This window comes from Notolabrus celidotus, chromosome 6 (genome assembly GCF_009762535.1).
Source record: "Notolabrus celidotus isolate fNotCel1 chromosome 6, fNotCel1.pri, whole genome shotgun sequence".
NCBI lineage: Eukaryota > Metazoa > Chordata > Actinopteri > Labriformes > Labridae > Notolabrus > Notolabrus celidotus.
The window spans coordinates 29,921,566-30,355,650 of NC_048277.1; the positions used below are offsets into that span (position 1 = coordinate 29,921,566).

General features: G+C 39.6%; 17 protein-coding genes and 2 long non-coding RNA genes across 28 annotated transcripts; 8 read left to right on the forward strand and 11 right to left on the reverse strand.

Moving 5' to 3' along the window:
* Positions 1 to 14,237: 14,237 nt before the first annotated feature.
* psma4 (proteasome 20S subunit alpha 4) lies at positions 14,238 to 22,755 on the forward strand. 2 transcript variants are annotated; one of them, XM_034686584.1, is made up of 10 exons: positions 14,321 to 14,424; positions 14,685 to 14,690; positions 14,763 to 14,786; positions 16,865 to 16,907; positions 17,082 to 17,244; positions 17,402 to 17,479; positions 17,584 to 17,672; positions 19,798 to 19,928; positions 20,516 to 20,639; positions 22,463 to 22,755. In XM_034686584.1, the coding sequence occupies exons 3-10, from the start codon at positions 14,784 to 14,786 to the stop codon at positions 22,615 to 22,617; spliced, it is 786 nt and encodes a 261-aa protein (XP_034542475.1). In that variant the 5' UTR covers positions 14,321 to 14,424; positions 14,685 to 14,690; positions 14,763 to 14,783; the 3' UTR covers positions 22,618 to 22,755. The 2 variants fall into 2 exon arrangements, with proteins under 2 accessions (XP_034542474.1, XP_034542475.1); XM_034686583.1 differs by lacking the exons at positions 14,321 to 14,424; positions 14,685 to 14,690 and adding an exon at positions 14,238 to 14,308.
* Positions 22,756 to 28,237: 5,482 nt separating this feature from the next.
* On the reverse strand, positions 28,238 to 45,482 carry oaz2a (ornithine decarboxylase antizyme 2a). Its single transcript, XM_034685680.1, is given in 6 exon segments — positions 28,238 to 30,855; positions 31,913 to 31,998; positions 32,521 to 32,693; positions 35,392 to 35,472; positions 35,474 to 35,540; positions 45,267 to 45,482. Coding segments are annotated over 6 exon segments (648 nt in total). The 5' UTR covers positions 45,377 to 45,482; the 3' UTR covers positions 28,238 to 30,724.
* Positions 45,483 to 50,378: 4,896 nt separating this feature from the next.
* Positions 50,379 to 51,309, forward strand: LOC117814898. Its single transcript, XR_004631664.1, has 3 exons — positions 50,379 to 50,460; positions 50,615 to 50,653; positions 50,772 to 51,309. It is a non-coding gene; the product is annotated as an uncharacterized LOC117814898 (long non-coding RNA).
* A 19,461-nt stretch (positions 51,310 to 70,770) lies between these two features.
* Positions 70,771 to 77,839, reverse strand: ppib (peptidylprolyl isomerase B (cyclophilin B)). The gene is made up of 5 exons (XM_034686215.1): positions 77,604 to 77,839; positions 75,955 to 76,068; positions 75,460 to 75,553; positions 73,140 to 73,324; positions 70,771 to 71,153 (listed from the first exon to the last, which is right to left on the reverse strand). The coding sequence occupies exons 1-5, from the start codon at positions 77,736 to 77,738 to the stop codon at positions 71,031 to 71,033; spliced, it is 651 nt and encodes a 216-aa protein (XP_034542106.1). The 5' UTR covers positions 77,739 to 77,839; the 3' UTR covers positions 70,771 to 71,030.
* A 4,009-nt stretch (positions 77,840 to 81,848) lies between these two features.
* Positions 81,849 to 94,210, reverse strand: adpgk (ADP-dependent glucokinase). Of its 2 annotated transcripts, none has more exons than XM_034686581.1 (8): positions 93,971 to 94,210; positions 88,952 to 89,204; positions 86,914 to 87,139; positions 86,766 to 86,828; positions 86,497 to 86,617; positions 86,196 to 86,392; positions 84,302 to 84,400; positions 81,849 to 84,179 (listed from the first exon to the last, which is right to left on the reverse strand). In XM_034686581.1, the coding sequence occupies exons 2-8, from the start codon at positions 89,185 to 89,187 to the stop codon at positions 83,613 to 83,615; spliced, it is 1,509 nt and encodes a 502-aa protein (XP_034542472.1). In that variant the 5' UTR covers positions 89,188 to 89,204; positions 93,971 to 94,210; the 3' UTR covers positions 81,849 to 83,612. The 2 variants fall into 2 exon arrangements, with proteins under 2 accessions (XP_034542472.1, XP_034542473.1); XM_034686582.1 differs by having other exon boundaries at positions 83,021 to 84,176.
* A 3,757-nt stretch (positions 94,211 to 97,967) lies between these two features.
* On the reverse strand, positions 97,968 to 106,411 carry snx22 (sorting nexin 22). The gene is made up of 7 exons (XM_034686476.1): positions 106,113 to 106,411; positions 103,128 to 103,211; positions 102,171 to 102,275; positions 101,465 to 101,559; positions 100,956 to 100,988; positions 99,504 to 99,571; positions 97,968 to 99,344 (listed from the first exon to the last, which is right to left on the reverse strand). The coding sequence occupies exons 1-7, from the start codon at positions 106,173 to 106,175 to the stop codon at positions 99,223 to 99,225; spliced, it is 570 nt and encodes a 189-aa protein (XP_034542367.1). The 5' UTR covers positions 106,176 to 106,411; the 3' UTR covers positions 97,968 to 99,222.
* A 5,980-nt stretch (positions 106,412 to 112,391) lies between these two features.
* dnai4 (dynein axonemal intermediate chain 4) lies at positions 112,392 to 121,751 on the reverse strand. The gene is made up of 17 exons (XM_034684843.1): positions 121,579 to 121,751; positions 121,302 to 121,476; positions 119,505 to 119,665; positions 119,237 to 119,340; positions 117,828 to 117,984; positions 116,809 to 116,948; positions 116,455 to 116,613; positions 116,111 to 116,293; positions 115,526 to 115,680; positions 115,107 to 115,193; positions 114,799 to 114,953; positions 114,536 to 114,696; positions 114,006 to 114,103; positions 113,795 to 113,893; positions 112,966 to 113,192; positions 112,706 to 112,859; positions 112,392 to 112,608 (listed from the first exon to the last, which is right to left on the reverse strand). Exons 1-17 carry the CDS (start codon positions 121,626 to 121,628, stop codon positions 112,510 to 112,512), a joined length of 2,364 nt encoding a protein of 787 aa, XP_034540734.1. The 5' UTR covers positions 121,629 to 121,751; the 3' UTR covers positions 112,392 to 112,509.
* A 2,547-nt stretch (positions 121,752 to 124,298) lies between these two features.
* LOC117813785 (AP-3 complex subunit beta-2) lies at positions 124,299 to 178,409 on the forward strand. Its single transcript, XM_034684821.1, has 27 exons — positions 124,299 to 124,536; positions 142,819 to 142,894; positions 143,475 to 143,549; positions 143,887 to 143,982; positions 145,537 to 145,697; positions 146,111 to 146,177; positions 146,564 to 146,746; positions 148,481 to 148,675; positions 152,517 to 152,614; positions 154,636 to 154,690; positions 154,788 to 154,859; positions 155,469 to 155,531; positions 155,618 to 155,750; positions 156,054 to 156,163; positions 156,319 to 156,495; positions 156,916 to 157,102; positions 157,352 to 157,470; positions 164,053 to 164,167; positions 165,727 to 165,904; positions 166,150 to 166,309; positions 166,475 to 166,562; positions 166,790 to 166,899; positions 168,461 to 168,689; positions 169,159 to 169,243; positions 169,391 to 169,488; positions 173,944 to 174,082; positions 176,070 to 178,409. Exons 1-27 carry the CDS (start codon positions 124,424 to 124,426, stop codon positions 176,254 to 176,256), a joined length of 3,369 nt encoding a protein of 1,122 aa, XP_034540712.1. The 5' UTR covers positions 124,299 to 124,423; the 3' UTR covers positions 176,257 to 178,409.
* Positions 178,410 to 181,821: 3,412 nt separating this feature from the next.
* sv2 (synaptic vesicle glycoprotein 2) lies at positions 181,822 to 195,022 on the reverse strand. Its single transcript, XM_034686228.1, has 13 exons — positions 194,157 to 195,022; positions 191,217 to 191,306; positions 190,939 to 191,100; positions 190,650 to 190,812; positions 190,183 to 190,304; positions 189,339 to 189,499; positions 189,177 to 189,257; positions 188,536 to 188,622; positions 186,441 to 186,529; positions 185,926 to 186,053; positions 184,044 to 184,139; positions 183,674 to 183,833; positions 181,822 to 182,811 (listed from the first exon to the last, which is right to left on the reverse strand). Exons 1-13 carry the CDS (start codon positions 194,245 to 194,247, stop codon positions 182,628 to 182,630), a joined length of 1,614 nt encoding a protein of 537 aa, XP_034542119.1. The 5' UTR covers positions 194,248 to 195,022; the 3' UTR covers positions 181,822 to 182,627.
* Positions 194,155 to 217,878, forward strand: snx1a (sorting nexin 1a). Its single transcript, XM_034686227.1, has 15 exons — positions 194,155 to 194,816; positions 202,527 to 203,532; positions 205,666 to 205,802; positions 206,175 to 206,247; positions 207,626 to 207,669; positions 207,832 to 207,973; positions 208,059 to 208,137; positions 208,251 to 208,326; positions 208,604 to 208,717; positions 211,760 to 211,853; positions 212,564 to 212,769; positions 213,015 to 213,158; positions 213,480 to 213,560; positions 213,663 to 213,734; positions 215,148 to 217,878. Exons 1-15 carry the CDS (start codon positions 194,688 to 194,690, stop codon positions 215,196 to 215,198), a joined length of 2,448 nt encoding a protein of 815 aa, XP_034542118.1. The 5' UTR covers positions 194,155 to 194,687; the 3' UTR covers positions 215,199 to 217,878.
* A 2,536-nt stretch (positions 217,879 to 220,414) lies between these two features.
* Positions 220,415 to 235,981, reverse strand: ireb2 (iron-responsive element binding protein 2). The gene is made up of 22 exons (XM_034686173.1): positions 235,868 to 235,981; positions 231,556 to 231,642; positions 231,237 to 231,402; positions 230,946 to 231,083; positions 230,585 to 230,821; positions 230,203 to 230,272; positions 229,475 to 229,658; positions 229,183 to 229,322; positions 227,997 to 228,168; positions 227,807 to 227,907; positions 227,433 to 227,549; positions 227,081 to 227,240; positions 226,798 to 226,933; positions 225,870 to 225,954; positions 225,625 to 225,781; positions 225,322 to 225,446; positions 225,115 to 225,219; positions 224,878 to 225,020; positions 223,165 to 223,312; positions 222,933 to 223,055; positions 222,658 to 222,843; positions 220,415 to 221,283 (listed from the first exon to the last, which is right to left on the reverse strand). Exons 1-22 carry the CDS (start codon positions 235,890 to 235,892, stop codon positions 221,173 to 221,175), a joined length of 2,916 nt encoding a protein of 971 aa, XP_034542064.1. The 5' UTR covers positions 235,893 to 235,981; the 3' UTR covers positions 220,415 to 221,172.
* Positions 235,982 to 237,521: 1,540 nt separating this feature from the next.
* On the forward strand, positions 237,522 to 245,262 carry slc25a44a (solute carrier family 25 member 44a). 4 transcript variants are annotated; one of them, XM_034686174.1, is made up of 5 exons: positions 237,522 to 237,580; positions 237,719 to 237,860; positions 240,662 to 241,369; positions 241,526 to 241,653; positions 243,431 to 245,262. In XM_034686174.1, exons 3-5 carry the CDS (start codon positions 240,736 to 240,738, stop codon positions 243,620 to 243,622), a joined length of 954 nt encoding a protein of 317 aa, XP_034542065.1. In that variant the 5' UTR covers positions 237,522 to 237,580; positions 237,719 to 237,860; positions 240,662 to 240,735; the 3' UTR covers positions 243,623 to 245,262. The 4 variants fall into 4 exon arrangements, with proteins under 4 accessions (XP_034542065.1, XP_034542066.1, XP_034542068.1 ...); XM_034686175.1 differs by having other exon boundaries at positions 237,564 to 237,860; XM_034686177.1 differs by lacking the exons at positions 237,522 to 237,580; positions 237,719 to 237,860 and adding an exon at positions 237,904 to 238,014.
* A 387-nt stretch (positions 245,263 to 245,649) lies between these two features.
* Positions 245,650 to 252,668, reverse strand: wdr61 (WD repeat domain 61). The gene is made up of 11 exons (XM_034686179.1): positions 252,534 to 252,668; positions 252,146 to 252,203; positions 251,999 to 252,026; positions 251,029 to 251,134; positions 250,481 to 250,653; positions 248,617 to 248,765; positions 248,070 to 248,163; positions 247,716 to 247,809; positions 247,492 to 247,584; positions 247,088 to 247,166; positions 245,650 to 245,907 (listed from the first exon to the last, which is right to left on the reverse strand). Exons 2-11 carry the CDS (start codon positions 252,155 to 252,157, stop codon positions 245,818 to 245,820), a joined length of 918 nt encoding a protein of 305 aa, XP_034542070.1. The 5' UTR covers positions 252,158 to 252,203; positions 252,534 to 252,668; the 3' UTR covers positions 245,650 to 245,817.
* A 3,317-nt stretch (positions 252,669 to 255,985) lies between these two features.
* On the forward strand, positions 255,986 to 284,073 carry crabp1a (cellular retinoic acid binding protein 1a). 3 transcript variants are annotated; one of them, XM_034685848.1, is made up of 5 exons: positions 255,987 to 256,299; positions 261,140 to 261,318; positions 278,353 to 278,466; positions 283,402 to 283,480; positions 283,691 to 284,073. In XM_034685848.1, the coding sequence occupies exons 1-4, from the start codon at positions 256,230 to 256,232 to the stop codon at positions 283,477 to 283,479; spliced, it is 441 nt and encodes a 146-aa protein (XP_034541739.1). In that variant the 5' UTR covers positions 255,987 to 256,229; the 3' UTR covers position 283,480; positions 283,691 to 284,073. The 3 variants fall into 3 exon arrangements, with proteins under 3 accessions (XP_034541740.1, XP_034541739.1, XP_034541742.1); XM_034685851.1 differs by lacking the exon at positions 255,987 to 256,299 and adding an exon at positions 260,857 to 260,930; XM_034685849.1 differs by lacking the exon at positions 283,402 to 283,480 and having other exon boundaries at positions 255,986 to 256,299.
* Positions 284,074 to 296,606: 12,533 nt separating this feature from the next.
* Positions 296,607 to 320,008, reverse strand: sin3aa (SIN3 transcription regulator family member Aa). 3 transcript variants are annotated; one of them, XM_034684840.1, is made up of 21 exons: positions 319,958 to 320,008; positions 312,533 to 312,749; positions 312,140 to 312,322; positions 311,857 to 311,963; positions 310,555 to 310,849; positions 310,170 to 310,457; positions 309,826 to 309,978; positions 309,565 to 309,720; positions 309,363 to 309,452; positions 308,352 to 308,470; positions 308,040 to 308,250; positions 307,751 to 307,867; positions 307,370 to 307,608; positions 305,834 to 306,017; positions 305,165 to 305,741; positions 304,910 to 305,079; positions 303,365 to 303,538; positions 302,440 to 302,532; positions 300,938 to 301,032; positions 300,516 to 300,708; positions 296,607 to 298,558 (listed from the first exon to the last, which is right to left on the reverse strand). In XM_034684840.1, exons 2-21 carry the CDS (start codon positions 312,716 to 312,718, stop codon positions 298,328 to 298,330), a joined length of 3,861 nt encoding a protein of 1,286 aa, XP_034540731.1. In that variant the 5' UTR covers positions 312,719 to 312,749; positions 319,958 to 320,008; the 3' UTR covers positions 296,607 to 298,327. The 3 variants fall into 3 exon arrangements, with proteins under 3 accessions (XP_034540731.1, XP_034540732.1, XP_034540730.1); XM_034684841.1 differs by lacking the exon at positions 319,958 to 320,008 and adding an exon at positions 316,298 to 316,537 and having other exon boundaries at positions 310,170 to 310,418; XM_034684839.1 differs by lacking the exon at positions 319,958 to 320,008 and adding an exon at positions 316,298 to 316,537.
* Positions 318,803 to 328,879, forward strand: LOC117813806. Its single transcript, XR_004631454.1, has 4 exons — positions 318,803 to 318,949; positions 327,638 to 327,698; positions 328,422 to 328,497; positions 328,718 to 328,879. It is a non-coding gene; the product is annotated as an uncharacterized LOC117813806 (long non-coding RNA).
* Positions 325,955 to 357,293, reverse strand: ptpn9a (protein tyrosine phosphatase non-receptor type 9a). The gene is made up of 13 exons (XM_034684842.1): positions 356,656 to 357,293; positions 345,075 to 345,218; positions 338,427 to 338,516; positions 335,708 to 335,832; positions 334,344 to 334,449; positions 333,449 to 333,559; positions 332,621 to 332,937; positions 330,279 to 330,366; positions 329,870 to 329,939; positions 328,439 to 328,517; positions 328,158 to 328,308; positions 327,527 to 327,734; positions 325,955 to 327,378 (listed from the first exon to the last, which is right to left on the reverse strand). Exons 1-13 carry the CDS (start codon positions 356,686 to 356,688, stop codon positions 327,188 to 327,190), a joined length of 1,713 nt encoding a protein of 570 aa, XP_034540733.1. The 5' UTR covers positions 356,689 to 357,293; the 3' UTR covers positions 325,955 to 327,187.
* A 9,833-nt stretch (positions 357,294 to 367,126) lies between these two features.
* On the reverse strand, positions 367,127 to 377,288 carry snupn (snurportin 1). Its single transcript, XM_034686026.1, has 9 exons — positions 377,009 to 377,288; positions 375,049 to 375,213; positions 374,665 to 374,854; positions 374,352 to 374,456; positions 370,870 to 370,966; positions 369,077 to 369,174; positions 368,834 to 368,911; positions 368,229 to 368,309; positions 367,127 to 368,085 (listed from the first exon to the last, which is right to left on the reverse strand). Exons 2-9 carry the CDS (start codon positions 375,204 to 375,206, stop codon positions 367,765 to 367,767), a joined length of 1,128 nt encoding a protein of 375 aa, XP_034541917.1. The 5' UTR covers positions 375,207 to 375,213; positions 377,009 to 377,288; the 3' UTR covers positions 367,127 to 367,764.
* Positions 377,289 to 379,397: 2,109 nt separating this feature from the next.
* snx33 (sorting nexin 33) lies at positions 379,398 to 407,383 on the forward strand. Its single transcript, XM_034686384.1, has 2 exons — positions 379,398 to 381,764; positions 404,168 to 407,383. Exons 1-2 carry the CDS (start codon positions 380,324 to 380,326, stop codon positions 404,419 to 404,421), a joined length of 1,695 nt encoding a protein of 564 aa, XP_034542275.1. The 5' UTR covers positions 379,398 to 380,323; the 3' UTR covers positions 404,422 to 407,383.
* The last annotated feature ends 26,702 nt before the right edge of the window (positions 407,384 to 434,085 follow it).

Sequence of the window (434,085 nt, forward strand, 5' to 3'; positions counted from 1 at the left end):
TAACTTAAACAAAAAAACAATACAAGTATTTAGCCCTGATGGCTCAGGTGTGTAAAAGGTGTTTGGGTGTCTAAGATTACACAACCCCCAAACTGTCCTACAGCTTCCTTGCTCTCCAATCAACAAGTCACAAATTACATTAATCACCTGACGTGCAAATAGTCTTTCTGTAAGCGAGAAACTCCACCTGAGATGACACACTGTTTGTTACCTGTCTCAGTTCCCAGCAGTTATCCTTTGATATCCCACTATTTTGTAATTTACAGCTCATTTTGCACGGCATCACAGTTTCCATACTATATCGAACAATGAATGATGCCAGGCAGACACTGACTCAGAAAACAAAATTTACCAAGCAACTAAAAAACGGTTGATGCAGTGTTTACTTGAAATTTTCTTAGTCATATGGAAAATATTGCAACACACACATGGACCCGCTGACACTTGACTGGAATTTTTTGTTAATTTCGTGATAATTCAAAAGTATCACTTCTGCTTCAAAGCTAGCTAGAAGGCTGGAGCTCAGTTTTTAGCGACCATGTTTTCATTTAAGCTAGCTAGTAATGCTGTCCTGTTTTAACCATAGACTGTATATAAATAATGGACGTAGTAACCGTGACGTCATCCACCTGGGACCCAGATGGGATAAGATGGAAGGACCATTTCCACTACTCTTTGGTATAGTCCTGACTATAACATGAATGATCAACTGATTGGTCAATCATTGTTTCTTTTTTTTTTACCAATGGGATATCAACTTCAACTGGCTTGCTCTGAGATGTGACGACAGCGGTGGAGCTAGACTTTTTTTGACTTGGGTAGCCAAACAGGGGCACTTACTTTTGTAGGGGTGGCCAGGCAGGATAAACTCTAGAGCTTACCTCAAACTTATCTTATCTCCACGAATAACCTCTACTTTAACTTATTTTATTAATTAATCCAAAAATGTTATATTCTTTTTGTCATTAAAGTTTTTATTAACTTTTCAATGTTTTACAAATAAAACAATAATGAAAAGAAAGAACAAAATGAAGCAGAAATACAAAGTACTGGGATACATTGCACAGGCCAGACAGACAATCACAAACATAGGATAAAGGATACATATACAGACAGGACATCCGTTCAAAGAGATAACTAGAAACGGAATAATACAGTGTTACAGCAATAGTTATACAGGAGATCCTGATACTATTGGGATCTGCACAGTGTCTTGGTCAGTTTTTATGTGAGCCCAAAAGCAGTCCCAGGAGGTGGTCCCACCTTCTGTATTACCTTTTAATCTGTTCAGCATGGATTCGTAAGATGCCGTCTCTATCATTGCATCTACCCAGTCTTTCAGTCTTGGGCTTGTGTCAGATTTCCAAAGTCTTAAAATAATTCTGGATGCAGTGATCAAACCAACCATAATGATAGAAAAAGCACTCTTTGAAACGTTCTGTATTTGAGCTCTATCACCTAGAAGACAAAAATGTTATATTCTTAAATAGAATGTTTAACTCTGAAAGGTATGAATGTCAACATTAAAATCGACTTAACTTAATTCTGTAAGGATTGCAAAGGAGCTACTTGCAGCCTGTGGAAACACAACCCAAGTAGTTGGTTTCAACATAAGCGCCACCTCTGACAAGCAAATCATAGTTTAGGATTTCAAGGTGACAACTGGAGTAGCCAATAAGATTTCCTGGCAACCCCCTGTCTTCACTCCTGCATGTGTGACAAGCAAATTAATTCACGGCCACCATACTTGAATCACACATCCACCACAAAACATTCAGATGGGTACTGTTTCACTCATTGTAATTAAAGAGAAATGGGGCAGATTACAGGCGACAGCAACAGCCCAGAAGAACCACCTGAAGTGTTTTATAAAAATGATATCCACTTGGACTCTGTTCATTAGTTGTCAAGCCATCATAGCAAGTCACAGTCCCTCTTCGTTATGCTAATATAACTACCATAAAGAGATGATACAGCTGCAATACAGTATGAATGATACGATGGTACATGCTCCAGCAGGTCCTCATAAACAATACTTATGTTCAAAGTGGAAAACATTCTTCTTAAAGTTGTGGAAACTTCCAGAATCTCTTACCTCACCTGGGATGACACAGTGTTTGTACCTGTTAAAGTTCCCAGGAAATGATTGCATTGATATCCCGCCATGACAGGAAGTGTTTCTTTGTTTCAGTTTCGGTATTAATTGTCTGGTGATGACGATGTGTGACTAAAGATATAACCTGGAACAGAAAGGCAACCAGCTTTGGGAAAAGGCAGATTTTCTTGTGCAATCCACCATTATAACTGACTTTAAATCTTTGTATGTTATGTGTAAGTAAAAGGACAAAGTGATATGTTTTCTATCATATTTCATTTTATCCTTAATCATATATTATTTTTGTAATAATAATGGTATAAAGATTCACTGATCTGAATGAGTTATCGATTTTAACGTTTAAGATCAGAGTGCACTGGTCCAGAACACCCAGATCAGTAAAAATGTCATACAAACTGATCAATGGCCCAGTTTCTAAGTTGTGATCCGGTTGACTCAGGTTTTGCTGTGTTTTACCTGCAAACTGTCTTTTCAATCTCACAAGACTGGGACATGAACCTTCTACCTTTCACGAGAGTAACGTTAGCTTGTCAGGTATTAGCTCACAGGGTGACTAAGGACATCATTTTCAGTTTCCATTTCAGAAATCAAGTCATGTGGACTTAATGGTAAGGATAGAAAAGGTCCACCTTTCAGTATGCTTTGTAGAAAATCAATAATGTACATCGGCAGTAAGACTAATTTCACCTGACGTGTTTCTCAAATAAAGAAAAGAACTTTGAAATGAAGAGAAAGCAGTAATAACAAATATGCCTAAATGTCATGTGTTGGAGCCATGAAGGGACTTCAAGTGTTTATATTATGTTATTTTGAGGTTTAGGGTAGGATATTGTTTGCATACTTTTTGTGGTGTTATTTATGGTGTTTGTTTACAATATAGTTTATTGTGGGATTAGTTAATTAGGTTATTTACGGGTCATGTGTTAGGGCCGGGGATACCGAGTTAATTTAGGCCACCTGTGTCCCATTGTTTGGCAGGTAGAGAGAGGGGGTGAGCTGGGTCTCCGTACTTTTTGTTGACCGCTTGCTTTACGCTTGCTTTACGCTTGCTTTACGCTTGTTTTTCGCTTAATGAATGCTTATTTATCACTTACTTTTCCTATTTTTGTTTGTGCATTTTATTATGAGTTTATCATCCTTTTTTGATAATAAAAGGTTAAACTTATTTTTGTGCATTAGTGTTTTTTGCTTTAGCGCGTCTGGCAATAACTCGGCCCAGCGTCAGCCTCTCAGCGGCTTTTGGCTCCTAGTAGTCGCCACATCATGTGTGATTTATATGTGACAATCAGAGAAATTATTAAAGGAGAGAAAAACAGTGTCTTATGTAGTTTTCATCATTATAATTTAACAAAAGTCTTGTCCGTCTATCTAACGTGGCACAACAAGCTTTGTTATACAATGCTGTTTCCATCGACTTTCAGTGTTTAATTGGGTTAATTTTTTTTTATTGGAGATTAAATAAATACTTTGTTGTAAGTGCCAAAAGAGCTTTACAAAGTTCATGAAGGTAAGTGTGCAAGGATGCCAATGTTTCTGTGTGACCTATAACAAACTTTCATATTTCTCACCCATACCTGTCAAAGTGAGACACCTGGGCGTCACCTGAGTGTGTGACAAAGACTTCAGTTTATGTTCAGTTATTATTTAAGATTGTACAGTATGACCAATCTTTTGTCTCTTGGAAAAGTAAAAAAACACAAGGAAATGTAATTTTGAACGACACATTTGTCTGTAATTCTTTATGCAGTTACATGTTGATAAATTGTACTCGGGATTCAATTATTGATTTACATTGAAAGGAAAATCTTACCGTGACTGAATCAAATCGTACCAAAATGAATCTAATCAAAACGTTTATTTTAATGAAACATCCTGGAATCAAATCTCAGCCTTCATGATCGAATTAGATCAGATCATCTTGTTGGGGAAGGATTTACAATATATCTATAATTCTTCACCCAGTCACATGTAGTAAAGAATTACTTGGGATTCAATTATCGATTTACATTGAACCAAACTGAATCAAATGGCACCAACTATAATCATATCAAATCAAATCAAATCAAATCAAATCAAATCAAATCAAATCAAATCAAGTCAAGTCAAATCCAAAAAAATAAAATCAAAATGTTCTTTATTTCAATGAATCATCCTTGAATCAAGTCGTAGCCTGCAATGATTAATTAGATCAGATCATCTTGTTAGGGAGAGATTAACATCCCTAGTCAAAGGAAATGACCATAAAGGCAACAGTGTGTGGTGACAGGAGACATGTAGAAGATGACATCATCACAGACGTTGTTGCTGAACAAACGTCCTGCCTACATCTCTCTACAGGAGTCTGTCCTCCAAAACTTGTGCATCTGTTTTTAGTGTGAGCGTGTGACATCCATGTGCTGCTGTTGCAAGAGTCCACTCAGTGGTGGTACAATATTAAATATATAGGCTAACTCCAGCTCTAGGTTCGCTCCAGCTTTAGATAGCTAACAAAAACATGGTGCTCTGTAAGAAGGGTGTTTAGCTAGCATGTTAAGTTATAGAAAGAAGCCAAAGTTAATGTGATATAAACCAATGATAGTTTTTTTTTTTTTAGTAAAAACAACAACATTACTTTTGTCAATGGATCCATGCCATCCTCAATATAGTGACTGATGGCTGGTCCTCCCATCCTCCTATATTTCACTGCGGTGCTGGGCATCTTTTGTCCCAGCGGTGAGTTTTATAGGGGCCAATAAACATCCCTTTGTAGTAGGCCTCCAGCTTAGGCAGCCAAATACTGATTACAAAACATAACCCACTTTAGTAATACCAAACAATTAGATGCCAGTGCAGATTGCATAGTTCACATCAATCACTCAGCAGTAAGCCTGTATTGGGCCTGGATTTGCTTAAAGAGATTACTCCTGAGAAGTTAGAGAATAGATGTTTTGTGTTCACCTCCTATTTTTAAAAAACTACAGACTGCAGCTGGAACGATGTGAGCTCTGTGTCAGAGCCTTTAAAAGAAAAATACGATGAAGGAGCTATAAACTCTTCAGACTGATCCAGCAAGGTCTGCGAGCCAGCTCCACAGAGGACACTCCAGCCAACGAAACAAATCAAAACACAGTACGCTCCTCATCTCTGAATAAACAGTACAGTGTTATGGTTGTTTATTGAGGTGTTGCAGCTGCAGCTCTCTGCTTCCCTGCGCCAGTCCTCAGAGAACAATGTGAGGATGTGATTATTTTTGAAAATCTCAAGGTAAGCTGCCAGGCTGCTGAACTTCTGGGCTGTTTAACTGAGAGGAAAAACTCTGACCAGAAACAAAGAGGTTTGTTCTACCCCGCTGCTTTGGCTGATTCTTATCATGTGATTTCTCAAATATATCAAGTTTACAATTTGTAGAATTAATCAGCTGTACTTTCACCTTTAACAAACTCACCTTGAGAGTTTATTCTGTGGCTGGAACTTATCAACTGATCTATAACAGGAGATTCAGGAGTGTTTATGAATTTATGGATGTTCATATTTCCTTTGAGGATAAATCTATCCAGGACACATAGGAAACCAAGCAGACTTAATTGGTTTAATAACAGACACAGCTGGATTATTTTTTTTTTTAAGTGGGGTTGTATGAGGTACTTGTCAATAGTGGGTGTATTATAGCCACAGAGGATGTCGGTCAGCTTCGCCCCTTTGTTGAGAAACCGGCTTGTAGGTGAGGTCAGCTCAGCATGTAGTGTACGCTCTATTTGGACATTTTTCAGCGCTTAACTTTGCAGACAGAAAGCCCATTTGTTCTTGCTCTATTCTGGGATGCAACACACTGTATGAGTTCCTCTGCCTGCAAAACCTCCCCTAATATCTAAGTTTTAGCTGGAACTCAAAAAGACAATCAGTTTGAGTTAGATCAAACATCATTCTGAATGAGACAGCAGCTAAACCTTCCACATATGTGAGACCAAGAAACATCAGCCTGATTGAAACACGACTACACACACACACCAGCACCACCACCTGCCAACAGAGGTCAGAGGTCAGCTACAGCTTAGCATCTCAGCAGATAAACTCCAAAAAGCTGATTTCTTTTACACTTGAACGGAGTCATGACTCTCAGTTTTGTGGAACTGTTTCCTGAAAGCATGCTGTATTTCCAAGCGGAGACACGTTGTAGTACCACACAGTTGAATCAAGGGGGCCCTCTAGTGGTGAAAATGATGAGATACAAAAATACACAACCTGTTAAATAGTTGAGTGCTTTGTTAGACCTAGAAATCAATAGAACCTAGAGAGGAGTGGTGACTGGTGACAAAGACACAGAGCTTCTTGCTAAATAACAACATCTTGGGGATTGTGAAACTTAAAGCAGTCTACATGGACTGGGGCCAAATCACTGCACCTCTCTGGTTCATGTGTATTTTGAAAATCAAAGACTGTGTTTTGATCTTCTGGTTAATAATTTGCTTTACCATATTTGAAGACATTTTGATGTTATTGAATAAACAATATTCAGACAATCATCTTTTATTCTTAATGTTGTACTAATTTTCAGGTATGCCAAGTTGATTTGGAGGCAACATGTGTAAATAAAGGATGCTGTCACTATTTCACTATACATAATCAATGCACTGATTAAGGAATGATGCTGTTGTCTTTATTCTTGTTTTAACCCTCCTGTTATGTTCGTTTCTAGGACAGCAATAATGTTCGAGGGTCAACTTGACCAGGGGCACGTTTAATTATCCAGAAATGTCAGAACTCAAAAAAATCCGAATAAACATTTTTTAATCTCATTATAAACTCCATTTCTAACCATTTCAATCAATATTTAGAGCAATGGTGTTCTTTAATCCTCACAGATCATGGTTCAACGAGGATAACTCACTCGTTTTTTATGAAAATTCATGTTAAAGTTTTTTTTAATGTACATTTGAAAGACGTAAATATAAATACAATAGTTTTGCATGACATAGGTTTTTGTTTGTTTCATTTTATTTATTTATTTTTTATTTTTTATGAAGTGATGTTAGGGTTAGGGTTAGGATTAGAGTTAGGGTTAGGGTAAGGATTAGGGTTATGATTAGGGTTAAGGTTGGGTTAGGGTTAGAGTTTGGGTTAGGGTTATGACCAGGGTTAGGGTTATGATTAGGGTTAGGACTTGGGTTAGGGTTAGGGTTAGGGTTAGGGTTAGGAAAGGTTAAGGTTAGGGTTAGGGTTAGGGTTATGGTTAGGAAAGGTTAGGGTTAAGGTTAGGTTGATGATTAGGGTTAGGGTTAGGGCTAGGGTTACGATTAGGGTTAGGGTTAGGGTTAGGATTAGGGTTATGATTAGGGTTAAGGTTGGGTTAGGGTTAGAGTTTGGGTTAGGGTTATGACCAGGGTTAGGGTTATGATTAGGGTTAGGACTTGGGTTAGGGTTAGGGTTAGGAAAGGTTAAGGTTAGGGTTAGGGTTAGGGTTAGGGTTAGGGTTATGGTTAGGAAAGGTTAGGGTTAAGGTTAGGTTGATGATTAGGGTTAGGGTTAGGGCTAGGGTTACGATTAGGGTTAGGGTTAGGATTAGGGTTAGGGTTATGATTAGGGTTAGGGTTAGGGATAGGATTAGGGTCAGGGTCAGGGTTAGTATTAGGGTTAGGGTTAGGGTTAGGGTTATGATTAGGGTTAGGGTTAGGGCTAGGGTTAGGATTAGGGTTAGGGTTAGGATTAGGGTTAGGGTTAGGGTTATGATTAGGGTTATGATTAGGGTTATGGTTAGGGTTAGGGTTAGGGTTAGGGTTAGGGTTATGATTAGGGTTAGGGTTAGGATTAGGGTTAGGGTTAGGGTTAGGGTTATGGTTAGGAAAGGTTAGGGTTAGGGTTAGGGTTAGGATTAGGGTTAGGGTTAGGATTAGGGTTAGGGTTAGGGTTAAGGTTAGGGTTAGGGTTAGGGTTAGGGTTAGGGTTAGGATTAGGGTTAGGGTTAGGGTTATGATTAGGGTAAGGGTTAGGGTTAGGATTAGGGTTAGGGTTAGGGTTAAGATTAGGGTTAGGGTTAGTATTAGGGTAAGGGTTAGGGTTAGGGTTAGGGTTATGATTAGGGTTAGGGTTAGGGCTAGGGTTAGGATTAGGGTTAGGATTAGGGTTATGGTTAGGGTTAGGATTAGGGTTAGGGTTAGGATTAGGGTTATGGTTAGGATTAGGGTTAGGGTTAGGGTTAGGAGAGGTTAGGGTTAGGGTTATGGTTAGGGTTATGGTTAGGGTTATGGTTAGGGTTATGGTTAGGGTTATGGTTAGGAAGGGTTAGGGTTAGGGTTAGGGTTAGGATTAGGGTTAGGGTTAGGGTTAGGATTAGGGTTAGGGTTAGGGTTATGATTAGGGTTAGGGTTAGGGTTAGGGTTAGGGTTAGTGTTAGGATTAGGGTTAGGGTTATGATGAGTGTTAGGGTTAGGGTTAGGGTTAGGGTTAGGGTAAGGGTTAGGGTTAGGGTTAGGGTTATGATTAGGGTTAGGGTTAGGGTTAGGGTTATGATTAGGGTTAGGGTTAGGGTTAGGGTTAGGATTAGGGTTAGGGTTATGATTAGGGTTAGGGTTAGGGATAGGATTAGGGTCAGGGTCAGGGTTAGTATTAGGGTTAGGGTTAGGGTTATGATTAGGGTTAGGGTTAGGATTAGGGTTAGGGTTAGGATTAGGGTTAGGGTTAGGGTTATGATTAGGGTTATGATTAGGGTTATGGTTAGGGTTAGGATTAGGGTTAGGGTTAGGGTTATGATTAGGGTTAGGGTTAGGATTAGGGTTAGGGTTAGGGTTAGGGTTATGGTTAGGAAAGGTTAGGGTTAGGGTTAGGGTTAGGGTTAGGATTAGGGTTAGGGTTAGGATTAGGGTTAGGGTTAGGGTTAAGGTTAGGGTTAGGGTTAGGGTTAGGGTTAGGGTTAGGATTAGGGTTAGGGTTAGGGTTAGGGTTAGGATTAGGGTTAGGGTTAGGGTTATGATTAGGGTAAGGGTTAGGGTTAGGATTAGGGTTAGGGTTAGGGTTAAGATTAGGGTTAGGGTTAGTATTAGGGTAAGGGTTAGGGTTAGGGTTAGGGTTATGATTAGGGTTAGGGTTAGGGCTAGGGTTAGGATTAGGGTTAGGATTAGGGTTATGGTTAGGGTTAGGATTAGGGTTAGGGTTAGGATTAGGGTTATGGTTAGGATTAGGGTTAGGGTTAGGGTTAGGAGAGGTTAGGGTTATGGTTAGGGTTATGGTTAGGGTTATGGTTAGGGTTATGGTTAGGGTTATGGTTAGGAAGGGTTAGGGTTAGGGTTAGGATTAGGGTTAGGGTTAGGGTTAGGATTAGGGTTAGGGTTAGGGTTATGATTAGGGTTAGGGTTAGGGTTAGGGTTAGTGTTAGGATAAGGGTTAGGGTTAGGGTTAGGGTTAGGGTTAGGGTTAGGGGGTTAGGGTTAGGGTTAGGGTTAGGGTTAGGGTTAGGATTAGGGTTAGGGTTAGGGTTAGGAGAGGTTAGGGTTAGGGTTATGGTTAGGAAAGGTTAGGGTTAGGGTTAGGGCTAGGGTTAGGATTAGGGTTAGGGTTAGGATTAGAATTAGGGTTAAGGTTAGGGTTATGATTAGGGTTATGATTAGGGTTATGGTTAGGGTTAGGATTAGGGTTAGGGTTAGGGTTAAGATTAGGGTTAAGGTTAGGGTTAGGGTTAGGGTTAGGATTAGGGTTAGGGTTATGATTAGGGTTAGGGTTAGGATTAGGGTTAGTGTTAGGGTTAGGATTAGGGTTAGGGTTAGGGTTAGGGTTAGGGTTAGGCTTAGGTTTAGGGTTAGGATTAGGGTTAGTGTTTTGGTTCTGGTTAGGATTAGGGTTAGGGTTACGGTTAGGGTCAGGGTAATGATTAAGGTTAGGGTTAGGGCTAGAACCAGAACTTAACTTCACCGAACAGAAACAGAACCAAACTCATGCAAACAGAACCAGAACCAAACTCAAGCAAACCGAATCAGAACTGAACCAGAATCTAACCAGAATCGAACCAAACCCGAACCAGAACCGATCTAGAATCCAACCAGAACCAAACCAGAACTGAACCAGAACCGAACCAGAACCAGAACCAGAACCGAACTAGAATCCAACCAGAACCGAACCAGATCCGAACCGAACCAGAATCCAACCAGAACCAGAACAGAACCAGAACCAAACCAGAACCGAACCAGAACCGAACCAGAACCGAACCAGAACCGAACAAGAACCGAACTACAATTGTACCGAACCGAACTGAACCAGAACCGAACCAGAACCGAACTACAATTGAACCGAACCGAACCAGAACCGAACCAGAACCGAACCAGAACCGAACCAGAACCGAACCAGCTCCGAACCGAACCAGAACAGAACCAAAACCGAACCAGAACCGAACCAGAACCAAACCAGAACCGAACTCAAGCCAACAGAACCAGAACCAAATCGGAACCACACCAGCTCTGAACTGAACCGAAACTGAACCAGAACCAGAACCGTACTCAACTGGGTTTGGGTTTCGGTTCTGGTTAGGGTTAGGGTTAGGGTTTGGGTTAGGGTTAGGCTAGGGTTAAGGGTTAGGGTTACGGTTAGGATTAGGGTTAGGGTTAGGATTAGGGTTAGGGTTAGGGTTTTGGTTCTGGTTAGGATTAGGGTTAGGGTTAGGGTTAGGTTTAGGGTTAGGATTAGGGTTAGTGTTTTGGTTCTGGTTAGGATTAGGGTTAGGGTTAAGGTTAGGACTTGGGTTAGGGTTAGGGTAAGGGTTAGGGTTATTGTTAGGGTTAGGATTAGGGTTAGGGTTAGGGTTAGGATTAGGGTTAGGGTTAGGGTTAGGGTAAGGGTTAGGGTTAGGGTTAGGAGAGTTTAGGGTTAGGGTTAGGATGAGGGTTAGATTTAGGATTAGGGTTAGGGTTTGGGTCAGGGTTAGGGTTAGGGTTAGGTTTAGGGTTAGGATTAGGGTTAGTGTTTTGGTTCTGGTTAGGATTAGGGTAAGGGTTAGGGTTAGGGTTAGGTTTAGGGTTAGGATTGGGGTTAGTGTTTTGGTTCTGGTTAGGATTAGGGTTAGGGTTAGGGTTAGGGTAAGGGTTAGGGTTAGGGTTAGGGTTAGGATTAGGGTTAGGGTTAGGGTTAGGGTTAGGATTAGGGTTAGGGTTAGGGTTAGGCTTAGGGTTAGGGTTAGGATTATGGTTTGGGTTAGGATTAGGGTCAGGGTCAGGGTTAGTATTAGGGTTAGGGTTAGGGTTATGATTAGGGTTAGGGTTAGGATTAGGGTTAGGGTTAGGATTAGGGTTAGGGTTAGGATTAGGGTTTGGGTTAGGATTAGGGTTAGGGTTAGGGTTAGGATTAGGGTTAGGGTTAGGATTAGGGTTAGGGTTAGGATTAGGGTTAGGGTTAGGGTTAGGGTTAGGATTAGGGTTAGGAGTTGGGGTTAGGGTTAGGATTAGGGTTAGGGTTAGGGTAAGGGTTAGGGTTAGGGTTAGGATTAGGGTTAGGATTAGGGTTAGGGTTAGGATTAGGGTTAGGGTTATGGTTAGGGTTAGGATTAGGGTTAGGGTTAGGATTAGGGTTAGGGTTATGGTTAGGGTTAGGATTAGGGTTAGGGTTAGGGTTAGGGTTAAGGTCATGATTAGGATTAGGGTTAGGGTTAGGGTTAGGATTAGGGTTAGGATTAGGGTTAGGGTTAGGGTTAGGATTAGGGTTAGGGTTATGATTAGGGTTATGGTTAGGGTTAGGATTAGGGTTAGGGTTAAGGTCATGATTAGGGTTAGGGTTAGGGTTAGGATTAGGATTAGGGTTAGGGTTAGGATTAGGGTTAGGGTTAAGGTCATGATTAGGGTTAGGGTTAGGATTAGGGTTAGGGTTAAGGTCATGATTAGGGTTAGGGTTAGGGTTAGGATTAGGATTAGGGTTAGGGTTAGGGTTAGGATTAGGGTTAGGGTTAAGGTCATGATTAGGGTTAGGGTTAGGGTTAGGATTAGGATTAGGGTTAGGGTTAGGATTAGGGTTAGGGTTAGGATTAGGGTTAGGGTTAGGGTTAGGGTTAGGATTAGGGTTAGGGTTAGGATTAGGGTTAGGGTTTGGGTTAGGGTTAGGGATAGGGTTAGGTTTAGGGTTAGGATTAGGGTTAGGGTTTTGGTTCTGGTTAGGATTAGGGTTAGGGTTAGGGTTAGGGTTAGGATAAGGGTTAGGGTTAGGGTTAGGATTAGGGTTAGGGTTAGGGTTAGGGTTAGGGTCAGGGTTAGGATTAGGGTTAGGGTTAGGGTTAGGATTAGGGTTAGGGTTAGGGGTTGGGTTAGGGTTAGGTTTAGGGTTATGATTAGGGTTAGGGTTTTGGTTCTGGTTAGGATTAGGGTTCTGGTTAGGGTTAGGGTTAGGATTAGGGTTAGGGTAATGATTAAGGTTAGGGTTAGGGTTAGGGGTTGGGTTAGGGTTAGGGTTAGGTTTAGGGTTATGATTAGGGTTAGGGTTCTGGTTCTGGTTAGCATTAGGGTTCTGGTTAGGGTTAGGTTTAGGATTAGGTCTAGGGTAATGATTAAGGTTAGGGTTAGGGCTAGAACCAGAACTAAACTTCAACAAACAGAAACAGAACCAAACTCATGCAAACAGAACCAGAACCGAACCAGATCCGAACCGAACCAGATCCGAACTGAACCAGAACAGAACTAGAACCGAACCAGAACCGAACCAGAACCGAACCAGAACCGAACCAGAACCGAACCAGAACCGAACCAGAATCGAACTCAAGCCATCAGAACTAGAACCAAACCGGAACCACACCAGCTCTGAACTGAACCGGAACTGAACCAGAACCAGAACCGTACTCAACTGGGTTTGGGTTAGGGTTATTATTAGGGTTAGGGTAAGGGTTAGGGTTAGGTTTAGGGTTATGATTAGTTTTAGGGTTAGGGTTAGGGTTAGGTTTAGGGCTAGGATTAGGTGCTAGGGTCAGGGTTGTGACTAGGGTTAGGGTTAGGGTTAGGATTAGGGTTAGGGTTATGATTAGGGTTAGGATTAGGGTTAGGGTTATGATTAGGGTTAGGATTAGGGTTAGGGTTATGATTATGGTTATGTTTAGGGTTAGGATTAGGGTTAGGGTTGTGATTAGGGCTAGTGTCAGGGTAATGTTTAAGGTTAGGGTTAGGGCTAGAACCAGAACTAAACTTCAACAAACAGAACCAGAACCAAACTCATGCAAACAGAAACAGAACCAAACTCAAGCAAACCGAGCCAGAGCTGAACCAGAACTGAACCAGAACTGAACCAGAACCAGAACCGAACCCGAACCAGAACCGAACCAGAACCAAACCAAACCTGAACCGAACTAGAATCCAACCAGAACCGAACCAGGACCGAACCAGAACCGAACCAGAATTGAACCGAACCGAACCGAACTGAACCAGAACCTAACCAGAACTGAACCGGAACCGAACCAGATCAAAACCGAACCAGAACCGAACTCCAGCCATCGGAACCAGAACCAAACCGAACCAGATCCGAACCCAACCGGAACCAGAACCGAACTCAAGCAAACAGAACCAGAACTAGAACCAAACTCAAGCAAACAGAACCAGAACCAAGTCTAAGCGCTTAGGGACTCATGTTATGTGTAAACAGACAAACAGATGCCGTCAGTCTGCATTTTGTTATAGTACACAGTAGTATGTCTAGTATATAGGGATGCACTGATGTTTTGTCAGTTTGTTCTCAGCCGGTCCTCGCCCTTCTCAGTCTCTTTTGTCAGGGTTGAATGTATCCCTCTGACAACACCCTTGGCCCCATCCTGGCCCCCCAGTAAAATTGGTCTAGAACCGCCATTGCTTCTTCTTCTTATTATTATTATTATCATTGTTATTATTATCATGGTCACAGACTTCATCTGGCTATTACTGAGGGCAATGAATTAACTGATTTGAAAATAATTAAAAACAGATGCTGGGCCTGGTGCTCAGTAAAAGTACGGTTTACAGTAAAAAAAAAAAAAAAACTCTTACATTAATATGCTTATTGACCACAAGACAATGAATGTCTGATTTAAATGGAGACATTTTCTGTACAGAAAAAATATCCACAAATTTATCCTAAATCATAGACTGTATAAAATAAATATAAATACATATAAATAAATAAATAAATATAAATAAATATAATCCTAAATCTGACGGCGCGTTTAAATGACACGTATCGCGTTTGTGTGACGTCATCAAAGCGCGCCCCCCCAGCAAGCTCCTAGCGGTAAGTATTTGTTTCTTCACAATAAAGAAGAAGAAGCTGTTTTAAACATCTTTAATGGCTTCATTATTGGCTCGTGTGTGAAAAATATAAGAGGAGGAGTCGTTGGTCGATGTAACGTGAGAAATCACCGAGCAAGGCTGGGCTTTAAATTCTGTCGATTCATCTTCAGTCGTGCATCATGTTAATGTTACTGTTAGCCGAGGACTGTGAGGCAGGGGACACCCAAACAATGAGAGCTGACACAGTGCTTTTAATAACAGCTTAGTCACTGTTAGTGATGCTAAAAGGCAATTTGCTTTGTTAGTTATTAGATTCACAGGCTTCTGTTTCTCTTTCACTTTCACAACCTGCCACTGGTGACAAAGCAAATCTGTAGTTGCAGGTGAGCTCCTGTTAATCCCCTTCTACGTGATACCTATCAGCTAAACCTTATGTTTATCTCTCACATCCACAGGGTCTGACTGCAGTCTCCAAAATGGTGAGTATTCTCTATAACGTAATGTTTGTTTGCATTGTTGTTGTGCAGCAGGTGTTCTGGCTGATCGTGCTACCTATCTAGATGTACCACAAGCCATAATCCTGGGGGTTTGTTATTACCTTGCATTGTAAACTCTCAGATCAAAGCAGCTTGCTTGGTCTGTTGATACTGGTTGAAACCTGAAACACACTTCTCCTGAAATCTTTAATAATTATTTGTAATGCAACATCTGCAGTATGAGTAAGTAGTGTTTTAAAATGAAGAGAGAGAGTTATTTGATGGGGAAATGAATCTATGGAGTAATGTGACTCAGGACATCTTATTAATGGTTTTATAATATAGTACCAAAACATGATTGCCTTATTTTTTATAGTACAGCTACCCCTGTGTGTAATCAAAAACATAAACAAATATCTCATTCTACCATTAGTTTTAATTTTATTCAACTGGAACTATAAGCACATAAAGTAGTCTTTGATATGTTGCAAGTGCAAATCAGAAGCAGAATCTTTCAACGAGGCAGATCATCGATTAAATATATGATATAGTGGAAGTTGAGTTCATACTTTCACATAGTCTGAGTGACAGCAAGATCGAAATCTGCCTTGTGACATGCCACTCCACACTGCCCCGAACTGTCGCTGTGTTTGCCGTGCCTGGTTGCCTTGTAGACTAATCTTTTCTTGTGATTAGTCTACAAATAGTCTTTACACATGATCGTGGTTGATGACATTTTTTAAAACAGTTAAAAATGGTCTTTTGAAGTGTTGAAAGGAGGGCAGAAATCCATCCATCCATTATCTTGACCGCTTATCCCGTTAGGGGTCACGGGGGGCTGGAGCCTATCCCAGCTGGCTTCGGGCGGAAGGCAGGGTACACCCTGGACAGGTCGCCAACCTATCACAGGGCTAACACAGAGAGCCTACGGGCAATTTAGAGTGATCAATCAACCTGAGCATGTTTTTGGATTGTGGGAGGAAGCCGGAGAACCCGGAGAGGAAGAAATCATAACTTCTAAAATAATTTCCCAGCAGTAATGAAATCTCATCTTCTCAAACAAACACTTCAAATGTTTCATTTGTTTTGAAGAAAAAAATTATAAATCCTGTGCATCAGGGCTTTATGACGTTAAACTAAACACTTCAAAGATCGCAGGTTCAAGACCAGTGCAGGAATAGGTTGTGTTTTGTATTTGCATGTAAAGCACTGTAACAGATCATTGAAACAGAACAAATATTAGGCTACACATGATTCTACTTGTAGAATGCAGTAAATATATCATGATCTGAACCAAAAAATACGACCATATCTCTCCGGTTTTAGCTTGGCTCCCTGTATGTTTTAGAACTGATTTTAAGATTTTACTTTTAAAGCTCTTCATGGACTTACTCCGAGCTATATAGCAGACCTTTTAGTACCCTATGAGCCGACGCGTGCATTGAGATCCTCAGGCAGAGGTTTATTGTGCATTCCAAATACAAAAATGAAAACGAAAGAGGACAAGGCGTTCGCTGTGAGGGGTCAGAGATTTTGGAACCATCTGCCCGAGGAGATCAGGTCTGCTGAGTCAGTGAGCTCTTTTAAATCTCTTCTGAAAACGTACTTTTATCGTAGAGCCTTTCCTGATTTTATCTGAATTTTATTTCATTTTTTTTTTAACCGTCTTAGCAAATATATTTCAGAAGAATCTTATTCCTTTAGAGTTCTTTCAGGGGAATTTTGTCTTTTAAAAAGTTTTATTTCTTTATCTTGACTTGTGTGTTTTTATGAACCGCCTGTTTTATTTTGCTGCCCATGTGAAGCACTTTGGAACTTGGTTTTTGAAAAGTGCTCTACAAATAAATTATTACTGTTATTATTATGAATCCGGCATTTGATCTCGGCGCTACTGCATAGTCTTGTGATTTGATCTGTGTACCACATATTTCAATGTAAGGTGTAGAAGAGTTATGAAGGAAAAACTGCCATGGCCCCTTATTTAAACCATGTCTCAGTTAGTTGTGGCTTTGTTGTCTGTGTTTAATAGTTATTAATTATTAGTGATAATTAAATTCCTTCTGTTTTCTTTTTCCTTTCAGTCTCGTCGATATGATTCACGAACAACCATCTTCTCACCGGAGGGTAAGAGTTCTGAATAATGTCATAGATCAGGTTATCAATCATTGTTTTTGAAAATTGTCTTTGTCTCAATAATTTATATAATTTCAAGCATGTACAGGCATCATTCTTCTTTCTAATGTCTTTCCTTGAAGTGTTCAAGCCTCACACTGACAGCACTGTCTGCGTCACTTGCAGGGCGTCTGTATCAGGTGGAGTACGCCATGGAAGCCATCGGGCATGCCGGCACCTGTCTGGGAATTTTAGCCAACGATGGAGTGCTGCTGGCCGCTGAGAGGAGGAACATCCACAAGCTGCTGGATGAAGTCTTCTTCTCAGAGAAAATCTACAAACTGAATGAGTGAGTTATATCGCAGTGTTTAAATGTTAAATAAGTGTGAACTTCCTCTAACAGCCTACCTTGGCCTGTGATTGGACTAAACAGTTATATTCAATCACTGGATGTACAAAAAGAATCTGTTTTTGCACCTCTCTTAAATCCTCCTGTCTCCTCACAGGGATATGGCATGCAGTGTGGCAGGAATCACATCAGATGCCAACGTACTGACGAACGAGCTGAGGCTCATAGCACAGAGGTGAGCTCCGTGCAGAATCACTGTCATCTTCTTCGTTCTTCAGATATGGTTTTAAGTGAGACAGAACACAAACGTGACTGTGATAACAATCGTTTATGTTTCAGGTACCTGCTGCAGTATCAGGAGCCAATGCCATGTGAGCAGCTGGTCACCGCTCTGTGTGACATCAAACAGGCCTACACCCAGTTTGGAGGTACAGAGCAGCATCACACATTTCTGTCCTACTTATAGAGGAGGGTTTAATGTGAGGTTAAAACCCCAGTGAGACAACTTTTTGAGACTAAGTTGTGCCTCTTTAACTTTCAGCTGGGGTATCTGACCCAGCTTTTAACTTTTTATTTGATCAACAACTCATAAACCATTGTCTAAAACTTACACATATACACAAACTGGTGTTTGGCAAGTTACCTTAAACAATCCAGGGGGGTACTATCTGTGTTTGAGGTTAGACTGAGACAAACATTTCAAATATTTAAACTTTTATTTGAAGGCTGTAAGCACCTTGTGCTGCTAGTTCCCATATTCATCACCCTCCAGCTGTCATTCTTTAAAACTCCTTGCGATAAGGGTGGCGAGTTTCAAAGTAGCATAATCTATGGATCTATAATGAGGAATAGATCCATAAAGAAAAATCGTACGAATTTCCATTTAACATCTTGCGCCTTGACAGCTTTTTGAACAGGTATTGTTTTGCTGTTCTTGTTGTTACAAAGACACATGGTGATTTTGGCTTGTTTATAGAATCGTCTACACTCTTAGTGCTCATGTACGTGCTCATATGGATCTCTAAAGCTGATAATGATTCAAATTAAAATCCCAGGTTGATGGCACATTAATAAACGCTGAGAATGTTCTTTAAGTCACTTTAAATCTATAATGGTCTCTTAAAAAACAAAGAAACCAATGTCAATAGTAGGGCTGGGCGATAAATCAATAAATCGGATTTGTACTTAACGATGATTTTAAAAATGTAAATCAAGATTTTCTCCAACATTCATCTTGGGTTCCCTTAGTTCACAGCCTCCTCTATATTTCCTACTAATACACACACACACAACGACAACATGGCTGCCAGCATTGATGAAAAGTTTTTCCCAAAAGAGGCACAGTGCCACAGTCTCGCCAATTCCTTGGAATTGGGCTGTTTCTGAAATCGCCTACTATACTAGCAGTACGTACTGATATGTCCAAAATTCAGTATGTAGTAAGAAGTATGTGAACAAGAGCAAAATCTGCAGTATGCCAAAACTCCCCGGATGTCTACTGATTCGGGAAAATATCTCAGTATGCATCGGACCAGTCTGCCTCGCGTACTGTTTCCCATAATGCACAGCGCTCGTTCTGCTTTTTCTTTTGCCTTATTTTTTGACAGGGGGAAATCCGTTTTTGGGTGCTGTGAAAGTTATCAAATTACATATAAACCACTTCCTATCTTTTTAAATCATAAATGGATGCTAAATAAGCATTTTATTTATCGGCTTCGCGGTTGTTTACTTCCACTTTCCGAAACCGGAACTCCAGCGACGTCTGGCTCAGCATGCTGCATGACAGATCGGACAGAACAGTCATACTATATACTAAATTCAAACGCAGTATGTAGTAGGCAATACCTACTGCCTACTACATTAGTAAGTAGTATGTAGCAGGCCGTTTCGGAAACAGCCAAAGTTTGGTTCACTTTATACCGCCACACTCAAACCTCTCCCTCCTGAAACAATGACAGGTAGGAACTAATGTTCACAATAAGAAAAGGGGATTTAAATAGCAACTTATATATCACACATAAAAGCACAAATAACACTTATAGTGCTGTGAATAAACGTGAAATAATAATGATAATAAAGTTAATTTTGTAAGCTCAAAATAATACAGTGGAATTTTCTGCTGTGTTAAACCACATCCACCACAGTGCACTGTACATCTTAATACACAAAGTAAATAAGTCTTATAAATTCAAGTAATACAAATAACCTAAAATGTACTTCGTGCAGTAATTAAGGTTTCCTTATGGTGCCCATTTGAGTCTTTTCGTCATCATTTATAGGATTTTTTTTAAGAAGGTGAAAAAGATCTGAATAAAATCACAAATCCAGTTTGGTGTGAAAAAATCTGAGATTTTGTTTTGGCCATATCGCCCAGCCTGAGTCAACAGAACCTGACTGATGTCATCTGAAAGTTTTGTCAAATGAAGATGAGAGTTTGAAAACTTCTCCTCACAAGTTTCAAAAGAAGTTAAGTTCAAATATCACAGTGAGAAACAGACACTTCATCTGTTCCAGTGTGTTAAAGTCGCTCTATGTTTCTTTCTTATCTCACAGGAAAGCGTCCCTTTGGAGTCTCTCTGCTCTACATGGGCTGGGATAAACACTACGGCTTCCAGCTCTACCAGAGTGACCCCAGTGGAAACTACGGAGGCTGGAAGGCCACCTGCATCGGAAACAACAGCGCTGTGAGTCTCTAAGTTCTGAGTATTTGCATTTGAACTTGGTGGAGATGTGTCCACACTGAAGCAGGCTGAGTTATTAACCTGCTGTTCCACACACTGACACCAGAGGGCGCAACTGCATTTGAAACGACAGCTGCTAAAAAAAGAAGTGTAGGCTGACAGTAAACAGACATGCTGTGGCCTACATAGTGCTGACTCTTGGGGCATCTAATTGTGTAAGTCCTGATTCATGATGGCTTGGCTAATCTGAGTGGGTCTCAGGGGGCCGCACACAAAGCATTGTGGGTAACAGAGCGTCCTCAGAATACTGTGGGAGCACTTTTGTCCAAGATGGCTTACAAAACCCTGAGTGCATGTGGTTTCACTTTGGGGGTCTCCAGTGGGGTAACACACACCTGATCCTGACAGTGACAGTGTTGTGCTCAGTACAGTGAGGCAGTCAGGAGCAGATATCAGATGTATTGGCGTGTAAATGCAGCCCTCACAATACGGAGCAGATGGGATTCTGCAGCGCTTACAAAAAACAAAGTGTTGTGGGAGTTTTTCAGGATTGGTTGTAACATCGTCTTTCTTTCTTTGCTCCCTCACAGGCCGCTGTCTCTATGCTGAAACAGGACTACAAGGAAGGAGAGATGGCTCTTTCTGCAGCCCTCGCTCTGGCCGTCAAAGTTCTCAACAAAACAATGGATGTGAGCAAGCTGTCTGCAGAGAAAGGTGTGGATTTTAAGCCGAGTGCAAATACCAGCAATTTTAAAGAATATCATCTAATGTTCTACGGTCCAAAGGTTGAGTTAGATTCAATAAAGGCAACACAAACATTTCATAGGGCCGTCCCTTTGAGAGGAAGGTTTTCTCTTCAGTAGAGACCTGAACAAAACCTTTATACTCAGGTAACTTCTCTAGCAGGATACAGAGAACAGAGAAGAGTACACATGGACCAGCAACCAACATCAAGCAGCAAAAAGAGCTCATTATAAATATTAATAATCTTGCTTTGTGTGATTTTAATCTGCCTCAATGATACAAACATGACTGCCTAACTGAAACGTTGGCTGCAGGTTCCTGTGGCTCTGCAGAGCATTTACACAGATCGTGTAAGCTAGCAGCTGATGAATACATAAGGGCGTATAGCTACTTAAAGGGATAGTTCAGTGTTTTTTTTTTAGTGAGGTTGAATGAGGTACTTGCCAGTAGTAAGTATATCACCCACAGGGGATGCTCGGCCCTTTTGTTCAGAAACCGGTCGTTAAAGCGACACAGAAGCTCGGCTGTGAACCACTTGAGACGAGGTCAACACTACCTCATAATTTAATAATAATAATAATAATAATACATTTTATTGAAAGGCGCCTTTCTCTGCACTCAAGGACACCGCACAAATATATATATGTACATACACAAATTAACATTAAAGGAAACAAAATCAAAATCAAAATGAAATAATATAAACTGACAAAGTGGTAAGAAAATGGAAACAATAAAAAGTGACAGTGCAATTGGCATCAGATGGAGTTGGCGGTTTTAAACAGATGTGTGTTTAGTTGTGATTTGAAATGGTGAATTTAGCTCAGTTTAAGACACTCCAACTCAAACATTAATGTCGGTGTAATCACACACTCTATTTGTAAAATTTTCAGCACCTTATTCTGCCATCCGTCACTTTCTTTTAGTGCTATTTGAAGACGTGACACATTCCTCTGCCTGTACTGCACTGATCAGCTGCTCAGGACCAGCAACCTCTGTGTGTTTTACACTTTCTATTGACAAGGGCCTCATACAACCCCACTTAGAGAAACCAAACTGTCTCTTTAAGTGCCAGGGATTTACTTCAGGAGATGGTGGAGACCAAAAACAGAGCAAGATAGATAAGATATTGCTTTTATATTCATTTTGTGGACATGACAATTAAAACAGATATTCCTCTATAGCTGCTTGACATGTTTATAAGCAGGTGTTAGCTTAAACGTTCACCATAACACATCTTCAATGCAATGATATGTGGATGATATGCTTAAAGCCTGCTGTGCTGCCCCCAGGGTGCAAAAAAAATCAAGTCTTCTTCAAAGGCTGTTTAGATATTAATGGTCATAACCATTCAACTGGATTTTGCAAAACATAGGAGACCCAAATTTGGGTTTTTGTAATCAGTTAGTCTGTATTAGCTTTTTACAACCTGTGTCGCCAAGTCTTATGACAGGATTCATTATGCAAAATGCTCAAAACCACAGAGAACATCCTGTTCCTCAATGACACCAGGGCATAAATTTACAAACAATATCAGCACAACCAGAAATTAATAACACCTTCTGTTTTAGGTGGGGTTTTATTTGTTTACCTTGGAATTCAAGGTGTGCATGATTCATCATGAGTGAGTGTAGACTCAGAGAGCTTTTATACCTGGTCAACCTGTTTTGTACCAATCAGGTTACAGCGTGTTCAAAAACAGACACTGCTGCTCCCTACACTTATGATGAACTGCAGCAGCGAGTGACAGAGCAGCCGGTTCCTCACTGTCTGTGTCTGTCTGTGTGTTTCAGTGGAGATCGCCACGCTGACCCGCGAGAAAGGAAAGACCTGCATTAAGGTGCTGAAGCTGAAGGAGGTGGAGGAGCTGATCAAGAAGCACGAAGCCGAGGAGGCTAAAGCCGAGAAAGACAAGAAAGAGAAGGAGCAGAAAGAGAAGGACAAGTAGAGATGCTGACATACGCTTGTTTGAGTTTTGAGTGTGAGAGTGAATGTAAGTTTGTGAATGAGATGGTAAATCCTGAGTTTTCAGCTGTGTTTGTATTTGATTTGTTTCTACTAATAAATCCAGATGATGAATGATTAAGTTTTGTATCTGTTTTAAACATTTTAAAGTATCTAAAGTGATCCATCTTTCTCAGGTATTAAACAGCCATGAAACTTAACCACTGAGAAAGAATCAGTCTTCTCTATGATGATCTTGTTTTCTTTTTTAGCTCATATAGAGGCCTCAGTTATAGTTTCAGCCGTTTCATACATTAAAAACTCCTCACGGGAGCTGTAAGTATTCAGTGTTGAAACATTTGAGCTATGAAAAGCTAAAACAATCCATTATGGTCATTATCAAAACTTTGAATAAAGGCATAAAAGCCTCAAAATTAAAGAGAGGACGTTGGGTAAAGTCAAACTGGAAGTACACAATGGAAGATGACATACTGTGAAGGACCACAGGCTGGGATTAAACCGAAGTCTGAACATGTTGTATGCGATCTTTAGCCAAACTGGTGTCCTAAAACTTGTAGCGGTTTTAAAACGTTTCAATCAGAAATGATCTCAAAGCGGTTGAATTAATCTGGATGGTATCACTGAGTAACTGATAGAAAATCTGAATCAAAGTCCACTCTACTGCTCTTTTCTGTGTCAGGGTTTCACAGTTGTCACTGACCTCGTCCATTACATATGTGTGGATATAACAGCTGAAATCAATATTAAAAGGATTACAGCCTAATGTGTGCTCAATCTGTTCCAGCACTGAGCAGATGGTCTTAATGTATTCTGCATGAGTTGTGTATTGAATGCTTTACACTGTTATAAAACAGCAGTCCAAGTGGTGTCATGGAAATTCTCAGTATGAAAGAATGTTAATTTGAGAGGTTCATCACAAAATTCTGTCGATCAATAATTTTCAAAGAGATCTCAGAGCTTTTTGGGCCGACCATATAACACAGTGATTAAAAACAGGAAGAGTATAAATCCAACACGGTCTGTATGCTGGGTGTTTTCACTTAAATCTGAATAACAAATTATTTTAAGTTGATTTCCAGTTGATTTGTTAAACACAGTAAAGAGGGAAGTACAGTTTGTTAATGTCAGTCACTGGGGGGATAACACAGAGTACCGAGGAAATGCTACATTCAAATTCATGCTAGTTTTCCGTGACTACAAACCCTAGCTTTAAGGGAGTTTTTGGTGGAAGGGGTTTGACATCAGCTCTAGCTCTACCAGCACAGTGTGTCAGTATTTTGGCTTCAGGTATCACAATAGGAGAGGATGGAGGCGATGTCAGTGGTAGTGGCAAGGCAAGGCAAGTTTATTTATAAAGCACCATTCATACAAAGCAATTCAAAGTGCTTTACAGAGTTAAAAACAAAAACCAGAACAGTAACAATCAACAAAAACACACAGCAAACACTTCAAACATTTACATTTTATATGCGGCCAGTTATGATTGATCGACTGTCTCTCTCTCTCTGTACTTATGTAACTTACGTACAAAGTAAATAGCGTTGGGTCTTATTATTTATTTACATTAGGAGAGATTATTATAAATAATCAGCCCCCCTTTCACTGCTCTGAAGTCCATAACTTTCAGAGTCTTACTGTCCCGCCGGACACAGAATCCCAACTGATCTTGTCTTAACTAAATTAACTTAAATGAACCCTTTAATTATTCAATTCATCTCAGAACTTCTTCCCAAGGATTAAGACTCACACATTGAATCTTTTCTGTGTCGAGTCGCAGCCCGAAGCTGGCTCAGACCTCTTGACACCGTTGCAGGGTGCCTGTATGCCCAACATCTAATTGTAGATCCAATATCAGGTTAATTCCATAACGCCATACCTTGTCAGAAAATATCCAATTTAAAATATTACATTAACCAAACATAAGAATGAAAACATAACAGATTTTAAAATCTAAGATCAAGAAAAAAAGAAAGAAAGTAAACTTAGTTATGAACTTTATTAAAACTCAGTTTGTTGAAAGAAATTAAAAGTTTGTAGTTACAGAAATAAAAACTAAGGTTTAAAAATGCATCCATTATTGAGCAGTGTAAGCAGCTAAAAAGAGGAAAGTTTTTAGTCTGGACTTAAAAGTGGTCAGAGTCGGGGCTTGTCTAATACTATCTGGGAGGTTTTTCCAGGTCTGTGCTGCATAATAACAAAATGCTGCTTCTCCATGCTTTGTTCTGACTCTTGGGACGGTCAGTAGTCCAGCCCCAGACGTTCGTAGGTTCCTCGTGGGTTCATATGACACAAACATGTCAGTGGTAGTGACCAAAAACAGAGCTAAAAGGAGAGTGAAAATTGGACTAACTCTCATTAAATGGCCAACACTGCTACATTTATTCCAATTTAATTCCAAAGTGTCTTTGACTCATTTTTGTCGCCCCAAATGGTGAAAACAAACCGTTCTTTCAGGTTTTAATAAAACACACAATCTCAGGATCAAAATGAACTCTGGAGCTTTTCATGATATATCAAGAGCTTTATCAGAAGCCATTTCATGGTGAATATTCTGAATTCCCTCTGATCAAAAGCTTAGACACAGCGTTACGTAGATGTTGTGGTTACTTCATCAAATGCAGAGTTTTAAAAGTTAAGATGAATTGCAGCACTCGACTTTCATGGTGTCATGCAGGATATGCCTCAAAGTACCCAGAAATGTGAATATTTGGATATGTGCAATGAAGCAGCAATAAAATGAAGTTGATGTTATATGATGCAAAGTTTAACAGCAGCTGACACATGGACTTCAGTTGGTGAGATTTGACAAACGCTGTCTAAAAGGTCAAGAATTATATTTATTCATGTAAAATCTTTTATGTAACTTCTTATCACATCAAAATATCCAAATGCTTTGAAGAAAGAACTCTGAATCTAATTAGTAAACAAGCTGGACAACAAGTCTTTCAAAGGGCTTAATTCAATAAGGAATATGAATATCTCCATCTAAAGATAACGATCATGTGACGTGATAAAGAGCTCCAGGACAGCTACGTAATGGATCTCGTGGATTACTTAGTCAGCTGTAGTTTTGTCAGGACATGATGAGATAATAGCAGAATCAGAGAAAAGTAGGTTTCCATTGGAGCGCTGATCCTCGGCTTCAGCAGTGTAAGTCTCTTTAGAGCGGATTAGCCATTGACTGTCTGGTTTTAACTCTGCTCACCGGATGCAGCTAACTGAGATGGCAGGACAGCTTCTGAGAAATGTCCTGCTGTGGGTGCAGATAATGTCGTAATCAGCCTCAATCTGAGGTGAGTTTATGCAACCTCTACGTGAGATTAAGGCCAGGAGGGGACAATCTGCCTCTTGACTCTTGCTCCAGCAGATTAGTGGCACAGCTTGAATGGCTGACTTCAGATGTCAACTGTTGTGTCATGACTTCTTCTTCTGGTAATGATGGCGGTTGGAGGCAGGAGCACTCTCATGAGTCCCCTGAGCAGGAAAGTGCTCTTCAAGGACTCTGGATGAAACACAGAAAGTAAAAGATGACACTTTTGAAAGAAAAACTCATGCTTCATAAATAAACTGATATAATTTAAGTCTAAAATAGGTTGTGTAATTTCTATTTTTACCATTGGGAAGAACCCTCTAATTAGCTTAATACTGTGGTACTGATGCCTGACGGTGCATGATCCCTTGGCGGCCTCACCTGAGCAGGTATTCAGGAAAGAATGTTCTTTGGTTCCAGCTTAACCTGATGAAAGTTTAAAGGCACAGTGTGGAACTTTCAACTTTGACATAATCTCACTCTTATACTGATGCCTCTTCATGACCTCCTTGTGCAATAAGATTATCAGTCACAAGATTGGTTATTCCTACTGATTTTTAGTGCCCATGTTGGGGTTGGAATTTTGCAAAACAGCTGAGTCAGTATTTTGCACTCACTTTCTATGTTCAGAGCTCTGCTGGTAAAGTTTGGCAGTGAGAAGTAAATTAGCAAGCAGTTGGATTTTTGTCCTCATGGCTGACACTGGAGCAGGATTAGTAGAAAGACTTCAGTTTTCTGATGAAGTTTTGTTTCAGACGGGGAATCTCTACAGCCAGGGCTTTGCTAGCTAAAACAGCAAAATGGCTTTGAATGTTTATGTTGCTTTGTGAATACTTCACTGCTCTTCCAGGTTCAGATATTTATTGGGTCAGGAGCACACGTCATAACTTCAGGGTTGTGACAGGTAACGTTAAACTAGTACAGGTCATCTTTTGTAAGCTTACTAGCAGTAGATTACTTCTGTGCCAGTCCTGTTGATGAACTGCTCACTGCTGAAACAGCTTAATTTACATCTTCCATGGCATAGATTGTAAATGAGCCATACACCTATTAAAATGAAAGTAAGATGAGACTTGAAACCCTAAAAGTAGCAAGGAGATATGGGGTACTGCTTTGTCAATAGGGGGTGCCAAAATTAACACAACTGGAATGGTCGCCACAGGAGAATCATAAAAAACAAAATGACACAACCAAACCAAAAAAAACAGAAGTAGCAAAAACACAAATCACAAAAAAGAAAAAAAAAAAGAAAAGCAGAACACTGGAACCACAGCTTTGCAGACAACTCAACAAAACCCGGGCACAGATTCCTTTTCACAAACAAGTACCTGAAGGACAGGTTTGTCATCCACAGAGGTCTGTTTTTCTGTAATATGAGCGGGCATGTTGGTGATACAAATTTCACACTGTTGTTATGTTCAGTATGGAAGTGCAGAACAAAAGGCAGAGAAGAAAGAAGAAGTCTGCCATCAATAGTCACTGATATCCTGAACATGGGGTTTAAATAAAGAAAGCTTTACATGATTACTTTAGGGAATGAACTTCAGATGTTTCTGATTCAGTGAGAAACAGGGAGTTAAAGCAGAGCCACTTTAGTGTCCTCTAAAGTGTTGTGTAATAGTTGTTTTTCTGTCATTCATAGAGTTCTCTTGAATCTTTTGTTCTTCATAATGTTTTATCACCGGTGAGGTCTTCTGTTTCAGCACCTCAGGGCCAGCTCTGCACCATGACATTTCTTTTTCTCCTTCAGGACACAACAAAGGTTCAAAAACAGGTTGCAGTTGTATTAGAGAGAGCAGATATAGCACAGCTGAGTCCATCCTGGCCTGACACTGTAAATAGATCTCTAGATCAACTGACTCTGGAGGTTTCAGTTCCTGGCGTGCGGCCGAGGTGAGTTGTAATGTGCTGTGAGCTGAGCTGGTTACAGATTAACGCCTGAGTCAGCGTTCAGCTGGAACGCAACCTCCTACAATGAAAAAATGATCACTTTCATTTCCTCATATCATCATCGCTGCTTCACTTCAACAGTTTCGATTCTTCTATAAATATTTTAGCTGTCATGGCACTTATTGATCAATTAGTAATTTCAAGGCCAACGCTTTGGTTTCTCAGTTTGCAGACCTCAGCTCTGTCTTCTGTGTTATCTCTTTTAGTTGTTTACTGTCATAAAACTTCTACAAAACTCCTTTAACTAAGCCTCAAGCAAAGACAACATGTTACAGGGACACGTGTATCCCCTGGACCCAGATCCACCAGGAAGGGAAGAAATGAAACAAACAGAAGACACCAGTTTAGATAACAAGTTTTATTGTTTCCCCCCCAGACAAAAAATTCCAAGTATACAAGAGTGGATTGTCATTGAATGTTCACTAAAACTATCGTCACTGAGAACAAAAAATAGAACCCTAAACTATCACAGTAAACATTAGAGAAATATACATACATAAAAATATACCTCTGAGAAAAAAAATTCATATATTGACATTTCCTAACAGCTTATAGTCAGGGCTCGATCAGTAGCAATGAAGACTCGTATGTTCTGAACACATGCAGAAAAAAGAAGAATAAAAAGAAGAAAGGCCCCACCCCATCCCAACACCAACATGGAACAGTCGACTATCATGTGTTTTCTCTGAGGTGTTACAGGTAGTACGGCTGGCATGGGGAATGTAGGTTTATATTGCTTTACATACCAAACTAGGGCTTAAATCAGCTGAATTCCAAAGCATGTTTGAAGATTTTACAGACAATGGGCTCTTTGGCGTTTTGTTCAAAAGTACTAAAAACCTAAAATAAAACCTGCACAGGACTCCTCCTGCTGTTTGCATATATGGTAATAACCTGAAGTGCTGCTGCTGCTGCTGTTGCCCCCCTCTGATGAGCTCATTCTCTCACATTAGGGTCTGATCTGCATGGGATGAAATATGGGAGACATTCTTCAATAAGACTCAAGAGTAAAAAACAAACATCGTTGACATTGCACTCTCCTCTTTAGGCACAAAAAGCCCCGTTTTTAATCAAGCTTTCAGCTGACTTGGGGAAATAAAACTGATGACTGCACAGGGCTGAATGAAGCCCTCACAGAGCCCAGTTTGTGCCTCTCGTGTATAAGCATTATTCCAGTCACAGGGTGGTTCAGTGATCTTTGGAAAATCCCAGAAGGTTGTAAAACAGAAGTTAACATTGTTATAAAAACATTTCCAGAACCGTGGGGATGAACAAAACTATCGTTGTAAATACAGAGACGTTTGTCCTCTGAAGACGCGCTTCTTGCTCCTGATTAAAATTCAGATAGCAGCAGTACAGAACATCCAAAAAATAACACGACTCAAAAGTAATAAAACGCTCTATCAAAGGGTTAGATTTCCCTGCAGAGATCTGAATTGTATTATTTCAGATTTTCACACAAAATGATGTTTGGAAGTTCATGCGGTCGTGTCCTGCTACCTGAATTTTGACACAAATTCAAACCGCTCTGTGTTTAACAGCGCTCTTATTATGCAAGTGACTGAATGGAGTCCCACAGGATGCTGGAAATCCCCTCAGGTCAGTGTTTCATGCTGTTTCACAACCTTCACAGATTTCCAACCTTCATCAGATGTTTCTTTTCACTAAATGAAAATGGATGCTGAGCTTGACTTGAATGAGATGCATGAAAGGTTCAAACTGGGGCTTAAGCTTCACTGGATTTGAGCATCATTTTGACATTTTAATACAAAGAAACAATGAGTGGAGTTCCTCTGTAAACCTGGTCACCTCACACTAACTGTTTTGCAGCTTATGACTCTTGAAAAATATAAACTCTAAGCACTCATTTCTGGGTGTCATGGGTGAACTGGGTAAATCTTCCTCTTCAGTCGGTCAATAAACACACAGCTGATTATCGCCCAGAAGAGGAAGAGGAGATGTTTGCCTCGGCGAGCTGGCAGCTTCCTCATTTCAACATTCAATATACGATCTGCTGCTCAGCTGTGACGCGAGCGCAGAGACTAACAGGAGATTTCTACATTTGTGGTGAGACAGTTTTGGGTAGATTGGAGCAAAAAAAATGTAACACAAACCCCAAAGTGTGTGACATGTGCTGGAATGATGCCTTTAACATATATCAGGAGGAACTGTAAAGAAATGTTTACATGTGCTTTGAGGATAAATGTAACACATCAGGCGTTCACCATCATTTATATCATGAAGCATAACTTTTTTTTTTTTACTAAATCTAAGCCTTAAGTTCCTCTTTTTACCCCAACCAGCACCGCTTGCATGTTTTACAGCACACAAAGACAAACCAAAGTCTCTTTTCTTATAAAAGGTTGAAGCTGTCGGAGGAGAGATATGCTGAATTTCTATGTAAATCACCACATCTTCCTAGTTGTGTGTCTTGTTGATCATAGCACAAAAATAATAAAGTTGAGCGGGGAATCACCAAGCAGGAAAAGAGAAACAAAACGATGTGTGTGGTGACTCAGTTCGAGCTACGCCTCTCCATCTCCAGTCTGCTGTGATCCTCTGGGAAGGGAACCATAGGGAGGTGGGGGGGTGTCTGCATCATATGGAAATCCTACCGCTTTAAAACCTCCTTAGATCACAAAGTCTATTTTCACAAAAAAAAAAAGGAGACACCTCCCGGTCAGTGATGAAGGACTTCTGAGAGGAGACTTGGAGTTCGGGCGGGAGTGAGAGTCGAGGCAGAGGGTGTGTGTTTCTGTTGGGGGGGGAAACGGGGAGGTAGAAGGAGAGTCAGGGTGGATGAGGGAGGTGTCAGGAGACTGGGTGGCAGTCACTCCTCGTCTGAGCTGCTGTTGTCCAGAGAGTAAACCATGAAGGCTAGATCGGGCCGGGTGGGTACCATGGGGTTGCCTGGCTTCACCATCTCAAAGCCCATGTAGTGGAACGTCTTGATGATGGACACTGGGGAGGAAAGGAGAACGTCAGAGGGTCTACTGGAGGAACCTTAATGAGTCTCAGATAAAGACTGGAGGCAGAGAGAAACAGCTGGCTTTACTTTCTCTGATGTTCAACAGTAGGACCGTTGATACTTATTCTCACTTGATAATAAATTCATCTGAATGTTTTTCCAATGCTTATCTTTCAGTTTGGATTATTTTAGGGCTTCTCCTGCCTTCAATGAGAGGACGTCACAGTGGAGGAGGGTGGAGAATGACATGCAGCAAATGGCCAAACATAGAGCCTCTCACTTTGAGGACGGTGGGGAGCATGATTTAAGTGCAGAGTTAAATCAGCTCCCTGTCTTTTTCCAATACTTGGATCTGATTTTGTTTCCTGAATTAATTTTATTAAAGCACTAGCTTAAAGTTTTAGTCGCAGATAAGTAAAGTTTCACGGAAGAACTTCTTTATTAACTAGCACAGCTTTTCAGACTTAATGGTGTTGGTAGTCTGGTGAACTCACGGGGAAATTGCAGGCATTGAATATCATCTCTAATCTGCCAATCAAAACTCAGTAGGAGCATGAAAACAATCTCTACAAGTGTATGGATTGAATTCCCAATGTTGAGCTGAGAGAAAACTTTTAAAAATCTCAACACCTAAAAATCACACCAGGCATTGTGGTTGGATGTTGTGCACTAAGCTTCCTGGAAATGTTCAAATATTACTTTGAATATTTGTGTTTGTGCAGGACTGAGACGGATCAACATGTCAGGTAGCAAGGCTTGTTGTGTTGTGTTGGGAGGTTTGTTTTTCTACTTTTGAGAAAGTTGTTAACTGCCTCTAGTCTTTATGCTGATACACATGCAAATGCCTGTTCTGTCAATAGGAACCCAACAACAAAGTTTGACCCCTGGACTGCACTGCATCCACAAAAACACTCTCCATGAGGAGAAAATCCTTACTATTGACTGGGTACACAGATAAAGGTGTTCTTATTTTCAGATGAATAGAAAAATGTAGTGAGAGAAAAAGCTGCCTCTAAAATGTATTTTTGCTGCTTTAAAAGAAGAACTTACATCGATCCTCTCTGCTTTTATGGAACCACAGGAACACGTAGTTAACTTTGAGCTTCTCCTCTGCAAACTCCAGCAGAGCTGTTAGCCTGAGGAGGATAAGAGAGACAGAGAGAGGGAGCGAGGGAGAGAGAGAGAGGGAATTGGAGAGAGTCAGCCAGTGAACACAGAGCGGGGTGATGACGCACAAACTTTTTATTTTTTTTTTCTCTTTACATAAGAGCTGCAACTTTACATAATAATGCAGTGGCAGCTGCAGCAGTGGCTGCTCATTCGACAGTGTGGGCTCTGTGCCTGCGGCGGGCAAGGTTACTGTAGCCTGGCATCGATTACAAACACAACGGCGGGAAATGGCAACAGAAACTTTTTAGCAGCCGTTTGCAGTTTGCACGCACAGGGAGCCTTAAAACACAATGAAAACTGCCTCTGGTGTCAGATTCACACCATAATGATATGCACACCTCACGTTAAAAGGATTACTATCAATATTACAGAGCCAGTCTCTGATTATAATGGGAATAGATGATCTTTGAACGAACAATAAACACAGTAATCGAACATTACTGTGTGTGCAGCACAACGCCTCATGATCTTAGAACAAAGGTTCTCACCCTTCTTTGCTTCCCTCCGCGAGCGAACCAGCAGGGATCTCCAGATATAAGCTGTCTCCTGATAGAACGGTGTCCCAGAAGGCCGAGCGGCGCTCACTTAGCTGGTAGTGGAAGCGTAGAAGAGAGGGGTTCCCACTCCCTGGAGCGCCCTGTGTCACGGTTAACTTTTCATCCTGGATTACAACAGATGAGACAAAAAGAGACAAAGGATGAACAGATGGACCAAAAAAGGTGAAGATGAAGTCAGTTATATATTTGTTATTATTGATCATGCATAAAGGTTTAGGACGATTTCAGATGTCAATGTCGTGAGCTGTTCTTTTATTTTGAAATTCAGTGACTTTTTGCAAGATATACTTTGTGCAGTTTGAATAATCTGATAAAAAACAAAAACTTCTGCATGTTAGGTTCAGAGGTTTTTAATATTATTTTCAATGGTCAGATGTTAACCTGAATTTACTGGACACATTTTTAGTCTTGCTTTTAACTGAGTTTCATTCTTTTATTCTTCATTCCTCAACAGTTTTATTTCACCTTACTTTATTTATTTATTTATCTATTATCTAGTTCAAATTTTAGCCACCTTTTATTCGATTTATTTAGGTATTTATTATGTAAGTATATCATCTTATTTTCTTTTAATGGTTTAATATTTTAGCGTTTTTTTTATCTTAGAAATGTATTTTATTTTGGTGAGTTTAATTTCCTGTGTTAACTTCTAATATCTTATTTTACCGCCAGTGTTTCCTCATTTATATATCATGAAACCGTTTCCTCAGTTCGTTCAACAACTTCTTTTTTAGCGCTTTATAAATAAAGTCTGATTGATTGATTGATTGATTGATTGATTGATTGATTGATTGAAACTTAAGCTAGAGCAGGCTTTTGCTGCAATAGTCAAAATTTATAAATTAAAAGAATACGTTTACTCTCTTTGCAAATGTATCATCATTTTCAAACAGTATTTTTAACCTTCTCTGTCATCAGATAAGAATACATCACAGGTGAAATAGACTTCTTTGACATCTAACTTTGGAGTTTCATCAAGGTCAAATTTGTCAGGTGTTTTCTATTCTTCTCATAACACACTGCTCCACTGGGCACTCTAAACTTCCTAAATCAGATAAAGAAGAAAATTGTTTGTAGAAGTGCGACGGGTCAAAGAGGAAGTGGTCACGGTCGTCTGAGTATCTTGAGGAAGCAGCAGCAGCAGCAGCACTGAGGATCGTGTTAGCAGCAGAGGAGTCCTGTAGTGTAAATAATATCTGCTCTGACCTCTAGTTTTATTAACTTACTGTGATATTAGCATATGATTTTTTTTCTGAGTGCATGTGACAGCTTAGCACGAGTTCAGTGTCAACAGCAGTGATGTCCACAATATAGATGTGTAGCCTCTTTGTTTACTGCTTCATTTTGCTCCCTGCAGCAGTTCATGCATTTACAGCTTTGCAATTATTGTTGTGATACGGTGGCTGCTGCTGAATGTCTGCGTTTACTGGATCTGAAAAGAAATGTATCTTAATGCTGGAGCGGTTTGAAATAATATCAAGTTATACTGCGTTACGATGTGCTTTTACGAGTTTAGAGGCAGAGTGTGAATGTTGGCAAGAGTTTCAGACTGAATCTGATAAAGCAGTACAGTTACTGAGGTTTGTCTTGCTTGTTGAGGACAGATGAGGACACTAATATGACAGTTGTGACTGATCTGTCTGATCCTAAATCTCTAAATCTCCCCAGGGACAGTCAGTCACATGTCTGGGGTACAAGTTGACACGCGTGCACACACAGGACTTAGTGTCCAGACATTTACCAACCAAATATGTTAAGGTTAAGGAACTGAAACTATTAAGTGTTCTTTAAGTGACACCTGACTAAAATAACTCAATACTTTATATTCGATTAAGAGAGTTCTCCAAATGAATGAATGAATGCATTGAATCAGCTGCAGGTGCACACACTGAGCACATGGCACAGATTAAAAGGGTTTTAAGCTTCAAAAATGAGGGTACGACTCAGTGTGGAGGAGAAGCACTTAACACAATTATTACCTCAAGTGCTCCCAGTGAACCAGAGCAACACGTGCAGGCTTTTGTTTCGCCATTACTAATCTGTTAAACCATTAAACTATAACAAAACCAATTTAATCTCAGAAAAAAAATCTTTTGAAATACTGACCTGGGAGAAACCCTCTTATCATCTCTCTCAAAAACATTTTTAAGTCTCAGTTTAAAAGGGAAACATGTCACTTAAATGGGCTCAGGTGATGTTTGGAAGATATTTGAATATTAGATCCCCAACCAAAGCATCCACTGATCCTTGTGAGGTGCATCACTATCCTACTGATTGTACGTAAGCAGCACTTTTGTATTACACAGGACTTCCACCAGATCCGTGTCCGGTCCGTCTCCGATCCTCTGCGGTCCTGCTCCATGCTCTCTCATCCATCAACACCCATTGGTTGTGTTTTCGGAACGCAGCAGGGATCAGGACTGCTAGACAGCTGGAGTCATGTGACTGAGGTTTTCCCGCGGTAATTACTGAATCAAGGATTCTCCCCCTCCTCTCCTCATCCATGTTGTCCTTATGGTCCTCTGAAAACCTCTGACCTGATGACTCCAGGCCTGGCTCTGCTCAAAATGACGGTTTGTTGTCATAGTTAAAAGCGAAATACGCAGCGGATCCAGTGGGAGTTAACACATTGACTACAATAGAAACCAATCAGATCCGGTGTTGTAACGGATTGGAGACGGACCTGACACAGATCTGGTGGATTATGGCCGTTGTAGGTCCAGATGTTCTCACCATGACACTTCTTTACAAATGTTGGACCAGAGTTAATTTGTGTTTCAGTGAGAAGTTGTGGACACTCACCTTATGTAGTAGCACGCCGAGAGAGTGATCCCTGACCGTCCCTCGCCCACCCGGGATCTTCAGTAGTGGGTGAGGGGCATCAGGAGCACCACAGAGGCCCTGGAGACTGAGGGATGGAGCAGGTCAGCCGAGACCCAGCTAACCACGAACTGGAAGGAGAAAGACAGAGAGGTCACTTTCAAGTGTCTCTTTCCAATAATGTTCTCATTACAGCAAATCAAAACACCACTCATGCAACATCAAAGAAACAGACAACTTATCCTATCAGATTCACTGAATCCAGTTTTTCCCCCCTGCTGTGCATCAAGTAAAAAGGCTTTGTGGGTTTCTGAGCGGTGACTGTACATTTCCTGAAATGCTGCCATGCTTGTTAAGCTGAACTGTTTCAACACTGTTGGTGTTGGCTGCTTGGAAAGCTGTTTAGGAGTCGACCTATTGTTTCAAGAGTCACTTAATCAACCGAGCCAGGCTCGCTTTGATTCCCGAGCAACTCGAATAAAACAGTAAACTCAGGAAATGACTCCAGATGTAAGCCAAGAACCTCTGTTGCAGTATATTCAAAACCTTTATTATGCTTAAAGATCATGAAACCTGCTATGTTGCAAGTTTTTTGAACAAAGAGACTTCAAATGTATTTTGCTGTATTGTGCATGCATTTTAGAAATGACTTTCAGAACACAGAAAGCATTTACGCAAGAATGTCAAGTTGCTGGAGTTCAAAAATGCACAGTATAGCCTCAGGGTGGTGACAGCTCGAAGGAAGAAGAGAGACTGAAAAGGGGGTCGATCACTTAGCGTATTGCTTCACTACTGCAGTCCTTTTCAAACTTCATGTAGCTTCACGAAAAAACAGACGACATGGACCTGTCCTTCCACCCACCGTTATGGGGAATGCAAGATCTATATACGATAAGGAGGACGAGCTAACCCAGCACCAGAGGGAATACTGGCAGAGTAGCATCATGCTAACAGAGCTAACACCAGACACGAATGCCACATAGGAAGGATGACACCTGCTGTGGGCGGACAGGATACAGGAGAGCAAGACTGAACACACTGGTGAAGAAGGCCAGCTCAGTCCTGGACCCTGTGGAGGTGGTGGCTGACAGGAGGATTATGGCCAATCTGTCGTCTTTGATGAACATTTCTTTTCTATATTCTTGTTGAAATTATTTTACTTTACACCTTTTTGTTTTCTGCTATAACTCCATGAATTTTCCCGTTGTGGGACGAATAAAGGAGTATCTTATCTTATGTTTTGAGGCCACTAGTCTGCGGGAGCCATATTGTTGCTGTCGAGCGATTGTGACGTAAAGAGGCGGGCTTTGAGCCTCCTAGCCAACAGCTACGGTGTTCCTGCCTGTCAATCAAGTCAGCTGTGCCTCTCATTGGAGGACTCGTAATCTCAATATCTTCGAAATTACTGCGTTATGAAAAAATTCACCCCCCGTACAGTGTGTGCCAATCGAGAAATGAGCAACACTCATCTTTTGTACCAGGCTGTAAACATTTTTATTTCTGCTGTAAAAATTGTCTTTTTTGAATTAGTGTGTATGTGGTTTCCGGTATTTCTGGAGCCAGCCTCAAGCAGATCCTCTATGAACTGCAGTTTTTAGCGCTTCCACATTGGGCTCATATTTTTAGACCGGAGGATGCCGCTTGGAAAGAACCTGTGCAACAAGTGCCGACCCTGCAGTGAAAATGAAACTTTATCTTTTTGTATGATTAATACGTTTCTAATTACAAGACAAAGCAAAACCTGTGCCGACTTGATCCAGCTAGTGAGGTTTTGTTGGCTAATTAAAGGCCTCTTCATATTCATCCATCCCTCAGTCCAAACAAATTCAAGTGATGATGCGTAAACAGAAGCTGTCGAGCGTGTGATTCGGACACGCTCTGAAAACGACTGAATTAATCAAAGTCTCAGTTCATGGACTCTGCTGCTCAGGCTGTTTGTTTATAATGAGAGTCCCACAACAGCATTCAGAGAGCTCCTGGACGGGTTGTGCGTGAGATGGAAGGCATGCGTCTTTAACAAGCACATGATCTGTAAACACCTCTGCAAATAGCTTGTGGAGGCTTTCGGGAACACACATCTTCAGCGTTTTGAGTTACAGTCGTGCATCTTGAAGCAGACATGATGGCAGCCGGCCGACGAGCCCAGACGGGCCTTGACATGAGGGCTCAGGATTGTCATTATGTCAGATTTTGGCCTTTTAGATGAGTAACTATCCTCAAGTTCAGTCCCTAGAAGACTCATACACTTTCACTAAACCCGACACCTCATAACATCTCCCGATCTGAAACTGAACCAGCAAGACAGATGGGTTTGTTTGTGAGTTAATCAACCGCAGGTATGCAAGAGTCATGTTCCTCAGTTACCCTGCAGAGCCAACAGGTAACCTGGACTACCTGAGCTGCATAGCTACGAGCCAAGAGGGTGAGCAATGGAAAACAAAGCTCATTATGCACGTTCATGTTTCAGCAGCAACTGCACACACTCTTTCCCTCATCTCATGGAGCAGAGGGACGCTTCTCTTCACCTTAAAGAAAGAAAAGAAACGATTGTGCTTTCTCTTCATAACATGTTTACTGTAAACAGCAGCTGTCTGTTTGAGCTTTCCCTCCAGAGTGCCGTCTTTCTTCTAGTCAATAAAGTGACCTGGAGCGTCTTCTACTGCTTTACCTATGCAGTAGAAGAAGAAGTATCCAGATCCTTTACTTTAGATAAAGTCATGAATCTGTGATGATTAAGCTACAGGGTCACATGTAGGAGAAGTTGCTGCTTTCATTTTTGGGTTATTGTTTTTTTTTTTTTTGGCAATTGCTCAGCATTGAATTTGATGGAATTTTTAGCATTATGTAATACTTACAGTGAAACCATTGGCTGACTAATCAAGCGAATTAACCGGTGATGATAGAAACGAAAGGAATGAAAAGAAAGCCAACACCTACGATAATAATGTGCTTATTGACATGTTAGACCATGCATCTTTACGCTTAATTACGCAGCTAGGTCGCTCCAGTTTGATAAATACCATGCATCTCCATTTTCTTTTTGCAGGGTTCAGTTTTCACTTGATTTTATTAAGTTTTGGGAAGTGAATCTATCACATGTGTAAGGTTTTATAAACTCTTTGAATGGTGTTTTAGATTGTATGTACATCAGTGCTTGGGTAGATGTATGTATGTAGCTCCACTCAATAACTGTAAACACCTGAGAAATATGCAAAATAATCTAAACAGATACACAAGAGATCTCAGTCACGGTGCAGAAAAAATCAACATGGGGATTGAGCCCGTTGGGACAGTGTTTAGGGGGGGTGATAGAGATAGTCCTTCAGAGAGAGGCCCATTGGAGCCATCATATACAGACAGAGTCTCCTGGAGGTTTAAACAAGGAGTTTTCTTTCTCCTATTTTCTGTAATATTTGTAATTTAGTATTCTGGCAATTTTTCTGATCACACAGTGGAGAGGTTGTCAATGTGTTTCTTGTATTTCTTGTATAATTTAAGTATTTTTATTTTTATTGTTTTTTTGTTTCTGTTGTATTTTTTGTGTATTTCTATTTTAATTGTTTTATTTTTGTTTATTTTTATTTTAATTGTTTTATTTTTGTTTTTTTATTTTAATTGTTGTTTTTTATGTGTATTTTGATTTTAATTGTTGTTTTTCTTCGTATTTTGATTTTAATTGTTTTATTTGTATGTGTATTTTGATTTTAATTGTTTTATTTTTATGTGTATTTCTATTTTAATTGTTGTTTTTTGTGTATTTTTATTTTAGTTGTTGTTTTTTGTGTATTTTTATTTGTTTTTTATTTATTTAAAATAATTATATTTCTATTTTTTCTGTGATTCTTGTATTTTTACGTTACTTGGGTTCATTTTATAACTTTTGGCAACAGGCGTCTTTCTGTGTCACCTGGCAACATTTGTGATAAATCGGACACACCCGCCCCCACCCGGCGAGACGCTGAAGAAAGCTTTGCGGTGGCGAGACGCTGAAGAACGCCTCGGGCTGAAACGCGTTCGTTTTGTTTCGTTTTGCTGCAATCAGATTATTGACATTTAAAGTTTGTCAACTGAATTGGGAGTGCTGACATTTTTCAACCAGAACAAATCAACACCCAAAACTTAAAACATGTTTTAACCACAAGCTTCTTAAACCAGTCAAGTTTGGGAGTAGGTGGGTGTTGGCAGTGCACCATCAAAACAGTCAGGAGGGCCAAGAATTCCTCTTGATTTATATCCGATAAACATTGATAGAGACTGTATCAGGGACAACAGGTAGGACGCAGATGGAGGAAGAGATAAACAAGCTTGCCAAGATGTCAAGACCTGCCTCTCTTTTTCCATCTTCCCTTTCAGAGACGGACATTAGAGCCTGTCCTTGACCGAATGCCAGCTTGTTTTGAAAGGTAACACTTTGGTCCTCTGACATTTCAGCCACACTCCATGCAGCCCTCCCTGCCTCCCCCCTCATCCCATGATACCACCTTAGCTGGAGAGCTGCAGCCTTTAGACCCCCCCCATAGGTCATGAGGGCGCACTAAAAACAGAATATAGGTGAGGTTTTTAAAAAGGTTGTCCTGATGGGTGAGAGAGAGTACGTGCAGCAGCATGAAGGCCAAGCACACGGACAAGTCTGGGCTATATTTATTTGCTGCTGAGGGTTTAATCATCTGTGTGTTGCAATGAGGTTCAAAGATGCCAAGTGCGTCATTGTCCCATCCTGCAAGGACGGGTGAGCACCAGACATGTTTTTTTTTAATTCCTGAGGATGAACGCTTCTACTTCCAGTGTGCCTTTCCTTGGCTGGGAGTTGTTATGAGAACTGCTTCAGGTGAATTGTTTCATTGGGATGATCGGCTGGAGTTGGCCCTCGCTGTTAGAGCAGAGTTTGGTTCACAGCCAAGAAACACACGACTCATCCAAAACAGGAAGTGCTGCGGTAGGCTCTCCAAGAAGACTGAAACATAAACCCACTTCCAACACTATAATTACCAGCTTAGCAATGGAAAAGAGACTCCATTTGAGCCAAGGTTGTAAACAGAAATAAGCTTATTAGATGCTCTGAAGAACAGTTTCGAAACCATTAAAGTTGTAGATGTAAACATCACGGTGCTGTATGCAGGAAATAAACAGGAGAGTCCTCAGACCTCCTCTGACCTCTGGAGGTTTGGCAGAGCAGGGGGTCGGAAAAGATGCCGAGACAGAAACAGGAAAGGCACACGTGCTCTGAAACCACCACGTGGTTGGACGTACCCCTGTTCAATCCGATCGTGACCCCTGGGGCCAAACTGTGAATATGCTTGACTTGTCAGACAAGCAAAAGACAACAAAAATGATCAAACTGGTCCAAACAAGAAGTACAGTGCAGGATGTGCAAACTGTAAGTGTTTCTCTGAAACTTGGTCTGCAGGATCAATATTGACTCAGTAAAGTTCAGGAAAATACAACCTGGACTGGTCCCTCAAAGAGGCACAAAACACCACAGGATTTCAATCCTCTACCAAAAGACTGGTGAATAAATAAAATGTGGGACATAATCTATAATATATTTGTGATCCTTTTAAATCAGTTAGTGTATCTTTTTAACTTTCACGAGAATCAAATGTCACAGATTTACTTTAAAACAATCCCTTACAGTTAACAGAGCACTGTAACATTTATTTGCAGTGGAGTAGAACTACTTCAGTTTTACAGGTACCATCAGCCCAGGTCATAAATCGAAGTTTTAATTAGTGTAAAACAAAAATGTGTCATCATATTTGCACCACATTAAAAGTTTAAGGATCACCAAGTTTCTTACAAATCATTTGATTTGTTACAATCAATGATTTGAATGTGCAAACCAATTTTTAGACAATCTAGCGTATGGTTGTGAAGACGAGGGATGCTCAAATGTGACGACTTGGCGAGTGGTTTGGACAGAAATTTAGATTCTGACTAATCTACTTGTCTAAAAGGTATAAAAACTGAAATGCAGGAACACAGAGTCTAAAGGTAAACAAGATCAGATCCAGATCAAAATACTGACAAACCGGGTCATCTGTGTTCGTTTTCATCTGGGTTGTAGAGCATTATCATTGTGACAGCACTGCACTACAGCTTAAACACCTCATATAAAGTAGCACCACTTTTGGGGCCCCGTTGGCCTAGCGGTCTAAGTGCGCCCCATATACAGAGGCCATAGCCCTTGTCTCAGAGGTCGTAGGTTCGATTCCAGCCTTGACCATTTAATGCATGTCCTCCCCCACTCTCTACTCCCCACATTTCCGGTCTCTCTTCAGCTGTCCTATCCATTAAAAGGCAAAAAATGCCCCAAAATATAACTAAAATAAATAAATAAATTAGCACCACTTTTATAATTATTTTCATTCATAATATTCATACAACACATGAGACAATACCAAAACAGACAAAACAAACCTTGCAATTTGTCAGCACTAATTTGTCATTTATTCAAAATGTGTCTGATTCAAACGACAGGCAGACTGTGGTTTGTCAAATATATCCCCCATAGTGGTTTAATCTGCTCTGGTTTTGTCAGGACAGGCACAGTTTTTGGTAAGCCTGTGGTAACAGTAAATAACAGTATGACATCAAAGTGAGGGAAAAGTCCAAACAGCAAAGCCGCACCATAATTCACCGTCGTCTAAACGCTGTATCTGAGCCTACATGTCTGTCGCCTGTTTTGAAAACATCAGCTTTGTCAGGAAATGAGGTCAAAACATTCATCAGACAGCACAGAGGGTGTGTCTGGCACTGAGCTATCTGCGGTGGCGTTTTAGTATCGGGCGGTGCACTGCATTTGATTGTCTGCCACGCTGTGCTCCGGACGGACGGATGGCACCTACAAGTATTCTTAAGAAGTTGGAGAGAGACTGAAAAGAGAAACACATGTTCGTGTTTGTTTCAGAGTCAACTGAGGAGGAAGCATCAGGTCTGGTTAGCTGAGATAAACAGTCCCATCTCACAGGAAACACAGAGCCGGCACACTGACAGTACAATGAAAGGTCAAGATGTGCTACTGTAGATTACTTTACATACACATTTTCACTCTTTATGTTTTTCTGAAACACTTTGTTGTTTAACCAATAAGATAATCCAACATCATTCAATTCTTCCTAATCCCTATTTTGATAACAGACCAATCCAAGTGCAGTAAAATGTACAAAAAATGAACTGTTAGACGCATTTCAGTGCAGATCTATGAAACCTGAAAATCTGACTTGGGGCTTCATTCAAAGATATGTCGACCTATTACTCATGTTATGAAATGTTAGGTGCATAAAGTTTCAGAAACAGGTTTAAAAAAGTCTAAAAATAGGCTTACAATGATGCAAGGTGGCATGAACTGGCACGATTCAATAAAAGGAAGTGATAGTTGCCAGTTTTCTGTCAACTGACCAATCAACCGGTCCCTTTAACAACTGGGTGTGGAACTTTTAGTCACACTAATGTTTCTGTGCCAAATTATGCTTTAGAAATTAGGATTGCTATAACTTTGACCTTGTATTGACCAAATGTTAACCAATATTTATTTTCAAATCTTCAAATAATGAAAGTTTTCAGCCTTTCCCAATGAATGTAAAATAGGGAGTACTGTCCTTTTGTTCCACAAGGTCCTTCGTTCTTTTCTAACTACCTGGCTCTCCTGGCTCCTCCCTCCTTCCCCAGCCGCCCTGTTCCCTGACCTTGCAGTCACCACTAAATTATGAACGACTAATCTGCTGGTAGCTGATAGCTACAGCTGGGTCTTTATCTGATCGGCCTAACGTTGTGAATGCATGTCCGGTGAATCCAGGGCTTCATCTGATATGTCAAATATTCTGATGCTATGTGTGTGTGTGTGTGTGCATGGTGCAATGTTTTGTCCGTGTCATTGGGCTTCATGCAGCCTTTTACGACGTGCTTACTGTGCATGTTCATGGTGCAGTGATGATTTGAATGCAGATCATTTTGCAGCACCAGGTTAGTGTTCATCTTAGGTCATCTGTGCATGCATGCAGCTTCTACAGGAGTCACTTACAATAGCTGAGGTGACAACTCCTCATGTCAGGGGAAACAGTGAAACTGAGTTCCACTGTGCTCCCATCAAGAATCTTAGAAGAGTTGAGTCTGACAGTCAGTCAAAGGGAGACTTATTCCCTTACGCTCAGGTCAGATAATCCAGCTGTTACTGACAGAATGCATACTCCTCACACACACATACACACACACACTCCCACAGATTTCATTGATGTTTGAGAAGTGCACCAGGACGGAAAAGGAGGGGAGGGGAGGATAGGTGGTTATGTAAGCAGCCTGATGTAGGCCAGTTGATGCCTTCAGCTGACAGAACTATAACTCTCAGAGAGCTAATATAATCTCTGCTCTGGCACACCGCATCAATGGAGCTCTCCCCCTCTGTGTGTCGGATGATGAACCCACAGGAGGACGAAAACAAAGCGTATGTCTCTATTTCAGATAGAAAGGCAGAAGAAGAACACCCCCCCCCCACACACACACACACACACACACACACACATTACAATGAACCTCTGCAACGGCTTATAACATGGCTCCATATCACCTCGCAAAAGACATATTACTACCACAGAGAGACACCAAATGTCCTCATGGGACTTTCTTATGATCAGTATGCAAAAATCAGAAGAGGCAGCAGTCATGATTTGACTAATATTGCACGGCAAAAAAGGCTTAATACTGAGAGGAGGAGGGTGGCAATATATCGCTACCTGGTTTGGTACAACATGTACAGACAAAATAACAGAATACCAAGACTATGCCAAACTGTAAGCAGGGCAGGAACCAATTATAAAATCTGTTATTTATGCTTTAGTATTCTACAAAGTTAAGATTCACTTTCACAATTTTAAACACCACTTACTTGCAAAAAAAAATCAGCTAACAGTCATAAATCATAATAATGCATTACTAGTACACCTATAACTTTTGATTGCAAGCTAGTACCAGAAATTCTTTGCAATTTTTTCATAATATAAATGACTTAAACCACTCTAGTAATGCTACTACTACTCCATGAATCACTGTGAGTTATAAGGAATCATCAGCAAGCATGTCTTCATTGAAAACTGCACAGTAATTACTCAAAGGCATCATTACACTAAAGTATTCACCTTCTATTTTGAAAATCTTACAAACATAAAAATCCAATGTCCCGAAAGGATTAAGATTCTAGCTCACTTTGTCAATTTTTAATTCCTTTTTTCTTTTTTTTGTAATTGTTGTCATTTCACAGGTGTTTATTTCCCCCTTGGTAGAATAATGCTGACAGCATAATAATCATGAGAATGAAAAGTGAAAGACATTGTTTGTTCAGGCACATTTCTCTCAGGCCATTTAAAAACAGCTTCAAGGTTCCCGGAAGAAGCAGTGACAGTTAAAGGGGGGAAAAGTTTCCAGTTTAAAGTGAGATATTTTGAGACCTTCACAGCCAACACCAGAAGTTCACTCCAGCTTCTGCACACCCAGAACATGTTAAAGCATGGTTTTACTCTTTGCTGCACCACTTTTGTCAACTTCTGCCTGAACTTATCCGCAGCATCTGACTCTGTAAACATTACAAACACAATCAGTGAACTACCTCACATTTTAACATCAGTATGCAAACATGAAACCTGCAGGTCTTGTTCAAGGCATGTCTACTCATGCTTGATGTTTCTGATTCATTTACGACATTTTGATGTTATTTTATGCAAATTTGTGGGTTAAAAAAAAACCGTGAACTACTCTGCACTCCTATCAAACTGAACCAGACTGCACTCATTGGTTCATCTGCCATCAAGAAATAACCATAAAAATCTGTTCTCAATGTTCCCACAACAAAAAGAGCATCCTCCTACCTTTCCTCTGTGTTCAGCATGATAGCTTCGAGGAAACACGGGTCTTTAGGTCCTTTTTGACAACTAAAGCAGTTACTATTCAACAAAAACTCCACAGACGAGTTCACCATTCGTAACTCAACGTAAACCCTAGATGCAGCAGAAGTCTTTAGAGAGACTTTCTGTAGGGGAGATGTGCGCGGTTCAACTGTGTCGCTCGTCAGTGGCGAGTCTGTGCTGCTTAGCAGCAGGACGGGGGTTTATATAGACACCGCAAGGCACCATGGGTAAACTTACACCCGGAAGTGACTGTTTTTAGGTAAACAAACCGACTTACAAACGATTAAACCTCACATTTAGAGAAACAATCACTCCAACATTTGTATAAATATCACATATGTCACTTTACATTGAATAAGAAACATCAATGTTTCTTAAAATAACTTAACTGTATTTTTGTACAAAACTTACTGACTCTTAAAACATTCATAGCACTGGCGCCCCCTGTTTACCCTCTGTTTACATCTCTTAACCCTCCTATAATAATAATAATAATAATAATAATAATAATAATAATAATAATAATAATGTATTTTATTTATAGGCGCCTTTCTTGACACTCAAGGTCACCTTACAACATTAAAACAAACATGGTTTAAATAACAAACAGTAAATAAAATACAATTTAAAAAATTTTAAGTGAATGGAAAGCGGTGTTGTGGTCAGATGGAGTAAGCCAGTCTAAACAGATGAGTTTTGAGTTTGGATTTAAAATGTGGGAGTGAGTCAGTATTACGGAGGTCAGGTGGGAGAGAGTTCCAGAGCTGGGGAGCAGAGCGGCTGAAGGCTCTGCTCCCCGTGGTAACAAGGCAAGCAGGGGGGATAGTGAGGTGGATGGAGGAGGAGGATCTGGTTGATATGGGAGGTGAAGGAAAGGGTGCTGTTGAGGATGACACCTTTGGGGTGTCAATGTTTAACATCTCTAAATTATCATCATTTTTTTGGCTTCATATTTCATGACTTTTTCTAATTTAATGGGGACAACTGGGAAAACGTAAAATTAAAATGTTGATATGTTCCAATTTCCTGTAAAAAATAAATAAAATGTATGCATCGGTGTACCTTTTTTTTTAACCATGTTTTTATTAAGATTTTCAGAAAGTTTCACAGAGTATAAAGAATAAAGTCAGACAGAAAAAAAACCATACAAACAAACAAAAAAACAAAAAAACAAAACAGGGCTTACATTATGCTATATGGCATCAATAGCACAATATTTCTTAAGACAAATCTTTAAAGAGAGGTAAGCAGTGAGCAGTAAAATCAGACACTGTCAGGGAACTCTGTCCAATCAGGCAAGATAATCAGAAAAAGGCTGCCAGATGTTGAAACATTTGGTAAGATTGCCCATCATGCCATACCTGATTTTCTTCATGTGCAGTACACAGGTGAGGTCAGATAGCCAGGCCTTGAACTGGGGCACAGTGTCAGAGATCTAATATCACTCTCTTAGCTATTACCATACCATACATGATAGTGCTCTGCACAGAGAAACTTTGATTATATAAAAATGGAGAATACCCAAATGCATCGGTGTTCCTTGGGGTCAATTTGACCCCATGCTGTTTTAGCTGTATATAACATAAGAAATATCAACATCTTACACACATTTGTTTTGGTTGTTTTGGATGATATTGAGGTCACTATAACCAAGGACACTTCTGCATGTGACTGCAGGAGCTGGGATCGAACCGCCAACCTTTAGATTGAGATATAATATTTCCAGCCACCATGTCTCTAAAGACATTCAATGATGTGTCCTGTGTCATACATTTTGATAACATAGAAACAAGGAAACAACCTTCACCTTTTTACAGTCTGGGTTATATAACATGATAATATACATCTATGTTTTGGATGTTGTAATATTTTCTCTCATAAATGAAAATTAGATTTTGTTCCTTTTAGTGAAAGGCTGAGACTTAATAATTTTACAACCAATGAATATTTTCACTCTATCAATTATGCATTTTACAATAAAGAACTTAAACTTGACATTCTTATCTTTATGCATTTTCCTTTTGGGATTTTTCATGCCTTTACTGAGAGGACAAGACAGACATAGTTGGGAATAGGGAAGAGAGAGTGGGGACTGATATGTGGCAAAGGGCCAAGGGTGGTAGTCAATCCTAGCACACACATAATATCACCTCAGTCAAACTTAAGGACTCCTCAAGTCTGTATCTCTGCTTTTGTAACAGCAGATTAAAAAGCATAACATATGAAATAAAAACTGTCATACAAAAGTACAGTATGAACTGTAGAAATTACATTTAACACAATTTATTTCAATAAAATGGCACGGTACATTGTACGTTTTAGTAAAAACAGCAACGTGCAGTTCTCTATTCAACCAGTGCAGTTATAGCAGTCTAGTACAATAAACACACATGTGATATGCAAAGTACTAGAAAAGCAGGTGTGCTTCGTCAGTAATGATAGGATATGGACAGAACCAGTAAATACCATGTAAGACACAAAGTATTTGGCAGGTACAGTAAATAATAAAAAAGCTTGTCATTTTCTTGGAAAAATGTGAGTTTCTACTTATGTATAAACATTTTAAACATCAACAAATATTCCCTTTCTTTACAGATTAATGTAAAAGTAAGGATTGTCTCAATGTTTTTCCAGCAAAGTTAACCTTAAATAGCATAACATACATCTATGTAGTTCTTTCACTGCTGGAATTTACCCACTGTTGTACCTTGTTTTTAGTCTCTCAAGGGTTAGCTTTAAAGAGGGGTGGTATCACTGAGGTGATATGCAAATATATCCCCCTTGTACAGTCAGTCACAGATTTTGCCATCAGGTTAAATACACTATAAACAATACGTAACGATTCTCATTACAAATGTAAAAACTAACCACAGAGTTGTACTGCAGTTCTTGACTCTTAAAATGGATCATTTTCAGCTTATGGTAAATTCTTTAATCCTTGAGGCCATTTAAAGACTTCTGCTGAAGTTTGATTGCCATCCATCAAAGTTATGTTTCATGCTCACATCAAGACCTCAGACTCAAGTAATTCCTTGTTGAATGATGTCCCAGGTTGTTCCTTACATAAGTATTGTAGAAGAAACTTTAACATATTAAAAGTTATTTCAATTTTAGAGAGGAGGAGCGAGTGGGGAATGACGTAGCAAACAGCCCAGATTGGGAATGGACCCATGGCTGCTGGGATGAAGATTATAGCCTCTTTGAAGTGGCCACATGATTTAACCATTGAGCTAAACTAGCACAGTAGATTTGGGATAATTTGACAATTTTGTTACCCCCATTTTCTACAATTGTGGGGCAATGAATGTAATACTTTCATCACAGTTACTGTTTTTGAGGATATAGATTTTGGGTACATCAAAACTTTCCCAGGGTCCTGCATAAAAGTTGACCTCTGATCAACATGAACTATGAAAACAGATTTCAAGGAACGAACGTAATATGTCTTCTTGGATCACAGAGTCCTGTTCCTCATCCAAAACTGTCTGTCCGCCCCTGGCAGTGGTCAGCTTTTAGCCCTGACTCTCAGCATGAGTCTGAACATAGACACAGTTATGTAAGGAGGAATGGAAAAGAGCCCCTATGCCAAACAGATTATCCGATTAGTAACAAGATAGCAGCCCTGCTACTTGATCCTGGCACATCACAGTACAAATGTTGGCGGTCCAGTTAGCCTGGGTGAACAGGGGACATGGGGGTCAGTGCCACCTGCGAACCAGCACGGAACAGCAACCTCATGATGTAACGGTGAGTGAAGCCCAGACAGACAGTCAGCCTAAAATACAGCAGCAGTGTCAGGAGTGAGCAAGAGAAAATGAAACATTTTAATCTGACTGTTATAACATCAGATTGATTAGATCTTTGGTAAGATGCCCTCATCTCCTGATCTGCTCACGTTAAGTAATGATCATGGTTATATCCAGGATTAAGGATGGATGAGAACCTCACAGAACAAACAAATTACACATAAGCGGATATATAGATTGGATTTGTGCGATGAGATAGGTCATACAGTGAGCACAGATATTCAGTCAAGATCTCATAAAGAGTTTTTATATTCAATCACGGTTATTTGCCCATTTAAGGCATTTAGCCCAAAACTGCTCTCCCAGTGCCACAAAGCATTCTTTGGGAGAAGACTGTGGTTGTGCTGGGAAAGCTCAGGTGTGAATGTATGAATGTCTTGTGACTCTAAACAGTTCTTTGTCAGGTGAGAGATGTTCTGGCCAGATCTAGCACAGCAACCACCCGATCAACACAGATCAGAGAAGAATATACTGTAAGAGCAAATAATTCCCTGTCAGTCAGGTATGTGGAGTAACGTTCCTGGATTGCTCGCTCTGTACTGCCAGATGTGGGCAGATTGTAACCTTACTCTAATAACAAGACTGTAAAACATTTTTTAACCTGTCCCCAAACAGGAATGTGACTAATGCTGGTGAAAAAGTAAACATTAGCTGGCTCCAAATTTACCCAGAAACCTCTGTTTTTGGCTTTATTAGCCTTTGGTAGCCTACATTACCTAACTTGCTAAAGTGGAAGAATTACCTAGATACAGAGCAAAGCAAAATATGTCATGACTCGGTCGTATCTTGACCGCCCGTGATGTGTAGATGCAGAAGGAATCCTCGTGACACTGGCTTGCTTGCATAGTGATATGTTTATTACAAGAATCAAAACCAGTATTGAACAAGCACCGCAGAATGCTTGGGAGAACAGCTCTACAAATCTGCTGACTCCCAGAATGCTGTTGACCAATACCCTTTATAGGTCTGAGAGCCAGTGTCATAGCCTACTACAGAGCCCAAACTTATCTTAACATTTAGTCTTTTATTGTATTGTTCTTCAGCCCTGCTAACCTAAGGGTCGCAAAACGTATCCCTGCAAGTCACAGAACAGGAAGGGTCTCTGTCTAAATGTCCTTGAGAGTCTGAGACAACACAGATTTCTCCTTGACTTGTTTCATGTCAGTTACTTATTTTATATCAGATACTTCAACTCCTTCCTCATTCCTTGTCTTTCAGTTGTTTTTCCTCCCTAGTGTGTGTTATTGTGCCCCCACGTTCTGTGTGTGTCTGTCAGGGCGTGGCTCTCCATTACACTCCTGACAATCAACCTGCACACCTGAGATCCATCCACTAATCAAGCTCCTGCAGTATGTATACCCAAGTTTCAGTTCCTCACATGGATCACAACTCTTCTGTGATTTTTCTGCTAGATAATCTGTTCCTTCCCAGCTTCAAACTCAACATCCAACTTCACTTTAAAAATAAATCTATTGAGCCATACCCTTTGTCTATTTTTTTCAGGTCCCAGAATTGAGAACCCTGACCAAACACTGTCTTTGAGTGAGTATTGTAAGCTAATAAACCTGCACTCCTTGGGATGATCTGCTGTGTTAATTGGCAAGCATGCTGTTTGTATAATATTGTAGGAGCACATGCCTGACCCTAACTACTACAATAGTGTCAGTCTTGCTTTTTCAGACTGGTGCTGCAACACACGTGGATGCACGTGGATGCTGGCTCCAGAGGGACAGGATCCTGACTGAAGTTCCCACAACAGCCACAGGTGTCCTTAAAAAGAATGTTTTGAAAACTCCATGGTATGAAATCTAATTCAAAGCCTTTACTGACACTGGATGACAGGATATAACGTGATTAAGAGTGCTGTCCTTGTTGGTACATCTTTGATGTAAAACTTTATCACCCTCCACTGAGTGAGATTTTTAAAAGCAGAGCAGAGCTTAAGCCACGTGCCAGACTAAGCCTCCTTAGAGGCTGAATAAATGTCTTTTAGTGCACCTACAGCAGATTAAAAAGGTTTTAGTATTTTAATAATAACTTAAAATACACATACACTGACTTTTGAGTTGCCTGCATGAGATAGTAGTTCTACCCAGATCGATTCTGTTTTGCATCCCTAGTAAATGTTTATATTGATCTGTACTTTATTCTGTAATCCAAAAAATGTAACAAACAGATTTTAAACCAAGATAATTAGTTTACAGGTAAATAATGTACATGCTGCATATGTTGTATAAATTGCCTTTTAAATACAGTCTGGCATCTCTGTTATGATAGGCACAAGTTCTTAAAGAAACATGAATCAGTAACAGTTTTTAAACAAGCTCATTAACATTTCACACTCGACCGAGAGACGTAGACCGACTGGCCTACTTCTGCTTCAGGAGACAGGCTATCAGAAAGTTTTTCGAATCAGTCACACTGAGCCTGCAAACAAATACCGAGGACTGGGTCAAATTCTTGGCCTCATTATTTAGAATGCAGAGAAATGTGCTGATGTTGTTCCCCTACTGCCCTATTTTTGTGCTGCTTTCAGTCTCAAACACTGACAGAGAGCCGCTGTGTCCACAGGGCAAGCTTAAACACAATGTGGTCTTAGTGGGAAGGGAAAAATAAAGAGGATTAAAAACACAGCAGTCTAATATATCATGCATTTTTGCATTAAAGTGACAGGTGCTTTGTATGATTAAAGTCCAGGTGCTTTACTTGAAATCCAACTTTTTAAAGACAAAGACTAAGAGTACAAACAATGAAGATAAATATTTGAATGATTCTGATTAGTATGTTAGGACTTAACAACACACAGCTTCAACAATTCATAAATGCTGGGTCTTTTGATTGTATTTACACTCATTTTACAATTCATTCATCTTAAATGCAAGAGGTTTATAATGTAGTTTTTTCCAGATGAACTCTCCAAACATCCATCCATCTGCACATAGTGACTTGTTGAGCATGGCTTAATTTGTCCTTTGTCCAGTATAACATTTCATGGTAATCCACATAAGTAGATGTTCAAATATTTCAGTCTGAACCCAAGTGGTGGACAGGAGGATTAATCAGCAAACAGGAATAAAAATTAACTGTAGGAACGGTATAATAATAACAAAATTGATTTTAGACTGATTGGTACACATTTTATCCCTCTGCTTATACCATCTTTTTCAATAATGGACCAAACTGGCTGCAAATGTGTCAGAAAGCAGACACACAATAACATTATATTGAAATGTTTAAAAACTTCAAACCAAAGAGCCAGTCTGTCTGATGCATACTGTGATCTGAGCACCATCTAAAGCTCAGGTAAACGCTGAGCAACTTGCTTTTCTGGTACAAACTGTTCCTCGGATGATCTCAGTGAACTCTTAGCAGCGTCACTGAGTCGCACACGAGATGTCGGCTGAAAAGCAAAACATTTCTCGAGTTTCAATCTGTCGCCTCAATGCAGTTTGTGACCGACACCCCCTGACCTGGTATTTTGTTTAGTCCACTGAGCTCCTCACACTGCAGACAAAGGCAGATCATGTGAACAGCATGGGACACTCTATCTCTGCTTTGAGGATGAAATATTCAGCACGAGCCCAGCGGGAGATACTTTCAAAAAAAGACTGTTGCTTGAGGAGCGTGCTATCGTTGTGGCCAGATGTTTGGGTTTGATAAGGACTGGGCCTGATGGGACTTATTATCAGGACTGTGGATCACAAATTAGATCACATAATCTATATGTGCATGTCTTTACCTATGTCTTTTTCCTAAGAAGTGTATGATTATCATTTGAATATGTAAAGTTCTGAGGACTACATTCAACATTCGGCATTTTCACTGCTCACAGGACCACTCAAGTCTTGGTTTGTTGCTTGTTTGCAGTTATTTGTCCTCATGCCTAAAGTCATTTAACCCTCCTGTTATGTTTGTTTCTCTGCAACAACACGAATGTGGATCAATTTGACTCGGGGCATATTCAGTTATCCAAAAGTGTCAGAGCCCCCCAAAAAAACAATACACAGTTTTTAAAATCTAATTTGTAACTCTATTGCTAAACACTTAAATCAAGATTTAGTCCATTGGTGTTCTTTAATTCTCACAGATCATAGTTCAATGATGATAACGCACAAATTTTTCATTAAAATTCATGGGGTTTTTTTGTACATTGGAAAGCCCTAAATATAAATACAATAGTTTTACATGATATAGATTTTTGTTTATTTTATTTTTTAATTTTTTACTTTTTTTTTTTTTATTAAGTGATGTTGATAAATTAACATGACACCTCTTCTGTCACATGCTGCCCAGATTTTTATGCTGCACTTAGCTGGTTTGGAAGGCATATATTGCCCAAAATAGACTTTAAAAAGGGTCAATTTGACCCGCAGCATTACAGGAGGGTTAAAGTCTATTTGAATGAATTTTCAGGCTAGAATACCAGAAATAAACTATCCTTGTCCCCTTGATATCAAAGTGTGGAGAGAAAGTACGAACATTTAGACTAGAGCATATGTCTGGGTTCTATGTTTCCTATCTTGATATACTCTAAATGTGACATGCACTGCAAAAACTTCAATATGAGTGAGTGTATTTGTCTCGTCACTGCTCAAAATATTTTTCTTAATGTAAAAAGTCCATCATGAAAACTTTGCTTGCAGCCATTTTTCTCATTACAACATCAAGCCCTTGATTTTAGATTGTTAGATCGTTAGGCCAATGCAGCTTTTTCTTAAAGCTCCTGTGAGGAACTGTCAGTGTGTTTTGATTTTGGCGCCCCCTCTGGACACAGCAGTACCTCTTATCTCTTTGCTGATTTTTAATCCATCTGACTGACACCTACCTTCGCCAGCAGTTTTAGACATCACAAATATAATTTTGAAAAGCTATGCTGATGATCTCTTTGCTTCTGGAGGTCTGAATGAGGCATCAGTTTCAATTTCAGCTTGTTTCATAAACAGCTAAAACCTCTTCACAGTAGCTTTAATTGTGATGAGATATATAATGAGACACTGATTAATATAAATTTGTAAGAAATACATTCAGTGAGATTTTTTTTTGCAGTGTATTAGGGACTCTTTTTACTGAATTTATGATCTCAGCAATGTTTTGTAGCTACTTCAAGTGTTTAGTGTATTTATTTCTGGGTCATTCGTTGTTTTGACCCACCTACAACTTACAAGATAAGTAAGTTCATGTAGTACATGATCCCACAGTGTAGTCCACAGGTGATTGTTACAGGCCAGTTTAGAAAAACAACTCAACGCTGAAAAATAACAAGATCATGTTTCCTTTCATAAAATGTGTAAAAAACAACATATGTGTTACATAGGAGGGAAAACATCAGAACTGGGACGCTAACTGAATAAACTGTCTTCAGGTTTCCAGCTTGTAGCTAAACAAGGGAGTCTCCATTACAGAGCACCAAGAAATGAAATGAAGAACGTATTCTAGCACACTTTTGTGTGAATGCTTTTATGTATGTGTTTGTTTGTGTTTGGACACAGGAGAAAGCAAGACAAGCATTGGAAAAAGTCTTGATCTTATTACAGTTCCCATTGTTCCTCTCCGGAAGGTTAAAGTTGATTTACTCTAAAAGGTGATCCCTGCAAAAAGACACACTAAACTTTGTGTGTTAATTTCCTCCATTTTTACATTTAATTAATGTCTGCTGGCATAGATAAAAGTATAAATAATACAATAAGTCCTTTAGTTCTGGTTTATGCTTATACAAATTGAGCATATGTTTGAATCAGCCTATCCTTCTTTGCCAAATCTTCAGTGGAAGTTATGATGATGATGATGAGAGTGGTTGTTGAGGGCGAGGTCCTTATCAACAATAGAGCTAAGCATGTGGGCGTCGACAGGACAGAGGAGGAGAAGCTGTTCACTTTGTTCTTCACATGATTTGAATGTTTACATGTACTTTGAAAGTCACAGCGAGTGCTTCACAGATCACAGTGTGTTATCTTCAAGGCTGGTTTTAAGGGTGTGGATGAATCCCTGTGGTTTTTATACTCCAACCGTTGCCTAAAATAGAAACAGAAACTTTTTATGTGTACTATGTTCTGACAGATAAAGAATCATTATCTTACCTGCCACTTTCCCTCAGTTCATTTGTGTTATGTTCAGACACCAGGCAAAATTTCCTGTGTTTTCTTTGCTTGCTCATATATGACTTTTTTCCATGACAGTGAGAAAAGAGCACATCTAATATTTTCAACTCTGGTTTGGAGTTTTAATTTAAATGTGGCGTGAGGGCATGCCCCTCCCTCAACCCCCCCTTTAATCTGAGCAGGTGCCGTGGAAGTATAACGTACAACTAACAGGTAGTTATGCAAATTAACGTCCCCGCAGGGAGAGCAGGACCCCGATGCAAAGTAGAAGAGGGAGATTATTTGATATCAAGTCAAGTCAAGCTTTATTTATAAAGCACATTTAAAACAACCTCAGTTGACCAAAGTGCTGTACAGTTATTAAAATACAATATAATCATACACAAATATAACAATAAATAAAAACAATAAAAGAATAGTAAGAGATCAACTTAGGAAATAAAAAGAGTAAAAAAGTAAGAAGCCAAGGATTCTTGTTTAGCTGGGACTAAACGCCAAGGAGAAAAGATGGGTTTTCAGCAGTGTTTTAAAGTGCTCAACAGACTGTGCAGCTCTAACCTGGAAAGGTAGGCTGTTCCACAGCTTTGGGGCCGCCACTGAGAAGGCTCCGTCCCCAAGAGTAGAGAGTCTAGACCGAGGTACTGCCAGGAGCAGCTGGTTTGATGACCTAAGTGCTCTGGAAGTACTGTGAGGCTGTACAAGGTCTGATAAATAAGACGATGCCAGACCATTTAAACACTTAAAAACAATTAATAGGACCTTGAACTGGATCCTAAAGTTCACAGGCAACCAGTGCAAAGATGCAAGGACAGGACTGGCTACGGCATATATGATGCTGTTGTCCCTTGTGTTGTCCTTGTTATTCAGTATCAATAACCGTCATGGTGGGTTTAACCAATCAGAATCAAGTATTTAATACAGCTAGATAACTAGTATGAAAGCCAGGTAATCATTTCCTGTAAACTACAGTTGGGCATCTGCCTCATCAGAAAGTGTCTTAAAGGTACAGTGTGTAGAAATGTGAATATTTAGCGATATTTAGCGGTCAGAGTTTAGATAAAACACTCCCTTGCTCACTCCTGCCATCAGTGAAGCGACGGTGGCCTTTGAGGAAAAGAAGCTGCTGTGATGCATGATAAATATCATCCTCCATTTGTCAAGTTTTTACCATCAAAAACACCTATCGATACTAAGTGTTTTGCGCACAATAACAAGAACCACTCTGCATTTCATGTGGCCACTCACTAAACACGAAAAGGCGTATGGCCATTGCTAGTTTGTCCGTTCTGTGCTGCTGTAGAAACATGGCGGTGCAATATGGCAGCCTCCTTGGAAGGGAACCCACAAGAAAAGTCTCATTCCAGGTTAACAAAAACAAAATAATTTATATATTCACAGGTGATAACACACTAATTCAAACACACCAAGAATAGTACACTCAATTAATGCCAATTATGTTCTGCTAAATTCTACACACTGTACCTTTAACTTGAAACTAACACATTGGACTCTGTTGCAGCCACCTCTACAAAGCCCAACCATTTTTTGTGACATTTCAAAGAAGCATGTTGTCTTAACTTGCTTCTATTTGAGTCCTCGCAGACTTAAGCATGGGTGTTTTATAAGTTGCGACAATTAATACTACTTAATAGTTAAGCAGATATGATGAGTGAGGACAGACATAATAAAAAATGGAACAAAAACTAAGCTTTTGCATCTGTTCTTGAGTAATATTAATCAAGCAGGGAATGTCACATCCTTAAATACTCCCTCTCACTTGCGTCGAAGTTGCACTCGCGTGATGGATCTTTGGGCTCGCTGAGTCAGGTCTGAGTGTCGGGCCGTTCACTGCAGCCATACTCAGCACCTTTATAAGCTGATTGTCTCTCAGTCGGTCAGCGTGACCTGCAGCTGACTTCTTCACCAGCAAATAATCTCAGCACATGAACGGATAAAAGACGACTGCAGCCGTTATCACATACAGGTTATTCAGTCCATCTACTGTAACTCATGTTGTGTATTTCATCACATTAATATGTTCTTGTTCATGAAGGTTCGATAGTTATATAGTATAGTTATAGTTACTACAAAATCACTTGGGTATTTCACCAAGGAGGTAGTAGAGTCTTTTCTACATTCATGATAATGAACTCTAATTGGTTTAAGGTATCATTCTGAGTCTGCTAAGTAAAGAGGAATTTAAGAAAAAGAGAGTATTCCTGCTCAATTATAATGAAGCAAATAATGCTGTAATTTAAGTAACTCACGCAGACTGTATGTAAAGTCTACTGCCAGAGGGGTCTCATGGAAACATTGTCGTAAAGAAGTCTGGGATCATGGGAGTTGTTCTCACCAACAACCACCACTGGGATAATACTAAGACAAATAAAATCAACACAATAAACTCAATCTTCAATCAAAAAATCATCTCAATGGGGCGCTAGTGGCCTAGTGGTCTAATCGCCCTACATACAAAGGCTACAGTACTCGTCGCAGGGGTCGCCGGTTTGATTCCCGGCCGGTCGACCATTTCCTGAATGTCTTCCCCAACTCTTTACTCCCCACATTTCCTGTCTCTCTTAACCTGTACTATCAAATAAAGGTAAAAAGGCCAAAAAAATCTAACTTTAATTAATAAAAAATCATCTCAAATCAGAATGTATTGCCAGCTTGTTTGTATTTCTAGTTGGTAGCTGAGCAGTAAGCATGATAATGTACAGTGAGCAGGGTTTTATCTCACCCTGTCAGGATCATAGACTATTTGAATAATGGACGTAGTATCCGTGATGTCACCCATCTGTTTCTGAAGCGCTGTTTTGAGGCCAAACGTCGGCGGGAGCCATATTGGAAATGTTGAACCAAACATAACTGCTGTCGAGCGAGCTTGAGGTAAAGAAGCGGGCATTGAGCCTCCTAGCTTACAGCTACAATGTTCCCGCCTGTCAATCAAGTCAGCTGTGCCTCTCGTAATGGAAAACTTGTAATCTTAAAATCTTCGAAATTGCTGCGTTATGAAAAAATTCATCCCCCGTACAGTGTGTGCCAATCAAGAAATGAGCTAACCAGACTACACTAGTTTTTTGTACCAGGCTGTAAACATGTTTATTTCTGCTGTAAAGATCGGCTTTTTTGAATGGGTGTGTATGTGGTTACTGGTTCTTCCGGAGCCAGCCTCAAGTGGACACTTGATGAACTGCAGTTTTTAACACTTCGGCATTGGCTTCAATTCTCACGGCCAGAGGTTGCCGCTTGGTCAGGATCTTATTTTGCACAACCACCAGCTCACTACACATCATCCCTTTCTTCATAAGGAACCCAAGTTAGAAACCCCTTGCTTCAAGACCGCTAATGGTAGTATACAACAAAAATAGCATCTGTATTATCCATGGCAGACATCACTTTCACTGCCACTAGCTTTTTGCACTCTTCACAACCCCGTGTTGTAAAACAGTAGCGTTGCTTGGACTCTACGGTAATGGTCATTTTCCTGCATGGACAGGCGGCCTGCAGGTTCTGTGTAACTGGATATTCCTTCAGTGGGCTTCATATCAGACTCCATATGCCTCAAGTTACAACAGAGACACTCACTCTAAAAGAAGCCAATCGTGGCCCTCAGCTCTTGGCTTAATTATGTAAGTCCTGCTGTCCTATTTCCACCCTCCGTCCTGTATGTTCATCCCCTGGGTGGAAGACTTTTAGGGTAAAGAAAGCAAGTCATAGCTGCTTTTTTTGGTATGTGTGTCCATAAATATTAGATTCAAATACACTCACGTACGTTAACTCTTTCATGCATACACTATTTACTCCGTTTCTCCAAACGCGTATAAAAAAAACTTGAAGCTCTGGCCCCGGGTCCACAGCATGAAGAACTACAGTAAGATGAATATTTCAAAGCTCTTACACAACCCCTCAATTAGCCAGTCAGCATAACCCAGAGCCTCTGCTGTTACCCAGCTACATGAGACGGGTAGGAATGCAGCAGCACTTTTACTGTCTCGACCAGAGCACTTAACAGACTCCCTATGACGCTGCTTTATAGTTTTATCGTGTCCCTGAAAATATGCGTCCAGGCCAGGAGGAGGGAGGGGGTGACTTTAATTAGCCGAGTACCCAGCACCGACCGTACAGAGCATGAAGGCCAGCTGGTCTGTGCAGAGCAGGCAGACAGCTAATATCCCCCGAGACTTTACTTATTAACCACACTGTCAATTTAATCCAGAGGACGAGATGACGAGATAATGAAGAGAAGGTGAAGCTAACATTGAATATGACTTCTAAAAGCTGAAACTGAAAAATGTAGTTTGGTTTAAGTTTTACAGAGTGGGGTTTGTGGCTGAACAACATATGGTTCGAAAAGCACAAATGCAACCTGACAGACCAAATGTTTGGATTGATTAAAAGAAAAAAATCAAGCATATGTTTTATACAGTGAGGGTTATTTGTTCAGAAACCAAAGAGGGAATAAAACTTTGACCCGACAACTGCTCGAAAAAAAAAATTTGAGAACCATAAAACAACTGATCTTGTGGGAATTTGAATATCTGCATCAATTTTGGGGCATGTTCCTTGTCAAGGTATTTCACTGAAAACCTTAAAGGTGACATATTATGCTCTTTTTCATCAAAATATATTGGTCTAAGAGGTCCCCAAAACATGTCTTTGAAGTTTATTGCTCAAAAAAACACTTTGAAATCAGAATTTGTCATGTCTGAAAAACCCTATTTTTCAGCCCTGCTCAGAACAGGCTGTTTTCTGTGTCTGTGCCTTCAAATGAGAATGAGCTCTCTGACCACGCCCCCTCAGGAAGTGGATGTCCCCTCGGCTCTCCAGCACGTTGATCTAATGTTTACATGCTGGCTGAATATACACGGCTGCTCACAGACCCGCGTTACTTCAACCCTCTGAATCTGATCCAGAATCTGATCCTGACGGAGAGGCACCTGCAGCAGGACCTTTCTGAACGATTGGTCACAGATTTTGTGTTTCTTGTTGTTTTATTTGTCAGTATGTCGACGTGTGTCTTGGTACACAGCTACGAACATGTAGCTATATGGCTATGCTAACCAGCGCTAGCACTTATCCATGATAAATAAAAATCATCCACTAGATCTTCAAATCTGCAGACGTGAGGAGTAAAACCTTTGTGTTTATTAAGACAGCCTACAACTAGCATGCCTCCCTCCTAAGCTCCTTGTTAGCACACATGTGTGCAGGTCATGAAAAATGTAGCAGGAGTTGAGTTGTATTTTATACAGTCTATGGGCTGAACAAGCTCCGAGCTCTGACTTCCGTTACAGACCGGATGGCGTTATGACATATGATAAACACCCCAAACTGAAACGGCTCATTTCGGCACACATTTACAGAAAGGTGGAGAAATCAGAACAGGGGCAGAATGGATTTTTTTCATTTTCGGGGGGTTTGTAGACATGCCAGGGACACATATTTCAGGTAGAGAACCATTAAAAAGTCGATTTTGCATGATATGTCACCTTTTAAATGTCGATCTTACGATGACAGTAAAGGAAACAAAGTTTCCAAAAGTCAGCAGGATTCCTCTGAAGATTGTGAACATCTGAAAAAAGTTCATGAATTAGAAATAAACCTGCTGTTGTTGTTCTTCCCAATCTTGTTTGTCCTTTTTAAAACTCAAAATTATCTGGCCAATGAACTCCGAGGTTGGACTTGTTTTGTGGGATAAAATTAAATAGGAAGCACTGTGCTGCTCTCCAGCCTCTGAACTTGAACTAACCTCCTTCCCTGGAAGAAGTTCTCACTAGTGATGGAAAAATATCCCATGTTTAACGTTCATACTTGAGTTTCTTTATGTATCAGGCACTTTAAAGCACGCACAGCTCCCATTTATGGGTGATGAGCTTCATGGGAGATACAGGCAGATGATGGTCTTTCACGTAATTCCCCTTTAAGACAATAGAAACCCAGAACAGCAGGGCTAAATTAGCGCACACTCTCTGTGGCCTTGTTGCACCGACTTCCTGTTCAGAGCCGTGAGCAAGCATTAACTCGGCAGGAAGGGCAAGGGATCGTGGGAACCGGAGTGTCAACGCGGCCTAGGCCACGTCCAGAAGAAAGCTCCTTCCAGAGAACAGCATGACAAACTCTGCAAACATCATAGGAAAGGAAAAGAAACCAGGGAGGAAACTGGAGAACAATGAAGACGTGGATGCGACACTACTGCTCGGCTGGGAACCAAAACCTCTGTTGTACAGGAGTCAGAGTCACACTCTCTGAAATTCATTGACAAAAAAATCAGGCCCAGTTCCCACGGGGACCTTTCCCACGCTGCTACTCATATTGTATATTTATTCTACTCTTGTCGAACTGCTTCCCTTTCTTGCTAGTACACTGCATGTTTGTGTTTCCTTATCTTTGTGGACGTGTTGTTATTTTGAACTTGATCCTGGCTTTATGCAGGCCTTCTAGCTGTTCTAGCTGCTGACATTTTATGTTGAGATTAGGGTTTCTTATTGGGCGATTGTTCTTGCAGTGGCAGATATCACAGAAAAAAAAGGTTTCAGTAAGGAACAAAACTATATCTGAACCACTGGTTACAATACCTGACCTCTTTGTAAACGCAGTCAGAAAACACAAACAGCCTTGAGCTAACATACTAGTCAAAATATGTCACTTACATTGTCTTCCATACAGATCTTTCTGACCTACTTACCTGTACAAACAGAGGTTGTTTTTTTGTTAAGTGCAAAGTTAAAGACAAAGAAGGGTAATATATGCCCTTCTTGAATTTTTGCAGAGTTTTGTTCTGAATTATCATCACAAAATTATTATTTTTTTCATTTTGACAAATTGAGAAAGAACTTCTAAGAGATTGTGACTTAAAGCTCCTGTGTGGAGTTTTTTTGGACTGGTTATGAAACAGACTGACATTAACAGTGATGGCTCTTTATGACCTACAAGCTGGGCTATTAGCAAATAGACAGACAACTTCTGTATTGTAACACCTGTAACCACTGCAAATGGAAGCTGTGAGGCAATCATGAAACAGTCATTATTAGTGATACATTTCTCTGTATCATCTGTATAGAACAAAAATAAAAAATACACAAGAGGTATCAGTTTGTCCACAGGGGGCGCCAAAGTCAACACAAACAGAAAGTTCCTCACAGGATTTTTAACAGACACTTATGTGACTGTAGATCAAGAGATGAGCATTTTTCCATTAAACAATTGTTTATAGACGGCTATGGCAACTGTTGAAAAAAGCTGAAAGCTGGTTCATAAGTGAATTTTCTTGTTTAAAGTTTAGTTTGTGGGCTTTTATGCCTTTATGCAGCAAGGATAGGACAGTGGATAGTACAGGAAACTGTCACAATGGAAGAAATGGAGGGAGAATGTGCAGAAAAAAATTAAGATTTAAATAATAACAGAACAAAAGGGACAAACAAAACGTACTAAAATGTCCAAGAACTAAATCCAGAATGAAACACTAAGGAAAAAACACAGAGAACACAAGGAAGACTTACAATGATCCAATACAGGGCAGAGTGATTAACATAGGTGTGGAACACAGGACACAGGTGAAACTATTGAGGTTAATCAAAAAGGGAGGGAAACGCACGCACCTGCAAGGGCAGGAAGTAAACCGTAACTGGAAACATAGGGATCAAGAACTACGAACAGAAACAGGGAGGGAGTGAGGTGTGACATGCAGCAAAGGGGCTGCAGGTTGGAATTTAACCGGGACCGCCTGCCTGAGGACTACAGCCTCTGTACCTCGGGTGTGCGACTGAACCACTAGGCCAAACCAGCGCCCCCCAAAAAAGGACCTTTTGTTTTTCTAAGACTATTTGGAGCCACGATTTGACGCCTATGTTTTGACCAAATTTCCCGGGCAATCTGCTTCTGTCACAAGATCATCACACATTCAAACTCATATTGCTGCATCTTGTATATAAACAGCTTAAATGAATGTATTATAGTGCACCAGTCACCAATGAAACATCTAAAAAAGGGCAAAGGGATTTGATCACACAGGGAACCATTGCTCACCACCGTCAACTACTGAAGTCTTGCAAACACTAGCATCCTTCAGATATCAGAATCATGAAGTCTTTCCACCTTCATGGTCAGAGTCGTGCAGCATAAGTACCAGCCCATGCACAGTCTTCTACTCCTTCATGAATTTTTAAGACTGCTTCCTTTATGTTGTCTCTAAGCCTATTTTTTAACCTCCCACAGTCCATAAACCACCACGATTTTATTGTTGTTGTGTGAAAAGATATAAAGTGTTGAAATTACATCCTTGTGTTGACAGGATTTTAATGTCTGCTGGAAAATTGCTTTGAAGAAATACCATCAGGATAGTCATTTCCGGCCTCATTTCAACTGCAATTGACATACTTTGGCAAAGTTTCTGCAGCTTTTGTGGTGACTCTCAATGGTATTTGGATGGACAGCTCCTTTGTTTTTCTCAAAATGACTGGAACTTGACTTCTGTAAAACAGTGCCGAAGACATTGTTCGAAATGGAGGTCTACATAATTATCACCACACATCTGACAAAGACTGTTGTTCAGGCGCTGTTGATAAATGGCTCTGATAATTTGCTGAAGGACTGAAAAGACTCCCAGGAGTACAGTGGGCTCCATCAGGAATATGAAACCACCAAGGCTCAAAGGCTTGTACTTCTGCCAAACAGAGCCACTGAGAAAGAGGAGCATTGGCTTTTAAAGGGATGATTTCATACAAAAGTCACTGAAGGCGCTGAAAGAGTTTCTGCAACAATTTACTGTTCAGGTCTTTGCTCTTGAGAGAGGCTAAAAGAGAACCAGGGCAAACGTGACGGATGCTTGGGGAGAAGACTCAAATTTCAGCATAACAACAGTTCAAAAGACAAAGTAAGAAAGCATTGGAGTGCCAGTGAGTCTCTGAGTGTCCTTAAGAGCCCAGGGAAAAGTTTGTACTCAAACTCTGTGACCTAAAACCTAAAAAAGTTGCACGCAAATATTCAAATCTGCAAACACATTTAAGCGTCCTATCAAATTAAATACACCTAAATTCTGACAAACGGCACCCTGACTCGACTTGTATTGTCAATATGAAAAGGGACAATTTTGTTTTGATCCATACATGAGCTGAGGGATGGCATAACATTGTTGATGGGTGTGGTCAAAAGGGTTTGACACCTTGTGCACACATTTACTGTACTCCTGTGACCTGTTGTTGACATGAAAATAAAGATTCAAGCAATTTTAAGTGGTCTGACTACTTTATAAAAGTACATATGTGATGACTTTCCAAGAACCCATCATCACATTGGGTAATCAGACATCATCAAGATATGCTTTATCAGCTACTTCATAACTTTCAGTGTGAGGACAAACAACAATCTGCCCCACTGCTCCCTGGCAGGACGGCAGGATGTGGGCGTTTGATCCTCCGGTGTGACAGAAAAACCTCCACGCTTGGTGTTGTGATTCTCTCCAGTGTTCTTCTAATCTCATTGACAAAGCCTCTTGCAGGAAGCTATGCCAGATATGTCCGGCTCGTAACGGCTTTACCAGCGAGGCCAGTAAGTGAAGAATAACAGTGTTTCACCGGACAATCCCCAATTGCCACAAACAAGGCCAAACCGAACAACAGAGGGTTTAACCAAGACCACGGTTGTGCCGACTCCAGGGAATTCTTTCCATATTTTGCTCCTGGTGAGTCACTGGATGCCTGAGTGAATCTGGGCAAAACAAGGACTGCAGGGCACACATCCCACTTTCTGTAGCACATCAAAAAGTTTGTCTTGGCTGCACTGTGGGTCCACAAACCTGAGCCACATGTTGCTCCAATAGCTTACAGAAAACATCCATTACAAAGAATTATACTCACGAACTTAGGGTTTTGAACCTTTGAAGTAGCAATATTTATTTCCAGAACGTTGAACTCCTTTCAGACTTAAAAATCATCAAAACAAAACTGTTATATAATTTAATTTCACATTGGGTAAAGCTTTCTTAATTATACTCTGATTACAGCACTGACACACTCCTCTGTAATTATACAACTTCTTCAAACTAAATCAAGATGAAAGTAAAGACTTTCCCATGTGGTGGAGAGTCTCTCAGTCAGGGCGTGTACCTGCAGTACTGCTGGACCATAGCAGGGAAACATTTTACAGTTTACCAGAAATCTGATTTTATGGGGGGTTAATTTGACCATTTAGCTTATTTCAAAATTCCAAAGCTTTCTTTTGGAGGGAGATATGAAAGAATATTTGATTTGATTTGATTTGATTTGATTTGATTGGATTTGATTTGATGACTTTTTTTGAACATTTAAAGTAAAAATACAAAAAAAAAAGCATACAAGTAGAAAAGAAGAAAGAGTTATACAAACATACAAGAAAAAAAAGAAACAGTTAAACAAAAGAAACAAAATCAATATTAGCAAGCAGTGAAACAATTTACATGTTCGAAAAGGAGTAGGAAGAAGTTCAAACTTATCTAATCCTACCCCTTTATTCACTATTTTCTGCCATTAAATGAGTGCAATCCCACAAGTCAAATCTTCATATATTATCTTCATATTTCCACCGACAAACAAAAGTAAACCCCTCATGATTCTCAACACTAGTCTTTCTCCTTGTACCTCAGGAAAATCATTTCTTTGTACTTCTTCTTGAACTGAATTATGTTCTGACATTGCTGTAGTTCCATATTGAGAACTTCTCCTTGTGGTCCGAACACTCATCATCTTTAATATTAACTTCCCTCTTAAGCTATATGACAATAGGAATAAGCTTTCAAATGAGTTGTAATTAATTAAATATTATTTACTTAAAGAAATAACTGGGTTATTATACAGAATGAACAGAATAGTTCATTATGGACTCAATAGCTCTAACAATAGGATTTAAGGCTACAACGCCAGCTCAGTTTGAGTCACTGCTTTCAGGTTATTTACATCTCCAGCAAAGAATTTGAAGTAACAACAGATGATGACTAAACTTTTCCAATTTTAGCAGAAAAAAATGTGAAAAATGTCAGATTGTTTTCTCGAGAGCATTTGAGGTCAGTTATGTTTAGGAATAACTCATCCAGCCCCGTTCCCATGGCCTCAACATGCTTTCACACACTGATTCCTAGAATGGAAACACAGGAAAAAATAAGATCATTTTAGGATTGTATCAGTTATTGTCAAGGGAACGTTAACCCAAAGGCGCAGAAGTCAGTTGTGTTTATTGGAAATGTTGTGACATTTACGATGTGAGAACTGTTTAAAATCTCAGAATTTATGTTGCCTCTCATCATTAAAAATGGGAGAGCTGACATTATTAGAATTTATTCCCAAATGTGGGTGCTTTTCCTCCAGCAATACCCGCATAGACTTTCATGTATTTTGCACAATAATAAACTCAAACACAAACCGGTCAAACCATCAAGCTGGAAATCATTTGTTGTCTTTGGTATGAAAGCACAACATGGCAAGGAGTCATGTGAGTGATCCGCAGTCTGATTCTAAATGAACAACAGGACATACTGTACAGACATGGCAGCACGCTCGACCTGTGGTTATCTGCTCAGTGTTTGTTTTAACACGCAGAGGCTCAAAATGGGTGTGGCTTCATCATGTGAGCATCAGGAAGATTAGACAATCACAGGAAGGTGTGTCCAGTGTTTGTCTTCTGTATTTGACAACGTTAACCGCAGTGTGCAGAGGAGGCATGGTAGAGGAGGACGAGTGCAGACAGGAGTGGTGGGAAATGTACATGTTGTGATGCTTGAGATCAGTGTTACTCCTGCACTGATGTGTATGTTGTTGTGCAGAATAGATATAATTATGACAGTGACATGCAACCTTTGGTATGGTAAAGTACTGGGTGGTTAAACACAAAGAAATGCAATATACTCTATAACACAGGGCTGTTTATTGGAGATAGTATATATCTTGATACAGGGGTTAGATTCAACATATTGTGATGTTAATACTGTTAACATGGTCCTGTATTGGGATTTCTAAACTGTAATTTAAGGACACTGTCAGAGTATTAGGAATAAAAAACTGCATCCTGACAATTTGAGATGCAAAATTTTTTTGAGTTTGCTTTCTATCAGTGGGATCCTTAAAAGTCCTTGAATCATTCAACTATGTAGCACTTCTTTTTCTGCAATCTCAGCCAACAATAAAGACTTTCCCATATCTGTAAAAATTAAATATAACTTGTTTGCAACTCTTGATTAAAACTGCATACAGTGTTTGAGAATGCAGTGTCAATATACAACACAACATACTCACATGCATGAGTATTTTATCATATGAGCTAACCTGTGAGCTAAACTATTCTAGTTTAAAACCAATTGTAGGGGGTTGTACCTCACACTCTATGACATTATGGTATTTTATGGGGGCAGCAGTAGCTCAGTCCATAGGGACTTGGCTTGGGAACCGAAGGGTCGCCGGTTTGAGTCCCAGTATGGATGAAGCTTGGCAAGTGGACTGGTGGCTGGAGAGGTGCTGGTTCATTTGCCTGGGCACTGCTGAGGTGCCCTTGAGCGAGGCACTGAACCCCCATCTGCTCGGGGTGGGCTGGTTGACGGCAGTATCCTCACTCCGACATCTCTCCCTAAGCATGTTCACTGCATTTGTGTGCATTTGTATGTATATACCAAAAAAAAAACGTATGTGTAGCATGTCCAAAATAGCATGAGTGGAAAAAATTGAATTGGGGATCAATAAAGTACCTTTCTATTTGGGGCGGCTTTGGCTCAGTGGTAGAATCGGTTGTCTCTCAATGGGAAGGTTAGGTCCTGCTGTACAGATATTGAAGTGTCCTTAGGCAAGACTCTTAATCCCAGACTGCCCCTGGTGGCTGTGCCAGTAGTGTGTGAATGGGATTAGTTGGTACTGTTGGGCACCTTACATAGCAGCCTCTGCTGTCAGTGTATGAATGTGGTGACATATAATGGTGAATGTGACATGTAATGTAAATGCAATTTGAATGGTCAGAAGACTAGAGATAGTGCTTTATGAATGCAGTCCATTAACCATGTTATTCTCTTCATGTCATTCCATTAGCATGTGTAGCGTTAGAGCTCTTAACACAGACTAAACTTTTTCCAACACATTACATTTTTTCAGTTTTAACCTGGATCAACATTGATTGAACTCAAGAAGTAGAAGCTTTTCCTAATTCAAAGGAAAAAAATGTATATTCTGCAACTTTCAGGTCAAAATCACTTCATCTGGAAGAAAGATAAATATGAAACAGTGAAAATGAAATGTTCACTGTTTTTTTCCCCTTTCCTTTTTATATTTACTTACCTAGGTTTGTCATTCGTGCCATGCTGATCCTGGGCTGAGAGACAATTTAATCTCTGTTTGATTGGGGGTTTTTTGCTCGTTATTTACCTATCCCTCATCTTACATCAGCATTGGACATGATCCCTCTCTCCTGTACTTATTTTGTTGTGTAACCTTAATTTTGTTTTTCCTTTATTGTGAATAATAGTAATACAAAAAAATGATGAAAAATATATAAGAGTGTAATGTTGAGAGTAACTCAAAGTCTTGACTTGGCTTAAATGGAAACAAAATACCTGCCTGAAATGTGCGCCGACTCATGTAGTATAAATGAATACTGAAAGTATTGCAAATACAGATGATTCCTCTGTAAGGACCCTTTTCCACAAATATGATGTGGAAAGCCAGATGAGTAATTTTATGCCCTCATCAATCATGATCAGGAAGAGAACCACAGAAATGCACAAATACTCATTTTATTGCAGTAAAATCTCATGTGAAACCACAAACATGGAGAGCCTCGGTTCTGCTGTGAGGCTGATCTGTGTGGTGTGAGGGCGCCCTCTGCAGGCCACACTCAAAGTCTATGCTGTTCAGTCTAGAGGTGTGTGTGTGTGTTTATCAGTGTCCTCTGCACAAGAAGGATTAAACGTAAAACTGAGTCATGCATGAGATTGGAAATTTAAATGTTCGTGTGTGTATTTTTTACTGTAGTGTTAGTAGACGTACTCGGGGCATAAACTTCTCCTATATATATATATTTTTTTATAATTAATTTTTTGTTGAAATTTTGCATTAAACACTTCCATGGTATATACATCCTCTCTACTTCTTCACATAAGCTTTGAAATCATAATTTCAAAATCCCATATATACCGACAGAATTAAAATAACATAACAGACACTAAAAGCAAATTATGTACAACAAGGGAGTAGTCTTTCCTTTACTTAAAATATACAATAAAACTAATAAGCAGTGAAAATAAAATCTGGTCTAGGGGGGGTTACAAAATTAACCCATTGCCTCCAGTTAGCAGTGAATTGCTCTGACCTGTGATTAACAAGTGCTGTAGTCTTTTCCATATTGTAAATGTCCATTGTAATGTCCATCCATCCATTTAGAGTTGGGCTCTCCTGTGTCAACCATTTCCTGGTTAACGCCTTTTTAGCCGCAACCAGTAGAATGTTCATTAGATATTTGTCCTTTTTTGACCAATCTTGAGGGAAAATCCCAAAATACAACATCTTGACCTCAAGAGACAGCACATCTTCAAAAATATCCTGTAGAGCATTGTGTACATCTCTCCAATAGTTATTGATAATAGGGAAGTCCCACATAACGTGGTAGTGGTTTGCATTTTGGCTACCGCAGTTCCGCTAACATGTGGGGGGATTTCCATCATAGTGGGATTTCTGTGAGGGTGTTATAAAATATCTTATCAGGTTTTTCCAGCAGTATTCCCTCCATATTTGCAAACTACTACATTTCCAATGGTATTCCCACATTTTTTTCCATTTTTCCTCAGATATATTTATCCCCCCCGGGGCATAAACTTCTCAAAGTACTACCCTTCCTGAAATACCCTTACTGACTTCTTAAAAAGTGATGCAGTGAACAAATGTGTATCCTTCAAGTACAGAAACCTACAGCTGTGCTATGCTGCTCTTCCTGCCAGAAAAGTGTTAGGAACTTTTCACCTTAAATGCATTATTCTGTCTTTTTTGTTGTTTATCCTTTGAAGTTTTCATACCATATTATAAACAAAACAGCCATAACATTATCGCTGATCAGTGAAGGGAATGTTATTATCTTGTTACAATGGCTTCTCTCAGAAGGTTGAACGCAGGTACCAAACTATTTTGAGAACCTCAGCTTGCTTAATTTGCTTCAACCTTGATGGTAGAAATCCGTGAAATATGAAACTAGTTTTTGGTAAAAGTATAGTTTTTTTTTTTTTTACATTAGGCCAATAAAGCTCACTATGACAATAGATTTCCACTGTTGGTATAACTGTATGGTAGAATAACAGAATTTAGCGCCCCTAGTGGTCACAGGCAGAGCTACCATTGTCTGGTTTGCAGTTTTTAACAGAGAAAGCATCCATATTTTCTGTCTTACTAAATCAAAGTTAACACTTTTAACATTTACACTGTGACAAATTACACCCAAACAAAGCCCACATAATGCTGTACAGGCTCATTTTTTGTGTTGCCTGTGATACATGTAAATAAAGAGATTCAGTCAAATGTTTAACAAAATTTGAAATCTTTATTTTGGATTTCATTTTTTACAAAAAAAAAAAAAAAAAATCAACAACGACCAGTAAGTGCACCATGGAATGCTCGTTGGTAAATGGACCCAGAGTGTCGTAGTGATTGCTCGATGTTAATGCTCTCCTGGTGCTTTAAGACGACAGCCACCAACACTGAATGACCCGCAGCCTGTTCTTCCAGGACCACGTGGGGCTGCTCGCGATAAAAATCAAGGTGACCCGCACGATTAACCCGCACCCTCAGTAAAGCCCCCAGTCCCGTTTCCTCTCTGCAGCTCTCTTACTCCTTGGCCACTGCGAAAGGCTTTTCCACCTCGATTTTGCCGCAATCGTGGATGATGACGTCTTTCAGAGGTTTATCGCGGCCGTCTGTCTTTGTGCTCTCAACTTTCTTCACCACATCCTGAAAAGACACAAGCGAGAAGAGAGGGAGAACAGTTTAGCAAAGACAACATCACATTTAAAAAGTTGTAATTTTACAAAAAAGCTTTGACCAAATGATAAATAAAAACGCTACACAAATTTAGACCTCACACAACCATAGTCGTTATTTTAGGTACGGTCCAATTAGCTTCTTGAAAAGTGAGATATTGGAATTGGTGATGAGACACAGCTTGGAGCTGAACTTGGACACATGTCTGCTTACAGACATCAATCAGAGCTTCATGGTTGTAGGAGGACTGCCATTGGGTACATGTATTGCGTTATAGTGGATTGCCTTGTTGCTCTTCATGCAGTTTGTGTTCCTGAATACAGCTAAAGCCAGCTGAGAGGATACTACACGATGCAACTTGTACCATCCGCCTAAAACCAGGGATAACAAACTCATCTCTGAGGCCTGCAGATTCAGCATTTTCAAGCATATGAATCCATAACAGAGATTATGTTGTGCTGGTTTGGTATGGACATATTTGTATCTACTCTCCACTTTTCAGTATACAGCTAATTTTAAGTGTTACCATTAAGATCGCATTCATTTTATTTCAGGGTTTATTTCTGAGTCCTTCTGCACGATCTGCTCCTGACATCAAAGTGATATCTGTGAATTTTGTGTGTGCATTCAGAGAAGTGGAACAATTTGAATAGTTTTCAATTCTCAAAAGGCTGCTTTTGATCTTGAACTTGTGCAGCTTGTTTGTGCACTGGACGACATGGTTTACTTTCATGTTGACGCTTCCATCTGTCATTTTGCTCTTTGCTTTATATTCAAGCTTGAGCAGACAGATTTCAGCCTGTCTCATGATTTATTTTCCTTTTTAACTCTGTCCACTGAGCCCCGAGAGGAACAAACAGGAAACAAGTCTATTTTAGTCTGCTTTCTATTTTGGGCATTTCAAAAGACACTGCAGGTATCTTGAGACCAAATACACTTAAGAGTGTTTGTATGACAAATAATAGCACCTCTCTTTCCATTAAAGGTGACATATTATGCTCTTTTTCATCAAAATATATTGGTCTAAGAGGTCCCCAAAACATGTCTTTAAAGTTTATTGCTCAAAAAAACACTTTGAAATCAGATTTTGGCATGCCTGTAAACCCTTCTTTTTCAGCCCTGCTCAGAACAGGCTGTTTTCTGTGTCTGTGCCTTTAAATGAGAATGAGCTCTCTGACCACGCCCCCTCAGGAAGTGGATGTCCCCTCGGCTCTCCAGCACGTTGATCTAATGTTTACATGCTGGCTGAATATACACGGCTGCTCACAGACCCGCGTTACTTCAACCCTCTGAATTTGATCCAGAATCTGATCCTGACAGAGAGGCGCCTGCAGCAGGACCTTTCTGAACCATTGGTCACAGATTTAGTGTCTCTTGTTGTTTTATTTGTCGGTATGTCGACGTGTGTCTTGGTACACAGCTACAAACATGTAGCTATGTGGCTATGCTAACTACCACTAGCACTTTTCCATGAAAAAAAAAAAATCATCCAGTAGATCTTCAAATCTGCAGACGTGGGGAGTAAAACCGACCTTTGTGTTTATTAAGACAGCCTACAACTAGCATGCCTCCCTCCTCAGCTCCTTGTTAGTACACATGTGTGCAGGTAATGAAAAACAGAGGAGGGGTTGAGTTGTATTTTATACAGTCTATGGGCTGAACAAGCTCCGAGCTCTGATTTCTGTTACAGACCGGATGTCGTTGTGACTTAACAAAAACACTGAAAACTGAAACAGCTCGTTTCAGCACACATTTACAGAAAGGTGGAGAAATCAGAACAGGGGCAGAATGGATTTTTTTCATTTTCGGGGGGTTTGTAGACATGCCAGGGACACATATTTCAGGTAGAGAAACATTAAAAAGTTGATTTTGCATGATATGTCACCTTTAAGATGTTCATTACAGCTGCTTCTAACCTCCTCAGATCTCAATGAGACTCTAACTCCTGATACTCACATTTCCCTCCAAAATTTTTCCAAAGACGACGTGTTTGCCATCCAGCCACTGAGTGGTAGCAGTAGTGATAAAGAACTGAGAGCCGTTGGTGTCTTTGCCAGCGTTGGCCATGCTGAGCCAGCCGGGTCCGTAGTGCTTCAGCTTGAAGTTCTCATCGGGGAAGCGGTCTCCATAGATGCTCTTGCCTTGATAGGAAAGAAGGAAGAGATACTTTAGTCCACTTATCCGTACAATCCACAAGACGTCCCTTAACCTTTGCAGATCACTTAGATGACTTGATATCTGCTGAAAGTTATCCTGATGACACTTTGTTCATGAAATCTTAGCAGTACTGAGAGCGACTTTGTAAGAACATAAGCCTAACAACATCGTACTCAAGATGAGTCACAAAATGGCAACGTGACCGCTGTGAAATAGTTCTTTGCACTACGTTCAACAAAGCAGCAGCCTCTGGGGGGAAAAAATGAAGCCCAGACTGAAGTGCAAAAAACTGCAGTTCCTCCAGAGTCCACTTGAAGCAGCCAAAGAGATGCCTGTATTAAAATGCACATTACCCTCCATCAGTCACGCAGTGGTAGAGAGAAACATTCAAGGCTTTTCCTATTTTCCTATTCCTAAATTAAAGGGCAGTGACAACCTAATTTATAATATTTGGCAACCCTTCATAGATCATCTTCCCACTGATCTGGTGGGCTTACTGCAGAAAGGGTGCCCACATTTTATCTTCAAAAATACATCATAGTCTTGTTTTTTTCCTTTGACATGTAATTCAGATAGATACGATTGTATCTGATATGATATACGTTATTATGACCCATGTTTGTTATTATACTTTTTATATGTATATTTTTTTTAAGTAATTTGACTACATCTGTGCTGTCTTGTTCTGTGTTATGTGTAAAAATGAATAAAATATATATAAAAAAACAAAAAAAGCACATTACTACAGCAGAATTAACCTTGTTTAATGGAACAAAATGCTAATTTGGTCACTAGATTTTTTTTCTTTATACATAACAATTGTACAGAGGTGGTTTTTTTTTTCAAGGATAAGAGTTATGCAATATCCATAATGAGAGGCAAAGCTGATTTGACAGGCAGGGAGGTGCAATGAAGCCGTTTGCCAAAGTAGCTTGTGTCTGCAAACCTGATTGCTGACCGCGTTTCTGGGACTGCAAACTTTAAGGCTCTTGTTGTTTGCGACAGCGACACCTGGTCCAATGTCTTGCCAAAGACAGCATTTTTAGCGTCTAACCATGACCATAACCATAACTGTCACAACATCAGAGTCCAAGAGATGCAGCATCAGGCTCTGCAGAAACACACTATTTCTTGATTTGAAAGGCTGAGGATGGCTTTGTGCTGTAGCGTGTCTATTGCTGTTACTGGTCTGTAGTATTGCTCGGATTAAATAGTTGAAAAAGGAGATTTTGTGTGCTGACTTTTTTTGTTTATCAATGCTGTGCAGTAATGCACCTTTGAAGTGTTAAAATAGGGTGCCTTCATCATTTCCAATACAGCCTATGCCACTGATGGACTTCATGACTCACTGAGACTATGTCCTCATTTGACATGGTCTGTGGATTCTAGATAGAATCTTTTTAAATTAAAAATGGTGCCTATCTCTGTGCTTGGGTATTTTCTATTTAGACGTTAACAAATAAATAGAAAATAAGTGTTAAAAAGTTGAACTGTTCACTGATCACTTTTTCTGATCAAGTTTTTTCAAGATTCTTTATTTATTTCTTTTCTTTTCTCAATATGTGATGATTTAAATCTGTAAGCCTGGATACAAGTTTAATAACTTTAAGCTTATTTACATTCCTTCACTGATTTATCGTCACCCTGAACGGGTACATGGGTATGTATGTGTGCAGATATACGTTTCTAAATGTTTTCTTGTAAGTGAGGGTGTATAAATGTATATAGATGTATATGACAATGATCCTATTTGTTTACCAATCCTAGCAAACTACCTTTATTCACAATGGCATTGCCAAGCTTTGAATTTTCTTTTACAAAATATTTATTTCTCTCACCACTTATTATCACCTCATTTTATAAGAATGTTTAGACAACTGTCTTATTCCTGTTTTATGTACCTCTTTACTTTCTGAAAAAATGCTTTGTTACTTTGACTAGCTGCAAAACCTGTTTCAAATTGTACTGAATAAATACTTAAATCAAAAAAAAAAAAAAAAAGTTGAACTGCTAACGTTCAGCACAGCTCAGATTCAGACAGTAGGGGGCAAGTTTGTTCTTGCAGAGACAAGATCTGACTGAAATTCCAGTCTGCAGGTGTTGATCGGTGGCATCTTACCCCCGGTGCCGTCTCCTCTGGTGAAGTCTCCACCCTGGATCATGAAGTCCTTGATGACTCTGTGGAACTTGCTGCCTTTGTAGCCGAATCCTTTCTGTTTGTTTACATCAAAACAAAAACAAAAGCGTTATAAAATCTCAAATATGGCATCAGCTTCTTATATTATTTTATAACATATTTATTAATTGTTAAAAAAAGGGAAAAGGGTGACTTTTAATTTGTGTGAGATGTCTGAAAGTTTGCTTTCATGATGGATAAAACCGTTACAGATTGATCATAGCACTTTGTGTAAACAGTATGTTTACAGAAAGTGCTATGATTAATCTGTAATGGTTTGAGTGTGATCCCTTCATTTTGGTACACATTATATTTGTTTTTATGTATTTTACAGTGTTTTTATTTCTGCCATTATTACTCAGTGGGCCCCCTTTCAACAAACATCCTTGTTTATTTAAAATATGCAAAATAAATACGATAGAATCATGATGTCCTCACCTCTCCTGTTGCAAGGGCCACGAAGTTGTCGACTGTTTTGGGGACAGTCTTTCCAAACACTCCGATGACGATTCTTCCTACATCTTCATCTCCAATCCTGATGTCAAAGAACACCTGCAAAAGAAATCAAGTTATTTTACCCCACAGGGTCTCAGTACCTTCAATAAACTCCTCCCCCATAGTCAGGCAAAAAAACTGTGTTTTGACAATGACAAATTACATTGTCCTGTGTGTTTAAGGCTGGGCTTACTTCAAAGGGCCCATATACATTTTATTGACTGGCAATGATCATCCAGCCTTCCTTTGTTGGAGAGTTTAAAAGCAGCCATCTCAACAAGACATCAAGTCATTTAAAGATGTTTAATCTCCGTCATCAGTTCATCTGGGAAAGAGCCTGGCTACAATGTTGGCATTCAAACTTTAGACTCATCCTCTCTTTGGCAAAAATGATACAATTACAGGTCTAAAATGAAGACTCATATATTTTAAGTCTTGGACAATTTGTTTTACTTCACAGATATGCAGATAGTCTTTACTTGATCATGGCTTGCAGAACTTGAAACTTCTATCAGATATGGAATGTTTACATTGTTGTGCATTTAGATGGAGATATAGACAGCTAAGGGAGGTTATTTAGCCTCCAGGACAGGGTCAGCCCGTGGCATAGGCAGTATAGGCAAATGCTAGGGGCGCCGGCCGTCCATAGGGGGCGCTGCTTGCACCCTAAATGAGTGAGGAATAAAATTTATAGATAAAAGGAAAAAGAAAATTGTTTTTTCTAATACAATTTGGGGTTAAATTGAGGAGTGATAACAGTAAACATTTTAAAGCTTGTGATTCACTTTTGTTTTAAAAAAAAAAAAAAGGTTTCCAAAGCAGTTTTTGAAGTCTATAAGTTTCCATGATTTACTTGTTTTTGTTTTGTTGTTTTCTTCACACTTTGGAAGCTGTTAGCTTAATTACATAGAAAATGTAGGCTAGGCTTAAATAAGCATTATGCTTCTGCCTTTAAGTGTGAGTTGGTTACAATACAAGGAGTACTAGTTGAAATCTTCCCTAGGGCATCATGTCGGTTACGGTTAGGGTCGGCTCTGCTTCAGGACCACAAAAGTAATATCAAAGAAAACTAATACTTTGGTTTGTCACACAGTCACAGAGCTCATGGGATCAGCTGAGTGTGGACGTGGACAAAGCCTCTGCAGGACCATGCAGAACAGCATCAAAACAGCAGGGAGACAAATAACTTGACCCTGTAGTTTAAAGTCGAGTGTAAATGGATTTAGGTGTAATTGATGGATGGTGTGTTAATCAATGCATTTAGACAATTGAGATCAGCTTAGGCCGAGAAACTAGCTGTGGTAGCTAGCCTCATTGAGATTAGTGAAGCCCGTTATATTCTGTCTGGTTGTCTTGGTACAGCATCTGTTGCAAACCCAGTCTAAAGCACATTTTAATACGATTACAGCCAAACCATTTAACAAAGCAGCTAGACAACGTTTCTCCCAGCTAACCAAATGCTCTAAAGTCTGACCCGTTAGAAGCTAACTTGCGTGTGACGTGGCTTTACTGCAGCTATGTTAGCAATAAGGAAGAGCTTTGATTTTTATCATGATGCAGAGCAAGCTAGTAGCCACCAAGCTCCAGCCTACCTTCGCAGTCACTTTCGGGCCTTTCTTCTTCTCGTCAGCAGAGGAGCCATTAGGGAAAGCGAGGAAAATCAACGATCCCACAATGACTGTAACAGCTACAAGGAACTTCATCCTTCTCTCGCACAGTCTCACCATATACGAGAAAATAGAGCAGCCCGGGGACGGCCTGATTGTCGTGTTAGCTTTATATATGAAGGGGGAAGGAGAAGTGCAGTATCCGGGGAGGGGACTACAGCTGGAAGGCCGCTCCGGGGCTCCGAGCTGCGCCTGCGCTGCTTCCACGACACTGGGAGGGCGGGGGTTCAGCACGCAGAAGCAGAGACGCACAACCCTCTGATTGGTCCACGTTGAGCCAATCAGAGGCAGACGCGTAAAATCGGTTTGTCAGAGAGCCAACAATTCAATGCAAAAAATTGAGGACATACAGTTTGTTCCCATTTCTGCATGTCATGTTACCTCTTAATCCAACACAGAAGACCGACAGATTGAGGTTATCACAGCTTTTAAATGCGTATTTGTTTTTATTTATTTCCTTTCAACTTTTTGTTTACTATTCCATTTTTTTTGTATGAAACCCCAATTCCAAAAAGTTGGGACACTGTGTTAAATGATGAAAAAAACAGATTTTGATAGTTTGCAAATTATTTAACACTATATTTAATGGAAAAAAGTACAAACACAACATATGAATGATGAAACTAAAAATTGTTATTGCTTTAAAGGGGGTCGGGCCTTTGCTGTTTGGGCCCCTAAGCGTTGGATCTCCTTGCCAGATGATCTTAGGTTAGCTGAGTCTGTATCCTCTTTTAAATCTTCACTAAAACATTCCTTTTCGTAAGGCTTTCTCAGAACTGGTTTGCCATTAATACTTACACTACTGTTCAAAAGTTTGGGGTCACCCAGACAAATTTTGTGTTTTCCATTAAAACTCACACTTTTATTTATCAAATGAGTTGCAAAATGAATAGAAAATATAGTCAAGACATTGACATGGTTAGAAAAATGATTTTTATTTGAAATAATAGTTTTGTCCTTCAAACTTTGCTTTCATCAAAGAATGCTCCCTTTGCAGCAATTACAGCATTGCAGACCTTTGGCATTCTAGCTGTTAATTTGTTGAGGGAATCTGAAGAAATTTCACCCCACGCTTTCTGAAGCAACTCCCACAAGTTGGATTGGCTTGATGGGCACTTCTTGCGTACCATACGGTCAAGCTGCTCCCACAACAGCTCAATGGGGTTGAGATCTGGTGACTACGCTGTCCACTCCATTACAGACAGGATACCAGCTGCCTGCTTCTTCCCTAAATAGTTCTTGCATAATTTGGAAGTGTGCTTTGGGTCATTGTCCTGTTGTAGGGGGAAATTGTCTGCAATCAAGCGCTGTCCACAGGGTATGGCATGGCGTTGCAAAATTGAGTGATAGCCTTCCTTATTCAAAATCCCTTTTATCTTTTACAAATCTCCCACTTTACCTGCACCAAAGCAGCCCCAGACCATCACATTATCTCCACCATGCTTGACAGATGGCATCAGGCACTCTTCCAGCATCTTTTCACTTGTTCTGCATCTCACTAATGTTCTTCTGTGTGATCCAAACACCTGAAACTTCGATTCGTCTGTCCATAACACTTTTTTCCAATCTTCCTCTGTCCAATGTCTGTGTTCTTTTACCAATATTAATCTTTTCCTTTTATTGGCCAGTCTCAGATATGGCTTTTTCTTTGTCACTCTGCCTAAAAGGCCAGCATCCCGGAGTCGCCTCTTCACTGTAGACGTTGACACTGGCGTTTTGCGGGTACCATTTAATGAAGCTGCCAGTTCAGGACCTGTGAGGCGTCTGTTTCTCAAACTAGAGACTCTACTGTACTTGTCTTCTTGCTCAGTTGTGCACCGGGGCCTCCCACTTCTCTTTCTACTCTGGTTAGAGCCTGTTTGTGCTGTTCTCTGAAGGGAGTAGTACACAACGTTGTAGGAAATCTTCAGTTTCTTTGCAATTTCTCGCATGGAATATCCTTAATTTATAAGAACAAGAATGGACTGTCGAGTTTCATATGAAAAGTCCCTTTTTCTGGCCATTTTGAGAGTATAATCAAACCCACAAATGTGATGCTCCAGATACTCAACTAGCTCAAAGAAAGGCCAGTTTTACAGATTCTCTAACAAGCAAAACCATTTTCAGCTGTGCTAACATGATTGCACAAGGGTTTTCAAGGTGTTTCTAATCATCCATTAGCTTTCTAACGCGATTAGCAAACACAATGTACCATTAGAATACTGGAGGGATGGTTGCTGGAAATGAGCCTCTATACACCTATGTAGATATTCCATTAAAAACCAGACGTTTACAGCTAGAATAGTCATTTACCACATTAACAATGTATAGAGTGTATTTCTGATTAATTTAATGTTATCCTTATTAAAAAAAACAGTGCTTTTCTTTAAAAAATAAGGACATTTCTAAGTGACCCCAAACTTTTGAACGGTAGTGTATATTTTTTTATTTTCTGGTCATTTTAACTTTCTCATATTACTGTATCATTACCACCTACAGATATATAGATCATGCAGGGATACATGTCCATACACAAGTCTGTATAAAATTATCTTAGGTAGGTGTTGACTTTGAGTTGTACAGTTCAGAATGTAAGAGGAAAGCATACAGTATTTTGTTTGATCCAGACTGTAGTGTTTGACAGATCAAAGATGGTTTCACTTCCCCTTACAGCCAATCACCTGAGGTTTAGTATAAAGAGGTTCTGAATAAATCCACCATCAAACTTTTAAATCCTTGTTTTATCGACAGATATGAATGAAAAAGAATCAAAAGCAGCACCATGTCTCCTGTGTGTAGTTTTAGTGAAGTCAGTCTGTCAGCTTGTTTTAGCCTTGTTTTTTAATGTGTGTCTGTATGGCACCTTGTAACTCTGGCTTTGAAAGGTGCATTACAAATAAAATGTATTATTTATTATTATTGAAAATATTTGCTCACTTTGTGTTATTTTAGGTATGTTTTTTGTTTCCTGAAAATGCTGTGTTTTAGTAGTTATAAGTCATGTTATTTTCAAATTAAAACTACATGTATTTGGCACCAGCAATACAATAACTGCATTGCACAAAAAAGGACTACAATTTATACTGCCCATCTTTTGTCCCACTCCTTATTTAAAGCAGGGCAAGAAATCCTGTGGTATTTTGTTTCCATGTAAATTGTGTTTACAAAAGTAGAGACAAAATACTCAATATCAAGTTCAGGTCCCAAGATGACGTCTATACATTTCTTGAGTTATTTAACACAGTTTTAAATCTAAAAGTGTCTCTGTGATAATAACATAAGAGTTGCTTTTACATAACTGCAAAGAGGGAACACGTATTTTTTCTATGTGAATTTCTCTAAAAAGATGTACAAGTCACTAACAGGACTGTTCTTATTTTTCTTTTTTTCCCAACTTTAACAGATTTTTAATTTTGCTTACTCATTTATTAATTTTACTGTATTGGTTCTATTTTATTTTTAAGTATTTTTTATGATTATGTCTTTTATCATCTTGCCCATTTCTGTTGTTTTCTGTCTCTCGTTTTTTAGTGCAGGGGTTCTCAAACTTTTTGGAGCCAAGGACTCCTTAAAGGTGAGAAAATTGTCCAAGGACCTTCTCATAATTGTAACACAGATTAAGCACATGCTTACTTCCATTTGCACTCTTAGTTGCCCTTGGAACTATTTGTATTGTAAAATGGATCAATGTAAATACTTCAGACCTGTACCATAGTGATAAACAGGTAACACTTCCATTTGAATCAAGTAAATACCACTTGTATACTTTAAAACAGAGGATCATTTCATTCCTTATGGAATCAACATGACAGAATTTATACTTTTCAAGTAATTGATCTTAAAAGCTTTCAGAAAATCAACAGTAGCAAGACTCGCATATCCCTTCGAACCACTAAATGGTATCATAACAATGGTGTTTATGCTGTTTTGTAATGACACAGCAGAATTTTATAATTTATAAGAAATGTATTCAAATTATTTCATGGACCCCCACGCTATGGTTTGCGGACCCCCAGGGGTCCCAGGACCCCACTTTGAGAACCACTGCTTTAGTGAGGCACTTTGGGCTGCATGCTTGTATGTATGAAAGATGCTTTCTAAATAAAGTTGAGCTGAGTTTAGTAGTTTGGGAGTAATTTAAACAAAGAAGTCCTTGAAACATTGAGGAATGTGAAAAATAATCAAGCCAAGTCCATCTCTCCGTACATTTTTAATGACAAACTAAAAGTAAATGAAACTTATTGACAGTTACAAATGTTAAAAACATGAGACACAAACTATGAAGAAGTAAAGTCGAGTAGATTGTACTTGCTTAAAGTAACAGGAAGGAGGGGGTCGGAGTTAAGGTTACATTCACCTTTGCAGGCTCACCTGCCACTTCCTACTAGTGCAAAGAATTACTTCAGCTAAACACAACGCCATACATCTTTTTGTTGTATGTTTGTTTGCATTAAGACTCATTATTATTGCATGCCTTGGGTGGCCATGTGAGGTATACAAATACACTGTTCTGACAGTCACATACTGTACATCTAACATGATTCAGGCATTCCCAAGTAAGGTCAGAAAAACAACAAAACCAACAAACAACCCATGAAAAAGCATAATTCAACAACCTGCTGGGAAATAAATCGAGATGTTTGATTAGCAGTTTGTTACATCGGCCAGGTTTTAAGTTTCTGAAGTCAATCATGATACACAATTTTAAACAAACATTTTATAAGCATGGGATGCAAAACATTTAGTTGCACCAGCAAATCAATGGAAAACAAAGAAAATCAGTAACCCTGATAACATATGATCTAAACCTTTATTTTGAAATTTCATTTTCGATTGAAATGCCAACAGAAATTTTAGGTTTATTAGCATCTCATTGCTAATGGAGCTTTGCTGCATAAAGGAGGATCCCCTTCAAAAACAGGGTTTGCATTTATAAGTATAATTTGTCATTATTTGAGCATGAATTTATAAGGTAGAGCAAACAACACGACTATATCTACTGCTCTATAACTGATGTTTGAGCTATACAGACGTAAACATCTTCAACATGGGAGTGTTTTGGCTAAAAAACAGAAAACAAACTTTTGCACGCTCTTCTACTTTTTATCCTCACAGGACAAATGAAGACAAAAGTCAAGTATCTCTAGATAGAACCATTATTACACATCAAGGAGTCAGACACCTATAAGAGAATGAGCTTCAAGTGATCTAGTGACTATTTGACATGAATGCACCAGAAACAAAGAACATCAATAATACCACTTAGCTTCTATGATAGAGTAAGACGTCATCAGTTTGCAGACAACACAGTGGTTATATGTGTATGTGTGTGTGTGTGTGTGTGTGTGTGTGTATGTGTGTGTGTGTGTGTGTGTGTGTGTGTGTGTGTGTGTGTGTGTGTGTGTGTGTGTGTGTGTGTGTGTGTGTGTGTGTGTGTGTGTGTGTGTGTGTGTGTTGATCTAATGTGATGCTTTGTTTTAAGTTTGTTCAGCTCTAAAGTGAGGATAAAATATTTAAGTCTAACTATTATTTACTCAAGGCACAGCATACTGAAGGTATGCGAGTGAAAGTAATTAAGGGGAGCCGACAAAACTCTTTGGAGTTTGTGAAGGCGACTTTGAGCTGCGCCCAGTGCATAGAGTCAGTGCCTCTCAGTCCGGTCAGATCTGTGTGAGCAGCTCTGCCTCGGTGTCCGTGTCTGCTGGAGGATCAGGAGGGAGGACAGAGGAGAGCTGAGCCGGCTGGAGGACTCATCTGGCAGGATTTTAAAACTAACACCATTGACCACACTTTTAGACTCGGAGGAGCTTTGGGAAGGAAGACACTTAAACGGTTTCAAGACACAGGTCTGAACAAAATCCAGCGGCCACAGCAGCAGGTGACACTTCACTAGGTTTTTTCAGCACTTCCCAGCATCCTTTTCCAGACAAACGGAGAGTCAAATTCAAGCAAAGCTTACAACGGCTGCTCATCGGGCATACGCTCAGAGTAAACCAGTCCTTCTGCTGAGATGGCATCTCCGAGACCGACTGTCCGCAGAGGCTGTTTGCAGACCAGCACCGGCGTCATGTGGAAGGTGACGTTACCTCGGCGCCACACAGTCACCGGCTGTGCTGGGTTTATTGTCAGCTTCTCGCGTGGCTCAGTGTGCGAGCTGTGAAACTCCAGCGGCGCTTTCAGCTCCACTTTGCTAACATCCACAGACTGGAGGCCGCACGCCTGACTGCTCGCCACTCGAGCTCCGGCTGTCACTGCCGCCACCTGGTTCCCCCAGTACCCGTCCACTGTGGCCATGATATGGTAGGCCAGCGTGTGGAAATGAATACGAGTGAGGTCAGCTTCTGACAGAGGGTCGCTGCGGCCATGCTGCTCCAGGATCCAGAGGAGGATGTCGCTGACCCGGCCCACTTCTGGGATGCCTTTCCAGGCGGCCATGTCTGCGTGAGGCCCCTCACCTGCCTGAGAGAGGAAAAGCAGCTCCTGCTCGTTCAGGCCGATGGAGCTGACAATGGGCATAAACTGCTAACAGGAAACAGAGGAAGAAAACCTTAATTAAACACACTGAAATCCTCAGGGACATCAGGGTTTTTAGCACACACATCTTTTCTCTGGGAGGACTTGACTAAACGCGGTTCGACATGTACCTCCTGCATGATGCTGTTCATGTAGTCTTTGTCAGTCATGCTTGCCAGCTCCAGGTGGATGGGGATTTCCTTACGGATGTCAGATATGGCAGACACAGCCTGCAGAGACACAGAGAGTGGTTAAGTATATACAGGATATTCTTTAGTATAGTTTGACAGCAATGTTACCATAAACATATAAAGGCAAGGCAGCTTTATTTGTATAGCACATTTCATACACAGGGGCAACTCAATGTGCTTCACATTAAAACATTAAAAGCATTGGAAACATTCAGACAAGCATAAAAGAACACAATTAAAATGACAAATATAATAAAACATAGAAAAGAAAAGGAAAATTAGAAATATATTAAAAATTAAGTATTTTTTTTTAAATTAAAGTGAGTTAAAATAAGCTAAGATAGGAGATAGTGGCAAATAAAAAAAGTCTTAATCTTGGATTTAAAAAAGGTGAGAGTTGGAGCAGACCTACAGCTTTCAGGGAGTGTGTTCCAGTTATGTGGTGCATAATGACTAAATGCTGCTTCACCATGTTTTGTTCTGACTCTTGGGACTGAAAGCAGACCAGTACCTGATGACCTCAGAGGTCGAGGTGGTTCATAGAGTAGTAGCAGATCAGCAATGTATTTTGGGCCTCAACCATTCAGTGCTTTATAAACCATCAGCAGGATTTTAAAGTCTATTTTCTGTCAGACAGGAAGCCAGTGTAGAGATCTCAGAACTGGAGTGATGTGGTCTACTTTTTTGGTCCTTGTTAGGACTCGAGTAGAAGCATTCTGTATGAACTGCAGCCGTCTGGTGAATTTTTTAGGGAGTCCTGTAAAGACACCGTTACAGCAGTCTAGTTTGCTAAAGATAAATGCATGGACGAGTTTTTCTGCATCCTGCTGAGACATAAGTCCTTTAATCCTTGATATATTCTTAAGGTGATAGTAGGCTGACTTTGTAATTGTCTTAATGTGGCTGCTGAAATTAACTACACCAAGGTTTCTGGCTTGGTTTGTACATTTCATCGTTGCAGATTGAAGCAGAGCAGTAACCTTTAACCTTTCTTCCTTGGCTCCAAAAACAATCACTATCAGGACCCCACACTACTGTGGAAAATGATAAGATGCTCTGTGATGAATGTTATTTTGTGTCATTTCTGTAAAGCTTGACTCTTCAAATGTGACCATGAAGAATTGTTAGCTTGTGAGCATTAGCGGTAGGTTCCCTTTCAAAGGACCACACCAAAGTGTTTGTATGTTAAAGTATAAAGCACATGGAGTCAAAAAAAATACAAAGCATTTCCAAATTCAAACATACTTTTTTAACTGATGTAAAAACTGCATTCTAATGAATTTAACCTAGCTTTCTAACCAATCACCTGGCTTAGTTAAATACTGGATTTTGATTGGTCAAAACCCCAAAACAATGTTATTCATTCTGAATAGAACGAGTGACACCAGGGACAATCAGACACACTAAGTATCAAACAAAATCCACGGAAAGGAGTCCGACAAAATTACATAGTTTCTAATTTTACTTCTTCCTGTTGACAATATGGCAAAAATGTAAGTTTCTGAAAGAGTCGGTTAACAACATGAAGGATATTCTTTATATTACTCTGAATATATTTGGAGGGCACAATACTTTAGAGTCGTGGTTAAAGGCTGACAAGAGCAGAGAAAAGAAGAAGAGAGACAGCGAGAAACGAGCAAAGGATGGTAAAGAAGAAGCCGAGTGAAAGAGACATCGCCCAAATTAAAGAAAACAGACACAAAAGAAAGTACACCACAAATGGAGAGCAGAGAGAAGTAATATAATCAGAGTATACATATCTTTTCAGATTACTACTAATGGTTGGGGAAGCTTTTAAACAGCAAGTTGAGAAACTATACAGGGAGCAGCTCACCTCCTTCAGTCTGTCCTCCCACAGCTCTCTGCCCTGACCCTCCATCATGTGGAGCCCCGAAAGGACGACCAGATCGGGCTGAAACTCCTCCAAACTCGCCACAAACGTCTCCAGTGAGCTCATCCCCCCGTTAGAGATGTCGTGAGAGAAGATGAAGCGGTTGGCTTGAGGCGCCTGAGTTGATCCCCACTTCTCACCTGGAGATATGAAAGGAGAATAAGCACGACTGTATATGTTACATCCTGATAGACTGGAGGAATGAAGGGAAAAATGTGCAGCTCCAGCTTGCTCTCCTCTTTACCTGCTTTATACTCCAGGATGAGGTGATATTCATCTGTCTCCTGGAGAGACTCTGGAGGAACGACGATCTGCTCATCCAGCATCTCGTGAAGTTTAGGTCCAACAGGCCCGCATAGCAAAACCTGCAGTATAAAGGTGTTTAGTACAGGTGAATAGTTGTATATTAATTTAGAGGTAGCTTGAATTATCTTTATTCTAATGGCTTAGAGAGCTCATAAATTCAGGGTGATTGAAAGAGAGCCCAGCAAACAAACAAACATGTGACTGTACCATCAGATCTGGGTATGTGGCAAGCTTCTGACCAATGAGAGCAGCGTTCCCTCCCACATACAGCTGAAAGAAGACAGAAGTTAAGTTTACACAGGAGGGGGAACATTTAGGAATGTGAACTTCTGTCAGTGGAGTGAGGTGGTCTTACCTTTGCTCCAGGGTACTCTGCTGCTGCCCGAGCGATCCTCTGAAACACCTCCTTGTCGCTGAAGAAGCGTTCGGCTGCTGCTCCTCGCCCCATGTAGTGGATGAACGCTTCCCTCAAGTCCTCTTTGGAGTGCAACACTTCATGATCCAGGCCGGCTCCGGGGTCCACAGCCAGAGCCTGCAGCAGACCCACTCCTGAGACCACGACGTCCACACAGGCATTCACCCTGAACACAAGAGGAGAGGAGGAGAGCTGTGAGGAAATACTGAGCGCAGGATATTCAATTTAAAACATAGAATTTTTTCTGTTTTATTGTTAAAATCCTCTTTATATATGATCAGTGATTTGCCAGCCAACGGCTCATTCAACCTAAACTCTGCTTTAGAATTAAAGGACGGTGACAATCTTTTTTTTTGTTCTGCTTTCTAGAGCTCTGCAAAAAATTACACACATGAGCCGCTGTTGTAAGACCTGGAATAGAGTCAACCTGATGTTAATGAGTGTCAGTCAGTTCTATGAAGTTACAAATTAGTTGAGATGTTAACATTTGTGCTTGCTTATAAAACAGTGGAACAAAAAAAAAGTGTAACTTCCAAAGTTCTTATCTTTTGGTATTTCTAGCTTACTAGCTTTTAGTTTGATATCTCTTCATTTCCATTGAATACAAACTTTTACATGAAATGAAACCTTTTTGAAATATTTGATGCACTGAAAGAGGTCTTCCAAAATGACATTCCACAAGACCCTTTGGTGGCAAGTGATGCCAGTTGGCCTGAATGGGAGGGCCAAAAAGTACTTGTTTAATATCTTATTTACAGCAGCCTTGAAGTGCATCACCATACGCTGGTTGAAACCAGACCCTCCCACTTACATTTATCAAATGGAACAAATTACATACCAATTAAGACACCAAAGAGAAACTTTCAGAACAAGATGGAGACCTGTACTGGCTCTACTAATTCAATAGAGAGTGATGTTTAAATTAGGCGCAGACCAAGATCATGCATTATTTTTTCCTGGGTTTGACTTTGCACCTGTACTTTAAAACGTGATATATATAGAATTTATTTCTTTATAATTACAATATTTAATTATGATGCTCATTTCTCCTTTACTTTTATGAACATGTATTTTTATACTTGTTTGTCTATGTGTATTATTGCTTGTATGTATATTCTCTGGAGTGGACATTTTGGTTTATTTTATTTGTGTTATCTATTTCTGCTGTCTTAATGTCTGAATGTATCTAAACAGCTGGAAAAAAAGAAAGACATATTTTTCACATTGTACTGTTGTTGATGAGAAAAATAAATAAAAACTAAGTTCAAAAAAATAAAATGAAACCTTTTTTTTCTCTTCCTGTAGAAGATCAGAGCACAGGGGTATTTTTCAGACCAGATGTGAGTTTTGCAACAAGATAAACATGTGAAACTGCACCTCACCATTAGCTTTCAGGATTTAACAGCTGGCAGAGCTATCACTGAATCAGGTCAGGGGTATTTTCAGAAGAGCTGATGATCTGAGGTCATTTTATTGATACACATCTCCCTCCTCTTTCCCCTATCAACATATTCTACTTTGCCATATTTCTAAAAGTGATACACAGAGATGATTTTTCACTTTGACCTCAAATATAACCTCTCTCCTGCAACCTTTTCTCCTTCAAGTCTCCCCTCTGTTTGATCAGTCTGTCCATCCCTCTGGTAGGCCGTCCCTCAGGCCCACCCTATCACCTCCCTCCACCTTTCAATGACACTGATCCCATGTGCTGGCTATACTAAAGCAGCCTGCACGCTACGTGATAGGTATAGACAGTAATCTAACTCACTTGGGGACTAACGTCTTGGAGGCAGCCATCTGAGCTCATGATCACACATTCCTCCTCACTAGCAGAGCTGAAAACAGCCTCTCAACATGCCACAGTGTGCAGCACAGCGACCAAAGCAGGTACATAAATATGCCTCCAGCTGCAGTTTGATGACTAAAGAAAGACCTGCATCGATTTCTTAAAGCACCACAGTTTGCCTCTCTGACTCACCCGACGGCCACTTTGCTCCACTGCCGGCTGGGCAGAGTGATCAGAGTCTCCCAGGCGGTGGAGATCACCTCCTCCAGGCTGCGCTGGTTGTTCTGGCTGTTCTGGCTCTGTGATGACTGCTGGAAGTTTGGCAGGCTAAGGTATTGCAGAATCTGCTCCGGCACCTCCGGACTGCCATGGTAAAGATAGCCAACAGTTATCGCCAGCAGGGCTGCTACAGAAGCCTTCCTCCACATGATGCTCCCACACAGTCCTGCAACAACAGAAACCAGTCAGTTTTTTATCTCTGTCATATCAGCTCAAAAAGGATGCAATGGTTTATGGAGGTTATTTGACAGTGCAGAACAATAAGGAGCTTTAATTTGTGTGTTTGGAAAAGATCCACCAACTCATGTCATTAGTCTTTAATTACAGCTCACTTTAATAAATAACTTAGTAGGAAATGTGTACAACAATGACATAATGATATTATAGGATTAGCCTGAATATTTCAACCATACAATTAAAATACAGGTGTTAAAAATAGATCCAAAGACAATGGATTGCTTAATTTTCAAGATAAAGTTATTTCAGTTGTTCAGAGGCAGAATTTGTGGGATTTTCCTGAAGAAAAATGTGTACTTATATTTAAAGAATCCCTTTAAATCAGCCCTTCTGACAAGCTGGAAGAATGTGGTGTCGTCTGCGTATGAATTGAGCCATATGGGACTCATCTCCATACCTTTATATCTGATTTTCTTATTATTATGCTGTGTTTGGGTCATGTCTGAGGGACAACCTTTGGTTCAGTAGAGCTGCACAATAAATTACATTTTGCACTATCCTTATGAGAGCACTTGCAATAAACACATTCCCAAACTCTGAATTTATCCCTTTGAAAGGGAAGAAATACTCAATTTAAACAGGCAATGCTTTCTTACTCAGTGTGCTATGTGGATATAATGTCTGTACTCTCAGAGTATTTTTTCAAGTTATATTCTTGGGCATCTTGGGTAGAGAGACAGGAGATGGGGGAGTAGAGAGTGGGGGAAGGACATGTAGCAAATGGTTGCGACCTGGAGTCGAACAGGCAACCTCTGCAACGAGGACTATAGCCTCTGTATGTGGGCCGCTTAGACCGCTAAGCCGCCAGCAGTCCAGCACCCCCTTTAAGAGTATTTTCATGCAGTCAGATGAGGTTCAATCTAGCTATCAGCTGCCCTCAGATTAAAGCTCCTGTCAGGAAATTTTGGGTTGTGTCAATTATGGCGCCCCTAGTGGTTAAAAGGAGTCTTTGCCTATCTTGTCCTTCACAAGCTTAAGTAGTATCTAGTCACAAAAAATCTCATCCTGCTGACTTCTGACGGTCAAATGTGTTAACTGTGAATGTTGCTGATGGTCTTGTTTGCTTTGTATATCATAAAGAGGCATCAATATGAAGTTAGGTCTGTTTTATAACTGGCAAAAAAAAAACTTCGCACAGGAGCTTTAATCGGTGCAAGTTTTTACTCTACTACTTAAGCTTTTTAGAAGAATCTCAGAGTTACATGCAAACACAGATAAAACATGAAGAACACCAGTTACAGGGAGAAGTGTGAGTTAAAGCTAAGAGTGTATTATTTTATATGTTATCACACTATTGAACGATACAACAGCACATCTAGTACATTTCTCATATCCTGCAGATATAGTATCTAGCGAGTGAAAGAGTTCAGGATGTAAGGATGGGACTGTAAGATCTTAGCAACATGGTGTCAGTGAGTAAGCACCCAGGAGGATTCTTCAGATGCCCTTGAGACAGGAGGGGGGGGGGGCAACTTCTGTTCAGTGTTCACACAGTGCCACCAATAAATCCATCCCTCTCCGCCTTCAAACCTTTGACTCAGGAAAATATTTGATGGTACCTGTTTCTTAATATGTGAGCCTTTAGTCTTACAGTTATCAACTGTAAAAAAGACATTTGATCACAAGGAAAAGAGATATTGAGTTTCCTGATGGTTTATAAACTGGAGAATTGACAGATAATGGGAATAATCATGACCTGCAGTCCTTCTGTGATTGGAGAATATGTTTTTAGCAGGCGTGGCGACACAAACAGAGTCAGATGCATCTGTTTCTCTTTCCAAAAAATCCCACCAAATGACAAAAAAACTCATGATCACTTCATCTTATAAGACAAGAGGGAGAGAAAGAGGAAGTGATCGTGTGTTTTTTGTGCAACTTTTAACGAACAATTAACAAACAGCCTTCCTGAAGACCTGAGGGCGTGACAGAGAGTCAATATTTACAGTTTACAAAGAAAGCTGGAGACCTACCCGTCTGGTCTGGAATTAAACTGTCTGTTAGTTTTAATTTGTGTTGTGTAACTTTATTTATTTACTGACATTTTAATCTGTTTTATCATGTCGTCTACCTCTAATCTATTTTTCTGGATCATCCTTAAGTGTTTTATCAATATCTTATTTATTCCCTCCAATTTATTTGTGTCTTATTTTGCTTTCTTGACATTTTAACACTTTTACCCACACACCTGTGTTTCCTTTTTATAAATGAGTGACAGCATGTCCTCGGTCTATTAGTCCCTGATATTATTGAGTCTTTTATTTATGATACATTACCCTGTGAGGTGCAGGGTGCTCATTTTGGTTTTATTGATTTCCTGTTTTTTTTCAAGCACTTTGTGTTACATTAGTGTTGAATGAAAAGTGCAAATACAGTCTGAATAATTTATGGACTGATAACTCAATTTACACTAATGTCAGACCAAGAAGAACTGTAGTTTGTGAGAGTTGGAAAGCTGAAATCATCAACCTCTCTACGTGTTTCTTTTAAAGTTGAAATGCAAATAGTCTGATATGCAGTGGTGGACAGTAACAAAGTAAATGTACTTGAGTACATTTTTTGAGTATCTGTACTTAACTCGAGTATTATTTTTTGAGGAAACTTATTACTTTTACTCCACTACATTCAGAAGACAATTATTGTACTTTTGACTCCACTACATTTCTATCAATGCTCTAGTTTCTCACTACATTTGCTTTGAAGTCAGCTCATGAATTTCCTTCTCTTTTCTGAGTATGACCACTGAGACAGTAAAATGTGTTTGTGTAGTTCTGTTTGTCTCAGTGGTTTAGTCATACCTGTATATCGTGCGTCTCCACAGTTGAACGTGGAGCAAGCACAGAGAAAATTTCACTCAGATCAGGCAGTTCATTTAGAGGTGGTAATGATGGCTATAATTATCCCCCTGAGAACCCTTGGCCATATCTTCAGCCTGTGTTAGAGGTTTTTAAAATGAAGAATGATACGTGTCGTTTGAAATGTTCTCCCTGTTATCCACTCTGCCCAAACATACAAAAATGTACAGTCCAACCTGAGAAAGTATGTGAGCTACGTAATGTTTGTTTCATTCCAGATGAACATTTCAAACTAAGTTGTCTGTGCTTGGAGTAACTTAGTTGCTGTTTTCATTCCATGGTATAGTTTCTAGAGATTTCAAGTATTGTTTTCTAGATAAACATAATGTAATCGCATGTACTCCTATGTATTCTTGACTGCACTGATGTACAAGGTTTGAAATATTCTAAAAAGTACTTTGAATACTTAAGTATTTCTAAAAGGAAGTACTCAAGTACTTTAACTCAAGTAATAATCTGACAGAGCAACTTTTACTTGTATTGGAGTAATATTTGACCTGAAGTATCTCAACTCAACTCAACTTTATTTATATAGCACCTTTCATACATAAAAACATGCAGCCCAAAGTGCTTCACAGAATAACAGAGAGACAGAAAACAGCAATGGTAAAATTATAAAGCCAGGATTATAAATAAAATACTTAAAAATAAATTAAAATCAATACAGTCAAATTAATAAAATAAGTAAGAGGGGAAAGAAAGGTTAAAAATGAGGTACCATTAACAAGATCAGGTGAATACAAGAAATAAATAGATAAAATAATTATTTAATAAGATAAATAAATGTTAAAGCAATGATTCAATGCTCAATGAATGCAATGATATCTATACTTTGACTTCAGTAATGAAGCTGTGTACTTTGCCCACGACTGCTGATATGACTAATTTAAATGCATGCACCTGTACAAGGCAGCATATGCACTTCATTAAGGTGAAGTTGTGATGAAATTAGAAGAAGAATACTTTGCAGAGTCATCCATAGTGAATGAAAGAGGTGGGAAAACAGCATGAGTGTGTACTCATTAATCTTTATATGTAGTATTAACCTTAAGTACTAAGTAAGGCATGGTTATACATAAAATACTTAAAAGATAAAATAAAATCAATACAGTCAAATAAATAAAATAAGAAAGAGGGGAAAGAAAAGTAAAAAATAAGGTAGCGTTAACAAGATCAGGTGAATACAAGAAATAAATAGATAAATAAATAATTCAATGCTCAATGAATTCAATGATATCTATACTTTGACTTCAATAATGAAGCTGTGTACTTTGCCTTGCACTGCTGCTATGACTAATTTAAATGCATGCACCTGTACAAGGCAGCATATGCACTTCATTAAGGTGAAGTTGTGATGACATTAGAAGACTAATACTCTGCCATAGTTAATGGTGGAAAAACAGCATGAGTGAACTCTCCTTCATTGTAGTACTTCAGGTTAATAGTACATAATGATTTATGATCACACCACTGACAGATAATCTCATTAAACCTGTTTTTATTGCACAATAATTCCTGTATCCATTAAGGGTGACCCTGCCCTTTAAACTGCAGCTGTGTAAGGCACTTTATGATTCAGGATCCAGGGTTTAAGTTACTGCTAACGTGGACACGAACACTTTGTGAGCTAACATGCTAACACCAGCGCACACACAGGGTGTTTCTTTGGCTTCAGTGTATTAAAGCTAATCTGACAGAAGCAAGAAGCTTCCACCTCGGATTAACAGGCAATCTCATTTAGAGTCTGCCAGTCAGAGACACACTGAGTGCAGGCTCAGTTTCTGGTTAAAAATCGAAGCAGTAAAAAAAAAAGAGCTTGAAACAGTTTGTTAGCGACACGTACCTTTTTAATGTGAAGACTTCAAGTTTAGTAAAACCAGGAAGAAGATCCTGTTTCCTGCTAAATCACTTTCAGTGCATGAAGCTCGTTCAATGCCACCGGTGCAGGGAGAGGTAACTGAAGAAGTCCGAGTCAGTACGAGTCATTGAAGGAGCAATGATTGGGAGAAACAGCAGCAGCAGCCAGATACCGCCTGCGTGCACACAGCAGAGAGCAGCAGCAGCTTCCGGTTACCGCTCTGCGCATGCGTCGTAACAGGGAACATTCATGGTACAGAGTGTGAGGAACAGATCAGGGAGGTCAATAGGTTTAGTTTAAATCCAGAAATGTTTTAATGTTATGTGTTCAGATCAGGGGCTGAGCAAGACTTTTGTGATTGGAATGGTTGGGGCCCAGACTTTTGTAGAGGTGGCATGAAGACACAAAAGAGAAGCACTTTTATTTACCCTTTCTGTCTTGTCAACTCATATCTACTTTAACTACTAAAGGTGCAAGTAAACTCTGCATGGTGGCATGTTAGAATAACTGTAAGCACTGCTGCCCCAAAGTGACAGGATGAAGGGTTCAAATCCAAGCCATAGAATAGAATAGAATAGAATAGAGTAGAATAGAATGTACTTTATTAATCCCCAAAGGGGGAAATTCAGGTTTCTGGCAGATAAAATGATAGAAATCACATAAAACAAGTAATTCAGGTGTCTGTCAGCTCATCTCCCAGTAGCTAGATAGTTATGAAGTCTAATGGCTGCAGGGATGAAGGATTTTTCTGTATCTCTCAGTCCTGCAGCACAGAGAGATGAGCCGTCCACTGCCGCTGATTCTCTGGTCCACAAAGAAGTTGTAAAGTGGATGATCTGTGTAATTCAGAACAGCCTCTAGTTTCTTCTGTGTGCATCTCTCCACCACAGCCCCCAGTGAGTCCAACCTGGTTCCAATCACAGTGTCAGCTCTTTTAACTAGTTTGTCTAGTCGCCTCGCATCCTTGTGTTTTATACTGCTTACCCAGAAGACTGCAGCATAGAATAACACACTTGCCACCACATACTGATAAAACATCTGCAGCATCTTACTGCAGATGTCTAAGGATCTGAGCCTCCTTAATGGCTTCATGGTTTCCTGTTTGAAGTGAAAGTGTTTTGGCTTTCTCCAACTTCAGTGTTGATGTAGATTTTGAACCACCAGTTTGGCATGCATACTAAATACACCTACACAAGTTAGTACTGCAAGGTGGCATGATAATGTGGTGGGTAGTTCTTCAAATTTTAAGCGGAAGGGTTCAAGTTTCAATCCAAGCCAGGGCTTTCATGAATGAAGCTGGAGGTTTTTTTTTTACTTTCTCCCAATAGAGTTTGATGATTTTTTTAACACCAAGACTGAATTTGAAAGAAAATAAACCCTTAGGTTGAAATTTTCCCCAATGCACAGGGAGCTATGATTTTGTACTACCAGACTGAAATAGAAAATTAAGAACTGCAGTGAGGAGGCACAGCAAGTGGGGATGCTAGTGTGGTGGTTCACACTGCTGTCTAACAGTATACATGTCCAGGGTTCAAACCCAGGCTGGGGAACTTTCTGTGTGGAAAAGAAGAGTGATCTGGCTTTCTCCAACTGGAATCTTATCCAAAATTGTTATCTACCAGAATGTACTACAAAGTCAACTGACTTAAACAAATGACAGCTGCTTTTCAAACTACCAGGATAAACTACAAAATACATAAAACTGTACATGGCAGCACGGACAGGCTGCATTGTGGTATGGTTGTTAGGTCTGCCACCTTTAAATGATATGATGTTGGATTAAAATTCCAGACAGGGGCTTTCATTGTGAAATGACATTGACATCATGCTTTCCCCATGCTGTAATCTGAGCTGTGCTTTTTGATTTACCATAAACAAAAATGGTGACTGCACTGCCAGGTAGCCCCGTGTGCAGGATGGGACTGCTGCCTTCAATCAAAGGTTCTTGGTTCAAATCCGAAACACAAACTTTCAATGTGAGACGGGATAGAAAACTGTCCCCACATTGTGGATTAAACTGTGCTTTAAAACCTCTGTTTGGCTTCTATACGAGGGTGCTATAAGGGGGGAAAAATTAGGGTGATTCTGAGGGCCAATGAAGTCATGGGGCCCAACATTATTGGCAGTATCCTTACTTCCACATGAGTTTTTCCTGAACTAAAAACCTTTTTCTAATACATAAATGCAGGATTAAAGTCATTTTCTCTGTCCTTGTCACATGAGTGCATAAAAATGTTTAACATTAGTAAGCAAAAGTTTACTTGTTAATATCTTGTAATCAGAATATCTTATTTTAAGAAGCTAAATTATACTGAATGCAATCACATTTTTTTTACATTACATGCAATTCAAGCCTTATATTTTGCTCGTAATATCTTCAAGTAAGGTTCTTTTCTAAAATTGTCACATGAATGCGGCTCATATTCAGTCTACTGAGAAACTGTTGTCTGTGTTATTTTATGCCTGTCTGAATGTCTCCAATGCTTTTAATGTTTTAATGTAAAGCACATTGAGTTGCCCTCGTGTATGAAATGCGCTATACAAATAAAGCTGCCTTGCCTTGCCTTGCCTAGGAATAAGAAAAATACACATGCTGAAATTTGCTGTAGAGACTATTTCAAAACTTGGAAAAACCGGAAAGACTGCACCTAACCAAATCTGCAAGTATCTTTTTTCATAAGTGCTTTAAAGTTGGTCATGTACTGTATGTTCAAAAACTTAAGTGCTGGCTTGGTTTTAAAGCTAGATGGACAATTCACAAACTACAAAGAAATACAATATGCATCCATACCTGAATCCGTTGACAGAGAATATGAATGTAACATATGAGGTCTGATGTTTCACTTGTAATTAAGAGCAGCTATATTTTAGACTTCATGACCATATTAGACATTAAGTTTGTATCTTGAACACTGAAGAGAGACAGGAATTGTGGGGATGAGAAATTGGGGAAGAGATGCAGCAAAGTGTCATGGCCTGAACCAGGGACCACTGCAACGAGGACTGTAGCCTCTGTGTATGGAGTAAGGCCAAATTATGCCCCCTCATTAGAAACATTAATGTCAAGTGATCTTTGTTTGACCTCGACTAAAGTCCTTTGCCCCTCAGACCATTCATTCTAAAATAAGTGGATGCATCGCTGCATTATCTTCTTTGCCAAGTCACTGAAAACGTACTCCTTTATCTCAAATTTCTGTTCAGTCAGCACGTCTACAAAGGTCTTAAGTAAGCCAAACAGGTTACCAGCTAGAGCAGCAGTTCAGTAAATTCCAAACAAAAACCTCATTAAAGACCCTGACCCCCTTTTCTTCTTCTTTCCTTCAGGCAAAATGTGTGATGGTTCTGCCTGAGCTGCTTGTTTCTGCTTGTTTAACTATTTCGCCTGAGGCTGAGTGAGGTGTGGCAGCTGTAAGCATAAAACAGCTTACCCAACTCCAACACATGAACACTGGATGTTGCAGTAAAACCTAAAACAGTATTTCTGTGCTGGTCTCTCCTTTTCTGCTTTTAAGAGGCTGTGCTCTTTTGAGGTAATCATTAAGAGGATTTAGAAACTTTTACACCAAGACGTGAAAGAAGTCGGCTTGTTGTTTGGTGGATGTCAATCAAATTGATAAACTATACCTACACAGTTCTGTTAAAGCAAAAGAGGTGTGTTTCTGGAATATACGATTGTCAATCAGTTTTCTTCCTATTTCAGGAATATTTTAAGTTTAATAATTTAATCCAGATTTAAACCATTACAAGATCAATGAAACATATTTAACATATTACCTCCTTATTTTACTGGGGGGTCCTCTAAAAAAGGTCCTCTAAAAATAATTAAATAAATAAAGTTTTGTCAGTATCAGTAGGGAGTAAAAAAAATGAAGACTGTATGAAAACAACTGAAGAACTAGAACAGTATTTAGTTCAGAACAGAAAAATGTAGATCAACTTGTTTGACAGCTAAAGACTACATAGAGAAACCAAACAGGATCAGTCATGTTGAAATCTTTATTATAATTTTTCATATGGAGTTAAGATATAAACAAGATTATACAAAAATGACATATAAACCATCTACTGAACCATCTCTTTACATACAAAATGATACAAAATACCTCCACCTAAACACCACTGTTTGGACTGAAGGGTAAAAGGCTGTGTGTCCTAAAACATGGTATGAAATTGAAGGTCACTTTACGCACATGTTTTTGGAACACTTTTCTCAAGTGTGTATCCATAAGTAAAAATGTAAACACTAGGGATGTACTGAAGTGAGTAACTTCCAGGTCGTTTGAGGGAAAATTTTAACTTCTGCCAACCAACTAGTCTTATGGAAACACTCAGAAACAGTCGGATTTCAGCTTAATTTATCCAACACGGCTAATCACAGGATCAGAGTCTGCAGGTAAACAATGTGGCTACAGTCAGCAGAGCTAGCACCACCAGCCTTTGGTCCTCCTTACAGGTTAATGCCCACATGCCTGCGCTGTTTAAACACTGCTCCAGTCAAGTGTTTATATAGCAGTATAACCAGACACAGCTTATATACAACTTTTCTAGATCAAAATACTGCCAAACCACACCACGCTACGGGATGCTGCCAGTCATCTGTGTTTGTTTACATCCCTGTAGTAGAGCAGTGGTCACTAATAGGAGCCACAGCCCCTGCTAGTGGCGCGTTGCTGCACTGCAGCTTGGACACAACATATGAGAAGCATTTCAGCCTTACATTAAAAATATTCTATATAATGCTGGTGTTGACTAGCGAGGGTGTTGTTTTGTCAACTAAATGCCCACATTCCTCACTGACATCATTAAAAAAATCTACCCTCTCTTCCCCTTAAATTCAAGTCTTTCTACACACCCACACCTTTCTATTAAAACTCTTCTATTTTAAAACTTCAGTGACAGTAAAATGAATAAAAGACATTCTCTAAACATCTATTTAATGCTACATAATCCCCATCTTCATGTGTACAAAAGCAGTCACATACGCCGAGTGGGGATAAAGATAGTCACAGGGCTTGAATGAGGTTGAACATTGCACCAGAAGTATGAGAACTATAAAGCTGGTTTGAGATTAAAATCCCACTGGGACTTCTGGTTTTGGACAAAAGAATCCTCAAAGTGACCTGGTTTGGGCTATTTCTCTTCAACAGCTTGTAACTGTAAGCTGATGGCTTTTTCTTTCATCTTTCATGCCCTTGTTACAGGATATCTTAAAACTTTGTCTCTTTCAAACTATCATATCAGGCTTCTTCTAAAGAAATAGAGGAGTCAGGCTCGGTGACGGTGGGGGCAGTGAAGGTGACCCGGATGTCCCGGGGGTAAAAACCCTGAAGGACCCCGTCCACAACAATATCAGGGAGCTCTGTAAGACAGGGATTGTGGTGTTTAATACTTTTAATGCTTTTACTCTGAAAGACAACATTACAGAGCCAAACACACACACACTGCACTAAAGAGAAGTACAGAGTCAGAGTCAGAAATGCACTTTACTGAGCAGAAGTACAAATCTGTTCTCCCTCACCTGATCTGCGGTCAGAAATATACGGATCCTGGAAAAATCCAAACACTCGCTGATGTTGTAACTGATAACTGAGGAGACAAAAGTGAAACGACACTGATTAATCTATCCGTGTAAAATAATTCCTCTGTTAGTATAGCTGTACTGATGCACCATGCTGAGTTTGAAATGAAGCATCATGAACATGGTCACACACTGATCATGGCATAAATGACATGCTACTTCATGGAAGTCATTAATACCTGCAACACTGACACTAACTTCCTCTATAGGCGTTCACCTTCAGGACTCCTTGCATCAGTTCGGGGGGGAAAGGTCTAAAATGGTATTATTGACTTTTGGTTCAACACAAGGGACAAAAACAGAGGTCTCCTCAGTGAAAGAGAGACTTTTTGTGTTCTAAAAAGGTACAGTATGTAGAGTACTGTAGGTCAGATTCTAGACTGAAAAGCTCCCCCCATCTGTTGCTTCATCTATGGAATTTGTTTTAAAGGTAGATGTTCTTCCTGCATTGCCCTCAGCCTGCCGCACCTCCACCAGTGCCTGTTCTGGTAAGCTGCAGGGTCATCAGCTGGGGACCACCGCTCATAGATGTTCCACCCCTTAGCCCAGAACATCTCCTGGTGGCGGGATAGTGAACACCTCTCCCTGACACTCCCTGGAGCTAACACTCTTCAGGAGCTGCTTGCTCCCCATATTTTGTTCCTTCTTCTCAGCCATAGCCAGAAGCTTGCCTTCCTTTTCGGCCTCCTCTGAGAGCTCCCTGGTTGCCTTGTGCAGCCTAGCTCCCCGACTAACCACATCTTTGAGTAGCCGTGTTGTTGAAGCTCCAACAAAGCCTCTAGCCCCCACCTCCACTGGGTAGAGCTTTAGACTCCATCCTCCTTCCCTGCAGTCTGCCACCAAATCTGCATATTTTGCCCTCTTTCTCTCGTGGGCAGATGTGAAGAGGTCAAGAAGCTCCTGTGATGCATGAGAAGCATGATCCTAACATACTTAAACACACTTATAAATATTATATTCAATTTCTACCAAGTCTGTTCTGCTAACTGCTGCTAAACACTACACACTGCGCATTTTAATGCACGTCATACAGTAGAAGGAATTCAAATTTTGAAGACAGAAAAATGTACCAAAAAGCTGAACTATCTCGAGACATGACATTTCTCTACTTCTTGCACCACTGGTCATAGCTTCCTATTGTAGGTTTTGAAGTGGGGCTTATTTGACACCAGCAGGACTGCAGTGAAATAGAACATACTCAAAGACCTTAAGGTGTCACCTTGTAGTTTTTATAATGTATTTCCCATCGCTCAAGTATTGATGTTGCAGAGACCAGGAGCAAGTGGAGACGTATCACCTGTGCACATTAACTAATCTCCTCTAACAGACAGAGTACACACATATATTGTATTGTTAATGCAGCAAAACCGGACATACGAGTAAAGCTCTTACCAGTCATCATGACTGTCCAGTTCATCCAGTGATCTGAAATGAATGAAGACATAACTATTACAGATATACAGAGGGCACAACCAAAATACAAGTCCACATACATGTTTAAAGCTTTGAAGACAGATTATAAGAGCTACTCTGTGCTACTAAGAGTCACTTACTACTGTTTTAAAAGTTACAATACGCTTTTATAAAAAGATACAGAAAATCCAAGTGACCTAGAAAAAGTATGCTGCTCTTATAACATGTTTATGTATTGGTTATGAAAAGTTTGTGCTACTCTAACTACTTCCTCTAAATATTGAAACCCCAAACAGTCACAGATGTACCGATTCATCGGTGCACTCTCCTTCATTTATCATTGGCCATACTTTTGGGGTCAGACGCAATGCTGCATCACAGTGAGAAATGTGTTCAAAGTTTTATTATGTTGCTGCATTGCCCCCAATCCAATAATAGAGTCTCTAAATATAGCAACATGCCCAACATCTCGGGGGTGAAGGACTCACTCCATGCTGCTGATCTTGTTCCCCGTGTGAAAGTGTTTAACGTGCAGGAAGTCCAGCAGCACCTGAGGCACGTCATCATCCTGATAGATGATATCCTGACCAAAAAGAGATCGCATTTAAAACCGGAACTTTTAAACTTTTAAATAAGCACTTTTGAGTCTGATGACAAAGCTTGTGTTTTTTGGTTTATGAGTGAGTAAAATAGAACAAAACAGAAAGCCTTCAATGTAATTTCTCACATTACAACAAAACTTGCTTTGCTTCTGTAGAACAACAGAAAAACATTCACTACATACCCACACGCATTTAGCCACACACAAACATATTATTCACAATGTCTATCAAGAGAGGAGATAAAAAAGAGAATAAAGATACATATTTAAGTCACTGTGGTTGTAGAAGTAGAAGTGGAGAGCCTTTTAGTGATTTTAAAAAGTCTTTCTTCTTTTTACCTTTATTACATTGTAGTTTAGCCATTTCTATCACTTCTTAACTTCTAGAAGAAATAGTTGGGATAAAATAAGTTCAGCTACTTGCTTGGTGTGGACAAAAATCCTTATTCGCTTTTCACTGCCCTCTAAAATGTTTAGAGTCCTGTCTTGCACATGGGAACTTCAGCAGGACAGACATTTTCTGCTTATGCTACCCAGTTGAAAGATGAGGGCTGAAGTTCCCCTTTCACTGAGCAGACACCTGGATGTGTTACCTGGACGTAGTATTCCAGCTCCTGCATCCTCTGCTCTGGAGGTTTGGTCCTCAGATGGGGGTTCCTTTTGCTCGGGAAGTCGGGGACCTGGATGATTTTCCTGAGCTGCAGGAACCACAGAGTGAACACAACATGAAGACTTAAATCAGCGGTAATTCAAAAGAAAGCACCTGAATCAATAAGTGGTTGACATTTGAAGGATTTAAAGTGTTTGACCAAGTGTGGATGCTGTTGGTGTCAAACTTTTACAATTATTGTTGGCGATAATGTATCAAAAAGTTACAACTAAAAAGGCAGAGAAGAAGAAGAAGAAGAAGAAGAAGAAGAAGAAGAAGAAGAAGAAGAAGAAGAAGAAGAAGAAGAAGAAGAAGAAGAAGAAGAAGAAGAAGAAGAAGAAGAAGAAGAAGAAGAAGAAGAAGAAGAAGAAGAAGAGTGTAATCCAGCAACACAACATTGTGTCTTTGTAAAGCAGATCTCTATACAACACTGCCTCCTTTTCTGCACGGCAACAAGCACATTAAAAGTGCAAACACTATATTGGCGATGCATTTTCTTCATTGCCTACTTTATTGCTGAATCAAATTCTAATCTATAAAAATGTAACATAAATGTGAAAGCTGTCTGCTTAAGTAAAATTTAGTTATTATATCAGTACTCCTTTCTTGCATCCCAAACTGTGTGAGGACAATAATGCTGAATTTTCAACCCGATCTTGTGCCTGAAGGATACACACACACGTTGAGATATTTAGGCTGCATTATAAAGCCACGGTTATGTTCAAATTGTAACATTTTATCCTCCATCTATAAGTATTCCAGTAAAACCACAACAATCTCCAAATGTAGTACATCTTAGTGGTTAGAATTTGTGCCACAGTTTCTTTCTATAGATCAGTGTACGTTGCTTCCAGTGTTCAGTCGATCAGTAGCTCTCTATGACTTTATTCAATTGACTTACTTTTCGGTGCAGAGCCTGGAACTCGCTGCCTCTTCTGAGCACAAAGTGTTTCCTCTCATTGAACAAGACTTCAACTCTGAAAAGCTGCAGACAAATCACAGAAGGACACTTGTTATAGAGTGGATTTTTAACCAGAAGTTTCAATTTCAAAGACACTTTATTTGTTCCCTTTATAGTGCACATATGTACTGTCATTTTCATTTACTTCCTGTTTTAATCAAATAGCTCATAATAATATCTGTATTTAGGGGCTGAACAGATTTAGGTGCTATCACACATTTGTTCTCCACCAGGTGGAGACACAGAGCTTCACAATCAGACTCAACAGGAGTGAAAATGATAAAGCATGGTCTCCTAACAAGTATCTGCTGTGGTTCAGTGTTACCCCACTGGAACCACAGCACCTTTAACAGACATTAAATACAGCTTTAAAAACTGTATTTATGCTATTGAATGACTGTTTATCATGTATGTGAGTTTAGATGTTGTCTGATTTCTCATGCTGTTATCCCACATGAATATAAAGTGTTCAACTTTACTATAATCAATGAGATGACCCTTATAATGTCTGTTATTTTACACCATAATGTGAATTTAATCTCTGATTTAACAAGTATTACACTCATTTCTGTTAACATTGCCAAACTACACAGGGGTTATCTTTCACTACTAGTAAAAACTAAAGTTAATCCGTGAGCAAATTAAACTCATCTATTAAAAGTAGAGTACTTATTCTTCACTTAAAGCTCCTGTGAGGAACTTTTAGTTTGTGTTGACTTTGGCGCCCCCTGTGGACAAAGTGGTACCTCTTTTTTGCTGATTTTATCCTGTACAAAATGTCTAGGCAGTGTTTTCTGTCAAAAAATCTCATCCTGCCACCCTGTTAATGGTAGAATGTATCACTCACTGAGAATCATTGCAGTGGAAAATACAAACAAAGGTTGTTTTTGAAGCGTGTAGTTGTTGTGTTTTATGTCACCTACCCCCGAGCAGTGGTTTGAGGCATAACACCAAACTATACAGAAACAGTAAATCTTCATGCTGATGGTTTCATTTGCTTTTGTAGCTCATTAAGATACATCAGTGTTGATTTCAGTCTGTTTCATAACCAGAAAAAAAATCTCCACACAGGAGCTTTAAATGTTACCCTGGACTACACTGCTCCCCGTTAAAAGCCAACAGAGGTCTCCTCAGCCCCTCCTCTTCACCAGCTGGAGTAAATTCCTCAAGCAAGTGCCAGTTTTACCATTTTGAAATGTAGGTGTGAAAACAATATATTACAAATTCACAAGTGGGTGGCTGTTCTCTGGAATTTGTCATTTAGTTTATGTTCACACGAGGAAACTTTAGAAGCACTAACAGAGCTGATTTAGACACAAAATGTGTTTATTTGACGTTTTTCTGTGACTTCATAAACCTTTTCACCAAGTCTTTGGTCCTCAAATCAGGGTTAGATTGAGAGAACAAGATAATGTGTAATGTCTGTAAAAGCCTTGAAGACAAAGGTCAGAGGAAAATAAACTTCTGAGGAATCATTAACATTATTGGTAATAACTAATAGAGCACAGTTTAAGTACTTCAGTACAATCTTTCAGTCTTGTGAGACTTTTGCTGGAGTACCCAGATGGATATTATCTAACATAATCAGTTTATACCCACCAGTATTTCATGCTTGTCAGCTGTGTTTGAACTTTAGGTCCTCTTCAAATTAAGACTATGAGATTTTTAGTTAATCTATACCAAAGTGCTCATGCCAAGCTACCTGTACTTCACTGGGCTTCTATTTAACAACCCTACATTTATTTCTACGGCTAAACATGTTAGTAACATTCTACTTTTTTATTCACCCACATTTATTCGCCACAAGTCACTCATAACTTTTCAGAATAGGGTTTTATAGACACCAATAATTAATTAAATAAGATGCATTTTTTTAAAAATTAAACCACCAAGCATATAATATAGTTAAAACTGGCTACCGGTAAGGCAATATCAACTGTTAAACATGCTTCTGCACGCATTCACCAGAAGTAACCATCCAATAAATCATATTCAGCCATACAAATCACAGGGCACTCTCACTACTGACCCTTTAAGGAGTTGTTTTGCTAATAACATCACTCTGTGTTTAAATACTACAGACTTTGAATGCAGGACCTTCATTTCTAGTTGCTGGGTTGTTTGACTGAAGTAAAGTGGTTCTTCTTCACCAAAGACTGAGACTCTGAGCACTTACTTGAGCAAATGCCTGGAGGTGTGTGAGCATACTGACGTCATGCAGAGAAAACACAATGACAACAAAGCACACATCACTTTTTGGTGGTGTAAAGAATTGATCTTGAATTACCTGTATTTTAGAATAACTATATTAGGTGTTTACTCCATAAAGGCTGAAGTTAGGTCTTAGGTTTTACGCACAAACCGTATGATACCAGTTTGAAATCCACTGATTTTATAGAGATTTGAGAGTACTGCTTACATGTCAATGTAACCATGTTAGACTATAATCATGTGATAATATAACAGCTACATGATTATTCATGAAATGATATGCTTTTGAAATGTAACATGCAGTTTGGTGACAATGCTTCTGGACTTCTATGTGGCCAAGTCGTGAACACGCAGGACTTTGATTACAGATATTTTATCTTGATATGTGACTATTTCTTGCACAGGTAGTATTTTTGCAAGAAATATTATATTTGAATTAGTATTAATATAGTTATTATGTATTATAGTTATTGAGTATTTTCTGCTCCTCCGGATATAAACCTGAGCTGAATCACTTTCACTCCTCCTGCAGGTTACCTGGCTCACCTGGCGTCGCAGTTTACTTCACAAACTACACTTTAAACACGTCGTATATGAACACCACGAATAAATACCATTTGTTTTTGTAAGAATGAATAGTTAAAGTGTTTTAACTTTAATGCACCGTGCCCTGAATAAGGCGTACAGGTAACGAAGATTAAGCCGCGTCCTCACCTTTTTGGACTTTCCCGACTCGTCCACTTCCCTCTCCATGGAGGGGATCGACACTTCAATCATCTGTAAAATCTTCCTCCAACACCACCGGACTCTGTCGACTGTCTGAGATCAACTCTGACTCCAAACTGTGAGGTAACTTCACTCGGTTTCTTCTCCCCGTCCAGGAACTGATCCAAAGCAAACGTGTCTGTTGTCGCCCTCCGCTCGGTTTCCTCCTGTGCTCCACCTACACACTAATTAGTGGACAAACCCGAGCGCCAGACAGGCTCATCCTAAGATATTAAAGGTGCAGTCCAACATTTGATGAGAAAATACCTCCAGTTTAGTGCACATGACCAACACATACAGACACAGAGAGAAAAAGAGAACAATAGCAGGAGTTGGTTTACTGGTATTAAGGGTGAATAGTTTCGTTGTGTGGGCAGAGAGCACGGTGTATGACGGTGTCCAAAAGTTTCATATCAGCATATTGCTGGTTGGAATTCATTTACAATGACACTTCGCCTTTTTTTAAATATAACTTGTAAAAAATATGCTTTCAAACTTTTTACCAAATCACTTTTAATTTTACCCACAAAAGCCGCATTTCCACTGCAAGAACTTTCCCCACAGACTTGGAACTTTTGAAGATATTACCTTTTCCCTTCAGGGATCAAAGTTTCAATAATTTCCCTGGTACTGTGCTTTATTCCAATTCCCAAAAATACTTCCAGTCAAAAGTATCAAGTGCTTTTTAAAAAGTAGGTAATTTTACACCAGAGCTAAACCCTTAAAGGTGACATATCATGCAATTACCTGGCATGTCTACAAACCCCCCAAAAATGAAAAAAAAAATCAATTCGGCCCCTGTTCTGATTTCTCCACCTTCCTGTAAATGTGTGCTGAAACAAGCCGTTTCAGTTTTCAGTGTTTATCATATGTCATAACGCCATCTGGTCTGTAACGGAAGTCAGAGCTCTGAGCTTGTTCAGTCCATAGACTGTATAAAATACAACTCAACTCCTCTGTTTTTCATTACCTGCACACATGTGTGCTAACAAGGAGCTAAAGAGGGAGGCATGCTAGTTGTAAGTAGTGATGGTGAGATGAAGCTTCTTGAAGCATTGAGGCGTTCCATCCAATTGGTTCACTCATGGGCCGAAATTTCATGGTGCTCCATTTGCTCTACTACGCCATCAAGTGGACAATAAATGTAAAATAAGCGCAGTGATTATAATGACACCATCCCTTTGGCGTGTGAAGCTTTGAATTGAATAAGTGAATTATGTTTGTGATGCCAACACATAAATAATGAACTTCTTAATATGGTATCTGTCTTTATGATACAATGGCCGGGTCAAAAGGGAAAGTGGAAACAAATTGGGGATATGGTTGTGACTGTGCGCTGCCCCTTTTATTTCGAATCGCGCACCAAACCCGCAAACCGGTTCCTGAATCAGTCACGTGGTACAGGCGGCTCGCGAGGCTTCGAACGTCACCACATACATCATCAACACAAGCCTCGATACGCACTTCACAGAAATCTTCCTGGATTACTCGGCACACGCTCCGAAGCCTCGACACAGGAGGACACATCACTAGTTGTAGAATGTCTTAATAAACACAAAGGTCGGTTTTACTCTCCAGGACTAAAGATTTGAAGATCTAGTGGATGATTTTTATTTTTCATGGAAAAGTGTTAGCACTAGTTAGCATAGCCACATAGCTACATGTTCGTAGCTGTGTACCAAGACACACGTCTACATACTGACAAATAAAACAACAAGAAACACTAAATCTGTGACCAATCATTCAGAAAGGTCCCGCTACATGCGCCTCTCCGTCAGGATCAGATTCTGGATCAGATTCCGAGGGTTGAAGTAACGCGGGTCTGTGAGCAGCCATGTCTATGCAGCCAACATGTAAACATTAGATCAACGTGCTGGACAGCCGAGGGGACATCCACTTCCTGAGGGGGCGTGGTCAGAGAGCTCATTCTCATTTAAAGGCACAGACACAGAAAACAGCCTGTTCTGACCAGGGCTGAAAAAGAGGGGTTTACAGGCATGCCAAAATCTGATTTCAAAGTGTTTTTTTGAGCAATAAACTTCAAAGACATGTTTAGGGGAAAAATAGCATAATATGTCACCTTTAATACAGACTTTGTGAGCTGCATGGTGAATGCAAACAGCAAAATATTCAGCACACATCTTCTGGACTTTTTCCTTCCCGAATTAGTACAATTAGCACAAATTTGATAAGTAAAAATGTTAACGCAGGGTGCAAGAGTCAGGAAGATATACAACGATTGCAGGGATATATGATGACATTCATGTTGAGTGGAGCTTCTCTGTTTTATACTTAAACTTTACTGCTTGTTCAGTTGTATAGTGTTTGTATTATGTTAACGTCCTTATAAATAATGTTGTGATATCACAGAAACAGGCCCTCTCATCCTCCTTCTGCATGCGCTACTTCGGGTTCATATGTGTACCTGAAAATATCATAGCCTGAATGTCCTGAAACTTGTCAGGAGTTCAACCGAGAAAGGGGCTGATGAAACAAGGCCAAATGTGATTTTATAACCATACAGTGTCACTATAATGATTAACTCTTTTTAAAACACCAGCCAGCATAAAGCAGCACGATAAACTTCATTTTCCACTTCTGATCTTGAAAACATTGTAGGAGTTTGTGAGCAGCGTTTTAAGGAGAAACACCTGATTATCCAGTCAGGCCAACAAACAATTTTTTCTTTGAGACAGCTCCGGCAAGAAATCACAGCTTCATAGTCAATAAGACAAAGTGACGTGGCACACAAACATCTGAGAGACCTTAATGTTTCTCTTCCAATCCAAGACTAGTTTAAATATAAAACTGCACAAACATATTTCACAAACTGAGAGATGAGGTGAATTGTAAACGCATTTCTTTAATTAAAAAAGTTATCCATTTTTTAGCTTTTATAAACACATACACACTTGATAACTTACACTTAAAGTATCAGAGGTCTGATAAGTTGAATTTCCTGAATAGTGGTGAGTAAACTGAAGGCTTAAAAGTGTTTCAGACTAACAGACTCCAGAAAGTAACTTTGTCACGTGTCTCTTTCAAATCAAGCTTCACTTCCCATATGCTAGAGAAAAGTAAAAGAACTTCATCTATTGGATATAAAAAAGGATCTAAACCCAGACCACACCACACAGAACTGTACTCACATCCTTCATTAGCTATGCAGTCTTAAGATTCAGATCAAACTGTATAATGAGAACAGAAGTATAAGAAACATTTGATTCACAAAATAACTCTCCGTCGTATTTCCTCTCACTCTGTTTAAATACTGCATGCAGATCATTTTCCATGTGCAGAATCACATGCTGTGTGGCCTGTGACCCGCCGTCATGGGATTTATATCTTCCTATCCCTGTTGTTGCTCACTGAGTTTTAATTTAAGCAGACAGAAGAGCTTACTGAAGCAACTCTGTGTGAGGAAATGTGACCTTACAGAGTCATAGATCACAGAGGGGTAAAAATATAACAGCATTTAAACGTCGGTGTGTTGTGTCATCACTGTGTTTTACTACAAATCATGTGAATCATTGTACAGATGGTGAAAGCTCATTGTGCCTAAAGTCACACAGTCATCAGATACAAGAAATTCACCCACTCTAACAAAAGGGAAGTATGTCTAGGTTTTGTTGCTCCTCCCAGGAGCTTTAAGTGTATTCCTTTTAAAATGTTGGTTACTGGTGTCCTTTGATTTGAAGGAATAGTTCTGCATTTTTTGTGATGTGTATTTCTTTGTTTGTGCTTTGGAGTTGGATGAAGAGGTCAACACAGCTCTTGTATCTGTCATTAAAAGCTAGTGTGCTTAACTTGGCATAAACACAGCTAGAAATCTAGGTTAAAGGACAGCTGGCAAGAAACTGCTCTCCAGGACAAGGAAGAGTTGGGTCCATAAGCCCACTTAAAACTTTTTTCCCCCACTTAACAAACATGTAATATATTGAGCAGTGTGCTGAAAATGTGTTTAGGGGCTTTTTTGTATGGGTTATAGGCAGACTAGATGTTTGTCCCTTCTGGGCTTTTAACTAAGCTAAGCTGACTAGCTCATGTTTGTGGTAGTTTCATTATATTTTAATCTAAAAAAACAATTTTTCATTTTTTTTTGCTGCAGAAGAAAAAAATTCACTTCATTATGGTTTTTTTTGCTTCGGAAGAAAATATTCACTTTCATGTTTTTATCGCTTCGAAAGAAAAATGTTTCACTTTTCATGTTTTTTGCCTTGCAGAAATGTTCATTTTTTCCTTTTTTTCTTTTACTTCCGAAGAAATTTTTCACTTTTCACTTTGTTTTTTCACTTCAGAATTTTTTTTTTAACTTTTTCATGTTCTTTTTTATCTCGGGACAAAAAATTTCACTTTATCATGTATTTTAGCTTTGGAAGAAATAGATTAGTTTTCATGTTTTTTCGCTATAAAAGAAAAAAAACACTTTTTCATGTATTTTGCGGTGGAACAATATTTCACTTTTGCATGTTTTTTTTTGCATTGGAAGGAAAAATGTCACTTTTTCATGTTTTTTTGCAAACCCGAAGAAAAAAATTTCTCTTTTCAAGTTTTCATGTTGTACGATTACGTTAAAGCTTCTGTGAGGAACTTATGGTTTGTGTTGATTTTGTGGACCCTTGTGAAAAGCTGTACCTCTTATCTTTTTGCTGATCTTGTCCTGTTCATGTGTTAGAAGTGTTTACTGAAGAAAAATCGTACTTACTCTGCAGTCTCGTGCGAGTCATGCGCATCACTCATTGTGAATATTTGCTGTGGAAAATGTAAACAATGGCTGATTTTGCAGCATGATGCTGTTCAGTTCTCCTGACAACCACCACTCTAAGTCATGGTTAAAAGCATTAAAATGAACTATACTGAAATGATCAGGTTTGTAGCTGACGTTCTAGTTTTTAATTGTATTGCTATAAAACCAGCTGGATTGTATAATCTTGTTTTTTCATTTTGCTTTTACTCTATTGCTTTTATGAACAGTTTTGTAGCATTTTGAGATTATCTTAAATTCAAATAAGATATATGATTATTATAATTGTGAGTTTGCTTTTGAAGGACATCGAGATACAACATAATTTATTTCAGCCTATTTTTATATCTGAATCTCCACACTCAGATTTGTGAGTGTGCAAAATGTGAGATGTCTCTGGGACACTGTTCTGTTGACTAATCATTTTAAAACTCCCTCTTCCACACCTTTAGAATAAAGTTCTCATCTTTGCATCAGAAGTGTCAATCAGTTAATCTGAAATCTCAAACCAGAGAGCCACAGTAGACGAGGAGGACTGTTTTGCTCGACTAGCTCACATTTATTTTGGCGTCTGAATTCTGCTGTCAGAAGCTCTTTTGAGAGGAATGTGAGTTCATCTCCACAGCTTTACACTCTGGAGTTTGTCATTTATACATACCAGCCAGCCCAGAGAGCGTGATGCAATTTGTCAGAGCCAGAGTGAGAATGAAAGAGAGCACTGTCATCCAGAATAACTGAGTTAGCTGATGCATTCTTGAGTCCTGCACACGGCTCAACTGTGATACTGTTATAACAAACTGCCAGTCAGGAGTTCATTCACTACACCCTCTTTATTTACTGTTGATGCTTTCTTGTTGCTTTGGATCAGTCCTGTAAAAACAGTCATGGGTGAGTTTGAGAGAGGGAGACAGGGATTTAATATTCCCTAAGATTTCATGACTGTGTGATAAATTGTATCACTCCATTATATTTTTTTAATGTTGCATTTCATCATAATGATCTGAAGCTAAATGACATCATAGTTTAAGTGCCTATCAACCTGCATGTGTGTCATTTCTGGTTTGGTCTCATACAATAGTGTTTAGCTATTTTTAGCAACAACTTAAAAAGGAAATGAAAGCATGTTCTGACTGTTCAGTGTGTTTGAATACCAAAGTGAAAATCTCTTTCTGAAGAACCCTCTGGACTTTAAACTTAGAGCATTACTTCCTCAAAGACTTGTACAAAAACTGTACTCATTTATCAATCTTTATCATATCTCTAAGTGGAATTATTAGTGTCTTTGTACAACATTTTAATCAAACACTCAAATAAATATACTGTAATTGTTTCATATTCTTTTATTTGTATCATTGTCTTATTTTATAGTATTTAAAACAGCATTATTGTAGTTTTGTTGTTTTTACCTCAAGCATTTTTCTGTTTTATCCATCCCTTTTAATTTGTTCAATAAATAAAAACAAACATATAAACCACAAGTCATAAAAAGCATATTAAATGTAATATTTAAACCAAAATTTGATTGATTTAAAGAATTTTCCTTTTCTATTTCATAACGTGTTATTGACTGAAAAGTTACATCCTCATCCAAGAGAATAAACTTTAGTGTTGTGATTCTTCCACAGATTCACAGACTTCTGTTTTTAAAGAATTGAGCTGCCCAGAAACAACAGAGCGAACAATGCTGTCCAAACTGTTTCCCTGAAAGACAGAAAAAGAGGACATTTCAATTAGTACTCATACGTGAATAGCAAAAACTAATGTATGTAAAATATCACACAGGCCTCTTCAGGTTTACCTGTTTGCCCTCTCCTACGCTGAGGTTCTTGATCTGGTAGACGGTCACTTGTCCATCACTGTCCCCCACCAAGAGACAGTCCGTCCCTCTGGTGAACTGTAGAGATGTGAACCTCACACCAGGTGGAGCGGGGTGTACTATAGTTGGGTTCAGGCTGAAAGAGGATGAAAGGGTTAATTCTGTCTTTTGTGTCATTGTAGAAAAAATTATCAAATAGGACAGAGCTGGGGACATGCAGAGTCTCAGTCGGTTTGACTCACATGTTCGAGTTCAGGTCCCAGATCTCCAGCTGTCCAGCTTTAATGGCTGCAAATACAGTGGACAACCAGGGGGACCACCGAACGGTAAGCACGGCCACCTCGTTGGAGGTGAAGCTCAGCACGGGCGTGAAGAGGTCCTGCCTCCACAGCTGGATGCTCCAGTCTGAGGAGCAGCTCAGGAACACATCAGGGCTGAATGGAGACCACGCGAGGTGGTTCACAGGGCACTGACAGAGAGCATGATGGGATAAGGATTTAATGTACTGCCATGATATGGATATTTTTCAATTATAACTATATATTAAGAACAGGGTTTTAAAAATGTATGAATGCTCTTCAGTTCTCTAATTTTGTGACTTCACAGTACCAGCCACATTCATCCACCCAGGGACTTCATCTGTGTAGACAATGAAACAGACTGAAAAGGTTCAGTTCAGCCCACAAGACTCTAGCTTCCTGCTTGAGACAGTTATATTTTCGGTCGAGGCAGATGGCTGTCTAACGTCTGGTTCTGCTCGAGGTTTCTGCCTGTTATAAGGAAGTTTTTCCTTGCCGCTGTATCAAGCTAAATACTGTGAGGTGCAATGCTCATTGTGGATTAAGGTGCTGTCTTGGTGTTGGGCCTTTGTTAATAATTTGTCATAGAGTGGTCTAGACCTGCTATGTTTGTAAAAGCGTCTTTAGTTATCGTTTGTTGTGATTTGGCGCTTTACAAATAAAGATGAATTAATATTGAAATCTCTTATCATCGATGAGGTATTGGAGTGTACTGGCATTTACCATGTGTGCACATTTTCATTGAGTCAAGGTTTAATACAGAAGGACTTACGATGTGTTTTTTATAAGTGCCCAGAAAATCCTGACTCTTAGAGATGGAGCACTTGTGGATTTTTCCCTCGTGCGTACCGACCAGATAAATAGATGAGTCCTGCAGGACAAAAAAAAAAAAGACGTGTGTATTTTAAAGTGAGAGAAACACCCAAAGTACAAAAATCAGGACAGGTGAAAAAGGGTAAAGCTGACTCCTGAGGCTAACTCACTGTTGGATGGAAGTCGATACACAGAAGTGGAATCATTACAGGCAAAACAGATTGCTCTGTCTTCTTCTGGTTTTGAGTCCTCCGTATCTTCATAAGGTCTACATACAAAAAGACACAAGTATAACAATGACTACTGTATGAGGTAACTGCTACAGAGTCAACCTGTTCAACAGGTACATTGTAAAGGACAAAGTTGTGTTTATAATCTGCTTAGAAGACTTATGCAGTGTTGTTTTGTCTCGCCAATTGCTTTCATATTTAGAAATGATTTCAAGTGAATTAAAGAATATTACAAAACTATTGGGCAGAATTTGTAACTGGTATAGTGACTAATACACTTAATGCTGTGTCATTAGTTATCATTGTCCCTCTTCACCTCTAAATGTATGATCGTTGATTGATTGATGATTGATTGATTGATTGATGTCTTTATTTTGAGCATTAGCGACAGAAAATATGAGAATATACCAAAACAACTATATCCAATGCAGCATGAATTCTTCTCATTTCTTCTGAAGCTTGTGTCATACCTATGCCTTGAAAAGCATTGCTGAAGAGAAGCCACTTGGTGACTCTGCCATCAGTTGACACAGAGACGATCATTTCCATACTGTCCTCCCTTGACAGACTCATCTCTTCTATGATGCACCTAACATGCCACACTGGATGCATGTGCCTTTCGGATGAGTCGCTGAAACACAAACACGCACAGAAAAAGGAAAATCTAAGTTTTAATATCAGAAGGGTACATTTTAATTTTACACTGACACACACAAGCACACAAAGTCCTCACCTAGTGCTGGCAATACACGCACTGTTGTTCAGATTCTTGACGTTGTAGATGCTCACGGTGCCGTCGAACATCCCCACAGCAAGCTGGCCGGTGTTTTCGGCTGAGAATTCCAGGGACGTCACACTGCTATGACAGTGGATGACGCGCTCCGGCCACTACACGGGAAAACATTTTATAATCACTGACAGACCCAAAAGAACAAGGAACATCCACCTACAGTTTGGTTGTGGTTTAATCAGTAAACTAACGTGGGGCACTGAAAGATGTTGGCTGAGAGGAAAACTTCAGCAAAAGGAGGAACTACATACTGAAGGGTTTTTAAGGGACCAGCAGCAGATTAAACCTGGTTTCTGGCAAAGGCAGTTAAGGTCACCGTAGCCCACAGCCAGGAGATCCTTTAAGGGAGTAGAGAGCACAAACAGAGTCTAGTGTTACACATTTTACCAGTACACTACAAAATTCAGATGTTTTATCAAAGCCTTCAATTATGATAGACTTAAAAAAAATATGCCCATTTTATCTCTTCTGGTTACCCTGCTACTTTACTAATCTTACAGTGAAATTCTTTCAGATATATATATTTACAGCCTGTTGGACAGTGTGTTTTAAAATGTACAATACTTGTAAATAATAAACCCTTAAAAACAACAGAAAATGACAAAGATGCAGGAGTGAAGCTGCAACAGAAGCTGTTTTGTGTTGTCTGGTGTGTTTTTTAGTGTTGTACCGGGTTCTCCTTGTTCAAGGCCATGCATGTGACGTTGCGTCCTCTGGTCAGCTCACAACTGAAAGACCAAAGTGGTTCCAGAGTTGGAGATGAAGAGCTCTCCTCACACTCCTCGCTTTGCTCCTCAGCCCCAGGCTCCACTGTGCTGTCAGGGTCTTCAATTTTTTTTTTTTCCACAGATATATTTGTTGGCATTTTGTTAAATGTGAACAACACAAAACCAAGACAGTACACAGACAGAGTGATACACAATAATAACAACAACAATAATAGTACAGATTATATTGAAATTTAAATTATATAGAGTAGTGTATACAAATTAATATATGTATAAATAAAGAATTAAATAGATAAATACAAAAATGAAATAAGAATAATTTAAATAAATAGATAAGTACAAATTTTAAAAAACTAAAAAAAACAAATATTATTGGTCAGTCTGCCGCCCTCAAGTCAGGATCTTTTAAACCAAAATCACTGCTTTATATTTATCATGTATTCAAAAACACTAACATGTTGCGACAGACTGAATGTTTTGTTGTGATAAAAAGAAAACTTGGAAAAGCAGTAATAACTTGTGTTTACCTTCCAGTATGGGCAGCTTTCTATAAGCAGCCAGCTTTGGTTGGAAGAGGTTTGTCACGATGCTCCTCTCCATCACTAACAAACTGTACTGGAACGACTCGGACATAATCAGCTGTGTGTTGGGCTCAGTGCTTAAAGTGCTCCTGCATGATTCCTTCTCAACCAGTGAGCTAACCGTACTGCCTGAAGAAATGAAGTAAAACAAAAACAACCCTGCATTAATTCACAATGAATAAACGTGTCGAATAATTTAGGACATGCAGTGTACAAAAAGCTCCAAAAACGGGCACATTTTGTTTATCCCCTGTCCCAAGCACTCAGTGGGACAGTCTCACAGATATTACCTGTAGCGACCGTGCTGCAGCTGCTGCTTTTTTCATCTTTCCTCTCCTGACCATTGCTGGTGTTCACCACACTTTCTGGGAAGTCAGCCGCTTCATCCTCAGTGGTGTCCTCTTTGTCACAGAACGAGTCATAGATGTCCCAAACAGTAGCCATTGTGCCTGTGGACATGATGGTATTTTCAACTCACCCTCCACTTAAAAGAACCGAACTGAAACCAGTGACTTACTGCTAGGTCTAAATGTGTTAATTTGTTTATGAGGTTTCATGGAGAAAACTGTAAAACAGAGGCAATGGCCTGCCATTCCATTAACTTCAGTCTACTAAGGATGTAAAAATGACTATCTACACCTTACCTTCATCTAAAGTAACAATCTCGTCACTCTGGATCTGTTTGTTTTTTAGTGCTCCATTGAATGTTTGTGTTGATCGGACCACAAACTTATCGTTGCCCAGTCTGTTCTTGCATAGCTCTGCATACTGAATGTTTGCTTTTCTGTAAGAACAACAGCAGAATAGCATTTTTAGACAGAGCATAAACCCTGAAAACTGTCCCCTTAGTCAGCTGGTGAGGAAGCTAATCAGCCAGACTCCAGTCAGCACTGATCCAAAACACAACCAAATTAAACTCATCGTGAAGCAATCCAAAGATCTGTATCTAGAACACTGGAGAAACCAAACAAAGACCCAAAGTAGAATGAATTGTTATTTGACCCTAAACCGTGATTATACATTATCTGAATATCTGTACAGTGTCAGAGATGAAAAACAAAGATGTATCCTGACCAAATACAGGCTGAGTGACCACCAGCTAGCTGTAGAGACAGGGAGACACAGGCAGACATGGCTGCCCAGAGAGGAGCGTCTATGTGCTCACTGCTCTACAGGGGACATAGAGACAGTGATGCACTTCCTCCTCCATTGTAGCAAGTTCTCTTTACTAAGAGGTTCCCACTACAGGGAAATTACTAAAATGGTAACAAACCTCCCAACATTAACCCCAGAAGAGAAACTGTCAGTTCTCCTGGATGAAGGGTCAGCAGCTCCTCTGGCTGCTGAATATGTGTCTGCCTGTCACAGCCTGAGGGACGCACCATCCCATAATATCTGATTTTAGGTGAAGGTTTTATGAGCATACCGCATCACAAGAGGACATTGAGATATGCTGTACATTAATGCGTATAAAATATGTAATTAATATAATATGTAATGAATATATATGTAATGTATGTATGAATCTTATGTGCTTTGGCAACAACATGTCTTTGTTCATGCTGATAAAGCAAATTGAATTGCATAAACTTCAGTCTTACTGCAACAATGCTCAATCGTTTTCTGCATGTAACAAAAACAACAAGCAGCAGATTTCACTCACTCAATAGCTTCCGCCTCCTCAGCGTCCTCTGACACAGAGGTGTTGGGTATGTCCAGCAGGGAAATGGTATCTGTCTCATGGAGCAGAATATCTACTACCTCATCCAACATCTCCTCTGTCAGCTGCGGTTCCACATTGTATCTTTTTCTTGGCACCTCTAGCAGGAACAAAGCAAAAAATATATTAAAATGGATACAAACTCAATATGCACAAAGAATATCCACTGCAAAAAATAATTTTGTCTTTAGAAACAGTTCAATCTTCTCCTGCATATGGCAAAAAAAATTTTTAAAGCAGTAAGTCGAATCCGTTCCCAGTGGGGGTTGGACTCCGCCAGGGCTGCCCTTTGTCACCGGTTCTGTTCATGAGTTTTGTGGACAGAATTTCTAGGCGCATCCAAGTGGCGGAGGGTCTCCGGTTCGGTTGCCTCTCGGATTCCATCTCTGCTCTTTGCATATGATGTCGTCCTATTGGTTTCATTGAGCAGTGACCTCCAGCTCGCACTAGGACGGTTTGCAGCTGAGTGTGAAGCAGCGGGGATGAGGATCAGCACCTCTAAGTCTGAGGCCATGGTGCTCAGTCGGAAAAGGGTGGCTTGCCCTCTCCGGGTCGGAGGGGAGTCTTTGCCCCAGGCGGAGGAGTTTAAGTATCTCAGGGTCTTGTTCACGAGTGAGGGGAAGAGGGAGGGCGAGATTGACAGACGGATCAGGGTGGCGTCTGCAGTGATGCGGACACTGTACCGGTCTGTTGTGGTGAACAGGGAGCTGAGCCAGAAGGCAAGGCTCTCAATTTACCGGTCAATCTACGTTCCAACCCTCACCTATGGTCACGAGCTGTGGGTAGTGACCGAAAGAACGAGATCGCGAATACAAGCGGCCGAAATGAGCTTTCTCCGCAGGGTGGCTGGGCTCAGCCTTAGAGATAGGGTTAGGAGCTCAGACATCCGGGAGAGGCTCAAAGTAGAGCCGCTGCTCCTCCGCATCGAGAGGAGCCAGATGAGGTGGTTCGGGCATCTGGTCGGGATGCCTCCCGGGCGTCTCCCTGGGAGGTGTTTCAGGCATGTCTGACTGGGAGGAGGCCACGGGGAAGACCCAGGACACACTGGCGAGACTGTTTCTCAGCTGGCCTGGGAGCGCCTCAGTATCCTCCCAGAAGAGCTGGTGGAGGTGGCCGGGGAGAGGAGTGTCTGGGCTTCCCTGCTGAGGCCGCTGCCCCTGCGACCCGGACCCGGATAAGCGGAAGAAGATGGATGGATGGATGGATTTTAAAGCAATTTTTAAAGTAAATAAATCATCCTACATATACAATGCTATTTTGAAACTAGGTAGGGGTAATGGTATAATAATCTTAAGGCATCATAAGGAATCATTGCTATGAGAGAGATATTGACAATATAAAAGTAGAGTCACCGTATGGAGCTGGAGGTAGCATTGGTACGTCTAGAACACTGTCCTCGCTCTCCTTAGTCATTGATGCTCTCATGCTGGATGGAGTGCTGCTATCCATAAAGGAACTGGGGGGGGGGAATTATTAGTCAGAGTAAATTTCAGCCCCCTCATGGAATTAAAAGGACTTTCTTTTTTGGGAATAAATACACAAGACTAGTAAGTATTGATTTTTACATATCTAACAGTAGTGTCAGATCAGATGGTGTGTATGAAAGTAACCATCAGGTACCTCGCAGTGGGCAGATTGAAGGTTGAAGTGGACTTTAAGCGCTCAGATCTTAAACTGGAAAAGATTTCCTCGCAGAAGAATTTTCCTTGTTTGAATTTGTCTCCTGACTCTTCTTGATTCAGGGGCAGAGGAGTGACATCATTACCATCATCATCCAAGACCTGCAAAGACGAGAACCACAGAATGAATCCCAACAGCATGTAGTTTATAACTTCACCCTAAGTAAGTATGTTTTTAACTGATGTAAATATACGTTTTCTCCATGTACAACTGGGTTACTGGTAAAATGGAGAAAGACATGCTTGTTTATTTTATTTTTGAAAACCTCAATGGGTACATTTTACTCACACAGAGCAAATGAACTGCACCACCAAACTTATACACGGCTTAACATCTACAAACAAAAACATCATCTTGTCATGTTTTGGTCTGTTCTTTGTTTTCTCTTGGTGGTTTTTGGTTATTCTTGTCTCTGTTCTGGTGTGTTTAGTTTCTAGGGTGCTTTGTTTCATGTGTTGATTTCCCTTTTGTTATATGTTTGCCTTTTTTGTATACTCATGTGTATTCCGTGTCTGTGTATCTGTCTTTGATTCCCTGAGGTCTTGAGTTGGTTTTCAGTGTTTTATTTTGTAGAATATTCTTCTGTTGTAAGTTTAGTTTTACTACCTGATTGTCTTCACTTGTGACTTGTTGTCCTCACCTGTGTGCCCTTACTCTTTACCCAGTGTGTCTATTTAGTTTCTGTGTTTCCTCCTCCGTCCTTCTGTCTTGGTTCATTGTGTTTGTCTGTGTCAAGTGATGGTGTTTCTAGTGTTCCTGTGTTTCCAGAGTTGTAGTTGTTTTATGTACGTTTTTGTTTCATCTCTTGGTTTTTGGTTATTAAATCAGTTTTATTTTGAATCTGCACATGGGTCCTCCTCCTCGTTTCTTTGTGACACATCTCACCTTAGGTCACTTTTTCAACGTTTCTAGTTGTTTCTAGTAGTATTATATTATTAAATGACTTGGTTTAAATGATGACACTTTTCTAGAAGTATTATTCATTTAAACAAAATGAAATCAACAAATACCCTAATGGATTATCAGTAACAATAGTTACACCACAGTTTAGGAAATAGTTTAAATTTGCCCCTTTAAGACAAGATCAGCTGTGATTCTGTGTCCGGCAGGACAGATATGAAATATTTCTGGAGGACAGCAAACATTATATCTTTGTGAACTTGCTGCCCTGACTACATTTCTGACGGTACAGACATGAAAAACACATCATAGTGTTCATTAGAGTCTTGGGATGCTCACGGTTTGAGAGAAGGGGGGTGATTTTTTTGGAATAAACCCTCCTAATTTAAATAAATAGTAAGGCCCAACCCAGGCCCAACACTATTTACTATGTACATAAGTACAGAGTGAGAAAGAGAGAGAGAGAGAGAGAGAGAGAGAGAGAGAGAGAGAGAGAGAGAGAGAGAGAGAGAGTAGATCAAACATAACTGGCTGCATATAAAATTCAAATGTTTGAAGTGTTTGCTGTATGTTTTTGTTGATTGTTACTGTTCTGTTTTTTGTTTTTAACTCTGTAAAGCACTTTGAATGGCTCTTGTTTAAATGGTGCTTTATAAATAAACTTGCCTTGCCTTTATGCTCATAATAATGATGCTAACACAAATAAATAAATGCACCAAAACCTATAACTCCAAATATACTGTTCTTTTCTGAAAATTGGTAATTCTGCAAAGTGACTTTGTTTGTTTGTTTGTTTTTTACTACATTTTGATGCTAACACTTGTATACTTCTGTCACCTGAACAGCTTTGGGAACTTCACTCTTGTCATCCAGGACGCTCAGTTTGCTGCCTCTGTGCCCGGCCAGGATGGAACCTTTTCGGGTCGGTGAACCTGTGAAGCTCCATTTGTTTCTTGAACTTAAACCGACCTTATGAATCCCTGACACCGAGTTGGTCATTCGTGGTGAAGACCTGTGAGAAAGCGAAAACAACACACCGATACAACATGAGCTAGGTATCTGAAATGCCCCCCCTCTACATAAAAAGCACTTCTTGTAAAACAGTGAGACTTACGAGTTTAGCTGCAAACTGGCTTTCTTCTTGTTCTCTACCTGCGTGTACATATTTGTCTTCTGTATGGCTTTTCTGTCGTAGAGGAAACTTTGTCTTTTGATAGCTATCTTTAACTCCGAGGAACCTGACCGGCTAAAAACTACATTTGTTTACCGTTTCCATGGCAACGTGAAACCCTTAGTTAGACTAGTATAGCCTCGATCAGTTCCGGGAGATATTTAAAAGTTTAATAAAGCATCAAACAGATTAATTGTTCATTTATTTTATTTTTATGCATATAGTTGAAATGAATTAGACTTATTTAGGGCTCTTGCAACTCATGGAATTTCCAGAAACTTCTTAAATTATCTTGGACTCGGTGCTGCAGCAGAACCGTCCCAACTAGGATCCTAAATTATAAGGACTATGAGGTCTGATGCAGAATAGGACACAGTCATGATCTTTAAGGGTTGCTTTTTTTTACCTTTAACAAATGGCTTATACAGGAAAAGTAGGAAACTTTCAATTTTCTTTTATTTCCAAGTCTGTTAAAAATCAGTTTTTTTTAAGACAAATGTACTTCTATGTGTTCTAAGTTTGTATTTAATTTATCTCAGTGCTGTTACTTAAAAGCCCTGTTGAAAATGCTACAACATGTTATGACTGAAAGGTTGGAAGTCTACATAAAACATGGTTAAAACCTGTTACTGCGTGAGCGTCTTGCTTATAGCCTATGTCTCCATTAGATGGCAGTAATGAGCAAGACGTCAGGACTACTTGTTTCTACATAGGCTATTCTTAATACTGCAGCAATTACTGCTTTGCGTCAGATATAATCTCTTACTCTTTTTCAAGTCATTCTAATTACACTGTAACTAATCAAACATAATATAACAAAGGTTTATTCAGATGTTATATCTGTTAAACTTGCAGTACCACTGTGTGTTTAAATACTGTTTCAAAAGTAGGAGTTCTGTACACTTAATGTTACCTACTTATATTAAATATTACCTGTTTATCTGCATAAATAAAAAGCAGTATCCGCATCAAATATTTAGTAGCCGACTTAATATGCATAATGGCAAATTTTAAAGTAATACTTCTCAATACTGTATTTCAGAGTCATGTTTCTATAAGTAGCATAAATAAGATAAGATAAGATAAGATACTCCTTTATTCGTCCCACAATGGGGAAATTCATGGAGTTACAGCAGCAAACAAAAAGGTGTACAGTACAAGAATTTCAACAAGAATATAAATAGAAAAGAAATGTCCATCAGAGATGACAAATTTGCCATAATTATCCTGTTAGCCACCACCTCCACAGGGTCCAGAATACAAAGAAAATAAAAATACAATTCAAGAACAACAAAACAAATACAGTTTATATATTTACTATTAATAGACACAAAAGAGACAAAAAGTATATGTATAGGATATTTACACAATTATGTTGACACCACTAGTTACAGCTGTTAAATATAGGACTAATTCAAATTGTTGAACATAAAAACAGTTTTTATACTGTTGTATGAGACATTTTACCTATGTTGTTTTTGTTTTTTGTTTTTTTACTCGCACAATCACCACAAGGGGCACTTCAGGTAAACGGGCAGGTAAATGCTACAAAAGGGGCACAGGTGCAGCAGCGATCTTGATAACGGGAAGAGCACACGGTTTTCGTCTTAGACTGCACTGTTATCCTCATCACGTATTTCACCGTCAAAGTACGTTGTCTGTACCTGTTTTTCATTTGAATCAATAAATGGCAAGAAGTAATGCAACAATAACCTCGGACTGGACATTGGACTGTATTAGAAGCACGTCAAAAACACGTCACCCCCACACCCAGACAGTGACTAAAATCAGGTCAGAACAGTCACTACAACTGTTGTTCAGTCAGACAACTCCCGTTTAAATTGTTTATTGTAGCAGCAATACATATTCAAGTTTGGCGCCCAGGCTCCGGCCTCATCACTTCCTGCAGAGAAGTTTACATGTAGACAGTGAGGACTGATGAGCAAAACATACTGAACACCCCCCGGAGCCTGCAGGTGGATGCTGGGGTGGCGGTTGGGATGAAAGAAAATTCAGCAATAGGCATACAGGCAGCAGAAGCGTTGACAGGCAGAGGGAGAGATGGAAGATTTTCCCTGTTTTAATAGACCGCCAATTGGAGAGGCAGAGGGCAGGATTGGATGATGGTTATGAGAGTAGGACATGGGATGTGTATATCATTGCAGCTCGAGTTGTCTGCCTGAACTAGCTCGTAGGCGTTGCTCCATTTTTGTAAATCTAATAAAAGGAAGAAAATGCCCCCTATTAGTGTGACATTATGTTGAATATAATCTTTGCTTAGCTGTGTAAATGGCCAATTTGTTCTGTGAAATTAAGCTAATGACATTAAATGACATTGCATTTTGAAATTTGCTGTCAGGTTACAGCAAACTGGTACCCTAGTAGCCTACCAGTACCCTACAATCATTGCCCAGTAACAATCACTATATCAATATAAAGTTACAATAATTTGAAAATTGAGGTGAAGTAAAAGTATCTAAAAATGATTCATAGCTTAAATGCTTGAGTTATAGTCCTTCATTGTGAAAGAAATCTGGTGAATAATCTCTCAAGAAAGTTTGAGTTTCAATCACTTCCGGGTCCAGGGACTACAAAATCACGTGATCAGCGCATCATCCCTCCCCCCGTCATCCCCCTCCGCACTGAGCATCTCACAGATAACGGTGGTGTGTTCATGCGCCTTTAAGAGCCGTATATCCTGCTGCCCTCTGCACTAAATCTCCATCTCTGCTTTGCGAGGGGGAGAGAGGGGAGAAAAAACACAATAACAGACAGAAAAACCACCGCAATGTCAGCCAGCTCTGCTTTCAACGACGAGAAGGGGGGCTCGTCGAGCGTCGGGGAGCCTGAATATGGACACGACCCGGCGAGCGGAGGGATTTTCTCCTCCGACTACAAAAGGTATGGAGCTACCTGATTTTATACACCATTCAGTGCAGGGAGACACCGGGCGAGCTAATGGCGGGGGAGGTGCTGCAGGTTATTCGTGATTTCCCGTCTGTTCGCGCACAAATGACCCACAGAAACCCACTCAAACTCAACTTAGTTTGCTGACAGGCCCGTAAATTGAAGCTGCTTTTCGGATTGTGGTCCTGAATCCCTCACCGTGATTTGGTCGCTGTGTTAAATCACAGCTGAGTGTATGGGGTTGTACGTTGAATATACATGTATTCACTGGTTTGTGTTTAAAGCAGAGAGGTTCTTGGTGTCTACATCGACAGTGTTTATGCTCTGATTGTGTGATGGGATGTTTTAAAGGCCTGTTGTCACAGAAGGAGGATGCCAGGCCTCTGCTTCAGCTTTTCAGCACCACCCCTGCTGGACAGCGCGCACAGCGGCAGCAGCAGCTCATTGTGAGCGCGCCAGAGTCTCATCTATTCAGGCTCTATTACAAGGTGAAATATGGTAGAGTGTGGGGGTCATGAGTGAAAATATAATGTAAGACCTTATTAAATGCTTATTTAAGAAGAAAAAACGAGACAAAAATTGATTAATGTGGTCTTTATTTAGTTTTTCCATGTCATGTTATGGATATCAGTTGAGTCCTAACATGTCTCTATATATATACAGTACAGTGGCTTAAAAATAAGTTTAAAAATAGTAGAAAATAATAGACATTAGACTAATAATTGTTGTTTTGTCTTAAAATGTAAGGACATTTTAAATAAAATGCTCAAAAAAGTTTCAACAACTACAAACTATGTCAGCCTTTAGCAAGGCAGCACTGGATTCTGATTATGGCATTTTGAAGTTAAGTAAAAGATTGGCTTGCAGTGCTTTCTGTCATTTTCACAACACATGTTCCCCTCCTGTTATGTTTGTTTCTCAGGAACAGCAATGATGTTCCTGGGTCAACTTGACCAGGGGCATATCTAATCATCCAAAAGTGTCATAACTAAAAAATCCCAATACAATTTAAAAAAATCTCATTAGAGATAGAGATATACCTTTCTTTTGTCACAGCAGCTTACAACACAGGACAGGGAAATACAACAATGTACTAACATAGTTAAAAAAATATAATAACAATAGAAATAGCAATGACAAGGGTAAAATAAAATAAAATAAAAATTAAATTATAAACTGCATTACGGAACCATTTAAATCAATATTTAGTGCAGTGGTGTTCTTTAATTCTCACTGATCATGGTTCAATGAGAATAACTCATGTGTTTTTCATGTGTGTGTCCGCGATTGGGGTGAAATATGTCACACAGTCTAAAAGAAAAAAATAGTATTTCACACTTCTGACCCCTTTTAGCCTCCACTTTGACTGCAGGGTCAAATTGACCCACGAACAGTACCTTTGTAATATAAACATACAGGGGGGGTCGCAAATATGTTTTAAAATGAACCATTTTTATTTTATATGTTGATTATGCTGCTAATTATGCCAAGCAGAAGAAGTTTCATACCAAAATAATACTTTCAACAATTTTTTTTGTTATTGTTGAACCCGGAACATAACAGGAGGGTTAATATATATCCTCTTTTACAAGCATAACATTTTGAAGTTAAACTATTTTGCTATTCCTGTACTGCAATTTCTTGTCACTTATTGGCAGCCATTACACTATTATCCCCATTCATTACATCAGCATGGCTTATTTTTTATTCTTTCTCTATTCTTTCATAAGACTGTAGATTTTATTTATTTATTTAGGTAACAAATGCACTCTGATTGGTGGCACTGGTGGCCTAGCGGTCTAAGCTCCCCACATATAGAGGCTACAGTCCTCGTTGGAGAAGTCACCGGTTCCATTTGCATGTCTTCCCCCACTCTCTGCTTCCCACGTTTACTGTCTCTCTTCAGGTATCTTATCAAATTAAGGCAAAAATGCCCCAAAATAGAACTTTAAATGCACTCTGATTTGAGTTACAAATGGTAAGAGTGTGGTAAAATTGTTAGTTATTTAAGGTGCTCAACACATAACATTTCTTCTAAGACTATTATTGGAGCTATTTGTTTATTTTTTGCATTTAGTTGTTTATTTATTTTAGAATTATTAAGTAGTATTAGTTGTTAGATTTATCCAAACCTTTCTTTTTATAGGTAATTTAAGTTAGATTTGGGGGATATATTTTTTGCTAGTCATTTCTTTAATATATTTAGATTTTTTCTATATTTAGTTTTTATTTAGTTTGTTTTTGTTTGTTTGGTAATTAGGAACTGTCTGCACCTAAGGTTATTTGAGTAGGTAGGTGGCAGAAGGCCAGCATGCACCTGGGTTCTTCTATGTTTTTTTTTTGGTAATTTTTATTATGAGTCACAGTCTTGCTTTACTAAATGATGGTTGGTTTAAAGCATTTTTAGTGGTTTATCTGAATTTGATTGCAGTGTCAGTGTTGTACCTTCACCTGCTTTCCTCTCACATCTTTTGTGTTACATCTGTTGTCAAGACAGATCTCAATCTGGGGACATCTGTGATAGATTATTAAGATTTTTTTTGCCGGCTTTAATACAAGTGTACTTGGTAATGAAAGTTTGCAGAATAAAAAGTAGAAATTTGTTTATATATATATATAAATATATATATATATATTTATATTTATATGTCTGTTTGACCACAGTTGACCAGCAGAGGGAGCTCAGTCTTTATATAGACAGTAGATGGTATTTGTGACGGCACAGTGACCTCACCTTTCATTACAGGGGAGGAGATTTCTGCCTTGAAGGTGTTTGCCAATAGTTTGTCAAAGTTGTGAATCCCTCATGTCCCTCTCCTGCCCTTATTGATTGATTCAGGTGTCAGCTGGGTGTGTTCTTCCTCATAGTAGATCAATGTTTGCAGGAGTCGATGTCTACTCAGTGAGTTATAGATCAACCGGTTTGTCCGTCAACATGACAATGAAAGAGCTGACTCGACCTTCGCTGTCGTCTCCTTGGAGACACGGCAGATGTGAGTTGTTGCTTCAGTCTTCAAACCATGTCAATCTATCTGTTATTACTCCGAGGAAGCAGGGAAAAAAAGCACTTTTCCTCTCTGTAAGATGGTGTTTACCGACCTTCAGCACCATTTGTGAGTTCAGGAGGTTTGTTCATTGTCAGGACATGTACTAGTTTAATACTCACACTCCATGGAGTGTTGTGCTGAAGAGCAGAACATTTTGTTCTCAAAGCATTTCTTTTGTTGAGATTAAGCCAGTTTGCATCAACACGTGTCTGTCTTGGTGAATCTTAAGTGGAGAACTGTGGGCTTTTCAAAAACAGGGTTCAGGTGCAAGTTGTTTTGGGAAAATGTGACACTTTAATTTTTGCAAACATGTGCCAAACATATTTGTCTTGTTTGATATCTTTGCCTCCAAAGTTCAATAAAATTAGAAAAATGCATTTTTTTTTATAGAATCATTCATCATTTTATTTGCAAAATGCACTACTTCACTGTCATACTAAGAATTTCCTCAGCATAAAGAGTGAAAGTAGCAGATATGAACCAGCCTTTTTCAAAGGTGAAGAAGCAGCCCTTCAACATCCTGGTCAGCTATGAACATGTTTTATCTGTTTTGTCTAAAGTCTGAGAAAACAGACAAACCCTAGCTTTAAGCGTCCTACTCATAAACTGTATGGTCGTAGTATCCGGGACGTCACCCATCTGTTTCTGAAGCGCTGATTTGAAGCCAATCGTTGATGGGAGCCATATTGGATATACTGAAGTCAACCTAACGTCTGTTGAGCTAGTGTGAAGTAAAGAGGCGGTCTTGGTCCCTCCTTGCCAACATCTACAAAGTTCCCGCCTGTCAGTCAAGTCAGCTGTGCCTCTCATATGAAAAAGTCTTCATCTTAATATCTTCGAAATTGCCGTTTTATGAAAAAATGAACCCCCCGTACAGTGTGTGCTGACTGAGACTACACTTGTTTTTTGCACCAGGCTGTAAACATGTTTATTTCTACTGCAAAGATCGGCTTTTCTGAATTGGTGTTTGTGGTTTTCGGTACTTCCAGAGCCAGCCTAAAGTGGACACTGGAGGAACTGCAGTTTTTAACATTTCCTCATTGGCTTCAATTCTTGTGGCCGGAGGTTGCCGCTTGGTCTGACACCTACTCCCCTCAAAGGTTTGCAGGCAGTTAAAACTACAATATCAAAATGTAAAGTCATGCTGCTGATAGTTCCATTTGCACGTATAGGTCGAAGAGAGACATCAGTTTTGATTTCAGTATGTTTCAAGACCAGTCAAAAACTCATCACAGGAGCTTTAATGAAATTCCGGAGCCACACTCAAGCACACACTTGAGGAACTGCAGTTTTTAACACTTCTGCATTGGCTTCAATTCTCACGCCTGGAGGTTGCCGCTTGGTCCTACTCTTTTCAGTCCTTATGCTAAGATAGGCAAAGCTAAATTAATTTCCCTAGAGTTTCTGCAGCAGGTAAAAACACAATTTGTTGAGTTCACACTTTCAGTTTTGTAAGGAATAAGACATATCTGTAGATTTACTCAGCTTTACTGGCTGTATTTAGAGAACGCTTCTTCAGATGCTGTAACAGTCCATATAATGAGCTTACTTTTACCATCTTCTGGATGTTGTGTTTCATTTAGCATATTGACACAAGAGTCATATCAATTTGCCTATCTAGACGAATCAAATATGTTATTTCCAAATATGAAACTTCTACCTCCCTGAAAACACTCATTAGCATTTTGGAAAGCGCTGAAGCTACCACATTAAATCTAAAAGGCTTATTTCCATATTGGTCCCAGCAGGAAAGGGGATGAATTTGAATTTCAGCATAAGGACTCAGATTCACTCTTTCAGCAGTTTATTAATTCATGAAAGTCTTCATATATTTCTCTGGAGATCATTCTATTAAGCTTTCTTCATTTACAGAATTTGATGCCACAGCGCTGCACCTAAAAATCAGAGAGAAAGGATGTGACAAGAAAAAAAGAGGAGAGTGTAGAAGTTAGGCAGCAGTTGTTTTTGGTTGTCAGAATGAGAGATGCAGAGGATCGGATCTTCTTGAAATGTTTTTAAAAATGGCTGCATGTCTTTTCTTTTCTGTGGTGTAAGGTATGAACTAGATTTACCTTCATATCAAGAACTAAAGACTTAACTAAGCTCTGACTGTCTGTTCATTGATCATTTCTGTTTTTATTATCAGACTCTGCTTTAGTTTATAACAGGAGTGTCATTGTTAATGTACGTCACAGTAAATGCTGCAGCTGGAGGGTGTGAATCTTGTCAACACCACAGGTTAAAAAACGTATAAGTCTCTGGCAAATCTCAACACCTAACTGATCTGTTACAGATCACAGGAAGAGCATATGTGAATTGCGCTTCAAGGCGGTTATTTTGGTTCCAGCCGAAGAGAAAAGAGTGGGAGAGAGAGAGTGAGAGAGAAAGAGAGTTGTCCTGATCACGACTCTGCCAAGAAAGCTGAGTCACGAAAGACCAGAGAAGAAAAAACAGGACCTCACATAGTATTAAAAATGAAGAAGACTGGGGCTATTTTCACCTAATGAGCAGAAGGTGTTAGTGATATTTAAAAGCATCTGTCGGGTAAGGGAAAAAGGTTTGTTGGCAGTTAGACAGAAGATAAAGAAAGAGTGTGAAAGAGTGAGAGTAAAGGTGAATGAGGTAAACGAGACTTCTGGCTGCTGATGTGAAGAGGCGGAGCGAAAGATGACAAGCATGAAGCAGGGGGGAGTGATTACGTGGCCTGAAATGGGAGAGGCTGTGTCATTGTTGGAGAGCTTGGGTACATGGACGTGTTGCACAGGGAGGCAGAGAGAGGCTGGTGCAGCAGCAGCAGCAGCAGCAGCAGCAGGGACCACATGAGCAGCGGGAGGAGTCGCGAGAAGAGAGGAGGCTTCACGGTGAATAAAACTCCACGCCCCTCTCTGTCGAGCATCCATTTACTGAGCAGCTGATGTCTGCTGCCTCACTGGATGCGTACAGACTCAGCAGTATCAGGAGAAAACCTACAGTGCACCGGGGCTCTTGTGGATTTGGATTACAGCACAGAGTATATCGTTCTTGTCTCCGTGGAGAAGTCTTTTAGCAGGCGCTGGAGCATTTCTGGAGAGGTTTTATTGCATCACTTCAGCAAGAAACGTGTCCACGTTGGATATATTTAACCTCAAAGGAAGGGAGTATTTATAACTGAGGCATCTCTCTGCTGCATGAAATCTAACCGAAGAGGATCAGGAGAATTGATCCAACTAATTAACACGAAGGGTTAGCTCGAGGAAACTGCTGTGTTGGCACTAAATCTACCTGGGATTCTACAGGTTTTCCCCCAAAGTTGCAAACATGACCACCATGCAGAAGCTCCTGCAGCTGCCGGTGAACGCAGTGAACATTGTGAAGACGGTGCAGAGTCAGGTCCAAGGCCAGGAGGAAGACAAGAGCCCTGTGCTGACCCCTGACAGCGGGCAGTCCTGGTACAGCGCCCTGCAGCCCGACGAGCTGCGACACCTCAGATCTGGGGGTACAGGTGGCGGAGGAGGAGGAGGTGGGGACCACGAGGAACGAGCACCACTGGAGGAAGGTGGTGGAGGTGGCACAGGTGGTAGTGGCTTCCAAAATCAACCTTTGCGGTAGGATAATCCAGGAGGATGCATACCTGTTCACTTCTTTGGGCATTAAGGTGATACTTTTCCAGGGCTTAGTGCAACCCATGCAAGCAGACAGCACACTTTAATTATTTAGAGAATAAGGTAAGGGATGCGATTGGTTCCCAGCCTTAGGGTCAGAAACACTGAAGAGGTCAAAAGACAGATTTTGACTTTCATGAGGCTTTTAAATGTACCACCAACTACATTTATTTACCTTTCTGATTCTTAGATTTTGTGACATACTTTATGAAAATACTGGATTTATTCCGCCGCCTAGTCTAAGTTGAACTATTTGCAACATATGGGCACAGACAGCACATGACGAGGCTTGGCTCAAATGCTTTATTCTTGGGGTGCACCCAAAGTAGATTGGAGACCTCCTTTGTGCAACTTTTTAGTGAACTAATACATGTAGTGGCTATTCTATAGAGAATATAGACTTCAGTATTAATGACTGATCCATCTACAGACTGTTTCTAATAAAGTGTGTGTCATAAAATACTGACAGTGCCCATCAGAGTTTCACAGAGTCTTTACCAACCAATGGTGCAAACACCTTAAAATATTCAGTTAAGTGTAGTGTATTTAGGGTTGCAAAATTCTGGGAATTTTCAAAGTTGGAAACTTTCCATGGGAATAAATGGGAATAAACCAGGAATTTACTTAATTGAAGGTTGGCTCTTATTAGGGAACTTACATGTAGTTGGGGAAAATATATTTTAGCATAATCCTGACGAAAACAACCAGATTCCATTGAAAGTACAGTTGAATATCTATGCTATTCCTCAATCACACGCACATAGCACACTGCTTACTGAGGGGCTATTGAGACCATCTGTTCCTGAGCGCTGTTTTGAAGCCAATCGACAGCGGCAGCCATGTTGGAAATGCAGAACTCAACCAGGCAGAGTGTGACGTAAAGGGGCGGAGTTTGAGCCTCCGAGCCAACAGCTATGTGTTCCCGACCGGGAGTCAAGTCAGTCATGTCCTTCTTTGGGCAAAAACTCGTAGTCTTAATATCTTCTGAACCATCGCATTAGAAAAAAATTCAACCCAAGTACAGTGTGTGCCGATAGAGAGATTAGCTACGTAGGGCCAAGCCACTTTTTGAACCAGTATAGAAACATGTTTATTAATGCTGCAAAGATCGTCTTTTTTGAATTGGGGTCTATGTCGTTTCCGGTGTTTCTGCAGCCAGCCTCAAGTGGATTCTTGATGAATTGCAGTTTATAACACTTCCGCATGGGCTTCATAGTCTGAGACCGGAGGTTGCCGCTTGATTCCCCCACCACATGCACAGATGATTTATATTTTGGATGGATGTCTGCATAACAAAACAATTATTTATGCTTGGATATGATACTTTTCTGTTAAATTACCCTCCATTCCCAGTTAATTCCCATACATTCCCATTTATTCCCATTGAAAGTTTCCAAGTTGGAATATTTCCAAAATTCCCCAGCTTAACTTCCCATGGAAATTTACCAGAAACTTTGCGGAAATGTTCCACCCTTTGCAACCCTAAGTGTAATACAACAACGTCAGGAAAAGGAAATCTAATTTCCAACCAACCATTTTACCACTGACATGTCCTATTGGTTCAACTCACATGCAAGGATTACATTGGTTTTGAAACATTCGCTACACTGCCTTAGCTGGTGTTGGGAGTAGACATCCAATCACATTTAAGGATCACTTGTCAAAAGAGATGAAAACCAATGGCATTAGACTTCATCTGTGCCTTGAAAGGTGGTAGCCAAGTGTAAAAGTGAATTCACTTTACCTTCACTAGATTATATGTAATAGTTCCAAACGTTTCCTCAATGTGGCTGTGGATATATCCCATGCATACTCAATACATAAATACAATAAATCAGACCTATGATATCATTCAAAGTCCATGAGAGCTGCTGTGCTTTTTGGTTAATTAGACTGCAAACCAACTAAATATGAACATCAAAAGTGCTCTTCACAATCTGATTCGCTTTGAGAGAGTTATAATTACACTTTAGGACTTTTATTGAGTCATACTTATAAAGTAGAATATTTTTCTGTTGACTGGATGAGGACTTTTCTGAAGTGCACTTGTGGTTGGTTTATGTAAGCGTATTTTTCATCTGTCACCAAGAAAACAAGAAACTTTTAAAGTCTCTTCTAAAAGAGTCAGCTTATGTAAAACAGCCTCACCAGCTTCTTATGAATGCAAGCTTTTTTCTGATTCATGCAAATACATTTCCATATCTACTCTCTCTAATGTTTTTGCACTTATGCGTAGCTCTCTCTTCTTGGTGGACAGAAACGACATCTTTTATCGTTGAGCGCTGGCCTACTTCCGCAGAGACTTTCCAGCTGGAGAGTGGTGCAGATCTTTTGGCTGGGTTTTGTGCCAGGTAACCTGACCACTGGTGTACTCTGTTGTACCACAGCGGGTTAAATAATTCAGAGGTGTTTGTAAATTCAGCTGTTGTCCATCAGGGAGGACGGGACAAATCCAGGGAAATAAGAGAACCAGTGTGGGAGTAGAATTACTGCCAGCCCTTTGGGCAGGAGCAGAGACGTATGAACCCAATCAGAGGGTCGTTTTTCATGAAGTTTCTCCAGACAAGGCTTTCTTTCTAAGATTACTCACTGAGGTGGCATTTATGGTTTGTTGGAATAAATCATAGTTGAGGAGAAAGAATTGTGAAGTAACTGGAGTGGTCCACCTTTGATCCTTAAACTGCACTGAAGTATTTTGTTCTGTGGAAAATAAGTTTGGAGTGTGAAATTTTCTTCAGTCCAACTTTTTCTCCTGTTGGATGATATAACTCTGCTTTCAAGCAACCATATCTGCCCTGACTTGTACAGACATTGTTCTATTTACACAGACTCTCAGGAAGGCCGGTAGTCCATTCTTTTATAATATGCAGATTGCAAATGCAGTCACTTGACATGTCGGGAAATATCTCCAAAATTATGTCAAAAATGATTCACCCTACCCGAAGCAGCATCATCATCTCTATTTATCATTTTACAATATTGTTTGGATGGCTGTGACTTCCTGTAGTATGTTGAGTAACACCACATCATCCTCTTGACCACCAATTGTTAAATACCACCATCTCAGTTAGGTCAATATTAGTGGCTTGCTTGTCAGTCATATCCTGCTAACAAATGTAGAAAAGGACCTCAAAAAAATAATGAATAAAAAAATTTTTTAGATGGATGAAGCTCCAGCCGTGTGCTATTCTAAACTGGTAATATCTCACATATCTTATATACATTTTTTGAGTTATATTTTGGGGGCTTTTACACCTTTATTTTAGAGAGGTCAGAACAGTGGATAGAGCAGGAAAACAGGAGAGAGTGGGGGAATGACATGTGGGAAATGGGCAGCAGGCTGGAACCCAACCCGTGCTCCCTGCTATATTGGTGCGTCACTTCACCATTAGGCTGAATCCACACCCTATCCTCTATCTCTATTCATTTTTGAAAGGCAGACAGCACCTCAATGTCAGATAATTGGAGTTAAATAATATTATGAAAAAGGCAGCTTGTAATCTAAGAGAGTTAAAATAGTTTCTTCAAAACTTTGTTAATAAGAGGGACATTTCACTGATGTCAAAATAAAATGTACATTCAAAATAGAAGTATTATCAACCGTCGGTAGTCCAAGTTTTGATGGGTTTGTCTTTACAGGAGTTCTATGTCTTAACCTACAACATTTTTCAAGTCAAATAATAGGACTGGTGTTTTTTTTTTATTCTATTGACCAACAAACAAACCAGTGTCATGACACTAGACTGTTTAAATAATGGATGTAGTATCCGTGACGTCGCCCATCTGTTTCTGAAGCACTGTGCTGAAGCAGATGATCGGAGGGAACCATATTGGAAATGCTGAACTCAACCTAACTTCAGTCGAGGTAAAGAGGTGGGCTTTGAGCCTCCTAGCCAACAGTTACAGTGTTCCTGCCAATCAATCAAGTCAGCTGTGCCTCTCATAATGGAAAATTTGTAATCTTAATATCTTTGCGTGTGTGCCGATCGAGAAATGAGCTATCCAGACTGCACTCGTATTTTGTACCAGGCTGTAAACATGTTCATTTCTGCTGTAAAGATCGGCTTTTTTAAATGGGTGTGTATGTGGTTTCCGGTACTTCCGGAGCCAGCCTCAAGCAGATCCTTGATGAACTGCAGTTTTGAGCACTTCTGCATTGGACTCATATTTTGAGACCAGAGGTTGCCGCTTTAATTCTGCTGACCAACAAACAAACAAATGTCATGACCTGGCTCAAACGCCATGACAAAATGGAAACACACGGCTGTTTTAAACGGTGAAAGGTTTATTTACAAAAGAGAGTATCAGTAATTCAAGAATGATTTACAAAGATCATGAAGTGTATGCCACTACATCAATGGATTGGTGTGTCGTTTGTTGGGTGAGTGAACTAATGTATGGAGCATGGTGGATGATGAAAATAAATTACAACCATAGCAGAAGCCAACTCAACAAAACATGTTGTTGCGTGATCTCAAATGAGAATAATAGGAGGGCTGTTTGGTGGTGTTCGTACCACATGTTGAACTCATCTGGTGGTCACAAACTGGAGAGAAGTTATTACCTGTTGACAGGTCCAATGTTTGGCCGCTGCTTCCGTCAAATGTAATCCATGTTTTCAGGTCCAGTTTTAATTAGATCTTCATAAACCTGTTTGTCTGCAAACAAGCCTCACAAATCCCTGTCACTTAAATGATTAGTGATGTGGATGAAGGTGGTTAACAGACACATGCAGTAAAACTAATTAAGCCTGTGGTTGATATGTGTCTCTGCTCAGCCGTACATTTAGAAAGAGTCGTCGTGTTTTTCTAATTGACCTGTCTATCATAAATTCCTTCTTCCATGAGTGTCTGTTACATCCAGAGCAGAGGTTTGAGTTGCTTTCAGCTGGAAGCAGTGAGAGTGAGACGTAGTAAAAACAAGGTCAGAGCAACATCATTTAACAGCACTATGGTTCAATGAGTTTGCTCCTTAATGGAAAGTCTGCCTCTGTTTCATCACATTACACCCCGTATGATTCCTGAATATTGGGGCGGATTTGTGAGTCTTGAAAGAAGATTTGACAACAAAGGTGAAGCCTGAGGTTTAGAGAGATTTACTGTATGGTTTTATAGCCACAGGACCAGGATGGCTCCCTGGCAGTGTCAGTCTCCAGACTGTGCTTACTCAACAACTGTGGATGGACTGTTATGAAATAAATACTGACATTTATGAGGCCCAGATGATAAAACTAAATGCATCCTCCCCTGACTTCTCCTGTAAAACTGACATTTTTCATGTAAAGTGAAATATCTCAAAAATGAGTTGATGGATTTCTGTAATATTTGGTACACCCATTCATGTTCCCTTGAGGATGAACCACAGCACGTTTTGGTAATTTCTGGCTAAGTATAGGCTCTGTGTTTGGTGCTAATAAGCTAATGTCAGCATGTCAAGATCAAGCGGCAACCTCCGGTCTCAAAATATGAAGCCCATGCGGAAGTGTTATAAACTGCAATTCATCGAGAATCCACTTGAGGCTGGCTGCAGAAACACCAGAAACCACATAGACATCAATTCAAAAAAGCTGATCTTTGCAGCATTAATAAACATGCCCCATGCATTTACAGCCTGGTTCAAAAAACGTCTTGGTTCTACGTAGCTAATTTCTCTATTGGCACACACTGTACGTGGGTTGAATTTTTTTCTAACGCGACAGTTCAGAAGATATTAAGATTACGAGTTTTTGCCCAAATAAGGACATGACTGACTAGACTACTGGACGTGAACACATAGCTGTTGGCTAGGAGGGTCAAACTCCGCCCCTTTACATCACAGTATGCCTGGTTGAGTTCCACATTTACATTATGGCTCCCGCCGACAATTGGCTTCAGGAACAGATGGGTGACGTCACGGATATTACGTCCATTATTAATACCGTAAAACCACAATGTTGGGCACAGATTTAGCCTAATGGTTAAGTTGCACACCCGTATAACAGGCGGCCTGGGTTTGATTCCAGATTGCAACCCTCTTCCTGCATGTCATTCTCCTGCTCTCTCTCCCAGTTTCTTGCTCTATCTGTCTATCCTCTCAAAAATAAAGGTGTGAAAGCCCCCAAAATATAACTTAAAAAATAAAAATACTACATTAGCATCATTATTGTTAGCATGATGATGTTAAAGTCACTGTGCTGTTCTCATAGCACTCCATGGCTGCAGTCAGAAAGTAATTTTATCCAAGGAATTAAACAAACGAGAGGCATCAATATGATAGCCATGATGGAGCTGGTCTTTCCCCCCAGACTCTTGATTCCAGATCTTGGATTGATACAGATGGGCAGTAAAATGTTAACACTCTATCTCAAGGCGATACATTAACAACACAAAATATAACTCTGTTAGAATTTAAATTAAGACATGAACTTTAGTGCAGTGGTTTTTCTTCCTTTAAAAAATGTTGTATCTTTTTTATTGACCTCGTGACTTTTTCCATCAAGTTCCAGATAAATGTTAAAAAACAGAAACAAGCCTGTTTTTTTTTTTACTGCAGCCCACTGATTCTTTAACTTTGCATTACATTACCTACATATTTGTCCAAGTATTAACAGGCATAAGATAGATAACCAAATGTAAGATACTGTATGTATTTGTTAGCACCAGTTGCTCTATTGGGTGTTTTCGGTTTGACCTCTGCTTTAATATTTAGTGTTTATATACTTTGTTTGGAGAAACACTTCAGGCTTGACATCAAATGCAGGGGATGGATGAGTTTTCTGGCTGTAATAAGGAGACTAGTTGATAGGAATGTTCAAATTTTCTGGAGTCTTGTCCACAGGCCGCAACCCATCATCCGATTTCACAGGGAGAAATGAACCAGTGGGGCCCTCATTTTCTGCTGGAAATCAGCATTAGTGTAACACATCCTCATGTCTGGGCTTTCATCGCTTTGGGCGAGTTATCTTTACATTTTTCACAGATTTATATTTTAAATTTGTTTTGGGACACAGCCTCAAATATGCATCTAAGAAACCAGAGTAAGTTCAGCGCTGGCTTCCAAAAATAATCCGTCACAAATGGCATTTTATAGATACTGTCAGGTTTTAATGTGACACCCTTTGATGAATTAATGTTTGAAGTGTGTGACGGAGTGAACTGTATTACTCATGCAATGAAATTATTAACACTTTGATGCTTGATGATGGAGACGGAAGAGGACAACTTTCTGTGCACACAGGAAAACTTGCATGCACACACACACACATTACTTGAGACATGATAAATCAGCTGTGTTCTGCAGCAGCCACCTCCTGACAGATTGAGTGCTTCCATTCATTCATGTCACAACAACAAAACAGAGGAAATATAAAGTACGACCCGTCAGTCTTCCAGGCAGAGAAATAAAGTAAACATCAAAACAAAGTTGGATCGTCCACTTTAGAAAGTAATCTCTGAGGCTTTTCTTTTATTGTGAGGACTATTTGTGGTATTACTGCATGTATGACCGGGCTATTAGCGGCAAAACAAAGTAAATAAGTAGACTGCAATCATTATGAGAAGTTTAGCTTCAATTTACTGTAAAGATCACCAGTCAGAGCTTAAAAAGAAAGAAAAAGAAAGATATAGAAATCTAAGATCAAGAAAGATAGTAAAATTAGTTAAAATAAATGAATAAATGTCATTAAAACTCAGTTTGTTAAAAGAAATTAAAAGTTTGTAGTTACAGAAAAAAAAACTAAGTTTGAAAAAAAAAAAAAAAGATATTTAAGCTGTTTTGAATTTTCAAAGATTTTAAACATCTGCATTTGGATTCAAATCAACTTTAGAATACATGTTTAAGCTTGTGAAAATGGCTGATGATGCTAATAATCAAAATTTGTCAGAGAATATCGGGACTCCAGACAAGGAAGATTTTAAGAGGGGTAGACATGATATGAGTATTTAAATATGGCCCAAAAAAAAAAGGAAATTCAACTTTTTTAAGATCTGAAAAACATTTTATACAACACATTTGTTGAACAAAAAAAAAGCAGGTTTGTGTCAGGCTAACACTGTTAAAATTATTCTTGTATTAAGCTGAGTAAACCACATGACTCCAAGACTCCAATGTTTCTTACTGGATCGTGTATTTTTGTGCTGTTGCATCCCCTTTAACTAGATAATAATAATAATGATAAAGTTTATTTATGTAGCACTTATCAAAACAGACATTACAAAGTGTTTTACATCATAAAAACCCACAATAATAAACAAAGCATGATGGGATACAATTAAAGCAAGACAATTTAAGAGGAACAGCTGAATAAAAGAGTAAAAGAGATTAAAACATTTAAAATCTGTAAAACAAATATAAACAACGAGGGAATAAAAGAAAAACCAGCAGACACTCAGGAGACCACACCACCTTTCAGACAGAGCTACCTTTAATATGATATATTTCTAAACAACAGAGCAGCCAGTGTCCAGACTGTATAATACCCACACCATCTAACACCTGCTGTACAGCATGAACCAGGAGTCTTCAGTGGCAGGCGTAGATCTGTGTGTGTCTGCAGCTCAGCTCCACAGACCTTCAGTCCCCTGTGAAGAAAAAACTAACTGTCAGAAGCAACAAAGGCTCTGCAGGAAGGCAGGAAATCACTTAACTTCATTTTATTGCATCCTTTGTTGCCTTGGAAACTAGGCAGGGGAAAATGAGCTGCTCTGCGGTTATTTAATCACCCCGCCCACCGCTGATCAAACCCCTCCCCTTAAGTCACACACCTCAGAGGGACACGTTTAATCCGTTCCAGTCAGCAGAATCTGTGTTGGGGGGTTTGGTAGTTTTGAGTTTTTGGTAGATCGTCACACACACTCTACGGGGAGTGAACTTTTTCATAACGTGGCAATTTTGAAGATATTAAGATGACAAGTTTTCCATTATGGGAGGCACAGCTGACTTGATTGACAGGCGGGGACACTGTAGCTGTTGGTGAGGAGGCTCAAAGCCCACCTCTTTACCTCACACTAGCTCAACAGAATTTTGGTTGAGTTCAACATTTCCAATATGGCTGCCACCAACAATTGACCTCAAAACAGCACTTCAGAAACAGATGGGTGAAGTCACGGATACAACATCCACTTTTTTTATACAGTCTATGGGCACAATACCTGCATGTGTCCTGTCTTTAGCTCATAGTAATTTAGAGGCTGTCTGTTGATGGAAACATACTAAAAAAGTCGTGCCGCATAAAAAAAAACAGCGTTGTTCTAATGTCAGAATCTTCAAGTACTTTGGTTTATTCAAAAGTTTATAACGTGATTTTAAAAGTTCGTATTATCCGAATGTGAAAGAGTTATTGTTGTACTTGACATTTGCAAAGCTCCCTGAGTGTTTGTCAGAAAATGTCATTGATTGGCATTTTTCCACCTCCAGCGAGGCTCCTGTCTTTGTCCTGTCAGCTGAAGCAGGGATCCTGTCTGCACTGATCTGCTCCCTCTGACTAACCATCACTGTCTGCAGGTTCCCTCTGGCAACTTGTGGTGTAGTGACTGTCCGTGTTGTTTATGTGTGTTTGGATTGCAGCAGGGTGGAGATGTCAGCTTAGATATTGACACACACACAACCACACACACACACACACACACACACACACACACACACACACACACACACACACATACTGATCCAGCCTAGATCCTGCTTCTCATGGGTGAAGTAGATGGTGTGTTCATGGTGTGTCTGAGAGAAACAATGAGCTGATGTAGTTTCAGAGTGACGTGTTACCTGGGCTAAAGTTGCTGTTTTGTTGATAAAAAAACAGTCACTGTTATCCTCATAAAATGACATTTCCACCAATACATACAGCAGTTTGTAGGTCGCCATTGTTCCTGTACATAAACACTACTATTTCTGATACCTAACTTTGATAAAAACAACACTCTGGTCGACAAACAAACAATATCTCAACTGTGGATTACCACAAAATTGACTAACGGTGTCCAAGATAATGGAAGGAAAAAAACAAGATAACTTAAATGATACCAGGATTTGTCATTTAGTGTTAACTGCAAGAACATTTGAATTATTGAATTATTCCGTAACAGAACCCTACATAACCAAGATAAATTATTTTTTGTTTAATGCTAATTAGAAAAAAAAATTGCATGCTACCTTACTAAATGAAGATTTTGAAAATAGAAAATATATATTTTTTTAATAATGAGGAAATGATTCAAGAAATAATTTATTGCTGCTTAAAGCTCCTGTGAGGAACTTTCAATTTGTGTTGATTTTGGCGCCCCCCTGTAGACAAAGACATACATTGTTTCTGTTTGCCGATCTTGCCCTGAATATTCCAAGGCCGTGTTTTCTGACAATAATCCCACCCGGCTTCCTTTTAACACAGAAATGTATCACAGGTTGTGATTATTTGCCGTTGAAAAAGTAAAAAGGTTGTTTCTTTAGCATGCTGTCACTCATCTGGTCTGACATAGACTGTAGAAATAATGGATGTAGTATCTGTGACGTCACGCAACTGTTTTTGAAGCGCTGTTTTGAGGGCAATCGGCATGCGGCCATATTGGAAATGTTGAACTCAACATAACTGCCGTTGAGCGATTGTGAGGTAAAGAGGCGGACTTTGAGCCTCCTAGCCAACAGCTACAGTGTCCCCGCCTGTCAGTCAAGTCAGCTGTGCCTCTCATAATGGAAAACTAGTAATCTTAATATCTTCGAAATTGCCACATTAAAATTCACCCACCCTACAGTTTGTGCCAACAGAGCAATGAGCTATCCAGACTACACTAGTTTTTTTAACCAAGCTGTAAACATGTTTATTTCTGCTGTAAAGATTGACTTTTTTTGAATGGGTGTGTATGTGGTTTACTGTACTTCTGGAGAGAGCCTCAAGTGGACACTTGAGGAACTAGAGTTTTAACATTTACGCATTGATCTGACACCTACTCCCCTCACAGGGTTGCAGGCCTTTAAAACTACAATATAACATTTTAAATCATGCTGCTGAAAGTCCCATTTGCTCCTATAGGTCAAAGAGAGGCATCAGTTTTGATTTAAATGTTTCAAGCCCAGTCAAAAACTCTTCACATGAGCTCTAATGATCAGATCAATCTCTTTATCATCTAGTTTTCTGCATTAGAATCTTTATTACCTTTACGTTTGGTTATGAACTTACCTAAATCATATGAAAATGAGTTTGTGCGACCTAAAGGTCGAGTTCCAGATACAGTAGCTCACATCTTCTGTCAAACACATCTGATTTAGTGATGTTTTTAACTCCAGTCCAGCTGAAAATGTCTTTAATTTGTCTTGGATGTCACCATGTTTTAGGGATTATGTCACTTTACCCTTATCACACTATGAGCTGCAGTTTCAAAGGTTCCCATATTTTGCAGGCTGGAGTTCCCACTTCAAAGAGAATAATTTCTGGGTCACACTTGCAGACTTTCATACATTGGGAGGGTTGAATGGAAATTGTAAAACCAGCCTGTGTTTCTTGTTTGAAGTCTCAGCAATCGGAGTTGTTTTGCTGTTTACAGCACAGCAGCTAAGAAAGAGGCTGAAAATAACCTGCGTGCCGTGAGCTAATTTTGTGCGTTTTCCTCCCTCAGACACGACGACTTGAAGGAGATGCTGGACAGCAACAAAGACTCGCTGAAGCTGGAGGCAATGAAGCGGATCGTAGCTGTGAGTATGAATAATGTTTACTTTGGGATTTCACCGATCAGCAGGTGCAGCTGCTGGGCAAGAGAAGGACAAAGGCACGGCAGAGCTTTGTAAATAATGCCATATGTATAACACAACACGACACAACACGCAACCCACATGACTGTGAGAATCCAAAACATCTTCTTTATGCAGAGTTTTGGTCCAAAGTGCCCCCATGAAAGATCCTCTACAAACTGAAACTGTACTGTAGTTAGGATCCTGGAAGTGAAACACACAAGCTGCACAGTCAGCTGTTAAATATTCATCATCTGTGTGAGATTCCTCCCTCTGAAGCTCCACACCCAACTTCACATTCATCTTCCCTGCAGGACAGAAGAGATAAAAGGGAGAGAAGGAGAAATACAAGATAAAGAAAAGTTTCACCTTCTGTTGCAAATGATTCAAACTCCTGAAAAATGTCACCTTGTTGAATTGTCTGCTTTATATCTGGTGTGTGTGTGTGTGTGTGTGTGTGTGTGTGTGTGTGTGTGTGTGTGTGTGTGTGTGTGTGTGTGTGTGTGTGTGTGTGTGTGTGTGTGTGTGTGTGTGTTTTCTGCAGATGATCGCCCGGGGTAAAAATGCATCAGATCTCTTCCCTGCTGTGGTGAAGAATGTGGCGTGCAAAAACATTGAGGTTTGTGCTGAACTCCTGTTTCATGTATAATTCTCTCCTTTCCCTCAGCTAGTGCAGCTTAATGCCGTTAAAAAGTGTCTCTTTGCATTGAAGCTTTCATGTTTTATTTCTCCTTTTGCATCCTTGTAATTTATGCGTTACCTTATCACGTTTGAAAAAGCCTCATGGGGTTCGGCTTTATCGCACCTGAACAAAAATTGCAATTTTCCTCTCCTCCTTTGAATCGCTGTGCTTCATCTCTTCCTTTCAGATTGATCTCGGTGAACATAATTGAACTAATCTACATAATATGGGTTGAATTCGTTTTTTTTATCCTTGTCTGTTTTCTACCCTACAGGTGAAGAAGCTTGTCTACGTTTACTTAGTGCGATATGCTGAGGAGCAGCAGGATCTCGCTCTGCTCTCCATTTCAACATTTCAACGAGGGTTGAAGGTCAGTAGTTTGGAAGTCGATTGAGTCAAATCTTTTACACCAAAAGTTGGAGTTTAATGTAGAAAAGATATACTGGAGACATTTGGCAGCTTAGCTCTTTAAATGTCAATATTCTGGAGTTATCTGGTCCACCACTTTAGTACAGGTTGTTAGATTTCCACATTAATGGATCGACTATCATTCAGTTTGTTCATATGTGGTCACCAAACAGAGAGTGCTATGTTATTCTTATAATAGTTTTATTTAATCTTAATTTACTTTATTTATTAACTTATTTATTTATTGATAATTTTTTTTTGTTAATGTATTATCTTTTTCATTTTTTTGTCACTTTATTTTATATTATTTGATTCTATTCTATTCTATTTTATTTATTTATTTATTTATTTTAAGTATACCGTCTAATTTTTTTTAATGGTTTAGTATTTCAGTGTTTTATTATCTTTAGAAATTTATTTTATTTTGGTGAGTTTAATTTCCTGTGTTGAGTTTTAACATCTTATGTTTCCTCCAGTGTTTCCTCAATAATATAACACGAGAGCATTTCCTCAGTTCGTTCAGCAACCTATTTTTATTTTCCATTTATTTATTTTATATTTTTATTGTTATTACTAATATTGTTGCATATATTGTGTTCTTAACCTTAGGATTGTGTGTGTTTGTGGGGGTGGTGGTGGTTGGAGTCAGGGCTGGGGTTGGGACTAGGGTGGGGGAGTCTTTTTATTTTTATATATATCTTTCTTTTTTTATTTTTGTTCTATTCTATGTTGTTTTTATGTACAGCACTTTGTGTTACAATGTCATTGTATGAAAAGCGCCTTATAAATAAAGTCTGATTGGTTGATAAACAAGAAGTGCACATAGTCACCTTGAAGTCTCTTACTGGTTTGTGGACTGCTGCTTTGAGGCCTGGAGTTCCACACTCTGACACAAACCATCGTGTTTATATCTTTTTTTACTTTTATGAAACTTGCTGTAGAGACCACAAACTCATCTGTACAATGTTTACCAAGGTGATGGATCAAGTGAGGAGTAAGGCTATTTTCTGATGCAATATATAACCTCTTTTAATAAGAAGGTCTGGCCACCTGCTGACCATCAGAAAGAAGACAGCTTTCCCTTATTAGCTTCACTTATTAGACTAGCTCCATCCTCGTCATGCTGTCTTCGTTCCCAGACGTGTTTGTCACAGGTTTTATTTTATGTTTATATTCATAGATTGGTGTGAAAGTTCCAAAAGATGTGTCAATGTTCCCCCAAAGTACCAATTGTGATAACTTGAATCCTTAACCTGTGATTTAATACCATCATCAGGCAAAACATGTAATTAAAGACATTAGCCTGGACTGCAGATTGTTTTAAGCACCAATTAGTGCGTTCAGTTTTCTAATGACCACGCCCATTCCCCCTGCAAAGCATCAGCATGTTCACTGTAATTGTATTAGCATGCTGACATCAGCTTTTAGCCTGACACTACTCTATAAACTCTTGATGTTTTTATCCACATTTTGGAATAATCCTCCAAAGAATGTTCTTTTTCTGCATTTTTCACAGGATCCAAACCAGTTGATCAGAGCCAGTGCTCTGCGAGTCCTCTCCAGCATCCGAGTCACGATCATCGTCCCGATTATGATGTTGGCCATCAAAGAGGCCGCCTCCGACATGTCTCCATACGTCAGGAAGACAGCTGCTCACGCCATTCCTAAACTCTACAGGTAACGCACCAAGGCTCTCTCAGCTCTAAAAGCCATAGATTACAAGTCCATGTTTTGGGTGTCTAACATCTGATGATAACTTCAACGCTCTCTGGAAAGATTATTAGTACTTATTAGAAATGGCTGCTTGTTATTGATGTGATTTCTTCAGCTGAGCCTTTTAGATTAATGTTAAAAGGTCAATCATGATAAATTCATTGACATGATCCCATATTTGAGAACCACAGAGCATCAAGCTTTATTATGACTCAGTGTTCCTGTAAAATATAAGCTGTTGGCAGCAGACGGAACATCTGACAAAAGTAATTCTCTCTTCTGGCTGTGGATAAACAAATTGATACTTAAATCTTTCTTTCTCTCTACAACCCTTCTTGTTTTGTGCATTTGAATGATCTCTTCTCCTCTCCTCTCAGCTTGGATCCAGAACAGAAGGACCAGCTGATTGAAGTCATAGAGAAACTCCTTGCAGACAAAACCACAGTGGGTATTTGCACAACTGATCACAAGATTTCTTTCTTTTCAACAAATGAAAAAACTAGTTTGAGAATCACAGACTGCACAAAATACACAGAGCCTGACTCAGACCTATTCAATGCCTCAGCTGTTTCAAGGCTTATCAGCTGTTTAACCAGTCATCGCCTTCACTTTGCAACTTTTACATTAAATGATCTGATTTCAAAATGAAACTTACCATGATACCAAAAATTAAATCACCACTCGGCTTCCTGTTCATCTCCAGCTGTAATTTCAGCCCGTATGATAAGTGTGTCTTTTGCACAGTAATCCTCAGAGATGACATGTACCCCTGACACCATGTATTTAAGAGAGTTATTACAACCTGTTGTGTGTTTGAATCTCTTCTGCAGCTGGTGGCAGGAAGCGTTGTCATGGCTTTTGAGGAGGTTTGTCCGGAGCGCATCGACCTGATCCACAAGAACTACAGGAAGTTGTGTAACCTGCTGATCGACGTGGAGGAGTGGGGTCAGGTCGTCATCATTAACATGCTTACTCGCTACGCCAGGACTCAGTTTCTTAACCCGAACATGAATGTGAGTAAGAAGCAGTCAGTGTCTTTAACTGTGCATACAAGTGAAACCTCTGCATCAGGATATGATTGATTATTTTATATGTAGTTTTTTATCACACCTGTTATTTCTGCACTGGGGACGAGATTAACAGCGCACTGCAGAAACAGCCTTTAAATAACATTATATAACTAGTCATTTAAAGTTAAGACAATTACGATTTTTAAATTTTTTTCAAACCATAGACTGTATAAATAATGGACTTAGTATCCGTGACGTCACCCATCTGTTCTGAAGTGCTGTTTTGAAGCCAATCTAAAGCGGGAGCCATATTGGAAATGCTGAACACAACCTAACTTCTGTCGAGCTAGTGTGAGGTAAAGAGGCGGGCTTTGAGCCTCCTAGCCAAGAGCTACAGTGTTCCCGCCTGACAGTCAAGTCAGTCATGTCCTTATTTGGATAAAACTCATAATCCTAATATCTTCTGAGCTGTCACGCTATAAAAAAATTCACCCCCCTCACAGTGTGTGCTGATAGAGAAATTAGCTCTACAGACCGAAGCCGTTTTTTGCACCAGGCTGTAAACACGTTTTTTTTCTGCTGCAAAGATCGTTACGCTCCCGCATGGGCTTCATATTTGAGACCAGAGGTTGCCACTTGTAGAAAACACTACTTACAAGGGGAGGGGGGGGGGCAAAATCAACACAAACCTTAAGTTCCTAACAGCAGCTTCAAAGAATAATTTAACTAAGTAAAAATGTAATTAAAAACAGACTTCATCTCTTGGTGAATTGCTGTTATTGAACAAAGTCTGCAGAGTCCGGGATCAGTACTGTGTCTGAAGCACTTTAAGTTATTTACAGCAGCCATACAGAAAAAAACAGAATACCTGGACTGACCAATCTTGGTCAAGTATTCAAAAAGGCTGTTAGTTAAAAAAATACTTGTAGTCACAGTACATTTAAGAAAACATTGAACTGCATCAAATCCTCACATGTATGAAGCTAGATTAAGACAATTATCTTTATAAGCTTAATTAATTACTTGTTAAAAATAATGGTTTTGTAACTCAACCAATCAATGAATGAATTATTCCTCTACAATAGCCAGCTGTTACTAAACCTACCCTCTAACACAAATCTATTCTTCATAAGTTTGGCCCACTGTGTTTTACTCAACGTGTTGTGACTTTTTACTGACAGCACACACTGTGTAGTCTATCAATCAATGTAATCCCATAAAGAACACATATTGCAGTGCTAAATTACTCATTCTGTGTAGCTGGACCTGGATTTTGTGAGATTACAAACAACAATAGTGTACAGGTGAATCTCTTGCAGTTGTCCGGCTTGTATTTAGTTGGATTAATTACCGTATATTTGTCTAGTCCTGCCATTGTGACATTGCACAGATACAGAATACAGCTGCCTTGTCATTATTTCCCTCTTTCACAGGTTTCAGGTTTTCACCACCTGTTGATTATTTTCTCACTGGAAACCAAAATGAACATTTTCTCATGCGGTGTTAAAATTTTAATTGTTGAAATGTCCGGTGCATGTGGTGATGAATTGGTACAACTGTTTTGCTCATCAGGAGGTCTTATGATAATGCTCCTCTTACACGGTGTTGCTGTTTTATATAATGTATTCAAGAGCTAATTACCATCTGCTGTCTTTTATAATGAGCCACAAACAATGTCGATACAAAAGAAAGTTTGTCCCCCAGTCCCACACTGTTTCTTCCTCCGTCTTTCTGCAGGAGTCTCTGCTGGAAGAGGGCAGCGGGGACAAGACTTTCTATGGTTCAGATGAAGACGAGGATGACGATGAGGAGGACAAAGAAAAGAAGGAAGAGGCTCAAGCCTTGGCTAAGAGGAAGCCGTACGTGATGGATCCTGACCACCGACTGCTGCTGAGGAACACCAAGCCACTCCTGCAGAGCCGCAATGCAGCTGTGAGTACACTGCTCTTAAAACACAGCACGGCCTTGAGACTGTTGCCATGGTAGAGAATACACTAGTTTTTACTCAGCATTGTTGAGCATCAGGTTAGTTTTATGAGTAGTTAAAGTCTTCAGTGATAACCTGATTACAGTTAAAAAGGGTTTGTTCTGCTGGAGTTTCATTGGGCAGGACTCTTAAGCAGATCTGGTCTCTTGCTCTAAAACAGGGACAAGTGAGAATCTTCTGAAGATGATGAAGCAGAAGATCTCTCTTTGATTCCTTGCTAGTGTTTGTGTACTTGTTTGTTTACTTGCAGTTCAATGATACTAAAGATCAGCTTCATCCAAAATCAAATACTTCAACATACACTACCAGTCAAAAGTTTGGACACACCTTCTCATTTAATGTTTTTTATTTATTTTAATATTTTCGACATTGTAGTTTAATACTAAAGACATCAAAACTATGAAATTATCTGGTTTTGCCATAATCTGGATTACAACAGTAGTCAAATAGGGCTATCCATTGTGTACTAAGCCTACCTCTGAACAACACAACTGATGGTCTCAAACACATTAAGAAGGCAAGTCATTCTACAAATGAACTCTTGACAAGGCTCATGTTAATTAGAAACCATTCCAGGAGACCACTTCATGAAGCAGACTGAGAGAATACCAAGAGTGTGCAAAGCTGTAATGAAGGAAAAAAGGGGGCTACTTTAAAGAATCTAAAATATAAAACATATTCTGCTTTGTTTAACACTTTTTTGTTCATGAAATAATTCCATATATGTTCTTTCATAGTTTTGATGTCTTTGGTATTAATCTACAGTGTTCCTCAAGTGTCCACTTGAGGCTGGCTCCGGAAGTACTGAAAACCGCATACACACAAATTTAAAAAAGCAGATTTTTACAGTAGAAATAAACATGTTTACAGCCTGGTACAAAAAACAAGTGTAGTCTGGATACCTGGCACCTATGTACGGTATGAGGGGGGGTCAACAGCAGGGGGGTCAACAGCAGGGGGGTCAACAGCAGTTAGGCAGGTAGGTAGACGATAGGCTTCAAAACAGCGCTTCAGAAACAGATCAGTGACGTCACGGATACTACATCCATTATTTATACAGTCTATGGTCACTACTTGAAAATGTGTCTACGTAGTCACAGAAGTTCAAAGAGTAGCCCAATTGAGAAATATAAACCTAAATTTTTTATGTTATGCCAAAGTTGTCCTGCTGGTTACTACTGCATTGCATTCATAGGGATGTTATGCTGTCATTGAGTCCTCTGTAAATAGTGGGCACTTTGTAAACCACTGGTACGACGCTAGTTTTTGGACTTAAGAAAAATTCTAGTGACTGTTTTACTTTTATTTGCACCAAAGATCCCCTTCAGTTATTCCCACAGTAACAAATTGTCTTCCTGTCTTTAATGAACAAACATCCAAGATCGTGCAGTAGACAACACAATAGATACTATGTAATGCCTGGTGGTCCAATCACAGCTGGATAAAGGAGAAGGTATCACTACAGTACATTGGGCTGTACGCTCAATCACTGTTGTGCTACCGTCAAAAAATGGGATTTGACCAAACTAGCGACAGGATACTAATTTAAATAAATAAATGATAGTATCATACCACATTACAGCTGCTTAGCCACCTTTTGAAAGCCATTTTGTTCCATGAAAGATGAAATCCCATAGTCATGCATTATTTCGCCTTTGTACTGCTGCAGTCAAGCTGCTTGCTTCAAGGTGTTTCAGTGGAAAAGCTCTGATATCCCCTCTGCTGCCAACTGCCTAACACCAAACAGATAAAATTAGCAATTAGATGAGCAACTAGCTGCTGAACATAGTGGGGCAGCTATCAGTAGAAGGGCCAGAGATTTCCCAGAAGCAAAGAGATGCCAAAAGCAGAGATACAAGAAGAAGAATAAATATTGGACTGACTGAAACAGGATTCCTGGTACAACAACATATTTATATGGTAATACCTTCTGTGTTTACAGCTTGATGTGCAAGCAAAGACAAAGTCTGTAAATTCAGCTGTATGGCAATTTCTTAAAAAAACAGAGACAATTCTGAATAAGTTGCTGACGGATTATCTCTCAGTTCTTTCATGCATACTCAGCACATAGACAGATCCAACACAACCATTATCTTTACTCACTGAAAAAAGCGTGAGGCAGTGATGCATTTATGGTGGAGTGTTGCCTTAAAATTTAAGGTTTGAACTCAATTCATATATAATAAAGACATAAAATAATGATGTAGGGAAGCCCCACACGAGCTCATGGTTTAAAATGCATATTAGATAGAAAGCTAATATCCTATTAGGAGGTAACTATACCAGTGTGTACAGAGCTGAGATCCGCTGTGTAGAATATACATCTGATGCTAGATGAAAACAAAATGAGTCACCAAGCCTGCAAATGCATTTATACATATGATTTATTAAAACAGTGTGGGAAGTTTTCACTCTTGCAGTCACAAACATTTCATTTGCACTACATGATCTAGATGGCGAGAGTATTCTCATTGCATCTTTATAAGCTTTGTGTAGTCTCTGTGAATATTTCATTCAGGTAGTCTGACCACAAGTGTGTGCGAACAGTTTCTCTCCATCAACACACACAAGCACTGAACCCTAATGAAAGAAGATTTGCTTGTGCTTACATATTGAATCGTTGCCTGTAAAAACCGTCACACAAGGGTTTCTATGAGACAGTTTGAGGTCAGGAGATTTCAGTCTTCTTAACTTTGATCTATAACTTGAGGCCTTTTTCGACTGCAGGAACAAGGGATTTTACCCCTGAACTAAGTGCGTTTTGACTGGAGGAACCAGGGTCTAAATTTAGTTCAGGGGTAGTTAATCTCTCCCCTGAAAGCCCATGCTTAGGGGGTAGTACTTTTCCAAGGTCTCAGGACTGTCGGGGTGCAGGGCCTGCGATGCTGAACGTGTCTGATTGGAAGATTACCTGCAGTGTTTTTATTCCACCTGCCATCCACAATAACATCACAGACATCGGTGATTCACCTCATATATCTTTCTTTAATTTGATCTATCTTTTTTGTATGTGTGTGTACTTTTCAAAAGAAGAAGCTGTGATTCACTTGATTTAGCAGCTTGTAACAGTAGTCTTCTCTCAGCCCACCGCGAATGCGTCTCTCCCGATGTTACGGTTTTAAAAGTGACCCTGTAAACTGGAGACCTTCAGCTGAACGTGTCAGTGTTTGTGGAGTTTACTCAGCTGTTGAAACACGGAGGGAGATCCTGGGAATGCAAACTAGTTTAGTTTTTTATTATGATTTCAAAATATCCTCATCAGATATTTAATGATCGTCTAAAGACGTTTATGAAGGATGCATCCGGCTGAAAGTCAGTTAACAGGGTCGCTGTTTGAACCAAAACACCGGTCAATCTCTTCCACGACTTTTTGAGTTAAAAAGGATTTTAAAGCCGTGTTGAAACGTCTTTGCTACTTGCGCTTATCTCCTCTCACGTGTTGATTCAGTGAATCCATCTGTGATGAAATATAGCACCATCTAAAACAGCATGAGCCGAGTCTCTTCATGCTAACAGGCTAACTGTTGTGTTGCTCATAATGATACCTGCCTGTCCGTCTGCTTCTATGGTGTCATGTGTGATGTCGTCTTTGTTTTACTGCCCTCTACTGGTCTGGTGGTGTAGTGCCTGAATCTACCGGGGACTTCAGCCCATGGTCAAAACGCTGACAACATTGGGGGCACAGGAACCTTTTAGTTCTGGGGGCTAAATGCACCTTTGTATGTACAGTATGTGATGGTGTCCCTGATGATGATGTACCCTTCTCCCTCTGTTTTCTCATTCCAGGTGGTGATGGCCGTGGCTCAGCTGTATTTCCATCTCGCTCCAAAGGCAGAGGTTGGAGTGATCGCCAAGGCCCTTGTGCGCCTCCTGAGGAGCCACAGGTGAGCAGTAGTAGCTCATATTTGTAATAGATCGACTTTTCATAATTCATAACCATAAAAATGCCTTCCAAAATGGATCTCTGTGTATTCAGGCGAGCAGTATGAGCCATTTCAGATTGTTATTATGGCTGTGAATCAAGCTGAGGGTGAAAGTAATACAAATTTAACTTGAAAAGAAACAAAAAAACAAGTCAAAGTGCAGAAAAGCAAAGCAGAATTTGATAAGAGAAAGCTATAATATCCGTGAAACTCAGCAAAGTGGAAAACACAGAGACAAAAAAAAAGAAAGACAAGTGAGGGTAGTAAAATAAATCTCTCCAGCCCTGAAGCAGGGAGTGAAATTAAACAGGGAGCTGAGTGAGACTGAGGTAAACATGAAAGCATAAAGCATGAGGAGTTATGGTGACACATCTGTGGCCTCACGGCTGTTAGTCCTGAAAACTGTCAGCTTCTTATTGAACAAGTGCTCCTGTGGCTCTGGGTGTGTTTGTAATGGGATCATCATTCAGCAGCGACCAAACAGCAGCAACCCTCTGCAGGGGATTTGTCAGAAATTCATTGTACTGTACGATATGCTTCATCGGACCTAATTATTATCATGGAGTCGGCGGTGACTCAGCTCAGTCGTAACAACTGAATAAAAATTGAATGTGCAGAATGAAATGTTCAACCAGACACTCGTGAATTTTTAAAAGCATTTTCCTTGCTTTTTTTTTCGTAGACCTTTTACAAAAAATACGTAAGCTCCACAAATTTACCGCAAAATTTCATTAGTTAAGAAAGTCCAAAAAATGCATGGAATCAATTAATAGCAGCAGTTACAGCAGCGTCTTGAAATAAATGCACTTTTACCTCTTGGACAATTAAGAAACTTCATTTTCAACCTTTCAATCCCTCTTTGTAACTATTTTAGCTAGGTTTACCTGTGTATATTTATTGAATCATTTTAATAAATAGTCCCTTCCTATTTTAGTGCATTTTATAGTCAATCCCCTACACCTCCTTTGATACTCTTGATGCCTTGTTGTTTGTTTTTTAAATGCCTCTGTAACTGACTCGATATCATAGTAAATGAGGGTTGCCCCTCAATGATCTCTCAAGTTTAAATAAAGGTTGATTGATAGCTTTCTTTGATTGCAGAAATCTGAGCAATGTGTGGTATGCTAAATTTAGGCATTAGGCAAATGAAAACTCAGCATGAAAAGAACTGTCATGATGGAAAACATGTTTGACCTAAAATGTATTTGAAACATATTTTAATTTTCTAGTTTGACCCATGTTCCATCTGCTTTGATGGAGGAGGCATGCTTTATTACCTGTACTGCAGTCGGTCATAAGAGGGAGCTCAGAAAGTTTTGGCTTCACTTTGGGGGAGCTGTTTTGTCAGCCAGGTTTTATACAATCTATGTTATTATCCTACAAATCAATGTAACTCATGGTAGTTAAACAAATGTATTGAGGGTCAAAAGAATGAAACAAAAATAGACCAAAAAAATATTGAGAACTTAAAATGTATGTACAGAAATGATAAGGAGTAAAAATACTGACTGACGGAAACAGGGACAGTCAGGATCTCTTTGAATCACTCGTTCATGCAATCAACTTTGTAACTTACTTTGCAACTTTGTGTTGCTCTTATCTTATAAACCATTAACTAACTGGATGATTATTTCATGTGGCTTAAATAATATTACTTTTATTGAGTATCTGAAACAGCAAACATTTCAGGGAGATCCAGTAAATTACAGCATAGTTTACCAATCTGGTGTCTTTTGCTCAGCTGGCGTTTCACGTTAGTGTTGTCTGTTTTCATGCGTTTTCAAGAGCATTTCATTAACGTCTACTTAAATTCCCGGCTTTCATGCAGGTATGTTAGGTTTAGTGCCTATAAACGTCCGTTGATAACCACAGGGGCTTTAGGTTAAGCAGACAGGAATGCAAAGAGACTTAAACTTTGTTGAGTCATTATTATTGAACTCTTTTTCTTCATCAATCTATCTTATCTCTGTCCCCTCCTGCAGTGAAGTCCAGTTTGTTGTTCTCCAGAACGTGGCAACAATGACGATCAAGAGACGGGTGAGACACAACTTTTGATTTGTTAATGTTCTGTTAAAAGTTGACTGAGCTGCACATGTACTGAGGTTTCTACTCCTCCTGTCTTTATGTTTCACAGGGGATGTTTGAACCGTACCTGAAGAGCTTCTACATCCGCTCTACAGACCCGACTCAGATCAAAGTCCTCAAGGTTCTTTCCTTTTCTCTCTTTAATCTTGGTTTTGACTCCCAGGAGGATTTTGATCCTCTCAGCTCTGACACATGGTGGTTTTACTCACAGTACATTGGCAGCGTCTTATGCCTATCTTCAATCGTTTTAAACTCACTTACCCAGAGCTGGCTGCTTGTAGAAAAGCAACAATGATGAACATCAAGCTGAATCAACTCCTTTTGAATCAGAATGAAGCTAGTTCTGAGGTTTCGACATGAATTTGAGTGTAATGGGAGTATGATTTGAAACATGAGCGCTCGGTTATTGGCACAGGTTCTTGTAAGTAGACAATGCCATAGAAAAAAGCTCCACAGCAATGATGGCAGTGGTCTAATCTAGGGGTTCCCAAACTTTCAGCCTGTGACCCCTAAATTGTAGGTGCCAAAGACTCAGGACCCTCACTGTCCCTCGAAGTGGCTTCATTTAGCTGGTCTGTAATGGGTAAAATGTAATATTTTTAGATAACTTAATACTTTAAAAAAAAGGTATCTTATGACCCCCCATTTTGTGTCCCACACCCCCCCAGGGGGTCCCGACCCACACTTTGGGAACCTCTGTCCTAATTAACTGTCTTTCTGTCCTCTGCAGTTGGAAGTCCTCACCAATCTGGCCAACGAGACAAACATTTCCACCATCCTCAGAGAGTTTCAGGTAATGTGAGACAGAATAATTGTGCAGGTCTGAACATTAGTAGGAATGGATTCGTCTTTTGCTGAGCAAGCATCTCTTTCCTGCAGACGTACATCAAAAGCATGGATAAAGACTTCGTGGCTGCAACAATCCAAGCCATCGGCCGCTGTGCTACTAACATTGGTGAAGTGAGGGACACGTGTCTGAACGGCCTGGTGCAGCTCCTGTCCAACAGAGATGGTACGTATTCCTGTGTGACATAAAAAGTGATAGAAACTGGAGTATTTAAAGCAGAGGGAGTTATTGTTGGGGGAGAATCTCGGTGAATATGATTATTCATTGAAGCCTGTGAAGTTGCACTTGTTAATAATAAAACAGAACAAGAAGATATATTACTTGAAGTTACTCTTCTTTTTTGAAGATTAGATAAGAATCTTTAAGATGCAATTCATTTTCAGTAACCAAGTTTAACATAAGACAAAGAAAACTTGTTGAACATCCTATTTCAAATTTCAAAGAGTGACTCTTCTTTCTGTTAAACAGAGCTGGTGGTAGCTGAGTCTGTGGTGGTTATTAAGAAGCTTCTGCAGATGCAGCCGGAGAAGCACAGCGACATCATCAAGCACATGGCAAAACTAACAGACAACATCCAGGTGAGAGTCTGTTTCTCAACATGCTGGTTTTGGATTATCAAAAGAAACCAGTGTTCTTTGTTTTGCAAGAGTCCTTTGGAGTTTAAATCGTTGTGTAGTACCTGAAGGAGAGGTATATTTACACAACCTTTTCACTTGATTTATCCTGTTTTCAGGTGCCGATGGCTCGGGCCAGCATCCTGTGGCTGATAGGAGAGTACTGTGAGCACGTACCAAAGATCGCCCCAGATGTCCTGAGGAAGATGGCAAAGTCGTTCACTAATGAAGAAGACATAGTCAAGCTTCAAATCATCAATTTGGCTGCCAAGCTCTATCTCACCAACTCCAAACAGGTCTGAACCAAATGTTTGATAGGATTGACTAAGACAAAGAAATGGATCTCATAAACAGTGTGTGCTACTTCACTTCAGAAACAGCCTTTACAAACACTCCATTGACTCAACAATTCAACAAACAACTTAGAATACAATTAAAAATACCCAGGAACCAGTTCCCCCTTAATACTTAGAAACACGAAGGCAACTACCCAGAACACCTCCACATTACCTTTAGAATTACTTCGCAACATCTAAGCAATCACAGAAAATGCTGGGTAACACCTGCAATCCCTCAACGATACTTCATTAGTCGACTAATTACTCAAGTAGTGTTCCCTGAGCCTCATTAAATTGGTCTGACTTGTTGACTACAGCTGGCTCCTCTTCAAACACAACCATCCTAATCTAAAGTGTCTTTCAATTTCTCTCTCACAGACCAAACTATTGACGCAGTATGTTCTCAACTTGGCCAAGTACGACCAGAACTACGACATCCGCGATCGAGCTCGCTTTATCCGCCAGCTCATTGTTCCCACTGAGAAGAGTGGAGCTCTCAGCAAGTACGCAAAGAAACTGTTCCTCGCCCTCAAACCTGCACCAGTCCTTGAGTCTCCTTTTAAAGGTACGATACAGTTTGAAAGAAGTCTTTGAGGGAAAGAGAGTAACAAGTCCAGGGTGATTGTTGTCTGTATATTCATGTGTGACACTGCTTATAGACAATTCTCAGCCTTTATACCAAAATACTGAATTACTCCATGTGGACTTTGTACATCCTGTTTACATCCCTCAAAACCCCCAAAGTAGATTCAAAATGTAAGCATTGTATGTTAAAATGTGCCCTCTAGATTCCCTTTCTCTCGTCTTGTTGCAGATCGAGACCACTTCCAGTTGGGTTCATTGTCCCACCTGCTGAATGCCAAGGCTGGCGGCTACCAGGAGTTGCCTGACTGGCCTGAAGCCGCCCCTGACCCCTCCGTGCGCAACGTGGAGGTGAAGGAGTCTGTGCGTGCAGTGGGAACAGTAACTTACAGAGACACAGGGGCCCTCTGGGGTCTCCAGGGGCCCCGAAAGGTGGAGGGGAGCGGCGTTTGCTTCTGCCCCAGAGCAGTGCCTCAGAGGGGCCGGACAGAGTCACCAAAGCTTCACATCCAATATAACATTAACTCCAATATAACATTGATTCCTCTCATTGGCCATCTTTTCATTCACGTACAGCTCATTAGCATTAACAGCTCATCGCTAACATGCGACTCCATCCGTTTTGAAGTGGATGCTGCTTGTCAACAACTCCCCCCCTCCACAGAGGTGACGAGTCACACAAAGAGGATTAGAGCCTCTGTTTGAATAAGATCTGATTCTCTGTGAAAACTTTCAGTGAACTCTCACCCTCTCTGCTGCATCTGCTTCTGTTTGGCAGCAGCTGACTCGCCCCGTCCAGGTGAACTCTCACCAATGTTTGAGCCAATAGCACATGTGATACCCAAGAGGACAGATTTGGGAGCCAGAGCCCCAGTTTTATAACATGTATCTACAGTTTAATATCAACAGCTGTAGTCCTTTTACATTTACATCCTCAATATTACCAATATTTCAAAAGGATACTGGTAATAGTTGTTTCATTTGATTGATTTGCAAATTTCCAGGTAGAAACTCAAGCTGAACAAAGACTAAATTTGATCTGAGTGCATTAAGAGTGCACAGTGCATAGCATCATCCCAACTCAGTAGATCCCCTCCTCTCCTTCTCCATGCCATACCTCCATGTGCCATCGGTTCATGACTAACAATGTGATCTGAATGAAGACATGAAATCAAAACTTGAGTGCACCAAAATCAAGAAAATCACAAAAATCACAAAATCACTTGATTTGAAATTCAAAGAGTGAACTCAAGACTTGGTTTCTTTGTCATATGTGTTTATAATTGCTACTTTAGTGCCGACTTATTAACTCACAGCTCGATGTCTCACACCCAGAGTTAACTTATGGTTTACATGTGACGCAGATTTCAGGATGAGGCCACAGGTGCACTGCTGTATATACTTTATTATCATTTATATTTAATTTACCGGAGGTACACAAGAGACACGTCATAAAAGACCATACCAGGAGGTTCAGCTGGCTACATCAGTTACATTAGTGTCGTCTGTTTCCAGCGTTTTCAAGAGCATTTCATTAAGGTCTAATTCAATTCCCAGCTTCCAGGCAGGTATGTTATCCATCACAGTGAACGATTTCATGCTTTTGTTCTAGCTTTGCTTCATGCTCTGAAATAACATGAGATAATGCCGCCCTGTTGCTGCATTCAAAGACCCTCCAACATCCGATTGAATTCCGGACCACATACCTCATAACTTGATTTGCAATACCATACTCCAATTACCCCAATGACTATCTTAATGGGGCCAAGAAGGAATCAAATAACCTTAGCTTGTGATGAAATTATAAAGCCCTGCAAACGATTATGACTGCACGATGAACTATTGACCTAACTAAAATACAAAGATGCCTCATTTTGATCTTTGCTTATAGTTTCTAACTTGAACAACATGTAAGATGAGTTTTGATTGCTGGTTTTGCACAAGTCTATTCAGGATAACTTGATTCCTCTGCGTTTGTTCCTTGTAGCTGAGTTAAGTTTGGATTTAAGATGAATATTTACTTCTACATTGAATGGATTTACATCTATAATCACACTAATAGATTTTTTATTCATATTCTATTATGATTTGAAAGTACAATGAGTAAGATTAACACCCAAACAAGACTACAAATCAGTTTGAGGTAGACTGTTTATACACTGTTAAAATGAAAAAGCTGTGAAAACTCAAAATTTCAAGTCAACTGTCTGCCCTAGATTTTTGAGTTTAAAAAAAAAAAAAAAATGTATTAGCCTTCACAGGATTATACAATAATGGTGACAGATACATATATGAGCACCTTTTGTATAGTGACATCAACAATGTACATATGATTAGATTTTTTAACAAGGTACAAAAATCCTGTTAACCTAAGACAATCTTAAACAAATACAAGTAGAGATATTAGAGAAAACAGTATCTGCATTACCATATTTGTTGATGTCAAACAGACAACATTACAAATAACACTGACCACACTTGTAGATTTTTGAGGTTTGAGGCTAACTAGAAATCTTACATTTGAGCCAACTGATGCGTTTTTGTTGAGATAACTTATCATTCATATGTAGTGTGACTTTAAGTTTTGAGTTCTACACACTAAGAAGTGAAAGTTGTGCCAACTTATTATTTTTTGTTGAGAAAATGTTCCTTTGTTGCTGCACGTTACTACACCTTTTTCCCACTTGCAAGGCAGCTAGCTAATGTTCAAGGCGGCTAACTATTGGTAATGACCATGCCTTATTAAACTAACTAACTAAACAAATTAAAGTTACATTAACCGTCAATCAACTCACCATCAATGACCAACTGTAAAGCTAGAGTTTCAGTACAATACTCAAACAAAATACTCACCTTTAGGGCGATTAAATCCACACGGGACAGGAGAGATGGCGCCACATGTGGGGAATTACAAGTGTGGAAGACCCCTGTAGATTTCAGTTGGAGACCCCGTTCTATGCCTGAAGCATACTCAAATAATTTAGTCGAGCCTCAAACCGATAATTTCAAGTTTTGCCAACCTAACTTATGAAATGAGACCAACTTTACACAACAAACTTTTAATACAGGTAGTTTAGATAACTACTTTGATGTAGTTTGCAACAAAATGGAACATCTTTTGTTTACTTAACCAAAAAATCATTTTCAGGCCAACAATTTTAAGTTTTCTTTTTACAGTGTAGATATATTTTCACAATAATCAACTTCAGTCAGCTGAAACACCTGAGCCAACTTCTCTAACCCTAAGGCAAAACGTAACACTTGAAGTATTTTAAGATTAGGATCAATTGGTGATAATCTTATATCTGTGGCCCTCCAAGTGCAGAGACACTTCAGTAACCAAATCTACTGGAGGCAAATGACTCTGAATGCAAAACATCCACATTCACTCTTCTTAGGATTATTAATAGATTTAAATGATGCTCAAAAAATTTGCTGAATGCTTCTCAAAGGATTGTGGGATTACAAACTTGTCTCAGATCAGTGCGGGGTTTTATTAAGAGTTTATACAACAGATAAAAAACACTGGAGGGTTTGAAAGGTCCAGAGAACATTTAAAAATGTTCAGCAATGATGTTTAAGAAACCTGATATGTAGGTAAGAGAAAGAATCAGCAGAAACTTTTGGGATGGTCCTTCATTTAAGAAGCACACTGCATTATAATCCTTCTGTGAGTCCCTTTACATCCACTGATGTTGAGGCTGTAACGCTCAGAGGGTCAGTGGATCCTCTGAAGCCCTGACCTCTCTGACAGGCTCTCACTCTGCACATTGTGCATCTCCACAGATAGAGGAAGTCATTACCACCGGCGAGGGGCGGATCGGCTTGCTAGGAGACTGGCGAGAGGTGCCCCCCCTCCTTCTCCTCCTCCTCCTGCTCGGTTTGGGAGTGCGGTGGTGTTTGTTTTGATGACTGCTTTCTATCTCCTCTTTGAGTCCTTTTCTGGTTCATCATGCAGTAATTGATGACGATCAAGCCGGCAGGATAAGATTCATGAGACTTGGCTGTGAATTAGTGTAGATTAACAGAGGATAAACATGACTGCTGTTTTTTTGTCTCAAGTGGAAAGGGATTATTCTTTATCTTCTTTAAAGAGATCAAAAATGTAGAATTCAAGTCATACAATGAAAGATGGTGCTAACACTAAAAGGCGAAGCTGATTCAAGCAGCAAATTACTCCAGTCCAGAGGATTAGACGGCTAAGCTTGACAGTGAAGTCTTTCTCTTAGAAAAGAAGTCCATAATCTCAGAACATAATCCTTGAACTTGCTTGTCCTGGAGCCTTCTACTTGTAGACTAACTATTCATTTATGATTTGAAGAATTGATTTCAGCATTTTGGTTGTATCATCTTCTGTACTGGAAGACAGAAGTGATTATGTTGGGATGAGAGGAGCAATCAGGAGGTAGCTCATGCCTCCAGCACACAGTGAAGTATCGCCCATTTCCCTTTAAATGAGACCGTCATTGAAAAAGGAAAATCATGATGTGCTTGAGAAGGCTTGAAACTAGCAATTGAGACAGTAAGCTCGATAGGAAAATGCTTCTGAAGTAGTAAATCAACTGAGAGGAAGGGTCCTTTACTTCAAAGACCTCTACATAGTCCAACATCTGTTTTGCCCCCTGCTGGCCATCACAGGAATTGCTGCATCAAGCTACACTTCTTAATTTAAACTCTAGTTTCAAATGTTCTCGGGCACATTTTCATGTGACGCTCATTTTCTAATCACAGTCCCATTTACAGTATAGTTGATGATGACTCAAGGTGTGTTTTGGGTATTATTTAGAAGTCACTACTTCGGCGACCTCTCAACCAGGATAGGGATAAAGTGATGCAGTGTCTTGTCCAAATATGGTCATTCCTGGCTCTGGAAGAAAGATGGTGATAGCAGAAATGCTGATCTTGAGGCTTCAGAATTGGAGTTCCCAAACTGAAGATTAGTGTCATGTTGTCTTCTTACATACAGATAATTGTTTTGAGCCATATATATATATATATTTTTTTTTTTATTATTCATTTAAAAGGACCATGCATATTAATTAACACTTCTGTAAATATGCCAGAATTAGCCAAAAAGGTAGTTAACATCTGTAGACCCTTGCCAGATGTTAAAAAGTCTCCCTAAAAAGGTAAAGATTAAACAAAAAAATAAAGTAAAATTAAATGAAAATAAGATGGGAGAGGAGAAACCAAATCACACACACAAAAAAAAGTACAAATGGCACCATACGATTTAAAAATGACTAAAAGCTACATAACGAGATGACATGACAGTCTTTGAGAAAGTGGCCATGCTGTTTGATCTTCATGAGCCAACATCCAACACTTTCAAATGACTGATTGTATCAAGTATTCCATTATTCTTAGATAAGGAGCTAAAGATTGAGAGAAGAGGTTCATTCTTTCAAAAATACAATCCCTGGCCTAGGTTCAAATGGAAATAATGTCCTATATTTGTTGAAAACAGAAAGGTTTGAACCTCAACAGTTCACTTTCTTTCGATAAACACACTTTCCCAATGCAGCTGTTTACCCCAGACAAGGCAGAAAGCTCCAGCACAACCAGGTTCCTAGTCCTTGAGGTTGCATTCTCATTAAAGTAGACTCTGTTTCTCTTCCCGCACCTCTTCGGTCTCACGTGAAATTTGTGACACAACGCGTGAAAGTGTCACAAATGTTGATGTGTGATTCTGAGTGGTTCTTATTTCATGTCCGCTTTCTCCCTCTCCTGTATCACCCCTCTCATCCTCATCTAACCCATCTGAATCCATACCAGTTCAACATTCTGCTTTGTCACTGATGACACATTTATACTAAATGCATTGTTGTGAATTTTGTTGAAGTTTCAGTTACAAGTGAACGTAAACTTTTTACTTTTGATTTCTTTATTTAAGTATATATTCAAGTATATATTTAAGTTATATTGGAGTATACTCATTGAAAAAGTACCTTGATCATTTGATAAGCTAATTAGCAGCCTGATATTGTGGTAGCCAAGTGTACTATGATGATATTTGGGGTTAATTTCTGTCTCTGTGTTATCAGAAACTGTTCTCACACGTCTTCTTTTTAGACCCAGAAACCTTCCTGTGCCTGTTTCTCTTGCTTTCCTGACGTTTTTTCTAAAATCTTCCCTTCTTTTTCCTTTTCTCACCTCCATCCCAATCTTTTCTTTTCTACATCCGCCAGGTTTTTACGCTGCTTGAAAGAGTCACAACATTAACGAGTGTGAGTCAGTTAGCGGCAAAGAGCCCAACTCCTTTAGCCTCAACACCCACATAACGGCAAAACCCGAGTGCTTTTTGACACCCCGCCTAACGTAGTCGCTGTTCTGTGCTTAGCTCAGCCAAAGCTACCTGATACACAGCACCCTCTTCCTCGGTCTCTACCATTAAAGAAGTGATTCTTTTAGCAGGACGTGAGCTCCTCTGACACAGCGAGATGCATCAGCAGCCCTGTGGGTTTTAAATGGGGTTTGGAGATGTCCACACTCATTAGCTGATGGTTTTAGTTAATGAGTTTGGTCACAGTAAGAGTGAGACAGATGGCCTGTTTTTTTTTTTAAAGTGTGGGAGGATGGTCACGGCTCCTCGAAGACATCACTTCTCTTAATGGAACTGCTCCCTATATTAAAAGAAAAGCCATTTCTGCAACTGGTCATGAAGGCATCCCCTGGTGCTGACATTTATCTGTTGAAAAAAAGAAAGAAAAGCTCCATGCAAGCGTTACTGTCTGTTCTGAATCTGTTGTCTGACTGTCAGATCTAAAAGCAGATCTGACCGCTGGCTTTATTTGGCTGCATCACGCCCAGGCAGAGGCATTCATGGCCATGCTACTGTAATCTGCCCACGTCTTTGCTGCTGTCTGAGGGTTTTTTTATTCTGACCGAGGCAGAGCTGACGGCTTACTGTTTGAACTCCGCTTCCCCTGCCAGGTGCCTGAATGGACCAAGTGCAGCAGCAGAGAGAAGAGGAAGGAGAAGAAGGTGGAGAAGCCGTTCTACTCGGACTCAGAGGGCGAGTCTGGGCCGACTGAGTCTGCTGACAGTGGTAACTTTGGGGGCTTCTGTCTGTGTCTGTGCATTTACATACTTTTTGTCTAACTAGTAGATGCAACCACAGATGTGTTGATGTGTGATTTCATTGTATTCGTGCTGAGATACACAGCCAACACCCATCAACAAGATGCCTGCCATAATTCAGTGTTTGATTTTTATTGTCTGCATGTCATTTTAAAAAGCCCAAAACAGTCATGTGTAAGTCAGTCCATCAACTTAAGCTCCTGTGAGGAGCTTTTAACTTGTAATGAAACCGACTAAGATCCCCCCCTTATGACCTACAAAATCAAACAAAGCCATTAAGAAAAAGACTGAATGTCTACATCATACCCTATGTAGTGGCTATTTGACTTGGTCAGCTTACAAAACTTAAATCTCACGGGGAGAGTGGATCTTACACGGTGTCCAAACAAGTGTCAATGTCCAGGCAAGTATTCAGTCTTTTGGTGGTTGATTGTACAACAAAAAAGCTTCTCTCAAACAAAAGGTAGCGTCTCTTTCAAATCTCCATTCACCATCCCCGGTGTCCGCCCCTCCTATCTTACCTGCCCATCTATATAGACGTCACCCGGTGCAAAATTATCAACCTATAAAAGAGAGTAACAAAATGTACTGTTACCCCTATGGCATCAAAGTTAATTACCTTAAATTAAATCAATTGATTAAAGTAAAAATAATCAAATATACGAAACAATGTAAATAGCTCCAACACAATTGAAAAGCCCTTTTTAGACTCCTGTCACAACAAATACTCAGACAGTGATACATTTGATTGTTAAAAGAAAGCAGGGTGAGATTTTTAGGCAGAAAACATCACTATAGATAAGAGATGTCACTTTGACCAGAGGGGGCGCCAAAATCGACACTAGTGTAGAGTTCCTCAGAGGAGCTTTAACTTTCAAGACTTCCTGTTTGTGGCCCTAGAAAGTGGTTCATTATTTTTAAGGCTTCTTAAACCAGACGTGTATTTGTTAGGGACTGTTTTTACTCTTATTTGTACACACCTGGTGAAATGAAAAACTTCTCTTACACAAGAAAAACTTGAAGTAGGATCAACTGATAGTTGTCTTTGGTGTTTTGACAGCATTTTGGAAATTATCTACTGAAGTAATCAAACTTGTTTTTAGCGTCAAAAATGTTTGGTGCGTCTCTAATTGAATTTTGTGGGTCTAAAATTCAGAGTGATAGAAATTGAGTTTACATTAAAGAGGGGGGAAATAAAACTCTCAGTTAACTGGAAATTGATACAGTATTCTTAATATGAATGCTGCTGTCTGATTTTGCTTTAGGGTCCTATTTTTCACAAATTTCCTCCATTATTGATCCATTTTCAGAGTTGAAAAAAGATCTACAGAGTTTTTTGCTTCTGCTTGACTACTTTGTGAAAGATAACTTTGAGAATATTTGTTCAAATTTCATTTTCAAGCTTACCCTTGTGGCTCTTAAACGGCAGAAGTGTTAAAGAATTCAACAACCTTAAACGACGACGACGATGTGGATGGATCTGAATGATGTATTTTAACAGAATCATTCTGACCTTCTCCTCCTCAGAGTCCGACTCTGCCAGCAGCTCCGTAAGTGGCAGCCGCAGCGAGGAGAGCGGGTCGGGATCAGAGAGCGAAGAAAGCGAGAGTGGCTCTGAGTCTGAAGAAGAGGAGGAGGAGGAGGATGAAAAGGACAAGAAAAAGAAAAAGAAGGAATTAAAGAAGCCTGTGCAAGAAAGTGAAAGGTACAACATGTTTCTTTTTATCTGCTTCTATGAAACGTGTAACGCCGACCTTTTGCAGGCACTTTGGATCAGTGTATCTGTTTATTCTACATTCATGTTGTTCCTCTTTAACCAAACTCAGGTCCAAATGTCTTCATTCTTTTATCATCCTTTTCTTCTTAAACTCAAAGCCCTATATGTTAACTGTAAATACTTGGGTTTGATCATTTGTCCCCTCTTATAATCTCTCTCTCTTCTCTTTTCAGTGAGCAGAGCAGTGAAGAGGAGAGGAAACACGAGAGGAAGATTAAACAACGTAAGAGCGTCACAGAGTCTGAATCTGACGATGAGGACAGTGAGTCTGAGAGCAGCCAGTCTGAGTCTGAAGACTCTGAATCTGAGGTTGAAGTCAAAAAGAAAAAAAAGGTATCAAAGACGCCTTCAATTGTTTGATTTAGGTGTATAAAACATAAAAACTAAGACCGTATTCTTGTTATTGAGTTCTGGACCAAGCCTCCCTGGTTTTAGACTGCACACAGGAACATAAAAATCTGCACCTTTTCATGTCTTTTTTCTTTCATCACCTCCCAGGCAGCTGAATCCAAACCTCCCTCTAAGCCTGTCAAGAAAGTAAGCAAGAAGGAGAAGAAAGAAATGTCTCTGCTCGACCTTGACGACTGTGAGTCTTTTCATCTTTGCTCTGACAGAAAGTGCAAAAGTGCCGACGCAACCTCAGTTAGGCAATGTCTTTTTCACAAGGACGTTATTCGGCTGTGTTATTATTTCTGAAAACCACAGCAACCAGCTGCTGTGGCTATCAGAGAACAAACAGCTGTCCCCTGTAGAGATGATATTAACCTGAATCTGCCTGCCTGATGCCTCTCATTCCCTCCTCTGTTTTCCCAGTTGAGCCCGCTCCATCTCCTCAAGTCACACCCGTCAACAACTTCCTCTCAAACAGCCTTGTGACCGACCTGGAGGGATTATCTCTGTCTGATGCTGTTCTCTCACCTGCAGTAAGTACACCCTCCTCCTCCTCGGTATCTTCACTCTATTTCACACTTTCATTTAGGGGAGAGGAGAGGATCCCTGACTCAATCTAAAGGCAAGGGAGATTGACTCACGGCTCAATGGAGCCTGCAGTGATTCTGAGAATTCAGTCTCTTGAAGTCAGATGTTGCATAATCAATCCCAGACACCCAAATACTTAAAGAAGTACTTCACATCATCATAAGGTGCTCATTCAGTCTGGAACAACAACTATGTCCTCAGCTCTGTCTTAACAAATTTAACTCCCTCCACCTCCTGGCATTTAGCACACATTTAGCATCAAGTTTTAGAAGAAATTTTGATTATTCTTTTGTTCTTTTAATTTTGAGTCTTACCAGTGGCTGTGACAGCTCAGGGAGAGTCTGTGTTGAGCTTCCAGAGCAAGATCACTAAATTTGTGTTTGCTATATTGACCGATTAAAACCTTGACCTGAGAGTCTTGTCTGAACTAAATGATTGAAATACATTTATTGTGCAAGCAAGATACACTTCTCATTCAGGTTCAGGTTCAGGTTACTTTATTTGTACCCGTAGGTAAACTTGTTTTGCAGCCAGTGAGATGTAATGTCAATACAGAATTACAAGACAGATGTCAGACAGATGTCAGACTACTTAATGTGCAAAACATACAAAAATATCCTAAAACCTATCTAACAGTAAAAATGGTAAAATGAATAGACATGATTAAATGATAAAAGTGCTAAAGGTTCCATTTAAAACGCATATCAGAAAATAGTCAACCAATAAAAGCGATAGAATCACATGAATAAATAAGACGATCTGGTCTCAAGTCTTAAAATTGGAGGCTACCTCAGACAGTCTCTTATTATAAGCAAATATTGCACCACTACACAGTTTTTTTTTTATAATGATATTTTTATTTCTTACAGTCAAAGTAAATCATTTTTGTGCATTTTTATTTTTTACATTTTATGAAAATACAGGGAATACAAATTCAAAAAATAAGCAATATAGATGATAATGGAATTGTAATTCACAGTTTGAAAATAAATTAGTCAGAAATGTAATAATAGCAATAATAAGAATATTAAATAAAGGGGATAAGATAAAAAAAAATGTGCAATCTAACTTCCCAGTGGAGATTAAAGAGAAAACAAACATCAACAGCAACTACACTGTTTACAGAAGTGGATTTAGCACCAGCAGCCATTGGTTTGTGGTCCTGCTTTCATGCACATAACATAAAAGTGGTGTCTGTCCACTGCAGTGTATTTCTTATGAATAACACCGCAATGATATATTATATAGACTTTATTGGCTTTGCAGCACCCTGTGATCTTCACAGCCTTTGTAAGTTTTCAGTATAAAAGTCTTTATGTGTCTAAGAGCATCATGCAGCCTAGACTCCAGACTTTGAATGTCCCAGCATAGTCAATGAAAAGATATTCTGAACTCTACCTGAGTTTCTAAGCCTTCAAACAAATCAAGTAGTAAATACATCGAGCCCACATGCTCAAGACAGTCTTGTGATTGTTAATTGTGCGTCATCTCCTCCTCCGCCTACAGACCATCGCTCCCTCCAGTGCACTGAAGAGCTACGAGCTGCTGCACCGGATCACAGGGGAGGGTCTGTCAGTGGAGTACTGCTTCAGCCGACAGCCGTTCAGCCCCGATGCTAACATGGTGGCGGTGCAGATGCAGTTCACCAACAACGCCACCTCCGAAACCAAGAACCTGCACATAGAGGACGTGAAGCTCCAGTCTGGGATGAGGGTCAAAGAGTTTCCTGAAATCGGTGAGTGATGGGCTGACTAAATGTTTGATTAATATTTGATCCAAACTAGATTGAGTTATTACTCTAATAAACCTGAAAACAGACGCAAAAACTGCAGCATTCCTTATTCTGAGCTCTCATAATAGATCAATTTTTAATGTATGGAAATGAGCTTTACTGCTCAGGTCAAGTGTTTCTGTGCTGTACATTGAGAGGTCTCAGGACTAGAAAAGTGCTGTGTAAGTCTATTCCATTTACTCTTCCCATTTACATTTTTTAAATCAATTCAGACTTCTCCTGCTCCCATGTGATCTAAGCACATGTTCAAAGCCAGCCCAGTCTAGACCTTCCACTAAACCTCACATCACAAACCACACAATCTGCAGTGCAGGACAGGTGTTTCATCTCAGATCAAAGCTGCTGAGCGTCTGACTGAAGGTTTATGACATGGTTTCAATACTGCTGTCTTTTTGTTCCTGCGTGTTCACAGAGCTGCTGCCAGCAGGCGAGACAGCCACGGCCGTGATGGGCATTGATTTCAGCGACTCAACACAAGCAGCAAACTTCCAGCTGTGGTGAGCATTGTGATCTCTCATCCGGGATTTATACTTTGTGTGTGTCCGGCACTGGGGAAACTCATAAGAAGTCAGAAGTTCTCTTTCATTCATAAACATAATGATCATTTCTCTCTCTTTTTATTCATGTCTTATCTCTATTTTCAGCACACACACCAGGAAATTCTTCGTGTCCATTCAGCCGCCCGTTGGGGAGCTGATGAGGCCCGTCTTCCTCACAGAGAACGAGTTTAAAAAGGAGCAAGGTGAGTCTGTGAGGCAGACTGAGGAGAAAGTTTAGCATTTATGAAGCCCTCTCACAAACCTAATCATCCAGAGATCATACAAGAGGTTGTCATAAGTTATCAGTGTGTTTTGGATCCTAACATTTGACATTGACTTATCATTTCAGTTTAGATTTGATTACTTGTTAGAGAGGCACTGGAGGGACATTTTGTCAGTAAATCAGGCCTGTTTCAGCTTAAATCACTGCAGCTGCTGCACCTTTATAGCTCTAAGCTCCAATGTGTGCATTTTATAACTGTCATTTTTACTATCAGATAAAATCACAATAAGACAAGGAAATGTCTAAGATTTAAAGTGGGAGAGGAACAAGTCTACGTCATAAATCACGTAATAAATCATGTGAATCTCTCATCATCAGTATTTGTTTGACGTTTATCCTCAGTGGTATCAGCTGCAAAAACTGAAATAGATAAATACACCTGTATTTAGACAAGTTTATTCATTCTTAAGAGGAACATTTTTTCACACTTTTGATTTTATTCTTTTATCATCGTCCATTTGAAGACATAACCTTTACAGTAGATGACAAAGTCACATGAACAGTCACAGTTTTGCATGTTTTTTTCCTTTATTTCAATCGTAATCCTTGATCTGAATTTCCTCTTTCAACACCTGCACTTGCAGTATTTATAAATAGTCCAGTGTCACTTGTGTGAGGTGGTTCTGTTAGTTATCATAGAGTGGATGCGCCTGCAGGACCTCAAGACATTTCGTTGTTTTTTTCCTTTAATATAAAGGATTTAACCGAAAGTTACTTTGAGTTGATGATTAAGAAATCTGGAGCTCAGAGGACTAATAAAAAAAAGAAAGCACTTACCTTAAAGCACATAGTTCTGATGTGACATGCAACACATGGTTTTGAAATATATGTATCTGATAACACGCTTTGAGGACAGATTTTTCATTATAGAAATTTAAATATAAGTCACAGCAATTAGAAAGAGAGACATCATTCAACTTCTACTGCAGTAGACATAAACTGCACCATACACTAGCAAAGCACAGTAAAGAGACCATGTAAAATATTTAACACGAATTGTACCATTCCATGTATTGTACCAGAGGCAGATAAAAGCTAGCTCTTATCCACAGTAGGGATGTGCAAATGTAGTCGACTTAGCTATGAAATGTTGTCACCCTCGCTACTCAAATTACTAGTTGGTGAAACAAGTTATTATAAACATTACTATAGGCCTGATATGCTGGTATATTTTGCTATAGTGCAGCCACCCACCACAAGCCAGGGCTGCAGCTCTGGTTGGTGTCTAGGTTGGTGCCATGATGCTACAATAGTCTACTACCCGGATGTAAACATGCGCAGGTGTCAGATTGCATCTTGTAACGCTGCATAGTTTGTCACTATTTTGATCTGGGAAATGGAGATAAAGTTGAATGTAGACTGTCCAGTTAAACTGGCATGTAACCACTTGACCAAAGCAATGGGTAACCAGCTCAGGCATGCGGAGGTTAACCTGCAAGGAGGATCACATGCTGGGGGTGCTAGCTCTGCTAACATTAGCCACACTTGAAAAACCAATTTGACATTGTTCATCAGCAGACTCAGTGATCCTGTGTTGGCTGTGCTCAACTTAGACTTTTATCTCAGTGTCTTTTGTCCTACCTTTAGATCAGTCAATCAGAATTCAAATTTTTGTTAACACGACTTGGAAATAAGTCCCTCAGAATATCCCTGATCCAAAGTCTGACAGCAACTAAGTTATCCACATACCTCATCTCAAAAAACTGCACAAAATAAACAAGACAACAACCCAAGACTCATAATATAGAGTTACAGAGAGGTACACCACATACACACCTGAACACACATACTCATCAGAAACAGGTACACATCTATTTTGAGCCATTTTGTTCATATCAGTGCTCAGACAGTGTTTTTAAGTGTGTGTTGTTTGCGTTAGTGTGTTAGAGACACTGGATATACTTGTTTACATCACTGCAAGTGTCTGTGTTGAGTTGCATCTGAAGCATTTTTCCCACTTTTAAGCTGTTTTTCCAAATGAAATGATACCAAAAGTAGTTTGTAAGAGCAGCTACAGACAACCGTTTCCAGCATGCTTCTGTTGTTTTGTGTTTCATTTCACATCCTGACTAACACTGAGCCAGTTTTGAGCTCTTACAAGCCCATAGTGACTCTTTAAACATGTGTCATATCCACGGTTCCTCCCTCTTTGTACTGTTCCCCATAGAGAAGCTTTTACAGAATCTCGGTAAGTTGGCTTTGATAGATTTGTCTCTTCACCTGCCTTTAAGCCAGCCTCAACCTCATACAGACCCCCCCTCACTCCCTCACCCCCCTCCTCGAACACCCCCCTTCTGTCCCCACCTTCTTCCCTCTCCTGCCTTGGTAAGCTACACTTAAAAAGACTCACCTGTACTAACCTGCATCTTAATAAAGAGGCCGCTCACACTCTGCTACGCCAGGAATGACTTGAAATGCTCATCCACTGATCCTGATTCACTCCTCAAGCACTACATGAACTAAAGGTTTTGAAATGAGACTCAAAAAAGGCACTTTTAATCACATTCATCCTCATCATCATCATCATCATTCATACTTCTGTTACCTAATGCTCAAAACTGCTGATAACCACTGACCATATTGGGAATTTGATTTGCTATAGTGTAACAATGCATTTTTCATTTTGTCTGATTTGTGTTCTGCATTTAAAACTGAAAATAACAAAACTGGTTTGCAACTTGCAGGTCAAAAGACAACTTGATGTCTGAGCTAAAACAGGCTTGAACTGGTTGTAGAAAGAGATATTTTCTTACAGTTTATTGTGTTACGGATCAGATTTTAGCAAAGAAAAGAAAATGAATCGGCTGACTTCAGAGCAAATTGAGCAAGTAATATATAAAAATGTAGTGGTCGGAGTCAAAAGTGTAATATTTGTCTGTAAATGTAATAAGTTTCCCCAAAAAATAATACTAGGTGCAGATACCCAAAAACTGTATTTAAGTACAGTATTAACTTTATTATTGTCCACCACTGCCTGATGAATACCGTCGGTGTCAAACCTTGATTTTTAAACTTATTGAGGTTTTCAGTAAGTGTACACGCTTGTCTCACAGTTCCCCTTAACCCAAAGTGATTGCTTGTTTTTGCAAGATTTTTGGGGAGAATAATCAGAGCAGGCAAGAGGCTGAAAAAGATTTTGTAGATACAAAATTCCAAAAACTGCAGTTCCTCAAATGGCCTCTTGAGGCTGCCTCCCAAAGTGAGTCAATCGCCATAGAGGTCAATATTAAAACGTCTACCTCTACAGCAGGAACAAACAGCCTGGTACAGAAAATAACTGAGTGATCTCTGAAGACCATTCCACTATTCAGAACAACTGAGCACAGGTACATAAATATATATTCTCCTATTTAAAGATATTTAGGCTTAGAGTTAGGATTAAGATTTTGGCTACTTTGGGTGTTAGATGCTGCTAGCCGTCAGCTAAAAACATGCTTATAGACTTCTGGATTTAGAAATTAAACCCTTAAATGTATTTTGAGTTTTCAGAATATGGCTGTTTTGGAAACAGCCTGCTACATACTACCTACCTAATGTAGTTTCCGGTTTCAGAAAGTGAAAGTAACAACGGCCAAGCTGATAGCGAGTAATTTAAAAAGTGAAGAAGTGGTTTATATGTAATTTAATATTTTTCACAGCACCTAAAATCAGGTTGCCCCCCGTCAAAAAAGAAGAAAAAAGAAAAATCGCAATAAGTGCTGTGCATTATGGGAAACAGTATGAGAGGCAGGCTGGTCCAATACATACTGTGACATTTTCCTGAATCAGTACGACATCCGGGTAGTTTTGGCATACTTCAGATTTTGCTCTTGTTCATATACTTGATACTGAATTTTGGCCAAATCAGTATGTGCTGTTAGTATAGTAGGCAGTTTTGATAACAGCCAAAGACTTGGTGTCTTTTGACCTGTAAAGCCCCAAAGATCTACACACTGAAGGGTCATTAAAGAAACAGCTGAAGAGCTAAATTTCTCACTTTGAAATATAAACTCATGAGGCGTACACGTCCCTCTGTAGTCTCTCCTCTGCTGTGTTCAGTGGGAAGCATCAGTTCATTCCACTTTAAGTTTCAGTATTACTTTAATATTTATGTGCTACATCAATCTCCTAACAAACTGCAGGAGAAGCTTTTGTATAACATTTCTTTGTTGTAAGCCAAATATACAGTATCTTCAATGATACTGTATATGTCTGTAGCTGGTCTCCTGAAAATGACTAGACAGTGAAACAGTACTAAGTACAAGCAGCATCCTGTTGAGTGATTTGTCTTATTAAAAAACTGCTTTGCATTTAATGCTACATGTAGAGGGAGAATAAGCAGCAGCTGACTCCAGAGCTCTCCAGTTTGACCCGTGTTCTGCTCACCTTCCTTTAGGTCAGCTGATGGGTATGAATGAGATCACGGAGAAGCTAACCCTGGACGCAAAGTGCCGGAACGAACACGCCATCGTGCAGAGGGTGACGACTGCAGCCAACCTCAGCAGAGTCCCATGTGGTTCAGACAAAGAGTGCAGGTAAAGAGGAGATAAGACGAAGTAACAACATCTGTACATCAATAGTCTAATATATCAAGAGCTCTTATTTTTTAATTTGAGATTCCAGCATGGTGCCATAATGAAGCTCTGTTGACATTACACATCTGTACTTTTACTCTCAGCCCCATTATGGTGCAATATTGGTCCCAGTGTGTTGTTTTATATTGAGTTAAGGCATTGCAGAAGTACGGCAAAGTAGCTCAAGCTTCACATTCACAAACACTCAGACACTCAAAAACACAGCAGTGACATTTTCCCCTCTGTTATGCTTCTGTTCCTACCTCGGCTCAAGGACAGATTGACTTCACACCACCAGTACACCTCTCAAATATGCAGTGTAAATAGAGCTAACAAGAATCTGCTGCTTAGAATATGCCAACTAAATGACAGCATTAAGGAAGATTTTTAGATCCTCTACTCCGATCACTCAGTTTTTGCTGATATGATGTCTTACTTTATAAACACGTTTATTAGGTTAAATAATGCTGCAAATTATGTACAGTGCACAACTTGATATGTGTTCGGGGACACACTGGTAGACGTTCTGTCTGGCCAAAGAGTCTCTAAGGTTTATTATGTCCTGTTTGATGATGCAGGGATTAAATCAAGTTGATGTTGATCTGATGGAATAAGTGATACATTTCTCTCTCGTGTGATGACAACTTTAGAAATACATCTTATCTTTTTTTAAAGAACTGTAACCAATATGCATCCTCTCCTTTGTTTCTCTGCACATGATGAAGAGTGTAAAGGTGCTCAATGTCTGTTTTCCTGAGCTGCTGACACTGTAGGAGTGTGCAAAATGTGCTGTGGTGCTGTTAACACAAACGTATTGTTCTGTGAGACACTGTGAAACTCACTGTGAAATCTCACACCTCTATTGTTATATATACACTACCAGTCAAAAATTTGGAAACACCTTCTCATTCAAGGGTTTGTATTTATTTTAATTGATTGAAACACTGTAGATTAATACTGAAGACATCAAAACTATGAAAGAACATATATGGAATTATTTAATTCACAAAAAAGTGTTAAACAAACCAGAATATGTTTTAGATTTTAGATTCTGTAAAGTAGCCCCCTTTTTCCTTCATGACAGCTTTGCACACTCTTGGTATTCTCTCAGTCCGCTTCATGAAGTGGTCTCCTGGAATGGTTTCTAATTAACATGAGCCTTGTCAAGAGTTAATTTTTAGAATGACTTTCCTTCTTAATGTGTTTGAGACCATCAGTTGTGTTGTTCAGAGTTAGGGTTAGTACACAATGGATAGCCCTATCTGACTACTGTTGTAATCCATATTGTGGCAAAACCAGATTATTTCATAGTTTTGATGTCTTCAGTATTAATCTACAATGTTGAAAATATTTGAAATAAATAAAAACCATTGAATGAGAAGGTGTGTCCAAACTTTTGACTGGCAGTGTATTTATATTGTTTATATCTATATATATTTCCACAGATATTGTCTTGGTAGAAAAAGTTCTTTACCGGATGTGAAGCTCAAAGCACAGCTGTGATGAGTTTATGTTTTGGCTTTGCTTTTGTGATTATTAGGATTTGAAAATTGAGCCGTGAAATGTTGTGATAGCAGCCCATTTGGCCAGTCAACATAAGGAACACACATTTATATATGATTAAGCTATGTTCCAATGCTCATCACATATTTTTATAATGAGTTATAACTGCCATACTGAGATATTGAGGTTGAAACAACATCAAAAAGGGATCATATATATAATTAGAGAGGTTTTAAACAGAAGAACTTATAATAACTGGTAGATTGAAGAGATCTGTTTTCTTCACAGCTGTTAAAAGGACTCGAAGCTGCACCATCACTAACCATATTTATCCATAATTTAGCCTGAATGTGATTCATGTTTTTATGGAAATTAACATTGTTGTATCTCTCCTTTATTTCTGCGGCTTCATCTTTACTTCCGATCTTTACTGCTTTGACTTCAGTCCTCCTCTTCCTCCTCCTGATCACCCTATCCACAGGTTTGCGGGCAGGACGGTGAGCAGCAGCAGCTTGGTGTTGGTCACCGTTGCCACCAAAGAGGAAGGAGCCGCCCAGCTGACGGTCAACTGTGAGAAGATGGTGATCGGCACGATGCTGGTGAAGGACATCCTGCTGGCTCTGACGCAGTGACGTTTCTGCCCTACGGCCCCCCGCTCTCCTAAAAACAGGCCTCCCACGTATCGTCTGTCACCTGTAGCATCTCCTCCGTCCCCCTCTAACCTGAGAGGGAAGTTTCCAGAACGTTTGAGTGCAGTTTTTTGTATAAGAGCCCTCGACTTTTAGAAAGTACTCTCACTGAATGCCCCAGCGCTCGGTAATATTCTTGACAATCAGGTATTATTGACTGAAATTAGGCCTGAGCTGAAATCTCTCTCCCTCCTTTCAAATTATTTTAAGGTAGCAATCCAGTAGTGTTTATTTTTAATATATTTTTCCTCCTTAAATTAGTTTTTGACAGCCCAGATTATTGAATGAATGAAACTAGAGATTTGTGCATCTATTAAAGGGTTCAAAACCTGAAATGTTCTTTTCACAAAGTCCACATGTTTGTTTTTGAATGCATCTTGTGACCTTTCTCAGCATATTGAGGAACTGAAGCAGGGGAGTTATGCAATCTTTTAAGTGATTGCGATAAGATACGAAAGGGCAACTCGATTAGTTGGAGAAGTATTTTATTTTATTCCTCACAGAGGAAATTCAAAAGGAAGATTTTAAATATTCAAAGTATTTAGAAAAAAATACATCATACAAGAGAAATGTAAGAATATAGAGACAAAGGTAACCAGATCCAAATCAGACAAAACTGTAGAAGCCAGGAACGCTCATGTTCGCTGTATTTTTCCTGCTATCTAAAGATCATATTTCATTATTTCTTCATTTCAAGAAATTTAGCTTTGTTATCTTGAGATGATGATATAATAAAGCTGTTATCACTAGACAACACGCCCTATTATCTCAATGTAACAGCATTAAAAAAAGGAACATTTCAAGCATGGCCTTTCTCAGCTTCCGTTCAACACAGATTACGCAGGATATCTACAGCTGCAGAGCAGTTCAACATGTGAATGAATACTTCCAAATCAAATCATAAAAAAGAAAACAGTCTTGAAATCTTGAAGTGACAGAACTGAGAAAGAAAGCTGACTTTTTCTGGAAGTATTTTCAGATATGTATTTCTTAAAACCAGCTCACAGGAGAAAAAGTAAAGAGACTTTTTACATCCGAAGGCTTCCCCGTCTGGAGGCTATTTATTTAGACATGGCCATACTTACTCACGCCATCTGCTGAGGAACGCCACAAGATGCAGTTTGAAAACACAATGTATTTCAGCTTTTAGTTGAAAGATTCTCAAAATAAAATAAGATCTTTTTCTTCCCTTATTACAAGAAAAAAAAAATAACACTGTCAAATCCCAACCACGAATATTTGCTGTGAACCGTTAAAAATAATTGCACAACACTTACTCTTTCACAAGTGGATGCACAGGTCTGTCAACACTTTAATTTGTTAGCTCCTATGTTTTTTTTTAGCTATCAGACTGTTTAAGATGTAGATACAATAAGTGGTAGGTCATATACAGTAGGAAAAAAAATCTCCCTTAAACACAACACCACAGTGTTTAAAATCAGTACCTGAATGTAGCATGAAGGTTCAACTATGAAAACAACTACCTACAACTCAATAATTCCATTTTGGTTCAATCAACGTCATTAATCAATAACTGAAGAATCCTCTCAGTAACAGAAAGACTCACACTCTGAGCGTTTTCTCAGCCGTTATAGTGCACATATTCATTCTAATAAATGGGGCATTTATAAAAAGTGAAGATGTGTAAATGTTATTGTATGTATTGCAACATGTAATACAGTACCGCTATAAGTAAGGTGTGGTGTGTGCGAGTGTGTCTGTGTGTGTGTGTGTGTTAGTGCGGGCATGACGACACTGGTAATCAACCTGGCGAACATTAAACATGAGTTCTGACGTGATATAATAATGAAGCACATTACAACCATCAGTCCTTTGGAGGATAGTGAGAGATCATTCATCTTTGGCGACTGCTGAAAGCTAAAAGGATGAATCAGTGATAAACCATTCTGCAGTGTAGTAACAGGTTCATGCACTTTCAGACAGACTGATAAGAGTGTATCTTTAAAAGATCTGAAAGATCTACTCAAAATAATATAAAGTACAGGGCCTTAAATCACAAATATGTTAAAGCTGCTGTTGGTAGTCACAGAGTAAACATCTGTTCAGAGAGAGGGACTTCAAATCTCAACACTATCCCTCCCAACCAGATTTCTTCTTAGCCCCCCAACATAGATCGGCAAGTGTACTCATGACAGTGCCGGACTCGGAGGACGTAGTAGGGGCCGCCCCTTAACCAATCAGGACAGAGGATTGGAGATTAGCTATGATTGGTCCGTCATAACGTGAACGAGGGGAATAATAACATTGCTTGATGCAAAGGCATTGGAAATCACAGAGATTTCGCAATAGTCTCAAATGACTCCACTTACCGATGAGTACCGATGGGCATTATGACCTTTTCTCCAAACCCAGCAGAAAAAAGTAAAGTTTTTTTACACCATTCCTACCAACAGCAGCTTTAATTATTGAAAAATCAATGCAGCATATTTCCATTTCTTGACACACTGATTTATCATCCATATAATTCTCCCCGATATCATCTTTAATGTCATATGACATGGACAAAACAGCAAACATCTAAATCTCAGAAGCTGAAATGTGAGGTTGCTTTCATTTTATTTTGTGGTCAGAGAAAGATAGCAAACATCACGCTGAATATGAATATCACAACAGCTGCACATTATTTATTATCAATTGACTTATTCTTTGAGATTAAAAATATATAATTTGTTCTTAAAACATCCTGAGATTATCTCTTAAAGGAATAGTTTGACATTTCAGGTAACACATTTTCTTGCTGAGAGTTAACTTCTGTGCTGTAGGCTAACAAGGGGAGTTTGTTAGCCTAGCTTAGAACAGCTAGCCTGGCTTGGCCTTAAAGTAACAAAGAGCACACTCATCATCATGTTTTAGTCTTAGTGGGTATTGAAAAAACAACACATAATATTTGAGGTTGAGACATTATAAATTGCTTTATGCTTTGCTTTCAGACACATCCAGGCTAGCTGTTTACCGTCTGTTTTAAGCTAACAGGCTGCTAATGTTACATATTCCCTACAAAGGCCTGAGTGGTGTCGATCTTTTTATGAAATTGCAGCAAGAAAGCAAATATATTTCACATATTTCACACAGATGTTTAACTACTCATTATCTATCTAAATGTAGCTAAAACACTCCAAACACGCTCACAGCTGCTAGAAGCTGATAAACTAAAAGGTTTAGTTCATGAGTCTTTTATTTAAAACCAACAGACTTTGATTGAAAGAGTGCTTATTATCATGATAAACATTTTGTTGTTGAGTTGCCTTCATCTTCGTTATGATCATGCCTTTCTCTAATGATTTGATTCCCGGTCATGTGGCTTTTTTTGTTATGTGTCCAGTAGCTGCATGTTTCTTATGTGTGTTTTAATTTATTGTTTCTTTACTGTTTGAAAGATTTACAGCTGTGTTGACCAAAGGAGTATATTGCAGTCAAACTGAGCAGCAGCAGCATCAGTGGACACTTTTATTTTGGTCTTTTTTTTTTTTTACCTGTTGCATTGCTTACCATCCAACCACTCACATCTGAAACCTCCAATCACTGCAGCACGTCAAGATGAAGAATGTAAAGTAAGAGATTCGACTTTTAATGTGAAAAAATTGTTCTCCATTCACGTCTGGAAACTTGTTTTATCTGCATCTGCTTCCAAATATCGACAGTATGGTTTATCATACTCTGTGTGTGGTTGTGAATTGTGGTCCTGAAGTATTACAAGTTTATTTATTATACAAATAAAAAATACAGAAACATCACTGTTGAGTGTCTTCTGTCGAAAAAAATTTAAACTTGGTGACAATTCTGTGCTTATGGAAAATGTAGCCGGGTGGAGAGATAGTGTCTTCACTGAAAGAACTGAGTGACAATGTTACTTTCAGAAAAAAATATACTTTATTAAAGTATTTCTCAATTGCTAAAACACATTTCTTGACATCCACCACGCTTTTTCTCAACACTCTAAGCACAAAACCCAATTTTCAAACTACATTCACTAAACCTCTGACTCTTCCTGCAAAACCAAACAATGTTGTCAGATCATACCCAAAGACAATCAAAATTAAAACAATACTGAGCAGCCATTACACACTACATCAAAAAACTGAAAACACAATGCTCAGGACATGAAGCTGTAGAATAATGTTTATTGTTCACAATAGGCTAAATGAATTTTGCAAAAAAATAAAAAATATCCCCCGAATTTATCACCTGTATACAGTATATATGAAGTAAACACAAATATAAATGAGAAGCACATTACAGTGTAATCCACAAAATCAAACTGAACTGCTTACAGTGTCTACAATCATTCAGCCACAGCATCATCTCTATGAGCTGGGTCAGGCCACAGGACTTCATCCACATCACAGGCCTCATTCTCCCTGGCCAGGCAACATGGGAAAAAAACCCTGTTGTGCTGGATCCAAGCTTGGCATGCCTCTACACCTACATCAGCCTCAAGTGTGATCAATTTTGAGTCGTTGTGTTTAAGCTGTGACACTTGTGATTCAAATGTGTTGAACTTTTGCTACCTGTGCTTACCATTATTTCAAATGTTTTTATTGGATTTTTTTCAATCAATTACAAGTTATACATTATGCAAAACATTTGCAACCCACCCACCCCACCCCCCTGGGAGACTGGCCAACAAACCAAGAGTAAAAAAGGATAAATAACCAATTACATGAGTAGATAACAGCAAAATAATAACAAATATAATAATAGAGATAATGAAAATAATGATATGTATACACATACATGCACACACATATATAAAATGAATCACAAAAGGAAATTAAGCAAAATACAAGACAAAACGTCTGTGCTTACCATTATGCAACACAAGTGCATCACAGTGCAACATGTGTTTTAGTGAGTGAGGATGTGTTTAAAGTTGTCTAACCAGGTGAAAAGTGCTTATGGTTTTGCCAAAAGAGTGACTGGTTCAATACATGGGTTCAGGATGCTAAGGAATTTGGTTCAGACAATAGGGTTTAGTGTTTTAGCAATTGAGAAATACTGTAATGCAATTATTTCCCTCAGAATTAGGGGCTGCCTTCAAATGGGCGCCCCAAGCACTTAAAAGTTTGGTATCTCTCAAGGGCACCTCAGCAGTGCCCAGGAAATTAACTACTACCTCTCCAGCCCAATTTTCAAACATGGTCTATACCAGGACATGAACCGGCAACCCTCCAGTTCCAGAGCAAGGCCCCTATCAACTGAGCTATAGAAGTATGATATACCACAAAAACACAAACACACAGCTGACATTTATAAAAGTAGTGTTTAATAAAAAAAAGAAAAACCAGCTTTACTAATCACAAAGTTTTTTTTAAACTGCATCTGCAATGTAAACAAAAAAAACAGCTTCACTTAATCTCTGACAACAGAAGCCTCTCAGGCTATCATAAAGGTTTGTTCATCTTCATCACAGTCGGTAATCAGCCCCCCGTTCAATGATTGTCTTCAGTCTCCCGCAGGAATGATGAAGTGGTGTGGGACCAAGTTTCATGCTTTCCTTTTTGGAGAATGTCAATGACTGCTGGATCCAGCTTCTGACATAGAAAGGCATGCTGCCCTACTATTTATGATTTGTCATTTATGATTGCAAGAGAAGACTGCTTTGAGTTTGGAGTGTTGATTGGATACAAAAAGCAACTTCAAGATGTCACTTAAAGCTTTGGAAAGTTGTGATGAGCATATTTCTAAGTAGTTTGGCACCAGAGACCAAACAATTGATTGTTTGTGAAAATGAACACAAGCTAAAAAATATTATAAAAATGATCCTCAGTTGCCGCCCTCCTTCACATGATCAATTACAAAAAAAACAGAAGGTAGAGAACATTGTGAAATGATTTTTGGCATCAAAACTAAGGTGCACATTAACCTCTGATCTAATCAGTGTCTATTCAACACACATGTTCCACTGCACTTAAAAAAAGGATTTCTGGAGAGTTAAGATCAACATTTTCTTGAAATGTGTCCTTGACATTTCATGCTGTGACTCATCCTGCAGAGGTTTTTCATCTTTACAGACTCAAAATATAAAAAACAACAGTGCAACTGCATTTTCTTTTCTCCTTACTCTCCTGAATAATAAGTTAAAGCTGGAGAGAACAAGCTGCCTTTGACAACTCCTCTCGTTGTTAGCCTTTTAAATGAGGTACCGTACAAAGAGAGATGACAGAAGGCACAGCTGTGAACAGAAACAGGAGATATGAAGGCAGCAGTCCTCCAGTCTGCTTCCACAAGGACACTGAGACCATGATTGCTTATAATTCACCCAGCTTATTTAATCTGATTAAGAGTCTGAGCGATCAGGTGAGATCAGTGTTTCTGGTTTGTGGAAGCAGCGGAGCCACAAGTCCTCCGGTCAGCAGGAACGCAGACACCAGCAGGATGGGCATTGCACAGTTCGTGTCCACCAGGTCTCCAAAGACTACGTTTCCCATGATCGCTGCCACCCGGCCTATTCCTGTGAAGAAGCCGAGAGCAGAGGACCTGAAAGGAAGGAAAGAAACGGAAGGGGTTCAGAATACATCCAAAAAACTCTGATTTCTACAGCCAGGAATCATTTGTTGGTCGTGTTTGGGAGTGGAAGCGACACCATGAAAATTAATTTGATCAAAAGCTCTTTTCACACATGCACTCAAGATAATTTCAGGACAGCACATGTAGAAATTTTCCAAAGTAGCTTGTTTACACGTGTCCCTCACAGTGTGAAGATTTCTGATACTATGATGACAGGTCTTTGCCTTTATGTCAATACTAAATATAGTTGGATGTGCTCACTGTCAAAGAGTGGAAAAGCTCATAATGGAAAGAGAATGAAACAGCTTCATTATGTGCAGACAAATCATACAGGTTGCATGATATAAAAGTCGTCATCTCCACCCACTCACTCATGTTGAATTTCCCTGACCTCTACAAGCTGTAATCACACATTGGCTCACCCTGTCCTCTTGGAAATTTTTTGAAAAGAGAGCTGACAGAAAAATAGTCTGGGTAAAGTCGTATTGAAGTTGTAAGGGTTCACACATGCAGCTCATGCTTAAGATTACATGTAAGTGTTAATTTTTCAGGAGTTTCGTGCATGTGTGAATACAGCTAGAGTTAGTCTAAAACAGAGGGGGGAAAGCGGGTGCAGGAAAAAAACTCAACATTTGAAAATATGTTTAATACTACAACATTTTGTCCTTTATTTCCCCTAAATTTATATAGAATTTGGAAGAGCAGGAGAACATAATTAAACCAAACAAAAGTCATTCAAAATCCTGACTGAAAAAAATGTAACATTCCATGAGGCTGCTAAGGCTGCTTTAAGGACTCTGCTGAGCTTAAACTACGTTGGAGGAAGAAGTACCGTAGATGTGTCGGGTAGAGCTCTGTTCCCACCACATCCAGGGCGTTCCAGGCGACCACTGACACGCCGCTGAAGACGCAGGACAAAATCAGACTCTGGTACTTTGTCCGCACCACGTAGATGAGGAAGACGCTCAGACTGGACACCAGCAGGCTACTGGCTGGAGACGCAACAAAGAGGGAAAGAGATTCAGGCTCACACGTCATTCAAGAGAAAATGTGAAACTGAGAGGTGATAAAGACGGACACTAAACTGACAGCTTAGTTTGTCAGTGTTAAAGAGGTAGACTGGACTTGAAGCTGGACTTGAAACTAGACCTAAAACTTCTAGATATGAAGTACATATGTGGTTTTATTTATGTCAGACTCACAGAGCAGAATCTTTCCTCCCATGTTGTCCATCATCAGGATGGTGAAGATGTTTCCCGGTAAGTTTGAAGCGGCGATGATGAAGCCCTCCATGTACACTGTCAGTACAGAGACACACAGGTATAGGTGGATTACATACAGGGGTGGAAAGAGTACTTAAATATTGCACTTAGTATACAGTCCCGCTGCACTGGAGTCCCAGACAGCTGTACACAGTGGTGATGTAAATTGTTAGGAGTCATGTAATTGATGTAAAGCTTGTATCCTGTCTGCTTCACACAGATTTAAGTAAAAGTAAAACGACTGATTTTAAAACCTACTGAAAAAAAGACACAAAAAGATCCTGAATCCAGTATTGTGAGTAAATTGAATCAGTTACATTCCAAACCTGGTTACATAAAATCTGGATCAAGACACTTCCATTCATACATTTTCTACAGCAGCTTAATTTTATCTGGGTCACTGGGAGGCTGGATCCTTTCCCAGCATGCACTGCAACAGGACACAATGATTATAGCTTGATACTTCCTGTTGATTTGTAGCTGCGTTATGTTTTAACCACTGTCAAACGTCCTGATTGTTTGAGTATTTTTCATGCGTTTTTAAAATGGATATAGTTTTGTTCAGGCTTCAGAAATGCTTATTTTGTGTTGTTTGCAGGATCACCTGCCTTGAAATCCAATTGAAGGTCTAATCGAGTATTTTTGTGTTGAATTGAATTTTCAAGAAAAAGAAAAAATGGAAATCAAGTTACATAAGTGATTCCAGGAAATGTCTTTGAAAATAATTAAAAGATTACAGACTTCTTACATAACGTTTTCAAACAGGCCACACAGCTAATAGTGACACAGCACATTCAAACCTAAATGGACTTTAGAGTATCTAATTCGATTAGCAGCATTTCTGTGGGTTGTTGTGCAATATTTAATAAGATATATCAAATGAAGTCTCCAGAAACATCGGAAGCAAACCGTTTTCAATGGATTGCCCCATTTCACATAGCATACTGTGCTAATGCTTCTTAAGCCCAAAAACGCCCACAAAGTCTTACATCTCTGTGCACTTTGCTCTTGTTTTGCATCCAATTACAGGAGGTGAGCTGTCAGCATCTCCAATGTTTGCTGTGCAGAGTTGTGCTGTGCGCTCTCATCTTAGGAGTGCAAATCTGCCCACGTCCACTATGCTTAACAGCACAGCTCATATGTGCAGGAGTTGAGCCCCGGACTGATTTAACCCCTGACTGTTATAAAAATAGTGATGTCAAAGTCATGCTGATGAACCAAATGTACAGATAAATAGGTCTTCAAGAGATGGAGTTGTTTTGATCATTAGAAAGTTTGAGTGTCTCAATGCTTGTAAATATTTCAGCGCATTTGGCATCAACTCTCTGCAGACGATAAAAATAAGGTATCTTCTGCAATGAGGCTCTTTTGCAAAGGAATGGGTCAGCTTTGCTTCAAATGAATGTCTTATGGCTCTTTTAAATGCATGCAAACAACACTGGGGCACAGTGATGCTGTTTGCTCTGCAGGGCAGTTAATGGTGCATTTAACCCTTTGCATGAACTTTGTTGATGTATTTTTGTCTCATTGGCAAAGGTTTGCTGGATGCAGAAGCCGTACAATCCTTTAGTGAATCAGGCTTTATCATCATAAACTATAAATCTATTAATCAGTGTCATTTTAAAAGACAATGAGGGACTTCAACGATATAAAAGTGCATAATTATTATTTAAGCCCCATTGTTAACTGCATATTGTCTTCTGTGAACACGTTTTTAGTGTGTGGTTCAGGACCTGCCCTCGGTTTGCTGAGGGAGAGAAACAGAGGAAGAGCTAAGGGAGGCAAAATTCAACATAAACTCTTTGTCCTCTCAGAAACACACCTGCCGTCTTCACTGGGTAGCAGCTTTGGTTACGCAGAGAATGTTGCTGTGTCATGTTCGTGCAGGGCGAGCCACCTTGCTCCAGTCTTGCGAAGAGTTCTGGGAACCACATCCACAGCCCGTAGTAACTATGAAAACACAAACAACCATTAAAGGAGATTTTGGATTACTACAAATGCTAAAACATGCAACTTTTAATGATTAGCATTCACCAAAACCCTGCACTGTTTAAGGCTGTAATACATTGAGGTAACACATATGAAGTTTAACATTTCTGAGATGTTTTACAGCAATGTCATGAGATTCCTGGTAGTGAAAGATAAAATGTTTTCAACAGTTATCTCTCACAGCCACTCACAGCTGCAGAGCTGCCGGCTGTAGATTTATCAGACTCTGCACTGTTACACGTACGTTACAAATACCCGCCCTGAACTTTTACACAATCAGCTGAGTAAAGTTTAATTTAATCAGCAGTTTAAAGTCTGAAAGTGGAAGTAGAAGATCTGATTTCTCACCCGAAGGAGATGCAGTAGAAAATGACGAGCAGAACGAAGCTTCTGCCTTTGAGTGGAGCCTGGAACATCTGTCTGATGGGCATCAGGGCCTGCAAGTCACACCAAAGACAGTATTTATAAAACATCTGCAAATTTTAAAAATCATTCAGCAGGGATGATTGTAAACTACCCAGACTGCTGGAATAATAAATAGCATTATTTATTATTGATATATATGTAGTTTATTATGCCAGAAGAGGCATACAACTCTTGGTGACACAAGGTCCAGGGCTCATGAACAAGTCTTATTTGACTACAACATCCTTCTATCCATCAGCGTACTAAAGACCCACAGAAGCTCATGTTTCGAGCTCGTTCCATCGAACACATTGGAAATAGTTGCAGCACACTTTTTTAAAACCAAATATAAAGACATTAAGAACTTATAAGACCCAACAAGGGAGAAAAATGAATACCATCTCTTCACGGCAGAAAAAAATGAATTTGGCACAGATAAAATCTTTAAAATCTTTTTTGGATATCTTTCAAGTCACTGGCATCTTTTCATTTCCCCTTAATGCAGGTTTCCTTCATTAATTTGCATGTTCTTATTTTCTTCTTCTTCTCTGTTCTGTCTGTGCTTTGTGAATGGGTTCAAAATAAGCTGCCATTAATGCTGGATTTCTCACATGAACGTGCAAATCCAGGGAAAGAGCAATGAAATTTAATTTTGTGCTATGTAGACTGGGAAGATTCAATTTAGGTATGTCTCAGACATGTCCCATCTTAAGTTTTAACTCTCTCACTGGTAAAAAGAAATTGGACATTTTAAGACTTTTCAGGATCCACATGTACCCTGTTAGAGCTGGAGAAGTCTTTTGGATGAGAGGAAAAACTTCTTTGGGTAAGTTCAAGCAAGTCTGGGAGGGGGGGGATTAACTATGAATATTTTTTGTTGAATTTTTCACCAGGCTGGATTATTAAAAAGTTCAGTCTCAAACAGGAACAAATCAAATCAAATCCACTACATCTGTCATTATGTTTGTCTTTCTGAAGGTTGTGCCTCCATATTTAATCTAAAGCATTGTCGTCATGTCAGAGGCAACTGTTTGGGACTTCTCAGTTTTGCGTTCACACGTTGCATTTCCTTGAATCAAGGTGTTAACTAAACAACTACACAGTAAATCTGGCACAAAGTCAGAGATGGATAAGATCATCTAACTAGACAATAATAATTTCATAATTTTTTTTAAACAGAACTCTTCCAGCCTCTCAAACGTGACTGCTGCTGTTCTGTTCCTCTGCTGGTAGACTGAATATTTTTTTGGTTTTTGGAACATTTTTGGAACAAAACGAAACACTTTAAGACTTGGATTTGAAAAAAACAATAGGCATATTTTATTTTTCTATCAGTTACGTGTTAATTAATAACTGCAAATAACAGTCTAAGTCCTAAGCCTGGGCGGTGGTAATATTACAGCACTGAGAAACTCTGGACGCTAAATAGGGAGGGGGAGTAACAGGCTTACCAAGAGCTTAGTGGCTAAGTTTTATTCTTTGGCACCATAGCAGGTTAATCCAAGCACGCTGATGGAGGCACGAAAGAGACACACAGAGAGCTCTGAGGGACTAAATAGGCTAACATCAGAGTGTTAGATATAAAATTATTTGTTTATGTCTCTGAATTATGTTTTCATATTCATCCGCATCTGCCCTGCTAATGGTAACACATAGGCAGTAACTCTGGGTTGACTTATCTGGATGGTAACCAGGTTTGTGAGACTATTTGGTGAAGCCAGAAAACTCCAAAATACATGGGGTGTGTTGAACTTGCTTCGTATTATCGACCCCGAAGAGGCTGATTAGAATCTGTTACCAAGTTTGGAATGAGAGGGACTACTTTTTTCTGTGTACAAATACATTGATGTTAAATGATAGGAGAATATTGACCGCTTTGTGCCAAGGTCCTACTCACCCTGTCTGGATTCTAGTTTGCATAACCACCAATCACTACCTGGTCCCTTCTATACATTGATGTTAATGAGTAAAATGTGTGCTAACACACTTCAGCAGCTGTTCTCTGACTCTGTTTCTCTATCAAGTTGTGTGATGTTACCTTCTTTAAAGCCCAGGCCAGTCCTCCTTTTCCCAGAATTTTGCTTTCCTCCAGATCTGTCTTGGGGCTGACAGACAAACCAAGGACCTTTAAAGAGTTCAAGAGGAGAGTTTTTCAACTATCAGCACATGTCTGTGAAGGTTCTCAGTCATCCAGGTCATGGTAATCCAAAGCTTGATCCGTAAGGCATCTGGACTGGTAGAAATTCTTGAAGACGTTTCACATCTCCTCTGAATGGCTTCTTCAGTTCTTCAGTTCTTCAGTTCTTCAGTTCTTCAGGTCTTCAGTTCTTCAGGCTTCAGTTCTTCAGTTCTTCAGTTCTTCAGGTCTTCAGTTCTTCAGGTCTTCAGGTCTTCAGGTCTTAAGTTCTAAAGTTCTTCAGGCTTCAGTGAACTGAAGAAGCCTTTTCGGAGGAGATGTGAAACATCTTCAAGAATTTCTACCAGTCCAGTTGCCTCACGGATTAAGCTGTGGATTATCAGCACATGATTATACTAAAAATGAAGAAAAGAACTGTTAATGTGTTAAATTTCCAAGACTCCACTCCTGTTTGTTCCTTGATGTCTAATGAAGTTAAAACACATGCATGTTTATTCTAAACAAAGATAATTAACCTAAGATGTTTGTGATGAAGTCCATACCGTGAAATCCTTTTCCTTCCCCCGCATGTTCAGCGTAAACATCTTTTTGAAGACACGAAGCGCCTCTTTCTCCCGGCCAGCCTGGCAGACACAGAGCAGCAAATCTCAGAACAAAGAAGCTTGCTGCAAAACATACAAAGCAACCATCTGGAATTGAACTACCTCCATGAGGAACTTTGGGCTCTCAGGCAGCAGCAGCGCGAAGAAGAGGGCCGAGGTGAGGCTGGGGACCGAGCACAGCACCACAAAGAGTCTCCAGCTCTGAAAGGCCCATGGTCCCAGAATGTATTTCCAGTCTCTTGGAATCACCAACCAGGCCAGACCTGTAGATGTAAATACACAGATACTTCAAAACATGCAACTATTTACAGAACTCTGGGATTTTTGTCTAATTTTGTCTAAGTAGCTGCTTCGGACAAAGTATGCACACTACATTACAGAAAAACTCTGAAAACAAAAACAAGGGAAGCTGTACTAACTAGCTTGGGTGTTGGGGAACACCAAAGCATGGGTTGCAATAAGTGAACTTAATGCAAAATAATGAAAGTGCAAATTGGGGACTGTGCAATAATTTGAATGTTGAATGCTGTGTGTGTTTCTGTGTTTGTATTAATTATTTATCTTTATGTTTGTCTACTGTTTTCATGATTTTACTACTGCTCTTTTTTATGCATTTTTTGCACTGATAATGGGTTGCATTTCACTTCCATTGTACAATGTACAATGACAATACAGATATTCAATTTTATTCTATTCTCGGGAACACCCACGCATGGTTTGGCGAACAATTGGGACCATATAGTTGATCATGTAACGTATTGGTAGAGCATAGATGTTTGGGTGAGGGCGTAATGGGATGGATTCCTTCACTGAGTGCCTAAATACCTCATGTATAGTTGAAATTCTTAGACTAATACTCCATCACACTTGCTGATGTTTTAAATCCTGTTTTTTTTAAGCAATCCTGATTATGTTGTGTGTGTATGGGGGCCGTGTATGTTCCCACCTGCAGCCAATATGTTTCCTGCCATCCAGAAGGTGGCGAGGGCACTGATCATCGTGCCTCTCCTCTTTCTGGGCATAAACTCTGAGAAGTAGGAGAAGATGACAGGGATTGATCCGCCAACCCTGCAGAGGGGAAAAAACAGAGGTTACTTAAGATGCATACATAGTTAACTCAAAAGGAGATTTCAAATCTAATCCATCAGAAGAAATGCAATCTGGCTGCCTATCTGGCATCCAGAAAAGTACAGCTTTTTGTTTGATTAGAGGGCTATGAGTAAAACTTTACATTTAATTTGACTCCTGTTGCTCTCTTTTGCACACTTCCCCCATGAAGGAACATGTACGTATTGAATGAAACAAACTGTGACCATTTGGTTGCAGGTTATGATCCCTCTAAGCACATTCTCCAGTAAGTGTTTGGCCAGCTAAACAAAAATTGTTCAAAATATGCAAAAGTCCTGCGCTCACCCGATGCCACTGATGAACCGCATGACCAAGAAGATGGAGAACCATGGAACCATGCTGGACAGACCTCCAAACATCCCGTTGACTGTCAGGGACAGAATCAAAACCTTGCGTCGCCCCTTCTTATCAGCCAGGTATCCCCACATGTAGCCGCCCAACATCATTCCTAGACAACAAGAAGTAAAACACATGACTCTCACAGTGGGTGTCATTTTTGCTCAAGATACCTGTTGATTGTCCTGATAATCAACCACTGCTTATTGACTTATTGATCAAAGACATTGTTCCTCACCAAGGAAAATGCTTGAGGTCAGCAGGCCCATGTCTGAAGTGCTGAGCTGCATATCACAGCGAGCTGTTGGCAGCAGAAAAGACACACAGAGAATCTCCACGGCGTCGCTGGCATTGGCCCAACCACACACCACCAGCAACCCGTAGTGGAACGCACCAAATCCTGAGAGCAACAACACAACAGAGACGGTTAACAAAGAGAGTTTAACTCCTCATGTGTTCAACAGTATAATAGATGAGGATCAGAAATCAGATCCAAAGTATCTTCAACATCATCACCTGCTGCTTCGACTGCTTCCTCGTATGTTAATCTCATTTGTTGTGAGCCCATACTACCAGTCGATGAGCTCTTGTCAAAAATAATGACACCTGAAAAAAAGAAAAAAACAAAACAGTTCATGTGTACAATACATTTCAGGTAAAAGAGACATTTAATAAAACTTTTAAAACCTTCTTTTGTTTACACGTAAAGTCACAAACAAAGTTTTCCTGTTCAGATATGTAATGTGTGTGAGTTGCTTCTAGACTCTTTATTTACAAGCTGACTTCAGAACAGTAACAACTAGGTCGGCAGTATTATGTAATCTAATACCCTGATCAAAGGCTCTTTGTCAAAATCGAAAATACAAATTTTACTTATACTGTCTTGGTGCATATTCCTACCTAATTAACAAAATAATGAAAAACAAACTTTTCTAAAGATGACCTGGGGCTTGGAAATTTTACAATACAGAAGTAAAAGTTAGTCTCTTCACTGAGCATAATAAAAGGTGCAATCTTTAGGATGCAAAGTTGAAATAACAAAAAAATAATCAAAGTTGAACTCTCAAAACCAAGATTTCCCTGACTCTAAACACTACATTAGTCTGGAGCTGCAACTATTAATGTCTGTATGATCATTGTATAAGCTGGTAAATATCTAAATACCTGATTACAACTTTAAACAGGTAAAACGTCAGAGTAGGGTTAAATATGTGAACCACAAGCTCTTATAATCGAGGATAAGAAAATTTCATGTCTTGTTTTGCGCAACCAAAAGCTCTAAGCCTAAAATGATCACAGCTACTATAATTAATACGATTGACAAGATGAAGTAGTGACACTTTTCCTGTCAATCTGTCAATCAACTAAAAGCAGGGCATGCAAACAGTTCACTATATCACAAAGTACTTCTTACTTATTCAACATTTAGTAAATAAACTAAATAAATACTCAAATGATGAGTATAAATGTTCAACAATAAACTGCAACTGAGATAACACAGACCTGAGGAATCAAGACTTGGGCAGTTCAGTTCAGTTACAAAACTTATACAACAGGATAACATCAAACATTTTCATACAAATATATGTTAAAAATTCAAAATTACCTAAATGTATCATTACATTGAACATTGAATTTAACATTACATTAGATATTATATTTGATATTAAATTATGAATGTATACGATAGTGTATTAATAATTGTAACATAATGGAATTATGAGTTTACAAGCAGTGTTGATGTTAAATGCTCCATTTATGTTACTTATTCATTGTTTTTTCTTTAGGTAAAATGTTAAACCTCTATCCAGCTAGCTAGCCAGTAACAAGAGAAGAGTGTAATCTCCACCTCTGGCATGTAGTGAAGCAGAAGTATAAAGGTGCATAAATCGAAACAGGATACATTAAGTTCCTCTAAGTCAGGGGTTCCAAAGCTTTTCAGCCCACGACCCCCAAAATATAAATGCTAAAGACTCGCCACCCCCACTGTCCCTCAAAGTGATTTAATGTGGCTTCATTTAGCTGGTCTGCAGAAAATAAGCCTACCTATATGAGCATGTGGGAGTGTTTCCTGTGCCTTTATGAATAAACCTACTGCTACTGATGCTTTTGATAATTAACTGTTCACTAACCCTAAACTTAGGAGTCATCTGGCAACAAAGAAAGGCAGAAAACTCATCACATTTTCTATTTTCAAGGTTTTAATTCAAGTTTAGCTAATATTTTTTGTCAATATTTTTTACTATAATGGGTAAAGATTTACTGTTTTTAGATAACTTTTGTCATTCAAATTTTTTTGTGCATTTTTTCAGTATTTCTTAGTTCACCACAAGTTAACAAATTATATGCAATATCATACAGATGTACAACCTTTTAACTTTTGAAAATGTTGTGGGTTTTGCTGATGCTTGTTTAGTGTTTAAAGTGATAAATGGTCTGGCTGCTCCCCCATTAAAAGAGTTTATATCACTGCTTAAAGATAATGGAAGAGCAACTAGGACAGCAAATAGAGGTGACTGTGTCATACACCACAGATCTTCTGAATTTGTTAAATCAGCCCTCTCTATTAGAGCAACAACTGCATGGAATTCATTACTGAGTAAAATCAGATAGTGCTGCAGCTTTGCTGAATTTAAGTCCAGGATGAAATCATGGCTAAAATCAACCCAATCATGTACTCATCACACTTAAATATAACCACCTTCATAGTGTAGTGCTTTTAGCTATTTATATTTTATCATTGTGTTGGTAGTTTTGATGTAAATGTATCCCTGTTGTTTTATAGTAGTTATGTATTATTGTGTAGCTGTTTAAATTATGTATTATTTGTTTTTAACAGAGGCATCGCCTCTGTCTCCTGCCCAGGGATGACAGATGTGAATTAGCTGCTAGCTAACTCTGGTACAACTAAACGGCTGTACACTGTCCCTGTTGAAATAAACAAATAAATAAATAAATAAATATATGAGTAATACAAAACCAACAATGAAGAATAAATAAATACAAAAATAATAATTATAATAAATAAATAATAATAATTAACAGTACAAACAAAAAGGAAGATACACATGAGAAAACAAGATAAATAAACAAAAATAAATAATATATATTTTTTTTTTAGATAACTTAAAAAAAACGTTCTGGGAGGCATCTCACGACCCCCCATTTGTGTCACACTTTGGGAACCCCTGCTCTAAGGTAAATTGTATTACAGCACCTGCTATAAATGCAAAGTGTATTTTGCAGTGTCTGTTTAAAGCCTGAAATTAGACCTGTACATATGGTTAACATGTTGCACATCTGACAACAAAGATAAGCTTGTTTTGAGGCTTGAAGCAAAAATATCTGAATGCAACTTAAGGGGAAATGTGGTGAAAGTTGCTGCAGGGTCTTTGCAGCTTTCTGTTGTCAAATTTAACATGCATTAATTGAAAGCTACAGTGTCCAAACTTTTACCTTCATCAGAGTCCACCTCTGTGTCCTTAGTGTACCGGGTGAGAAGGGGCTCTCGGGCTTCAGAGTCTCCCGTGCGCCCGTGACGAGCCATCCCCAAAGTCGCCGGACGCTTCTAATAGACTCACAGACTGTCTGAGGGTTGTTTGGGTTTATTATCTAAGTGCACCCCTGGTCCAGGATCCTGTCACTGTCTCCACTTCTGGATCTGTCTCATGACTGCACAGCCTTCCTGCTAGCTAACTACCGGTTGAAGCTAAACCTGAAAAAGAAGGAGGACCAGGAAGTAAAGAGACAGCGCGGCTGGTTGGTCTACACTCCTTGTTTGAGCGTCTCCTCCGGTCAGCAGGTCTTGTTTGTACTCGATCCGGAACTACCACCTCCTCCACACAGTGTGCTGCACTGCTTTGCTTAGCTAGCTTTTTAAGTACACTGAGTCTGTCCTGTTTGTGTGTGTGCGGTGTGATCGTGTACCTCCCCTTGTGTTCCAAAAAAAAAAAAAAACACACACACACACACACACACAGATTGAAGATGGCGACCAGCTCCGAGCGCAGTCCTCCTCCGTTCCCGGACTCCGAGGACCAAGATGTGTTGGATTCTGAAGAAGTGGGAGGCCGAGACAGTGATGAAGACGACGGGGAGCACCTCTTTATGAGCTCGGTATGCGGCTGGGGGAAGGTTTATGTCTCTGATTTACCTTCAGTGGCATTAGAAGTGGAGGAAAGGAAGCTTAGCTAACGTCAGCGAAGTGAGCTAATGAGGCGCTTTGAGCCAAACTTTGCCAAGGTAGCTCATTTTAGAGAAGGAGTAACAGTCAGGAAACCTTTAATACACGAGCAGCTGTCGTCCCAGATCATGTTATTCTACTTTCCTGTAGCTAAATTGCGAAATCAGTGAGGGAGTCTTGATGCACTGAATCTCTCCTGTGTACCTTTTGGCTTTTTTTTAAAGACTGTGCTGATCTTTGACATTGTTGCAAACGCCCATGATGGTTATTGATATCTTCCTGAAAAAGTTGCAATGTGTGGCTGTGATTTACAGAGGTCGATTTGGAAAATGTCACAAAATGCATGCAGTAGATACTTTCCTATTGGCACCAGCTATGTGGAGAGTGTCTTTGGCATCTCTCCCTCCAGGTTCACTTGGACTAAAATCAGAATCAGAATCAGGATCAGAATCAGTTTTTTTGGCCAGGTATGCTTGAACACACAAGGAATTTGTCCTTGCTAAACTGTGCTCTCTTTGTACAAAGGCATAAGAATAATGCATAAAAATATAATAATAACATAAACTATAAACACAAATGAATAAGAAATAGGCATGACTAATATGTGCAGGCTAAAATAATAGTGCAGTGGTGAGTAGTGCAAAGATGCTGAAATGAACGTGAAGTAGTTTTACATTAAAAAAGTATATGTAGGTGATAGTTAAATATTAAAATAAATTCAAATATGTGAATTCTGCTTGGAGAAATGTGAAGGTTAATGCCTCTGTGCAGACTTCTTAAGACCTGCATTTCAAGATAGATTTAAGATTCAAGATTCAAGATTCAAGAAAGCTTAGCTAACGTCAGTGAAGTGAGCTAATGAGGCGCTTTGAGCCAAACTTTACCAAGGTAGCTCATTTTAGAGAAGGAGTAACAGTCAGGAAACCTTTAATACACGAGCAGCTGTCGTCCCAGATCATGTTATTCTACTTTCCTGTTGAGCTAAATTGCGAAATCAGTGAGGGAGTCTTGATGCACTGAATCTCTCCTGTGTACCTTTTGGCTTTTTTTTAAAGACTGTGCTGATCTTTGACATTGTTGCAAACGCCCATGATGGTTATTGATCTCTTCCTGAAAAAGTTGCAATGTGTGGCTGTGATTTACAGAGGTGGATTTAGAAAATGTCACATAATGCATGCAGCATATACTTTCCTATTTTGGCTCATGCTATGTGGAGAGTGTCTTTGGCATCTCTCCCTCCAGGTTCACTTGGACTAAAATCAGAATCAGAGTCAGAATCAGGATCAGGATCAGAATCAGAATCAGAATCAGTTTTTTTGGCCATGTATGCTTGAACACACAAGGAATTTGTCTTTGATAAACTGTGCTCTCTTTGCACAAAGGCATAATAATAAGACATGCAATTAAAAAATATAAATATAATAATAATAACATCAACTATAAACACCAAAGAATAGCAAATAGGCATGACTGATATGTGCAGGCTAAAATAATAGTGCAGTGGTGAGTAGTGCAAAGATGCTGATGTATAAAAAGTACATATAGGTGATAGTTAAATAATAAAATATGTGAATTATGCTTGGAGAAATGTGAAGGTGAATGCCTCTGTGCAGACTTCTTAAGGCCTGCACTTCAAGACTCCAGATTCAAGGATTCAAGAAAGCTTTATTGCAAAGTGAGCTCGCACACACAAAGAATTTGACATTGTGAATGGATGGAACACTGGTACTTAACAACAAGATAGTAAGAACAATAAATAGAGAAACCTAAACAAAAGTTCTAAATAAAAATACTATCTGTACAAAGAAAGGTAAAGAAGTAATTTTTTAAGGACATGAAATAAGTTGAATTAGCCTAATTCAGAGTGCACATGTATTAGATTAATATAATAATAAAATATGTTGTGGGATAAATTACAATTTGTTCAGAGAAACTCGATAATCTTAGCTGAAGGCAAAGTGTTATATGTCAGTGGTTTTCCTGCAGCAGCTCGCACAAACATCAGAATTTGTGGTTTAAAAACCCACACTGATTTTTTTGAATGAGCTGTTAAAAGCTGGCTCGAGCAGCCTCCTGTCATGTGAGTGAGCTGTGGTCACATGGTCAGAACCCCGGATGTTTTTCCTCCAGTCAAAGTTCAGAGGAGAGATTGGAAAGTTGCTGTCTTTTGGTTTTCTCTGCTGCAGGGAGAAAAAAAATGCATTACTCAGCAGTTGTGGATGTTACACTTAACAGAGGCCTGAGCTGAGGTCATGTTTGAGCAGCATAGAGTGATACTTTTAAAGATGAAGAGTCATAAAAAAGCAGTTCAGACTGGACTTTAGATGTGCAATAGTTTAGTTAAACATATTTTATAGATTTACTGTGATCACTGGGCTTTTGTGTCCTTCACTCTCAGCCATGTCAGATTAAGTTACGTATCCGTTTAATGGCTTCGTTTCCCACTGATTCTTTAAAAGAAGGTATATTGTAGATTGTTTTTCATCTAGTTGAGGTTTTATCCAGGCAGCAACCTCCGGTCTCAAAATATGAAGCCCAAGCAGAAGTGTTATAAACTGCATTTCATCGAGTGTCCGCTTGAGGCTAGGGATGCAATGATTAGAGATTTTGGTGGTACGGTTATTGTGAGAAAAATAATCACGGTTTCACAATTATCCAGATTACTATGCGTTAGGTTTTATTTTCGGACACAGGTGTCATAAGGACGACCTCACCTGTAGAGATTGAAATAGACGCTCTCCGCTGAATGTTTATTTAGTCCCTTTTTCTTGTTGTGCCTTTTCTGCTGCACTGGACAGATTTTAATAACGCCGCCACTAAGTCGTTTTAATGTTGCATCATCATCGTCAAAACATCATCTGACTCTGATGGGATCTGGGGCGTTATGGAAATGGGCGAAGGACGCTGCCTTGCACTTTTTTAAAGTTATATTTTTGACTTTTTTGCCTTTATTTTATAGGACAGCTGAAGAGGGACAGGAAATGTGGGGAGTAGAGAGTGTGGGAAGACATGCAAGAGATGGTTGACCGGCTGGGCGACCCCTGCGACAAGGACTGTAGCCTCTGTACGTGGGGCGCTTGGACCGCTAGGCCACCAGTGCCCCATGCCTTGCACTTTTAAATGGCGGAGAAACTCCGCACAGATGTCACTCATTTTTCGTTTACAAGTTGCGCCGAGCATAATGTACCGGCCCCTTTTTGGCAGAGACATCAGAAAAACTTGGTGTAGTGGAGCCTTCACGATTAGATTAGCCGTGACACTTTTAAATGCCGTTAATAGTGAGACCGGTTAATCCCGACATCCCTATTTGAGGCTTGCTGCAGAAACAATGGAAACCACATACACACCAGTTCAAAAAAGACGATCTTTGCAGCAGAAATAAACATGTTTACAGTCTGGTACACAAAACTAGTGTAGTCTGAAGAGATAATCTCTATCGGCACACACTGTACGAGGGGTGAATTTTTTTTTTTTTCGAACATTACAGTTCAGAAGATATTAAGATTCCGAGTTTTGCCCAAATAAGGACATGGCTGACTTGATTGACAGATGGGCACCCTATTGCTGTCAGCAAAAAGACTAAAGGCCCGCCTTTTTACCTCACACTAGCTTGAGAGCAGTTAGGTTGAGTTCAGTATTTCCAATATGGCTCCCGTGATGATCGGCTTCAAAACAGTGCTTCAGAAACAGATGGGTGACATCATGGATACTACGTCCATTATTTATACAGTCTATGATTTTATCATATAGGAAAACTTGGTCAGCGAAATACTCGACGACTTGGTCTGAAGCCAAATGTAGCAGCCATTTATCCCTAACCTCTGAGTAACCATAGCAAGCGGTCATCAATACCTTCAAACTAAAATGAGCTAATTATACTACATTAAATTCCTTCAGAGTAATCTGATTTGACGAGAGGCATCACAGGACTGTTCACTCTCTGTATCACTCCGCCTCAGCCAGATGTTCTGAATAAAGTTAATTCACTTAACAGCAGACTGTTTGTTTGCTGTGAAAGTAACTGAGTCAGCAGAGAAAAGGACACTAACCTTTTTATTACTTACAGCTGCTTGTAAAACTGTTAATTAAACCACTTTAACAAATTTAAATTAACTACTTCATCTGTTCATGAATATTTTTAGCCAACGATTTCAACTTTTGAGCAGTGCAATGATAATGAATCCTTACACATGATGTATTTTTACATCACAAAAACCTGGAACTGACCCCGAAAAACTCATGAAAGCATATTGAGTTTCTCACCATGCATGTATCATCCAGCATAAATGGTTGCTGTATGAACATAGTCCATTTCAGCAGCTTCAGTGCTAACTTAAAACTATTGAGGCATAAGCCTCTCTTTGGCTAATTGTGTCAGTGGTTTATGCATTACTTCTAGCAGCCCTTTTAGACTTGTGTGCTGGCTTGTGTGTGTAACTTGTATTTGTATACACACACTTTTGGTTTCTGAAGAAAAAGACTCGTATTCTATGAAACCAACAGAGGAGATAGGAAGACAACAAACTAGAATGAAAAACCACATCCCTAATCTAACCAAGGTCAACCTCACCGTCCCCTTTTGTTTTTAACTTTAAGGAAATAAACACAACACCAAGTATAGACACACACACACACACACACACACACACACACACACACACACACACACACACAGCTCTTATTACTCATTCTAAAACTATTTGAACAACTCCTCGATCTGCAACAGCCTTGGCTTCAGTTAGCCCTCATCATAGCCTATGATAGTACACTCAGCTGAGATGAGTCTGAAGCAAGCGGCAACCTCCGGTCTCAAAATATGATGCAGAAGTGTTATAAACTACAATTCATTCAGCATCCGCTTGAGGCTGGCTGCAGAAACACCGGAAACCACATACACACCAATTCAAAAAAGCTGATCTTTACAGCAGAAATAAACATGTTTACAGCCTGGTACAAAACACAAGTGTAGTCTGGATAGCTCATTTCTCGATCAGCACACACTGTACGGGGGGTGAATTCTTTCATAACGTGGCAATTTCCATTATGAGAGGCACAGCTGACTTGATTGACAGGTGGGAACATTGTAGCTGTTGGTGAGGAGGCTCAAAGCCTGCCTCTTTACCTCACACTAGTTCGACAGCAGTTAGGTTGAGTTCAGCATTTCCAATATGGCTCCCGTTGACGATTGGCTTCAAAACAAAGCTTCAGGATTAGATGTGTGACGTCACGAATACTATTTCCATTATTTATACAGTCTATGGTCTGAAGTGTTTTCATTCAGGATGCATCTGTGTGTATAATACACATTAACAGCACAGATCCAATCTTAAAAATGACCATTAAGTTTATAAAACAAAGACGTCACACCCAGGAAAGAGTTCCTATGCATACTCTGACTTCTAATGAGGTCTTAAGTTTCTTGAGTCTACATGTTGTAGAATGTTCTTCACATTATTTCAAATCTAGACAAAAAGGCAGAAACAGGTTTAGTTGTCAGCTCAGGGCAAACTCCTGAAACCTGGTGTGTAAGCCACCTGTCGGATTGAGGCCTGAAAGTGCTGTAGGTCTGGGTTAGAGGATTACATAAGTTTGATGGCAGGTTACACAGTCGAATGAAATCCTCTTTAACACCTCTTTCAAAAAAACTGCGCTAAAGAACCTTTCACAAAGTAAGATTTCTTTCTTTTTTTTCACACAAAGCTCTAGTTTCATTAAGATGAACCTAATAACCTCGTAACCAATCATGCTTTGGCATGACATTGGTTTCCTTCAGTAACAAATTACATAACTTTTGATTTAAGTTGTTTTAGTCTTGTCATCAGCACGCTGAAAATTGGCCTCAGATCAGAATCAAGTTGAACTATATCACTGAGAGGCTGGTAACACGTCGATCCAGAGCAACATTAAACACACACACCATCCATAATATGTGTTTAAGCTTACACTCAAACCCTGAACCTTTAAGAAACATTCACAAAATTAAGATCTCTTTGATTTCTTAAAAACCCATTGACATGTAGAAACCTTTATTTAATAACCTTAAAAATGCAGGAACAGTTCTCTAAAGTTTGATTGACACTGTTGGGAGGTCGATGGTCATGAAAGCAACATATTACAATGAGAGAGAAAGATTTAGCTGGTTTATCCATTGAGCTCGATTACATAAGGATAAGAGCCTTCCAATTTAGTGACCAATTAATTAGTTTATTAATTTACCAAGTGTTTCCCAATTAATACAACTGTGCTAGTTTCTCTTAGTGTCAAAATGTGAGGCTCTTTCTGTTTATTACAACTTTAAATTGAACAACTTAGAGTGTCTTGATAATCAAATGATAAAATATCTGATATAAGTTGAACCAGAAGCAATTTTTTTTTTTTTTTAAATATCTTTATTTTATTTTTTTATTTTTCCACATACGAATGGCAAAAGTCTGAGACATCATTATCCATGCCTCAAACTAGCATACAAAAATGAAAACCAAAGGACATACAAAACACAAGTAAAATAAAATACCAAAACAATAACATTAAAATTAGATTTACATAGAAATAATACTACAACAATACAACTTGGAGGATGTCAAGTGCCCTAGAATTTGCTATGATATTATTTTTTAATGGGGTTGTTTTTGTTATAGTGGTCTAATGGCTGCCATATTGAGTAAAACATATTTATCTTTCCTCTCAGGGTGAATTTTAACGAGAAGCTCTTTTAAAAAACACTTTAAAGGTGACATATCATGCAAAATCGACTTTTTAATGGTTCTCTACCTGAAATATGTGTCCCTGGCATGTCTACAAACCCCCTGAAAATGAAAATAATCCATTCTACCCCTGTTTCATTCTCCACCTTTCTGTAAATGTGTGCTGAAACGAGCCGTTTCAGTTTTCAGTGTTTTTCATACGTCACAACAATATCTGGTCTGTCACGGAGTCAGAGCTCGGAGCTTGTTCAGCCCATAGACTGTATAAAATACAACTCAACCCCTCCTCCGTTTTTTATTACCTGCACACGTGTGTGCTAACAAGGAGCTTAGGAGGGAGGCATGCTAGTTGTAAGTAGTGATGGCTGTCTTAATAAACACAAAGGTTGGTTTTACTCCCCACGTCTGCAGATTTGAAGATCTAGTGGATGATTTTTATTTTTCATGGAAAAGTGCTAGCGCTAGTTAGCATAGCCACATAGCTACATGTTCGTAGCTGTGTACCAAGACACACGTCGACATACTGACAAATAAAACAACAAGAAACACGAAATCTGTGACCAATCGTTCAGAAAGGTCCTGCTGCAGGCGCCTCTCCGTCAGGATCAGATTCTGGATCAGATTCAGAGGGTTGAAGTAACGCGGGTCTGTGAGCTGCCGTGTATATTCAGCCAACATGTAAACATTAGATCAACGTGCTGAAGAGCCGAGGCCACATCCACTTCCTGAGGGGGCGTGGTCAGAGAGAAAATAGACCGTTCTGAGCAGGGCTGACAAAGAGGGTTTTTCAGGCATGCCAAAATCTGATTTCAAAGTGTTTTTTTGAGCATAAACTTTAAAGACATGTTTTGGGGACCTCTTAGACCAATATATTTTGATGAAAAAAGCGTGATATGTCACCTTTTAAAACTTTTTCCCCCCTTTTGTCTTCCTCTCCAGGGCAGCCCTCCACTGATCGAAATAGACTCCATGCTGACCGATATGGACCCTACACTGCCACCCACCAGTCAACCCAGTGATGTTCTAATGGAGCCTCCCATTGACATCACCACTGAGCCTTTAATCAAGCCCATCATCAGTCAAACAGAAAAAATTGAAGAGATTGAAGTCGTCAACGAGCCTTCGGAGGAGTTTGTCGACCTTGCAAACAACATCGCCGACTCCCCCGATGACTCAGTCGCTGCGGAAAGCGCCGTTGCAGACGCAGCAAAAGACTCAACTGAAATCCCTTTAGATGAACCCTCAGAGGAATTTGTTGACATATTTGGAAGTGAAACTGAAGCAGCACAAGAGGAAGTTGTGGCCGCAGATATGGAGGCGGTAGAAACGGCATTGGTGGAAAGTGAAGTGACCGTGAGCGTTACAGATCCACCTGGTGACGAGAGCACAGGAAGTGGTGCTGAGCTGGAGGAAGAGGAAACTCCCGCTGCTCCAGTTATCGACCTCAGTGTTGATTTGTCAGCCCCCAACACACAAGAGGCACTGAGCAGTGATATGTTTGTTGATCCTTTGGTGGACCTGCTTAGTGATTCTCCACCCGCTGCTGAAGCCAAAAAAGCCGCTCCAGCAACAATCGATCTGTTCGAAGATGAGGGGACCGACTTGTTCACAGAGCCGCGGCCGACTAAATCCACCAAGCAGCCTCAGAAAAGCCTCTTTGGTGAAACGGACGAGGATCTTTTCAGTGAGCCGCTGGGTGCCACCACCAAGAAAACCGTTTCGTTCACAGAGACGAAGGAGATATCTGTCACGACTAAAGCTGCTGGAGGGTTAGGGTTAGAGAGCAGCATCATGGGTGGGCCCCTGTTAGACAGCAGCCCTGTAGAACCTGCTGATATTTTCACTGAGGAGGCCGTCACCACAGTGCCTAGCATCACAGCCCCCAGCACGGTCAACTCTAAGACTAATGGAGTCCACTCTGAAGAGGAGCCAGATATTTTTGCTGGTAAGACCGCCAGCTTTCTTCTTAAGTTAGGTTAACAGGATTTTAGGATTTCAGGGTCTAAGTGCGTTTCTAACAAAGGGAATGTTCACCCAAAGCCCCACTTAAAGCAGTTTCTTTAGACCCCAAGTTGTTCATCCTCTTAGTTCAATTATTTCAGACTTGTGAGAATTATTTCAATCAAAACCACGTGGCACAAATATGTCTGCACTTTGAGATGAAGCAGAATAGGGACCTGAACACATCAGTGTGGCCTTTTCTCCCGTCTCTGTTTTTTGGACAGATGTTTGCTTTTCGTTCGACAGTGGATGGTTAGAAGTGAACAGGAAGTGAGGGGGAGACAGATGGAGGGTGACACGCAACAAAAGTTCACAGAGAGACTCAAACAAGGGATCCGCTTGAGTGCTGGTATCTTTCTAGAAGTAGTGTCAGATTCTGTGAAGGAGAGTTAAATATTATAAACGCCAAAGCAGGGAGTGACAGGTTTAATAATAATAATAATAATAATAATGATTTTATTTGTAGAGCACTTTTCAAAAAGCAAGTTATAAAGGACTTCACATGGGCAGCAAAATAAAACAGGCAGTTCATAAAGCCACACAAGTCAAGATAAAGAAATAAAACATATTTTAAAAGATATAAAATTCCCCTAAAATAACTCTAAAGCAATACAATTATTTTAAAATATATTTCTTAAGACAGTTAAAATTAAATTAAATTAAATTAAATTAAATTAAATTAAACTAAACTAAACTAAACTAAATTAAATTAAATTAAATTAAGATAAAATCAGATACAATCAGATAAAAGAAGGTAAGGCTCTACTATAAAAGTCTGTTTTCAGAAGAGATTTAAAAGAGCTCACTGACTCAGCAGACCTGATCTCCTCGGGCAGATGGTTCCAGAGTGTCGGACCCCTCCCTGCGAACACAGCTGTCATTTAATACTTGGACAACAGCAGTATTTACATGGTAACTGACTGAAAACAAACATGCACTATTTTTTCATCACAATTAGTCACATTTAATTTTGCTATCACATTATTGAACTACGTTTTTGCACATTACATATTTCACACATCATGCAGGCCCGGCTAGACGGGTCATGCAGTCCTGCACACTGTCAACAACACAGCGCCTATTAAAGAGAGAAACTGTTCATTCAGTTTGCAGGAGTCCAGAACTGACACTTAGAGAACCTGCAGCTCAGACGCTGGGGGTTTCATTAGGGTTTCAGGAATCCACTTCCTGTTGTCCAAAAGACGATGTGTCAGTGAATAATACTCTAAATCCCAGAGTCCTCCTGGAGAAAATGTGCACTGTGAAAGAAGTGATGTTGCAAAAGAAGTCAGGGAGGATTGGGTTAAAGAAAATATAAAACACCTGTGGTTGTTCACTCCATCTTTTTTTAAACAGCTGTTTGCATTAAGAAGCTGCACAGCTCTTACCAGAGACCACAAACAAACACAAAGTCAGGATCGTAACAGAGACCGTCTCTACACAGCTCTGCTCAGTGTCATCACCTTACACTGATTTCTCTTGTCTTCTCTTCTCTTCTCTTCTCTTCTCTTCTCTTCTCCTGTATCCTCTCCTGAATTCTCTTCACTCTTCTTTTCCTCTCTTCTACTCCTCTCCCCTCTTCTCTTCTCTTTTTTTCTCTCTTCTCCCCTCTCCTTTTTTCATCTCTCTTATCCTCTCTTCTCTACTCTTCCATTCTCTCTTCTCCTCTTCTCTCCTCTTCTTTCTACTTCTTCTCTTCTCTCTTTTTCTCTTTTTATCTCTTCTCCCCTTTTCTTTTTTCTTCTCTTATCCTCTCTTCTCCTCTCTTCTCTACTCCTCCATTCTCTCCTCTCCTCTTCTCTCCTCTTCTTTCTACTTCTCCTCTTCTCTACTCTCCTTTCTTCTTCCCCTCTCTTCTCTTCTCCCTTCTCATCTCTTCTCTCTTGTCCTCTCTTCTTCTAATCTCTTCTCTTTTCCTGTATTCTCTCATCTCCTGTCCTCTCCTGTTTTCTCTTCTTCTCCTCTCTTTTCAACTCTTTTCTTCTCCTCTCTTCCTCTCGTCTTCTCTTCTCCTCATCTCCTCTAAACGTCTCTTCTTTCTTCCCCTCTCTTTTCCTCCTCTCCTCTCCTCTAACAGAAGCCACAGTGGAGCTTTCCCTCGACAGCCCTCGGGACGAGAGAAAGAAGGACGTGACAGCTAAACCGTCTGTGTCTACCCCCTCCCTGTCAGCTGCAGCCAGCCTGGCCAAGCCACAGTCTGCTGGCCTTGAGGAGGTACACGCACACACACACTCACACACTCACACACACACACACACACACACACACACACACACACACACACACACACACACACTGAAACATCTAATACCAGCATGAAAACCTCACTGTGACTGCAACAGAGTAACAATGGAAAAATGTTACCATCATGTCTGAAGTTTGAGAGTTTTGAGTTAAATAGTTTACACTTTCATTTTCAGACTTGATAACATCTCCTCAGAACAAACACGACATGATTCCAAACTCTGTTTAGATTTCCCAAAATACATCCTAATAATAAAAAAGTGTATTATTCAGTCGAGGTGTGTGGCTGCAGCAGAACATGGAGACTGCTAATGTTTACTTTGTGTGTAACGTTTCTTTCAGTTGGAAGAAGAGGAAGAAGAAGAGCAGGACAAATTTGACATCTTGGTCTCTGTCAAAGACCCGGAAAAAATTGGTGAGACAAATATTTTTGTTCTTTTATAAACCCTCCTGTTATGTTGCGGGTCAAATTGACCCTTTTTAGGTATCTATTTTAGGTAATACATACCTTCTAAACCAGCTAAATGCAGCATTAAAATCTGGGCAGCTTGTGACCAAAGAGGTGTCATGTTAATTTATCAACATCATTTCATAAAAAAAAAAGAAATTAAAAATGTGAAATAAAATAAACAAAAATCTATGTCATGTAAAACTATTGTATTTATATTTAGGGCCTTCAAATGTACATTTAAAAAAAGTTTTAACATGAATTTAAATGAAAAACAAGTGAGTTATCCTCATTGAACCATGATCTGTAAGAGTTAAAGAACACCAATGGACTAAATCTTGATTTAAATGGTTAGTAATGGAGTTAAAAATTTGATTTAAAAGAATGTGTATTGGGATTTTTGGGTGTTCTGATACTTTTGGATAATTGAATATGCCCGGGGTCAAATTGACCCAGGAACATTACTGCTGTTCCAGAAAAACGAACATAACAGGAAGGTTAAAAATGGACTTCGGTTCTTTCAGCTTGTTAACGTGAGACTACACTAGAGTAAGTTTGTGCACTGTGAATCTAAAGCAAGCAAAGGTTCTTCTAAGGTGGCGTAGTACTTTTATCATTCCTTTCAACTGGGCAAAGACGCCACAAAGAGAGGCACAAAGAGTGATAGAGTACAATGTTTGGATCTTAGCTCTTTTTGGTAAAGTAACACTGGCAGTGTCTTTCTTTTTTAAGTTGTGCTAACTCAGCCTTAATGTTTATTTAGCTTTTAATTTTAGTTTTTTGTTTATTTATTTTACCTAATTTGGTCTGCCTGTTTTGTTTTTTGCCTTGTGTAAGATTCAGATTCAGATTCAGAGAACTTTATTAATCCCAGAAGGCAATTTGGTTTGCAGTGCACCAGCTTGTCGATAAACAACACAACACTAACAAACAGACAACAACACTCAACAGTCAACATGTCAGTGACAACATCAGTGCAAGATGGGGCTTGTCATAAAGAGTAAAAGAATGTTAAAAATAGACCAAAATGACTTAATTTTTTTTTTTTTTTAAAGACACAATAGCCAGGAATAAATACCAAAACTAAAACAAAAACTAAAGAAAACATCTTATAAATACACAACACAAGTAATGTGAGGTTTGGGTGGGAGGGGCTTGGGGTCATGAAAAGGCCAGTGAAATTGTTGTATTGTGTTGTATTGAAGTACTGCCATTGGTGCACACACTCTTTATATCTACTTTTTTACACTGTCAATGCTTACATGCACTGTAATTACAAAATCAATAAAAAGAATTGTGAAACAAAGTTGTGCTAACTCTTTCCTTTCCTTCCTTTCTGTTTCAGGGGACGGGATGAACGCCTACATGGGCTACAAAGTAGCCACACAGGTAAAACCTTCATCTATGTGATAACACTGGACCAAGAGATTAAATAGAGGGCACAGAATCATGATAAAAAAACAGAGGAGCTGGTCTGTCATAGCAGAATTTAACAGTTGAAATCTGTTGTTTTAAAATCATGAAACTTCATGTCATTGTTTGAACTTTCAGACCACACTGCCCATGTTCCGCAACAAGACGTTCATAGTGAGACGACGTTTCAGCGACTTCCTCGGTCTCTACGAGAAGCTCTCTGAAAAACATGGACCAAATGGATTCATCGTGCCTCCTCCACCAGAGAAGAGCATCCTGGGTAGGCTGATGAGCTTCATTGTGTATGACTGCTTCTTTATTTTAAATCTCCAACAGACATAAAAAGGGATTTCTTTGTTGTGCAGGTATGACGAAGGTGAAGGTGGGAAAGGAAGATTCCTCATCTGCAGACTTTGTGGAGAGAAGAAGAGGCTCCTTGGAGAGGTGAGAACAAAGCTTTATCATGATGATTCAGTTACTGAAAACATTGTTTTCAGGAGTGTGTATCGTTGAAATATTGTTCTTCATTTTTCTTCATTTGTTTCTCCATTCATCAGGTATCTCCAGAGGGTGGTAAATCACCCATCACTCATCCAAGACCCCGATGTCAGAGAGTTTCTGGAGAGAGAAGAAGTAAGTCTAAATTCCGTTTGAAGAAAATTAGCTTAAATCCTGAAACGCTGTGAAATTCAGAAGTATATCAAACCATGAAACAGTCTACCACACATCATCACTACACAACATTTGCTGATTCAATAACATGTAGAACATTTAGACATTTGTGGTTAAACTGAAGGAACACTGTCAGAGGGGTGTGTTCTTCCTCTGCTGTTTACTTGGTGCACCTGGAGTTTTACAGTATTTATTTAGCTGCATTGTAATATATATATGTGCGTGTGTTTGTTTTCAGTTGCCAAGAGCTGTGAGCACCCAGGCTCTGAGCGGCGCCGGCTTCCTGAAAATGATCACCAAAGCAACAGATGCTGTCAGTAAAATGACCATCAAGATGAATGAATCAGACGTGGTGAGTTCACTGCTGCAGGAAGCTGAGATACATTGATTTGATGATTCACCAACAATTGATCGCTCAGTCCCGGTAATGTTTAAAGAAAAGAAGTCGAGATTCTCTAGGTAGAGCATCTTTATGTGAATATTTCCAGGCCTCTGTATTCCTCTGATGAAATCTCAAGGTTGTGGACAGAAAAGGATCATTGAAGAATTCAGCTTTTCTGTTTTTTTTAATGGACATTTTATAGACCAGTTACCTAACTTTTTATTTGTTTTTATATTTATTTATTTATTTGCACACATACAAGATTGCGTAAGATCTGATTATAAAAGGAAATAAGAAGGGTGTGTCAGGAGAGGTCAACAAGCCACCAGGAGAAACAAAAGGACCTTACCTTTCTTAAGAAACACAGCTACAGTCAAAACACACCAAGGCAACAATAAACAACAACAACAACAGTAATAATAATACTAATAATAATATATTATATCATATATTAATAATGTATAATAATAAAAATAAAAAAAATAGCAAACCAAAATTAACCATTTAGATAATAAGTACTATCAATAATAAAATAATTATAATAACATAACATTCATATTATTATTATTATTATTATTATTATTAGTAGTAGTAGTAGTAGTAGTAGTAGTAGTAGTAGTATTATGACAATAATCATAACACATAGTGATGATTATAATAATAATATATTAAAAATATTAATAATAATATTAACCATATTTATTATTATTATTTATATTTTTATTATTATTATTATTATTATTTATAATATTATTATTATTATATTATCATTATTATTATTATAGCAATTATAGCAATTATAGCAATTATTACAATAATAATTGTTATTATTATAACAAAATATTTATAATAATTATAATATTTATAATATTTATAATACAAATAAATGTATGTATGTATATTTATATTAATAGTAATAATAAACTGCAAAACAATTTGACGTTGTTAACTTGCAGGCTCTGTAATCCGGTGTCGGCAGTGCTCGGTTTAGACCTCCTTCTCAGTTTTTTCTCACCTGTAGACCGGTCTGTGCATCGATGTTTAATTTCTGTTTACACAACTTTGAAATGAGTTGCTACAAAACATCCCGATATGTAATCATTAGTCTCAACCCTGAATGTCAACAGACACTAGAGGTGGGACAACAGATGACAACGATCATGATTGGTTTTGATAGTTGTTGTTTGTTATGTTCATTATCAGTATAAAACTGAAAACAAGGAATTTTGGTGGATCATTACTTTTGTTTTAAGGTTAAAAAAATGTATAAAAACAACCAGTTCTGCCTCTAATGATACACCTTAGTGTTTCACCTGTATGGTTCTACCTTGACAGGCCATCAGAGTATGTTTTCAGGAGTGGACTGAGCTTTTTCACCAGTCTTAGGAGACTTCTTCTTTTTTCTATGGATAACATCGCCATCCACGATCAGTTTACTCTCTTCCCCACACACAGGCAGTGGAGTGGAGTGAGGCAGTGACTTAAGGGAACAATTCAATGAATGTTGTTTGTGAACTTGAGCATAAATATTTAGGAATAAATCACATTTACAATACTCTAGCTCAGAGGTTAAAGCGGTTGAACAGAGGTTACAATCTCCAGTCCTCAGCACATCTGAGGGATTTACTCCAACTGCAGCCCTTTACCACATATCATCCCCACTTCCTTATCTGCTCTGTGTCTTTACTCTTTACAGCTATCATATCAAATAACGGCACAGCTTCCCCAAAAAGTAACCTAAAACATGCTCCCATGTGTACAATTCAACTCTGTTACAGTCACTGATAGGTTAACAAAGGTTGGCTTTTCTTTTCAAAGTTCTGTTTTTAGCTCTCCTACTTGGTGTCTAAAGGAACCGAGCTTTGAGACCGGTTTCCCGCCTGATCTGAGCTCAAAGTACCATAAACAGGCAAACAATGAGCTTATTTCAATCTCAAAACAAATGGTTATTCCTGCTGATTAGATGCTGATTTAAAAGATCATAAGTACATTAAAGTGTTTTTTGCAGCTTAAACTCTTTTCGGTCAGCTGAAAGCAGTAAAGGCCCTGTTTACACCCGCTATTAACATGAATGTAGGGAGCAGGTCACGAGAGGACAGCCATAAGTGCGCACGTGAACACACCCAGACGTATTGATGGAGTATTTAGAGCTGGTAACTTAGACCACATTTGGAGGCGGCCTTGGGTGCCCTTGCACTCAGTTACTTGGCTCTGTGTTATTGTGTTTGTCCTGGGCAACGCTGAAGGAGCTTCTCGTTGCTGTGACCCGTAAAAACTATTAAATCCAGCACCTATTGATGGAGTAAACAATCCCTAACAGAGACCAGGGAAGCAGTAGAGACGGGTGCAGCAGATGTGATCCAGGAGCAGTTCAGCATAGTTTGTAAAGACAACGTAGAGAGCTTTAAATCACATCTACACTTGTGTATCTCACACACTCCCACCCATCTACATGAGTCTCTCTCTCTCTCTCTCTCATTGCACCAGAGTATTTTTTTATCAGCTGATATGTAATGTCTGTTTATAAGTACTATGTTTATTTGCATGTAGAGCGGTAAGTTCTATCTGATCACAAGTGGTTATTGGAGTTATAATCGCTGGACAGAACAGCCGTACTTTCACATGTCCACTTGTTGCCAGGTCACACATGCGGTGTGTTAATACCAGCTTTAACAAGGCTTAAAGGTTTTTAAGTTCATACATGTAGGATCTGGGTTCTTGTTTAAATCCAGCATGAGTAAGAAAGAGTTCTAACTGAAGTCAAAACCATCAAACACGCTGTATGATTGCGTGAATGAACATGTTTTGGGTTTTAACAGTAGATTTCTCTTCGATGTCTCATTGGGTCACAGAGCTCTTCACTGGATCAACAGACGTAGCTGTATCTTAAGACTGTGTAGACATAGCTAGAATCAAATCAGATGAAAAGCTGAATAGGATCAGCATGTGAATAAATCAAAGGGGCCTTGGTGTTGGTGTTGGATTAACGGTGTGCATTTTTTTGTGCTGCAGTGGTTTGAGGAGAAGCTACAGGAGGTGGAGTCTGCAGACCAGCAGTTCAGGAAGCTGCATGCACTGGTGGAGTCTCTGGTCATTCACAGAAAAGGTTAGTTGTTCCATGCTGAATGTTGCTTGATATTTATTTATGAGCTGGTATCATAAACTTTGTTGCTAAAATTGATTCAGTCAGGATCACTCTCGTCAAATAAAATTAGAATTTACATGCAATAAGTGAAATATGATGGTATGGATTAGGGATGTCCCGATCACCTTTTTCTGCCCCGATCCCGATCTGATTTTTTTATATTGAGTATCAAAATTATAGTATAAAAATTGATAAGGGATCACGCATGTAAAAATATGTTAACTCACCATGACCCCCATCAAACAAGTCTGCAATGTAACACTCGAGACCACAGAAAGATGATTTTATAATCCTCTTTTTGTTCAGAACTCAGGACTTTGTAGCTTCTTACTAAATCTGTATTATCTGACTTCCCTTTTCTCTCCTCCTCCCCTGGTAATATAATTTAGACATCCACAGATGTGTTCATTTTACTCTTTGTGTTCTGACATGTTACTACAGCTGACAACATGCTGCTTCCTGTTACAGCCCTTCCATAGTAAAGTTTTTTGGACTACATAACATGAGGGGACTTTTATTGTGGAGAGGGAAAAGTCAGAAATGTATCTTCTAGGTAGCTTAACTACAATTAGCAGCGGCCGATCTGTTCTGGGAGCTCCCTGCCCTTCCATGTGCTAACATGGAATGCCAAAGTCTGTTGCACCAATCTTTTCCTTGCTCCTCCCTTCCAGAGCTGTCATTAAACACTGCCAGCTTCGCCAAAAGTACGGCCATGCTGGGCAGCGCCGAGGACAACACGGCTCTGTCCCGAGCTCTCTCTCAGCTGGCTGAGGTGGAGGACAAGATGGAGCAGCTGCACCAGGACCAGGCCGCCAACGACACCTTCAACTTTGCAGAAGTCATCGCAGATTACATCCGCCTGCTTGGAGCCGTGAGGGTACTGAGAGAAATCTGTTTGACTATCTTTATGAAGACTGAGCTAACTCAGCAGGATAAAGCTTTTAAACGATCTGAGGGTTTCATTTAAAGATTTCAGATCAGATTGCATGACTCTACAACAAGCTAAACATCCATAAACAACAAACAAGGCTTGTTGTGCAGCAGGTTTCTTATTTGGTGCCTCAGCTTTGTGTTTTAAGCAAGTATTACATAATCTAAACATGAAATAATCCTGACCTGCAGGGGTCGTTTGATCACCGGATGAAGGCGTGGCAGCGCTGGCAGGATGCTCAGGCGGCGCTGCAGAAGAAGAGGGAGACCGAGGCCAAACTGCTATGGGCCAACAAGCCGGACAAACTGCAGCTGGCTAAAGAGGAGATTGCTGAGGTGAGACACGGGCCAAAACCAACACAGTGAAAAGAACGAACAACAAGGCAGGGATACCTGGGAGCGCTGGAGTTTGATCTGTTTTGTTTAGAGATTGAGAACAATGTTTGAGGATTGAACAAGCCGCTTGAAGTGTTTCATATTTGGGCTTTCATCAGGAACAGGAGGCACAATGGATGCAGTTCAGTTAAATCCACATTTTTCTGTCATTGATGTTTTTTAGAAGTTGCAAAGACAAAAAAATCCCCCTCAGAGTTAAACATGTGCATTCAGTAAGTCAGTAAGTGCAGGACTTTAAACTACTTCTGGTTTTGTTGACAGTGGGAGGCCAAAGTGACACAGTATGAGAGAGACTTTGAAAGAGTTTCTGCCACTGTGCGCAAGGAGGTCGTCCGCTTTGAGGTATCACTGTTTCTCCTTGTTGCATTTAAATACATTACTGTATCTGCAGCTGAAAAAGTCTGTTATTCTGATTGCTGAATTTGTTTTGATTTCATCTCACAGAAAGAGAAGACCAAGAATTTCAAGCAACAGATAATTAAGTACTTAGAAGCTCTGCTTCAGTCTCAGCAACAGGTGAGTGTCTCTGTCTTCAAACATGAAAGTGTCATATTTCTGTAATCAGATACTCTTCTTGTCAGTCAGTGTTTGCAGGATAGAAGATTGTGAAGCTTTTAAGATCCATGGCAGTCATTGTTTTGACTGTTTCAGTCCAGAATAGTTTATACTTATAAGTTCTTAAACGTAGCTTTTTTTTTCTTGTACAACTGGAATTCCAAAAGCTTGAATGCTGTTTAAAATGTTCATTAAAAACAGATTTCAGAATAATAATAGTTTTTATTTATATAGCACTTTTCAAAACAGGGTTACAAAGTGCTTTACAAAGCACTTTTTGTCCTTTTGGGTCAGCACAGAGCATTTTTTTGAGTAGTTTCGAGTGAGCACGCCATTTCTCTGTCTTACAAATGCTTTACAAATAGGAAAGAAACTAAAAGACAATAAAAGAGAAATGTGGTGAAGACAATGAAAACAAATGAAAGAATAAAAAAAGCAATAACCTGCAGGGAGGTGACAGCAAGAAGAAATGACAGGAAGATAAAACAGGTTAAAACAAATATTGATGGTTTAAACCCTGTACTTAATTGAAAATACAGATTTGATTCTTAAATTTCTTCTTCTGTTCAACCAAAAATCTATAAGTGTTACATTTTCAATGATGTTAGGAAAGGATTGGCTCTTTATTGTCTTGTAAAAGTGTAACTAAACCCCAAACCTCTTCTCTTTTTTTTTAAGCTGAAAACACATTTGTCTAGGAATTTAGTAGTGCTGTTAATCAATGTGGGTCTTGATCCCAATAAATACAATAAATACAAATAGAAATACAATGAAAGTTTGTTCAGCAGCATTTTCATACAGCAATATTACAATCTTGTAAAAAAAAAAATTAAAATATTTTTAGATTATAAGATAAGATACTCCTTTATTCATGGAGTTACAGCAGCAAACAAGAAGGTGTAGAGTACAAGAATTTCAACAAGAATATATATAGGAAAGAAATGTCCATCAGAGACAACAGCTTGGCCATTAATAAATAGATTTACATTTGTATTAAAACAAATGTAAATCTATGTACATATGTTTGTGAGGCAAAGAAAATAATCAAATACTTATTTAATGTGCATTTTTTGAGAAAAGCAATTAGCTCTATCAATGAAGTGATTAAGAGCTTGGAATCAGAATCAGGATCATCTTTATTACCAAGCAAATAGAAGGTATTCGTCTTCATGGTTTGAAGCAGAAACTATGAACAGAAGCAGAATCAGGAAGCAGACTGCCAGAGGAGAAGCTGAAATAGAATGAGATCGAAGTAAAACATTTAAAAGAAAATACATTATACTAGATAATATAAAAAGTAAAGTTGTGTTTTGAATCTGTTTCTTGTCTGACCACTCTGGAAGTCACTCACACTGTCCTCTCTTCTTCCTCCAGCTGATCAAATACTGGGAGGCTTTCTTACCAGAAGCAAAAGCAATCGCCTAATCTTGGAGCACCAGCCTTTTGGACGCTGAACAGGCTGCCTTTTTCTTATACACTTTACCTCTTGCCTTTAAACCAAGGAGAATGCATTGTAAAGGGAGATACAATCAGCCAGTTTTTTTAATCACCTTTAACATATAGCTCTGTACTCTATTGTATTAATAATTGTATATTTTCATTTAACCTTTCACAAATATTTTCTTATTAGATGAAAAAGAGTTTGCGTATACAAAGATATGGACACGAAAAGAGAAAAAGCGTAGAGACGAGTTGTTCCATTGATTTCCACCAGAGAAGGGAAAAAAGGCGAGTCGGTTGCTCTCAGGATTTTCTCCCTCGTGTGATCAGGATCTCCTTCACATCAGCAGTGGTTCATTGTTTACAGCGGCTGCTCTCTCATCAAATCTTTCTGGGGACCCAGATGTAGAAAGCGGCCAGAAGTCTCACTCTGTTTATTTTTTTTAATGACTCAAAGGGATAAAGTAAGCGTTAAATGACTAAGAATAAGAGCACTTCCACTAGGTGGATAACATACTGAATTACCAGCCATGTTTTCTTTCTTTTCTTTTGATTCAAATCATATTGATGCTGAGGGGAGGGGCTGCAGGGTGAGAGGCATTAGATCGGGGTCTACAGCTGTGGTCAAGGGTTGCATTGTAGGTCAAGCTTATGAGTTTAATGTTCTTGATTATGACTTCCGTCACGTGCAAACTTTAACTACACGTCTGTGCCTTTTTCAGTCAGAACGGAGAGTTTTGATGTAATCCGGTTTGGGAGAAAGTCGTGCACAGTGCAGCAGATGAAACTGTTACTTTCACTACAGCCATAATGAAATACTGATTGTCAAAGCTGAGGGTTTAGAACCGCCCGGCTGTTTTCATGTCTAAGCCCATTTACTACAAAGCAAGTGTTTTTGTCCTCTTCCTTCCGTATTTCTTTTTACTCTGTAAACCCAGTCTTTGGATTCTTAACTGTGTCAAATAAACCTGCAGAGACTTCAGACCTTACTGAAAACAACTTCATGCCTGATCCTGTTTTTGTCAAAGCTGCATCATTGTTGTTTGGTAAAGCATCACAGTTAAAGCTGCTGTGAGGAATTACGATGGGCAAAGCTATACACCTCAAGACTTTGCTGATCTTGTCCTGAACATGCCAGGGTTATATCTTCTCATTCTTCCTTCTTTGTCAGTCAAACATGTCACTCTATGTGAACATGTTCAGCTAAAGACATCTTGTTCTGCTGCAGGCTTGTCAGCTGTCTGATCTGACACATTACCCTCTTTGCAGCAGTTTTGGTCTTGACGAGAATGATGACATAATTTCTTCATCCTGCTGCTGATGCTCTTGCCTGCTCATAAAAAGGCATCGGTATCAATCTCTGTTGCACAACCTGTTATAAAAAAAAAAAAAAAAAAAAAAAACCTCCTCACAGGAGCTTTGACTATTAAGTGACACTTTTTCAGCTGCGTTGTCAAACAAAAGTGATGCTCTTTGTGAAAAATAGAGGAAGTGCTGGCATGAACAATGTATGAATCAGGCGTGTTATGCAAGTTTCATGTGTGCAAGAAGATTTCAAGGCGAATTTGTGATGAAACCAAAAGGATTGTGCATTCTGATTTGTATTTCTGCCAGCGGTAATGTAACTGCGACTAACAGCTGTTTTCATAAGTGCACAAAGCACGGTTTCCTTGAATCTGACCTATAAAAGCACTATGAAGGTTTCTTTTTAAGTTTTGTTCTACATCTTTTGTTACTTTCTCATATGGGTGACATTTTGAATGGATAGTTAAATTTGTTAAGCGTCAATCTGTCAAAAGGCAAGAAAGAGGACGACCGCCAGCCTGTAAACGCGAACATAAACTGCAGATTTCCAATTATAACTCCCAAAAGTATAGTTCTGCAAATGTTGAATGTTGAGGAAAATGTAAACTGCACACTTCTTAAGTCTGTAAAATTCACAATGAAGTGCACTGAATGCAAAGAGAATTTTGTTTACAAGATACTAAATCCACCGTACCTTTGATTTAGAAATATGCACAACAAAAGCTGCCATTTTTAGCTTTACACAATGAGCACCGGGCATTTGTTGCATGGAAATGGCTGATTAATCACAAATTAATTTGTTGATTGTTGACTGCCTGTGGACTTTGTGATTTCTAGTAAATGGGCTCTAACATTAAAAAAGCAAGTAGAACTGGGCTTTTAATGCGGCCTTGTAGATGCATTAACGTCCTAAACTAAACCCACTGACATCAAACTGAACTTACATCTTTTGTCCCTTTGACATGTTGATTTTATCCATTAACAAACCTTCATCACAACTTTTTCTATAGCTGCCATATTTTGATTACAGCTTTAATTTCACATTGTCACCCTCGAATGAAGCCCATGTAGTGCAGAGCTGCACTGTGTCGTCTGTCGTCATCACATAACCCGCAGACTTTTCTGCTCTGTGCACCTTTTCTTGTTTTTGTATAATTTCTTTTAATGTTTTGACATGTAGATGCTGGCCTGTTTCTCAGCTGTGTTCAGACAACACTCATATGAATGTGGTTGTGGGTGCGGCTCATACTGTTTGTCATCATCTCTTGTTAATGTGCAGAGTAATGTGCACTGTGTCAGAAATTTCTTTTCAAATAAATCAATAAAAGTTGCACTGTTTACACCGGGAAATTCATTAAGATCTTCAGACTTCAGCGTCCTCTCATTTCTCCTCTTGTGGTTTTTCTTAGACTCACATTTGATTCTGTTCACCTCAGTTATTCATCTATTGTTGAAACATCATCTAGAGGTGATGTTTGATTAGCTTTTAAAAGAAATGGTGTTGATAAAGCTCCTCTTATAATCAACCAAATCTACTGTTTCTATTTATTTATCCAGAAGGAAATGCACCATCTGCTGTTTTTCCTTTTCTTACATGTGGAGAGGTTGTTGGAGTCGCAGCTGCTTGAATAATGACTGAACAGCTCCACCTTGAGAACCAGAGTCAGCAGCTCGCTCACCTGAAGCTGAGAGGTTGAAGCTGCTGATCTTTGTAGAACTCAAACATGCCCAGATTGTTTAATCATTCACAGATGTTGTAACTCTTCACACATCATGAGAGGTCTTTAGGGTTAAACATAAACCCCATAAAGACCAAGTCAAAGTAGAGTAATGTGTGAAGTGTTAAATGGCTGTCACATGAACCGGGTCACACCAGTTCAAAACAGGTCCGTCAGTATTTATGAGTACTTGCTCAATTTTTTTAATGTCCCTGTCCTGATGTGATAAGTCCATTTTATGAAAAATCAAGATTAAAAAAGGGTTGATCTTTAAATATGTTTTTTAATGTCAGATATCCCAAGTTATAGGAAAGATAACCAGGAGAGTGTTTGAGTTTAAAGTATAAGGGTGCTGATGGCCTAGTGGTCTAAGCATGCCCCATATACAGAGGCCATAGTCCCAGTCGCAGAGGTTGCAGGTTCAAATCCAGCCTTGACCATCTACTGCATGTCCTCCCCCACTCTCCACTCCCCACATTAAATATCTCTCTTCAGCTGTTCTATCCATTAAAGACAAAAATAACTTTAAAGCTAGGGTTGGTAGTCTCGGAAAACCAGCATGAATTTGAATGTAGCTTTTCCTCATGACTCCGTCTAACCCCTCCCCTCCTCCCTCGGAGCTCCTCCAAAACGACCCCCCCCCCGCTCACATGCACGAGCGCCGCTGATTCTCGACCATATGATGGTGACTGATTCAAAACCGGTCCTCACCAAAACATTATCATAGTGAAAGTTAAAAACACAAACAAACATGGCTGCTGTTAGTACTCACAACTGTCATGCTAGCATTATCCAGTTGTACCGGTGACACGATATCAGGAGAAAAGTTATAACACATATAAAACTGTAACAGCTCTACTGTTTGTTAAACGTGTTCAGTGTAGACGTTCTTAATTCCTACAGTGTTGACGGTCAGTGAAGGCATCAGGAGAGGTGTAGAGTGTGCGAGTAGGAGAGAGGAGAGGAGAAGTTCTTCATTCATTCAAACATTGATTGTTGCTTTGTTGGTTGGCGTGATCACGGCCGACAGTGACCGGTTATTAAAACTCAACGTGTTCACGAATCGGCTCGTCATCACTACAGCGTCCGGACGGACGCTACAATAAATATATTTATTCTGTAGGACTTACTGAACGTCATTAATTATTCTGCTTGTTGGTGAGAGCTTTTTAGACTCTGATCCGGACTACAGTCCTGAGTAAAGCACCTCATCAGGTCAGAGGGGACAGGCCCGAGGACGAGCGAGAGGGGCAGTAAGTAGAGTCAGGGGAAGTAGAGTCAGGAGACGGGGACTCGGAGGAGTGCGCGCAGGAGGAGGGCAGAACGGCTGGACGGGATTTGATTGGTTTAAAATTTGGGGAGCCAAAAAACGGTGATTGGTTGGTGTTTTCCCAGGTTTACTCTGGCTGTAGATAGCAGTTTTTTTCACTCTTTTTTAAGAACACATTATGCATTGATTGCCATCAGGACATAAAGATCATTTTAACCAGTATGACAAAAAGTGTATCTAAATCTGATTACCAACCCCAGCTTTAAAAAGAATTGAAGTATGCTAACAGCAACAACACTCTGCAAATGATCAGATTTCATGCTGTGCTGCTATTTCCAGTTCTTTACAAATTCAAGCAAACCACGATGTGTGGTAACTACCATTCATCTCAGTGCTGCTTCAGTTAAAACAGTGACCCATTCCAATTACAGAGACTACAGTCCTCATCCCAGCAGTCGCTGGTTCCACTCCCAGCCTCCTTATTTGCTGCATGTCTTCCCCCTCTCTCTGCTCCCCGTATTTCCTGTCTCTCTTCAGCTGTCCTATCCATTAGGATTCCAGGCAGAATGCCCAAAAATGTATCTTAAAAAAGTACTTTAATGTAGCGCTTTAAGCCCAGGAATCAAGACACACCCCATGTACAGACACTTTAGTCCTCATCGCAGCAGTCACTGGTTCATGGACTCTTGCTGCATGTCATCCCCCACTCTCTACTCTCCACATTTCCTGCTGTCCTAACCAATACAGGCAAAAATGCCTTCAAAATAACAAGTAGCACTTTGATTATCAGTATTCTTTTGGTCTGAAACTTTAAACTCGTTCCACATAAAAGTTCTTTTGACTTAAAATGATCAAAACTTTGGAAGTTGGTACATCACAAATTAATATCACCGAGTCTTCAAACTGCAAAATTTTTGTAACTCAGCTTTAATGTGACGCAGAGACTTTCGTCAGTTGTAGGAGACATCTTTGAGCTTTTTGATACAAGAAACAGCAGCAAAAAGAAAAAAGAAAGGACTTCACATTTCGCACGTAAGAAAAAAACGAGTGTATTGAGAGACGTTTGTATTTTGCAGAAGGCCATTAGATTAAAGAAATACGAACAAAAACACAAGAATAATTTACATATGATTGTTTGGCCACAATAAGCTGACATCAATCCTGCAAATGTTTGAAATTCACAAAGTTTAACTTGACGTGGATGTTTGGAAAACAGGCGTTACTGCATCCTAAAAACAATGTATTCATGCTGTAGTACCTAGCACCATGTTAGCCTCACTAGGCAGAGTTGTTTTGTAGTTTAATGACAAGAGACGCAGAAACAGAGTCCAGTCCAGAGGAGACGTTCTCCCTCCGTACAGATCCTGTCTCCAACGATCAAACACAAAAACACTGTTGAAAGGTCGCACACGGCCGAGTGAGTCTCCTCCTCGAGCTAACGTCACCTCGTCCTCCTGCGCCTGTTTAGTCTGTACTGTGAGGAGAGATCCTGAACCCGCCGTGTGTAGTGAGGGATGATGAAGCTGTTTAGCTACAGGTCCGAGAACTGATGTCTCCGAGTCGCTCCACTCAGCTGTTCTTTCATCCATGCTGAAGAACTGACTGTTGAAGTGATGAGTGCTGCTGTTTGTTGTTTGGGGGCACAATCCGTGGACTTCAGGCTGTTTCAGAGCAAAGTCCGAGCAACGTATTTAAGAAGACCTCCATGTCTGAAAAATATAACTTCCATCTCTGTGTCGAACTGTGCGGTGACGAGGAAGGACTTTCCCTGGCTTGTCTGCAAGAAAACAGAAAAATGTCCTTCAGAAAAACACTAAAACACAAAACAACTACACAGGATCACACAATCAACAGTTAGTCGGTAAGTATAAAAACAGCACCAACAATAATAAATAACAAAATATAATAATAAGAGTAAAATGTAGCATTAGTAGATTACATCAGAGGGTCAAAAGCCAATTTAAACAAATGTGTCTTAAGCTGCATTTTAAAGGCTTCAGTAGAAACAGCACGGTGTATTTACATCAGAGGAGGGTTTCAAAGAGTTAAAGCCACAAGTTGTTTTTTTTTTTTAAGTTATATTTTTGGGCATTTTCGCCTTTAATGGATAGGACATTTGAAGAGAGACAGGAAATGTGGGGAGCAGAGAGTGGAGGGAGGACATGCAGTAAATGGTCAAGGCTGGAATCGAACCTGTAATCTTTGCGAAGAGGGCTATAGCTTCTGTATATGGGGCGCACGCTTAGACCGCTAGGCCAAAGACGCCCCAAGCCCCAAGTTTAAAGGCATGATCGCCTCTTATTCAGCGATTAGTCCCTGCTCTGAAGACCTGAGGGATCTAGTGTGATATCAGCATGGAGCAGCTGGGACATAGACCCAGGAGCTCGATCACTGATAGCTTTAAAAGTGAATACAAAGACAGAGAAGGAACCATGCTGCTGTAAGAACACCTTTTATTGTGATGAAACAAGTAAGGGGTGGTTATCCCGTCTTTTCACACTTCTCATCTTCTTTTCTTGGCTGCGGATTGGTCAGTTATTAACAACCAATCTAAAGTTAGTTGCTCCAAATAAATTGAGAGCTTTTTTTTTAATATCCTCCATATGGGAATGTAATGTTTTTGATTATCAACAGGACAGGGACGAAATCATAGACGAAATCATTGGTGTTTGAAGTGTGTGATTAGCTTGTTCCTAGCGTTGCCTTTGCTATTCAGAATTCATATGTCAAGAGGTTTTGACCAATCAGAATTAAGTTGTTTTGTTTCTTTAACAAGGGCATTTCCACCTTTATTTGACAGGACAGCTTAAGAGAGACAGGACATGTGGGGAGTAGGGAGAGAGGGGAGACATGCAGCAAAGGATCCAGGCCGGGAGTCAAACTAGCGACTGCTGTGACAAGGACAATAGCCTCTGTATATGGGGCGCACACTTAAACCACTAGGCTAACAGCACCCCAGAATCAAGTAGTGAACACAGCCTGGTGATAAGGGAGAAAGTGTTCATAAAACACAAACAGTTACTACTAGCAGCTAGATGATGATGATGGCTAAACATCTAATATCTAAAGAGGAAGACGAGTTGGTGAGAACCATATAAAACTAAAAGTGGCCAGAAACAACAACAGTCAAGTTTTTGGGGGTTTTGGGTACCTTGACAGTGAGCTGCTGCTTTGGACTCAGGCTCTCTGGCAGGGTGATGGTGAACCTCTCCTTCCCAGTGAGCTCCAGTGAGTCAGCATTCTGTCCGGGCTGGAACTCCAGCGGCATGATGCCCATTCCCACCAGCTGGTTCTTGTGCAGTTTCTCAAAGCTCTCAGCGATGACCGCTCGTACCCCCTGTCACACGAAGAGAAGCCAGTTAGTTTTTGTTCTGGAGGTGAAGAACTAAAGCCGTCCATAATACTGCGTGTGTGTATGCAGTTTACCAGCAGGTATGGTCCTTTGGCCACCCAGTCCCTGGAGTTTCCAGAGCCGTAGTCCTTTCCTGCCAGGATGATGAGGGGAATGCCGTCTCTCTGGTAGCGTTCCGCTGCTTCGTAGACGTCCAGCTGATCACACAAACAAGAAAAGGATGTGACATCACAAAACAAACCAGCTAGTCTGGAGTGAAGATGAGTGAACTCGTGAAACCACAAAGTTCACAGTGTTCACACTTACTGTCTGGCTTGAAGGAATGTGCAAAGTCTTAGGGCCTGGTTTGCCGAAGAAGCGATTTTGGAGCTTGATGCTGGCGAACGTGCCTCTGGTCATCACCGCGTCGTTCCCTCTGCGAGCGCCGTATGAGTTAAACTCCCGTGGTGTCAGGCTGAAGGGAAATGTTCAAAGTTAGAGATGAGGACATTTACATGTTTTGCATCATAACCTGATCCCCACAGAGAAGCTCTTGTAGTTTAATTTGACTTTATAAACAGCTGTAGTATTTATATCTGCAGGCACGATGTGGAGGGGCATTATTTTGACATGAACGTTGAGTTAAAGTCAAATTTAGGACAAGAAAGAGTTTCCTGTTGGATGCATTTATCTGAACATAGTGAATACATTTGTCAGACTTGATTCCTCTTATAACGCCTCGACTCTGTGGGGCGCCGTTTGTAAAGTTGTGCACACTGAAAATAAGAGTTATAATTCTCCACATTTAGCTCCAAAACTTCAGAAAAATGTGGATTTTTAAAAGTCATTTTTTAATCACATCTAGGGATATATTTGTGATATTCTTCACATTTAATTTAGTTATGAAAAATATATCAAGTTAAAATCACTGTTAAATCCAAATGCTAAATATATATATAAAAGTTAAATGTTTAATCTAAATGTTATATATAAATATAAATGTTAAATTTAGATTAATATTTAACATTTTACTTTTACATAAGTTTATATTAAACATTTATACTTATATTTAACATTTAGCTCCAAAACTTCAGAATAAATGAAGTGTGATTTCTTAAAATTCACCTTTTTATCATCTTGAGAGGAATATTTGTGATATTCTTCACATTTAATTTTGTTGTGAAAAATATATTAAGTTAAAATCACTGTTAAATCCAAATGCTAAATATATGTATAAATGTTAAATGTTTAATCTAAATGTTATATTTAAATATAAATGTTAAATGTAGATTTATATTTAACATTAAGATTTAACATTTTACATTTATATTTCTACATAAAATTTATACTGAACATTTATATTTATATTTAACATTTAGCTCCAAAACTTCAGAAAAATGTAGACCGAATTTTTAAAATTCACCTTTTTATCACATTCAGAGGAATATTTGTGATATTCCTCATATTTAATTTTGTTATGAAAAATATATTAAATTAAAATCACTGTTAAATCCAAATGCTTAATATATATAAACATTTTAAATTTTTAATCTAAATGTTATATTTAAATATAAATGTTAAATTTAGATTTATATAAAACATTTGTATATAACATTTTACATTTATATTTACCGGTATACATGAAATTCATATATTTATATTTAACATTTTGATTTAACATTTATATTTATATTTAGCATTTGGATTTAACAGTGATTTTAACTAAATATATTTTTCTCAACAAAATTAAATGTGAAGAAAATCCCAAATATTCCTCTAAATGTGATAAGAAAGTGACTTTAAAAAATTCATTCTACATTTTTCTGACGTTTTGGAGCTAAATGTGGAGAACTGTAGCTTTTATTTTCAGCGTGCACAACTTTACAAACGGCGCCCTATACAACTCTCAATGTATTTTTGAGACAAACTGTGAGCATGTGCAGAGGTCTGCTAGCTCAGATAGCATGACATATTCTAAGGTGAGACAGAGAAACCAACACATGGACCTGGAGGTGAGACGGTAAATCGTGTCAAACTGACCGTTTGCTCAGCAGGTACTTGGCGGCGGCGCTGACCCGGGCGATGCTGCCGGCAGGTGAGATGTGGTCTGTTGTCACTTTGTCCCCGAGGAACAGTAAGACGTGAGCGTTCTCTATCGACTGAGGATGTGACACTTCTTTACTCTGAGAGACAGAGAAACACAACAGAAGGGGGCGGGGCTTATTGTCTAAACTGCTGCAGCTGTGATTCATGCCCCCACTTCAGACAAAGACTCACCATCTTGTTGAAGAAAGACGGTGAACGGATATATGTGGACTTGTGGTCCCAGGGGAAAGTCACTGAATCTGGACAGTCGATGTTGTTCCAAAACGTGTTCCCTTGCTGGAGAGAGAGCGCAGTGAGGAGGAGATAAAATGTAGATCATCATCCATTCACCTGACTTTGGATATATTTAAAGGAAAGAGAGAACAATGGTATCCTCACCTTCATCCTTCCCCTGAGATCCTTAAAAATAGAAGAGATGACTGTGTCCTCTTCGGTCTGTTGGACCTCCTCCCTGGATGGCCAGATGTCACGTAGATACACCTCCTTCCCCTCTGAGGTCACGCCTGCACCAAAAACACAACACTCAATGATTGCACCGTGTCTTCATCTCATGTGAGTCTGCACACTCACTGGATTACTACATTTTCTATCATTTCAATCTCCCAAACGACTTCAATCCCACAATGAACTTCAGGTTTTAGAGCAGCAGCTCAAGGGGGCTCCAGGCATGCGCCTTCTTACCCAGAGGCTCTTTCTCAAAGTCGATTCCCACAGTGCCAGCGAGAGCATAAGCTACAACCAGCGGAGGAGAGGCCAGGTAGTTGGCACGCACGCAGTCACACAGGCGTCCCTCAAAGTGCCTGTTACCAGATAACACACCGCAGGCCACCAGGTCCCCCTGAAACACAGCAGACGACAAGATTTGGTTCCAGTGACTTTACATTTTCAAAAGATTCACTGTCACTGCATGATGTGGCGTCACTTACCTGTTTGATTGCATCCACAACGGCCTCAGGTAACGGAGCCGTGTTCCCTACACAGGTGGCACAGCCATAACCGATGACCTCAAACCTGCAGGGGGAAGACAGATCAAATCATTGATTTTGATTTATTTGAAAAACACTGGAAGCTACAGTCTCTGCTCTGTGACCCTGTTACAACACTTGATTTTTACTTTATGTCCCTGGAGTGTGTCTTAAAATGGGGAAGAGTTTACAGTCCAGTCTTACAGCCTGTGATTTATTTAACTTTTTATTTATTTATATATTATTATTATTTTCGTTTTATTTATTTATTATTTTGTATGTATTTATTTATTTTTCATGTATTTGTTTAATTTGTATTTATTTATTTGTTATGTATTTATGTATCTATTTTGGATGTATTTAATTATTTATTTAATTTGTATTTATTTATTTTTTATGTATTTATTTATTTATTTTGTATGTATTTTATTTTTATTTTGGATTATTTATTTATTTTGTATTTATTATATTATATATATATATATATATATATATATATATATATATATAGTAATTTAACTTTTATACTGGTCTAGTGACAAGAATTGTTCCATTCAAATACAGTCAAATGTTACAGAGATATTTACATTAATTTAAGTTTGGTGTATAAAATAACAAAGTGAAGCTTTATTGTTGATCATTTTAAAACTTAAGCTAAGCTACAGTCAGACCTTCAGTTACCTTCTTCAGGAGCAGGACACAGTAACAGTGAGAGTCTAATCCAAGTCATTGCCTGAGGGTGTGTGTGTGTATGTGTGTATGTGTGTATGTTTGTTTGTGTGTGTGTGTGTGTGTGTGTGTGTGTGTGTGTGTGTGTGTGTGTGTGTGTGTGTGTGTGTGTGTGTGTGTGTGTGTGTGTGTGTGTGTAGTCACTGCAGAGCGTTCTTACCCGAGCTGGTTAAAGTAAGGCAGGACTCCGCTGGTACTGAGGTAGTGAGTGACCATGCCACTTCCAGGAGCCAGGCTGGTCCTAATATAAGGCTTTACAACAAGTCCCGCCTCCACGGCCTTCTTGGCCAGTAGACCTGTCAATCACACAAACAGCAGTGTTATTTATCCTCACAGGTGGTAAACATCTTCACCAAAACTAAAGAGTGTTTATGAGGAACAGAGTACAGAATACAGGATGGGAGATTGTAAACATGATCAAGTCATGAGGAATCTGACTGTACCTGCAGTCAGCATGACAGACGGGTTGCAGTTGTTGGTGCAGCTGATGACGGCAGCGATGACCACCGAGCCGTGTGCCAGCTGATACTCCTGACCACAGTGCAGGAAAGGAACCTGCAGGTCCTGCTTCTCCTTCGAGATGTGGAAGCCTTTGAAGCCAACCTGCAGGGCAACAAATGACTTGTTAGATAAGAAGCCAGATGTATCAGGCAACCGAAAAATGTCAACAATGCATCACCAGCTTCCTCAACCAACTACTGTATTCTACCAACACCCTGAACCTTGCTCTGGATCTGTGACAGAGCTGCACCTACTGCTCTGAGAGAGATTCGTTGTGTTTGTTTCGTGTGTTACCTTCTCATCAAGACAGCTCTGGAAGTCTTCTTTCATGCTGCTGACTGCCACTCTGTCCTGAGGCCGCTTGGGTCCGCTCACATAGGGTGCCATGGAGCTCAGGTTGATCTCTATCACCTGAAACACAGATTGATCATTTTTTAATCCACTTTGTTGTAAAATTCATTTCTGTTACTGCTGCAGGCTGCAAACTGGAACTTCACTAAAAAAGAAGGAAGTGATCTCTCAACTCTTTTTCCCTCTTCATCAAAGAAGAGGAAATATATGGACTTCATAAGTATTGTCAGGGACTGGAGCTTGCTTTGAACTTCACTTCTCCATCTGATTAATATTGCTTCTGCTTTCTAAAATTCAAGGCTCGTCTGACACGTTACCTCCGAATACATGGGGTCTTCTGAGGCGTCTTCATAGCTTCTGAAAAGTTTTACAGCCTTCATGTAAGACTCCAGCAGTTCAAGTTTTTCCTCTGTAAAGTCTGAAAGAAAACAGAGACATGTTAACCACAGCTGAGTTAGAAACATAGTCTTATTAATTACAATAAACAGCATGACAGGGGTGACTCACTTGTTTTTTTAAAGTGCGTTAGTGTGACTTGGTCGACAGGGAAGAAGCTCACTGTAGCGTTGTACTCTGGGCACATGTTGGCGATGGTGGTTCGGTCAGGAGCCGACAGCTGGGAGACACCAGGGCCAAAAAACTCCACAAACTTTCCAGCGATCCCAGCTTGACGTAAGTGCTGGAAAACCAATGCACACGATACGTGAGTGAGCACAGCAAGGCAATGTTGAATGCTTTTTCCACTAACAGAGAAATGTGTGACTCCTTTCTAGTCTTCCAAAGAACACACTTAACAAACAGCAATTCATACAAAATGCAGCAGCAAGAGTTTTAAATGAAGACCAGAAGGAGAGCCCACATCCCGCCTGTTTTAAAATCTTTACATCGGCTGCCTGTTGCTTTTCAGGTTGATTTTAAAATTCTTTTACTAGTTTTTGAGGCGCTGTATGGCCTCACACCAGACTACATATCAGAGATGCTTTTAGTGTATGAATCAGGAAGGCCTCTCAGATCTTCTGGCTCCTCTCTTTTAGCTGTTCCTCAGAGGAGAACAAAAACATTTGGTGATGGTGCTTTCATCCACTACGCTCTTAGACGATGAAACAGCCTGCAAGAGGATCTGAGAGGAGCTGGAGATATTGAGACTTTCAAATGTAAACTAAAAACGTATTTATTTAGTCTGGTTTTTATGCAGGGTTCAACAATTTCATAACTTACTTTTTACTATTAAATTGATTCTGTTTGTTTCATTTATTTATTTTTTTATTTATCTACATAGTTTTATGATATTTTTAGCCTTAATTTCAACTCTTATTCTCACCCTTTTTTTAAATCTTATTTTATTTCATTATATTTTATTTTTTTAATTTTAATTTATTCATTTTAACTATTTATATTCTTAATATTAATTTGATGCTTTAACTTATTTTAATTACACATGTTTTATTGTTGTCAGTGTGCATTAGTCTCTATCTTAAAATCCATTTTTGTTTTTTAATATGTCTTGCCATTATTTTATTTCTGCTTCTTTCTTGTTTTCAATCGCTGCAAAGCACCTTGGGTTGCATTTGACTTGTATGAAAGGTGCTTTATAAATAAAGCTTGATTGATTGATTGATTAATTGATTGATTGATTGAAAAACGGTCCTGAGTAATGCATGTCGGCGAGCGGAGCAGTGCTGCAAACAGTTACCTTTGTGATGCCGAGGACAATGTCTATGGACGTTGTTAGAGGGTTGATAGAGCCCACCAGTTTACAGCCCACCACCTCAGGAAGGGTTAGAGACACTGGCTGACCGAGCATCACAGCTTCAGACTCGATTCCACCAACACCTGGAAGAAAAAAATAACACCTTCATCTCCAAGACATTATTAAAAAACAAGAACTCCTTGTAACCTTCATACCTGGAGCCTCTCTAGAGAACTTAAAACAAACAGTATGCCTCAATGTGTGATCAGAACCTGAAGGTTTAACATCGTCTTACCCCAGCCTAAGATGCCCAGCCCGTTGATCATGGTAGTGTGTGAGTCAGTTCCCACTACGCTGTCAGGGTAGATGAAACCATCGCTGACCTGGACCACTCTGGAGAGGTACTCCAGATTCACCTGGTGGACTGCACCAACATCCGGAGGAACCACGTTCACGTTCTTAAAGGCTTTTGAACACCACTGTTTTAATGATACGAAGGGGAAGAAGCATAAGTTTGAAAGTAAGAATGATCTGTGTCTCACATCAGTGTTCCAACGCAGACTTTTAACCAAGCTGCAACCTCCGGCCAGGAGAATTGAATGCAGAAGTGTTAAAAACTGCAGTTTCTTGAGTGTCCCAAGGATAATTAAAGTATTTCTGATTATGATTCTATGCAGCTTTATAAAGGTGTTTGCAAGTAGCTAGTAGGGAGCACAGAGGTTGGTAAGAGACATAAAATGACGCCAAACATGGAGAATACAGAAGCTTATAGGTGGTACCATTGAAGTCATGGGACAGAACTGTAGAATTTTTGTCATCCAGTGTTTGTGTTTTTACTCATGCTGATTTATTTTCAGCTTAAAAAACGATGACTTGGTGTTTTAAGGTTATCTTGAGGAACAAAGTATGTAAGCATCACAAAATCAAGTCTCTCACAGAGCTCGTTTTCAGCAATAATCTCAAACTCAAGGGAAAAATCACACTGGACACTGACACAACTTCTTCATCCCTGAGGGTCTGTACCTTAATGAACTGAAGCCTCTCTTTGTTTCTGATGAGTTCCATTTCCTGATTCTTCAGAGCTGTGTCATGTCTGCAGAAAAAAGAACAAGAAACTTACTGAAGAGGAACTCTGAGTGTCAATCAGTGCAAATATGCCAACTCATCTGACCCGTGCATGTCCTTTGAAAGAGAGCGGATACAAAGAATCGATGTGTCATTGTTTTTCATTTGATTCATTAAATTCTGAATTGAGCTTGGAGGTAAAACACTCAGACAAAAAGTTGAATCATCTCCCTCATATTTAAATCATTCTGACAGAATCAAAAGATCTCATAAATATTTGAACTCTCTTTTCATTGAACTGTTTTTTATGTTTCTATTATACATCAAAAGGCCAACTCACTCAGAGACAGGCTTCAGGTGGAAAGGACACAGGAGAGGAGTATTCTCAATCTGTTGGACAGAAGCTGGAGGTCGACCCGGGGAGGCTGGGGGGTCGCTGCAGGCAGCTTTACTACAGGAGCCCCGCTGGCTCCCACACTGCGAGCCTCCTCTGGACGGAGGTCTAGAGGATGTGGAACGAGATGGAGCCTGGTTGGGACCGTCTCCTCCACCAGGGTTTGGAGCATTCTGTATGGCACTGTGCATGAATGCAAAGCAAACTCATGAAGACAAATCTGAATCCAGTTAAACAAGAAACTTTCACTCATTCAGCGTCATTGGAAATAATAAAGCAGATAGGTCAAATATAAATCTGAACATACCATTTGCTATAATCAATTTGTAAAGAGTGGTCTACGATGAGGTCTGTGGGACATTTAGGATTGACAAGCCCGGGGTCCACACCATGTTTGGCAACAGCATCCCTCATGGCTGCCAGGTCCACCATGGCAGGAATACCACTGTGGAAAGACACCAGGAGAGGGACAATAATTAATACTTAACACTCCTACAAAGATCTTTAGAAGTATTCTACTTGTAAAATGTGAAAACTGTGTGTATGTCAGGAAAAAAAGGACAAGGTGACACTAGTTTTTAATCCCTGTGAAACTCACGTGAAGTCCTGGAGGAGGACTCGGGCAGGAGAGAACGGCACCTCGGCTTTATTCTGCTGCTGCTGCCAGTCCAGGATGTTCTGGACGTCTTCTTCTGTCGTGTAAAAGCCATCACACTTTCGAATAGCTGCCTCCAGTAATACACGGATGGACAGAGGCAGCTTGTCTACACAGAGCAGACAGAAAGAAACGATTCAAACATAAGTTCCAGCTCCGGGTACATTCAAAACACATTTAAAAAAAGGCTCCCTGCCTGCAAAAGGTCTTGAAAGTAGGACACAAGCGTTTTAAAAAATCTGGTGTACTTTCTTTAACTCACCGTATCTTGGATCATTTAATTTATGTGGATTGTAGAATTTGATGCTCCCATCTTTTAGTGTGTCGATGAGATGTCTGTATCGGTGCTCTGCAGAGGAAAAACAAAACACTCATCAGCACAGCAATAAAGGAACACAGCATGATTGTTGCAAAGTGACACTTCCAGATGTTATAACCTCCTAATGTGGTTTATTTTTACTTTAAGCTTTGCAGGTTTTTAGGATGGCTCTGTGAGTATTAAGCCTGACCTTTCTTTCAACATTTACCCCCCCAAAAAGTGCAGTGTTTGTCTTAGACACAGGCAGGAGAAGGCCTCCATTTTTCTGTGCAGTCTGTGCACATACCTTATCCATACAGTTGGCTTATTACATACCATGTAGTATTAGCTATTGTAAGTAGCTTAGCAGTTTCTCTCGTGAAAGGCGGAACTTCACATGTAGATTGTACGGTGCTGTCCAAGTAATCATGTCATATGTAAAGTGTATGCATCCAGCATTAAAGTGACCCTGTTCGTGGCAGAGAGCAGTGGGACCAGTACATACAGCGTCCATATGTATCAGACATGGGTTACCACAGTTTAAAGTAATGCATAGGCTCCATTTGTCCAACAGCAGACTTGCTAAATTCTATCCGAACAAATGAAAACTGTCCAAGGTGCAGGTTTGATCCAGGCACCCTCAGTCATATGTTTTGGGCCAGTGCAAGCTTAGACTTCTTCTGGACCGAGGTGTTTAATACTCTATCAGAAGTGTGTGACACACAGATTGCGCCAAACCCAGTGACAGCCATATTTGGGATCGTTCCACATGAATGCAGGATCTCAGATAACCAGGCAGCAGTGGTGGCCTTCACTTTACTCCTAGCACGGCCTCTCATCCTGCTTCAGTGGAAAAAACACACGCCACCTTCCCACAAGCGCTGGCTAGAAGACATCTTGAGCCACCTCAGGGTGGAGCAACTAGGATACACCACCCAGGACTCACTCAAAAAGTCTACAAGGATATGGCAACCATTTCTGCACTATAAAGGAAGAACCCCTGCCAGTTGACTTCCACTTATTTATTTCAAGTTTGTTTAACCCAAATATTACCCATATTTTATCTCAGTGATGTATTTCAAATATGAAAGTGACCTTGTTCATCCTCCTGAAAGTCCTGCCTGTAGTTTATAACACTGCAGACTCATTCAGTGGTAGGATGGGTGTTGCAATTCTCCTTTAAGACTCACATCACAATGTGAGGCAAGTGCAGAGCCCCTATGGACTGATTCATCTTGGCACAGCTCAACTCGCCGGCCTCACAACAGGACATCATGCTGTAACTTTTGCACTCAGGTTACCAGCTTTGCAGAACACACTCAAGTTCAATCTCTCTGTATGATCTTTATAAAGCTTACTCTGTAGATTGGTTGTCCACACATTCAGCATGTATTTACTGAGTGAATACAAAAGAGAAGTAGACCTCAAGAACAAATTATTAAAGCTTGAAATCAATCAGTAGAGCGTACAGAGGAGAAGGTCCAAGCCCTCGAGCTCACTCTGGAAAAGACACAAGCTCTCATACCACAGACCCAGCTCAGTGTAATTCCATCAAATCAGATAATAAACCAGTGTGAGTGACGCACAGGGTTGTTTCATATCTGTTTCATCTACAGCATTTCCTCTACACATATCCACTAGTGATGAGGCCCCACACCAGATACATAATGCTGCTGATGAAGACAAATATTTGATTTAACCTTTATTTAACCAGATGAGAAACCCATTGAGTTCACCTCTTTTACAAAGGTGACCTGGCCAAGAAGTCAGCAGCACACGTCAAAATAAATAGTAATAGGGATGCACGATATTGTTTTTTTTTGCCAATATCCGATAGGCCGATATTTTACAACTCATTTAGCAGATTACCGATACCAATATTTTTTTTCACACACACCTAATTGCAGAGATCATCAATTCTCTTCTGTATTGGAATTAGAGTACAGTATTATGCTGATACTCTTATCACATTTGTTATGTAATATAAATTACTTGTGCAAAATAAGAAAAATACTTAATACTTAAAACTACATATTTGTTTATGACAATTGCTTTCAAACAAAATTCATACAAAAAGATACATCCTACTTAAAACTTGGATGATGCTCTCCCTGAGACAAATATAACAAAACCCACAACCAGGGCAAATTTGACCAATCTCACATTTGACACAGTAAGTAAACCTAACCTCTGTTCACAGGGAACATGTGAAAAGTGCAAAGTACAGCAATTAAACCCAAATCAAATAAAATGGTTTACTCTTTGACAGTAAATGTGCCTAAATTAGTCAGCTACATGTACCTTACAGACTGCTGCTTGAATTTAAATGTAACTTATAACATGAGCCCAACATGTGTGCAGCAGCCCATTATTTTATCAGTTAATCATTAGAGATGCACCGATCCTACTTTTTAGGTCCCGATACCGATATCAATACCTGGGCTTTGGTATCTGCCGATACCGATACTAGCTGATCTGATCCTGGTATTGATTTAACAATCTCTATTCCTTAATGTGAGGATAGAATCATGTTTTGGCAGCTTCAGGCAGCAAAAATGCACAAACCGGCCAGCGCTGATGACGTAGGAGACGCACATGGCTGTTGTAAACACAGAAAAGCATGGAACTGAGATTAATAGATCTGCCATTTGTATCGGCACTATATATTGGCCCTTTGTCACAGATATCCGGTCTAGCTTTTTGAGCCCGATCTAGCCAATATCCGATACCAGGATCGGATCGGTGCATTAATGATATCAGCAGATATCGGCATGTTGGCCGATATCTGAAAGTTCATTTTAAAGCCAATATCGGCCGATAATGTGCCGATTATATCGTGCATCCCTAACAGACACCCATTATAATACATTTTGATCAAAAATGACATAAGCACTTGATAATGTAGGAAACAGTAGAGAATTGTGTCATCATAATCATTAACATGGATGTACCAAAGCATTTACAACTTTTTCAAATAAATGAGAAACTGCTTTTTTTGATGTGCACAAGTGACACAATGATGTGGAGATTGAACAAGTAGTTTTGAGAATTTAAGATAAGAGATACGATAAGATAGTCCTTTACTCGTCCCACAATGAGGAAATTCAAGTGTCACAGTAACAAAGTAGACAGTGCACAAAAATACATATATAAAGCAAACAAGAGCCTATAAAGTAACAATTATTAAAAAGTTATTAGCAATTCAAAATAAAATTCAAATTAAAGAGGTAAAAAATAAACATATCTTACACACACACACACACATATATATATATATATATATATATATATATATATATATATATATATATATATATATATATTATTGGTTATAGAGTCTGACCACTACAGGAAGAAAAGAAAAAGACATTTTTTCAATTCTGCTCTGAGAAATGTACCAAAGTGACTGAGAAAAACTGTAATTTAATTTTGTTTTATAAAATGTAAAAATGTTTTCCAAAATGTAAATTTGTCTCCAACTTTGTACTTTGTATTTCATCCTTTCTATATGTATTTGTCCTTCAGGGCCACCGTACAAATCAGGCAGAATTAAAACATTGTACTATCTGTACAACCTGAAACTAACACCACAATAACATTGGTTGATCATATATGTGTTCATCCTAATGAGAACATATGATTCTGAAATATCACACTGACTTAATGCTTACATTATATTACTGAATGATCTGTGCTTAATCAGACAATGTCTCTGTCATGGTGGCCTACACTGACAGAATTAATCCTTTTCTTATTGTACACTAAACACTGATTACTGTACAGTCAAACACTGTAATGTAAGCTGCTTTATTCCTAACATGTATCCTCCTCTGTGAGACAGCTACAGATCCAGTCTGTGTTCATGCTGCTAACACTGCTCCTTATCGTGCAGCCCACTCCAGCGAACTCACTACTTATCGAGCTCTTAGCTGCACGTCGTGAAGAGATAAGAAAACTGCAATGTAACAACACAATTTACGTTTAGCTGGAATAACGCAGACATTTAGGACAAAGCAAAGTCTCCATTATCTTGCGGTGTGAGCTGATTTAACAGTTCTTGGTTAGTTGTTAGCAAACACTACAAAGCTAGCTTAATGTTAGCTTGAATGTCTCCCACAGTTTAACGCTGGGACAGTTTTAATGTTCACTAAAAAAGATCGACAGCCTTCTACAGGGTGTTTAGTGTGTTCGTTTTAATCGATCCCTGTCTCAAAGGATAGCAGGGCTGGTTGGGTGATGGCGTCCTATGTAAGGTTAGCAGAAGACTCCTCTTTACCTTTGAGTGAAGAAGTGAGCGCCATGATGACTTCTGAAATCAACACGACCCGTTCTCACCACTGCACTGGCAGCAGCGAGCCGACCAATCAGGATGCAGGGATCAGTGGACACGCCCCTTTCTCGATTACCCACAAATTACAAGAAAAACACTAAAAACTGATTTCAATCCGGTTTGAATGAATTCGGATTAACAGTGTCCATACAAGTGATCAATTATTAGTTGTTCTGCGTTACTCTGCAGCCTTTGCATTTAATACGTATCACTGTTAAACGGCATTCTGGATATTAAATGCTCATTCTTACCCTAAAGATGTAGTTTATTAATGTTTAAAGGTAAGGCAATAATGTTGATACCAAAGAAAACGAGTGGAATAATTTTAGGAATTAACAGATATTATAGAAAGAAAGAAAGATACAGAAAGGAAGAAAGAAAGAAAAGAAGAAAAAAGACAGGAAGGAATGCTAGAAAGACAAAAGAAGAAAGAACGAAGAAAGACAAAAATAAAGAGACAGAAAGAAAGAAAGAAAGAAAGAAAGAAAGAAAGAAATGAAGAAAGAAAGAAAGAAAGACAGAAAGGAAAAAAGAAAGACAGAAAGGAATAACAGAAATACAGAAAAGAAGAAAGAAAGAAAAAGTAAAATGAAGAAAGAAAGAAAGACAGGTAAGGTAGAAAGAAATACAGAAAGAAAGAAAGAAAGACAGAAAGGAAAAAAGAAAGAAAGAAAGAAATACAGAAAAGAAGAAAGGAAGAAAAAAGTAAAATGAAGAAAGAAAGACAGGTAAGGTAGAAAGAAAGGAAGAAAGGAAGAAATACAAAAAGAAAGAAAGAAAGAAAGAACGAAAGAAAGAAAGACAGAAAGACAGAAAGGAAAAAAGAAAGACAGAAAGGAATGACAGAAAGACAGAAAGGAAGAAAGAAAGAAAGAAAGAAAGAAAGAAAGAAAGAAAGAAAGAAAGAAAGAAAGAAAGAAAGAAAGAAAGAAAACGTACACAAAAATATAAACAATAATTCAGATGTTTCAGGAAATATTTTATTGGTTTAATATTTTAGTGTTTTATTATCTTCCACTGTCTCCTCATTAATATATCATGAAAGCATTTCCTCAGTTTGTTCAGCAACTTCTTTATTTATTTTTCATGTATTTATTTTGTAATAATAATAATAATAATAATAATAAGAAGAAGAAGAAGAAGAAGAAGAAGAAGAAGAAGAAGAAGAAGAATTATTTTTATTATTATTATTATTATTATTATTATTATTATTATTATTATTATTGCATATATTGTGTTCTTAACCTTAGGATTGTAGGGTGGGTTTGGCTTCGGGGCTGGGGTTGGGATTATACATATATATTTTTTTATTCATTCTATTTTAAGTTGTTTTTATGCACAGCACTTTGTGTTACAATGTCATTGTATTAAAATAAAGTCTGATTGATTGATGATTGAATATTGTGAAAATAAAACTCAGACAAGGACGATTCTTCTCGGTAATGAGCTCTGATATCTTGGAGTACATTTGATTGGTCTTAAATCTACTTGATTTGTAGCAAATATATTTGTATAGCTACATATCAATATTTCTACTGTTATTTGCTGATGTCATTTAACTCTGTAACCCTGCTATTGAATGTAGTTTTAAAAATCCCCACGTTAGAATGTGGTCCCTGAATGCAGCATTATCGTCAGCTTCAACAAACCGCTCTCAAAGTAAACACCACAGTTACAGAGGCCCTCCTCGGGGCTAACTTTATACACACTGTATTATTTACTCTGTTTAAGAAAACATCTTTTCACAGTAACAGTGCGATGAGTTGAAAATAACCTGTGACCTTTCACCTTTCACAGTGTTTGTTCCCAGCAGTAATGGACGGAGGCTATGACCCACCTTGCAGCAGAACAGGCCGTATGAGTTTAACACAACAGCTCAGTTTCGTAACTGCGACGGTGGAGGAGGGAGGTGAACCCCAGCTACACGACCCCTTCACAGGTTAGTTCAATCTGCGTGTTTTAAAAACTAGTGTGTTTCTTTGTCACTCGTGTTGTTAGCCACGTTAGCTAGTTAGAACACACCCACGGATCACTCTGACATTGCACGTGCTTCTTATTCGCTGCTCCAGCTGTTGGAAAACAACAATAAAGAGGTCTGATTAAACTGATTGATCATGTAAAATATCCATGCCAGGTAGCTAATGTACTTTAAAATGAAAACAAGGACTTATAATGATTTTATATGTGTACACGGACTGCACATCCTCCTTGCCCTGCAGAGAAGTGTACATTTTGTTCTAGTTAGCATGCTAGACCATGCATTCAAACTTCCCGTCTTCCTGTGTCTGAAACATCTGTTCATAAAGCAGAGATCTTCATTGTAAAATGCCATTTCCGCGTTGACCCAGGCAGTTACACAAACCCGCATTGTCCTCTGTGGATGTGTTTTGCTGATACTGCAGGTCAAGCAGCCCGTCCTTTGCTGTGACATGTCTGTCAGGTCTGTCAGGTTGTGACTTGTACCCTAAACGTTGCAGGGGTTGATGTTGAAAGTTTGATAAAGGTAGGTCTGCAAAAAACAGTCATTTACCAAATCGAATACAACCGTGGGAAATGTGCTGATGTGCTGTAGTTTGGTCTGAATGAAGAGCTCATACAGTGGAACTGTGCTTTGCAACTGGATGGGCAGATTCCTTGTTTCTTACCCTGTTTACTTTATAAAAACTTCAAAAGATCACACTCTTATTGCTGCAGACCTTGAACTATGCAGGATTTGCAGCAGGCTTGAGATGGATTGAAAAAGTAGAGTGTTTCTCTAACACCTTTCAGCATTTGAACTTGGCAGATGTGTGTCTAACATGAGTCTGGTCCTGCTCAAGGTTTCTGCCTGTTAAAGGAAGTTTGTCCTTGTAGCTGTAACTTCCTAAATGTTGCAAAGTGCTCTACTCACTGAGCTGAACAAGCAATAGCATTTATTTTCTCACACAGTCAACCTCCAATTTTAAGAATTGAGCCCATATTTTCTTATTTATTCACGTGTTTTTATTAGTTTTTAATGGTTGACTGTTTTCTGATATGCGTTTTAAGTAGAACCTTTAGCACTTTTATCATATCTACTGATTTTACCATTTTTATTGTTGGATTCGTTTTAGGATTTTTATTTGTTTTGCACCTTAAGTAGTTTGTTCTGTCTGACATCTGTCTTCTACCTCTGTATTGACCTAACATCTCACTGGCTGCAAGTTTACCTATGAGTACAAATAAAGTAACCTGAACCTGAACCTGAACCTGAATCCTACTCATGGTGGGTTAAGATGAATTAAGGCAGAGTGCTGTCTGTAAAATGGAACAGGATCTTGTCTTGATGTTTGGTCTTCGTTAATAATTTAACATAGTGTACAGTCTAGACCTGCTCTGTTTGTAAAGCGTCTTGAGATAACATTTGTTTTGATTTGGCGCTATATAATAAAGATCGATTGATTGAACTTGTTAAACGATGTTGCAAACAAAGAAGAACAAATGAAAATGTTACAAAATAACAATATCTGATTCACCATAATGCTAAAAAATATAATTTAATTACCATAGTGTCAAACTCTTTATAAAATTCATCAACTATTCAGTAACCACAGTATTTTTTCTTTAATTTTAGAGAACTTGTTTTATAGTTTGTTCCAGCTCTAAGAGAAGTAGTGCGGCTTCCTCGTGTCATTTGTGCCTTATATCACCATCAACTTTTGATCTTGTATTTCTTGACCACACTGAATGAAGTTAACCTCTGATTCACAGCTTCTGATCGTTAAAGTGAAGGGTCCTGAATCCTGATCCTGAGCTGCTAGACTTAGACTTGTCTGATCTGGACTGGAGTATCTTTGACAGGCTACAGACTTTTCCAAATATAGTTTAATATTTGTGATATCTTTCTTCTAATGTGGAACATTTAAAAAGAGGAGATTTCACTGTTTTTTTTCCACCTCTAGACCACATTGGGTGAGGTCCTGATCCCAAACAACTACATGTAGTCTTGTCAGACCTGGACTTGCTTATCCCAGCGAGTCTACAGACTTTTTAAAGGACAGTTTCAGATGTGTGAATATGCGAAAAGAGAGATTTCACTGCTTTTTTACTGTTTGACCAGATCCTGATCTAAAACCATGCTACTTGGATGTGTCAAACCTGAAATAGATTATCTTTAAGAAGCTTCAGATATTTTAAATAGAAAAAAAAGACTATAAGGAATAACAGTGGTCAGAACTGACAAGTCTTAAGTGTTGTGGTTTTGGATTAGCACAAAAAAACAGCGAAATCTCCCTTTTATTGTGTTTTTACAAATAGAATAAAGGTTTTACAAATTGGATAGTGGTTTCTGGACACTGTCAAGGCTACACCTAAAATGACTGACATGCTTACAGAACAGTAAATGCAGAAGATGGAGAATCAGACGTTCTGCAAGTTTAGATTCTGAAGCAGCGAACAGAAGCTATCTTCAGCTTTGGATTTATTGCTGGTATGACTCTTGTATGTCAATAGACATTTGCAATCAAACATTTTTTATTCTAACACACAAAAAAAGATGAATGAAGGGAAAATGATATCAGGCAGACGTATTAATAATAGAAATAATTATTAGCTGCTGCCTCTTTCATGTTGTTATTGTACGGGGTACGTGTGTTGTGTTATCTATGAAGTGGTTCACATTTAAAATTCAAATGATGAACAAATAGATGAATAAATGAATACTCTGTATGTTTGTTCTTGTGCTCTCAGAGCTTCACTCATGCAGAATGTTCTTTGTTTCAGGAGTGATGGAAGTCAGAGGATTGAAAACTGCCGGTACGAGACTTTAGGGGTGCAGCGTTGGCCTGGCTGGCATCATGCATCAGAAAGGTGCCATCCAAATCATAGAATGGGAGGACCTGGACAAGAGGAAATTCTACTCCCTGGGTGTGTTCATGACCCTCACCACCAGGGCCACCGTCTACCCAGCCAGCCTCATCCGCACCAGGCTCCAGGTCCAGAAGGGGAAGGCGCTCTACTCTGGCACCATTGATGCTTTCTGCAAGATCCTACGAAATGAGGGCGTGCAGGGCCTGTACCGGGGCTTCATGGTCAACACTTTCACGTTGGTCTCAGGACAGGCTTATATCACCACCTATGAACTGGTGCGCAAGTACGTGTCCCAGTACTCGCCCAGCAACACGGTGAAGTCGGTGGTGGCGGGAGGGGCCGCATCCCTGGTGGCGCAGACCATCACGGTGCCCATTGATGTGGTGTCTCAGCACCTGATGATGCAAGGACAGGGCGAACACCTGACACGCTTTAAGGCGAAACCCAAAATGATGCTTGCAACAAGTAAGAGTAGACTGACTTTTGGGCAAACACGGGAAATCACAGTGCAGATATTTGCAGCAGATGGCTTCAAGGGATTTTACAGAGGCTACGTGGCGTCATTACTCACGTACATCCCAAACAGTGCTCTCTGGTGGCCTTTTTATCACTTTTATGCAGGTAAGTCAACAACCTGCAAGCTGTGAGTGTGACAGAGTTCTTCTACACAACTCAATCTTTAAAGCTCTTGCAGTAATAACTACTACAGCAGTATCTGCTGTTCATAAGTTACATCTCCCTCCCTCACACTGTTTTGTTTATCCTTTGTGTTTTTAGAGCAGCTCTCCTTGATGGCACCCAGTGAGTGCCCCCATCTGATTCTGCAGGCTTTGGCAGGACCAATGGCAGCAGCAACCGCCTCCACCATCACCAACCCCATGGATGTTGTTCGAGCAAGAGTACAGGTAAACACTGAAAACTACTGATGTCTTGATGTGCCCCACTGATGAGTTCAAGTTTCATCTCAGGGAAATCAGAAGGTTTAAAAGTATGATTAGTGATTTTGAGGGTAGTTTTTAAATGTTGAACATTTACTCCTCAGATTTATTTTTTAGGCATATTTTTGGAAGAAAGAAAGACTTGAAGGTAGCATGAAAACCTTGACTTTAAGAGCTCCTATGAAGCAGGATCTTTTAAGAAGTGATGGACTAAAAGTTAGAAAAGGTAAGTTTCAAACGATGGAAGTACAGAGAGCAAAGAAACTGAAACTTTTAATCCAGGAGTTAACATCCAAATGTGACCAAAGGTTGAAGTCGATCATGTCTGGATGAAAGACACTGGACAACATGAATTCACCCAATTAGTGACTAAAGAGCCCGATAATAACCCACTTTGTCTAATCTACTACAACTAAATAAAGACAGAACAGTTATAGATGAATATAATGTAGATAAGATAAACTTTATTGATCCAATGATTAGGGGATATTTTTTTATTACAGCATTTTCAGAAAGAGACAGGAGAGTAGAATAATTAAAGGTAAAAAATAAGAATAAAATATAATAAACATATACACTATACACTGGACACTTCCTACTTGTGCATAGTTTAGATATTGCAAAGGGAAAGTTGCACCAGGTTGCTAAAACACAGTCTGTTCCGTAATGATATGAAGTGAACGATGCAGTGAGCATAGTCCAAGAAAAAAAACAAAGTTACAGAGTTATCACACAGCAATGATAAGAGATGTTGAGAGCATCTGCACAGCTTCTCTACCAAACATAGATACTAGGTTTAATGTCTTGGATCCACTAACAGAGCATGTGTTAAAGAACAGAGATGAACCCTGCAACTGTGTTTGAAGCATCATAGTCTGTCCTTCACTCTACAGATGCATGGTGTCAGCAAAAACAAACATATTGCAAATAAGTTTGTGTGGACAGACAAAAGTGGACGGTCTTTGGCTCTATCTAGGGTTCAAGTTTGCAGCATTCATGTAGAAATATAAGTCCAAATCTGACATTACATTGTGTAAAACAGCTGTCAGTTAAATAAACATGTAGAGATCCATTTCATTAATGTCATCTTCCAAGATGTTTGATATTGAGTTTGCACTTCTCTGCAAAATCTGTCGAAGTCTCTCAACACCGACAGCTGGAGTCAGCTCCTTTATTCTGTAGTTCCACTTCCTCCTTCAAGTCATTGCTCAATAGTTTCTCAACCAGGTCCTGTTTGCAGAACAACATCAGGGTGGTTGGACAGCTGGTGAACATGATGGGCTTACTTTTGAAGATTCTGCTGTTTTTTCTTTCAGTTTTCATGTCGTTTGAGCGTCCATGTTGTTTTTTGTTCAAGTTTATTTTGGGGGCTCTTTTTATTCAGAGAGGATAGGAAAGGAGAGGGGATAGAGAAGGGAACTAAGAGAGAGAGAGTGGGGAGTGACATGCAACAAAAGGCTGAAGGTTGAGTCAAACCAGGGCTGCCTGCTTCAAGGACCACAGCCTCCATACATGGAGCGCATTACTCAACCACAGGGCCAAACCGGCCTCACCATGCTGTCTCTTAAGTGTAATACATTCTGAGCAAAGAACACAGAATATACCTCCAAGCACTATATATATATATATATATATATATATATATATATATATATATATATATATATATTATATTACAATGTAATGTATCAAATAAGATGTTTAGTAAATAATAGAGGACTAATTGAGTCCTTGTCTGTCTCAGGTGGAGGGTCGATCGTCTGTTATCGAGACCTTCAAACAGCTGCTGGCAGAGGAGGGCGTCTGGGGGATGACCAAGGGGCTGTCAGCCCGCATCATTTCCTCCACGCCCACGTCAGTGCTCATCGTGGTAGGATACGAGACTCTGAAGAGACTGAGCCTGCGCGCTGAGCTGGTCGAGTCCAGACACTGGTGAAAAGACCAGGACAGGAACCTGAAGTCACCTCAGTAAAGGCAGGAAGGTGCCCAGATCTGAGTCTGGCCTTAGGGTAACTGCTCGGCTGTGTAGCTGCTTCTACCAGCCTTTAGTGGATCTGTTAAGTGCTGATGTAATGCAGCAGAGTTCAAGTGTTGATGTTTGTCTTTCGGTACACTTCGGTGTCATCATTATGCCTTTTTTTTGCCACTTCTCCTGGCCTTTTTTTTGCGAAGGGTTAATGTGAAATATGAAGACATAAGTGAAAACAATTTGTCTTATCTTCTTAAACTTCGACTGATTAAAGTGAATCCTGTCTTTTTAAAGGAATGTAGATAAATCAGCCCTCGTAGTGATCACTGCCTCCTGTACTTCACTTTTTAACAACATGAGGTGACCACAGCGGAGGAACTTCTTAGGCCTGGACTTTGAGCAGATCAGGGGTTTTTATCTTTTAGAGTCACACTGTCACATTATAACTGCATCCATGCTGCTTTAGCTTGTGCAGCCTTTGAGCTCACTATCAAGCCTGGGTCCGTTTTTTTTAAACATGTAGTCAATCACCGTAGATATTCCCACAAGGCAAGTGTGTTGAGTTTTCAGTGTGCCAAAAACTGTCAACACAAATGCCTCGTTTGTCTTCATGAGCACATCAAGAGCAGAGAAGTTTGACATCTGTGCATTCCAGTGAAAGTACTGCCGAACATTTCACCTTTCTCTAGGCTTGAACAAAGAATAAGGTTTGTTATTGAGTTAAAAAAAAAAGCTTTTAAAGTGTAAAGAAGACATGAGTAATCCTCTATGTATGAAAAGTAAGCTGGACGACAAAAAGGATGTTAACACTCGCTCTGTATACATTCAGGACAGAAACATGTTGATCACAAGTCCGTATATGTAACACGTCGCCCAAGTGTAGATGGATCTAAAGCCTTTCTGTAATGTAAGTAGCCGTGTCTGTGATTTATTGTGCAGCAGTCTATGAAGTAAGTGCTGCAGGTGTAATGATGAAATCTGCTTGTAGGAGTTGATGGGGCCAAACTGTTTGCTCATTTTTGTTCCTGGACTGCAAAAACCTGGATCTTCACAGAAAACAGACAGTGTAGCCTTGAACCTCATTAACAGGCGGGCACACGGACTGCCTCATCATCATGGGTCACTACTGAAGATGACGATTCTGCAGCAGTTTTGATGATTCAGGATGAAATCTGCAACCACTTCGAGAGAGTGATGCAGCAATAACTTGGAACCAGCTGCCTTGAGACTGATGAGTGAGAGGTTCATCACGAAGGGGACTATGATAACAGCTAAGAAATGCAGTTGGAGGAGCACGTACATGCAGCCATATTTAGAAATGACTCGTACTGCCAGAAACATCTCAGTGAGGTTTTTTCTTTTTATAAACTGTTGCAGACAGAACCCTGGACTTATTTCTTTCTGGTACCTGAGCTGATTTTATTAGAAGAAAATCAAACAAAGGATATTTGCCTGTCTGGATGAGGTGCAACACCTCATTTACAACCTGGCTACCTGCTGTGTGTGGTGTATAGGAGGATTGTGAAAAGTACAGTTTGATGTGTTTGAGATTATGCACACATTGTGGACCTTTGATGATATGTAATAAAGAACTTTGAATCACAGCAGACATGAGTGGATTTATGATCTGTGCAGGAAACGTCATTATTCCATGTGGCTGCAGTGTGTCTGCTTCACCACGCGAGGGAGAAGTTGATCATTCTCAAACTCCTGCACACTGAAGCAGGAACAATGCTGGGTAGGTTTGTTTGTCTTCAGATCCTTACAGCACACACCCTAAATGTACAATAGAATGCTTTGTTTTTGATGAGTCTGCAACACAGAATACACTGTGGCATTTTAAAGTTGCTTTAGGTTTCTCTTTAGGCTCTTGAAATATATCATCTCTTCCTCCCCTGTTTCAGAGCTCAGTGCTTGATTAACACTGAAATTGATAAACAATACTTTTACCAGAATAAATCAGAAACATGAAAATGATGCTTCAGAAAAAGAAATAGAAAACAAACCCTTTTATTTGACCGCAGCGGGCCAGTGCAACAAAAAAAAAAACCTTATTATATTTTACAACTTTAACCCCGCCTCCTCCAATCATCAACTTCAACTGTACGATCTGAATTAACAGCTGCCTCGCCGCCTGTAGCTTGTGCCATGGACTCCCTCCATCACATGGGACAGTCGTAGATGTGGATGGCTCGGTCGTCGCCGGCTGAGATGATCTTGGAGCCGTTGCTGTTGTACTTCACGCTCCACACCTGAGAGAGGAGACGATGAGGAGGGATGTGAGATTTGAATTATATATAAAACCTTTGATTTGATAACGAAGTTTGGAAACTATTCAAGTAAAAATAATAGTTACATGATGGACTGGACTAAGGCTCACACTTGCATTCATTCTCATATGCATACAAGATCAAAATGGAGTAGCTTTAGTTGTGTTCTTTTGGGTTTTTGCAAACATTGTAACAAAATGCTTCAGGTTTTGGAGTGCTCAGACACAAGGAAGTGCAAAGAGAGAGAAGATTTTAGCAGACAAGGGCTGAAAATAGAGCTGCAATAATCAGCAAAATAAAAAAAGTAATAATAAATAAATAATATTTCAAAAAGTTATAATAATAAATACATAAAAAAATAATATTTAAAATAAGTAAATCAATAAATAATGTTTTTTAAAACAATAAATAAAATAATAAATAATATTTAAAAAATAATATGACATAAAAAAAAATAATATATATATAATAAGTAAATAAATAATATTAAAAAACATAATAATTATAATAATAAAAATAAAATAATATTAACCAGCTAAATAAACAGAGTTCTCAGCTGCAAAAAAAATCATTCAGCAACTATTTTGATGATCAATCCAGGATGCTGAACTCTCAGCGTCTCTGGAGTTTTGGGAGAAGTATCTAACAGACGTCTCTATGGGAAGCAGCGATGATCACTTCCATAATCTGTTGACATTTTGCAAACTAAAGGATTAACTGTGAAAGTAATTGGCGGATTAACTTTAGGTAAAAATGATCATTAGTTGCAGATCTCACTAAAAGAATGTTATAAAATCTGAGAGTTATTGGCAGCGAGTTGTCCCAGTAGATCCGTGGCTTCTCAGTCATCTCATGATGAGACACAAAACGACATGGCAGAGTCAGCCGCCTCTGATCTCCTCGGAGGAGCCGTGCTTTCAATTAGAGGTTTAGCTGGAAAAAAAGGAGCAGCCTCCCCACAGGCGCCTGCAACCAGAGATCTAATGACAGCTGGGATTATTGCTTTATCCCGAGCTGAAACACCAGAACCGGGTCATGTGAGAGACATTGGATGTATTGATTTCCCCACTTAACACATCAGCACCTTCAGCAGGCGTCTTTCCTCACTTTGGATCTGATTAGAAACACTTTAGAGAGGATGATTCGGGATTATCTGTGTCACCTGGTCTTGGTGGTCGAAGAACGTGTTGATGCAGGCTCTGGTGCTGGCGTCCCACACCTTCACGCTCTTGTCCGATGAGCTGCGAGCAGAGAGAAAGAACATGTGATGTGTTTTGTGTTGTCTGGCTGACCTGCTCCGTTTATCTTGGCACTGTGAGCTGGAAACTTTGTCTGAAAAACAGCTTCAGACGATAACTGTTTCACACACCAGGAGCGGAGGCATGGGAAAGCAGACAGAGGGAGAACACGCCCAGCTCTCTGATGTTCAGTGAAGGGCAGGTTCTTAATATTACAATACATTTTTAAAGGAAGTGGTCTGCTTCAAGTCTGTAAATCTGGGCTTTGAGGGTCAATACCACCGTTTAACTACAAGTTCTAAACATCAGCACAGAACAAATGTTTTACCTGGAGACAAAGTGAGTGTCATCTGGGGAAAAGGCGACATTAAGAACCCAGGATCCGTGTCCACTCAGAGTGCCGGCCAGGTTAGCATGTTGCCTACAAAACAAGAGCAAAAAAAAACTCTGATGTGTGTGTTTTGGGCATCGTTATCACAAGCATTTCCTTCAGAGTTAAGTTATTTATATTAAATCAATCAAACTTTTCCACAAGCTTCCAGCTGCACTCACACGTCGTATATTTTGATGTAGCCGTCGTCGGAGGCGGTAACCAGCAGCTGAGAGTCCGGGGAGAAGGTGAGGGATCTGATGGGCATAGCGTGACCTAAGGAGGGAGGAGACAGTCACTCTGTTTTAGCTTCATGGCTGCAGCTCAAGGATCATACTGAAACATTTTGTGTTAAATGTATTCAGTGTGTTTATGTTGTATACTTTCACTTACATTATTCTGTATAGACCACAAAATGTTTACATTTTTCTTAATCTGAATTACAAATACCTTCAGCCTGTTAAAACCAAAGTGCTAAATCCATTAGTCAAAAGAAATGGCTCACTTATTTTAAGACGATAAATAACTGAACCCACCTTCCAGTGTATGGAGCAGCTTTCCAGTGGCGATGTCAAAGATGTTGATGATTCCATCGATGGCTCCACTGGCCAAATATTTCCCATCAGGGCTCTGAAGGGCAAATAAAAGGAGGAAAACCAGTTCAGCTGTTGGTTATGACTGCAACTTTCAAAATGTGGAGACGTGAGTGCTAAAGTTTTGTTAATCATTTGGATCAAGAGTTCAAAGACAGGGGCTAAAACCCTTTGTCTAATTGAAGAATTAGATGGCTCCACTGGCCAAATATTTCCCATCAGGGCTCTGAAGGGCAAATAAAAGGAGGAAAACCAGTTCAGCTGTTGGTTATGACTGCAACTTTCAAAATGTGGAGACGTGAGTGCTAAAGTTTTGTTAATCATTTGGATCAAGAGTTCAAAGACAGGGGCTAAAACCCTTTGTCTAATTGAAGAAACACACAAGGACAATTCTTTAGAACGTCACAGCACTGAGCTCTCAGTCTGTCGGGACTCTGAGCTCGAGAAGTCACCACTCAGTCGACCAGAATGACAATCTATGTTTCCTTACGTAAGCTATACTGAGGATGAATTTTCCTCGAGTGTCCAGAGAATACTCCTTCTTGCCGCTTTCCACACCAAAGATGTTGACCTTGCCATGATGGCTCCCCGTGGCAATGTATTTAGAGTCTGGGGAGAAGGCAACCGACCATGCATCGACTGGAGAGAGAGCAGAGAGACAGAGGCAAGGCTGAGTACATTTAAGAGACACTTATTTTAAAGGAGTGTTATTTTATCTGGGTACAGTATGGCTGTGTCACTCAGATTCAAGGATTTTTGTGTACAGCTGTCTTTATTTGTAACTGTCTTGTCAAAGCAAATCAAGAAAACACAGACTTCCTTCTGCCCCAATGAGCCAATCTATTCTATACACTAAATATTAAATCATGAATCCAAACTTCATGAATAAAAAATGTTTTTTACATTGACAAGAATCCACATCCACTTAAATACAGTACATCAACAGAGGGGAAGAAAAGGTCTAAAGTCCACTGACCCAGACCACCCACTGTGTGAAACAGAGCATCACTAATGGGAGGTGACATGGCATTTAGATGAAGTACAGCATGGATCAAGATACACAACCAGAATAACACACATTTGTGGGTGTGGGGTCTCTCAGAGGTGAGTTAAAAAAAAACCTCACTGTGCCATACTGCCGAGCAGGCGAACCATCAGCCCCCTGAAGGTTTGTGTGGAAACTAAAGTAGGTGAGGATATTCTCTGTAGTGACCTTATTTCAGTGATAAGAGCCTGACGGAGGAACACTCAATATGACAGAGAGAGCACGTTCATGAAATCTCATCTGAATCAAGGAGCCAAGCTTTTAAAATGAGTTTGCTGAGGAGCATCTGGTATTTACTCCAGGGGGAATTTTCTGTCTTTATAATCAGCAATATCCATAACAACTAAATGTAGCCAAGTGTTCACCTGCTCTGCAAAATCTGATCATTCTGATGAAAATTATGTCTTTTATGACGCCATCTTTAAAAATCAGGTTTCCAAAAAATGCTAGAAAATTGTGTAAAATTACTCATTCCTCATCATTTTTCATTTTTACCAAACAAAGCTTGAATAACCTGAAGATATTTAGTTTATTATCATATAAAATACACAGCAGCAATACGCTCTAAAAATCAAGAAGCTGTATACATTTGGAGATTCTTTTTTTTTGTTTTCCAGTTTCTTGTGATTGGCTTGAGTGCTCCAAATGTATACAAGTGGTTAGAAACAGTAGAGAACTTTTACTCGATGGAAAAAGTAACTTATAGAATAAATAAAAATGAAAAGCTGCTTCAAAAAAGACGTGTTTCTTTCAAAGCAAAGACAGGGTATGAATAAATGTAATGTTATGTGCCTGTATAAGTATATGAAAATAAAGAAGCCTATGTCTTTTTAGATTTTTTTTATCTTAGTTTTGATTATTATTATATACCTTCCTTTTTCTTTTTTTGTTTCCTTTTCTTTCTATCTTTTTTAAAATAGAATTTACTTTCTGATTTTGTATGGGTGGAGGGTCACAAAATGTTATTTTTATTTTAAAAAACAATAATAATAATCAAGAAGCTAAATTTATTTGTTCCATAAATTTGCTTCAAACAGACTTTGTTATAAATCTATAATCAAATAATTTTTTGCTGACTATCAAAAATATTTCACCAATTTTGTCAACCCTGGGAATTAAGTTATTTTCACCCTCCTAAAATTAACATGCTGACAGTAAGTGGAAATATTAAAGTCAGTTTGATAAATCTCTAAATCATTTGATAAGTTCATAGTACTTGTGAAAAGTATGATGTTATCTGACTGCAGCATGGCTTTGTTCTGTTCTACCGACCAGTACATATTAATGTTGCTTTAAGGTCCACTCGTACCTGGTCCAGCATCCATGGACTTGATCTGTTTTCCTGACTCCAGGTCCCAGAGGCGGATGTGAGCGTCCAGGGAGCTGGAGGCGGCGATGGCCCCGTTGTGACTGATGTCCACGGACACCACGCCCAGCTGGTGGCCCTCCAGAGTCCACTGCAGCTCCAGCTTCTCGTCTGACCTGCAGGTATGGAGTGGCAACCAGATTATTCCGCCGTGTCAGCCCAAATAAACTCAACTACTTCTAAGCCAAGAGACATTTCTAAAAAACCTACAGTTCAACTAAATACACTATGATTTAAAAGAAACAGTCCAACCGAGGTTGTTCCTGTAGCACATTAAATCAAAAAATATTTCTAAACCTCTTGTTAATAAAATGTTAATTAATGTGAATTAAAAAATATTTCTAAATCTCTTGTTAATAAAATGTTACAAATGAAGACAAACACACTAGTACAATATCAGGGTAGGAAACAGTGAAATCTGCACACTTGCTGAAGTTCTACTGTCATGAAGACAATAGAAGACAAGACATGCAAATTAAAATCATACTCACCATTTCCAGACTTTCACCATATCATCCAATGAGCCTGTGACAATCGTTTCTGTCCCATCCGCCTCACTTTTCCCCCACGCTGCTGTCCAGATGGCATCATCGTGTGCTGACGGGAGACAAACGCATGTTAAACCTCCAAAGATATAAACAGTGCTGAATGGACGAGTATTTCAAGTACAAGACTGGATGTTTATTTTTGCTATTGTCAATAGACCTTATCAATTGATTTGATACTTCGATTCAACACACTTTCTGACTTCACTACACTCCCAGGGGTTCATAGGTGGTTTGGGCAAACTCCTCACTCTCTTTAAGACCCCCTTCTCTAGCATAAGTCTGTGGTCCAAACCGCAAACCACAAGAACTGTTTCTTCTCCTCATACCCACCTGACTCCACCCCCACCCACCCTGACATGACACTCAAAAACCACCATCATCTTATTCATTCCTGCTTTATTACAGTGTAATTATTTCTTATTATACTATTATGCATTCTTTATATACAATGCTGTTTACCTTTTTCTATTTAGTTCCTTGTCTGCAGAAATACTTCTGCTTCTGGCTTTCCACTTCTTTATTCTACCTCTATATAAATGGATTTTGCACCAAAACATCAACACAAATTCCTCAAATCTGTAAGCCTACTTGGCAGTAAACCTGATTCTGTAACAACTGATACTCTAAAACTTTTTCTTTTTTAAATGTATTAATAATATTTATAGTTCTAGCTTTCAGATTAACATAACATTTTGGAGCACAAAGAGGCTCAATGAAGCAGACAAATAATCTGTATCAGGGCTTGGCTAAAGGTACAATGCCAGCTGTCTGTATTTATCACAAGTTATGTGTCATCTGAAGTGTCAGGTAGGGTTTGTAAGAGGTCTGAATGAGAGGACTCTCATAATAAGGCAATAACATACAAAAATATGTAGCTGCACAGAAAGGTTAGTGTAATAACAATGTAACTCACCGTGTTCTTGTTTGAAGAGGATGCTGTACTGAAATCAAAACACAGACTTACAGTTAATCTTTGATTCATTTATCCTGAAGCTATGGAAATGTTATATTCAATCCAAGCTAAATGAATTGTTATCATAATTATTTATTTTTTACTTACTTGAGTGCTCATGTTTTTGGTCCTGGAAGACTCCTACAGCCAGGTGCTTTACTTTAACCTGAACATAGCATAGAGAGCGTTAGTTTAACACAATAAGGCATGATCAGATCAAAAACTGAACCCTCAATGGAAAGATCGATGTCAAGGAAACAAAGAGTCCTTCTTCATTAATAACTTAAAGTTTAAGCAGCATGTTTATGAAGTTAAATGCACACAAAAACCTCATTCTAACTATGGCTAGCAGAACTAGCTTCAGTGATAGCAGGTTGGCGCTGCTCAAAGTGCTGTTTCTGTTCACTAAATGAAGAATCCTCGCTCACTTTAACAGACTCACTGTACTAACAACTCTATTAACCATGTAACTATGAAACAAAATGTGCAAACGTACCTTAAAATATCCCAATAAAGACTTTTGTTAATTTTTTGAAGCTGGATGATTTACATGTGAGACGCCATGACAACATTTAACGTCACTTCCGCTTTACTTCTTCTTCGTTTATTTTGTATAGTTTGGAGAATTGGGTTTGAGCTCACGAGCGCTACTAGCGGTTCAATGGAGGAAAGTATTGTCAAAACTATTTTTTTGAGTCGAAATTGTATTTAGAGTGATTCTCCCTTCAAAAATAACACTTGCAAAATCATACATTGCCAGATTAGGTTAAGAAAAACTTAAGTTTCAGTTTGAACCAGTCATATGGTTGAGAGGGAGAATCAGCATGGAGGGCAGTGTCACAAATGGGAGCATGAAGTCGACAGGCAAATTTATGACAATAAAAAACGTAATATATAAATTACTTTATTAATGATTCATAATAAAGTTATTAACTGAATCTCACTTACAGCCATAGTATAAAAACAAGAGATGCACAGAATGCAAAAGCATAACCAGTTCCCAATTTATCCTGAACACTCATTCTAATTTTCACGATGTGATATCTTCCTCTCATTCTTAAAACCTATTCTAATGCTTTTATTAACTTATCCATTTTTAATTATTTATTTTTTATTTATTTATGTTATCTATTTACCCTTGAAAAACCTCTCAACAATGATTTACTTGTCTATTGTCCCACCAGTTCATTCTGTTTAATTGGCATGTATTCCTTTTAACCTCTTGCGTTGCATTTTGTTTTGCATTGTTAAAATTCCTCCTCCCTGTCGTTTGAAACTTTTGCTGTTATTTGAACCATGCTTTGTATGTCAAAGCACTTTGTAAACATTTGTTTTTAAAGGTGCTATATGAATAAAGTTATTATTATTATTATTGAATTAAGATGAGATTGGTTTCCTTCCTTCTGCAGTGCTATGCAAGTAATAAACATGTGATTCAGTTCCCTCTGCATTGCCCTTCCATTTGAAAACACATGATACAGTTATATTACGTTAGACATAGATTTTAAACTGAATGCATAATCCATTAATTCATTACAGCTCTCTATATTTCTATAATGCTGATCAATTCTTAATAACCAGACTTAATCATAAGCGTTAGCAACATTACTTTTTTCTGGTGAACAACTGTAGAGCTGCAGAAGCTTATGATTAAAATCTACAATGGACTGGCTTATTTAAAAGGTTTCAATGACCCTCACATAACAGTATGTTGGTACATTTTAATCAATGTTATGGAGTAAAAGCATCCATATGAACACTCAAGAGTTTTCTTCTACTTTCAGAACTGTACAATAAATATGAGGTCTGGATCATAACCTGCTCTCCCAGCCTCAAGAGGATGAGGATGAAGAGGAAGATGTCTTTTTTGCAGGCACTTGCATGTTTGTCTTTTGTTTGTCCTGCAGGCAGTAATGATCATCGTGCTGCTATTTTTAGCCAAGTGTTCTCAGGGCATTAACGATGGTGGGTAATGAACCTTATATTATGGCATTAGCTGCATGCTAAAAGCACAGAAGTACATTTCCTGTCATTATTTTTGAAAATGAAGAGCTTTGAGAGTAGAACATCATGAAAGATTCAAGCTTCTTTATAACATTATATCACAACTTGCATAACATAACATTGCACAGATATTTTTTTATACTTTAAACTTTATACTTTTATACTATACTACATGTATAGCTGTGACTGGATACTGTCATTTAAACACAACTAACAACAAACACGGTCCAAAACTGCTTAATACTTTAAAAATGTCAGCTCCTTATGTGATTGTCATTTTCCTTCTTTTGGCCTTTAAATGATCAGTCTAACATGATTATGGGATTTGGGCTTGGCGCTCTGCGTCAATGGAAATAAAATGACTAATCCATGAAAAGGCTAAAACTTCTCAGCAGAAGAACCAATTTCTAAGAGGTTTTGAGTCATATAAATCCCACCCCTGGAATAACTTTTTGATACTCAACCCACTTCAAAGTTAGGACTCATATTAAAAGTCACTTATAAACTAGCAGCCTGGTCAAAGTGATACTGTTTTGACAAAATAAAATAAAGCAGCACATTGCTTTGGTGCATACAGATCAGGTACACTGTGTGTTACTGAGAAAGACAGAACATTAATCTGTTCATGGGAAAGCACTTGTCAACAAAGGCACAGAAGAAGTATCATTTTGATAGGCAGAAACCTCTGGTAATACCAAACTCTGTGGTGAATGGTGATCCAACCTTAGTCTCTACAAAATAATGGACAGAACAACAGATACCACAAGTGAAGTCAGAACTTTTAGAGCTCCCTCTGGTGACTGGCCTCAGTATAGGTCATAGAGCCCATCTCCTCCATTATAACAGATGGAACATGACCCCTCGTAACATTAAAATACAAGTCAAATATATTTTTCTCAAACTAACTTTCTGTCATAGCAGTACATTATTTTCTTATTAATTGATAAAGGTAATATACATATACATGCCAGGATTATGAAATAAATAGGGACAGTGTTGGAATGAACAGTATGAAGGCGATTGAGTAAATGAAGGTGCCTGACCCTCGGAGGGAGGCATTAAAAAGTTTCATGGCAACAGGCAGCAAGGACCTGTCCAGAGGGGGGGCAGGGGTGGCATTAGCCCCCTGTTGAAGTCTTATTGGCTCTTCCAGGTGCCAACCATAAATCTAAAGCTATGATTGGCTATTTGCCTTGTCAGAGGCTAATGTTAAAAGTGGCACCCCGAGCCAACCCCCTGGACACACCCCGGCATTTGTATAGGTCTGTGGATAATAAGTCAACCATGTAGAACAAATCAGAGCAGAAAGTGGTCTGAAAATACACCAAACCTAAAGACAGAAACAATCTGAGTGAAGTTGTTGGACTGTTTTCTGAAAGCTCAGAGCAGATATGATCACGCTTTACAAAATAATACATAATTAATGTAACAGGGGAAAAATGTGTGTACAAAAACAACCATTTTCTTTATTTATACCTCAGAATGAACAACAACCAGCATCCAGATGATTTCATATTAATGCATTCAAGCAACTCTTTGTTCTAATTTACTCAAAGTTTGAATATCTCTCCACACTGAATGTTATATTTCAAGTACACTTGTAACTGCCGAATAGTAGTTTGGCAGTAGAGTTTGATTAGGTTTGAAGGTGAAAAGAATAAAAGTTTTCAGAAATTCACAAACTTTATATCATTTAAAAATATATATATTTTAAAGTAAGTAACATGATGGATTCATAAAATATTAAAGCCTGTGACCCTGAGAAGCTTTGTTTTATATTTTCTTCAAAAATAAACTTTGAGTATTAAATACTCTCTTAAAGAATGTATTTAGTCGTCTCAGTCTTGCTCCACTGTATTAATGGGACAGAGCTTTCAAGGGGAGGGACCTCCTCTGACTCCCATTAAAGACAGCAGCTATAAAGGAGCCAGAGACAAGATTGCAGCCGGCACACTGAGACTCACAGTCGCAGCAAGAGTGTGTGAAGACAAATAAAAGATATAAAAGAAACACTCTGAGGAAACAGTTGGGTGTACCAGTGTGAACGAGAGGCTGAGAGGAGCAAAGGGAAGGAGGAGGAGGGTGAGAAAGAGTCCGAGAGAGACAGCGGGAAGAGAGGACAGAGAGAGGCATCACAGCGTGGAACAGGTTCTTCTTTCTGCAGCACTTACACTCATCCTCAGCAGACATGCCTAACTTTGCCGGCACCTGGAAGATGAAGAAGAGTGAGAATTTTGATGAACTTCTCAAAGCCCTGGGTAAGCCCTCTCCTGCCTCTTTTCTCTCCTCTCTTCTCTCTCTCTTCCATAGCCAGCTCCACATCCCTCCCTGCATGAGGTTGACTATCCATCATGTCCATGTAGAAATAGGCTTTTCTTGTTCTTTGAGACCGGCGTGCCCACTTCCAACATCATGGTTTTGTTTTTGGAGAGGCTCCCTGGGAACAGAACGCAGAGCTCATTGGGGAGATGTTGCTGAAGGGAAATCCCTCGGCTTTCCAGGAGATATGAAACACTGGATGCTGAATTCCAGCCTAAACAGACGTGGTATTGTTACACGAAAAGAGGAGGGGGGCACAACATTATTCATGTAAAGCATTTAAGTAGGGCATGCATTAGCAATGCCAGGGGAGGTCTCTGGGGCCTGGTGCTATTCTCTTGTGTCCGATCTTTTTTCATTCTTTTCCACCCTCCTTAGTCTTAGCTGATGATTGTGATGGTTTAGATTTGGACCACTTTAACTGGGTCATTCAATTGTGTTGCAGTGTTTGGTCACACCGGCACTTCTGAGACGGACAGGGCACCAGCCAGAGGGTGGCTGTCTTTAGAATACTGTAGAAATCTAGAGGGAGAAGTCCCACTGAGAGAGCAGGGAGCTGCTGCAGAAACTCAGACCCATAAGAAAAGAAACCGGATGAATGTTATAACTTTTCAGACATGAATGTCACACACATGTCACCTGTTTTAGTGCAGTTTAGAAATGTTGAAAGTGTCAGTTTGTACTTAGTAAAGCTAGAACAATTGACAGATTAGTTTTGCATCACTGCAGCGTGTAAGCTTGATGCACATGAGAGGTTTCTTCTGTCTCAGAGAGCATATTTGTCTCGGAAATCCTCTGTTTTGTGGTTGCAATTGTATTACCTTTAATTCTGTCTAACAGTGCATTATCTTAAGTATAAGGTTGGGGATAATCTGCATTTTACAAGTCAATAAGAAATCTAACTAAAGGATTATTCAGCTCAGAGGTATTCCATTCATTTCCAAAGCCTGGTCTGCTGTGAGTTACATTAGTCCTCTGTGCCACAAGTCTGAATTTCTGTAAAAAGAAAAAAAACAGCCTCTTCAGAAAGTGACAGTTTTGCCCTAGCAGACATGTACCTGCCTGACGCTGTACCAGGAATTGAGATACATTTGAATAAATCCCATATGCACAGTCCTGCAGCTGTAAACAACACCTGTGTTTGTCTCAGAGGGTGAAAACTGTCCCCTGAAAATCAAGGCTCAATGTTCCTTTTTAGTACCTAAACAGGGAAACTTGTTGAGCAGTCAGGAGATTCAGAAGTCCCAAAATAAAAAACAACATACTACAGCATTACAGATTGAAAAATCAAATGAGGTCCAGACAAAACAAATTACAACAAAACATCATTGATAAAAACTGCTTCCACAGAGACCCACTCAAAAGTTAAAAATAACCTTGTATGGTTTCAGTGCAGCATCATGTGTTATTAGCTGCTCTATTAAATTGCTGCTTGGTTTGACAGTCCAAGCTGTTTAAAAAAAAACGAGTCTACTTTTTCCTAAACATCATTATTTCTTTGACCTGTGATTAAACTCTTATGTCCTCAGATGGAATCAATACACTCTGGATTGAGATCAAGAGTATTGGAAAATCAGTGGTTGGTTACCGAGAGAAATGGAAAGGACTTTCAGCTGCATCTTTCACTCAACAGTTTGTGTAAGACCTGAAAATCAATAGTGAAGCTGGCACAGTCCATCCTTTAACACGCTCACTTCACAGTCAGTAGGTTTTACTCCATAAAAAAAAAATCTTTAATATTCCAGAGATGACTGATAATATTCAACTGAAGAATGTGAGAAAAACTCAAAACTGTCCTTTGCAATGTATTGTATGAGTGTAAGGTCTTTAAGGTAAATATCCCTCCGCTTGTACGTCCAAGAAGAGATCAGTCACTCTCTGAAGTGTATACCTCACAGTATCCAAATATGCCACAGCCAATCACTCATTCATTCTTACATATGTTTCAGTCATATGACTAGCGAGCTACGATGGGCAACTACAGTGAATTCCAGTGCTGCAGGGCCGCCACTTTCCATCAACGTCTTCATAATCATTAGAGGTTTCTTCAGTAGGAGAGGATTGTTGGACTCGGGCTTCAGATAGAGGAGCAGCATGCTGAGTGAACTGAACTGTACAAACTGATCAGGATCACAGTTTGCTAATTGAGATCAAAGAATGAAAAAATGCTGCACAATTCATGACCAATTTTATTACTGAACCAAAATCTGGATTTGGACGAGTTAATAAGTTAAAAGGTGGGAGAAGTAAACAAACTACTGAAGCTTAAAGTGCAGCAAAAGAAACCCTGGTTTCTCAGTGAACATGTAGTTAAAGTGGTCCAGAAATGTGCGCTTATCATCCTTCTAACACCGTTTTGGACGGGCGTGTTGCATAACATTTTTTCGAACAATTAAAAAGAAGAGAATTAAAATTTAAGATCATGTCAGATTTCCAAAAGTGAGTACAGACGGTTGGCTCTCTGATGCTCATACATATTTTATGCTAAGAAAACACATGGCGTGATCCCTCAGATCATGGGTGGGGTCGGGTGTGAGCTGTCAAATTGATGTTTTTCTGCATGGGTGTTGACCAAAACAACACCACAGTGATGTTGGACAAAGACGATCGATCAAAGCTAATTAAAGGCGGATGAAAACTTAACAGAAATAAACACTTCATCTTATTAAAAGGTTTTATGTCTTAGCTACTTCCAGTGATGGGAGAAAATAAAATAAAAGATGGAGGACCTTGGCATGACGTAAAGCCAGATGGCCTCGTAGTGTCAAACTGGGCGTGCCAAAGTGTTGCCACAAATTACGGGCACTGCCACATGCAGGATCATCACTCTTAAAAACACCAGACAAAAGAAGCGCCAGCACTGACCTACCCAAGGGTTTGCTTTATTCCTCTGGACATGTCCAAATAATCCCTCATACAGAGCTCAGCGCCAAAATACCTCAGATTTCTTTCAGTTTGGGTAAATAGTCAAGGCCTCTGTCAGAGCCACAAAGCATTTATTGTGCCTTTCTTTCACACAAAAACATTTCTGTCATTCTTTGTTAAATTTTAAGCTTAGGAGATGTTCTGGTTGACCATTGACACAGAAATACAAGGAGACATGCAGACAGCATGAGCCCCTGTATTTGAGGTCCGGAGTCTGATAGAAGCTGGCATGAGGGCCTGCAGAGGTCTAAATGTGGGTGGGGTCGAGGGGTAAGACTGAATATAAGAGACAAAAGAACAAAGTGGAAGATGGCTTAGTGCAAATTTTATCCACAACGGAACCAAAAAAGAAGCCAAATGGTGCAGAGCTTTGTTGTTACATTTATTTATTTTAACAGACACACATGTATGTTTGATTTTGTTGCAACAAAAACAAAAGGACACCAGTTCCACTACGTATATAGATCTTTTCTCTTAAATTATACACTTGTATTATTTCTTCAACATCTGTTACTGATGTAAAAAGTCTAAAACATGATTTATTAAACAATCAATTATATCGGCATAATATCAGTGTTAGATGAAAGCTCACAAAGTTTTATAGGTACCAGCAGATATGACAATTACTGCTGATACATGTATGTCTGGCTGATAAGGTGATGCATTAATAATGCTCATGCAATGGAAACTTACACGCCTTAAATGAGCTTTAGCATGTCCCCTGTGTGGAAGTATTTCGAAGTATCGGAAACAGACGACAAAATAGCTATTTGCAATGTTTGTAAATCGTAGGAGATGGAAGGAGGAGCAAAACAACACGTCTTTTACACTCCCAGTTTAACTGTGCCTCTAAAGAAGTGTTACCCAAACAGCACCAAGAGTTTCTGAAAAGTAAGAACCCAAAACAATGGTGTCAGCGAAACCTGTCAGCTGGCTCTAACTCAGTTATTCAACAAAGCTGAGAAAAACAGCAGCAACCACCCAGAGGTAAATGAGCCTAATAAGGACAAATTAATTGAACTCATTGCTCTCAATAAGCAGCCTTTCCAGCCTTTGATATACAGGAGCGTGCCTATGTTCCCACATATCGGCATCTATAAGCTCTGCTTCAGCCTCAACCCTTTTCAATCAGCCTATTTTATTATTTCTTGTTCATTCATTCATTCATTTACTATAAAGTGCCTCCAAAAAATCTTGTGGGAGGATAGAGCTTAAATTGAAGGGACATATTTTGAAATGTCCTAGAAATGTGGGAACATAGGGATGACCCCTGATACACTTGGAGACTACGCTATGCCTCGCCAGATGTAGCCTTACCTGAACTGCAAAAGCTTCATCTCCAGTCAGGTAGAGAAGCTTCTCGGTAATGCTACACATAATAGCTTCACTACCGACATCTGGACATTGAGTGTTAGTCCTGTCAGCAGGTTGAGGCTAGCTGCCCAATAGATTGACCACATGTAATCTACAGTGATTTTTTGTACAGAATAAGTTCGAAAATATTGGCATCGGCAAAAATCTAATATTGTCCATCCCTGTCTGTCTGTCACCAGTAACAGGCTTCTTTAATAATAACCTCAAGATACCACAAGTAGTATATTGTAAATCATGAAACGGCACTGCTTGGTTCAATTTAAACTACTAAGTAAGTTTACTGCCAGAAAAGTCAGCATGCTTTTAGTATTGACTCAACTGCAATGATGAACAACCCTGAAAATACACAAAGAATATTTTTTATAACTTTTCTACATAAATCTGTGACTCATCTTAACTCTTTTCCAAGTAAATGTCAAAATAAATCTGGTCATAAAAACTGATACTGACGTGTTTCTCCCTGGGCTTGTTCCTGGTCAGGAGTGAACACAATGCTGAGGAAGGTTGCTGTGGCAGCCGCCTCCAACCCCCATGTGGAGATCCGTCAGGAGGGAGAGAAGTTCTACATCAAGACATCCACCAGTGTTCGCACCACTGAGATCAACTTCCACATCGGGGAGGAGTTTGACGAGGAGACGCTGGATGGGCGAAAGTGCAAGGTAGAACTACGAATGAGTGTTTCACATTGACTTACAACGTACTCATACGCTGTTGAAGAAGTCACTCGTTTCTGACGAGAATTTGGGGATGTGATTTCTTTCCCTTTCATTATGGTGAATAATTTTTATCAGTGAAAAAGGTTAATTCAACAAGTCTTGGAATTTAAAGTGTACTTATATATGTGGTGTTGTGGGGACTCAAGTCACAAAGACCCAAAGTAGGGACTTGTCTCCCATGTGGACACAAATATACATTCTCTAAAGGATTATGTTTATAAACTTACAGATGATGGTTGGAGGATGTTTTTGTCAGGGCATGATTAGAGAGTTAAGTCCCAGTGTTCAAGTGGCACATGTGGTTATGCTTCTATTATGGAATATTTGATGCAGTGTCCTCCTATGATGCCAAAAACAAGAACAGTGTGTTGGTGTGTGTGATGTATTTAACACATTGTAAGGAAAAAAAACATCAAACTCTCACCTGATAACAGAAAAAATGTCATCAAATAAGACTCATGATACAAAGACAGCAGGGACTTGTCTCCTAGTGGCTTTAAAAGTCTATAGTCCCCTGAAGGGACATAAACAAACTTCAGTGTCAAGACTTCAAATTTTCAATGGAATGAATGGATGAAGTTTAGTTTAAGTGTTCAGATGTGGTTTACTTTGGTTATGGTAAATTCAGAGTAAGTCTCAATGAAAGTCTACAATGTCCTCCAACATGCCTGGAAACAAGTATGAGTGTTTGTGTTTTTGTGTGTTTGTGTGTGTGTGTGTGTGTGTGTGTTGTATTAATCGTGTTATGAGGACAGAACGCCGTCCACCACCTTCTGCCAAGAGATGGGGTGTCAGAGGGAAATTAATGGAGTTAGGAATTTGAAGTTAGGAAAGGTTTCTGAGAACATTTTCAATATCATGACTCAGATATTTGCAGAAACGAGAAACTGTGTGTGCAGACAGGAGCGTTGGGGTGACTCAGTAAAAACATCTCAGCAGAGCAGCCTCTGTATTAACTCAGGAGACATCACTGTGATTTTTACATGTGCAGATATCAAGTTAAAAGCCTCTTACTGACTTCTCACATCATCAGGATAATCTCCGTGTTTGAGCATATTCAAGGTCCACCAATCTATCAGTATGCTATTGTTGCAGAGGGTTGAATGAAAAATGTATAACTCCTTGCAGTTTCATCCATCTGTATCACCCTCACGTCCGTGCAGTTGGATTAAGGACAGCTTGAGTTTCTCTTTGAACCTCTTCGATCCCGGAGGGGAGTTCTCACATATTCGCTGTCAGAACGACTTCACAGGTTGGGAGAGAAGGCAGAGGTGATTTTTTTTTTCCAGAAACATCAAGGTTTTAAAGGTGGTTATAGTGAAGCTTTTAATTCAAATTAATACCAATCTTATATTGAGAAATAAAGGAAATCAATCAGAACTGGATACTGATAATAGAGCTTACGTGATGTTCCATAAACAGAGCTAACACAACAGACTTTATTTCCTTGTTTGTTTGTGTGTTGAGCCATATTCAGTTTTATCCTGTCTATATTGTCTATATAAACACAGATCGAGTTTGTGTCTCACTTCAGATATCTTGGCAGTTTCATCAATAAGTCTCTCTCTCTCTCTCTCTCTCTCTCTCTCTCTCTCTCTCGCTCTCTCTCTCTCTCTCTCTCTCTCTCTCTCTCTCTCTCATACACTCAGCAGCTGGTTAAAAGATTAAAACTGAAACTGTTTTTTTATTTGCTGCCTTTCGTTTGAGTCTTTAAAGAGACTGGCTGCTGCCACCATTATGTCTGTTCTGGATTACGGTGATGTCTGCCTCCTCTCATGGCTTACACACTGGACACTGTGTATCATGGAGAACTGAGGTTCATCATTAAAGCTCTCACTCATCACTGTTTGATAATGAACGTTCTGGTTGGTTGTCCTTGTCTGCATGTAGACTTAAAAACTGGTGTACTCTTATTTATACGTTTGTTTAAGGTCTGCTTGCTTCATACCTTCCAACCTACATCAGATAGAAGAGTACAGGAACTTGTAATCTTCAGACTTGAGACCGTTTCTTACAATTGTTCCAAAAGTCAGAGCTGAGATGGGAATAAGGCATCTAAGTTTCCTGCTCCCTTTACTTAGAATTAATTACTAAACCAACTGAAGATAAATGAACTGTTCTCATTGGTTGATTTTAAAGTGATGTAAAATGACTTGGAGGCCAGCATATCTGGCTGTAGATGCTCTACTTGATGTATTTATGACTGTGTCTGATTTGGACAAATATTTCCCATTTCATTTAGTTATATCCTGTATTTTTATGAGTCATAGTTGTGGATTTTGCATGAAGGTTGTATGAAACTTGCCTTTCTTGGCCAGGGCACTCTTGAAAAATAGATCTTTAATCTCAATGATTTTCTCTCTTTGTTAAATAAAGGTTGAATTTAAAATAAAAACAGTTTCTGTGACAGGTTTCAAAAACACACCTGTAATTACTGCTCATCATTGTTGACATCGCCCTTAAAAAGGAGACAAATTATGAAATTATTACTTCACTGTTTGGACATTTTGCTTAAACACTTATAGGACTGCAGGAAAAACAAGTACAAGATAGTCATAAAAATCTCTAAGGTAGAACAGGGATGTAAATATATAAGCTCTGATATACAGGCTGGGTTCTGTTACATGTAATAAGAGTATATTAGTTTCTTAAACACACCTGATATGATCTCAAAACTGAGGCAGAAACATCACCTCTGTAATAAATATGGAGGGGGGAGAGTAGGAAGAAGGAGACAAGGCTGCTTGATAACTTATAAACATACAAGGATCGTGTTGAATTGAAGTCATTCAACATTGGCTGACACTTTCAACTTATTTTGTTTCACAAACATATTTATGTAAAGAAGGATTCCAGTGGAAGAAGTTGCATCATGAATTGATGTGATTTGCATATTTGAGGACATGTTGTGGTAAAAAACCTTTGAACCTTCACAACTCTGTTTCCCAAAGAGTCTGAGTTCAAAGGGTTTGCGTCAGCTGCTCTTGGCATCTTCTTTAATTTAATAATTTACCCACAAATTTTATTGCACTCACACGAGTTGAAGAGAGTCATGGTTTCAAAGCTGAACAATTTAGAGATAATAAGTCACAACACAAACATGTTGCAACTGAGTCAACCAAAGTAACAAGATATCAGGCTTTGATGATACCGAGGCGGACATCTGGTTATCGCTCTCTGCTTAGCAACAAGAGTCTCAGCTGAGGGAGGGAACCGTCTGGTTTGGTGTAAGACAAGAAAGCAAAGCCAACATGTAATGCAGTGTTATCCTCTCAACATTAATGGACTATAAAACATGTTTTTAGTAGCAGTTACAACTCATTACAGTCTCACAGTCTGTAATGGAGCTGGGTCTTTAATGATTCAGGATTTTTAAGAATTCATCTGAAACTTTTTCTTTGAACTTCTTCAGAAGAAATAAAATTCTGGATTTCTTCTTCATGGGAAAAGCATAGTGTTTGTAGATGTTGGAACATAGGGAGGCAAAAGATGGATGGAACTTAAATGACTGAAAGAGTGAAACTTCTTTGTAGTCAGGTTACACTGACACAGGGATGTGTCCAGAGGGTTGGTAAAGGGTAGCATTGCCCCCCTGGAAATCTGATTGGCCATCCCATGATGCCACTACGAAACCCTAAAGAAGTAGAGTGGGCTTTTTGTCTTGTGAGGAGGCAGGACTGGTGTTAAAATCAACTATCTAGTCTGTGTTGAAACACAGACTGTTAGAAGCCATATTTTTATTTAGATGTAGCATGTTTTCTTTTGTGGGTACTTTCATTTGTAGAACAATATCACATGTTTTTCATAAGATAGGTGTGAAGGAGAGGAATCAGTCTATCAAAACTGACATGTCGACTTCTGAACGCTGTCTATCTGTTAAAAACACATTTATGGCAACTTTCTGACAAACATCTTTTTAAGTCCTTAGAGGGTTTATATGTTGGCACCCCGTTGTGTTACAAAGTTTCAAGATTATATGCAGGAATGCATCTGTATGAAACTTTAATGGTAGTAGTTCAAGTAGATCAGTGGCGACAGAGAGGGTAGATAAATACAATTATTTCATGAGTGTGTGTACTTCATGTCAGCCCTCCTGTAATGCCGAGGTTGTTTGACACAGGATTACAGCCAGGTTCCAGCAAATGGGGGGTGATATAACCTTTCAGCCCCAAAAATAGATTGATTTATGTATAGAGCACATCAATCAAGACCACGCCTGGGACGCCTCATGATGTCCCGACAGGAAGTCTAGCATGTTTGATTTTTCTCTCTTTCATACTATACGATGTGTTCTGTCACAGAAAGCTCTGCACATGCAAAAGTCACAAGCATAATCAAACAAAATGGCAAAGCAAAAGAAGAATGATTAAGTTTGTACCTCATTGTGCAACTATGAGACACAGGAAAAGTTTATCAAGTTATGGCAACAACATCCCGGCCTTTATGACTTCAGCATCCCGGTGAGTAACAGCTGTTAGCATTTCTGGGTGTTGTCTAGCCTCTCTTCCTTCCACTGTCATCATTTCAGTCATGATGAATGGTCAGGTACCACAGCTTGGTCCGTCAGGTCTGTTGTCAAGTCACAGCACTAATCTGTGGCTCTGTGATCAGCTAATCTGACACAGTGACCATCATGATATCAGCATGTCAGTAGGGGTGAGCCCGATTAAGGATTTGCTTAGTTGAATCTGATTCATCAGATTTTGCCCATAGTCGACGAATAGTCGAATGTTTGTTGTTTTTCCTTATTGACCCAAAGTCTGCATGATGGTGACCACATGACAATATTACGCATAACCCTTAGCAATTAAGAAATTCGTAGCTTAAAGTAAAAGGGACAACAGAATATTATAAGTATAAGACTTAGATTTTTTAAATCTATATTACACGCAAAAACATCAAGGTGATGATGGAGAGAAAACTCAAATAAGGCCACCATCCATTAAACATGGAACAATGCGCCATTATAGAATAAGGAATCAGGAGATATTTAAACAGTGTTCACACAGCGGAGAGCAGCACTGTTGAGGGTAGTTTGTCCAACTTAAGGCTAAACATGTTTATAATGTTCAAAATCAAACCTGAACCAGCTAAAGGGTTTTTAAATCTCTTAACAGAACCTTTTAAAACAGTCATTCATCGCGTCTTTGTCCGCTTGAGTCTTTTCAAACTGTACGTGAGGAAAACCATCGTGTTTACAGGCAGAGGTGCGCTCCTTGCTTTGTTGACTATAAATCCTGTCTATGAGAATATCCTCTCTGATGGCGTGGAGGTGGATGGGATGCTATGGATTGTTTTTTGAGGCTTCAGACAGCTTTGGGTATCCGTCCTCGTTCGTTTGGCCCCGTACAGTTTTTTGTGTGGTCCGGTAATCCTTGATCTCACAGCCCTCTTCATGAAGCTGCTCCTCATCTTCATTACTATTTTTAGGATCATCTGAAGTTTTATTTCCTGACATTTTGAGCTACCATGAACGTAGAAAGATTTAAAGGCCAGCTGAGGTACGTCTGCTCCACAGGTCCCGCTAAATGGTCCACCTTTAATTACCAGGGGAGATTTAATTACCACTTTAAGGAGATTTAACACTGCAAGAGCTGTTTTCAGAATTACATTAAATAAGTCTATATTTATATAAAAATAGGATTTATGAGACACTATTTTTACGGGAAACAGGAAAATAATGTAAAATTAGACATTGAGCACCCCCATGGTTTGAATGGAATGATCCACATTTCATATGCAAATATTCAACTATGAGATTGGCAGTCGACTAAGGCGCGTTAGAATGAATCGTCGAATATTCGACTATTTGGGGTCACCCCTACATGTCAGTGGTCCAGTTGGTCCACCCCTGTCAGAAAAGTGTGGACGCACTCCTGCACCTACCATCCTGCACTCGTACCATCAATATATACACACTCTTCTTCATAGTGAACAGGCTGCAGTGTCTGTCTTTGTGTATCGGAGGAGAGTTGCACAACAGATGCAGGATGCAGTTATTGACAGACACAGTGAGACATGTCAGTTTCTTCAACCTCTGGGTGAATCTGGGGTATTTGTTTGACATCTTTCATGTTTTTAAAACCCAAAACTTTTCTAGGTAGAAAATGTTTCAAGACCAAAATAATCCCAAGACCTGATTTCTGAATGTTTGGAGCAATCCTAAATCCATCAAGGGAGAATGGGGTTGAAAGGTTGTAAACTTTTTACTAAAGTTTTCAAAGTGCCTTAAAATATCTTGTGGGGGGATGATGCATTTTCATCTTTTGCTTGTAGAACATCTTTGACACTCGAGTTGAAGGGCTGAGGCAATTTTAGAAATGCCTTACTTCAGAGCAGATCGCTACATTTTAAAGACAATTACTTATTATAAGCCAAAAGTTATTATACGGCAGGTTTGATTAAAGAGTTTATATCAGAGACAAAAAAGCTCCCATCATTCAATTATTCCAGGTATGTAACCTGTTAGAAATTACAACATTGCAGCCAACAACATGTGAGGAATATTGTGAAATAAGCTGAGTCACAAACAAAGAAATCCACTTCACAGAAGCATTCTTCTCACCTTGCTTTCAGGCTGCTGCTTCATCACACACGAACACTCTTAACAACAAAAAAAATCAACCGTGGCTGTCCTCAATAACTGATACAAAATGGAAAATTTGACGTCCAGGAAAAGCAGTCTTGGGCAACAGAAAGCTGTGATATTCATGCCTGTGGAGGAGAAATATTGGAAAAATGTGTAATTGCATGTGTGTAGGATGCAGAGTCCATGACAGGCGGCCAAAGAGACAAGAAACCTAATACATCTCTCTTCTGGAGAGGTTTAACACTAAATCCGTCAGCGTTTTTGCATCTTGATATCAGTTTTAATCACATATGTTACCGTTCTGAATTTGACATGGTTACTAAATGACTATGCCTACCATTTTCTTATTGGTTGGATTAACATGTTGCAGTCAGGGCGAGCAGACATGACCTATTTCAGATTCCAGGAGACAGTGTTGCTCCTTCTGTCTGTGCCCTGGGGCATGCTGGGTACTGGGCAGGGCTAGACAGCTCTCAGTATGACTGCTGGCTACATGGAGTATCTGTGCTATGAGGCTGACAGGCTGAGTTGTCATTACACATTTACCCGTTTGGGTTTGACCATCAGTATGAAAACATTCGCCTGCAAAGCAGTTTCATTTATGATACAGAGGAGTTAGTAGATTTTTCTTTACTTGAATCTCAAATATCATCTCAGTAAGTAACTCGTGAGCTGTGTTTTAGTCGGCAGTATCAAACATTTTTTATCTTTAAGTTTTCTGACTTTCAAGAGTTTTACTTCTGAGGGTCAGACGGAGGGCAGATCGCTGCTAAAACAAGTAAACAGTAAATAAAGCTGCAGACAGAGCGAGGCACAGCTTGACTGAAGATGATACCAGAGAGCAGAGTCCTGAATGACTTGCTAAACTGCATTATGACATATAGCATCCAAACAAATCTGCATTTTAAGGGAAGAAGCACATGTAAAAAGCACCAAATTAACATTAAAGGTTGTGAATGTGTTAGCAGACACTTACCTTGTTACAAATCTAAGAGACACATGGCAACATTAGAGGTTGTATAAAACCGTGATCTGATCAATATAGGACTATTAATCACTCTGCTGTTAGCTGTTACCAGCTCTTGGGAACCGTATTTGGATATTTAGCCGACAAATGCTTTGGTATGTTCACAAGCTAGCTATTTACTTTGTTTGTGAACCATCTGGAGTCATCAATGCTTTTACCAAATGGCCAAATATCACAATAAATAATTACTGAATAATCATACTGAATAACTACTTGAGGTTGTGGGACAGAAAACCAAACATCAAGCTATAAGAAGCTAAAATGTGACAGACCACCTGTTAGCCATTACAGCCTACACCATCAAACTTACATGCAGGACAATATGATTGACTTCATAAACTGATGTCTCTGTAGGAGCTAAGACATTTTTTTACTGTTTTACCTGAATTTGAGCATTCATCCTCTTTTCTCTGTGAGCACAGGATGAATCAGGTCAGAATGTCTGAGACCTTATTTCAAGCATCATCCAACTACCAAAATATGGTTACATCAACATGTCTGGAAAACATATAGTTCTTGTAGCAGACATAAACAAACAGGTAGCCCAATAACATGGTGCATGTGTAATACATATAAACAACATTTGCCATGCGCAAGTATGTCAGCGTTTCCCTAAACTGTCATCTTAGCTGTCCACACGAAAAAAAGACAAATCTGAGTTTTCAAGAATCTCAACGTTGGAAGGCGTTTCTGAAAACATGTTTTATGACCTAAAACTCTGTTTACATGTGGACTTAAGGCCAAAACAGAGAGAAAAAATAATGTTTTCTAAAGTATCCACAAACATGTGGACAGGGCTTAAAATAACTGTAAAGATCAGCCAATCACTAAGCTGATTTTCTGGTTAGCTTTTGTAGGTGTTAAAGAGACATCGGTATCAATTTCAGTCTGTTTTACAAGCATCTAAAAACTCCTCACAGCAGCTTTAACATGGGACCCTGGGAACATGGATGCTCCTCACAGAGCTGAAGGGAAGTCAGAGTGTGGTCATAATTTTCTGTACATGTTGTCACAACCAGCATCCCTAGAAGCTGCTCATTAAATATGTTGTGGTTGCAGGGTTATGTCTAATTGACCAAATATGTTCCATCCATTCATGCTCTGAGACTTTTTGGAGCTTTATTCATCTTATCACAATTCTTAGCTCGTTATAAAAGTGAGAAACAGAACTTTATTCCAACTCCAGTGTGCTGAAATATAAAAGAAACATGAAAAGAGAAATGTTCAGTCTCAACATTTTTGACTTAGTTTGATCTATTTTTCATCAAAGAGAAATGAAGGATGTGGCTCTCCTCTCTAAAAACACAGTGCTTTGTGTTGCAATCATACGCAAGAGTGGCGCTCGACCTGCAGGAGGCAGCGCCCACTGACACTGGAGCATGTGTCGGAGGAGCAGTGTGGGGGTGTGTGGGGTGTTGGCTGATTCTCAGGTGGTGTTTGGCAGGAGAGTCCTTTGTGGGTTTTGGCTGAGCCCAGCTGCCCCTGTGGTTAAAGGGATTACACGCTGATCTTTGCCTGGCGAGGAGCAGAGGTCTGATTAACGCTGCCACAAGGTTAAAAAGCTCCTGTTAATCTGTGTGAGCGCGGTGGGATCAGAAGGCCTCTTCTCACTTTCAGGAAGAGAAAGTGATAAGACACCTCCTGTCAGTATCAGGGACACGAGAAACAGACAGCAGACAGGCGTCAGCGCAGAGTGGAAGTCGTGATGAGGCGTTTTTTTAACTGCTCTGATAATCTGACGAGCTCAGGTTCAGCTCAGAGGACTTTTAACTTCCTTTAGATTGAGTTTCTCTGCATAATGCAGGTCAAAGCAGAGTTAATAACAAAAGATGAAGATAAATTATTCAACCTGAATGTTGTTAGTTTTATCTCTGTTCCTTCAGTCATTCTCCAAAGTGTCCTTGGCCAAGACACCCAAACAGAGCCCTAAATAGCCTCTGGTGACATATTCAGTGTGTGTGAATGGAATCATCTTCTTCATCTTTCATCCACTGCATTTCTGACAGCCACTCACTGAATACAAAAATGTGTATGGCCCTTCTTTATCTGTTCGTTTGGTGCTACTGAAACATGGCAGTTCAAGATGGCGGCGTTTATGGAAGGGGACATGCTCCTACTTAGCTAAAAGGCTAGTTTTAAGTTTAATAAAGCAAAATAGTTTTTATATTCAGGCCCTTTAACACTTATTTTAACACACTTGTGAATATCATATTACATTTCTACCATATCTTATCTGTAAAATGTCACAGACTGCACTTTTAATTCAAAATTTAAAGCACCAACAAATGAAAATGTGCCACATTGAAATGCAAAGAAAGTTACTCGCAGCCTGTTGCAACAAAGCTCAAATAGCTGATTGTAGTCCAGCATCTGACAGGGCAAATCACGGTTTAGGATTTTGAGGTGGCCAATCAGGTTTCAAAGGGGCCCATGCCACCTCTTTGGATCTTCCCCTGTTAACACACATTTTTAAACCTTTTTTCCCCCAGTGTACAACAATGCTCTTCTGAGCATACTGATTTGGTGAAATGGAGTCTTTTAGCGTACCTTGATTTTATTGAGGCAGATTTATTATCAGTTACCCAACATTGGACTATATGGAGATGCAAAAAGGACAAATGTGTTGTGTATCTGTGACAATGTCTCTCTGATAATAGAAATATTTGACGAAACACATCAAGATAGAATCCTCCAGTAGAAAGGTTCATTTTGAAGACATGTACAAGGACAGACAACAATTACCCCCAACTAATGGACCATACACCCGCCACAGGTGATCCTCAAATGTGCAGATGAAGTTCATTTCAGTCCATGACGGTCTGCAGCCTTGCACAGGCTAAAGGGAAACACATAAGAGGTTGAGTGAATCCCCTGGACAGATTTCGCCTTGTGTGTGTCTGAGCTGAAGTGTGTTCCTTTTTGCTTCTGACAGTGTTTCATTTGGCATGGAGCAGCAGGAACAGGCCGGAGGCAAATGACACTCAAATCAAACATGTATTAAAAAAGAGGAGAGCGGGGAAGACAGATTCTTTTGGGCTGCATGTCTAATATAAACCGAGTCAGGGTTTGGATCTGCAGCGTCCTTTTGTAGAATCTGTCTCATTATTCTCATGGTAGAAACCTCTGGTGTCATTCAGTATGCGACTTATGGTGGTTTGTAATTTGCTCTCATGATTAGAGGCAGTTAAACAGGCAATACATGGGTTTAGCAACTGTGATGTCACACATTCATTCCTGCTGGGACATATTTCAAACTATGATCCTGGTTGATTCAGTGGCTTAATGATGGCTGGGGATTAGTTTTCAGACGTTTCCAGCCTCCATATAAAAATGTTATAGACTCATTATTAGATAACGCTGCGCCACTGCTCAGCTTTGTTGCTGATTTGACCCGACGGAAACGTGGCTGCATCTGGATATTCCCGATCACAACGTCTCCATTGACGGCTTCCAGAATGTCCTGGTGGACCGGGATAGCACCAAGAGTGCTGTAGGAGATCTCACATGTCATAGGCTAGTGGTAGCTGTTTACACCCCCCCCCTCTGCCAACCGGACTACAGCGTTCAACGTTCTCAAAGCAGCCATAACCAGACTCCAGACCACCAGAGTGCCCTCTTCCTGATCTCCAGGGACCTCAACCATTTATTTTCTACATAGTTTATTCTGCCTTCTGTACATTCTTTTGTTATCATTATTTCCATTGTATTTGTATTTATATCTTATTAATTACGTCCTCTATTAATATTATTTGATATTCTTAATTATTGTGTTCAGGAGCAACTTTCATGACTGAATTTCCCCCCGGGATAAATAAAGTATTTCTGATCTGACAACCACTGTAACAAAACATGCATCTTCCCCATAAACCACCATCATCAACGAGGTCGTCTCATGTACATATGCTACTCATGACTATATGTTGTAGTTGGAAATATTGTGATTTCCATACTTGGTCTGAATGGTGTTGCCCACAAGCACTTGAGCAGTTGTCTGAAAATGATTTACCTTTAAATTGACGACAAGTTCATCAAGTCTTCCTGTTTCATTATACGCACTGCTCTGTTGAGGAACAGCTTTATGCACAGGTGCATGGTGTTGTTCGGTGTTGTTTCATTATAAGGTTATACCGCCAACTACTGTGTTGTATTGTCATGTAAAAGGGAAGACTTTCCCACTTCCAATAGGGCCTCTCTCGTGTAAAGCAGGCCCGAGCTGCGTTTTATTTTTTCACTTGGTGAAGAATGAGTTGATATGATAGAAGAACAAATGAGTCTCACATTTGTCCCCTTAGGTTAGAGCACAGGCAATTGTGTTCTGGAAAATGAATGAACAAACACTGAAAGGGTGAGAGATAATGTGATCAAACTGTGTGACGAGATGAGTCCTGGAGGGAGTTGGGGTGTTAGTTTGGTTTGAGAGAGAGAATGTTATAAAATCTAGTATTAAAACTTTAAACCGAGCAGGAAATGAGATGTTGTTCCTCGCTTCCACACACAGTTTGGTGTCAGATAAGCAAAAGATACTCAAAAGTTTTTAATAGATTGGAATAAAGCCAAAGGCAGCTCAAGCTCTGATGAGCAAAAACTTCGGGAAAAAGCAGAAGGAGTTTGTCTTGGTCTCACTTTTTGTGGACACAAGCTCTCCTTTGCTGTTCCGAAGAAAAAGACTGTGAGAATTTGTCTGTGACTTAATGTGCAACAGAGGGAAGGAGAGAAAATCTATCCATGTCAGAGACTGAGACTGATGCTGATGTTAAAATGAAGCCTAGCTAATCGAGTCTCTGGGTTCTGCCTTTATTAAAAAACATCTAAGGAAGAGCTGGAGAAAGCCCTGCTCTTGTTCAGTTTGGCAGAGTCTGTGGACAGCAGCCTGCAGGGATCCAGGATGGCTCCGCTTACCTTTGATATGGTGATTAACATTTGCTTCAGAGAGACTGAGGCTGCCGCTCTGTCCAACCCTGTGCAGCAATGCTTTACAAATCACGCCTTCAAAATTGGACAAATTGTCAAACACTCTCTATGAGCAACAAGACAAACATGTAACGATGCATGAAGATGCTCAGAAGAAAAAAAAAACACTATGGTGTCATGCCCAGATTTTTATTTTGTTGGATGAAGAACAAAGATCTTTGATGAGTTTCAGGCTTTGGAGCAGGATCACAAGCTTAAGATGTGATATTGAAATGGAAAATGCAGATGGATATAATGACAGGGAAGATAAACTAAAAGGGCAGCAAGACATAATCAAGTTCAGATCAGATCATAAAGCCAAAAGAGGACATGTAAGGAGTAAGATAATGTTGGATTAAAGATTTGATGAGATATTTTAATCAATGTTCATATTCTGTTTTGAGTTTGAACTTAGAGGAGTGTTAAACTTTCACATCTTTTGTTAAACATAAAGCTACTGCCATGAGATGTTGCATCGATTAGCACAAAATAAAGATAATGGAGAACACAGCAAGCATGGTTCTGTTTGGACACCTTTCAAAATCACAAATGATGTATCTTTATGTATACATACGCTTTTGGACAGAAACAATAAGACTTAGAGGGGCTGTGAACTTTGGATTGCCTTTGGACTAGGGCAGAGCTAGCTGTTCCACCTTTTCTGGACTTTATGCCAAGCTAACCCTTCTGACTGTTCTTCATTATTATTGCAAGACAGTAAAATAATCATATCGTATCAATGCAATGGTCTTCGGGAGATGATAGTTCATTATAAATTTGTCACATGGGTAAAACAAAAGAGGAAGACCCATGTGCAGAAATTAAGATTTTTCAAAGAAAAGAACAAAACATAAAAGATGAAACACAATTCACCAAAAGATGTCCACTAACAAAATCCAAAAGGGTCCAAACAAAAACACAAAATCCACCAGAATACACAGGGAAGACAACACAATGATCAACCAACGAAAGGTAAAAAATAGGGACTTTAAACACACACAGGGCAATCAAACACAGGTGTGACACCAAGACACAGGTGAAACTAATGAGGGTAATCAGAGTGGAGGGAAACACACAAGGGCAGGAAGTACATTTACACCAGACACACAGGGAGCAGGAACTACAAAATAAAACAGGAAACACTAAAGACTAGACTAAAGGCTGATTTATACTTCTGCGTTGAATCAACGGCGTACCCTAGGCCGGGGGTCCGCGTAGCTCCCGTACCTACGCCGAGGCCTACGCACGTAGCTGACGTGCACCTCCTCCTAAATGTAACTCCCCGTAGAGCCGACGCGGACCTCAAGCTCTGTGATTGGTCCGCTCGGCGGCTTTGTCTTTCCCACATTTACAACACTTCCGGGATCCCGGACATCGGCCGCACATCGGCCGTGTATTTCATTTCCTCCTCTCTATTCTTCATGTAATCATGTCTGTATGATAAACAGCAACATGTATCAGCTGTAGATTAACATAACACGCTCTGAAACTCTGTGGAAAAGTAAACAGAGATCGTAGTGGGACTGGAAGCAGGCGGCCGGCTATCAGAGAGACCGCACTGCCCTCAGGCGTTTCGGTGGAGAATTGCTGCGCGACACAGACACACCGACACACAAGTATGTGGGGCTCATGTCCGCGTCAGCCCCTGCTGCGTAAAGTATAAATGCAGAAGTATAAATCAGCCTTAAGAAAGTCAACTTGTAGCATTTTTAGGATTAGCCAAGCAAAAATCTGGAAACCCAGGGAAAGCAGCTGAACAAGCATACGAAAAAAAATCTCCCTACTGGTGCCATTAAAGATCAAATAATTTGTTTTAAGACTTTTACTTTTGTACAGATTAAACAAAGGGAAACATTGTTAAGTTTGGTTTAATACTTCTGTTAGCAATCTGGATTTCCCATGGACAGAGATGAACTTGCTAATCTGCTTGTCTCACAATCTTTATGCTAAGCTACATATGAAGCTGCAGCCTGATTGGCCCGGCCTAGCATAATATTGAAACATGAGAAGACAAAATCAGCCAACCAGAGCTGCTAATACGTTTTAAAACTTTGATTTCTCCTGTTTCTGGTCATCATACTGGCCAGTCGTCTGGTTTCAGTTTCACGTGTAACATTCAAAGAAGTAAAAGGTATATCAATTGCCTCATCTTGAGTTGTGACAGTAGGTAGTTGAGGTAATGATATACGAGTTCACTTAATGGACCCTAGGCTGACCAGAATGATAAAATCCTCTCCATTAACACAAATTAGCACCACAGGGTCACACTGGCCCTGATCCTTTACGCGGTCGGAGCTCCTGAAGAAGTCATTTGAGTCCATTACTTCAAGAAAAATTAGTCCTGAAGTCAAAGTCTGACTAATCCTGTTGAAGTCATTTGAAATATTATTAAAGCAAATCAGCAGAAGGGGGACCTTACTGACCTGATTGCTAAGAGGATTTTGTGATTTTTCTCAGTCTGCTAAAGACTCAGGTCACTGATTTATAATATCACATTTCTTTGTTCCTGGTCTGACTGTGGATTAATGACCACATGACAAATATCATTTGAAGTAAGCTTGAATATATGACTTAAAGTATGTGGTCACTGCACCCATACTGAATGAGACGGTAGAATTTCTCACACCAAAATTGACCTTCACCTGGAAGGGGTTTTAGGTTTTGGCTGAGGAATTTTTTCCCATTCATTGATAAAAAAGAAAAACATGAACTGCTGATGTTGGATAATGAAGTCTAGCTCAATGGGAAATGTGCAGTTCAACATGAGGTCAGAAGTATGAACAGACCTGGAAGTTTTCCAACACTTAACATGCCTAACTGACCTTCGAAAGGTGCTACTATGAAACTTGACACAGAAACCTGTGGAAATAGGTCAAGTAATTTTGAAATATTAAATCATATCAAAATTGGGAGTCTCGTGAGACATTAAGAAAATGAGTTAATGTTCAAAAGTGTTGAAAAAGACACTAACTTTGCTGTTCAAACCAAATCACAATTATTGTCAATCTTTTCAGGCACATTCGAGTTGAAACAAATCATTGCTGATATTAAATTTAAATTTTGTATTTTTTGTTCTGAACAAATATTCAACAGCAGTAATGTTTTGACATTTCTAACTATTTCATATTCATGTCCACTTGACAAATGTAATTCATCCTCTTTTAGCTTTGTTTTGGTCTCCACCGCCTCCTAATGAAAATATTGATCAAGTTTAGATTAGTCAGAGAGGACAAAATTTGTCAGAATGAGCAAAAGACAGATACAGAAACTTACTGTAACACTCTATAACTTTGGGGGCTGCATCCTTCAATGAAAAGATCCATATTTTGTATCTTGCTTACAGCATGAAGGCTGTACTTGATTGAGATGGTCTCGTCTTTGTAGGATTTCCTGTTTGAGTCAGCAGCTGTTCCCCCTCTTACTCTCTTGTGCCATTCCTGCCCCCTTACCTTGGCAATAGGTCGTTACCTAGCTTACATAGCTAAAGTCCCATTACTCAATCATAGACTGTAAAAAATATGGACGTAATATCCGTGACGTCACCCATCTGTTTCTGAAGAGCTGTTTTGAGACCAATCGGCTGCGGCAGCCATATTGCTTCTGTCGAGCCAGTGTGACGTAAAGAGGCGGGCTTTGAGCCTCCTAGCCAACAGCTGCAGTGTTCCCACAGGCAGCTGTGCCTCTCATTGGAAGACTGGTAATCTCAATATCTTAGAAATTTCCGAATTAGAAGCATTGGCTCATATTTTTAGACCGGAGGTTGCCGCTTGTACTCAACCCATAATTTCAAAGAAAACTTGGAAGTTTCAAGGTCCCCTTTTCTTACTTTTGTGTTTCTTGCTGTCGAAACAAAATACTTAGATTTGAAAATGTTTTCCTCCGGCCCTTCACCATCTCATTTGAACTGTTGCGCAAGAATGAAGGGTGCATCCGATGTGTCCTTAATGACCTTAAGGTGCTACTTCTGTAAAGGTCATAGATTGTATTAAACATGGACGTAGTCTCATTGACATCATCAATAGGAATGGGCTTATAGACTTAAACTGTTTTTTGTACCAGGCTGTAAACTGTTTATTTCTGGTGTAAAAGTGGCTTTTAATAGTGGGTGTCTTGAGCTTTCTGAACTAGACTCAAGTGGACACTCAAGGAACTACAGTTTTTAACATTTGAACTTTGGGTTTGTTTATTAACATCAGAGGTTGCTGCTTGGTGTGGGTTAACCACTATGAGCAATTCCTTTCACATCATAGTTATAGATATTTAAAGCTCATAGTTGAATAGACTTCAGGGTGTGTCACTGTCACTTGTTACAGATCTGAGTGGTTACAAGTGCTGTTTCCGAGCAGACACATCTTGCCATGTGTTTTACCGTCATGCTGACCTTTACTCCTCGCTGTCTCCCTGTCCGCAGAGTCTCGCCACCTGGGAGACGGAGAACAAGATCCGTTGTAAGCAGACTCTGGTGGATGGCAATGGCCCCAAAACCTTCTGGACCCGAGAGCTGAACGGAGATGAGCTCACACTGGTGAGGGCACGGAAATGATTCATCATCTTACTGAAAGCTTCTTAATAGATTACAGCTCAGAGAGGAGAGAGACACAGAGAGAGAGAGAGAGAGAGAGACAGAGAGAGAGAGAGAGAGAGAGAGAGAGACAGAGAGAAACGTCATTGGAGAGACAAAAGCTCGGAAGTTGGGTAGATTAATGAACTCTCACTTCACACTTGGCCCAACAAAAAGAATACAGAAGATAGTTACTTAAATGTTGTTCTAAGTGCAGAGATTGATGAAGTATTTGATGGGTATCTGGTTTATACGATTTATCTGTTATGTGGCTTTTTCTAATGGAGACTAGTAAAGTATTAAGATGGGGTTTCAGGCAGTTCTGTTTGAGAAATGGTCAATGAAATGAGGCAGGGTGCGTATGAAGTCACCCAGGAGATTCATCCGTAAAGGAAATAAGAAAGGCCGTTTCCCAAGGAGCTGAGCTTTCATCCACCCCGTGGAGAGAAGTGAAAGGAGAACAAGAGAAGCTGCTACGCTGACATCGCTGTAATACCCTCTGTATTTAGCCAGATTAATATGGGCAGAAGTCAATGGGTCTAAAGCCCCTCGAAGGATGTGCAGGGGAGCAGTCCAAGACCAATGGACAGGGCGAACAGTTCTCAGGGACTCAACAGCTTTCCCTCTCTCATCGTTCTTCGCTCCCACGCTCTGCCTTGTTGTTCCTCCAGTACTTACAAGATGAATGTCTGAAAGGCAAAAGCTGGAAACAACATTATAGAAGGTTTAGATTCAGTTAAAAGTAGTCACAGGATGTTTGCATAGCTTTATATTACCTCCCAGAAGAAAAGAGCAGCTTTAATCAAACTTTGGATGCTTACATGGCTCCTCATTGTTGTTGAACTTTGAAGAAGGCCGAAATCTCTCCTGATCTTTGGATGATAAAAGCAGAATGTGTTAAAGCGCCTGCCCTTTTGGTGACACTTTGCCCCAGCTGCCCCGGAGGAGCTGAAGCATCCGTGTAGCGTTGGCGATTGATCTGGCCGAGCTGTGACAGTCTCTTCTGCTCTTCTCACCTCAGTCCTCCCAGCTGTCACACTATCAAACAACCTACTGACAGACCCCATTTACAGCACAGCAGGGAGCCAATTTGGACTTCTCGGATCACTATCAGCATCTCTCAATCAGCTATCAGAATAACATAGAAGTGAATGGTGTCAAATTAGCTGGCGTAGAATGCAGCTTGTATTTGTTGCCATGAAAACACTAACAAGGATATCTTGTCATCATTCACCTGAGACATCTGCCCTACTTTTTCTGCCACAGCAGCTTTAGAGTGTCTGTTCAAGCAAGAGGGACAACAAAAAATCGACTGAATAAAAGGAGTGAAATGACCCCGTTAAGTGGTGGAGACATTCATACGTTTATATAGTGCAATTGTATTGTTGGAGCAAAACAATTATACCACTGGGAGCAGGTTATGGTGCATGTAGGGTGTAGGCACTGCATGCCTGAGACCAGGGGTTCCCAAAATGGGGGTCGGGTCGCGAGATGTCTTCCAGAATACTTTTTTTAGAATTTCACACTTTACCCATTATTGTAAAAATATAGAGAATATGTTATTTAAATTGGCAAATACCATTTTTTCATTAGTTTTCTGCCTTTCCTTGTTTCCAGACGACTCCTTAGGTTAAGGTTAGGTTTAGGGTTATTTCAATCAGGAGAGACACAGTTTGAAGATTACATTTTATTTATTACAACGACCTCCTGCTCGCCTCAGACTCTGGCTCCCTCTCAATTCTCCTTCTGCTCGACCTCAGCTCAGCCTTTGACACCATCGACCACTCCATCCTGCTCCACCGCTTACAGCATTACACTGGCATAACTGGTTCAGCCCTCTCCTGGCTCTCATCCTACCTCACAGACAGACAGCAATTCATCTCCATTAACAACTGCTCATCCCACTCCATTTCAGTAACCCATGGTGTCCCTCAAGGCTCGGTGCTTGGTCCCCTCCTTTTCATTCTGTACATCCTACCCCTTGGTCACATCATTCGCCATCATGGATTCCAATTTCACTGTTACGCCGACGACCCCCAACTCTACCTTTCCACCAAAACAATCAGGTGGTGAGTGTTTCCACCCTCACCACCTGCCTATCTGCAATAAAATCATGGATGACCACCAATTTTCTAAAACTCAATAGTAACAAATCTGAAATCATCATCATCGGCCCCAAATCCCCCCTCCCCTCAGATCAAAAACCTTGGTGTCATCTTCGATCAGACTCTCTCCTTCCAACTCCACATCCGTCACATCGCCAAAACTGCCTTCTTTCACCTCCGCAACATCGCCCGCCTCCGTCCCACTCTCTCCAAATCCCGGCTACTCACCCACTCCCGCTCCAGAGACCACATCACCCCTGTCCTTCAACAGCTCCACTGGCTCCCCGTAAAACAACGCATCCACTTCAAGATCCTGCTCACCACGTACAAATCCCTCAATAACCTGCCCCCCCCATACCTCACTGACTTTCTCCAGTACTACCACCCCTCCCGCCGCCTCCGATCCTCTGACTCCAACCTCCTCACTCCCATTACTAAATCCAAGCACCGTACCTTGGGGGACTGGGCCTTTGCCATAGCCGCCCCCACCCTCTGGAACTCTCTCCCCCCACACATCCGTGCTTCTGACTCACTTCATTCATTTAAGAAACAGTTAAAAACTTACCTTTTCAAACAGGCATTCCCCACACATTAATTATTCCACCTCTTCCCTTGTCGTCTGCTTGTCTTATATGTCTTTATTGTATTTATTTATTGTCTCTCTTGTAAAGCGTCTTTGAGTTATTGAAAAGCGCTATATAAAACTTAGGTATTATTATTATTATTATTACAACTTAATGAATAATGAAACTTGACAGAAATCTTTGGCGTAAGGACTCTACGGGGATAATTTTGTGAGCATAGGATGGCAGCAGAAGAAATCCCCCTAGAGTACAGATACTGGTGGTGGTGGTGGTGGTTGATGAATTCTAGGTTGAAGACTTGCAGAGACCAGGTGGAGATGGGGAGGTGGAGGGGTGTGCACCATCAATACAAGAAGGAACTAGCTGAAGAGAGAGACACAATTAAAAAGACAGCAGAAAGTTGATAGGATGTAGATAAGGGCGTGCCACTGAGCTATTGGATGACAGGCGCTGCTGATTAACCAATCACAGCACTTTTCCTAGAGCTACATTTAACACTTAATTTACAAAAGCATCAGTAGCAGCAAGTTAATTCACAACAGCACAGTCAACACAGACACATGAATATAGGTAGGCACATTTCTGCAGTATGAAGCAACATTTAATCACTTTGAGAGACAGTGGAGGTCGCAAGTCTTTGGTACGTATATTTTGGGGGTTATGGACTGAAAAGTTTGGGAACCCCTGACTTAGACAGCTGAGATCAAAGATTGCATTTGCTTCACCCTGGATCCCAAAGCCCTTAAATGATGTCTCTTCAGTCCTCGGCTGAACCGGAAGTACTTACAGACCCCCCCATGTTTAAGAGTGCTCCAAAGCTGTTGCTGATGTTAGCTTTGGTCCAACCTCAGTTTTATGAGTCAGAACCAGATTTATCCTCTAAACTCCATTACATGTTATATGTTTGGTCAATGCTTGACTGCAATTTAAACCTTTTATATTCCTTTTATCTTGACATAAGTTGGAAATCCACAAGTTCAGAAAAAGAGCTGATTAGATAAATACTGTGTCATTGAATTCCAGGCAGAGTTTTAGCCTCTGTAGAGAAAAAGAGGCATGAGTCATCTTTGTTCCCAGGTGACCTCAAAAACTTTGAAAAAAAAAAAGAAGAGAAATCACAGTCTGACTGAATCTGAATCACATCTGTTTTCATAAAGCCGCCCGACACAGAGAGACAAACCCAACAATTGTAGGGCTTCAGCTGGAGAATGAGGCCTAGGGATCATAGAGCAGTGGTCTGATTGTCTGTGGCAGTTCACACTGTAAGTGGGGCACATTTCCATACGATTTGCATGATCCGTGTAATTGGTTTAGTCTGAAAACACATTAGGGGCAGAGTCATGTGGATTCTCTTCAGTTATGTCAAGCCTGGAATAAAATCCTGAAAATGACGGCACATCAGAAGATTGGAGTCGATCACTGCTTATGCTTATGCATTCATGAGACGCATAAATCAGTTCTGAAGGAGTTTCTTTTGGTTTCATCATCAATAGTTTGAATACGACTCAGATTAATGTGGGTATACATTTGATGACACATACGTCATTGCTTAATGAGATTTCAACGACATTTCTGGAATGAAGCTTAAGCCGACCAATTTTACGTCACTTATAGAGCAGATAAAGAGGTGCTGCTTTATACCCCAGCAGCATTGAAACAAGTTGTGTTTTGAATTCAAAGAATATATGAAGTTTTCTTTTGTGTGCAGGGACTCATAAGGCTCAGTTTGCTGATTGGTATTAGTCCATGGTGGCCAAGCTTGCATCTTGTGCTAATTTAAACCTGAACAGTGATGGATGGCAGACTGCACAGATGACAAGTTGCAGTTTGTCCTGCTTACAGTGTGTTTTGATAATGTATTGGCTTTTTATTCACAAGTAAGAGAGACAGTAAATGTGTCATGAGTTGATTTTTAGTTCAGTTTTTCCATGTGTTTAATGCCTTGGTTTCTCCTGTGTTGGTTGTCCTTTGTGTCCCTTGTGTGTTTCGTGGTCCATGTCTCTTTCTGTGCTTTCTGGTGCTTCTTGGTCTTGTCTTGTGTTCTCTGTTTTGTAGTTCTGCATCTCCTGTGTTTCCAGGTTAGTTACTTTCTGCCCTTGTGTTTCCCTCCTTGTTGATTAACCTCATTAGCTTCACCTGTGTCCTGTGCTCCACATCTGTTATTATTATTCTGTGTATTAAGTTCCTCTGTTTCCCCTGTCTCTAGTCAGATCATTGCATGTCTACCCAGCTGTGCCCTCGTGTTTCTGTGCTCCAGCTGTTTCTGTGTTTCCTGTGTTTTTGTTTAAAGTAAGTTTTGTTATTAAATTCTTTATTTTTTAATCTGCATTTTTGGGTCCTCTTCTTCCTACTTTTCTCAATACATGACAAAATGTTTACTGGTTAGAAAGGAGCCTTTCAACCCAGAAACAGTTTTGTGTGGAGGTGTGTCAATGCTACTATGCTAGGTACGATCCATCAGCAGCCTAAAATGCAGAATCATCTCTTTGTTTCCTGCAGATTTTCGGGGCAGATGACGTAGTCTGCACGCGGATTTACAACCGGGAATGAAGCCCTTCAATCTTCATCAGGACAAGGCAGGACCCTGATTGGACCACAACTTCTTCAAACCCAACAGCACTCTGCCATGCTAACACGCTTACACATTTGCAAAGTATTCTGTGTAATCACTCCAACTGCTTTAGTCTCCACAAACAATAGCAATGTCTCTGTAATCTGGTTATTAGTAGTGAGTGTTGCTTCAGCAGGACAGTATCTGGATATGTCACTGTCCATATCTGCAACCCTGGTGTCAGATGTTTACGTAGGACTTAGTCATCAGTTGCATCAATAATGCCTCCGTGTTCAGTTACAGGAAACAATAAAAAATGGAACAAACAGTACTCGAGCCTTGTGTCGTTGTTAACATGGTTTCCATCAAATGTGCCCTGTGGAGCTTTCGAGTAAACAAACCTGGCTGTGTTTATTTATAGATTTTATTTTCAGATTTTCCCACCAGTCCTTGGGGGCACACAAACATAGTGCAAAGTCATTTTGGAAGCCATATCACAAACACCAACTGACATCTCCTTTTTCTCTCCTTTTGTTCCTGCATTGTTACATTCCTTTACAAATGATGCCCACCAGCTGTAAATCAGGGGAATAGCATAGCTTTTATTCACTTTATTTACAACATCACCCAGGTGCTGATGCATGCATACATGCACAAGTAAAGGGACCTACTCATTAAAACAATAACTATGATAAACAAGTAGACAGTAAAACTAATGCAATGCTGTCTTAAACCTGCATATACTATAATTGAACTGTAAGCAGGATGAGACTCCACTAATTACAAAGAGAAGTCTAGAGGATGATGATTCAACTACTAAGTTGATTTATTACTTCAGTATAATATCCTAACATCCTTTGTGCAGCATCTTTGAGTTTTTAGAAAAGCGCTTTATAAATAAAATGGATTATTATTATTATTATAATAATTCTAATACGTTAATGCTCTCAAAAGTTACTTTCAACACTTCTTAAATACAACATAAAGAGTAAATTTAGGATCAAGTCATGCTTCTTTATTGCAATCAAGTTGCTTCTAGAGCAACTTGTCGACCTGGAAAGATATGTGGTAATGTGTCGCCACGCTGAAATCCTAGTGTGGTCATTTCTAATTTCAAGATAACAACTCTCAAAACACAGAACTCCAAGTCTCCAGAATTTCACACTGCTGAAAGAAACCATCGTTAAGAAGTCCTTAATTTTACTCAGCATCACTGCGCATCTTTAATTCCCCCCAATTACGTGTTGAGTATCACATTACATTCTTAATCTTGAAACCTTGGATGCCTTCACACCTGGATGGATTAGAGAAGTTGTTCTGTAACAGGTGGCCATGCCTTCCACCAAAACAAGTGATCCAAGGTTTTCTTCCAGAGGTGGTCTTGGTGCATTTCCAATCAAACCCTGGAACTTGTTTGCAGCGAGAACGCAATAACCAGGACAAATAGCTGCTAGACCCAACACACTCTAGTAGCAGGTGAGGTGGTTAACTTGAAAATAGTGATGGGTGAACTTTACTCACTGTCTCCATTAGGTTCAGCATCAGCAGAAGATTTGGTGCTGGGCATAGCAACATCTTGGGACTCGACAACATCTACTCGTTCAACAACTTATGTACGTCCGAGAATTTTATCCAGCTCATTGACCAAGAGGAATTTGTTCTTCTCGTCACTGGAACATCCACTTTCGTCAAGCTGGTCTTGTACCTTCAAGAACTGCTGTCGGAGATTCTTTGCCTTCACGCCACACTGCTCAGCAGGGCAGTGAAAGCCCCTCTCATTCCTACACTGACTCTAAAGTTTGTAAACTTCCTGTATTTTAGTGAGTGGTGTCCAACATTTGACAAATATTGATGAGGCCTTGACCCTTAAGTCAACACACAGCTTATTTTGTTGGTAGATTCACTGGCTTCCCACAATGCAAAGTGTGACCAATACGCATGGCATTTCTTTACCTATGCAGTAGGAAGAGGGGGCTGTGATGAATGAAATGACACTCTATGATGGTGTATGTTTCGGCCTGCTTCATCCAAGAATATTGCAGTGAACACAAAAAGGCCTGAGGGAAAAATGCAACAATTAATAATTTTATCATCAGAAAAGTAAAACAGCACACTAGCTGCAGGTGTGAGAAAACCTACTGACAAAAAACATGTCAGTCAGCAGCTGTTCACAGGCTTTTGATGAAGTCACATGGCCTCTCCTTATCAGATAACTTTACAGTTGTCGTGTCAATTACATTCTAATTATCTTCCAAGCACTTTTAGAAGTGACTCTCCACAGTCCACTTATCTGACAACAGCTTTTGATCAACTCAGAAAGATTGTCTTGAACACCCTGAACTGCCCATTTAAAAGAGCCCTGGGTTGAAAACCTCACGTCCCATCATGCTCCATCCTCCCCACTCCCTGCTACCATTCGTCACAGGCTCAGCTCCTTCCCAGACGCTCCCGAGAGACATGTCTTTGTGTCTGATGCAGTTCCGAGGCAACAAGATTAAAGACAGAGTGGGGCGGCGAGATAAGACCAGACAGAGGAGCAAATACAGTCAAAAGCTTCCAAGCCGGTTGCTATCGCTTCAGTGTGACTAATGCCTCAGTTTCACATTTCCATGCTTCGTCTATTCATGGGTACAGATGACTCTCATTCTGTGTGATGGGTTCAGATTCAGAGGGGGCACGTGAGGACATTTGTTTTTTAGCATGGTGTATTTTGAAATTCAAACAGATAGAAATCAGGAAGAGATGTCTTCTACATGACTCGCCCTCAGGTCCCGTCATGTAGAAGCAGTGTTATTTGAATGAACAGATACTGTAGTGTTGTGGTCAGTTCGTCTATCTGACCTCTTTTGCTTCGCTTGCCTTTCCAAACTGATGTCTGGTCTGGTAACCAAAAAATACAAGAGGAAGTCCAGTGAAATGGAAGCCAGAGAAACATTATTAGAAGCTGATATTTTGGGGACTAAAATGTAAATGTAGAGTAGATAAAGCAGAGACTGACACCAGAAGTGAAGGGGGTACTGTATTTGGTCATGGTCTGCACAGGACTGCATTTCATTTCCTACAATTTTTGTTTTGTCCTGATCCTTCAAGGTGGACTCCACATATGACTCTTGTGCATTTTGAGTATGATAAGATTTATAGAAAAACTAGATTGCTCAGGTCCTCAGAGAAAATCCACAGTGTGTTTAACAGGACTTCAGCCAGGGGTGTAACCAGACTTTTAGACTGGGGGCTCTGTAACGCCTCCCTGAGCTCAGAGGCTCAAACTGGAAGAGGAGAGAATGGGAATTTTCTGCTGTAATGCTCTGAGCTTTCTTTATCATCCTATCAGTAAATAGTTAAGACAGAGGTTTTAGTGGTTTGCCTATTTCGCCTACTATCGATTCAATCTTAAAGAGTTTTTTACTTCTACAGTTCAAGTGAGTGTACCAAGCTAGCTAGCTGGTCACTGAGTCTTCTTCTGCTGCCGCTTCCCTTCTCTTACCTCTTTTTTAAAGTGGATGTAACCAATGTAAAGAACCATTCCTGCCAACCACTATGAACCAGTGAGTAACACAATATTACCGTATGCTGATGTTCAGCAAAATATCAACATTTCATTGTTTCAAAGCAATGGTTATTGTCAAAATCAGAATATTGCAACAGCCCTATGCCCCAGATGCTTTTAACACGACTCGGCAAATAGTCAATCATAGTTTCAGAGGGGGCATGGCCACCACTTGCCACCCCCTTAATTCTCCCTGAATTTAGCCATCAATGAAGACCTTAGTGTCAATTCCAGCTCTTTCAAATGGTGTGAAGGCTTCAAGAACTTTATAGAGATGCACTACCAGTGTCCCTCTATCTTGGGAAGGTTTAACCCAGAGTTCTTGATGTTACCTCCCCTCAATGTGTGAGGGAATCCCACAGGAAAAGCTGCAGATTGTTTGCTTGGGACAAGACAGTGGACCAGGGTTTGCCATGGTGCTCCTTAGTCAGTCTGTAAGTCAGTCACAAGAAGTAAGGGATGATGGAAAGTAGCGCTTCAAGCTGCAATGTAAATATTTGAATGAGCCTAACAAGTAAGGGTTCCATTCATAATGGAGGTAAAAGCTGTTACATATACATTTTTTTTTTCATTTCATTGAGTTCTTAAATCAAGCTGATCCAGAGAGGAAGCTTTTATTAACAAATTCCACTTTCATCAGCTAGCAGTACATAAACCTTCCTCTTTGTTTGCTCGTATGAGGACTCCCTCTTTCTTTTCTTTGTTGAGCTGGAGTTGTTGTTGTTGTTGTATTTGCCAGAAAGGTTTCTTGGGGGGGGGAATTGGCGGACTAAAATAAATGAACCCATTCACACTGTTTGGGTTCCATTGCCTAGTTGTTTAACCTGAGTAACCTTATGTACTTATTTTGAAAAACAGGAAGGTAAAATATTCCATTCCTTTCAAAGTGTGGGCTTCATCTCTTCTGTCTTGTGTCTGAGAGCTGCTCAGGAGCTAATGTACTGTTTTGGTGCTTGAGCCAAGCTGTGCCCTTCCACCACACAAATTTTTCTATTGGCAAAACTATTGAGGAAGTTATACAGGAGCAGGTGCACAACACATCAATCTGTAATCACAGCCAAAACAGCCACAGCCTCCCTGCAGTGAGTGTGCTGCAGCCTTGTCAGTGGTCGTAGGTCTTGGCCCGGACTGTGGTGGTGTCCTCAGGGTGGATGAGGCGAGAAAGTGGCACGACATCAAAAACAAAAAGCAAATCTGTCTCTGTCCTTCATGGCTGCCAGGGATTAAAAGGTTGTCCCTTTCAACACTGGGCCTTGCGAGAGCTAACACTGCAGCGCGGCGACTGTTCCCATTCCTAAACGCCAAGGCTGCTGGGTAGAGTTTATACCACCCCTGCTTTTTGACCTGGTATCCCCTGAAAGAATGAGTTTCCTCCTGAGTGCATCACAATGCTCAGAGAAGCAAGGGCCAGGGCGCACTCCTGCTGTGATGTTAATTTAATGACAAGCCGCTGTTCAGATGGCAGGTCCAAACAGACGAATAAAGGGATTGTTGTGTTTTTTTGCCCCATTTGGTAGGGAAAGGGGGCCCCATCCGCCTGTCTTAGTGCTCTCTTCTGGGCATGAAACAGTGGAGTCTCTGTGAGTACAGCTGGGTTCAACATGGCTTCCTAAAGAAAAAACAAACAAAAGTTTCCCTCCTCTTCTCCACTTGGTGTCCCAGTTTAACTCCTCCCAGGGCTCGACTGGGTTTGGGTGCTTTCAGTTAGAGTAGAGTTTTGGGTGCTTCAGAAAATTGCCAATTTGGTGTCTTTCATGAGAAGACCTTCAGACTAATTTGTGTGTACTTGAAGGAGAATTCCACATCCAAACAACCTTGGTCTACATTTTCTCTACCTCTTTTACGGTTGGTAATAATGAGACTAAATGTTCCTACTTGGGTGCAAGAATGAGGGAGAAGAAACAACTCAACTCAACTTAACTTTATTTATAAAGCACCTTTCAGACATAAAAACACGCAGCCCAAAGTGCTTCACAGAATAAAAGAGAGACAGAAAACAACAGCAATGGTAAAATTATAAAAGGCTTGATTATAAATAAAGTACTTCAAAATAAAAGAAAATCAACACAGTTAAAAATAAGGTAGAGTTAACAAGATCAGATGAACACAAGAAATAATTAGATAAATAAATACTTAATTTGTATAAATAAGATAAAAAAAATGTAAAAACAATGATTTAAATAATATTGATTAAAATAATAATAAAAATAATAAAAATAATAATGCAGTCCAGGGCTAAAAAAAAACTACTCCAAATTAAAAGCTAAATTAAAAAAAACTCCAGTAAAAAGCAGTTCAATTGGGTAAGAACAAGAGCAGCCAAATGGTCCCACCAGGTTTTCAATAAACACCTGAGAGAGTGAAGAGTAAGGTAGAGGACAACATTCCAATCATTTGTGATGTATGAAAACACAAGCATCATCACCACTAATCAGGTCAAGGTCATCAAATACAATTAAAGGGTCATTACTGACTTAAACACAGCCTTGTTAATCAACAGTGGCATTTTTCCATAAATAGTGGTCTTGTTGAACCGAATTTAATGAGACAAAAGAACAACACGGCCTGTGGACAACAACAAACAGACTCGTGTCAGCTGAAGGTCAGACTCTCAGTAGATGTCTAACTTGGATCTATGAAAGCTAACTCTTGGATACCACCGTCATGAAGTGTTTACTCATCCGTCTGTCCTCTCCATGTGTTCAGGATTATACATTTTGTTCAAAAGGCATGGCAAATGTTAAAGTATAATTTCCATTAGTGTCAGTTGAAGTACAAACACTGAGTAAATGCATTGAACAAATCAATGACTGGACAAGCCAGAACTTTCTTCAGTTAAACAAAGAAAAAACTGAAATGATTGTTTTCGGAGCCAAGGAAGAAAGGTTAAAGGTTACTGCTCAGCTCCAATCTGCAACGATGAAATGTTCAAACCAAGCCAGAAACCTTGGTGTAATCTTAGACTCAGACCTTAATTTCAGCAGCCACATTAAGACAATTACAAAGTCTGCATACTATCACCTTAAGAATATATCAAGGATTAAAGGATTTATGTCTCAGCAGGATGCAGAAAAACTCGTCCATGCATTTATCTTTAGCAGACTAGACTACTGTAATGGGGTCTTTACAGGACTCCCGAAAAAAATCCACCTGACGGCTGCAGCTCATACAAAATGCTTCTGCTCGAGTCCTAACAAGGACCAAAAAAGTAGACCACATCACTCCAGTTCTGAGATCTCTACACTGGCTTCCTGTCTGTCAGAGAATCGACTTTAAAATCTTGCTGATGGTTTATAAAGCACTGAATGGTTCAGGCCCAAAATACATTGCTGATCTGCTGCTACTGTATGAACCACCTCGACCTCTGAGGTCATCAGGTACTGGTCTGCTTTCAGTCCCTAGAGTCAGAACGAAACATGGTGAAGCAGCATTTAGTCATAATGCACCACATATCTGGAACACACTCCCTGAAAGCTGTAAGTCCGCTCCAACTCTCACCTCTTTTAAATCCAAGATTAAGACTTTTTTATTTGCCACTGCCTTCCTATCTTAGCTCATTTTAACCCACTTTAAATTAAAATTTTAATGTAATTTTTAATATATTTCAAATTTTCCTTTTCTTTTCTGTTTTATTATATTTGTCATTTTAATTGTGTTCTTTTATTCCTGTCTGAATGTCTCCAATGCTTTTAATGTTTTAATGTAAAGCACATTGAGTTGCCCTCGTGTATGAAATGCGCTATACTAATAAAGCCTTGCCTTGCCTAGGAATGCATGATCAAAACATTGGAAGTTTCAATGTTAACAACACAGTTCAAATACATTCTGCCGTCTACAGCCAGAGAAGAATGAGACGGAGTCAAAAATGTTCTCCTTGGACTTTTTGAACAGGGCATGGTGCTGATGTGTCACTTGGATAATCTGTTGCTCTCTTGAAAAATGGAATTTGACAACACAATCAGGGTGGGAGTCAAAGGAGGTTCAAAGTGACAGCATTGATGCTTTTATTAAAATCACATGTTATTTTGATCCAAATGACGGTTATTTGTAATGTGTGGAAACTGCACGTTGGCTTCTGATGAACCTGATTTAATGTGGGCAGTCACAGCAGAACAGCTGTGTTAATAAATCCAACCATGAGTCAATAGTTCATGTTTTCATGTGATTCAAAACATGTTTCTCTCAGGGAACATTAAAAGAAAATCATTTAATGATGTGACAAGAAAATAAAGTTGACAGTAATTTAAAAATATGACACATCATCAAATCTGAGGCCAACATAATGTCAGATATGAATTAGACTTTCGGATTGGCTGGGTTGGATTGTATGGTGCCTGTTGGAGGTCTAAAGCCATGCCAGCAGCTCTGTGTGGCTTTAGCCAGAGACAGCAGTGATGAGAGCTGAAGGCTAAAGTCAGCTTACTGACATGCTCACATGACAATGCTAACATGCTGATGCTTAGTAGGTATTATGTTATAGTAGGTTATGTTAGTAGGTTATGTTTATCATATGAGTTAGTAGGTTATGTTTATCATATGAGTTTTCCCACCAAAGTCCTGAACTATGATTGGCTAGTTTCCTTGACAGAGGCTAGACATATTATAGATTGTTTGCTATTGGCTTTCTTTGCTTTTAAATGTAGCACAATTTGTAAAAAAAAATATCTCACAGATATATTTCAGAAGATAGGTTTGTAGGAAAGGAATCAGTCCATCCAAAAGTGCAAGATTACTCCTGTCAAAAATATGAAGAGTTCATTTGCAAAAACAGTTAACTCACTTTTAATTTTTTTTTTTTTTGATGTTTCAAAAAACATAATTTTTTCCAATACTAGCTTTTGGTATTATTATTCAACTGAGGTTGGGTGGCTTTGACTAAGTCAAAATGACTTTACTAATCAGATATATCTTGAAAATGTAACTTTATTAGGAATCTATATCAAAAAGAAATATGTTTTTTGAAAATGTATAAAAAATGAGTTCTCTGTTTTTAGAAAATGAACTCTTCATATATTCATTGTAAACACTCTGTATTAAAACATCCCCAATGAATGCATTGTTGACAGGTAGTCTGCAGGAGTTTGTTGGCAATTTTTTAAGTACTTTTAATTTTGACTTTGGACAAATATCTTTGATTTTGGAATACTTTTTGGGGCAGTTTTGCCTGTGGGGCAGCTGAAAAGAGACAGGAAACGTGGGGAGTACAGAGTGGAGGTTGACATGCAGCAAACGGTCGTGGTCTTGAGTCGAATCAGTGATCGCTGCAATGTGGACTGTAGCCTCTGTAAATGGGGTGCCCAATTAAACCGTTAGCACCCCTAAAAAATGTATTTTGAGTCAAGAGGCTTTCTATGTTTTCGCAAATCAAAAATGTGTACACAGAATTCTAAAACATCTGTATGATACTTTAATGTTAGTAGTCAAGTAGCTCACGCCACCCCTACATAAGTCATTGCCATAGTTGAGCCACCTCCAGAGAAAGTCTGGACACACCCCTTCCTTTAATTATGTGTGATTCTGCAGAACTCCTAGCTCAAATATTTCTAGAGACCAAAACTGATTTTGCGCAGGCTACAGCTGTGTTTAATTCTGCTGTAAAGACGGGCTCCCTGTCAGAGGAATGGAGGCTCAGGGATTTTTTTGAGTTTGAATTGAAGTTTATGGAGTTGAGCATAGAAACCCGGCTGTATAGCAAGCAGCTCGCAGCTGTTATGTAAGAGTGCCAGACTTCAGTAATCCTTTTATAGAGCAGAGGAGGCTGCAGGGTAGCGCTTTCTCATCATTAAGACAAATCAGGCAGTACAGCAGACGTCTCAGCTGGGCTCTGCCTCCACCAACACCACACACACAAACATCCTCTCATGTGCACACAAATGGATCTCTGGATGCAGCAGGTTGAAATCACTGACTGTGGTGGATGTTAGACAGATTAGCTGTGAAGAAATGGCGAGTGCTTTGTATTATTTATAGCTGCTCCGTTTCAAGCTTCGTTCCTTTGATCAGCTGCTCCTTAAACACTCCAAGTCTTTCCAAAATATATTGCAGTGTGGATTATTTTTCCTTATTCAGCACTGTAAATCTGAGTGCTCACAGAATGAGAAACAGCCATCATTCAAGCTCTGTAAACGTTTTGTCAAAGTCTTCTTCTCCTTCAAGAAGTACAGGACATGTAGCACACTGAGGAGTGTAAATGAATGTTCCAGTTGAATTTTGAGAATTCAGCAAACACTGTAAAAGCCTCTGCCTCCTCACACACAGGAGCCGAACAGAAATGTACGCGGTCCCTCACAGTGAGTTAATTGCTGCACATTGTGAGAGCCAAGGCCTCCGAGTTTGAGGGACAATACCGGCTCTGTAGCTGTGACAATAGCTCTGCTTTCTGAGTCAGAAGTTGCGGAAGCGCCGACATTAGGGAGCTGAAAGCTGTTGAAAGTTCAGGAGTGTGCACTCCAAGGAAGAAATCACGCAGAAGAGCTTTGTGGAAAAAAAAAAAAGCCTTCACTCCCCCTCTGCCGGTGCTGCCTTTGAGGGACTCATTGTTAGCGCTGCCAGTGGGAGGCATGGAGGGCTCTGCTGGCATGTGTCGGCCTCACTCCTCGTCAGGGCCTCAGCACCGCCGTGGCCAAGTGGGTAAAGGGTGTGTGTCCACGAGAGGATGTGTTTTGTTAAGGAACTGAAAGCTGCAGGTTCTGTGAGTGATGGGAAGTTTGATTTTGGAGTATGTTCATTCTCATTTGTCTGTATGCTCAATTCATGTACAGTTTGTTGGACCACCCATAGAGACCTGCTGGAACTGAGCCAGATACACAGAGGAATTCAGGTTTTTGCATCACAGAATGATCGTCCCTGTAAGAGCTGGATCTCACCCAGATCTGCTCCATGTCTCTATGCGGTCACCAATTAACCCTCATAAAGACTCACATCCACAAAACCTGCAAGATTATGTCAAAGTATACAGAATTATTCAGATTTAAGTATGCACACATTTGATTGACATTCTCTTGGATTTAAAGTCTTGACGACCACCAATCAGGTGTGCCAATATGGCTGACACAGTTGCACTTGGGATGGGATGGGTAACCATTTATGTTGCAAGGTAGCCAGTCCTAAAGTATGTCTATTTTATGTTATTTTCTTCCTCTGTGCTCCTGTCTTTTATCCACTTTATTTAACTTGTCTGTTTTTATTTATAAAACTGGGAAGAACAAAAGTGCATAAACATTTACTCTGCTTTCTTTTTAATTTTCCTCTAAATGTGTCCCTGACCACCAAATAAAGATCTTTCTGAATCAAAGAAGACATGAAAGTAGCAACTGAGACCATTAAATTATTACAAAAATGTTTACTGAGGTTATTAATCAAGTAAGAAACAGATTTATTCTCTCCCACACTACTACAAATTGAATTCTCAGCTCTTTTATCCTAAAAATGGAGTCGCCCCCTGCTGGCTGTATTGAAAAACCTTTGCATTGACCAGAAAACTTCAGGGCTATGTCCACTTGTTTCACACAGCCTGTTGGCTTCAGTTGCAGTAAATGAAAACCCTTACATATGAATTGAAAAACTCATTGATTACTTAGAGGATTAACATACAGACTGATTTAATGGCCAACTGTTGAGTATGTGTAATGAATACTGAAAGCGGTCCAATAATCATGAGGAGGAGGAGGCAGAGAATGCCTCGTCATGATGTTGTTAAAGGAATACACATAATATCATTTTATTTCTAACCTGTGGATGATGATGATGAGGCTGAAATGAAACCACGCCTCTATGTGTCTTTAGTCTAGCTTAAAGGAATATAACATTCCCAGTGACGTGTGTAAGGGAGTTCCTCATGGTGGTGGGCAGTGAGAGGACTCCCCCTGCAGGATGTAGAGGGAACTGATTACAGTATATGATGATGTGGCCGGGAACTGAGCACCACCACTGTTATCTTTCTACCCAGTTAGATATGTCATAATGAAAATTGTATCAGTGTTGTCAGGGTTATAGAGTAACATTTAGGACCATTGAATTCAGTTAAATAACTTATACAGCTATTATCAACATTTGTGTCCAAACACAAATTTCTTTGGGTTGTCGGATGGTTGTGGATTAAAAAAAGACATATTGAAGTGAAATTAAATATTTTTGACAGGGTAATAGTTTTTAACATTACATCACCTGTTCCAGTGGCATAACTTGTTTCAGTGCTGTTTCAGAGCAGCAGCATGTTGGCTGTATGACAGCTGCAGGTGATGGGTCTGACTTGCACCGTCATGGTAGTCACACACAGGCAGCGCTGTGGTAACATTAGGGTGGAGGGGCTGCTAACACCTATGATATTATGGTTGGAGGGGTCTTGACTCTAATAGGTTGAGAACCCCTCATGTAGACTTAAGTATTTAAGTATGAACCAATACAAACCAAAAGGTATAATGTGGTTAATTATAATTAACATTATGTTTCAGTGCTTCAGCTCCAGTATCAAACTCCAGTAGCGTACAATTCCTGATGTTTTGGCTAATTTAGCTAGCTTGGCCTGGGTCAAAATGTATAACAGGAAACTGATGGGTAAATTAAATAATTAAGAATGGTTGATCCATTTAAGCTTAAGCCTAAAGTGGACTCCTTCCCAGTACAAGCTAGCAGTTTCTTTTTCAGTTTTTTTTCCTTATTTTCCTGTGTTCTTATCTACTTTTTCATAGCATTTTTTTTTTTGCTGTTTTGTAGACTTATTTCCATGTTTTCATCTTGGTCTGTATTGGCAGTTAAAACGTATGTCCATGTCATCATCCCATGGACATACAATACAGTTTCAAAAGTTTCATTGAGAGTGAAAAGTTACCTGAGAGTTTTAAATACCTGCTAATGCAACAGAAAAGGTAATAAAGGGGAAAAAGTGACTGAAATGCTTTTAGATCTTTGAGTCAGTAAACTAATTTTCAAACTAAGACTTTCAGCATTTAAAATAAACTCAATGTTCTTTATATCTTTCATAATTATGACAAAATACTTGAAAGCTAATTCTGGTATACTGTTTCTGGTGTTTAAAGTCAAGAAGTACAAATCTAATTTTAAATCTGCATTGGTTTACTTTTTACGTAGCATGTTTTATTTAATTTAACTGTTGGATAAATGTCAGACAAGCTTTATGTTTCATGTGGATTTGGGTACAAAGTTAGACTGTGTACTAGACAGTCTGTATATGAATTACATGTTGGATTTTAACAGAAGAGTTTCTCCTTCCTCTCTCCTGCCACTGAAGCAGGTCATAAATAACTCAAGGTAAAAACTCCAAGTGTGTAAAATAAGTGACTCAACAACTCCACAGCTCCGTAGGCTACAAATGTCGTTTTTATTATTACTTTAAATAATGTCTAAATAAAGGGACTAAAGACATGCTCGAGTGACTTCTTCCAATATCAAAAATATGGTGTGGGGTGAAGTTTGCAGCAGAAATCTATCCAGAAAAGAGGGGGGAAGCGTGCATCACAGGGTGAGACCGTGGTGGAGTCCGTTCATCTGAAGACTGAACTTTGAAATGTGTCCCACCATCAACTCGGACGGTGTTGGGGTTTCAAAAAGGAGGGGCAGGAGGAGGAGGGAGGGGGGGGGGCAGTGATTTTAAGCAACCAAATGTCACATTCAGAGGAGGGAAAATGTTATTTTCTCATATAAAAACTGAAAGACCTGGATACATTTCTACTTTTTCCACATGTTTACTACAGAAATTAAAAAGAAAAGACAGAAAGAAACACACAAAGGGGGGAAAACAGCTATTTTTCATCATCAACTCCCTTTGGTAAAAACTGTAATAAATGGTCTTGCATTTGTCTTTTTCATATACATACTAACTTTAGCCATTTATCACTAAAGTCCACAGTAAGCTTGGAAAGTATTACTAGCACAACAACACAGATCTGTCATAAAAAGTCTGAGACTATATACAGTGTATTTACAAGGTGAGCGGCATGTGGACAGTCCTCCTACGATGAGTGTGTGTGTGTTTGTGTGTGTACAAGCTGGTGTATTGGCGGAGGGCAGTTTAAAAAGGTTGACACTCTCGGGGCGGCGAGGATCATTTGTGTTAATAGAACTATATATAATATATATACACAACACATACACTGGAATACATGTCAGTATCTGACATTCACAAGCTATACAATTTTACAGTCTGAGACCAAACAGTGTTGTGAGGCTAATTTTTTTTCTTTTCTTTGTTGTTTTTTTTTTTTTTTTACATAAATGCAACAGTGCTTCAGGATGTTAACCTGACAATACTGTTTGGAGCTCAGGCACAGTTTCTAATGATAATGCTGCCATGTGTTTGGAGAAGGGAGACGAGTCCCTCTCCGTCTAGTGAAACATACATTATTGTGATTTGGCCTTAACGCAGGAATGTCTGAACCAGATCTCTCAGACTCTGTTGTGCTCCCTCCAAAAACCTTCAAATCTGGGAAACAAAACTCACTCGACAACATTTTTTCCTCTTCCTAAATAAGTGCACTTGTCCACCATATTGTTCTCCATGGATACTGTAGAATAACACTTTCAACAAGAAGTCCCTGTACTCGTGTTCTGATGGCTTCGGACGAATGAGTCAAAGCCTAAACCAAAGCTCAGTTGTGATAAAGTACAAAAAAGCACCACTCTATCTCTCACAGGCTCACTGTTTTCATCACTAAGCCCTGCTTAAAAAAACACAAAAGGCTTGAGGGGAAGTTTGCAAAGTGGCTCCGAGTGCTGGTGAGAGCTCAGGTCTGCAACTGGATCATGACCATTCCTAAGTTTTGGCACCAAAGGCCCTGTGAAAAAATGGGCCCAGCTAAAAACGCTGGTAAAATCAGTAATCCTGCCGCCCCGGGGTGCAACACACACGGTAGCTAGCTTAATTGTGCTCCCATGTCAGCTTTAAAAACACATGAATAAGCCCTCGTCCCTACCTCTACTCCTGACCTGTGTGACTTGAGACCAAACACTCTGAAAAATCAGTCTCTCTCTATCTCTCTCTCTTTCTCTCTCTCTCTCTCTCTCCTCTGTTCCTCCTCGGCTATGGCGCCTTGCTGGGTGTGCCGTACTTGACGCGGTATTTGTTGATGTTCATGAAGTGAAGGACTTCCGGCTGCCGGCTGGTGGTGCAAGGAAGGAGGCCGTCGCGTCCTTCGCCCATCAGCCACTTGTTGGTTTCGGCGTTCATGTCGCGGGTGACGTGCTCCTTGACCCACGCCTCCACCCAGGCATGGAAGCGTTTGTGCAGCCGCGTGCTCACCCTCTCGTGTGACTGAGGAAGAAGAAGAGAGACACTTGTTATGAAGATGTTATGAAGATGTCATTACATTAACTCTGACATGTTTGTAATAAATATGACTCTGTACTGCTGTGTTTGAATATTCTAACTCAGGTCTAATTCAGTTCATTACAGTGTGCAGGACCAAATAGAGGACAGTTCTTGTATGTAACAAGGGGAGGGTGGGGAGGCAGTGAGCAGGGAGATTTTCTATGTTGTGGGTGTGTTAACAAAAAGTATTCAACAAAAACTCTGACTTTAAATTTTTCTTTTTCTAATGGCTTCAAATTTTGATTTTCCTCCTTCTTAAACTCAGATTTTTTTTAACTGTTATTATTGTAGTTCTTTAAATAACAGCAGTGTTTGCACATTGAAGCCAGAACTCAGATTCTTTTCTCTCAGAATTTGACACTTTACTGCGCTGGTGGCCTAGCGGTCTAAGCTCCCCACATACAGAGGCTACAGTCCTTGTCGCAGGGGTCACAGGTTCGATTCCCGGCCGGTCGACCATATCTATATATTTTCCCCCACTCTCTACTCCCTTCATTTCCTGTCTATCTTCAGCTGTCCTATCCAATAAAGGTAAAAAAAAAAAGCCAAAAATATAACTTAAAAAAAAAATAAAATCTTTGTTTTCATTTAAGTTTAAGTTATGAACTTTAAAGTTCGGCTGATTTCTGTTACTTTTCTGCACATTTGACCAATCACCCTGTTTCCCCGACAAGCAACATGTACAAGACATCCAAAATAATAAACTGTAGGTCTGTAATGTATTATCAAAGTCTCTAAAGGGAGTGGTTGTGGTGTCAGTGGGTCTCTGCAATATCTCATCCTTTTTGCCTTTTTTGATATTTTTTTGGGCTTATCTGTCTTTAATTAGAGGTGAAGTCAGTGGAGATGGAGCAGAAAGCTGTGTAGAGAGAGTAAAGTTGATATGTAGTAAAGAGCCATGGAGTGGAAGTCAAACCAGTGCCCCTGTTTTTGCCAGTTTTGTGGCATCTAGACCCAGAAACTGAACGTGATGTCAAAAGAGAGTCGGCTCAGCCAATAGATGCCTTTAGTTTTACTTTATTCTATTTATTGCTCTTCCCTGTAAATGTGCCAAAAATCTGAACATGCATGACTTTCTTTTTTTGTAAAATAAATAAATAAATCTTTAAAAAAAGAGAGAAAAATTGATTCAATTGGACTCTGAAGGGAGAAAAGACGGTACTTAAAGGAATTAGCACCCCATTTTGCTTTTCTTTTCTTAAAACACAGTTTTGTGGCTCTAACCAGGCAAGTAAAAGTGATGTCACTAGATAGATATCTCAGCCAAAAGATGTCTTAGCTTTTACTTAATTCGACAAATTTTTCTTTCCCATATTGTGCCAAAAAATTAAATTGTATGACACTTTTTGAGGGGGTTAAAAATAAATAAATAAATAAATATAGAAAATAAAAAGTGAAAAATGTAAGAAATTGGACTCTGAAGGGAGAAGAGAAGGCACATAAAGGGAACAAACATTTCATACTAAACCCACAGGTTTAACTTGGTAGATTTTTCAGCCCAAGAGCTCCTCTTAGTGGTGACTGAAAGCTCCAACATTCAACTCTAAACAGTGACAGTTTGTTCTGTCCTGTATCATCATTGTAGCCCTGTTAATGGTGCTGATACATCTTTGTCTGTGCTGAATTTATTTCCAAAAATGTATTAGTTCACATTTTGGAAAAAGAGATTCAGGCAACTTTATAGAAACCAGCAAGAAGGGGAAACACTTAATGTCTGTCTTTTCATCTTATCCATTTAGTGTCCCTCAACCTGGCTGAAAAACAAAGTTGAATCCCTCGTTTACTTTGACTTGTGGATTTGAAAAAGCTGTACTGAAGGCTACAAGAGAGATACCCATTTGTCTGAATATCTAAAGTAAAGTTTCCCTGTAAAGTTTCAGCATGAAGGAGCAGTGGATACCTGGTGAGCTCGCAGCAGGGCGGTGCGTCGGTACATGTAATCCTCCGACTTAAAGACGTAGACCATCTTGTAAGAGTTGAGTTTGAACATGCACTCCATTTTCTCCTTCTCCAGGGACTTCTTGCCTCCCTCGCAGGCCTCTTTGTCCAGCTGCTCTCGACCCTTCTGGTACTTTCTGATCCGTCTCAGATTCCTGGTTTTGGGAGTAAACACGAACGAGATGTGAGAGAGTGACGAGAGCAGGAGGGAGTCAGGACTAACTGATGAGAGGGCATTTCATCAAAGGAAGCATGTTTGATGTTCATGAGGAAACATTAGAGGACTGCTTCCTAAACATGCTGATGTAATTCAGAAAAAACTACACTGACTATAAACATGAGTTTTTTGTATATTTAGAATAGTTTGCAAAAATGATGACGTACCTGGGAAGAAAAACTGGCTTCTGAGCGAGGTGTTCCCTCAACTCAGGTGTGGTGGAATCTGCGTTTAAGTAGCGTCCAACATAATCAGACCAACGCTGGACGGACACACACACACACACACAAAAGAAAAAAAACCACAAGATGAATTTGATGAAAAAGACATCAGGTAGAGACTAACTTTTCTTCCATACCTGGAAAAGTCAACCCTGTTAAAATTAATTGTGATTTTGTTGCTCAAGACGCTCAAAGATCTTAGATCAACATGACAGATGCTCCAGAGTCAATGCTGAAGCTAACATGTTTTTTAAATGTGAACCAAGTGATGAGTGTGCTGTAATTAAACACACCAGTGCTGCTGTTATTTCTGACATTTCACTTCTTCTATCAAATTTGGTATTTCATGGGTTGAAAGTGTCTCATGAATTAATTTCCTCTAAACCCTTCAGCTCAATGCAGATAAAACTGAAGTTCTGAACTCAGTAAAAGAAAAGCATCACTACTCCATCTCATCAGTGTTCCTGAGTAACTCCTGACTTTAAATATTGAAGTAAAACTGAACAAGGTGAAGCTGCCTTTTGCTCCTTTGCAACTTGAAACAAACTGGAAGAACAAATTCTAACGTGATACAAAGTTGATTATATTTGACCTTCTACTAAAATACAGATAGAGATAAAAATGCTGCCTGTTTTAACCGGATATAAATATGTCATATATTAATGAAAATTTCCAGTTAAAAATGTCTTTTAAATTCATTTCAGTTTTAATGCAAAATACTAAATACACACTCATTTTTTAAAAGATTCATGTAATTACCACTTGATAAAGTGCCAGAGAGGGGATATTTATGAGGGTAAAAAAACAAACAAAAAATGATGTTTCTTATTTATTTTTATATATATATCATTTCCTGCATAATAAGATGAAAACTGGATTTCTTTGAACAGATTTTGATGTCTCATAACAATATATATATATTTTTTTTTTATGCCATGTCAGATCTTAAAGCAATCAAAATAATATGTTGAACTGTTTTGAATACATTATACAAATAAATAGTTTTCCAATTAAAAAAACTATTCATATTAATTTTAAATAATTAATTCACATTTTAATGTATTAATCTATTCATTTTCATTTAAAAGGACCATGCATATTAATTAAAACTTCTGTAAATATGCCAGAATTAGCCAAAAGGCTAGTTTACATCCATAGTCCCTAACCAGATGTTAAAAGGCTCCCTGAAAAGAGCAACTTTAAACAAAAAAATGAATGTTGAAAAATGTAATGTTGCTTTTCCTCCGTTTCCTGAGTGTCCTTTAAAAAAAAAACCTGCTTGTATTTTTGGGCCATTTATTAGAAGCTCTATTCATTTTAAAAATCCTGACCAGCGTGAAATAATAGTAAAAAAAAAAAGGCTTGTTCTGATGTGTGGCTGTTGGATAGAAGCTCCACCTCTTTACTAAAATTCAACCTCTAAACTGACCGTCTCTGAAACGTCTTACCTCGGCCTCCATTGGCTCGTCTGAGTTCTCCTCCTCTGTGTCGAGCAGCTCCACGGTGAGCTGCACCTGCCCTCTGTTCCTCAGAAACATCACCTGAGAGAGTGACGACAAGCAGCAAATTAATTCAGTGTGTGGAGATAAAAATAATCAGGATGTCCTGAGGGGCTCGGAGGAAAAATCAGAGAGCTGCACGGGCAGGATATTAAGATGGAGGCAGGAATCATTGTTATCAGTCACATTGCTTTTGACTCTGCGTTTCATAAACGGAAACAAGCAGAGAGAAACGACGCAGAGACGCATTTTCATCTTTCAAAGATACACTTGATGTCATCTTTTAGTAGAACTGTTTCTGCAGGGTGACTTCATGTTCTCTTTCTTTCCCAGCTGTTTCAGATGGAAAGATTTATTCCTGTCACCCAGAAAATGATCAACTTTAGAATAAAACTTTAAAGTAGGTCAAAGGAGGAATTGTCTTGTGAGTGGAAGGTAGCCTCAAGCCGTTATCCACCTTACCAAAAATCTTTGAGAGCGACTTCATCTTTTAAAAAACAGGTTTATTGTCCTAACTGGAGATCAGCAGACATCACACGGATTCAGCTGAATTGTTGACTTTCAGACTTTGAATGAGACACTTGAGAGTCTAAAGGACGAAATGATCCGACACTGATGAGTACAGCTTCGTCAAACACATCACTGCATACAGCACTGATTGTATTTCACACAGAGAATGTGAATTTCTCACAATGAAGAAGAGCTTAGAGAAGATTTATTGGTTGTGGACACAGTCGAGAACAAAAACCAACAAGAGGAATCCTCATGTCTAAGCTGGTACGGGTGGAGGGATATCTGGATTAATTACAGCAAACACTCCTGCAGCTAAATGATACGCCTCCTCCGTCATCCTCCTCTTGTTTGTTTTTTTTACCTTGAAGCAGTTCTCGTCAGACATGAGCTGCTCGGCTTTCCGCTGGTAGGTGGATTCTGCGGAGCTCCTGGTGGACTGCGTGGACATGGCTCCTCCGCTGGCTCCGTTCGTGCTCTCAGAGAGGTAGAGGTCCGTTACCTGGACACAGATCTCGTCGCTCACGATGTGCTGGAGCTGCGTGGAAAGAGAGAATGTGAAAACAACTTTATAAAAGAGAGAGAGAGAGAAGAACTGTGATTATAAATTATCTGAATATCTGTACAGTGTCAGAGATACAAAACAAAGACGTATCCTGACCAAATACAGGCTGAGTGACCATCAGCTAGCTGTAGAGACAGGGAGACACAGGCAGACATGGCTGCCCAGAGAGGAGCGTCTATGTGCTCACTGCTCTACAGGGGACATAGAGACAGAGATGCACTTCCTCAGGGTTCCGACTATTTTCCAGAAATCATTTTCCAGGACATTTTCAGTGATGATCAAGCTGGTATGACAGTCTAAATTTAGTTCCTAATTTAGTTCCTGAATAGTCTAATATGTTCCTCTCAGTGGAAGTCTACATTGAAGACATGCAGTCTATGGCTATCTATGAAATCATCTCTTACATGCTTAAAAATTATGGCAAATTGATTATAGAATAATGCAACCACAGATGTACAGCACTTCACTTCATTAGTGCAACCAAGTAACAATAAATGGCCAACTCTCATCTCAGCTTTCTCTTTTCTCAAAAACTATAAAATTAGCTAAGTAAAAAACAAAAGAGCCTGCAAAGGAATCTGGAAGCTGCCTTACTGAAATAAATAAATAAATAATAATAATAATAATAATCAGAGGATCAGTACATAAATTGACCTAAATAGATCTGAATGACAAAAATGGCCACAAATGTTGAATGGGGATGTGTTTTTTTAACCTTGTTAGATTGCACACAAGCATGTTGGAATACTTTTCCAGGACAATCTGTGATTTTCCAGGACATTTTACTTTTTCTCCCATTTTCCAGGTGTTTTCCAGTACTGGAAAACTAATCAACTGTTTTCCAGGTTTTCCAGTTTTTCCAGGACACGTGGGAACCCTGCTTCCTTCTCAACTATAGCAAGTTCTCTTTACTAAGAGATTGGTAACAAACTTCCCAACATTAACCCCAGAAGAGACACTGTCAGTTCTCCTGGGGGAAGGGTCAGCAGCTCCTCTGGCTGCTAAATATGTATCTGCCTGTCACAGCCTGAGGGATAAGCACCATCCCATAATATCTGATTTTAGGTGAAGGTTTTATGAGCATACCGCATCAAGTGAGGACCTTGAGATATGCTGTACACCATCATTCATTAATGCGTATAAAACATATGTAATATATATAATATGTAATTAATATATATGTAATGAATATAATGTGTTATGAATATATATGTAATGTATGTGTATGAATGTATGTGCTTTGGCAATAACATGTCTTTGTTCATGCCAATAAAGCAAAATTGAATTGAATTGAGAGAGAAGGTAAATGTGTTTGATGGGGAAAGAAGTAGCGATAGGACGGACCTGCCGGACGATGCTTTGGATGAGTTTGTCCATTGTGAAGGCGGAGTAAGCGTGAATGGTGAACATCTCCCTCAGAGAGTCCTCGTACTGAGAGGCCTCCATGTTCCCATCCAGCAGATTCCTGACCATCTCCAGGAAGGCGGAGTAGTAATCCTCCACCTCGATGTCCACTGGAGAGGAGAAACGTGTAAAGAGTTAGGTTGAACTGTACTTAAGATACCAACAAAGAGTCTAAGTTTGTCTCCTTTTACTCACTTGGCTCTTTTAGTCTCAGCTGGATGGCCGGGTTGTCGTTCTTCTCCTTCTTCAGCCCCAGCACTTCCCTCTCCCAGTCCCGTTCTCTGACCTCCTCCTCGATCTGTCGCTCTGCCTGCCCGTACAGCCGCAGCAGCCTCGAGCACAGCGTCTGGTGCAGCCGCTGGAAGATGTACCAGTTGTTGTTGACGTAGAAAAGGTTGTAGGCGTCGTCGCAGCCTCGCAGCTTCTGCGCCGCCGTGTTGCCGAACAGCAGCTTGGACTTGGACGGGCTCCGGCTGCCGGGGACGCCGTTGTGCTTTTTGGAAGCGCCATCTTCGAGATCCATGTCCTCTTCCTCCTCCTCCTCCTCCACATCGGAGAGCTCCCCCCGTTGAGAGAAGAGCATGTCAGGGATGAAGTGGTAGATGATCTGCTTGATCTTGTATTTGTCCTCTTTCTGGATGCTGGTCTGCCGCTTGACGTGGTGGATGATGAGCGCGGCCGCGTCCTCGAGGATTTGGCTGTCCTCGTACGACAGCGTCAGATGAGGGCCTGTGGGTGGAGAGGCGTTCTCCTCCGATGCCTGCTCCTGACGCTGCGAGGCAGAAACCATGTTAATGTTAGCTTGTGTGATTTCACAGACCGTGATATGATAGAATAGTCTTACTCTCTCAACACATCACTCACCTCATCGTAAATGCTTTCGATTTCATTCAGCAGCGACTTGGATCGAAGCACTTTGGTGTCATTCTGCTTGAAGTTGATGCCTTGATGATCGAGAGACTTGAGGTAATACTTCTCGTTCTGCTCCCTCCAGATCTTGTTGAAGCCTCGCTGGGCTTCCCTCCACTCCTCCTCCTTTGTCTTTAACCTGGTGAAGCGTGGAAGCTCAGTTAAGCATGACACACAACGATGCACATCTTTGACTTAAACACACGAGCTACAGGAAAGGCGGCGGAGAGTTTCAGGTACTTTGCATCATCATGGCTAGACAGGATCATCGGCTGCAACAGGGTGCATCTTAGAGAGGAGTGCAAAACTAAAACACTGATCAGGGAGGACACTTTTTCAGTCTCATACTAAAAATGACGGTTTGTCTTTTCCTCATTTGTATGTATCAGTGGTTTCAACATCTGGTTTACTATGCCAACAGAGAGCTTTGTACTAATGTATCCCCACCTTACAGATTCTTAGCCATCCTAAAAACCTGCCTGATCAAACCTGATACACTTACAGAACAATCATCACCTCTCTTTGTCAGTTGCGGACAGTAACAAAGTAAATTTACTTGAGTACTGTACCTAGTAAATTTTTGAAGTATCTGTACTTTACTTGAGTATTATTTTTCCTGGGGAACTTATTACTTTTACTCCACTACATTTGAAAGATGAATATCGTGCTTCTGGCACCACTACATTTCTATCAATGCTCATGTTACCCACTACTTTTGCTTTGAAGTCAGCTGATGAATTTTCTTTTCTTTTCTGAAATCTGATCCCAAAGATCGTAAACTGTCTGTGTACTTGTGTTTGCTTTGTCTAAATGGTGTAGCCGTACATCGGTTGAGCCTAGAGCAAATGCAGAATAAAGGTTATTCAGACCAGGCTGCTCATTTAGTCGTGGTGATGATGGTTATGGTCGAGAAGGATGATGATTCTCTACCTGAGCACCACGGCCATATTTTAAACCCAAGTTTGAGGTTTTTTGAAATAAAGAATGATTCGTATTGTTTTAAATCTCTGATCTGTTTACCACACAAACTTCATCACAGCCTACAAAACATCACCATCTAACCTGAGAAAGCATGTTGAGGTCTGTAGCTAACACACTTCCAGATTAACATTTTAAACCTTTTCTTGGAGTAACTTAGTTGCAGTTTATATTTCATGTTAAACTTTTGAGATATGAAATTATGTTTTCTAGATAAACATAACGTAGCAGAATGTACACCCATGCATTCTTGACTGAACTCGTGCTTTATGAAAATACGTTTTGAGATATTTCAAAAAGTACTTTGAATACTTAAGTATCTTTAAAAGCCAGTACTGCAGTATTTTAACTCAAGTAATAATCTGACTGAACAACTTTCACTTGTATTGGAGTAATGTTTGACCAGGAGGATCTATACTTTGACTTAATGAAGATGTGTACTTTGTCCACCTCTGCTCTTTGTTAACTAAAAGTATGAGATCAAACATCTTGCGAGGTGGTTTCTAGTCTCACCTCTTCAACACGATGGGAACAGACACGGCGGGGTTCTTCTTCAGGCCGTCGATGATGTCAGGCGCCTTGTCTCCGTATATCCTCTGGATGGCTTTGCGGTGCACGACCTCCGAGGAGCCGCCGAGCGTGTTGTCCAATCTGAACTTGGCCTGCTCCTCTGCGGACATGCGGGACAACTTCCGCTGTACCGACTCCAGGACTCTGATGGTGGCCAGGTTTGTCTCCAGTACGACGTCCAGCTGTGGACAGAACACAGTGGTCTCAGCATCAGCATCCTTGTTTGTACCACTGAGAAACTCTTAACCTTGTCAGACCAGAGTCTTAACTTAACAAAAGAGACAATCAACAGGTGTGTCCTGAGTGTTTCATGTTCCTGCTCACCTCGAAGCGTTCGTCCTCACAGCGGTAAATGTGCTCCTCATATTGAGTCTTCTTGGAGCTGACAAACGTGGAGTCCTCAGACCAGGAGGGAAAGGAGACCCAGGTGTCATTTAAGACCTGGAAACCATAGAAACAAACACAAGTCACCTCTTTGTCCACAAGCTGTAGAGTCTGTGTTTCAATTGGATGAGAAAACCAGAGTTTAAACAGTTATAAACTCAGACACAGAGTCCACACAGGGTGACATTTCAACACCCCGATGTCGACTCTCTGTTTGTCCTCCTCTTACCTCTTTACAAAGAGGAGTCCTGCCGGTGCACTTGGGCTGTTGGTAGCTTTTGGGCAGAGCTCTGTAACTGGAGCCCAGCCTCTTACAGGAAGCATAATCGATCTCCATGGCGATGCCCTCGGTGGCTCGCTCCTTGGGGTACGTTTCGATGTGGGACATTTCCCGATAACCCAGGAAGTTTTTAAACCAGTTGAACAGCTCGGGGAATTTTCTGTAGCAAACATAATCAAATGAAACACACATTAATGACACGTGTGTGGACGTACAGTGTGATGTGGATCAAACATCTAATGTCCAGCTGAGGAGACTCACCCTAAGAAGGGCAGCACCAGCTGTACCAGCTCCGCCCTGGAGATCACCTCCTGGTTGAAGATGACCAAACAGCGCAGGAAGTTGTCGTAGGCCTCTGCACTCCGCAAGGCTTTGCGAACCTGAGGTGAGAATCCAATGTGGTGACAAAGTTACAGAGCTGAGCAGAGACAAAGTAACATGAACTAAATGCTCCTTCAGTCTTCAGTCATGTCACAGTTCTAGCTTCGATCTGAATATTTTCAGTTTGCTGTAATATCAAAGAATTTAAATTTAAAGAAAGTGGATAATAACTCATTTATTAAAAGTATTACTGTCCAAAGTGAAGCAGGATCCTTTCAAATACATCCTAAATGTTTTATTTTCTTTCTTCATTATTATTCATTAATTATTATTATTATTATATTTTTCTTCCTTCCTTCCATAAATCATCCTTATGACCCAATCATCAGATAGTAACTCAGAATGACCTCTCTCTCTCTCTCTCTCCCTCTCTCACATATTTCTGATCATTTCATTTTAATTTTTTATCTTTTCTTTTCTTTTTATCATTCCAACATTGTTTTATTTCCTTTTGTTAGCAGTAATGACCTTTTTATCTTCTGTCACTTCTTTTTGCTCTTACCTCCCTGCTGTTTTTTCTTTAAACTTTTAGTTATCGTCTTCCTCACATTTCTCTTTAATTGTCTTGTAGCTTCTTTCTTATTTTTAAAGCACTTTGTAACCCTGTTTTGAAAAGTGCTGTACAAATTAAGATTATTATTAATATCATTATTATGCAGATAAAATAAGATAACACTTTATCGATCCCTGGGGGGATTTCGGTTGTTGCAGCAAAAGAGAAAAAATATATATACTAATAATAAATATCTCATAAAACAGGTTTCACTTTGAGTTAGACTGCTTTCTTCCTCACTCCATTCTCTTCTGTATTCTTCCCCATGTTGTGTTAGCATCTCTTTACTTACTGACTGTTAGTTTTAATTAAGTAGATTAAACAGACTACATCCTCACCTTCTCAAAGAACAGAGATTCTGTTCCAACTCCATGCTTGCTGGCCTCTGCCACCGAGGAGTCTTTCAGATTCAGTAACTTGGGCTTCTTCTGCAGCAACAACGACACAGAGACAGGAACACACAGGAACATCAGTGATGTGACACAACGTGCAACACTTAAAAGAAACAGCAGTTCCCGATGTGCATGTGCAGGTTCGTACCTTGACAGGGGGCGTGGTCCCCGGTGTTGGATGACGACGGATCTGGCAGCCGTTCTGATTGGGCCTCTGCTTGTTGTTGAGCTGCAGCTTCTTGGCTGTGCCACCGTGATCGTTCCGTACAGACTCTGCCTTCTCAGCTGTGGTTTTACTTAACAGCTATGGAAAACACACAACAGTGACTTAGACGAGGGTACAAGGACGCATTCTCTTTACTTAGAACTGAAGAGGGACAGAATCACTCCACATCGTGGCTCCACTCACCACTGAGCTGTTGGCGTCGGGGAGAAACTGTCCAAACTCTGAGAGCAGGTCCTCCTGGTTCTTGAAGAGTCTTGCCACCTGAGCGTAGACCTCCTGCTCCGTCAGAGCCGGCGTGTAGTTTCCACCGGCCTCTTTAGCGTTACGCTGCTCCTTCTGTGGGGGACAAAGACGAGATCTCATTTCAGTTAGTCCAACCTCGGTTACAGAGTGTCTTAACTGTGGTATGAAAATCCCAGAGGGACGAAAGAGGCAAACTGAAACTGGCTAACTGTTGCTGCAGTCTAAGAAGTGTTTGTTTAAGGCCCAGATGTACTCTTTGACTGGTTTAAGTTGTTGTGTCTGACCTGGTACGTGTGAAGGATCTCAAGGAAGGCTTTGTAGATGTCGGGCTGGCCCTGGAAGCGGTTCTTGATCTTGTTGACGTAGTTGATGGCGTGGTTGAACTCCACAGGCTGGTTGTTTTGAATGGGTGGCCCCGTGGGGGTCCCACTAAGTGGAGGATGGAGCTGCATGGGCGGGGAACGAGGAGAGGTGTATGCAGGTATGGACGGATTGCTCTGACTACTCGGTGTCAACGCCTGGGGCTGGAGAGGCTGCAGAGTACAGGACCACAGCATGTCAAGTTTGAAGGACTTAAATGAAATGAAGCACAATACAAAAACAGGTTGTGAAAACTTGAACCAGAATCATTTTTTTAATGTGTCTTTTAGTTTTAATCAACTTTCTCACCTTGCTCATCTTGGCAGGAGTGGGCTGTGTCAGGAGGGGCGGAGCAGTGGTGGTCACAGCAGATGGGAGCGGGGGCGGGTGTGGGGTGGGTGCTCCTGTTATGGGGATGTTCTGAACTGAAATGCCGTGCGGGGTGATGTGGTGGATCTGACCGGGAGTGGTCACGTTGACCAGGTCGTTGGTCTGGACTTCTATCTTGTAGCCGGGAGGCAGGAAGGTGTTGAAGCCCATGATGAGGTCAGGGTGACCTTTGAAAAGTTGTGACACTCTGCTGATGACCCCAGGGGTGTCAATACTGAAAGAAAAACAATGAAAGAAGAATGAATTCAAATCCACTGCAGCTGTCGTCAAACAAGTCAGGTGCTGAATTAGATTTTTCTTTATCACTGCAGCACCAAAAGCTTCACACACACAATAAGACTCATTTTAATGTCTCACATAAAAAGAACAAATGAACATCACTGTGTCCTCCAGTTAATACGTCTTTGAGCTGACACATCTCTGTTCTGTCGTTCACTTTGAAATGCTCTTTGCTATTGATAGCTTTATTATTGAAAACTCGTACATGTAGGAGGAAAATAAGTATTAATGTATTACATTGCATAGTGCATTCATCCGTTTTATTCCCCTTAATCTTTAAAACTTGATGCTAACTATAATACTTATACTCCTACAAACTGATGCACAGCCACAAGTAGTGCCTGAATAAAAAAGTCAAATGAGAAGAGAAGCCTGGACCCTGTGAAATTTTTAAAGCCAACATTTATTAAGAAACGATCCAGCAACAAGTTTTGAGGGATTTGTAATGTTTAGGTAAGATGACAGAGGAAATGCATAATAAATTACTGATATTATCCAGGATTAAATGACAAGTCATGTTTACAATGTTTTTGGACACATGGGAATTGATCTACCATGATGAGTGCAACTTTCAAAGTAAAGCTGAATGACATTGTGGGCGAATTAGTATCACATTTAGATAAACTTTCTACTTCTGAAAGTTACAGAGCAGACTGTAAGTGTTTCTATTAGTGCAATTTATGGGGCAGAAGTTGGCCTGGTGGTTTAAGTGTGCCTTCAGAAGCCATAGTCCTTATTGCAGCAGTCACTGGTTCAACTCTTTGCTGCATGTCCTCCCTCACTCTCTGCTCCCCACATTCCCTGACTCTCTTCAGTGTTCCTATCTAGTAAAATCAAAATTGCCAAAACATAACTTAAATAAAAGTGCCTTTTGCTGCAGAAATTTGGCGTCCATTAAGTTTGCATCTTGAAAATTCATCTTTTTTTCTGTAACGTCCTCACCTTTGAGACTTGAACTCTTTCATTATATCCAGAAAGTCATTGTAGACCTGAGGCTGGTTGCCAAACTGCAGTTTCACTTGGTCCAAGTAGGACAAAGCATCTTCCACCTTCAGGAAAACAAAGAAGGAACATCATCAAACTGCTGCTCTGAGATATTTATTGAGAAAATGAAGAAGGGATAAAAAAAACGTAAATAATCCAGAGTTAAAAACAACTTTTGAACCGTTATTTACAAGATCAATACAGCAGCATAAATCTGGTGGCATGGTTCAGCCTGACTGACCTTGAGCCTCTGGAACTGCTGCTGGCCCTGTGCAGAGGCCTGAGGTGCAGCTGTATGGCTGTGCCCTGACATCACTGAGGGCCCATGGGACTGGACTGCCGGGCTGTGGTGGTGGGACCCACCGTGGACGGCTGGGCTCGGAGCGTGCCCATGCCCCCCACTGTTTTGGGCTACAGTGGGAACCTGGTGAAGCAGACACACGTTGTAGTAAGGGTGGACAATAAACTAACTCTGGAGAAACAGACATCAGATGGTTGGGAAAAATAAATGTAATCACCACATACATCGAGTTTAGAGGAATTAATATGTAGCAACAATGAGAAATGCAGACTGCTTACAAAAAAGAGCAGGAACAGTGTGTAAGAAAGCTGCAGAGGACAGGTAAGACCTTACCTGGTAGCCCTGTGGGACGGAGTACTGGACGCCTGCTGTGGGCTGCATGTTTTCAGACACTGCCTCATACACAGCCGGGGCTGGAGCAGGGGCCAGGACCCGATGCTGGAAAGCCTCCGCGTTGCCAGTGAGGCGCCGCTGCTGGGACGCAAAAACCGTTTCCTGATCCTCCAGACGCCGCTTCATTATGAACTCATACTCGTAAGAGCTGAGAGACCTGGGGAGACAGAGCATATGGATCCCATTTCAAAACTGGCAGACCTCTATCAAGTCATCAGAATCCATTAAATCAAATTCTGGATGTCTTTTAATAATTTGCTGGGGAACATGTGGAAATACTTGCTGGTTAAATTAAACTGTAAATTCATGGATACACACACATCGCCTGCTAACCACTTCTATACAGCAGCTTTTAAAGACCATTCTAACTTGGTCCTTCACAATACAGACATTCAAACCTTTGACTCCTTTAGCTGCACGAGTCACGACTGCCTGGGGTGAAATGTTTGGGACTGTTTTGACTTACTCTCCTGTGCCGGTGCATGCAGATTTTAGTTCATGTTATTGTTTGTGGATGCTTTGTTTGTGTTTCTCCCCCCTGGGAGCTAGGTAAGTCTGCGCATGCCGCTGCAGACTGACTACAAGTGTCTTATTATAGCTCTACAACCGTATCTGTATACATGAGATGAGCTTATCAGACCCAGGCCTGATGCTTCACTCTGCTGCAAAGGTAGCAGAAGATGTTGACAGTATGAATACATGGATAGACTGAGCTGAAGAGGGGTATTTAGACATGAACTTAGCAGTCAGAGGAAGGATATACAAGATAACAGCCTGATACAATAATGCTCAGCTGATGCTCTTTCATAGGATTCTCATTTGTTTCTTTGCATAATAGTAATGCTTGATTTAATAATGACATACTGAGAAAAGCTGTCTAAATGCCTTGAATATTCTTCCAACATTGTTTTATTTGTCTTCTTCGCATTTCTCTTTTATTGCCTATCACTTTGTAACCCTGTTTTGAAAAATGCTATATAAATAAAGATTATGATCATTATATTTAATATTATTATATTTTTAAATGGGCTGCACATACATTTTTTGTCTTGATAGGAAATATTTTTTTTGTATGTTTATAACCAGTGCAACATAAAAATGTATCATCACTTTTTTTTAACTTAATACTAATTAAAAAAAAGAAGAAAAAAGACCTTTTGGATCAGGAATTGAGAATTACATGCTGTAAATTAACTGTTACTATAATATCTTATAACTGCTTATAATGTAAGGATATAATGATAGGCTGTAAAAATAAATTTTCACTTATACAACAACTATAAAGCTGCTTTAGTAACCCAACCACAGTAAGCACTTATCAATTGTACTTTTAATGATTTACATAGCTTTCTCTAGCTGCATATTTCCCTAAGCTAGATTTTCAAGCATACTGAGAAAAGCTGGGTAAATGCCTTGAATAGTATATCATATTAATACAGTTTTAGAATGTTGCAACTAGTCTTATTAAATCTGGACTAAATAATAATCCAGGCTAATCAACACCTTGGTTGCAGTGTAGGATTATATGTATAGAGCAGGTCTGCAATGCTGCACTGAACACTTTCCCACAATGCATGATGTCTCTCACTGTAAACGAAGTGAGTGTCTTCGGTGGTGACTTATATTAAGAAACACATCTCTCATGCATCTCAATGTTCACACTCGCTGAATGTAAAACTCGCAGTGTCCGGAACCAATAGCACACACAGGCTGCATACGTCACTGATGCAACGAACAGGTGCTGGTGCTGTGTGAACGTGGGGGACAAGTCAGCTCACCATTCACAACTTCCTGAAGAAGACAGCAACAACTCTCTGTATCTGAATGAGTGGAGAAGTAACTGCGCTGGGGGTTTCATTATGTTTTAACTCCTGAATATCGAGTGAAAGGGACTTAATGAACGGACAACTTAAGTGGTTGTTTAAAAAAATGTATCTCTTCACACTATTTGGCTGTTTTTGCAACTTAATCATCATCTCATCCCGAACTGACTCTCTTGACTGCTGCTCGCATTATAATGCATAATATACTGCATTATAATTATCTTTGCCATATTATATTATGTTATATTACATTATTATTTTAACTACAACTCATGGTCATATTACATACCCATATTTATTTTTTATTTATTGCTTAATTTGTCATTACCAACCATAATCACACCATGTCAACCTGTCACTACTGAAACATTTTTTAAAACTGCCTGTAATTACTTCTATTTAATCTAAATTCCATTGTAACATTGTATATATCTAAATTGTATTCTAGCTTTATTTATCATTTTTTATTTTTACTTATCTTATTTTATTTTTATTTTATTAAATTAAATTAACTTACTGAAACTTCTTGATTGTACTTATGTCTGGGTTGCTGTAACAACTGATCAATAAAGTAATATCTTATCTTATAATCGCTAGCCGCAGGTGTTTCGGTTAAAAGAGTGACCCTGTTAACTATGGACTTAGTAAACTTTAGACATACCTTTTTAATCTAAGCTTTTAATTTGGAGTAATTTATTTTTTAAGCCCTGTACTGCATTATTATTTTAATAATTGCTTTACCATTTATTTATCTTATTTAATTAATTATTTATCTATTTATTTATTGTATTCATCTGATCTTGTTAATGCCTTATTTTAAACTTTTCTTCCCACTATTAATTATTTTATTAATTTTACTGGATTGATTTTTTTTTAAAGTATTTTATTTATAATCATGCCCTTTGTAATTTTACCATTGCTGTTGTTTTCAGTCTCTGTTATTCTGTGAAGCACTTTGGGCTGCATGTTTTTATGTGTGAAACGTGCTTTATAAATAAAGTTGAGTTTTAGCTGAATGAGTCTGTGGTTGTTGTAGTAACAGACTACAGCCCTACAATTGCCCCTTTCATTGAGGCTTCCTCAAATATCTGTAAGATTAGTTTGTTGTAATATTGAAATGTAAAACTAAACTAGGAAGCATTCGCAGTGACTCTTCCGTGTTTCAACAGCTGTTGTAACTACGACAACCACAGACGCATTCGGCTGAAAGTCACCAGTTAACAGGGTCGCTCGTTTAACCGGAACACCGGCAACGAAGGCGGCATTCAGGTCTTTTACGGATAACCACAACTCCACTGTGCAGCAAAGTTATATCAGAATAGAAGCATGTCCAGCTTTGAGTGCTACGTGCTAACAGTAGTTAGTCACCCTCCCTTTTTGGCCCTGGCAGCACAAGCACCGACCTCGAGTTACAGCACGACGCTCTCCCTCACGCCCGCCATTTAGAGAGCGTGGCGCAGGAGAGCAGCAGTTTACCCTCCATTTCAAACAGGTAAGCAGGAAACACAGCCGACCTGGTGGTTATTTGGCAGCCCATTCAACTTTAAAGAGAATTTATGCATTTTTTCCTCAATAAACACCGACAACTTGTTTGGTGGTCAGGGGGTTGAGGGCTGCCAGTTAGCTGCTAGCTAATGTAAACAACCTGAGCAGCCGAGGGAAGCTAGCAGGGAACCACATGCAGCTAACTGTTGACGATCGTTGCAGCTGAAACATGCTATCAGGAGCAAGCATTGGGTATCGATTTAGTAGATTACTCATGTTGTGTTCAGTCGCAAGTGACTGACAAGCACAGAATGATATACTCCCTGTTTGATTTACTGAAATCATCTGCTATTACACGAGAAAGCTATGTGTGTGTTAGCTTGCTGAATGAACTCACCCCTCTCCTAAATAGCAAGCTGATGATCCCGAATGAAGCTTTGATAATCCGTTAAGATCCGGGTTATATTCCTGGCAGAGAATGGACCCGAAGTGAGTGCTAAAAGCAACTTATCAGTGGCTGTGTGATTTAAAATAAACAATTCAAGCTATGGGGGCTGCAAAGTGAAAATCTCCCCGAGAGAGGAAAACAATCTCCGTTCGCTTGGCTGTAGCAAGGGGCGGGGCTTTCAAACTTCGCCCCGCCCACCGAACAGGCCATTGGTCAGTTTGTTTTAGAGATGTTACGTTCGTGCACGAGCCGGTCTTTTGAACGGCTCTTTTAATGGAACGATGAGAACCGATTCACAGTTGTGAGCCGTTCATTTGGGAGCCGTTTTTATATGCAGATTGCCCACGCTGCCATCACGTGTCACCTGCGGGCCCCATGAGTCTTTTGTTCACACTTATTGTTCACACTTTGTTATTGTTTACATTGTTTTGATTTTGATTTTGTACAGTAGTTCAGGTGTAGAAACACCAGGTGGGGTTGTACAATGTTGCATTCCCATTTGTATAATGTCCTAATTTATTATTTTAGGTGTATTTAGATTGCATATAAATATATAAATATTCTTATTCATTATTTTTATATTTTTTCTGTAGTCTTAAAATGTTCTTGTGTGGAACATTTTACAATAAAGTTGTTTTGCATGGAAGTTCTCTGTAGCCTGCGTAGCTTTTATAGTGCCACAAAGTTTTTTAGAGGAGGGAAAATTCAAAAGAGTTATCTCACTGTGGAAGCATTGGGGATATGGCATGTTTACAATGCCAAATGAAATTATAATCAATATTTCAGAATGATGTGTAAGTTTGAATTATTCTGATCCAAATCTTATCTTATAACTGCTACCAGGTATTATTTCCTTGATTAAAACGAGTTACCCCTTGTTGACTTCTAAAAAATAAATAAATATAACAATGAGCCAAAGAGCCAGGCTTTTGAACGGCTCTTTGAAAGGAACGGTTCTTTGAAAAGAACGGCTCCTTAAGATCCGGTTCCCTTCAGAGAGCCATAAATCCCATCTCTAGTTTGTTTGGAAGTCCCACTAAGGGGGGCGGGGCGAAGAGCCCGGGTTGTGAATCTGAGCTGTCACTCAAGGATTTATCGCACAGAAACCATGCACACCCATTTTGACTTGAAGCGCGACAATGCCAGCAGTGAGAGGAGTCCCGCTCGGGTTATGTGTGGACAGTGTTACATTTAAGGAAACAGTATGATTGTGTGAGACCACTGCATATGTGATGTGTGACAGACAACATATATTCCAATTATATGTCTTTCTTTTATATTGTGACATTTACCATTCCTTATGTGCAATCCTTGATTTCCAGTGCAATATCTCAACACCACGTGCAATATTGTAATTTATTCTATAACATATTATATTATTATATTCATCCATGTGTCTTAAACGTACTTCTGCACCTTCCCTTGTACAGATAATATTTTTATTTAGAATTTTGAAGGTTAGTTTTTAAGTTTATATATTCATTGTTCTTACTGTCTTGTGTACTACCAGTGTTCCATTCACCACGTCATATTCCTTGTGTGTGCAAGCTCATTTGGCAATAAAGATTTCTTGATTCTTGATTGTCTGTATATTCCTTTTTAACTCGTCCTATTTGGAGTACTGATTTTTCTGCACAATGCCTGCAGATATTTACTGAGGGATTGTGCAATAGTGCATGAAACGCTTTGTATTGAAACACATTGTATGCCTGTGCAAATAAAGACACACTTTACTGTACCATGTAAACAACTGGTTTAATAAGCAGGAAGTTTCTTTAATTTCTCTTAGAACCAATGCAAAGTGTTGACCATCATGCCCACTTGAACTTCTCTGTTCACTCGATATAAACTGGCTCATCTTATCAATAATATAATTGATTTATTAATAGGGCCATCTGCATCTGCACGTTTCTGTCACAGCCTATAAATATTTGCTACCCCTGCATGAGAGAAATCCTAATGGTCCCTCCAAGTTTGCACTAAATTCCCAAAACAACCTGTACTAATATTCCAGAGAGCATTGAACAGGGAGTTAATACCTTCATTTCAACTCATGTTAAGATACTTTTTAGTAAACCATTGACCTAAAATTGAGTTGCACATGCAAATTGTGACCTCTTGTCCTCAAGTCTCTCAGCCTACAGCCTCGTGCTTTTAGCATGCCTTAATATAGGCATAACATGGAATATGCCTTGTAAAGCTCTCCTTAAAATGAACTCACTGAACAACATTAACTGCCATCTAAGAAAGCAGATTAAATAATCCACAGTGACACCAACCATGTAGCCTAAAGTCAACAACCAGGTACTTTATCTGACTATACTTGGAGTTTAGTTTACGCGTAGGTCTAGCTCCTTGTACCCATCAGGACTCGATACTTCCTGGAGTTGCAGACACGTGACGCTTTATCGGAGGGAGTCTGCCTTCACACTTGTGTCCCTCCTCTTTGTGGACATTCAGCCAATGGTTGCATGCAGCCGTCATTGCAAATCCCAAAAAAGGTGGAACTTCCAAAATAAACCCTCGCCCACGACAGGCGGAGCTGCAACACCAGCCCGGGATTCCTCCCTCCAGCCGAGGCGGAGGATTCAGCCAGCGACCGTAGGCTGCAGCACACACACATACTACACGCTCACATACTACATAGTAATCCACTCTCTCTCGACTGGTTCCCCCCTCCCCTTCCAAATTACGCACAGCTTTGCGCAAAACACGAAGCCAGCTTTCTGGTTGGCACACGCTTGGTTCTGAGCGCACATGAAGTGTGATTTTTTTGGTCAAGTTTGTGCAAAAAAAAGCATGTGAGACAACCGACAACGCAGTGCGGGGCTGTGGAGATCCCCACAACACCGAGCTACACGGTCAGGAGGATCATCGAGCCTGTGCACTCCGCGTCAGTCGACGTGCACTCCCCAAACAAAAGGCTCGTGGCACTTAAACGCATCAGCTGGGGAACAGACTCCTTTGCATGATCGTCGTTTAACACCGGGGAACAGGGCCTAGTAGGCAAAGCAACACTGCATCTTTTCTGGGCGGCAAGACCTGATCCAGTTGCCCTTACTAAACAATGCCAAAGTCAAACGAAACGGGAACTACAGCGGGGTCGGATCCACGCCATTCCCCCCTCCACTGAAACGCAGCCCTCGGTATATTCCTGCACATTGGACCATCGAGTTAACAAATACAAGCCTATTCTTTGTTTACTTCAACAATCGGGGAGTAAAATGTCTAGCCTGCCTCACCACAACAACTCCCTCCCTCCCCCCTACGGATCTATTACATGCTCACACAACCCTGCAGACTAAATGTTTGCACTTCCAGACTAAGGGATGCCTCAGATTATCAGCGACAGTCTCGAGGACTGGTTGTTTACCAGCCGACCAAAATGACGCCCCCCCCTCTCCCCAGATTTATCCATTTACCATGTTATGTCTTTGGCTATTCTTCGGTAGCCCGTACACCACCACTAGAAAAGCTCCCACCTTTTCATGTACAGATACAAAAAGGCGCCAGAGATCACACAACACCCCCTGAATAACAGAGCACGTCATTCGCTTGCTATAACGCCACCATTGTGATTATTATTTAGTTTAAGCAGCTGTTACATACCCAGGAAAAAGACTCCTTACTCCGGATTCGTGTTTGTAACAAAATAGTTGGACACGCCCCCCTACGCTGGGATTGGCGCACACTACAGGTGACGTCACTTTATTTTGAATATCACCCGCTAAAACTGAGGAAGCGTCAAGGAAACAGCAGCGAGGCTCCATTTCATAAGACCTGTGAAGGCACCACAATCCTTCATGCTGAAGGTCTATTCTGTCTGTGGATGAAAACAGATGATGGAGTTGTGTTCTGTACTTTTATATCTCTGCTTTGTTAACATTTGGTCTTTAGTTTAGGTAATTCAGCTCTTTTAAGTTAATGCTACTTTTTTCTAGGCTGCATAAACATTACACAGAAGTGACCTAGTGGACAAAGGAGACACCAGACAGAATGATGAAGCAGCACAAAAAGTTAGCACTACTGCAATATCATAAAGAAGTACAACCTTTTAACTTTTGAAAATGTTGTGGGTTTTGCTGATGCTTATTTAGTGTTTAAAGTGATAAATGGTCTCCCATTAAAAGAGTTTATATCACTGCGTAAAGATAATGGAAGAGCAACTAGGACAGCAAATAGAGGTGACTGTGTCATACAGCACAGACCTTCTGAATTTGGTAAATCAGCCCTCTCTATTAGAGCAACAACTGCATGGAACTCATTACTGAGTAAAATCAGAGAGAAGTCCAGGATGAAATCATGGCTAAAATCAACCCAATCATGTCCTCATCACACTTAAATATAACCACCTTCATAGTGTAGTGCTTTTAGCTATTTATATTTTATCATTGTGTTGATAGTTTTGATGTAAATGTATCCCTGTTGTTTTATAGTAGTTATGTATTATTGTGTAGCTGTTTAAATTATGTATTATTTGTTTTTAACAGAGGCATCGCCTCTGTCTCCTGCCCAGGGAATACAGATGTAAATTAGCTGCTAGCTAACTCTGGTACAACTAAATGGCTGTACACTGTCCCTGTTGAAATAAATAAATACATAAATAAGTGAGTCATATCCCTTTGGCTTAGTTATGCATGAATAAACAACTCTTTTAATAATAAGAATACATTTTGTTTAAAAGTGTCTTTGTTGACACTCAAGGTCACTTGACAGAAAGATTAAAACACAATAAATATAACAACACGATGAAATTAATAAAACACAGCACAGCACAGCCAGCAGAGAAACACCAAGTTAAAATGAAGCAGATTAATTAGTCAGAGAATGGAGAATGATCAGATGGGTTTTGAGTTTTGATTTGACAAGGGGCAGTGAGTCAGAGTTTTGGATGTCTGGTGGGAGTGAGATCCAGAGTTGGCTTTTGGCTTTTCATTCTGCACCCTTTCTGTCTTTAATAATGTATCTTATATTCACAATAATTAGATTTATTATGGGTATATGTTGACATATTTTATCTCACTTTAAGTTTTAGAATAAAAAAAAATAAGGTTGTATTCCTTTTAGGCAGTATCGCTGGCAGGATTTTATGATTTTAGAATTTGACTTAATATTTTTTTATATTTGCGATTGTTTTAATCTTTTATCTTTTGTTGTATTTATTATTCCAACATTGTTTTTTTGTCTTCCTCACATTTCTCTTTTATTGTATTTCACTTTGTAACCCTGTTTTGGAAATTTGCTATATAAATAAACATTATTATTATTATTATTATTATTATTATTATTATTATTATTATTATTATTATTATTATCATTATCATTATTATTATTATTATAATATTTATGTATGGGCTACACATGCATTTTTTTTCTTGATATGAAATCATTTTCCAGTATGTTTTTAACCAGTGCAACTAATGTATAACAAATGTATCATCACTGTTTTTTAACTTAATTCTAATAAAAAAGAAAAAAAAGGATCTCTTGGATCAGGAACACTTCAGCTGCTCATACAGACAGCTCACTCATGACCAACACGTCAGTGATGCTTTGACTTTATTGAACATTTTACTTAATGGCTGTTATAGTCACATAGGCTAAATATGATTACATATGCTTAACACTTGTGAATTAACGGTTACTAATATCTTATAACTGCTTATAATTTGAGGATATAATGTCAGGCTTCAAAAATATATTTTTACTTATACAACAGTTATAAAGCTGTTTTAGTAACCGGACCACAGTAAGTACTTATTAATTGTACTTTAATGATTTACATAGCTCTCACTAGCTGCATATTTCCCTAGATTAGATTATCAATGCAGAAACTTTACTTAGTAATGGAGTCTATATGAGGTGTTGAATTACTTACTTGTTTTTAACTAAGTCAAATTTTAATATTTTTTCCTCCACTGCTCGACATATTCCAATTTGAATGAGCTGAATATGTGAAAATTGCTATAGTATAATCATTGACTGATGGTGGGATAATCGCCAATATGGAATATGGAAAGAACCATCAGAAATCATAGAATGTTTCACGGACTATTATAAGGGTAAAGCCACAATAGTACAAATTGTCACACAATCTATTGTTTAGGATTATTTTTTAGCAAGATGTGCTCTCATGGCCGTCTCAGAGTAGCCTTCTTAACTGTGTAGTTCTGTTATGTGAAGTTTCAAAGGTCTTAACTAATTAAATGAGAAGCTGAGCAGAAGTAGCAACAAAAAGACAGACATTTTGAATCAGAGTTAGTTTTCTTGGTTCTTTGATGTGGAGAGGAAGTTGATTAGAGGTCTCAGATCTCAAATGTCAAGTCTTTGCTATTGTTTAGTCTGTGGTCATTTCATCAGGCCTTTAGGTATTTTTTTTATCACGGATGATGGACATACTTTGGAAAACATTTTCAAGAAATTCAAGCATCCCAGACAAATTGTCGATGATTCTTGAAACATGTTCTCTTTATACCCGTGACCCCTGACAAGGCCGGCAATAGATGGCAGTCTCGAGTTAGAGGAAACTCAGATAATAGCATAACGAGGATTTTAGCATAAGATTGACATTCCTTCTTGAATGTTGCACTGTTAGAAAAAAATCCTTGTCTTTTAGCCAAAAAGCATTCTTCAGCTCCAGGGTAACATGAGATTTATATTACTTGGAAGAAAGAAAACTACACTGCACTGAGTAAGACATCCTGCTGCAATATAGTGCAGTCATTTGCCCTAAGAACATAATACAAATCCACAGAAAGATATCATTGTTGAGAGAGAAATACCCACACTCTGCTTAGCTCAGCTCCCAGCACTCTTCCACAGTTGCAGACTAACTGGGAGTACGCAACCCTGTTGCTTACACTGCTGCCTTTGGTGTGGTGGTAAACCCCACAGTCCAACTAAATTCAGTCTTCTTTGCAGAGCGTACACAGCAGTGTAGGAGTCAAACTGCAACCACCAGCTCTGTATTTTAAGAGCAAAGTGATGTTTTGGATCTTCAGTAGTCAGCTGAAATGACTGGTAATCATTACCTAGCCTTGTAATTTGATATCGTTTAGTTTGGGCTATAAAGGATGTGTATAAAGCTTTAAATTCATTTTCTCATCTACTCAGACGCAGACTGTCTGATAAGGAGTATCAAGACTAAAAGCAAACATTTTTCAGAGTGTAAAAAGATGATTTTACTGCGTTCCCCTGATTTTACCTGAATGTGATCACCACAATTCCAATTTTATTGGCCTACTCATTTGTGACATCTTATTTTCTCCAAGAAAGCATACTGATTACTTATATTTATCAGTTTATCAGTAGTCAGGGTTATTTTTAAACTCTGAGTGTTTGCCATCTAGAGGAAAATACACATTTGAAACTGACGCTTAAGCTGTTGCTTAAAAGCAGCACACAACTTAGTTTCTTCATGAATACGCTGTTACATTGAACATATTTGCAAAGTTACTCATTTTAAATCCAGCAGATACAAAACAATGACCTTTCACTTTGGTTTTCAGACACTTAGTAAACCTCTAAATTTCAATATCAGTCCAATAATCCATCTGCTTTTTTGCTCTGTTTTGGTCTCCACCAGCAGCTGACAGTAACATGTTGCTTCATTGCTGCATATGTACAGTAGCTAATCAATAGGTTTGTCTGGACGCCATTTGATAGAAGGCAGGAAGCGCCAACTAGCTTTAATAGATATATTGATGCCAAAATGCAGATACTAGCAGTGAATGACGTTGAGATTTAGAGTTGCAGAACCAAAACAACAAACTGAAATACACTGAACTGAAGGGATTTGCAGAATTGTATCAAAATTGTCTGTGGGTTCGTTATTAGTGACAGCTTTCCTATTTAATTTGCCCAGTTGTTAAAAGTAGAGGTTGACCGATTATTGTCCTGCACATTTATCAGGGCTGATATTCAACATTTGACTGGTTATCTGTACCGTCATTTTATTTTACCAGTCAATGATAAATTAAATAAAGTAAAAAGTGGGCTACTTTGGCCTCTATGTACGTGTATCTTTCCCTCTAGGTCTGCTTTCACTTACTGCTGTCACACCTAATGTCCTGCCAACAACTACTACTGGTTAATACATTGAATTGTGAAAAGGTACACATTAATCTACAGCACTTTATAATGAAGTAGTCTAGTTTAATGAATGACGGGTCCAAATTTTAATTTGACAGAAAGATTTTCATTTTGACTTTAAATGCATATCCGTTCCACATACCAGTTATCAGCCTGATAAATTACTAATGATCAGTTTTGTATTGGCCCTGAAGAACAGACATTGGTCGACCCAGAGTTGATATAGACACATAGATGAAATAAAGCTTGTATAAATGTAGGTAAGCTATAAGGGCTAAATTTAAATGAACACATATAAAACCAAATCTACATCTATATCAATGTTATCATTCTTAATGCTTTACTACTGCCAGAATAAAACTACCATAGTCAACAAACTCTTCATCCAAAAACAAGAAATGCTCTTAGTTATAACTTCAGGGCAAATGAAGACACCTGGACGAATGTATCCATTGACAGTTTGTATTTAATACAGTATAGCTTGATTCAATAGTAATACGAATGATAAAGTAACAGGTTATAATAGAACAAATATAAAATTAACGTAGATAACTGTATATCCTGGGTAATCGTATGAAAACATTTGCTGAATACAATAGAAAAATAAAATAGGGCACATTTTGCGTCCATCATTGAAAAGGAAAATAATTCTAAAATCAGAGTGCATGAGGATGGCAGACTTAAAAATGCTTCACTACAAGCAAATTCAATATGAATTCTGTAGTAAAGAACACATTTTTTTTCACCTGGCAACGACATAATGCAACATATGACACAGACGCTCAGTTTTTGTACTTGTACTCTATTATAATGGCAAGATACTTGGACCAGATGAAAGTACAGCTTACAACCACAGTCTGTAGAACTTAGTTATAATAACAATAAAAATAAAAAATATACTTCAGACAAGATTTCTAACATGCCCAAGAGGGGCTCCATGGATGTAGGCACATATGTATTCATGCTTGTTCAACTAAGCGTCTAACAGTTATTTTCTGCTTTCATTCATTTAGACTTGTTCCCATAGAGCTCTACGCAGATGTCACTAAATGTTTTATATTACAGCTCTACTCAGTTTAACAATCCAGCATGACATGAAGACCTACAGAATTACTGTTAGGTTTTTATTTGTAATCCAATCCTAATCCATGACAGTTAATCTCAGAGCACACTGGGAACAATGATTTCAAAGTGCTAAGACTTGATTTGTGTATTAAAACAAAAAAAGAACAAAAGTATTGCACTGCTCATGAGGTCTTAACCGATGTCTCCCACAGAAGTACACTTTTGATGGTATAGTCACTTCAGGCTGCTCTAAATGTGTGCACGTGTGCGGGGCGTTTAGCTTAGCATTACATTCCCACAATCACTGAAGCATGATGGCACTGCTAGTGAGCAAAGACACTGCAGGTTTGTACTGCAAGGCAGGGGAGGGGTTTCAATATGCACTGCAGGTGAGACAGAGGGTCCAAGTTTCAGTTGATACATTTGGAAAAACAAAACCAAAAAGAGGGATTCACATGTACAGCGTTTTAATGAATGATAACAGATGGGAGTTTACAGCTGGATCACTGAGGATGTGCTTTACCTCACTTCATCGCCGTTTAGGAATGTTTACTGAGACTGAGAGAAAAAAAAAGACGTCTTGGCGATGGGATTAAAACTGGCTGCACTAATATTGGCTTGTTGGGCAGTTTCACTTCCCTGTGTTCAGTTCAACTCTCCTGTGAGTGCAGAACGAGCTCGTACCATCGATGTGACCGACACACACTGTGATTAAGATGCACTTCAGTGAATGCAACATTTACTGCACACAGGAGGTTGTTAAAACTGATCCCCAACTATTACTAATTGTTGCATGGTAGTGGAGATCAAGCTCTCTGTCTGTAATAAAAACAGTGTGCTGATTTCAAGGACAATTTCACCCCAAAATAAAAGCAGTCATTTATATCACGTTACTTAAAACTCCAGTGAAAGCATGGCAGTACGTAAAGGGATTTAATCAAACCACCTCTACTAAAAACTAGAACATTAAGTTTAGTGCTCTCATCATGGTGTTACTGACTTGTTGTTTTACCTATTTGGGCTTCTTTTGCTACATAAACAACCCCTTTTCCCTGTATAGTTGAAGGGAGAAAAGGCAGCATGTTTTTCTGCAGCAAAAAGGCCAGGTTTATTTGGCTTTTGTGGATAATTTGACAGAAAGTCAAAGTCATTATTTTTCAGAGATACACACTTTGGTGAAGTTTCAGTATCAGGTTTCAGTATCAGGTTTTAGGTTCTATAAAAAGAGTCAGAAACTTTTATTTTGGGGTGAGCGATTCCTTTAAGGTCAGCTCAACCGTCGGTTCAAAAGGGGAAAAATAAATAAAGATCAGGTTGATGAACATCGCCTCAATCCTCTCTCCTAATGTGCCTGACCACATGACTGCACCACAGAAGAGCAGTTTGTTTTCACGGCTACACTTTTTCACTGAGACGTGTCGGAAAAAACAAAACATCGCACAGTTGGGAGGAGAATCTTGTCACATTGAATCACCACAATGTCAAAATTAAAAACTTCCCTCGTCACTGTCTCGTCTCGGTCGGGCTCGCAAATGAAGAACTGTCTCAAAAGGCAGCCTCTGTGAAGAAGTGAACTATCCCGGATGCACAAATTGGTCACACAACACGGCTTGGGGGTTAACAGACGGACTGCAGGGAATCTAAGGGTTCATAGGTTGGGATGTGGAAGTCAGGGGCTGAAGCTCACTGATTGGATGGGAGCAGGCCCTGCCTTTGGGCGTGCTCCAAAATGGCATTGTAGCAGAAGTAGTACTGGTCCGGGGTTTGGATGCTGAAGGCCCTCTGTGATCTCATGCGCCGCACTGTCTGGCAAACGTTTAGTGAGCCTACGTCCTGTAGCTGGGACAGACTGATGTCCAGGGCACAGAAGGTACCTGTGAAGAACAGTTTGTTAGCAGTGATGCTTTTTGATCCAGGTTTGTTGGCAAGATGCATCATATTGAAAACCAATTAAAATGTTGACTCTAATTGAAGCCAATTGTGTACAAAGTTCGTCCTGATTTATAAGATTCTGTATCTCACCTGTTCTCCCAATCCCTGCACTGCAGTGGACCACCATTGGAGGTCCCATTGGATGTCCTGACCACTGAAGTCCCAAAGCCTTCACCATCTTCCTCTGTTGTCTCTTCACAGCTCCCAGGAAGTCGATGAGAGTCACTGCTGAGGTGGGAACTCCGTAGTCCGGCCAGCTGAGGTACTGGAAATGACTCACGTGTCTCTGTTCACATGTCTGAATAGAAGAAAGACTTTTTAGGTTACATTCTTTCTGTATTAGACTTGCAAATTTTAAAACTGAAAACGGCTCCACTGACCACTGGCACTCTGTTTGTATATTTTATGTGAAGCTGGAGCAGGAGGGAGATTGACTTTGCTTTGAGGGGGTGAAATCAGGTTAAAACTGCTCGGCTAGCTTGGGTCTCTGCACCCCAAGAGTAAGATTAGGGGAGCAGAGGAACATCTGGGCGACATTGCTGCCTCCAGTTGACCCGGATAAACGGGGAAAAATAGATCCCACTACAGAGATATGTTGGCTATTTTTTTATAATCCCTAAGTTGTTTGTTGACAAATGGAAAATTGTTGCCACATGACAAACCACCCCAGCGTGCACTCTCTTGTGGAATCACAGACTCTTGCATCGGTCCATTACTATACCTCTGTGTTGTGCAATTCGAGGGTGGTGTGGTTGTAGTGGGTGTGGTGGTCAACCCTCTGGTTAACCACTGCAATGTGTCCGTAGACCTCCTGCCCCCCTTCCTCCAGAGGCCAGTACTGTCCACACTTCCTCCGACTGCCCTCGTCTGTCCTGCAACACAGAACAGAGTTTTAGTCAGTCAGTCTCAATCAGATGAATCAGAGTTTTGAGTTCTGATTACTCTTAAAAGTAGAATAATGGAACTTTTTTTTTCTTTTTTTCAGAAGTCAGCTCAAGTTACCTGGTTGTCATAACAACAACAAGCACATTTTGCTCCCAGACCATTCTCCAGAAATCACCGTAGGTCTTTTCCAGTGGTCCTGCAGAGTAAAACAGAAGGTTTAAAGCACATTTAAATGACTTCAGGAGCATATTCATTTGATAACATTCAATAGATGCCTAATAAAGTATACCAGCCCCAGTCACTAATAACCCTAATCTTTAGCTGTTCTCTATGTTATTAACTCGAGAGCCTTCCCTCTATGTTTGTCATTGACTGTACATGACTCTGTGTGTTTAGGACGGACCTGAGAGCGTTGTTGACTACATGTCCAGGACTTTCTTTGGTCACTATGTGTACCTGCTTTTCCAAAATATATTTTGTGACATGTTCATAAGTGGATTGATAAAAGTACTGCACCTTATGTTAACATTAAACTGAATACTAATGTCCCAAACTACACTACAGCGCCATTTCTAACCCTCCTTGGTGGGGGTTCTGTTCAGAAGTTAACACTGGTGTCATAGGCTTCAGTGCCTGGTCTGGTGTCATTGATCCATTTCTGTGTTGCACCTTCATTTAGTCCTGTGCAAGTCTCATTTGAATCTATTGTTTATCACTTGATACAGCTTCCGGGGGTGATGGCCAACTTTTTTGGGGGGGGGGCCTATGGTGAAGCCATCAGTAAGCGTCATGACTACCTTCTCAGTGTGTTGCATTCTTTTAATAAAGGAGCTAGCACTGGGGCGCTGTTGGCCTAGCTGTCTGGGCGAGCGCCCAATGTGCAGAGGCTGTGGACCTTGTCACATTGGTCGCAGGTTCGACTCCTGGCCTCTGCTGTTTGCTGCATGTCTTCCCCTGCTCTCTGTTCCCCACATTTCCTGTCTCCCTCCAGCTTTCCTATCCAGTGGATGCAAAAATGCCCCCCCCACCCCACCCCCAAAAGTTAGCACTGAGTTGGCATTGGGTTGTGACATCTCAGAGTGGATTGTTAGCTGCACTTGCTCACAGATATCTGGAAATGTCACTTAAAGCTGAATAGCTGTTAGATGGCATCACAGACTGCATTCTGCCCCTTTTGCTCTCACAGACTATCTTATTGCAAACAGCCAATGCCAGCTCAAACGCTATTGGACGAGTCCTAATTATTCTAAAACCAGAAGACTTCTGACATCAAAACAAAGCCTAGTGCCTGCATAGAGTACAGTTTTGTGCAGAATCTGTAAATAGGGTCAAACTTGAGCTGACTCGTCAGGTTTCAACAACCCCCAAACTCATGCCTCTACACACATTCGGATCCTCATGACCAAACCTCACTTGTAGATGACATTTGGTTTGCAAAATACTCATATTATTGGCAAAAATCTCCACTTACTGTCCTTATATCTATCTCTAAACACAAATCAATATTTGATTATACCTTTTAATACTAACACCTGTCCGCTTCCTCACCTTGTGTACCTATGTATGCATTCCTCTGTTTGTATCCGTCCATGAAGCTGGCGTTGATGTAGTCAGACCTCTGTGGGAACAACATCACAGTTACGTTAACTCTAATAACCCTCGCTCATGATAAGCACATCATGTCAGTTCAAAGAAGCCTTAACAGAGTCGCAGTAAGCTAATGAGATTGCGGCGCAGCTGATGAAGCACAACAAAATGATCTCAGTGACTGTCTCTCCGTCTGGACAAAGACCAGCAGAACCCTGGCAGAGTGTCGGCCTTTCAAAATGATGAAGCTCGCCACATTTCTTGGCAGACGAGAGAGAGAGAGACCACAAAAGGATCTGCTCACTGGTCAAACTGTCCTTTTCTTTTGTGTAGAATGACACTTGTAGTGAAAAGATTAAAAAGTACTTGCCTCGTTTCTTCTGGGTTTCAAACGAACTCTTGTTTGATCAAGGCACGGCACGTCTCCATAGCGATTCCTCTCCTGATTGTAGACAGATCTGTGGACAGATTAGACAAAACAAATGGCTGATGACCCTCTCTGGTGTAGTTAGTCAGCACCAGTGACAACCTCAAATATTAAAGCGGAAGTCTCATTTCTTGTTATAATGGTTTCACAGCTAAAGTTAGGATATTAAAATGACTCAGTCAGACATCAGTTCAACATCCAAATGGACTTTATGTACGAGACGATGGAGATGGACAGTAAATCATTGCATTAAATAGCTGGTCATAACTTCTGCTTGAAATGTGTCCAAAGAAGTTTTTTAATCAAACTAATCTTTGTAGATCAATCAACCTTTAAAAATGATTGTGCTAGAACAGGAGTTCCCAAACTTTTCAGCCTGGGACCCAAAAATATAGGTGCCAAAGACTTGTGACCACTCCTCGAGGTGATAAAATGTTGCTTCACACTTCATTTAGCTGGTCTGCAGAAAATCCGCCTACCTACATGCACATGTGTCTGTGTTCCCTGTGCTGTTATGAATGAACCTGCTGCTTCTGATGCTTTTGTTGTTTAACTTTTAAACAACCCCTAATCCTAACCTTGGAAGTAGGGCTGGGAGATATGGCCTTGGAATAAAATCCCCGATTTTTTTTTTTACAAAAAACTCAATTTATGATTTTAATACATTTTGTGTTTTTCTCCTGAAAATAGTGATAAAAGCAGTATGACTTTCAGATAGATGTCTAGCTTGAAACAAAGCAGTACAACTTAAAGAGACTGAATTTTCCATCTCATGAAAATAATAATTTCTTTGACTGTGACATTAAGCACCATGAACCAAAACTATTTCCACCCATCCATTATCTTGACCGCTTATCCCGTTAGGGGTCACGGGGGGCTGGAGCCTATCCCAGCTGGCTTCGGGCGGAAGGCAGGGTACACCCTGGACAGGTCGCCAACCTATCACAGGGCTAACACAGAGAGACAGACAACCATTCATGCACACACTCACACCTACGGGCAATTTAGAGTGATCAATCAACCTGAGCATGTTTTTGGATTGTGGGAGGAAGCTGGAGAACCCGGAGAGAACCCACGCATGCACGGGGAGAACATGCAAACTCCACACAGAAAGGCACCCGCCCGGCCGGGGATTCAAACCAGGAACCTTCTAGCTGTGAGGCAACAGCACTACGCACTGCACCACCGTGCACCCCAAAACTACTTCAAAAAAGTAAAAATAAAAGTACCTCCTCTGGAATTTTTTTTTTGTCTTTTCTAGAATTAACCTCCTTTAAAACTAAATTCTTTATGCTATTGCTGAAAAGATCAATTTCCACATTGGGATAGGTGTAGTGCAAATATATCTTTCATCAAACTTCACATTTTTGCAGATAAATAAAAAGTGTTTCCTGTATCCCTGAAGATATATACAAATTAAGTAAACTGTATCACATGTAAGCAGAGGTACAGGACATAAGGTGTGTGGTTTTTATCTTAGGTTTCAACATTCTTTTTTCCTTAAATATTTATATAGCCCTACTTGAAAGGTTTTCCTTTAAATTTAACTAATATTTTTGAAGACATTGTTTACAATAATGGGTAAAATATATACATTTAGATTACTTTGGAAAAAAAACCCATTCTGGATGACATCTCTTGACGCCCTAGCGTTTCCCAACCCCCCACTTTGGGATCCCTTGTGCTAGAAGCTGAGCTAACTCCCTATTGAACAATAGAGGAAAACTATTTGAGAGTACAAATACAATGCTGATCTGCAGCTAATTTATGAACCATCTCGACCTCTGAGGTCATCAGGTACTGGTCTGCTTTCAGTCCCTAGAGTCAGAATGAAACATGGTGAAGCAGCGTTTAGTCTTTGTGCACCACATGTCTGAAACAAACTCCCTGAAAGCTGTAGGTCCACTTCAACTCTCACCTCTTTTAAGTCAAAGACTAAGACTTTTTTTATTTGCCACTGCCTTCCTATCTTAGCTTATTTTAACTTGTTTTAAATGCAAATTGTAATTTTATTTTTTAATATATTCTAATTTTCCTTTTATTTTCTGTGTTATTAGATTTGTCATTTTAATTGAGCTATTTTATGCTTGTCTGAATGTTTCCAAAAATGTTTTAATGTAAAGCACATTGAGTTGCCCTCGTATGAAATGTGCTATACAAATAAAGCTGCCTTGCCTTACAAATTAATTTGTTCTTTGTATGAAACTTTTTCCAAAAACTGAAAAGTGATGAAACCCTGCTGCGTCAAAAGCTAGTCCTAAGACCTCCAAAGGTAATCAACTCACTGTGCACAGTGGAAGGTTCCAGGCGGTGGCTCTTTGCGGAGCTCCTCATACTCTAGATGGATGCCCGAGCGCTGCAGCCGTCCGAGGTGCGTCAGCAGCTCCTGTGGGCGCATGGACTCGGGTCCGGGGACGTGAATAGAAGAATCTTCAACTGGGATTCCCACCAGCTCGTCCACTGGGTCCACCCGGCCGTTCTGACCCGCCAGCAGCTGCTGGTTCCAGCTGTATGAGTCGAGGGGAAGCAGGCCGCCGAGGTGCTGGGGGAGACAGTCTCTTGGGAGGTGTTGACGCAGGTCGGCCATTTTCACCATCTGGACCTGAAGGCAGACCGTGTAAACAAATCTCAGTCTCTTGGATGTACTTGGGATTTAGATTCGATGTTTTTCACATTGTTGAAAATTTTGGAGCCACTGCATATCAGTATTTAATATAAAATACTATATTTTTTTCCCATTTTTATGTCAGACTGTACTTGATTTTTGTCTGCTGTTACTGCAACAACATGTGTTGGGGTCTTGCATACATATAGAAAATGAAACAATATTAGTAATAATACTCTTTGTTGCATCCAGTACTCCAAAATTAGTGTTAACAGTCAGCCATGAGGTGACTGTCTTTAAGGAACTCCATAGTAAAGAAGTTCTTCAGGGACAGTCGTTTGGTGGGCTGATCGACTCCAGTTATTCCAGCATTTAACATCCCACACAGCAGGCAGGATTAGTGGTTACAAATCTAATGATCACTTACAACAATCAATGTCACTGCACTGCTTTCTCACTCACTGTATCATCATCAACATGGTGCAATCCTTAGAAAACAAGCATTTACCCTCTCTCTGAGTTTCTCCTTCAGCAGCAGGCTGAGCAGATTGTAGGGCACTCGAAACCAAACTGGGGCCCCAACAATCAACACCTTCTTCAGCCTGGCAGGGAACGCCCCCTGGTGGAGAAAGAGAGTACAACATATGACGAACACAATTTTTTTCCCTCAGATTCAACAGGGTATATTTAATTTAGTCTTTGAAGGTCACGATCAAGACAATGATGTGCTTGTTTGTTGAGTTTAGTGGGAAAATGACCTTATAGTTTCCAGTGACATCATTAAAAGACGATCATATCTCCACGTTATGAAGTCTCTGACAGATTGTTATAATGTTTATGATTTTCTTTCTTCATGCTATCTTCTCTAACTCTGTGTCTTCATATATGAACACGACTCGGCTACAGAAATACACCTCCCTGCTCTTGATGCGGCCGCAGAATTGTCTATGTTATCGACTCCCGATGACATACGGCCATCTTTAAAGCACAAATCACCGTGATGGAGGCATACTTCCTTGTACCTGCCAAAATAAGCACCGCTCTATGGAGGATTAAGTCCCCGAGGTGTATGGATGAAATAACACTCCTCAACTCATTCAGAGAGCCATTCATTCTGGCCTTTGGACAGGCCTTGAAGATATCACCTCTCTGCTGCCTAACAGGATGAGAGACATAACTCAGCAGTAATGTAGTTACCTGGTCCAGGAAGAGAGGGGGATCAATTTCAACAGAGGAAGACAATTCAACTGATTCCTTTCAGTGCAGATAATAGGCTTGCGTCTAATGCTTTTAAAAATCTGAATCAAGCATCTAGTTTTACCAGCTGTTAGTATTTGCTTGATATTTTGTGTGCATGGTATAAAAAATATGTTAAATGCAGCAGCAGCTGCTGTTGTTCCAACCTTGAGCAAGTTGAGGATCTTCTTGCTCAGGTCCAGCTCGAAGTTTGTGTAGTTGGAGCCGGCCATGTCATAGATGAACACCAAGCCGTTCCTCTGGGTCTCAAAGCTGCAGTCAGACAAAGGTTATGAGTTAATCAAACATGTCAAATAACTATTAAAACAACAACAACAACAACAACCACAACCACCAGATACTCGCAGATTTACAACTTAATTCTTGTAGATTTATTACTCTATTAACTTCTTTCTCATAGATTTAAATATTTCTTCTCATAAATGTATTACTTTATTCTTTTTATGGCTTTATTCATGTGAAATTACCACTTTATTTTTGAAATGTCTTTCTTTATTTTTTAATTGATATGGCCCTCATCATCCATTGACTTATAAATATCAATAAATATAACAACAACAACAACAACAACCAGATACACAGTGAAATCATACTTACAACAGGCAATACAGAGGAGTTAGTAAGGACAACTGTTAAGGCTGTCCTCATATGATTCAATCTGTTATTGCATGATTCAAGAAAATCTTAACTTCTTTGAAATCAGTAATAATTATATAGTATATAATAATTATATGTAATAATAATAATAGTAATAATGCTATTCTTATTTTCTTTACCTTTTTTTATTATTATTTTTTTACTTTATTTCAATCTTTCTATATTTGTGCCTTATATTCTTGTACTGCTCTTTCTACTACGTCCGTGTTGCTGCCACAACCAAATTTCCCTCTGGGGATCAATAAAGTATTATCTTATCTTATCTTACAAAGGCCTTTACAAATGAGGAAGAAACTAAAAGACAATAAATGGGACATGTTAGGAAGACAATGACTAAAAGTTTAAGCAAAAAAAACTGCAGGGAGAACAGAGCAACGAGAAGGGACAGAGATATAAAGGAGGATAAAAAGGTTATGACCTGAAGATAAAAGATTTAAACAAATCAGAGATTTAAAAGAGGATAAAGAAGGTGCCAAACTGATCTCCTCAGGGAGGTTGTTTCAGAGGGTGGGACCTCTGTAAGATGATATATAGTCAAGGTTAGTAAAATGCTGCACCAGGTTCCAATTCCTCTACAAGATGTATTATGTCAGGAAAAATGAGTGCTCATTGTATTTGGATAATGTTTCACTGGTAACTTTGAGCAAAAGTTGTGTTACAATTTTTTTATTCAGACAATCAGAATTAAGATCTGCCAAGTTTTTGTATTTACAGGTATTTTTTTCAAGGAGTTTTGTGCATAAGAATTAACATAGGAAAAGAGAAAAAAAAACAACTAAACAGCAGAAATACTACTGTCAAGAAAGTGAAATAGAATGAACAATGAAAAGTGTGAATATCTATTTCAAACCACCTTTCCACAGCCCGGTCCAGGAGGTAGAAGAGAGCCTGAAGCACCACATGGTTGCCTGTCTTGTTTGGATGATGGAGCTTGGCTGTGTACAAGGCGATGGAAGCCCCTGAGGGGTCCCGAACACTCTGAAATACACAAAACCAACAGGTTAGATCAGCAGCACTCAACCCAGTGTGACAAGTTAACCAGCATTTACAAACTGTCACCCAAAACCTGAACTTCAGATTCCTCATTAGACAGTGAGGAGAGTTAATCCATCTTTATGTTTCTGTATCACTAAATGTCATGAGGTCCTGATAGGATGCATGAATCATGACGTCTGTGGAGCTGACTCAACACCTTGCATTCATTCAAAATGGGACATGGCAGCTGAATGGAAGCTCTGTAGAGATGAGGGATGAACACTGACCACATGGGGGCACCTAAGTTCATATTCTGGTGTCTGGCATGCTGCCAAAAGGGGCTGTCAACAATTCAGCAGGAGGAACAACTGTTGTCAATGATGATGCTGCAGGTCTCTGAGCTTTCTTATTCTTCCAGATGTCAGACTGGATCAGTTTTTAGAGCTGCTGGTGTCAATAAAACTACCGGCTGCACAGCTGAATGAAGCTGCTGATCAAAGGTATCACAGAAACGTCCTTTGTAAGCAAATAAGCCTGTGTTCTCCGCTGTGGGGTCTAAAAATACCTCAGACAGGATATGAAGCCCGCTGGTGAGGCTGGAGGAGTCAGACGTCACACAAGAGGATGTGCAGCATCAATGCCACTTTGGCACGTCAAAGAGGAAGGAAACACAGGAGAGTGGCAGTGTGTGTGTATGTGTGTGTAAGGGGAGAGCGTCTTTTATGGTTACTTCTTGGCTAACAAAGGGCTAAATTTACCTGGCACAGGAAACCTCACTTGGCTCAAGTCAGTCAATTAAACACACCCTTAAAAGCTCTAAATTCCTCGTTGGTGTTGCATTAGAGAGGAAATGTTGCTCTTCACATGGATCCTTTAAGCTGCATGCAAACAATGCTCGCAGAAATGCAAGAGGACGATCTTATACGGACTACAAATAGAAACTGATCTCTGTTATGTGTTCTAGGTATTTTGCCAGAGGAGACTAATCTGCCCTCAAAAATGTATATTTGGGTGAAATTAGCTTTTATAACAGGATTCAGGATCGTGCTGAGACATTGGAAAACAAAAACAGAAGATCCGTTTTAGTGAATGGAGAAATGAACTGGCCAGGATAGCTTCCTTTGAACAGCTTATCTACAGAATCAACAATAGCACCAAAGTATTCAGATCAATATGGGGTCCTTATTTGGAAATGATTGGAGAAGGTGACTGTGGTATCCGATGTGCAATTAATTTGTCTTCTATGTCTGATGAACGTCATTATGAAATGTAATATTGTGACATGAAATACGATATATGTTAACCTCTAAACATCACAGAGAAAATAAGGAATGCTATTTTTCTTTATTATTGTTTTTTGTATTTATTTCTTACATTTTTCTTATTATATGTTTTGTTTTGTCTTGTTTTTTTTTTGTCTTTTTTCTTTTTGTTGGTTTTGTATTAATTATAGATAATTTGTCAACTTGTGGTGAAAAGGAAATGCTGAAAAAAATGCAATAAAAAGTTAACAGGTTTTGGAGAACAATAGAGATCTATGGAAAGTTTGGAAACACCTTCTCATTCAAGGGTTTGTATTTATTTTAATTATTTGAAACACTGTAGATTAATACCAAAGACATCAAAACTTCCCATAACCTGCGTTCCTCACATGCCAACCTCCTGTCTCCACCTCACAGAACTAAGCACCGAACCTGGGGGGACAGAGCCTTCTCCATAGCCGCCCCCACCCTCTGGAATTCACTCCCCACTCATATCCAAAACTACTCTGATCCTTCAACATTCAAGTCTCTATTAAAAACTCACCTTTTTAAGTAAGCTTTTAATTTGTGATTGTACTGTTGTTTTGTTTTGTTTGATTTGGATTGACTTGTGTTCCTTGCTTGTATTGATTTTAACAGTTACACAGTGTCTTTGAGTCTTTTAAAAGCACTATATAAATAAAATGCATCATTCTTCTTATTATTATTATTCTTATTATTATTCTTAAAATTTGAAAGAACATATATGGAATTATTTAATTCACAAAAAAAGTGTTAAACAAAGCAGAATATGTTTTATATTTTAGATTCTGTAAAGTAGCCCCCTTTTTCCTTCATGACAGCTTTGCACACTCTTGGTATTCTCTCAGTCTGCTTCATGAAGTGGTCTCCTGGAATGGTTTCTAATTAACATGAGTCTTCAATAGAGTTAATTTGTAGAATGACATGCCTTCTTAATGTGTTTGAGACCATCAGCTGTGTTGTTCAGAGGTAGGGTTAGTACACAATGGATAGCCCTATCTGACTACTGTTGTAATCCATATTATGGCAAAACCAGATTATTTCATAGTTTTGATGTCTTCAGTATTAAACTACAATGTTGAAAATAAGTAAAATAAATCAAAACCACTGAATGAGAAGGTGTGTCCAAACTTTTGACTGGTAGTGTATATTTGGGATATGGGAATCAAACTAATCTTAACATTCTGTTTCTATTAACTTAACTGATTGATGTAGTAACCCTGCCTGAATGAGCTTTAATTTCTCTGTAACATGACACCAGTCTGTTCCATTCATGGATGACAAATGCAGAGCAGATTTACTGGAGACTCTTACCAACACAGTGAACTTTCCACTGAGCAGCTCTGAGCGCAGAGGTTCTTCCTGCGGCTGAAGTCTGACGATTCCTTCTTTCAGACGTGTTTCCTGCAGAAAAAAAACAGAGCACAGATCACAGCAGGTGAAGCTGAAGGGCTGCAGAGTAACTCTACAGCAGAGCGTCACTTTGAGGTGAATTCCTCTCTGTGAACAATAGACAATTATCCGCCTGACTTTTCCTGTCAGGAGGATCCCTCTCTTCAAGGTTTCCATTCCTCCCCCGAGGAGGTTGTGTGGGAGTTTCTTGAACTCGGTCTGAGGCCAAAGCATGGGATGTGTCATTTACTGTTAGATTTGAGGTTTCTTTGTTTCTGAAATAATGTGGGATCCAGACTGGGATTAAGGGAAGTTCAAACAAACTTCAACAGGGATCAGCCTTGAATATACCTCCTTCACCTGAAGCAGCTGTCATGAATCCCAAAATATCTTCCCCATAATTCCATTTGCAGTGATTTCACTGGGTTTGGATCGTATTAGAGACTTTTCCTCTCACTGGAGAAGACGTGATGGAAACAGCATCTATTTATATAAACCTATCCTGTGTTATTAGTAATGGCAGACTAATATGAAAGAAAGATATCTGATCTAAGGAGTATAAAAAGATAAAGGTTATATTATACCAGAGGGCAGAGTAATATAATATAAGAGCTCTGCAGATAGACCTGATGCCTTCCTGTAAGATGCTGAGATTCAGCCTCTACCTTTATCCAATGATTGATGACGCAACAATGAAAGGACATGTTGGACACTGACGAGTTACACTGAACCAGAGGATCAAGAACATGGACCTACCAGCACCTCTCATGTCTAACAAACTGACAGGCTTTATCTTCTTTGTTTTATTGAAACCTCAATCAGTGTGTAATCAAGAGTCAAATTAACACATTATGGCCTCAAGGGAGATTGTGTGCGTTACTACACCTCACATGGACAGCATGGCTTCCTGGAGTCACAGCTGGTTGCCTGACCACCTGATGGTGACTACAAAGTAAATAACTGTCAACTCTTCTTTAGTTTTCATAAAGACTCAAACAAGCTTTAAGACATGTCTGACAGAAGTTTTCAAGGTGATGACAGGATGTTTTTTTCCACTTCATGGCAGAGACAGCTGTCTGCTCCTGTTCATGGCCTTTTGCTAAGCTAAGCTACACTAACAGGCTCCTAGCCTCAAACGAGTGGGTTTTACATTCTCACTTACTTCTCAGGAGTTGAACGTAACACACAGACTGATCTCTGTTCTATTTTGTGACTATCTAACCAGAACTCAACTTGAACTGAAGATTTTTTATTTTTTAGATTAGATTAAATATAACCTGTAATTATTACTTCTTTCACATAAAATCCCACATTTTTCTCCTTATTTTACAAATTTACACTTCTAAGTTTCTTAATTTATTCTTGTTAATTACTGAATTCTTTCGAGAAAATTTAAAACTTTTTTCTTGCAGACTTACAACTTAATTTTTGTAGATTTATAACCTTATGCTCATTGATTTATGCATTTATTCTTGTTAAGTTGCAACTTTTTTCTCATAGATTTAAATATTTCTTCTCATAAATGTGTTGCTTTATTCTTTTATGGCTTTATTTTCATAAAAGAATAACTTTATTCTTGTAATTCACCTTTTTAATTTTTAAAATTCTTTTTTTCCCTCATCCTTGATGAGACCCTCATCATCCATTGTAAGAATGGCTTCTAGATATGTGAACTCATATCCTCCCTTTTCAGTAACATCATCTCCGGTCTGTGAAGGACAGAAGAAGTGGATCAGTTAAGACCTCTAGTGACTCAATATGTTTGATTTACAGTAAATAAGTCAGATCATGGGATCATACATACATTCAAAGATCTTGTCTTTAAATGACAGTTAAGATGTTAAAGTATTTCCTTGGAGCTAAACACAGATCTCCATCATCCAGACAGTCTTCTTTGAAATATTAAAACTGTGCACCATTAAAGTTTTTATTATGTGATTATGTTTAATATGAATGCACTGCTGGAATAAGATACAAATGTTAAACTGTTGCACATAGAGGCTCTGCTTCATCAGGGATTCGTTCACAAACAGAGACTCTTGTCTGGATCTCCTCTGCTGCTGTTACAGTAAAATGAACACAGTACAGATACTAAAACAGATATGTCAAAAGTTCAAATGTCAGCTCAGCCTCTCTGTACGACCTCAACGACCAAATAAAAGCCTTTCAGAGAACTTTCCCTCTCACTTTATTTGGATGAATTTGGTGTACCCGGCCTGTGTCTGGTTGCTGACGCAGCATTAAACCAAGTTAAATGAACCGTGTCACGGCGGGGGGAGACTAATCTGTCTCAAAGTCACATTCAAGGCGTTCATTAATGAGCCGCGTTTATGCAGGGAAACTTTTCATTGCAGAATTAAGAACCCACCTCTGTGAATGAAGGGAATTATCTTAAATCCTGCCATGTCTTGAGGCTATTCAGGTCATTAGAGTCCATGTGAGATCATTGGGGAACTTTCCATCGATGCAGTAGATAAACTGGAGCAGATCCCATTTAGTATCTTTAAGCTTCTCTAGAATGACATTTACAGCAGTATACATCATTCTGGGAAAAAATGAGATGTTACACTCCCTGGTGGTTATGTGGCTCATAAGAGGAGGTCTTGATTATGAGATTATCTAAATGTTATTTTCAGATCATAAACTAAATGAGACCTGCAGTCTGATCTGAGGCCGTAGCCCTGAAGAGTTGATTGCAATCATCCTTTTCCATTTTGATGGTAATGATATCACTAATGTCACCAGCTGCTACCTCAGGGATATATCAAGAACATCTGATTATGTGCTGCCCACAGTGGGAGCTAGAAATCAATCCATCTATTCCACAGTGATGTCTCCACCACGGCTAATCTTTGTAGATATCCAGCAAACCACTTTAACCTCCTTCAACGCTGCGTCTTCATATGTGGACATTATTTTTTTGGGTTGTTCCTTCACCTTAATACTACTCTTTGACCTTTGCCTTTAGTCAATAGGAAAGGGAGGAGTGAAAGAAAAGATGAAAGTGAAATAGGGGAGATCAGGGGCACCAAAGAGCCAAAAGGTCTGAGTCAGAGCTGGAGCCACTGCAGCAAGGACTCAGGGTCTAACGCCTGAGGTAACCTGGTGCCACTCTGTGCCCTCTACTTAATCAAGCTTAACACAGACCTGTTACCCTCATTTGTAGACACGTTCTGTGCCACAGCAGTAGCAAAAGCCTGGCACGCTAAAGACAAGAAAGGAGAGGGTAGTCGTCCCTGCTGAGTCAGACTGCAGCCAGCTCTTAGCAAGACGTGGACGATGTAGGAAACATCATCAAATTATGCTGATGAAACATTTTTAATGATCCCAAATATCAATTACGCTTTATAAGAAGTCTGATTTGAGAAATTATTGAAATAGTGAGAAGCTAATAACTGTTTATTAGGAAGTACAACAGGTGAAGACACTGGGATTTTATTATTGTGAATGCAAAATGAAAGAGAAATAGGAACGATGTGCATTTGAACGCAACAGCAGGAGGAAAATAAACAAATCAGAGGTGTTTAGTTGATCAGCTGGTTAAGCAATGGTCAGGCAGTAAAACAAGCACTTATATTATTTCTTACACACTAATAATTTGTGGTTTATACTTTAAAATGATCCTACTGTCCAAAAACTACCGTGTGCCCAAAGTTAAGGCTTCATTTTTAGGTCATTCAATTCCCAAACTGCTGTAAAAAGGTAAAAACCCTCATTTCAAAATAGCTCAAGTCTCATGAGAACACATTTGGGTGTTTTCTTTAAGGGCTGTCCTAAGGGTGCGAGTTAACAGTAAAATAAACAAACAGGAAACAAAAAGCAGAAGATCAAATATGTTAGAGATACATTGTGTTTGTGCTCCTCACACTAAGATAGAGGCTCCAGAAGTTCCTTTAATAAGAGATTAAATATAAAAAGGAACTTAAATCTGACCTTTTATTTGATTTATCATGCTCACACCACACACACTCACTCCTATCATCGTGTTTATTAATAATAATACAACCTTTTTTTTTCTTGCAGGTCAAATATAACTTGCTCTGTGAAACTCTTCGTTCCTCATTTACTCTGACCTCTTAACCTCAGCTGTACCAAGCTATGAACACTTATTACTAAGCTTAAAGCTCTCTGGTATGAGCCTGCATGCTTCCCCGACCCCGGGTGTATAATTCAGTGTGCGTTTGCTCGTGTGTATCGCTCTGTGTGTCTGGCCCCAGGTTTTTTAGTGCATCTGTTTCGGCGATCTGTTGCTCTGTACCGCTTCTGAGAACATTTGTTCAATGAAAAAGGCCTTGTGTTGCTGAGCTGTGGGCGGGGTGAAGGAGCTCTGTGTGACCTCTGCTCTTCCACCTCGGGGTCAGTGTGTATCTCTGTGATGTTGGACTGCTAACCTTTACTTTGAAATGGCATTTTAATGCTTTTCAAACTGGGTGCAGATGAATTAAAAATGCCCCGAGAGCGGCAGATGTAACAAAGCTGTAGCACTACACCTTGTCCTGATTCTACTTCCTCTTTAAAATATGACATTAGTTACTTTTTGTCAAACTAAAACCATCAAGAAACAAAGCTGTTTCAAGTTTCCTCTAATTTATAACTTCTGTTTCATAATCCCACAGTTAATGCAGGTCATGGTAACATGGTTTATTAAGAGCGTGGGTGTAATAACTTTGTTAACTTTGGTTTCTAAAATTAGAAACTGTCTTTTCCACATTACAGCCTGAGTTATAGCTCGAGATGAATCAGCTCTTCTCAAAACACTCTCATAACATCTGAATTTTCCTGTTGTTGACTTATATTGTCCTTGCAATGTTTGATGAGCAGCCTCCGGGTTTTTTTTTTTTTTTTACTTTAGTGGAACCTGTTGACACAAGCAAAATGTTGTGCACACAAATGAAACCTTTAACATGAGGTGTACAACAATAGTCTCTTAAAGTAGACAGGCACAATTTAGTTTGTTTCTTGATCTAATCATGAAGTGTATAAAATATATAGTCTCTGTGACCATCACCCATTGGTTCTTTAAGAAGGGATTTTTTTTTTTTAAGTTATATTTTTGGCCTTTTTGCCTTTATTGTATAGGACAGCTGAAGAGAGACAGGAAATCTGGTGAGTAGAGAGTGCGGGAAGACATGCAGGAAATGGTCGACCTGCCGGGAATCGAACCGGCGACCCCTGCGACGAGGACTGTAGCCTCTGTACATGGGGCGCTTAGATCGCTAGGCCACCAGCGCCACTAAGAAGGGATTTGAAGCCAAACGGTGGCGGTGGCCATGTTGGAAATGCTGACACAACCTAACTTTCAGTAAACGTAGAAACAGACAAAGTGGGGGAGCTGATGTGGGCCTTATGCATCCTGGCAAACAGCTACATAGCGCCCACCTGTCAGATAACTCAGCCACGCCCCTTATAATGTCAAATAAGGAAAACTCATGGCGCTAATGTCTTCAGAATGGAGTAAAAAAAACGTTACTCCTCCAGTATATAAGAACAAGGAAATTAGCGATTGAGACCAAAACATATTTTTTTATACCAGGTTGTAAACACGTTTTATTCTGCTGTAAAGATGGGCATTATAACTAAGGGCCGCTGGAGTGGCTGCTTGTTGCAGCTGCTCTCTCTTCGTTGTTCTTTTTTCAACTTTTTTTTCATATCTGTTTAGTTATCTTTGTATTTGGAGATGGACTTTTTTTTTCAATATATGTTCTTGTTGGAATTCTTGTACTGTAAACCTTCTTGTTTGCTGCTGTAACTCCTTGAATTTCCCCGTTGTGGGATGAATAAAGGAGTATCTTATCTTATATTATCTTATGGATGTTAATGGGGATCCATGGGCTTTCAAACCAGCCTCAAGTGGACACTTTATGTACTGCAGATTTTTTGCACTACTGCATTAATAATAATAATAATAATAATAATAATAATAGTAATAATAATAATGATAATAATAGTTTTATCTGTATAGCACTTTTCGATACAAGTAACAAAGTGCTTCACAAGAACAATAAAAACACAATAAAAGCAAACTGACAGTAAAAGCTGAGAGGTAAAAAGTTAAACATTAAAATAAATTCACAAAATAAAAGCTTTACGATCAAAGTGTCTTGAGTAGTGAAATAAAATGGACTGACTCTGCAAGTCTGATTTGGCGGTCCTTTCTACACAAAGTTTAAAATATTAAAAATGATGTCATTTTGAAACATCCCACACAGCAACAAAGATTTAAGAGTGTTAAACTAAATTACAAGGGGTTAAAAGCAATGGTAAGGGTTTTTTTTAGAACAATGAGCTATGTCTCTTCTAGGATTAAGCTGAATTTTATGCATTTTTTAATGTATAGCTGTAAAGGTCTGACATAGAAAATGCAAATGTCTGGCTTTTCAAATCCCTCCAAAAAAGAAATTCAATAAGCCTCGTCTGTGTGATGTTATTAATGTGGAAAAGCTGCTCTGTTCTTCAACAGGGACTGTTAAAGAGATGTAGATATCTAATATGGCTACCAGACGGTCATGATGCAAACATAAAAATCTTCAAGTCAGTTCAAAGTGAGTGAAATCTGCTCGGCCCTCTTACCCTGTAGCTGTGGAAAAGCTCAATAGCTCGGAGGACGTCGAACTTGCGAGCCATGAGGAACTTGATGGCCAATTCCCTGGACAATGGTGACACTCCATGCTGACTGGTCCACTTGTTGATTTCCTCCAGAAACTGCCTGGTAGCCTGAAACAGACACAGATGTGGTCACAAACTCTGTACTCCCGTAATCGAAAGGGTCAAACAGGAAGGAAGTGAAACTGGGCTTTAAACTTGATACATCCTCAGAGGAAGTGTTATCTGCAGCCTCACACAACATTCAACAACTTTATGGCCTAGTTAGTCATCCATGATGGTGTTTCATATATTAAGCATAGCATTTGTCTATTTTTTCAATTTGAGTGTGCTCATAGAATCTACGGGGAGGTCAAATGGACACCAGTTATTCATGAGTCATCTCCTTTCTTAACCATAGCTGTCTTGAGAAAAGTTCAGGCACTTTGTTGACACTATGAAGAGACACTGAAAAGAACCCAGACCATAGTTGAGCTTAAAAGTACAACCATCATGCATGTAGATAATATCATAGGAAGATAAATATCACATAGAAAAATAAACTTTCAGTGTAAAACTAAAGAGCGTTGAAATTGTTCCTTTGTGCGACAGAGACAGGATCAAGATGGAATCTTGCTGAACTGGTGCTCATGACATGAAGCCGTGATAATGACAGGGAGACACACTCAGACATTTACACACTTGACAGCTAAGCCAGTCACAAGTAGATGTCAGGTATGAAGATAAACTAATAAAAGTGTTTGTTAGGCATCAAATTCTGTTTGGTATAATTATAATTTAGATGAAAAGAGATTTAGATTAAATTTGTTTCCTGAACATAATTCTGGATTTCTACTGCCGATTAAGTGGCTATCATACTCTGAACTGCAGATACTACTATGAGAAAAAGGTGACGGTGAAGCTTACTCTTAGGCATCTACATTTAATGAGATAAAGAAGTTCATTTCTTCATTCTTTATTTCTTTAAATCTGTAGTCTGCAGCACTTTCAAAAGACCTCAAGAAAATGCTTGAAATGAGAAACAGCATCATGAAGTATTCAAGAATTAGAACTTTATTCTAGTTAGGTTTAAAAAAAACTGTGGCTTTCAGCAGTAACATATATATCCTGATGCAAATAATGTCTGAAATGAACGTGTAATTTTTAGCTGTAAGATCTTATCCCTCTCTGCACACCACAGCTGCAGCATCCGTCTGCTTTTTGCTGCGGTCGTGATGTAAAATAATGACACCACTGCCCTTTTGAATGTGCAGGACTTGTTCGGTTGACAAGTCAAAAGCAAAATGCACTTTCAATGGAATTAAAATATCAAAAAAGTACTTGAGTTTGAGTAACCGCCTTGAAGCTAAGCATACAGGTGCAGCTACTCAGACTGATGTCAGCTTGTAACCGCAACACAAAAGCCGGTTGAGCACTGTTTAGGACTGTGTGAATCACCACAGACCTGTAGATGAACCACTTTAAATCTGTCTCCTACCGCTATGACATGGTTTCACTGCAATGTAGCACTGCAGCATTTAGTTGAATGATAAATCTTAAAGTCAAGATCATAAAGTATAATTCATAGAACTCATTTGATTAAAAAAATAAGACGCTGGTAAGAATGGCTTTACATTGTTTACATAAAGTCCAAAAGCTGCTTTGAAATGCAGAATAATATAATTTTAAACATGTGATTAAACTGCGTAACACATACACATAAACCAAACAACAATAGTTTCCATTGAAGTCAATAAGTCCAGTATATCCCTTTTATTTGAGCTCTGTTTTGGTCTCCTCCAGCTCACTAATACTTCATTTTTACCCACTGAATGTCCTTTTGGTTTACTAGTTAGTCATCAACTGTGTTTGAGAGCACTATGGCTCTAGTAAAACAGTGTTCAGGGGTTTCTTTATAGCTTTTCCACTGAAAACAACACTATACCAGAGAAGAGAGTGAACCAAAACAGAGTGGTAGCCAGTCAAACAAAAATAATGAACTGAAAGGAACTGAAGAGTTGGGGAATATTCTCTATCGTTTCACCTTTCCAAGTGACACCTTTCACCTTAATGCAGCCATGTAATCCGTTGTTGATATACAAACATATTTAAAGTCCATTTAAAGGACTAACACTGGAGAGGGAAAAGGTTTGCCTGCTTTCAGAATGTGGCTCTTTCTTGAGACTTCTTCCCTGAAACCACTCGCATAATACTCTGCACTTTGTGATTTGGAAAATGTGTTTACCATCAAGGCCTTCCACCCATCTTGCAAAGAACTTATGCATTTAGCCAGCAGTCTTTCAAGGGCTTCCTGTCCTCCCCTCTGCTCTTATTATACAGTCCCTCAGGATCCCACCCCCACCGCCCTCAGCACCCGCAGAGTTAGCGAGTCAGCACCCAGTGAATCGTCAAAAGGCGACAGAGGAGGCAGTGAAAGCTCACACTTTAAACACAGGGTTCCGCTTCTCTGTGGAGGCTCACAGCAGCAGCGGTGGGGCATGCATGGGAGACAGGAAGTCAAGTTCTGGGAGTCCACGGCTCTTCAGGAATACAAAACGATCACTGACGAGCACTGAGCCTGAAGACAGGATGCCACTGTCTCTCCTCAGGAAAGCCTGGGCTTTCACAGACAGGAGGGCCTGCAGCTTCGGCTCTGTTCAGACGCCTTAACATGCAAGGGATGAGGGATGATTGCACCTGACAGGCCTGACGTCGGTTCATATCCGATTCTCATGGGAGGGGGTGTAGAGGGGGGGTTACTCTGAATTCTGAGCTGTTCAGTTGAGAAGTGAGGGGGTCACTGATCATTTGGAGCAGATTCCACAATGTTTGCATCAAATATTGACCGTTTAAACTAAAGATGGACTAGTGAATGTTGGCACAAATGTCACAACAGTACTATGAACTACAAAGCCTAGTCCTGGTGTGACCTATTTTAGATGGAAAACTGGAGGCAGTGCTATAGAAGGACAGATCTACTTAGGAAAGTCTGGTCTCTCTCTCAATACAGTAAAAAAAACAAAAAAAACAACAGTCCTTAGAAACGGTTCACTGGATGCTTTTTCACAGGTTATCATCAAATCTTAAAACCTCATAGCAACAGATTTAAGAATACCAAACCAAGGTGTGTCATGATGCATTGGCTGGTTACAGGTTTCAAGGTGTGCCACGGTTTGGAAGCATTGCCTTTTCAAACCCACTAATATTAAGTCATACCAGTGAGCTCCCACTGTAAAAATGAAAGTTCAAACTTTCAGGTCATTAATAAGTCAAACTACATGTCAAGTACTTTGTATTACATTAGTGAATATGCATGTAGAAATGTGAGGTGATATGCATTGATGTTAGCCCACTAGCTGGGATTAGCTCATTGGTTTAGCCTTTTTTAGTTCCCATGGACTGTACAAGTACACAGAGAGAAAGAGCTACTCAAGGACTGGTCATCCAAGTCTCTAAATATAATATTATTTGACAGGATCAAATATTCCTTAGGTCGCAAATAGAATAGAACGTGTTCAATGGAGAAAAAAAAAGTAGCTTTTTACCCAGATACCAAGACATTTCAAAATAACCCATTTTAGAGCAAGTTTTCAAACCATCAGAATCTCAGACTGGCCCATGGCAAGTCATGGTACAGCATTATACGATACAATCAACAGTATACAACACGACACACGACACAGTTCGATACAACACAATACCTTGTGGTATGATAGGTGCGACTCAACACGACACAATGATATGATAGATTCGATAAAATATGATACAATACTATCATATTATAACACAATGCTATATGTGATGCGATATGATCAAGCGGCAACCTCTGGTCTCAAAATATGAAGCTCATGCGAATAAGCTGCAATGTATCGAGTGTCCGCTGGCTGCAGAAACTCTGGAAGCCACGTACACACCAATTCAAAAAAGACGATCTTTGCAGCATTAATAAACATGCTTACAGCCTGGTTCAAAAAACGGCATTACAAGTTTTGCCCAAATAACGACATGACTGACTTGACCGACAGGCGGGAACACATAGCTGTTGGCTAGGAGCAAGCAAGCCCGATGCTCCCCTGGTGGTGAAGCTTTCAGCAGTGTGTCTGCCCCCTGGTGGCTGGATGCAGTATAGGGAAACTTCAAAAGACACACAGCGTCTTGTGACGTTACGCTGTAGGGCGAAGCTCGTTACAGTGGCTTCACAGGCTCTGGCTGCACAATGGCTGCGCCCAGGAACGGGATTTTTTGGCTTCAGAACCGTACAACGGGAAGAGGCGGAGCAACGCTGTCTGTTTTTATTTACAGTCTATGGCTAGGAGGCTCAAAGCCCGCCTCTTTACCTCACACTAGGTTAGGTTGAGTTCAGCATTACCAATATGGCTCCCGCCGACGATCACCTTCAAAACAGCGCTCAGAAACAGATGGGTGGCGTCACGGATGCTACGGCCATTATTTATACAGTCTATTGATATGATACAGTACTGTATAACTAACACAATTCAAAATGACACGACAAGATGCAATGCAGTACGATGTAAGCCAACATGAAGGGGAACAGATGTGAACATGTCAAAATAAAATGATTCAATGTAATATGCTCTGATTCTATACAACAGTCCATACACAACACACTTTATAGCCTCAGTCCGGAGAAGTTCAAACAAGTCACTGTGCAGATGCCAGTGAGAGGCCACAGACAGATCAAGGAGATCATCCATCTAGCCGGAGATGGACACTATCATGTGACCTAATTGTGCCTGCACACTACACAGTTCTGTTCACGAAAGAAGACCACTGAGAAGTGATTTTAAACATGTTTGAAGTAGCCTCAATCCTTTTTAATACATTGTTGAATCTCATTACTGTTGTTCTGTATCTAAGGAGTTTAATAAAGGGAATGAGACTCATTGGTGCCATTGATCCAGTTGGGAGATGATGACTCAGGACTTCACATAATTGATTACAGGGACTGACTTCCTGACTTGGTTCAAGCTGTGTTACCGGAAAATAAACCTTTGTCGACTTCCCTAACATGGTATTGTAAATGAATTACAGATAAGCTGCAGTTAGACCAATACATGGTGTCAACAAGGCTTTTAATCTGGAGCTTATTTAGGAAATGGGCAAAGATGTAACAGGTTTCCTGGTAGGAATGAATATTTGCTTTTTCACTCACTATTTCTTCATAAACGTTGGTTTCTCAATCTGTCTCTACCACTATCTCAGAGTGATGGTCATACAGTGTTGAATAATCTCATTTTGTGGTTCTATCTTCTAACACAAACTCTACAAATTCACCCCACCGTGGGCTGTGTGCTCTTTGTTGTTGCACCGTGAAGCGTTAATCCTTCTCTGTTGGCCAAAGACAACTTCCTGTCAGATTGCAGTCAGGTACGCTCGGGTTTCCAAGATTTCAATTCTCTGACAGCTGCTCTTTCTCTCTTGGCCTTTTAAGGAGAGCCTGCCAACTGGAGGCAGTGACCCTCTGTTCCTGGAGAAGCCAGTCTTGTTTGGTTTTTCTGCACTAGGGGCCATATCCGCCAAAGTGGAATTTGAGGATGAACCAGTTTGTTTTCATGATAGCAGAGCTCACTGCAGTGGAAGAATTACTGCGGAGGAGTGACTTATTTGATTCCTGGAGGATACATAAATATTTGCTTGACTTGCTCCAGTTTTGATATTGCAGGAGATTTTCCCTCGAAGTTTTTGCTTATACTTATTTTAAAACATCCAATTCCAGCTTATTGCCAGACGTGAATCTAAATAGACTAAGAGGCTGGAGCGAGCACTGAAGGATCAGATCACAAGTCTTTATCATGTACTGGTTCAGTTAATGGCCGCAGTTTGGGACGTTTTAAACAAGTGGTTTCAGGCCTTCCAGTAAACAGCTGGCATTACATAACCCCGTTTGTTGACAGGGCTTGAGTTCAGTGGTGGTGTTGACAGTAACTGTCAATAACTAATTGATTGGGTTCACTGTGGTCGGAACCAGCTGTTCTCACGGATGACGTTGCATTTGGTTCTTTGCCAAATCACTTCAGAACCAAGTCCAGAGAGGTCACGGACCCTGACCTAGAGAGCTTACTACTACCAAGAAAAGCTGTGGTGTCACATTGAAATTGCTGCCACATGGAGGAGGGGGGTTGTACCTGAAATGAATCTTTTATTAGCTCATTTATTTCTACCTGGATTAAAAGAAACACTGGGACTTGATTCTGTGGTGAGGAGTCCATTGAGGTTGGCAGAAATTATGCTTTTAGTTATCAATTAATCTGGTTTTAACTACATTTATTGCTTTGTCTATAAAGAGTCTGAACACAAAGTTCAATCATAAATTCCCAGGATGATGTCTTCTATTTCCTCTTTCTCTTTTAATCACATCAGACATTCAACAACACAATGTCATGAAAGACAAGGACAAGCAAACATCTTTCCATCTGAGAGGCATGAACCAACAATGTTTGTCACTTTTGTTAAAAGTGGATTTAAAAGACAGCTTTAATAGGACTGATGTTACTATTAGGAGGTAGTGATTGGGTCTATGTGGTCTATGTGTTACAACTTAACAGATATCATAACTCATTTAACAGAGCTCAAACCTTGCAACTCAAAGTGCCATCTGATTGTGTAACAAATTTATTTCCTGCTGCTCTATATTTACCATGCATGTGAATATCATAAACTAGCAAATTGCCACCTACAACCGTGGTTCCATGCTCCATCCCACCGCTTTCTATTCAGGCTTTTTATGCAACAGCTGCCCACAGCACTGGAGCAACGGATCCCTGCACTTGAAGACTTATCTGTCCTTGGGTTAAGGTGCTGTATTCGTTGACTATATTTTCAGGACAATGTTAACTGCAGTTGGCAGAAACATTTTCTGAACGTAAGATGGGGAATTTACCATTGGGCGATATTGCAGTACATGCCATGAAACAAAAAGATACGCCAACCAAATGAAATTGTGTTGTACCACTGAGATGGCAACAAGCAGTGTTAAAACTTTGGAACCTTTATCACTGGTTGCACATCAATGAGAAGGTTTGCCTTATGGCAATAATGGAATTACAGGACTTCAGTACAGATGTAATACAGTACGTACACAGATTTAAGTTATTGGTTGATAAAATACCTCAAAACAACAATAACTGCATGTCACATTATTCTTCTGCCCAAGCTACAGTCTGCAAAGTTCTTATTTTTGTCAGACCTGATGCACATAATCTGAGATATTCCACAAAAAGACAACAAAACCAGCACTATTCACGTTTAGGATTGCTTCCAAGAATACTGGATCAAGCTAAATCCATACTGATTTAAACCTAATATGGAACAGGTTTAACAAGACTATGGTATGCCTTTGAGGCATTCTTTGAAATGAAAAAGGTAGCTTATCTGATGTGCTAAGTTCTGATTCTGCGAACAGACCCTAGCAGTAGTCCCTGTTGGGTATTGATCACATCTGTGTATTTTGTTGAACTAGAAACAATATGAAATTTGTGTTCACACTAGCTACGTTTTCAATAAGGCTTACCGGTACCTCACTCTGATTGGTCATAGTAAGATCCTGTTTGGTCTGAACATCAAAAATGAGCTATCAGGATTCCAGACCCCATCATTTTTTTGGTCCATAATTGATCAATTTATCTTTTTTCCAGTGTATTTTCTGTAGATTTAATTACTTTTAAATCTGCAAATGATCTGTCAAATATTCAAATGACTAGATATGCAAAAAGTAATCAACATAAATTCTTTATAAACTGAGTTTCCATTAAAACATATCAGTACAGGCTTCTGTCCTGTTAGCCGGTTGTTATAGAAGACAGGAACCTCAACAGGGCGAGTAAGACCGTGTAAGGTTTTTCGGCCTTGTTAGAGCCCTGCCTCTAGCAACAGTCTGCTACTGAGAAATAGTGGACCTTGGGGTGCCGGTCTGGCCTAGCTCTTAAGTCCCAAGCCCCGGTACAGAGGCTGCAGTCCTTGGAGTGGGCGTCCTAGATTTGATCCAACCTGCTGCCCTTTTCTGCGTATCATTCCCACTCTCTCTCTCTCTTTCCTGGTTTCCTGCTGTATCCACTCTCCTATCCTCTCAATAAAGGCATAAAAGCCCCATAGTAAAACAGTAAAACTTGACCATTGCTGTGAAATATTGCTGAAGTTCTAACCAATCAGCATCAAGTGCTTAAAAACAGCTAAAGCAAATCTAATCCATCAATACAGCTACTGTTGATTCTGATTATGAACTCTACAGACCATGCTTATGGAAGAGAGTTTTTATTAATAGCTGCATTTTATTTGGATGCATCAGTTTAAGGACCTGGGTAGTGTACATGCCGGCTCACTGACACAAATGGATTTCTTTTATTGTCTCACTCGTTCATCATGATGCTTTGTTTCATGAATGGCTCATTAATGTCTCTCTAATGACATACTGTCTGCTCTATACACATTCCAGGGAGGGAGCCATGCTGTGTGTGCTGGCTGTATAATTATCATCTCAGCTGGGGGATATTGTATATGAGAGTTGTGGAATGATTTCACCTTAACACAACATACAGGACCGCTGCGTTTCTTTATCACTGTGTTTTGATGATTGGAGGATTCACGGCCGCCCATGACATTTTCTGTCCACAATCTAGTTGATTACAGGATCTATTTACAAACACAGGACTGCTGTTGCCAAGTGGCTTTACTTCAGCGAGTCCCATTCGACACGAGTCAATACCAAAACAGGAAGTCAATAACGTCACTCTCTCCCTATTCCCCCAATTTCTCTCACTCCACTGCTTCCTGGGAGTAGACTCAAACACACAGAAACACACAAACAGAACGCACACATTTTCTCTGAAGCACATGATGCGCGCACACACACACATTCACACACACTCTTAGTAACTCATAAACTCCCTCTTCCCCCTGAGTCTAGTAGAAATGCTTTTAACAGCTGCCTTTAGAATGAAGTTCCACTACAGGCGTGTGTGCTCCCGAGAGAGCCACCATACACACACACACACACACACACGCACACACAAAACACACACAATCCACCCAAACACCCCCCACTAGGCTGTGGATGTAATGAGGGCGTCCGGTACCCTAGCGGGGGCCCTGGCTCACACAGGAAATGGAGTAGCCAGATAAGGCTTTCTGCTGGCCAGATGATGAGAGGAGTCAGCGGGAAGAGAAAGCACGAGCCCAAGCAGCACCACAGAAGAAGACTTGAGAGAAATCATACATATATTATAAACCTAGCTGCAGACTGACTCTTATCCTCACATGGTGGTGGATATTTGCAGGATAGAAATGAACAATTTAGTGAAACACCAACTCTGTTTATGATAAAAACGCATTGGTTTTTACTGAGGCTTTGACTGGTCACTTATAAGTAAAAAAGAACACTAAAAAGTGATATAATTTACACAGAAGCACATGTAGCTTCAATTTAACCCACAACCTGCCTCAGTAAACCCTGTCTTCATAAAGGCCTTAATGTTCAGTTGTTGAAGCTGTTTGAAAGTGGTGTTGATTCAACTGTTTTCCTGCTTTTGTTGATATAAATGGTGGACAAAATACCAGTCATCACCACATAAAACTACAGTTTTATGCCTGGAATTTTCCCTCAAAGCATACATTTCAACAATAACCTTCCTTTAATCCCTTTAGTTCGTCTGATTATTGTTTCTTATAGCTAGGTGCAGAATAAAAAACTATTAATTAAGAGTCTAAAGATTTTTTAAGGGTTGACCCACTTAAATCTGTTTTGGTCTTTCAATCCATAGAGTAAAGTCAGTCCTTCAAGTTATGAATCTGGAATGTATCATAATAATGTTACATCGTAGGGATGAGTCATGATTTTCAAACATACAAATAGTTGTTAATTTTAGGGATGTGCATGTTTAGTTAACTGCAAGATTAAACATAATCATCCACCCGAGTCAACACCAGAATTACTAGTCAGTAAAACGAGTTAGTATTATTTTATCAATGCAGGCTGAAATGCTGTAGCTCCAATTGATGACCACTACTATCCAGTTGTAATCAAGCACAGAAGACAGATAGCATCATGTAGCACGGTGCAGTTTGGCATAGTTCCATTAAGAACATGGAGATAAAGTGGAATGAATGCTGTGTCTGGTTAACTCGACCACAGCAATGTGTAACTAGCACAGGCATGTGGACACTAACCTGTAGGGAGGACTGAAGGCTGGTGGTGCTAGTTCTGCTAATGGTAGACACACTCACTGACTCTGTGGTTCCATGTTAAGCTAATTCACATAGTCAGCAATTCAGAATTTAAATTTCAATTCAAATGACTAGCAAATTAGTTGCTTTGGATCATCTCTAGTTACTTTTTCTGTATTTTAACAGAGCCTGGTTGTAATGAGGTACAACCAGCACACAGTGATGAAAGCCCTTTATAAAGTTCCATGAAAAACTCCTTAAAAAAATGAAACAAAATTGAACTCAAGTGCAAACTTTGCTGGGTCAAACTAACCTAACACAAGTCTAGTACAACTCTGCAAAGAGAGCAGCACTCAGCAGAAGGGGTGGCGACTATTGGATTAATTGTCAAATAGCTCTCAGACTACCAAATTGTACTTTTACTTGAAATGCCCATCCCTATAATATAATTTCCACTACGCTGAAACGATTAGTGACACAATGGACAGAAATCAGCTGACCTGCAATACTTCTTTCAAAGATTCCCCTGCTAAATGAGGATAGTCTTATTTCAATGACCGACTACATAACTTTGTTTTTTGGACTGTATAGAAAATAAACCCTGCACTTGACCAATCATATAAATGATCTGTATACACTTAGTGCTAAATTATGGGATGACTTTGCTAGTTTTTTAGATTTGCAAGATTTTATTTATGGCCATTTTGAGTTTTTCACACCCTAAGGTTTAAAACAAAAGGTCACCTCAACAAAATTAAGTTAATTGAAGATTTAGATTTACTTCATATTACAGTACACGTGTAATGTGAACTCATTGAGGCTTAGTTATGACCCAAATACATGTGTAATTGCATTCCTACTCCAGATATTGGTTAAACTATAATAATTCATGTCTACTAATAGTGATATCCAGCTTTTACAGCTTCCACTACAAGCACAAACCAACGTTGTACTGTATACATTCCTGAATGAGCCAAATGTGGCACCAGACAGCGTTTCCAACTCTCCTAAAAAAAGAAACCTTCCCCCGGCGTAATCTCACGGTCTGCACTCACTATGCCAAACTTTAAAGCTCCAAAATGAATATTTTGCATTTCTGGGAAGCTGATAATGAAGGCGAGCTTGGCCTCTTTCGCAACACTTTAGCCCAGAGAAAGAGCTGACAGTGATGCAACGAGACGAGCAACAGAGAGCGCCAGAAATCGATACAATATTTCCGCTCCGCATTCAGGAGCATTTCGCAACAAATCCATTTGCGCATAGCCATCGGTGCGCACACGCAATGCCACAGGGCCAGAATACCTCCAGGTAGGGCCGAGGCTAGGGGCAATACAGGGGGTGGGGGGATGTGACACACAGAGAAAGAAGCATAAAGAGTCTTAAGGCCTACCTGTTCTTCCTCCACCGATAAAGTAGCTGCCATGGTTCCCCCGTCGGTTCTGTGATCACCTTTTACCGAGACGCGTCCTCCTCATGAAGAGCGAGATGACGGAGATGTGTTTACGCCTGTCCCCTCGTGTCAAAACGTGGTTTAAGGGTTGTCCCTCTGGTTCAAAGTTGAAGGCATTTGAATCGCTGCAGTGTTAGCTTTGTTCTTCCTATCTGTTGATACTGTGTGGCAGCGAAACACGCACAACAATTAGCCTGAATCTGCCATCCAAACTACAGAGAGAAACCCGGCTGATGGTGTGTCAGATTTCACCGAGGAAAGGAAAAGAAGACAGGAAAGGAGGGGAGAAAAAGAGGACAGCACTCGAGCAGCTAGACGAGGTTTTTTTTTTCTCTCTCTCTCTCTCTCACTCTCTCTCTCTCTCTCTCTCTTCGTCTCGATGATAACAGAGTTCAGAGCATGATCTGCTGCTGCTCATCCACCATGAAACCTCTCACAGATCAGAGGGCTGCTGCGGCGGCCCGCTGGGTCCTCCATACCATGAATTGCAAGTTTTTTCGCCCCTGAACGTCGCCTTTATGTTGTGTGGGAGACACACACACACACACGCGCGCACACACAGATACACACAGCCCCTGAATAGAGAGAGAGACTGGAGGCTTTTCTTTCTGCATGTTGCTCTACCCCCTGGTGGTTAAGACCAGAAAAAGACAAAAGCTCACGACCTCCGCCTTCATTCATAAAAATAGGAAACCAAACAGGAAAATCACCATCTTAAGTCAGTCCTCATGTGGAGGCAAAGGGGCCTCACACACAGTCTTCAGGACTTATAGTGGTTATCAAACAAGGACAACAAAAAGGAACATGTATGTTTTCTGTCACGAAATCCGTGTTTCCCAAATTGTGACTTCACTTGGCAAGCTGGCTGTAATGCTTTTTACTTAACATTAAACTAGCTGTGTTGTTAGAGTTTGGACCTTGAAGGCAACTGAAGTCATATTCAGAGTAGGGACTTGACTCTGTAATTAACTTAGAAAAATATCTGACATGTTTGGACAATTTGCACTTAATTATTATTAGTACTATTAATATTACCATTATTATGAGCTGAGGAATTTGATACAACTTGGACAATGTTTGTAGAAGATAAAAATACTCAAGGCTGCTAGAGTTTGGTCCTTGAAGGCAACTGAAGTCATATTCTGAGTAGGAACTTTACTCTGTCATTAACTTAGAAAAATATCTGACATGTTTGGACAAGTTGCACTTTATTATTATAATTATTATAATTATTGTAATAATGATGATAATAATAATAATAATAATAATAATGATAATGATAATAATAATAATAATATTATTATTATTAGTATTATTATTAATAATAAAAATAATAAATATTATGATTATTATTGTTATTATTATTATTATTATGAGCTGAGGAATTTGATACAACTTGGATAATGTTTGTAGAAGATAATCTTCAACAGCTGAATAGCAAGTCTAACATAATCACAAGGAGCAGCCAGCTTGTCCCAGTCAAAAGTCCCAAACACCTTCTGAAAGTCTAAATATTAACTTGCATTTTGTTATATTATCTGTAATAAAAGCTAGGACTAAGAAAAAAAACTAACCAAGTAACTAGTCAACCAGAGACTTGCGCAAGTTATTCATCTTTGTTAGAGGTGTAATATTACATATTTTACAAATGAATATATATATAGTTAAAATGTTGAATGTCAATCCTAAACATGGGAAAAGTTTTGAATTTGTTAGGTACATGTGTGTGAGAGTTATTCCTGGATGAGACTGTTGTGAGCTGGTTCAAAAACACCCAGAATAACACCAGAGAGAATTTTTGCAATTTGTGACATCACTGATTGGTGAACGAAATGTCCTGCTATGTTCTATGTTGCATGTGTTGGCTAGCAAGTTATCTGGCTGTAATGCTGTTACTCAACATTAAACTAGCTGGGTTGCTAGAGTTTGGTCCTTGAAGGCAACTGAAGTCATAGGAACTTTACTCTGTAATTAACTTAGAAAAATATCTGACATGACTGGAAAATTTGCACTTTATTATTATTATTATTGTTATTTTTGTTATTATCATTATGAACTGAGGAATTTGATACAACTTGGATAATGTATAGAAGATAAAAATGCTCAAGGCTTCCTTAAACAGCTGAATAGCATTGTTAACATAATCACAAGGAGCAGCTAGCTTGCCCCAGTCAAAAGTCACAAACACCTTCAGAAAGCGTAAATATTAACCTGCATATTGTTATATTATCTGTCATAAAAGCTAGTACTAAGGGAAAAAAAGCCAACATTTATGAGCCAGCCATCAACTATTTCCTGCTCAAGTGACTAGACAATCTTTTTTAGACTTTTGCAAGTTATTCATCTTTGTTAGAGGGGTGGTATTATATGTTTTACAAATGAATATATAGTTAAGATGTTGAATGTCAATCCTAAACATGGGCACCGTTTCAAATTTGATAGGTACATGTGAGTTGGAGTTATTCCAGGGTGAGACTTCAGGCTGTTGTTAACAGCTTGTTCAAAAACATCCAGAATAACACCTGAGAGACTTTCACAATTTGCGACATCACTGATTGGTGAACAAAATGTCCTGCTCTGTTCTATGTTGCATAGGTTTTTTGTGTCTTTCACAAATTTCCAGATCAGATTCGGGATCCAAAACGTACGGCCATGTTTCATAATTTGTTACTTTGAATAGAGAAACATGACTTTGTAGCATGGTAACAGTGGAAGACGCTTCTGGAATCCTGAGTTCTGGTAAGCTGTAAATACTGTATGTACAGCTAAAACTGAGCTATCTCAAGGACATTATAAAACCCAAAAAACTAGAATAATACCCCCTGTTTAAAATTTGAAAAAGCACACTTGGAGTATGGTGTCGATTTTTTATTTATTTTAGGCCTTCTTCCCATATCTTAATACTGCAAGCTAACTTTCTGTTCATGCATTAGCATCATATTGAGCTTTAAAAATACATGAGCAGGCATCAGTCTTCTATCAGTCATCTAACCCTTCGCTTGGAAAACCAATAAGTGTAACATTTATATATATAATTTTGAGGCCTGTAACTGTGGTTAAAATGCCTATTCATCTGATACGGGATGCAGACACTAGACCTCCAGTGAGAAAATGGCTTGCTAGGTAAAAAGCACATAAACCTTTAGGGGCTGAAACATTTGCATATTTGCATATGTTCTGCTGTTAAGTCTGCTTGAAAGTAAATCCATTAGAAAATGATCAGTCTCATAATTCCATACTTGGAACATGTGTTGCTCATCTTTCAGTCAGCAGTGAGTCTACATTTCCACAGCACTCTTCATACTATCGCAGCACATGACTAATGGATGAAATAAAGTGAGAGGAAATAACTAATAACAGCAGCAGGCCCTGCAGCAGGAGTGGGTTGCAAGAATTGCAATTTAATTAGAGAAACTCTCAAGTCATGCATCCCCCTGGCTACATTAAAACCCAGTACACTTTACAGGAATTGAATGACATCATAGGAAACAGAAAATACCCGACAGTCTGATAAAGACTCTGTAATATGACCCACAGACACACTACAGGTCTCTGTTGGGGTATTACAGGATGCTGATATATATTTCAGCAGGTAGATTTGTTGAAGTCAGACAGGATCGCACTTCCCGTTAGATTATTGATGCCCTTTCATTTATACCTTGATGTGTTTTTAATGAGGCCATTAAAGCAGTCTGATTCAGAACAGGTAGCATGTGTACTAGAAGTTGTAAGTCCTTATAATGCTGTGTTAACATTCTCATAGAGTTATGTTTTTATTCCTGCAGATCTGAGATATGGATATTTATTCTTCAAGTTCTTTTGTCAGAAGAGGTTGGAAATAAAAGGTGTGTTTACAATGCTGTATATATTTTTCACCAGACTAAAAAAGCAAAGATCCCATAATAGACAAGCTGTAAATAATCAGGCGTGAGAAAGTCTGGACTGGACACTGAAGGGAAAAGGGAGTGGACAACAATGGACTTCCTGACAAACCAGCTGACATCATGTCATGTGGGACAATGTGATTGGTAAACCGTCAACCCTGCCCAGGTATTGTTGACTCTGACAAAATAAGACCCCACAAATCTTTGAGTGCATAAAATATCTCACAGCTTAAGATCTGAGTCAACCCAAAACAGATTGAGGTAATGTAAATGTATTCGTAGTATCAAATAAATCTTTCATAATGTGGTCTCTGGTTTCAAATAAGCTACCTCAAGCTCTCAATAAAATGTTATAAGTGGATATTATATCCATGAAGGTCACATTTAATTTGGTTTTATAAGAATTACAATTGTAAAACATTATTGAACCAGAGCTACAAAACTCTGTCGCATTTACTACATGTTTGAAGAGTCCTTTGAGTAAGAATTTCTGACAAAGTTAATATTTACAGAGAGATTAACTCAACAGTTCTCAACTCAACTTTATTTATAAAGCACCTTTCATACATAAAAAACATGCAGCCCAAAGTGCTGCACAGAATAACAGAGAGAAAGAAAACAACAGCAATGGTAAAGTTATAAAAGGCATGATTATAAAAAAAAATACTTAAAAGTAAAATAAAACCAAAACAGTAAAATTAGCAAAATAAGTAATATTGGAAAGAAAAGTTAAAAATAAGGTTGCGTTAACAAGATAAATACAAGAAATAAATAGATAGATAAATAAGTAAATAAGATAAATATATGTTAAAACAGTGTTTCAAATAATAATGATTAAAATAATTATTAAAAAAAAAAAAATTTATAATACAGTCCAGGGCTTAAATTAAATTACTTCAAATGAACAGCTAGATTAAAAAGGTAAGTCTTAAGTTTAATTTTATTTGCAAAGGCTTTTAACCTATAATTGATTGCTTTTTGTTTTGTTTTGTTTTATTTGTCTTGTTTTGTTTTATTTTGCTGCCTTGCTTTTCTTTGCTGTTTTGCACTGTTTTCCTTTGCTTTTCTATTGTATCATTTATTTTCTTGTAAAGTGTCTTGAAGAATCTTTTAAAGCGCTTTTATAAATAAAATGTATTATTGTTATTATTATTATTATTATTATTATTATTATTATTATTATTATTAAAAGACAGTTAAAGGCATATGTTGATATATTAGATGTGAAGAGTTATGTAAAAAAAAAAAACAGAACTCCTATGTCAGAACTTCACATTTGAAGCTAGCCACAGTTAAGCCAGCATTAAGACCAGAATCAGGGTGAAAGAGTCGGATCGTGTCTGAGGGTAACAAAAAGTTGTCAAGTAACTTCTGTGAAGCTAGCAATTTCAAAGATTCTGCAGTGAGTACTGCATGCAACCAAACATTTGAATTGCAAAGGACACATTTTGTTTTTGATGCATAATAAAAACATAAGATCATGAATAGGACTTTAAACAATACTAGCACTGTTTTCTCCATATGTTCTCATTCTTTGCACTGGGCTAACCTACACTAAGTGTCTGCTAGCTTTCTTTATATTTACCATACAAATGCAAAGGTTGTATCATTCTAAAAGTGATATAAATAACTGCTGTCAGCCCTGATTTCTTCAGTTTTAGGATTTAATTCCTGCTTTTTCACATCCAGCCCTGTTACTTCAATGAGTACCAGAAGTGTTTACACACCATGTGTGCTTCGCTTCATATGTTCAACAGTTGCTGGGGAATTTCAAGAGAAACACAAATCTCCTTTCGTCTTTAGAAGTCTTGTGACAGCGTTTTTCATGAGTTGTGAGAGGCTCCAAAAGTAACAAACATTGCGATGTGTGTTTGTGGGACTGTGTGGGATACAGAGTGTGCTCTAAGAAGTGATCGTGGTCTTACAGGTAAGTGCTCAGTTCCTGGAAGGTGTCGCGCTGCTGACTAATACCTGAATTCCTGCAGTAACCACATGCCTGACTTTGCTCAGTGTGACTGGCCTTCTGGTTGAGATGTGACTAAATGTGAAAGATGAGACTGCACTCGATGAACAAACATTTGGTTCCACAATAACAAGTAAAGGTCTGCAGGGGTGAATTCTTTCCACCTTTTCATAACTAGGTTTATACTGTATTTAACCACAGATGCAATAAAACAATGGTGATATATACAACATGGAAACTCTGATTCATTTCAAACAGCACCTTGTTTGCTATGATTTCTTTCCTCTTGGTTATATTTTTAGGTGGAACTGAGATCTTACCCAAAAAGCACATTATCAAAATATGATCAAAACCTTCTGCTAAGTATTGTTTTTACCGTCACAGTGATTAAATGTAAGCTTGAAAATACTTTCCAAGAGTTATCACACATTCAGATTTTGTTATTGAGGTACACCAAGTTTCCTTCAGCTGCCTCATTGTGCGCCCTTTCTCAACTTCTATCAGAGCCCACATTTCCCAGAATGACTTATAAGAACCTCCTCAGAAATGTTGTGAACGTGTTATTTTCACCTGATGATGTTCCGTGTAGGAGGTGAGATTAACAGCGATACTATCGTAAGAACAAGTGGAGGAGAAAATCTTTTTTTGTTTCCAGGGTAGAAAAAGTGAGTGAGCAGTACAAACACACGACACATCTTGCCTTTTCTTTTTAACTGCAGTGAATGTTAATAAGAGGCTGAAACTGCCAAAAGTGTCTCATCTTACTGTGTGATTTATTGAGAGAAAAGCAGACTCTTTGATTTGAAGTCTGATTTGAACTCATGATTGCAGCATATCCTGAATCATGGTTGTGTGTATAAGTTAGTCACAAAAATGAACAGAGAAAGCCCAGAATTGGTGACAGCTGATGACTTTTTGAGGTGTCTTTGGAACAACTCTACTTTAACAGCACTACCGCAAACATGTTAATGCTTATCTTCCACACCAAAGCGAGCAGTTATCATGTTTGATTTATTTTCAAGTAACTGGATGGGTTTGTAGCTCATTGGCTGATCTTTAAATGTGCATGTAGTTAGTAATGTCATGTCAACAGTGTAACAGCCACGGTGCACTGACTGTGCTACACTGCTAGCTTGACTAAAAACATGAAATATTCACATTTATATGACTTTAATTTTCGGTGATTAGTTTCTTTTAAGATATCAATACCATGGGATGCTGGTGGCCTAGTGTTCTGAGCGTCCCACGCATAGAGGCTGTAGTCCTTGTCGCAGAGGTTGCCGGTTTGACTCCCGGCCGGTTGACCATTTACTGCTCTCTACTCCCAGCATTTCCTGTCACTCTTCAGCTGTCCTGTCCAACACAGGTGAAAAAAGCCCCAAAATATATCTTACCAATAGAGATACCAATACCATCATAGACCTCATAGAAACAGAGGTGGAGCCAGACTTTTGTGGTTGGGGTGGCCAAAATCAGGCACAGACTTTTGGAGGAGTGGCATGAAGACGCTGTGCACACAAATAACAGAAAAATAAAATGTTTTTTATTGTTTTTATTACAATTGTTGTATATATTGTGTTCTTAACCTTAGGATTGTGGGGTGGGTTTGGGGTCAGGGCTGGGGCTGGGACCTTTTTCTTAATTTGTTCTATTTTAGGTTGTTTTTATGTACAGCACTTTTGTTAAAATTTCATTGTATGAAAAGCGTTTTATAAATAAAGGCTGATTGATTGATTGAATAAAAGAATAGCTCTTATTTACCTTTTATATCTTGTCGACTCACTCAAAGGTGCAAGTAAACAGTGCAAGGTTGCATGTGAGAATAATGGTTAACACTTCTGCCTAGCAGAGGAAGGATTGAAGGCTCCAATCTGATCCAGGGCTCTAAGGGATGGAGACAGACTTTTTTGAATGGGGTGACCAAATGGGGCACTGACTTCTGCAGGGTTGGTATTAAGTACGTTTGCAGAGAAGATGAACTGCATTTTTATGCTAACGATAAACAGGGCTCTCCATGCAAAGTCAACTTACGTTACCAGGAACACACATTTAAAAAACATTGTTCACCCCACTTTTAATATCTTAACTACGTACATGGAAGTATCCAATAGATGTTATGTTTCTTTGTTTTCTTTTACTTTAAAAAGTAACACAACAAAGTGGAAAGCTTTAAATATTCTTAGCTTGAACTGGTTTCGATTCCAGATCCCACTGTCTTCATGATGAAGTGTCCATGGGCGAGACACTTAAACCCCAAACGGCACCCTGTGCTGTGCCATTAGTGTGTGAACAGGCGAATGTGACATCACTATATAGACACAGTCCATTTACCATTAGCTTTTGTTCAAGTCACCATTTAAATTACTAAAGAAAATATATTAAATTGAAACAAAGAGAAAGCTGTGAGCAATCTGTTGCAACCCAGTCCAAATAGATTTTTTTTAAACTTAATTACTGGCTCTGAAATACCCAATCATTGTTAAGGGCTTTGTGGGTGCTGATCAGTTTTTAAGGGGGGACATAGCCCATAACCCTGACCACCCTCTATAAGCGCCTCTGATTTTAAAGAGAGGAGGCCCATCACTAATTGATCACACTAAAGTAGTTTAGACCTCAGTATATCAAAAGTGTAAAGGCTATCAGGATGTTAAAATGAAAACACTTTAAGTTTAATTCAGAAATCATTTGACCATGAAACACCTGATGATAGGAAAACAAATGACTCCTTCAAACCATGAACAGCTAAACTGAGGCGATGATCTTAGTAGATGCTCTCTCTCAGAGGAAGTGTTGGCACACATCACTGAAACTTAGTTCACAACCCTGTCAGACACTTTCACGTCTTTTCCCGTTGACAGTTTCCGCCCAGCTCTTCAGGGTTACGGAAATAGCACAGTAAGCTCAGCACGGAGGGGAAGAGATGCTCATGAGTTCTGCTGATGAGCACTTCTTTCAGCAGCATGAGTCACGTCTCACCGTGTACTGTAACATCAGCCACTGGCAGATACATCGATGGTGCATGTGTAGTGAAGTCTGAGGTGTCTGAATTGAATTTTGCTAACCTCCACTTAATGTTCCATTATGTGAAAGATTTATTTATACATCAGTCTTTGCTTTATCAATGGAGCACCACTACTGATGTACCAATAATTGTAGGTGAAATGTTGACACTTCTGAATGATAAAAAGCTCATAATTTCCCCCCAAAATATGTCTAGTATGAAAAACAGAATCCAATTACATTGAGATAGTTCCTGTTCAAGCCCATAGACTGTATAAATAATGGACGCAGTATCTGTGACGTCACCCATCTGTTTCTGAAGCACTGTTTTGAGGCCAATCGTTGGCGGGAGCCATATTGCTGCTGTTGAGCGATTGCCACGTAAAGAGGCGGGCTTTGAGCCTCCTAGCCAACAGCTACAGTGTTCCCGCCTGTCAATCAAGTCAGCTGTGCCTCTCATTGGAAGACTCATAATCTCAATATCTTTGAAATTGCTGCATTATGAAAAAATTCACCCCCTGTATGTGTGCTGATCGACAAATGAGCTATCCAGACTACACTACACATCTTTTGTACCAGTAACTGGTTTTAACAGATGATATCACATCACTCCTGTCCTCGTTTCTCTCCACTGGCTTCCTCTGTGTTTTAGAATAGATTTTGAGATTTTACTGACCACTTTTAAAGCTTGCCTTATGAGTCATCTCGTGGCCTTAGATCCTCAGGTGGGGCATTTTTGGTCGTTCCAAAGTCGAGGCTCAAATCCAAAGGGGATTGTGCTTTCTCCAAAAGAGCTCCTCGACTTTGGAACGACCTCACTGAGGAGATAAGGCACGCAGAGTCAGTGACATCTTTTATATCTTCTCTTAAGACCCATTTTTTACAAACTTGCTTTAATGTGACTTCATGCTACCAGGCTGTAAACATGTTTATTTCTGCTGTAAAGATTGTCTTCTTTGAATTGGTGTGTATGTGGTTTCCGGTACTTCTGGAGCCAGCCTCAAGCGGATCCTTGATGAACTGCAGTTTTTAGCACTTCCGCATTGGACTCATATTTTTACACCAGATGTTGCTGCTTGTTCAAGCCTCTCTTCCTAAAGATTCATGTACATTCAATATTAAAGGTCTCTTCTATGGGTTAGAACAGGGGTTCCCAAAGTGTGGGTACAAATGGGGGGTCGTGAGATGTCTTCCAGAATGTTATTTTTTCTTAAGTTAATTAAAAATAGTACATTTTACCCATTAAAGTAAAAAATATCTACAAAAATAGTAGCTGAACTTGAAATAAAACCTTGAAAATAGAAAATGTGATGAGTTTTCTTCCTTTCTTTTTGCTAGTTGACTCCTAAGTTTAGGCTAATTGAACAGTTGATTATCAAAAGCATCAGTAGCAGTAGGTTTACTCATAACAACACAGGAAAATACAGCCACATATAGTTAAGCTAACTTTCTGCAAACCTGCTAAATGAAGCTACATTGAATCACTTTGAGGGACAGTGGGGAGTCTTTGGTGACTATATTTTGGGGTTGACCCAAAATGAAAGGATCCTGAAGCCAGTGGGAATACTGTCCATTAAAAAAAAGCATTTATTTAGAAACACATTTTAAAACATTTTCAGTACAATTTTCATTTCAACATTACACTGTAAAAGTTCACGCTGCTGCTTCTGATCAGTAATCTAGTTCGTCACACAGGCTTTATCGTTCAGCAGCAGCTCGTCAAGCATGAATGATAGTGGTAGAAAGAACTGTCGAGAGTGAAAATGTTTCTTTAAGTGCAAAACGTGCAGAGCAGCAAAATAACACTTTACCACAAAATCTACTGAGCTGCACTTAACAGTTAATCCCTCATAAGACCTCATTCTGAATCCTAGGTGACCACTATTGGTGTTATGAGATAAATCTCCTGAACAGACTGATTATATTGACTGAATGGTGCACGCGTTCTGTTCTCTGCAGCAGGTAAAAAGTTCAGACGTAAATGTCAGACTTCCGTTTTACAGCCATATAAAAACACATATAAGCACAGCTCTACTAATCTGCACTCTGAGGGCATCCTAAGCAGTGCCGGATTAGCATTAGCCATGCTTTGCAATTGGCCAGATCTGCAGAAGCATTGAGCAGATTCTAAAGAGCCATATGTGGGCCGCTATCACTCAGAAACACTGAGGTTGCAATTAGCATCTTGTTAAGGCCTCCCACTCAGAGCTCCATGTTTGCTTCCCTTATTGGCTTCTGATTCAGAAAGTTCACGGTGTCCCCGCCGTCCTGGCCCGGCGTGGACAGGTGCTCTAACTCGTAGCTTCCGCTTCTGTTGGCCGGTTGGACTTCAGTCGAGGTCTTTTTGTGCTCCAGGATCTGCTGCAGCTGGTGACTGGCGTACTCAGGCTTGGTGGTAAGGGGTCCTTCAGGAACCTCGATGCCAAGGATGTCTGTGACCATGTAGGGGCGGAGCCAGCCTACGAGAGGGGTGCTGCCAGGGGTGTAGTGGGTCTGCCGGTGGTAGAAGAGGAGACCATCCACCTGCAGGGCATGAGAATTAAACTTTGAGAAACAGCCAAAACATGTCTGTTTCTATCACACTTGGCATTCCTCTCACTCCACATGCAGGGTGCAGTAGTAGGTTTTTGCAGCACACAGTTCAAGGATAAGAGAACATGTCTTACACTGAAGCTGTACTCTGCAGTCAGGGCTTTCTGAACCAGCTCCGTCGTGCACTCTGTGCTCTGGAGGCTCACAAACCGGAACTGTTGGACCAAACAAAAACCAGAGCATCCCGTTGTAAGATCCAAACACAATTCATCATCTTGTATAATTTGAGGTATTGCTTTCCAATGGCCAGTTTACTCAGTGAGGGATAAGCCTGATTTAGCTACTGGGCTGTACACAAACAACGCAGATTAAGAAGTGGAACTTGAACTCAAAGTTTATTCAGTCTTCTTAAAGGAACCTTCATCCGTTACTTTTGCATGTAATCATCAATCTAGAGCACAAATTAGTGCCCAAGAGGCCAATGGAAGGTTTTGCTTTGAATTTGCCTTTGTTTGATTTTCCCCCTGAGGAGGTTTGAGTTCATATTCAGGACTTTATTTATCCCATATGTGGAAATAAGGTGCAGTAAGGCATGAGGCACAACAAACAGGGAAAACATAAAATGTAAGATTGAATAAAGATGTTACAGTGTCTCAAATAACAACATCAAGTACTAAAAACCAGGAGAGAAAAATGGGACATGATGTGAAGAGGCTCTGTTCCTGGCTCTGTTACTCACAGGATTGCGTTTGGCGATTTCTGATAGGCCGTCCGTCTCCTGCACTTTGGTCTGGAGCCAGTAGAAACGGAACTCGGTCTGTTGATGAGAAAACAAGAACTGTAAACAAAAACCTCCTTTCTCAAACCCCGAGCCAATGAGATGGGCAACGTGGCGAAAAAGCACATCTGTGGCCCAGACCTCACTACTTAAGCAATTAGACAAGCATTCCTGGATTGCTGGAGGATTAGAAGAAAGTGTTACCGGGCAGTCATAGACCGGGTGGCCTCTCCAGCACATGACGTCCAGGATGTAGTACGTTCTGTCCACCTCGCTGTAAATGCAGTCCAGGATGGTGTAGTCTGCAAGGGGCACACAGAATAAGACTGTTATAGATACACAGTGTACGTTAGTGTAAAACTCATTTAATATCTCTTTTGATATTTTGATATATTTGTTTGTGAAAGTGACTTTTAGGTTGTGTACAGTGTTTTTCAGCAACAATAAACCTGTCACCTAACCCCCAAACAGTGCTGCAAAAGATTACAGCAACAAAGATCAATAAAAAAGCTTTTACACAAGTCTCCAAAGAGCATAAGACGCAAACTGTAACAATATAAAGTGTTTATGAGGTGCATCAGGTGGATTTTTGCTCTTACTGACTCTCTTTGCGTCGATTTTTATTTGAGCTTCTCTTAAATGGATCCAGTTTATAAGTTTTATGTGCGTTTCAACGAAGCTTGGCTCCATTGTATGACTTAAGGTGCATTTGGACCAAGAGTTCCGGGGTCTTTTAGCCCCCAGAACTACTTTACCCTGAACTAAAAGGTTCCAGTGCACCCATTGTTATCTGCGTTTTGACCGCGGGCTGAAGTCCCGGGTAGATTGTGCAAATCAGGCCAGTGACGTATGGAGAAAAAAAGAGTAAATGCACTACACCACCAGACCAGTAGAGGGCAGTAAAACAAAGACAAATGCCATTTATCACTGATGAAACCATAGAAGCAGACGGACATGCAGGTATCATGAGCAACAGTTAGCCTGTTAGCATGAAGAGACTCAGCTGGCACTGTTTTAGATGGTGATATATTTCATCACAGATGGATTCACTGAATCAACACGTGAGAGGAGATAAGCGCGAGTAGCAAAGACGTTTCAACACGGCTTTGAAATCATTTTTAACTCAAAAAGCCGTGGCAGAGATCGGCCGGTGTTTTGGTTTAAACCGCGACCCTGTTAACTGGAGACTCTCAGCCGGATGCATCCCTCATAAACGTCTTTAGACGATCATTAAATATCTGCTGAGGATATTTTGAAATCTTAATAAAAGCCAAACAAGTTTGCATTCCCAGATACTCCCTCTGTGTTTCAACAGCTGTGTAAAATCCACAAACACTGACACGTTCAGCCGAAGGTCTCCAGTTTACAGGGTCACTTTTAAAACCGTAACACCGGGAGAGACGCATTCATGGTGGGCTGAGAGAAGACTACTGTTACAAGCTGCTAAATCAAGAGAATCACAGCTTCTTCGTTTGAAAAGTACACACACATACAAAAAAGATAAAACAAATAAAAAGAAAACTAAAGAAAGAGAAATCAAGAGAATCTCATATGTGTGTGATGTTATTGTGGATGGCGGGCAGAATAGAAACAGTGCAGGTAATCTACCAATCAGATACGTTCAGCATTGCAGGCCCTGCCCCCCGAAAGTCCCGGGACCTTTGAAAAGTACTACCCCCCAAGCAGGGGCTTTTCAGGGGAGAGATTAACTACCCCTGAACTCAATTTATATCCTGGTTCCTATGATCGAAACGCACGTAGTTCAGGGGTAAAGTCCCTAGTTCTGAGGTAAAGTTCTTGTGGTTGAAAAACGCCTTTAGTACTACCTTTCCAACCTAAGCCTGTGTTTATAACATAACCCAACATGAAAATCACCTCACAAGATGAGTCAACTGAGGATACTAGATGTCGGTGGTTCACTTTCTTGTGTTACTAAAAAGCCAAAGTGGTTCACTATAAGAAGCTGCAGAGCTCCACAAACAAACAGACCCGCCTACCTTTTCCCATGGCTGAGTTGTGTCGGTTCCCACCGGGCAGCAGGGAGGGGAAGCGGTTCACACAGTAGCCGCTTTTAGTGTACGCCGCAGTGGACCCCTTCAGAAGAAACAGTTAAAAAGTGAGATGATAAATGAGGACAGAGTCAAAAATTACTACTACACCATTACCTCTAAACTACTCTGTAATCATACATTCTGTGCTGTGAGTTTGAGCTGTTTGTTATCAAGAAAAAGAGAAATATCAGAACCCTAAATGAGACTGTTTCATCTACTAGCTGGCATCGTAGTCTATATACTTAAGAATACATTTGTATACATTCAGCAGTGTGACATGTTGAGACACATGAAGCTGCTGAGAGTAGCAATAAGGGCCTGTGTCCACTGACAGCATCTTTTGCACTTCCAGTGTCCATTTTCTTTACAAACCAATGCAGTTCAGTGTTTTCAGTGCTGAGCGTCCTCAGTGCAAAATAGACTTCAGTCTCAGCTGGTTTTGGTTGCTGCACTAACAGCACTCACAGCGCTCTCTGTTATAATAGTTCAACTTTTGGTGCTAGGCTCATCAATGTCACTTCTCTATTACCAACCAATCAAGAAGGGGCGGGACTTCTAACATTAACTTTCTCACTAACAATGGTGAGGTCGATGTGGAGCAGGGAGTAGCCACAATCGTTTTTCAAGGGTACAATTTCCATGTGTCAAGTAGTGATGGGACATGATTTTCGAATATTTGAATATTCGTTCACTTAGTAAAAATCCAAGAGTTACTTCTAATATTTTCTCATATTTCTCCGCATTAGCAAACAGAAGAAGAAGAATGCTAATTGCATTTGATAGCAAAAGAAGAGGAAAACATTAGCAACAGAGGCGGTGAGTTTCTCAGTTTCTGAATCTCATACCACTACACGCGTATTTCCAGAAACTGAGCATGGCTGTAAAATGTAAACATACATGGGACGATGTGTCACAGAAACACCGTCGTATAGATCAAGACAGACGCTCATCCTGGGGGGGATTATTCGAATAATCGTCGAATAGAAACCAATGATTATCAAATAGTATTTTGGCTTGACATGCCCATCCCTAGTATCAAGCTGTTGCTAATGCTTCCCAAATGCTTATCCTAATGCTAACATGATTTCCATCAAACATTTTTTACATTTTCTTTGTAAATTTTCATTGAATAAAAGTAAATATGAAGCACACATAGCATTTTAAAACAGAATTAACAGTCATGGCTAAGGGAAGTGGAAGGGCAGGGAGATAACTTCTTTAATCTAGTAGCAGTGAGCCTCAGTGAGGAGCACTGTGGAATAGAGGCTGTGGACACTGCTAGCACAAGAAAAGCTGTTAGTGGACACAGGCCCTTAAGATTTTGCCATATCTGTAACTCAATAGATTACAGAAACCCTTAAACTCAGGACCCCACATGAGGTCCCCTTATACACACACTAACATTTGGATATTTACAACACTGACATATTATCTAATTTAATATGATATGTTATTAAATGACAAATATTAGTTAAACTTGCAAATGGGGCTCAGGATAAAATTGTCTCACAATTATTTCTTAATTTTATTAAGAAATTAGATTGAAGTTGAATTATGAAAAAAAAAGAAATATATATATATTATTATATTTTGATAGCACGTCACTCCTGACAGCATCACAGCTGTAGAGCTGCACAAACTTTAAAGAGATAACAAGCTAAAAGTGTCTCATAATTGAACACTGACAATAAAAAAAACCACGTCAACTTGCAAGCAGATGAAACGTATCACAATCAGTTTTCCTCAAGGAACACAAACCATCTGTTGTTTTTGAGTTTCAAAGAGTGTTCAGTCGTGGTTTTGTGAAGAGCGCTGTGCTGCTGTGTCTCACAGATGTGTTTTCAACGAGGCCCAGATCTGAAATAATGAATGAGGCACCAGATGACTGTCATTATGGTGTGAACGATGGTTGCATCACAGGGCTTGAAGTGTCTCTGACAATAGTACAACAAAGGTTTGTGTGTACTGAGGAAGTAAAGTGTGATCTAGGACCAGTATGACAGGACGGGCATGTATCCTGCACTGAGTGCTGATAAGCCTTTCAAAGCCTCCTCATGACTCAGAAACCACACAGCTGATTGGAGATAATTGAGGCAGTTGTTTGCATTTCACATGTGTTTGTGCATGCTATGCTGTTTGTAGAACAGATGAAAACACCAAACATCAGGTTCATCTTTTTCACTGTATGCATCAAATGTTAAATTCACTTCTCCAATATTTAAGAACCCTGTGTCCTGGAAGTTATGAGCATTACTAGATTACTAAGCTGCTTCTTTATTATGTTGTGACGTCAATGAAATGTCTCAGCTCCCTGCTGCATTAAACATCAGTGTAGGAGTCATGAAGGATTTGAGTGTTTATAGTATCTTATTTTGAGGTTTAGGGTAGGGTAGTGTTTGTATATTATTTGTGTTATTTGTTGTTGTTTGTTTATGATATGGTTTATTGTAGGGTCAGTTAATTGGATTATTTAGGTCATGTGTTATGGGCGGGGATATTCTGTTCATTTAGGCCACTTGTTTTCTTTTATTTGGAGGTAGAGAGAGGGGGTGAGCTGGGTCTCTGTACTTTTTTCAAACGGATACATTAAACAGAATATATACAGCATTATGAGACATTCAAGCTCAGGCTTATTCAGTTTTCTTCCTAACTTTTCATCTACATACCACCTTACTCGCAAGCAACCTTCATTCCAATAACAGAAATATGGACCTGAATAACTCCCAATAAGTGCGTAGTATCATAATCCTCTTAAAGGGCTTTTCGTTCGCAGGAACTTTCCAAGAAACTAAGGACCTTTTGAGGAACTCTGCGTGTCCTCGACAGCAGGAACCAGGGTCAACATTTAGTCCTGGGGTAGTTAATCTCCACCCTGGAAAGCCTCTGTTCAGGGGGGGGTAGTACTTTCCAAAGGTCAAGGAACTTTGGGCGCAGTGTTTTTATTTCACGTGCGATCCACAATAACATGACACACATCTGTGATTCACTTGGTTTAATAACTTCCTAACATCTGTCTTCTTTGAATGTGATAGCATGAATGCATCTCGGTCAGCTTCCGGTGTTACAGTTTGAAGAGTGACCCTTTAAACTAGTGTCCTTCAGCTGAGCGTGTCAGTGGTTCCTGAGTTTACAACAGCTGATGAAACACGGAGAGAGTCCCATGCATCCTGGTTTAGTTTTTCATTAAACTTTCAAAATATCCTCATCAGATGAGTATTAATGAGAGTAATTAGAGTACTGTTTAAGGTGAAACTGTGATTGTGCATCAATCAAAAAAAAGTGCCTGGCTGCTGTGGTGCAGCAATCATATTTTTTAAATGTTGGAGCTTTTGATCAAAGCTTGAAGACGACACATCAGAAATGATATCAGTACCTGTGGAAAGAATCTCTGTTATTCATGACTGACACTTCAGTTTGTGTGTTCTTACTTTGGATGCAACAATTAGAGATCTTTTCCCCACGGGGCACACCACCATCATCCAATCAGTGTCCAGCTCTGATGGCACATCCACCATCCACTCTGACAGCATGAGCTAAGGACAGAAAACAGACTTTGTTTAAAAAAAAACTCTACAGTTCATTCATAAAGACCCATCTGTTGACTCTTCACTCTCTCAGGGCCGTTATTCTACAAACGTGTGTGCCCTCTGCTGGCCAAAGTAAAGACTGCACCAGAGAAGCAGGAGGAGTTCATGTGAGGAGTTATATCTCTAGAGTGTTACGACACATTAAAACACTGACCTGGTTAGCGTAATGTTTCGGCAGCTTCCTCCTCTCTATCTCCATCCCCTCCTCCTCCTCTTCTGCGGTGGTTTCTTTCTCCCGTTCCTCCTCGTTCTGTTTCTCCATCTCCTCCTCCCCATCGCTGTCTGCCCCCGTCCAGTCCCCATCAGCCAGACGACGCGCATGGTTGACATAGTTTAGCCTTTTACTGAGAACAGACAGAAGATCGGAGATGAACTACAGAAAGTGAACGGTTATGAGCTTCTGGTGGTATAACCTTAAATTTGTTTTAGTGACTATAGACTGGAGGAATTCTAATCTAGGTACAATAGGCTCCTTACTGGGGTCTGTTATTCCTTACAAAAAAACTTCTGTTCAATATTCAACTGTTAAGACATTTACCTTTTCTGCAGGTCAAGGAAGCGCCGCCGTCGCTCGCTCTGCTCCAGCACACTGTACTTGCTCTTGTACTGAGCCAGCCGAGGATGGGGTCCAGCTGTACTGTTGGGCTCCTTGGACACAGCGAAGCTGGTCGACAGGGCTTTGGTCAGGTCATCCATGGGGACTCTGTGAAGAAACACACCATTGGTTATATTAACTTTGAAAGACCTCAAAACTTGATCTGAAAAGGCATCTGGACTTAGTTGAAATTCTTGGAGAAGTTTGACTACTCCTCCAAAAGGATTCTTCAGTTCTAAACAGACTGATGGACAGAGCTAGAAAATAAAAGCCTGGAACATAAACTGAACATAAATCTAAGCTTCTTTAATTTGAAAGATCTTTTAGGTGCATATTTACATGGACAATCTTAGATTTTAGAATAGTTTATCACAATTAAAATTAAAAACAGAACCAACAGACCAAACATTCCTCTTTTTACCTGCTTACTCCAACCATAGTTGTTATTTCTGTAACTACAAACTTCTAATTTCTTTTAAAAACTGAGTTGAATTGAAACATTTTAACTAATTTTACTTTCTTTCTTGATCTTAGATTTTTAAAATATTTTATGTTTTCATGCCTCTGTTTGTTTAATGTCACATTTTAAATTGGATATTCTCTGACAAGTTATGGCGTCATGGGATTAACCTGATATTGGATCTACAATTAGATGTTGGGCATACGGGCACCCTGCAACGGTGTCAAGAGGTCTGAGCCAGCTTCGGGCTGCGACTCGACACAGAAAAGATTCAATGTGTGAGTCTTAACCCTTGGGAAGAAGTCCTGAGATTAATTGATAATTAAAGGTTCATTTCGGTGAAGACAAGATCAGTTGTGATTCTGTGTCCAGCGGGACAGTAAGACTGCAAGTTACGGATTTCAGAGCAGTGAATGGGAATGATTATTCATAATAATCCCTCCTAATTTAAATAAATAATAAGACCCAACACTGTTTACTATGTATGTTAAGATGTTAAGTTACATAAGTACAGAGAGAGTAGATCAAACATAACTGGCTGAATATAAAATGTAAATGTTTGAAGTGTTTGCTGTGTGTTTTTGTTGATTGTTACTGTTTTTTTTTTTTACTGTTACTGTTTTTTTGCTTTCAACTCTGTAAAGCACTTTGAATTGCTCATTGTATGAATGGTGCTTTATAAATAAACTTGCCTTGCCTAGTACCATGACCAACAGGTAACTTTACAATCAGTTGTTTACTTCATCTTACAGCTGAGTCAGTATGACAGTAAATAGATGAGCATTCTGCAGAACTCATGGTGGCCCCTCATACACTCTTTTATCAAAAAGACTTCCAATTTTTAACAATTCAATATAGGGAACAGCAGAAAAACAGTCCATATTTGGTCCCTTTCTATCCTCTTTGGTTAATAATTGTCTTGCTAAGTCATAGTTTGTATAAAAGACTGTCTGCCTGTTGAAATCTGCAGTGGAACAACATGACCCCAGTTAATTCACAAATGTAAACAAGAAGAATAGAGAGCTTCACTTGGCATTAAATAAAACACTGAGATTGCACCAAAGCAAAATGCAACATTAGCTTTTTTTTTTTACAGCATCTTTCCCCCGAGTTAAAACAATGATTTAACATGTTATACACTCATAGGACAGGAAGATTCTTAAATGGGCGTTAAACCATTCTCTGAGTGAGTTTTCTGACTTGATAAATAACCTCCTCGCTCTTTCAGAGCAGACTGCTACAGCTAGCTAGCTCGCCAGTTCACCAGTAGCTAGCTAGCATCCTGGTAAAGATGCTAACACACTGTGGGCCGACTAGCTGTTAGCATCACTCGTTTCACTTTACTAAACCGACTTCATCCCACATTTAATAATCCGGTCTAAAGTTACAACTGGACCAGAGATTTGACCTAAAATAAGCTAATACCATAAGCTGCATACATACCTTGGACATCCAGGGAAGCTGCAGCAGAAACGTCACGCTGTCATCTTTCCCACCAAAGGTTTTTTTTTTTTTGTGGGCCAACTCGAAATGGACGACTATACCGGAGTTCTTCACAACAGACTTCCGCAAGTCTAACAAGCACTTCCAATTTCCTCTTCAATAAATGACATAACTTTCGGTTTGATTTTAAAAAATAAAAGTGATGAAATCTGCTGTAACATAATCATGTGCCTCTCAAAATTCTTCATTCATTAAAACAGGACTATGAGATCTCCCCCCAAATTTGTTGTTTTTCGAAATGAATCCCAAATATACCTAAAATTATTGAAAATAATGAAAGTACCAAGAGCACTTAAAATATACGGTTCCCTAAAGGAATTCCTCACTAAATTTTAAAATTATTGCCTCTTCTTCAAAAAAATTATTTATTTATTTTTACTTATTTTTACTTATTGAAACTTCTTTCTTGATTGTACTTATGTCTGGGTTGCTGTAACAACTGAATTTCCCCCCTGGGGCATCAATAAAGTAATTTCTTATCTTATCTTATTTTATTATTTATTTTCTATGTCGGCTATGTATAATTTTCTCATTTACCTTAAATTACCAACTAAAGCTGTATTGTTTATGTGTCCTTAATGATTGTTTATGTATGATGCTCCTTCTGAATGTACCCATTGTTTGTTATGTACATCTAAAATAAAGTTGGAAAAAAAAAAGAAAAGAAAAAAAGAAAAAAGTCTTACAAGCACTCTCTTTCTGGTGGGTAAATATTTGCATTAGTGGAGAAGTACTTACATGAATCAGTACATTATAAACACTTCAAGCTCTGCCTTTAAAGTGCAAAATTATTACAATAAACTGTGCAATAAATGTCCAAAGGAAAGCATCTTAAGGTGCTAAATCTAAAGTATTGTGCCATTATTTAAAACCTTTTTTGAAATAGGGTCTGACTGTTCAGCAGCTTGTCAATGTAACTTATTTAAAATAGGCCTACAACCAATTTTGCAGGGTTGGATTTGTTAGTTGTAAAAAATATGCTGAATAATTTGCAAACATGTTAACATTCACTTAAGCCTATTCCAATTTATTTTATTGCAACTCTTTGATACATTGAAACACATTGACAGGATAATTATGTTCAGATTTTCAGTATATTCTTTGTATTCTGTTGTGTTTATTGTTGATATTATTGTTATTGTTATTATATTTTTATTTTTATTTGTATGCCTTATTCTCATGCCTTTGTACAGAGAGCACAGTCTACCAAGACAAATTCCTTGTGTGTTTAAGCACACCTGGCCAATAAAGTTGATTCTGATTCTGATATATGTACTGATATATGAAAAACAGCATAATCACCTAATTCCCAGCGCTTTTGTACATAGATAATTCTAACTACTCTGCGCTTCTTTATATACTTTATTTTTTATTTTATTATATTGTATTGTATTGTATTTTATTTTATTTTAATGTATTATTATTATTATTGTTATTTATATATTATTGTATTCCTTCTTTCTATTAATATTTTGACTTTTGCTTCTGTAAATAGCCTACTTTATTTTTATTTTTTTATTATCATTATTATTTTGTATTATTTTTGCATTATTCGTATTTATACCTTATTGTATTCCTTATTTCTATTGATATTTTGAATTGCACTTCTGTATATACTTTATTTTTATTTTATCTTATTTATTATGATTATAATTTTGCATTATTTTTTTATTATTCGTATTTATATCTTATTGTATTCCTTCTTTCTATTAATATTTTGAAATGTTGTTTATAAGAGCATACTGTAATAATAACTTTGTAGCAGTATTGAAGTGGTCATTTTCAATTTACGCCACAGTTTGCTTTTCTATGATATGCATATAATGATGTATATTGAATTTTCCTTAAACTACAAAGGAAGTGTGCAAGTTTTATGTTTGTATCAAACAATGTCCCTACGTTTCATGCTGTGCTGAGAAATTTGATGTATACATTTATGTGTCGCTTAGCTGATTCAGAAAATGAAATTTTAAGGGAGCTCACTCAGCCCACATTAAGTGACACAAGGTATTTTTCTTGCTTTTGGAAACATTGGAACAAATGCCTTTTTATGCTCTGATCAAAATGAATGTGTAAACTGGTCATATGATCTCTTTATTTCTTGCTGGACATGTATTTAACTTATTTTTAGTCTTTTATATTACTCTTGTGCTTGTATGGACCTGAGTCTGAAATAAAGTGTATCTATCTATGGTATCAATATCTTTGATCAGTATAAAGTGTCCATGTGATTTTGTAATAGTTGCATGTTCTAATGTCTTTGTCCTGTTGAGGGCGATGTCGACCCAGTTCCCCTCCCTCACACAGAATAAAGGAGCTGATGAAAAAAGGCGAAGTTGCCTTCAATTGTCCAAGCCTAACGTCATGGAAAGAGTTACTTCGTTGCAGCGCGCACCAGAATAAACCTAAAGAAACAACACTGACCCTGTGTGCTGCGTGTTGATACTACAAAGGAGGGGATTGTTTGATCACCGGTTTTGCTTTCTGCTTCAGTTTAAAGGATCGACTGGAAGATGCGCAGGAACCTGTTTACAAGGAAAAGGCAGCAAGTTTCAGACTGAGGGAATGCGGATCAGGCTCAATGCACAGGGATACCATTACTCATCCGTCTGTTTTTCTTCACGCCAGGCCACTTTGTCTTGGAAATATTTCTACCGAGGATCGTTTTAAGGATCCGGAATGAGAACCCAGAGTCTCGTGAGTGAGCAATGCGAGGTATCAGAGCAGTTTGTGAGGATTAAATCCACCGGCGCTGCTTTTGGAGGAGCTGTTTGGTGAATCCAGATTTTGTTATTGAACCTGTTGTGTTTGTAATGTGAAAGAAGGTATCATTAGATCCTGCATGAGGAATGTAATGTGGTATAGAGCCTTGAAAGCTTAAACTTATTAGACTTTAAAGCAGAATAGTTTAAAGGACAATAGAGGGATAGCCTCAATGGGCTGAGGATGCTAGTGCTCACAGGAGACATATTTTAGACTCTTTTTGGTGGATAGCAGTAATGGTTTTACATAACTGCTGACTTCCCCTTTGTTTACTAAGTCAGGTCATTAAATTTACATGGTAAATGCCGGCCTGTTGCACACCTGATCCAACAGCTGCCATGTAATTTGAGATGTTTGAATATAACTGTGAGCTAGTGTCAGATGTTTCCAAAACAGCATGCATCCAGACAGTAGCATCATTATAATCTAAGCACTATGTGCATGTAGTTTTTTTTTTTTTTACTTTGCTTTTGGACCCACTGGAGTATCAAGATGTCAGCCAAAGCCAAAGCCAAAGCAATCTACACTTTCCAAAGTGAGAACAAAGAGGAGATCAGCATCCAGGAGAATGAGGAACTGGTAATCTTTGATGAGAACTCGGTGGACGGCTGGTTTCAGGGGGAGAACAGCCGAGGGGAGAAGGGTCTGTTCCCTGCGTCTTATGTGGAAATTATTCGCACGCGCTCCAACTCAAACGTGACCGACTGCTCCATAAGCCCAGCAGGATCTTTAGGAAATGACTCCTCCTTTTTCCCCTCGACCCCAAACTCTTCCCTGCACATGCAGCAGAGTTTCTACGTCGACGATGATGACGATGACTGGGACGACTGGGACGACAGGTCGACAGTGGTGGATGATGCTGACCACACCAGGAGCCCCGGGGCCAATGGACATGCGCATCAGAGCCCACTTTCCAACAACCCCAATGTCTACTACCGGTCCAAACCCCACATGGAGAGGCAAGACAGCATCTCCAGCTCCAGGAAAGGAAGTATGGTGGGAAGGAACTTGAACCGATTCTCCAGCTTTGTCCGCTCAGGGGTCGAAGCGTTCGTCCTGGGCGATGTCCCCATGATGGCAAAGATAGCAGAGTCTTACACCATTGATATGTGTCCCTTGGGGCCCGGGTGGAAGGAGAGCCCGCAGCCTTTCAACTGCTCCATTGAAGACCCAACCAAACAGACAAAGTTCAAGGGTATCAAGACGTATATTTCGTACCGGGTCACGCCGAGCCACACAGGACGACCCGTCTACAGACGCTACAAACACTTTGACTGGCTGTACAACCGCTTACTGCACAAGTTCACTGTGATCTCTGTTCCTCACCTGCCTGAGAAGCAGGCCACGGGGCGATTTGAAGAAGACTTCATCGAGAAGCGAAAGAGACGATTGATACTCTGGATGAACCACATGACCAGTCACCCGGTCCTCTCCCAGTACGAAGGCTTCGAGCACTTCCTGATGTGTGCAGACGACAAGCAGTGGAAACTGGGCAAGAGACGGGCGGAGAAGGACGAGATGGTGGGCGCACATTTCATGCTGACCCTCCAGATTCCCAACGAGCACCAGGACCTTCAGGATGTAGAGGAGCGGATCGACTCCTTCAAGTCCTTCGCCAAAAAAATGGACGACAGCGTGATGCAGCTCACACATGTTGCCTCGGAGCTGGTTCGTAAACACCACGGCGGGTTCAGGAAGGAGTTCCAGCGACTGGGAAACGCCTTCCAGTCTATCAGCCAGGCGTTCATGCTGGACCCTCCTCACAGCTCAGACACCTTCAACAACGCCATCTCTCACACAGGCCGCACCTACGAGAACATTGGAGAGATGTTTGCAGAGCAACCTAAGTATGACCTCTTCCATATGCTGGACAAGCTGTCGCTCTACCAAGGCCTGCTCGCCAACTTCCCTGACATCATTCATCTACAGAAAGGTAAAGTTGTTCACCAGTGTTTTAAAGTATGATCACATTTTTGATTCCTGCAGCTTCATTCCTGTTCTCAGTGGATATCCAAAGACGGCTTACTCTTCTAACTGTAAAGTGATAAGTTAAACCCACCATAACCCCACAGTGTGGCCTGTTGAGGTCACATCAATCACAAACTATCAGATTATACTTAAATATAGTGAACTGTGAGGGCTATTTGAGGTTCAAGCAGATTAATATAGCTTAAATATTCTACCACCCTGAGCTTGATAACAGAAGATAGTGAATCAGGTTGTGTTGCACAGTGCTGGAAAATCCCCAAAGTGAAGCAAGCAGCAGTTATACTGGGAAAGAGTTGCACAAGCTTCAGTAACAGTCAAGAATAATACACAAAGTGTCCGCTAATGGGAACACACTCAAATGAAGGCCCATTACTACAATTGTGTTGCACAATCTGTGCTATTAATCTGGACTGGATGACAGATCAGATCAGGTCCTGTCTCTAACACCTCCTCTGTATAGCTAACACACATGCATACACACACCAGAGATGGATCAGTGTTAGTGTGTGTCATCAGGTCAGAGTTTCAGCCATGGGGCAACCACTCCACCTTCTTGACCTCCACCCAAACAGACACACAAACACTCCTACTGTACACACTGACACATTCTCAAGCCCTGTTTCACAAGGGCTTTCATAACAGTGATGGCTTTGACAAGCTGTGCAAACATGACTATGATGAGTGTTTGATGAGTAATTCATGCATCACATCACACATGGACAGATCACATTATAAAGTGAACTCCATATTTATTGTAGATATAGACACACAGCAGTAGGATATGCCATTGTATTGGCCTCTGTAGGATATATGGTCTGACCTGTGTGTGTTATGTGAGCTTACTTTTTAAGATAAGTTATTCTTAATATATCAGAAGTAATGTGTTTACAGAACAAAATGTACTCAACACCTCGTCCAAACTGGGAAGTTGTTGTTGTGATAGTTCACCCTAGGTTCCTCTGGATTCTTGTAAAAGTTTAATGAGATAAGTAGAGCTCTTTAGTATTGTAACACTACAACCATCAGCCATGAAGCGACACAGGACTGGGTTATTGACACGGCAGTCAGAATATGATACATTATGATGTAATCTAAAAACTAAAGCATGCATCTTTTGTTGAGTTTGAAAGAGTCACGCCACTTCCTAAAAACATGTGTTCACATACACTACCAGTCAAAAGTTTGGAAACACCTTCTCATTCAAGGGTTTGTGTTTATTTTAGTTATTTGAAACACTGTAGATTAATACCAAATACATCAAAACTATGAAAGAACATATATGGAATTATTTAATTAACAAAAAAGTGTTAAACAAACCAGAATATGTTTTATATTTTAGATTCTGTAAAGGACCCCCCTGTTCCCTTCATGACAGCTTTGCACACTCTTGGCATTCTCTCAGTCTGCTTCATGAAGTGGTCTCCTGGAATGGTTTCTAATTAACATGAGTCTTGTCAAGACTTCATTTGTAGAAGGACTTGCCTTCTTAATGTGTTTGAGACCATCAGTTGTGTTGTTCAGAGGTAGGGTTAGTACACAATGGATAGCCCTATTTGACTACTGTTGTAATCCATATTATGGCAAAACCATATTATGTCATAGTTTTGATGTCTTCAGTATTAATCTACAATGATGAAAATAATTAAAATAAATAAAAACCATTGAATGAGAAGGTGTGTCCAAACTTTTGACTGGTAGTGTAGTTGCTAAATTATGCTTCATGATGAGTCCTCGAGAGTGTTTGGGGAAGTAGCACCTTTATATGAAACTACTTTTGAGTGCAATGAGGGCACAATGCCTGCAGGTAGGAAGCCAGGTATGTAGACAGGCAGGTAAGCTGTTTAATCAGCAAATCAGTCCAGACTGCTGTCAGTCCTGATCAGCCACTTTTTTTTTGCTGAACTTTATTTTCTTCATTTATTTCAGGATTTAAAGAGAAGTTTAACAGATGACAACAAAAGCCTCCTAAATATGTAGCCTTTCATAGCTTCGTCTCTGGGACCTTAGCTTTCCCATGCTCTGTGCCAATTAGTAACTCATAAACATAGAGAATCACAGAAGAATATAAAGTAGGAATCTTTAAAATTCTTGTCTTTCTTCTAAACATTTTGATGACTGTGTTGTTGCTCAGCAGCATCCTGAGTTCTCATTTGCCATTTCCTCAGAGAGTTAGTTTATGACCTGCAGTGACCCGGTCAGGTCAAGTCATCCATCATTTTATGCGGTCTGTGATTATGCCTCTCAAAGACTAAAAGGTCAAAATACAGTCAGGGGATGTTTCATGAGGCCGTAAGTTTTCAAAGAGTGCTTCATCATGTTTGCAGTTAGCGGTACACCAGACTGTGTAGTGACAGTATAGTGAAGATCAGCTGCTTAGATATGCTGGTGTTTTATCCGTTTCCTATGTAACATTACTGGTTTCAATACTCTGCCATAGTTGTGTTCATTATGATTGATTCTCTGCTTAGGTCTGCAACTTTTCCTCCAGTGTCTCTTCTTAGATTTTGGTTCATGTTAGTCACAGTCCTGGCGTTTCAACATTCTGTATCAGCTCTCAAACAAACAACCGTATCAGCTGATTGGAGTCAGTCCAGGAGGAAGGAAAGGGCTGCTACCAGCGAGGAATGATGCTATCTGCAAATGTCATCTTCTTCATACAGCCGGCACTCATTATGGCAGAGGTCATCCCAGATAGGATTCAGCTTGGTACATTTAGTCCCTCCACCCAGATATAAATAAGGAAAACAAAACAATCTGATTTAATATTAAAGGGTCGTTCCACTCAAATCACAAAAAGTCAATGTTAGTTTTGGTTTCACATGCTGTCGCTGAGGGATCTGGCTGTGTAAGTGTTAAATACTTGGAGCTCCACAGAAGACATTCCTCATTAGATTAAGATGATAAAAGTGGATATCTCAGAGAATGAGCACATGAAGCCAAAAATATCTGTTTGGATTTGTCCCAGAAGCAGGGGGGGTAGGAAAAAGGCCTCTTCATCTTTAATTCTGGCAAACTGACCCTTGAAAGCAACTCTGAGGAACATGTAACTTTTGAATTATGCAGTAACATCTTATTGCTTAAACAAAAACAGTTGTCAGTGTGGGAGTCAGACCATTCATCAAAAATGACTCGGCCTCACAGCGAGGGAACAATCTCTGTCTCAGCAAAAACACTGTGACAGCTCTGCTTCCTCTGAAGGAAAGGCAAAGGAAAAACTCTGCATATGTATTTAAGTTATCTCACTGACACTGCTTCTCATTTGTCAACCTCAGAGACTGATATGTAAGAGATTATGTAAAGTGAACAGGTGGTTATGCAAATTAGAATAGCAACATGGTGAGCAGGACTTTGACACAAAGCAGAGGGGTGTCATCTCACCCTGAAAGGGATTATAATTAGCATATAATACCTACTCACTACACATTATCCAGCTCATTACCCAGCTACAAACTCAACATTCAAACAAGCTGACACAGAATATTGATTTGAAATGATTTATTTATACTGATTATAAAATAGTCCCTCCGATTCCACCGTTGCTAATGCTCCATTGGCAGCAGATTCTTATCAGCCTCTTAGTGGTATGAATTAACATTACAATGAATGTAAAAAATTAGCCTGCTTCTTTGTTATGAATGACATTAAACTGATTTCCATTGAAGGTAACGTTGGACCATGTGAACTAGACTTCTGTCCTTGTTCAGTTTTTTCTTCTTGGAGCTTTGCAGTTGACACACCTTTAAACAAAATGAGACAAATGTCACAACTTTTAACATTGTTGCTGTTATTGCTACTGCTTCTGGTTTAAGTTACTTTTGCAGTAATCGTCAACTTAGAGATGCTCTCACCAGCTTTGCTGCTTTTGCCTGAATTGCAGGACAGGATGTTGCTCCACTTTTCACTATCAGAGATGGTTTCAGTCCAGTAGCTCCTCAGGTTGCTTTCACATCTGTGCCCGCTAAATGTCATTATTTCCAGACTCTCAAAACCAGCCTGAGTAGAACACTAATGTTTTTGCCACAGTGTCAACAGGCAGAGGTGAAACATGCAGATTCAGAGAACTTTATTAATCCCAGAGGGCAATTTGGTTTGCAGTGTACCAGCTTGTGCAGGACTTATTTCTGATTGATTTGATGTAGTGTGTGTGACCTGGTTGACCCTGACATCTTATTTTTTGCTATTGAGAATTAAGGACAGTTGTTATGAACTTTTGACCAATCAGGATTTAGTATTTAACACAGTCGGATAATAATCCATTTTAATTAAAAATAATAGACGAATATTAAGTCTAACATTTGTTCTGTCAGAGCAACATTGGAGTCTCATTTGCTTAATTTTAATGCATATTCTTACAAATTTCAACAACATTTTTTGCACATTTTTGAATAGTGTGTTTGTCACAAGCATGTGTAAGTTTGTTTGTGTTTAATAACACTTAGCATTTAAGGAGTCTTTCAAGTCTGTTGCTTGAGTAGTAGTCTACAGGTTTGGGGAAATACATTTTCTTTTATTGTTGCAAAGTGTTAGATGAGCTGATTGATATCCTTTATTGTCTGCAAGGTAAATATGAACCTGGTGTCATGAGATTGTTAGCTTAGCTTAGCATAATGCATTGATGTGTGTGGAAAAAGATATCCTTGCTCTGTTTAAAAGCACCTTTTTACTCGCTTATTGACACGCTCAACACTGTTAAAGCGTACAAGAAAAAGTGTACAAATCAAAGTTCACCAAATCAAAAGGAGTCATGGGTTTGGCTACATTTTGGTAACACGCAATAACTTCCTGGAGTCTTGTTGTCATTCTTAGATTGTTGGGTAACCAGTGAAATAACATACTTTTGGTAATGGTACAAAAACTGATGCCAGAGTGAGCCAAAAGACAACACATACAGTCAGAAGGAGTGAGTGCGGCAGTGTTTTTGTGCAGCCAGAGACCCTTTCCCTCTGCTGAGTCTCCCCTGCCGGTCCAGATAACTCTCCTTGATGTGACTTGTGTTCTGCAGAACCAGACACAGCTGTGGCAACACTCAGAACACACAGAACTGAGGTCAACCTTTTCCGGTGCGCTCCTCCTCCTCCTCTTCCTCATCTCCTCATTGCTTCTCTCCTGCCTGACTTTCTCCTTTCACTGAGGTCTATGGTGCTGTTTTTATTTTAACTCTGATCCTGGTGAGCATGTGAACTGCAGGAATGTTAGCTGTCTTTGAGATGCGGTGTTGGGCAGCGACTGCATGTGGCCTTGATAAAATGGATCTGGGGAGGAGAGGGTTTGGGTAATGTCAGAAAAATGTCAGGGTGTGCTCCTCACATCCATTTTCTTCCACTCTGCTGTTATTGTTTTTACTCTTCACATCTTTGAGTCTCATCTCTTTGGGTCTGCTGTCGCTCAACCTGAAAGTGAGTCTGTCACTAAAGCTTCACCTCTGTTTTGTTATCCCCTTCTCATCCATCTTTGTCCTTTTATCTTTCCCCACTGAGGACTCCCGTATCAGAGCTGTCTGTCCGGGCAGCTGCCCTGGTTTCTATAACAGAGAGAATAAATCGAGTCTCAACTGAGGGCTGTGACTCCTGCATTGTTGTTCTTTGAACCTCGGCCAGAGCTAAGCCTTTGATTCGACCTTGATCTTCTTTGTATACGATTGAAAATCTTGATCTGAAGGGTTGATCACATTTAGTCACACAAGAATAAAAGAGCCCCTTGTGTGAGAGGGAGATGTGAGCACCACAGACTACAACCGCATTGCCTGTTGGAACAACATGTTTGTTGGTATTCCTGGTCTCTGAATCATTGTTTTGTCTCCTGTTGAATGAGTGGTTCCTGTTGAATGAGTGGCACCTAGTTAGTCTTGAAGCTACCAGAGACCCAGTAAGTCTTCTAACTATGTAATGTAGAGTCTTATTTACATGGTCTGAAGAGTATTGTAGTTATATAAGGGATAATGTAAGGTGAACTATTTGTTCTCCTGGTTTGAAACATGACAAGCTGTTCTTATTGAACATTTCCACTTATAAAGTAAAACAAGGCTGCATGAATCAGCACCAGACTGACTTTTTCTGCCTTGTTATCGTCAGAGTTGGCAACATTTATTTTTCCACAACATTTATTTTTCCATTTCTCATCTCTTAAACACCTTCGTATGCTGTAACACTCTCTGTGAAGTGTTATCTTCATGCACCATCTTCAGCTTTGTAGATTTCTCAGATGTAACCTCTAGTCGCTGTTGTCCTCTTTTTCCTTGTTTTTTCCCACAGTAAACAAACAGACCTCAAACTCACCATACTTCTATCTGTGGGTAAGTTAGTCTGTGATGAGACCAAGCTGCTTGGAAGTACTGAAAACCACATACACACCCATTCAAGAAGCCAATCTTTACAGTAGAAATAAACATGTTCACAGCCTGGTACAAAAACAAGTGTAGTCTGGATAGCTAATTTCTCGATCGGCACACATTGTACAGGGGTTGAATTATTTTATAACGTGGCAGTTCAGAAGATATTAAGATATGAGTTTTGCCCATTTAAGGACATGACTGACTTGACTGACAGGCGGGAACACTGTTAATGAGGAGGCTCAAAGCCTGCCTCTTCACCTCACACTAGCTCACCAACAGTTGGGTTGAGTTCAGCATTTCCAATATGGCTCCTGCCAATGATTGGCTTCAAAACAGCGCTCAGGAACAGATGGGTGACATCACAGATACTAAGTCAATTATTTATACAGTGTATGGTTGTAACCTCCAGCCTCTCTAGTCACTGTTGGCCTCTCTTTCCTTGGTTTTTCCCACCGTAAACAAACAGACCTCAAATCCACCGGACTTCTGTCTGTGGGTAAGTTAGTCTGTGATGAGACTCTGATTCTCCCTAGCATTAGTCTATCCTACATAGCAACGGTCTGCTATCTAGAAACAACTGACTGTTGTTATGCCTGGGAATATATGTGCAGAAGTCTCAGTTTAAACTCTATAACATTGATATGAAAGTTTTTGTAAATGTTCCTGATAAGTGGTTTGCCCTGGGCGGGTTTGCTCTGATACTTCCCACAAGTAACAACTTTGCACTTAACACTTAAAACCAATCATAGGAGTAGAAGAACATGGCAGTAACTTCACTCATAACAACCAGCATGGGGTTGTCTTAAATATCCTCCATAGCTGTCTTTTTTGGCTACTGGGGGTTATTTACTTTCTACAACAGGCAGCAGAAGTTTAGCATTAACCTCTATCATCACAATATAGCAATAGCTTAATCCACAGAGCATCATTTTGCACTGCATTCATAGCTTTGGGTACAACTAGGGGCAGAATGAGCTACTGCTGCATGTATGCACAAACTCCTCTACTCAAGTGTTTTCAATTTCATTAAGCATTTCATGACTCAGCATTTACTGACCAAGTCCGTTGAATATTTTCAGATTGCAGGGCGTCTTCCTCTTCCTACAACAGAAAATCAGACGACTTGAACACATGAAGCTGCTCAAGGCTGAATGTCCTTTGCTGCATTGCTTTTTGTGGAGTCAGGCAGATGTCAATCAAAACATGACAGGATCTTGAAAAGTGTTCCCACCAGCAAATTGAGCTGTTTTTTTTTAATCAGGGTTTATTTGCACTCTTAACTTTGACATCATGCATACATTTCTATCATACTGTAGATGTTCTAGTCTCTATTTGAAAGCATATTACATTGTCAGTAGTTGTTCCAATCCTCAGTGAGTCTGCAGCAGATATCATGTTCTGTAGATTTTGTACCTGGCAACAACCGAGGCACTGATCAGAGACAAAACCCCCTGTTGAAGCTTTGGATAAACACAAAAGAGTGCACAACAGAGTGAAACCAACCCGCCCTGCTGTGTGGGTGTCAGGTCAGTCTGATCCGATCAGATGTTGTGTAAAATGAAATCTGAGGCGTTGGCTCACGTTGAGGTCTGGATCTGCTTCACCTGTGTCCCCTGAATGACACGCTGAGCAAAGTACGGCAACGATTTAATTCTTTTGAACAAACAAAGGAGAGTTTCTGCATTCAATTGGGCAGCAATTTGTGGGTAAGCTAGAACAGCCAATGATGGAATAATTGGGAGTTTAAAATCTGTAAGGGAAGAACTTAGCTCTGTGCCTTTTTATCTTGACTCATTTTGGAAGCATTTAGATTGCTCCAAAGTGTAGAAAAGTATGTTTCTTGTCGTGCCTCCCTTCAGTTTTTTCCTGACAGTGGGATAAAACCGTCTGTGAGCCACACCAGAGCAGAGCCATATTCAGAGTAAGAATGAGCGCGCTCCCCTGGGACGCCTCCTGGCACGCTGGCCAGACTTTTAATCTGGACGAGAGGTTGGTTTTCCTCCATATGGGAATACGTTATGAAACCACATGGAGGCTCTATCAGTTTGAGGAGAGAGATGTTTTAATGGAAGTTATGAGGAAATGTGTGAGCCAAATGCCCCCTTGATGTGCACCGATAACTCCAAGTTAGGGGATGGTTTCTGCGTGCACACGTGGATGTTTTGTCTCAACTGTTGGAGGTGCTGACCAGATTTTTTCTTTTTTCAAATTGTGACAAACATGTTACAGATGAACATTCCCTGCACTGGTTACAACACACAAGAAAGCGCTGCACTGTCAGCAGGCAGGCAAACCTCAGCCTTTGAAACCTGTTTTTGGTTCCAGTACTGCACAGCGGCCCTCTTACGGCATCTTTCAGCGTTGATTGTATGCTATTTTGTTGGCTAAAGTCCCCTTTCTGACAGGGGTGACCATGGAGAGCAAATGTTCTCTCTCCTGTTTGCTTACTCATAAATCTCGTCAAAGGCTAGGGCTTTGCTTCTTCACACGCACTGTCTGCCCTCATGCCTCTGCATTCCTGTCTATGTTGGCCCAGTGAACTGTTGTTTCACACTGAAGGAGATTACAGATGTTTCCAAGAACTTGATCTTTGCCAACACTGCTTCACTGCCCTTCTCTAAGAAGCACAGGTTTTGTGGCTAAGTGGCGTTAAAAGGGCTGTGAGTATATCAGAGGATTGAGCTTCTGAGAGAAAAATGGGGACATAGCTGTTCCACATATATTATCACAGAAGTTCAGTGGAATCGGATAGATAATTAGAGCCTCTTATAACCTATCAATGTACAACAATGTCTATTACAACATCAATTATTATGTTATGTATGAAAATGCATTGTTTATCTGCAACTGTTCCAAACCTAAATGCTGGATGGGGATATGAATGTGTGTTTAGGACCCAGTTCTGCATGGTTCTGGTATCAAGTCTTGGGACTCCTATGAACTAGGATGGAATGATATCAGTATAATAAAAAGTGATGATCCCCGTACCTAAGCATCAATCGTAGCACCTTAGCCTTGCCATTTATCAGATATAAAACAGACATATTCACATAGATTGATGCACTGTCAGACAAACAGCAGCCTTGGGTTGAGAAATTTAGCCTCCTTAATTTGGCACGGACTGTATTAGGCTAGCAGTAAATGTAAGGTGCACTATGAGTATTTTAGCGTCCTTCAGCTTAATATTTTGTTTTGATATGACACACAACTTTTTTTTCCCCCACTATCCTCATAACCCTTGTTTGCTTCTGATCCAGGCAACAGACAAAGTCACCAAGTAGTTGGTAAATAGTAACACGTGTTGTATTTCATGACTCAAAGCCACTTTTTTATCTGAACAAGTTGGTGGAGACCAAAGCAGAGGGGTATGTTTCAGAATAATAGCTGTTTTGGCCTGGGTTTGCTGGGTGTGTGAACTGGCAGCTAACATGTTGCGACTCACTTCATTGGGTTATATGACAGGTTTTGTTCTCAAGTTGTTCCACTCCCAAAAGTGGCCCACCAAACATTTCAGGCTGCCCTAACACAGGTCTGTTTTCAGTCTCAAAGCCTGTTAGCACTGTAGTCATCACTCTGTTTTTTTGTCCTTTTGGCCCAAAAATCCTACATTGGGTTAAAATCTGGAAAACCTGCAGAGGCCTTTAGATGTGAATGTGTTTGTGTTCATAGCTGTCCAGGATGTACCAGCCTTTTACTCAGCTGTTGCATGCTAACAGAGGTTTTAATCCCCGTTGGCCTTGACAGGAAAAGTGGTTTTGGAGGTTGACTCTCCAAATACTCGCATTGTTGTGAATAAATGGAAAAATAAATCATTGCCATCTGTATTTGTTTATGTTTTGATCCAGTCATTCTTTGGCTTGACATTCCCTAGTTAGCTCAGAGAAGGATTATTCTTCAGGCATTGACGATTGACCTCCAGTGCAGCTTAAGTACAGCCAACCCAAAAGTTAGACCTCATCCTCTCTGTCAGTGTAATGCCACAAATGTTATGCTGAAAGGCAGCACTGTGTTTGTCCTTTTTGTGTCCTAATCTCCCCTCCACCCTTACAGGATTAAATCTGTAACTGTCAGAGAGAGTTTGGACGTCTGCCAGTGTAGCTGTAGTCAAGGCAACTCTGAAAAGATGCTTGTGGTTGGCACTGAGAGCTCATCCTTCAGAGTAGAGCATTGTGAGCTTTGTATTCTCCGTTTTTCTCATTCCTAAAGATGTTGTCAGTGTTGGGCAAACCATTTGTAAAATATAGAGAGCTAAGATACTAGTTTTTCTATTTTGACTTAAGCTTCACTTCCATGAATTTCCAGAGAAATGCACCAAGCTAAGCTACAGAAGCAAGACAAAAGTAACCTATAAAGGCAAAGCTGTTTTCTTTTGCAGGGAACCAGCTGATGTTAAAGTTAGTGCTATTTTTGTGTGTTTATTTGGATTGCTTTGTGCTAAAATTGTAGGCTACATCCTCACACACACAAGTAAATACCAATGGCCAATTGCAAAAACTAAACTTTATTGCCTTGTGATAGTTTAAGTTGGAGAACTGGCTTGATTTAGATACATTTGGTTTCACATACAAGTCATTTTAAGAGCTGCAATGTTCCTGTGACAGCCAAAGCAATGTTTTTGTATAAATCATTTTTAGAACTTCTCTAAGTATCACAATTGGATAACAGCAATGTGGTCACATGATAAACTATAGAGGTCATCTAGAAACAGGAGTTGGCTCAACTTGTCCCGCAATCCCTTGGTCCAAGTTCCAACTTCTATTCAATAACTTCTTTTACTGTGGACTTCTTCTCGTCTTTATGTTTTGTAGTAGGACTTGTCAGCATCAGAATCACTAGTAGGTTCAATGACTTATTAACATTTTTATCATGATAGGCCTGACATTTGGTCATATGTTGTGTCTAGGCTGTAGAGCAGTCACTGGCAACTAGCCAAGGCCTAGTCTTGTAGTACTCGAGACCTGTCTTGGCCTAGAGGCCGCTCATTGAAGGTCTCAGAATTGAAAGCATTTTCACGCAGTCTTGTCCTGGTCTAGGACTGGGCGGACTCCGTATTTTATATCAAGACCGGTCGAGATCACCACTGATGCACTCTGTGTCCCTGTCATTACTGTGATAAAGAGGAGCCCCCCTCCTTTCTCATTTAATTTTTTTTTTCTCCACCTTACGGCTGCGACTTTCGTGGTGCTATGGTGAGTGACACGCCCCCTGCACTCATGCATTAATAAATGGAGACAGACAACAGGAAGAGAGACCAGAGATGTCTGCTAAATTGTTTAATTAAGCAAAAAAAACCTCTCACAGCCCGTCAAAAGAAAGGCAACAAAGACAAAACCAAACTTAAATAAAATAAACAGAAGTCTTTTATTTTGTAACTCATGGTGATTTTTCATTGATATATATAGTCTTGGTCTTGTCTCGGTCTCGCCCTGCCTTGGTCTTGGTCTTGACTCGGTCTCGATCCCTAAATGTCTTGGTCTTGGTGCATCCTGGTCTCGGACATGTCTTGGTCTCGGTCAATGTGGTCTTGACTACAACACTACCAAGGCCGTAAACTCCAGTGGTTTATGGCAGCTGCCATAATGCTATAATACTCTACTACACGGATGTAAACAAGCACAAATGAAAGATGACATCATGTAGCTCGGGGGAATTTGGCAGTATTTTGGACAAAGTTATGTGTAGTCTGTCTGACCTGAGCGATGTGTAACCAGTAGGTGCATGTGGAAGTTAACCTGCAAGAGAACTGAAGGCTGGTGTTTCTAGCTCTGCTTGTGTTAGTCCCACTCAACAAACCAAATTGACATTGTTACCTGCAGACTCTGTGATCCTGTGTTGGCTGTGCTTAGTAAAGTCAACTCAATTGAGACTGTTTTCTGAGTTTTACTCTCCAGTGCAATAGACCAGCGCCCATTGAGGCTGTATTTTGGCTTCACGCCTTACAATGGGAGAAGATGGAGTTGCTGGCAGTGCTGGCAGTGTCCATATTAACCTGCAGTCAATGACGGCAATGCACAATTTGATTCATAGGACAGCAATTCTACTACCAAGCTACTGAGAAAATTAAACTACAACTTGTTACAGCCTGACTCTGGATGCTATTTGACCGTTATAAAGCAATCACTGGAAAATCCTTGTAATTTCATTTGGCTGCAAACTGTCAGTTAAAGCCGGATTTTCACATTGCAGGGATGATTTAATAGTTTCAACAAGGACGACTGACAATATCATCAGCCAAACATCTTTGATCAAAGGAACATCTTTGGTTTTTCATGTCATTGCAACACTGCTAAGCAGACAATAGTAACAAGGCAAACACTGAGTGGGGATGATACAAATGTTACATAACAAAAGAGCTGAATCTGTTCCTATTCAACTTTTGCTACAGTCATAGAACAAAGCATTGATATCCTGAGGGATTTAGGATGTCACAACTCTTGTCTCTCAAAGCTTAAAGTAATATACAAAGGAGTTATGATGTCACGGTTAATAGTGAAACTTCATTGTTTAACTTGATGTGCAGTGACATAACAGATTTTCGTAATGTCCTGTTTTTATGCGGCTGTCTGACTTGAAAGAGCTTTCTCAAAACTTAATAATCAGGATCAGAGTACAGAGTACAGTATGCGTGCATGTACACATGCAAGGAGTTAGGGTCAGTGTTGTCATATTGCTCTCATTGCACCGACACTGAAATAGGCGTACACGCAAAACAAAAAATCAGAAAGACACTTGCAAGTATGTGTGTTTTATAAATTAGAATGTAGCTGGTCATTTTTCACAAATGGCAGATGGAAATCCCAAAACCATTCCTCAAAAATCCAGTCCAACTTTTGATTTTCCTGCGTCAACACCCCTCATTTCATAAGAATGTTGGATGGAAACCTGAACTAAAAAGGGTCAAATTAAATCCTTTAGCAGAGGAACTTTGTGTGATGAAGACAGGGTCATACGCTGTGGTTATAAGTAAGGCTGATACTTCCTTTTTTGAGGTCAGTGCAGAGCACATTTATCTCAATAAACACATGTATCTTCATGAAAGATGTGTCTGACAAAAGGGTCGATTTATACCACAAGTATACAATACTTTTAGATTAGCCTCTCTTCTACAAACATCTGTTGAGCATCTCTTTGCATGGCTTTAATAAAGAGCTTCAGTGTAAGTTTTGAGGCTTATTGGAAACTTCATGTATCGCTGCACGTGTAACAGTTGGAAAATAAAGAGTAGTTGATGTACACAGAGTAATATAGAGCGTGCAAAGGAAGTTGCCCCGGCACAGATTTAACATTTCTGGTAACTAATTCCCCGTGCAGGCTCAAGAGGGTGGTTCTGTTTTGAACATTCCTCATCCCTGAAGTAATAAAGAATCAAAGTATTGGAAAGATTTGTTTCAGTAGCCTGTCCCATGCCGAGTCTTCTTTTTTAGAAAGTAAAAATTAGAGAGATGGACAAAGGATATTTGAAATGGATCAAATCAGATGTGCACATTCCAGCAAAGGACGTAAACTCCGGCTCTGTTTTTATCTGTGTACGTGATTGGCTGCTGTAAACACTATTATTGCTGTTAGCTTACTCAGCAGTTGGGTTTTTCCATGTTTGTGTATACTTGAGGCTTTTTAAACCCCCTTCGAATACTGGCAGATCGCCATCTGAAGAGTACTTTTGACCCTGTCAGGCATTCTTGAAGCTGTCTCAGTCTCCTCTCCTCTCCTCTCCTCTCCTCTCAAATGCCTCCCTTTCCTCCCCAATGTTTGAAGTTTCCACAAATTTCCTGTCCTGTCTTTATCCTTTCTTTCCTCTTTTTCTTTTTGTCCTCATCCATCAAGATCAAGTGCCTCTGTTTCCCCTCGTCTGTCAGAAGACTATTTAGCCTGTTGTTTAAAATGGCAGCTTGTTGCTGAAATGTCAGTTCATTTTAATTAACTGCAATAAGTAATTTAACTAAAACAGGGGATGTAATGAAAACAATATTTATTGCTTTGAGCTCTACTTTGGTATTCTTAGACAATCTAATTTAGTGCTATTTTGGCAGTGCTGAGGGAAAAGGAGAGGCAGGAGGAAGTTATGGTGGGTCATTAGCAGTGCTGCTCTATCCAATGTGAATAAACTTAATGAGGAATGCAAGGACAGCAAAGACACCGTTTTTTCACAGAGGAATGTAAGTTGAAATAATCTAGTGAATTCAATATCCCATGCCAAACCAAGCTAACATGCCTGCTCATTCACAATTATGCTAGTGCCAGTTATGTGTTGGTTAGTTAGCTGTGCATCCCTTTCTTTGGAACGTAACGTTGTTGAGTTGTTTTACCCAGATACCGTGATGCTATTTTTTGATTGGCTGTTGGGTAGCTATATCTTTCTTTCTTTCTTTTGGATGAGCTGGTGTGTGGCAAGCTCATGCTGAACTCTAAGGGAAACCCACTTGATTCCTACCTGTTCCATAGTTTGAGGATAAGCGGCGCAACTTGGTTGGCATTGTCCTGGTAATTATTCTGCATGAGAAATACAAAGTGTGGTGTGTGAGCGTGTGAACAGGTTGAAATGCGTGAGACTTGAGAGCCCTGTGACATCATGTGCTGGGACTATTTTCACTAAAAAGTGCCAACATGTCCACTTGTAATGGTGTTAGCTGTTAGCTTACTAGCTGCCAAGCCAACCATATTAGTTCAACCATCATTAAATGTATTGCACCACCTATAGATCAGACTATAGACTAATGAATACTTGGTTGTTGTGCTAGTTGTTATGTTAGCAAGTTATTTTAGCTTTGCCTACCATCCATCTTTGCCGTAGACGTCCTCCTGCTGTGGACGTTCCAGACTCCAGCTGAAACGGACGTGCTGGACTCCAGCGGCAACACTACTACTACTCATCACTATCGCCGCTCCCTCTATCTATTATTCTCCTCTATTCCTCTTTGCAGAACCAACTCGGTCGAGGCAGATGGCTGTCTAACATGAGTCTGGTCCTGCTGGAGGTTTCTGCCTATTAAAAGGAAGTTTTTCCTCGCTGCTGTAACTAGCTAAATATTGCGAGGTGCAATGCTCATGGTGGATTAAGGTGGTGTAAAACTGGATCTTACCCTGTCTTGGTGTTGGGTCTCTGTTCATAATTTGACATAGAGTGGTCTAGACCTCCTATGTTTGTAAAAGCGTCTTGAGACAACGTTTGTTGTGATTTGATAACTTTGTGCATTGTTGAGATGAAGCTAGTTGAGCTATTTTATATTGTCTAGCACTCATCATCATAAAAAAATTCCATACCTCATAAAGTCTCTAGCACTGCAGAGGAATAAATCTGCTAACCAGTTGTAATGCTAGTAGGCGTTTCTATTTGCCTTTGTCCCTTTTTAATAACTTTGGCAAGGCAAGTTATTAATGATTTGATCTTGTGCTGAAAGATTAATGAAGGAAGGAAATGAGTAGTATTATACAACGCGATCAACTTGCAAGGGTGTTAGCTGTTAGCTTACTGGCTGCCAAGCTAACCCTGTTCCGTCATCATGAAGTCTGCAGCACTAACTAATTGATTCTTTTTTTCCACTGCTGGCTCTGAAGGCTAAGAAAACATGTATCTATAACACCAATATGTAGCATCACTACCAGTTGTGTTTCTATTTTATTCTCACTTTTTGAGAGTTCAACGGAGGACAAATATCTCATCAGTTCACTGCGGTGCTTGACACCAACATCACACCCTCAGCACTCACTCAAAACCCATCAGTGTCTTGTGATAACAAACATCACTTGTCCTCAGTTGAAAACGCTTTTGTTTACTCATCTGTGCCACGTGAATGACATCTATTGATTCTCCCTAAATTTTACATCTTCAGACCAAATTTAAGATTAGTTTGTTTTAAAGTGATGAGTCATTTTGTTTGGGCAGATTCAGAATCAAGTATTCAGCCAGGTTCTTGTCAGTATTTGTATATAAGCAGTTTAATTATTCCAGTTGTCAATATTTAACTTAACCTGCATTAAGGATGGCTGTTTCAGTCACTTGGTTAACCAAACCCTTGCACAGTATCCTAAATTTGCAAACGTTATGCCATTACCTGCCAAATCTATTTTTCCTTTTCCTTTGCAAGAGAGAAATTTGCCCAGTTTCAAGTCTCGAAGGGAAATGGTGGGTGTTGTGTGTTTGTGGTTTTGCATTGCAGGAATGAAGTCATTACATACTAGTGGCTATGCTTTCACTTCTCAGCCCAGCACAGTCACACAAACTGACAGACCTCAAGAGGATTGTGAAGCAATAAGCCATAATGTTTTTAGTAACATGAGATCGTATAAAACTTAATCTTTTCATGCAGCATTGGTATGTTCATATCTTGATTTGTTCGAATGAGGTAATTTCACTTCACTCATATAAAAGTTTTTTTATGTCTTTGTTTATAAAATGTGGTTAATATTGCCAGTAAGGACGTTAAAAAGGCTAATTAGTTTGTTGGAAAAATAAACCGGTCACACCTCTTTCCTGTATGGGGATACAGCAGGAGCTAAGAACACACCACTCTAACAAGGATCAGCTGATATACAAACTATAGCCTCAACTCAAGAGGCTCTACTCCTTTTTAATGATGCCTCTGCCTTATGCTTAAACAGGAAGAGTGATTTAATAAGCTGAGGCTGGCGACCATGGCCCAGATGAGAACCAGTTAAAATTAGACACACTTGTATAAAACAGCTGTGTGTTGCTAATGTTTGGATCTGTTCAAAAATGTGCAGTCTGTGCAGAAATGTAACGCTGGCTTTTTTTTTTTTTAAAGGAACTGGGAAATGTTATCTCCACTGGTACATAAATAGAAGAACCCTTGTTCTGTAAACAAATACAAATAGCTTTAAGACTCACTTCCTCTTTAGGATTACATGTTAAACAGACACAAGATGGATTTAGACGTGGAGAAGAAGTCCCTCACTTCCTGATTTCAGCCTGCAGTGACCTCGGTCCCAGCAGGGAGGGCTGCGAGGGAGAATGGGGAATTTAACAGATGCATGAGTTAAGTCGCTCAGGGGGGTTGAGGTCATACTTAATCTACTGTCCTTGTTCTCTTTCCCTCCATTTCCCAGTCACACATGTTGTCAGACCAGCTGTAACAGACAGAATATCTGCAAGTCTGGAAGAGTTTTAAAAAGCACTAGATTCCTTTCACTCACAGAGCGGCATTAGTGGGAGATGTTAAACTATTATGAAGTTAATGCGTGACTAACACAATTGCTTGGTTTTGCTACTGTAGCCAGAAAGCCTATTCCTTCATTACGAGCCAAAACTTCAATGAATCTGAATGTAACACTATCCATTCCAGGTGTTAGCCCAGAGGTGATCATGTTCTGTAATATATGCGAGTGTGTGTATCTGCCAGTCTTGCATATAATTAAGCCTATTAGCCTAATATTTTGGAGCTCATCTTACCTTTATGCTTTTTGTATTTTTCATTTGAAAAGTAACACAATGATGTTTGCCCAAAGTCACAATTTATAGTACTAGCTAACAGGAAATGTGTTATAATGGGATGCAAACTTTAAGTGCTTGTTGAAACAGCCTAAATACTCAATGTTAACACAAGTCCTGCCTCTGTCAAGGCAAATAGCCAATCATAGTTTCAGAGTTTTGGGTGACACAAGGGGTGGTCCATCAGATTTCAAAGGGACCCATGCCACCCCTGACCCCTCAAGACTCACCCCTGATAATGTTGAGCTCTGATTGTTCACATTACACTCTCTGCTACCACCACTCTGTTGTTGTTTGTTATGATCACAGGATAATTTACCCAGGTCTGTTGATTTCAGGAGGCTTACCTGTCATGGTATTGGATCAGTGCATTGACTGGCATACCCATACTGAGTATGTTTATGATAACAAGCTCTTATATTAGCATGCCCCCCATACTCACCTGCTACCAAATGCTCTGTTTCATTTTTTATTTGCCCATTTTTTATATTTTCTGTCTCTATTGGGGATTATGATATCATTATTTTCATTTTTTTAATGCAGGGATAACTGAAAAATAAGTTGCATAGTAATAGATTACTTTTGCCCATGTTATTCCAACTGGGTTTCCATCATACTGTCATTTGCAGGTATAACTATGTAATTAAAAGTGCGTTGTACTTGGTATATCAAAGATCTTATACTCAAATTGTTGAACCCTGCAGAAACCCTGCAGCCCTCGTCTCCTCTCCTCCTTTCCTAATCCCCTGCAGAGAGCTAATATCTCCTCAGCACAGATCCATGAAGCTGTCTCATGTGAAATAGTTCACTTCTCTCCTACAGCCACAGCCATAAAACATGCGGTAGCCAGTCTGGCTGGGCAAGATAAACAAATCTGGTGACTCTCCAGACCACTGGCCGTGCATCACAGAGAGCCTTCAGTGGGGAAAAAGACGAATCATCGAAAGAGTAGCTGCAAGGAAGAAAACACCAGGTTTCCTTTGTGATGAGGTTTAGTATTGCCAACTTAAACATGCTGAAAGAAGTGTTACATTTCCAAGGAAATATCAAACTCAACTAGTTTGGTCTTTCCCCTTGTTTGGCAGCTGGTTATTACAGTTTTGCATCATATGATAGCAGATTTAGCTGCAAGGAAGATCACATCAGGCCTCTTTTCTGATGAGATGGTCCAGATTTATTGGACAGAATTAGGTTTTAGAACAAAGAGAAATCTAAACAGCCTTGCTTTAATAATACTGTCAATTTTGACTTATATATAGCTTGGTTTTGCAGCATTAATATTATAGTTACAGTTAAACTGGATTTGATTATACATGTATCATTGTTTGTTCTTTATACTATGACAATTTTTCCAAAGAAATACTTTATTTGGGGGGGAAATTAAAATATATTGCCTTGCGCACAGTATGTATATTGCAACATATCATTCGTCACCCCTTCCTACTACCCGGATGTAAACAAGTACAGATGACAAGCAGCACTGTCTGGCTGTATTATGATCCAGAAAATGGAGATAAAGTTGTATGAAGGTTGTGTCAGGTTATAACCTCTTAACTTGAGCAATGTAAAACCAACAACGGCCATGTAGACATTTACCTGTAAAGAAAACTGAAGGTTGGTGGTGCTAGCTCTGCTAGTGGTAGCCACACTCACACAACCAATTTGACAATGATAACCTGAGATGCTGTGGTCCTGTTTAGCTGTTTTAGACAAGTTTGCTCAATTTTGACTGTTGACTGTGTTTTCTTACCCTTAGACTCGTTTGGAGTTCAATCCACTCTGAAATGAATCACTTTGAAATATTCCCATAATGGGTCTGTTTGTAGTGGTGTTCCAACTTTGTTGCAAGGAACTTGGGTTGAGGATGGAAGAAAGTATTAAGTCTTGCATTTTAATTATTTAATTTTTTTTTTTTTGTGGCTTGTGTTTTGCAGCATCAACATCAACTACTTTTGCATTATGTTTGCTGCAGATTTAGCAGCTAGGAAAATAATTTTGAGAAAACCTTATGTTTGGAGTTAAAAGAAAACCTTTTCATTTTGTCACATTTGTGCTTGTGTTGCTTGTGTTTTATACCTTTATTAAAGGTTTGCATTATCTTAGACAGCAGATTTAGCTGCAAGAAAGAGCAATTTCAATCAGACCAGCCTTGCTTTAAAATACAGTAATTTTAATATTTTGTAGGTTGTGTATTGCAGCATTAATATCACAGTTTTGTGTTATTTTTGGCGCAAGATTTAGCTGCAAGGAGGAGCACATCCAGCTTTCTTTTAGATGAGATTTTGCATTATAGCTGATCCAAAAATGTTGATTCAACCCCCCTTCATTCCTCACTCCACACACACACACACACACACAGATGCATACACACACAACCACAGCGCCTTGCCTTTATGTCCCACAGACATGCTATCTGGTGATGCACATTCTCCTCTCATGTGGAAAACAGAATACATGAATGTAGGTCAGCACCACAGACTACAGTCCACACGCCTCCTTGCTGGAACAGACTGGAAGTGCTGTTCATGCTTTCCCAGACTTCTGCCAGGAATTCCATACAAAATCCAGGGCGGCATGAACTCACAGATACAGTTAATGGATAAAACCTGGACTCTGCAGCAGATACGTTAAAGACCAGCGTGTGCAAACGAGTCGTAGCTTATCTGTCTTACGTGTGACTGAGATCCTTCGTCGTCTTGGTTCGGATCTCAGCTTGTATGAGCTTGAGACATCACAGCAATCTGATGGGAAACGCAGCGTGGCAACCTGCCATCTTAGTGCCATGTTCTCCTCCGGAAAGTGACGTCAGGGCTGTCTGGGTGAATGTGGTTACAACTTGTCCTCATTGCACTGAAACTAGACGTTTGGTATGCAATGAAACAAAAAGTAATTGTGCGGCGTGTTCCCTGTTATACCTATAAAGTGTGCAGCGCTGCAGTAGTTAATATCTGGAGCAAAATTTACAGTGTTGGTCTTCACTGCTGAGTGCCATGTAGGAGATATTTACATAACATTACTGTAGCAGTATATCTTATCGTAAAGTGTACAGTAACACAGACCCACCCAAAAGAGCAATGGAAATCTGAGATCTTTATTAGGCTGCATTTTGCTTTTATTGGGACTTTTCTCTCAGACTTTATTTTCATCGTTTTTATCAGAAGCACATTTTATTTCAGCTTTCAGATATTTTAATGAGCTCATAGCGGCTCATATTTTATTTGGATGTACCCCGAGTATTTTTACATTATGTGTTGAAAGTTTCACTTTAAGTCAGTTAAAACTAAAAGGCAGAAAACAGAATTTCTCACAAACTTTTAGCAGTATTTATCCATGCATGTTCATTTTTGGTTGGATTTGTTTGGATTATCTGTCTCTTGAGAACAGAGGTTCCCAAACCTTTCAGACAGTGACCCAGAAATGACAAGGCCAGAGACCACGAGGGACCTCCACTGTCCCTCGAGGTGGTTAAATGCAGCTCACAGCTGCCAGCGTACACTAACAGGCTAATCCAAAAATGGACAAAGAAAAGAAAAGACCATAATACTTAACTTAGCTGATCTGCAGAAAAATACTTACCTTTGTGCACGTCGCTGTTTCCTGTGCTGCTGTAAATTCACCTGCTGCTGCTCATGCTTTTGTTAAAGTGGCATAATCACCTCAGGAGTCATGTGGCAAGAAAGAAAAGTGGAAGACAGATCAAATATTTAAAAAAAAAACCAACATTTAAAATATCACACTATTTTTCTTATTAGCTCTCAGAGGAGGCCGAAAAGGCAACCTTCTGGCTATGGCTGAGAAGAAGGAACAAAATATGGGGAGCAAGCAGCTCCTGAAGAAGGTTAGCTGCAGGGAGTGTCAGGGAGACGTCCCTGTTCACTGCCCTGCCACCAGGAGATGCGGGTTAAGGGGCGAAACATCTATGAGCGGTGGTCCCCAGCTGATGACCCTGCAGCTAACCAAAACAGGCACCGGTGGAGGTGCGGCAGGCCGAGGGCCATGCACGAAGAACATCTACCTGTAAAACAAATTAGAATTGTACACAAAATGTTAAATATGCTATTCAAAATATTCTCATTTTTTCACGACCCTTCCCATTGGTGTCTTGCAATCCTGACCCACTTTGGGGACCACTGCTAAAATATATATATATCCCATGCATCAATACTATTGAGTCACATGGACCTTTTTCAAAATCGGTCCCTGATGAAGACCTCAAATGTTTTCAATTTAAACATAAAAGGCCATTTAAAATGAAGTGATTGTAACTTTGCACAGATGCTGTGGCTTGTTTATTGCAGGTTATTTGCATGTTAGCTTTTACTGGGTTCACATTTTCCCCAGTCAGTGAACTTGCACAAGTTCAGATATGTTTTTGTTGTTTTTGGGAGGAGGCAGAGAGCTTGGAGATGACAATCTGAACAGCTGGGCATGTAAAGTAGAAACTATCTGCATTACTTAATGCCAGAAGAGATGAATGATGTTCCATTCTGTCTGGCCTAAGCCAACAGTTTTTGAAGAAATTCAATGATTGAATAATGTTGAACTAATCTTACTGTATTTCTTAATCCAGGTGCCTTTGCCAAGGTGAAGGAGAGCCAGCGGATGAGTGACGAGGGAAAGATGGACCAGGACGAGGCGGACGGCATTAGGAAACGCTGCCGGACGGTTGGGTTTGCCCTCCAGGCAGAGATGAGCCACTTCCATCAGCGGCGAGAGGTGGACTTCAAAGACATGATGCAGGCCTACCTCACGGAGCAGATAGCCTTTTACCAGCGTGTCGTCCAGCAACTGGAGCGCACCCTGCGCATGTACGACGGTCTGTAAGGACACCGAACTGCTGCCCGGTTCAAGATGCCAAAAAAACAGACAAGAAAAAAAGAAACTCTTTTATCAAGTTGTTCTATGTCGGTCGTGTTTGGTTCAGTTTAAAAAAAGACTTGCAGATACAGGAAGCTGCAGTTACTGGGAAGACGTTCGAAGCCAGTCAGTCTTTCACTTTGATGGATTCAAAGTCATGTTTTTTGTTATTTTTAAAGACCTACTGTACCTGTTATTCCTAAAACACACATCACATAGACTGTGTCTCCACATATTGTTTATTTCATATAATTTAAGGTGTGTGTGACATTAAAATAAGATTATAGGTTTCAAATTCATAGCGAATCTATAGTTGATTGTTTTATAGTGTAACACAAGCCAGAAACGGGTTCTGTTTTGAGTTGTCCCCTCCTCTCCAACATCATGCACTTTGGCTTTTGCTGGGACTCGTACAAGTTACTTCTAAAATCCTAGGATAATACAAAACAGCAGTCATCTAGTTATTTACCAACAAGTCAGTTTCTCTGTTGAGGACTCACTCATATCATGTCAGCAGTTATCTTTCATATATCATGCAGCAAGTGCCTTTAAGGAACTGAGGCTTTCTGGTGGAATAATTTTACATGGACCGGTTGTCTGTAGCATGGCTTGTTAATAGGAATGAGTTGTATGTAGAAACAAGTTTGCACATGTTTTTGTATTCTAGTATGTGGGGGTTTGTGTAAATGTATGTGTGTGAGTGAGTGAAACCAGTTGATGGTGGTGCTGATGCATTCCCATGTCCACAGTGGAAAACAAGGAAAGACAAGGAAACAAGGAAAGTTTGTCTAGCTAACTAGTAGGAAAATAATGAGATGGTTAACTGGTTCTATAAGGAAGAACATCATCTTATCATTTCATTTTATGAATTCAGTCATGAACTTGATGCAAGACCAAAATCTTACTAATGCAGAGGTTAAGCGTGTCATGAAGTGTAGGTTTAAAAACTGCATGATTTGAGGTTGATAGATCATAACAAGTATATCAGGTGTTCAAAAAACATCTTGTAACACATCATGCTTATCAGGTAAGCATCAATCCATACCCCTAATAACTTCAAGAAATAGTTTATTTCTTAAAAACACTTATTTGCTTTCTCGTCTGTTAAATATTTAGCTGCAGCCACCAGTTAGTTAACTTAGCTTAGCATAAAGGCTGAACACAGTGAAATAGCTGGCCTGGATCTTCAAGAATCCTGTAGACCTCTGAAAAACATCATCATCTACTGTTTTTTTCAAGTCATGATTCCTCCAAAACAAATATGTGTCCCTTGACTTTTATATAAAGTATAAATAAGACAGTAAATATGTGATTTGAGTAGGAGTTATCACACTGCTAAATCAGTACAAGGCACAAACCAGGTAAACCACACACCATTCTTACAGCTGGGTTTCTGTATGGATTAAACTAACAACATTCAGCATACAACATACAATGGTTAAGTGAATTTGAAAGGAAGAAGTGCTGATTCAGAAGAGGTGCTGATAAATGAGATACATTTCCTGCGTGGAGAGAGCCAGACCAGCTGTTTCCCTGTTTCTAGTATTTATGCTGAGCGAGGCCAAACAGCCTTAACCTTATCTTTCATTGTGAAATGTTTTCAATCTCAGCAAGATGTCAAGTCAGTTTATTTGAAATAAATTCCATTGCAATTTTATGACAAAGTAAGCAAACATATGTGATATTGCTTGATTTTTTTTTAACATTTAGTGAACAAACTTTTCCACACAAAATGAGATTTGACTTTTGTCTCGCTCTCCCATTCTTCCTTTTAGTTTGAGTGAGTGTTTATTACTTAATAGGAGCTGTTCCAGTAACATTACTCACTCAGTTTAACAAGAGAAAACCTTCATGGCAACTTGCGGTTCGACGAGACTATCTTTAGAGTTAACCTAAGAGGTTTAATTTGGAGCCTGTGCTGCGTTTATAAGCATTACCTCAAGACGCTCAGCGGTTCGTTTTAGTGAGCTTCACACGCTTCTTCTCCAGAGATTCCCAGAGTTAATTTATCTTTTGAGATATCAGTTATCATTCAGATGGTAGGGGGTTTGAACCATCAGTGACGTGTTTGTGAGGGCATGAAATTTAAAATGAAAGTCCACTTGTTTTTCTGAATTTCAGAATTGGAAGAAACCTTTATTATGATTCCTCCACAACAAAGATGTGCTGATTCAGAGCACGGATTTCTCAGTAAACAAAGAGTCAGTGTGTCTGTGTGTGTGTTTGTGTTTTTGTCTGTGTGTGACTCAGAAATGTCTGTTACTGGTACTGTTCAGTCCACATCTGTGGCCTTTTAACTCTTTGCTGTCTAAAATGTGTTGTTTCTGTTTTTTATTGATGAACTAACCTTTTCTTTTCATGCATCAGCATTGTTGTCTCATTTCTGTTAGTGTTTGCACTCATTGCAATTTCTCCAAGACCAAAGAAGTCAGACTTTTCTACTGGCCTTCCTTTTTTTTTTTTTTTTTTTACTCTGTTTGGTTGTAGTGACATCAAATGTGCCCTCTGGTTTTGTAATTTCATCTGATTTGGGGAAAATGTGAGGAGCACATTTGCAAAAAAAAGAGAGAAACATTCCACAAAGATGAAAACATTAAAAAAGGACACCAAAGGCAATGTCGGAATTTGGCAAACGATAACATGAAAGGTGAAAAACAGAAAGAGAAATATAAATCAAAGAAGTGTTTGCAGCCTCAATCAGGTTTCATGATGAAACTCTGCTCTCAAGTTCCAAAGCTGCATGATACGTTGAACACCAAGTAGTTCACACAATTGACTGTTTCTGGAAATTGGTGTGTGACCTGAAGCAACTCTGCTTGAGTTTCAGTCTTGAAAATAACAGATGGTGATTTGCAGCAAGTAATTTGTCACATGATTTAAGGGAAGGGGACCTGAAAAAAAGTCTTAATAAAAGGAATGATGGAGATCACTTACTCTTCTTTGTGGTTTGTATAACAAGAACATCAATCATTAGCAGTGACATTTTAAGTGCTTCCATGCATGCATTAAATCAAGACTGGTCAAGAATTATGTTGGAGGAAGCTAAATGTGAGCACTATGTTACTCAAGGTAATAAACCTAATCTCAGGTGTAAGAAAGAAAACAAACTGGTTCAGAATACAGATGAAAACAGAAAAAGTTACACAATTTCACATTGTTTTCCTATTTTTGTTGTTTTGGATATCCTTACTCTTTCGAGCGGGATGTGATGACACGCACAAACAGTTTGTCCTGAACATAATCAAAACAAGAGCAGCCAGAAGCTGTTATCCAAATGTACGGGTACATGTAAACATACTGACACAGTGATGTTAGAGCAGAATAAATGAGACAAAGAAATGTGTGCACATCCAGCCAGATGTGTTAGATTCAAGGTTTGAGTTGAAAGAGACGACCTGCTATATCTATTATCTCTATGTTTTGACCAGAAAACACACTTCACTGTGTTTCTAACCATGGTAACGCTGTGGCAGGCATTAGTCTGTCGGTCCAGACTGAAATATGTTAAGACTTATTGGATAGACTGCTATGAAATTTATACAGATATTCACATCTCCCACAAGAAGAAAAGCAGTGATCCATGTGCCTCTCCTTTACTGCCAACATTAGAGGTTTTAAAGTTTGGTTATGAGTCAGTAACCCAGAAGAATACTGCATTAATGGAAGTCTTTAACCTCCAAATTCTATCAAAAACATACACATACCTTCTCAAAAATAACATCCAAACTAACAGCATGAGTAGACTAACAGCAATGTGTAATATTTGACAGTAAGGCAGTGATTTATATGCCAAACAAGACTGTATTAGAAGTCACTTTTACTGTTTAGTACTCCTAATTAGAAGATGTTAGCATGCTAACTGGCAAAACACTATGCATATTGGCATGTTGACACCAGGGTAAAGCAGCTCCTAGCATGTCTGTAGACTTTCAGCCCAGTCTTTTAGAACCAGAGTACAACAATGACACATAAACACTACTCCTTTTAAAGCACCACTACAGCATCGTCCTAATATGACCAAGGTAGCATACTAGTGGGAAAAACACTCTACATATTAGAGTGTTGACATCAGGGTTTAGCTTCAATCAGCTCCTAGCATGGCTGTAGACTTTCAGCGCAGTGTTTTTGAACCTGAATACAACAATGACACATAAACACTACTCCTTTAAAAGCACCACTACTGCATCGTTCTAATAAGTAAAAGTTAGCATACTAGTGTGAAAAACACTCTACATATTAGCATGTTGGCGTCACACACTTGAAGCAGACTCTAGCATAGTCGTACCCAGTCTTGTATGTGTATCTGTATGTACTTCTCTTGCTAATGAGGAAAACACAACCATATATAAAGGCAAATCTTTCATTTAGCAGTTCAAATTAGAAAACATTAGCATGCTAACTAGTGAAACTCTACAGACCTTAGGTAGGTCTTGTTCCCAGGTATTTGTTTTAAAATCTGGTCGCAACATACAAACAACTATGACAATGACACACAAACACAACTCCATGTAAGGGCACCACCTCTGTTTAGCAGCAACACTTAGCATCTGCTAAACAGTATGCATAAGCATGCTGACATCAAGGTTCAGCTCAAATCAACACAGAGGCGTTAGCATGGGTGTAGACTATTAGCCTGGTCTCATATTTCTTACACAGCTCCAACAATGACACATTAACATCACTTCATTTTAGGGCAGCACGTCTTTTAGTTAAGTAAAAGTTAGCATACAAGCAGGTGAAACACTATGTACTGTATATGCTGTATAGCATGCTAGTGTTTAGCTTAAAGCAGGCCCTAGCATGGCTATAGCCTGACCTCATATTTATTCATGTTTGAGGAAGGTAATCTAAAATTATTATACAGCTAATGCTATAGTCTAGAAGTAAAAAGAGCTTGTCTTTAAGTGTAAATTATAAATCTGATAGAGAACCCTCTAACAAACAGCCTCACTGGAGAGATTTTCAAGCTAATGCCAATTTTAATTCAAACATTTGTTCTAAGGAAACTTATTAGAAGTTTCCTGATATGAGTTTGGCTCCATAGGTTCTTGGAGACAGCTAATGGATGCTGAACCTGACCTTAGTACAACATGTTAAAGTGAAATAAATTCTTCCTCTTTGACGAGTTCCAGATGTTTCGGAAGCAAACACTTCATTTGCGAGGCTCAAATCAACAGCTTTGTTGTTAAAGGTGAATGAGGTGTTGGCAAAGACCTTTTGAGTACTGCGCTCCTTCTTCTGTTTCCCTCCAGACAACAGGTGTTTAAACCATCACATTTTGTTCTTTTATAGAGACAGTTTCTTTGTCTTGACTTATCTCCAAGCTAAAGGATCACAGTCGCTCCACTGTCTGATGGGAGCCTGGTATCAGTGTATGTTGCAGATGGACCTGATGTCTTGCAGTCTTTGCAACTTGAAAAGAGTCCAGATGTTTCCATTTGAACCCAGTGCCTTAAGTCTGATGCTAATACTTGAGGCTCTCTCAGGTTTTGGTATGCAACCGGAGTGTTGAGGTGATGTCACCTTCATGATATGTGCCAGGAGAAGACATCATCAAGTTCACTAAGAAACCCGAGACTGACAGAGGAATGAAAGCATAAATTTGAAGCATAAATCACCGCCCTAATTTGAGTGTCGAAAGTGAGTTGTTAGAGTTATTTCAGACAATTAAAGCTTTTCTGCCACACTCTTCTAAGAAGTACACCACAGAGTACTAGTGGAGCAAAAAAAAGGCCTCAATGTCAGTAAAATGACACCTCGGAAAAAGTTCTAAATCCTCAAAGCACTGCAAAAGTAATGCTAACTGTGCACTTCTATGCAGCAAGCTAATTTGTGTAAGTGAGGAAGTTGGGAAATGAAAACTGGTCAGACTTCTTTCCATCAGACACAGCTGAAGCCTGCATTAAGCTAACTACCTCTTTCGTAGAAGAGTTGCTCCAGAGAGAAAAATGTATGCTATACCATACAGACCTCAAAATGTCTGGAGGCAGAGCTGTGTTTCAATTACCACTTGTAATGTACCTGTTGCTACCAGTCTGGTCATGCTTTGAGAGTCACATTTACATTACTTTGCACATTCTTAACTCATTTTCATGCTTTCCAAATCAACTCAACTTGGCTGGTTTAAGGGGAAAGTGTGGACCTCTTTCAGGTCTGCAGTGCTGCTGCAGGGGCACATGGTAAAAGCGTTATGGCCTAAAGTGCCAGCAGATGTCTATAAAAGAAGAGAAAAAACAAGATGCTGAGGGAAGGAAAAGAGAGGTTTCCATGGTAGAAAACTGCACCTCCAGCCCCTTGACAGGATATCTCAAAGGACACAGAGTACCCAGAGTCCTCATTTGTTCCTCTTAATGACAAATCAGTCTGAGCTCCTGAGTACAGCAGCTAATGGATTCAGGTCCCAGCAGCAGTACAGCTGTGTGCATCAACACTAACAGCATAAACAGTAGCTTCTCATCTCAAATTTCCAAGGCATTGGTAAGAAACCCTCCCATTTCTATGATTTGCATCTAAAACCAGACAGTTTTGTTTCTTCACTCCTGGACTGGCTCTGGTTACATGGACTTGACCTTCATGGTGCAGAGGATTAGAGTGTCCTCCACCCAATGCATCTGAGGGAAACAAAGGCAACAGATGGTTGAATCAACACACATAGAGGGTTTGGTATTCCCTCCTCCTCCTACTTGTCCTCCTCCTCCTCCTCCTCCTGCTGTTTGCTGCTCTGGAAAACGCCACAGCAGGGCCAAAAGCCAACATTCAAACCAGATTTTTGGCTCCATGAGTTAATTTAGGAGAGGAATTCTGGCACTGCACGTCTTAGAGGAGGATTGTTGTCCCTTCAGTCAAATATCAATACAGGCAATCATAACTATGCAAACACAGTATGACAAAAGATTTTTTCCTCTTTCAGCCTTATGTAAAAGCAAACTGGAATATCCAGACCCTTCCCTTCTAACTATACTCTGACCCCATGAAACAAAGCTGTGTCCTACCATGACCATTAAACACTGGGTTTGTGCTCTTTAATTGCCCTGAGCAGGGTTAGGGCTACTTTTGCCTCTCCCGTGTGATTTATTTTACGATTTCACTGGCTCAAAAACTTACAAATACATCCCAAGAATACAAAAACACCAAAGAAATTTTAAAAAGTCAGTTGAATCACCATTGAATGCAGCTAGGATACCCCTTTCCACCTCTTTAGGTAGTAGAATAAACAGCTTAGAGCCACTGAGGACTACAGATGTTATTGAAACACCAGTGTAAAGCATACCTGGTGTTTTTACAGGGAAATTTGGAAACCCTGAGAATTTATTTATAAACTGTAAGGCACTGACGTGTGAGGGGACTCAAGTTTCTCAGCAAATGATTAGTCATGATTCTTTGTAACTTAGCTAAATGAAAACCATCAAAGGATATACAGTAGGCTGAAAACAGATGTACTAAGTCGAACTCTTTTACCCCAAATTCAAAGTCAGCGTTCGCCATGTCAGCTAATAGTTTAATTTACTGATGCCAACACCAAGAATACGGAGGCAAAATGGATTTGAAGCTGAAGAAAACATGGCCACAGTAATGCTGACATGTGTATTACAACATAAGGTTACAATTTATGAAACCCTTTGATTTCTTCATCAGTCAACTAACCCAGTTCCTTTTAAATTGCTGAATAAAAAAGACAAAGACCACAACACAGGACCTGTGTTTTCAGATTAGTGCTAACATAAGCATCTCTTTGTTAATTATATGCAAACCATATGATGGTGGTAGGGTACAACAAAATAATACAAATTAAGTACATGAATTTTTGCACCAAACGTTGTAAAATAAATGATTCAAAACTGTAAATGTAAAACACATTAGAGGAAATTAAAGCTAGCTACCATAGCCCAAATGTCAACTGCTCTTAAATCATTGGCGGGTAAAAAAGGGAATCTAATGAATTGGCTTTATGTTAATAAATCTCAGTAAAACTATAAAGAAATATTCCTGTGTTGGACAAACTGACACACTTCTTGGTGGCATGACTATGTTTCTGAAATTATGTAATTTCTGTCACTACTTTTCTCTTTCTAACTCTTAAGTCTGTCTCTGGTTTTGTCTGCCCTCGTTCACCTTTCTGTCTTGTGGCCCTCGGCTCGTGCACTGATAAGGGGGAAGGGTTCACCCAGACTTCTGACTGACTAGTTCCAGATGCACCTTGTTGCCCAGACTCATCAGACAAATGCATTTCAGGTGGCTGAAGGTCTTTCTTCTACACAGTAGGAATCCCAGCTTGCAGTAGTATCATTCCACCTTTGCCACATGTCATGTGTTGCCTGCACTTAAGTTAAAAATAAGCTTGACTTTATTGCTTTATTACGAGCAGAACTCTTAACCTTTGCAGTTTTAGTGCCATTGAGCTAGACAGACCTCTTAAAAATGTGTCTATCGTTGAATATAACTGAGGTTCACAAACACTACCACTAGTATGTATGTGTAGATCAAAGGTGCTAATACTTTGAGGTTAAAGGCCATGACTCCATTGGCTCTCCTACAACAAATGTTTGAGCCAATGACTGACGTATATTCAGATCCATGTTGACACCCCATTTTTTATAAAGCCTTTTACACATGCCCAAAACCAAAACCAAAACCATACCATGATACCAACCCAATGCCAGTCTACTCTCCTACACTTTGCCAACAGTATGCTGCCAGTTTGGCACTGTGGTGAGCTGCAGGGTGTGTAGGGCTATGTGGTCGAGTTAGCAATATAAAAATGCAACTTCCTTCAAGACTTTCATAGTTAAACAGAAGTTAGTGATCGTAAAAAAGCTATATCCATTTAGACATTCGAAATAAAACTTGCTCTAAAACGTTTGATATTTTTTGATTTTCCACATGCCTTAATGGTTAACATGACAGTTCTTGGCATCCAACTTTTTTGGAAGCTTTAACCACTTGGTTGTTTTAAGGTAAAAGATAATCTTTCGGCAATGTCTCAGATTTCTCTCTTGTTTCTTCCTCTCTCTTATGAGAGATATAGGGAGTGGGGGGAAGTAGAGCATGCAGCCTAACCAGGCAGGGTTGAACTCCAGCTCAATAAGGCTTCCCGCCCTGGCTCTACCCTCCCTGTCCTTTTTCTAACACCTTTCTACCAAGTGGCAACCTCAGGTCTTGAGACTTGAAGCCAATTCAGAAATGCTAAAAACTGCAGCTCCAGGGACGTCCACTTGAGGCTGGTTCCAAAAACCCCAGCAGGCATGTGACAATACACTGATACAACCTAACTAATGTGTGTTATGTTGCTGAAAAGACATCATTAACTTAAGCATGGCTTCCTGGATAAAAGTTCTGTGTTTTGTCTGACCCACCCATTGCCTCCAATGACCACTCCATCTGGACTTTTGCCCTCATCATATCACATCAACTGGACTTCAGCATCACAATGAAACAATAAGCCAGAGGAGAGCACTCAGAATTGACCCCAGTAGGTAGTCAACCTATGGAGTCATTTTTTTTTTTATTGTTGGGCCACTGGTCAAGCATTTAACAACTCTGAGGTTGGCTGGCTGCTACCAAAGTCACAACTGTCTCAGTATGACTGTAACATGATGGTTGGTAGCAACAATGGCCACATGTGGCTGGATTTATTCTAAAGTTTGTTTTTCTCTCTGTTGCATGGTAAACACAGATATTTGTTCTTAGAATAGACCCATTATCATCCTCCTCAGCTCTTTGGAAGAAAGGAAAATCTGAGTGCCAAGAAGTCAAAGTGATATACAACCTGGAGCGGCTCCACAGACAATGGATAGGAAACTGAGTTTATAGACTTATCTACCAAATTCACGAGCCAGGATCATTTTTCAATTCTGCTGATCGCCCTAAACCACAAATCTGTTCCCATGAGAGTGATGTGAACTCTCATCCACATGGGAGTGATGGGAATGTTGATGTGACATCAGAATTCAGGGTGTGATAAAACTGCTTGGACTGGTTTTTGGCCTTAAAAGACATTTGGAAATAGGCTACCTATTAGCTCTTGTTCCACATAGCTGTCACGTTTAAGTGGATTTCAAGTGCTGAGAACATACTTTGTCCACACTGTAATCCCTGTACTGTGGCTTTGCACTTACTGTATACAGTTAGTAGCCGGGAGGAAAACATGTGATACATTAATCCTGGTATTTTAAACAGGTCTAATTATGCTGTGGATGTATATGTATGTGCATGTGTGTGTTGCTGGGTTTTAAAGGATTTATTCATTCCTTGCCACAGGCCCGGGCAGGTAAAGCATGTGTTCTCTGTGAGTCGTATCTCTGTTAAATGCTTACAGGTTGTCACATGGCGCAGGACTTGTTCCTCCAGTAGTTAGGAGATTGTGAAATCCAAAGATCTTTAGATAGCATGAGTCAGACATGAAGGTAGCTGTGGAAATTGTAGGGCTGCTGGAAAACTAAACAGAGATCCCTAAGGCTTGGATCAGACAAATACAAAGTCTGTAAACTATTAAACCAGAGCTCAAAATACTGCTGTTACATCCGGACCACGGTCTCTAATTGAGTAAGACAAAAGTATAGTCTCAGCACTGCTGTGTCATCACACGGAAACTACAATGGTGGTAATTCTAATCTGGGCACTTCTGTGTATTTAAAAGGTTACATCAGGCTTCAACTTTGTGGTACAAAAATCCTACAAAAAATCAGTGTTTGAAAATTTGGATCACCTTCAAAAGTCCTTCACATCGCTGCCCCAACTCTCTGGAAGTCTCTCCCTCCAAACATCCGCAACTCTGACTCACTCCAATCATTTAAAAACCACCTCAAGACCTTCCTGTTCAAAAAAGCATACAACACATAACCTCTACTCCTGCCCCACCTCTGTCCTTGTTCTGTTTAATACATCTGCTTTATTTTTTATTCTATTTCAATTATTATTTTTCTATAAAGCAACTTTGAGTATTGAGAAAAGCACTATACAAAACCTATCAATTATTCTTATTATCATTAATATGTCGACATTTACCAGGCTATGTCTGTGCCATATTAGGGCCTGTGTCCACTGACAGCATTTTTGTTCTGGCAGTGCTAAAGACCTAAATTTCAGAGCACTTCTCATCAATACTTACTGTTGCAAGGTCATGAAAGTTGCCCCCCGGGAATTCTGCGTCCCTTTGCGTGCAGAAGGTCTTTTCTTTTAAAAAGCTCCATAAGCTTCATATTTGCATTTGCAGCAGCTCTACACATGAAAATTGTGCCCTCAAGTGTGTAGTTATTATCTCCTCCGCATGGACCTTAACCATTCTTGTTTAAAAGTTTATATTAGATGTCCCACCCTTCTTCGATTGTGATTGGTCATTGAGGGAGAAGTGAAAGGCATAATGGTGTTCCAAAAGTTGAACTATTTTCAACTATGAGCTCTGTGAATAAAACAGCTCTGTGACAAAAAATAGCTGAGGGAAGAGAATTTTTTGCACTTTAGACATTAAGCACTGACAATACTGAAGAAAAACCACACACACACACTAACACACACACAACAGATGCTTTTTTCTGTTATTGCATCCAGAAACACAAAGACAAACCTTTAAACTTCTCTTGTGAAGTATTCGTAGAATGTTGTGTGTCTTTTAAAAGATTTTATTCAACTGATTTGAGCAAATAATGGTCAGTAATACACTGTAAATAAGAGACAGAATGATGCACCAAAGGATAACTGGGATGTGATCATGTAGTTTTTGTGACAGCTGGCACCGAAATGCATTTTTGAACTTGTGGAAAACTTGATTCACATTTTGCAACTTAATGACTTCTCAAAAGCATCAAGGGATGCAGATGAAGTGATGAAGTGCTGCAAGATCCAATACATCTGGTGACCTGACTTTATAGTGATATCCGATCAAAAAAATGTGCGTTCTGTTGTGGAGTGATGACACTCCTGAGAACCTGGTTGGTCAGGCATGAAAGGCATAATTTGAAAAAAACGACACGGAAAGAAGATATCGAGACGGTGATTTCAAATATTCCCAAAACTACAGAAAGGAATCTATGAGTCAGCAGAAAAGGGAGGAAGATGAGAGTCTCCTCTTGCAGTGATTGAAGCTTGAGAGCTATGTGTCGAGTGAATATAATTGGGTGTACCAAATAAAGCCAAATGGTAAAGTCACAGGGCTGAAAAGATTATGTCGAGATTGGTTCAAGAACATTTCAGTGGCAGATAAAACACCAAAAACACGATAACGAACCAAAAACTAAATCTGGAGGTAATTAAAGCATCTGGTTGAAGCTTAGTAAAAGGCACTGTGGCGTTAAGATTTGAAACTTCAGGGTTCGGTCATTTTCTCTGCCGGCTGATTCATGGAAAAGCTGAATCAGTAGATCGCAGGCATCCTCACGCTCTCTGATGTCATTGCCGCTCATGAAGAAGAACTTTTGAAAGCAAACATTTATCTCCCATTGACAAAACAGGCTTAAGGGAGTAAACAGGTCAACCAGTACAACTCTCATCCATCAAACAACTACTCTTAATGGGTCACCAACAGGAGTTTGAGTGCTTTTACAATGGGACCCATTAGCGTCTCACACGTTGCTAGGAATGATTCAAGCTAACATAACTTCAAATAGCTTTAACAACACAACATGGACGTTTTTCCTTTATCAACTAAAAATGAACACAAACTTTCTTTTTTATGTAAATGGTGGACCAAACCAACTCTTGAGCTGTCATCCAGTATTTAAGCTGTAAAACCATTTGGCATGAAACTCTGCCAATGGGCCGACCATCAATTTATCTGTACATCTGGCGAAGAACTCGACCATAAAGTTGCAGAGTCATGGTCCAACTTTGTTAATGGTGTTTGCATGGTAAGCTGATGCAGTAACAGAAACTGTGCTTGTATTGTTTCTGTGTGACACCATAAGTATGTCTTTGTTATATCATCACATTGTCTGTTGAAGTGAAAGGAGAATAGTTCAATGTGCTCCTCGTACATTAAGTCCGTCCCCCGTCATCATCTCCCCTCTGAGTCTGCAGCCAAGTTCCCTCTGGAGACAACAACCACTTCCTCAGAACAACGTCTGCATTCCTGAGCTGCTGTCCCATCCCTGCAAACAACATTCCTGCTTTGGGAAACAAAAGCCATCATCTTAGTGTCCTGTCCAGAAAACTCCTCTTCACCCCTCTATTCTGTCCTGCTAATGAACGACATTTAGTTTCTCTCTTCTGGTGGTTTCCAACATTTTGTTTCAAGCTGTGAGACCAGCTCCTTCCTTTAATAATAATAACATCACATTAGCATGACAGGCAGCAATACAGCTTGAAGGGGAATTCCAGAATTTGCCAAACTGTTTTTGCAGACATTGAGGAAGTAGACCCCCGAAGCTGTTGTTTAGCGATTAACCAAAACTAGAGTGTGTATCAGAACACGGCACTTCAAGTAAACAGCAATGTTTCTTTTTCCATTTGATTTTTTCATTCATGAAACTTGCAGGCACGAACCCTCTTTTTGTGTTTGGTACTACTTAGCTAGCTTGCACGCAAACTAAATGGAAAGGCACCAATATTAGATCCAAGCTTTGTTTTCTACACTTAATGAAAAAGTCATTAGAAAGATGACAGTGTAGGTGAACGGATACAAATCCTACAGAAAATAAAACTAGATCATCTGCATAGCAAATGAACATTTCTACTTAGTCATTTACAACTAGTCAGTTGATAACTGCTGCTGCATGGTAGGTTTCAGATATAGTAAATGGACTTGTAGTTATGTAGTGCTTTTCTGGTCTTTCTGACCACTCAAAGCACATTTACACTGCTTGTAACATTCACCCATTCACACACTGATGGCAGAGGTTGCTACAGTAAGGGACCATCAGTATTAACTAGTCTCATTCATACACATTCACACACACACCGCTGACAAACAGCAGTAATTTAGGGTTCATTGTCTTGCCCAAAGATACTGCGACTTCAAGCTTGGATCGAACTTCTGACCTTCTGATTGAGAACCACCCGACTCTACCCACTGAGCCACAGCCACCCATGAAGATGAAGTGAGTGAAGTGATGAAGGGAGAATCTTTTAATGATATCATGTACTGTAGATGATGGAATCAACAAATTCTTTGCAATTAAGATAAGCATTTTTTCTGAAACTGAATCATTCACTCACACCACTTCCCGTCTTTACTTCTGAGAGAATCAGCCTCTCTGGAGTGATATTTTTATAACCAGTCTTGTTACTAACCTGATGCAAATCAACCTAATAAACTGGGAGATGTTCCTTCAGTTTTTTTTTGGCATTACACAACTATTGTTGTTTTGTTGTTCCCCTCTGACCCCATCTGTCTTTTAACTCTGTAATGACCTAATATCTCACTGGCTGCAAAACAAGTTTACCTTCAGGTACAAATAAAGTAACCTGAACCTGAACCTGTTGAAACTGTTTTAGAACATGTGCCTGGCATCAAGTTTAAAATGAATATATACAATATGTATTATCCATAACACTCTTTTTTTCAGTTTCAACATTTGATATGTTGTCCTTGCACTATTTTCAGTTAAATAAAGACTTTAAATTATTTGCAAACTATTCAAATCAGTTTCTATCAACATGCGTTCCAACCTTTTTGGAATTGTTGTTGTTGTATAACTGAATACCTGATTGTAACAGCTTGTTCTGTTTTTAAGAGAGAGGAATATCTTATTTAAAAACAAAGTACAGGCCAAAAAATGAGTTATGACACTCAAAACTACAAGCAACTGAAACAGAATAATATCAATCAATATAATCCTACGGATTTGTTATCATTGCAAAGGCCAACAAAATGTTTTCATTCACTTTCAATTTAAGAGGAGAGGAAACATGCATGTGTTAATCAGACATTCGATGGCCAGTGATAAATGTGACAGTCTAAGCCATCCATACACACTTGAGTCAAACTGTCCCCACCCCCACCTCCTCTGGGACGGTTTAATCTGAGCATAGCAAACGTCAACACTGGAAAACTAACATCAGACTGTAGACTGTATACAGCCGAGTGTGATGAAAAGCTTTTTATTCCAACAACACAAATGTCCATGCATAGTGACTCACCGCTCCCTGATGTACTGTACAGTGTGTGTTGCTTCATATTTCCAAAGGTTTCATACAGTACAACATCACTCATGTTTAGGGAGTCTTACTTTCATTACTTGCCATGTTTTGATGACAGTATAACACAGATTTGGATTGATGAATATTTTTTGATTTACAAAAGTATCAATCACTAAACACAACGTCAGAGAGTGAGCATGCTAGACAGCAGCTGGTTGGTGGAAATACAAGAGAACTTGCCAAGACTTTGGCTTAAACATTGCATGAGATAATTCTTCAATTGTAAATTATTATTTATGATGAGTGAGAACAACGCAACACCCAATGTGCCATAATCTAACAGTTTCAGACATTGTCCACACTTTGAGATCATCTCCTTGAAGATATACTGAAGGGAAAAAGTATTTTTTGCGTTGGTCAATAAGTCTCAGGTATCATTATCAAACAACACATAAGTAGTAATGTGACTTGAAAGCACAGAAAGAAAAAGTTAGTCTGCTAACATCTCAGGCTGGGCCAATGCCAGAGCTCAATTAGAGCGAGGGGGAACAAGATAAGAGCAAAGAAAAAAAAGAGAGCTATTCCCTGGTTGTTTTGGTGGTGGAAGCACGCCAACATTTTTCCCCTCTGTGATTCTTTCTTCCCCACACTCCCTCTGACTGTGGTTTCAGGCATTTCTGGTTGGTTGAAGGCTGAACTGTGAACAGATTGTTCCAGCAATTAGACAGCGCCTCGAGAGTCTTTCACACCAGGAGAAAAAAAAACTACCTAAGTCACATTTACAGTGGTTATCATTTAAAGAGAACTCTTAAAAAAGGTGCTAATGTGTACTCTCAGTAATTGGAAGAGCTGCAGTGTCTACCCAAGAATCACAACACAGCAGTTACATCATTTCATTAATGAACACGACTTTCTTAATTTCACCACTGAAGTCAAACAGGCTGTATGTACTTTAGTGGGGATTTAATAACATGATAGTTGTTAGCATAATGCACTGTGGAGTTTTCATATTAAAGAATCAAGTCATTGCATATAATGTGAAAACTTTCTTCGCTGTTCCTTTAAGGTCTGTACACCGATTGTGTCCGTTTTATGGCCTGTAACTTCTACTGTGTTCTACTGTAACTGGTAAACAAAGCTAGCAGCCAACTGTTTAACATAGACAATTTAGCCTGCCTACTCTAGCTACTTCCCCTGCAAACCACTTTGCAACCCACTTCCACACGAACACTTCCTTTTATACATGGGTCAGATTTTAACAGTGTCACATGGATTGTCACAATGCCCGCTCTGTTCTGTATCCTTGGGGGTCTTTGTTTCTGCTGCTCTCCCTGCCTTGGCTTTCCATGTATGCACATGAAGGAAAGGGGAGGTGTGCTCTCCCTGCCTCCGGCTTTGCCATTCCATGTAAGCACATGGAAGGGCAGGGATCTCATACCTCCAAATATAACTTACTGCGCAAAAATAATGAATTATCTTTAATGAGAGAGGTCCTGAATAAAATCGTACCCACACAACTGGTCCTTTTGTTTGCCTCTTGAACATATAGTGATTTTGAGCCAGGTGTAAAGCTTGGATTGAATTTGAAGGTATCATTAGGGCATGAAGTTTGCACGCCCCAAGATGACTCGAAAACCAACCTCCACCACAGCATCTCCTTATATGCTGTGTTTGATTTTACCAGTGTCATATGTATTGTCACAATGCCCGCACATGAATTGTTGCTGCTCTCCCTGCCTCGGCTTTCCATGTATGCACATGAAGGAGAGAGGAGGTGTGCTCTGCCCGCCTCAAGCTATGCCATTCCACATAAGCATGTGGAAGGGCAGGGAGCTCATACCTCCAAATATAACTTAAAGCACAAAAATAATGAACTATCTTTGATGAGAGAGGTCTTGACTGAAATCACATAGGCAAAACAGGTCCTTCTCTTTGTCTCTTGAATATATAATGAGTTTGAGTCAGGTGTAAAGCTTGGATTGAATTTGAAGGTATCATTAGGTCATGAAGTTTGCATGCCCCAAGATGACGTGAGTACGATACACAAAAAGGACTAACTCTGAACCTCACTAATTTATAAACCCTGGTTACAGTCCTGATCCAAGTAACAGTTTAAATGGGTGTGAGTTTGGATCACTTGATTGACCACCAAATCGTTTATGGCTACTTTATAGAACGTCATGCACTCTCACTGTTGAGGATTTCAAATGTTATCCCACTTGTGTAATGTTAATCAAAATTGTTTCCAAGCTCATGCCAAGATTCCTCGACTTGAATTGTCTGACCACAAATGTAGCAATTACAGCAATTTAGAGTGCATTCTGTTTCACTGACATGCTGCAAATATTGTAAAGCACTTTTAAGAGTACATTTCTTCTCCATCCTCTGTCTGCAGATTGTTATGTGACAGCCTGTGCAGTGATGTCGGGATGAAAAGCACTGGAGGTAGACAGCACTGAGTGAATTTCCAGAAGGGCTCTTCCTTAAAATAACTTCCTCATCAAGTCCTGCATAGCCCGGACCCCCGCCCTGATGTGACCACCACCTCACTCTGCTCCTACACCATCAGGACCACCTCAGCTGAGCACACGCTTCCTCTGCTCGTGTTACAGTTTGGTGCCTTCATTCTCCAAAAGCAACAGGGAGGACTTTTCACCTCCTGAATCTTAGCAAAATGAGGACTCAAAGTTTGGCAGAATCGTAAAAAAAACAACAGCCTCTGTGAAGTATTTGTCATATTCTCCAGTGAGAAAAAGAATCCAAACCCTTTAATTTGTTCCCCTGCTTAATTTAGAGACACATAAACCTTGGAGAAGGAGCTCCACCCGATCAGCTGGACAGAGCAACAACACAAACCAGATCTGAAGGCCTGACCCCCCCTTCCAGCTGTCAGGGAGGGGGGAATCAAGGGTCCACCCATGTGATTTCCTGCCTGGTTCAGACTTTTGGCCTCTCTTCATGGTTTTGGGGGCATAAGGTCGAATGAGGGGATGGTGAGGATGGAGGTTGGGTGGTGAAGGAGGGGAGAAAGATGAGGTGCAATGGAGGGAGGCATGAAAGGAGGGTGGGCGGCAGTATTAAACCAGCGCCATGTTGTTCTTGGCTCAATCTGTAGTCTGTCCCACCCCACCGCAGGGTATTACACACACATGCACACACACACATACAAGGGAAACACAACAGAGATTTCCATGACAATAGTGTTCCAGCCTGCGGGGGTAACAAAGCAGGGTGACCGCAGAGTGTTTCTCACAGAGGAGGAGAGGGTGAGAGTGGACCCGAGGAATCATCTGCTCCGCTGGGCAGGCCACAAAACCAAGTCGGCCTCGTGTAGACTTCAGCTACAAGCTGGAGTTTATGCAGAACCTCAGGGGAACCATATCTCTGGTGTTTTTTTTTTACTAAGCTGAGGAATTAGATGCTTCAGGTCAAAATAGAGTTTAATCAGCAGGAATCTCGAAAAATAAGTTGCTGTGGTCCATTATTTTGTCCCACACTTTATAATCTGAGAGAAAGCCTCCAAAGAGAAAGAGAATTTAGTCTAAAACTGTGTGGTGTTACTGCTCTCAGCCAGATCCCCCTTAAGGATCAGACATGGGTTGAATAAAAGTGAAATCAATAAAAAACACTATAATCTGGGCTTGAAAGTACATGTAAGTATAATATAAAAATGTTTTCACTGGAAGTTCTCATATGATACATAATACGATATAAAATTATGTGGTATGGTGGGATACAAAACAATATAATATGTATGTTACGTGATGTTACACATGATTTGATATGATACAATGTGGAACGGCACAGTGCAATGTGGTTTTATATAATATGACATGATTCGGAACAATACGTCACATCACGATATGACACGGTTGAAACAATACAACACAATGTAATGGGTTATCGATATGGGCTACGATACAATAGGTTATAATATGAAATGTAACAATATGGTCACGTCACGTCAAATCACGTCACATTACGTCATGTCACATTACGTCACGTCACATTACGTCACATCACATTACGTCACATCACATTAAGTCACACCATATTACGTCACATCACATTAAGTCACATCACATTAAGTCACACCATATTACGTCACATCACATAACGTCACGTCACATTAAGTCACATCACATTAAGTCACGCCACATTAAGTCACGCCACATTAAGTCACGCCACATTAAGTCAAGCCACATTAAGTCAAGCCACATTAAGTCACATGACGTCACGCCTCATTAAGTCACGCCACAATACGTCACGCCATATTACGTCACGCCACAATACATCACGCCACAATACGTCACGCCACATTACGTCACGCCACAATACGTCACGCCACAATACGTCACGCCACAATACGTCATGCCACATTACGTCACGCCACAATACGTCACGCCACATTACGTCACGCCACATTACGTCACGCCACATTACGTCACGCCACATTACGCCACGCCACATTACGTCATGCCACATTACGTCATGCCACATTACGTCATGCCACATTACATCATGCCACATTACGTCACGTCACGCCAAGTCCCTTCATGTCACATCAGCAATAAAGGCAATAAAATAAACAATAATAAACCACCCACATGTACGCAGACAAGCACTGACCAATGACAACAACAAACCACATATGTTGCACAATATAGGAGAAGACTTACTTTTCTGTATACTGTTGATTGTTCACTGCTTGACAAGTAACTTATGACACAAGGACTGAGTTTGGGTTGAAAGCCAGCATCTTTATGGACAGTGATCTGCACTTGTATGGAAAAATATATTTATAGATATGAATGAAAAAGCTAAACTGTCATTAGATTACTGCTGATGGGTCAGGGGACTGCACTACGGCCACTGGTTCTGCCTCTGTTTGGCCATACCACTAGAACTAATGGAAGCTAGAACACTTCAGAAACCTAATGCAACTCATCTTCATATCCTGCATTTCTTTACAGAAGAGAGATATTTGTCTTGGTTATTTGCATAAACCTGAACCAGCCATAAGGTAGCTATTTGGGTTGAAAAGCCAAAGACTAGAGGTAAAGTCATTACCCAAACATTCTGTCAGTACAATGACATCACTGACAGTACACAGATGAACCCTTAGATTAGGTTCCCTGGAATATTGTTGTCAGCCTCCAGGAATTCACTCCGAATGGCCGAGAAATGGTTCCCACACTCTTGAAAACCACAACCTGTCATTTTCTTATTTCCATCTGCTCACCTGGAGGCAGTGGAAACAAGCTGTAAACACAAAGTTGACATATTATCACCTATTAAATAGACTCAGCTAACAGTCCTGTTAACAGATTCAGCAGACACTAGACAGTATTAAATTAGCATTTGGTTGGTACTGAGTTTATGTACATCAAAAAAGAAAGTTCATTTTAAGGGTCTTCCTCACCCTGCAGGATTCAAATCACATTGTTTGCAGTGACATTTATAAGAAAGCATAAAGGTGGATTGGCAAACCTCTGAGAATGATAAGCTAGCTCTAAACCTGATCTAAAAGTAAAGTTGTGTATCTGTGTTCACTCTGTGCATGGTCAGGATGGTGTGTGTTAGAGCACTCCTTTTAAAGAGTTAATGTAATTACATGGTATAAGTCGCCCACTGTGAATGGAATGCAGCTCTGAGACATTATTAATGGTCCCAAGGCGTACAGTACAGACTATATATAGAGTCCCATGGTACATATTAACACAGCATAACCTACAGCCTTTGAAGTCTAATTGGATTTATTATATAGGCTTCATCTTCTTTCTTTTTCTTACCGACTTTGTTATTTTATGCTTAGCTATGTTAACCTTTGGCAAACAGGTAAGACATTTACAGTTAACAGACATGAGGCATTCCTAAACTTTTCAGCCTGCGAACCCCAAAATATTGGTGCCAAAGACTTGTGACCCCCACTGTCCCTCGAAGTGATTTAATGTGGCTTCATTTAGCTGGTCTGCAGAAAATTAGCCTACCTATATGAGCATGTGGTTGTGTTTCCTGTGCCATGATGAATTAACCTACTGCTACTGATGCTTTTGATAATTAACTGTTCAATAACTCTAAACTTAAGAGTCATCTGGCAAAAGAAAAGGCAGATAACTCATTACATTTTCTATTTTCAAGGTTTTATTTCAAGTTTAGCTACTATTTTTGTTGATATGTTTTACTGTAATGGGCAAAATGTACAATTTTTAGATAATTAAAAAAAAAAAACATTCTGGAAGACATCTCAAGACCCCCCATTTATGTCTCGGACCCTACAGGGGGTCCCGAGCCACACTTTGTGAACCCCTGGTGTAGAGGATAAAAGGCTGGGGAGTAAGCAGGAGTGTGTCCCAGACTCTCCAGGCTGGGGTGGTCTGACTGGGGATCTGACTTTAACAGGGGTAGCATGAAGTTTGTGTCCGCCACACGACTAACTTTATTTACAATGCTACTACTAACATTAAGGTGTCACACAGATGTTGCATTTCTGTGTGTAAGCTTTTTATGTAAAAGTAAATCACAAAAAGGAGCAGCATAGACATCCTCCATGAATAGTTTCTTAAGGACTCAAATGAGAAGTGTATCTCCAAAGTTACAATAGATTGTTCAAATACAAGTCCTGCCTCAGACCAGGCAAATAGCCAATCATAAGTCAGGATATTTGGGTGGTTGATATTTAAGAGGCGGGCCAGTGCCCCCCTTGACTACACCGTGGACACACCCCTGAGTGCGAGAAATCATCGAAACTCATTAATTAGATCATGGATAATCCCATTTTCTGAAAAAGTCAACAGGTTGCGACAAGTTTGCGGCATAAGTGACTAACATGGTGATTTTCCAGTTTCACTGAAGTTTTTTTGTTGGACTTGAAGTATCACTCAACCAAGAAATGTATGTTTTTAGCATCAAATTCCCCCCCCCAGCAGGTTTGACAGGCGGCTGAGACATTTGTAATTTTCCCTCTCTCAAAGAAGGCAGCAGTGGTCATTTGAGATTCTGTCAGGCCAGCAAATCCTAATAGTGACAAGTTGTCAAAGTGCAAAAAAAAGAGAAAGTTCTCAAATGACTTCTTCAGCATATATAACGCCTCAGCTGTCTCACTTAAATGATTTATGTCCTGTCACACAGCTATACGGTAAATAATGAGAGAGACCTGGAGGCTGCAATGTTGGAGTAAATTATGTACAAAATGTAGGATGAACTCAAAAGGAGAGTGGATGTGGAAATCAGTCAGCTAGGTGTGGCACTAATGAGTGATGTGTGAGGAATTTGGTTGGCAGAAATCTTAGTGAAAACAAACACTACATGCACAAGGGGTAGTGAGTTTGCAGCTTTCTAGCTACAAGCAGGATTAGACTCTCTTTGCATGACTATAACGGTCAATCAAGCTGAGAGGTTCCTCTGTAAACAATGAACAGATCAGGAAACACACACTGGAATAAGGCCAAATGGCACTTCTCAGTTTCAGCTGTGTTTTCATTTTTCTGTAAATGACATTTTTCCAGTGCTTGTTTTTCATGTGAATACCATTCGGACTTCACTGGTGAAGCCAATCTGTGACTGGCTACATTTAGATTGACCTTGTTTGACCTCTCTGTGGTATATGGTTTATGAGTTGTCTTTATACCTGCAATAATTGCCTTTAAGGCCACTTTGGGTCAAGCAAAACAAGCTGTTACTGACATATGATCACCGTATAAAGTTGACATTGCAAACTGTTTCCCAGCTACTTAAACACTCAGCCAACAAAGAGAAGGGTCCTAGTCACCATGTGAATGTAGGTACAATGTACATGCTACTTTTGGCACTGTTTTGGTCTCCACCAACTCCTGTAAGCAAATCTGGAATCATCAGAGGTTGATATAAATAGAGAGATGAATGGATACACACAATATCTGGTCATGGACTCAAACAATGAGCTGAAAGACATTAAAGATATCTGTGGAACCTCTTCAATCTGTGATCCATCATGAAGGTGAAATATAAAAAACAATGACATTTACAGGAAGTTAAAAACCAGGCTGAAGAGAAGAGTTTCACTGAGCTTCCTGGTTTAAAGTCTGTTGCACATCAGACCACACCCAGCATTCCAGATGATTGTAGCAGACTATTGTCAGATGTTTTCTCTGTGCCACCTGCATACTAAAACAGCCAGGAGCACATTTTTTCATCACAACAGGAAGGTGAAAAGTTGAACCACATCAGATATCAGCAAAAACCAGTTTCACTGTCACCGTTAATTCTTACTTTCTTTTTAGTTTGATTTGGATTTTTGTGACTTGGGATTTTTCCAACCCTCACAGATTGCTTTCCATGGAAAGCATCAAGGAAAAGTCAACACACCCACTGTACAGAGGGTAACAGGCTGTTCTCTCAGAGACGAACACTCTTATCACTTGTCCCTCTTCCAGCTGTCTGTGTGTGTTGCTCTGACTGAAAGGCCTTTCTTCTCTCTGCAGTAACAGGGCTGTGTTTGACTCTCAGCCTGGCCCCGGACCAACACATTACACTGCACTCCTGACCTCAACATATGGCCCCGGGGATCCACCTCCAACCTTCTCTGACAGCTGTGTCAGACTACAGACAGAGAGTGAATACTGAGTGCTTCGTGTGGTGAATAGGAATCTTTCAGGATATTTTTACAGAACATGCAAAAAGAAAAGAGATTTTTCCTGTAGTAACTAAGGTTAGTGATTAAAGGGTGTGAGTTGTGTTTCCCAAATTAGCTTAAATTTATTGTGAACGTTAATAAATAAAAGTCAGAGATGGTAATTTCCCCACAAGTATGTAGACCAATGAGAAATTAGTCTCCATATTTTTTATGGCTGTTGTTGTTTTTACACAGAAATAAACATGACAACGAGTTAGCTGAAGTTAGTGATGTTTCTAATATGACTTGGCGAACTGTTCCAGCAGTGAGCACCCTTGAGTCATATGAAAAACTGAGAAACAGTCATCCAGAAGAAGGCTGGATGAAGTTTTTTGGCTGACCTTGTTTGGCAAAGATGGACTTGAGAGTTAAACTGAAATAAGTTTTTAAGCATAAACTTGTATAAGCATGTTTTAATCTACAGGATAAAGTACCAGAGAGCATAATGCTTTCACCCTTTGACCCATCTTAGCTTCCAAACATCACAATCTGATGTTACAGTGATGTCATTTGTTCAAACCATAGACTTTATACAACATGGACGGCACATCAGCTACTCAAGTGAAGCCAAAACTGTCAAAGCTCCATGGTGACAATTGTAGTATGGGTCTTGTAGCCTGTGGAACAAAAGTCCAAAGTCTTCTTTATTGTCAAAAACTGCAGTATGCACCAGACATATAGAGGATTTGATATTACATTTCTCTCTCAGACCCTAGCAACGACAACAACAGATAAACATAGGAAATAGCTAGAAAAACATAAACTAAAATTAAAAAGAGTAAGCTAATAAAAATAACAAAATTCAGTTTTGAAACAGTGCAAAAACTTTGCTATAGTGCAAGTTAAAATCAAAGTGAGTATGTGCGGAGGATGACCTCAGCGTTGATTTGTTGGGGGGTCAGTGACCGGGTTAAGTCTGTGAATGGGTGACTATGGGAAGAGAGGGCTAAACAGGGAGAGAGTTCAGCATCCTGACTGCCTGGTGGATAAAACTGTCCCTCAGTCTGCTGGATCTGGCCCGGAGACTGGGTCAAACGAAAAAATTAGAATACAAGTCAATACAATTTTTGTCAAACATGCTTTCTGTCGCTCTCAGCAGATTATCATGCTGATTTATGTGCAGGTGTTATAAAAAGGGATTTGACATCATGATTGACAGCTCTGTTGCAGCTCCTGCAGCACTTTTTTTTAGCGGTTTAGCAGATCAGAGGAGTAACTAAGAGAAAGAGTGGTACTCAAAGGAGAGTCATTAAACTTTCCATAGCCATGAGTGTCTGCTTCAAATCAGTACAAGAATCTGCTCTGCTGGGGACTGTACCCACCTGAGGGATCTGACCTTTCACCAGTAAGTTCACTTTGTGTTTTTGTTAGCTGTAGGGGTGTGACGTCAGTCCCGCTGCTCCACCAACCAGATTGTTTTTGCTTGGCTCCATCAGAGCAATTTATCACTGTGGCTGACACTTAGAGAGTAAATTTGGTAATTATTTCAGTGAGGTCCACATTATTTCTTTATAGCTGTCTGAAAGGTGCATTTGATGTTGAGAAATGTAGCTTGGGAAAGTAAACTCGACTACAGGCGTCTTTAGATTCTCAAGTCAGTAGTCTGCCTGAATACATGGCATTTTTCACATTTGGAGGTCTGGGAAAAAAATCTGGAAGACACAAAAGTGACTCACATTACAACAGGAATAAATAAATGCCTCCCACACAAATGCATCAATTGTAAATCTAAATAAGACATTCCAGTCCCATAGTCCCTCCTACACAGTTGGATTGATGTCTGATCCCTGAGAATCGCTGTGCAGCAATTCCACACATTAAGAAGAACTAAAGTGCCAAAATAGGAAGAAACAGGAACTTGCGGCGAGCCACGTCAATTTAAAAGACGTCAACTCAGCGTAGGATGAAATTAGACCGCAGTTCTGTCCCAATCAGGCGGAGAGAGTTTTTCTTTTCAGGTTATGACTTCTTCACTCACATGAGAGAAGTAAGAGGAAGGTGGGAACAGCACGCAGAAAACATCTACGTTTGGAAGAAGGTCCTTCAGCATGCCACTCCCTGTATGTCCAGAGCTGATGTACTGTGTAGATAGAGTGAGCTTCAAAGCTTACATGCATGTCTCTTTTCATTGAGGCCCGTAAGAGCTTAAGCCAATGTCAACACAGCCAGGCTCAGAGTTATATTGAAGGTTAACAAGCAAACTAGTGATGCTCTGAGACTCAGGGAGGCTGAAATAACTCTGACTAAGGTGATTGATGCTTTGCTTATGAGCCAACTCAGGTTATCTAGAGCATTTATGTGAGTTTGTTATAGGCAAGGTAAATATGTGCCAGATTTGGTATCCTACTAGCCACTTTATACCAAATGGATTGACAAACATTGGTCTGGTCCAATGCAGTTTAAAGCTGTGAAATGTGAAAAAGCTAGCAGGTAAAAGAGGAGCTCTTTTTTCATGGACTGTATAAAACATGGATGTTATCTCAGTGACTGGTTTCTTAAGAGATGTTATGGAGCCCAAAGATGGCGGTCACTCTATTGGAAATGCTGAGACCAGCTAGTTTTTTCCACTCAACTAGAAACTTTCCAACATCATCTTGCAAACAGCTACAACTCACCAAACTGTTGGTCAAATCAGCCATGTCCATAATGCCCAATTCTGCATGACTCTTAGCCTTGACATAACCAAAACAGACAAGTTCTGTAAACATTCACCACAGGTGTCACATAAAAAGAGATGAGGTATAGAGACCAAAACCAGGTTTTTGTACCAGGCCGTAAACATGTTTCATTCTGCTGTCAAAATTGGATTTTCTTGGCTTTTGCAGCTAGTCATAAGCGGACACTCAAAGAACTACAGCTTTTTTCCACCTCTGCATTTAGCTTCTTGTTTTCCTCAAAACTTAGTCTGGATCACATTAGCGAACCAGGGGCCAAAGAACCTGCTCAATTAAATAATCATAATCCAAACAAGCATAGATAGCAGGAATTAGTGATCCACTAAAATGCCTGTGGTAGAAGAAACATCCGACTACACATGGGAGCGGACAGTGGGAGGTTTCTCATCACTATCAGGAGGAGGAAATAAATCCTCCCTTGAACACAAACACAACATTTTAACAACTTCAAAACAGTCCTTGAACATCAGGACATGAAGTCCTACTCTGACTCCTCATCATACGGTGTTATAAAAGCATGTCAACAGGAATGGAATCTGCAATACTGTGATGAATTTTCAATCTCAAGGTCGGGCGTGTGTATCAAGCAGAAAAATATCCTGAGAGTTCTGCTCTTGAGCATTTCTTAATATTTTTCTTTAGGAAATTCAACAAATGAAAAAGCTACGTTTGGTTGGTATAAATATTTATAGTACCTCATAAATCATGCTTGCCCTGTTTTGAATATAAATCTGTGCTGCATTAACACATGTCAGGGTTGCTATAGTTGTACAATAATGGAAGTCTCTATCTTAAGTTAATTAAATTATTTTTTTCTATTTTCAATTAACTAAATCACGACAAGCTAGAGAGCATCGGCCCCATCATTTTTCAGCTTTGTTTCAGTTTGAATTAGAGTTTAGGATAACATGATATCAAGGCTTCAGTAGCATCACTGTTTGTGAGTTTCATTTGAGTTTTCTGAAACATTTCCTTCACTGTCTTGTATAAGGTTTAGAATAGGCAAAAGTTTCTAATCAAAAACAGAAATCATGCTGTTTAAGTTTCAAAACAAGTTCGGTTTGAGATTTGACATCCTCAGCAGTGACTGTGCAGATACCATGACATAAGCAAACACATGTGGAGGAACAGCTGTGCCAAGCAGCTTATGAAACCTGCAGAGTGAGCCCTCAGAGAGCAGCGGAGGCGGACTGACGGCAGGGCAGTGACACCGAGAGGAGAGCAGGAAAATGTAAAAGAAGGAAGAAACACTGAAAAGCAAAGGCCATTCACTGGAAAGAATGACGGATGGAGAGAGCCTTGTTAAGTGCTGATGAATGGCTGCAAGAAAGGGTTCTGGTTTCTTAAAGGGAGAGTGGGCACCCTAACGCCACCTGCTGGTTAAAAACACCCAGAGCTTCTAAAACAACAGACATGAAAGATGCAACACTGTGTCTTCATGTTAAACACATACAGCACTGTGACTTTCTTTTGAATTTGGTATTATACATCTATTTTAACAAACTGCACAGAGACTATAGTCAGATTTTTTCTCTTGGTTCACTTCCCCCAGACTTCCTTGAAGATAACAGTGATGCATTTTCTTGTAAAGACTTTCAATCAGGACTTTTTCTTCCTAATAATTAAGATTCCAGTTATCTTTCATTACATTAGCACACAACAAACAGTATGAATCAGGTAATAATACACAAACCCATTATGATGATGTTGTATGAGGAGGTGACAGAGTTATGTGTGGAAAATCACAGACTGTATCTGAAGGGCAAACACATATCTGCTGTTTGTTTTTTCTCCTAACTCTAGAATATAGATCCCACTTTCATATTGATCACTATATGGACAGCAAATTTACAAGTGAACATGACATTGAATAAATTATATAAAAAATATAGAACTATTGAGAAGAAAGGCAGCCTTTTGCTCTTAATGAATTTCTAGGTTTCAGATGCTTTATAAACAAAAGTGTAAGTGTGTGTACCAAAGAACAGAATCTTTGATGACAAATAAAACGTCTAATAATTGGCGCTGCATCATCCATGTAGCCGGACAAGAACTTGCATCTAATTACGTCTTTACATTGACTTTACATGCAATTTACTAAAGAGGATAATTGTATTTGTGCATGGTAAGAACACAACATTAAACTAAAACAACCAGAAACAACAAATTCACATTGATATGCAATAATAACAGAATTAAGAGTTCAAACTTGAACTCTACATGCAAGCGTTGTCCCCCCCTAACTGTGTTATGTGAATTGTATATCTATAAATGTTGTTTAAGAATCAAAGGCTTGAAATTCTACTTATGGTGAAATCAACAATAGCAAATACACAAAGTCACTGAGAGAACACTAACACAGGTTGTGTTGCATGAACATTTTTATTTCCATTAGTGCCGAGAACAAGAGTCTAAACATCGCTTTGTATAACCATTACTTTGAAAGGCACTTGCAGTGTACACGTTACTGTTCAACCTCGGACAAAGCACACGACTTGAGTATGAACTAATGCACTGGGGGGATGACAGAAATAATAAATAATGACAAATGAGGCGTGGTGATGAAATTCTACAATGAACTCAGCTTTCAGAAAGCGCAAGACAGACGAGTGATGAAGAGGAGTGACGGAAAACTGCACAAACACACACACGCACATAAACACAGAGACACACACTCGAGCATAGTCTCTACTTAATCTAATTAAATGTAGTTACATGTACCTTTGATGAAACACAAGATTTATACATATATTTCAAGACGTTAATCATGAGCAGAGACCACTTAAAAACAGAATATTTACAAACACAAGCAGGTAGGTGTGGACGTGGTACACTGAGAGAGGAACCAATCATTTTATTACAGTTATTTGTTGGAAGTGATGTCATTGGAAATACACAATCGCCTGAAACACATCACTTCCTGAAATATATGTCATCTGTAAAACTGTTTCCAACATTTTCTGGTCTCAATAAAAAAAAGATTATAAACTCAAAAGACGAATACTTCTAAGGAATAACTATATTTTAAAGCAGTATATGACTAACAAAGAGTAAGGTGTCATCTGCATATAGAGTGAGGAATGAAATGTACAGCAAATGGTCAGACAGCTTCTGGGAAAATTAGTTGTTGGAGTCTTTTTTTTTCTGTATTGGTATAAAAATATTTAAAAGAAGTATTTAATTCCATGTACAACAACTGCATAACTGTCACAGATCAGGAAGGCAATAAAG

Coding starts and splice junctions, on each gene's coding strand:
- psma4 (XM_034686583.1), top strand. Junction 17,673..19,797: donor GGCCTACACCCAGTTTGGAG/GTACAGAGCAGC, acceptor CTTATCTCACAG/GAAAGCGTCCCTTTGGAGTC. Junction 19,929..20,515: donor GCATCGGAAACAACAGCGCT/GTGAGTCTCTAA, acceptor GCTCCCTCACAG/GCCGCTGTCTCTATGCTGAA.
- ppib (XM_034686215.1), bottom strand. CDS start 77,738: ATGGTGAGACTGTGCGAGAGAAGGATGAAGTTCCTTGTAGCTGTTACA. Junction 75,554..75,954: donor TGGCCCTTGCAACAGGAGAG/GTGAGGACATCA, acceptor GTAAACAAACAG/AAAGGATTCGGCTACAAAGG. Junction 71,154..73,139: donor GAAAAATTTTGGAGGGAAAT/GTGAGTATCAGG, acceptor GTGTCTTTTCAG/GATGTGGTGAAGAAAGTTGA.
- adpgk (XM_034686581.1), bottom strand. CDS start 89,187: ATGTGGAGGAAGGCTTCTGTAGCAGCCCTGCTGGCGATAACTGTTGGC. Junction 87,140..88,951: donor TGGAGCAAAGTGGCCGTCGG/GTGAGTCAGAGA, acceptor TCTTGTGTTCAG/GGTGAATGCCTGTGTGGACG. Junction 86,393..86,496: donor CATCCTGGAGTATAAAGCAG/GTAAAGAGGAGA, acceptor TCATATCTCCAG/GTGAGAAGTGGGGATCAACT.
- snx22 (XM_034686476.1), bottom strand. CDS start 106,175: ATGATTGAAGTGTCGATCCCCTCCATGGAGAGGGAAGTGGACGAGTCG. Junction 103,212..106,112: donor AGTCGGGAAAGTCCAAAAAG/GTGAGGACGCGG, acceptor ATTTGTCTGCAG/CTTTTCAGAGTTGAAGTCTT. Junction 99,572..100,955: donor CTGGACAGTCATGATGACTG/GTAAGAGCTTTA, acceptor TTGTCTCCTCAG/TTATCAGTTACAACATCAGC.
- dnai4 (XM_034684843.1), bottom strand. CDS start 121,628: ATGTACACGCAGGTAGAGAACAAGAAGAAAGCCAGTTTGCAGCTAAAC. Junction 119,341..119,504: donor TTCAATCTGCCCACTGCGAG/GTACCTGATGGT, acceptor CCCCCCCCCCAG/TTCCTTTATGGATAGCAGCA. Junction 112,609..112,705: donor GCGTAGGAGAGGGCAAACAG/GTAAACCTGAAG, acceptor TCTGTCTTTCAG/GGAAACAGTTTGGACAGCAT.
- LOC117813785 (XM_034684821.1), top strand. CDS start 124,424: ATGTCAGCCAGCTCTGCTTTCAACGACGAGAAGGGGGGCTCGTCGAGC. Junction 154,691..154,787: donor CAATGACGATCAAGAGACGG/GTGAGACACAAC, acceptor TATGTTTCACAG/GGGATGTTTGAACCGTACCT. Junction 154,860..155,468: donor CTCAGATCAAAGTCCTCAAG/GTTCTTTCCTTT, acceptor TGTCCTCTGCAG/TTGGAAGTCCTCACCAATCT.
- sv2 (XM_034686228.1), bottom strand. CDS start 194,247: ATGGCTCGTCACGGGCGCACGGGAGACTCTGAAGCCCGAGAGCCCCTT. Junction 191,307..194,156: donor AGAGGTGGACTCTGATGAAG/GTAAAAGTTTGG, acceptor TCTTTTTTTCAG/GTGTCATTATTTTTGACAAG. Junction 190,813..190,938: donor GACCTCAAGCATTTTCCTTG/GTGAGGAACAAT, acceptor CTTGTTGTCTAG/GAATGATGTTGGGCGGCTAC.
- snx1a (XM_034686227.1), top strand. CDS start 194,688: ATGGCGACCAGCTCCGAGCGCAGTCCTCCTCCGTTCCCGGACTCCGAG. Junction 208,718..211,759: donor AGATGAATGAATCAGACGTG/GTGAGTTCACTG, acceptor TTTGTGCTGCAG/TGGTTTGAGGAGAAGCTACA. Junction 213,561..213,662: donor AGGAGGTCGTCCGCTTTGAG/GTATCACTGTTT, acceptor TTCATCTCACAG/AAAGAGAAGACCAAGAATTT.
- ireb2 (XM_034686173.1), bottom strand. CDS start 235,892: ATGGCGCTCACTTCTTCACTCAAAG. Junction 230,273..230,584: donor CACCTGAAGCCTGTCTCTGA/GTGAGTTGGCCT, acceptor TTTTTTCTGCAG/ACATGACACAGCTCTGAAGA. Junction 223,056..223,164: donor ACATTCCTTCAAGCCAGACA/GTAAGTGTGAAC, acceptor TTGTGTGATCAG/CTGGACGTCTACGAAGCAGC.
- slc25a44a (XM_034686174.1), top strand. CDS start 240,736: ATGCATCAGAAAGGTGCCATCCAAATCATAGAATGGGAGGACCTGGAC. Junction 241,370..241,525: donor TTTTTATCACTTTTATGCAG/GTAAGTCAACAA, acceptor TTGTGTTTTTAG/AGCAGCTCTCCTTGATGGCA. Junction 241,654..243,430: donor TTGTTCGAGCAAGAGTACAG/GTAAACACTGAA, acceptor TGTCTGTCTCAG/GTGGAGGGTCGATCGTCTGT.
- wdr61 (XM_034686179.1), bottom strand. Junction 250,654..251,028: donor ATGGTGAAAGTCTGGAAATG/GTGAGTATGATT, acceptor CCATACCTGCAG/GTCAGACGAGAAGCTGGAGC. Junction 247,810..248,069: donor GCTGCTCCATACACTGGAAG/GTGGGTTCAGTT, acceptor CTCCCTCCTTAG/GTCACGCTATGCCCATCAGA.
- crabp1a (XM_034685848.1), top strand. CDS start 256,230: ATGCCTAACTTTGCCGGCACCTGGAAGATGAAGAAGAGTGAGAATTTT. Junction 256,300..261,139: donor TGAACTTCTCAAAGCCCTGG/GTAAGCCCTCTC, acceptor GTTCCTGGTCAG/GAGTGAACACAATGCTGAGG. Junction 261,319..278,352: donor TGGATGGGCGAAAGTGCAAG/GTAGAACTACGA, acceptor CCCTGTCCGCAG/AGTCTCGCCACCTGGGAGAC.
- sin3aa (XM_034684840.1), bottom strand. CDS start 312,718: ATGAAGCGGCGTCTGGAGGATCAGGAAACGGTTTTTGCGTCCCAGCAG. Junction 310,850..311,856: donor AAAGAGTTCAAGTCTCAAAG/GTGAGGACGTTA, acceptor TTTTTCTTTCAG/TATTGACACCCCTGGGGTCA. Junction 309,721..309,825: donor CCGACGCCAACAGCTCAGTG/GTGAGTGGAGCC, acceptor TGTTTTCCATAG/CTGTTAAGTAAAACCACAGC.
- ptpn9a (XM_034684842.1), bottom strand. CDS start 356,688: ATGGCAGCTACTTTATCGGTGGAGGAAGAACAG. Junction 333,560..334,343: donor AGATCCTCAACTTGCTCAAG/GTTGGAACAACA, acceptor TTTCTCCACCAG/GGGGCGTTCCCTGCCAGGCT. Junction 329,940..330,278: donor TGAAACCCAGAAGAAACGAG/GCAAGTACTTTT, acceptor TTGTTCCCACAG/AGGTCTGACTACATCAACGC.
- snupn (XM_034686026.1), bottom strand. CDS start 375,206: ATGGATGACCTGACCAAAGCCCTGTCGACCAGCTTCGCTGTGTCCAAG. Junction 370,967..374,351: donor CTCTAATTGTTGCATCCAAA/GTAAGAACACAC, acceptor TTTCTTCTGAAG/GGGTCCACTGCGGCGTACAC. Junction 368,912..369,076: donor ACCCGGTCTATGACTGCCCG/GTAACACTTTCT, acceptor TCTCATCAACAG/ACCGAGTTCCGTTTCTACTG.
- snx33 (XM_034686384.1), top strand. CDS start 380,324: ATGTCAGCCAAAGCCAAAGCCAAAGCAATCTACACTTTCCAAAGTGAG. Junction 381,765..404,167: donor CATCATTCATCTACAGAAAG/GTAAAGTTGTTC, acceptor TTCTTAATCCAG/GTGCCTTTGCCAAGGTGAAG.